This window comes from Somniosus microcephalus, chromosome 11 (genome assembly GCF_052327205.1).
Source record: "Somniosus microcephalus isolate GS21.2 chromosome 11, FLI_Smic_1.0, whole genome shotgun sequence".
Taxonomy (NCBI): Eukaryota; Metazoa; Chordata; class Chondrichthyes; order Squaliformes; family Somniosidae; genus Somniosus; species Somniosus microcephalus.
In genome coordinates, this window is record NC_140997.1 from 37722540 (window position 1) to 38299255 (window position 576716).

Genomic DNA, 576716 nt, shown 5'->3' on the forward strand with positions numbered 1-576716 from the left:
TTTTACTGGGAGTTTGTGACGGCCAAGGTTTCGCAACCCATTCTTGGTGCAGATTTCCTGTGCGCCAACAGCCTCCTGGTTGACGTGAGGAACCAGTGGTGGATCAACGCGGCAACTTTTCATTCTATCCCTTGTTACCGCAGTAACACTACGTCGCGCACCGTCGCCTGTGCTTTTCCGGCTCCGGATGAGTTCGCTCGCCTGCTTGGCGAATTCCCCGACCTGACAAGACCCACATTCTCCTCCACAGCCACGAAACATGGTGGGGAACACCACATCACCACCAATGGCCCCCCAGTCTATGCGCGGGCCCGGCGCCTGGAACCTGGCAAGCTGGCGGTCGCAAAAGCGGAGTTCGCGGCCATGGAACGGTTAGGGATTATTCGCCGGTCGAATAGTCCCTGGTCTTCACCCCTCCACATCGTCCCGAAGCCTGGCGGTGGATGGTGGCCATGCGGCGACTATCGACGCCTAAATGACACCAGCACTCCTGATCGGTACCCGATCCCCCACATCCAGGATTTCTCCGCCCATTTGGCAGGGAACACTGTCTTCTCGAAAGTCGACCTCGTCCGGGGCTACCACCAGGTCCCCGTTATTCCCCAAGACGCCCAGAAGACTGCAGTCATCACCCCATTCGGCCTTTTCGAGTTTTTAAGAATGCCGTTTGGGTTAAAGAACGCCGCCCAGGCTTTCCAACGCCTGATGGACTCCGTGCTGCAGGACCTCAAGTTCCTCTTCGTCTACCTGGACGATATTCTCATTGCCAGTCCCACTAAAGAAGAACACATCTGTCACCTTCGCACCCTTTTTCGACGTCTCAGCCAACGCGGCCTGATTACCAACCCAGCCAAGTGTCAGTTTGGCCTGCAACAAATTGATTTCCTGGGGCATCGCATCACTTCAGAGGGAGCGGTTCCTTTACAAGCGAAGGTAGAGGCGGTGATGTCCTTTCCACGCCCACAAACCATTAAGGCCCTGCAGGAATTCCTAGGCATGGTAAACTATTACCACCGTTTCGTGCCTAAGGCAGCACTACTCATGCAGCCCCTGTATGGGGCCCTCAAGGACAAGACTGGCAAAGATACGGTAGACTGGACGGTTGACATGGCCCGGGCGTTCGCCGACACCAAAAGCACCTTGGCCAATGCGACTATGCTGGCGCACCCGCTGCCAGGAGCCACCATCGCCCTCACCACCGACGCGTCAGACTATGCAATCGGCGCCGTGCAAGAGCAGTGGGTGAACGGGACGTGGCAGCCGTTGGCATTCTTCAGCCGTCAACTACGGCAGAACGAGAGAGCATATAGCACGTTCGACAGGGAGTTGCTCGCTCTTTTTCTGGCCATCCGCCATTTTCGCTTCCTCCTGGAAGGACGTCCCTTCACCGCCTTCGTGGACCATAAGCCGCTCACCTTCGCCATGGCCAAGACCGCCGAACCGTGGTCATCCCGACAGCAACGTCAACTGACCTACATATCCGAGTTCACCACGGATATACAGCACGTGGCCGGTAAGGACAACCTGGTGGCCGACTGCCTCTCCCGCGTGACGGTCAATACGGTTCATTTAGGTATCGATTACACCCTCATGGCAGCAGATCAAGCCTCGGACCCAGAAGTCCAGGCCTACAGAACCACCGTCACTGGCCTCCAGTTGGCCGACGTCAAGTTCCATGCGGCAGGTACCACGCTCTTGTGTGACGTCTCCGTATGAGACCCTCGCCCTGTCGTACCGGCCGTCTGGCGCCGCAAAGTGTTCGACGCCATACATGGGTTATCACACCCAGGAATGAAGGCCTCTCAGAAGCTGATGTCAGCGAAATTCGTATGGCACGGCATGCACAAGGATGCCAAAAAGCCAAAGTACAGCGTCACATCAAAGCTCCGTTGGCCACCTTCACAGTTCCGGAGCGATGGTTTGACCATGTCAATGTGGACCTGGTGGGTCCACTCCCACCCTCCCATGGTTTTTCACACATCCTGACCATGGTTGACCGCACCACCAGATGGCCAGAGGCAGTTCCTCTATCATCCACTACTTCGGCAGACGTGGCCAGGGCGTTCATTTCCACCTGGGTCGCCCGTTTCAGAGTGCCCGCTGATATTTCTTCAGACAGGGGACCACAGTTTTCCTCTGAACTCTGGAATGCAGTGGCCCAAGGACTCTGTGTCAAATTACACCGCACCACAGCCTACCACCCACAGGCGAATGGTCTCTGTGAACGTTTCCACCGGTCACTGAAAGCCGCCCTGAGGGCCAGCCTCTAGGACGCTGGATGGGCAGACAAGCTACCGTGGGTCCTGTTGGGCCTTCGCACGGCCCCCAAAGAAGACCTTCACTCTTCATCCGCGGAGCTGGTGTACGGTCAACCGCTGCGAGTCCCAGGGGATTTCCTACCAGAATCGACGAAGCCTTGGTCCGCGTCTGACCAGCTTACTAGTCACCAAGAGGTGGCCAGATGTTTCGCGCCAGTGCCCACTTCGCACCACGGGCTGCAGAGTTCGCACGTTCCCCCGGAGCTTGACAAGGCTGAGTACGTCTTTATTCGCCACGATGCTCATCGGGATCCACTCAAGGCCCCATATACTGGTCCCTTCCGCGTGTTGGAGGCAGGGGACAAAACCTTCAAGGTAGATGTCGGTGGTAAACCGGACCACATTTCAGTCGATCGATTAAAGCCGGCACATCTGGACCTCGACCGCCCCGTCGAGACAGCACAACCGCCGAGACGAGGTCGGACACCCATCGCCGTTACGGCAGACCAAGTGCAACCGCCCGCCAGACCGCCAGCCGCCCAACAGCCTCCGCCTCAGGAGTACAGGAGTCATTCTGACAGGCTCATCAGACCACCTCACCGCTTGACTTTGTCCGTTAAAGCGAATTCTGGGGGGGCGCATGTGGCGGAGCCACTGAATGACTCTGGGCAACTGTATATAATTCCCTTTAACGATGTTCTAACACCAGCCTAAGCCTGTACCATTGTGTTAGACATTACTTTGTTTTGTATATAGTGTTTGTATGCACGGGGCATGGCCCCTTTAAGAGCGTGAGAAAATGCGGGCAAACGCGATGACGTCACGTCGCAAACCACGTGACTGCCCAGGCAGTCCTCGTGGAATCTCCATCTTGTTAAGACCTGTTTCGTGCTCTCCTGTATCGATCTCAACAAACTGTTCGAACTCGTTTAGTCTTACATTAAAGACCTGTTTGATTGATCTCCTGAGTCGACCTCAGTTATTAGTTAGGAATTCTGTGGTGCATGTAACCTGTTCCACCTTAAGAGAACTACCTTAAGAGATGTACTACTTTCTCTTGGCTGCTGTATACTGTAATACTGTAATACCGGTGGGCAGTTTGCTGGGCAGTTCAGCCCTGACCTTCGAATAGTAAAGACCTGTTAAAAGTTATTCTTGTTGTCTGTGTCCAGTGATTGATCCTAAACATAACTGGGACATACAGACTCAACAGTGGCGACGAGTCCGATCTTACCCTGCGGCAAATTTACATCCAAGGCAACTTCGTCCTCAAAACGGGCGTCGAGAAGAGGCATCCGCCCTCATCATCCTGCTGAGCACCATCGCACGGGAGGCATCGAGAACCCGGGTTAAAAAGAAAAAGAATTCTGACCACGAAGCCCTCCATCAGCGACAGGCAGTGATCATTCCTTCTACCGCGGTGGTGGGTAAGCCGATCAGCGACACGAGCAGAAAGTCGGCCGCGTTGACTGTGGAGTAGGGGAGGGAAAACGGAGGAATAAGGGCGGAGAGCTCGACCACGGCCGGTAGAAAGGGCCGGGCTGCAATCGAGGCCGAGAGGCGCAGCGACTGGGGCAGCTTAAGGCTCGAGAGCCGCGGAGAACTCAAACGCAGCCGGTGTACAGGTCCGGGCTGCGAGCGGGGCTGCGAGGCAAAGCAGCGTCGGGCAGTTGAGAAGCTTAAGGCACGAGAGCCGCGGAGAATTCAAACGCAGCCGGTGTAAAGGACCGGGCTGCAAGCGGGGCTGCAAGGCAAAGCAGCGTCGGGGAGTGAGAACCGCTGGGGAGGCGAGAACGGCAGCAGCAAGGCAATCGCCATTGCAGCCAGCGGGGGAAGAAGGCAAACGCGGGAATCCGCCATTGTAGTCGGCGGGGAAGAAGACGAGTGCGGGAAAGACCGCCAAGCGCGGGAAGCCGCCATTTTAGTAGGCGGGGGAAGAAGACAAGCGCGGGAAGCCGCCATTTAAAAAAAAACTTTAAAAATTTTAAAAACTTGCAAGGATGCCTAAACATGGGAGCATTAATACCTTTGATAGTGATGTCGAAGATTGGACCACGTATGTAGAACGCATGGAAGTTTATTGTAAAGCAAATAAGGTACCAGATGATGAGAAAGCATTAACCTTATTAAGCTCAATGGGGGCGAAGACATACGGGCTATTGAAGCACCTTCTATCACCAAATAAACCGGCGGATCAGACCTTCGCGAATATTGTTACTGTCCTGAAAAATCATTTAAACCCCACGCCGCTGATGATAGCGGAATGATTTAAATTTTACAGAAGAACACAGTTGAAAGACGAAAGCAACGCTGAATTTTTAATTGAACTACGTAAGCTATCGAAGTACTGTCAGTTTGGGACAGGGCTAGCAGATGCGCTGAGAGATAAATTTGTGTGTGGATTGTTAAAAGAAGGAACACAAAAGTGACTGCTTGAAGAGAATGATCTTACGCTTGATAAAGCTGTCACTATTGCAGCATCGCAAGAAGCCGCAGCAAGAAGCACTGTGGAAATGCAACTACGGTCACCGGGACTCTGCACCAATCAAATGGTCTTGAGTACAGTAAAATGTTATCGTTGTGGAAAGACAACGCACGATCAGAACCAGTGCTGGTTCAAAAATCAGGAATGCAGAAAATGTGGCAGGCTTGGTCACATAGCTAAAGTATGCCGGTCAGGAAAGAAGACCAGCAACAAAAAGTCACTGCAGGAAAAGTACAAAAAGGTACACAAGGTGACAGAGAACAGTTCGAACGAACAGAAGTCAGATTCAGATGCCAGCAGTAATGAACTGGGTAGTCTAAGAGTACACAATGTTGGTAAGGAAGCAGACCTCCAAACAATTTGGGTCACACTTCAGATAGCAGGAGTCCAAGTGAAGATGGAATTGGACACTGGATCGGCATTGACGGTCATGAATAAGAAAGATTACAAAAGGTTATTCCCACATATTCCCCTACGGGATACGGAGATTGTATTGAAAACATACACGGGGCAAAGAGTATACCCCATCGGGAAGATAGAGGTAAAGGTGGTCCACAAGGGCAAAGAAAGCCGAGGAATGGACTTATATGTGCTACCTGAGGGAGGTCCACCACTACTGGGACGGGAGTGGATTAGGAAAATAAATATGGACTGGCATTCCTTAAAAGCACTAACGGTAGATTCCGGTACAAAAGATGTCAAACCTAAACAATTGTCCAGAATATTGGACGATGCTAAAGAGGTGTTCCAACAAGGACTGGGAACACTGAGAGGAATTACGGCAAACATCAAGGTTGAAGAACATGCAAACCCGAAATTTTTCAAAGCCAGACCGGTACCTTATGCAATACGACCTGCTGTGGAAGCTGAGCTGGAAGGGCTAGAACGTTCAGGAGTACTGTCTAAGGTAGACTGGAGTGAGTGGGCCACGCCCATTGTCCCAGTCATGAAGTGTTCATCGAGCAACAAGCCGGGGGAACCGGGGAAGGTTCGCATCTGTGGTGATTTCAAGATCACTGTTAATCCGGTGCTTCACACGGTGCAGTATCCGCTGCCACGGATTGAGGATATCTTCGCTTCGTTGTCTGGCGGGAAACACTTCACCAAGATAGACCTGGTGCAGGCGTACTTACAGATGGAAGTTGAGGAAGAGTCACGCCAGTATCTCACGATCAACACGCATAGAGGCTTGTACCGGTATAATAGACTGGTTTTTGGAGTGGCATCGGCTCCAGCAATTTGGCAGAGGGCCATGGAGCAGGTATTACAGGGAATTCCAGGTACACAATGTTACCTGGACGATATTCTGATTACAGGAGATGATGACGAGGAACACCTTGCAAACTTGGAACTGGTGCTCACCAGATTGAAAGAATATGGTCTTCGAGTTAATCGCCAGAAATGTGAATTCTTTCAGAAGCGGATCTCGTACTGTGGTCATGTCATCGACCAGGAGGGGCTTCATAAGTCTCCTGACAAGATCGAAGCTGTTGTGAAGGCTCCCGCTCCGGATAATGTATCCCAATTGAGGTCGTTTCGAGGGTTGATTAACTATTACCATAAGTTTCTGCCAAATTTATCCACGGTGCTGCACCCGCTGAACGCTCTTTTGCAGAAGGGAGTACCATGGAAGTGGAGCGAGGACTGTAAGAGGGCCTTTCGCGAAAGCAAGGCATTGATCACCTCAGCAGAAGTGTTGGCTCACTTCAACCCAACGCTGCCTATTCGTTTGGCTTGTGATGCTTCTCCATATGGTATTGGGGCAGTACTCTCACACAAGTTGCCAAATGGCCAGGAGAGGCCAGTTGCGTTCGCATCCAGATCATTGACCTCCGCTGAGCGCAACTATGCTCAGATAGATAGGGAGGCTCTCAGCCTTGTGTGGGGAGTAAAGAAGTTTAATCATTACCTGCAGGGCCAAAAGTTTACGCTTCTGACAGACCACCAGCCGTTGGTATCCATTTTTAACCCTAAGAAGGGTGTTTCGGTGATTACAGCACAGAGACTCCAGAGATGGTCCCTTTTCCTAGGGGCACATCAATATCAGATAGAATTCAAAGGTACAAAACAGCATGGTAATGCTGATGGGCTGTCGCGCCTGCCACTACCTACAGAGGAGGAGGCACCGACGGTTGACCCTGTTGAGTTATTTCACTCGACCATCATCGAATGTTTACCAGTCACCAATGCAAGTATTGAAAGAGAAACCAGGAACGACCCGACACTGTCCAGGGTCTACGAAGTGACAGTGAAGGGATGGCCAGCACATGGTGATCCACTGTTACCGGCATTCTCAGCAAGACGAGAACAGCTGTCCGTCTGTCAAGGAACATTGATGTATGGAACAAGGGTGATTATTCCTCCTAAGTTAAGAGAGAGAGTTCTAAAGGAACTGCATGAAGGTCATCTGGGGGGAGTCAAGATGAAAAGTCTTGCTAGGGCTTATGTGTGGTGGCCGGGTATCGACCAACAGGTAAAGGAGCTGACGAAAAGCTGCTCAGGGTGCCAAAAAGTGCAAAATGCACCTCCGATTGCACCGCTGCATCCATGGGAATGGCCTTCAACCCCATGGCAACGTGTACATATTGACTTTGCTGGTCCTTTCATGGACTCCATGTTTTTAATTGCGGTGGACGCACATTCTAAATGGCCAGAAGTGATTAAGATGACTACCACTACCTCGGAAAAGACGATCGCGGTGTTAAGAACGATATTTGCGAGAAATGGATTGCCAGAACAAATATGTTCAGACAACGGACCGCAGTTCGTGTCAGAAGAATTCCAGAGATTCATGAAGAAGAATGGGGTGAAACATTATACCTCTGCCCCATATCATCCGGCTACAAACGGGTTGGCCGAGAGATTTGTACAAACGTTTAAAAAAGCAATAAAGGCCATGAGCGAAGATCAGATTCCACTACAACACAAGGTGGACAAATTCCTACTGGCATATCGAAACGCCACTCATGCAGTGACAAACCAAAGTCCTGCCATGATGTTCTACAACAGGAGGTTGCGGTCCAGGTTGGACTTGTTAAAACCAAATGTGCGGAGGGAAGTTGAAAACAAACAGTTCCAGCATATAAATAACAAGACCACTCGGAGTTTCGAAATAGGACAACCAGTGTTAGCCCGGGACTATAAAAATGAGAAATGGCAATCTGGAACAATTCGGGCCAGACAAGGACCCCTGATGTACACGGTAGATATTGGTGAAAATGTAATACGGCGTCATGCTGACCAACTGGTAGAATCGAGAACAAGGGTCAAACCCATGGTTACGGCAGAGACAACCGTGAAAGAAGTTAGTGAACCTGAAGCATCTACCTCAGAAGTGAATGTACCTGATGATGATGTCCAATCCATAAGAGACCAACTAGATGAGTCACCCCAGCAACTCGAATCAGGAGGCCTCCTCAGAGACTGAATCTTTGAACTGTTTTGCATGAAGTTGTATATATGTTATTATGTTATGTTAAATGGGGATATAACTGTTAAGCTAAAAAGGGAGGATTGTGGTGTATGTAACCTGTTCCACCTTAAGAGAACTACCTTAAGAGATGTACTACTTTCTCTTGGCTGCTGTATACTGTAATACTGTAATACCAGTGGTGACCACACCGGTATATAAGTGTTGTGCAAGGATTTGCTGGGCAGTTCAGCCCTGACCTTCGAATAGTAAAGACCTGTTAAAAGTTATTCTTGTTGTTTGTGTCCAGTGATTGATCCTAAACATAACTGGGACATACAGACTCAACAAATTCGTCAATTCCTACAGCATCACCATTAGTCGCATTCGCAGCACCAGCACACTGAATACACAGTTGTACCAATGAGACGGTTAAGAGATTTTTCTCCCGGGTTCCTTAGAGTCATAGAATGATACAGCACAGAAGGAGGCCATTCGGCCCATCGTGCTTGTGCCGGCTCTTTGAAAGAGCTATCCAATTAATCCCACTTGCCTGCTTTTTCCCCATAGCCCTGTCATTTTTTCCCAGCACATTCAGGGCCAGTTGCGTACTTCTGTGTACTCGATGGATACTGACTTTCTACAACTTAAAAGTAATTAGCAGCTATGGGGTCAAGGGAGCAGAAAGTGGGTCACATGGACAAGATGAGCTTGGAAAAAGCATGAGGAGAGATGGGAGAGATACTAGAGAAGATCACAGATCAGGGCTATGGTAGGGAGAAGCTTGGCTTGGTGTGCAAGGGGAGGGGGGAGACGGCAGAGATAGCTGAATGGATGGTCTCAATCTTAGTGACAAAGAAGTCCATGAGCTCCTCATACCTGTTGTTAGAGGTAAGGGTGCAGGGAGCAGGAGAGAAGGATTTAAGGAGATGGTTGGTAGTGGAGAAAATAAACCAGTGGTCATCTTTGTTCTCCAGGATGATCCTGGAGTAGTGTGCCATTTTAGCAGAGAAGAGCAAGACCCCTCCCCTTGCACACCAAGCCAAGCTTCTCCCTACCATAGCCCTGATCTGTGATCTTCTCTAGTATCTCTCCCATCTCTCCTCGTGCTTTTTCCACTTGATGCAGTCCAGCCAGATCTGGTGACGGATGGCTAAACATGTTGTGTGCCAGACACACTCAAGTCTGCACCTTTTGGGCTTTAGGAAGTGAAGATGGGAGCCACACCAACTAGGATAGCAGAGAGTAAAGGTTTATGGGGGACAAGCGCATCAAAGGTGGAAGTGAGAGAACGGTTGAACAGATTGATCGCTGCACAAATATTGCAGAAATAGAAGGCAGTTAGGAGCTTAAAAGTAGAGTTGTAATTGACTTGGAGAGGGAAGAATTTTTGGGGGGGCAGATGCAGAAAGAAGGGAGTTTTAGAAGACAGAAGAATAGTGAAATCAGAGGAAAGGGCAAGGTGATGAGACTGAAATCACTGAGGAGGATGAACAAGGAAAGGGGAGAGACTATCAGGGAGAAACTCAGAATAGGGCTTGGGGGGACAGTAGAGATTTTAAAGGAGATGCGAGAAGGATAAACCAAGTAGGAACAAAGAGACTTGTGTGAAACAACAAGATAACAATCGAAAGTCATTTAGACTAAATAGGTTGGGGGGGGTGGGGGGGGGGCGCGGGCAGAGGAGAGAAAGGTGGGATCTGAGACTAAATGGATTGAAGGGTAGAAGGTAGTCAACCATAGGGTAGGGATGCACAAATCCAGACAGACAGACATGTACTGAAGACCAAGATCAAGATAAGGCAGTCACTGAAAGAAGGCAAATCTACAATAAGATGCATGCAAGCATTAGGAATAAGAATTGGAACTGGAGGCTGTTGTGGCAGATAAGATGAGAACTATGATGTAGTGGGAATATCAGAAACATAGCTAAATCCAAAGGATGGAAATCATTTTAACATGCAGGTATATGCCAGAGGTGCTTGGGAGGTAAGTGAAGTTAATCCTGTGCAAGGGGGAACAGCTACAAAATTAACTAATACAATAGCTCTGACGAAAGGTCATCGACCAGAAACGTTAACTCTGTTTGTATCTCCATGGATGCTGCCCTGGCCTGCTGAGTTTTTCCAGCGTTTTCTGTTGTTATTACAAAATTAACTACTTTGGTTAGACATTTGAAATGTGAAAAAATTCAAAATAACACTAGGGTACGCTACAGACCAGTAAGTCAGCATAAGGAAGAGAACAATTTGCTCTAAGAGATAAAATTGGTATGCGAGAACAGGAAATTAATTTTAACGGGACACTTCAAATCACAAAATATAAACTGGGAAAGCCCAAGCAATTTAGAGAGTCAGAGATGGTAAATATAATGCATGACAGCTTCATGACCTAGTGAGTCATGGAAGCTAGGAGAAGCAGCGCTCACCATGACCTGGTATTTGCTAATGATCCTAACAACGTACAAGAAATAGAGGTTTAACATGATCAAAGATTCAGATATACAAAAGATCAAAAGGCAGGTACATAACTTTATAAGGGTTAAATTCAATGAAATGAGGAACAACTGAAGTAAATGGATTGGAGAAGGGTGTTCAAGAACAGGGTTTCTCAACCGAGGATCCACAGCCCTCTAGAGGTCCGCGAGAAGATTTCAGGGGGTCCGCCAGTTGGTTTGTCCCATCAATATACAGGGGAGATTACTGATGTTTATGGCATAAACATCAATAGTCTTCCCTGTATATTGAGATGAGTGGAATAGTCTCAGCGATACAGACTGTGCATGCGCAGTCAATTCAGGTTCTAATTGTTGAACACCATGGGCTCGAATTTCATCGGGCCGTTGAGGTGGGATTGGAGGCGTGTGGGGGGGTTAAAATTGCAAAAACTGGCAGGCAGGCCCAACCTCGCCTCCATCCTGCCTCCAAGCAATTTTCATTAAATCGTGTCTACTGGTCCCGTCTCCGTCCCACCTCCAAGAGGCGGGATAGGCCATTAAGACCCTTAACAAGCACTAAATTGCCTCTATAATGCCATTTTGATAGGCCTTTGTGATTTTAACCCTTTTTCCACATGAAGCACACCTGTTCTGAAACACGACGGTGAAACCTGGCGGGAGCACAATTGGATTGCTGACTATCAGCTGCAGCTCAACCATTAAATAGGAGATTTGATCAGCCATCATTTGCAGGTGGCAGGACTTTGTTGTCTCAGGTCTGGGGGAAATTTTAGAAGGCATAAGCACAGCTGTGGAAGTTTGGAGCCTGACACCCATCTCCAGTGTGACCTCCTGGGAAACCCCTCTCACCACCTTGACTGAGCGCTTCCTCAACTGAGGCATATACCAGAAGCATGGGAGCCATTTATTTCCTTCCCTTCTGGACATCAGATGAGGACGAAGACCAGCCGCGGCACCAGCAGAACCACGAACAACAGCAGCACCAACAACAGCAGCACCAACAGTAGCAGCACCAACAGCAGCATCAACAACAGGAGCGTCAAGCTGCTGCTCACCCACCTGAAGCTGCACAGGCCAGAAGGGGCCAGCGCATGGAAGCCCATCGGCACAGGAAATACCCACCAAACAGGGTCTACAGACACAGGGTCAGCTACCTCAACATGTCTGAGCAGCAGTGCCAAAGGCGGCTCCGACTTTCGCGAGAGGTAGTGGGTGACATCTGCGCAATGCTGCAACAAGTTCTGGAGCCCAGAGGATCAGGTGGACAACCCTTACCAGTGGCCGTCAAAGTCACCACCGCACTCAACTTTTTTGCCTCTGGCTCATTCCAAGGATCAGCAGCAGACATCAGCGGCATCTCCCAGGCGGCCGCACACACTTGCATCACGTAGGTAACCGATGCCATCTTTGCCATCGCGCACAGTCACATCCATTTCTCCAAGGATCAAGCAAGTGTCACGGCGCGTGCGGTTGGGTTAGCTAATCTGGCAGGCTTTCCAAGGGTGCAGGGTGTCGTTGACTGCACAAATGTGGCCCTTAAGGCACCCCATCGCAATCCAGGTATTTTTGTCAACTGCAAGGGCTTCCACTCCCTTAACATTCAGCTGGTGTGTGACCACAAGAAGGAAATTTTGCATGTTTGTGCCAAGTATCCTGGCAGTTGCCATGACTCCTTCATACTGCACCAGTCAAGTGTGCCTCCGCTATTCAGTCCACCAGATCAACTTAACGGATGGCTACTTGGAGACAAGGGCTATCCCCTGAAGACGTGGCTAATGACGCCGTTGAGGAGCCCATCCAACAAAGCTGAGGAGAGCTACAACTCCAGCCACATGTCCACCAGAGCCATAATCGAGCAAACCATCGGTTTGCTGAAGATGCGCTTCAGATGCCTGGATAGATCAGGTGGAGCCCTGCAGTACTCAGCAGCCAGGGTCTCCAGAATCGTCGTGGTTTGCTGTGTACTTCACAACATGGCACAGCGTCGTGGCTTGCAGATTCTTGAGGACCAAGTGGCTCGTCACATATCCTCCTCCTCAGAGGAGGAGGAGGAGGAGAGCAAAAACGAACATCTTGCAGAGGCCCATCAACCAGCGGCAGCAGTATGTGAGATCATTGCTACCCGGGATGTAAGGAACACACGCATCTTGGCCAGATTTGCTTAGCCTAGCCAATCAAGCACTTTTGCCTCGCAGCTTCTTACCTGAGCATCGACAATGGACAAGAACCAGCGGATTCCTAGCAATTTGACCACCATACTGACAATTGCAAGTAATCCTAAGCCCTCAATGTGGAAGTTTCATTCGCGAAATGACACACGCCACAACTACAGCAGTAGCCATCAGATTTTTTATTTACAGTAATCATCTGATGGCTTTTTAACATAAAACATCAAATTTCACCCAAGTGACTACCCTTGTGACTATTTGTGCAGTATCTTTCTCTTACGCGTGCTCCTACGTGGTGCTTCCCCTGTGGCTTCAGCAGATGTGGAGGCCCCCTGCTCACTTTCTTGCTGCTCCTGTCTCGACACCTTTGGCAGGCGTCCTCTGGGATTGCGAACCTGTGAGGGCGCGCCAACAGTCTGCCGATCTCAGTTGGCTGTGGACTCTAGTGGGGCTCTGACCGAGGAATTGTCAGTGGCATGGAAGTGTGAGCGCTTGGAGAGGAGCCCCCACTTCTTTGTTCTCTGCAAACAACATCCCTCTCATGGGTCAGGTCCACCTCAGCGCTTGCAAGTGGATTGAGAGCACCTTGCTGCACATCAGGGGGGGCATGGGGACCTGTATCTGCACTGGAAGTCCTACTCAGAAGGACTTCCATGAAGGTCTGGTTTCTGTGTTCAATAGATGACCATCGTTCCTCCAGAGATGTCATTTTATTCTGAACACTCACCATGTTTTCTGCACTCTGGCGACTTATCTCCTCCATGGCCGCAGTCATCCTCTCATCTACTGTAGCCATCCTTTCGACGGAGGTTGCCATCATTTGCACGGAGATTGCCATCCTTTCCATGGTGATGCGTTCATGTGCCAATGACTCTGCTCATGTTCGCAATGGACTCCTCCGTTCGCTCCACACTCACAGCGACTCTGGAGGCAAAACCTGCCAGAGACTCCTGCATCTGTTCCTGGAGTTCCAGCACCGCTGATCTTATGGATGGACCCAGAGGCAGAGGGTCGACATGCAGCTGAGCCGAGCTGGGAGAGTCCTGCGCCCTCCGACTAGGACTCTCTACTGCTGTCCCTGTCGCCACAATCTGCTGATGCTCACTTATGAGCTGTGATACACCAGGTGACAACACTACTCTATGTTCCCTCTGAGGTGTGAGTGTCTGCACTGGTGTTGGGTGCGCTGAATTCTGCTGACGCTGCGCCCTCAGAGGTTGCAGCTTCCTCTGAGGAGTCTTGAGGCTCATGCTGTTCCTCCTGGATAGTGGGGACAGGTGCTTGCGATGGTCCTGTGGGGGAGTAAAGGAAAAAGTCAGAGATGTGAGGCCAAGGTTACACGCACATTGCATATTGCAGATGATCAGAAGTCCATCTGTTAGAGCTTCAGAATCATTATCAGCGACTCATGCAATGTCATTGAGAGAGATGGAAAACTATTCTGTCACCAGCTTGCTGTGATGTGCCCGTCTGTCCGTCCCCCACTTGGGAATCTTCCTCCACTCCCACGATCTCGAGGACCGCCTCCTCCCAGGTGGTGAGCTGGGCTACTGAGGGTGGCCCTCCTCCTGTCCTCACTCTTTCCCTCTTATTGTGAGCTCTCTTTTCCTGCAATGAGGGAGACAAGTGGAGTTTGAGTGAGAATGAAGGAGTGTGTGTAGATAATCCATAGCATAGATGCTTAGAAGGAGACAAAGATGGAGTGAGGTGGCAAGACCAAGGGCCCTCCCTGTGTGTTGTAAATTGTTGTAATTGCATCACAGTGATAGGGAGTGTGAGGGCTGCATAGTCGAATAGTTAGGTGAATGTGACCATAGAGAGAGAGGGAATGGGTAAGGGTGCATGGATGTCAGTGTCAAGTGGGATGTGGAGGAAGAGATTGCTAAAGCTGAGTGCTGGTGAAGAGAGGCAATGGGGATCAGACTGAGGGTGATGGGAAATTCATACTCACTTTTCCAGTGCGCAGAAGGTCATGAAACCTCTTCCTGAACTGAAGCCAGGTTCTGTGGGTTAATGACAAAGAGTTGACCTCCTCTGCCACCTGGATCCACACAGCCTTGGTCTGCTGGGGAGGCTTCTTCCTCCCTGAAGAAGGGAAGAGCACCTCTTTATTGGCTCTTGCTCCCTCTACTAAAGCCTGCAGGGCAACGTCATCAAAGCGGGGTGCAGACCTAGGTCTCTGGCTGGCCATTCTTCCTGCAGGTGCCTCTAACATGCAAGAGCAAAAGCTTGGCAGTCTGCAGAAGAAGCAAGGCTTGTTGCAGACCTTAAATGCAGCAGCAATGATGACATCATCGGAGGCGACTTTCAGACTGGAAAAACTCATTGGCCATGGGTTCCCATACGTTGGAACTCAATTGGCCAATTAAGTTAGAATCGGGTGGCTAACACGAAATGCGAATTACACAACCCCAGCCCGCCCCAGTATCAAAATCCAGCCCCATTTGTTAGGTTAGACAAGTCCCTTTGCGTGTCACTGACTTTTGCAGCAGTATTTATCTCATTAAGTTTTTTTCTGATCCAGCCCTATTCACTTCCACGTTCATAAACCACTCACTGCTTTTAACTATTAAACAAAATAGTGGGAGTTTAAACTTCTCTTCTGGGGGATTAAAACCTGAGTTGAGGGTGGGGAAATCCGTGAGTTAGTCCGGCATTGCGTGGGCCAAGGTAGCGGCACGCCTGCCTTTCAATCCTTTTCTTTCCCCTCGAATGGAGCCGCCCTGTCGGTTGGAAGTCGTTCGGGTGTTTGAAAAGAAACGGTTTTTTCCCTGGTGTTTGAGGCAGGGAAGGGGGGGGCGGGGGTGCCGTCAATGGAGAGAGTGCACATGCCACATGGCCTTGGAGGGGATGGGGTGGAAAGAAAGAGATTTCCCAATCTCTGGGTCTGCGGCAAGGCCATAATAAACGGGATCCGGTGTGACTCCCTCCTTCAGTGTCTCCCGTCTGAGTTAATAAAATAGCTGAAGGCAGTATCATGATTTTTAGTGCTCACCAGCAACAAGTTTCACGTTAAATAAGTCTTCTTCTTCTTAGGCAGGCCCTTGGAACCGAGGCTGACTTGCTTCCACATTAAAAATGAGTTCTCAGGTGGCTGAGGAGTCCAATGCGGGACCTACAGTCTCTGTCACAGGTGGGGCAGACGGTGGTTGAAGGGGCGGGTGGGTGGGGTGCTTGGGTTGACATGCGCTCCTTGCGCTTGGCTTCCGCTTGCTCCCGGCAAAGAGACTCGAGGTGTTCGGCACCTTCCCAGATGCTTCTCCTCCACTTGGTGGGGTCTTGGGCCAGGGATTCCCAGGTGTCGGTGGGGATGTTGCACTTTTTCAAGGAGGCTTAAATAAGTAAGACAAAAATAATAATAAATATATATGCTTAATTCTATAACTAATTTTTATACAGAAAAAATACTTGTAATGTGTTAGAGGGGGTCCGTGGATTTTTTATAACATGGGGGGGGCCTCGGAATCAAAAAGGTTGAGAACTCCTATTGAACAACACCTTTAATGGAATAATGCTGAGAATGCAGACAAAATATATACCTCAAATCAGCAAGATCAGAGTAACCTAAATGGATTAACAAATTAAAAGTGAAATAAAGAGGAAACATTTCCTTTGCCAATGCTTCTGGATGAAAGGGTTCACTGGGATAAATATAGAAATGTGTGGAAACAAATTAAAAGGATGATTAGATGGCCAGGAGCGACCTAGAAAAAAATCGCAACTGCAGACAGAAAAGATAACGGTAAAATTCAGCACTACAGTGGTGTCACAGTTCAGGATTTTGTAGCCATCTTTTCCCCCGAAGGATAGGATCCAGACATGGGTAATCTTAAAATGCATTTTGGGCAGAATCTAGCACAAAAGTGATTTGCTGTTCCAGAGAGTCCCAAGCTGAGTTGTCAATCCTGTGGCAGTCTAGAGGTATTCTGAATGCAGGATGGGCACTTGTTTTGCACAGATTCTAAACAATAAAAGAAAAAAGAAAGACTTGCATTTATATAGTGCCTTTCAAGACCTCAGGAGGTCTTAAAGCGCTTCAAAGCCAATGTAGTGCTTTTGAAGTATAGTCGCTGTTGTATGCAGGAAACGCCAGTATTTCAGCAATGTCTGGCCATTCAGTAAGACAACTAGGCCTAGAAATTGGGTTCTGGTCTTGCCAGGGCTGTAGCGACAGAAAGTTTGCGCCAGCGGTAATGCGGCAGCGCCCGACGAAAATTCGGGTGCGCCGGGCCCAGACGGCGGCGGGCGCTAAAACCCTCCTTTAGCGCCTCAAAACGGGCGTGAACTTGGGTTTCCCGGCGCTAATCCCCCGCTGCGGCACCCGATGCGGTGCGGCAGGCAGGGGAACTGCAGGCCTCCTCCTCCTGTTAAGGAGGAGCTGCCTGCAGCCGACAACTGTCCGGCGGATTGACCCGACATCTGAGCCCGGCACCTCGGGGAAGTGCCAGGCTCGGATGAGACACTGATCAGGGCCGCCGGGGGGGAATGCAGGAGTCCGGGAAGGGAGGTGCGGGCAGGCGGCCGCCGGGAACGCGGCCGGCCGCCGCTCCACCTTTATGCGCCGGCGCACACTGGGGGAAGACTCTGTTGCCAGAGTCTTAGTTGCACCTGCCACGGGCGAGGCGGGCGCAACTGAATTTCGGCTTGGGGCCGGGTTACCACGGCAACCGGGACGCTGCGCACACCGATGACGTCATCGGTGCCGGCGCAGCGCTACCGGTCTACCGCCGCGGAAGGGCCCCAGGCAATTTAGGAACCGGCGCCAATTGCAGCGCTAGGCCCTCTAGCGCCGCAAAATCGGTGCTAAGGGCACTGAATTTCTAGGCCCTAGTACCTTGGTGTTTTGATTTTTTTGGTTTGGGAAGGGAAGCTTTTTACGAATCAACACAGACAGCAGAAGTCAGCCAGGAAAGCAGCAGAAAGACGAAAGGATTAAGGCAGCAGTCAGGCCGCAAGGGATAAATGATGACCCAGAATTTGCATTGCTAACAGCGCTCACCGTTATTATGAAGTAAATCAGACAGCAACTTCCAGAGTAAACACATGCGCAGTTAAATGCAGAATCCAGAAGTTGCAGTCCAAGTTACCCTGCTCCTCCACAGGCTGCACTATAACAATACCTTGCCAATAGACTCAGCATTGAAATCCATGTAAGGGCGTGATGTTGCAGTATTTACCCACTAGTTACCTACTAAACATGGCAGAAAAAGTTAGGGCTGGTGCATTCAGGGGTAAGTGAATTTTTAACGGCGTGATCAGTCATAATTGCAGCAGTGTCTAGGAGATCGATCTTAAATTTGTGGGTTGCCAACACACAAAACATGAATACAACTAGATAAAAGCAGAGAGTAATTGCTCTGCACTGTACTAATCACTACAGGGAGATATTTTTCTTTACCTTTAAGATGCTACAGACACTCCTGGTTTAGGTCCTTGCAAAAATCCTCTCTCAATATAGATTCTTCTGCCTCCATTCCAGTCCTGACTCCCTCTCTATCCTTCCACGTGTTGGAACTGCTCTAGGCAGGCGCACTCGGCACACCCAGGCAGCCACTCCGACTCAACCCTAAATACAAGCTTCCAGAACTCCAGAAGTGCGGCAAGCAGGCACAGCATGGCAGCAGTGAAGAGCCGATTGACGGCTGCACCATTTAAAAATATCAGCCCTGTTCTCCATCTGAATACAATAACGTGCAGCAAAAGGTAGGTCACCGCCAAAGAAACTTTTCTCCCGAGTTACCAGTGGCATTGCTCGGGATACGAACTGTCGATATCTGGAGATTTGACATTTTAATTAGAAGGGTTAGGAACCCTACCTTCTCAGGCCATGTAATTTTTTTGTCATTTTCTGTCCCATTTTTACACTTATTTTTGTATGTCACACACGCGGTTATTGAGTTTCAGTTTCACAGAAAAACAAGCTGAATTGTGGAATGTAATCTCCAAATAGAAATAAAAATCCTGAAACCCTATGCAATCAGTATTGCCAACTCTTGTGAATTCATCGCGAGAGACGCCATTTTTGAGTGAAATAAAGAATCGCTCGCTATCTCGCGACGGGATTCTTTTTGGATTTGCGACGAATGCCTGATGATGTCAATTCGCAGTTTGCGTATGCGTGGAAAAAATATGCCAATTTGCACACGCACAAAAAAGTACGCCGATTTGCACACGTGCGAAAAATACGCCGATTTGTGCATACGCGAGAAATTCGCGGCCATCATCGAAAAGGCAGCACTGGCTCCTGGGAGGCAACTTAAATGATTGATTCCAACTGCCCATCCTTTCACTCCAGATCCTCAGCATTGTAAAAGGGAGACTGTTGCCTTCTGTAGGGTGCTTAGAAGCTGGTCAGTCAACATAATTGACTACCTAAATTGGCCTCTCAAAGGGCATCTATTGTAATTGTCTCTTGGCTGTATGCTGAAATTTTTTAAGAAGCAATGCATCGCACCAAGATCATCTTCAAGATCAATTACATTTATTACCCATTTCTGGCTGCCATCAGAGTTCCTGGTAAGTTACTAGTTCTACTTACCATGGGTGGGCTGTGAGCGCAGTGTTTAACTTGTCCCCCTGTTGGGTCACTGTGCCCATGTTGGTTTAACGGGGCTGGATGTGTGCGTCCATGGGCGAATGTCTTTACAGAGAACAGTTGTGTTGTTTGAGTGTCAGGGCAGGTGGTAACCTGACAATGAGGGCCAGAAGTTGATAATAGCAACAACAACAGCTTGCATTTATATAGCGCCTTTAAAGTAGTAAAACGCCCCAAGGTGCTTCCCAGGAGCGATTATCAGGCAAAATTTGACACTGAGCCTCATAAGGAGATATTAGGGCAGGTCACCAAAACCATGGTCAAGGAGGTAGGTTTTAAGGAGCATCTTAAAGGAGGAGGGAGAGGCAGAGAGGTTTAGGGAGGGAATTCCAGAGCTTAGGGTCTAGGCAGCTAAAGGCACGGCCGTCAATGGTGGAGTGGTTAAAGTCGGGAATGTGCAAGAGGCCAGAATTGAGGACCGCTGAGATCTCTGAGGGTTATAGGGCTGGAGGCAGTTATGTTCCGAAAAGAATAACGGTCAAAAGCAGAGCGAGGCCAGCCTATGAGTAACACGACAGCGGAGCCACCGATCCACCTACTCCAGCTCCTATTTCTTACGTTCTTATGTCAGTAATTGGTTAGTGATGGCCGAATGCGCTTCCTGTCCGGGAGCAAAGGTCAACGAAGGGTCGGGTTGGGGTGGAAAAATAACCACTTGTGGCAGAGCCACTGAGGGACTCTGAACAACTGTACATAATTCCCTTTAACGATGTGTTAGCTACAGACTAAATCTGTACCATTGTATATACTGTTTGCATGTAGAGTGCGCGGCCCCTTTAAGAGCGCGGGCAAACGCGATGATGTCATGTCGCTAATCACGTGATCACCCAAACGCGGGGAAAACGTGATGACGTCATGACGCCATCCACGGGACCGCCCAGGCTGTCCTCATGGAGCCTCCGACCTGTTAAGACCTGTATTCATAGTTCTCTTGCATCAATCTGTTTAAACTCATTAGTTTGACATTAAAAACCTTTTTGATTGATTGCCTACATCGAACTCAATCTCTAGATAGGAATTTAACCATTCCTACATTGGTGACCCCGACTTTTGTGAACGGATTTCGCAAAAGGAACACAGCATGGAGGCGAATGTCGTTTCGCTGAAGCTGCCGCAGTTCTGGGAGCAACAAGCAACCTCATGGTTCATCCAAGTCAAAGCCCAATTCGCCCTGAGAGGCATCGTTGAGGATCAGACCCGATACTTATACGTGGTCTCCACACTCGACGGCTCTACCGCCTCGCGGATCGTCAGCCTTCTCAGGAATCCCCCAACTGACAGCAAGTATAAGACCCTCAAGGCGTGGTTGCTACAGGTTTTCGGGCTCACAAAATCAGAGCGCGCCCGTCAGCTGCTCGCTATGCCCGGGCTCGGGGACTCCAAACCTTCCGAGCTGATGAGCCAAATGCTCACACTCCTCGGCTCTGAACCGGAATGCTTTCTCTTCAGAGAGTTATTCCTCAGCCAATTACCGGAGCAAGTGCAAGCAGCTTTGGCGAGATCCGAGGTCGAAGACTGCGCAGCGCTCGCTGCCGAGGCAGACAAAATATTCGCAGTTACGCAACAGTACTGCGCTGCCATGAGGCACCCATCCCCCACAGACGCCGCCCCAGCTCCTCAGCCCGCGGGGCTGTGCTTCTACCACGCGCGGTTTGGCGCGAAGGCGAGATGTTGCCGCCCTCCCTGCAGCTTCTCTCAAAAAAAAACAACTCCGTCCAATGAAGAATGGGTCTAACGGGTGCCCCGCGGCTGCAATCGCAATCGGCAATGCAGGCAAGCTGCTCTTTATCACAGATATCCTCTCCGGTCGTCGGTTCCTGTGCGACACCGGAGCACAGTGCAGCATTCTACCCGTGTCCGCTCTTGATGTACAGGCTGGGAAGCACGGCCTCCCCCTCGAAGCGGCTAATGGCGGAGCTATTCGGACCTTCGGCAGACGGCGGGTCCAGGTGTGCTTCGGCGGCCAGCGGTTTTTCTGGGAATTCGTTACGGCCAAGGTTTTGCAAGCCATTCTCGGTGCAGATTTCCTGTGCGCCAACGGCCTCCTGGTCGATGTAAGGAACTGACGGCTGATCAACGCGACCATGCTGGCGCACCCGCTAACAGGAGCCACCATCGCCCTCACCACTGACGCGTCAGATTATGCAATCAGCGCCGTTCAGGAGCAGTGGGTAAACGGGACGTGGCAGCCGTTGGCATTCTTCAGCCGTCAACTGCAGCGTAACGAGCGGGTGTACAGTACTTTCGACAGGGAGTTGCTAGCCCTTTTTCTGGCCATCCGCCATTTCTGGTTCTTGTGGGAAGGACGTCCTTTCACCGCTTTCGTCGACCATAAGCCACTGACTTTTGCCATGGCCAAGACCGCCGAACCGTTGTCATCTCGACAACAACGTCAGCTGACATAAATCTCCGAATTTACCACAGATATTCAGCACGTGGCCGGTAAAGACAACCTGGTGGCAGATTGCCTCTCCCGCGCGACCGTGCATGCGGTCCAGCTGGGCATCGACTACGTCCTCATGGCAGCAGACCAAGTCTCAGACCCAGAAGTGCAGGCTTACCGCACCAACACCACTAGCCTCCAGTTGGCTGATGTCAGGTTCCATTCGGCTGGTACCACGTTGCTGTGTGACGTCTCCGTTCGGGACCCTCGCCCTATTGTGCCGGTCGCCTGGCGCCGCAAGGTGTTTGACGCCATACATGGGTTGTCACACCCAGGAATGAAGGCTTCTCAGAAGCTAATGTCATCTAAGTTCGTTTGGTGGGGCATGCATAAAGATGTCCGCGACTGGGCCAACACCTGCGTGGTCTGCCAAAAGGCCAAAGTACAGCACCACATCAAGGCTCCATTGGCCACCTTTGCAGTTCCTGAGCGACGGTTTGACCACGTTAATGTGGACCTGGTAGGACCACTTCCACCTTCCCATGGTTTTATGCACATCCTGACCATAGTAGATCGCACCACCAGATGGCCAGAGGCAGTTCCCCTGTCATCTACTACTTCAGCGTACGTGGCCAGGGCGTTCATCTCTTCATGGGTCACCTGTTTTGAAGTGCCTGCTGACATCTCTTCGGACCGGGGACCGCAGTTTTCCTCTGAACTCTGGAATGCGGTGGCTCAATGGCTCGGTGTCAAGTTACACCGCACCACAGCCTACCACCCACAAGCGAACGGTCTGTGCGAACGTTTTCACTGATCGCTTAAGGCTGCACTGAGGGCCAGCCTCCAAGACGCTGGATGGGCAGACAAGCTGCCGTGGGTCATGTTGGGCCTTCGCATGGCCCCCAAGGAAGATCTTCACTCTTCCATGGCAGAGCTCGTTTATGGTCAGCCGCTGCGAGTGCCCGGGGATTTCTTGCCAACACCAACGGAGCCATGATCTGCCTCACGCCAGCTTATCAGTCACCAGGAAGCAGCCAGATGTTTTGTGCCAGTTCCCACGTCGCATCACGGGTTTCAGGGCTCTCACGTTCCAGCGGAGCTGAAACAAGCCAACTACGTGTTCATCTGCCACGATGCTCACTGGGATCCGCTCAAGCCCCCATACACTGGTCCTTTCCGTGTGTTAGAGGCAGGAGACAAAACCTTCAAGGTGGATGTCGGTGGTAAACCGGACCACATTTCGGGCACACCTGGACCTTGACCGTCCCGTCGAGACCGCACAGCCACCGAGACGAGGTCGGCCGCCCACCGTCGTCATGCCAGAACAAGTGTAACCACCCGCCAGTCCGCCCGCCGTCCAACAGCTTCCGCTTCAGGAATACAGGAGTCGTTCTGACAGGCTTGTCAGACCCCCTCACCGTTTGACTTTTTCCGTTAAAGACAATTCTGGGGGGGGCGCATGTGGCAGAGCCACTGAGGGACTCTGAACAACTGTACATAATTCCCTTTAATGATGTGTTAGCTACAGACTAAATCTGTACCATTGTATATACTGTTTGCATGTACAGTGTGCGGCCCCTTTAAGAGCGCGGGCAAACGCAATGACGTCATGCCGCTAATCACGTGATCACCCAAACACGGGAAAAACGTGATGACATCATGACGCCATCCACGGGACCGCCCAGGCAGTCCTCGTGGAGCCTCCGACCTGTTAAGACCTGTATTCATAGTTCTCTTGCATCAATCTGTTTAATCTTGTTAGTTTGACATTAAAAACCTTTTTGATTGATTGCCTGCGTCGTACTCAATCTCTAGATAGGAATTTGACCATTCCTACATACTCACGATTTCTATACCAAATCTCATGATTTTTTAAGAGATTGTCTCCTGATTTATGAGGCGATGATTTTGGCAATTATGATGCAATGAAAAGAAATTTAACTTATTCAGTGACCTTGAAGCAATGACATTTAGTTAAGAGTTGTTTTCAGTTGTATGTGATTTTTTTTTGTGTTGGTCATGTCAGCTTTTGTGAAGCTGTTTGTCAGCTTCTCTTGAGTTTTACAAGCTTCCAGTAATTGGTCCCTAATAATTATTTAAAAATGTATTTACTATATTTCTTTATTGCTAACCAATGCTGGATAAACCCACATTTGTTGGAAAATGCAACATTTAATATTGTAAAAATTTCCTTTGACTGTGCCAGTAGTAAAGATGGCGTCCTCGCCTCAAATCGGCTCGCCAATGAATAATGAGTGCGGTATTTCCAGTTCCTCCCGTATTTCCGGTCGGTTTCCATGATCACAGCGTTAGCAAAGAAAGAAGTGCAATTCTTCAAGGGGATTCGTGACGGATAGTTAATGGGATTGATCTTAAGTTAATTAACGCCGTTGTTTATTCCCGGGCACAGTTAACATCAAAATGACGCTTGTGCAGATAAAGGACGGAGAATACACTGCGACCATTTATCGGCTGGTGAGTTTGTCATGAAACAAAAGATGCAGCACAAGGAGTTCGCTGAACAGACGTACGACACGCTTTTAATTTTGCTACCAAGGCCCAATCTAAAAATGCAGTTTGATGTCGATGTACTTGGATCTGGACAAAGGCCTACATTACAAATACTGTGTCAACATAGTGATTTTATATGAAACAGAAAATTCTGACAACACTCAGGCGATCAGGCAGCATTCGTGGCAACTTGACTAATTTTTAATCTTTCTATCAGGCACTTGACAGTAATAACTTCAGACCTTACCTATAGCTCCCACTTTTATCTTTGAAAAGAAAAAAGAAAAACTTGCATTTACATAGCGCCTTTCACGATCACTGGAAGTCCCAAAGCGCTTTACAGCCAATGAAGCACTTTTTGACGTGTAGTCACTGTTTCACAGTTGTGATGTAGGAAACTCAGCAGCCAATTTACACACAGCAATGTGATAATGACCAGGTAATCTGTTTTTTAGTGATAAATATTGGTAAGAACATTGGGGATAATTCCCTGCCATAGGCTCTTTTACATCCATTTGAGAGAGTAGACAGGGCCTCGGTTTAAGATCTCACCTGAAAGACAGCACCTCCAGCAGTGCAGCACTCCCTCAGTTCTGCACTGGAGTGTCACCCTAGATTTTTGTGCTCAAGTCTCTGGCGTGGGATTTGAACCCACAACCTTTATAGGCTTGGAGGCGAGGGTGCTGTCAACTGAGCCACAGCTGACACTTTTGTCAAGTAGTGGTGGTGATATAGGATCGGTGTGTTGATGTTTTCTCGGTTGGTGGGTGTTAGATCCGTGATTCTGAGAGTATGATGTTTTTCAATAACCACACGGATGCTGTAACTTAACAATCAACAGGTATTTACTGTAGTAGGGTAGTCTCAAGACTGGGGGTACAGAGGCATGCTCAAGGCTTATATACAGGTGTGGTCACTGCCGGTACTACAGTATACAGGAGCTGTAAAAGTAGTTCTCTCTTAAAGGTACATACACTACAATTCCTCCCCTTTTAGATTAGCAGTACCCATAATATTCAAATAACAATTAACACTTTAACATGTACATTAAACAACAATAGTCCATTTATAGATTCAGTCTTTGGGGCGGCTTCCTGATCCTTTCGGGATAGCGCCTTTCCTGAGGTTCTTGTTCTTGGTGCGGAGGCGATTCTGGCCCCTTTTTGTCGGTTAGTTCATCGGTTTCCACTGCTACTGGTTCTGAGGTAGATGCTACCGGTATGTCGGGTTCATCCCCAGGTACTCGAGACATGGGGTTGACTCGTTCCTGTGACGCTAAGATCTGATCGACGTGGCGTCTCACAATGTTCTCCCCGACATCCACTGTGTACATTAATGGCCCCTGCCTTGTGCATATCGTTCTGGGTTGCCATTTCTTGCGGTCTCCGTTGTATCTCTGCAGCGCCCCTTGCGGCTGCTTCGTGTGATACTGCCATACTGAAAGCCTTGTCCAGCATAAGATCCTTTTCTGATAGAAGCCGTTTCTGGGTTCCTTCACTTTGAAGCCCACACACAAACTTGTCCCTTAACGTATCTGCTAGTCCCACTCCAAACTGGCAGTGTTTCGATAGCTTGCGCAGTTCCGTTAAGTACTCAGCATTGCTTTCGTCTTTGTGTTGGTTCCTTTTATGGAACTTAAATCGTTCTGCTATCAGCAGTGGTGTGGGGTTTAAGTGGTCCTGTAGGATTTCTACTATGCTTTCGAAATTCTTATTCACAGGCTTCTCTGGGGTTATTAGGTTTCGCAGTAACCCATAAGTTTTTGCACCCATGGAATTTAACAAAACCAGTGCTTTCCTAGCATCTGGCACTTCATTCGCCCTGCAGTACACCTCAATACGTTCCACATATGTCGCCCAATCTTCGACTTCATTGTCGAACGTAGAGATACTGCCACTCTTCGGCATCCCTGGGTGTGATTTAACTGTCAAAAATGGTGTCTCCCGCGCTTTCCCTTCTTCTCCGCTGGCACAAAATGGCGTCTCCCGCGCTTTCCTTTCTTCCCGCGCTCGCCCTTCTTCTCCGCTGCGGCTTCTAAAAATGGCGTCTCCCGCGCTCTTCCTTCTTTTCCGCGGCTCAATGGCGTCTCCCGCGCTCTCCCTTCTCCCCGCGGACACTGTTCAGCCCTTGAGCCCTGGCTGCGCTCTGCGTGTTTTTTTTTTCTGTGCGCCTTTCCCGTTTCCGCCGCTCGGTCCTGAACCCGACTGCTGCTTTACCCTCTCTCCGTTTTGTTTTTCCTCGACGCCGCTCGGTTTTCAACCCCCAGCTGCGCCCTGTGCGCTTCACCCTCTATCTTACCCCGTCGACGCTGCTCGGCTTTTTCTCTGCCGTCGGTCGGCTCCAGCCGCCGCTGTCCGGGAAGGGTCTGCGCTGTACCTGGTACCTGTCGTCAGTCTGTTGCTGATCGTCGTGGCTGGGGAACCAAGCCCGGCTCTCCACAGCCTCCCCTGCGATGTTCACTCTCTGCCGGACGACTGGGCGGTTGCTCGTGGTCGACGCCCGTGTTTCTGGCCTCGACTTTCTTCCACTGCCCTCCCGGAGCGAATCCTCGAAGGGAAATGTAGAGTTGCAGGTAGATTCGAATCGACACTCGTCGCCACTGTTAGATCTGTGATTCTGAGAGTAAGATGTTTTTCAATAACCACACGGATGCTGTAACTTAACAATCAACAGGTATTTACTGGAGTAGGGTAGTCTCAAGACTGGGGGTACAGAGGCATGCTCAAGGCTTATATACAGGTGTGGTCACTGCCGGTACTACAGTATACAGGAGCTGTAAAAGTAGTTCTCTCTTAAAGGTACATACACTACAGTGGGGGTGCTGGAAGAGTTGGTGCTTGGGATGGGGGTCTCTCTGTTGCAGCACCTTGCTGGCAGGATGGTTTGCACCCTTTGTGCCGACCTTTTTTTCTACCAGACTCTTGGGCCACTGGATTCTTGCTTTGAGTTACATCCAGAAACAGGCCATTTGGCCCAACTGTTTATGCTGCCGTTTATGCTCCATACGAGCCTCCTCCCACCTCTCTTCATCTAATCCTATCAGCATATCTTTCCTATCTATTGCTTTCTCCCTCATGTGCTTATCTTGCTGCCCCATAAATGCACCAATGCTATTTGTCTCAACTGCTCCTTGTCTCCACTACATCTGAAAACACAGCATCAGTTTCCACATGTACGCTGACCTCTTCTCTCAACCCCTCCACGGTATCTAAATTGTCAGACTGCTTGTCCGACATACAGTTCTGGATGAGCAGAAATTTTCTCCAATTAATTACTGGGAAGACCGAAGCCATTGTTTTCGGTCCCCACCACGAACTCCGTTCCCTAGCCACTGACTCCATTCCTCTCCCTAACATTTGTCTGAGGCTGAACCACATTGTTCGCAACCTTGGTGTCATATTTGACCCATAACTAAGACTGCCTATTTCCACCTCCGTAACATTGCCCGTCTCTGCCCTTGCCTCAGCTCATCCACTGCTGAAACCCTCATCCATACCTTTGTTACCTCTAGACTTGACTATTCCAATGCACTCCTGGCTGGCCTCCCACATTCTACCCTGCGTGAACTTGAAGTCATCCAAATCTCGGCTGCCCGCGTCCTAACTCGCACCAAGTCCCGTTCGCCCATCACCCCTGTACTCACTGACCTACATTGGCTCCCAGTTAAGCAGCACCTCGATTTCAAAATTCTTATCCTTGTTTTCAAATCCCTCCATGGCCTCGCCCCTCCCTATCTCTGTAATCTTCAGCCCCACAACTCCCCGAGATACCTGCGCTCCTCTAATTCTACCCTCTTGAGCATCCCTGATTATAATCGCGCAACCTTTGGTGGCCGTGCCTTCTGTTGCTTAGGCCCTAAGCTCTGGAATTCCCTGTCTAAACCTGCCCGCCTCGCTACCTCTCTTTCCTCCTTTAAGACGCTCCTTAAAACCTACCTCTTTGACCAAGCTTTTGGTCACCTGCCCTAATTTATCCTATGTGGCTCGGTGTCAAATTTTTTGTTTTCTACACCTGTGCAGCGCCTTGGGACGTTTTACTACGTTAAAGGCGCTATATAAATACAAGTTGTTGTTGTTGTGTTAGTGCGTACCACATTCATATCACTTTTTGAGTAAAGAAATTTCTCCTGAATTCCGTATTGGATTTATTAGTGACTATCTTATATTTATAGGGTAAACTTGGAGAAACTAGAGCCCATCAAACCCTTTCATTATCCAGTCAACCTCAGTCTTTTTTCTAGAGGAAAGAGCCCCAGCCTGTTCAGTCTTTCCTAATAGTTATAACCTCTCAGTTCTGGTATCATCCTTGTGAATCTTTTGTGCATCTTTACCAATGCTTCTATATCGTTTTAATAATTTGGAAACCAGAACTGTGCACAGTACTCCAGTGTGGTCTAACCAAGATTCTATACAAGTTTAACATCACGTCCCTGCCTCTCAATTCTATCCCTCTAGGAATGAACCCTAGTGCTTGGTTTGCTTTTTAATGGCTTTATTAACCTGCGTTGCTACCTTTAGTGATTTGTGTATCTACCCTTCGATCCTTTTGCTCCTCCGCCAATTAATCTCTTGTTATCCCAGCAGTATGTGGCCTCCTTATTCTTCCTATCAAAATACACCACCTCACAATTATCTATATTGAAATTCATTTCACAAGTAAATGCCCATTTTGCAAGTTTATTAATGTCGTCTTGTATTTTGTCGCAATCTTGGTAACTACATCGCCCAATTTGGTGTCATCTACATATTTACAAATTGTCCTTCCTATTCCCGAGCCCAAATTATTAATGTAAATTGTGAACAACAGTGGCATTGCCAGTTTTTTCATCCTTCCAATTCTACTTGTCTTATCCCCCACTGCCTCAGCTATTCACATGCTCTGTATGTCTTGTAAGTGTCTTTAATTTTGTTGATTTCCCTCATCATGATAATATCACATCAGGCGTTTAACTGTCCCCTGTTTTCCACTTGAGCGCTTTACAGGTTTCTTTTATTTCTGTGTGTGTGTGTGTGTGTGTGTTAGGATTGCCAAATCTGGTTGGAGGTGTTCTTGATAGTTTGATCACTTGATGTCTGCAAATGTTATTGCATTTACCTTTTATAATATCCTGTAGCTGAGTATCTTTTCTCGTAGTTTTGCGCCTGCAGCTGTTGTGTGTGAAGTTCAGAGATTCAGGAGGCCGCCTGCGAGCAGGAATCCGAGGGTGGGGAAGAGGGAAAAAACAAAGTTGGAGGAAGGATTCGCAAGGGGGAATCCAGAGGTGCTGCTTCCACTTGCTACATTGCTGTTGCTGCTCCCACCTTTACAGGAAATTCTGGGCCCCAAGCCCTCCCCATTCCACAGTCTCCCTCTCTTTCTCACCCATCCCCCCCGAGCCCCAACCTCCTGACCCCATCCCACAGTCTCCCTCTCTTTCTCACCCACCCACCCGAGCCCCAATCTCCTGACCCCATCCCACAGTCTCCCTCTCTTTCTCACCCACCCCGACGAGCCCCAATCTCCTGACCCCATCCCACAGTCTCCCTCTCTTTCTCACCCACCCCCCCGAGCCCCAATCTCCTGACCCCATCCCACAGTCTCCCTCTCTTTCTCACCGCCCCCCCCACGAGCCCCAATCTCCTGACCCCATCCCACAGTCTCCCTCTCTCACCGCGCCCCCCACGAGCCCCAATCTCCTGACCCCATTCCACAGTCTCCCTCTCTTTCTCACCGCCCCCCCCACGAGCCCCAATCTCCTGACCCCATTCCACAGTCTCCCTCTCTTTCTCACCCACCCCCACGAGCCCCAATCTCCTGACCCCATCCCACAGTCTCCCTCTCTTTCTCACCCACCCCCACGAGCCCCAATCTCCTGACCCCATTCCACAGTCTCCCTCTCTTTCTCACCCACCCCCACAAGCCCCAATCTCCTGACCCCATCCCACAATCTCCCTTTCTCACCGCGTCCCCCACGAGCCCCAATCTCCTGACCCCATTCCACAGTCTCCCTCTCTTTCTCACCCATCCCCCCCGAGCCCCAATCTCCTGACCCCATTCCACAGTCTCCCTCTCTTTCTCACCGCCCCCCCCACGAGCCCCAATCTCCTGACCCCATTCCACAGTCTCCCTCTCTCACCGCGTCCCCCACGAGCCCCAATCTCCTGACCCCATTCCACAGTCTCCCTCTCTTTCTCACCGCCCCCCCCACGAGCCCCAATCTCCTGACCCCATTCCACAGTCTCACTCTCTTCCCCCCCCCCGAGCCCCAATCTCCTGACCCCATTCCACAGTTTCCCTCTATTTCTCACCCATCCCCCCCCCGAGCCTCAATCTCCTGACCCCATTCCACAGTCTCCCTCTCTTTTCCCCCCCCACGAGCCCCAATCTCCTGACCCCATTCCACAGTCTCCCGCTCTTTCTCACTCCCCCCCACGAGCCCCAATCTCCTGACCCCATTCCGTAGTCTCCCTCTCTTCCCCCCCGAGCCCCAATCTCCTGACCCCATTCCACAGCCTCCCTCTCTTCCCCGCCAAGCCCCAATCTCCTGACCCCATTCCACAGTGCCACGTGCTAGTCAGAGTAGAAATAGAAGGATATTTCAGATGAATACGTGGCTAGAGGAATGGTGCAATGGGGAGGGATTCAAGTTCCTGGGACATTGGAACCGGTTCTGGGGGAGGTGGGACCAGTTCAAACCGGATGGTTTGCACCTGGGCAGGGCTGGAACCAATGTCCTAGGGGGAGTGTTTGCTAGTGCTCTGGGGGAGGGTTTAAACTAAGATGGCAGGGGGTTGGGAACCTGAGCAGGGAGACAGAGGAAAGGGAAACAAGGATAAAAGCAAAAGAAAAGGAGAAAAACAAAAGTGGCAGTCAGAGAAATCAACGGTTTAAATCAAACATGGCCACAGTAAAGAATAATTCTAATAGGTCTAAGAGCGTTAAAAAAATAAGCCTGAAGGCTTTGTGTCTTAATGCGAGGAGCATTCGTAATAAGGTGGATGAATTGGCTGCGCAAATAGAGGTAAACGAATATGATTTGGTTGGGATTACGGGAACGTGGCTCAAGGATGGCCAAGGCTGGGAACTCAACATCCAGGGGTATTCGATATTCAGGAAAGATAGGCAAAAAGGAAAGGGAGGTGGGGTAGCATTACTGGTTAAAGAAGGTATTAACACAGTTGTAAGGAAGGATATTAGCTCTGATGATGTGGAATCTGTATGGGTAGAATTGAGAAATACCAAGGGGCAGAAAACGTTAGTGGGAGTGGTATATAGACCTCCAAACAGTAAGGCGGAGGTTGGGGATGGCATTAAAAGGGAAATTAAAGAAGCGTGCAATAAGGGCACAGCAGTCATCATGGGTGACTTTAATCTACATATAGATTGGGCTAACCAAATTAGTAATAATACTGTGGAGGAGGAATTCCTGGAGTGTTTACGGGATGGTTTCCTGGACCAATATGTCGAGGAACCAACCAGAGATCAGGCCACCTTAGACTGGGTATTATGTAACGAGAAAGGATTAATTAGCAATCTTGTTGTACGAGGCCCCTTGGGTCGGAGCGATCATAATATGATCGAATTCTTCATTAAGATGGAGAATGAAGTAGTTGACTCAGAGACTAGGGTCCTAAATTTAAATAAAGGAAACTACGATGGTCTGAGGCGCGAGATGGGTAGGATTGATTGGGGAATGTCACTCAAAGGGTTGACGGTGGATAGGCAATGGCAAACATTCAAAGACCGCATGGATGAACTACAGAATTTGTTCATCCCAGTTTGGCATAAAAATAAAACAAAAAAGGTGACTCAACCGTGGCTAACGAGGGAAATTAGGGATAGCATAAGATCCAAGGAGAGGACATATAAATTGGCCAGAAAAAGCAATAATCCTGAGGATTGGGAGCAATTTAGGATTCAACAAAGGAGGACAAAGGGATTAATTAAGAAGGGGAAAATAGAAAATAGCTTGCAGGGAACATAAAAACTGACTGTAAAAGCTTTTATAGATATGTGAAGAGAAAAAAATTGGTGAAGTCAAGCGTAGGTCCCTTGCAGTTAGAATCAGGGGAATTTATAATGGGGAACAAAGAAATGGCAGACCAACTAAATACATATTTTGGTTCTGTCTTCAGAAAGGAGGACACTAATAACCTCCCAGAGATGCCGGGGAATATAGGGTCTGATGAAAGGGAGGAACTGAAAGAAATCAGTATTTGTAGGGAAATGGTGTTAGGGAAATTGATGGGATTGAAGGCCGATAAATCCCCAGGGCCTGATAATCTACATCCCAAGGTACTTAAGGAAGTGGCCCTAGAAATAGTAGATGCATTGCTGATCATCTTCCAACAGTCGATGGAATCTGGAACAGTACCCATGGATTGGAGGGTAGCTAATGTTACCCCACTATTCAAAAAAGGTGGTAGAGAGAAAACGGGGAATTACAGACCGGTAAGCCTGACATCGGTAGTGGGGAAAATGCTAGAGTCCATTATAAAAGATGTAATAGCAGAGCACTTGGAAAACAGTGACAGGATCGGACAAAGTCAACATGGATTCACAAAAGGTCAATCGTGCTTGACTAATCTACTGGAATTTTTTGAGGATGTAACTGCTAAAATAGATAAGGGAGAACCAGTGGATGTGGTGTATCTGGACTTTCAGAAGGCCTTCGATAAGGTCCCGCATAAGAGATTAGCGTGTAAAGTTAAGGCACATGGGATTGGGGGCAAGGTATTGACTTGGATAGAGAACTGGTTGGCAGACTGTGGTAAACCACTGTTAACTCTGTACAGGTCCAGGCATGTCTCCGCCCCTGGCTCCACCCCTAAGCCCGGGTATAAAGGTGACTCACCACCCTTCTCCCGGGAGCTCTTAGGATGGATCCACTAGCAGAGGCATGCTCCAGTTCTTAGTCAATAAAAGCCTACTTCGTATAAGTTCAACTCGTAGTCTTTGGTGTTGTTGATAGTGCATCACAGACAGAAAGCAAAGAGTTGGAATAAATGGGTGTTTTTCCGAGTGGCAGGCAGTGGGGTACCGCAGGGATCGGTCCTTGGACCCCAGCTATTCATAACATATATTAATGATCTAGACAAGGGAACTAAATGTAATATCTCCAAATTTGCAGACGACACAAAGCTGGGTGGGCATGTGAGCTGTGAGGAGGATGTCGAGAAACTCCAGGATGATTTGGACATGTTGGATGATTGGGCAGAAACATGGCAGATGCAATATAACGTGGATAAATGTGAGGTTGTCCACTTTGGTGACAAAAACAGGAAGGCAGATTATTATCTAAATGGCAATAGATTGGGAGAAGGGGAAGTGCAACGAGACCTGGGTGTCCTTGTGCACCAGTCGCTGAAGGTAAGTGTGCAGGTGCAGCAGGCAGTTAAGAAGGCAAATGGTATGTTGGCCTTCGTAGCGAGAGGGTTTGAGTACAGGAACAAGGATGTCTTGCTGCAGCTGTACAGGGCCTTGGTGAGACCACACCTGGAGTATTGTGTGCAGTTTTGGTCGCCTTATCAGCGGAAGGATGTTCTTGCCATGGAAGGAGTTCAGCGAAGATTCACCAGGCTGATACCTGTGATGGCAGGAATGATGTATGAGGAGAGATTGGTTCGATTGGGCTTGTACTCGCTGGAGTTCAGAAGAATGAGAGGTGATCTCATTGAAACTTATAAAATTCTGACAGGCCTGGACAGACTAGATGCAGGAAGGATGTTCCTGATGGTCGGGGAGTCCAGAACCAGGGGACACAGTCTAAGGATAAAGGGTAGGCCATTTACATAGATACATAGAAGATAGGAGCAGGAGTAGGCCATTCGGCCCTTCGTGCCTGCTCCGCCATTCGATGAGATCATGGCTGATCCTTTAATTCAGTATCCCGTCCCCGCCTTCTCTCCGTAACCCTTAACCCCTTTTGCCCGTAGAAATATATCTAATTCCCTCTTAAATATATTTAATGAGCTGGCGTACACTGCCCTCTGTGGCAATGAGTTCCACAGGTTCACCACTCTCTGAGTGAAGAAATTCCCCCTCATCTCTGTCCTAAATGGTTTAGCCCTTATCCTTAAATTATGTCCTCTAGTTCTGTTCTCACCCGCCAAGGGAAACATTCCTTCTGCATCCAGTCTGTCTAGACCTGTCAGAATTTTATACACTTCTATGAGGTCCCCTCTCAATCTTCTAAACTCCAGTGTGTACATCCCTAAACTACATAGTCTCTCCTCATAGGTCATTCCCGCCATTCCTGGTATCAGCCTGGTGAATCGCCGCTGCACCCCCTCCATGGCAAGAACATCCTTCCTCAGATGAGGCGACCAAAACTGTACACAGTACTCGAGGTGTGGTCTCACCAGTGCCCTGTACAGCTGCAGCAAGGTATCCCTGTTCCTGTATTCTAACCCTTTTGCTATGAAGGCCAGCATACCGTTTGCCTTCTTGACCGCCTGTTGCACCTGCATGCTCGCCTTCAGTGACTGGTGTACAAGAACACCCAGGTCTCTCTGTACTTCCCCCTCTCCCAATCTATTGCCATTTAAATAATAATTTGCCCTCCCGTTCCTGCACCCAAGGTGGATAACTTCGCACTTGTCCACATTATAGTGCATCTGCCATTTATCCGCCCAATCGCCCAGTCTGTCCAAATCGCTCTGGAGCTTCCTGGTCTCTTCCTCTGAGCCCACCCCCCCTCCTAGTTTAGTGTCGTCTGCAAATTTGGAAATGCTGCATCCGACTCCCTGATCCAGGTCATTAATGTAAATTGTGAACAGCTGGGGGCCCAGGACAGATCCCTGTGGTACCCCACTTGTTACTGCCTGCCATTCAGAAAATGAGCCGTTTATTCCAACTCTCTGTTTTCTATCTGACAGCCAGTTCCCTATCCACGCCAAAACTTTCCCCTTTATCCCATGAGCCTCAATTTTCCATGCTAATCTTTTATGTGGGACCTTATCGAAGGCCTTTTGGAAGTCCAGGTACACCACATCTACTGGCTCTCCCCCATCTATTCTACCAGTTACTCCCTCAAAAAATTCCAATAGATTAGTCAAGCACGATTTACCCTTTGTAAATCCATGTTGACTCTGTCCTATCCTGTCCCCATTTGCTAAGTGCTCCGCTATTTCATCCTTAATGATGGACTCCAGCATTTTGCCCACAACTGATGTAAGGCTTACAGGTCTGTAATTACCTGCTTTTTCCCTACCCCCCTTTTTGAATAGTGGGGTAACGTTAGCTACCCTCCAATCCATCGGTACTGTTCCCGAGTCTAATGAATTCTGAAAAATCATCCTTAGTGCATCCGCTATCTCTAGGGCCACCTCCTTCAGTACCCTAGGATGCATGTTATCAGGCCCTGGGGATTTGTCCACCTTCAATCCCTTTAGCTTCCTTAACACCATATCCTTAGAGATATTGATTTGCGTCAGTTCCTCCTTTGCCAATGTCCCTATTTTTCCCGATATCCCAGGGAGGTTTTTTGTGTCTTCCTTCGTAAAGACTGACCCAAAGTATGCATTTAGTTGATCTGCCATTTCCTTATTTCCCATTATATATTCCCCCGTATCTGACTGCAATGGACCAACTTTGGTTTTCACCAGTCTTTTCCTTTTGATATACTTATAAAAGCTTTTGGAGTTAGTTTTTATATTTTCCGCCAGCTTGTTTTCGTAAGCTATTTTGCCCCTCTTGATTATGCCCTTTGCCCTCCTTTGCTCTATCTTAAACTGTTCCCAATCTTCCGCTCTGGCGCTTTTTTTGGCTATTTTATACGCCCTATCTTTGGATTTTATGCTGTCTCTAATTTCCCCTGTTATCCACGGTTGAGTCACCTTTTTAGATTTCCTTTTATGCCAGATTGGTATAAACAATTTTTGCAATTTTGTCATTCTATCTTTAAATGTTTGCCATTGTTTATCTACCTCCAGTCCTCCCAGGAACGTTGTCCACTCAGACCTACTCAGTTCCCGTCTCATGGCATCATAATTCCCCTTGTTTAAATTCAGGACCTTAGTCTCTGAGTCAATTTCTTCGCTCTCCATTTCGAGTGAGAAATCGATCATGTTATGATCGCTCTGACCCAAGGGTCCCCGTACAACAAGATTACTGATTAGTCCCTTCTCATTGCACAGTACCCAGTCCAATATAGCCTGTTCCCGAGTTGGTTCCTCGACATATTGATCCAGATAACCATCCCTCAAACACTCAAGGAATTCCTCCTCCTCATTATTTTTACTGATTAGGCTAGTCCAATCTATATGTAAGTTAAAGTCACCTATGATGACAGCTGTGCTCTTATTGCACGCTTCTCTAATTTCCCTCGTGATGCCCTCCCTAACCTCTATTTTACTATTTGGAGGCCTATATACCACTCCTATTAATGTTTTTCGCCCCTCGCTATTTCTTAGCTCCACCCATATAGATTCTGTATTAACTGAGTTAATATCCTTCCTTTCAATTGCATTTATCCCCTCTTTTACTAGCAATGCTACCCCTCCTCCCTTTCTTTTTTGTCGATCCTTCCTAAATACTGAATACCCCTGTATGTTAAGCTCCCAGCCCTGCTCACCCTGCAACCATGTTTCCGTAATCCCAATTAGATCATAATTATTAACCTCTATTTCCACAGCTAATTCATCTACCTTGTTCCTGATGCTTCTCGCATTAAGGTATAAAACCCTCAGGCTTTTTTTATGCTCACATTTTTTATGAATTAGTTTGGCCCTTTGTTTTTTGTTCCTCACCCTTTTATCATTTATTTCTGTCTGCCTTTCACTTTCCTCTATTTCACTACATAGGTTTCTAGCCCCCTGCCATACTAGTTTAAATGCTCCCGAACTGCTTTATCAAAAATTACCCCGAGAACATCAGTTCCATCTCTGCACAGGTGTAGACCGTCCCTTTTGTATAGGTCACACCTACCACAAAACTGGTTCCAATGCCTCAAAAATTTAAAACCCTCCCTCTTACACCAATAGGACAGAAATTAGGAGGAATTTCTTCACCCAGAGAGTGGTGAACCTGTGGAACTCTCTACCGCAGAAGGCGCTGGAGGCCAGTTCATTAAATATATTCAAGAAGGAGTTGGATATATTTCTTAAGGCTAAAGGGATCAAGGGGTATGGGGAGAAAGCAGGGACCGGGTACTGAATTTGGATGATCAGCCATGATCGCATTGAATGGCGGAGCAGGCTCGAGGGGCCGAATGGCCTACCCCTGCTCCTATCTTCTATGTTTCTATGTCTCCCTCTCTTTCTCACCGCCCCCCCCCCCCACGAGCCCCAACCTCCTGGCCCCATTCCACAGTCTCCCTCTCTTTCTCACCCCCCCACGAGCCCCAATCTCCTGACCCCATTCCACAGTCTCCCTCTCTTTCTCACCCCCCACGAGCCCCAATCTCCTGACCCCATTCCACAGTCTCCCTCTCTTTCTCACCCACCCCCCACGAGCCCCAATCTCCTGACCCCATTCCACAGTCTCCCTCTCTTTCTCACCCACCCCCCACGAGCCCCAATCTCCTGACCCCATTCCACAGTCTCCCTCTCTTTCTCACCCCCCCCCACGAGCCCCAAACTCCTGACCCCATTCCACAGTCTCCCTCTCTTTCTCACCCCCCCCACGAGCCCCAATCTCCTGACCCCATTCCACAGTCTCCCTCTCTTTCTCACCCCCCACGAGCCCCAATCTCCTGACCCCATTCCACAGTCTCCCTCTCTTTCTCACCCCCCCCACGAGCCCCAACCTCCTGACCCCATTCCACAGTCTCCCTCTCTTTCTCACCACCCCCATGAGCCCCAACCTCCTGACCCCATTCCACAATCTCTCTGCTTTCCTCTGCCTTTTGTAAAAGCTGTTCATCTGCAATGATGAGAGGCAGCATAAACTGAATTATACAATTTTATAAAGGGGCTATAGGAACGGGGAGGCCAAAGGGTTTACACACACAAATCTTTGAAGGTAGCAGGACAAGTTAAGAAGACTGTTTAAAAAAAGCATCCTCAGCTTTATAAATAGAGGATAGAGTACAAAAGCTAAACATTTATAAATCTCTGGTTGGACCTCAGCTAGAGTATTGTGTCCAATTCTCTGGTATGCTCTGTACATTCTGCTAATCATCAGTAACAAGAATTTCCATCTCTAATGGAATCTTTTAATTTTTCAGATCCGAGATGGAAGATATGGAGAAGCCATTCATATACTCAGTAATGAACTTCAGAAACATTCAAAAGTAACTATTGTAATTTTGAATGTATTTTTTATTCTTTTATCATCATATTTATTGACAAAAATAACTGGATGTACATCCAATTTAAAGAAAATTGAAGGATATAGCTGTGCTTTAAAAACAAAATTATGATAATGGAATGACCTTAAACGAGCCTCTTTGCAGAACATCTCCGTACGGTACTGGGAAGTTCTAGAAGCTGGGAAGTTAGCTGCCAGTAGTTTAGCATTTTATTCATCTCCCTGATTTGCTTCATCTCATGAACTTCATTCAAATAGTATATAACATAAAAGCGAAACTATATAATTTACATAAAATATAGTGTGAACAACAGTACAGTGTAATGCGATCTATAGTGCAGTTTGTTCAGATCGTCTGTGTACTCTTAAGTACATTTATTCTTTAAAAAGATTTTAGTTTTTTTGTCATGAAGTTGTAAATGTGAGGACTGGAGCACATTTCTACACATGGCACTTATTGTTGGCTTGAAGTATTCAGGAATACCAAGCCTATCTAGATCCAAACCTGCCTCTTGCTATCTCCAAAATATTCTTAAATCCACACACTCAAGAAATAAACAAAGACTAATCTGGATCCAATAATTTTAACATATTTAATATTTTTTCTCCAGAAAAGTAATGATTGCTAAATTATAGAAAATGAATCTGTAGCTACTGGATGCCACTAGTACACTTAACAAATTTAAGGGTTAGAAGGAGTGTTAATGAAATGATTATGAAGCTTTGCTTTGCATTGTATACTTATTCTTTCATAAATTTTCTTCTGTCTGATCACTGCTTTTAAACTTCACCTATGTTCTATAAGCAAGGACGTAATGGCTGAATTATACATCTTGGTGGCACTTCGAATATGGTAGGAGAATAGTAATTCAGGCAAAATCTGCCTAGCTTCGCTTCTCTATCAGAGCTGAGCGAAATGGCACAATGAGCTTTATAGCTAGGTTTTTTTAACAGCTTATAGATTTCTGACTATTTTTGCATCCTAAATAATATGAATCTCAATTATTGCCTCCTAAATAATATGAATCTCAATTATTGCCTATAGTATTGGAGGCTATTTTCTACAAGCAAACAAATTGTGCTTGCCTAAACAATATAGCAGTTAACATGTTAAACGCCTTCATAACAAAAATCCATTTTGTTTCTAGACGAAAATTAATGCAGAAAAAGATCTTTCACATCATCTGAATGTATTTAAAATATTTATAAGTTTTATTAAAAAGGCCAGAATAATTTGTTGGTGGAGCTTAGTTTGCAGTTATCAGTAAATGGCGCTCTGACTCTACTATACGTGTCAAATAATGCTGTTCACTGGGAATATGCAGAGATTTTTATAAATGCTGTTAAACTTGCAGTACAGAGTGACATTTTTTGCCTTTGAATAAATACACTAATTTGCAAATACAATTTTAAGTCAATCATTATTTTTGGGGTTCATTTAATGTCAACTTGCAGCATGCAATGCTTCCTGTGCCACCAATTAATTGTCCAGAACACAAACATTCCTTTTATGTTTCTGTGTTTTTCATTTTTGTTATCCTGTAGTGTGTTTCCTTTGGAAAGTGAGAATAATGGCATCATTTCACAGTAAATGATAGTTTTTTTTAATCAATATTGCCTAGAATTGCGCTGAGCAAATATGAATCCCTTAATATAACGAAATGTTGATTTAGTTAAAAGGCTTACTGTGTTAAATAGTTCGAAAGGGGTTGAAATGGAAACTTGTTTAATGGCCAGAATTATGAATATATTTTGAAACTGAACCTGCTGCAAATCTCCATCAGGCTTGATGAATTAGTTGGAATACATAATGGCCTGGATTTTGCGGCCCAGCCATTCATTACACTTACACTTGTCCACAGATTTTCTATGGGCTTTTGCACTGGAACTTCCTTTGATTAGAAAGCCATTTTGGCGTAGCGCCCTCTACAGGGGTTCTGTGACCTGTGTGAACAGGGCACGCAACTGTTTATCTCCTTAACCAATCAGATCGAAGAATCCTTACTGAGGCACGCAGAGTCTGAACCAGGAAATGTCAGATTGAATAGTTAAATCAATGCCAAATCATGTACAGAAAGCGAAATAAAAAGAGGGAACGAAAGATGGGATTAAGAGAGAAAGATAAAGACAAAGAAAGTTTTTAAAAAAAGTATTTACATTTTTAAAAATCTCCAACAATAATTAAAATCTGAAGAAATGAGACTCCACACTTGTAAAAGTTAATTTTCAGCACCAGAGGAGTTGTTTGGCAGTAAATTCAGACTTATCACGCCGTTAAAAATTTACTTACACTAGAACGGACAAGCCCTAAATTTTTCCAGCGAGTTTAGTGAGTATCTATCACGTAAGTACCACAACGTCACGCCCTTCCATGTGTTTCAATACCGAGTCTCTCAGCAATATACTGTTATAGCGCTACTTGTGGAGGAGCAGAGCAACTCGGACAGCAACTTCCTGATTTCCATGTGTAACTGCGCGTGTGCAAACACCGGAAGTTACTGTCCGACTTACACTTTAATGTTGGCGCCGATAGCCTTACCACTATTTTCACTGGTTAGGCCTCAGCTGGAGTATTGCGGACAATTCTGGGAGCCACACTTCAGGAAAGATGTAACGGTCTTAGAAAGGGTCCAGAGGAGGTTTACCAGGATGTTACCGGGGTAACGGACTTCAATAACTAGAGGTCATAGATTCAAAATCAATGGCAAAATATCTAGAGGGGAGATGAGAAGAGTTGTCGGGATCTGGAACGCTCTACCTGAAAAGGTGGTGGAAGCTGATTCCATAAATAATTTTAAAAGGGAGTTGGACATGTACTTGAGGATAGAGAAACTTACAGGGTTATGGGCAAAAAGCAGGGATGTGGGACTAAAAACGAATGCTCTTTCAAAGAGCCAGCACAGGTATGATGGGCCGAATGGCCTCCTTCTGTGCTGTACGTTTCTATGAAAATCCAGGCCAATGCTATTGCAATACAGGAAACTCTCTTTTTACTGGCACCTAAATAACCGTAAATCTCTCTTAACCGGCAAAATTCAGGAGTAGGTTCAGCTAAGTTTTACTTCATATTAGTGGCCGTGTAACTGGGGTTCCTGCACATGTTGCCATGCAACAGGGATGCCTGGATCTGTGGCCGTGTACGGGGCTCTCGTACCTTAGTAAATATACCTCTCTGTAATCTGGACTTTTTGATCAACCGGCACCACGCCGGTCCCGTCGGTGCCGGATAAAAAAGAGTTTCCTGTATTTGAATTCTGCCAGTGTAAGCTGTTACAGCGTTTTATTTCTCAGTAAAAACTGCTAACAGTGCAGTAGGCCCATATGCTTTACTGTCAGGTCTTTAACCCATGTACCCACGGAACAAAAAACAAATACTGCATAGACTGATTTTGCTAAATCAGCAAATGATAGACCGAGGTGGTGATGTCTAGTTCGTAGAGTGTATTTGTTAAAATATTGGCCTGTAATTTGCGGTCAGCGGCGAAGCGAAGGCGCTCGCCACTGGCCCGGGAGTAAGCTTTGCACAAAGATCTCGAGATCTCTGGTGAGAAGTTCGGGTTTTCTGACGTGTAATTTAAATCAACACAAGTTAATGGGGATTCCCAGCGAAGAGCTGCTGTGACATTAACAAGCTGTCCAAGCAGCCAATCTAAACGCAGAATTCTCACAGACAGCGAACCAGGAAGTGGGTAAGTTCCTTTGATTTTAACTTTTCCAAAATGTTAAGAGTGAGCAAAACAAAGATTGGGGCTCTCACATGGGGAAAAGGCAAACCTGAAATAAAGATGAACAAACTTGGGGAAAAATTTTTTTTTTAAGTTCCTTAAACATTTTGGCCTAGAAATTCGGTTGGTAGCGCCGACGTTCAGCGCCTAAAGAGACCTAGAATTGGGGCGATCGCTATGAAGATAGCGACAACTCGCATATTGACTATACACTTAACGCCTGCGCTAAGTGTTTGCGCGCGCCCGCAAACGCAAGCAGATCATGACGTCATTTCAGTGTGCAACGCCTTTTAGGAGCGCCTGAGCGCATATTGGGTGGCGCCTGGAGCCTTAACGCCTAGCGCTATTAGTGACAGTTCGAGGGAGCGCTAGCAGGCCCTTCTCGGAGTAGGGGGGCGCTATTTAAAGGGGACAGCTCTTGTGCAGAAGCTTCAGCCACTTGGCCTGCTCATTGCGATCGTTGCTGGAGAGAGTTGGCGAGCTACTGTGGAGCAGAGTTTTGGGAATTTAGCTTTAGAGTACATTGGGACCTTCAAACCTGTCCGGAGCAGTTGGAGCACTACACCTAACAGCCTTTTGACCAACTGGCATTGGAATGGGAGCTGCTTTGGAGAGCGATGGCGTCATGGCCGAACACTGTGAAGGGGCAGAGAGACGGCGGGAGAGAGGGCCGGGATTGGCCAGAAGGAGGAGGGGCAATGGAGGTCGGCCAATCCGACGGTATGCTGCGAGGGTCTTTAGGCAGCAGGTGTCAAGCCTTGACATGTCGGAGGAGCAGTGTTTGCGAAGGCTCCGAATCGGGAGGGACATTGTTACTGATCTGTGCCACCTGCTTGCTGAGGATCTGCAGCCGCGTGAACGGTGCAGGACCTCTCTGTCCGTGTTCGCTAAACTGACTGATGGCCTCAATTTTTATGCCAACGGATCCTTTCAGTCAGCCATTGGGGACATTGTGACTATCACTCAGGTTGCAGTTCACTGTTGCATCCGGCAAGTTACAGATGCCCTTTATAGGCGAAGGCGTCAATTCATCACCTTCCCTCTGACCCTGCACAAGCAGGCGGAGCGCGTGCAGGGTATCGCTTCTATTGCGGACTTCCCCATGGTGCAGGGGGCGACTGACAGCACACACGTGGCTTTGAGGGCGCCATGCCAGCATCCTTAGGACTTCCGCAACCGCAAGGGGTTCCACTCCCTCAACGTGCAGCTGGTCTGTGACCACCGCCAAATCATCATGGCAGTCAACGCGCATTTCCCAGGGTGCAGCCACGATGCCTTTATCCTGCGGTTGACCTCAGTTTGTTACCTTTTTGAGGGGCTGGCTCGAACACGAGGCTGGCTTACTGGGGACAAGGGCTATCCTCTCTGCCCATGGCTGATGACAACACTCCGTGTGGCCGACACCCCAGCAGAAGAGCTGATCAACAGCGGCCATCAGGCGACCAGGCACAGTGAACAGCACACTATTGGTGTTCTCAAAAAGCGTTTCCGATGTCTGGAACATTCGGGGGGATCCCTGCAGTACTCGCCGGAGCAAGTGGGACACATCATCGTCGTCTGCTACATGCTCCACAACTTGGCGATTCGACGCACCCAGCCAATTCCAGCTGTCCCTCAACGACCAGCAGAGCAGGCGGAGGAGGAGGAGGATGAGAAGGAGGAAGAGCAGGTGGAGGAGGAGGAGGAGGAGGAAGAGCAGGCGGAGGAGGAGGATGAGGAGGAGCAGGAGGAGGAAGAGCAGGAGGAGGAGGAGGAGGAAGAGCAGGCGGAGGAGGAGGACGAAGAGCAGGCGGAGGAGGAGGAGGAAGAGCAGGCGGAGGAGGAGGAGGAGGAGGAGGAGGAGGAGGAAGAGCAGGCGGAGGAGGAGGAGGAGGACGAAGAGCAGGCGGAGGAGGAGGAGGAAGAGCAGGCGGAGGAGGAGGAGGAGGAAGATGGAAGGGCTCCTGAAAGTGGAAGGGCCATACTTCAGAGGCTCATCAGGACTCATTTCGAGACCCCTCTGGCGGAATGATGAGAGTCTTAACTCCTGCGCACTTTGGATGTTTGACGGCCTCTGAATGCCAGCATCACTGAAAGTAGTCACGTGCACCATGCCACATTGAAACTTCTGTTTATTGTCACAAAAGTCTTTCATTACAGCAAAACAACGTCATGTCAACAGAAACCATAACTAACAAAATAACTGTGAACTCTTCGGCAAAGCTGCAAAACTCAACAAAACTTCTGCAAATATTACAACAGGTGAGGGTGTCCTTGAATTTGGACAAAGAAACGTCTCAGCACCTCCCTCTACAACTGGCCCCTTGAGGGAGAACGACTTCTCTTTCGCGGCCGGCCCCTTCCCTCCCTGCTGCTCCTACGTAATTGGACCCCAGTGGCGGGCTCAAGGCTGGGGGACGCCTGCTGACTGTGTGGAAGTGCAGAAGCCCCTGAGGGACGGCCTGGCCGACCTCTGGGCTTGGAAGGTGCGGACGCAGGATGCTTGATGTGACCATGGCTGGAAGCAGTGTGCCCTGCAGGTGGTGGCAGCTGCACTGCAGACGTCCCAGCGTTGGCATGTGCAATGGTCTCCTGCCGAGAGAGGACACCTGCACCATGGTCGGACGACACACTGGCTATCTGAGGGGACCGGCTCGGCTCATCCGCCACAATCGCATGCTCCACTGATTCCTGGCCTTGTATGGGACTGGAAGGGCCCGGGGTGATCCTAACTGATGCAGAGAGGGTGGCTGCAGTGAGAGATCGCGTTGCCTCAATCTGGGTGTGGACGAGGCCGGCAAGTGACTGCGTGGCAACAGTGAGGACCTGTGTGCCAGGTGCCAGTGCTTCGGAGAAGCCCTGGACAGTTCTTTCCATTGCTTCGGACAAGGCAGGTGCCGACCGCTCCACTGCCTCGGACAAGCCCTGGACAGACCTTTCCAGGGATTGTCCGAAGCCCTGAACAGTCCTTTCCATAGCGGCCTCAAAGCCCTGGACAGTCCTCTCCATTGTTGGCCCGAAGCCCTGGATAGTCCTCTCCATTGTTGGCCCGAAGCCCTGGATAGACCTGTCCATTGTTGCCCCGAAGCCCTGATAGACCTGTCCATTGTTGCCCCAAAGCCCTGGAGAGTCCTCTCCATTGTTGCCCCAAAGTCCAACATACTCTTAGCCAATGTATCTATTGACTGAGGCATCTTCTCCACTGCAGCCATCAGCTCCGTGTGTCTGAGCCGGGCCTGTTTGCTCATTTCACCCAGGCGACGCGCCTCCTCTGCACTCTGAGCAGCAGTCATAACTACCTGCCTTGCCCTCCGGGGAGTCAGTGGCCGAACTTGCCTATCCCCCTTGCGTTGCTGCATGCCGCTTGTTCCGCCAACTGGTTCATCCTCAGAGCCCCCCTCCCCTCCAGGGGACTACTATCCCCAGTCTGTAGATGTGTCCGCTCCCCGGATTCTGCAACGGCTGGTCCGGATTCCTCCTGCTCCTTGCCTCCGGTGGCACTGGCACTGGCAGCTTCAGTGCGTTGAGCCCGAGTTGGTGCTGATTCATCTGAAAGCAGGGAGGTGGAAGAGTGGCTTTAGCAAAAGGACAGGTTTGCGGAAAGGCATGCCAGATTGCGGCAAGGCTCTGACATGGCTGCACACTGAGGAAGCATGCTGGCGGGGGGACCAAGTGGAAGGCAACAGGTGAAAAAGGTGAGAGTCTTACCCTCGCTGTCGGAAATGGGGTCGGCAGATGCAGTGGTCACAGGACCAGACAGACGTCCTCCAAGAATCTGGTGCACTCTCTCCTCCAGATCCGTGAGAGGGACCACTTGTGGAGGCCCGCCACCGGTTTGAAAGTGGTCCCTTTGCCTGGCCGCCAGCTTGGCTTGGAGAGGAAAGAAGGGGAAGTTGTGTTACATGAGGCCTTGAGACATCATCGCATGCCCCCCATGGTGAAAGAGCCCTTACATGAGGCCTTGAGACATCATCACATGCCCCCCATGGTGAAAGAGCCCTTACATGAGGCCTTGAGACATCATCGCATGCCCCCCATGGTGAATGAGCCCTTACATGAGGCCTTGAGACATCATCGCATGCCCCCCATGGTGAAAGAGCCCTTACATGAGGCCTTGAAACATCTGTCCATGTGTGTGCCCAGAAAGGGCCATAGGTGCTTGCTGACAGATGGCCATTGGGGCATCATGGCAACAGGGTGCCCGAAGTCAGCTGCAGATGGAGGGAATCAGAAGTTTGCTAAACCATCACTCACCCTAACGATCCGTGTGAGGTTGTTGAATTTCTTCCTGCACTGAACAGGGGTCCTGGTCGCCATGCTGCTGGAGTTGACCCTCACAGCAACCTCCCTCCAAGATCGTCGGTAAGCCTTCTGATTCGGCCTCTTGCCATTGTCCAGATACAGGACATCTCGACGGCGCTCAACTGCAGCCACCAACTGGTCCAGAGCCTCAGTGCTGAAGCGCTCTGCTCTCTGTCTAACCTTCTCCATGCTCACCAAGTTTCTAACGCCAGAGAAGGGCGAGCGCCGATTCTGAGGCCTACAGGGCGTTGGGTGTGGCAGCTCAGGCTGACTGACCCACCCCTTTAAGAGCTGGCCGGCGCCTGGAAGTCTCGTGGTTTCCCGTAATTGAGATCACCTGCGCTGCGCCCGTCCGCGTCGATATTGAGTAGCGCCTGAACTTTTGCGCCTTAGGAGCACCGTGCAACGGCTGAATTCGCGCCTCAATCCCCTTTGGGGGCGATGCAACCCAATATCTCGCCAGGCAGCGATAAGTTTCATCTGGCTATAAACTTTGCGCACCGCCAGTTCTAGCGCCTCAAGCGGGGCTATACCCAATTTCTAGGCCTTTAATTTTTATTAAAATGGATAAATTTGACACTGAACAAAATTAAAAATAGTTTTTCAGGGCCATAACCTTTGTTTAGCATTCCATACACTGTTAAAACCCCAGTTACACCTAATCCAAAATGGTCTAACTTTTAATGGGGTATTACCGTGGAAGAGCCGAAGATTTAGTCAGTTTCCATAATTTGACAGTTTACACTGATTGCCGGCGGGGTGGGGGGCGCGTGGGGGAGGGTTGCACAGCGTAGCCTGTGGAGGAGCAGTGAATGACAAACCGCAACTTCAGGGTTTCCGCGTTCGGCTGCGCATGTGCTAAATCCTGAAGTTGCGGTCCATTTCATAGGCGGAATGACGGCGAACACTGCCAGTTCGCCGTCATCAGGACCGCAAATTCCGGGCCATTATAAATTGAGCCCCTTTGCAGATGTATTGGGTGTCTATCTTTGGTAGTGTTCTTTTACAGTTGGCCATTTATGACTGCTTTTAGCTTGAAAAGAAAATATTTTGGAATTAAAAAATGTGATTGCTGTTCTTGCTAAATAGTGATCAATTCCCTTCTTTATGTATATCAATTTGTCTCCAGTCCCGGGCAGCACTCTCTCTCCTGGGTTACTGCTACTTTCAGATGCAAGATTTTTCCAATGCTGCAGACAGCTATGAACAATTGATACAGATTCACCCAGAGGTAGATGACTACAAACTCTACCATGCACAATCCCTATACAAGGCCTGCATGTATGCAGAGGCTATGAAGGCAACTTTTCTTATAGATAATCCAGTTTATCAAACTAAGGTAAGATTAGAGATACATTATACAATATGTTTAGAACATTTATTCCGAAGAATGTTATATTTTCCATTATTTTATTGGGCGATTCATATCTACAGTTTGCCTGATTCAAAAGGAAAGAATTCATGTAATATAGTATATCTCACATATTGCATTATATGTTTATGTAGCAATTAACGATATATTGTAAATGTATCACCATCAGCAGTCATGCTCCTCTAAAGAGCATGGGCTAGATTTTCGGGGAGCCGTCAGGCAGGGTTTCAGGCGTGTGGGGGGGGGGGAATCCCGAATTTGGGGGTCCTGACACCATCCTGCCCAAAACCCCGCCCCACGTAAGTTTCAGGGGCGGCGGGTACCCACCCCGCACTGGGACCCACCGAAACCAGACAGGAAGGGATTAGTGCCAATTAACTGCCTGTTAACAGGTAGTTAACAGGCAGTTTTTAGCCTAATCCCTATTTTGAGGGGTTTCGTGTGGGTTTCCCGACGGCTCCAAACCATGCCAGGTAGAGCAGGCGGGCCGTCGGGTTGAAGGAGTTGGAGGGGTCGCGATGTCGGCGCTCAGGTGAGTGATGGGTGCATGAGTGCAAAGGTAAGTGTGTTTGGTGTGTCTAAAGTGTGTAAAGAACTTTTACTTACCTGTACTTACCTTCACAGCCTTTCTTCCTGTAGCCGTCGGGAGCGCATCACTCAGCTGGAACTTAAAGCTGAATGGCTGCGATCTGTCAAAAGTGACAGCCTTCAGCTTTGAGTGCTGGTGTGAGTTCTAACTGACGTCTGTGCAGAATGACTCATGTCAGAACTCAGACTGTCAGTGTTTCACAGCTTCAAACAGCTGTCAAACGCTGATATTTCTTGACAGATGAAATTTCAGTGTGTGACGTCACCTGTTGCCGGGTGGCCCTTAATTGGCCTGCTGAGCCCGCTGGGCGGGCTCAACAAGGTCAATCAAGGGAAAATCGCGCAGATTGGCCGGACGTCGAAGTAGGCGGGTCAAAAACCCGAAAGGGGAAGTCCCGCCTTCTTCCCGACAGGTTCGGCAAAATCTACCCCAACTCTCTTATAATTCCTGTGCTTCTCTATCTTGAGATTGTGTATTTAGAACTCAACTATTTGTGATTCTTGCAGTTGTTCTGAGAAAAGACCCACAGTTCTAATTTGGATATGATTTTTTTTCTTTCCAACGCAGGAGTATTTGCACTCCAAAAGTGGCAAGTAGTAGCTCTTCTGTCCATTGCAATTCCATTTTCGCAATGTCGCCCATTTACAGAATATAGTTATTCTTAAAAAAACACAATTCTATTCAAAAGCTTTTAAAACAAGCCTATTAGTGTCCTTGCACCCAAAAAAAAAACAGCTTAATCTTTGGAGCCTCCTCAAAAGCCTGCAAACGAGCACAATTAGAGGACTCCCAATGGTGATTAAATCAGCCTGGCTGGGTGGGGGGTAGCCAGTTTTGTGGAGGGGGGGGGGCCGGCTTCTAGCGATGTTTTTTTCATGGAACCTCGATTTTTGAGCTGGACCTAATTTGCGCTTGAAATTCCGCAATCTTTTACTCTGGTTTCACTGCGCCGAAAGGACCAGCGCAGCCGAGCGGAAACTGCGGACCAATCTGTTTATTTTTGAACAGCACTAATAATTCAAATGTTATAGTACAAAGCTGATGCTATACTATTTTTTTTAGAAATAATCAATAAATAAAATACAATCTGATTTCTTAATCAGGTGTTGAAACTACAAGCTGCAATTAAATATGGAGAAGAAGACCTTTCAGGAGCCAAGGTAAGGGTTGAATAATTCTAGTTAAGTTTCAGATAACTGACTGTTTAAAGTGAATCCAGAAATTTAAATTCATCCTGTATATCTGAATAAAATTGTAGCTTTGACTTGCACATTGCAAATGTTTTCCCCATCTGTTGAAGTTTAAGTATTGTCCAAGTTAAACTGCAGGTTATCCACAGTAGCCACCCAGTGATGAATCTGCCTTCAAAGATAGTTCATTAGAAGATGCCTACATGGCCATGTCCTAGCCTATCTCTGCAATCTTTTCCACTACTATATTCCCTCACAAAATATCCTTCTGATTTTACCACACCCCAACCTCTCCACTAAACCTCTCTGCCTCTGCACTTCATTTTTCACCTTTATAAACCTTCTCAAAACCCATCTCGTTGACCTCGTTTTTGGTCACCCCTGCTAACTTCTTGCTGGGTCAGCATCTGCTTTCATTATACCTCCTTGTGAAGTGACATAGGATGTTTTTTACATTAAAGGCAGTTGGGATAGAGTTTCCGCTCGTTTGCACCAGTAATATTAGCGCAATATGGGCAGAATCAGCCGAACCAGCGCAAAAGATCGTTAAATTTTAATCATGAGTGGAGGACTGGACACTTATGAAAAAGGCTTATTTTTGGTGATGAACTCATTTTCAGCTGTATTAATAAAGTTGCACCAGGTTACCACTCTTAAATACATAAAGGAATACTTTCTAACGGAAAGAAAAACAAAAGAAACGGTTACGTTCTGTTACGCTGCTCGATGACGCTGGTGGTTCATTGAAGATTTCACATTTGTGATTATGCAAAATCATTTTATTGGAATCTTAATCTGTTACCTGACAAGTGCAATTTTCGATAGCATTTTGGGCAGAATTTCCTGATTGCACTCTAAGCGGAAACTCTACCCCATTATATAAATGTAAGTAGTTCCTCCCCCTATGAAGAAAAAGAAATGGGACATCCAGAATGGAACTCGCCAGGCTTGAGGATTATTATATTTGCCTTCCTTGCATGTGCTGTACTGGCTTGGTGTAAGTGGACCATTTGTACCGTGGCTGTAGCCCTTGCCTTTACCTGACAGACTGTGAAAGTGGTGTCAAATTAAGGCTGAACTAGCAGTGGGCATTACTTGTGGAATGAGTTCCCTGTCTGTTTATTGGATGATTCACCAAATGTTTTAGTTTCCAACCTGTATGCTCAAAGTATTTCCATTTTAACAGTAAGTGGCGGGTTCTCCCTTGGGCAGGAGAATTCCAATAGGAATTAGATGCTATAAATTGGATTCTCTCTGACTGAATCTGATACAGCAACAACCAGCTGCAATATGAACACACTCTAAGGAAGCTGGAATTTCATTTGGCTCTGACATGAGCTAGCCTGGCACTCCTGCTCCTCCTGGCTCCACATAAATGAAAGTATAAAAAAAACCTCTTGCCTCTTTCTGGGCGGCCTCCAAAGACCCAGAACAACTGAGGATGCTCCACCCAGTTGATGATCAGTATTGACAACCAGCATTAGAACCTCACTTTGGACCCCAATTTGATTTGTAGAGCATCTAATGGGGGAGAAATTTGGTATCGCCCCATTTGGGGTTCAATTATCGGCCGGGCGCAAAGTTTAGCACCTGGCGCTAATTATCGCCTCCGACTGCAAACTTGGCTTCTATCGCCCCTGGAGGTGATTGGAGCGCTAAATCAGGCGCTACACACCTCTCTTAAGGCGTTAATGCCGAGGAGTGAGGCGCTACCTCAGAGTGCTGGCGAAGCTCATGTGATGTCAGTTAGCAATGGAACACAGACACACTGGCGCCAGCCAGTTCTTAAAGGGGAGGGTTGTTCTTGCTCTCTATCTACACCTTGCTCATTGCAGCCTTGAATCTCGGCCTGGAGAGACCTGTACATCAAATCTGCTGGAAAGAACAATGGAGAGACCCAGGGAAAGAGCTCAGAGTGCAGCCCCCACAGTCTCTTCTAAATCGATACAAGGAAGGGCAAATCAAAATGAACCTGCAAAGTGCTGCTCAGTACCCAAAACTCTTTCACACAGCGTTGAATATCTCCAGAAGTCTCTCCCTCTCACTCAGAATGCGTGATGCAAAAATGTCGCCAACAAAAAAAGGCAGGAAGTGGTCGCCTTTAAATAGCGATCCCCCAGTCCCTTCCCGACTGCAAAACGCTCCCCTCAACCTGTCGTTGCTAGCGGCAGGCGGTAAGGCAGGGGGCGCCACTCAATATCCGGTCCGGGGCGTTGCACACTCGACTGACGTCACGATCTGCAGGCGCAGGAGATCGTGGTGGTAGTGTTTAGCGCCGCCGCAAAATGTTTGGTTAATTTCACGAGTGGCGCAAACATCGCCGTGCCCGGGCGCTAGCTGCTTTGCGCCCCATTAGCGCCCTCTTAAGGTGCTAACGGGAAGCGTAAACCACTGTCTCTTGGGGAGAGGCCGGGTGTAGGAGACTGTGACCTAAAGTTGGTCGTCCAAACCTTCATTTTTTACCCCCAAAACTGATGAAACGAGCTTGAATTTCTCCCCACAAGAGTTCAAACTTAATATGTTGTGGGACAGGGAACCAGCGAGGAGGGGGGCAGTGGGCAAACGGGATTCATTTTGGGACAGGATACAGGCAGCTGCATTTTGGACAAGTTGTAGTTTGAGGAGGTTGGCAGGCCAGAAACAAGTCCAATGCATCAGTAAGGTTTTGGTGGCAGGGGCCAGCAATGTTGTGCCGATGGAAATAGGCAGTCAGAGTGATGACTAGGATATAGGATTTAAAGCTGATCCCAGGGTCAAAACTTCAAGGTTTTGCATGGTCTAATTTAAGTTTGAGCGAGTAGCCAGAAAGGTGGATGAGATCAGTGGCAAGGGAGAGAATTTTATGGCAGGGGTGGAGAATGATGGTTTTAGTCTTCCCAGCATTGAAAGTTATAGAATCATTGAAACTTCCAGCACAGAAAGAGGCCATTCGGCCCGCTGTGCCTCTGCTGGCTCTTTGAAAGAGCAGTCATGCTTAATCCTACATCCCCGCTTTTTGTCCGTAACCCTGTCTGTAAGTTCCTCATCCTCGAGTACCTGTCCAACTCCCTTTTAAAATTATTTATGGAATCAGCTTCCACCACTTTTGCAAGTAGAGCGTTCCAGATCCCGACAACTCGGAGTGAAAAAAATTCTCCTCATTTCCCTTCTAGATCTTTTGCCAGTGATTTTAAATCTGTGATCTCTGGTTTTTGACCCACTCACCAGAGGGAATCATTTTTCTCTATCTACTCTATCAAAACCTCTCATCATCTTGAAAGCCTCTATTAGGTCACCTCTTAACCTTCTCTGTTCTAAGGGGAACAGTTCTAACTTTTCCAACCTCTCCTCATAACTGAAGTCCCTCATCCCTGGTAACGTCCTAGTAAACCTCCTCTGTACCCTTTCTAAGACCTTTACATCTTTCCTGAAGTGTGGTGCCCAGAATTGGTCACAGTGCTCCAGCTGAGGCCTAACCAGTGATTTATAAAGTTCTAGCATGATCCCTTTGCTTTTATATTTTATTCCTCTATTTATAAACCCAAGTAACACATATGCTTTTTTAACCACCTTATATACTTGCCCTGACACCTTTAAGGATTTGTGTATATGGACACCAAGGTCTCTCTGCTCATCTACACTTTTCAAAATCGTGCCATTTATAGTATACTGTCTTTCCACATTAGTCCTCCCAAAGTGCATCACTTCACACTTCTCCGCATTGAACTCCATCTTCCATGCTTCTGCCCATTTCACCATCCTGTCTATGTCATCCTGAAGCCTGGAACTATCCTCATCACTATTTACAGTACTACTTTGCCAAGTTTTGTAGAATCTACAAACTTTATAATGCTGCTCCCTACACCCGAGTCTAGGTCGAGGAACACCACTGCAAACCACCTCCCAGTCTGCAAAACATCCATCCACCACTACCCTTTGCTTCCTGTCACTGAGCCAATTTCGTAACCATACCACCACTTTCCCCTTAATTCCATGGGCTTCCACCTTCTTAATAAGCCTCCTGTGTGGCACTTTGTCGAATGCCTTCCGAGAGTCCATATATACAACATCTACTGCACTACCTTGATCAACTTCTCTTACCTCATCAAATAATTCAATCAAGTTAGTCAGACATGATTGTCTTTAACAAATTCATACTGGCTTTCCTTGATATTGTAACAGCAATGGAATACATAGGCTCAAAAGAAAGGCCTGTCATAGCAAAACTCTGCTCCTAATTAGACGAGATCAAAGGCACATCTGTGGTGGGTGGAATTCCTGCCCCACTGGAGATGCATCCCAGTTCCATGGAGGTGGAAATCTAGGCTACAGTTTTTAATATTAGACTGTATTTGTTGGAATAAATGTAAGAAGTCACACAACACCAGGTTATAGTCCAACAGTTTTATTTGAAATCACAAGCTTTCGGAGCGCTGCTCCTTTGTCAGGTGAAGTGGAGAGATGCATAAAGACACAGCTTATATAGTCAGAGAGTAATGCCAGATGATTACAGGTAATCTTTCTAACTGCCATTTAACACACCTCGGCAGAGAGATAATCACAGCAAGCAAAGGTGTGAATGGTGTCCAAACAGGTCAGTCAGGAAAACATTACATCAAAGAACAATGAGGTGGGGTCACAAGGGGCCAAATGTTGCAGATGCTGGGGTCTGTATGAAAAACAAAAAACAGACAAAAAAACATTTTTTTTGCTGGAAATCACAGCAGGTCTGGCCGCATCTGTGTAGAGAGAACAAGCCAACGACGACTTGAGTCTGGATGACCCTACGTCAGGTGGGGTTACATGTAGCGTGACATGAACCCAAGATCCCGGTTGAGGCCGTCCTCATGAGTGCGGAACTTGGCTATCAGTTTCTGCTCTACGATTTTGCGTTGTCGTGTGTCTCGAAGGCCACCTTGGAGAATGCTTACCCGAAGATCGGAGGCTGAATGTCCTTGACTGCTGAAGTGTTCCCCGACTGGGAGGGAACACTCCTGCCTGGCGATTGTTGCGCGGTGTCCGTTCATCCGTTGTCACAGTGTCTGCATGGTCTCGCCGATGTACCATGCTCCGGGGCATCCTTTCCTGCAACGTATGAGGTAGACAGCGTTGGCCGAGTCACATGAGTATGTACCATGTACCTGGTGGGTGGTGTCCTCACGTGTGACGATGGTATCTGTGTTGATGATCTGGCATGTCTTGCAGAGGTTGCCGTGGCAGGGTTGTGTGGTGTTGTGGTCGCTGTTCTCCTGAAAGCTGGGTAATTTGCTGCGAACGATGGTCTGTTTGAGGTTAGGCGGCTGTTTGAAGGCGAGTAGTCAAGGCGTGGGGATGGCCTTAGCGAGGTGTTCATCGTCATCGATGACATGTTGAAGGCTGCGAAGAACATGGCGTAGTTTCTCCGCTCCGGGGAAGTACTGGACGACGAAGGGTACTCTGTTGGTTGTGTCCCGTGTTTGTCTTCTGAGGAGGTCTATGCAATTTTTTGCTGTGGCCCGTCGGAACTGTCGATCGACGAGTCGAGCGTCATATCCCGTTCTTACGAGAGCGTCTGTAGGTGTCCATCGCGTTCCTCCTTGTCTGAGCAGATCCTGTGTATTCGCAGGGCTTGTCCATAGGGGATGGCTTCTTTAACGTGGTTAGGGTGGAAGCTGGAGAAGTGGAGCATCCTGAGGTTGTCCGTGGGCTTGCGGTAGAGTGAAGTGCTGAGGTGTCCGTTTTTGATGGAGATTCGTGTGTCCAAGAATGAAACCGATTCTGAGGAGTAGTCCATGGTGAGTTTGATGGTGGGATGGAACTTGTTGATGTTATCGTGTAGTCTTTTCAGTGATTCTTCGCCGTGGGTCCATAGGAAGAAAATGTCGTCGATGTATCTGGTGTATAGCGTTAGTTGGAGGTCCTGTGCAGCGAAGAAGTCTTGCTCGAACTTGTGCATGAAGATGTTGGCGTATTGGGGTGCGAATTTGGTCCCCATGGCTGTTCCATGTGTTTGGGTAAAGAACTGGTTGTCGAAGGTGAAGACATTGTGGCCAAGGATGAAGCGGATGAGTTGTAGGGTGGCGTCTGGAGATTGGCTGTTGTTGGTGTTGAGTACTGAGGCTGTCGCAGCGATGCCGTAGAGTGCCGAGATGTCCATCGTGGCGAGGAGTGTTCCTTGTTCAACTGGTCCGTGGGTGCTGAGTTTCTGTAAGATGTCTGTAGTGTCGCGACAGAAGCTGGGGTGTTCCCTGTACGATGGGTTTTAGGATGCCCTCGACGTATCCAGAGAGGTTCTCACACAGGGTTCCGTTGCCTGATACGATAGGACGTCCGGGTATGTTGGCTTTGTGTATCTTTGGGAGGCAGTAGAAGTCTCCCACGCGGGGAGTACGTGGGATGAGAGCGCGTAGTATGCTTTGAAGGTCTGGATCGAAGGTCTTGATCAGTCTGTTGATTTGGCGGGTGTGTTCTTTGGTCGGATCTGCGGGTAACTGTCTGTAGTGTTCCTGGTTGTCCAGTTGTCGGTATGCTTCTTTGCAATAGTCCGTTCTGTTCTGTATGACGATGGCACCTCCTTTGTCTGCTGGTTTGATGACGATGTTGCGGTTGGTCTTGAGAGCGTGGATGGCGTTGCGTTGTGCTCGGGTGACATTCTGGACTGTCTTGTGAGTGCGGCTGATGAATCTGGCGTTGATGCATCTCCTGACAGCTTGAGCATACATGTCAAGCTTAGGGCAGCGACCCTCCGGAGGGGTCCAATTTGACTCTTTCTTCTTCGGTTGCTGCACTGCGGATCCCTCTGTCTGCTGTTCCAGATCATTGGTTGTCTCATTGGGTTCGCTGCTGACATCTTGGGATTTGTGGAAGAATTCCCGGAGCCTCATTCTCCTGATGAATCCTCTGTGTCTGCCGCGAGACCGATGGGGTCCATTTTGGTGGTGGGGCAGAAATTGAGCCCTCGGCTGAGAACTTCAATTTCACCTGGTTGAAGGGTGTGGTCGGACAAGTTGACGATGGACTTCCCTGTGGTTTCAACCGTGGTACCGGGGGAGGCTTGGTTGCTGCTGGTGGTGATGCCGAGTTTCTCAAGCTTCCTGTTCTTGGTGTGCATGTAGGCAGTGTAGTTCCGTTGCCTCGTCTGTTTGGCGGTGTCTCGTAGCTGGTCTGCTGTGTCCTGAGCACAGGCTGAGAACATGGACTCTATCTCGGTTTCGAGGTTGCGGCGTCTGCTGTAGAGCTGGTGTACGAGATGTTTGAGGAGTGTGCGAGAGGTACGACGGCAGAGTCTCTCAGCGTAGTCTGTGTTGTAGGTCGACTTGAGTGGGTTCGTGATCTGTAGTCCTTTTGGGATCTTGTCTGCTTTCTTGCATCTCTGTAGAAACTTGATGTCTATGTCGATATGCGCGATCTTCTTGGAGATCCTCTCCACTTTGAGCCGGCAGTTTGTGGTGTCGATAGTGGCCATGGTGTGGAGATGCCGGTGTTGGACTAGGGTGGACAAATGTAAGAAGTCACACAACACCAGGTTATAGTCCAACAGTTTTATTTGAAATCACAAGCTTTCGGAGCGCTGCTCCTTCGTCAGGTGAAGTGGAGAGATGCAGAAAGACACAGCTTATATTGTCAGAGAATAGTGTCAGATGATTACAGGTAATCTTTCTAACTGCCATTTATCACACCTCGGCAGAGAGATAATCACAGCAATCAAAGGTGTGAATGGTGTCCAAACAGGTCAGTCAGGAAAATATTACATCATAGAACAATGAGGTGAGGTCACAAGGGGTCAAATGTTGCAGATGCTGGGGTCTGCATGAAAAACAAAAAGCAGACAAAAAAACTTTTTTTTTTTTTGCTGGAAATCACAGCAGGTCCGGCCGCATCTGTGTCGAGAGAACAAGCCGGACCTGCTGTGATTTCCGGCAAAAAATTTTGCCTTGCGCCATCATCCCTTTTGTCAATTAATCTCTCCTGCCTTTCACCCAATCACAAACCTTCCTCTTTCTTCTTTCCTCCCCTCCCCCTTTCCCTGCTCTGTAGTTCAGATTTCCAGCATCCATAGTATTGTGCTTTTGTATTAAGAATGGGTTAGATGGGTTTGAAGTAAATGGAATGAAGGGATATGGGAACAGAGTGGACACATCAGACTAGGACTACTGCTCAAGTGTGGAGGACAAACACCCCCACTGACTTGTTGGGCCAAACGGCCTGTTTCCTTGTTGTCATTTCTATGTAACTCAAAAGGACTTGACTCCTGGTAGAAACTATATTAAAATAATAAAGTTCAATTCTGATAACCATATGTAACATACCATTCACTATTGTGATTATAAAGAAGTTGCAAAAAAAAAAGTATTGTGTTGTTTGAATTATTCTTTCTAGAAGATATTTTTACGATATGATTATAGAATGAAATGTAACAAAATGTACTTTTATGATGTTAGAGTCTAGTAGAGCAGCAGCCTACTGATGATCCAGACACTGAGATTAATCTTGGATGTTTACTGTACAAGGAAGGCCACTATGAAGAGACATGCAAGAAATTTACCACGGCCATGCAGGTTGTGGGCTACAAACCAGGTAGACTGTCTAAAGCATAAAAACTAATGGCTAAGTATTTGTCAAAAACTGTTCGGCTTTTTTGAATCTTTTTAAGCCTTACACCCCAGATTATTTGGGCACTTGTAGAATGATACAGCACAGAAGGAGGCTGTTTGGCCTTTTGTGCCTGTACCAGCTCTTTGGTAGAGCAATCCAATTAGTCCCACTCCCCTGCTCTTTCCCCATAGCCCTGTAATTTTTTTTCCCTTCAAGTATTTATCCAATTCCCTTTTGAACGTTCCTATTGAATCTGCTTCCACCGCCCTTTCAGGCAGTGCATTCCGGATCACAACAACTCACTGCACATAAAAAAATGTTTCTTCATGTCACCTCTGGTTCTTTTCCAATCATCTTAAATCTGTGTCCTCTGATTACTGACCCTTCTGCCACTGGAAACAGTTCCTCCTTATTTACTCTTCTCAAAACCCTTCATGATTTTGAACACCTCTATGAAATCTCCTCTTGCCTTTCTCTGCTCTAAGAAGAACCCCACCTTCTCTAGTCTCCACATAACTGAAGTCACTCATCCCTGGTACCATTCTGGTAAATCTATTCTGCACCCCCTCCAAGGGCTTGATATCCTTCCTAAAGTGTGGTGCCCAGAATTGAAAACAATCCTCCAGCTGAGGCCTCACCAGTAATTTATAAAGGTTTATAAAGTGGTGCGCCGATAACAACCTGGCCCTTAACATCAAGAAAACCAAAGAAATCATTGTGGACTTCAGGACGTCTAAAGGCGGAAGTCACACCCCCATTCACATCAATGGGGCTGTGGTGGAAAGGGTGGACAGCTTTAAGTTCCTCGGAGTCCACATCACGGAAGACCTCTCCTGGTCCCTCAATACCTCCTCTCTGGTGAAGAAGGCCCAGCAGCGCCTATATTTCCTAAGGAGGCTGAAGGGATGTAACCTGTCACCCCTGATCCTCTCTAACTTTTACCACTGCACAATAGAGAGCATCCTGACAAACTGTATCACAGTATGGTATGGCAGCTGTAGCTACTATGACCGGAAAGCCCTGCAGCGGGTAGTCAAAACTGCCCAACGCATTACCGGCACCCGGCTACCGACCATAGAGCACATATACCAGAAACGCTGTTTACGGAGGTCACGGTCCATCATCAAAGACCCTACCCACCCCAGCCACAGTCTGTTCGCCCTCCTGCCATCTGTGAGATGCTACAGATGCATTCGCACCCGTACGACCAGATTTAGGAACAGCTTCTTTCCCAGGGCTGTCATCCTACTGAACTCCACAAATAAACTCTAAAGCCTGCACATCTGCCAATGCACTTTATTATGGTTATGTTTATGTTAATGTATTACAAGCCAAATGTATGTTGAATGTTTAAATGTCTTAATCTAAATGTACACTCTCGGGAGCCGCAAGCCTACATTTCGTTGTACTGCACTTGTGCACTAACAATGACAATAAAAGTTGATTTGATTTGATTTGATTTGAAAGGTTTAGCATAACATCCTTGCTTTTGTACTCTATCCCTCTACTTATAAAGCCAGGGATCCCATATGCTTTTAAAACAGCCTTCTTAACTTGTCCTGCCACCTTCAAAGATTTGTGTACCTACATCCCCAGGTCCCTCGCTTCCTGCACCTGCTTTAACATTGTACTATTTAGTTTATGCTGCCTCTTCTCATTCTTCACATCCCTGGATTACATTTCATCTACCATCTGTTTACCCATTTCACCAGTCTGTCTATGTCCTCCTGAAGTCTGTTGCTATCTTCCTCATTGTTTGCTACATTTCCAAGTTTCGTGTCATCTGCAAACTCTGAAATGATTCCCTGTATACCCAAGTCCAGATCAGTAATATATATCAAAAAGAGCAGTAGTCCTAATACTAACCCCTGGGGAACACCACTGAATGCTTCCCTGAAGTCTGGAAAAACAACCAGTCACCACCACTTCTGCTTTCTGTCCGTTAGCCAATTTCGTATCCACATTGCCACTGACACTTTAATTCCATGGGCTTTAATTTTGCTAACAAGTCTAGTATGTGGTACTTTATCAAACGCCCATATATACATCAACTGCATTGCCCTCATCAGCCTAGCCCGTTACTTCATCAAAGAACTCAATCAACTTAGTCAAACACGATTTGCTTTTAACAGATCCTTGCTGACTTTCATTTATTAACCCATACTTTTCCAAGCGCCAATTAACTTTGTCCCAGATTATTGTGTCTCAAAGTTTCCCACCACCAACGTTAGGCTGACTGGCCTGTAATTGCCGGGATTATCCTGCTCTCCTTTTTTGAACAGGGGTGTATCATTTGCAATCCTCCAGTCCTCTGGCAGCACCCCCATATCTAAGGAGGATTGGAAGATTGTGACCAGAACCTCTGCAATTTCTACCCTTCCACCCTTAATAGATCACAGTCATGGATGATGTGATTCGCCACACCTTTGAGAATGTCTATGCTTGCCTTGTGGCCTTGGTAAGCTTCCAGTAATGTAAATGAGCAGCAAGCCCTGTTTGGTATTTGCATTCAGGTATTGGATAGTCATATGCCTTCATAAGATCCCCTTTCAGTCTCCAAAAGTAGTAGAGCATCACATGTAATCTCGTTTAAAGTATGAAACAAACTTATTTAAAAGAATAAACTAAGTGTTATAATGCAGTTCCATATTTACAGTTATCTAACTTCTCTAGTAGACAGAAGAATGAAAGATCACAATTCTGGGAACTAAACTAATCCTTTATAAATTACTTGTATATGCACATGGTGCTTCTCCTGTCTTTTAGGACTTTCATTTTATTGGTTCTTCTCAAACTGTCTCCTGATTGCTTTCTCTAAGACTTTTAGACTGTCCCTCTTGTGAAATTATCTAAAAGCTAACTGCTCATTTGAACAGAGCAGCTTTTTTATATATCGGAAAGCAGTTAACAGGACTTGCTAGCATGATTTGATTTCTAAATTTTATTTGCAATATTTATTTTGTGTTGGCTTTTATTTTTGCATTGTGACCAAGAGGAAGATATATTGATCAGTGACAGAAGAGTGTGGGGCTGTTGGTGATTGGAGAATTGGTGTTGCGGTTACTGGTATCACACTTGAATTAGTTCTTTAGGGACAGCCCGGGCAGAAGGGGGCTGTCTAGTTTGGCCTCTCCCTCCCTCCGTGTCTCTCCCCCTCTGCCCCCCCCAGCCTGATAGCTAGTGGCAAGGGTTGTCCCTCATGGTGACGATGTTGTACATAGAAGATAGGAGCTAGAAACATAGAAGATAGGAGCAGGAGTAGGCCATTCGGCCCTTCGAGCCTGCTCCGCCATTCAACGAGATCATGGCTGATCATCCAAACCCTAGCACCCGGTTCCTACACCGACAGCCATCCCACCCAAGCCCTATCCCCGTAACCCCATAACCCCACGTATTTAATCCCCCCTAACACTAAGGGTCAATTTTTATCATGGCCAATCAACCTAACCCACACATCTTTGGACTGTGGGAGGCAACCGGAGCACCCGGAGGAAACCCACGCAAACACGGGGAGAATGTGCAAACTCCACACAGACAGTCACCCGAGGCCGGATTTGAACCCGGGTCCCTGGCGCTGTGAGGCAACAGTGCTAACCACTATGCCACCGTGCTGCATTCGGCCCCTCGGCCCCCCTTAGTACAGTATGCAGCCGACCACCACGAATCTTGAGACCCACTCAGCCGAGTACGACAGGGCTCCTGCACATCGGTCCACACGGGAGAAAATTGCAGGGCTATGGGAAAAGAGCAGGGAAGTGGGACTAATTGGATAGCTCCTTCAAAGAGCCAGCATAGGCACGATGGACTGAATGGTCTCCTGTGCTGTAACATTCTATGATTATTTCGAGCAGAGAAGGTTAAGGAGAGATTTAATGGGGAGAAACAGATTTAAGATAATTGGCACAAATCCAGGGTAGAATGACGAGAATTATCTAGAATAGCGTGCTGCTGGATGAACCATCTGTCCTTCTACTACAGCATTATTGTCCCGGAAATACATTAGGATACCACCGTATGCTCCTGACCTGTGAATCGGAAGAAAACCACACTGACAGGTCATATAATTTGAGCTAAATTACCATTACAAATTTATTGCAAGAAATAAGATTATAGAAAGCAACAGTAAGTCAACTGATTAGGTTGCAAACCATCTGTTATATGTTAAAGACAGTGAGTGGTTCCAACAGCCTTATGATACTGTGCATCCATGTAGCACAGTGAGCATAATCTTATGTGACTGATTAACTTAAGTGGGGCACGCCCTAACATTAAGTTTTTTTTAAATTCATTCATGGGATGTGGGCGTCACTGGCATGGCCAGCATTTATTACCCATCCCTAACTGACCTTGAGAAGCTGGACTGTCTTCTTGAACCGCTGCAGTCCATGTGGTGAAGGTGCTCCCACAATGCTGTTAGGTAGGGAATTCCAGGCTTTTGGCCCAGCGACGATGAATAAATGGCGATATATTTTCAAGTTAGGTTGGTGTGTGATTTGGAGGGGAAATTGGAGTTGGTGGTGTGATGCGCTATCAATAACTCAAAAGACTGAGATTAAGCGAGTAATTAACAGGCTTTTATTAACAAGAGAATGAAGGTGTGCCTCGAGTGGTCGACTGGTCCAGAATACAAAGGGGCTGTGGAGCAGTCACCTTTATACCTGGATTCGTGGGAGGAGTCAGCCGAGGCATGTACAGGCATGTACACAGTGGAATACAAACAGTGGTTTACCACATTCACCCCTTGTTTAAAATTGAGTCCGGCGGGGTGAAGTGTATTAAAAGTTAGTGTATTGGAGTCTCTCCGGAGGTCTTGTCTGCCGCTGTGATCGACGTGGCGACGGCAGGGGTAGTGAAGCTTCCGGCGTCGAGTCCCGCGTAGGCTGGGGCACTGGTGTGTAGTCCTCGTAGATGTCGAGCGGGTCGCGGGGCCCAGGCCTGCCGTCTGCTGGGGCTGGATATCGGATCGTGGGGGGGGGTGGTAGTGGGTAGTGGGTTACTGCGGCCCCCGAGGGTGCGAGGTCTCTTATGGAGACTGTGTCCTCCCGCCCGTCCGGGTACGCAATGTAAGCATACTGGGGGTTGGCGTGGAGGAGGTCGACCCTCTCGACCAGGGGGTCCGTTTTATGGGTCCTCACGTGTCTTCTCAGTAGGACCGGCCCTGGGGACGTCAGCCATGGCGGTAGCGATTTCCCCGATGTGGACTTCCTTGGGAAGACAAACATTTTCTCATGAGGGGTGGCGTTAGTGGCAGTGCAGAGCAGTGACCGAATAGAGTGGAGCGCATCGGGGAGCACATCCTGCCAGCGGGAGGTCGGAAGGCCCCTAGACTTTAAGGCTAGCAGGGCGGCCTTCCAAACTGTCGCATTCTCTCTTTCCACCTGTCCGTTCCCCCGGGGGTTGTAACTGGTGGTCCTGCTTGTGGCAATACCCCTAGCTAGCAGGTACTGACGGAGTTCGTCGCTCATAAACGATGAGCCCCGGTCGCTATGGATACAGCTGGGGAAACCGAACAGGGTGAAGAGGTCGTTCAGACATTTAATGACCGTGGCACTGGTCATGTCCGGGCAGGGGATGGCGAACGGGAAACGGGAATACTCATCAATAATATTGAGGAAGTACACATTGCGGCCGGAGGAGGGGAGAGGCCCTTTAAAATCAACGCTCAGGCGCTCGAAGGGGCGAGTGGCTTTTATCAGGTGAGCCCTGTCTGGTCTATAAAAGTGCAGTTTGCACTCAGCGCAGACTTGGCAGTTCCTGGTCATGGTCCTGACCTCCTCAATGGAGTAAGGCAGGTTGCGGGCCTTGATGAAGTGGAAGAACCTGGTGACCCCCGGGTGGCAGAGGTCATTGTGGAGGGCCCGCAGTCTATCGATCTGCACGCTGGTGCAGGTGCCACGCGATAGAGCATCCGGGAGTTCATTGAGCTTCCCGGGCCGGTACAAGATCTCGTAATTGTAGGTGGAAAGTTCGATTCTCCACCTCAAGATCTTGTCGTTTTTGATTTTGCCCCTCTGCTTGTTGTTAAACATGAAAGCAACTGAACGCTGGTCAGTGAGCAGGGTAAATCGTTTTCCGGCCAGGTAGTGCCTCCAATGACGCACAGCCTCCACAATAGCCTGGGCCTCCTTCTCAACAGCGGAGTGTCTGGTCTCCGGGCCCTGGAGGGTTCGTGAAAAGAAGGCCACTGGTCTCCCCGCCTGATTGAGGGTAGCGGCCAGGGCAAAGTCGGACGCGTCGCTTTCCACCTGGAAGGGGATGGATTCGTCCACTGCGTGCATGGTGGCTTTGGCAATGTCCTCCTTGATACGGTGGAAGGCTAAGCGGGCCTCTGCCGTCACGGGAAAAGAGGTGGACTTGATCAGCGGACGGGCCTTGTCCGCATAGTAGGGGACCCACTGGGCGTAATAAGAGAAAAACCCTAGGCACCTCTTCAGGGCCTTGAGGCAGTGGGGCAGTGGGAGTTCCATAAGGGGACGCATCCGGTCGGGGCCGATGACTCCGTGTTCCACAACACAGCCAAGGATGGCGAGGCGGGTTGTGCGGAATATGCACTTCTCCTTGTTATACGTCAGGTTGAGGAGTTTGGCGGTGCAGAGGAATTTTTCGAGGTTTGCGTCATGGTCCTGTAAGTCATAGCCGCAGATGGTCACATTGTCCAGATATGGGAAAGTGGCCTGCAACGCATTTTGATCGACCATCCGGTCCATCTCCCTTTGGAAGACGGAGACCCCGTTGGTGACGCCAAAGGGAACCCTAAGGAAGTGATAGAGGCGGCCGTTTGCCTCAAAGGCAGTATACTGGCGGTCCTCAGGGCGGATAGGGAGCTGGTGGTACGCTGATTTCAGGTCAATGGTCGAGAAGACGCGGTACTGCGCGATCTGGTTGACCATATCAGCTATGCGGGGGAGTGGGTAAGCGTCCAGCAGGGTGTAGCGATTTATTGTCTGGCTGTAGTCGATGACCAGGCGCTGCTTCTCGCCGGTCTTAACGACCACAACCTGGGCTCGCCAGGGGCTGGTGCTGCCCTCAATAATCCCTTCCTTCAGGAGCCGCTCCACTTCGGTTTTAATGAAAACCCTGTCCCCGGCACTGTATCGCCTGCTCTTTGTGGCGATGGGCTTACAGTCGGGGGTGAGGTTAGCAAACAGTGGGGGGGGGGGTGACTGTGGAGAGGTTGCACCTGGTGCGCGGCGGGCAATTTGGAAGCTGCTGGCTGCGGACTGTGAGTGGGGGGAGGGGTCCACCGTACGCCATCGTAACACTTTTAAGGTGGCACTGAAAATCTAACCCCAGCAGGACGGCAGCACAGAGGTCGGGCAGGACCAGAAGTTTAAAATTATCGTACAAAGTCCCGTCTACTACGAGTGTCACCACGCAGTAGCCGCCAATGTCCGCCGACTGGGACTCGGAGGCCATAGAAATCCGCTGGTGCGCAGGCAGGACTGGGAGAGAGCAACGCCGCGCCGTGTCGGGGTGGATGAAGCTCTCCGTGCTCCCAGAGTCAAAAAGGCAGATTGTTTCGTGACCATTTACCTTAATGTCCATTGTGGAACTGGCCAGCTGGTGCGGTCTCGCTTGGTCCAGTGTAACGGAGGCCAGCGTAGGGGTCGGTGTGTCGCTGCGGGTATCAGATGAGGCGGTGTTGGGGGCCTGCTGCGTCCCGGCTGTCGTCCAAGATGGCGGCGTCCATGATCCCCATGTGGCTGGAGGCGTCCAAAATGGCTGCTGTTCCGGTGGTTCGCACATGGCTGGGGAGGCCCAAGATGGCGGCCCACACGCGGCGCTGCTGGGGTTCGGGGTGGCTTTGGCCCTGCAGACGCTGGCGTAGTGTCCCTTCTTCCCGCAGCCCGAGCAGATCGCATTTTTCGCCGGGCAGCGCGCTCTGGGGTGTTTGGCCTGGTCACAGAAGTAGCATTTCTGGCCTTGGGGCACTGCTGTCTGGCCTTGGGATACTGCTGCGGTAGTTGGGCCGTTGCTGGGATGTGGCTGGGGTGGCACGGCGCTATGAGACGGTCCTACCGTGTCCCAGGCTGTCGTTCCCCGCGGCGTCCACGGTGCAGAGGAGTAGGCATCCATGCCCCGGTAGGCTGCGTCCAATGATAGTGCGAGTTCAGAGGCCTTGTTGAGGTCGAGGTCACTCTGCTCCAACAGTCGCTGTCGGGTGTAATTGGACCTGTGGCCCGCTACAAAAGCGTCCCGGATAAGTTCCTCTAAACACGGCGGCCTTTACATCCTTACAACCACAGGCCCGGCCAAGCACAGACAGTGTCTGAAGGTATTCCTCGGTCGATTCCCCAGGTTGTTGTTTACGACTCCCCAGAAGGTGCCTGGCGTACACTTCGTTCACTGGGCGCGTGTACTGGTCCTTGAGGAGCTTGATAGCATCCGCGTACGAGGTCGCGTCTTGGATGACCGAGTACACTCGGTGGTTCACTTTGGAGGTCAGGACATCCAGTTTGTCCTCGTCCGATTTGATTGCAGCGGAGGCGGTCAGGAATTTTTCGAAACACCTAAGCCAGTGAGTAAACTTGGTGGATGAGTCCGCCTCCCGATGATCTAAGTCCAGGCATGCTGGTGTGAGGATCTTCTCCATTATAAAAATCTTGTTAATAAAATTGATGCGCTATCAATAACTCAAAAGACTGAGATTAAGCGAGTAATTAACAGGCTTTTATTAACAAGAGAATGAAGGTGTGCCTCGAGTGGTCGACCGGTCCAGAATACAAAGGGGCTGTGGAGCAGTCACCTTTATACCTGGATTCGTGGGAGGAGTCAGCCGAGGCATGTACAGGCATGTACACAGTGGAATACAAACAGTGGTTTACCACATGGTGTCCCCATGTGCCTGCTGCCCTTGTCCTTCTAGGTAGAGGTCACGGGTTTGGGAGGTGCTGTCGAAGAAGCCTTGACAGATTGCTGCAGTGCATTTTGTAGATGGTACACACTGCAGCCACATTGTGCCGGTGGTGCAGTGTTTAAGGTGGTCGATGAGGTACCAATCAAGCGGGCTGCTTTGTCCTGGATGGTGTCGAGCTTCTTGAGTGTTGTTGGAGCTGCACTCATCCAGGCAATTGGAGAGTATTCCATCACACTCCTGACTTCTGCCTTGTAGGTGGTGGAAAGGCTTTGGAGAGTCCGAAGGTGAGTCACTAGCCGCAGAATACCCAGCCTCTGGCCTGCTCTTATAATCACCGGGCAGGATTTTCATTGGGCCTTGGAGGCGGGATTGGAGGCATGTGGGGGGTTAAAATCTCAAAATCGGGGGGCACGAACCCATCCCGCCTCCATGCCAATTTCAAAGGAGGCGGATACCCGACCTGTGCTGGGACCCGCCTCCCCGAGGCCGGAAGGGGATTAGTGCCAATTAACTGCCTGTTCACAGGTAGTAAACAGGCAGTTTTTAGCCTAATCCCCATTTTTATTCCTGAAGTGTGGGATTCCCGACGGCTCCAAACCATGCCAATTTAGCGAGGCGGGCTGTCGGGCTGAAGGACTTGGAGGGTTCGAGATGTCCGGTGTTCAGGTGAGTGATGGGTGCATGAGTGAAGAGGTAAGTGTTTAAAGAAGTTTTACTTCCCTTTACAGCCTTCCTTCCTTCAGGTCTCGGGAGTCCCTCATCTCACCAGCACAGAAAGCAGAATGGCCACGAGCTGTCAAAAGTTGCAGCATTCAGCTTTCTGTTCTGGAGAGATCTCTAAATGAGCCTGAGAGGAAGGAATTAATTTAGTGTACAGATTGTCAGTGTTTGACATCTTCAAAGAGCTGTCAGATGCTGATATTTCATCTGTCAAAAGCTCTTGACAGATGAAATGTCAATCTGTGACGTCACCTGTTGCTGGGTGGCCCTTAATTGGGCTCAACAAGGTCAATCAAGTGAAAATTGCATGGGTTGGCCACAACTCGATGGAGGCGGGATTACAACCCCAAAAGTTGTAGTCACGCCTCCAGTATCAAAATCCAGCCCACAGTATTTATGTGGCTGGTCCAGTTAAGTTTTTGGTCAACAGTGACCCCCCCCCCCCCCGAGGATGTTGATGGCGGGGGGGATTCAACAATGGTAATGTCATTGAATGTCAAGGGGCGATGGTTAGACTCTTTCTTGTTGCAGATGGTCATTGCCTGGTACTTGTGTGGCGTGAATATTACTTATCACTTATGAGCCCAAGCCTGGATATTGTCCAGGTCTTGCTGTATGTGGACATGGACTGCATCAGTATGAGGAATTGTGAATGGAACTGAACACTACAATCATCAGTGAACATCCTCACTTCTGACCTCTTTTTGGAGGGAAGGTCATTGATGAAGCAGCTGAAGATGGTTGGGCCTAGGACACTACCCTGAGGAACTCCTGCAGCGATGTCCTGGGGCTGAGATGATTGGCCTCAACCATCTTCCTTTGTGCTAGGTATGACTCCAGCCAGTGGATAGTTTTCCCCCTGAATCCCATTGACTTCAATTTATAGGGCTCCTTGGTGCCACATTTGGTCAAATGCTGCCTTGATGCCAAGGGCAGTCACTCTCACTTCACCTCTGGAATTCAGATCTTTTGTCTATGTTTGGACAAAAGCCTTTGGTCAAGTACCACATATTAGGCTTGTTAGCACAATTGAAGCCAACAGGATAAAAGGGGCAGTAGCAGCACGGATACAAAATTGGCTAAGGGATAGAAAACAGTTGTGGTGAATGGCTGTTTTTTCAGACTGGGCGGGGGGGGGATCAGTACAGGTAGAACGTCCCGAGGCCGAGCCAGATTTCAGATTTTTTCGGACTTTGGAACATGTTTCTGATGTCCGAAGTCTGGAAACGCCCGAGCCCAGGTTGCGATATTTCCGGACTTCGGATATCAGAAACACATGCTGAGTCCGGAAATGCCTGGGCCCAGGTTGTGCTATTTCCGGCTTTTGGTAAGCCTCCCTCAGGGTGTCCGGATGCCGGAACATTTTACGGATTCCGGACCTCTGCCACCAATCGTCCTGGATTCCGGAACACCCCGGATTCCGGAACTCCGGATTTGGGATGCTCAACCTGTACTAGGATCACTGCTGTTTAAGATATACATTAATGACTTGGACTTGGGGATACGGGGCACAATTTCGAAATTTGCAGATGACACAAAACTTGGAAGTGTAGTAAACAGTGAGGAAGATAGTAATAGACTTTTTAAAAATTTGTTCACGGGATGTGGGCGTCATTGGCAAGGCCAGCATTTATTGCTCATCTCTAATTGCCTTAGGCCATTCAGAGGGCTGTTAAGAGTCAACCACATTGCTGTGGGTCTGGAGTCACTTATAGGCCAGACCAAGTAAGGACCTCAAGGACATTAGTGAACCAGATCGGTTTTTACAACAATCCAGTACATTCATGGGCACCATTATTGATATTAGCCTTTATTCCAGATTTTATTTAATTAACTGAATTTAATTTCCCTAGCTGCCGTGGTGGGATTTGAACCCTTACTTCTGGATTACTAGTCCAGTAACATTACCACTATGCTACCATTCCCACAAGAAGGCATAGACAGGCTGGTGGAATGGGCGGACACATGACAGATGAAATTCACGCAGAGAAGTGTGAGGTGATATATTTTGGTAGAAAGAATGAGGAGAAACAATACATGCTAAATGCTACAAATTTACAGGGGGTGCAAGAACAGGGAGACCTGGGGGTGTTTGTGCACAAATCTTTGAAGGTGGCAGGACTGGTTAACAAAGCAGTTAATAAAGCACATGGGATCCTGGGCTTTATAAACAGAAGTATAGGGGGAGAAATTCAGTTGTTAGCGCCAGCCGTTAGCGCCTTAAGAGGGCGATAAGTGGGGCGCGAAGCGGCTAGCGCCCGGGCGCAGCGAGACCTTCGCCTCTCGCGAAATTGAGCAGACATTTAGCGGCGGCGCAAAACAGCAACGCCCGCTCAGCTGCGCGCGCAGATCCTTATGTCATTTCATGGTGCAACGCCCTTGGTGCGCCCCGAACTGGAACTTCAGTGGTGCCCCCCTTTCTGCCTGGCGCTCCCAGCGACTGGTTGACTGGAACGGTTCCCAGTCGCTGGGGGGGGGCGCTATTTAAAGGGGGCTCTTCCTGGCTTCTTAGTGGTAGCCATTTTTGGACCACTCCTGTGTGAGAGAGAGAGAGAGATTTGCAGAGAGACAAAGGGAGAGAGCTTTCTGCATTGAGTCAGCGCTCACACAGGTACTTCTGGCTTCAGCCCAGAACTTTGCAGTTGGATTGATTTTTCAGTGCTATAGCCTTGAGTGGCCACATATTATGGGGGCTGCAATGGGTGGAAACGTTGGGTTTCTCCATTGCATTGAGAGGGCTCAGAGATGCCGAGAGAGAGTGCCAATCATGGCCAGATGGAGGATGGCCAACAGGCGTCGGCACAGGAGGCCTTACCCTCCCAGGGTATACCACCAGCAGTTCTCCTACCTCAACATGTCTGAGATGCAGTGTATTCGGAGGCTTCGATTCAGAAGGGAGGTGGTCACTGAGCTCTGCCACCTGCTTCAGACAGATCTGCAGCCTCAGCTGAGGAGCAGGACGTCTCTGTGGGTGGCAGTGAAGGTGACAGTGGCTCTCAACTTCTATGCCACCGGCTCCTTCCAATCCGCTACTGGGGACATTGCCAATGTCTCCCAGTTCACGGTGCATTGCTGCATCCATCAAGTCACGAATGCCCTCTTCAAAAGGAGACGTCAGTACATTTCCTTCCCCATGACCCTGGACAAGCAGCAAGAGTGCGCAATGGGATTTGCAAGAATAGCGGGCTTCCCCATGGTCCAGGGCGCCATTGACTGCACGCATGTGGCTTTGCGGGCGCCTCAAGAGAATGCCGAGGATTACCGCAACCGGAAGGGGTTCCATTCGTTGAACGTGCAGTTGGTGTGTGACCACAGACAGCTGATACTAGCTGTCAATGCCCGCTTTCCAGGCAGCAGCCACGACGCCTTCATCCTGCGCCAGACTTCTGTGGCAGACCTTTTCGAAGCCCCGGCTCACCCAGGAGGCTGGCTTCTCGGGGACAAGGGCTATCCTTTGTGCACCTGGCTGATGACCCCGCTCTGTGCGCCCAGCACCCCTGCTGAAGAAGGATACAATGAGAGCCATCAAGCGACCAGGAACATCATTGAGCACACAATCGGCGTGCTAAAGCAATGGTTCCGTTGTCTGGACCATTCTGGGGGAGCCCTTCAGTACTCACCTGAGCGAGTCTCCCATTTCGTTGTAGTGTGCTGCATGCTGCACAACCTGGCTATCCTCAGGACTCAGCCACTGCCAGCAGACATTGGAGGACCACCAGAGGAGGAGGAGGAGGAGGAGGAGCACCAAGATGGGAGGGAGGCACAAAGTGCAAGGACCGTCTGTCAGCGGCTTATTGCAAGTCGGTTCTAGGCCCCCTCTGAGGCAATGGCTTGTGCCATTGAAAGAACATGAATGGAACCGTAACGCAAACCCTGAGCCCGTCAAGGCAACAAATAGTTCAAAGAGCAAACATGCACAATCTGAATAAAGACAATTATTTATTTAACAAACTCTGTGCCCTTCCCGCATGACAAACAAATACAGAGAAACCCCCCAAAAAAACAGTCAGACACATAACTAACTCTTACAACCTGGAGACAATGAACAAACGAGTTAACCAAAAATGACCATGATCCTCGGCCTTCACTAAAAAAATTCACAGCGTTTTGCCACACCTCCTACTTTTTGGCCTGCGAGGGTGATCTGCTTCGCTTGTGAGATTGGCCCCTTCCCACCCTGCAGCACCTCCACAATGGGACCCCAGTGGCTGCAGCAAGGCTGGGGGAAGGCTGCTGAGCGTCAGAAAGTGAGTCGGCAGATGCCCTTGGGGGGCGGCTTGGACCAGCCCTGGGCCTGGAGGGCCCGGCTGCTGACTGCTCCAACTCTGCATGGGCGGCAGCAGTCTGTCCTACGGGTGGTGGCAGCTGCAGTGGAGGAGTGACAGTGTTGGCAGCAGGAATGCTGCCATCCTGACAGAGCACAGGCACTCCCTGGTCGGACGACACACTGGCACTCGCACGGGGCAGCACTGCAGCATGCGGAGCAATCTGCTGAAGCACAGACTGCTGGCCTGCTGCGGCGCGGCGAGGGCCCCGGCGAATCCTGCCCGATCCAGCGAGGGTGGCAGCAGTCAGTGCTCGTGTGGCCCTAATCTGTGTCTGCATCAGACCAGCCACTGACTGCATGGCACGACTAAGCACTTGCGTTGAAGCCGCCTGTGCTGCTCCGAAGTCCTGCAGACTCCTTGCCAGTGCTGCACCGAAGTCCTGCAGACTCCTTGCCAGTGCTGCACCGAAGTCCTGCAGACCCCTTGCCTGTGCTGCACCGAAGTCCTGCAGACTCCTTGCCTGTGCTGCCCCGAATTCCTGTACACTCGTTGCCAGTGACTCTATGGAGTCAGGCATCCTTGCCACTGCAGCCATGAGCTCAGTGTGCTTGTGCTCCGCCTGGGCGCCCATTTCAGCGAGGAGCCGCACCTCCTCTGTGCTCACTGTAGCAGGACTGGAGGCCATACTCTCCCTCCGGGGAGAAGGCCGCCGAGCTTCCCTACCCCCCCCCCCCCCGCGTTGCTGCAGCCCGCTGGGCCCCGGAGCTTCACCCTCCTCAGACCCTTCCCCCCCTGCTCCCCTCCAGGCAAGACGTGTCCCCATTATGGCCATGGGCTGCCTCGGCTGAGGGTGGCACTGATGGTCCGGCTTCCTCTTCCTCCTCGCCTTCAGAATCACTCACAGTGGCAGCTTGAGGGTCCGCCTCCTCACCTGGCGAATCAGCATCTGAAAGCAGGGAGGTACAAGAGTTGCTTTAGCGTGAGGGCAGGGCGGCAGCGAGGGAGGCATGAGTGCTGCAATGCACTGTGTTGGTTCGACAGTGGCAAAGGATGCTGGTGTGAGGCACAAGTGGAAGGAGAGAGGTCAAAAAGGTGATGACCTTATCATTGCTGTCCAGAATGGGGTCGGCATCTCCAGTGGCGACGGGGCCAATCATCCGGCCTGCCATAATCCGTTCCGCTCGCTGCTCCAGATTGCTGAGCTCTTTAAGGTCAGGACGGCCTCCCCCGGTCTGTTGTTGCTGCCTCCTATTGTGCGCCAACTTGCCCTGCAAGAGAAAGGACGGGCTCTGAGTACAGTGTGAAGCCTTGATCTTGACTGCACTGCCTCCCATGGTGGAATAGCCCTTACAGTGTGAAGCCCTGATCTTGGTTGCACTGCCTCCCATGGTCGAATAGCCCTTACAGTTTGAAGCCCTGATCTTGGCTGCACTGCCTCCCATGGTCGAATAGCCCTCACCGTGTGAAGCCCTGATCTTGGCTGCACTGCCTCCCATGGTCGAATAGCCCTTACAGTGTGTAAAGTGGTGAATGTGCATGTGAGTTTCATGAAAGGCCCATAGGTGTTGGATGAGGGCTGGGCATTGGGGCTTTCAGGACCCTTTGGCCATAAAGTGAGGTGCACATGCAGGGATGAAGAGGATACTGGAAAGGGTACTCACCCTGACAACCCGAGTGAGGTCGTTGAATTTCTTCCTGCATTGCACAGGGGTCCTAGGCACCATGCTGCTGGAGGTCACTCTGTGTGCCACCTCCCTCCAAGCTTTCCGATATTCGTTGGGCAGCGGCCTCCTGCCAGTGTCCGGAAACAGGATAGATCGCCTGCGCTCCACTGCGCCAACCAGAACCTTCAGGGCCCCCTCACTGAACGGCTGCGCTCGCTCCCTGGCCTTCTCCATGGTCCTAGGCGTTAGAATGTCGTAGCAGGTCTGTCCAGGCCGAGAATCAGGGCTCCAATGTGCAGGGCGTGGCTGCAAGCCAAATCGACCCTCCCCCTTTAAGAGGTGACCGGCGCCAGCGTGTCTGCCTGCAATCGCTAACTGGCCGCACCTGCGCTGCGCCCGCCCTCGGTGGTAACACCTCGCCTCTCCGGCTTAGCGCCTTAGGACAGTCGTGCAGAGCCTGCTTTAGCGCACCAAGCACCTTTTGGGGCGATGCAAGTCAATTTCGCTGAAGGTGGCGATAATTTGCGCCGGGTGCTAAATTTAGCGCACGCTCGACTATAACGCCCCAAACGTGGCGATACTGAATTTCTAGGCCATAGAGTACAAAAGCCAGGAAGTTATGCTGAATTTATATAAAACACTAGTTTGGCCCCAGCTGGAGTATTGTGTCCAATTCTGGGCACCGCACTTTAGGAAGGATGTGAAGGCTTTGGAGAGGGTTCAGAAGAGATTTACTAGAATGGTTCCAGGGATGAGAGATTAAAGTTATGTGGATAGGCTGGAGAAGCTGGGCTTGTTCTCCTTAGAGCAGAGACGGCTAAGAGGAGAATTGATAGAGGTGTTTAAAATCCTGAACGGTTTAGATAAAGAGAAACTGTTTCCAATGGGTAAAGGGTTAATAATGAGAGGGCACAGATTTAAGATAATTGGTGAAAGAACCAGAGATGACATGAGGAAAAACTTTTTTACACGAATGGTTAGGGTTTGGAATGATAGGGTTGTAAATAAAGATTCAATAGTAGCCTTCAAATGGGAATTGGATAAATACTTGAAGGAGAAAACACTGCAGGGAAAGAGCGGGGAGTGGGACTAATTGGATTGCTCTTCGAAAGAGCCGGCGCAGGCTCGATGGGCCAAGTGGCCTCCTTCTGTTCTGTACTATTCTACGATTCTGAGGCTGTAATGAGGTCTGGAGCCGAGTGATCCTGGCGGAACCCAAACTGGGCATCGGTTAGCAGGTTATTAGTGAGTAAGTACCGCTTGATAGCACTGTTGATGACACCTTCCATCCTTTTGCTGATGATTGAGAGTAGGCTGATGGGGCAGCAATTGGCCGGATTGGATTTGTCCTGCTTTTTGTGGACAGGACATACCTGGGCGATTTTACAATTTATCGAGTAGATGCCAGTGTTGTAGCTGTACTGGAACAGCTTGATTAGAGACACAGCTATTTCTGGAACACATGTCTATAGCAATACAGCTGGGATGTAGTCGGGGCCCATAGCCTTTGCCACATCCAGTGCACTCAGCCGTTTCTTGATATCGTGTGGAGAAGATCGGATTGGCAGAAGACTGGCTTCTGTGATGCTGGGGACCTCGGGAAGAGGCAGAGATAAATCATCCATTCAGCACTTCTGGCTGAAGATGTTTTTGAAAACTTCAGCCTTGTCTTTTGCACTCACGTGCTAGGTTGCGCCATCATTGAGGATGGCGATGTTTACGAAGCTTCCACCTCCCGTTAGTTGTTTAATTGTCCACCACCATTCACGACTGGATGTGGCAAGACTACAGAGCTTTGATGTGATCCGTTGGTTGTGGGATCGCTTAGCTCTGCCTATAGCATGCTGCTCCACTGTTTAGCATGCTTGTAGTCCTGTGTTGTAGCTTCACCAGGTTGGCACCTCATTTTTAGGTGTGCTTAGTGCCGCTTTTGGCATGCTCTTCTACACTCTTCAATGAACCAGGGTTGGTCGCCTGGTTTGAAGGTAATGGTAGAGTGAGGGATAAAGCGGGCCATGAGGTAGCAGATTGTGGTGGAATACAATTCTGCTGCTGCTGATAGCCCACAATCCCTCAGGGATGCTCAGTTTTGAGCTACTAGATCGGTTCTGAATCACTTCATCTCCACAAGGACCTTGGAGTGGGCACTCCAACCAATACTGTCATGGGCAGGTAGATTGGTGAGGATGAAGTAAAGTAGGTTTATCCCTCGTGTGGGTTCTCTCACCACCAGCTGCAAGCTCAGTCTAGCAGCTATGTCCTTCGGGACTCGGCCAGCTCGGTCAGTAGTGGTGCTACCGAGCCACTGTTGGTAATGGCCATTGAAGTCCTGTACCCAGAGTATATTCTGTGCCTTTGCTATACTCAGTGCTTCTTCCAAGTGCTGTTCAACATGGAAGAGTACTGATTCATCAGCTGAAAGAGGGCAGTAGGTGGTAATCAGCAGGCGGTTTCCTTGCCCATGTTTGAATTGATGCCATGAAACTTCAATGTTGCGGACTCCCAGGGCCACTCCCTCCTGACTATACTACTGTGCCGCCACCTCTGGTGGGTCTGTCCTGCCAATGGGACAGGATATACCCAGTGATGGTAAGGGAGGAGTCTGGGACGTTGGCTGAAAGGTATGATTATGTGAGTATGACAGTATCAGGCTGTTGCTTGACTAGTCTGTGGGACAGATCTCCCAACTTTGGCATAAGTCCCCAAATATGAGTGAGGAGGACTTTGCAGGGTTGACTGGGCTGGGTATCCCTTTGTCGTATCCAAATCTGATGCCGGGTGGTCCGTCCGGTTTTATTCTTACCGTTTTTCATAGTGCTTTGTTACACCTGAGTGGCTTGCTAGGCCATTTCAGTGGCCAGTTAAGAGTCAACCACATTGCTGTGGGTCTGGAGTCACATATAGGCCAGACGGGGCAAGGACAGCAGGTTTCCTTCCCTGAGGGACATTAGTGAACCAGGGGGTTTACGACAATTTGGTAGTTCGTCCACAGATAGCACTGTGCCAATGCATTTACTGGAGTATGGCAGAAGTGCACAAACAAACAATTTACGCAATTTAAAAAAAATTATTTGTAGTTTCCTTTTTGTTTCTGATTTTAAAACTCAATTGGATTTCACATTAAAGAAAATATTTTGCTCTGATGCCTGTCGGTCTTTCAAAATCATACAATCAGGATGTACAGATTAGCTGCGCTGCTTAATTTCAGTTTCCTGCTCTGTACTCTAGATTAACATCTTTGGCTATTACTTAATAGTTAAGTGGCTGTTAATTATTCTGTACCTCCCAAGTGACTTATTATTGCAGCGAAGTCCTATTTGGCCATGTGTCTGCTGGTCAGTCTAACAAAATCCTAAGGAATGAACTCACCTAGCAGAAAGCTCAAGTAATAACAATAAAGATGATGCAATGCCCATAGGGCAGTGTAGCGCTGGTTTCAGCAACTTTTGACATTTTGTAGACCATTTTAATAGCTCATTTTCATGTCAGATTTTAATGGTCTTGCTTCCAGTTTTGTAGCATTAGTGTTGATTATCATTTCCACAGGGACAAAGAGATATTAACTAATCTTAATATTATCAAGAATGTCTTAAAAACCAAAGCAATATATAAAGGTGTATAAATGATACTTTTGCAAGAAAGTAATTTTATTTAAAGCTATACTGTACTGATCTAGCGGCAGGATGGCATGGTTCTTTAGCGTAGTGGCTTTTCATGTCTGGAGGTTCGGTTTAATCGAGACCAGTATGAAAATCTGTTTGCTATCAGCTGTAATGATTGCAAAGGGCTGATGGCATGAATTCAGAAAAATCAGCCATTACGTAAGTATATTTGAGGTGCTTCTATTGGGAGTGAGCGAGTGTCCCAAAACACTCTACAATTTTGTACTAAATGACCCTAAGTTCAATGCTGCAAGAATTATAATAAATTGACAATTTCTTGAGTCCTACCAGAAATCCTGACCTTGTTGGGCCGCTTGTGTCTGACTTGTACCAGAGGAGCATAGTTGGGGCCGAGGCATTTTGACTCCAATTTTTAAATCCATAAATGGACAGACTAACAATGGAAAAATTAAAACCATTTTCCTGTTTCTCCCAACACCGAATACTAAGAACATAAGAAGTAAGAGCAGGAGTAGGCCATACGGCCCCTCGAGCCTGCTCCATCATTCATTAAGATCATGGCTGATCATCGACATCAACTCCACTTTCCCGCCCGATCTCTATATCCCTTGATTCCCCGAGAGTTCAAAAATCTATCCATCTCAGCCTTGAATATACTCAAAGGGCTGGATTTTGTCAGCCCCAAGGAGGTGGGTATGGAGGCAGGACTGCCGGTAAAGTTGCAGGATTTGGGGGCGGCTGGCAAACCCGTCCCCAACCCACCTCCGTGCCCTTTTGCCAGGAGGCGGGAAGCCGTCCTGCCCCGGGTCCCGTCTCCTCAAGGCGGGAAAGGGATTGAATCCTATTAACTGCCTGTTGACAGGTAGTTAACAGGCAGAAAAAAGGATTATCCCTATTTTTAACTCTGAAGTGCAGGCTTCCCGACCTCGGATAACCCCGCCAGGGTGCAGGAGACGAGTAGGAGGTCTGCGGGGGTCGGAGGGGTCTGAAAGTGAGATGTAGAGGTGAGTGATGGGTACAAGTGTGGAGTGGTAAGTATGTAAGGTGAGTGTTAAGTGTTATCAAATGTTCACTTACCTTTGTTTCTGCCTACAGCTTTCAGCCGCTGTGGATCCGGAGTCCTGACATCGTCATTGTAGATTTCACAGACTGGCTGTTGGATCCTCTGAACCAACAGCCAGGTGATTTCTGCAAAGTTGAAGGTTTGATGAGTCCTGAACACAAGGTCTCATCAAATTACACAGAATGTCAGTGTTTGACAGCTTCACAGATGGCACGTCAGACATTGATGTACTCTGTCACTGACTTCCCCCTAATTGGCCTGCTGAGCCCGCTGGGTGGGCTTAACAAGGTCAATCAGGAAAATCCCGCGGGTTGGCCAGAAGCTGATGGAGGTGGGATTGAAAGCCGGCAAGCAGCAGTCCCGCCTCCAAAAGCTTCCCATTGACAAAATCCAGCCCATAGACTCAGCATCCATAGTCCTCTGGGGCAGAGAATTCCAAAGATTCACAACCCTCTGAGTGAAGAAATTCTTCCTCCTCTCAGTCTTAAATGGCCTACCCCATGACACTCCAGCCACGGGAAACAACCTCTCGGCATCTACCCTGTCAATCCCCTTCAGAATCTTGTAAGTTTCAATGAGATCATCTCTCATTCTTCTAAACTCCAGAGAGTATAGGCCCATTCTACACACTCTCTCACCATAGGACAGCCCTCTCATCCCAGGAATCAATCTAGTGAACCTTTGTTGCACCGCCTCCAAGGCAAGTATATCCTTCCTTAGATCAGGAGACCAAAACTATGCACGGTACTCCAGGTGTGGCCTCACCAAGGCCCTGTACAATTGTAGCAAGACTTCCTTACTCTTATACTCCAACCCCCTTGCAATAAAGACCAACATGCCATTTGCCTTCCTTATTGCTTGCTGTACCTGCATGATAACTTTCTGTGTTTCTTAGACAATGTTATGAATTCAGGTAATTGAAAGATTTTTGTTTAGATCTTTTCTGTTTAAACTTTACAACTAAATAAAGGAAATTAGTTTTGAATGCTGTACATCATTTATAGCTTGCAAAGTGAAACTATTCTGTTTAACCTCGGTAGTGGGGAAGCTTTTAGAAACAATAAACAGGGACAACGTTAACAGTCACTTGGACAAGTGTGGATTAATTAAGGAAAGCCAGCACGGATTTGTTAAAGGCAAATCGTGTTGAACTAACTTGATCGAGTTTTTTGATGAGGTAACAGAGAGGGTTGATGAGGGTAATGCAATTGACGTGGTGTATATGGACTTCCAAAAGGCGTTTGATAAAGTGCTACATAATAGGCTTGCTAGCAAAGTTGAAGCCCATGGAATAAAAGACCCAGTGGAAGCATGGATATGAAATTGGCTAAGTGACAGGAAACGGAGAGTAGTGGTGAACGGTTTCTCGGACTGGAGGAAGGTACATACTGGTGTTCCCTAGGGGTCAGTACTGGGACCGCTGCATTTCTTTGATGTATATTAATGACCTGGACTTGGGAGTACAGGACACAATTTCAAAATTTACAGATGACACAAAACATGGAAGTATAGTGAACAGTGAGGAGGAGAGTGAAGACTTCAAGAAGACATAGAAAGGCTGGTGAAATGGGCGGACACGTGGCAGATGAAATTTAACTCAGAAAAGTGCGAAGTGATACATTTTGGTAGGAAGAACAAGGAGAGGCAATATAAACTAAAGAGTACAGTTTTAAAGAGTTTAAACAGTTGAACAGAGAGACCTGGGGGTATATGTGCAGAAATCGTTGAAGGTGGCATCGCAGGTTGAGAAAGTGGTTAAAAAAGCAGGGTCCTGGGCTTCATAAACAGAGGCATAGGGCTGGATTTTGCCATTGGGGCCGGGCTGGGGCATGTCAGGTGGTTTTTGTGTCAGGACCTCGACTCCGATGTGAAGTGGGAAAAAAGTGCGATTTTCCCCTAATTGGGCACTTGATTTCCAGCGTGTGGGTACCACTGGCCCAATGAGTCTTTCCATCCTGAAAGTCGCCTCCGATGACGTCATCAGTGCTGCTGGATTTAAGGCCTGCAGGCAGCCTTGCTTCTTCTGGAGACTGGAAACACTTTGGACAGTGTATGAAGGACTTCATTTACCGACCATGTCCACCAGCAAAAGTGTGCACCTCGATTTGATGAGCCCTCCCTCCAAGCTCTGGTGCAGGGAGCAAGATGTAATAAGGACGTGCTCTTCCCTTCCTCAGGGAGAGAAAAGCCACCACCACAGACTAAAGCTGTGGGACTGCAAGTGGCCCAGGAGGTCAATGCCATCTCTATGTGCCGCAGAACCTGGCTGCAATACAGGAAGAGGTTTCATGACCTTCTCCGCACAGGAAAAGTGAGTATGACTTTCTCATCACCCTCAATCTCATCCCCATTGCCTCTCCTCACCAGCACTCTACTTTGCCAACCTCTTCCTCCACATCCCACTTGACACTGACATCCCTGCACCCTTACCCATTCCCTCTCTCTCTATGGTCACATTCACTTAACTATTCGACCATGCAGCCCTCACACTCCCTATCACTGTGACGCAATAACAACAACTTACAACACACAGGGAGGGCCCTTTGTCTCCTTCAAAGCATCTATGCTATGGATTCTCTACACTCACTCCTTCATTCTCACTCAAACTGCATTTGTGTCCCTCATTGCAGGAAAAGAGAGCCCAGTAGCTCCTCAGTAGCCCAGCTCACCACCTCGGAGAAGGCGGCCCTGGAAATTGCCGGGATTGAGGAGGATTCCCAAGTGGGGGACGGACAGGCGGGCGCATCACAGCAAGCTGGTGACAGAATAGTTTGGCATCTCTCATTGACATTGCATGAGTGACTGATAATGATTCTGATGCTCTAACAGATTAACGTACGATCATCTGCACAATTCAATGTGCATGCAACCTTTACCTCACATCTCTAACTCTTTCCTTTACTCCCCCACAGGACCATCGCGAGCCCTTTCCCCACTCTCCAGGAGGAAGAGCCTGAGCTTCCAGACTCCTCAGAGGAAGCTGCAACCTCTGAGGGCGCTCAGTCAGCAGAATTAAGCGCACCCTGCACCAGTGCAGACACTCACACCTCGGTGGGACCTTCGGGACATAGGGTAGAGTTGTCACCTGGTGTATCACAGCTCACAAGTGAGCATCAGCAGATGGTGGAGACAGGGACAGCAGTGGAGAGTCCTCGTCACAGCGGAGAGGACGCTCCCAGCTCGGCTCCGCTGCATGCCGACCCTGTGCCTCCGGGTCCATCCAGAAGGAGAGCGGTGCTGGAACTCCAGGAACAGGTGCAGGAGTCTCTGGCAAGCTTTGTCTCCAGGGTCACTGCAAGTGTGGAGCGAATGGAGGAGCCCATCGCTAACATGAGCAGAGCCTTTATGGAGGCGTTGGCGCATGAACGCATCACCACGGAAAGGATGCTAACCTCCATGGTAAGGATGGCTATGGTAGAGGAGAGGATGGCTACGTCCATGGAGGAGCTCAGTCGCCAGGGTATGGAAAACATGGTAATTGTTCAGAATAGACTGACATCTCTTGAGGAGTGATGGTCAGCTATTGAGCAAACAAACCAGACCTTCATGCAAGTCCTCTGGTGTAGGACTTCCAGTGCAGAAACGGGTCCTCATGGCCCCCCTGCAGTGCAGCAAGGTGCTGTCCAGCCACTTGCTAGCTCTGAAGTGGGGCTGACCCATGAGAGGGATGTTGGTGGCATACAACAAGGAAGTGAGGGCTCCTCTCCAAGCACTCACACGACCATGCCACTGCAGAGCCCTTGGTCGGAGCCCCACCAGAGTCCCCACCCAACTGAGATCGGCATCTCAACCCCTGCACAGCCGCAGGAGCAGCAGACTGTTGCCGAGCCCTCGCAGGTTCGCAACCCCAGAGGACGCCCGCCAAAAGTGTCGAGACAGGAGCAGCAAGAAAGTGAGCAAGGGGCCTCCACATCTGCTGAAGCCACAGGGGAAGCACCACGTAGAAGCACGCGTAAGAGGAAGATAATGCACAAGTAGTCACAAGGGTAGTCATTTGGGTATAATGTGTTTAATTTTGAAAAGCCATCAGTTGCTTATTGTCATAATAAATTCTGATGGCAAACTGCTGTAGTTGTGGCGTGTGTCATTTCGCTAATGGGGCTTCCACATTGAGAGTTTAGGGTGACTTGCAATTGTCAGTATGGTGGTCAGAGTGATAGGAATCCGCAGGTTCTTGGCCATTGTCGATGTCTGATAAGAAGGTGCGACGCAAAAGTGTTTGATTGTGCAGGCTAAGCAAATCTGGCCAGGATGAGTGTGTCCCTTGCATCCCGGGCAGCAATGTGGTCGCGCGCTGGCGCCTTCTGGCCTGTGCAGCTTCAGGTGGGTGAGCAGCAGCTTGGTGCTCCTGTTGTTGCTGCTGCTGTTGGTGCTGCTGTTGTTCATGGTTCTGCTGCTGCCACGGCTGGTCTTCATCCAAATCTGATGTCCAGGAGGAAAGGAAATAAATGGTTCCCATGCTTCTGGTATATGCCTCAGTTGAGGTAGCGCTCAGTCAAGGTGGCGAGAGGGGTTTCCCAGGAGGTCACACTGGAGATGGGTGTCAGGCACCAAACTTCCACAACAATGGGTATGCCTGCTAAAAGTTCCCCCAGACCTGAGACAACAAAGTTCTACCACATGCAAATGATGATTGCTGAAAACTCCTTTTTAATGGTGGAGCTGCAGCTGTTAGTCAGCAGTCCACTTGTGAGGCCGCCAGGATTCACTGGCGTGTTCCAGAGGAGATGTGCAGGACATGGGAAAAGTGGTAAAATCAGAAAGGCCTCTCAAAATGGGATTATAGAGGCAATTAAGTGGTTCTTAAGGGCCTATCCCGCCTCTTGGAGGCGGGATGGAAAAAGGGTCAGAAAACACGCATTTGGGAAAATTGCTCGGAGGCGGGATCTGGCCCACCCGTCATTTTTTGCGATTTTACCACCTCACACGCCTCCAATCCCGCCTCCTCGGGCCTGGCAAAATCCAGCCCATGGAGTACATAGGCAAAGGAAGTTATGATGAACCTTTATAAAACACTGGTTCGGCCTCAACTGGAGTATTGTCTCCAATTCTGGGCACTGCACTTTGTGAAGGATGTGAAGGCCTTCGAGAGGGTGCAGAAAAGAGTTAAGAGAATGATTCTAGGAATGTGGGATTTCATTTACGTGGATAAACTGGAGAAGCTGGGGTTGTTCTTAGAGCAGAGAAGTTTGAGAGGAGATTTGATTGAGGTACAGGTAGACTATCCTTTATCCGAACTTCCGAAAACCTCTAAAAACCGAAAGTTTTTTCGTTCAGCATAAGTCGTGCGCACGACATGACCAGAGTGGCGCATGACTTACGCTGAGCAGGGCAGAGGGTCACAGAGTTCCCTCCTGGGTAGGAGATTGCAGGCCGAGCCGGGCAGTGTGAAGGAGGTACCGGGAGAGTGAACCCAACAATACAGCGGCCCGTCCGATATTCTTTTCTCCCCCCGACCCGAACCGAACCGCGGCCCGTCCGATATTCTTTTCTCCACCCCCCCCCCCCCCCCCGCACCCGACCCGACCCGAACTGCGGCCCGTCCGATATTCTTTTCTTCCCCCCCCGACCTGAACCGCGGCCCGTCCGATATTCTTTTCTCCCCCCCCACCCGACCCCCGACCTGATTTGCGAGCCAGCTTAGTAGGAGTCAGCCGGAAGGGGAATGAGACACGGAACAGTTGCAAGAGGTAGCCTGAACTTTTAAAATTTATATTAAATACAAATTTCCCAGTCTTATAATAATACCTTCTGAAATCCGAAAAATTCCAAAAACCGAAACTCAGCTGGTCCCAGGGCTTTCGGATAAGGGATAGAGTACCTGTATTCAAAATCATGAGGGGTCTAGACAGAGTAGATAGAGAGAAACTGTTCCCATTGGCGGAAGGGTCGAGAACCAGAGGACACAGATTTAAGGTGATTGGCAAAAGAACCAAAGGTGACATGAGGGAAAACTTTTTTACGCAGCGAGTGGTTAGGATCCGGAATGCACTGCCTGAAAGGGTGGTGGAGGCAGACTCAATCACAGCTTTCAAAACGGAATTGATAAGTACCTGAAGGAAAAAAATTTGCATGGCTACAGAGAAAGGGCAGGGGAGTGGGACTAGCTGAAGTGCTCTTGCAGAGAGCTGGCATGGGCTCGACGGGCCGAATGGCCTCTTTCTGTGCTGTAACCATTCTATGATCCTATGGAACTAAAATGATAGAAATGCATAGCACAGTAGAATATAGCATTCACTCAAAATTGATCTGGTACTGAAACTGTTTAAGTAACCCTCCAATTACTTTTACAGTATTTTTCTCATGTATAGAATCACTGAAGCTCATATTTAGTTTTTAGTAGTATTGGGCATGGACAATGCAGAATGCATGCAGCATGTTGCAACTTTATTTGGAATATATTCTGAAATTATTTAAATATGTCACTTGTGTTCTCTTTCAGATTTGACCTATAATATCGCCCTCTGTTATTACAGCATGAAACAGTATGCACCTGCTTTGAAGTACATTGCAGAAATAATAGAGCGTGGAATCAGGGAACATCCAGGCAAGTTGCTTTGCCCAATTTAACCTTTATTTAAAAGTGTCATTATCAGTACAATTTATAAATTAAAAAGCAGGACCCCACAGGTGGGAATCTCGGGATTACTACCCGAGCCACGTGCTAATTGGCATAGAGATACACAGATCAGGAAGGTAACTGCATGGCTGAAAGAGTGGTGTGGGAAGGAGGGTTTGCATTTCATGGGATGCTGGCACCAATACTGGGACAGGAAGGAGTTGGGCTCTACCTGAACTGGAATGGGACCAAGGTAGAATGGATAAACAGGGCTGTGGGTAAGACTTTAAATCAGTAAAACAGGGTGAGGGATCTGGTGGCAATAACAGTAGCCTGAAAATAAAAGAAATAGGAGATGAGAGTTATGGTCAGACCAAGTTAAGGAATAAGGGTAACATAAATGGTCAGGGAACAGATTAAGTTATAGAACATAAGTATAAAATATCTGTTAAAAATAAAGCAAGAGGAATGATTAATAAAAACATTAAATTCCCTGTACAGTACTGTGCACCGCAATTAATATTGCAAGTTGTATCATGTTTAGAAAGGATAGGGAAGAAAGAAAGGGTGGGTGGGATCGCTGTACTAATTAGAGATAACATAATGGCAGTAGTATGAAGGGACATAACTAACAGAAAGATAGAAACAGAATCCATATGGATTGAGACAAAGGATAAGAAGGGATTGATCCCACCAATAGGGGTATATACAGACCACCTAATAGTGGAAGGGAAGTGTAGGGAGAAATATATAGGCAAATCTATGAAATGAGTAAAAGACATGGAATAATAATCATAAGAACATAAGAAATAGGAGCAGGAGTAGGCCAATTGGCCCCTCGAGCCTGCTCCGCCATTCAATAAGATCATGGCTGATCTGATCCTAACCGCCAATCTACTATCACAGAACCATCTCCTGAATCTAACAGAATTAGACACACAAAATAGGAGCAGGATCAGGCTACACGGCCCCTGGGCCCGCTCCGCTACCCACAGGGCCATGTCCGATCCGAACCTAGACTCATGTCCAAATTCCTGCCCGCTCCCCGTAACCCTTAATTCCCTTTACTTCTAGGAAACTGTCTATTTCTGTTTTAAATTTATGTAATGATGTAGCTTCTACAGCTTTTTGGGGCAGCATATTCCATGGACCTACCACCCTCTGAGTGAAGTAGTTCCTCCTCATCTCAGTTTTGAAAGAGCAGCCCCTTATTCTAAGACTATGCCCCCTAGTTCTAGTTTCACCCATCATCGGGAACATCCTCCCCGCATCCACCCGATCCAACCCCTTCACAATCTTATATGTTTCAATAAGATCGCCTCTCATTCTTCTGAACTCCAATGAGTAGAGTCCCAATCTACTCAACCTCTCCTCATATGTCCATCCCCTCATCCCCGGGATTAACCGAGTGAACCTTCTTTGTACTGACTCGAGAGCAAGTATGTCTTTTCTTAAGTATGGACACCAAAACTGTATCATGGGAGATTTCAGCTACCCCCAAATAAACTGGCAAGAAGAGATAGTAAAAGGGGAAAAGAGAATGGTGTTTTTTGTAATGTGTACAGGACTCCTTTCTTACCCAGTACATAAGAAACCCAACAAGCGAGGAATCACTGCTGGATCTAGTAATGGGAAATGAACCAGAGCAAATAAGAGAAGTAAGTGTAGGGGAACATATAGGCTGTAGCGATTACAAAATAAGGTGTAAGATAATGATTAAGAAAGAAATAAGCAAGACTATGACTGAAGATTGGAAAAAGCTGATTTTATGCGGATGAGAATGGAACTTGGGAAGATGAACAGGGAAAAAAATATTGACAAACAAAGAGATAGAACTGCAGTGGAAAATATTTTAAAAGGTGATCAGTAGAGTCCAGGAGAAATATATATCACCAAAAAACAAGAACAAACTACCCAATAATGAAACACCATGGATGAATAAAGAGATAAGGGCAACATTGAAACTACATAGGGCATACTAAAGGAAGCTAGGGAAGACATAGCAGAGGCACTAGTGTGTATAGGGAATAGTGCCAGAGGACTGTTGGACAGCTAATGTCATTCCTATTATTTAAAAAGGGAGGTAGAACAAATCCAGGGAACACTAGACCAGTTAGTTGAACATCAGTGATAAGAAAGACAATGGAATCTTTACTCAAAGATGTAATAGAAAAATACCTAGAAACCAAAAATATAATAAAGAATAGTCAGCAAGGATTTCAAAAGGGAAGGTTGTGCTTGACCAACCTTACTGAATTCTTTGAAGAAGTAACAACAGAAAGAGATAAGGGTAATGTAGTAGATGCAATATACTTGGATTTTCAAAAGGCCTTCGATAAAATACTGCATAGTAGATTCATGACTAAGGTCACAGCATTATAATCGATTTGGACATGACACCAAGAAATGGTAATCAATGATTTGTTTATTGAAAATCACATCAAACATATGCTGACACTCAATATTAATAGTAATAATAATAGAGCTCAAAACAATATTACCCCGTTGATCTCTGGTCAGAATTCATTGGTGGCGTGGTTATCTCGAGTTCTCTGTCTGCTTGATAGTTCTTTGACAGCACGGTAGTTCTTGAACTGCTCGGTGGTCTTCACTACTTCCTCTGCACTGAGCTTAGGGGATGATGGTTATTATAGCCCCCGACCAGGAATTGAATAGGTGAGTTTTAACAGAACTCCAGCTGATCAGTTTGTTTCCAAATTTGCCATTAACCATCTAGCTGTCTCACCGTTGTTCATGGTGCTCTAGACCGCTAGAGATTGACGAGGTTAATTTTCATAGAACTCCAGGTGATCAGCTTGTCTCCAGATTTAACATTAATCGCCTAGCTGTCTCGCCATTGTTCAAGGTTCATTAATTAGTCAAAGATTAGTATTTTGCCACTTCAAAACAAGCAGCACATCCTACAAAGTTAAAAGCATTAACCAAAAGATGTTAATTTGACCCTGTCCCCAATATTCATACAGTATGTGGAGTCAGGGGACAAGTAGCAGAATGGATAGCAAACTGGCTACAAAGCAGAAAATGGAGAGTAGTGGTTTAAGGTAGTTACTCAGACTGGCAGAATGTGGGAAGTGGTGTTCCACAGTACAGGAAACTTTTTTTTATCTGGCATGGATGGGACCGACGTGGTGCCGGTTCATCAAAAATTCCGGATAACCGAACGCTATAGTAAAAGATAGGGAGCGCTGACAGCTTCGTATAAAGCAACAAACCCTGTTGCTTAGCAACAACTGTAGAACAATGAACACAAGTCTCTGTAGCTTAGCAACAGCTGCAGCCACACCCTTGCACAGCACAGATGGAAGAAGGCAAATAAATATGAAGTAAAACTTACTCCTGAATTTTGCCGGTTAACCGAGATTTCCGGTTATTTAGGTGCTGGTAAATCGAAAGTTTCCTGTAATCAGTGCTGGGGCCACTGTTGTTCAATATTTGCATAAAACTATTTGGACTTGGGAGTCGGAAGTGCAATATCAGAATTTGCTGACGACACCACATTGGGGGGTACAGTTAATACTGAGGAATTTGGCAACAAACTTGCAGAATGGGCGTGTAACTGAATAGAAATGGACATTAATTTTTCCATCGTGTTTTTAAGGTGACAGCTTTTAAAATCGTGTTTTCCTATCTTATTACCATGGGATTACTGCTTTCTGATCCTTCTGTGGTTCCCAACAAAAACTTGTTTAAACACTTCATAGTCTTGTGTTGCTGGATTCTTAATGGCTCTGGTTTAGACATACAAAGTCTAGAAATTCGGTAGCCTTCCAAAACGGGCGCAGGGATCGTTATGCAATAACAACCCGCACCCGTTCAGAGGACTGCAGGCAGCACACAACCGTCATGCTGCCTGCTCATTTGCATGATTGTAGCATTCAGCCTAGCGCTGAACACTGCTGCAAGCCTGATTCGGCACCTGTAGTGCCCAAACAACAGGTGCTATGCAACCGAATTTTTAGCGCACATCATATTTATAGCACAGAAACGGGTCGTTTGGCCCAATAGGTCCATGCTGGTGTTTATGCTCCACATGAGTCTTTTCGCACCCTTCTTCATCTAACCCCATCAATGTATCCTTCAATTCCTTTCTCCTTCATGTGTTTATCTAACTTCCCCTTAAATTCATCAATTCTATTCGCCTCAACTATTCCTTGTGGTAGCGAGTTCCACATTCTAACCACTCTCTGGGTAAAAATGTTTCTCCTGAATTCCCTATTGGATTTACTAGTTATTATCATCTTATATTTATGACCCCCAGTTCTGGTCTCCCCCACAAGTGGAAACATCTTCTCTACATCTACCCTATCAAACCATTTCATAACCTTAAAGACCTCTATCAGGTCACCCCGCAGTCTTCTCTTTTCTAGAGAAAAGAGACCCAGCCTGTTCAATCTTTCCTGATAGATATAACCTCTCCGTTCTGCTATCATTGTAGTAAATCTTCTTTGCACCTTCTTTAGTGTCTCTATATTCTTTTTATAATATGGAGACCAGAATTGTTCACAATACTCCAAGTGTAGCCTATACAAGTTTAACATAACTTCTCTGCTTTTCAGTTCCATCCCTCTAGAAATGAACCCCAGTGCTTTGTTTACTTTTTTTATAGCCTTATTAACCTGCGTCGCTACCTTTAGTGATTTGTGTATCTGTACCCCCAGATCCCTCTGCTCCTCTACCCCATTTAGACACTTATTTTCCAAGAAGTACGTGGCCTCCTTATTCTTCCTCCCAGAATGTACCATCTCAGACTTGCCTATATTGAAGTTCATTTGCTAATTACACGCCCATTCTGCAAGTTTATTCGACGTGATTGTTTTCCCTGGCTGGAGTGAATTACATAGAATGTACAGTACAAAAACAGGCCATTCGGCCTGCTGGTCCATGCCAGTGTTTAAGCTCCACACGAGCCTCTTCCCAGCCCTCTTCATCTCACCCCATCAACATACCCTTCTATTCCTTTCTCCCTCATATACTTATCTAGCTTCCCCTTAAATGCATCAATGCTAGTTGCCTCAACCACTCCTTGTGGTAGCACGTTTCACATTCTAACCACTCTCTGGGTAAAGACGTTTCTCCTGAATTCCCTATTGGATTTATTAGTGACTCTCTTATATTTATGGCCCCTAGTTTTGGTCTCCCCCTCAAGTGGAAACATCTTCTCTATGTCTATCCTATCAAACCCTTCCATAATTTTAAAGACCTCTCTTACATTACCTCAGCCTGCTCTTTTCAAGAGAAAGCAGCCCCAGACTGTTTAGTCTGAATGATTGTACCTGGGACTACTGTATGAATATGCAAAAAATTCAACAACCTCGTAACATACCCATGCTGGGACTTTCTAGAGTCTAGAACTAGGGGCCACAGTCTCCGGATAAGGGGTTGGCTTTTTAAGACTGAGTTGAGGAAGAACTTCTTCACTCAGGAGGTTGTGAATCTTTGGAATTCTCCACCCCAGAGGGCTGTGGATGCTGAGTCGTTGAGTATATTCAAGGCTGAGATCGATAGATTTTTGGACTCTAGGGAAATCAAGGGATATGGCGATCGGGCGGGAAAGTGGAGTTGAGGTCAAAGATCAGCCATGATCTTAGTGAATGGCGGAGCAGGCTCAAGGGGCCACATGGCCTACTCCGGCTCCTAATTCTTATGTTCTTACGTCCTTAAAATGTAATCTTTTGCTAATTGTTGAATTAGCTTTTGTTGTCATTTGTTCTTTTTCAGAGCTCAGTGTTGGCATGACAACTGAAGGGATTGACGTGAGAAGTGTTGGAAACACATTAGTGCTCCATGAAACTGCATTGATTGAAGCTTTTAATCTTAAAGCAGCCATTGAATACCAACTGAAGAATTGTAAGTGTAAAGTCAAAAATAATTAGAACTGTTTTGTAGCTTGTAGCTCGTGGACTCTCCCCCTTCCCCTCCCCTCCCCCCCTCCCTCCTCTCCCCCCCTCCTCTCTCCTCCTCCCTCCTCCCCCCGCCCCTTCTTCCCCCCTCCTCTCTCCTCCTCCCTCCTCCCCCCTCCTCCCCTCCCCCCTCCCTCCCCTCCCGTCTCCCCCCCGCCCTCCCGTCTCCCCCCCGCCCCCCGTCCCTCCCCCGCCCTCCCGTCTCCCCCCCGCCCTCCCCTCCCCCCCCCGCCCTCCCTCCCCTCCCCCCCGCCCTCCCCTCCCCCCCGCCCTCCCCTCCCTTCCCCTCCCCCCCGCCCTCCCTCCCCTCCCCTCCCTCTCTCCCCCTCCCCCTCCCCCTCCCTCTCTTCCCCCCAGTCGCTCTCTCTCTTCCCCCCAGTCGCTCTCTCTCTTCCCCCCAGTCGCTCTCTCTCTCTCTTCCAACAACAACATGCCCTCGAAAAAGCCTCGGCACCGCCGGGCACTTCAGCTAGTAATTAATATAAAGGGAGTGATCAAGATCCTTGATGTCACCGGACAACCCTTGTTACTATAGGTTATTCTGTTAAAACATAACGGCACAGAATTTGCTGGGAAAATAACGAGAATTTTAATGCGCTCACCGTCAATAGTATCTATATATATAAATCGGTCGATCTGTCTGTCATCGCGTGTGCGTCTGGCGCGCTATGCGCTCGAAAGTTACAGGGCGTACCTACGCGCGCGTTACCTCCAAAGAAAGCTTACGCTTCCGAGACAGTTTTAAGTGTATTTACGTTTCGGCCGGGCTAAAATCGCGCCCGCGGTATCCCAAAAACCTTCAACATTACGCTCATTAGCATCTCATTATCCGCTCATTAGCGACAGAGTGACCTCGAGCCCGACCAATCGTACGCCGGGTTGCTGGCGTGTGCCGCCGGGCCAATCGGTGCGTGTGTGGCCGGGCCTTATCGTTCTGAACCGAGGTGAGTCGCTGCCATCTTGATTCCAAACTTTTCCTTTCTTTTTCCCGCTTTCTGCGTCTTTAAAAAAAACGTTGCTTTTAAAACACATATTGTTTTTTTAAAAAATGATTTAGAAACGAATTAACTTATCTAATCTCATTAATTTTCCTACCTTTCCCCGTTTTTCCAGGTAGGCCTCGAAGCCTCGGCTTCTCCTCCGCACCCACGCCCGAGCTAGGCACCTCCCGGCCCCACTCGAAGGCTGGAGGGGCGGGCCTGCGCCGCTACCTTACTAAAGGGTGCGCGCGCAGCAGGAGCTGAGACGCGGCGTCTCTCTCTGGCTCGGCCAGGGGGCGGGACTTGCTGAGCGTCAACGGTTACCCTGGCAACCGGGCCCGCCGGCCATCTCGCACAGCCGCAATCGGCGGTCTTCACCTCGGGGGGGGGGGCGCGACCCTTTGGGGGGGCCGCGACCCTCGGGGGGGGGCGCGACCCTCTGCGGGGGCCGCGACCCTCGGGGGGCCGCGACCCTCGGGGGGGGGGGGGCCGCGACCCTCGGGGGGGGGCCGCGACCCTCGGGGGGGCCCCCCTCCCTCCCCCCCTCCCCTCCCTTCCCCCCCTCCCCCCCGCCCTCCCTTCCCCCTCCCACCCCCCCTCCCTCCCCCCTTCTCTTCCCCCCGCCCTCCCTTCCCCCCCCTTCCCCCCCTCCCTTCCCCCCGCCCTCCCTTCCCCCCCGCCCTCCCTTCCCCCCCGCCCCCCCTCCCCCCCCACCCTCCCTCCCTCCCCCTCCCTCCCCCCCAGTCACTCTCTCTCTCTCTCTCTCTTCCAACAACAACATGCCCTCGAAAAAGCCTCGGCACCGCCGGGCACTTCAGCTAGTACAGTATAAATAACCCTGCAATTTGGGGCGAGGAAGAGATCAGTCGTGAGTTGCAGGTCGCTAAAAATTGCTGGATGATTTTCATCGCTCCGCTATTGGAGAACAATTTAAACTGTTCAGTCTGATTCCTGCTTGTAATAAATTCTCTTAGAGATTTAAAAATATTAAAATTGACAGTTTAAAAAAATTCTAACTTTTCCTTTCTGTCCCTTATTTCTCTCTCTTAATCCAATCTTTCTTTCCCTCTCTCTTTTTCTATCTGTACCTAATTTGACTCTAATTCATCCTATTTCCATCTCTGTCATTCATCTGTTTAATTCTCTATCCTTAAATCTCACTGTTTAAGGAGATAGACTGCTGGTCCGCTCATTCACGATGGTTCCAGATGCTCCGCTATCAGCTTGCACTTTGCAGCGCAACATTTATTTGAGCTGACGTGTGAGGAAAAAAAATCCAACAACACGCCCCGGATGCCCCGCTCCAGCAGATTCTGGCCAATAACGCTTTTACTTTTTTTAATTGGATGGTGGTACTCGCTATTTGAGTTTGTTCTCGTACTTCATTATTTTTCCATTTAATATATCTAACATTTATATGGCAATGACTGTAACATAATGGCCCAGAACTTGGTGTCGGGGGCTTGCCGCGCGTGCAAGCCCCCGATGTGCACTTACCCGGCACGCCGACATCTGAAACCTGGCCCGCAGTGGATTTCCTGTCACTGGCCCGGTTCAGATGTCAGCGCACAGTGCTTACCTGATCCAGCGGCGTACTTAGTGCGATGTGCCGGCTGGGATCAGGTGAGCACTCTGCAGCCAATCAGGGGAGGGGAAACTCATTCATGAGTTTGATAGTAAAGACTGTCAAACTCATGAAAACCACGGGGGCCCAAAACACTAGTTAAACTTTAAATAACATTTTAAAAAACATCCCACTGATTATAATAACTATAAATAAGTTTTTAAAAATGTTTTAAACAATTAATCAATTTTTTGAAAAAAATAAATATTTTAAAAATAGGGTCTAAAACTAAACTTACCATCCTGTAAATTCTTTAAAAATAACAAACCTGTGGAAAAAAAATTTCTACATTGTACTAAAAGCCCACTTAACTGAAAAACTAAATACTTATGTCTTGTTTTTCCACGCGTAAAGACCGGAGGCCTTTCCACGCGCGCAACTCTGGGGAAAAAAAAGGAATTTTACTGCTCACGCGCTGCCTGTGCAGTCGCACGCGTTCTGCCTCTGAACCCCTTCGTTCAGAGGACAGGAAATGCCGGTTTTCCCCGCATGCGCTGTGCATGCTGAAAACCGGCATTTCCTCCGGCCAGACGCGTGAGTACCCCGACCGTACTCACGCGTTTGGAAAGGAATTACTGGGCCTATATCAGATTATATATACTGGGATAGTTTGTTTTCTTTAAAAAAAATAATTTTAAAAGAATGTTTTAACTAGCCAAAAATGAAACACCATGGATGAATAATGAAGTAAGGGCAAAATTGAAACAAAAGAAAAAGACATACATTAAGTACATACACAACAAAGGAGAGATGACAAAAGGGAATACAAAGAGATTAAGAAAAAAGTCCCCAAAAAATTAGGTAGGCAAAGAGGACTACAAAATTAAATTAGCAAGGAATATAAAAAGAAATAGGAAAGTATTCTACAAGCATTCATAAATGACAAAAGGAAAATCAGGATAGGGATAGGGCCATTAAAGGATGCCGAAGATAAATTCACAGGTACTGACAGTGAAATGGCAGAAATATTGAACAGTAGTTTTGCCTCAGTATTTACCAGGGAGACTAACAGGGCGGACATGACCTTAGAAGAAGGAATCAAAAAAGATATCAAGGCATTTAAGACAGAAAGGGGGAGGTAAACTAATCAAACTTAGAGGATAAAACCCCTGGTCTGGATAGAATTCTGCGCGTACTGAAGTAATATATAAAGAATATAAAAGAATATGTATAAAATTAAGATTAATTAGATAAGGAATAGTGCCAGAGGACTGACAGAAAGCTAATATTCCTATATTGAAAAACAAAGATAGAACAATTCCAGGGAACTATAGACCAGTTAGCTTAATGTTGGTGTAGAAAAGATAATGGATTTTTTTTAAATTCATTTATGGGATGTGGGCGTCACTGGCAAGGCCAGCATTTATTGCCCATCCCTAATTGCCCTTGAGAAGGTGGTGGTGAGCCGCTGCAGTCCTTGTGGTGAAGGTACTCCCACAGTGCTGTTAGGTAGGAAGTTCCAGGATTTTGACCCAGCGACGATGAAGGAGCGACAATATACTCAAACATGTAATAGACATGGACTTTCAAAAGGCCATTTGATAAGGTACAGCATAGTAGACACATGACTAAGGTCATATATAAGAGCATATGGAATCGGGGGATAAGTAGCAGAATGGATAGCACTGGCTATAAAACAGAAAACAAGCGAGCAGGAGTTAAAGATATTTACTCAGACTGGTGGAAGGTGGGAAGTGGTGTTCCACAAGGATTGGTGCTGGGACCACTGTTGTTCACCATGTACATCAACGATTTGAACTTGGGAGTACAATTTCAAAATTTGCAGATGACACCGAATTGGGGCTTATAGTTAATACTGAGGAAGACTGTGACAAAATAAAATATATTCATTAACTTGCAGAATGGGCATGTAAATGGAAAATTAATTTCATTATCGATAACTAAGGTGGTGCATTTTGGTAGGAGGAATAAGGAGGCCACATACTCCTTGGAAAATAAGAGTCTAAATGGGGTAGAGGGATCTAGGGGTACAGATTCACAAATCACTAGAAGTAGCGACGCAGGTTTACAAGGCCGTAAAAATGCAAACAAAGCACTGGGGTTCATTTCTAGATGAATAGATTTGAAACATGTTAAACTTGTATAGCACCTTGGTTAGACCACACTTGGAGTACTGTGCACAGTTTTGGTCTCCATATGACAAAAAGGATATCGAGGCATTGTGGAAGGTGCAGAACCGATTTACAAGGATGATACCAGAACTGGGAGGTTACAACTATCAAGAAAAACTGAACAGGCTAGGGCTCTTTTCTCTAGAGAAGAGAAGGCTGAGGGGTGACCTAATAGAACTTTAAAATTCTGAAGGGGTTTGATAGGGTAAACGTAGATAAGATGTTTCCACTTCTGGGAAGTCCAACACGAGGGGTCATAAATATAAGATAGTCACTAATAAATTCGATATGGAATTCAGGAGAAACTTCTGTACCCAGAGAGTGGTTAGAATGTGAAACTTGCTACCACATGGATACATTTAAGGGGAAGCTAGCTAAGTACATGAGGAAGAAAGGAACAGAAGGATATGCTTATAGGATGGGAGGAGGATGGTATGGAGCATAAACATCGGCTTAGACCGTTCGGACTGAATGGCCTGTATCTGTGCTGTACATTCCATGTAAGTCATAATTTCTCTAAACCCATATCATACAATTGACACTTGCACAGTATATAGCTGCACTGTAACAAATTACAGAGGAACAAAGTGCCTCATTCAATACCTCCTTTTTACAAATAGTTAATTTTACATAGTTTTGATAAAGTTTGGTATCAAGAGGGTTTGCAGAATTATGATTTATATTCCATTCATGATGTTGACTGTAACTCACTTGTGATCTTAGCCCAGAATTTCCTCTTAGCCGCTCCTGCTCTGTGTGCCCAAGTCGTCAGAAACTCTGTTTACATGTTAAACAAGGTTTCTGGCACACTCCTGACTTAAGTTGCAGCGGTGGACTGGGCACAGCTCTGAGGAAATTCTCGGCCTTTGTTATTCATGATTCATCGGGTCAACCAATTTCAGAGAGAAATCCTATCCCATGGGTTTTCTGTGTTTGTTCTGATGATTTTATAGCTATTTGTAATATTTTTAATATATAATCTGGCTTCTTGGGGGGAGAATATTGTTGCAGTGACAGAATATTATTGACCTCAATTATGCGATCTGTCCTTTCGCCTCATTAAACAGATGAAGCAGCACAAGAAGCATTGACAGACATGCCGCCACGATCTGAAGAGGTAAGCTGATTTGCTGATTGATAAAGACTTTTTATTAAAATCGACACTTAAAGATACGAGTAACATTCTGTTTTCTCAACTGTTTAAAATGCAACTAATTTGGTCACGCATATCCCAACATGATCAATGATCAGCCATGATCACATTGAATGGCGGAGCAGGCTCGAAGGGCCGAATGGCCTACTCCTGCTCCTATCTTCTATGTTTCTATAACATGCTTGAGATTGTGCCTACAAATTTTCTTTTTTTTTCTACTGAATAACCTGGCAACTCTGGCCCATACAGTTATTTTCTACTCTAATTTTTGTTGTAGAAGTTTCTGAATCAAAACCAAAGGACAAAACTGTACACAAGTTATGGCCCCCTGCCTTTGAGATTCAGTTGCTAAGAAACAACATAAACATAAGAAATAGAAACATAGAAGATAGGAGCAGGAGTAGGCCATTCGGCCCCTTGAGCCTTTTCCGCCATTCAATGAGATCATGGCTGATCATCCAAACTCAGTACCCTGTCCCTGCCTTCTCCCCATATCCCTTGATCCCTTTAGCCTTAAGAAATATATCCAACTCTTTTTTGAATATATTTAATGAACTGGCCTCCACCGCCCTCTGGCAGAGAATTCCACAGGTTCACCACTCTCTGGGTGAAGAAATTCCTCCTCATTTCAGTCCTAAATGGCTTACCCCTTATCCTTAGACTATGACCCCTGGTTCTGGACTCCCCGGCCATCATAAACATCCTTCCTGCATCTAGTCTGTCCAGGCCTGACAGAATTTTATAGGTTTCGATGAGATCCCCTCTCAATCTTCTAAACTCCAGTGAGTATAAGCCCAATCGACACAATCTCTCCTCATACGTCATTCCTGCCATCCCAGGTATCAGCCTGGTGAATCTTCGCTGCACTCCTTCCATGGCAAGAACGTCCTTCCTCAGGTAAGGCGAACAAAACTGCACACAATACTCAAGGTGCGGTCTCACCAAGGCCCTGTACAACTGTAGCAAGACATCCTTGTTCCTGTACTCGAACCCTCTTGCTACGAAGGCCAACATACCATTTGCCTTCTTAACCGCCTGCTGCACCTGCATGCTTACCTTCAGCGACTGGTGCACAAGAACACCCAGGTCTCTTTGCACTTCCCCTTCTCCCAATCTATTGCCATTCAAATAACAATCTGCCTTCCTGTTTTTGCCACCAAAGTGGATAACCTCACATTTATCCACATTATAGTGCATTTGCCATGTTTCTGCCCAATCACCCAATCTGTCCAAATTGTACTGGAGTTTTACGACATCCTCCTCACAGCTTACCCTCCCACCCAGCTTTGTGTCATCTGCAAATTTGGAGACATTACATCCAATTCCCTCGTCCAGATCATTAATATATATTGTGAACAGCTGGGGTCCTAGGACCGATCCTTGCGGTACCCCACTAGTCACTGCCTGCCACTCGGAAAACGACCCGTTTATTCCAACTCTTTGCTTTCTGTCCGCCAACCAGTTCTCTATCCAAGTCAATACCTTGCCCCCAGAAATTTGACTCTGCCCTCGCCGCCAGAAGCACAGCTGGCAGTGATCTGGAATGTATCCAGAAGAGGAGGCAGGCCAGTAGACCAACTGAAGGCGTAAAGTGGCTGGGAAATCAGAAATGGCAGGACAGAATCGGTGCGGCACTTGGCAGAAGTAGGAATGGAGCCAGGAAGCAAGGAAGAAGATGGAGCATGATATAAAAGTAGTCGCGGCCCAGAAACATAAACAAGACAGCGGTTTGAGGTGGAAGAGAATGAAGGGGAAATCTAAGCATGGCAGAACCTGAAAGGAGGTGCGTGGAGCTCGAGGCTTCTGTAGCCAGCAGAGTGAAAGAAACTGGGTGATATTTAGAAATGTTTTAAATTATTTTAAAACTGAGGGAGAATCTTGAGTTTTTAATAAAGCTTGCTTTGTTAGCAATTTGTCATTTTATTTGAGTGAGGATAATCAAGCCTGCACCAATCCACTCTCTTTTCTTCATAGGAACTTGACCCAGTCACTCTTCACAACCAAGCCCTGATGAATATGGACTCCAAGCCAACTGAGGGATTTGAAAAACTACAGTTCTTACTTCAGCAGAACCCTTTTCCACCAGAAACCTTTGGCAACCTGCTGCTTCTGTACTGCAAATATGAAGTGTGTTTACTTCAAGGTTTTTTTTAAACTTCTGCTCATTTTAGTTTGTAAACAAATATTTATGCTTCAGACATGTTCCATTTACAGTGTGATTGATTTATTTTTACATAGCACTGCTTCCTTTTAAAGTTTGAACACAAGAACACCTATGCAATGGAGAAAAGTATTTTATTGACCCAAATAAGGTGGACTGGCCGCCTTTAGTTGTGGCTTTTCCTCAGTTAGCAAACTAGCCTGACAATTTTTGAGATTTTCTCGTATCCAGTGTGCCACCATGTCCTTCCTTTCCTAACCAAGTTATCTCCCTGTCACCTGATTTATCTTGCTGTCTCTCACTTATTGGAGGCACATTAGGTGGGAGGATATGGAGAAGCACATTGGTGAGGAGGAGGACTCAAAACTACATTGGGCAGTATGGAAATTTGAGGCACATATTAAGTGAAGAGAGAATTCGAAGGCTTGCAGAAGTTTGGGAGGTGAAATTCAACTTTGGGGGCCCAAAACGGGCATAGTGGATCAGCTGCCCGCTAAACAGTCCGCCCAATTTTCCCTTTCCATTAACATCAATATGGGGTGTACAGCGAGTGGCCGATCCATTACTGTGCTCCTGCCGAAGTGGAATTTTACCCCCATATAGTGAAAGCAAGGAGATGAGAGCCAAAAAGGGGGACTATGAGGCAGAAATGAATTTGAGGGAAAATAACTTTGCAGGTAGAATGATCTATTATTTTTTCCAATTAATTAAATTCCAGGTTTCAAATAATGGGTTTATATACAAAATACCAGCAGTACAAGGGAAACTAAAAATAAATCAAGGGGAGAAACTTATTGGATATAATACAAGAAAGCCATATCAGGGTATTTTCTAAATAGTGAGAAACTAGAAACTGGAGGAGCAAATAGATTTGGGTGTCCGTGTCTACAAATCACTAAAAGCTAGTGGGCAGGTACAGAAAGCAATCAAAAAGGCGAATGGAATGTTTGCCTTTATCTCGAGGGGACTGGAATACAAAGGGGAGAAAGTTATCCTTCAGTTATATCGAGCCTTGGTCCGACCCCATCAGTTTTGGCCAGCTCACCTCGGGAAGGATAAGTTGTCCTTGGAGAGGATTCAACACAGATTTACCAGAATGATACCGGGGTTAGTTATGAGGACAGTTTGCATAAATGTGACTTGTTTACCCTCGAGTATAGAAGATTAAGGGGTGATCTCATCGAAGTGTTTAAAATTATAAAAGGATTCGATAGGGTAGATAAGAAATACCTATTTCCTCTGGTAGGGGAATCCAGAACAAGAGGACATTGTATTAAAATTAGAGCCAGGCCATTCAGGGTAGAAATCAGTATGCACTTTGTCACTGAGTAGAAATGCAAACTCTCTCCCTCAGAAGGCAGTGGTTGCTGGGTCAATTGAAGCTCTCGAGACAGAGATTGATAGATTATTGTTAGGTAAGGGTATTAAGAGAGGGAACCAATGTCAGTAAATGGAGTTGAGATACAGATCAGCCATGATCTAATTGAATGGCTCGAAGGACTGAATGGCTTGCTCCTGTTCCTATGTTCCTAGCCCAAGATGATGGTGGCCCGAGAAGCTGTGTTTGAAATCCTGAGATTTAATTTATTAGGAAAATCAAAAAATTGACAATTGTAATTTAATATCAGGTAAGACAGGCTTGCAAAGATGTAAAGACTAAAGGGCAAAACATATCAATTTAGCAGCTAATTGCTGGGAGTGGGTGATTGTGGTCAATGGGACTGCTGTGGAGCCTAGAGGAACACTCCTGCTCCTCCTGGCCCTACATGAATTTAAAAAAAAATTAAACTTACCTTTTTGGTGATGGCCGCAACCATATCAGGAAAACCTGAGCCAGTATTATTCTGGTAAATCTGCGTTGAATCCTCTCCAAGGACAACTTATCCTTCCCGAGGTGAGGTGGCCAAAACTGATGGGGTCGGACCAAGGCTCGATATAATTGAAGGATAACTTCCTCCCCTTTGTATTCCAGTCCCCTCGAGATAAAGGCAAACATTCCATTCGCCTTTTTGATTGCTTTCTGTACCTGCCCACTAGCTTTTAGTGATTTGTAGACATGGTCACCCAAATCTATTTGCTCCTCCAGGTTCTAGTTTCTCACTATTTAGAAAATACTCTGACCCGGAGTCTCTTCGCCGGAAGCCAAGCGCAAGGAGCGCACGTCAACCCAAGCACCCCACCCACCCACCCCTTCAACCACCGTCTGCCCCACCTGTGACAGAGACTGTAGGTCCCGCATTGGACTCATCGGTCACCTGAGAACTCATTTTTAATGTTGAAGCAAGTCATCCTCGGTTCCGAGGGACTGCCTAAGGAGAAGAAGAGAAAGGGCAGCATTCCAAAAAGTTACTGTCGATCCGACGCTTGCGTGTAAATCCTAGGTGTTGATTTTAACTCCCAGTCGGTGTCTAGCAGGGAATTACAGGAGTCAGTTAATTTCCCGCCCGTGACAGAATGAGATCATGGCAATTTTAACCGCCACCTAAAAGAGAAGTTAGGCCTCCACGGAATTTGGGCTACCTTGAGTGGAGCAGGAATTGGAGCTGCTCGGCTCAGGTTTTCCCGATATGGTTGTGGCCATCACCAAAAAGGTAAGTTTAATTTTTTTTTAATTCATGTAGGGCCAGGAGGAGCAGGAGTGTACCTCTCGGCTCCACAGCACTCCCATCGGCCACAATCACCCCCTCCCAGCAATTACCTGCTAAACTGATATGTTTTGTACTCATTTTATGCCTGAAAAACAAGCACAACGCATACCAATTTCTACCCCTATATCCTTGAAATCTGGCTTAATTGATAGCTCTATCTAGAGGCCAATCAGTCTGCAGATAAATGACAGCCGCTGACCATTGTTTTAGTTCAGCTAGTTACTGGATTGAACCACACAGCGAGATGAAACAAGAAGCCAAGATGTGTTCTACATAGAAACATAGAAGATAGGAGCAGGAGTAGGCCATTCGGCCCCTCGAGCCTGCTCCGCCATTTAATGAGACCATGGCTGATCATCCAAATTCAGTACCCTGTCCCTGCTTTCTCCCCTTATCCCTTGATCCCTTTAGCCTTAAGAAATATATCTAACTCATTCTTGAATACATTTAATGAATTGGCCTCAACTGCCTTCTGTGGTAGAGAATTCCACAAGTTCACCACTCTCTGGGTGAAGAAATTCCTCCTCATCTCTATCCTAAATGGCTTACCCCTTATCCTTAAACTGTGACCCCTGGTTCTGGACTCCCCCGCCATCAGGAATATCCTTCCTGCATCTAGTCTATCTAGTCCTGTTAGAATTTTATAAGTTTCAATGAGATCCCCTCTCATTCTTCTAAACTCCAGCGAGTATAAGCCCAATCGACCCAATCTCTCCTCATATGTCATTCCTGCCATCCCAGGTATCAGTCTGGTGAATCTTCGCTGCACTCCCTCCATGGCAAGAACTACTTCAAATTATCAATGGACTCTAAGAATTTTGAAGTGTTCTGTCTTGAAAACAATTTTAAAGTACTAGTGAGAATTAAGGACTATTATTTTTATCTGTTGATTTATTCATGCTTCTGTAAAACATTAACAATAAATTAACATTAATAGTTTAGGCTGAGGTACACAATCTCTCATTATAGCATCTTTCCATCTATTAAAGATACAGTATAAGGAATATATTGTGGCATCCTATTCTATTTCTGGAATATAACCTGCCAATGTAAGAATCAATTCTTCATCTGCGCCACTCTAACCTATATACGTCACACATAAGGTCAAGTGTTGGTTCACAGGAAAAGTAAGGTTGTCTATGAAGCACAAACAAACTTCTTTGTATCTTAACAGCATTCAGAGCTAGCAAATTGAATTGTGTAGACTTTCTGACTGCACTGTACTGGGTTAGAAGTCTGTTAGAATACACTTTTACATGGCTTGACATAAAAGGCTACATAAATTTGCAACTCAATCCCTCGTAAATACCTGAAGTCAAAGTGTTAATTGATAGTTTTCCAGTGTGTTAATATGGCTGTGAAATGATGCATGTAAAAACAAACTTGATGATTAATCCTGATATAATAATGCGTAATTGGAAACACACATAGAAGAGTAATTATTTTTAAACATGTTTATCAATTATTTTAGTGTTTGTTTGCTTTTAGTGTTACAGTGCAGATTAAATGTCTACGATTTGTTTTTAAATATAAATGTATGATTTTTAGGTGTGTATATATATTGGCAGTATGAAAGCTAGCAAATGTCATAATCTTTTTAATATAGGCCCAGAAATTCAGGTCAGGGGCTTCCCGCAGGTGCAAGCCCCTGACCTGCACTTACCTTGCGCGCCGGCCGTTGAGCTGTGGGCCCCCGTGGAATTCCGATCCGGGGCCTGCTCCAGCTGCTGGCGCACAGTGCTTGCGTATCCCAGGGGCGCAGTTAGTTCGATGCGTCCCCTGGGATCACGTGGGCCATGGAGAGCCAATCGGAGCAGGGAATGCTCCATTCATAAGATTGACAGGAAGAGCTGTCAAAACTTATAAATACTACGGCCCCAAAACAGCACTAAATCTTCAAATAATTTTTTTTTTAAATCACATTTTTTAAATAAACTATAAATTACATGAAATAACTATTTTAAACAATAATTTAAATTTTTGAAAAAAATAATTTTATTTTCTAACGGGGCTAATAATAAACTTACCTTGCTTTAAAGTATTTAAAAATAATAAACCTGTGGAAAAAATGTTTTAATTTTAATTAATTCACCACTTACCTTGTAAAAAGCAGGCCTTATGCCTGCTTTTTACATGTCTAGACTTACCCTCCCGGGAAAACCTGTATAAAAAAAAACCTAAGTTCGATGCGCACGCGCTGCCTCTCCTGCGCACGCGTTCGACCTCTGAACCCCTTCGTTCAGGGGAACGGAAGTGCCGGTTTCCCGCGCATGCGCAGTGCGTGCAGGAAACCGGCACTTCCATTGGGCCTACTGGTGAGTACCCCATGCGTACTCACCCATGGAGACCTGAATTTCTGGGCCATTATATTTATGTGGAACACTGAGGAAGAACCAGATTAAAATTTTATTTTGGATGTTTAGAACTGGTATAGAATATAGATTACAAATTTCAAACAATATTTTAATGGTACAACTCCAAAAAGTGCTGAATTATTTTGCTTTACTTTTTCAGTATTTTGACTTGGCTGCTGATGTTTTGGCAGAAAATGCTCACCTCACTTACAAATTCCTCACACCGGTAAGAAATTGGAATGGTTTGACGTGTGTGTGTGTGTGTATATATTTCATACAGGCACAATATACTGTCTACTGTTGATAAAGTAGTTTTCTTGCACTTAAAAAAATGACCAATACTTTGAATTAAGCAATGTATTAAGTAATAACACAGCAAGGTGGGAATTTATGCTTAAGAAAAGGATTTCACATCCATGTAAACACTGATTATTAAAAAGGATTTCATACATATGTAAAAAAAGAAATTGTGGTTGAGATAGATTTCATACCCGGCTTTGAGTTTGCCTTATATAGTCTCTCGGGTACAGTGGTGTTGGTTACTCCCGTAAGATGTCTTCGGGGGAAAAATTCAGTATCGCCCCGTTCGGGGCACCATTATCGGCCGGGCGCAAAGTTTAGCGCCTGGCGCTAATTATCGCCTCCGACGGCAAACTTGGCTTTTATCGCCCCCGGAGGTGATTGGTGCGCTAAATCAGGCGCTTCACACCTGTCTTAAGGCCAAAGAGCGAGGCGCTACCTCAGAGCGCTGGCGAAGCAAAGAAGGGCAAATCAAAATGAACCTGCAAAGTGCTGCTCAGTATTCAAAACTCCTTCACACAGCGTTGAATCTCTCCAGAAGTCTCTCTCTCTCTCTCTCTCTCTCTCTCTCTCAGAATGCGTGGTGCAAAAATGTCACTGACAATAAAAGGCAGGTAGCGGTCGCCTTTAAATAGCGCTCCCCCGGTCCCTTTCTGACAGCAAAACGCTCCCCTCAACCTGTCGTTGCTAGCGGCAGGCAGTAAGGCGGGGGCGCCACTCAATATCCGGTCCGGGGCGCTAACGGGGCGTTGCGCACTCGACTGACGTCATGATCTGCTGGCGCAAGAGATCGTGGCGGTAGTGTTTAGCGCCACCGCAAAATGTCTAGTTAATTTTGCGAGCGGCGCAAACATCGCCGTGCCCAGGCGCTAGTTGCTTTGCGCCCCAATTAGCGCCCTCTTAAGGTGCTAACGGGAGGTGCAATCAACTGAATTTTTCCCCCTTAGTGTCTTACATTCAGCAGTGTGTCTATACTGCTCAGTATTTAATTATACCATAGTGCAACCTGTGAGTGTAACAATAGGACACCTTGTGATCTAAACTGGATATTGTGTCGTTTGCATTTGCACTCATGCACTCCTCCAATCTTTCTGAAGGCAGACATGGAAAAAGTTTGGTGGAATGAGGCCAGATGCGAATCATTAAGCTGCTTTATTTTAACAAGGGAGCAAGTGAATGTACAGAGTAACAGATGTAATCAGATCTCACCTTGATTCGATTAACTATAGAACCCACCTCAAAAACAAGAAAAATAATTTTCAGATGCATTTCATACTATCCATATTAGTGGCTAACTTTTCCTAGTTAGCTTTCTGGTCTTCCCCTCACTGATCTTCCTCGCAAGACCTTGTTGGCTGCCTGACCTTGTGCGGAACTTTCAACTTTAGCAGGAACATAAAATGTGTGTTAGCGGATTGGTCCGCCATTATACACCCCGCCTGATTTTCATTCCTTCTGAAGTCAGTGAAAAGAAAAATTGGGCAGGGTGTATAATGGACAGCCGGTCCGCTACCGCTCATTTTATGCCCCCATCGATGTTGAAAGTTCCACCCCATGCGTGTCCCCTCTCTCAGGGATGGCTATCTATCTCACTCCTTCCCATATCAGTGATTCACCAAAGGTCTGTCGGTAAATCTGGCTACCCTGCCCCTTATGCTGCAGGTTTAAAGAAAACAACTGCTATTCTTAAAATGACTACAGGACATCTGGCCTAATGAGCCTGGGATGAGACAATCAACACTCAATGTAGCAGGCTGAAATAGACTAAGCTGCAATACTTTTACATCTGGCTTTAATACACAACTTCAATGGTTTTCATGCCCATGTAAAGCCTGATGTTTGAGGTGCATTTCATATCCATGTAAAAGCCATTAGTTGAGAAGCATTTTGTGCTCATGTCAAAAGTAGTGGTTAAAAAGGACTTCATAGAAATATTATGAATGGGAATAGGCCATTCAACCTCTTCTACCTGCTCTGCCATTCAATTAGTTCATGGCTGATCTGCAGCTCAATTCTGTTTACCTCTCTTTGCTCCATATTACTTGATACCTTTAACTAACATAAATCAAGCTATCTTGGTCTTGAAAGCTCCAATTATCCTAGCATCCACAGCCTTTTTTTTGAGGGGGGGGTGGAGAAGGAGAGCTATTTCCAGATTTCTACTACCCTTTGTGTGAAAAAGAGCTTCCTGATTTCACTCCTGAATAGCCTAGCTCTAATTTTAAGATTATATCCCCTTATTCTTGATTCCCTCACCAGACAAAATGGTTTCTCCACATGTAACCTATCAAATCCTTTTAATATTTTAAACACCTCGATCAGATCACTCCTCAACCTTCTATACTCGAGGGAATTCAAACCAAGTTTATGCAATAGTCCTCATAATTTAACCCTCTAAGCCCCAGTATCATTTTGGTGAATCTGCACTGTGGCCCCGCCACGACCAATATATCCTCCTTGAGGTGAGGTGCCCAAAACTGAACACCGTACTCAAGATGAGATCTGACCAACACTCTGTACATAACTTCTTCACTTTTGTATTCTACCCCCCTTGAGATAAAGGCCAACATTCCACTAACCTTTTTGATTGCTTTTGTACCTGTCAACTAGCTTTTAATAACTTGTGTACTTAGACACCCTTTGCTCCTCTACAGCTCCTAGTATATCGCCATTTAGAAAATTCTTCAATTGATCTTTCTTGGGTCCAACGTGGATGACCTCGCACTTGCACACGTTGAACTCCATTTGCCCACTCATTTAATCTGTCTATGTCCCTTTGCAACAATCCTTTTCCCGTCTGCACTGCTTACTGTCCCTCCTAACTTAGTGTCATCTGCAAACTTGGATATACAATGCTATTCCTTCATCCAAGTCATTATTAAATATGGTGAAAAGTTGAGGGCCTAGAACAGATGCCTGGGGAACACAACTTGTTTTAGACCTTTGGCAGATGTATTGGTTTTTCTCTGATATCAATACTGGTAGATCCATTTACCGCAGAAAATTACGTAATTGCTATAAAATTTCTGCTTTACTTCATGATATCATACACCTATAATGTGAAACTTACTCTTTAGTCAGACTGAAAAACACTTAATTTAATTGAAAATTGTACAGGTCTATTTAGAGGTGGGAGGACAAGTTGTAATAAAAGCATATGAGATCCTAGGTTTTATTAATAAGGACACCGAGGTAATACTAAATCTATACAAATCATTGTTTAAGCCACAATTAGAATAGTTGTTGAGTTTTGGGCACCTTACTTTAGGGGAGGATGTAAAGGCCCTGCAGAGGGTGCTGTAGAGTTTCACTAAGAGGTTGTCCTGTGAGGAGAGACTTTTTTTATGAGGAAGCTGGGACTTCTTTCATTAGAGCACAGAGGAGATCTGATACATGTATTCAAAATTAGGTTTTATTAAGGTAAATACTGAAAAACTACTTACATAGAAAATATATTTACACTAGTCAGTGAGTTGGTAATGAGAAGATATAAATTTAAGATCACAAAAGCACAAAGAGAAAGGGTAGGAGAAAAATTGTTGTACAAAGGGTTGTTAGGACACGCAGTAACCTACCAGAAACAGTGGTAGAAGCAGAATCCATAATAGCTCTTAAAAGGGCAATTCATAAATATTTTAAAAATAATTTTTTTTAAATGAGTGTGGAGAAAGGACAAGCGAATGGGACTAAGTGGATAGCTCTCTGATAGACCCAGCACAGGTGCAATGGCCGAATAGACTCTTCTGCCCAATAAAATTCTGATTCTGGGTTAAAGGAGCTGTGTTTTGAGTGTACATTTAGAAAGCGAAGTGCAAAATCTTGTGAATGAGTGGTAATAAAGTAAATTTGAGGGTTACTGTATAAATTGGCTAGGTCTTCTGCGTTTGCCAGACTGATTTTCTGCCCATTATGACAGACTGGTCTCTATAATAAAAACTTTCAGACATTGCTGACTCTTTCACCTGCCAGTTCATCACTGCCAATTCATGCTGGCACTATTCTCCTCCTCTTCCTCCACCCAGTGCAGAGATTCTCTTCTCTGATTCTGTCTCCCCCCTCAGTTAATGGATCCAGTCCTCTCCAATCCTTTTCACCTCTCTCCCCACCAGTTTGTACTGTCGCTGTTGTCCAATTCTTCCACACCACATACCCCAATTTACACTGGCATAATAGCAAAATACTGCGGATGCTGGAAATCTGAAATAACAACAGAAAATGCTGGAAATACTCAGCAGGCCAGGCAGCATCCGTGGAGAGAGAAACAGATTTAACGTTTCAGGTCTGGGACCCTTCATCAGAACTGGAAAAAGCTGGAGATGTAACAGATATTAAGCAGGTGCAGAGACCGGTGTGGGGGGGGCGCCCCGGCGGGGGTTAGTAGGGGAGGAAGGAATTAAAAGAACACCCTGTACTTTTGTAAGAGGCATGAAAGATAAAATGTTGCAAATGGGAATGGCAAAAATCATACTGCATGAAAAATGGGGGCAGGGATAATTATCTGAAATTGTTGAACTCAATGTTGAGTCCGGCAGGCTGCAAAGTGCCCAATCGAAAGATGAGGTGCTGTTCCTTGAGCTTACATTGAGCTTCATTGGAACAATGCAATAGCCCGAGGACAGAGTGGGAGTGAAGCGGTGAATTAAAGTGACAGGCGACCAGAAGCTCAGGGTCACCCTTACGGACTGAACGGAGGTGTTCCGCAAAGCGGTCGCCCAATCTGCGTTTGGTCTCCCCAATCACACTGGCACTGTTTTGAGAGTTAGGGAATTCTTGCACACAGCATGTAGCAGGGTTTCAATCCCCTGGAACTGCAGCATCATCAGGTAGCAGTGACAGGAGAATAAAGAAGTCATGCTGCTTTTTGCTGACAAATTCTAACAGCCTGTGTAAAACTTGTATGGATTCTTTCATTCTCAACAAATGAGTCAATTTATTATTTTTCAGGTATTTTCTCCCATAACCCATTTAGTGGGCCATGCACCATTGTTAGCTGGAAAGGCAGCAGGTGACACTGCTGCTGTGCAACTATCTGCAAAGAGGTGTCTGAGAATGACCCGGGATAATTCTCCTTTCCATTCCCTCTACTTCTGGTGGGGTAGCATATGGGTTTTGCTTGGCAGGTCTCCATGGAGGCATGCATGAGATCAGGAGCTCTGGGTTAAGTTGGATGATCCCCGAAAACAGACGTGGGGATTGTGGTACGTGATTAACCCACGCCCGTTCCTTACGTTGCAGGTGGCATGTTAAGTTCGTGCTGCCTGCTCTTTTAAATGATTTCTACGTGGAGCCAGCGCGCCCCGTGCTGTTCATTGGCTGCATGCATCAGCGGGGTCCTGATGTCGCAAGTGGCTACTTAAAGGCACCCTACACCTCTTAAAGGGGAGGAGCATTGTGGCTACAAGAGGTGGTGGGAATTTTTTCAAAAGTCAGTCTGGACTGTGATACTTTGAGCAATGGCTGAACATGCGCGAGAGCGAGCACCAATGTTTTCAGACAATGCACCGGAGGTTTTGGTGGAAGATGTGGAAAGGAGGAGAGACATCCTGTATCCATAAGGGGGCAGGAAGCCATCCAGACATATGCTCATGAAACAGTGGAAAGAAGTAGTGACGGAGGTCTTTACCAGGAGTGTTGTTCCAAGAACACGGATGCAGTGCAGGGAGAGGTTTAACAATCTGACATGAGTTGTCAAGGTGAGTGAGTTCATTTTCAAATGGCATATCTTGCCAATTGCACCACAATTCTCTACACCCCCATCACCCACCTACCAACAATCAGTACTCAATCCTAAAATTCATCGGCTTTACTTCACCCTCACATACTTAGCACCGTTGCACGCCTCGAACCTACAGCTCACACACACTGGCAGCTATTCACTATGAAAGCCACATCATCCAAACATTTTGCAGGACACTCACTGACCTACTTCCCTCTTTCTTCCAGGAGAAGGTGACGCGTAACAATAGACAGCAGGAAAGAACTGGAGGAGAAACTAATGGGACTAAAAGCTGACATATGCCCTGGAGCTGATAGCCCACATCCTAGGGTTCTAAAAGAGGTGGCTGCAGCGACAGTGGATGCATTGGTTGTGATCTTCCAAAATTCCCTAGATCTAGGAACAGTCCCAGTGGATTGCAAGATAGCAAATGTAACCCCGCTATTCAAGAAAGGAGGGAGAGAGAAAACGGGGAACTACAGGCCAGTTAGTCTGACATCAGTTGTCGGGAAAATGCTGGAATCTATTATTAAGGAAGTGGTAACAGGGTAGTTAGAAAATCATAATATGATTACGCAGAGTCAACATGGTTTTATGAAAGGTAAATCGTGTTTAACAATTTTATTAGAGTTTTTGAGGGTGTAACTAGCAGGGTAGATAAAAGAGAACCAGTGGATGTAGTATATTTGGATTTCCAAAAGGTTTTCGATGAGATGCCACATAAAAGGTTGTGAAGCAAAATGAGGGCACATGGAGTTGGTTAATGTATTAGCATGAATAAAGGATGTCCAGGTATATCCTGTCCTGTCCACAAAAAGCAGGACAAATCCAACTCAGCCAATTACCACCCCATCAGTTTACTCTCAATCATCAGCAAAGTGATGGAAGGTGTCATCGACAGTGCTATCAAGTGGCACTTACTCACCAATAATCTGCTCACTGATGCCCAGTTTGGGTTCCGCCAAGACCACTTGGCTCCCGACCTCATTACAGCCTTGGTCCAAACATGGGCAAAGTAGCTGAATTCCAGAGGTGAGGTGAGAGTGACTGCCCTTGACATCAAGGCAGCATTTGACCCGAGTCTGTCATCAAGGCAGCATTTGACCGAGTCTGGCATCAAGGAGCCCTAGTAAAACTGATGTCAATGGGAATCGGGGGGGAAAACACTCCACTGGCTGGAGTCATACCTACCACAAAGGAAGATGGTTGTAGTGGTTGAAGGTCAATCATCACAGCCCCAGGACATCGCTGCAGGAGTTCCTCAGGGCAGTGTCCTAGGCCCAACCATCTTCAGCTGCTTCATCAATGACCTACCCTCCAACATAAGGTCAGAAATGGGGATGTCCACAAGGATGTGTGCTGAGCCCCCTCCTCTACTCCCTCTTCACCCACGACTGTGTGGCTGTTAATGGTTCCAACACCATCATCAAGTTTGCAGATGACACCACGGTAGTAGGCCAGATCACCAACAACGATGAGTCAGCCTACAGGGAGGAGGTCCAGCATCTCGTGAAGTGGTGCGCCGATAACAACCTGGCCCTTAACATCAAGAAAACCAAAGAAATCATTGTGGACTTCAGGAAGTCCAAAGGCGGAAGTCACACCCCCATCCACATCAATGGGGCTGTGGTGGAAAGGGTGGACAGCTTTAAGTTCCTCGGAGTCCACATCACGGAAGACCTCTCCTGGTCCCTCAATACCTCCTCTCTGGTGAAGAAGGCCCAGCAGCGCCTATATTTCCTAAGGAGGCTGAAGGGATGTAACCTGCCACCCCTGATCCTCTAACTTTTACCGCTGCACTATAGAGAGCATCCTGACAAACTGTATCACAGTATGGTATGGCAGCTGTAGCTACTATGACCGGAAAGCCCTGCAGCGGGTAGTCAAAACTGCCCAACGCATTACCGGCACCCGGCTACCGACCATAGAGCACATATACCAGAAACGCTGTCTACGGAGGTCACGGTCCATCATCAAAGACCCTACCCGCCCCAGCCACAGTCTGTTCGCCCTCCTGCCATCTGGGAGACGCTACAGATGCATTCGCACCCGTACGACCAGATTTAGGAACAGCTTCTTTCCCAGGGCTGTCATCCTACTAAACTCCACAAATAAACTCTAAAGCCTGCACATCTGCCAATGCACTTTATTATGGTTATGTTTATGTTAATATACTACAAGCCAAATGTATGTTGAATGTTTAAATGTCTTAATCCAAATGTACACTCTTGGGAGCCGCAAGCCTACATTTCGTTGTACTGCACTTGTGCACTAACAATGACAATAAAAGTTGATTTTGATTTTTGATTTGATTTTGATTTTTTGATTTGATTTTTGATGACTGCACAGTGTTCAGCACTATTCACAACTCCTCAGATAATGAAGCAGTCCATGCCCGAATGCAACAAGACCTGGACGACGTTCAGGCTTGGGCTGATAAGTGGCAGGTAACATTCGTGCCACAGAAGTGCCAGGCAATGACTATCTCCAACAAGCGAGATTCTAACCACCCCCCTTGACATTCAATGGCATTACCATCGCCGAATCCCCCACTATCAACATTCTTGGGGTCACCATTAACCAGAAACTTAACTGGACCAGCCACATAAATACTGTGGCAACAAGAGCAGGTCAGAGGCTGGATATTCTGCTGCGAGTGTCTGCGCAGGAGCAAGGACGGGGGGAAAGGATAGCGCAGATGCCAGATCGCCGGTGGGCGAGGTTGCGCACTAATTCTGCTGCAGAGGACTCAGATGAGGACTTCGATGGGCCAGGCTACAGAAGAAGGCTGATGGGTGTAAATAACCAAATGTTTGGTGCACTGTCAGAAAGCCGGCTCTCAACATCAAGGAGCATGGAGGAGTCCAGCACCAACTTGGCACAGGGGTTTCGCAGAGCTTGGAGCCCTTCCTTTCCAACTTGGAACAGGTGGTCACCTTCGTTTGCACACCTGTAGAAGTCACCATGATGCAACGTCTGATAGCCGATGTCAAGGCTTCCCTTACAGCGCAAACAGCTTCCATCAAAGGTCTGAGTGCTGCAGTGGTAGCTCAGACTGCTGCCATTATGGCTTTGGATACCACTATTCAAAGAGGATTCCAGGGCATCACAGCAGTCCATCAATCTGTTCTCCCAACAGTTCAATTAGATTGCTGAGGTGCTGCCCCAGGAGAGTGGAAGTGGCTTCACGGAGCATGAACTTGCTGTCCTCTCTCAGGATGACAGACTGAGATGGTGCAGTCTGAAGCTGGGTCTTCTAGACCCAGAGCTGCTCGAGGTGGCCCTCCAAGGCCATCTGCAGTCTCCTCAATTGGAGGTCAGCAGCCTTCCACCATCCATGCTGCAGCCACTGGGGAAGCACCTTGTAGGAGCACTAGGATAGGCAAAGGCACACGGAAGACAGGCACTAAGGGAATGCACAAGGGTGATTAGTTTATTTTTGTATACATTATGTCATGATTTAATTTTATAAAATTGGATTTGAATGTGCATTTTCTGGTGGTTTTATTTTTGTGTTGTCAGAAAGAGGACGATGTGCTGCTCAGTGATAGAGGAAAGTTTGGAGTGTGGGACTGTTGGTGAATGGGGAGGTGTGGTTGAGGTTACTTGTATCGCTCATTAATTATTTGATCACGTAGAGCCTCTTCTCTTCTCTCTTAGGCAGTCCCTCGGAACCGAGGATGACTTGCTTCCACATTAAAAATGAGTTCGCAGGTGACTGATGAGTCCAATGCGGGACCTACAGTCTCTGTCACAGGTGGGGCAGACGGTGGTTGAAGGGGCGGGTGGGTGGGGTGCTTCGGTTGACGTGCGCTCCTTGCGCTGCCTGCGCTTGGCTTCCGCTTGGCTGTCTACATTGTAGCCTCCCTTTTTCCCCTCGGTCTTTAGGTGTGATCCCACATCCTACCCCTCTGACTTATGTTGGAGATTCACTATGCAGCGCCACCACAGCACTCTGTAGTTCCTTTGATTTTTTGTTTTATTTGCTCATGTAGGTTTTCAGTTTTGTAAATTCATCTGTAGCTTGCACCTTTGAAATGCTAGCCTGAAAGTGAAAATAATATATTTCTAGAACGTTCTATGCCTAAGTTCTTCAAGTTGATTAATTTTACTTTTGATTTGCATTCTCTGAAGAATATGCATCAACATTGACATGACTGACTATATTAATACTTTTCAAGGTTGATTAATGTCTGTATAATTATCTGGATTTTTTTTATTGTACAGTATTTGTATGAGTTCCTGGATGCCATGATAACCTGTCAGACAGCACCAGAAGAGGTGAGAATGTGTTTTATCTCTAAAGGTCTTAAATATTCTTTTGGATTCTAAAACGTGCCTCATACTTCACCCAATACAATTATATTCTCACGTATTAAGCACAGTGTAAAAAGATTAATTATGTAGACTTTGAAATTAACACTGTGGGATAGTAAGTCTGAATGCTTAATTTGTTCCTCTCATGATCTTCATTACCTTAGGTGAGATGATAACCTGTTCAAAATAATGGGTTTAAGCTTCTTCAAAAATAATGGAGAGAGGAATAGAGAAGTATATGATAGAGATGATATGACCAACAAGAACTAGTAACTAATACAATAGCAAAATACTGCGGATGCTGGAAATCTGAAATAACAACAGAAAACGCTGGAAACACTCGGCAGGCCAGGCAGCATCCGTGGAGAGAGAAACAGAGTTAACGTTTCAGGTCTGGGACCCTTCATCAGAACTGGAAAAAGCTAGAGATGTAACAGATATTAAGCAGTCTGTCTCTGTTTCTCTCTCCGTGGATGCTGCCTGGCCTGTTGAGTGTTTCCAGCATTTTCTGTTGTTATTTAAGAACTAGTAACTGTTCTACTGGTTGTCTTCCGAGTCATGTTAGTAGGATGTAGTTTGTATGTGGTTAAAAAAGAAAAGTTGAGTCAGAACATATTACTTTGTTATTAAGATGTACAGGAAACATCCGGCACCGACGGGACCAGCGTGGTGCCGGTTTATCAAAAAGTCCGGATTACAGAGAGTTATAGTTAAAAGGTACGAGAGCTCCGTACACAGAACAAATCCAGGCTTCCCTGTTGCTTAGCAACAGGTGCAAGAAGCCCAGCCACAGACCAAGCGAACCTGTTGCTTAGCAACAAGCGCAGAAACCCCCGATTACACAGCCAAGAATCAAGAAACGGCCACTAATATGAAGAAAAACTTAACTGAACCTACTCCTGCATTTTGCCGGTTAACCGAGATTTCCGGTTGTTTGGGTGCTGGTAAATCGAGAGTTTCCTGTATGAAGAAGTGGAATCTTTGTCAATAAGAGAGCATAAAATAGCCCAAGGTTCACCCTAATCCATTAGGAATACAATGTAGGATGGTGTGGGTGAATATGAAAGGGAGTTACAAGGGGTTTGCCGATGTGAAGCTTTAAAAAATTGCGTTTGGAGGGCATCTACAAGCAGGTTCTTTTCTCGGGATCTCTATGGTAGAAGATTTGAAGGCAGTTACCTCATCTCACCTGACAGGGCCGACCTCTTTGAAAGTATGTACACTCAGTCATCTACTTTGTAAAAAAATACTTATCATGCACTTGGTCCAATTGGGCCCATTTTGTGCCTTTCAGTAAAGTCAGTTTTGCCTATAGTTATGGTTACCATGATGCATGTTGGCTGCATGGTCTGGATTTTTCTCTGAGCAGTATCATCACCATAGGTGAGTCAGACCAGGACTTCCAATGGAATCACCACTTGGCAGAGGGAATTCAACTCTGAAACAAAGGAAAACCCTGTGGTGCTGCAAAACCTCAAAAGGAAAGGGCCAGTGTTAAAGGGAGCTGAGGCCTGCTGAAGATCTCTAGTACTTAGCATTTTGATGGCTCTAAATGAGCCTGCAGGAGAGTTGCTGATGTTCAAAGGGCATAGGATAGGGAAAGGTGGTGCTTTTTCTCCTTCCCTGGGTGGCACCTTCTTCCCACCTCCTGAAGTCAGTCTACTGCCCTGCCCCACCCAACTCCACCCCCCTCCCCAGCAGGACTGGTCTAGCTGTGGATCGGCAGTACTGCAGCGGAAAGAGAGGAAAATTGGCCAGTTTCCTAAGCCCTGCTCCCTCACTGTCATTTAAATGTGGCAGGGTGATAAAGCACAGGTGACTGAGATCCCTGGTAGTTAGGGGCAGGCATTCAGTGGTGGGCCTTTTCATCTCGTGGACTTCCTGTCTCTCTTCTCTGCTTCATCCCTCTGGCACTGCACGAAATTGGGTGGTTTGCCAGAGGAAAATTCAGGCCTAGTTAGCTACCATCATTTTGTTCATTAAGTTATGTACTTAATTTCTTCTCAAAAGATACCACATGATAGAGAATCATGAGTGATATAATAGTATCAGAGACATGAAAAAAATCTTTTAAAGGATGTTGCCCTCAGTATTTTCCCGTTAATAGTTTCCATGCAAAGAATGAAATACTCTTATGGTAGGTAATTTCACTTTTGGTGTTGTGGACAATGTGTACTAGTGACTTCTTCAAACAGAATAAAAATCATCATTGATTCTCTACATCTTTAAAAACATAAGAATTAGGAGCAGGAGTAGGCCATATAGGCCCCTCGAGCCTGCTCCGCCATTCACTAAGATCGTGGCTGATCTTCGACCTCTGATTCTTCTAAACTCCAGAGAGTATAGGCCCAATCTACTCAATCTTTCCTCAGAGCATAACCCTCTCATCCCAGGAATCAATCTAGTGAACCTTTATTGCAAGTATACTCTTCCTCAGATAAGGAGACCAGAACAGTACACAGTACTCCACCAAAGCCCTGTACAATTGTAACAAGACTTCCTTACTCTTGTACTCCAGTCCACTAGCAATAAAAGCCAACATGCCATTTGCCTTCCTAATTGTTTGCTGTACCCGCCTGCTAGCTCTCTGTATTTCTTGTACGAGGACACCAAAATCTCTCTGAACACCAACATTTAATAGTTTCTCACCATTTAAAAAATATTCTGCTTTTCTATTCTTCCTACCAAAGTGAATAACCTCATATTTTCCCACATTATACTCCGTCTGCCACCTTATTGCCCACTCACTTGACCTGTCCATATCTCTTTGCAAGCCCTTTGTATCCTCTTCACAGCTTACTTTCCCCACCTAGCTTTGTATCATCAGCAAACTTAGATACATTACATTCAGTTCCTTCATCTAAGTCATTAATATCGATTGTAAATAGTTGAGGCCTAAGCACTGATCCTTGCAGCACCCCACTAGTTACAGCCTGCCAACCAGAAAATGACCCGTTTATCCCTACTCTGTTTTCTGTCCATTAACCAATCCTCTATCCATCCATGCTAATATATATATATAACCCCCAACCCCATGAGCCCTTATCTTGCTTAACAACCTTTCATGTGGCACCTTATCGAATGCCTTTTGGAAATCCAAATATACTACATCCACTGGTTCCCCTTTATCTACCCTGCTAGTTACATCCTCAAAAAAGACTAATAAATTTGTTAAACACGATTTCCCTTTCATAAAATCATGTTGACTCTGCCTAATCATATGATTTTCTAAATGCCCTGTTACCACTTCCTTAATAATGGATTCCAGCATTTTCCCGACAGTTGATGTCAGATTAACCGGCCTGTAGTTCCCTGTTTACTCTCTCCCTCCTTTCCTGAATAGCGGGGTTACATTTGCTACCTTTCAATCTGCTGGGACTGTTCCTGAATCTAGGGAATTTTGGAAGATCACAGCCAATGCATCCACTATCTCTGCAACCACCTCTTTTAGAACCCTAGGATGTAGGCCATCATGTCCAGGGGATTTGTCGGCTTTTAGTCCCATTAGTTTCTCAAGTACTTTTTCCCTACTGATCTTAATTACTTTAAGTTCCTCACTCTCATGAGCCCCTTGGTTCCCCACTATTTTTGGTATGCTTTTTGTGTCTTCTACTGTGAAGACAGATACAAAATATTTGTTTACCGTCTCTGCCATTTCCTTATTCCCCATTATAATTTCTCCTGTCTCAGCCTCTAAGGGACCAACGCTTACTTTTGCTACTCTTCCTTTTTTTTTAGGCATTCAGAAAATTTGATGAAATGGCAGGTAAACTCACCGAGCATTTACGGAAATTAACCAAACAGGTAATTAATCAATTTCAGAAACAATTGACCATAATTTAGATTAGATGTTAGTGCGCAATTAATGACTGTTTCCTTCATTGCCACTTATCACAAGGCCTATTTAGCTTATTGATATCACTATGCTATAGGAAAAATTATAATTGTGCTCTAATGTGCCAATGCGCTTCTGATGTGATCCTTCTTCTTAGGCAGTCCCTCAGAACCGAGGATGACTTGCTTCCACATTAAAAATGAGTTCCCAGGTGACTGATGAGTCCAATGCGGGACCTACAGTCTCTGTCACAGGTGGGGCAGACGGTGGTTGAAGGGGCGGGTGGGTGGAATGCTTGGGTTGACGTGCACTCTTTGCGATGCCTGTGCTTGGTTTCCGCTTGTTCCCGGCGAAGAGAGTCGAGGTGTTCAGCGCCTTCCGGATGCTTCTCCTCCACTTTGTGCGGTCTTGGGCCAGGGATTCCCAGGTGTCGGTGGGGATGTTGCACTTTTTCAAGGAGGCTTTGAGGGTGTCCTTGAAGCATTTCCTCTGCCCACCTGGGGCTCTCTTGCCATGCCGGAGCTCCGAGTAGAGCGCTTGTTTTGGGAGTCTCGTATCGGGCATGCAGACAATGTGACCCGTCCATCGGAGCTGATCGAACGTAGTCAAAGCTCCGATGCTGGGGATGTTGGCCTGAGCAAGAACACTGACGTTGGTGCGCCTTTCCTGCCAATGGATTTGCAGGATCTTGCGGAGGCAGCGTTGGTGGTACCTCTGCAGTGCTTTGAGGTGCCTGCTGTACAAGGTCCATGTCTCTGAGGCATACAGCAGGGTGGGTATCACTGCTGCTCTGTAGACCATGAGCTTAGTGCTGGGTTTGAGGTCCTGGTCTTCAAACACACTCTTCCTCAGGCGACCGAAAGCTGCACTGGCACACTGAAGGCAGTGTTGGACTTCGTCGTCGACGTCTGCCCTTGTTGACAGTACGCTCCCAAGGTATGGAAAGTGTCCATGTTGTCCAAGGCCTTGTCGTGGATTTTGATAACCAGGGGACAGTACTGTGTGGCGGGGGCAGGTTGGTAGAGGACCTTTGTCTTACGGATGTTTAGTGTAAGGCCCATGCTCTCGTACGCTTCAGTGAAGGTGTTGACGATGGTTTGGAGTTCGACCTCCGAATGAGCGCAGACGCAAGCGTCGTCTGCATATTGTAATTCGACGACAGAGGACGGGATGACCTTGAATCTGGACTGGAGGCGACGGAAGTTGAACAGTTTCCCGTTTGTTTTGTAAATTAGCTCCACTCCAGCGGGGAGCTTACTGAGGGTGAGATGGAGCATTGCAGCAAGGAAGATCGAGAAGAGCTTTGGTGCGATGACACAGCCTTGCTTGACCCCGGTTCATACGTGAATCGGGTCTGTGGTGGAACCATTGGTCAGGATCACAGCTTGCATGTCGTCGTGAAGCAGGCGGAGGATGGTGACAAACTTTTGAGGGCAGCCGAATTTGAGGAGGACACTCCATAGTCCCTCACGGTTGACAGTGATGTGATACTCTTAATTTATCAAACTACTACCATACCTGCGACAAATCTATAATCACCAGTACTTCTCAAATTGCTCTCTAGACAAAACCAAGGTTTGGAAAGACAAAATCTATAATAACTTGGCTATTTGTCACTGTTTAAGTGGACATAGTACAAAAATTTCAGCAATGCTTAATTGAAATCTTACTAACAACACTGTCTTTTTATCAAAGTGATGTGCCCTAGCTTAAATTTAAAGGTACTGTTTCCTCGGTCTTCTAAATTACGATTTTTTTTGTGGACATGATGGGCTCGATTTTTGTCAATGGGGAGCTTTTGGAGGCGGGACTCCCACTTTTTGGGTTGTAGTCCCGCCTCCATCGACTTGTGGCCAACCCACGCTATTTTCCCTTGATTGACCTTGTTAAACCTGCCCAGCGGGCTCAGCAGGCCAATTAAGGGACACCTGGTTACCAGTGATGTCAGTGATTGACATTTCATCTCTCAAGAGCTTTTGACAGATGAAAAATCAGCGTTTGACAGCTCTGTGAAGCTGTCAAACACTGACAATCTGTCTTCTAACTTGAGTCCTTCTATTCAGACTCAGTTAGAGAGCTCTCCAGACCAGAAAGCAGAGGCTGCAGCTTTTGACAGTTCAGCGGCCATTCTGCTTTCTGTGCCGGTGAACTGAGGGACGCCCGAGAACTGAAGGAAGGAAGCCTGCAGGAGAAAGTAAAGGTAAGTAAAACTTATTAAAACACTTTACACTTACCTCACACACTTACCTCTGCACACATGCACCCATCACTCACTTACACAACGGACATCTCGACCCCTCCAACCCCTGCAGACCAACGGTCCGCCTCGCTAACTTGGCGTGGTTCGGATCCGTCGGACAGCCCACACTTCAGGGCTAAAAAGAGGGATTAGGCAAAAAACTACCTGTTAACTACCTGTTAATAGGCAGTTAATTGGCACTAATCCCCTTCCCACCTCGAGGAGGCGGCTCTCAGCACAGGTCGGGTACCCGTCTCCTGGGAGATTGGCATGGAGGCGGGTTGGGGGCGGGATGGATTCCTGCCCCCCGATTCTGCAATTTTCCCACCATTCCTGCCTCCAAACCCACCTCCTCGGGGCTTGGAAAATCGAGCCCGATGATTTTATATAGAATTTAATTATATATGTAACCCCTTCACGGTTCTCTAGATATATGTGAGATGTGGTCTCTGTTGTAGACAGTATTCTATAGTCCAGTAAGGAGATCACTACTACAATGGCTTAATTCTAATTATCTTACTTTATAGTTTTAGCGTCAGACAGTATAAGAAGATTACGGGTCAATGACCTAAATTAGACATTTGCATACATTAGAATGAATCTAGATATAATAAGCATACATTCTCCATTTATATGGATTCAAAGGAGAATCTGTCCCTGTGTCCAAATTCGAGTGCACTCTTTCGTTGGCGCGCTTAAGTTGGAGCTCATGGTATGTATACAGTCTGCAAGACTTACGACTCCGAACCCCTTCGTTGAATTCTTTTCACGATCACTGAATCCCACTTTGAGTTCTGGATGCAGAGCTACTAATACGAAGGGCGGCGGCCGAGTTTGGAAGCCCGGGATGGGATGCGGCAGCCATTTGCCTCCTGAGCCCTCTTTTCAGAGCTCCTGCCCTCTTTTCTTCCAGTCGCTCCTTTTTCCCGCTCGAAAACCCCGACTCCACCCCTTCCTCCTGGGGTTTCTGCCTGGAGACTGCGCAGCCTCACTGTCTGCAACAGTTGATACTGGTGCAGAATTATGGAAAGTCTGCTCTTAGTCACATTGTGTCCTTAAAAGTTCTTGCCGTACCTTCACATGGGCAACTTTAACCCAGGGATTTATAACAATGATAATACAGTGTCTAAGTTAAAGATTGATAACCATACTTAGCGTACATAACATTTCCAGTGGGTATTACACTCCCCCCCCCCCCCTACCAAATATAGGCATGTCCCCATGACTAATGAACTTTACACATAAGTGGTTGCATGCTTCCCAACCATGTATAAAGGGAGGTAACATATCGAACCGTAGGGGCTATCATTACACTTGGCACTCCTAGTGTACTGTATGTCAATCTTTCAGGAACCTTCTTAACTCGCTGTGAGCTCCTTATTTTGGATACCCGGTCTTCAGTTCCTTCAACTACGTTGGAGGCGTTGGTTCCTTTGTTATCATGCCTTTCAGTCTCTTTTATCTCCTTCTCGGAAGCATCTGGTTCTTCCCAGACCATGTCCAAGTCTGAACTAAATGGTTCAGACAATTCATCCAGATTCTGTCTTATGCGTCTTTCTGGGAGGTCGTACCATAGATCCCATTCTTCATCTTCCGACTCATCAGGTTCCTCATGATCCACACACTGTGTCATGGGTTTTCTGTCTTCTGGAACAAAGTTTTCCTGGTTTCTCGTTTTTTTCCTTCTTCTTCTCTGCAGGGTTCTCCTACTAGGTGTCGGCTCATTATCCGCTGGCGGATCCAGACGCACTTGCTGTCCCAATGGCAGGATATGATTCCGGTGCAGTATTTTTATGGGTCCATTCCCACCTGCAGGTTTTAGCCGAAACACAGGTAGTTGTGACATTTGACTTTCAACAATGTAAGGTGTAGAAGCCCAGCGGTCTGCTTGAAGTCCTAGGTTCCGTATGAGAACTCGGTCACCAGGCATGAGTTGGGAAAAACGGATCTTCTGTTCATACCTCTGCTTATTTCCTTTATTCTGTTTGGCAGAAACAGACTCAGCAAGTTCATAAGCAGCTTGCAATTCCTTTCTCATGTCAGATACATACTTGAGGTAAGTTCTCTGTGATGTGCCATCACTGGATACTCCGAAACACAAATCCACCGGCATCCTCGCTTCACGTCCAAACATGAGGTAGTACGGTGAAAAACCAGTAGCGTCATTTCGGGTACAATTATAAGAATGAACAAGATGTCCAATGTGCCGACTCCACTTGTTCTTTCGCTTTGAATCCAGCGTTCCAAGCATGTCTAACAAAGTACGGTTAAACCGCTCAGGTTGAGGATCTCCCTGAGGATGGTATGGAGTTGTTCTTGACTTCTCAATCCCGAGCATGGACAACAACTCATGTATAAGTCTACTTTCAAAGTCTCTACCTTGATCACTGTGTATTCGCTTTGGCAGTCCATAGTGGATGAAGTATTTCTCCCACAACACTTTGGCAACGGTGGATGCTTTCTGATCCTTTGTGGGAAAAGCTTGGGCGTAGCGAGTATAATGATCTGTAATGACCAAGACATTTGCGGTATTGCTGGAATCGGGTTCGATGGACAGAAAATCCATACAGACAAGGTCTAGAGGTCCATCACTTTGCATGTGAAACAGAGGAGCAACTCTTTTAGGTAAAGTCTTTCTCTGGACACAACGTGCACAGGACTTGCAGAACTCCTCAACCGCAGACTTCATACGCGGCCAATAGAATCTGTCCTTGACCAACCCATAGGTCTTATCTACTCCCAGATGACCTGCGTCATCATGCAAAGACTTCATCACTATTTCCCTGTACTTTTCAGGCAGGACCAACTGTGAATGACATGGTTTAGTGGGTGGGTGGGTGAGTGATTCTACACAACACTCCCTCTTTAATTTCCAAGTGGTCCCATTCTCTTAGGAGCAGACGACAGTCAGGATGTTTTGATTTGTCGATCTGTGTAATATCACCCAGACGGAGAGCTGAAAACACCTCATGAATACAGGGATCCTCCTGTTGTGCTTTGGATATTTCAGATGAACACAACATGGGTAAGTTTTGTACCTCCAAACTGGAAAGGTTGCAAAATGCCTGGGGAACAGCATGCATTGACGCTCCCAAGTGGTCAATCTCTCGGGCATGAAATGAATTCTTTGGTCCAGATACCACGGACATCTGACACATTACTTTCACATCTGCTGAAGCAACATCTTTCCACTCTGGTTTCTGGTAGTGTGGGCGACGAGACAGAGCATCTGCGTCAATGTTCTGGTTCCCAGGTCTGTACCTGAGACTAAAGTCGTAAGCAGATAGTGTAGCAAGCCAGCGGTGGCCGGTGGCATCAAGTTTTGCCGAAGTCAACACATAGGTTAATGGATTATTGTCTGTCCTCACTTCAAACTTCGCTCCATACAGATAATCCTGCAGCTTATCCACTTCAACGCCAAGAATTCTAGCTTATGAGCTGGGTAGTTACGCTCTGATGGCGTAAGACTGCGACTGATGAATGCTACGGGTCTCAGCCCTGCTCCTTGGTCCTGATACAACACACCACCCAACCCTTCTTGACTGGCATCCACGTGTAGCACATATGGCAGCTGTGGGTTTGCAAAAGCCAACACGGGGGCTTGAGTAAGACTTTGCTTTAAGGTGTGGAAGGCCTCTTCGCATTTCTCATCCCATCTAACACCAAAAGGCTCAGAGGGTTTGAAGTAGTCCTTGTTCTCTTTACCTTTAGCCTTTTTCTTCCTCTCGGCTGGTGGGAGGTAACCAGCCAGCAGCTGATTCAGAGGATGGGCCACTTTGGAGTAATCCTGCACAAAGCGCCTGTAATATCCGCAGAACCCAAGAAATGACCGCAAGGCAGTCACTGTGTTCGGTTTGGGCCATGTGGTAACAGCTTCGATCTTGGATGGATCTGTGGCTACTCCATCCTGTGATACAATATGCCCCACATAGGACTCGGATGTTTGGCAAAACTGACACTTGTCCAATGATAGCTTGAGACCTTCATCCTCCAGCCGACCAAGCACTTTCAGCAACCGAGCTACGTGTTCTTCAAGGGTTGCCCCAAACACAATGATATCGTCCAAGTACACCAATACTTCGAGCAAGTTCATGTCCCCAACTGTTTTTTCCATTATTCTTTGAAAAGTTGCTGGAGCGCCTGAAGCTCCCTGTGGCATCCTTTCAAATTGGTAGAACCCAACTGGACATATAAAGGCTGTCTTTTTGTCCGATTCACTCATCGGTATTTGGTAGTATCCACTTCTGAGATCCAACACACTGAACCACTTGCTTCCATTAAGACAAGCCAATGCATCCTCAATTCTTGGAACGGTGTATTGGTCGGGAATAGTACGTCTGTTAAGCGTCCTAAAGTCCACACACATCCGAATCTTTCCGTTCTTTTTCCTCACCACCACTATAGGAGATGCATAAGGACTCCTGGACTCGGTAATGATCTCAGCTTCTTTTAACTGCGACAGGTGCTGTCTCACTGCTTCGATGTCAGCTGGTGCCAGCTGTCGAGACCTCTCCCGAAAGGGTTTATCCTCGGTAATTCTGATAGAATGGCGAGTACTCTTACTACAACCAACATCAAACTCATGAGGAGAGAAAACTCCTCTCCGCTCCATCATCTTCCTGACTAATCGGTCCTTCCATTCTTTAGGAACGAATGAATCTCCAAAGTTGAAGGAGGAGGGTGTCAGATCTCTGGTTGAGTTAACTTTGGACTCTTCCTTCACATGTGACGACAGTACATTTACAGGAAACAGATGCGCAATCGGCATTCCTTTCCTCAATGTGATTCCTTTGCCTGACATATTCCTCACGGTCACTGTAACTCTCCTTGACATCACAGCTGTCGGGATCTGCAACTCTGGTCTCACCAGAAGCTCATTTGGAAACCGTGACTCTTCTGCAGGATCATCAGGTGACTCTATCAGAATGGCTTCAGTACCTGGCGTTCCAGGGAATTTTGGTATCCCAGGGATTCTAGCCACTCCTCCAGGACGCAGGGTGATAGGTTTGGCTCGAACGTACCACACAGTTCCTCTTTTGCTATCATCTACGTCGGAAGAAAGTTCAGGCAGTTTCTCAAAAGCCTTTTTGAAAACAGGGTGAATGTGTCTGGTGCTCAAGAAGTTTTCACCTCCCTGCTCTTTGCAGCTTGTCAGGAGTCGTCTCACTATGGGTGTATTACTGCCAACCAGTATGGAAACCTCACCTTTCACCATGGGGTCAGGGCAAACCAACACAAGTGCATCAATGGTCTCAGTGGTCCCTACATCAGCTTCCAAGAACTCCAACCTCAGCGACAAATAGCCATCATATGGGTAATCAGCAGGACTAAGGCCCCAGATCTGCAGAAGACTGATTGGGGTTAACGGCAAATGCGTCAGGTATCGGTCATAGAAGGATCTGTACAGTATGGTAACCTGAGAACCCGTGTCGAGGATAGCTTTAGTATAAATGCCTTCAATCTGTATTGATACAGCAGAACTCGGCCCTACTAAGCCTTCAGGTATGATGTCTCTCATATCCCCTCGTCTATTATTGCACTTAGCGGAACGTGTCTTAACTACAGGGACAGCAGGCCATTCCGTTACTGTGCCCCTTTGTAGTTTCCCGACTTCTTGGTAAGTTTTATGAGACGGTCATTTACTTTTTTTAGATTTTCCTCACCTCTACATTCTCGCTTGAAATGTCCATCCTTTCCACAGTTATAACAAAAGACTCCAGGTCTACCTCCTTCATGGGGATATCCTTTAGAGGAATCATTCATTTTGCTGTTAGACTTCGCAGGGTGTTCAACCTTTTGCACCCGTGCGTCATCCCTTTCTGTGTTGGGCTTAGACCGAAAATATGCCATCTCGGCTCTCATGACATTTATTTCCTTCTTCAGCTGTTCCATCTCAGGGTTGACATCACCCTTAGGAGTAGGAACTGTAACAGGAGTCACAAGCTTGGACATCACAGCACTCTTGGCTACATTCCGGGCCTGAAGCATATCCTCCTCCTCTCTGACTTCCCTTAGCAGCTCAGTGAAGGTAGGTGGATCTCGCAACTTATGGGTCATGCGTATGCGAAGAGCAGTCACGTCTTCGAGCAATGCACCTCGCACAACCTGTTCAATGCAGAACCGATTCATTTCAGACAACTCAATATCTCTTTTCCGTAACATACAATGCAGCAGTTTGTCTATTCTCAGCAGATAACTGGACAGCTTCTCTCCCTCACACTGGAATGTGCTTCTGAATCTGACCATCAAATCTGAAATGGTTTCAGTAGTTCCAAAGGCAGTTTCTAGAGCCTGCATGTAGTCAAAGGAAGTAGCAGAGGTGTTCTGCGCCTTTAAGAACAATGACAATAAAGTTGAATTATTATTATTATTATGTCAGCAGCAGGACCCTTAAGGCTTTCTACTATTCTCTGCCTCTTCACATTGTCACTGCACTGCCATTCCTCTAGCAGAGGCAGGGTCTGCTCAGCCCAGGCGTCGTACTCCTCTTCCCCACTGGGAGTTGGTCTCACTCCTGAGAACATACGGAGCTTACGGTATCCCTGAGCCTCGAAGGGCAGATTGGTGCATTTATCCACCAGAGAACTAATGGCACTGACCAACTGAGTGTTCATATCCAGGGCCGAAGGACCTATCAGACCTTTGACATCAGCAACAGTCTTTCCTTCTTGTCTCAAGAATGACAACAACTTGGTCTGAAACCCTTCTTCTTCCTTAGTAGTAATAGGGACAAACTGAACTGGCCAGGGACCAGCCTCTTCAGAAAGCCCAACTGCCTCAGGTAAACCATGACACCTCAGGTTCTCTGATGTCTGGATCAACACAAACTGCTTCTTGGTAGCTGTATCCAAGCAGCGCTCAACTATCCTAACCTTTCCAAAGGCTTTGACACAATTCAGAGCCCTTAGCAAGACATCATCAGGGTCATCGTTAGCAACACCATTCAGCACAATGACATGGGTAGTAGCTATCTGCTTCCGTTTGCACCAAGCTTCAACCTCAATAACATCCATCTTTATGCTCAAACAGCCCAGTAGAAACCACAAACCATTCTCTTAGCAATGAGCATTCAATACTGTTAGTTTACTGACATAAATAGACCACAATCCCGGACGAGCCCCCAAAATGTAACCCCTTCACGGTTCTCTAGATATATGTGAGATATGGTCTCTGTTGTAGACAGTATTCTATAGTCCAGTAAGGAGATCACTACTACAATGGCTTAATTCTAATTATCTTACTTTATAGTTTTAACGTCAGACAGTATAAGAAGATTACAGGTCAATGACCTAAATTAGACATTTGCATACATTAGAATGAATCTAGACATAATAAACATACATTCTCCATTTATATGGATTCAAAGGAGAATCTGTCCCTGTGTCCAAATTCGAGTGCACTCTTTCGTTGGCGCGCTTAAGTTGGAGCTCATGGTATGTATAATGTCTGCAAGACTTACGACTCCGAACCCCTTCGTTGAATTCTTTTCACGATCACTGAATCCCACTTTGAGTTCTGGATGCAGAGCTACTAATACGAAGGGCGGCGGCCGAGTTTGGAAGCCCGGGATGGGATGCGGCAGCCATTTGCCTCCTGAGCCCTCTTTTCAGAGCTCCTGCCCTCTTTTCTTCCAGTCGCTCCTTTTTCCCGCTCGAAAACCCCGACTCCACCCCTTCCTCCTGGGGTTTCTGCCTGGAGACTGCGCAGCCTCACTGTCTGCAACAGTTGATACTGGTGCAGAATTATGGAAAGTCTGCTCTTAGTCACATTGTGTCCTTAAAAGTTCTTGCCGTACCTTCACATGGGCAACTTTAACCCAGGGATTTATAACAATGATAATACAGTGTCTAAGTTAAAGATTGATAACCATACTTAGCATACATAACATTTCCAGTGGGTATTACATATATTTTTCCTCACATGCTTAACAACTATTTATGAGTGAATTAGACTTTTTTCTAAAAAGGGGAAAACCATTGCGACACTTGCTTTGAGGCTGATGCCACACTTCAGTTTGTTGTCCACATGGTCCTCTTCCATCCTTCTTCGCTTCCGTCTTTTTTTTGGTGATCAGCAGCAGTTAATTCTGTTGCAGTACAACTTGGAGAAGTTTGACTTCACCCTTTTTTTTAAGTCCTTTTGGATTGATGCATATAGGCCCGAGTTTTGTGGTTAAAAATAACAGTGACTTTATTAAAGAATAAATCGGACAGCAACTTCCAGCGACTACACATGCTGTAAGAATATAGGCTTATAAGGGTATTAAGAGGGATTAGGCATTGCAAGAGTTAAATGTTCCAAGCTGTGCTTTTGGATTCTCAGGCGACGCTTATTTAAGCATAAGTAAGGTGCAGTGTTTGAGCAGCAGTTTAAAAAGTACAATTGAGAATTATATTTGCTGTTGTTGTACTTTGGGTAGAAGGCGTGACCCATTCCCCGTACTGCGCCTCATGAGCTTGTACGCCTGTCTGTTTCCCTCTGTGGCCCATTTACACTGAGAGAGACCCAAACCCCCTACCTAGGATATATCCCAAAAACCGGAACTGCGAAAAAATCCATCCAATCATAGGGACGACAGGTCTGTGCCCAGGCACAGGCCTTGGGCCTCCCTTATCTGTCTTTTAGCCCTAGACGCAAGTTTTTTTTGTTCCTACAATTGATGACGCACTCTATGGACCTTGAAGACAAGAGTTCTAACTGTAAGTAAAATCTAGGTTGGTTTCCCTAATTCTAACAAAGGAGAAATAAAACTGTAGATCAGCAAACTTAAGTTTTTCTAGATTGAAGTTTAATATTAATACTGAAAAATAGTAAAAGGGGATTATATTTTATTATATTTTGACAAATAACAGGAGCTCTTAGTATGTGCATATCCACAGTCAGAAAAGAGATAAGAGATAACGCTGTAGACAGCTTCAAGTCTCAAACTGTTCTTCCCTCCCTTCTAGCAATAACAATTAGTTTGCAATAACAAGGATATTTGTGATTATTCATCATTCTGCAGCTGCACAAAAGCCAGCCTGAGAGTCCAAAAGCAGTATATTTTGCAGAATAGCAGCTCTAGCAAAAGCTTGGGGCATTTAACTCTTGCAATGCCTAATCCCTCTAAATATCCTCATAAGCCTATGGCCTAGAAATTCATTGTAGCCACTTTTGGGGCGGTAAAGTCGGGCGGCCGGTAAAGTTTGCGCCCGGCGCAAAATCGAGGCCACTTCTCCGATATTCATTAGCTTTGCCCTAAGAGTTTGCTCGAGCGCTATAACTGGCGCTGCACGCCTCTCTTTAGGCGCTAAGCCGGAGGTGCTGAGCGAGAGCGCCGAGGCCGGGCGCAGCGCAGGTGCGGCCATCTCGTGATTGACAGCAGACACCCTGGCGCCGGCCAGCTCTTAAGGGGGAAGGGTCGACTTGGTCTGCTGCCACGCCCTGGATAGTGGAGCCCTCCAGCTAGGCCTGAACACTGCTGCTGGACCCAAATAGCGCCTGAAGCCATGCAGAAGGCCCGTGAACGAGCGCAGCGCTTCTCAGAGCTTGATCTGAGTGTGCTGGTTGGTGGTGTGGAGAAGAGGCGCCATATTTTGTACCCAGACAATGGCAGGAAGGCGCCGGTCCGCGTCTACCGGAGAGCCTGGAGGCATGTCGCCAGCAAGGTGTCAGCCAACAGCGAGGTCCCCAGGAGCGGTGTCCAATGCCGCAAAAAGTTTAATGACCTCACTCGGATTGTCAGGGTGAGTACCCTTTCCAGTGTCCTCCTCATCCTTGCATGTGCACCTCACATTATGGGCAAAGGGACCTGAAAGCCCTAATGGCCAGCCCTCATCCAGCAGCTATGGGACAGGCATGAACATCAATTGCACATTCTGCACTTAACACACTGGCCAAGCTATTCCACCATGGGAGGCAGTGCACACAAGATCAGGGCTACACACTGGCCAGGCTATTCCACCATGGGAGACAGTGCACACAAGATCAGGGCTACACACTGGCCAGGCTATTCCACCATGGGAGGCAGTGCACACAAGATCAGGGCGACACACTGGCCAGGCTATTCCACCATGGGAGGCAGTGCACACAAGATCAGGGCTACACACTGTACTTAGAGGCCGTCCTTTCTCTTGCAGGCCAAGCTGGCCAATAATAAGAAGAGCCGGACTGCGACCGGGGGAGGCCGACCCCAGATCCAGCCGCTCACCGAGCTGCAACATCGCGTGGAGCGCATCATGGGTGGCCGGGTGATTGGCCCCGTTGCATGTGGAGATGCCGACCCTGTTCTGGGCACCAATGGTAAGGACATCACCTTTTGGACCTCTCTCGTCCCACTTGCGCATCAGATCTACATCCTTTGCCACTGTCCGACCAATGCGCTGAATGCCACCACTCATGCATCCCTCGCTGACGCCCTCTCCTCACTCTGAAGCTACTCTTGTGCCTTCCTGCTTTCAGATGGTGAGGAGGAGGTCCCTGAACTTGCCAGTGACAGCCCCTCAGAAGAGGAGGAGGAGGAGGAGCAAGAGGAAGGCGGCCCATCAGGGGAACCCTCAGCCGCGGCAACCCATGCGAATGTAGGGGACACGTCTTCCCTGGAGGGGAGCGTGGCGGAAGTGTTGGAGGGGAGGGGAGCTCATGGGACCTGCGGCCTGCAGAAACGCGGGAGGGGGGTGGAAGCTTAGCGGCCTTCTCCCCAGAGGGGGGAAGGGTCGGAGGGGAGTCCAATTGCTGGGCCCAGCGGCGTCCAGCAACGCAGGAAGGGTCGGCCAGCTCGGCGGCCTTCTCCCCAGAGGGAGAGTCCGGCCTCCAGTCCGGAGATGGTCTTCGCCGAGGAGATGGAACGCCTCGAGGACTTGTCCGCGGACTCGGAGCGCCGGCACACGGAGCTCATGGGGGTAGTGGCACGGTTGCCTGAGGCCATCGAGTCCCTCTCTCGGAGTGTGACCGACGTCGGGGCCTCACAGGCCATCAGTTTGGCGGAATTCGGGGCAGAGCAGGCAGCGAGTCGGGCGGCATTCGGGGCAGCTCAGGCAGCGAGTGGCCAGCTGATCAGTGGTGCCGTGCAGTCACTGGGTGCTCTGATGAGGTCACTGAACAGGTCAACACGGGCACTCACTGCTGCCACACTCGCTGTGTCAGCCAGGCATCGCCAGGGCACCCGGCGCGCTGCAGCAGCACAGCGGTCTGTCCCTCGGCAGATTGGTGCGCATGCTGCAGTGCTGGCCCGGGCGAGTGCCAGTGTCTCAGGTGACCAGCGAGCACCTGCCATCCGCCAGCTTGCCCCCATTCCTCCAGCCGCCACTGCCACTCCCCCAGTGGAGCTGCCAGGAGCTGCTGCAGCGACTGATGCTGGCCAGCCACAGCTGCAGCATTCAACAGCCGCCTGCTCGCCGGCCAGACCTCGACTAGGCCGACCCCCAAGGGCATCTGCCGTCACGACATGTGCCCCTCGGGAGCCTGCCCCCAGCCTTGCAGCAGCCAATGGCCTTACTTTGAGGCGGAGCAGCAGGGCGGGCAGGGGCCACCCAAAGATGGCCAAGGCATCGCCCTAGCGGGCCAAATAGTCGAATGTGTGGCCATTTGTGTTTGTTTTTTGAGGCCGAGAATTGGATGTTTGTTTTTTGAAGGCCGAGGATGTGATGTTTGTTTTTTACGAAGGCCGAGGATGACGGCCATTTTAGTTGCACTGTTTTGTCAATCCTCTCCAGGTTGTGGGAGCGAGTAATGTGTTTGAGTGTTTTTTGGGGGTTTCGTCTGTTTTTGGTTTTCATGTGGGAAGGGCCCTGAGTTTGTACAATAAAGCATTTTATTTATTAACATTGTCCATGTTTGATCTTTGAAGTGTTTGTTGCCTTAACCGGCTGAGGGCTTGCGGAGCAGCTGCAATCATGTTCTTTCATTGGCACAAGCCATTCCCTGACAGGGGGCCTAGAAGTGACGTTCAATAAGCCGCCGACGGGCGGCCCTTGGACCTTCTGCCTCCCTCCTGGGCTGGTACTCCTCGTCCTCCTCCTCCTCATGCTCGTCCTCCTCCTCCTCATGCTCCTCCTCCTGAGGTGGTGGTCCAACATGAGGTGGCAGTGCCTGAGTCCTGCGGATAGCCAGGTTGTGCAGCATGCAGCAAACGACGACAAATTGGGAGACTCGCTCCTGCGAATACTGGAGGGCTCCCCCGGAGCGATCGAGACAGCGGAACCGTTGCTTGAGGACGCCGATTGTTTGTTCTATGATGTTCCTAGTCGCTTGATGGCTCTCGTTGTATGCCTCTTCAGCAGGGGTCGTGGGCGCGCGGAGCAGGGTCATGAGCCAGGTACACAAAGGATAGCCTTTGTCCCCGATAAGCCATCCTCTTGGGTGAGGCTGTGCCTGGAACATGTCAGCCACAGTTGTCTGTCGCAGGATAAAGGCATCGTGGCTGCTGCCTGGAAAGCGGGCATTGACAGCTAGGATGCGCTGCCTGTGGTCACACACCAGCTGTACGTTGAGGGAATGGTAGCCCTTCCGGTTGCGGTAATCCTCGGCATGTTCCAGAGGTGTCCGCAAAGCCACATGCGTGCAGTCAATGGCGCTCTGCACCATGGGGAAGCCCGCTATTCTTGCAAATCCCACTGCACGCTGCTGCTGCTTGTCCAGGGTCATGGGGAAGGAGATGAATTGATGTCTCCTTCTGAAAAGGGCATCGGTCACCTGGCGGATGCAGCAATGCACAGCGAACTGGGAGATGTTAGCGATGTCCCCAGCAGCGGATTGGAAGGAGCCGGTGGCATAGAAGTTGAGAGCCACCGTCACCTTCACTGCCACCGACAGAGACGTCCTGCGCATCAGCTGTGGCTGCAGATCTCTGTGAAGCAGCTGGCAGATGTCTGCAACCACCTCCCTTCTGAATCGCAGCCTCCTAACACACATCGCGGCAGACATGGTCAGATAGGAGGACTGCTGGCGGTATACCCTGGGTGGGTAATGCCTCAGTTGGCGACGCCTGTTGCCCCCTCTGCGTCTAGCCAGGGCTGCCACTCTCTCATGGCGTCTGTAAGCCCTTCTGGCATAAGGCTGAAAGTCAGCGTTGGCACCCAATGCAGCCCCCATTATATGCTGGCAAACACTGAGCTCTCAATGAAGGCAAAGATAATTGCTAAGCTCTGGCCTGAGCCAAAAATACCTGTCCTAGTGTTGGTCCAAACCAGTAAGCTCTCCTCCTTGGTCTCTCTCCAAAAAACCGTTGCACAAGAGTGAATGCTGCAAAATGGCTGGCCTTTATAGTGCAGGGTAAGTGCCCTTTAATTAGCGCTCCCCGCGGCCCGCTTCGGCTGTGTACCATTCCACTTCACAGTCGTTAGGGCCGCCCGGCGCACAATGGCCCGGCGCGAGTGAAGTTCCGGTTCGGGGCGCACAAAGGGCGTTGCACGACGAAATGACGTCATGATCTGCGCGTGCAGCAGGGTGCGCGCTAAGACTTTGCGCCGGCGCTAAATGTGTACTGAAGTTGGGGCGAGGCGCAGATCGCGCTGCGCCCAGGCGCTAAGCGCCTAGCGCTCGAGATCTACTCCTCCTAAGGCGCTAACGGCTGGCGCGCCCAACTGAATTTCTAGGCCTATATTCTTAAAATGCGCAGCTAAGCGTGGAAATCAGGAAGTTGCTGTCCAGGTTGCCCTGCTCCTCCAGGTGCTTCTCTATAACAGTATCTCACCGAGAGACTCAGCATTCAGATACATGATAGATACCCACTAAACATGCCAGAAAAGCCATGATCTTATTGAATGGTGGAGCAGGCTCGAGGAACCAAATGGCCTACTCCTGCTCCTATTTCTTATGTTCTTATGTAAAAAGATGGGGCTTGTCCATTCCAATGTAAGTGAATTTTTAACGGCGTGTCTTAATTACTGCCAAGCAACCAATTTGGCACTGAAAATTAACTTTTACAACTGTGAGGTCTCATTCTTTCAGATTTTAATTATTGTTGGAGATTTTAAAAAATGTAAATAAAACATTTTTAAAATCTTTTCTTTCTGTCTCTTTTATCGCTCTCTCTTAATCCCATCTTTCCCTCTTTTTATTTCGCTTTCTGATTTGGCATTGAATTAAATATTACACTTCCTGGATTAGACTGCGTGGCTCAGTAAGGATTCTTCAATCTGATTGGTTAAGGCGATACACAGTTGCTTGCCCTGTTCACACAGGTCCCAGACCCCCTGTAGAGGTCGCCGCACTGTTTGGAGCTTGCGGTGGTTAGAAATCCAGTGAAAAAGCCCATAGAAAGTCTGTGGGCAAGTGTAAGTGTAATGAATGGCTAGCGCTGTTCATTCAGCGCTGACTGCAAAATCAGGGCCATTGTTTTTGGCTGCAGTTATACTGCATATAAGGATTTGAGACTAGTGTGTTTTTGAGTGCCCAGCCGTCACCGAGTTTGACTGCAACTTTGAATTTTTTTAAGTGATTCTCAGAGCACTTCCAGACCTGAGAAGATGTACACACCATAGATGTCTGTGTGATAATAGGTGCATTGAACATGAGAATTAAACTTTTAATGAAAATATTGAAGCTATAAATTATGGGTACAAACAACTAATATGCTGGGTGGTGGTGTTTGTAGTCCTGACATGATGCAAGGTGTTCATTTCACTCTACGTCCAAAGTATGGAAGACCGGAGTTATTCAGCTACCTGTAAATTAGAAAACAAGTTTCAGATATTCAATTGTTAAGTGCTTACTCCTCCTACATTAATGGGCTGGAGCAGGGCATCTCATGACCTTTCCTTGCACCCTATAGCTCAAAAATGCTTTGCCCTGTAAATTGCTGGAAGTGTGAGCTTAAAACGGCTTGGCGAGAGCAACGGGGCATCTGGGACCTTGGTGAACGATGGGACCAATAGTGTATCTCCTTAACCAATGAGATTTAAGTATTGAGAAAAACACAGGAAGGACTGAAAAGGAGGGTGAATTAGAGTGGATGAATTCAATGTCAAATCAGGTACAGAAAAAGAAAGAAAGATTGGATAAAAAGAGAGAAAAATGAGACAGAAAGGAAAAGTAAGAAAATAAACGTAAAAATTAAAATTTTGACATTTTAAAATGTCAACAACAATTCTACCTGAAGAAATCAGACTCCACAGTTTAAATTGTTTACTTTCAAGGCCAGAGAGATTGATTGGCAGTCATTAGCAATTATCACATCTTTAAAAGGGTACTTGCACTATTAATTACTAGACTTAATTTTCTGTGGCATGTTTAATGGGCAATTAATGTACAAATGCAGCAACTTCATGTAACTCACAGGGGGGTTAAGGACGAGCTGCCGTTTTCGCGAGGCTAATGACGGATCGGCACAAATCGTCCAGCAACATGTGACGATTCGCAATTCACGGGGTATCTCTTCCTCGCCACAAGTTGCTGGCTGATTTGCGCATTAATAATGGCATGCGTCATTCAAACAACATTTTTTTCAGCAAATTCCAGCCCAATATTGTTAGCCATATTGCCACTTTTAGCAGAAAGTGCTTTGCACAAAAGAGTCACTATAACTTCAGCAAGTTTATTGTAAAAGTTTAAATATGTTTTTGTTCTTGTTGACTTCTGACTTTTGCAAAATTGCTACCATTGACTTCTGCTTTCAGAATACTTTTTATGATTTTTTGTAATTAGGGTTTAGCGCAAGGCCTGTATGGTTATGACAGTTGATTACATTTCTAGTTGAGTTGATCCTGACTTTGGTTAATGGAAGTGTCCAGTTTCAAGATTTGTGTATATTACAGACTTATTTATCTAACTGTAAAGGGGTCTAAGACCCCGATCTTATCTCGGGAGCGGGGGCGGGAGGGCAGTTTTGAGGCCAGAAGAACGAGTTTCCCTCCGGTTCTGCCAAATTTAACCTGATTACCATTTTTTGTTTCAGTTTCCCGGCCACAGCCAGCAAGATTCAGAGGCTGGCTGGCTGGCGGTCAGGTGGGCCTTCAGCACCAGGCCACAGCCGGGGAGCGGAGGGGAGGGATAGAGGGATCAGAAAGGTGGGGGGGGCTTGGGGACGATCAGAGGCCAGGGTCAGGGGAAGATTGGGGTTTGGAACTGGGGAAGATCGGAGGTCCAGGGAAGATTAGGGTCTGGAGCAGGGGGAAGGTCGGAGGCCAGGGGGTAGAATGGAGGCATGGGGCAGGAGAAGATCGGAGTTCAGAACCGTGGAAGATGGGAGGCTGGAGGGAAGATCGGAGGCCAGAAGGCAGACCAGAGCCGGGGAAGATCGGAGGCCAGGCTCGGGAAGATCGGGATCCGGAGCCGGGGAAGATCGTCCAAAGGCAAGATCGGAGCCAGAGGGAAGTTCGGGGTCTGGAGCAGGGGCAAGACCAGAGGCTGGAGGGAAGATCGGAGGCCAGAGTGTAAATCGGGGACCGGAGCAAGGGGAAGATCAGAGGCCAAAAGGCAAACCAGTGCTGGCAAATATTAGTGGCCAGAGGGAAGATCGGATCTGGGGCAGGAGGAAGATCGGAAACCGAAGGGAAGATCGGGGTCCGGAGGGAAGAATGGAGGTAAGAGACAGGAGAAGATCGGAGTTCAGAGGGGTAATCGGAGGACCGAGGGAAAATCGGGGTCCGGAGCAGGGGAAGATCGGAGGCCAGAGCGGGGGGAATATCAGAGGTAAGAAGGCAGATCTTAGGCCAGAGGGGAGATTGGGGTCCGGAAGAGGGGGAAGATAAGAGGTCAGGGGAAGATCAGGATCAGAGCCTGGGAAGATCAGAGGATGGAGGGAAGATCGTGGTCCGGAGCAGGGAGAAGATCAGAGGCTAGAGCAGGGAGGACATCAGAGGCCGGAAGGCAGATCTGAGGCTGGAGCAGTGGGGCGGTCGTAGGCCGGAGGGAAGATCGGGGTCTGAAGCGGGGGGGGAGGGTTGTGAGGGGTGGTGGGGTGTAGATCAGAGGCCAGAAGGTAGATCGATGGTCGGAATGGGGGGAGATCTGAGGCCAGAAGGTAGATCGGAATGGTCAGGGTGAAATCGGAAGGGTCAGAGGGGCCGGGGAGGAGATCGGAAGGGTCCGGGGGATGTCTGATCACAGCGGCTGGGTGATGCAGGTAAGCTGGATCCAGCAGGTAAGTGGAAGGGCACATACCTCCTGGATCCAGCAGTCCTCGCCTCCCTTATGCTTGAACTGTATAAAACACTAGTTGGGAAACAGCTAGAGTACAGCATACAGGGTACAGAGGAGATTTATGAAGATGTTACCAGGACTGGGGAATTTTAGCTGTGAGGAAAGATTGGATAGGCTGAGGTTGTTTTCTTTGGAGCAGAGGAGGCTGAGGGGAGACTTAATTGAGGTGTATAAAATTATGAGGGGCCTAGATAGAGTGGATGTGAAGGAACTTATTTCCCTTAGCAGAGAGGTCAATAACCAGAGGGCATAGATTTAAAGTAATTGGTAGAGGGATTTGAGGAGAAATTTTTTCACCCAGAGGGTGGTGGGGGTCTGGAACTCACTGCCTGAAAGGGTGGTAGAGGCAGAGACCCTCATCACATTTAAAAAGTACTTGGATACGCACTTGAAGTGCTGCAACCTACAAGGCTACGGACCAAGAGCTAGAAAGTGGGATTAGGCTGAATAGCTCTTTTTCATCCGTCACAGACACGATGGGCCGAATGGCCTACTTCTGTGCTGTAAATTTCTATGATTTAGTTGCTGGGTTTCCCAAGGCTCGGAAAACTCGGCTGGCCAGTGTTAAATTTAAAATGGTGATTAAATATGAGGCACGCAGCCTCATTATAATATTTAAATGGCCAGCCCGCCTCCTAGGAGTGGGCTGGTTGCCCACCCCCACCCACCTCCATTAAAATCGGAAGTGGGCGGGTTGGGATCGGGATTCAGATTTTTTACATTTTTACATCACACCCGACCCAAACCCACCCGTTTTTGTGGGTTAAAATTCCCCCCAAAATGTTTGTGGACTTGGATATATGCTTACATGGAAGAGAACATTTTTCTCAAATGCAGTACTTTATTTAGTTTAACCCATCTTAGTCCTAATGCAAATTTTGGAGACTTCATTATTGTTAAGAGAAAGGATTATTGAGGAGGCTGATAGATTTGAAAAATGTGATATTGCTGAAGTGTCATTTTAACATTGCACTTCTGTAACTTACAGGGGAAAATGATAGGTTGTCTTTGATGTTAAAACAGGCCTGCTAATAAAAATAAAATAGCAAAACTTGTTTTCCATCTAGGTACAGGAAGCGAGACATAATCGAGATGATGAAGCTGTGAAAAAGGCAGTAAATGAGTACGATGAAGCGCTTGAAAAGTGAGTTGCATTCAGAAAAATCCTTCAAATATGTTATTGTGGTTTAATAATTGTTAGAAGAAATGAAGTTCCTAGGTTGGAGGTATAGGTATTCTACAAGAAAAGACTACAGGGCAAATAGTTTCTATCCCCTCCCTCCTTCTAAAGATGTATCATTGCAAATTTTGACACCACTCCCTTTAGGTTAAATCAAAATCATTGGCACAGTGGACAGAATTTGCTCCCTGTGAGAACTCCACTACATACTTCCAACTACTTTGGGAAAAACTGCCTTTAACTTCTTGTCTAAAGTCTACGTATACTATCTCCACTGCATTTCCCTACCATGTCTGTTACCCCCTCAAAGAATTCTATGAAGTTTGTCAAGCGTGGTCATCCCTTTTAAAATCCATACTAGCTACTTCTAACTTTTTCCATTTTGTCTAGATTCTTATGATAATTTCATCTTTAATTAGAGACTGAAATTTTCCCTACCAGAGTTTTTTTTAATTAACTGGCCTGTAATTACCCAGATTAGCTCTTTCTCCCTTTTTTAAAAATGCGTACTATATTGGACACTCTCCAGTATTCCATCACACATCCACACTCAGTAAACCCCTGAAATATAATTTCTAGGGCCTCGGCAATTTCCACCCTTCTCTCCCGCAGGATCTTAGGATGTATCCTGTCGGGACTGTGGCGCATTCTATCATTGGTCTCAACATGCTAGAGTCAAGAAGAGGAAAATTGACCCAGGTTCCTACTCCTATTCTGTGACTCCTGCAGGAACTCTGTGTATGAATGTTGGCTGAGGACAAGGTTGAGCTTAGGATACACAAGCCCCTTCCCTACTGCTGACTCCCATCTACTGGGGGTCAGGGGGAGGGGGTGAAAGTCTGCCTGCCACAAAGATGAAACACTGACCACTGCCATATTTCTGACTTTGGGGTCAGTATCATATTGAAGGCAGACTCCCCATGCTGCCTGCAAGATCGCAATGGCAATTAAAAAAAAAAAAAATCATGCAGCACCTTGGGTCTGTGTAAGGCAGCACTCCCTCAGGTGACCGTTCCAGGATTCCTGGGCAACTCTTCCACAAACCACTGAATGCTGGCCCCTGCATCCAGCACTTGTAGAGTCCAAATGGCGCAAATACAGTGAAGGCATGTTTCCTTCATTTGCATGAAGCTAACAGACCCCTCCCCATACACAGGCACGCATACTCTGTTGCTTTGGGACCTACCAAAGACTGCAGGGAGGCAAGGCCTTGCCTGGTCTTTTTAATCCTGTCCACGTCCGAATCACTGAAAAATTACCATGAGTTGTTCTCATTGTCTAGGTTCACATATGAAAAATAGTCACTTGGCCAAGGTGCGGGTGCCCTTGAACCTGTACCCCAGCAAGGAGTCAAATTGATGGAGAACTGTTGATGATTTTTTTTTAATGTATGCCTTGTAATAACTTTGCACTTTGACTATTATAAAACTAATGGAATGCATTTTCTTAGGTATATTCCAGTGCTTATGGCTCAGGCCAGAATCTACTGGAACTTGGAAAACTACCAAATGGTTGAGAAGATCTTCCGAAAATCAGTGGAGTTCTGCAATGAGCATGATGTTTGGAAATTGAATGTTGCCCATGTTCTCTTTATGCAGGAGAACAAGTATAAAGAGGCAATAGGCTTCTACGAACCAATTGTGAAAAAGCATTACGACAATGTAAGACACCAACATTTGCATGCGGTTTTGTTTTTTAACCATAGTGAATTGTCATTTTTAAGTCATTTTATGTCCCTGATGATTTTATTCAATACTTGTTATTTACAGTCTGATAGCTGTCAAACTACTCTAAATTAAAGCTTAATTATTAGATATTAATAGTCAGTTATGTATATGTATCCAACCAGCATTTAGAATTATTATTCATAGCCGAACCACATTTTTTAATTCATTCATGGGATGTGGGCGTCACTGGCAAGGCCAGCATTTATTGCCCATCCCTAATTGCCCTTGAGAAGGTGGTGGTGAGCCGCTTTCTTGAACCGCTGCAGTCCGTGTGGTGAAGGTTCTCCCACAGTGCTGTTAGGGAAGGAGTTCCAGGAGTTTGACTCAGCGACTATGAAGGAACGGCGATATATTTCCAAGTCAAGATGTAACTTGGAGGGGATACAGTATATCCATATCCTGATGTGCGCTTTCTAATAGGTGGCCAAGTTTGTGGTCTTGACCTGAATTTTTTTTGGCTTGCTTGGAGTTACACGCACAATCCTTTAGTTTATTTTAAAAAGAAAAACTTGGTAAAGGTGAGTGTGAGACTTGAGTCAACTGATCACTGTTACAAGATCTCTTCTGTTAAGTTGTTAGTTTTTTGGAAGTGTTCCTCATATGTTTGATAATTCTAGGATCAAGGTTTTTCAAGGTCAAGTCATATGTAAACCCTAAATTTACCAGATTCTATGTTGAAGCAGTGACAAATATTTCCTTATTGAACACAAACCTAAGAACTTAAATTGACAGAAGACTGATTATCACTGAAATGTTTTCATTTGGTGATTTTTGTCTGTCAATTAAGTGAGATCTGTACATGAAACGTACCAGTTTTATTGGGTATACAATATACATTTTATACAGGCATTGAATTGACAAATGCAGTATCTCTAACAGTTTACTTTTGGATTTGTTCACTGACAAATAGGATTGGATTTTTATACGGAATCCATGGCATTCTACAAAGTCAGAGAGACTGATAAATTTCATATAAATCTCCTAAAAGCTGTGTAAAATACTACACAATTCATCGAGCTCTCACAACTTGACAGAATTTCATAGATTCTGCAGAATATATGAAAAACATACAAAAACTTAATTTAAAATCATAGAGTTAGCCCACTTAAGGGTTGATTTAGGTTGTGAATGTTATTCCAACCACAAAATGATTCAACATGCGTTCAATGAAACAGGGTGAGCAAGCCCTCTAGCATTTCTTATATATAAACTGTAAGGCAACAATAGAGCCTAACAAAAAGCAAAAATAAAATGCTATAAATGAAACAGGGGACATCAAATTATTCAAAATATGAGAGTTTAGGATGCTAAATAAAATTAATTAAAAACAAGTCTTTTTGATGTACATTTATGGACGAATGCATAGAATTAGGTAGAAATTACAAGACAGAAATTGGCTGTTCGGCCCAACGATTCCTTGTTGATGTTTATTCTCTACACGAACAGCAGTCCTGATACCATATGCTCGCTCTGTTCCCATATTCTTTTATTTTATTTTCAACCACCTACTCTTAAATGTTAACATGGTCTCTGCTTCAGTCACTAACTCTGGTAGTACATTCTATAGCCTTGCAATCCTAAGTGTAAAATTGTTTCTGCTGCTCTCTGTCCTAAATCTCTTGCATTTAATCTTGTATCTGTGCTTTTATATTCTAGACCCCTCAGTCACTGGGAACAGGCTGTTTCTATACTGCATTCCATCCCTTCATAATTTTAAACATCTCTGTCAAATCACCCCATAATCTCTCCTGTTCTAAGCAAAACAGCACCAATTTTTCCAAGTCTTTTTTTATATTTGTATCACCTCAAACAGGGCAGCATCTTCATGAATCAACATCCTTCCTATAGTATGAAGCCCAAAACTGAAGTCTGTGTTGCCTGCTTCTAATTATTTCCTTTTCATCTACATATTTAGGAATTTAATTAAAGATTCCAAAATTTTCCCGACCACAGATGTTACACTAATCAGCCTGTAATTACCTGGGTTAGCACTGTCTCCCTTTTTTGAAAACAGACATTGCATTAACCACTCACCAGTTTTCCAGCACACAACTACTGTCTATAGAATGCTATAATTTTTAGGGTCTGGGCTATTTCTTCCCCCATTTCTCTCAGCTTCCTTAGATTTTGGGCACCACACTTTAGGAAGGATGTCACCTTGGAGAGGGTGAAGAGGAGATTTACTAGAATGGTACCAGGGATGAGGGACTTCAGTTACGTGGAGCGACTAGGGAAGCTGGAGTTGTTGTCCTTAGATCAGAGAAGGTTAAGGGAAAATTTAATAGAGGTGCTCAAAATCATGAGGGGTTTTGATAGAGTACATAAGGAGAAACTGTTTCCACTGGCTGAGGTTCAGGACCAGAGGACACAGATCTAAGGTAATTGGTAAAAGCGATGAAGAGAGTTTTTTTTTACGTAGAGAGTTATTATAATCTGAAATGCACTGCCTGAAAGGGAAGCAGATTCAATGGTAACTTTCAAAAGGGAATAAGATAAATATTTGAAGGGGAGAAAATTGATAGGCTATAGGGAAAGAGCAGGGGGAGTGCGACTAATTGGATAGCTCTTTCAAAGAGCCAGCACATGCACGATGGGCCAAATGGCCTCCTGTGCTATAAGGTTCTATTAACCTCTCAGGTCCTGGCACTTTGTCCTCCTTTAATTTAACTAACTTCGCTAATACTTTCCTTTTTATATAGTATAGTATCTCACATTTTTTAAACAATTTAGGATTTATCGCCTCTCCAAAATCCTTCCCTTTTGTAAAAACTGAAACAAAGTAATTGAGTATCGCTGCCAATTTCCACTCATCCTCTACTAACTTACTATCTTCTCCTCTCGGACCCCACTTCAGATTTGGCAAATCTCCTTTTACTAATATGGTTGGAAAATACTTTATTGTTCTTTTTAATGTTTTTTTAATTCTCTCCTTGTTACTCCCTCATTGCTTTTCTATTCTTTTATTAAACTTTCCTTATTTTCTTGTAGGCCACGATTTTACGAACCTCGGCGGGTCTGTGGTGGGCACAGTCAGTGGCGGGTCGTGGCCCCACTGCTGTCTCCATCCCGGCCTCTGAAATGAATTTCCCCTGATTGGGCTTGCTAAGCCCGCCCAGCGCATTTCCCAGCCAAATAGAGGAAGCAGGTCTGGTGACGTCATTTGATGACGCATCATCAGCCAGTTTCCTTAAAGGGACCATGTCCAAATTTATTTTGACATTTATGCTGTCCGTGTTCTACAGCATTGAGGTGCTGCAAACACTCACAGTCACTGCACAGAGGTGCAGGGCTACACCCAGGTTATTCCAATTCAATTCAATTTTATTTGCCATATGTAACTAGTACAATGGAATGCTTACTCCCCGTAGGGACAAGTCAGCTATTCTTACAGCGCCGTGTTCAGAAAGTCAATTCTTTGGCATCCAGTGGCAGTGGGAGCACGATGTCCCTCAGCCGCTCCATCCTCCTCGTCGCCGCGGCCTCCTCCTCACTGTTGCCGGCTCGGCTCCACGTGTGGTGGCCTGCTTCTCCCGCTCACCCTCTGGCCACCATTCCCGGCTCCCCTCCTCCCAGCCGGACTGCGAGTCGTCGTGGCTGCTGCTGCTGCTGCTCGATGCGCTGCACTGCCTCCGCCTGACTCGCCGAACACATCCTCTGGTCGCCGCGGCCTCCACCTCACCGTCGCCGGCTCCGCGGTCCGACGGCCCGGGGCCTGCTTCTCCCGCTTCCGGTCCGGCTTCTGGCCGCCATGCTCGGCTCCCCTCCTCCCAGTCGGAATGCCTTCCCGCTGAGGAGCTGCCGGCCGACGAGTTCTAGCGGGCCGACGAGTTCTAGCGGGTCGACGTGGCTGCTGCTGCTGCTCGATGCGCTGCGCTGCCTCCGCCCGACTCGCCGAACACCTCACTCCGGTTGCGGGAGCGAGCGGCGAGAGCGGGCCGCCCGAAGCAGGGAGAGCGCGCTAGCACCGGACCGTCTCGGTTGCCATCTTGACTCACTATATGCACCACAGGGAGGTTCTCGTCCCTTCCCATGGGCGGAAGAGACCTCCCCAGGACACCAACACAGCCCGATTGCACATTGCAGAGGAGAATACAAGCAGGGATGTTGTCAGGAGGGCCTGGGTGCAGTGCTGCAAACGTTTCAGTGATCCCAGTAGATCACGAAACGTTAGTAGAAAGCCACACTCCTGCACATCCTTACTCACACCAACTTACCTTGCACCTCCACTCATCCCTCTCTATCTACATTATCATATCCCCATCTCACTCGCCACCCCTCACACTTGCCCTCATCCTAGTACAATCATACCAACTAACAACACACAAGGGTAGGCACTTGGGTGTTTCATGCAATGTTCATGTGAAGTTTCTGTTATTGTGGTGTCAAACATTGTAACCATTATTTTCAACACTTTGCATTCTTGGACAGATTTGTGTGCACCTTTGGAAGTGGCTTAGTGAGTTGCAGTGAATGGTGAGACATAACGGTACCCCCCGCAATGGTGATGAGTGTGAAAGGAATGGCTTGGGCATTGTAGGGATGCTTTATGGTGTTGGTGTGGGGTGGTGCCAACCTGGCGCATCATGTGGCAGCCAGCGTGTACAGCGTCAAGTGAAGTAAATCTAGCCATGGTGAGGCCATTTCTGGCCTCCCAGGTAGCAATGTAGTCGGGTGCTGATGTCCTGTGCAGCATTGGGTGATTGCGGAGAAGGTTGGTGTTGCTGGTGTGCCTGGTGCTGATGATGTTGGGGCTGATCATGGTGGGATTCTGAGGACCAAGGTGAGAGAGTTTCAAGTGCACCCATGCTGATGGAATGGATGGCAGGTGAAGTAGCGATGACAGAAGCGATCTGTCAATTTTGGGAGAGGTAATGAGGGCAAACTGGATGGAGACTTCTGTAAAGACTTGCAGCATCCTGAATCTGTAGTGGAAATGCAGTTTAGTGAAGCTAGTGGTTAAGGGAACATATCTCAATCAGCTGGGAGCTTTGACTTGACATTTGAAGCTGTCAACTCATCAGCTGATTCAGTGGCCACGGACCTTCTGCCTCAGCTTCACAGACGAGGTCCAGGCACAGCGGGGAACCGGTGGATGGCCTGTCAAATCCAAATAGCTGGGGAAAAAACCATTGATAAGTAGCTGTAAACAAGCCGCTAATGATTTTAATTGCCTCTCCTGCCGCTGCCTGTTGGGTCTGCTCGGCGCTGGCAAACCCGACATCGGGAAAGTCCAGTGTGTGTGTTTTGATAGCATGTTCCCGACCCGCTGTCAATCATTTTAAATTTAACAGCTGACCCACCACCCATCCCGTCCACTGAGGGCTGGCAAAATTCCAGTCGTATTGTCTTATTTTTTATCATACCTATAGGCTTCATATCCTCTTCTCCAATCTTAGTTTGTTTCTCACCTTTTTACTTATCTGTAGTATTCTGAAACTTGGTCATTTTTTTAAAATGGTATATATTTATTCTGTAACTTTGCAATCTCCTTTTTAAAAAGTATGCTGTTGTTGATCTACAGTTCTGTGTATCAATTTCTCTTTCTACCTCTTCTTAACTAGCTCACTCTGCATTTTTCTAAAATCTGCCCTATTCCAATCTGGTGACCTTGTTTTTGTACTAATTATTTTCCTTTTCTATTTAGACCTGTGCGTCATTCTCCCAAAAGTGCAATTTCTGAACAAAAATGGGAAACTTAAAGGTCCTGTATACCAACTACGTATAGGTAATGCCAGGCAGCTGTGTACACCAGCACCAGGAGATTGCCTGCACAAATACATGTAACCCCCTCACAATATTGTCAGTTATAATACCTTTGCAAGTCTATTCACTCATGCACTAGATTCTACATGGGGCCAGACTATTAATACACTTCAGTAGAAAAAGTTTATCCACTATTATGGTATAGGAAAATTGGGAAGTAAAGCTATTAAAAGGTTTGCTTAAGAAGATCAAATTATTGTAGTACATTGTTCCAAAACAGAAATTATAAATGTTTCTTTAAATTTTGTAAAAATACTTAATTTTGGTCAAATGTAATTTCTAGTTGTTACATACTTCTTAAAATATTGCATCTATATTCCATCAGGATTTGTACTTGAACATGGCAAAATTGCAGGTAATTTAGAGTCCATTCTAATCAGATTTTTTTTAGAACTGTGCGAACATTAAAAAGGCATTATTAAGTAATCACTACAGTGGGCATTTGGTACATGCATTTCTGTGAGTTGCCACTAACATTAATACATGAAGAGAATAATGCATTAAAAATGTATTTATTCTGCTTAACTAAACAATGCCTGTATCGCCTTATCTGGGAACTTTTCACCTGTCTACTGTAGTTGGGCAAGTGTAACATCCAAGGATGTCCCTGCAAGAGAAAAATCTCGGTAAAAAGACTCGACAGTGGATGAGATTTTTTTTTTAACAACTGACAGTATGATATAACAGCATGATCTGAGTGTGAGAAGTGTTGTTTTGTATTAGAAAGAAGTGTTCTGGTTATGTGTGTTTATTGTGATGTAGAACACTTCAAGTTGCAATATCCTATCTCAAGACTTCTACATTGAATCCTCTATATCAAATCATTTTTTATTGTAAAATGACTTGCTATACTTCTACAGATGATTTGTTTTCTTTTACGAAATTGTTTTAAAACTGGCATGGAGATCTATTTTGGTAACTGCCAGGGAACAGACATCAGGTGATGATAATGGGGACTTTGTTTTCCATTGATTGTAAAAAATTTGAATTATGAAAACTGAGTTAGAGGAACTGATTAAGGGTAGTCTTTTGAACACTGCTTTTACTGTAAAGGGATAGTACAACTTTTGTTGAACTGCTAAACTTTCTTGGGGTAGATGCAGTCTATAAAATATGGGATTTTGATTATACTTTAAATCATAGTTTTTAATCTAAATTGTCATTCTCTTGCCAAGTCTATGACTGGAATGTAACCAATGCAGCCTTTATTACAGAATTAGACCGTTCCTTATTATTGTTTGTGCGATTATGTTATTGATCAATATTATTGCATTAAACTGTACCATAATTTTTTAAAAGTCACCAGATGTAAAATTTAAAAATGTAGTGAAGCACTCATTTAAATTATTTGGAAAATGGCTGCGACAAAACCTTAAAATAGATTTTTAGTCAGTTTTAACTGGAATATTTTGTGACAACAGTTGTGAAAGAGGAAATTGTTAGATAAATTGAGAAATTTAAAATTCAAACATTTAGGAGATACTATACAATGAAGTAAAACTCCAATTAGGAACACCAAGTTCAAAAAACTGATTTATGGTCTATTGCTTTAATTTCACAACAATATATGCTAAAACATTATAGTTAATTACGGGATTCTGGAGGAATAAGGAATCCTATTTAGTAGCAATTTTAGTCCCTAGTTATATAATATTGGGACAAACTATATAAAAATTGTCTAGAGTATTAATTTGAGGACATCAGCAACTTGTGTCCAGTAATTGATAATTTTGCAAAACGTAACTTTCCAAGTCCAATATCAAATGAAGCATGAGAGATTGAATGCAGTTGTATTGCTAATAGTTTCCTCTACAGCTACACAAAAAAAGTATAATATACTGCATGTAGGAATTTTAAAAATGGACAGTGTAAAGTCTGTGGGTTGTACAGTTAATAACGACACAGACTTCAGGAATAACAAACAAACAGATCTTTACTATTCGAAGATCAGGGCGAATCTGCCCAAGGAATCATGCCACAACACTTATATACCGGTGTGGTCACCGTCGGTATTACAGTATACAGAAGCCAAACAAGTAGTGCCACACCTAAAGTAGTTCTCTTAAAGGTGAACGGTTACATACAATAGTTCTCTTAAAGGTAGACGGGTACATACACTACAATCCTCCCTTTTTAGCTTATTACATACAGAGTCCCCATTAAACATAACATATCTTCAACTTCATATAAAACAATTTACAGACATAGTCTCGGTGGGAAACAGTTCACAGGTTCAGTCTCTGCGGGAACAGTTCACAGATTCAGTCTCTGATCTTGACTCGGTCCGAACAACATCTCTTTGGTGTAGATGGTTCACATTGCTAGCGTGACTCCTCCATATCCTTTTCTTGACGTAACAGCTTGAACTTTCGTCCTGCTGAACCAGCAGTGCTGACTTTTACAACAACTGGGTTGCCTTGATATTTTCCTACTTCCCAACTGATTTAACTCCTTTCGTAGGGTCCACGCATGATCTGGTAGAAGTGATAATATTTGCGATAGTTATCATCTTCTGCTTCTTCTTTTTCTTTTCTGCTTTTTGGAGACTCTCGGGGCTCCCTTATCAGCTGCCAGCTGTAGCGCCACCAACTCTCTATGTTCCTTCGACTTTAAGTGCTTCATCCTGATTTCGGCACTTTGGGAGTTTTCATCACAAACTGGGCAGACCACATCCTCGTAATATTCAGTGTCACTCAACAGGTCATGGTAATATTCGGGTTCGTCCTGAGTTAGGCCAGCGAGAGGGCCTTCTACTTCCTCCTTACCCATCTGGACATTAGCTGACTGTGGTTCCTTCCCTAGACATCTTTCTTGAAAAGACTTCTTCGTGCATTCATCTTCATCCCGCTCTTCCTGGGTTTCCTGCAAATCCTTCACTAATGACCTCATTTGTGATTTCAATACTTCCCCTTCCCTCGGGGATTGATTGATCGGGCTATTCAATCCTTCTACTGGAGCAGCTGTTTCAACATTCTGTTGTTCACATAGACGCGATTCAGCGTACTTTTGGCATCCCAGTAAAGTCTGTTTTGCAACCTCAGCTATTTCCCAAACTTTTGAGAGCTCCGAACTCCTTCCCGTTGAAGATTGAAGCTCGTGTTCAGATTGTTCCCATTGCAGAGTCTTTTCCCTCAGCATATGAAGGAGTTGGCTGACCGTTAACTCTTCCACGGGAACACTGTGGATCAGAGTCTTCTCCATTTCATCCACCTTTTCCTCCAATACTTCCACCTTCTGTTCCTCTTGTACTTTGGCTTTCAGCGCTCGGAAAAGTTGCGCCCTGATGCTCTCTAGCTCATGTTCAGGGACCATTCTTACAGTCTCTGTGTTTCTTACAGTTTCCTTTTCTTCCACTGAAAGGATTCCCAGTTGAATCTGTTCTTCAAGTTGTTGAACCTCGGACATTGCCGCCTCATATTTGTCTTGGGTTTCCTTCAATATTTTTATGAGTTCTTGGACATCTTGTCTTTCATGTTCTGCCATGTCTTTCACCTCTAATTTCTCATCTATGGATGGAACTTCTACCGATGAGTCTGTCTTGGCCTTGAGCTCATCAAGAATTTCCTGCAGCCTTTGGACTTCTTGCTCATGTTCAACCTTTAGTTGTTCATATGCTTCTACTGAAACTAGCTTTTCGGAGGTTGCCGAGTTAACCCCCTCCAGAATTGTAGCCTGGGCCTGTTCATACTGTTCTTTCAACTTCTCACACTCTGCTTGTAAGGAGTCGTAGAGAAGAACTGGAATAACATCCTGGCTTCCTGAAGATTCCTCTTCATTTGCTTCTTTCGCAATTTCCTGTTGGAGTTCAGCCAAGGCTGCTATGCTATCTGCCTCTCGAAGTCTCACTGCCATCAAATCTTCTTTATTCTTGCAGTCTATCTCAGCCATTTTCCGATTACTTTCATTTAACTGAGTGAGTAGTCCCTTATTCTGGGCTGAGAGATATTGCACCTTCTCATGTAGACCATAGCACTCCTTCTCTGCTCGACATAGCTGGTTACTGCTGATTTGGTTCTGTGTTTCAAGTTCCAACATCCTTTGCTTAGCTTCTTTCAGTTTCGCCCCTATAAGCTCCTCTTGCAACATGGCCACATTATTCACATCAGGTAAAGAAGCGTTTCTCTTTTCCATGTCCAAGATTTTTTTCTGCATATCTTTAAGTGCACACTGCGATTCAGCTTCTCTTAACCTTGCTTGCACTAGCTCCGTCTCCAATTGCAGAACAAAATCCTCAGTGTAGCGTGGTTTGCCTTTATGCTGTATCTCTAGATCATGCAAATATTCTAACTCCTGAACATCATAAGGGAGATGTGATCGGTAATTGGTCACGATGGCTCTATGGTCGCTCTTTGCTTGAGCTAGCTGCCTCTGCTGTCTTTCCAGATTCTCCCATTCGGTGTCCCAGAACTTTTCCATTGTTTTCATCTCTTGTACGAGACGGTAACTCAACTGTTCTAATTGTTGTCGTACTTTGAAATAAGTTTGAGTCCGAGTTCGGTGTTCTTCCGTCGTGGATAAGTCCTTAACTTGAACAGGCTCAGAATTCTCTGTCAAACTGGAGTTCTGCTCTGAAGCTTTATTCTTCTCGGTAGCATAAGCCTTTATGCATGTCTTCGTTTTCTCCACCATAGTCGGCAAGTTCATTTTAGCCTTGTCTTCCATATTTGAGTTGGTCTTATCGTCATCCGTTTCAGAATCTGAGCTGATAGCTTGCACCGAGTCCTCACTCATTATGGCTTTTAGATAGTGCCACTCCATGTCTATTTTCTTGATCCACTCTCGTCCTAGAAGTGATGGTCCTCCCTCAGATAATACGTACAAGTTCATTCTTGGGTGTTCTTTACCCCTATCTCTCACCTTGACTCTTATCTTCCCCATGGGGTATACCTTATGCCCCGTGTATGTCTGCAATACGAACTTGGTATTTCTTAAGGGTATGTGAGAGAATAGCCGGTGGTAGTCCCTTCGATTTATGACTGATAGAGCTGATCCAGTGTCCAACTCCATTCTTACTTGGACTCCAGCTATTTTTAGTATGACCCAGATAGTTTGTAGGTCAGCTTCCTTACTCACATTGTGAATTCTCAGACTACCCAGCTCCTGGCTGTTTGGGTCTGAGTCTGAATTCTGTTCGTCTGAACTCTTCTCAGCCACCTTGTGTACCTTGTTGTACTTTTCTTGTGGTGGCTTCCTTTGGTTGTTGGTCTTCTTCCCTGACCGGCATACCTTAGCGATGTGACCCAGTTTGCCACATTTCCTACATTCTTGGTTCTTAAACCAGCATTGATTCTGGTCGTGTGTTGTCTTCCCACAACGATAGCATTTTGTTGTACTTGAGGTAATTTGGTCCACCCCGAGTGCCGCCGCCTTTAGCTGCATTTCCGCCGTTCCTTTCGCTGCGGCTTCGTGCGATGCGGCTATAAGGACAGCCCTGTCAAGTATGAGGTCGTTCTCTTTGAGTAGTCGCTTTTGTGTCCCTTCCTTGGACAATCCGCATACGAACTTGTCAGATTCCCTCCGAACTGGCAGCATTTCGCTAGCCTACGCAGTTCGACCAAATATTCCGTGTTGCTTTCGTCTTTCCGTTGCGTTCTTGCATAGAATTTGAATCGTTCAGCCAACATCAATGGTGTGGGGTTCAAGTGGCCCTTCAGAACAGCCACAATCCCTTCGAAAGTCTGATCCGCCGGTTTAGCTGGTGCTAGTAGATGCTTCAAGAGCCCGTATGTCTTTGCGCCCATCGAGTTTAGAAATGTTATCGCTTTGTCGTCTTCCTCTATTTTGTTGGCTTCACAATAGATCTCGATGCGTTCCACGTACGTGGCCCAGTCTTCTATCTCAGAATTAAAATCGTTAATATTCCCTCGCTTAGGCATCTTCCTTTCCTTGGGAGCAGCACAAGTATTTCTTTAAATTCTTATTTATTATTTATTTATTTCTAAGATGGCGGTTTTTCCCGCAAAAATGGCGGTTTCCCGCTCTTTCCTTCTCTCCCCGCCCCTTCAATGGCGGTCTCCCGCGTCTGTCGTCTTCTCCGCCTAATGGCGGCTTCCCGCGTTTCTTCCCTGGTGGGAGGGGTACGCTTTCCCCACAGCGGACAGGTTCAGCCGCTGGGCTGGCTTCCGCACAGCTCCCCTTACTCGGCTCTGTCTTTCTCTCCCGCTCGCACGGCTCTACCGGCGCTGGGTACCCCGTTCACGGAGAACAGTTCAGCCGCTGGACTGGCTCTCGCGCAGTCTCTCTCCCCTTGCTCGGCTCTGTCTCTCTCTCCCCCACGTTCGGCTCTACCGGCGCTGGGTACCCCGTTGGTGGAGAACAGTTCAGCCGCTGGACTGGCTCTCGCGCAGCCTCCTTTGGTCGGCTCTGCCTCTCCCACATGCCCGGCTCCTGTTCACCTCCCAGCCCTCACGCAGTCCGGTGCTTCCTTCCCCGGCTGCGGCTGAGTTTCTCTCTTCCCGCGCCTGCTCCCGGTCTCAGCGCTTCGTGGCTTCGGTCGCTGCCCGGCTTTTCCCGCCGATCGTGGTCCGGCTATCTCACGACGCCGTTGGACCCGCCTTCCTGACCAGCTCTGCTCCCCCTCGACCGTGGTCGAGTGCACAGCCCTTATCCTCCGGATTTCGTTACACTTTCCCCTACTCACAGTCTCCGCGGCCGCCTTGTTTCCAGCTGATCGGCGCACTCCGCACCGTGGTAGAAGGGTAGTCAGTGCCTGTTGCTGATGGAAGCTTTTGTTGCTAAAGTCTTCCTCCTTTCTATTGCTGCAGCCTCGTGTTTTCTTCCAGCAGAACGACGAGGGCGGTTGCCTCTCTTCGACGCTCTTTAGTTGCTTTGGTAGTCTTGCCGCAGGGTACGATCGGACTCGTCGCCACTGTAAAGTCTGTGGGTTGTACAGTTAATAACGACACAGACTTCAGGAATAACAAACAAACAGGTCTTTACTATTCGAAGGTCAGGGCGAATCTGCCCAAGGAATCATGCCACAACACTTATATACCGGTGTGGTCACCGTCGGTATTACAGTATACAGAAGCCAAACAAGTAGTGCCACACCTAAAGTAGTTCTCTTAAAGGTGAATGGTTACATACAATAGTTCTCTTAAAGGTAGACGGGTACATACACTACAGACAGGATTTCACTTCATGAGTGAGATTGAAACAGCAAAGGTGAAGTTGAAAGATCCAGAGGGTCTTATTAGACGTATTGTTCATCAAGTACAATCACTGCAAAGTAGCAATCAATAAATCAAGTAGAAAGCTAAACTTTAGCCAAATTAGTAAAGTTCAAGTCCGACATAGTCATGCTCAAACTGTATAGTGCTCTGGTCAGACCACACTGTGTCCAGTTCTGGTCACCAAATCACAAAGAAGGCATTCAAGCCCTTGAAGGCAGTGCAGAGTACAGTGATAAGACTGATGTCCAGCATCAAAGGACTAAGTTATGATGAGAGACTGAAGAGATGAGGCAACTGAGAGGTGATGCCATAGAGATACATAAATGTTGCAGAAAAAAGTTGAAACATAAACTAAGTCAAAGGGCACAAGTTACCACTTGTGAAAGGCAAATTTAGAACTGATGTGAGGAATTTCTTCACACAAAGAGGGAAGTCGATTAAAATTAATGGGCAGCTGAATTGATATTTTACACTATCATCTAAAGTCAGAATTACCCCAAAAGAGTAATTAACACACGGGAAGAAATTCAACTTGTGGCGGTCTGTTTTGGGCCTAAAAAGCAGCAGCCAGAAGTTGAAAATCGGGAGGTGGTAGCCCTAGCCCCACCTATTTAGGCGGACCTGTTGATACGTGAGTAGCTCACTTGCCTGAAAAAGGCATTAGGCTGCTTTACTTGGCAAATCGGAGTCCTACACTGATTGTAGGGCCCTGATGCAAAATTCAGGTACAAATGGGCAGAGCTTGCACTGCACAAGCTCTGCCTGGTTGTACTAGGTCTTGAGCGGCCTATTCAGCAGTCCTGAAAGGGACCACTGGTAGCCGTTCAAAAAACACCCGCAATATTTTTTTCAGTTATATTTTTGTGGAGCCAGAGGGAGCAGGAATACAGTGGGTTGCTACCATCATGCTTTGTTGTCCCCTCCCCCTAGGACATACCTCAGACCAGCACAGACCTGCACGTGGAGCAATTGTTCCACTGAATTACCACCCATTTTGGGTACAGGTCAAATTTCTCTCCCATGGGGTAGACTTCAGCATGTGGTAATGACAGCAAAAGCAAAAGAATCATTTAAGAAACTGTTGTGATGGAGGTCCTTCTGAACATATGAGCTAAGAATGGCCTTCCTCATCTGTATCAAACGTGTGATCTTGTAAACAAAACTGTTGTTACTTGCGTTGTAAAAGGACAAGCCAAGCGTAAGAGAATAAACTCAATGTAATCATTTTCAGAGCTGATTTTGAGTGGGTGGATACCTGCTTATTTCCAGCTATGGTTCTGTTTGCCCACAGGCTGAGCATGCAGTTAAATCTATGATAAGATTATCAAAGACCATAACCGACAGATGCGAGACATCCTTCGATGATAGATTGATGATTCTTTCTCAATCTTTATACAGTAGTGGAATGTTACTTGTAATAAACTAGTTAAAGCCTTTGAATTTTTTATTTTATTTGCTATGCATTGAAAGGAATAGCAACGCTGTTTAATAGTTAAACTACCAATTTGCAGTAACAATCAAGTGCTAATCTTCCATTGTTCAGCCCTTAAGGGACAGTGGAATGTTCTTCAGACAAATCAGTGGCAGTTGCGGTCAACAGTTGTAAAGCACTGAATCCAATTTTTAATTGTTCAGCTCCAGGAAATAGTATTTAAATGTGATTTTTTAGTTGGAGTTCACATAGATAATCTTCTAAATACTGAATTATAGCTTTCTGTATTTTTTTTTTAAAGTTTGTAATCCTAAACTCAACTGCTTACTGTAACTGAAACTTCTGTTTTATTTGTATGATCAAACTGTTAGTAATCAGTTAGCAATCTCTAGATAGAATCACATAAATCACAGTACTGAAAGAGGCCTTTCAGCTCATTATCATTATGCCAGTGCTGACTCTTCAACTGGAGCTATCTAGTCTAATCCCACTTGCCTGCCCTTTCCCTGTATCCTTTTATACTAATTTCAAATACTTACTAAATTCCTTTTTAAAATTCCCTTTTAAATATATAGGGGCGAAATTGGGTGCCTTTGCTCCTCCCGTTAGGGACACCCTGATCTCCTTCGCCCAGAGATCGTGACGCCATCGCCGTGCGCACCATCCCGGTAGCACCGCAAAATTGACTTCCGCCCCCATGCAGCAGCGCCGGTCGAAAACACCGACAGCTGCAGGAGGTGTGAATCGGGCGGCCAGCCGCTTCGGGGGCGATGATTAAAGGCAAGGTGACGGAGGTAAATAAAACAAAAAACTTACCTTTCTTGTTCCATTTTTTTCCACGGGTTCGTGCCTGCGATCGATCAGCCTGTCTCTCTGCTTGAGTGCCGGGCTGATCGCGTGGGATCGTGGCTGCCTTGGTGGTCCAGGTAGGTACTTTTTATATTGCAGAGCCTGCAGCGATGACCCTTCCCTTTAAAGGAGGGAAGGAGCCTTTGAACGCGGCAGCGCTGCACGGCCCAGTGTGCAGCGCTGCTGAAGTCTCCGCCCCGTCGGCTGCCGATTGCACTCCAAGAAGGAAGTGGATGGCTTGATTTAGCGCTCCCCTTCCTGGAGCGCAAACGACGAATTTTTCGAAAGTGTGAAATCGTTATTGCCTGGCGCTACCTTTTGAAACTTAAGAATTAGCGCCCCAAACGGGACGGTAGCGAATTTCTCCCCCATAGTTTTTGCTTCAGTAGTCGCTTGTAAATAAATACATGTTCCAATTTTAAGGTACAGAAAATTAACAAACTACAATAAAACATAATCCTTAGAAAGTAAAATAGCAACCCCATACCCGCAATATTTCCAATATTGTTCATATAGAATTACATAGAGTCTACAGCACACAAACAGGCCATTCGGCTCAACTGGTCTATGCTGGTGTTTATGCTCCACACGAGCCTCCTCCCACCCCTCTTCATCTATCCATATCAGCATATCCTTCTGTTCTTTTCTCCCTCATGTGCTTATGAACTTCCCCTTAAATGTATCTATGTTATTCATCTCAACTACTCCTTGTTCCACCTTCTTACCACTCTTTGGTTAAAGAAATTTCTCCTGAATTCCCTATTGAATTTATTGGTGAATATCTTATATTTATGCCCTTAGCTTTGGTCTCCCCCATGTGGAAACATCTTCTCTATGTCTATCAGACCCCTTCATAATTTTGCTCTATTAGGCCACCCCTCAGCCTTCTCTTTTCTAGAGAAAAGAGCCACAGCCTGTTCCGCCTTTCCTGATAGGTATATCCTTTCAGTTCTGGTAACATCCTCCTAACTCTCTTTTGCACCCCTCTCCAGTGCCATAATATACTTTTTACAATATGGAGACCAAAACTGTGTACAGTACTCCCAAGTGTGGTCTAACCAAGGTTCTATACAAGTTTAACAACTTCTCTGTTTTTCAATTCTGTCCCTCTAGAAATTAACCCCAGTGCTTTGTTTTTTTTATGACCTTGTTAACCTGTGTCACTACTTTTAGTGATTTGTGTAACTGTACCCCTAGATCCCTTTGCTCCTCTACCCCATTTAGACTCTAATTATCCAAGCAGTGTGTGGCCTCCTTATTCTTCCTACCAAAATGTAACACCTCACCCTTATCTATATTGAAACTCATTTACCAATTACATGCACATTCTGCAAGTTTATTAATGTTGTCTTGTATTTTGTTCAATGTCGTTCACTTTTAATTGGTGATACTCCATCCCCTTATTTAAATACCTTATTAGGATATATTTGATATAAGTGTTCAGATCAAAATAATTCACCATCAGTATTTTTGTATTTTTCTTGTTTATAGCAGATATATTAAAGATAACAATGTATTTCTCTCCCCCTGCCCCATTTTGTGGCCTGCCAAACAGCTGCTATTTTCTGATTGCTTCTCAGCCCTAGAATGTTAGCACCACTGAACCGTGACATCTTGCCAGCTAGACTCCGGCTTCCTGCAACCCTTGCCCCTCCCCCACTGTATTTAATGGGGCATATCTCAACTACACAGTTTTCTAAAGTTATTTAATCTGCAAAATGCATCTATGAAACAATTTTTAAGGAATCCCCAGGATAATAGATTATTTCATTTACTCAGTTTTTATGAAATGCAAATGAGGAATTATTTCACTTAAGACCAATAACACAATTTAAAATTACACAATTGATTTAGTTCGCTCAATTATTTTCCGACATATTTTTCCCCACTCTCTTTTATGGTTCTTTGACTTCTAGTCCTTTAAGTGCATAATTTCACTACATATCCTGCTGCAAATAGTAACCTAGACTTTGTCAACTAAGAAAAGGATTTTTCCACTTTAGAAGAGTTTGCTTTTGATTTATTCTGAAGCTGGTGACAGAAGGTTTATACTTTCTCATGACTGGGTAGATACTTTGGTCTGTAAAATAGAACATTATGCTGCCCTTAACTAAAATAATGCTTAGTTCTCACTTCATTAACCTTACATAGTCGACTTCATTATACAGTAATAACAGTTTTAAACTTGTGTCAAGAATGAATTGTGACTTGATAACAATTTGCAAATATCGTGTCGGAATATGCTGATGTGCTTGCATGTATTTAAATTTGATTGTACTACTTAAAATGCCTTAATTGACCATCCCATTAAATGTTTGATTGGATGTTGTGCACACTGTAATTGTCACTTTGCTTGTTTTCATTTCGAGATCCAGACTTGTTACATGTGGTTTTACACCCTTTGCCCTGTTTTATCCATTTTTAATGTTGTGTTACTTTTATGTAGACAAATGCTTATAATAATTTTATTGTTTCCAGATCTTAAATGTGAGTGCCATTGTCCTTGCTAATCTCTGCGTTTCCTATATTATGACCAGTCAAAACGAAGAGGTGAGTGAAATATCCACTTATGGGGGTGACCTATATTAGAATACAGTAGTTTTCATTTTTATTGTATTAACTAAACCTTTTTGAATGGATATTTCTTAACTTCAGTCATTTTGTGTTTAATTTTGGCCTTTATTCACCCATTTACACACCCCTCCCGACTCCAGCACTAAGCCAGCCTGTCACTCGCCTGGCTGCCCTTCTTGTGGAATCTGACCACCACAATGTGGAGCAAGGCCCCACCGCTCAGCTGCATCCTGCTGTCCTGGAGTTGCGATAATGCGTTCAGTTCTGGGGACCACACCTCAGGAAGGATAAATTGGTCTTGGAGGGGGTGTAGTGCAGATTCACCGGCATGATACTGAGGCTAAATGAGTAAATTATGAGAACAGTTGCATAGACTAGGCTTGTATTCCCTTGAGCATAGAAGATTAAGGGGTGATCTAATTAAGGTGGAGGATGATTGAAGGATTTGATAGGATAGATAGAGAAAAACTATTTCCTCTGGTGGGGGTGGCATAACCTTAAAATTAGAGCTAGGCTGATGAGGGGTGATGTCAGGAAACACCTCTTCATAGGGATAGTAGTGGAAATATGGAACTCTCAAAAAAGCTATTGAGGCTAGGTCAATTGAAAATTTCAACTTGAAATTGATAGATCTTTGTTAGACAAGGGTATTAAGGGTTACGGAACCAAGGCGGGTAGATGGAGGTAAGTTACAGATCAGCCATGATCTAATTGAATAATGGAACAGGCGTGAGGGGCTCAATATACTACTTCTGTTCCTATGTTCCATGCTGCCTCTCTGATCAGCTCAAAATTATCCAAATGCTCAGTCACTATGTTCTTGATGACAGATTCCAGTAACATCCCCACAACTGACATTAAACTGACAGGTCTATGGTTACCTGTTTCTTCTCTCAATCCATCTAGGGATAGATACTGTTCTCTGCAGCCGCGACCGGCAGTTCCAAAGGCTGTGTTGACTGCCAGGGTTAAGGATATCTCCTCACGGCTGACGAAGAATTTGGTGTTGGGAGGGGGAGGATCCAGTTGTTATGGTCCACTTGGAACAAACGACATAAGTAGAACTAGGAATTCGGTTCTGCTGAGAGAGTTTGAGGAGCTAGGGTCCAAATTAAAAAGCAGAACCTCAAAGGTAATAATCTGGATTATTACCTGAGCCATGCACAAATTGGCATAGGGACAAGCAGATCAGAGAGTTAAATGCATGGCTTTTTAAAATTTGTTCCTGGGATGTGGGCGTTGCTGGCAAGGCCAGCATTTATTGCCCATCCCTAATTGCCGTTCAGAGTGCTAATTGCTCAAAAGAGTGGTGTGGGAGGAAGGGGTTTCAATTCATGGGACACTGGCACCAGTACTGGGGAAAGAGGGAGCTGTTCCATTGGGACAATCTCCACTTAAACTGGGCTGGGGCCAGTGTCCTGACGAATCGGATAGCTAGGGCTTTAAACTAAAAAGGAGGAGGGGTCAGGTGAGGAGAAATTTAGAAATCTTAAGGAGCAAAGTTAAAGAAATGGAGCAGTGTAGCAATTTGGGTAAAGATAAGCAGAGTGTGACAGGAAGGGATAGAGAGTTTAATGGTAAAAATGCATCAGCGAATAAGGTGAAAGCAGGGAATAATGGTAAAAAGTTAAAATTAAAGGCACAAATAGATATAAATGGCTTTGATCTAATAGCCATTACAGAGACGTGGTTGCAAGATGACCAAGGTTGGGAACTAAATATTCCAGGGTACTTGACGTTTCGAAAAGACAGGCAGAATGAAAAAGGAGGGGGGGTAGCCCTGATAATAAAGGATGACGTAAGGACAGTAGTGAGAAAGGATCTTGGCTCATAAGTTCAGGAAGTAGAATCAGTATTGGTGGAGATAAGAAATAACAAGGGACAGAAATCACTGGTGGGAGTAGTTTATAGGCCCCCAAACAGTAGTTGGACAGAGTATTAATCAATAAATAATAGGAGCTAGTAACAAAGATAATACAATAATCATGGGGGACTTTTGATCTTCATATAGATTGGGCAAGTCTAGTCTGGAGGACGAGTTCAAGGAATGCATTTGAGACAGTTTCCTAGAACAATACAACATGGAACCAATCAGGGATCAGGCTATTTTATTTAGATCTTGTATTGTGTAATGAGACATGATTAATTAGTAATCACATAGTAAAGGATCCTCTGGGGAAGAGTGATCATAATATGATAAAATCTCACATTGAGTTTGAGAGTGAAATACTTAAGCCCGAAACTAGAGTCTTAAACTTAAATAAAGGCAATTACATAGGTATGAGGGGTGAGTTAGCTAAGGTAGATTGGGAAATTAGATTAAAAGGTATGACAGTAGATAAGGAGTGGCAAACATTTAAAGAAATATTCCAAAATTCTTAACGAATATACATTCCATTATGAAATAAAAACTCCACGGGAAAAGTGATCCATCCGTGGCTAACTAATGAAGTTAAGGATAGTATTAGGTTAAAAGAAGAGGCTTATAATGTTGCAAAGAGTAGTAGTAAGCCTGAGGATTGGGACAGCTTTAGAAACCAGCAAAGGATGACCAAAAAATTGATTAAATGGTTACAGCACAGAAGAAGGCCATTCGGCCCATCGAGCCCATGCCGGCTCTCTGCAAGAGCACTTCAGCTAGTCCCACGCCCCCTAAACTAGAAAGAACAAGAAAAACAAATGATAAGAGCTCCTACAAGTATGTAGAAAGGAAGAGAGTAGCAAAAGTAAGCATTGGTCCCTTTAGAGGCTGAGACAGGTGAAATTATAATGGGGAATAAGGAAATGGCAGAGACTTTAAACAAATACTTTATATCTGTCTTTACATTAGGGACCAAGTGCAATGTATCCAAGTTTGCTGACAATACAAAGCTAGGTGGGAAAGTAAGCTGTGAGGAGGACACAATGAGCCTGCAAAGGGATATAGACAGGTTAAGTGAGTGGGCAGTAAGGTGGCAGATGGAGTATAATGTGGGAAAATATGAGGTTATTCACTTTGGTAGGAAGAATAGAAAAACAAAATATTTTTTAAATGGTGAGAAACTATCTAATGTTGGTGTTCAGAGAGACCTGGGTGTCCTCGTACAGGAAACACAGAAAGTTAGCATGCAAGTACAGCAAGCAGTTAGGAAGGCAAATGGCATGTTGGCCTTTATTGCAAGGGGGTTGGAGTACAAGAGTAAGGAAGTCTTACTACAATTGTACAGTGCTTTGGTGAGACCACACCTGGAGTACTGTGCACAGTTTTGGTCTCCTTACCTGAGAAAGGACATACATGCCTTAGAGGCGGTGCAACGAAGGTTCACTAAAGTGATCCCTGGAATGAAAGGGTTGTCCTATGAGGAGAGATTACGTAGATTGGGCCTATACTCGCTGCAGTTTAGAAGAATGAGAGGTAATCTCATTGAAACGTATAAGATTCTGCGGGGGATTGACAGGGTAGGTGGTGAGGTTGTTTCCCCTGGCTGGAGAGTCTAGAACTAGGGCATAGTCTCAGGATAAGGAGTCGGCCATTTAAGACTGAGATGAGGTGGAATTTCTTCACTCGGAGGGTTGTGAATCTTTGGAATTCTCTACCTGAAAGATTCTGAGTCATTGAGTATATTCAAGGCTGAGATAGATAGATTTTTGGACTCATAGGGAATCAAGGGATATGGGGATCGAGTGGGAGAGTGGAGTTGAGGTCGAAGATCAGCCATGATCTTATTGAATGGCGGAGCAGGCTCGAAGTGCCGCATGGCCTACTCCTGCTCCTAATTCTTATGTTCTTATGCCTTGGTGGTCAAATGGCGTGACATATGCAATTTTGCAATCCAACAGTACAATTCCCAAATCAAGAGAGCTTTGCAAAATTGTGACTAACTCATCTTCAACTTCCTCACCTACTTATTTTAATACCCTGGAATGGAAACCATCAGATCCTGGAAATTAGTCTATGTTGCATCCCATTATTTTCTCTCTCCTTTTTTTTTAACTTAACTTATATTAAAGTTCCAATAAGTTCTTCCCCTTGACTTAATTTTAGGTTCCCTTGTATCACTTGTATTTTATCCTCTTCCTCTACTGTGAAGATGGACACAAAGTACTCATTTTCTTATTGTCGATTACAGTATCACCTGTGTCTGTCTTTAATTCCCCTTTACCATTCGTTCTCCTATTACTTTATTATTATAAATATATTAAGACTTGCATTTATATAGCGCCTTTCACAACCTCAGGACATCCCAAAACGCTTTACAGCCACTTTTGAAGTGCAGACATTATTATAATATAGGAAATGCGGCAGCCAATTTGCGCACAGCAAGCTCCCACAAGCAGCAGTGTGATAATGACCAGATAATCTGTTTTTGTTATGTTTATTGAGGGATAAATATTGGCCAGGACACCAGGGATAACTCCCCTGCTCTTCTTAGAAATAGTGGTATGGGATCTTTTATGTCTACCTTAGAGAGCAGACAGGGCCCCGGTTTAACGTCTCATCCAAAAGACAGCACCTCCGACAGTGCAGCACTCCCTCAGCACTGCACTGGAGTGTCAGCCTAGATTTATGTGCTCAAGTCTCAGGAGTAGGACTTGAACCCACAACCTTCTGACTCAGAGACGAGAGCTTTGGGATGTCCTGAGGTTGTGAAAGATGCGATATAAATGCAAGTCTTTCTTTTCTCCCTGCAGCCTTTCATGTTATCCTTACAGGTAGCAAGTCCATTGTACCTGTTGGACAGGACAAGATTCTGCGGTTTCTCCTGTCTCCACTAGGTTCCTCGTACCCTGTTGACTGTCAATCACTCATTCCTCTATCTGTACCTGTATCTCTCTACGTGGTGTGATTGTTGTTGAGGGACTGCCCTCGCCTGGTTCCATTCCTATTAATCCAGTCATAGCCGGAGAATCACCTGCAATGGTTTCTCTTCCTGCTCCCGCACCATTACTTCTGGAGTCCCCCAAGGATCTATCCTTGGCCCCCTCCTATTTCTCATCTCTCATAGACAGACTGGTGAAATGGGCAGACACGTGGCAGATGAAATTTTACGCAGAGAAGTGTGAAGTGATGCATTTTGGTTCTCCATATTGTTTAAATTTGCTCCAGTCCTCTCCCGCAATATTCCACTATCCCGCTAAGGTTCCCTGCGTTGTTTAAATTTACTCCGTTCCTCTCCCGCGATATTCCACTATCCCGCTCAGATTCCCCACATTGTTTAAATTTATTCCGGTCCTCTCCCGCGATATTCCAGTATCCCGCTCGGGTTCCCCACATTGCTTAAATTTACTCTGGTCCTCTCCCACGATATTCCACTATCCCGCTCGGGTTCCCCACATTGTTTAAATTTGCTCCGGTCCTCTCCCACGATATTCCACTATCCCGCTCAGGTTCCCCACATTGCTTAAATTTGCTCCGGTCCTCTCCCGCGATATTCCACTATCCCGCTCAGGTTCCCCACATTGTTTAAATTTGCTCCGGTCCTCTCCCGCGATATTCCACTATCCCGCTCAGGTTCCCCACATTGTTTAAATTTACTCTGGTCCTCTCCCGCGATATTCCACTATCCCGCTCGGGTTCGCCACATTGTTTAAATTTGCTCCGGTCCTCTCCCGCGATATTCCACTATCCCGCTCGGGTTCCCCACATTGTTTAAATTTGCTCCGGTCCTCTCCCGCGATATTCCACTATCCCGCTCAGGTTCCCCACATTGTTTAAATTTGCTCCAGTCCTCTCCCGCGATATTCCACTATCCCGCTCAGGTTCCCCACATTGTTTAAATTTGCTCCGGTCCTCTCCCGCGATATTCCACTATCCCGCGATACTCCACTATCCCGCTCAGGTTACCCACATTGTTTAAATTTGCTCCGGTCCCCTCCCGCGATATTCCACTATCCCACTTAGGTTCCCCACATTGTTTAAATTTGCTCCGGTCCTCCGAGACCTAACAACAGTAACTGCAGTTCAAAGTATTGCATTGACAAAAGCATTTATAAATGCATGTTTTTTATGGTTTTGTAATTAACCATTGTGTTGTATTTCATAGATAAATACACAAAAATTACCAAATCATTTCTGACTACTGAGCTGATGAATATGTAAATTAGCAATACATAAATGGATCTATTCTGAAGAAATATGTTAATTAATTCATTTTAAATACGGTGCCATAGCTTAGTAACACTTAACACTTATTGACATTGTTTAAATATCTATTTTTCTTTTTGTTTCAGAAATAAACATTTTGATTTTATAAATTGTTTTTATTAAAGACTTGTTTTCAGAATAGTTTACTTTGTACTAATAGGAATGTATATATCTCCCTTGAAAGGCAGAGGAACTGATGAGGAAGATTGAAAAGGAAGAGGAACAATTGGCATATGATGACCCAGACAAAAAAATTTATCACCTCTGCATTGTTAATCTTGTGATAGGGTAGGTAGTACATCATTTGATAGTGACCGACTAAGCGCTGGAGCTACAAAATGATGTGTTGTATATAACAGAGGATTGTATCTCAGAAGAAATAAATGATACCATGGACTGAATGGTGTCGTTGCTGAGGGGCTGCAAATAATTTTCGGGAGGCAGCGTAACATTGCAAGGTAGATGCTGACTCTAATCAAGTCAGTTGAGTGTTTAAGGAAGACAACTTGTGATGCCATGGACACCACAGCTTGGATAATCAATGCAGCAAGTGGCACTTTGCAGAAAATCATGCTTCAGACTATGAAGACTGGCGGTGATCATCTGTGCTAAACTTTGAACCGCAGCTTTGAGGACATATAAGGAGGCCAGAAAGAGTGATTTCAGACCTTTCACTGGCAATTGACGTGCCAATAATTTTTAAAAATGGGCTAATAAGCAATATTGGAACTTTTACTTGTATAGGAAAAGAATTAGCAATGGGCAAATTCCAAAAACTTCAGCATTAGTATTAGAAAACCTCCCCCAAAAGACCTAATTAGTATCAGAAAACCACCCCCCCCCCCAAAAAAAAACAACCTAAGTCTGAATCCAAGTCTTAATTGGCATCTTTAGTGGAAAGTTTTGCAGTCTCGTGTGCATTACCAGGAGAAGAGAAGGTTTTTCTGCATCGTTTAATGGCACCTTATGTTAAGGTTACCAAGGAACAAATAGTGAAAATCATGAATAAATCTGCCATTTGAACTGCGCCACCTTCCCCATTGAAAAGGATGACCTGAATGTGGGAGGGGCTAAAACAGATTGGTGATAAAGAAAATGGGGAAACAAATTGTCAAAATTGTCTGGTGGAATGCACAGCAAGTTCCTGTGGTTCTCAGGTTTGTGTTCTTACACCTTCGTTTATCATTTTAGCTGCTCACAAAATATCTCACCTTCGACAAAGGTATGAAGGTTACGAACACGGCCAATGATAAAAGACATTCAAGCCATTGGACCTCGAATGAAATCTGAAAAGGCATTTTCTAAAAAAAATGGAACTTTCTCATAAAACTGAGATAGAAAGTTTCTCCTTCCTCCTAGCATTATCTGTTCAGATGTGTCATCAGATACATCAACCAATTCTTTCAATTATCTGACTGCAGTATTTTGGTTTTATCTTTATACAAACATTTGCTTATAATAAAGAGTAAGGTAAATTTTTATTTAGAATTGGTTGCAGAGAATGCATGTAACAAAATTCACATTTCAGTGTCCTGAAGCGGTTTAGTGACTTCTGTCCAAAATCCAGTCACTTTGGGTCACTTCAAAATAAAAAAGATCTGTGTTACATTAAATGAATAATGCTGACAGAGGTTAGCGGACCTCGCTGCCAACTGATTTAACTTACTTCATTTGATATTGAACCTTCTAATGATTTTCTTAAGTTAGATTAATTCATGTACTTTGGGGCATCTCATTAGGGTGTTGCATATATATTTCCATCTTGGAAAATTGATCTTTATTAAAATCAATAACCAAGTTGTTTTTACCTTCCAATAAACATTGGGTCCTTTATATTTTGATTTTATTTATTAATTACCAATGGATTGTGAGGAAGTAGTTCAGATCAAACTCACATACACAGAATAAATACAAATAAGTATAACATGGTAATATGTGATACAAAAATTTGTATTTCATTGTAAGCCATTGCATATCCTTAAGTCACATTTTATTTACACTAGCAGTTTTTTATATGACATTGTTCATATGTTGGGTAATATTCTGTTTTATCGGTGGAGCTATATTTAAATTCACCTGTCCTTTTAATACATGTAAGTAGACACAGCTTGCAGTCAGACTGCAATTGCTGTTTCGAGAGGAATGTTTGCAGGTTATAAACTTCCAGCTCCAGATCAGAAAAAAATACCTTTCTCTCTTTTAACACCTTTAAATATGACACTTTCAACATCCATAGATTGTGTTTAACATTTTATACTATTGGACAAGTATTTTTGTGATACAAAGGTTCCTTTCGGATGACATATTGTAATTGAATTCTTAGTGAAAAAGGACTGCCAGAGGAACAATATCATGCTAATGGGTGATCTAGAAACAAAAATGCTTTAATATAGCTGAGGGTGAACTTTTGGGGGTTAATTTTCTGATACGTATGGAAACCGAGGCTGTGTGGTCTGTAGTGGATAGTTTTAGGATTCAAGTTGTGTTTTGTACCACTAATGGTATATATACCAAATTAAAAATGTGGTTTAATACAAGCACAACAGTATTCCTGCTACTGAACCAGGTTAGTCATTTTACATGTTTGTGGATGGGGTAGATGCCAGATACACATTCACATCCAATCTACTTGTATCCTGGCCCTGTTGTTAAGTGTTTAGTTACTCTGAGCAAGTTAACAACTTCCTTTAAAATAAATAAAAAGCTACTCTTATTACAATTCCAGAAACCTTCAATAATACATTGATACTGTTAGTGATAAATCCACGTTGACCTCTGCTGTTTTTATGTAATGTTTTATGTTCTCAATTCTTTCAGGACCTTATACTGTGCTAAAGGAAATTATGAATTTGGCATTTCAAGAGTGATAAAGAGCTTGGAGCCATACAATAAAAAGGTAAGATGAAACGAAGGTGCAGATTGTATCAAGTGAAAACTTCTAACCAAGTAGGGCTTCCACAATATCACTTTCATATTGAGAAAATTCAGATAGTATTGATAGTCTGCAAAGTGAATCAGTTCAGACCACTTTGACAGTCCTATTCTGGCTTTCAAATTAATCTCTTAGAAATCATTAATTGTGTTAAGCAATGTAATTATGACAGTTTGCTTAAAATGTGCACAAATACCAAATCACTTATAGGATGAAAACTTGAAACAAAAAAAATCACCTGCTGTAAAACACCAGGAAATCCCCAACACTGATCCAGTCTGTATCAGTCATTGATGCAGAATTTAATCTAGTCAAAATTGAGAGACCTGAAAGCTGGTTGTTGTAATAGTCAAACACAGATTAAGTACTTGACTTCAACAAGAAGCCTGTTTCCAGTCAGGTAGATCATGAAATCTGCATGTTATTACACTCCGATGTTAACATTAGAGTAACTTTGTTGCTTATAACCCATTGGGCCAAATCTTGCTGGAGCGGGGCCTTAGTTAGTTAGTCTTTCTTCAGCACCCTTCAACTCAAAACTTTTTTGTGGCGTAACTTATTGGAAGTGCGAGCTGATAACAGCATGGCGAGTGCAACGAGGCATCTGGGAACTTAGTGAACAACGGGACCAACAGTGATTCCAGTAAGATTTAAGGATTGAGAAAGAAACCGGAACATCTGAGAAGGTGGGTGAGTTAGCATCAAATCAGATACAGAAAGAGAGGGAAAGAAAAATTGGATCAAGAGAGAAAGAAAAAAGAGACAAAGGAAAAGAAAAAATGTAAACATTTGATATTTGACATTTTTAAAATCTCTAACAATTTATTACATGCAGGAATGATGCTCAACAGTTTAAATTGTTCCCTTTCTGGGCTGAAGAGATTGATTGGCATTGCATCAACAATTATCATGTTGTTAAAAGGGTACTTATGCTATTACTTATGAGCCCTAACTTTCTGCGGTGAGGTTAATGTGCAAATCCAGCAAGTTCTTAAAAATAACAGGGAGGCTCAGGGCGCGATACCATTTGTGCGAAGCCAACAGCGGAGCGGCGTAAATCGACCAGCAAGCTCTGGAGATTCACAACTCATGGTGTTTCTCTTCATCCCCTAAACTTCCTCGCTGATTTTCACATTTAACACGCTGTTATTTTTCTAGGAAGATTTGGCCTAAAGTGTGCTGTACTATATTAACAATAAACAATTGGGAAAGCACTGCATTTCATAACATGCGTGGATTATATGTGCATGTAGTATAAGCTTGCTGCCGGGTATACATGTGAAATTTACTCAATGCAAGGCAGTAACCCAATCAGAACTACTTTGTGAAGTATTAAATTAAGTTTAAATCAAACAGCAGTGCATTGGTGGTTGTTGTCAATAAGCCGGTGTAATTATGGCAACTCTTTCGATATTACTCATGGAATTAACATTGCATTCAACAATTTCATGTGCAGTTTCCTTGATAGCCTTGCAATCCACAGGTGGGATGAGTTTCATATTGCAGTTTTCCAATGTTGTATGTTCTTCTACCAAAAGTAACAAATTAGGCCATAAGTCAAATTCACCTTTATTAAAATATTACTTTTCTTGGAATTGGATTTAAACACATATTTAAGAAGGGGATGAAATTATTTTCTTTGAAGAAGGCTTTGAGTCACTGGATTAGAGTTAGCTATTCAGGGATGGGGGGGTATTTCATAGAATTTTACATCAGGAATGGAAATAAAGGAAAGTTACTGAATTTTTTATTGGCAATCATGGTCAATCTGACCATCAAATATTTCAATAATGTAAATATTAGGATTTATGTAAATGAAACTGGCCTTTTGAACTTTAAAATTAATTTTCTCCATTACTGCATTTCAATATACATCCTTTGACATTAAAACTACAATGCAGTTATATTGGCCCGTATTTTCCGATCGGAGGCTTCCTGCGTGCGGAGGCCTCCGATCTGGAAAAAATCTACGGACTTACCTGAGGGCTCCCGAGGTCCGGACACTTCTGCTCCTGGGCCTCTCCAACTCGAAATGCGCACAGGGCCCACGTATCCCAGAGGCTGGGATCAAGTGGGCCATGGGAAGCCAATAGGAGAAGGGAATCTCCCTTCATACACTTGATAGACCTGTCAAATATATGAATGGAGATCACCCCAAAAACACTGTAAAACATTAAATAATTTTTTTTAATCACATTTTTTAAATGAGTTGAAATTACAATAAATTAAATATTCTTTAAAAAAATTAAATTTTGGAAAAAAAATAGAAGTTTTTTACGGGGCTAAAAATAAACTTACCGGGGGAAAAATTCGGTGGGTTGCGCCACCAGTTAGCGCCTAAAGAGGGCAGTCAGTGGCTGTAGCGCCACTGGCCGCGCCTCCCGCGATATTTATCGGGGGCGCTAATGGCGGCGTTAGCCTGTAGCGCTGCACCGCCACCGATGACGTCATCGGTGTGCGCAGCGCCCCGCTACCGCCCCGATTGCGATATTTGTTCACGCCCGCCTCCGTTAATCTGGCCGCAAATCGCGCCCGGTTCACGGGGCCTACCTGTGGCGGTAGTGGCGCAAATTAAGGTGGAGGTGCGGGGCGGCCGTTTTTTTCGGCGGCCGCCTGCCAGCACCTCCGTCCCCGGCCTCCTGATCTCCCCCCCCTCCCCCCACCCTGGGCAGTGCCGGCTGTTTTCCGAGAGCCCGGCACTTCTCCTCGGTGCCGGGCTCTTTTGCCAGCACTCGCGATCGCTCATCGCGCTGGTGCAGGCCCCTCCCCCTTAAGAATGGGAGGAAGGCCTGCAGTACCGCAGCGCGCCGTGCTGCAGCGTGTGGCGCTGCGGCACGTTGCGCTGCGATATTCAGTTTCAGCGCCCTAAGAGGGACGCGGGGCACCTCGAGCAGCGCCCCGTGTCCCTCTTGGGGCGCTCAAGTCGAATTTCCGGCGGGCGCAAGCGACTCCGTGCGCAGCGCTAATTCCGGCGCCCAGGCGAGCTTGGCGCCCCAAAACGGGGCACCACTGAATTTCTCCCCCACCCTTTTTAAAGTATTTTTAATTAAATGATAAATGAGTGGGGGGAAAAAGAATTTTAACTTTTTTTCCAACTCTTATGCTGGTAAAAGCAGGCGTAAGGCCTGCTTTTACCAGCATAAGAGTTGAAAAAAGTAAGATTTCTAAGGGTTTTCTGCGGGCGGAGGTTCTCCAGAAAGCGGAACTATCCGCCCGCAGAGGCCCTTCTCTAGGACAGGCGTCCGATCTGTCAAGAGCATTCTTGACAGATCGGAAATGCCGGTTTTCAGCGCATGCGCTTGGCACGCCTGAAGCTAGCATTTCTGATGTCCCTACGAGTGTGTACACAGCGTGTGCACACCCGCAGGGATCGGAATATACGGCCCAATGTAATGCCTAATTTTTTTTCCTTATTTATGTACTCTGTATCTGGAGTGTTTGATTGCATACTTGTTAATGCCTGGTCACTTATATTTAGAAATCCATAGGGAAAATGTGTGTACCAGTAGATTACAGATATTGCTTATTTGGAAAAAAAAATGTTCACAAAGAAGTATGGTAGGTTTGAAAATTCTTTAAATCAAAATGGCAAAAAACCCTACATTGAACATTCAAGTGAGGTGCTTCAAGCAAAGTGTTCATGGATGATTGGAAATTTTTGATTTACAAAATAACAGAAACCTCTTTCCATGGGTAGTATTTCTGTGGCTTTTGAAAATAGACATTTGGATCCTAATACATTCTACTTTTAGAAAAGAGTTATGTAAGTCTTTTCTAACAAAAGGCTTTGTAGCAGTGTTACACACCGTCAACAGAAGTTCATGAAATGCAATGGTTGCATATCGTTGGCAACCCCACCTGGTTCAGCACCAAATGTTGGTCAGGTTTCATGCTTTTAATGCTCTCTATAAAAATTAGTCTTTTTTTTTTACAGCTTGGAACAGATACTTGGTATTATGCCAAACGGTGCTTCTTATCTTTACTGGAAAATATGGCAAAACACATGATTATGCTGAGGGACACGGTTATACAAGAATGTATTCAGTTCTTAGAGCACTGTGAAAGTAAGTACCAATCAGTATTACTAAAGCTGTTGAACCACATTCTAATCACTTTTGAAAAGTGATGTTCCAGTGGCTGGTATAGAAGTAGACATACAACCTTGAAGGTTCTCTATATTTATATAAGTGAGATAAAATTGTTGGGGTAATTGGATCCTATTTTGGCAACTATGTTCACAAAACAACAGCTATATCTGAATTAGACACCACTGTATATAGAAAGCTTTCTTAAAAGATTGTTAGTACTATTTAGGACAAAGTGCACCCTGAACAAAGTTAAAAAGAATAGAGATCTATATAACTGATTATCATTGTATGTGACATTATACCACTCCAAATTTAATTTTTATAAATATCTAAAAAGTACAGAGATCTATATAAATGATTGTCACTTGTATGTGACATTAATGTACCAACTGCAAAACAGATAGGAACATAGGGACAGGATTAGGCCATTTAGCCTCTTGAGCCTGTTCTGCCATTCACTGAGATCATGGCTGATCTGTGACTTAACTCCATATACCTGCCTTTTCCCCATATCTCTTAATACCTTTGGTTAACAGAAATCTATCAATCATCTGCTGTTTTTGGAAGAGTTCTAAACTTCTACCACCCTTTGTGTTTAGAAGTGTTTCCAAACTTCACTCCTGAAAGGCCTGGCTCTTAGTTTTAGGCTATGTCCCCTAGTCCTAATTCCTCAACCAGCAGAAATAGTTTCTCTCTATCTAACCTATCAGTTCCCCTAATATCTTGAAAACTTCGATAAAATCACCCGTAATATTCTAAATTCCGGGAAATACAACCCTAGTTTGTGTAATCTATCCTCACAATTTAACACTTGGAGTCCAGGTATTATTCTAGTAAATCTACGCTGCACTCCCTCCAAGGCCAATATATCCTTCCTACGGTGTGGTGCCCAGAACTGAGCACAGTACTCCAGGTGTCGTCTAACCAGGGCTTTGTACAGCTGTAGCATAACTTCTACTCCCTTGTATTCTAGTCCTCTAGATATAAAGGCCAGCATTCCATTAGCCTTGATTATTTTTTATATGTGTTCATGACATTTTATGATCTATGTACATGGACCTCTAAGTCTCTTTGGACCTCCAATGGTTCTAGCTTTTCACCATTTAGAAAGTACTCTGATCTATCCTTTTTAGGTCCAAAGTGGATGACCTCATACTTACCTATATTGAAATCCGTTTGCCACAGTTTTGCCCATTCACTTAATCTGTTACTACCTCTTTGTAATTTTATGCTTCCATCTACATTGCTTACAGTGCCACCTATCTTTGGGTCAGCGGCAAACTTGGATATATGGCTCTCTATCCCGTTATCTAAGTCGTTAAGAAATACAGTGAATAGTTGAGGCCCCAACACAGATCCCTGTGGGAGGCCACTATCCTATCCTGCCAAATAATAAATGGGTCATTTTCTGGTTGGCAAATGGTAACTGGTGGGGTGCCACAAGAATCGGTGCTGGGGTCCCAACTATTTACAATCTACTTTAATGACTTGGATGAAGGGATCGAGTGTAATGTAGCCAAGTTTTTGGATGATACAAAAATGGGTGGGAAAGCAAATTGTGCAGAGGACTCAAAGGGGGAGAAATTCGGTATAACCCTGTTTGGGGCGCATTAGCGGCTGTGCGCAAAGTTTAGCGCCTGGCGCTAATTATCGCCTCCGATGGCAAACTTGGCTTTTATCGCCCCTGGAGGTGATTGGAACGCTAAATCAGGCGCTTCACACCTGTCTTAAGGCGCAAAGGCCAAGGAGCGAGGTGCTACCTCACAGCGCTGGTGAAGCTCATGTGATGTCAGTCAGCAATGGAACACAGACACACTGGCACCGTCCAATTCTTAAAGAGGAGTTCTGACGAATGGTCACCGACCTGAGACGTTAACTCTGTTTCTCTCTTCACAGATGCTGCTGGACCTGCTGAGTTTCTCCTGCATTTTCTGTTTTTATCTTAAAGGGGAGGGTTGATCTTGCTCTCCATCCACATCCTGCTCATTGCAGCCTTGAACCTCAGCCTGAATCTCAGCCTGGAGAGACCTGTACATCAAATCTGCTGGAAAGAACAATGGAGAGAACCAGGGAAAGAGCTCAGAGTGCAGCCCCCATAGTCTCTTCTAAATCGATACAAGGAAGGTCAAATCAAAATCAACCTGCAAAGTGCTGCTCAGTACCCAAAACTCCTTCACACAGTGTTGAATCTCTCCAGAAGTCTCTCTCTCTCTCTCAGAATGCATGGTGCAAAAATGTCACCAACAAAAAAAGGCAGGAAGTGGTCGCCTTTAAATAGCGCTCCCCTAGACCCTTTCTGACAACATAACGCTCCCCTCAACCTGTCGTTGCTAGCGGCAGGCGGTAAGGCAGGGGGCGCCACTCAATTTACAGTCCGGGGCGCTAACATGGCGTTGTGCACTCGACTGACGTCACGATCTGCCAGCACAGGAGATCGTGGTGGTAGTGTTTAGCGCCGCCGCAAAATATCTAGTTAATTTCGCGAGCGGCGCAAACATCGCTGCGCCCGGGCGCTAGGTGCTTTGCGCCCCATTAGCGCCCTCTTAAGGCGCTAACGGGAGGCGCAAACAACTGAATTTTTCCCCCAAAGAATCTGCAAAGGGATATAGGGGGGAAAATTCCGTTGTTTGCGCCTCCCGTTAGTGCCTTAAGAGGGCGCTAATGGGGCGCAAAGCAACTAGCGCCCAGGCGCGGCGATGTTAGCGCTGCTCGCGAAATTAACGACATTTTGCGGCACGCTAAACACTATCGCTACGATCTCTTGCGCCGGCAGATCGTGACGTCAGTCGAGTGCGCAACGCCCCGGTAGCGCCCCGGACTGGATATTGAGTGGCGCCCCCTGCCTTACCGCCTGCCGCTAGCAACGACAGGTTGAGGGGAGCGTTAATGCTGTCAGAAAGGGACTAGGGGAGCGCTTTTAAAGGCGACCACTTCCTGCCTTTTTTTGTCGGTGACATTTTTGCACCATGCATTCTGAGAGAGAGAGAGAGACTTCTGGAGAGATTCAACACTGTGTGAAGGAGTTTTGAGTACTGAGCAGCACTTTGCAGGTTTAATTTGATTTGCTCTTCCTTGCTTCGCCAGCGCTCTGAGGTAGCGCTGTGAGGTAGCGCCTCGCTCCTCGGCCTTTGCGTCTTAAGACAGGTGTGAAGCGCCTGATTTAGCGCTCCAATCACCTCCAGGGGCGATAAAAGCCAAGTTTGCTGTCGGAGGCGATAATTAGTGCCAGGCGCTAAACTTTGCGCACGGCCGATAATGGCACCCCAAATGGGGCGATATCGAATTTTTCCCCCATAGACAGGCTAGGTGAGTGGGCAAACATTTGGCAGATGGAGTATAATGTGGGAAAGTGCGAGGTTATCCACTTTGGCAGGAAAAATAAAAAAGCAAACTATTATTTAAATGGAGAGAGATTACAAAAATGCTACAGTTCAGAGGGACCTGGGGTCCTTGTGCATGAAACACAAAGGGGGAAAAATTCAGTTGTTTGCGCCTCCCGTTAGCGCCTTAAGAGGGTGCGAATTGGGCGCAAAGCAGCTAGAGGCCGGGCGCGGCGATGTTTGCGCCGCTCGCGAAATTAACTAGACATTTTGCGGCGGCGCTAAACACTACCGCCACGATCTCCTGCGCTGGCAGATTGTGACGTCAGCCGAGTGTGCAACGCCCCGGACCGGATATTGAGTGGCGCCGTCTGCCGCTACCAACGACAGGTTGAGGGGAGCGTTATGCTGTCAGAAAGGGACTAGGGGAGCGCTGTTTAAAGGCGACCGCTTCCTGCCTTTTTTTGTCGGTGACATTTTTGCACCACGCATTTTGAGAGAGAGAGAGACTTCTGGAGAGATTCAACGCTGTGTGAAGGAGTTTTGAGTATTGAGCAGCACTTTGCAGGTTTATTTTGATTTGCCCTTCCTTGCTTTGCCAGCGCTCTGAGGTAGCGCCTCACTCCTCGGCCTTAAGACAGGTGTGAAGCGCCTGATTTAGCACTCCAATCACCTCCAGGGGCGATAAAAGCCAAGTTTGCTGTCGGAGGCGATAATTAGCGCCACGTGCTAAACTTTGCGCACGGCCGATAACGGCGCCCCAAATGGGGCGATACCGAATTTTTCCCCAAAAAAGTTAGCATGCAGGTACAGCAAGTAATCAAAAAGGCAAATGGAATGTTGGCCTTTATTTCAAGGGGGTTGGAGTATAAAAGCAGGGAAGTCCTGCTACAACTGTACAAGGTATTGGTGAGACCACACCTTGAGTACTGAGTACAGTTTTGGTCTCCTTATTTAAGGAAGGATATACTTGCATTGGAGGCAGTTCAGAGACGATTCACTAGGTTAATTCCAGAGATGAGGGGGTTGACTTATGAGGAAAGGTGAGCAGGCTGGGCCTATACTCACTAGAATTTAGAAGAATGAGAGGTGATCTTATCGAAACATATAAGATACTGAGGGGGCTCGATCGGGTAGATGCAGAGAGGATGTTTCCCCTCATGGGGAAATCTAGAACTCAGGGGCACCGTCTCAGAATAAAGGGTCGCCCTTTTAGAACTGAGATGAGGAGGAACTTCTTCTCTCAGAGGGTGGTAAATTTGTGGAATTCTCTGCCCCAGAGAGCTGTGGAGGCTGGGTCATTAAATACATTTAAAGTGGAGATAGACAAATTTTTGTAAGATAATGGAGTGAAGGGTTATGGGGAGCAGGCTGGGAAGTGGCTTTGAGCCCAAGATCAGCCATGATCTTATTGAATGGCGGAGCAGGCTCGAGGGGCCAAGTGACCTATTCCTGCTCCAACTTTTTATGTTCTTAGTGTAGCTGCACATTCTCCCTACTCCCTGTCATCTGCCGCTCAGCCAATTTCTTAACCAGGTCAATAATTTGCCTTCAATTCCATGGGCTTCAACTTTAGCTAGCCGTCTCTTATGAGGGACTTTATCGAATGCCTTCTGGAAGTCCATAGACATTCCCCTGTCCACTACTTTAGTCACCTCTTCAAAAAAAATTAAATCAGGTTCATCAGGCGTGATATACCCTTTACAAATCCATGCTGGCTCTGTCTGATCAGCTGAAAATTTTCAAGGTGTTCAGTCACCCTATCCTTAATTATATACTCTAGTAATTTCCCGACAACAGATGTTTGGCTAGCTAGTCTATAATTCCCTGGTTTCCCTCTCTCACCTTTCTTAAAAGCAGAGTGACATGTGCAATTTTCCAGTCTAAAGGAATGGTTGATGTAGGTGAAGGGACCCACATTGTCTGTTTACTTGACTAGTAACAAAAATAATCGTTGCTTCAGGTTCAATACCTTTATTTCTTCAGTCAGTATGCAAAGCACTTTACAAGCAGAGTAGATTAAACAGATATGAGTTCAGAAATGTAGACATGCACTTCACTATTCCCTCACTGCACTAACTTTGCTAAGCACAACATTTCTGTTTTTATATCATTCTTGTCCCCTTACTAAACTTGAATCTGCTTCTTCTCCCTTGATTGGATTCCTTCTGTCACCTGAATTAACATCCCACCCCCCCTTTAGTAACCTTCCCATGGTGTCCATGTTGAACCAAGGCCCAAGCCCCATGTCATGTAGCATCCCTTATCTCGTCTGCTCCCAGAACATTATCAGTCTGCTTTTCTGTGTGAACAATGAAGTCTTACTTATTACAATCTCTGCAGCTGCATATCCAATCTGGTTTCCGAGGCAACTGTCATAAAAAGCTCTTCTTTGGCAAGTTTTAATGGGCTCACATTCCCCTTTAGCACTCTCATGCTCTTAATATATTTATAAAAATCTTTTGATTTGATACGCCTTGCAGGTTTTTGTCATAGTACTTTTTGCGCCTCATTGCTTTCTTTGTATCTCCTTTTATAGCTCTCCCAGTCTGCTGCATTTCCACTTTTCCTTGCATTTGTGTAACCGTTGATAATGTCTCTCACCTCATTTTATTGAACAACGTTGCTTAACTACACAAAAGTGGTGGCTTTGCTTTTAGGAGTATGGACTGGTTTAGTATTGTACCAAACACTTCTTTGCATACTTCCTACTGTTTCCTTGTAGGTTTATACATTAACAGTTCAGCCCAGTTTACATTACAGCAGTGACTACACTTCAAAAAGTAATTAAGTGACTATGAACAACAACAACTTCTATTTATATAACACCTTTAACGTAGTAAAACATCCCAAGGTGCTTCACAGCAGTTTTATCAAGCAAAATTTGACACCGAGCCGCATATTAGGGCAGATGACGGTCAAAGAGGTCGGTTTTAAGGAGCATCTTAAAGGAGGAAAGTGAGGCAGAGAGGTTTAGGGAATTCCAGAGCTTAGGCCTTGGCAACTGAAGGCATGGCCGCCAATGGTGGAGCAATTAAAATCGGGGATGCTCAAGAGGCCAGAATTGGAGGAGCGCATATATCTTGGAGGGTTGTAGGGATGGAGGAGTTTACAGAGATAGGAAGGGGTGGGGCCATGGAAGGATTTGAAAACAAGGATGAGAATTTTAAAATTGAAGCATTGCTTAACTGGTTGCCATTGTAGATCAGCGAGGGGGCGATGTGTGAACAGGACTTGGTGCGAGTTAGGACACAGGCAGCAGAGTTTTGGATGCGTTCAAGTTTACGGAGGATGAAAGATGGGAGGCCGGAGGATGGAAGATGGGAGGCCGGCCAGGAGTGCATTGGAATAGTCAAGTCTAGAGGTAACAAAGGCATGAATAAGGGTTGCAGCAACAGATGAGCTGAGGCAGGGGCAGAGGCGGGCTATGTTACGGAGGTGGAAATAGGCGGTCTTAGTGATGGCGCGGATATGTGGTCAGAAGCTCAAATCGGAGTCAAATACAACACAAGGATGCGAACAGTGTGGTTCAGCCTCAGACAGTTGCCAGAGAGGAATGGAGTCGGTGGCTAGGGAACGGAGAATGTGGCAGGGACCGAACATAATGGCTGCGGCTTCCCAATATTTAGTTGGAGGAAATTTCTGCTCATCCAGTAGTGGATGTCTGACAAGCAATCTGACAATTTAGAGACAGTGGAGGGGTCGAGAAAGGTGGTAGTGAGGTAGAGCTGGGTGTCATCAGCGTACATGTAGAAACTGACGCTGTGTTTTCGGATGATGTCGCCGAGGAACAGCATGTAGATGAGAAATAGGAGGGGGCCAAGGATAGATAGATCCTCGGGGGACACCAGAGGCAATGGTGCAGGGGCAGGAAGAGAAGCCATTGCAGGTGATTCACTGGCTACGACTGGATAGATAAGAATGGAACCAGGCGAGTTCAGTCCCACCCAGCTGGACGGTGGTGGTGAGGCGTTGGAGGAGGATGGTGTGGTCAACCATGTCAAAGGCTGCAGACAGGTCAGGAAGGATGAGGAGGGATAGTTTACCATTGTCACAGTTACATAGGATGTCATTTGTGACTTTGATAAGAGCTGTTTCGGTACTGTGGCGGGGCAGAAACTAGATTGGAGGGATTCAAACATGGAGTTTCGGGAAAGATGGGCACGGATTTGGGAGGACTTTGGAGAGGAAAGGGAGGTTGGAGATGGGTTGGTTGTTTGCAAGGACGGAGGGGTCAAGGATTATTTTTTGAGGAGAGGGGTAATGACGGCAGATTTGAAGGAGAGGAGGACTGTACCTGAGGAGAGAGAACCGTTAACAAGTTCAGCTAACATGGGGGCCAGGAAGGGAAGTTGGGTGGTCAGCAGTTTAGTGGGAATAGGGTCAAGGGAGCAGGAGGTGGGTTTCATGGACATGATGAACCCGGAGAGGGCATGAGGGGAGATAGGAGGGAAACTAGAGAAAGATGCGAGTTCAGGGCTAGGGCAGGGGGGACACTTAGAGGAAGTTTGGCCCGGTGGGTTAGGGGAAGGGAGGGAAGCGGCAGAGGCAGCTGAGCGAATGGTGGACTCAATTTTAGTGACAAAGAAGAGCTCCTCGTGCTTGCTGGAGATGAGGGTGGAGGAGACAGGGGAGAGGGGTTTAAGAAGACAATTTGAGTAGAGGAAAGAAGCTGGGGTTATCTTTACATTCCAGGATGATCCTGGTATAGTAAGGTGGCAGGCGAGAGCAGGACCCGATATTGCTTTATGTGGTCCAACCAGATCTGGCAGTGAATGGCTAAACCAGTTGCCGCCATATCCGTTCAGGTCTGCGTCCCTTGGACTTAAGGGAGTGGAGGCGAGGGCCATACCAGGGGGAACGCCCAGGGTGAGAGAGAGTATGGTTTTAATGGGGACTAGGGCATCAAAGCTAAAGGTAAGGATGTGGTTGAGCAGATCAGTAGCTGCAGAAATGTTGTGGTGAATGGAGGGCCAAAAGCTAGACAGTTGGGATTTTGAAATGGCAGTTGTAAGTGAATTGAGAGAGAGTTTTTTCCAGGGGTGGACACAGAAGGAAGTAGGGTTGGGAGGGGGATGGGGGATGTGGGTGGAGAGCGATACAAGGAAGTGATCAGAGATGGCCTTATCTGTGAATGACATGATGGGAGTAGCGAGGCCACATGCAATGGCAAAGTTAAGGGGGTGACCGTGAATATGGGTAGGGGAGTTTATATGGAGGGAGAGATTAAGGGAGGATAGGAGGGGCAGAGAACTCGGAAAAGAGAGCATGATGAATTTAGATGGAGGTTGAAATCACCGAGGATGAGAAATCACTCGGTGCAGAGGCTGAGGGAGGAAAGCAGTAAAGATATCTCGGTGAGAAGAATTTTATGGTACTTGGGTGGGCGGTAGAGAATGAGGATTTTAAATGAAGCACATTGGGATTTCCTGAGATTATGAAAAGCACTATATAAATGCATGTTCTTTCTTTTAATATATGGTTTTAACAATATTGTCATTTTATTTTTGACCCATTTAGTTTATGGCAAGAATGTATTAGCAGTGATTGAACAGCCCTTAGAGGAACAAAGACTGCATACAGGAAAGAATACAGTTACATACCAGGCACGACTGTTGAAATCATTGATTTATGAGATCATTGGATGGAATAACTAACAAGTATTTATCTTGTTGAAAACAAGCTTGGCTAATCCATTGACCTTGCTAAAGATTATTTTACATTTCAACCTTGGTTCAAAGGCAAATACCATTTTAGAAAACCTTTGATGGCTTAAATGTTTTTCTCACTGAAATGTTAAAATATTGGCTGTATAAATTCAGACAACTTTGCATAATTCATATTTTACATACCAGTCCAAATTCCACAAATATGTATTTTACGTATCTCATTAGAAAATAAAACCTACTATTGCCCATGGGGGAAAAAATGAGATTCCAAATCTTATTTATGGCTTAATCATTTGTCGTTCCATGTGCAATAGAGAAAATGTGGAAAAGTTTCACTGAAATTCTGTCCCGCTCTATCTGTTAACTGGCTCTTTGAAAAATTACTTGCTGAGAGTTGTTACTATTTTTACCGTTGCATGTATTTTTGGAAGTACAAGACTTGGGTCTGTGTATCTAATGTACTCTTTTGGCACACTTTGTTTTGAAGGACTGTCTTATTATAATATTGACACAAGCTTTGCACTTCACTTCATATTTTATTGAATAAAGTGGACAATGAAAAATACAGAAGATTATGTGGCATCATTTAACCTACATCAGAGTTGCAAAACATGTTCCACAATATGACTCCAGTCAGTCATTTTTGTGAGGGGATGAAAACAAAAATAACAATCAGGAATGCACTAAGACCATGTTAAACGCCTCTCTGACTAGTGAGAATTGCTGGAATTCGCCATAAAACTCAGTAAGAAACAGGGAGGAAGAAGACAGGAAAAAAGACCGACAGAACAAAACCTGAAAACTATTGGAAAAAGAAACATATTATACCAGCATGAACTTATTCTTGCAAGCAAGATGGCAGATTTTCAATAGCATTTTGAAAGTGGACAGCTGTAACAACTTAGCCTGCCAGTGAAATGGGAACACGCCTTTAATCTTGTATTATAATTCTGTGCTATAACAATCTAAGGGGTGGAACTTTTCCCGTAAATTTTGAATGCTATCTTGCACTCTTGGTAACATTTTTACTATAAATGAACAATGAATTTCACTCTTTTACAGTAAAACATACAGACTATATGATGCCCCTTTTTTCTTAACTTTCTATTCAGATCACTTACACCAATGTATAACAAGGGATAGATGAATTGGGTTTCATTCCATCATTAGCCAACCTAGATTGCCGCTGGATGTGATCCCTAGATGCTACCTAGTCAATTTTTCTTCAGTCCTTTCTGGGAAAGAATCTGGCCTCTTGATATTCCAGATAAGAACAGAAACTCACCATTTGAAGACAACAGTGATTTTACTTTTTACACAAATGAATAATTAGAATTGGTATCATTCTAGACACTAGCTTGAATACAAATATGTTGTATGTCTGACCCTTGCTAGGCTAAGATAAATGTTTTTTCACCTTCAGCAAATTGTATGAATAATTATCACTAAACAACTAGAGAGTCATCAGAAATGAGATGAAAAGCAAAATTGTAATTGTAGTATGCAGCTAAAACAAATGCTATAAATGATTCCACAAAATCCTAAGGACCAACGTGTTGCTAGATTTCTGGTGGTTCGGTGATGTTCTGGCTTGTTCCATAGAAATGAAGGTAACCACCTAGGGCTCCGACAGCAACGCCAGTCATGTGACTTGAACAATCATCTGTAAAGAAAGTACTGCAATAAACATTTTGAGCGCCAAATCTTTTCAGGTAAATGCTAATACCATTTTGTAATCGATTATTCTACATTTTGCTGATTTTTAAACAAAAACCACAAACATTTAGTAAACTAGGTGCAATATTGTTGTTCTAAATATTTCATGCCATTGATGCTCAGTTTTTAAAATGTTCATCCTTTTATAGTTGTCTTTATTTCACACCCTGTTCCAGCATGTTGATAGAGCACTGAATGCAATTTCTGCATCTTCATTTTGCTGTGGTATCCCAGCAGTGACCACATCATCTTTTTAATGCAAACAGAATTTAGGGAAATTTAAGTGAGTTGATGTCTAGTATTTGGTGTAAATTTTAAAAAGTATGCAAAAAGTGAAATTGTGTTGACATACAGCTAAAATTACTGCTAATTTTGGTCAACCCACTGAGAGTTTCATGTTTGCAGAACAAAGCACCACCATTTTTTTTTTAACTCATTCACGGGATAAGGGCATCGCTGGCAAGGCCAGCATTTATCACCCATGCCTAGTTGCCCTTGAGAAGGTGCTGGTGAGCCACCGCCTTGAACCGCTGCAGTCCGTGTGGTGAAGGTACTCCCACAGTGCTGTTAGGGAGTTCCAGGATTTTGACCTAGCGACGATGAAGGAACGGTGATATATTTCCAAGTCAGGATGGTGTGTAACTTGGAGGTGGTGGTGTTCCCATGCGCCTGCTGCTCTTCTCCTGCTTGGGTGTAGAGGTCGTGGGTTTGGGCGGTGCTGCTGAAGAAGCCTTGGCGAGTTGCTGCAGTGCATCTTGTTGATGGTACACGCTGCAACCACGGTGCACTGGTGGTGAAGGGAGTGAATGTTTAAGGTGGTGGATGGAGTGCCGATCAAGCGGGCTGCTTTCTCCTGGATGGTGTTGAGCTTCTTCATTGTTGTTGGAGCTGCACTCATCCAGGCAAGTGGAGAGTATTCCATCACACTCCTGACCAATGTTCCCCTTAAGCTATGCAGCACTCTGCTGCTCCCGCACAGCCGGCTCACTGGCTTTTAAATTGAAAAAACCCTGCATGCGCAGTATTTTGAATGGGCCATGCAACTGCTTAAAGGGGCCGCACACCCCAAAAAAATTAAAGGGTCATTGCTCCTGACTTGTGCCTTGTTGATGGTGGAAAGGCTTTGGGGAGTCGGGGGTGAGTCACTCGCTGCAGAATACCCAGCCTATGACTTGCTCTTGTAGCCACAGTATTTATGTGGCTGGTCCAGTTAAGTTTCTGGTCAATGGTGACCCCCCCCCCCCCCCGCCCAAAGAATGTTGATGGGGGACTTGACGATGGTAATGCCGTTGAATGTCAAGGGGAGGTGGTTAGACTCTCGTTGGAGTTCGTCATTGCCTGGCACTTGTGTGGCACTAATGTTACTTGCCATTTATCAGCCCAAGCCTGAATGTTGTCCAGGTCTTGCTGCATGCGGGCACAGGCTGTTTCATTATCTGAGGAGTTACGAATGGAACTGAACACTGTGCAATCATCAGCGAACATCCCCACTTCTGACCTTATGATGGAGGGAAGGTCATTGATGAAGCAGCTGAAGATGGTTGGGCCTAGGACACTGCTACCACAATGTCCTGGGGCTGAGATGATTGGCCTCCAACAACCACAACCATCTTCCTTTGTGCTAGGTATGACGCCAACCAGTGGAGAGTTTTCCCCCTGATTCCCATTGACTTCAATTTTACTAGGGTTCCTTGATGCCACACTCGGTCAAATGCTGCCTTGATGTCAAGGGCAGTCACTTTCACCTCACCTCTGGAATTCAGCTCTTTTGTCCATGTTTGGACCAAGGCTGTAACGAGGTCTGGAGCCGAGTGGTCCTGGCAGAATCCAAACTGAGCACTGGTGAGCAGGTTATTGGTGAGTAAGTGCTGCTTGATAGCACTGTCAACGACCCCTTCCATCACTTTTCTGATGATTGAGAGTAGGCTGATGGGGCAGTAATTGGCCGGATTGGATTTATCCTGCTTTTTGTGGACACGGCATACATGGGCAATTTCCACATTGTTGGGTAGATGCCAGTGTTGTAGCTCTACTGGACTAGCTTGGCTAGAGGTGCGGCTAGTTCTGGAGTACAAGTCTTCAGGACTACAGCCAGGATGTTGTTGGGGCCTATAGTCTTTGCTGTATCCAGTGCGCTCAGCTGTTTCTTGATATCATGTGGAGTGAATCGAATTGGCTGAAGACTGGCTTCTGTGATGGTGGAGATCTCAGGAGGAGGACGAGATGGATCATCCACTTGGCACTTCTGACTGAAGGTGGTTGCAAACGCTTCAGCCTTGCCTTTTGCACTCGCGTGCTAGGCTGTACCATCATTGAGGATGGGGATGTTCATGGAGCCTCCTCCTCCTGTTAGTTTTTTAATTGTTCACAACCCTTCACGGCTGGATGTGGCAGGACTGCAGAGCTTTGATCTGATCCATTGGTTGTGGGATTGCTTAGCTCTGTCAATAGCATGCTGCTTCCACTGTTTAGTATGTATATGCTGCAGTTTCACCAAGTTAGCACTTCATTTTTAGGTTCGCCTGGTGCTGCTTCTGGCATGCCCTTCTACACTCCTCATTGAACCAGGGTTGATCCCCTGGCTTGTTGGTAATGGTAGAGTGAGGGATATGCCAGGCCATGAGGTTACAGATTGTGGTGGAATACAATGTGCTGCTGATGGCTCATAGCCCCTCATGGATGCCCAGTTTTGAGCTGCGAGATCTGATCTGAATCTATCCCATTTAGCACGGTGGTAGTGCGACTCAACAAGATGGAGGGTGTCCTTAGTGTGAAGACGGGACTTTGTCGGCACAAGGACTGTGTGGCGGTCACTCCTACCAATACTGTCATGGACAGATGCATCTGCGACATGTAGATTGGTGAGGACGAGGTCAAGTAGGTTTTTCCCTCGTGTTGGTTCTCTCACCACCTGCCGCAGATCCAGTCTGGCAGCTATGTCCTTTAGCACTCAGTCAGCTCGGTCAGTAGTGGTGCTTCCGAGCCACTCTTGGTGATGGACATTGAAGCCCCCCACCCAGAGTATGTTTTGTGCCCTTGCTGCTCTCAGTGTTTCTTCCAAATGGTGTTCACCATGGAGGAGTACTGATTCACCAGCTGATGGAGGGTGGTAGGTGGTATCAGCAGGAGGTTTCTTTGCCCATGTTTGACCTGATGCCATGAGACCCTGGGGTCCAGAGTCAATGTTGAGGACTCCCAGGACCACTCCCTCCTGACTGTACACCACTGTCCCACCACCTCTGGTGTGTCTGTCCTGCCGATGGGACAGGACATACCCAGGGATGGTGATGGAGGAGTTTGGGACATTGGCTGAAAGGTATGATTCTGTGAGTATGCCTATGTCAGGCTGTTGCTTGACTAGTTTCTGGGACAGCTCTCCCAATTTTGGCAAAGTCCCCAGATGTTAGTGAGGCAGACTTTGCAGGGTTGAATGAGCTGGGTGTAGCTTTGTCGTGTCCAGTGTCTAGATCGATGTCGGGTAGTCTGTCTGGTTTTATTCTTCTTATGCTTTTTTGTAGCGGTTTGGTACAACTGAGTGGCTCGTTAGGCCATTTCAGAGGCAGTTAAAGAGTCAACCACTTTGCTGTGTGTCTGGAGTTGCATTTAAATGTCTAACTTATGCAGTGAATCGATTGCCAATAATAGCAAATGAAACACCAATAAAGTAGGCTGGGTATTCTGTATGCTCATTAGGAAACAGAGTAGGACAGGTTGTGTTGATGGAAGAACCAGCATTTATTTACAAGCAGCTCCGATACGTGTGAGCGTATGATTGGTATACGTATGTCTTAAGTGCTATAAATCTCCTTTACAAATGATGTACAATTCCATTCCAGCACATATTAATATTAGTTTTCATCATCTGTTATTTTTTTGGTTTTAAGCGGATCGTCTCCTGATATATTAAAAGCACTGAAATGAGGAAGATGAAGCAGTCAACTGCGTAACCGTAGATGAGTTTCCCATGTTTTGTGCATTTTAAATATTTAAATTTATTGAGGAGAGCTCCAGGTCCATACTGAGCCTGCTGCTGGCAGCTTGCCAGAGGAAGATTAAATCATGTGTGATCAGTGTTAACAAGGGATTCTTGGTAAATTTCAAGACCTGCAGCCAAGGTAAGCAATCACACATGGAAGCAGAAGTGTTTGTAACCTTTAAAAAGGTTATAAATATTTTACATATTTAAAATTTCCAAAATCTGTTTAAAGGCAAAAAAGTGACTGGCAAACCCAGCACCTGGGACAATAAATGTGGATACAGGAAACCGAGTCTGTGGACTAGTGATAAAATGGTGCAATAATTGAAGCCCCTGTTTGATTGGTGGTAAACTGGAGGTGCTGCTACTTGGAGGTGGTTGCAAGGAGGGTGGCCTTGTGTGCCACTCCAGTGCACATTCCCTGGAGCATAGGAAATAGTGATGGCCAAGCTCAACACGATCCACAAAGGTAGCACATCTGAAGAAAGCTACCATTTCTTTCTGTATGCAAGACCCAAGAGTACATAAGAACATAAGAAATAGGAGCAGGAGTAGGCCAATTGGCCCCTCGAGCCTGCTCCGCCATTCAATAAGATCATGGCTGATCTGAGCCTAACCGCCAATCCACTATCACAGAACCATCTCCTGAATCTAACAGAATTAGACACACGAAATAGGAGCAGGATCAGGCTACACGGCCCCTGGGCCCGCTCCACTACCCACAGGGCCATGACCGATCCGAACCTAGACTCATGTCCAAATTCCTGCCCGCTCCCCGTAACCCTTAATTCCCTTTACTTCTAGGAAACTGTCTATTTCTGTTTTAAATTTATGTAATGATGTAGCTTCTACAGCCTTTTGGGGCAGCATATTCCATGGACCTACCACCCTCTGAGTGAAGTAGTTCCTCCTCATCTCAGTTTTGAAAGAGCAGCCCCTTATTCTAAGACTATGCCCCCTAGTTCTAGTTTCACCCATCATCGGGAACATCCTCCCCGCATCCACCCGATCCAACCCCTTCACAATCTTATATGTTTCAATAAGATCATCTCTCATTCTTCTGAACTCCAATGAGTAGAGTCCCAATCTACTCAACCTCTCCTCATATGTCCATCCCCTCATCCCCGGGATTAACCGAGTATATCCAGAGAACCTGTTCTACATTTACTGCTGGCCCATGCCTAGCTCTAAACCTGACCGATCCTTCATTGCTGACCATGCATGCGTACCAATATGGCTGTAACTTACAGTTGAAAACCTAATCATACTTACACCTTCAAAGGACTTCATGCAGAAAAGCACTAATAGAACAAAACTTAGCTGTCTGGTGCATGGACACTTAATGAAACCTAGGATGGGCTGTGTTAAGTCTGTGTGTTATATTGAGAATTAATACACAGACCACAAGAGTAAACTTTAACAGGTCTTTACTAGTCGAAGGTCAGGGCGGAACTGCCCAATAAATCATTACACAGCACTTATATACCGGTGTGGTCACCACCGGTATTACAGTATACAGCAGCCAAGATAAAGTAGTGCAACTCTTAAAATAGTTCTCTTAAAGGTGGAACAGTTACATACACCACAATCCTCCCTTTTTAGCTTAACAGTATATATTCCCCATTAACATAACATAATAACATATATACACAACTTCATGTAAAAACAGTTCACAGATTCAGTCTCTCTGGAGGCTTCCTGACTCGGTCCGGATAACGCCTCGGTAGTGTAGTAGTTTTCGGTGGTGTAGTAGGTTCGTTTGGCAAGGTCGAGTCGGCTTGAATGCCAGTGTCGGGTTCATCTGATTCCAGTATCACCGGATCGGAGGTAGATACTATGGGTATCTCTGCTTCATCATTAGGCGTATAGTGTTGTGGAGTAGGTTGTCCCTTTTCAGATGACTCTATGATCTGGTCAACATGGCGCCTTATTATGCTTTCACCAATGTCCACGGTATACATCAGTGGTCCTAGTCGTGTGCAAATAGTTCCAGGCTGCCATTTCTCGGTACGGTAGTCCCGGGCCAAAACTTGTTGACCTATCTGGAAGGTTCTAGTTGGCCTTTCATTCAAGCCTTGAAATTGCCGGTTCTCTACATCCCTTCTGATGTTTGGCTTGATCAAATCCAGCCGGCATCTTAGTCTTCTATTGAAAAACATCATGGCGGGAGTTTGGTTTGTAACCGCATGTGTTGCATTCCTGTACGCCAACAAGAAGTTATCTACCTTATGTTGTAGATTTATGTCTTCATTACCCATGGCCTTTATGGCCTTCTTGAAGGTCTGGACAAACCTTTCAGCTAATCCATTGGTGGCGGGATGGTATGGGGCGGACGTGTAGTGCTTAACCCCATTGTTTTTTAAGAACTTCCTGAATTCCTCGGACACAAATTGCGGTCCATTATCAGAACAGATCTGTTCCGGCAGCCCATTCCTGGCAAATATTGTCCTTAATACTGTGATGGTTTTTTCCGTGGTGGTGGAGGACATCTTTATTACCTCCGGCCACTTGGAGTGTGCATCCACCGCGATTAAGAACATTGAGTCCATAAATGGACCAGCAAAATCGATATGTACCCTTTGCCATGGAGATGAGGGCCACTCCCATAGATGTAGAGGAGCTTGTGGTGGGGCGTTTTGGACCTTCTGGCATCCTAGACAGCTCTTGGTCATTTCTTCGATGTCTCCATCGATACCTGGCCACCACACAAACGCTCTGGCTAAGTTTTTCATTTTTACTCCACCCAGATGCCCCTCGTGAAGCTCCTTTAGCACTTTATGCTGGAGTTTGGGTGGAATCACCACTCTGGATCCACACATCAAAGTTCCTCGGCACACTGACAGCTGCTCTCTTCTTTGCGAGAATGCTGGCAACAGTGGTTCGCCATGTGCTAGCCATCCCTTCACCGTTAAATCGTAGACTCGTGAGAGAGTCGGGTCATTTCTCGTTTCCTTTTCGATGGTAGAATTTGTTACTGGTAGACATTCCACTATGGTTGAGTGGAACATCTCCACTGGGTCCACTGTAGGCGCCTCTTCTATCGTTGGCAACGGTAGGCGCGATAAACCGTCAGCATTCCCATGCTGTTTTGATCCTTTGTATTCTATGTCATATTGGTGTGCCCCTAGGAAAAGGGACCACCTCTGTAGCCTTTGCGCTGTCATAATGGAAACGCCCTTTTTAGGGTTGAATATGGATACCAACGGCTGGTGGTCTGTCAGCAGTGTAAACTTCCGGCCCTGCAGGTAATGATGAAACTTCTTTACTCCCCACACCAGGCTGAGAGCCTCCCTATCTATCTGAGCATAGTTGCGCTCAGCGGAGGTCAATGATCTGGATGCAAATGCGACTGGCCTTTCCGAGCCATTTGGCAACTTGTGTGAGAGTACTGCTCCAATACCATAAGGAGAAGCATCACAAGCTAAAAATGAATAGGTAGCGTTGGGTTGAAGTGAGCCAACACTTCCTCTGAGGTGATCAATGCCTTGCTTTTGCGAAAGGCCTTCTTACAGTCCTCGCTCCACTTCCATGGTACTTCTTTCTGCAAAAGAGCATTCAGCGGGTGCAGCACCGTGGATAGATTTGGCAGAAACTTATGGTAATAGTTAATCAACCCTAGGAACGACCTCAACTGGGATACATTTTCTGGAGCGGGAGCCTTCACAACAGCTTCGATCTTGTCAGGCGACTTGTGCAGCCCCTCCTGGTCAATGACATGACCACAGTACGAGATCCGTTTCTGAAAGAACTCACATTTCTGGCGATTAACTCGAAGGCCATATTCCTTCAACCTGGTGAGCACCAGTTTCAAATTTGCAAGGTGTTCCTCATCGTCATCCCCTGTAATCAGGATATCGTCCAAGTAACATTGAGTGCTTGGAATTCCCTGTAATACCTGCTCCATGGCCCTCTGCCAAATTGCTGGAGCCGAAGCCACTCCAAAAACCAGTCTATTATATCGATACAAGCCTCTGTGCGTGTTGATCGTGAGATACTGGCGCGACTCTTCCTCAACTTCCATCTGTAAGTACGCTTGCGCCAGGTCTATCTTGGTGAAGTGTTTCCCGCCAGACAATGAAGCAAAGATATCCTCAATCCGCGGAAGCGGATATTGCACCGTGTGAAGCACCGGATCAACTGTGATCTTGAAGTCTCCACAGATGTGGACCTTCCCCGGTTCCCCTGGCTTGTTACTCGATGAACGCTTCATGACGGGAACAATGGGCGTGGCCCACTCACTCCAGTCCACCTTAGACAGTACTCCTGAATGTTCAAGCCCTTCCAGCTCAGCTTCCACAGCAGGTCGTATCACATAAGGTACCGGTCTGGCTTTGAAAAATTTTGGGTTTGCATGCTCTGCAATCTTGATTTTTGCCTTAATTCCTCTCAGTGTTCCCAGTCCCTGTTGGAACACCTCTTTAGCCTCATCCAATATTCTGGACAATCGTTCAGGTTTGACATCTTTTTTTCCGGAATCTACCGTTATTGCTTTTAGGGAGTGCCAGTCCATATTTATTTTCCTGATCCACTCCCGTCCCAGAAGTGGTGGACCTCCCTCAGGTAGTACATATATGTCCATTCCTTGGTGTTCTTTGCCCTTGTGTACCACCTTGACTTTTATCTTTCCGATGGGGTATACTTTTTGCCCCGTGTATGTCTGCAATACTATCTCCGTATCCCGTAGGGGAATATGTGTGAATAACCTTTTGTAATCTTGCTTATTCATGACCGTCAATGCCGAGCCGGTGTCCAATTCCATCTTCACTTGGACTCCTGCTATCTGAAGTGTAACCCAGATAGTTTGTCGGTCAGCTTCCTTACTCACATTGTGAATTCTCAGACTACCCAGTTCCTTGCTGTTGGAGTCTGAATCCGAATTATGTTCATCCGCACTCTTCTCAGCCACCTTATGTACCTTTCTGCACTTTTCCTGCGGTGACTTTTTGTTGCTGGTCTTCTTTCCTGACCGGCATACTTTAGCTATGTGACCAAGCTTGCCACATTTTCTACATTCCTGGTTTTTAAACCAGCATTGGTTCTGATCGTGTGTTGTCTGTCCACAACGATAACATTTCGTTGTACCCAAAGCCATTTGATCTACGCTGAGTACCGCTGCCTTCAGCTGCATTTCCGCAGTGCCTCTCGCTGCGGCTTCGTGCGATGCTGCAATAGTGACAGCCTTATCAAGTGTAAGATCATTCTCTTCAAGCAGCCGCTTTTGTGTTCCTTCTTTCGACAATCAACACACGAATTTGTCTCTCAGTGCCTCTGTCAGACTTTCCCCAAACTGACAGTATTTCGCTAGCTTACGCAGTTCAATTAAATACTCCGCGTTGCTTTCCTCTTTCAGTTGTGTTCTCGCATAAAATTTAAATCGTTCTGCTAACATCAGCGGTGTGGGGTTCAAATGGTTTTTCAGGACAGCAACAATTTTAGCGAAAGTCTGATCCGCCGGTTTAGCTGGTGATAGAAGATGCTTCAATAGCCCGTATGTCTTCGCACCCATTGAGTTTAGTAAGGTTAGTGCTTTATCTTCATCTGATATTTTATTTGCCTTACAAAATATCTCTATGCGTTCTACATAAGTGGCCCAATCTTCAACATCGGGATCGAAATCGTTGATGTTACCACGCTTAGGCATCCTCGCAATCTTCTTGAGAAACAAAAATAAATTTTTCTTTAACTTTTTTTTTTCAAAATGGCGGTTTCCCGCGCTCGTCTTCTTCCCCCGCCTACGAAAATGGCAGCTTCCCGCGTTTGCCTTTCTCCCCCGCTGGCTGTAATGGCGATTGCCGTATTGCTGCGTTCGCCCTCCCCGGCGGTTTTCAAATCGTGCCTCCCAGCCCCTCTTGCAGTCCGGTCCTTTCCCCCCGGCTGCGGCTGAGTTCTCCGCGGTTTTTTTTTTTTTTCCCGCGCCTTACGACGTCCCGGTCGCTGTGCCTCGCGGCCTCGGTAGCTGCCCGGCCTTTCTCACCGGTCGCGGTCGAGCTCTCTCTCGACGCTGTTGCGTCTCCCAGCCCGCTTGCAGCCCGGTCTTGTACACCGGCTGCGTTTGCATTCACCGCGGCTCCCGTGCCTTACGCTGCCCCAGTCTCAGCGCCTCTGGCCCCGACTTCTGTCCGGCTCTTTTCCCCGGCCGTGGTCGAGTTCTCCGCCCTTATATCCTCCGTTTTTCCCTCCCCTACTTCACAGTCAACGCGGCCGACTTGCTGCTCGTCGCTGATCAGCTTACCCACCACCGTGATAGAAGGGATGATCACTGCCTGTTGCTGATGGAAGGCTTCGTGTCAGAATTCTTCCTTTGCTCTGCAGACCCGAGTCTTTTCTTCAGCAGAATGATGAGGGCGGATGCCTCCTTCTCGACGCCCGTTAAACTGCCTTGGATGTATCTCTGCCGCAGGGTAAGATCGTACTCGTCGCCACTGTTAAGTCTGTGTGTTATATTGAGAATTAATACACAGACCACAAGAGTAAACTTTAACAGGTCTTTACTAGTCGAAGGTCAGGGCGGAACTGCCCAATAAATCATTACACAGCACTTATATACCGGTGTGGTCACCACCGGTATTACAGTATACAGCAGCCAAGATAAAGTAGTGCAACTCTTAAAATAGTTCTCTTAAAGGTGGAACGGTTACATACACCACAGGCTGTAGCTTTGTCATATCTGTTAAAGTGCATGTGCTCCTTGAGCTTACTGCATGGCAAGATTACTTCTCTAGGCACAAGACTACTTCTAGCCACAAGGAATGGAAATGATTTGAAGGAGGGCTCAAATTACAAGGGCTCAAATTACAGGCCCTCAAATCCCTTACAGGAGGCTAGCCTAACAATCTTGCCTATAAGAGTAGAGTAATGAGTGGGTAAAAGGTAAAGCCACAGACACCACCACACACACACACGCTTATGGGAAATACCATACAATTATTTAGTTTTCTCCTTCTCCCTCATTCCCACACTGGCAAACAGCAAGCTCTGTTGGAAAATCTCTCTCCAGAGACAGTACTGTAAAAGTTACTTGTGTAATTGTAGGCCTGGTATAGTAACCTACCAGCACCATAATGGGGCTAGAACAAGACAGCACTTCACAGCACCCTGAATCGCTCTTGTGATTTGCAAGCACCAACACAGTTACACGCATCCTGGGGGATGCAGTTGGTGAGCTTCAGGAGGTAGTATCAGTTGAGTCACAGTGCACACATAAGGATATTAAGTTCTGGTTACCAAACATTCCTTACAATTTGGGAAATGCAGCAATGCAGTCCTATCAGGCAGCTGTATCATGTTCCTGTTCTTAGTCAGTTGTTTGTTGCACATCTGGGCAGCACATTGGCTGGTAGTGCAGATGATGCCTATGCTAAATTAGAAGGAGGTGGTCAAAAAAGTTGAGTGCGTTGGTAAACTTGCTAGTCATAATAGTGCCAACTCTGTGGTACAGGTCAAAACTGCCTCTCCAATGAGCTGCAGCCCGTGGAGTTAGTTTCCCAGGATTATGGCCAGGTAGATGTGCCAAGGCCTGCAGATATGGTTGTTGATACTACGGCAGGTATAGCTAATCTAGCCTGATCTCCCCGTCATGCCTTATTTCATCTTGTATCACAAAGCATGAAATACTCTGATTAGGGTTGTTTGTGGGGAAGTGTGAGGTCATCCACTTTGGACCTAAGAAAGATAGATCAGAGTATTTTCCATATTGTAAGATACTAGGGGCTAAAAATTCGGTATCGCCGCGCCAGGTCTTTAGTGCCCGAAATTTTGCGCTCGCCCGGATTCCCGTAGCGCCCGCCTGAAATTCAGTTGTGCCGCCCCAAGACGGAGGCGGGCGCTATTGCAGGGTTTGGCCGCCTCGTTTGGGGCGATGAAAGTCAGTTTCAGGCGTCCAGCTGCCGCTGCGGCACCCGATGCGGTGCGGCAGGCTGGGGTACTGCAGGCCTCCTCCTTCTCTTAAGGAGGAGCTGCCTGCAGCCGTGAGATCGCCGCTGGATTCCCCCGGCAAATGAGCCCGGCACCACGGAGAAGTGCCGGGCTCGCGGGAGTCAGACACCAATGCCGCGGGGGGGTGGTGCAGGAGTCCGGGGAGGGAGGTGCGGCCAGGCGGCCGCCGGGAAAGCGGCCGGCCGCCCCTCCACCTTTATGCGCCGGCCTCTCGGAGCTGCAAGGCACCGTTTTTCAAACGCTGTTTGCGGCCGCTACGGGCAAGGCGGTCGCAACTGAATTTGGATATCGGCACGGAATAGCATTGGAACCGGGGCGCTGCGCACACCGATGACGTCATCGGTGCCGGCGCAGCGCTACCGGCTAACGCCGATGTTAGGGACCAACTGAATTTCGGGCGCTAAAAAACTTCCGGCGCAAACCACTCTATAGCCAATAAGTGGGCGCAAACGCGACTGAATTTCTAGGCCTAGGAACTGTAGAAGAGCAGAGAGATTTAAGAGTCCAAGTACAGAACTCGCTAAAAGTTAGTAGACACGAATAAAAAATAATTTAAAAAACTAATGGAATGTTAGCCTTTATCGTGAGGGAGCTGGAATACAAAGGGGTGGCAGTTATGCTGCAGTTGTATACAGTTAGGCTGCATCTGGAGTACTGAGCTGGGCACCGCACCTCAGGAAGAATATATTGGCAGTGGAGGGGGTGCAGCACAGATTCACCAGAATAATACCGGCGCTAAAAGGGTTAAATTATGACAACAGATTGCATAGACTAGGCTTGTATTCCCATGAGTATAGACGATCAAGCGGTGATCTAATTGAGGTGTTGAAGATGATTTGATAAGGTAGATAGAAACTATTTCCTTTGATGGGGGAGTGGGGGAGTCCAGAACAAGGAGGCATACCTTAAAATTAGAGCTCGGCCATTCAGGGGTGATGTCATTTTAAAAAATTTGTTTATGGGATGTGGGCGTCGCTGGCAAGGTCAGCATTTATTGCCCATCCCTAATTGCCCTCGAGAAGGTGGCGGCGAACCGCTTTCTTGAACCGCTGCAGTCCGTGTGGTGAAGGTACTCCCACAGTGCTGTTAGGGAGGGAGTGCCAGGATTTTGACCCAGCGACGATGAAGGATCGGCAATATACTTCTAAGTCAGGATGGTGTGTGACTTGGAGGGGAACTTGGAGGTGGTGGTGTTCACATGCGTCTGCTGCCCTTGTCCTTCTAGGTGGAAGAGGTCGCGGGTTTGGGAGGTGCTGTCGAAGAAGCCTTGGTGAGTTGCTGCAGTGCATCTTGTAGATGGTACACACTGCAGCCACGGTTCGCCGGTGGTGGAGGGAGTGAATGTTTAAGGTGGCGGATGGGGTGCCAATCAAGCGGGCTGCTTTGTCCTGGATGGTGTTGAGCTTCTTGAGTGTTGTTGGAGCTGCACTAATCCAGGCAAGTGGAGAGTATTCCATCACACTCCTTACTTGTGCCTTGTAGATGGTAGAAAGGCTTTGGGGAGTCAGGAGGTGAATCACTCGCCACAGAATACCCAGCCTCTGACCTGCTCTTGTTGCCACAGTATTTATGTGGCTGGTCCAGTTAAGTTTCTGGTCAATGGTGACCCCCAGAATGTTGATGGTGGGGGATTTGGCAATAGTAATGCCACTGAATGTCAAGGGGCGGTGGTTAGACTCTCGCATGTTGGAGATAGTCATTGCCTGGCACTTCTGTGGTGTGAATGTTACCTGCCATTTATCAACCCAAGCCTGAACATTGTTCAGGTCTTGCTGCATGCGGGCATGGACTGCTTCATTATCTGAGGAGTTGTGAATGACACTGAACACTGCAGTCATCAGCAAACATCCCCATTTCTGACCTTATGTTGGAGGGAAGGTCATTGATGAAGCAGCTGAAGATGGTTGGGCCTAGGACAGTGCCCTGAAGAACTCCTGCAGCGATGTCCTGGGGCTGTGATGATTGTCTTTCAATCACCACAACCATCTTCCTTTGTGCTAGGTATGACTCCAGCCAGTGGAGAGTTTCCCCCCGATTCCCATTGACTCATGAAGCACTTCTTCACACAAAGGGTAGTGGAAATCTGCAACTCTCTCCCTCAAAACATTGTTGAGGCTGGGGGTAAATTGAAAATTTCAAAACTAAGATTGATAGATTTTTGTTAGGTAAGGTTAAGAGACATTGGAACCAACGAGAGTAATTGGAGTTGAGGTACAGATCGGCCATGATCTAATTGAATGGCGGAACAAGCACGAGGAGCTGATTGGCCCATTCCTGTTCCTATGTTCCAAGCATCCACAACAATAAGGGAACAGTGACTTGTAAAGGGCACTGCACTTGATGTGGCTTCCAGTCAGATGCCATAGCACACCGAGAGGTGGGATAAATGTTGGTTTTCCAGGAGACAATTTATAGACACAGGCCTAGAAATTAGGTATGGCCCCGCCAGCTCAGTTGCGCCCAAATGTTTGCGCAGCGCCCGGAGCCCGTTGCGCCCGCCAGAAATTCACTTTTAGCGCCCCAAGTCGGAACCGGGCGCTGTTCCAGGGTGTGCCCGCCTCCGCTTGGGGCGCTGAAAGTGAATTTCAGCGCTCCAGCTGCCGCTGCGCCACCCGATGCGGTGCGGCAGGCTGGGGTACTGCAGGCCTCCTCCTTCTCTTAAGGAGGAGCTGCCTGCAGCCGTTAGATCGCCGCTGGATTCTGCCGGCAAATGAGCCCGGCACCACGGAGAAGTGCCGGGCTCGCGGGAATCAGCCACCAATGCCGCGGGGGGGGGGTGGTGTAGGAGGCCGGGGAGGGAGGTGCGGGCAGGCGGCCGCCGAAAAAGTGGCCGGCCGCACCTCCACCTTTATGCGCCCCACTAACGCTGCATGAAGGCCGTGTTTCACGAACGTTGTTTGCGGCCGCTGCGGAAGAGACGGCCGCAACTGAATATGGGCGTCGGGCCGGCATCGGGGCGGAACCGGGGCGCTGCGCACACCGATGACGTCATCGGTGCCGGCGCAGCGCTACTAGCTACCGCCGCCATTAACGCTGCACTCAATTTCCGCGCTACCAACCCCGCTGGCGCAGAAGACCTCTTTAGGCACTAAGTGGGCGCAAGGCCCACTGGGCTAGATTTTCAGTATAGACAGTTTTGGGGCGCTAACCTTAGCGCCCGCCCGAAGTTAGCGCCCGCCCCAAAGTAGCGCCCCGTTGCCGGAAATTCAGTGGCTTCGCCCTAAGAGATTGGTGGAGCGCTAAAAGAGGCGTTCCACTCCTATCTTTAGGCGCTAAGCCGGCGGTCCAGAGGGATAGCGCCCAGGCGAGGTGCAGCGCGGGTGCGGTCATTTTTGGACTGACAGCAGACCCCGTGGCGCCGACCAGCTCTTAAAGGGGGAAGGGACGAATTGGTCTGCTGCCACGCCCTGCACACTGCAGCCTTGCAAAGAGGCCTCAACACTGCTGCTCAGCCCCAGGGAGTCATGGCAACGCCAGAGAAGGCCCGTCAGCGTGCCCTGCGCTTCTCAGAGGGTGATCTGGACATAATGGTCACAGCTCTGGAGGTGAGGCGCAAGATCTTGTTCCCAGAGAGTGGGAGGAATCCAACCCACCACGACTACACCAAAGCCTGGAAGCAGATCGCCCAGAGGGTGACGTTCACCGGCGATGCCCCCAGGACCCACAAACAATGTCGTAAAAAATACAACGATCTGACCAGGATTGTGAAGGTGAGTAGCCTTTCCAGTCTCCTCCTCATTCTTGCATGTACACCTGACATGATGGGCAAAGGGAGCTGAAAGTCCTATTGGCCAGCCCTCAGCCAGCAGCATTGGGACAGTCATGAGCATCACATGGCCATTCGGCACTCTACACTTTGTCCAAGCTATTCCACCATGGGAGGCAGTGCACACTACATCAGGGCTTCACTCTGTCCACGCTATTCCACCATGGGAGGCAGTGCACACTACATCAGGGCTTCACTCTGTCCACGCTATTCCACCATGGGAGGCAGTGCACACTACATCAGGGCTTCACTCTGTCCATGCTATTCCACCATGGGAGGCAGTGCACACTACATCAGGGCTTCACTCTGTCCACGCTATTCCACCATGGGAGGCAGTGCACACTACATCAGGGCTTCACTCTGTCCACGCTATTCCACCATGGGAGGCAGTGCACACTACATCAGGGCTTCACTCTGTCCACGCTATTCCACCATGGGAGGCAGTGCACACTACATCAGGGCTTCACTCTGTCCACGCTATTCCACCATGGGAGGCAGTGCACACTACATCAGGGCTACACTGCGCACTTACAGCCCGTCCTTTCTCTTGCAGGCTAAAGTAGCGTTTAATCGCCAGGCGCGTGCCAGGGGTGGCCGCGCCAAGCTGCAGAAGCTCACTCGGCTGGAGGAGCGCGTGTGTGTGCTCATGGGAGCCCGTGTGATCGTCCCCACAGCGTGCGGAGTATCCGACCCTCCACTGCCCGGCAATGGTAAGGACCTCGCCTTTTGGCCCTCTCGCGTCGCACTGGCCCATCCGAGCTACCTCCTTTGCCACTATCCCACCAATGCGCTGAATGCCACCAGTCCTAACTCCCTCGCTGACGCCGTCTCCTCACTCTGAAGCTACTCTTGTGCATTCCTGCTTTCAGCTGGTGACGACCAGGACCCTGAAGCTGCCAGTGACAGCACCTCCGACCAGGAGGAGGAGGAGGAGCAAGCCGGACCTTCGGGGGAACAGTCACGTCCCGCAGGAGAGGAGGAAATGCTTGACACCTCCTCACTGGACGAGTGCCTGGAGGAACTGTCGCAGGGCAATGCAGCTTCTGGGAACAGTGGCGTCCAGCCACCCAGGAGCCGTGCGCGTGGCCCGCGGACTTCCCCCCAAAGGGGGGAAGGATCAGAGGGGAGTGCTGCTGTTCGGCACACTCGCCGCCACCAACACGGCAAGGGTCCCCTAGTTCGGCCCCCTCCTCCCCAGCGGGAGAGTCGCGACTCCAGTCCGGACACCTTCACCTCGGAGGAGGTGCGGAAGCTGGATAAGATGGCCGAGGATTCGGACCGGCGCCACACGGAGCTCATGAGCGTGGTGGGGCGCATGCCTGAGGCCATCGAGTCGCTGGCGACCAGTGTGCGCGAGTTCGGGGCAGCAACTGCCGCGAGTGGCCGCATGCTGACTGATGCCGTCAAGACCCTGGCGGCTGTGATGCGCGCGCACACCAGGACCACAGGGGCACTCACTGCTGCCACACGCGCTGTCTCAGGCAGGCATCGCCAGGGCAGCCGCCGCGCTGGACCATCCCAGCAAGCCGCCCCTCAGCTGATTGTTGCGGATCCTGCAGTGCGGGCCCGGCCGAGTGCCACCGCGCCACAGCACCAGCCAGCGCATCCCAGACGCCAGCTGGCCCACATTGCGCCATCCGTCGCCGCCATTCCCCCACTGGGGCGTCAAGGGCAAGCGGCTGCTGCTGATGGTGGCCAGGCTCAGGTGCGCCACTCAGCAGATGGCCCCTCGAGGCCCAAACGCCGTGTAGGCCGCCCCCCAGCGGCATCTGGCGGAAGGGCATCTGAGCCTCAGGCGCCTTTCCCCAGCCTCGCAGCAGCCACTGGGCAGAGCTTGCGAAGGAGCAGCAGGCCGGGCAGGGGAGGCAAAAGGCTGGGCAAGGTCTCGCCCTCGCGGGCCACTCAGTAGAGGGTGTGGGCAGCTTTCCTTTTATATGGCGGTGGCCATCTTTATTTTGCCCATGGTTGTGTTGTTGGAGGGCTTATTTTTTGCGTTTGGCCGACGTTGAGGTCCGGTTTGAAGAAAGGTGGAGTGACTCCTCCCCAGTTTGTGGGAGTGAGTCGTTTGTTGGGCTTTTTGTGGGGCCCGTTTATTGTTTTTGGGGATTCATGTGGGAAGGGCTTTTCATTTTTGTGTAATAAAAAATTATCTTTATTCATGCAGTCTCCATGGTTGTTCTTCTTAGTGTTTGTTGGCTTCGCCGGCTGAGGACTTGCGGAGCGGCTGCATTCATCTTCCCTCATGGCCCCTGGCCATTCCCTGACAGGGGGCTTAGAAGTACCGTGTAATAAGGTGGCGTCGTGCGGCCCTTGGCCCTGGTCGCTCCCTCCTGGGAACGTACTCCTGCTCCTCCTCCTCCTCCTCCTCATGCTCCTCCTGCTCCCCCTCCTGAGGTGCTGGTCCAACGTCAGGTGGCAGTGCCTGAGTCCTGCGGATAGCCAGGTTGTGTAGCATGCAGCAAACCACCACAAATTGGGAGACCCGGTCCGGCGAATACTGGAGAGCTCCTCCGGAGCGATCAAGGCAGCGGAACCGCTGCTTGAGGACCCCAATAGTTAGCTCGATGATGTTGCGGGTGGTTTGATGGCTCTCGTTGTAGGCCTCTTCAGCAGCGGTCCTGGGCGCGCGGAGCGGGGTCATGAGCCAGGTGCACAAAGGATAGCCTTTGTCCCCGAGTAGCCATCCTCTTGGGGGAGGCTGTGCCTGGAACATGTCATGCACAGTACTCTGCCGCAGGATAAAGGCATCGTGGCTGCTGCCTGGGAAGCTGGCATTGACTGCCATGATGCGCTGCTTGTGGTCACAGACCAGCTGCACATTCAGAGAATGGTAGCCCTTCCTGTTGCGATACTGCTCGCCATGCTCCAGAGGGGCCCGCAAAGCCACATGCGTACAGTCAATGGCGCCCTGCACCAAGGGGAATTCCCCGAGTCTGGAAAATCCCAATGCGCGCTGATGCTGGCTCTCCAGGGCCATGGGGAAGGAGATGAATTGGCTTCTCCTTCTGAACAGTGCTTCGGTCACCTGGCGGATGCAGCGATGCGCGCCGTACTGGGAGATGTTTGCTATATCCCCAGCAGCGTATTGGAAGGAGCCGGTGGCATAGAAGTTCAATGCCACCGTCACCTTCACTTCCACCGACAGAGACGTCCTGCACCTGAGCTTTGGCCGCAGATCTCGGCGAAGCAGGTGGCAGATCTCTGCAATCACCTCCTTTCGGAATCGGAGCCTTTTAACACATCGCGCGGCACTCATGTTTAGGTAGGAGCGCTGCTGGCGGTATAGCCTGACTGGGTAAGGCCTACGTGGCCGACGCCTGTAGCCCCCTCTGCCTCTAGCCAGGGCTGCCCCTCTCACAATGCGTCTGCGAGCCCTACGGACATGGAGCTGCAGCTCCGCGTTGGCACCCCATGCAACCCCCATCAAATCCTGGCAAACACTCTAATTTCCAAAAGGCCACTTGCAGCGCTCTGGCCTGAGTCCAAAAATACCTGGCTCTTGCTGCTTGAAACCAGTTAGCTATCCTCCTTGTTGTGTCTCCAGAAATGCGTTGCACAAGAGTGTTTTCTGAAAAAAGGCTGGCCTTTATACTGGAGAGTACGTCCCCTTTAATTTGCGCCCCCCGGGGCCCGCGCTGGTTGTGTTGCGTTCCTTTTTCCAAACGCTCTGGCCGCCAGCCGCACAATGGGGTGGTCCGACTGAAGTTTGGAATCGGGGCGCACAAAGGGCGTTGCACGAGGATGTGACGTCATTTTCTGCGCGCGCATCCGGGCGGGCGCTAAACTTTGCGCCGGCGCTAACGGGCAACTTAATTTGGGGCGGGGCGCAAACTGCGCTGCGCCCGGGCGCTACACGCATAGCGCCCGAAAATCACTTCTCTTAAGGCGCTAACTGCTGGCGCAAGCGACTGAAAATCTAGCCCACTGAATTTCTAGGCCAGTCTTTAAAGGACCTTGATGTTCTGCGGAACTCTTGGAAACGACCAAGAGTACCATCAGTTTCTTTGATACTGCTGTTATTGTCATTACATAAAGTCTCCCATCGTGTGGTCTGATCCAGAAAATACAACTCAAAGTAAGAAATATTAGTTGGAAAGAAAAAACAAATTCATACTTTGAACAGTTACAAATTAAATTTACATAATAATCTTTTCCAAAAAAGATTACAAATAAAACACAACAAACTACATTAGTTAATTGAGAACGGTTAGGGAAAAATGCATTAAAAATGATCTCCTTCTGTCCTCTTAAACTGGGAGTTTAAGCACCTAGATTTCATGGTGTAAGTTCAACAGGCGAGGATTTCCACCCAAAAGAGCAGAAAACCAGAGGAAGATCTTGTTAACAATGCTAGATTATGCTCCCTCTTAACATGAGCAAATAAGATACATGGAGCCCAAGCAAAATTTCCCAAAAATGCTTATTTGCAGCGAGGGCTGGGCAGAAACACTAGCTAACCAATATTCCGATCTCAATATGTCAAAATTCCACCCGTGGTAGAGACCTACCAGGTTAAAAAATAACTAGGTAACGTACTGGATGTGTTATTTCCCAGACATAAAAGAATCTTACAGCACAGAAGGAGACTATTTGGTCCATCGTGCCTGTGCCGGCTCTTTGTAAGAGCTGGCTAATTAGTCCCACTAGCCCTGCTCTTTCCCCACAGCCCTGCAAATATTTCCTTTTAAAGTATACATCCAATTCCCTTTTGACAGTTACTATTGAATCTGCTCTCACCGCCCTTTCAACCAGTGATTTCCAGATCATAACCACTCGCTGCATTTAAAAAAAACTCATCTCCCTTCTGGTTCTTTTGCCAATTACAGGAAACTTTGGGTTTATCCGGAGGCTGTATGTCCGGAAACCTTGATCTACCGGCAGAAATCAGGAGCCATTTTGTTAGGTTTTTTTTCTTCTCATGGCTTTGTTTTCAACAGTCGGGCTCTGGAAAGTCTCTCTGAAGCTGTTGCTAAGCTACAGAGATGCTTCCAAGGTACGGGCTGACTGTTTACAAGCTGTTGCTAAGCAACAGTGTTTGTTGTCAGATACGGAGATTAAAACCTCCGTATGCTTCAACATTAACTTTGTATGTCCGGCAGTTTTGATAGATCGGCAACAGCTCGGTCCCGTCGGTGCCGGATATAACAAAGTTTCCTGTACCTTAAATCTGTTTTCTCCGGTTACCAACCTTCCTGCTAGTGGAAACAGTTTCTCTTTATTTACTCTATCAAAACCCCTCAAAAAGTTTGAACACCCCTTAAATTTCCCCTCAACCTTCTCTGCTCTCAGGAGATCAACCCCAGCTTCTCTTGCCACGCCACATAACTGAAGTCCCTCATCCCTGGGACCATTCTAGTAAATCTCCTCTGCACCCTCTCTAAGGTCTTGAAATCCTTCCTAAAGTGTGGTGCCCAGAACTGGGCACAGTACTCTAGCTGGGGCCTAACCAGTGACTTATAAAGGTTTAGCACAACTTCCTTGCTTTTGTACACTATGCCTCTGTTTATAAAGCCAAGGATCCCGTCTGCTTTTTTAACAGCCTTCTCATCTTGTCCTGCCACCTTCCAAGATTTGTGTACATGCACTGAGAAAAGCATTTTCAGCAAGCTACTCTATAATTGTTAACCTTGTTAAGAAATGCATCAACAGGCCTTGTCTGAAGATTATGTAATCTTGTTTAGATGGTACGTCCTTGATGAAACCACATAGTAAAACACCAAGGGGGGGGGGGGGGATTCATTATAGCCCAGGAATGGGTGGTAACTTCAGAAAAGTTAGTGATTTAGCGCCAGGCGCTAATGAATCACGCTGCTCGCTAAATTAAGTCTCATCGTTCTAAGAAAGGATGGGAGCGCTAAATCAAGCGCTAATGGCCTAGCTCAGTGGTGTTCCACTCAAAGCACTAACTAATCGCAAGTCATCATTGTCAGAGGCTCTTTCCAGTTCTTAAGGAGGAGGTCCATTGATGCTGCAGAACCTCATTCTCAGCATTTCTGGCTGTGAACCTATGTCAGCAAGCAGGAGAACACCAAGTCCAAGGAGCCAGACGATTCACTCAGCTTTCATGATGGCAGATCCATGCCCCAGGGAGAGAACCCACAAATTCTTGGACTAAGCATTGGAGGAGTTGGTGTCTGCTGTAGAGAGATGGAGGGCGGTGCTCGACCCGGCAAGTGGCAGGGATGCCCTCGCCGCAAGTCTTCCTCGCCATGTGGAGGCAGGTTGCCCATCAGATCTCGGGCAGCACTGTGGGCCCCAGGACCCCCACACAGTGCAGGAAGAAATTTAATGACCTCGCTCGGGTGGTCAGGGTGAGTCGATGCATCAACAAATGCTACATACCACCGTCTGAACCATAGTCTGCACACACTGGCCAAAGCACCATACCCCCAGCACTCACCCACTAACAATCTCTACCTACCAACACTCACACCCACATCTCACACCCTGCACACAATGACAGCTATTCAACTATGGCAGGCACATCACCCAAACACATTGCTCCACACTCACACAATTTCCTTTCTCTTGCAGGCCAAGGTGGCTCACAATAGGAGGGAGCAGGAGCGCACAGGCAGGGACAAGCTGACACCCAATCACTGTCTGCAATGGAACATAGAGTGCTGGAGTATATTGAGGTAGTGGGTGCCATGGCCACTGGTGATGTTGACCCCCTTGGGGACAACAATGGTATGTTCATCCCTACTCCTTCTTCTCACATCCCACTTCCCCCTCACCCGACAAGCGTTTTCCACTTTCCAGCTGATCATGCTGTATGCAAGCATTTCTCCCTTCCTGCCCCCTCCCCTGACCTTAACCCATCTCTTGTGCCTTTATGCTTTCAGATAATGAGCAAGCATCTGAGCAGCCTGTCCCTGAGGGTACCATAGAGAGCAAGGCGGGAGAAGTGGAGGAGGAACAACACACCACGTCACTGCATGTCTCACCCACAGGCACCAGCTCAGACACTGGCACTTCGCGTTTTTTAGTGGCTAGTATATTAGCGGGATCTGCACAAGGTGAGGCACCGGGGACAAGCGGGCTGCAGCAAGGCCAGGGGAAAGGGTAGCTCAGGGGCTAGCTCCCCGGAGGGCGAGTTCGTGCACAAGTTCTGCTGCACAGGACTCAGATGAGGACCTCGATGGGTAGACGTTTAGAAGAAGGGTGATGGGCATGCACACGGAGATGATAGGTGTAATGGCAAGGGTGCCCGAGAGCCTCTCGGCAATGGTAGGGAGCATGGGGGAATTCACCTCCAACATTGCACAGAACTCTGCGCACACCATGGAGTCCATCATTTCCAGTCTGGAAAGGATGGTCAACTCCCAGAGAGACCGTGGCAACCCAGACTTTATGTCGCGTGTGATGGGCGATCTGGCAGCTTCCATTGCAGCACAGGCAGAAGTGACACAACGTCTTAGTGCTGTAATGCAGTCTATGCTTGGTGCCATTCAATCTCAGACTGCTCTCATGCAGTCTCAGCTTAATGCCAAGCAAGCTCTGACTGCTGCCATCGTGGCTGGGTCTACCATTATCGACTGGGGCTTTCACTGTGTCGCAGCAGGCCAGCAATCTGTGCTGCAACAGATTGCTGAGGTGCTGCCCCGGGGGAGTGGCAGTGAGTCAGTGGAGCAGGAAGCTGCTGTCCTCTCTCGGGATGACAGCATTCATGGTCCCACCGCTGGCACTTCCTCCCACTGCCTCCTCATCAGCTGACTGGATGGCTTCTTGCCCCCTTGGGGATAAAGGATCTCCCTCCTCCTCTCCACATCCTGTACCAAGGCCTCCAGTGCAGCATCAAAGAACCTTGGAGCCTGTTCTCTCCCAGCTTCAGCCATTTCAGACTTTCACACAGCAGTTCCTCACAGCAATTCTTGCTGCCACAATCAACGTCCCCTTTAAGAGATGCTGGCTGCCTTTAAATAATGTGGGTTCCTCTCGCTATCTGACCCCTGACAGTTGTGCAGCCAATGAACAGGCGTAGATCATTAATATTAGCAGGCAACATGGATTTCATGTGCTGCCTGCAGTACGAACAACTAGCTCGGGTTATTCGCACATCGCCCTTACAACGTGCATTTATTGAATTTCTAAGCCTTTGTCTACTTTGGGCATCATATTCAAATATAAAATGGTTTTCTTCACTGGAATGTTGAAATACACAGCAATAGTATTGCGAGAGATCATGAACATTATTTCATCATATGCTGTGTTTGGTGTGTGTTTCTAACAAAGGTGAATAAAGCAATGACCGTACTATCACCTCCGGAAATGTAGGCTCCAAGAATCACTGGAACAGATTGACAGCATTATAATTGTTTGGGTCAGTTAATGAAACCATTGTAATTTATTTTCTTCCAATGAGATTTTTTAAATCAAAAAATCATGGATGGCACTGTGATTTATCACCAAACATTTACATGCGTTTGTCATTTATTCATGGTTCTACTAGTCAACCGCTCGGTACGTTTGTAATATAAAATCTCACTAACAGCAACTGCAATAAACATTCAAAAAATGTAAATATTTTACCTTTTAACTGCTTATCTCTTCTCTTCACTCGCTTGTGTTCTGTGGACGCATATTGTTCTTTCATTGGTGGATATGCAGACTTGTCTAATTTCAAATAAAATACAAGGCATGAGTCGTGTAAGAATCCATACGATATTGCAAAAGAGTGCAATTGTGCCACTATATGGCTTTCAAAATAGTTCCTATATTCCACTTCAAATTTTAAAAAAATATTTCAATCTTTAAATTTATCTACTTTAACACCTGAAATGTAGCTGTCAATTATTGGCAGAATCCACTCCAGATGGCACAAGAGGGAAAGAGGGGACTTTAAACCAGCCCGAGAATTGCTCTGGATCTGTCCAACCCCAGGAAATCATGCCAACGGATGGAAAAGGAGGGTTGGGAATATTCTGTGTGACTCTCAGGCTGATATGAAGTTGCATCCCTCACTGTTTGCAGTGGAACTATTCCAGGATATGTGAAACAAAATACTGCAAATGCTGGAAACCTGAAAATAGAAGCAGACAAAGCTGCAAATACTCACCAGGTCTGGCAGCATCCGTAGAAAAGCAGAAGTTGACATTTCAGATCTTAGACCCTTCCTCAGGACTGGAAAAAGTTACAGATGAACAGCAATTTAACAGGAAGAGAAGAAGAGAAAGAGCGAGGAACAAAAACACACACAGGAAGCTAAATAAGAGGATCTGTGAAGTGCTTGGGTGGAGAAGAGATGTTTAAATTGCAGAAGATATATTAGGAGGCAAAAGGAGGTACAGGTATAATGAGAGTAATAAATGACATGGGAGAAAAATTTGGTATCGACCATTTTGAGGCTCTAACATCGGTTGGGCGCTAATTAGCACCGGCGACCACGAAATTGAGTTTTAGCGCCCCAAGAGGGAAGTGGAGCACTAAATCACACGCTCCACTTCCTAGGGCGCTAACGTCGGAGAGTGGGGCAGAGACTTCAGCGGCGCTGCACACTGGGCTGTTCAGCGCTGCCACTTTCAAAGGCTCCTTCCCTCCCTTAAAGTGAAGGGCCGTCGCTGCAGGCTCTGCAATATAAAAAGTACCAACCAAGGCAGCCGCGATCCCGCGCAATCAGCCCGGCACTCAAGCAGAGTGCCGGGCTGATCGGTCGCAGGCAGGAACCCGCGAAAAAAACTAGAACAGGAAAGGTAAGTTTTTTTTTTTTTTACTTACCTCGGCCGCCTCGCCTTTAATCATCACCCCCCGAAGTGGCCGCCCACCCGATGCACACCTCCTGCAGCTGTCGGTGTTTTCACCCGGCGCTGCTGCAGGGGGCAGAAGTCAATTTCAGGTCCGGGGCGCTACCGGGGTGATGCACATGGCAATGATGTCACGATCTCCGGGCGAAGGATATTGGGGCACATCGCCGTAGCGCTGCCGCAAAACTCCCGCTGAATATAGCGGGAGTCGATGTCAGCGCCGAGCCCAGTCATAAATCGGAACGGGAGGCGCAAAGGCACCCAATTTTACCCCCATATAATGAAAGACAGAGTGGGAGATAAGTAGAAAGGGAAGTAAGAAAAACCAGCAGGCTAGTGGCCTGGCTGGACGGAAAAAAAGCAGGTCAACGCCAAAGGTGCAGACCACATCACTAGTAATGTCTAAATGGAAGATCTCTATCCCAAGTACCAATCCACTTCCTCCCACTATCCCCAGAAACACCTACACAACCATCCCACATTGCCAGCACCTATCAGAAAGAAAATGGAAGCTCTAGTTTAAAGTCTGAAGTTGAAGTCAATGTTAAGGCCAGAGGGCTGCAAAGTGCCTCATAGAAATGTACAGCGCTGTTCCTCGAGCTTCATTGGAACAGTGTAGAGGGTTAAAGACAGAAAGGTCAGAGTGGGAGTTGGATGAAGAATTGAAATAGTAAGCAACAAGGAACTCGGGGTTGCACTTGCAGACCCGACAGAATGAGGTGTTCAGCAAACCGATCACCCGATCTGTGTTTGGCTTCCCTGATGAGAGGAGACCACACAGTGAACAGTGAATACAGTACACTAGGTTGAGGAAGTATGTGTAAATTGCTGTCTCACACAGAGGGCTGAATTTTGCCAGCGCTCAGAGGGTAAGTTCGGAGACAGGTCAGCTGTCAAAACCCAAAAGATTGACAACGGGGCGGTATCCCGCTCTGAACCCGCCTCCTTGTGAGTTTCCCTAGTGCCAGCTCTGCCTGCGCTTTGCAGACACGGCACTATGCGGTGGGTCATTCAATTGTGCGTGTTAAGAGGGTGTTTAAAGCAATTTAATCCCCATTTTACCAGGTACAAAGCATTTTCCCAAGTTTTCCACGAGGTTCCCATCTCTTGGGGATCACGCCAGGTAAGTACGTCGGGTTCTTTCATTAGGTGACAGTTGCAAAAGCAGTATAAAAGCTACCATTTTCCAGCTGGTCAGTTTCCATTCTCAGAAGCTTCAGCCTTCCGTATTTGGAACCCACTTTTGAGCTTTATACACTTTTGAAGTGTTTGGAGTAATCTCTCTATCCACTGTCACCTTCTTGGAACAACCTATCTCAATACTGACAGATTACTTCTGTCATCACAACCTTACCTGCCATCTATTCCATCAGCATTGGTACCCTTGAAAAAATCTCATCTTGGTCCACAGAATCCCACCACAATCAGTCCCAACACCAGCATCACCGGGCACACCAGCAGCACACCAACATCCACACCAGCCTTCTCCGCAATCACCTGATGCTGCACTGGACACAGGGCATCATCACCCGTGCATATTGCTGCCCGGGGCGCCAGCTATGACCTCACCACGTGCAAATTTACTTCACTTAACACTGTTCACACCGGCTGCCACATAATGCACCAGGCTAACACGACCCTACTCCAGCACCATAAAGCATCCCTGCAATGCCCAAGCCATTCCTTTTGCACTCATCACCATTGGTGGGGGGGGGGGGGACATTATTTCTCACCATTCACTGCAACTCACTAACACACTTCCAAAGGTGCAACAAATCTGTCCAAGAAGGCAAAGTGGTGAAAATAAGGATTTCAATGCTTGACAACACATTAACAGACAGTTTACACAAACATTGGCTAAAACACCCAAGTGCCCACCCTTGTGTGTTGTTAGTTGGTATGATTGCACTAGGAAGAGGGTGAGTGTGAGGGGTGGCCAGTGAGACGGGGAAGTGATAATGTAGATAGAGAGGGATGGGTGGAGGTGCAAGGTAAGTTGGTGTGAGTAAGGATGTGCAGGAGTAGGGTAGGGAAGGCAGAGTGATGGGGATGTGATGAGTGGCACAGGAGGATGAGGTTGCATGTGGTTTTGCAGTAACGTTTTGTGATCTACTGAGATCATTGAAAGGTTTGCGCCACTGCAGCCTGGTCCTCCTGATAACAACCCTGTGTGGTAAACCACTGTTGTTAGTATTGTTGTTCACCACTGTTGTTAGTACTGTTGTTCACTGTTAGTACTGTTGTTCACTCTTGCATATTGTTGTACTTGTCTGTGCATGCCTCAGCTGACTCCGCCCCTGGCTCCACCCTCATGGCTGAGTATAAAGGTCGCTGCTCGGCAGCCCCCGGCCCTTTTGGATACCAGGCAACCACAAGAGGCATGCTCTGTTCTTTGGTAATAAAAGCCTGTTTATTACTTTCTCAATCTCCAGTCTTTTGTAGCAATTGATAGCGCATCAATTTTATTACCAAAGTTAAATGTTGGCTGCGGATGCTGATCAACCGATGGTGCAAAACGCTGAGCAGCAGGCGCTGCTGCGAGCCCTCAGACCAACATGCCTGGACCTAGACCCCCAAGAAGCGGGTTCGTCGACTAAATTCGCACAATGGCTGCGTTGCTTTGAGGCGTATCTGGAAGCCTCGACCGTGACTCTTGATGAAAATAAACTGAAAATCCTGGCCTCGAAGGTGAGCCACCAAGTCTATACTTTAATCCAAGATGCGACGACCTACGCGGCGGCTATCGACCTACTGAAAGGGCAGTATGCACGCCCGGTTAACACGGTCTATGCCAGGCACCTTTTAAGATCTCGCAGACAGCAGCCCGGGGAATCGGTGGAGGCCTTCCTACGGGCACTGCGGGTACTCGGACGCGGCTGCGACTGCAAGGAAGTATCGGCCGCGGCACATGCGGAGGGACTGATACGAGACGCTTTCGTTGCGGGTCTAAGGTCCGACTACTCCCGGCAGAGGCTGCTGGAGAAGGGTGAAATAGACCTGACAAAGGCAGTGTCCCTCGCGCTCTCGCTCGATGCGGCCCACAGAAATATGGACGCTTTCTCCCCTAATCGCCCCGCGCCGTGGACACCGCAATCTTGGGCCATGGGACCGCCACCTCCGACTGCTGCAGCGATGTCCAAGGCACAAAAATGCTATTTTTGTGGCCAAGCTAAACACCCTAGAGCACGCTGCCCCGCGAAGAATGCTACCTGCTCCGGCTGCGGGAAGAAAGGTCACTACATTAGCGCCTGCAAAGGGAAGACCGCTAACGCCAGCAGCGCCGCGTGCGAACCGTGGGCGCAGCCATCTTGCCCGCCATCTTGGGCTCCCCCAGCCGCGTGGGGATCGGGACCGTGGGCGCCGCCATTTTGTCCGCCATCTTGGACGCCTCCGACTTCGGTTACGGGGGACCCGGACTCCACCACCGCCTCATCGGACGACCGCATCGACGCGCTTGAACATACGCTGGCTTCCGTGACGCTGGATCAATCTCTCCCGCATCAACTGTCCAGGTCTATGATGGACATTACGGTAAACAGCCGCGCCACTACCTGCCTTTTTGACAGCGGGAGCACGGAGAGTTTTATACACCCCGACACGGTGCGCAGTTACTCTCTCCCGGTCCTGCCGACGCGTCATCGCATCTCTATGGCTTCCAAAGCCCAGTCAGCGGAAGTCGGTGGCTACTGTATGGTGACTCTTTCAGTGCGGGGTACTGAATACAAAAATTTTAAACTTCTGGTCCTGCCCGATCTCTGCGCTGCCGTCCTACTGGGGTTGGATTTTCAGTGCCACCTTAAGAGTGTCACTTTAGCGTACGGTGGACCCCTCCCCCCTCTCACGGTCTGCAGCCAGCAGTTTTTAAATCGCCCGCCGCGCGCCATTTGCAGCCTCTCCACCCTTAAAGTCTCCCCCCCCTCCTTGTTCGCTAACCTCACCCGCGACTGTAAGCCCATCGCTGCCAAAAGTAGGCGTTACAGTGCCGGGGATAGGGGTTTCATTAAATCCGAGGTAGCGAGACTCCTGAAGGAAGGGATTATCGAGAGCAGCAATAGCCCATGGCGAGCACAAGTGGTGGTGGTGAAGACTGGCGGAAAACAGCGCCTAGTTATTGACTACAGCCAGACGATCAATCGCTACACCCAGTTGGATGCATACCCACTCCCCCGCATATCTGACATGGTCAATCAGATAGCACAATACCAGGTGTTCTCGACGATTGATCTGAAGTCGGCATACCACCAGCTCCCCATCAGGGCTGAGGACCGCCAGTACACAGCTTTTGAAGCTGACGGTCGGCTCTATCACTTTCTCAGAGTTCCCTTCGGCGTCACCAACGGAGTTTCTGTCTTCCAACGGGAGATGGACCGGATGGTTGACCAGAACGCGCTCCAGGCCACTTTCCCATATCTAGACAACGTCACCATCTGCGGCCACGACCAGCAGGACCACGACGTTAATCTAGGGAAATTCCTCCGGACGGCCCAGCGGCTGAATCTCACATACAACAAAGACAAATGTATGTTTCGTACTAAGCGCCTTGCTATTCTTGGCTGCGTAGTGGAGAACGGAGTCATCGGCCCAGACCCCGATAGAATGCGCCCTCTTATGGAGCTCCCCCTCCCCCACTGCCAGAAAGCACTGAAGAGATGCCTGGGGTTTTTCTCTTACTATGCTCAGTGGGTGCCCAACTATGCGGATAAAGCCCGACCCCTCATCAAGTCCGCCTCCTTCCCCCTGACAGCAGAGGCCTGTGCAGCCTTCACTCTCATAAAAAGCGATATTGCGAAGGCCACAATGCACGCTGTGGATGAGTCCCTCCCTTTTCAAGTGGAGAGCGACGCATCCGACTTTGCCCTAGCTGCAACCCTTAACCAGGCGGGGAGACCCGTGGCCTTTTTCTCAAGGACCCTCCAGGGCCCCGAGATTCGACACTCCTCTGTCGAAAAGGAGGCCCAGGCCATTGTGGAAGCCGTGCGACATTGGCGGCATTACCTGGCCGGAAAACGATTTACCCTGCTCACTGACCAGCGTTCAGTAGCTTTTATGTTTCATAATAAGCAGCGGGGCAAAATCAAGAATGACAAGATATTAAGGTGGAGAATCGAACTCTCCACCTACAATTACGATATCTTGTACCGGCCCGGGAAACTCAATGAGCCCCCAGATGCCCTATCACATGGTACGTGCGCCAACGCGCAGGTTGATAGATTACAGACCCTCCACAATGACCTCTGCCACCCGGGGGTCACCAGGTTCTTCCATTTTATCAAATCCCGTAACCTGCCCTACTCCATCGAGGAGGTCAGGACCATGACCAGGAACTGCCAGATCTGTGCCGAGTGCAAGCCGCATTTTTATAGGCCAGACAGAGCGAGCCTGATCAAAGCCACGCGCCCCTTCGAGCGGCTGAGCATCGATTTTAAAGGGCCCCTCCCCTCCTCTGACCGCAACGTGTACTTCCTCAATATAATTGATGAGTACTCCCGTTTCCCGTTTGCCATCCCTTGCTCGGACATGACCAGTACCACGGTCATTAAATGTCTGAATGACCTCTTCGCATTGTTCGGTTTCCCTAGCTATATCCATAGCGACAGGGGCTCATCTTTTATGAGCGACGAACTTCGGCAGTACCTGCTCGCGAGAGGCATTGCTACAAGCAGGACCACCAGCTATAACCCCCGTGGTAACGGCCAGGTGGAAAGGGAGAATGCGACAGTCTGGAAGGCAGTCCTTTTAAACTTAAAATCTAAGGGCCTTCCGACCTCCCGCTGGCAGGAGGTCCTCCCTGCGGCGCTCCATTCCATTCGGTCGCTGCTCTGTACACCCACCAATGCCACTCCTCACGAGAGAATGTTCTCCTTCCCCAGGAAGTCCACGTCGGGGATTTCGCTACCAACATGGCTGACTTCTCCAGGCCCCGTCCTACTGCGGAAGCACGTGAGGACCCATAAGGCGGACCCCCTGGTCGAGAGGGTGAGCCTCCTCCACGCCAACCCGCAGTATGCTTACGTGGTGTACCCGGACGGGCGGGAGGACACAGTCTCCATTCGAGACCTCGCACCTGCGGGTGCTCCTGAAACACCCTCTTCGCCACCCACCGCTACTCCTGCCTACCCCCAGGACACAGTCCCCGCACGAGACCTCGCACCTTCGGGTGCCTCTGAGAGACCACCATCGCTACCTCCCATTACCCATGCTCTGACCCCTGTAGACGGTATGCAGCAGCCCCAGGGTCCGCCACCTGCTACTCCTCCTCTGAACGAGACACCGGGTTCAACGTTGGATGCTGCACCATCACCGCCGCTGCTGCGACACTCAGGACGGCTTACAAGGCCTCCTGATAGACTTCAGTACACGAATTTTTAGTGCACTTCACCCCGCCGGACTCAATTCTAAACAAGGGGTGAATGTAGTAAACCACTGTTGTTAGTATTGTTGTTCACCACTGTTGTTAGTGCTGTTGTTCACTGTTAGTACTGTTGTTCACTCTTGCATATTGTTGTACTTGTCTGTGCATGCCTCAGCTGACTCCGCCCCTGGCTCCACCCTCATGGCTGGGTATAAAGGTCGCTGCTCGGCAGCCCCCGGCCCTTTTGGATACCAGGCAACCACAAGAGGCATGCTCTGTTCTTTGGTAATAAAAGCCTGTTTATTACTTTCTCAATCTCCAGTCTTTTGTAGCAATTGATAGTGCATCAATCTGCTTGTGTCCTCCTGTGCAATGTGCAAACAGGCTGCATTGGTGTTTTGGGGAGGTGTCTTCCGCCCATTGGAAGGGAAGAGAGCCTCCCTGCGTGCTGTGACTCCCTCCATATAGGAGAGCCTTGGTGCAGCTGTGCACCTTTGTGCAGTGCTCGTCAGTGTTTGCGGCACCTCAATGCTGTAGAACACTGACAGCACAACTGTCAAAATCAATTTGGACATGGCCCCTTTAAGGAAACCGGCTGATGACGCATCATCAAATGACGTCATCATCAAATGACGTCACCGGATCCGCTTTATTTTAATTGGCTGGGAACCTCACAGGGCGGGCTTAACAAGCCCAATCATCGTAAAATCTTGTTGGAGGCCGGGATCCAGACAGATGCCAGGTCCCCACACGCCACAGACATTGCCCACCCCGGAACCGCCAAGGTTGGAAAAATCCAGCCCAGAAGGACTGTTCCATCTTTGGATTGGCCCTTTAAATACTGGAGTTGAGATTGCATCATGCGGGTCCTCATCGCGCCCGCTGCCGCCCAATCATAATGAGGTGGCTGCGTTAAAAAACCACAGATAGACACGCTAAACTTACTTTTGGATTTCCCACACGATATCTGACGGTCCCCCACCCCACCCCCACCCAGCTCTCAACACGTCTCCGAGTTAATATCGGGGCCTTTATCCCTGTTTCACCTTAAACACTGGCTGGACGGGTTTCCCAGGCCTCGAGAAACCCAGCAGCTGAAGGGAGGCGAAGACAGCTGGATGGAACTGCTTGTGGGCCAGGAGGAGCAGGTGTGCTTCTTCCTGGCCCCCCCAAGCTACCCTGTTAACCACCCCGGCGATCAGACCACCCCCCGCCTCACAACTTTGCGACTTCTGACCTACCTTTCACCCACTGATATCCTCCCCCCGACCCTCGATCCCTCCGGGCACTCCACTGATGTCCTCCCACCGCACCCCCTCCCCCACCACCACTCCTGACCCTCAATCTCTCCAGGCCCTCCCACCAATGTCCTCCCGCCCCGAACCTCGATCTCTCTGGGACCCCCAACCGATGACCCTTCGACCCTTGATCTTTCCGGTCCCCCCACCAATTTTCCCCCCACCCACCCAACCCACCCCGACCCTCAATCTCTCCAGGCCCCCCCCCAACAAATATCCCCTCCCCGACCCTCAATCTCTCCAGCCACCACCCCCCGCCCCCAACAAATATCCCCTCCCCAATCCTCGATCACTCCGGGCCCCCCCAATCGATGTCCTTTCCCAACCCGTGTTCTCTCTGGTCCCCCCCCACCCCACCCAAGTCAATGTCCTTCTCCAACCCTCGATCTCTCCGGGCACCCCCACCGATGACCCTCCGACCCTCAATCTCTCCGGGCACCCTCACCGATGACCCTCCGACCCTCGATCTTTCCGGTCCCCCCACCAATTTCACCCCCAACCCGACCCTCGATCTCTCCAGCCCCCCCCCCAACAAATATCTCCTCCACGATCCTCGATCACTCCGGGCCCCCCTAATCGATGTCCTTTCCCAACCTGTGTTCTCTCTGGCTCCACCCCCCCCCCCCGCCCCAACCCAAGTCGATGTCCTTCTCCGACCCTCGATCTCTCCGGGCACCCCCACCGATGCCCCCATAAACCCCCCCACCACCCCGAACCATGATCCCTCCCTCCCTCCTCCAGGCTCCCCGTGTGCCGGCTGGTGTCACAGGCCGACCCACTCGACAGTCAGCCAGCCTCTCAGTCCAAAAATGGTAACCTTGAGGGAAACCTGTACTTCCAGGTTCCTGACCACTAAACTTTCCCCCGCCCCTGCTCCCTCCATGCCTCCCAATAATTAGCGGGGCCATTGTGTGAGGAATCACAGACAACCTCGCACTCTTCTGGTGCAGCAATTTAGCACATTAATAGGTTGCTTCTCAGAGCTGAATCCAATCAAGTGCCTCTAACAAAGTATAACAAGTTTTGACAAAAAAATACTTTTCTATATTTAGGGATAGAGGAACAGGGTGGGTGAACATGATTTGCTCATGTGGACGATAAACATCAATATGGACTGGTTAGGCTGAATGGTGAACAGTACATTATCTGTTGCATTGATTAACATTCACTGTTTAAAATGAATCAACTCACCAGACTTTCCAAAGCAACCAGTAGGCTGCTGCCACGTCAGAATAGTTTCAAGCCATCGGGCCTTGTAGAAATCAGAAAATCCAACAAGGCCACAAAGCGCAACTGCAAAAAATGATACATTTAGTCATCGGCTGTGCTTTCAAACAACTCAAGGCAGTCTGGAACGGCTATATTCAATGTACTTGTCAAGCTGCCTCACGCCCTTTAGGTAGTCTCTAGAAACAGGCTACAGAAAGAATTGATCATCTCAGGGACATAGTTTCAGAATAAAGGGTCGTCCTTTTTGAACTGAGATGAGGGGGAATTTCTTCTCTCAGAGGGTCGTAAATCTGTGGAATTCTCTGCCCCAGAGAGCTGTGGAGGCTGGGTCATTAAATACATTTAAGGTGGAGATAGACAGATTTTTACAAGATAAGGGAGTGAAGGGTTATGGGGAGCGGGCAGGGAAGTGGCTTTGAGCCCAAGATCAGCCATGATCTTATTGAATGGCGGAGCAGACTCGAGGGGCCAAGTGACCTATTCCTGCTCCTATTTCTTATGTTCTTATGTTCAACGTTCTTTCTATTTCAAATTTGGTGCATCATCCCTTAGCTGGCTATATTGTTCTTATTTCTTTAGTTAGTGAATATCTGTTTGAAATTAATAAGTGGGTCTTTATTTTCTTAGTTAATATTGAGAATATAATACATATGTTTAGATCAGTAATTGAAGATTCCAAAGGTTCAAATAATAAAATTCACTAATTAAGATGAATTATAATTAAGTCCAATTGCTGGTAGAGTCAGCACACTGTTTCGATCCTGTTTGATTTTTTTTACACCAGTTCTATAATGTCAGCTCAGCACTCGATTCCAAAATGGTACATTGTTAGAATAAGTATTAAATGTACAAAGAATCACGATTAGACCTGTTGACTTATCTGCATAGCCCTACAATGTTTTTCTATCAATTTTATTGTCTGACGCCCCCAATAATAATTGCAATAATGTGATTGTTAGTTTATTCAGTATATGGATTAAAATGAAGAATCCGAAACATGGCGAGTGATTTATTTTCCTCAATCACTAAGCAGGAACCCTGTGAATGCTGGCAGTAGTTTGATTTTCCACCACAGCAGCAATAATTAGCAATTACTGAGGCATTGGAAGGGGCTCAACCAGAGGTGTTAAGTAGTCACAACAACTTTCATTTATATAGCACCTTTTACAGAGAAAATGTCCCAAGGTGCTTCACAGGAGCGTTATCAAACAAAATTTGCTACATGAGATATTAGGACAGATGACCAAAAGCTCAGTCAAACAGGTAGGTTTCATGGAGCGTCTTAAAGGAGGAGAGAGAGGCGGAGAGGTTTAGGGAGGGAATTCCAGAGCTTAGGGCCTAGGCAGCAGAAGGCATGGCCACCAATGGTGGAGTGGTGAGGTGAGAGTGACTGCCCTTGGCATTAAGGCAGCATTTGATCGAGTGTGACACCAAGGAGTCCGAGTAAAATTAGGGATCAGCGGGAAAACTCTTCACTGGCTTGAGTCATACCTAGCACAAAGGAAGATAGTTGTGGTTGTTGGAGGCCTTGGTAGAAGGATTAGAGGGGAGTTCAGGAGAACTTTTTTCACCCAGAGGGTGGTGGGGTACTGGAACTCACTGCCTGAAAGGGTGGTAGAGGCAGAAACCCTCATCGGATTTAAAAAGTACTTGGATATGCACTTGAAGTGCCGTAATCTGTAAGGCTACGGACAAAGAGCTGGAAAGTGGGATTAGGTTGGATAGCTCTTTTTCAGCTAGCACAGACACGATGGGCCAAATGGCCTCCTTCTGTATGTAAATTTCTATGATTCTATGATTCATCTCAGCCGAAACATTGCTACAGCAGTTTCTCAGGGCAGTGTCCTGGACCCAACCATCCTCAGCTGCTTCATCAATGACCTTCCCTCCATCATAAGGTCAGAGTACTGGGGGTCACCATTGACCAAAAACTTAACTGGACCAGCCACATAAATACTGTGGCTACAAGAGCAGGTCAGAGGCTGGGTATTCTGTGGCGAGTGTCTCACCTCCTGACTCTCCAAAGCCTTTCCACCATCTACAAGGCACAAGTCAGGAGTGTGATGGAACATTGTCCACTTGCCTAGCTGAGTACAGCTCCAACAAACTCAAGAAGCCCAACACCATCCAAGACAAAGTAGCCCATTTGATTGGCACCCCATCCACCACCTTAAACATTCACTCCCTCCACCACCGGCGCACCGTGGCTGCAGTGTGTACCATCTACAAGACGCACGGCAGCAACTCGCCAAGGCTTACTCAACAGCATCTCCTAAACCTGTGACCTCTACCACCTAGAAGGACAAGGGCAGCAGGCGCATGTGAACACCACCACCTTCAAGTTCCCCTCCAAGTCATACACCATCCTGGCTTGGAAATATATCGCCGTTCCTTCATCGTCGCTGGGTCAAAATCCTGGCACTCCCTCCCTAACAGCACTGTGGGAGTACCTTCAACAACAACAACTTGTATTTATATAGTGCCTTTAACGTAGTAAAACGTGCCAAGGCGCTGCACAGGAGTATTTCAGGACAAAATATTTGACACTGATCCACATAAGGATAAATTAGGGCAGGTGACCAAAAGCTTGGTCAAAGAGGTAGGTTTTAAGGAACGTCTTAAAGGAGAAAAGAGAGGTAGTGAGGTGGACAGGTTTAGGCAGGGAATTCCAGAGCTTAGGGCCTAGGCAACAGAAGGCATGGCCACTAAAGGTTGAGCAAGTATAATCAGGGATGCGCAAGAGGGCAGAATTAGAGGAGCACAGGTATCTCAGGAGGTTGTGGGGCTGATGGAGATTACAGAGATAGGAAGGGACAAGGCCATGGAGAGATTTGAAAACAAGGATGAAAATTTTGAAATTGAGGCGCTGCTTAACCAGGAGCCAATGTAGGTCAGCGAAAACAGGGGAGATGAGCAAACGGGACTTGGTGCGAGTTAGAACACGGGCAGCCGACTTTTGGATGACCTCAAGTTTACATAAGGTGGAATGTGGGAGGCCAGCCAAGAGTGCATTGGAATAGTCAAGTCTAGAGGTAACAAAGGCATGGATGATGGTTTCAGCAGCGGATGAGCTGAGGCAGGGGCGATGTTACGGAGGTGGAAGTAGGCGGTCTTTGTTATACTGTGGATATGTGATCGGAAGCTCATTTCAGGGTCAAATATGACCCCAAGGTTGCGAACAGTGTGGTTCAGCCTCAGACAGGTGTTAGGGTGAGGGGTGGAGTCAGTGGCTAGGGAACGGAGTTTGTGGCGGGGACCGAAAACAATGGCTTTGGTCTTCCCAATATTTAATGGGAGAAAATCTTTGCTCATCCAGAACTGTATGTCGGACAAGCAGTCTGACAATTTAGAGGCAGTGGCGGGGTTGAGAGAAGAGGTAGTGAGGTAGAGCTGGGTGTCATCAGCGTACATGTGGAAACTGAAGCTGTGTTTTTGGATGATGTCACCAAGGGGCAACATGTAGATGAGAACACACGGACTGCAGTAGTTCAAGAAGGTGGCTCCTCACCACCTTCTCAAGGGCAATTAAGGATGGGCATTAAATGCTGGACTTGCCAGTGATGCCCACATCCCAAGAATTAATTTTAAAAAATTTAAATCATCAGGGATGCGCAAGAGGCAGAATTGGAGGAGCGCAGAGATTTCGGAGGGTTGTAGGGCTGGAAGAGGTTACAGAGATAGGGAGTGGCAAGGCCGTGGAGGGATTTGAAAACAAGGATGATGATTTTAAAATCGAGGCTTTGAGCACAACTTGGTGCCTCTTACCCATCATGCTCCAACAAGCCCCTGCCAAAAAAAGTGAATCAGACGCTGTGTCAGCCAGTGGCCCAGTGGGTAGTACTGTTGCCTCTGAATCAGAAGGTTGTGGGTTCAAGTCCCACTCCAGAAACTTGAGCCTTAAAATCTAGGCTGACACTCCATTGTAGTGCTGAGGGAATGCTGCACTGTCGGAGGTGCTATCTTTTGGAAGAGATGTTAAACCCAAGGTCCTGTCTGCCCTCTCCGGTGAACGTAAAAGAGCCAATGGGACTACTTCGAAGAAGAGCAGGGGAGTTCTCCCCGGTGTCCTGGCCAATATTTATGTCGGTGCCCCGTGAGCATTCTGCCCGGACCGCCCCACCCCCTCCCCGATTTTGCAGCCGATTGCCCACCGATCACAACCCCATAAAACTCGGCTCCAATTCAGCAAATGGCACAAGATCGAGAACAGCTGATCTGGTGGGGGCTCGAAGCAGGAGAAGAAGTTAGTGAAATGTCTGACTCGGAGCCCTGTGTCTTGCCTGGATGGGATCCTGCTCCTGTGAAAACACCTGCAGGTGCTCCAGCTGCCGATGTCCCACCAGCAAAGCTGGACGCTGCTGGAAAAGTTGCTGCTCTTGCTGTCCTGTGGGATGCACGAACTGCACCAGTGGCGGTGTGTGCAAAGGGAAAACCTCCAACAAATGTGGCTGCTGCTCCTGAACAACTGGCCCTTCAGGCACAATATGCAAATTATTGTCCATATGTACTGTATGACACAAGCCACATGTCCTCAGTATTTATGTCCTGATGAGTTGTGTTTTTATAAAAGCTAATGAAAGGTGAATTAACTGTTTATCATTTTTTTTTGTATCAACAAATAAAAATAAACTATTTAAAAAAAAATGAATCAGGGCTCACAGCAGAACATCAACAGAGCATCCTCTCACTTCAAGCCATCCCTTCATCTACACTCAAAGAGATAAAGCTGAGGAAAGCAAAAGAAATCAGATGGTTCATTCTTCAATGCTGAGCCAAAAGCAAGTAGACATTGTAAGAGAAAAATAAAAAGAGGGAGGAAGAATGTGATTATTTTCTGTACACTTGAGTCTTTTGAATGTTTTTTTCAAAGGAATATCGGGAAAATAGCCTAAAGTCCAGAAACAATTAATAAATTCGATGAATTTAATAGCTTAATTCAATCTCACAAAATAGTGAGTTCTGCTGTTTTGTCAGATGGGTTTTAAATTGGTGCTGGTTATCGGAGAGGAGGAGGCCAAACTCAGACGAGAGCAGTTATTCTCGTGACATCAAGGCAGTATTCAACTGAGTGTGGCACCAAAGAGTCCTAGCAAAACTGAGGACAATGGGAGGGGGCTCAAAGGAAAAACCATCCAGTGGCTTGAGTCATATCGGACACAAAGGAAAATGGTTGTGGTTGTTAGAAGCCAGGGTAGAATAGCCTAATGGTTACCGTAGTGAACCAGCAAACCAGAGGTTGTGAGTCAAATCGCGGAATTCAATTTGTAGGCTAGCATCAAAAAATAACCATGCAAGCTTCTAAAAAAACTGTTGTAAAAAGCCAACTGGTTCCGTAACACCCTTTCAGAGATAGGAACCTGTCACTCCTACCTGGTCCAGTCTCTCAGTACATGGTTGACGCTTAATGAAGTGGCCTAGTAAACCACTCAATTGTAAACAATCACCATTGTGGGAGACCATCACCACAAAAGCCGCAGCAGTTCAAGGACAAGGCCATCACCATCTTTTTAGGGCAACTTAGCGATTATCAATAAATGCAGCCTTGGTAGCATCAATCACATCACAGAAAATGGTTTTTTTAATTCAGCACAACCCCACAGCACCACAGCAGGTGTTCCTCAGGGCAGTGTCCTTGGCCCAACCATCTTTAACTGCTTCAATGCCCTTCCTTCTATTAGGAGTGAACCCATTTGGTGATAATTCCACAGCTCCATTCATAACTCCTCCAATAATGAAGTAGCCCATGCCAGCAGGACCTGGTGAACATCCAGGCTTGGGTTGACAAGTGGCAGGTAACATTTTAGGAACATAGGAACAGGAGTAGGCCATTGAGCCCCTCGAGCCTGTTCCGCCATTCAATGAGATCATGGCTGATCTGCGACCTAACTCCATATACCCGCCTTTGGCCCATATCCCTTAATACCATTGGTTAACAAAAATCAATCTCAGATTTAAAATTAACAATTGATCCAGCATCAATTGTTGTTTGCAGAAGAGAGTTCCAAACTTCTCCCACCCTTTATGTGTAGAAGTGTTTCCTAATTTTACTTCTGAAAGGTCTGGCTAAAATCTTTAGACTATGCCCCCTAGTCCTAGACTCCCCAACCAGCAGAAATAGTTTCTCTCTAGCTACCCTATCTGTTCCCCTTAATATCTTGAAAACTTCGCTCAAATCACCCCTTAACGTTCTAAATTCCAGGGAATACAACCTTAGTTTGTGCAATCTCTTCTCGTAATTTAACCCTTGGAGTCTGGGTATCATTCTGCTAAACCTACGCTGCACTCCCTCCAAGGCCAATATATCCTTCCTAAGGCGCGGTGCCCAGAACTGCTCACAGTACTCCAGGTGTGGTCTAACCAGGGTTTATTATAGCTATAGCATAACTTCTACCCCCTTGTATTCTAGTCCTCTAGATATAAAGCCTAGCATTCCATTAGCCTTTTTGATTATTTTCTTGACATTTTAATGATCTATGTACCTGGACCCCCAAGTCTCTTTGGATCTCCACTGCTTTTAGCTTTTCACCATTTAGAAAGTAACCTGTTCCATCCTTTTTAGGTCCAAAGTGGATGAGCTCATATTTGCCTACATTGAAATCCATTTGCCCTATTTTTTTGCCCATTCACTTAATCTATCAATATCCCTTTGTAATTTTATGTTTTCTTTTACACTGCCTACAATGCCGCCTATCTTTGTGTCGTTGGCAAATTTGGATATGTGGCTTTCTATCCCATCATCCTGGAACCAATGTCCTCATGGCGGGGTGGGTTTGTTTGTGCTGTTGGGGAGGGTTTAAACTAATTTGGCAGGGGGGTGGGCACCAGGATGTAGCATTAGAAAGGAGAAACAAAGTGCACAAAGGATGGGGAGAGACAGATAGCAATAGAGTAAGAAATAGTACAGTGGGGTCAGATTAAGAGAGAATACAAGAAGGTCTAAGATAGGTTTACAGAGCATGTGTGTAAACACACGAAGTGTAGTAAATAAGGTTGGTGAGCTGCAGGTGCAAATGGGAATATGATGTTGTGGCGATAACGGAGACCTGGCTCAAAAAAGGGCAGGATTGGGTTTTAAATATTCCTGGATATACGGTGTTCAGGAAAGAAAGTGAAGGAAAGAAAGGAGGTGGGGTGGCAGTATTGGTTAAGGAGAATATTACAGTGCTGGAGAGAGATAATGTTCGGGAGGGGCCAAGGACAGAATCTATTTGGTTAGAGTTAAGAAATAATAGAGGTGCCATTACACTACCAGATGTATTCTATAGGCTACCAACTAGTGGGAAGGATAAAGAGGGGAAAATTTGCAGGGAAATTACTGAGAGGTGCAAGAACTATAGAGTAGTGATAATAGGGGACTTCAATTATCCTAATATAGATTGGGATAATAATAGTGAAAAGGACAGAGATGGGGAAGAATTTCTGAAGTGTGTTCAGGAGAACTTTCTTGATCAGAACGTTTCCAGCCAAACGAGGAAGGAGGCATTGCTGGATCTGGTTCTGGGGAATGAGGTGGGTCAGGTAGATCATGTGTCAGTAGGGAGACATTTAGGGAACAGTGATCATAGTATCATAAAGCTTAGACTAGCTATGGAACAGGACAGGGAGCAACCTAGAGTAAAAAATACTTAATTGGAGGAAAGCAAATTTCAGTGAGTTCAGAACGGATCTGGCCTGGGTAAATTGGAATCAAAGATTGGCAGACAAAACTGTAATTAAACAATGGGCTGCCTTTAAAGAGGAGATGGTTTGGATGCATTTGAGATACATTCCCACGAGGGGAAAGGTAGGGCAACTAAAGCCAGAGCTCCCTGCATGACAAAAGAGATAGAGAGTAAGATAAAGCAGAAAAAAGGGCGCATATGACAGATGTCAGGTTGAGAATACAAGTGAGAATCAGGCTGAATATAGAAAGTTCAGAGGGGAGGTGAAAAAGAAAATAAGAGGGGCAAAGAGAAAGTATTAGAATAGATTGGCAGCTAACATAAAAGGGAATGCAGAAGTCTTCTTTCGGCAAATAAATAGTAAACGGGTAGTAAGAGGAGGTGTGGAGCTGATTAGGGACTAAAATGGAGACCTGTGCATGGAGACAGAGGGTGTGGCTGAGGTACTAAATGAATACTTTGCATCTGTCTTCACCAAGGAAGAAGATGCTGCCCAAGTCATAGTGAAAGAGGAGGTAGTGGAGATACTGGATGAGTTAAAAATTGTTAATGAGGAGGTATTAGAAAGGCTGTCTGAACTTAAAGTTGGTAGGTCACCAGGACTGGAGGGGATGCATCCTAGGACACTAAGAGAAGTTAAGGATGAAATCATGGAGGTACTCGACATAATCTTCCAATCCTCCTTGGATACAGGGATGGTGACAGAGGACTGGAAAATTGAAAATGTTACACCCTTATTCAAAAAAGGGTGTAAGGATAAACCCAGCAACTACAGGCCAGTCAGGTTAACCTCGGTAGTGGGGAAGCTTTTGGAAACGATAATCCGGGACAAAATTAACAGTCACTTGGACAAGTGTAGATTAATTAAGGAAAGCCAGCACGGATTTGTTAAAGGCAAATCATGTTTAACTAACTTGATCGAGTTTTTTGATGAGGTAACAGAGAGGGTTGATGAGGGCAATGGGGTTGATATGGTGTATATGGACTTCCAAGTGGCATTTGATAAAGTGCCACATAATAGGCTTACCAGCAAAGTTGGAGCCCATGGAATAAAAGGGACATTGGTAGCATGGACACAAAATTGGCTAATTGACAGGAAACAGAAAGTAGTGGTAAACGGTTGTTTTTCGGACAGGAGGAAGGTACACAGTGGTGTTCCCCAGGAGTCAGTACTAGGACCACTGCTTATCTTGATATATATTAATGGCTTGAATGTGGGAGTACAAGGCACAATTTCAAAATTTGCAGATGACACAACATTAGGAAGAACGAGGAGAGGCAATATAAACTAAAGGGTACAATCCTAAAGGGGATGCATGAACAGAGAGACCTGGGGGTATATGTGCACAAATCATTGAAGGTGGCAGGGCAGGTTGAGAAAGCAGTTTAAAAAGCATATGGGATCCTGGGCTTCATAAATAGAGGCATAAAGTACAAAAGCAAGGAAGTTATGATGATTCTTTATAAAACACTGGTTCGGCCTCAACTGGAGTATTGTGTCCAATTCTGGACAGCCCACTTTAGGAAGGATGTGAAAGCCTTAGAGAGGATGCAGAAAAGATTTACGAGAATGATTCCAAGGATGAGGGACTTCAGTTTCGTGGATAAACTGGAGAAGCTGGGGTTGTTCTCCTTAGAGCAGAGAAGTTTGAGAGGAGATTTGATAGAGGTGTTCAAAATCATGAGCTGTCTAGACAAAGTAGATAGAAATAAACTGTTCCCATTGGCAGAAGGGTCGAGAACCAGAGGGCACAGATTCAAGGTGATTGGCAAAAGAACCAAAGGCGACATGAGGAAAAACTTTTTTACGCAGCGAGTGGTTAGGATCTGGAATGCACTGCCTGAAAGGGTGGTGGAGGCCGATTCAATCGCGGCTTTCAAAAGGAAATTGGAGAAGTACCCGAGGGGAAAAAATTTGCGGGGCTACGGGGAAAGAGCGGGGGAGTGGGACTAGCTGAAGTGCTCTTGCAGAGAGCCGGCACGGGCTCAATGGGCAGAATGGCCTCCTTCTGTGCTGAAACCATTCTATGATTCTGTGATTCTAAGTCATTAATAAATACAGTAACTAGTTCAGGCCCCAACACTAATCCCTGCGGGACACCACTTGTCACATCCTGCCAATTAGAGTACATAAGAACATAAGAAATAGGAGCAGGAGTAGGCCAATCGGCCCCTCGAGCCTGCTCCGCCATTCAATAAGATCATGGCTGATCTGATCCTAACCGCCAATCTACTATCACAGAACCATCTCCTGAATCTAACAGAATTAGACACACGAAATAGGAGCAGTATCAGGCTACACGGCCCCTGGGCCCACTCCGCTACCCACAGGGCCATGACAGATCCGAAACTAGACTCATGTCCAAATTCCTGCCCGCTCCCCGTAACCCTTAATTCCCTTTACTTCTAGGAAACTGTCTATTTCTGTTTTAAATTTATGTAATGATGTAGCTTCTACAGCTTTTTGGGGCAGCATATTCCATGGACCTACCACCCTCTGAGTGAAGTAGTTCCTCCTCATCTCAGTTTTGAAAGAGCAGCCCCTTATTCTAAGACTATGCCCCCTAGTTCTAGTTTCACCCATCATCGGGAACATCCTCCCCGCATCCACCCGATCCAACCCCTTCACAATCTTATATGTTTCAATAAGATCGCCTCTCATTCTTCTGAACTCCAATGAGTAGAGTCCCAATCTACTCAACCTCTCCTCATATGTCCATCCCCTCATCCCCGGGATTAACTGAGCGAACCTTCTTTGTACTGACTCGACAGCAAGTATGTCCTTTCTTAAGTATGGACACCAAAACTGTATGCAGTATTCCAGGTGCGGTCTCACCAATACCTTGTACAACTGAAGCAGTACCTCCATATTTTTATATTCTATCCCCCTAGCAATGAAAGCCAACATTCCATTGGCCTTCTTAATCACTTGCTGCACCTGCATACTAACCTTTTGAGTTTCGTGCACCAGGACCCCCAGATCCCTTTGTACTTCAGTACTTTCCAGTTTCTTGCCATTAAGATAATAACTTGCTCTACGATTTTTCCTGCCAAAGTGCATAACCTCACACTTTCCAGTATTGTATTCCATCTGCCAAATCTCTGCCCACTTACTTAGCCTGTCTATGTCCCCTTGCAGGTTTTTTATGTCCTCCTCACTCACTACTTTCCCTCCCATCTTAGTATCATCTGCAAACTTTGATATGTTACACTCGGTCCCCTCATCCAAATCGTCAATATAGATTGCAAAGAGTTGGGGACCCAGCACTGACCCTTGCGGAACACCACTTGTTACTGATTGCCAGTCTGAGAATGAACCATTTATCCCAACTCTCTGCCTTCTGTTAGATAGCCAATCCTCTATCCATGCCAGAATATTACCCCCAATCCCGTGATTTTTTATCTTAAGCAATAATCTTTTGTGTGGCACCTTGTCAAATGCCTTTTGGAAGTCTAAATACACTACGTCCACTGGTTCCCCTTTATCCACCCTATATGTTGCTTCCTCAAAGAACTCCAGCAAATTTGTCAAACATGACTTCCCCTTCATAAAACCATGCTGACTTTGTCCTATTAAATTATGATTATCAAAATGTCCTGTTACTGTCTCCTTAATAATGGACTCCAAAATTTTACCTACCACAGATGTTAGGCTAACCGGTCTATAGTTTCCAGCCTTCTGTCTACTGCCCTTTTTAAATAAGGGTGTTACATTAGCAGTTTTCCAGTCTGCCGGGACCTTTGCCGAGTCCAGGGAGTTTTGGAAAATTATTACCAATGCATCCACAATCCCTACCGCCACTTCCCTCAAGACCCTAGGATGTAAGCCATCAGGTCCAGGTGATTTATCCGCCTTGAGTACCTACCCATTCTCCCTACTCTCTGTCTCCTGCTGCTCAGCCAATTTCCTAACCAGGTCAATAATTTGCCTTCAATTCCATGGGCTTCAACCTTAGTTAACAGGCTCTTATGAGGGACTTTATAAAATGCCTTCTGGAAGTCAATATAAATAACATCCATAGATATTCCCCTGTCCACTACTTTAGTCACCGCCTCAAAAAATTCAATCAGGTTCATCAGGCATGACTACCTTTTACAAATCCATGCTGGCTCTGTCTGATCAGCTGAAAATGTTCAAGGTGTTCAATCACCCTATCCTTAATTATAGACCCTAATAATTTCTCAAAGCAGATGTTAGGCTAACTGGTCTATAATTCCCTGGTTTCCCTCTCTCACCATTCTTAAATAGTGGAGTGACCTGCGCAATTTTCCAATGTAAAGGAACGGTTCCTGAATCGAAAGAACTTTGGAAGATTACAGTTCAATCATAGAATCATAGGGGGAGAAATTCGGTATCACCCCGTTTGGGGCGCAATTATCGGCCGGGCGCAAAGTTTAGCGCCTGCCGTTAATTATCGGCTCCGACTGCAAACTTGGCTTCTATCTCCCCTGGAGGTGATTGGAGCGCTAAATCAGGCACTACACACCTCTCTTAAGGCGCTAACGCCGAGGAGCGAGGCGCTACCTCAGAGCACTAGCGAAGCTCATGTGATGTCAGTCAGCAATGGAATACAGACACACTGGCGCCGGCCAGTTCTTAAAGGGGAGGGTCAAACTTGCTCTCCATCCACACCCTGCTCATTGCAGCCTTGAATCTCAGCATGGAGAGACCTGTACATCAAATCTGCTGGAAAGAGCAATGGAGAGGGCCAGGGAAAGCGCTCAGAGAGCAGCCCCCATAGTCTCTTCTAAATTGATGCAAGGAAGGGCAAATCAAAATGAATCTGCAAAGTGCTGCTCAGTACCCAAAACTCCTTCACACAGCGTTGAATCTTTCCAGAAGTCTCTCTCTCTCTCAGAATGCATGGTGCAAAAATGTCGCCGACAAAAAAAGGCAGGAAGTGGTCGCCTTTAAATAGCGCTCCCCCAGTCCCTTCCCGACTGCAAAACGCTCCCCTCAACCTGTCGTTGCTAGCGACAGGCAGTAAGGCAGGGGGCGCCACTCAATATCCGGTCCGGGGCGCTACACGCTAGACTGACGTCACAATCTGCGGGCGCAGGAGATCGTGGTGGTAGTGTTTAGCGTCACCACAAAATGTCTGGTCAATTTCGCGAGCGGCGCAAACATCGCCTCGCCCGGGCGCTAGTTGCTTTGCACCCCATTAGCGCCCTCTTAGGGCACTAATGGGAGGCGCAAACCAACCGCATTGTTCCCCCATAGAATCTATTAGGGCATCTGCAATGTGCTCACCTACTTCCTTAAACCCTGGGATGGAAGCCATCTGCTTCAGGGTATTTATCACTCTTTAGTGCCATTATTTTCTTCATTGCTGTTATTTTGCTTACATTAATTTTGTTGAGTCCCTGTCCCTGATTCAATATTGATTTCTTTGGGATTTCTGGCATGCTAGCCTCTTCCTCTACTGTAAATACTGACCCAAAGTAATTATTCAACATGTCTGCCATTTCCTGATTATCATTGATAATATCACCATTATCAGTTTTTAAGGGGCCAACATTGCTCCTGACCACCCTCTTTTTGCTAATATAATGGTAAAAAAAATGTTGTGCTGATTTTGATATCCCTTGCAAGTTTCTTTTCATGCTCCGTCTTTGTAGCTCTTATTATCTGTTTTGTGACCCTTTGCTGTTCTTTGTATCTTTCCCAGTCGCCACGATCTGTGCTATTTTTTACATTTTTGTATGTTCTTTTTTTTTTAGTTTTATGTTGTCCCTTACCTCTTTAGTTGTCCATGGCTGGTTTCTTTGGCAAATAGAGATCTTGCCCCTCAGGGCTATAAACTGGTTCTGTATCACAGTAAATTCTTTTTTGAACACCTCCCACTGATCTTCTGTCATTTTACCCATTAACAGATTTGCTCAGTTTACTGTGGACAGTCTCTGACTCATCCCTTTGAAGTCAGCCTTACTAAATCTGGAATCTTAGTAGCTGTTTCGCATTTCTCCCTTTCAAACACTATGTTGAACTTGATCATGTAATGATCATTTTAATCAGAGAAATACCAGGCAATGACTGTCTCCAACAAGAAAAAGCCAAACACTTCCCCCCTCCCCCACACCTCCCCCCCCACCCCTTGAACCAAGTCCTCCGCCATCAACGTCCTGCGTGGGGAGGGAAGGAAAAGGGAGTCACGATTGAGCAGATTTTAACTGGACCAGCAATATCAATATGGGTACGTTGACAAGTTGTTTAGTTCCTGACCCTCAAAGCTAGAAGGCCTAAGTTAGGAGTATGATGGGACCAGTCAACAATGGGTGCAGTCAAAACAACACTTCAGAAGCTCAATACCATCCAGGAGAGCAATTTGAAAATTTAATTGGTTTATGCAATTGAGCAAGAGGTGTTTTCAAGGGGAAATATTTTAAAGGGTGACTATCTTCATGAAAAAGTGTTTGGAAAACAGTTTCTTTACTTAAACTGTACGATGCTCCACTCAGAGCACATCGTAATTATTGTGTCCAGTTCTGGTCACCAAGACACAAAAGAGATGTTTAAGCCTTGGAGACAGTGCAGAGAAGAGTGAGACAGTGCAGAGAAGAGTGAGACAGTGCAAAGTATAGTGTCCAGGCTGACCCCTAGCATCAGAGAATAGAGTCATTAAGAACAACTGCAAAAACTTTTCAGCCTTTACAGGAAGAGGTAACCAAGTAGTGACCGATTAAAGGAAAATCTAGATTAATGCTTTGAATTAAACCCAGACAGTAGGGTAAGTTTGCACAGACTCAAACTAGTTGAAAGCAAATTTAGGACACATATCAGGAAGGCCTTCTTCACAGAGTGATTCACAAATAAAATGGACTTCCAGGTAGCATAGAATTAAAAACAATGGTGTGGCGGAGCCACCAAAGGACTCAGAGCGGTTGTACAGAATTCCTTTAACAGCAATGTAGTTACTGTCTGTGCCTGTACCTTTAATTACACTGTTTGACTGTACAATGTCTAGTTACCTTTACAGCGCGGTTTCAACGTGATGACATCATGCCGTTAGTCACGTGATGCCCCAATGGCTGGAAGAACGTGATGACGTCATGACGTCAGTCTTCTGACCAGAGGATCAGTCCTCGTGGAGCCCTCGAGGAGAGGAGACCTGTTATTGATGTGTTCTAGCAGTTTCCAGTTTAAACTCGTTTCATTTCATTAAAGTTCATTATTTTAATTGCCTGAGTCGAACTCAGTCTTTCTGACAGGAACCCCCGTTCCTACATTGGTGACCCCGACTTCTACGAACGATTTTCGTGGAAGATTCGACATGGACACGAACACCGTCACGCTGAAACTGCCACAGTTCTGGGAGCAACAACCAGACGCCTGGTTCATCCAGGCTGAAGCCCAGTTCGCCATTCGGAACATCATCGCGGATCAGACCCGTTATTATTACGTGGTCTCCGCCCTCGACAGCGCAACTGCATCACGGATCATCAGCCTCCTCGGTAGTCCTCCTACTGACAGCAAGTATGATGCAATTAAGGCGCGGTTGCTTCAGGTTTTCGGGCTATCAAAGTCGGAGCATGCTTGCCGGCTCATCACGCTGCCCGGCCTCAGGGACTCCAAACCGTCCGGGCTCATGAGCCAAATGCTCACGCTCTTGGGTGCTGAACCAGAATGTTTCCTCTTCCGGGAGCTTTTCCTCTATCAACTGCCTGAACAGGTTCAGGCTGCCCTAGCCAGATCCGACATTACAGACTGCGTCAAGCTTGCAGCCGAAGCCGATAAGATTTTCATGGTTACCCAGCAGTGCTGCGCGGCCACGAGGCACCCACCCCCCACAGACGCGGTCCCGGCTTCTCCTACAGCGGGCTGGTGCTCCTACCACACCCGTTTTGGCGCAAAAGCACGATGCTGCCGTTCCCCCTGCAGTTTTTCACCCAAAAGCAAAACAAGAAAGCGCAGGCGGCGTCCCTAGCGACGGATGACCAAGTCTAACGGGCGTTCCGCGGTGGCGATGGCCGTCGGTTTTATGGGGAAACTCCTCCATATCACCGATTCCCTCTCGGGCCACCATTTTCTTTGTGACACCGGGGCGCAGTGTAGCATTCTACCTGCATCGAAGCTCGACATGCAGACTGGGAACCTCGGTTTTTCCCTCGTAGCGGCTAAGGGCGCAGCTATTCGAACGTTCCGAAAGCGGCGGGTCGAAGTCTGTTTCGGCGGTCAGCGCTTCTTTTGGGAATTCATCACGGCCACAGTCTCACAGGCTATCCTAGGGGCGGATTTTCTGTGTGCCAGCAGCCTACTAGTCGATGTCTGGCACCGCCGGCTGATCAACGCGGCCACCTTCCACTCGATTCCGTGCTACCACGGTACCTCCATGGCGCGCTCCATTGCCTGTGCTTTCCCTCCTCCAGATGACTTCACGCGGCTCCTCGGGGAGTTTCCGGAGCTGACAAGGCCCACCTTCTCCTCTTCGGCGACGAAACATGGTGTTGAACATCACATCACCACTACTGGCTCCCCGGTTTATGCGCGGGCTAGAAGGCTCGAACCCAGCAAGCTCGCAGCTGCGAAGGCGGAGTTCGCCACGATGGAGCGGCTCGGGATCATTCGGCGATCCAAGAGTCCCTGGTCCTCACCTCTCCACATTGTGCCAAACCCAGGCGGCGGCTGGCGGCCATGCAGTGACTACCGACGCCTCAACGACATCACCACTCCGGATCGGTACCCGATCCCGCATATCCAGGATTTCTCGGCCCACTTGGCGGGAAATTCTATCTTCTCTAAAGTCGACCTCGTCCGTGGATATCACCAGGTTCCAGTGCAACCACAAGACGTCCCGAAAACTGCAGTCATCACCCCTTTTGGCCTCTTTGAGTTCCTGTGGATGCCGTTTGGCTTAAAGAACGCAGCACAGGCGTTCCAGCGTTTAATGGACTCCGTTCTTCAAGACCTGCATTTCATTTTCGTCTACCTTGACGACATACTCATTGCCAGTGCCAGCAAGGAGGAGCACATTTCCCATTTGCGTTCCCTCTTTACGCGCCTCAGCCAACACGGTTTAATCATCAACCTGGCCAAGTGCCAGTTCGGCCTGCAACAAATCGACTTCCTGGGACATCGCATAACATCGGACGGCGCCGTCCCTTTGTCGACGAAGGTTGAGGCGGTTACTGCTTTCCCGCGGCCGTCGACAGTCAAGGCCTTGCAGGAGTTCCTGGGGATGGTCAACTTCTACCACAGTATCATCCCCAAGGTGGCTCAACTCATGCAACCTTTGTTTGGGGCCCTCAAGGGCAAGTCCGGTAAAGATCCAATCAGCTGGACAGCTGAGATGGTCCAGGCATTCGGCGACACGAAGAACGCTTTGGCCAACGTAACCATGCTGGTGCACCCACTTCCAGGTGCTACTATCACCCTTACCACCGACGCTTCAGACTACGCCATCGGTGCAGTGCAAGAACAGTGGGTCAACGGCACGTGGCAACCGCTGGCGTTTTTCAGCTGTCAACTACGAAAGAATGAAAAAAAGTACAGCACCTTCGATGGGAGCTACTGGCCCTTTTCCTCGCCATTCGCCATTTCTGGTTTTTATTGGAGGGGCGCCCCTTCACGGCTTTTGTCGACCACAAACCCCTTACGTTCGCCATGGCCAAGACCGCCGAACCGTGGTCCGCTCGTCAACAACGTCACTTGACGTTCATTTCCGAATTTACCATGGACATTCAACACGTGTCTGGTAAGGACAACCTGGTGGCAGATTGCCTCTCCCGTGCGACGGTCCATGCGGTGCACCTGGGAATCGACTACGCCCTCATGGCGGCAGATCAGGCCTCGGACTCAGAGGTCCAATCATATAGAACCGTTCCCTCTAGCTTCCAAGCGACTGACGTCATCTTCCAGGCCGGAGGTGCCAAACTTCTTTGCAACGTTTCCATGGGAGTTCCTCGACCTATCGTGCCAGTCCCATGGCGCCGGAAGGTTTTTGATGCCATACACGGGTTGTCGCACCCGGGGATGAAGGCGTCGCAACGGCTGATGTCGGCCAAGTTCGTCTGGAAAGGTATGCACATCGATGTCCGTGACTGGGCTAATACCTGCGTCGTATGCCAGAAGGCCTAAGTCCAGCGTCATGTCAAGGCTCCAGTGGCTGCGTTCACTGTTCCGGAGCGTCGTGTCGACCACGTGCATGTGGACCTCATGGGGCCGCTTCCACCTTCTCAGGGTTATACTCATCTCCTCACCATAGTGGACTGCACCACTAGGTGGCCAGAGGCAATTCCTTTGGTTTCCACCACTTCAGCAGACGTCGCTAGAGCTTTCATCTCCTGTTGGGTTGCCCGTTTCGGGGTACCGGCGGACATCCCTTCTGACCGCGGGCCACAATTTTCCTCGGATCTTTGGAACGCTGTGGCTCAGGGGCTTGGTACCAAACTTCATCGCACCACCGCCTATCATCCGCAGGCAAATGGCCTTTGCGAGCGATTCCACAGGTCGCTTAAAGCCTCTCTTCGGGCCAGTCTTCAACGCACAGGATGGGTGGACAGACTCCCATGGGTCCTGTTGGGTCTTCGTACGGCGCCCAAAGACGACCTCCAATCGTCTTCAGCTGAACTCGTCTATGGCCAGCCGCTCCGTGTACCAGGATTTCCTCCCTTCTCCCACACAGCCATGGTCCGCCTCCCGGCAACTCGTTCGCCACCAAGACGCGGCCAGATGCTTTGCTCCGATACCTACGTCCAATCACAGTTTGCAGAACTCCTACGTGCCAGCGGGACTGAAGAATGCGGAGTATGTCTTCGTCCACCACGATGCTCACCGGGATCCGTTCACTGGTCCTTTCCGCGTCATCGAACCAGGAGACAAATCCTTTTCGGTCGACATCGGAGGGAAGCCGGATCACATCTCGGTGGACCGCTTGAAGCCGGCTCAACTGGACCTGGACCACCCTGTCGTAGTCGCTCAACCACACAAACGTGGCCGACCGCCCGCTACCGCCGCACCAGATCAACCAAAGCCGCCTGCCAACTCGACCGTGCTCGCCGTGCCTGCTCAGCCGCAACCGTCTGCCAACTCGACCACCGGTCGTCAACTTCCACTACCAGGGTATCGAAGTCGATCGGACAGGCTCATCAGGCCTCCTCCTCACCTCACCTTTTCTGTTAAAGACAATTCTGGGGGGGCGCATGTGGCAGAGCCACCAAAGGACTCAGAGCGGTTGTACATAATTCCTTTACCGGCAATGTAGTTACTGTCTGTGCCTGTACCTTTAATTACACTGTTTGACTGTACAATGTCTAGTTACCTTGACAGCGCGGTTTCAACGTGATGACGTCATGACGTCAGTCTTCTGACCAGAGGATCAGTCCTCGTGGAGCCCTCGAGGAGAGTAGACCTGTTATTGATGTGTTCTAGCAGTTTCCAGTTTAAACTCATTTCGTCTCATTAAAGTTCATTATTTTAATTGCCTGAGTCGAACTCAGGCTTTTTGATAGGAACCTCTGTTCCTACAATGGAATGATTTAAGAAATAAATAGATGCTGTGATAGGGATACTCGAAGGACATGCTGAGTGAATGAGCTCGCTACCTTGTATTCTTGCAGAGTGCTGCAATAACATAGAAACATAGAAGATAGGAGCAGGAGTAGGCCATTCGGCCCTTCGAGCCTGCTCCGCCATTCAATGAGATCATGGCTGATCATCCAAATTCAGTACCCTGTCCCTGCCTTCTCCCCATATCCCTTGATCCCTTTAGCCTTAAGAAATATATCCAACTCATTCTTGAATATATTTAATGAACTGGCCTCCACCGCCCTCTGTGGCAGAGAATTCCACAGGTTCACCACTCTCTGGGTGAAGAAATTCCTCCTCATTTCAGTCCTAAATGGCTTACCCCTTATCCTTAGACTATGACCCCTGGTTCTGGACTCCCCAGCCATCAGAAACATCCTTCCTGCATCTAGTCTGTCCAGGCCTGACAGAATTTTATAAGTTTCGATGAGATCCCCTCTCAATCTTCTAAACTCCAGTGAGTATAAGCCCAATCGACACAATCTCTCCTCATACGTCATTCCTGCCATCCCAGGTATCAGCCTGGTGAATCTTCGCTGCACTCCTTCCATGTGCCTTAATTTTGCACGCTAATCTCTTATGTGGGACCTTATCAAAAGCCTTCTGAAAGTCCAAATACACCACATCCACTGGATCTCCCTTATCTATTTTACCAGCTACATCCTCAAAAAATTCCAGTAGATTAGTCAAGCATGATTTACCTTTTATAAATCGATGTTGACTTTGTCCGATCCTGTCACTGCTTTCCAAGTGCTCTGCTATTACATCTTTTATAATAGACTCTAGCATTTTCCCCACTACCGATGTCAGGCTTACCGGTCTATAATTCCCCACTTTTTCTCGACCACCTTTTTTGAATAGTGGGGTAACATTAGCTACCCTCCAATCCATGGGTACTGTTCCAGAGTCTATCGAGTTCTGGAAGATGACCAGCAATGCATCTACTATTTCTAGGGCCACTTCCTTAAGTACCCTGGGATGTAGATTATCAGGCCCTGAGGATTTATTGGCCTTCAGTCCCATCAATTTTCCTAACTCCATTTCCCTACAAATACTGATTTCTTTCAGTTCCACCATTTCATCAGACCCTATGTTCCCCGGCATCTCTGGGAGGTTATTTGTGTCCTCCTTTGTGAAGACAGAACCAAAGTATGTATTTATTTGGTCTGCCATTACTTTGTTTCCCATTATAAATTCCCCTGATTCTGACTGCAAGGGACCTACGCTTGACTTCACCAATCTTTTTCTCTTCACATATCTATAAAAACTTTTACAGTCAGTTTTTATGTTCCCGGCTAGCTTACTCTCATATTCTATTTTCCCTTTCTTAATTAACCCCTTTGTCCTCCTTAGTTGAATCCTAAACTGCTCCCAATCCTCAGGATTATTGCTTTTTCTGGCCAATTTATACGTCCTCTCCTTGGATCTTATGCTATCCCTAATTTCCCTTGTTAACCACGGTTGAGTCACCTTTTTTGTTTTATTTTTATGCCAAACTGGGATGAACAAATTCTGTAGCTCATCCATTCGGTCTTTGAATGTTTGTCATTGCCTATCCACCGTCAACCCTTTGAGTGCCATTCCCCAATCAATCCTACCCAACTCGCTCCTCAGACCATCGTAGTTTCCTTTATTTAAATTCAGGACCCTAGTCTCTGAGTCGACTACTTCATTCTCCATCTTAATGAAGAATTCGATCATATTATGATCGCTCCGACCCAAGGGGCCTCGTACAACAAGATTGCTAATTAATCCTTTCTCATTACATAACACCCAGTCTAAGATGGCCTGATCTCTGGTTGGTTCCTCGACATATTGGTCCAGGAAACCATCCCGTAAACACTCCAGGAATTCCTCCTCCACAGTATTGTTATTAATTTGGTTGGCCCAATCTATATGTAGATTAAAGTCACCCATGATGACTGCTGTGCCCTTATTGCACGCTTCTTTAATTTCCCTTTTAATGCCATCCCCAACCTCTGCCTTACTGTTTGGAGGTCTATATACCACTCCCACTAATGTTTTTTTCCCCTTAGTATTTCTCAATTCTACCCATACAGATTCCACATCATCAGAGCTAATATCCTTCATTACAATTGTATTAATCCCTTCTTTAACCAGTAATGCTACCCCACCTCCCTTTCCTTTTTGCCTATCTTTCCTGAATATCGAATACCCCTGGATGTTGAGTTCCCAGTCTTGGCCATCCTTGAGCCACGTTTCCGTAATCCCAACCAAATCATATTCGTTTACCTCTATTTGCGCAGCCAATTCGTCCACCTTATTACAAATGCTCCTCGCATTCAGACACAAAGCCTTCAGGCTTGTTTTTTTAACGCTCTTAGACCTATTAGAATTATTATTTACTGTGGCCACGTTTGATTTAAACCGTTGATTTCTCTGACTGCCACTTTTGTTTTTCCTCCTTCCTATCTTTTGCTTTTATCCCTGTTTCCCTTTCCTCTGTCTCCCTGCTCAGGTTCCCAACCCCCTGCCATTTTAGTTTAAACCCCCCCGAACAGTGCTAGCAACCCTCCCCGCAAGGATATTTGTCCCGTTCTGGTTCAGGTGCAACCCGTCCGACTTGTACAAGTCCCACCTTCCCCAGAAGCAAGCCCAGTGATCCAGGAAACTAAAGCCCTCCCTCCTGCACCAACTCTTCAGCCACGCATTCATCTGCTCTATCCTCCTATTCCTATACTCACTAGCACGTGGCACCGGGAGTAATCCAAAGATTACAACCTTTGAGGTCCTGCTCTTTAATGTGCGACCTAGCTCCCTAAATTCTTGCTGCAGGACCTCATCCCTCTTCCTACCCATGTCATTGGTCCCAATGTGAACCACGACCTCTGACTGTTCACCCTCCCCCTTCAGAATGCCCTGCAGCCGTTCAGTGACATCCTTGACCCTGGCACCAGGGAGGCAACAAACCATCCTGGAGTCACGTCTACGGCCACAGAAACGCCTATCTGTTCCCCTTACGATAGAATCCCCTACCACTATTGCTCTCCCACTCTTTTTCCTCCCTTCCTGAGCAGCAGAAGCACCCCTGGTGCCAGGAAGTTGGCTGCTGCTGCCTTCCTCTGGTAAGTCATCCCCCTCAACAGTATCCAAATTGGTATACCTGTTTGAGAGGGGGATGGCCACAGGGGTCCCCTGCACTACCTGCCTGCCTCTACTGCTCTGCCTGATGGTCACCCATTTCCCTTCTGCCTGTGCAGCTCTTACCTGCGGTGTGACCAACTCAGTAAACGTGTTTTCCATGATCCTCTCAGCATCGTGAATGCTCCAAAGCCCATCCATCCGCAGCTCCAGCACCACAATGCGGTCTGCTAGTAGCTGCAGCTGGATGCATTTCTGGCACACATGGTCGTCAGGGACACAGTCAGCGTCCCTGAATTCCCACATAGAGCAAGAGGAGCATAACACAGGGCTGGGCTGTCCTGACATGACTTACCCTTTAATTAATTTAAATTAATTCACTACCACCAATTAAAGATAAACTCTAGGGCGCTTGTATGGTTTACCAACAGTTCCCGCTACACCAGAAAGACCTTAGCAACTATAAACCACAGAGTTAAAGTTTAAAAAATAGAGAAATACTCACCAACCAATCACTTACCTGCTCCCTGGTGACGTCACACTCTGATTACTTTTTACCTCTCTCCCCGCTGCTGAGTTGGCAAGCCTCGGTGCTCGCGCCGGTTTTTATACCGCGCTCCTCGCCTCGCTGCTCCCTGGTCCGAACTGGTCGGGCCTCGGTGCTCGCGCTGGTTTTTATACCGCGCTCCTCGCCTCGCTGCTCTCTGGTCCAAACTGGTCAGGCCTCGGTGCTCACGCCGGTTTTTATACCGCGCTCCTCGACTCGCTGCTCTCTGGTCCAAACTGGTCGGGCCTCGGTGCTCGCGCCGGTTTTTATACCGCGCTCCTCGCCTCACTGCTCCCTGGTCCGAACTGGTCGGGCCTCGGTGCTCGCGCCGGTTTTTATACCACCCCCAACATATAAAAATCTTACATGATCTTAGGACATACCCTCTTTTCAGTTACCACATCGCTTCTGAATTTTTATACTGCTTTAGGAATCTAAGCTTTCCATCCAACACAACCACACAATTTCAGATAGTTTCTCTTTCCCCCCAAACACAACTACTTGCTCATACGTTTTAAACATTTTTAAGATTATTATCTGCTTTTTAAATTATTTTTAAAAACTGAAAGCCGCCTGCTTTTGTAGTTTTTTTTAAATTATAAAATAGGCATTGTTGTGTATGTACCTTTAAGAGAATAACTGGTCTCAGACTGCAGTACCGGCAGTGACCACCCCTGTATAAAAGGCGCTAGAGAGCCTCGGTTGTTTAGTTTCGTTATGAACTTCCACCAGTAAAGATCAGTTTGTTTTCACTCCTGCTAGTCTGTGTCTCAATCATTCACGGACTTAACACTGGCAACGAGTAAGAAACGAACTTACCTGCAACTCAGCAGCAGCTCCGACGACGTTGTTGAAGGTCGGAGCCAGAAAGAAAAAAAAGGCCATTGAAACTCGAGAAACGGGCGTCGACCGTCAATCATCAGGTTCAAGGCTTTGCAGGAGTGACTTTCCAGAGCCAGGCTGGGTTCCTCGGTCCGTGGTTTCCCAGCTAATCGGGCTGGTGGCAGGTAGTGCTCTGATCCTTCCTGGGCTGCGGCGGGCTGAAGCTCGATCGGGTGGCCTTTCAACGGGGCCGGGCAGCGAGTCGGGAAGCAAGGAGAGAGAGAGAGGGTGGAGCATACAGGGCGCAGCCGGTGTTTCGAAGCTGGGCAGCGTTCGGACCTCAGAAGAGGGAGGGAAGTGTCCCAGAGGGTCCGCTCCACGACGGGAAAATAATAAAAGAAAAAAATACGCGCAAGAAACTGTGGAAAGCAGCGCTAACAACAGCGGGGAAGAAGCCATTTTGTTAAATCGGAGAAGAAGGCAAAGCGCGGGAGGCGCCATTTTAGATTTGCAAGATGCCGAAGACTGGCTGTATCACTGCTTTTGATAATACATTAGAGGACTGGACCACGTATGTGGAAAGAGTCGAGGTATATTTCGAGGCAAACGATATAGCGGAGGGGAAAAAGGCATCGATATTGTTAAACTTAATGGGCGCTAGAACGTACGGCCTATTGCGGGACCTGATTACCCCAGCCAAACCGAAGGCGAAGAGTTTTAATGAAATTGTTGCTGTTCTACAGGAGCACTTAAAACCTGCACCGCTGTTGATAGCAGAAAGATTTAAATTCCACAGGAGAACGCAGCACAAAGATGAGAGCAATGCTGAGTATCTTACGGAACTACGCAAGCTATCAAAGCACTGCCAGTTCAGAGCAGGACTGGCAGATACCCTACGGGACAAATTTGTCTGTGGACTCCTGAGTGAAGGAACACAGAAGAAGTTACTCGCAGAAAAAGAGCTGACGCTAGATAAGGCTTTCAGCGTGGCAGTATCGTATGAAGCAGCAGCCAGGGGAGCTGCAGAAATTCAACAAAAACCACAGGAATACGGCACCCACGAAATGACACGGGGATTTGCAAAATGTTATCGCTGCGGCAGAACTAACCATGACCAGAAGGACTGCTGGTCCAAAGACAAAATATGCAGACAATGCGGGAAGATTGGACACATTGCACGAGTTTGTAGGTCTGGGAAGAAGACCAGTGAAAACAAAAAGGCTACTAAGGAACCGTACAAGAAAGTACAAAAGATGACAGACAGTAGTTCCAAAGACCAGATGAGCGATAGTGAATCCGGAAACAGGAGACTAAGCTGTCTCAAACTTCACAATGTAATCGCAAAAGAGGATCACCGAACCATTTGAGTCACTCTCACGATAGCAGGGTCCCAAGTTAAAATGGAATTGGATACAGGATCAGCGCTAACCGTCATGAATTGACGAGACTACGAGCGGCTATTTTCACACATACCCTTGAGAGAGACATCCATCGTCTTGACGACGTATACGGGGCAAAAAGTATACCCCAGAGGAAAAATAAGGGTGCCTGTCGAATACAATGGCAAGAAAATACGGAAATTGTATCTCTACATACTGCCAAATGGTGGACCACCGTTATTGGGACGGGAATGGATCAGGAAGATAAACTTGGATTGGCATTCCATTCATGCAATGACGGTGGACGGTAAAAAAGATGACGACATCACTCCTGGATGATTGTCAACAATCTTAGCTAACGCCAAAGAGGTATTTCAACAAGAACTGGGCACGCTTAAAGGCGTAACCGCCTCGTTAAAAATAGAAGAGAATGCAGTTCCCAAGTTTTTCAAAGCAAGACCGGTACCATATGCAATTCGCCCAGCCGTCGAGGCAGAGCTGGAGAATCTGGAGAAGGCGGGCGTGTTGTCTAAGGTTGACTGGAGCGAGTGGGCGACACCCATCATTCCTGTCATGAAGAAAACGTTAAGCAATAAGTCCGGAGAGCCAAGGAAGATTCGCATCTGTGGGGATTTCAAGGTGATGGTGAACCCTGTCATTTGCACAGTACAATATCCTCTTCCAAGGATAGAAGACATCTTCGCCTCGCTGTCTGGAGGGAAGCGTTTTACAAAAATTGACCTAGCACAAGCATATTTGCAGATGGAGGTTGAAGAGTCCTCTAGGAAGTATCTTACGATAAACACTCACAAAGGTCTTTACCAGTATCATCGATTGGTATTCGGAGTAGCATCGGCTCCAGCGATATGGCAAAGAGCGATGGAACAAGTCCTGCAAGGGATTCCGGGGACTCAGTGTTACTTGGACGACATCCTTGTAACAGGTGAAGATGACAGTGAACACCTTAACAACCTAGAACAGGCGCTCACTAGACTACGGGAACATGGGCTGCGAGCCAACCGCCCCAAGTGCGAATTTTTTAAGAAACAGATATCGTATTGTGGCCACGTGATTGATGAAGAGGGGTTACATAAGTCCCCTGACAAAATTGAAGCGGTTGTTAAGGCCCCAGCGCCTGAAAATGTGTCGCAACTGAGGTCATTCCTCGGGTTGGTGAATTACTACCATAAGTTTTTGCCGAATTTGTCGACAATTCTGCACCCACTGAACGCCCTGCTGCGAACGGGGGTAGCATGGAAATGGAGCGATGATTGTAAACGTGCTTTTCAGAAGAGTAAGGACTTAATCACTTCGAAGGAAGTATTGGCTCACTACAACCCAGCACTGCCAATCAGGCTGGTGTGTGATGCGTCTCCCTACGGCATTGGGGCGGTACTGTCACATAAATTCCTTGATGGTTTGGAGAGGCCGATAGCTTTTGCGTCACGCTCATTAACTTCTGCCGAGCGTAACTACGCTCAGATTGACAGAGAGGCCCTCAGCCTAGTGTGGGGGGTGAAGAAGTTCAATCACTATCTGCACGGTCAAAAATTTACTCTACTAACCGATCATCAACCTCTTGTCTCCATTTTCAACCCTCAGAAGGGCGTACCGATAATGACAGCACAACGGCTGCAGAGATGGTCCCTTTTCCTAGGGGCACACCAATATGACATCGAGTACAAAGGAACTAAACAGCATGGAAATGCTGATGGATTGTCACGTCTACCGTTGCCGACGGTGGAAGAAGAAGACCTTGCAGTGGATCCAATGGAGTTATTCCACTCGACCATAGTCGAATGTCTCCCTGTGACGAATGCAAACATAGAAAAGGAAACACGGAATGACCCGACACTATCACGGGTCTATGATTTAACGGTGAAGGGATGGCCAGCACATGGTGAACCACTGCTGCCAGCATTTTCGCCGAGAAGAGAACAGCTGTCAGTGTGCAGAGGAACCTTGATGTGTGGATCCAGAGTAGTAATTCCACCTAAGTTGACGGATAGAGTGCTCAATGAGCTTCATGAGGGTCATCTGGGTGGGGTATAAATGAAGAGCTTAGCTAGAGCGTTTGTGTGGTGGCCGGGAATCGATAGAGAAATCGAAGAGATGACCAAGAGCTGTGCAGGATGCCAGAAGGTCCAAAACGCCCCACCACAAGCTCCTCTGCATCCATGGGAGTGGCCCTCATCTCCATGGCAAAGGGTGCACATTGATTTTGCTGGTCCCTTCATGGACTCGATGTTTTTAATTGCGGTGGATGCACATTCAAAGTGGCCAGAGGTAATAAAAATGTCCTCAACCACCACGGAAAAAACTATCACAGTTTTACGAACCATATTCGCCAGGAATGGGCTGCCTGAACAGATTTGCTCTGACAATGGCCCACATTTTGTGTCTGAAGAGTTCCGGAGGTTCTTAAAGAACAATGGTGTTAAGCATTACACATCTGCACCATATCATCCAGCCACTAATGGATTGGCCGAGAGGTTTGTCCAAACATTCAAGAAGGCTATCAAGGCAATGTGTAATGAAGATATACCCCTACAACACAAGGTGGACAACTTCTTGTTTGCCTACCGGAATGCGACACATGCGGTTACCAACCAAACTCCAGCCATGATGTTCTTCAATCGAAGACTACGATGCCGCTTGGATTTAGTTAAGCCAAACGTCCGAAGAGATGTGGAGAACAGGCAGTTTCAGAATATGAATGAAAGGCCGACCAGGAGTTTTAAGATAGGTCAACCAGTTTTGGCCCGGGACTACCGCACTGAGAAATGGCAGCCAGGAACGATTTGTACATGACAAGGACCTCTCATGTATACCGTGGACGTTGGGGAGAGCATTGTAAGACGCCATGCTGACCAGATTCTAGAGTCGCTGGAAAACGTCAACTCCACACCACGATCTGATACACCTGGTAATGAAATCGACGTTCCAATTGCAGCTACCGCAGAACCGGTAATATTGGAAGCAGATGAACCAAACAACGACATTGATTCCAACTCAACATTGCCAGAAGAACCTGTTACCCCAAAGAGACGTTACCCAGACAGAATCAGGAAGCCTCCTCAAAGACTGAACTTATAATTGCTTAAACTTAACCACTGTATCTAGTAACAGTAATTGTGATTGTAATTCGTTATCATTTAATTGTTAAATGAATGTTATGTACTGTTTATCTAAAAGGGGAGGAATTGTTGTGTATGTACCTTTAAGGGAATAACTGGTCTCAGACTGCAGTACCGGCAGTGACCACCCCTGTATAAAAGGCGCTAGAGAGCCTCGGTTGTTTAGTTTCGTTATGAACTTCCACCAGTAAAGATCAGTTTGTTTTCACTCCTGCTAGTCCGTGTCTCAATCATTCACGGACTTAACAGGCATGACACTTCTGGCTCTTCACTCTCCTGAAATAGGAAAAGGTTTACCAAAGCTTTTTTTTCCCATTAAGGCAGTGCCCCATTAAAACAATAGCTTATATGGTGGCCAAGTACCTCATGTGACTAAGTGCTTGACAGACAAGCAGATCATAAAGTTCAAGTTCCAGAGGTAACAGTCACTTAAAATTGCCTGGCCTCGATATTTGAGTTCTGTTAGGTCTGAGCAGGCAGCTATTTGAGATGCCATGCAATAGCAACTACGAAACTGCCTCTTGTTGGCAGAACACTGCAATGACAGTGGTCTTGTCTGGAGGAAGATACACAGCGCAAAGATTCTTGTAAAGGGAACAAATGGCGAGAATAGAACAATGTAAAAAAATTCCAATAGGAATTTAAGCCATACAATACTTACAACAAACAATCAATGTGAAAACATCACATGCACTTAATAATCCATGTAGTATACACTGGGGAGATCCTAAACCTAGTTTTCTATTTTCAATTTCATCATAGCAATGTGTCCTTAAATTCAAGCTACTTACTGTTTTCCAGAAATAAATCTTGTAGCAGAGATGGGAAGTTATTATCTTCGATTTCCAGGTTTCTTCGCATCATATTGGCGCAGAAAATCTTCTTATAACCCTGAACAATGAGTGAAGCTTTTGATTCCATGTACCGTGCTCTTACAATATTTGAGCATCTTTTCTAGAATTTGAATAGAAAAATAAATCATGTAGGAAAGAAAGATAAGGGCTTTATCAAAATTCATTTTACCACAAAGTTTGATTTGTCTCACTTAAACCTTGATTTTTTTTCTTTGAAATAATTACTAAGGAGGAGAAATTCGGTTGCTTAGCGCCTCCCGTTAGCACCTCCTGGGGGGCGCTAATGGGGCGCTAGGAACTTAGCACCCGAGCGCGGCGATTTTAGCGCCGCTCGCGAAATTGATCAGTCGTTTTGCGGCGGCGCTAAACACTACCGCCACGATCTCCTGCGCCTGCAGATCATGACATCAGTCAAGCATGCAACGCCCCGGTAGCACTCCAGACTGGATATTGAGTCGTGCCCCCTGCCTTAGCGCCTGCTGCTAGGAACGACAGGTAGAGGGGAATGTTTTCAAGTCAGGAAGGGGCTGGGGGAGTGCTATTTAAAGGCGGGTGCTTCCTGCCTTTTCTTGTTGGCAAAATTTTTGGTTTTAACACTGTCCTAAGGAGTTTTGGCCCTCAGCACCACTTTTGAGGTTCCTAAGTGCCGAGCTCTTTCCCTGGGCCTATCCTTTAGTGCTTCCAACACAATTGCTTTTGAGGTCTCTCCAGGCCGAGATTCAAGGCTGCAATGAGCAGGGAGTGGCTGGCAAGCAAGATGGCCCCTCCCCTTTAAGAACTGGACAGTGCCAGTCTGTCTGGCTTCCATGGTAATTGGCATCGCCTGAACTTCGGTAGCGTTCTGAGGTAGCGCCTCGCTCTCTGATGTTTGCGCCTTAAGAGAGGTGTGTAGCACCTGATTTAACGCTCATCTCCAGGGACGATAGAGGCGAATTTTGCAGTTGGAGGCGATAATTAGCGCCGGGCACTAAACTTTGCGCCTGGCCAATATTAACGCCCCAAAATAGGCGATACCCAATTTTTCCCCCTAAAAATCTAGCATTGTTTATATTAACCTGTTTATCGTTTCATATAATGAATATCCTGTCTTCGTACTCAATCCTATATGCAGTCACATTTCTTTCTCAAGAGCCTTATTACTCTAAAGGGACATTTTTATGCCTCTCTCCATTTCATTACTGGTTTAAGTTTTAAAATTTGAAGATCATCAAAATTAAGAGCTACATAATGAAATGAAACAATAAACCATCTGATTCCCATAATCATCTGTTTCAAACTTATATTTCAAAGTGAACTTTTTTTCTTCTTGCCTCTCCCTCCTACACATCAAGCACCATCCCTTGACCGAAAGGCTGGATAGGTGGCCTGCTCACCAACTTCTGCCAATGAGTGCAAGTGGAAACCATAATGTCAATGAGATCAACCCAGCAGGGCTCGCCTTCAGATTTTCCTACTGTTCCTGTGAAGATGATTTTAAGGTGTCAGCCTTGGCTCAGTGGTAGCCCTCTCATCTCTGAGTCAGAGGATCAAGGCATTCAAGTCCAACTCCAGAAACTTAAACACATAATCCAAGCTGACATTCCAGTGCAGTACTGAGGGAGTGCTACACTCACAGAGGTGCTGTCTATCAGATGAGATGTTAAACCAAGGTCCCATCTGCCCTTTCAGGTGGACATAAAAGATCCCATGGAACTATTTGAGATAGGAGACTCCTCCCACTGTCCTAACCAATATTTATTACTAAAAACTAGATTATCTCATTAACTCACTGCTGCTGGTGTGATCTTGCTCTGTGCAAACTGGATGCCACTTTTCCCTACATTACAACAGTGACTACACTTCAAAAGTAATTAATTGGCTGTAAAGTGCTTTGGGATGTCCTGATGTTATGAAAGGAGTTATATAAATGTATATCCTTTCTTTCTTTCTCTCTAATCGATGTCACCTCTTATGCAAGTTTCAAGACATTCCTTTGTCAGATTCTAAAATTTTAGAAATGGAATCTGGGAGCATACTTCTAAGTTTGTGCACCATTGGTTTTCTGCTCTAAACTGGAATTATTAGAGCAGGTTTTCCTGTTATTGCACTTGGTACAAAAGAGTCCATGGGCACTGTTCATAGAAGAAAATAGTGTGGGGAGCATTACATACCCATAATGGCCCCCGTCCAATTTTCCATCTATTAATTTAAATGGATAGAAATCAAATGTGTTCCATTACAAGTGTGCAATCCTGCCTGCACCATTTTACTCTATGCACCGCACTCAGGCACAACAGGAAAATCTACCCATTATATTTAATACACTATAATGTATAACAGTTTTACCCCAGGTGAAAATTGATCTTTGATGATTTAATCATAGCTCCTTTCAGCTATTTAATATAAATAGCAAGCGGCAACAAGTGAATTTAAGGTGGTTACACAATGTTCATATAAATTAAATGCGATAAACCATGCTCATTTAACTAAGTTGACTTTAGATTGCATGGCATACCCATCTAAATTCTTAATTTGTATAGAAACATAGAAGATAGGAGCAGGAGTAGGCCATTCGGCCCCTCGAGCTTGCTCCGCCATTCAATGAGATCATGGCTGATCATCCAAATTCAGTACCCTGTTCCTGCCTTCTCTCCATATCCCTTGATCCCTTTAGCCTTAAGAAATATATCTAACTCCTTCTTGAATAGATTTAAGGAATTGGCCTCTACTGCCTTCTTTGGTAGAGAATTCTGTAGTGTCCGCGTATCAATAACACACGGACTGCAGGAGAACAATAATAACAGGTGTTTACTGAACAGAGGGTATGCTGGAACTTAAAGTACAGAAGCCTGCTACGGCTTTATATACAGGGGTGGTCACTGCCGGTACTACAGTATAAAAGCAGTTCTCTCTTAAAAGGTACATACACAACAATTCCTCCCCTTTTAGATAAACAGTACATAACATTCATTTAACAACTAAATAATAACTAATTACAATTACAATTTTCTCTGTACTATTACTATATACATCAACTGAAGTAATCATTTATAAATTCAGTCTTTGAGGAGGCTTCCTGATCCTGACTGGATAGTGCCTTTCTCGAGTATCCTGTTCTTGCGGCGGAGTCGATTCTGGCTCATTGTCATTGGTTGGTTCGTCAGCTTCCAATACCACCGATTCTGAGGTAGACGCAATCTGTACTTCGGGTTCATCACCAGGTGCGCATGCTCGTGGTATGGATTTGACTTGCTCCGGTGACTCTAGAATCTGGTCAGCATGGCGTCTCACGATGCTCTCTCCAACATCCACTGTGTACATTAGTGGTCCCTGCCGTGTGCATATCACTCCTGGCTGCCATTTTTCTGTTCGGTAGTCGCGGGCCAAGACTGGTTGCCCTATCTTGAAGCTCCTGGTTGGCTTCTCATTGATGTGCTGGAATTGCTTATCCTCAACATCTCGTCTTATGTTTGGTTTGAGCAAATCCAGGCGACATCTTAGCCTTCGCTTGAAGAACATTATGGCTGGAGCTTGGTTGGTGACTGCATGTGTCGCATTCCGGTAAGCAAACAAGAAATTATCCACCTTGTGTTGTAGTGGTATGTCGTCGTTATACATCGCCTTTATTGCTTTTTTAAAGGTCTGAACAAACCTTTCAGCCAATCCATTTGTGGCTGGATGATATGGGGCAGATGTGTAATGTTTTACCCCATTATTCCTCAAAAACCTCTGGAAATCCTCGGACACAAACTGTGGTCTATTGTCGGAGCAAATCTGTTCAGGCAAGCCATTCCTGGCGAAGATGGTCCATAGGACTGCAATAGTTTTCTCCGTGGTGGTGGAGGACATTTTGATGACCTCTGGCCATTTCGAATGTGCATCCACGGCGATTAAAAACATTGAGTCCATAAATGGACCAGCAAAATCAATGTTTACCCGTTGCCATGGAGATGAGGGCCACTCCCATGGGTGTAGCGGGGCCTGTGGTGGAGCGTTTTGGACCTTTTGGCATCCTGTGCATCTCTTGATCATATCCTCGATTTCTTTATCGATTCCCAGCCACCACACAAATGCCCTGGCTAGGCTCTTCATTTTTACCCCTCCCAGATGACCCTCATGAAGCTCATTGAGCACTCTATCTCTCAACTTGGGTGGAATTACCACTCGGGATCCACACATCAAGGTCCCCCGGCACACTGACAGCTGTTCTCTCCTTGGCGAGAATGCTGGCAACAGTGAGTCGCCATGTGCTGGCAATCCCTTCACCGGCAAATCATAGACCCGAGTGTGTGTCGGGTCATTTCGGGTTTCCTTCTCTATACTTGAGTTTGTAACAGGCAGACATTCGACTATGGTCAAATGGAATATCTCAACAGGGTCCACTGCAGGTGCTTCCTCCACCATAGGCAATGGTAGGCACGACAGCCCATCAGCGTTTCCATGCTGTTTCGTACCCTTGTACTCTATGTCGTATTGATGTGCCCCTAGAAAAAGGGACCATCTTTGCAGCCATTGCACCGTCATCACCGGAACGCCCTTCTTAGGGTTAAAAATGGAGACCAGATGCTGATGATCAGTCAGTAGGGTGAATTTCTGCCCGTGCAGATAGTGATTGAACTTCTTCACCCCCCACACCAGGCTGAGGGCCTCCCTGTCAATCTGGGCGTAGTTACGCTCGGCTGAGGTTAACGAGCGCGACGCAAAGGCTATTGGCCTCTCTGAACCGTCAAGGAATTTGTGTGACAGCACCGCTCCAATGCCATAGGGAGACGCATCACATGCTAACCGAATCGGTAGTGTTGGATTGTAGTGGGCCAGTACAGGTAGACTATCCTTTATCCGAAAACCTCGGGACCAGCCGAGTTTCGGATAAAGGAGAATTTCGGATTTCGGAAGGTGGGTCGGCAGGGGTCCGCGGGGGGGTCGGCGGGGGTCCGCGGGGGGGGGGGTCGGCGGGGGGGTCGTGCGCACGACTTACGCTGACGCTCAGCGTAAGTCGGCGGGGGTCGGGGCCGGCGGGGTCCGCGGGGGGGTCGGCGGTTGTCGGGGCTGGCGGGGTCGGCGGTTGTCGGGGCCGGCGGGGTCGGATCGGCGGTTGTCGGGGCCCGCGGGGGGGGGTCGGCGGTTGTCGGGGCTGGCGGGGTCGGTGGTTGTCGGGGCCGGCGGGGTCCGCGGGGGGGTCGGCGGTTGTCGGGGCTGGCGGGGTCGGCGGTTGTCGGGGCCGGTGGGGTCCGCGGGGGGGTCGGCGGTTGTTGGGGCTGGCGGGGTCGGCGGTTGTCGGGGCCGGCGGGGTCCGCGGGGGGGACGCGGTTGTCGGGGCCGGCGGGGTCCGTGGGGGGGGGGGTCGGCGGGGGGTCGTGCGCACGACTTACCCTTTATCCGAACTTCCGAAACCGGAACCCTCTAAAAACCGAAGGTTTTTTCGTTCGTACGCACGACTTACGCTGAACGAAAAAACCTTCGGTTTTTAGAGGGTTTCGGTTTTCGGAAGTCCGGATAAAGGGTAGTCTACCTGTACTTCTTTTGAAGTGATTAGGCATTTACATTTCTGAAAGGCACGCTTACACTCATCACTCCATTTCCATGTTACTCCAGTTTGCAACAGGGTGTTCAGTGGGTGCAGAATTGTAGATAAATTCGGCAAGAACTTATGGTAGTAGTTCACCAACCCGAGGAACGAACTCAGTTGCGACACATTTTCCGGTGCTGGAGCCTTGACTACTGCCTCAATCTTGTCTGGGGACTTATGTAACCCCTCCTCATCAGTCATGTGGCCACAATACGAGATTTGTCTTCTGAAAAATTCGCATTTGGGGCGGTTGGCTCGTAGCCCATATTCTTGTACTCTAGTGAGCACCTGCTCCAGGTTGGCAAGGTGTTCACTGTCATTTTCACCCGTAACCAGGATGTTGTCCAAATAACACTGGGTCCCCGGGATCCCTTGCAGGACTTGTTCCATCGCCCTCTGTCAAATAGCCGGGGCTGATGCTACCCCGAATACCAGTCGGTTGTATTGGTAAAGACCTTTGTGAGTGTTTATTGTGAGGTATTTCCTAGATGCTTCTTCCACCTCCATTTGTAGATACGCTTGGGCCAGATCAATCTTCGTAAAGCGTTTCCCTCCAGGTAGTGAGGCGAAAATATCTTCTATCCGTGGAAGTGGATATTGTACTGTGTGCAGGACTGGGTTCACAGTTACCTTAAAGTCCCCACAGATGCGAACCTTCTTTGGCTCCCCAGGCGTGCTGCTCAATGATTTCTTCATTACAGGAACGATGGGTGTGGCCCACTTGCTCCAGTCCACCTTGGACAGCACACCCGAATGCTCCAGACTCTCCAGCTCTGCTTCAATGGCTGGGCGGATCGCGTACGGTACCGGTCTGGCCTTAAAAAATTTTGGGTTTGCGTTATCTTCGATTTTTATCATTGCCGTTACTCCTTTTAGAGTCCCAAGTCCTTGTTGGAACACCTCTTTCACGTCAGTTAGAATTTTTGACAGTCGTCCAGGTGTGACGTCGTCATCCTTTTTGTCAACCATAGTTAGCGCCTGAATGGAATGCCAATCCAATTGTATTTTTCGGATCCATTCACGTCCCAATAATGGTGGTCCTCCATCTTGTAGTATATATAGATACAGTTTCTGTGTTTCCTTGCCGTTGTATTTAACGGGCACCCTTATTTTTCCTCTGGGGTAGACTTTTTGCCCCGTGTATGTCTTCAATACAATGGACATGTCCTTCAAGGGTATGTGTGAGAATAGCCGCTCATAGTCTCATTGATTCGTGACAGTCAGGGCTGATCCTGTGTACAATTCCATCTTTACTTGGGACCCTGCTATCATGAGGGTGACCCAAATGGTTCGGTGATCCTCCTTTGCGATCACGTTGTGTAACTTTAGACAACTTAGTCTCCTGCTCCTGGAGTCATTATCACTCTCCTGATCTTCTGAACTACTGTCGTTCATTTTTTTTACTTTCTTGTACTTTTCCTTAGTAGTTCTTTTAGTGTTGGTTTTCTTTCCCGACCTGCAGACTCTTGCTATGTGTCCCATGTTGTGTATGTACCTTTAAGAGAAGAACTGATTCTATAATGCAGTACCGGCAGTGACCACCCCTGTATATAAAGCCATAGCAGGCTTCTGTACTTCAGTCTTGAATTACTCTCTGTTCAGTAAATACCTGTTTTATTGTTCTCATGCAGTCTGAGTATTATTGATCCTCGGACATTACACTGGCGACGGGCAGGTTCGAACTCACCTGCAGTACTGCATCACCTCACGGGGATCTTTTCCCTGAAGAGAAGCTTCTTGGAGGTCGAAGTCAGAACGGCGGGCGTCGACCGCGGGCAACTGCCCAGGGATCCATCGGAGAGTTGCAGGGGAGGCTGTGGAGAGCTGGGCCTGGCTCCCCAGTCGAGATGTTCCAGCAAGTCGTGCTGGTAGCAGGTTGTGCGCTGACCCTTCCGGACTGCGGCGGGCTCGGGCTCGATCGAGCAGCTCTGCAAAAGGGGCCGTGCAGCGTCGTCGGGAGGAAGAGAGAGAGAGAGGGTGGAGCACACAGGGCGCGGTCGGTGCTCAAGAACAGGGCAGCGTGGAGAGGATAGAACGCGGGGAAGGAAAAGTGAGACGCGCCGAAGCCGCGGGTCACCGCCATTACCCTGTAGAACGCTAGGAGCAGCGTGGCAGCAAGGGGAAGAAGGAAAAGCGCGGGAGGCGCCATTTTATTCCATTGGGGAAGAAGGAAATGCGCGGGAGGCATCATTTTATTACATTGGGGAAGAAGAAAAAGCACGGGAGGCGCCATTTTAAATCACCCAAGATGCCGAAGAGTGGCAGTATCACTGCTTTCGACAACGAGGTAGAAGACTTCTTTCCAAGACCACGTATGTGGAAATAATTGAAGTGTACTGCAATGCCAATGAGGTGGCCGATGGAAAGAAGGCGTCGGTATTATTAAATTTGATGGGCGCGAGAACGTACAGCCTATTGCGGAATTTAATTACCCCAGCTAAACCAATGGAGAAAAGTTTTGAAGAGATTGTTAATATCTTACAGGAACACCTAAACCCTACACCGCTGCTGATAGCAGAAAGATTCAAGTTCCATAAAAGAAACCAGCACAAGGATGAGAACAATGCTGACTATCTTACGGAACTACGCAAGTTATCGAAGCACTGCCAGTTCAGAGCAGGACTGGCAGACACCTTACGGGATAAGTTTGTCTGCGGGCTCCAGAGTGAAGGAACCCAGAAACGACTACTTTCGGCAAAGGACCTGACGCTAGAACAGGCTTTCAGCGTGGCAGTATCCTATGAAGCAGCAGCACGGGGAGCTGCGGAAATACAACAGAAACCACAAGAATACAGCGCTAACGAAATGGCGTATGGAGCAGAAAAGTGCTATCGCTGCGGCAGAACAACCCATGATCAGAAGGACTGCTGGTTTAAGGACAAAATATGCAGGCAATGCGGGAAAATGGGACATATAGCAAGAGTCTGCAGGTCGGGAAAGTAAACCAACACTACAAGAACTACTAAGGAAAAGTACAAGAAAGTAAAAAAAATGACAGACAGTAGTTTGGAAGATCAGGAGAGTGATAATGACTCCGGGAGCAGGAGACTAAGTTGGCTAAAGTTACACAACGTGATCGCAAAGGAGGATCACCGAACCATTTGGGTCACCCTCATGATAGCAGGGTCCCAAGTGTTGTATCCATGTGTTAATAGAGACACTGAAGGCAGGAGTTAGTTTCACAGGTGTTTACTGAACAAAGTCTGGAGGTGAACTAACTGATACAACACAATATACAGGCTTATATAGCCCGAGTGGCCATTACCGGCATTACAGTACACAGGGGGCTCTTAAAGGCACATACACTACAATTCCTCCCCTTTTAGCCAACCAGTACATAATATTTTAATAATCATTAATTACATGTTACAAGAACAATAATCTACACATTGCTGCAGTTAATCAATTATAAGTCAGTCTCTCTGGAGGCTTCCTGACTCGGTCCGGATAACGCCTCGGTGGTGTAGTAGTTTCTGGTGGTATAGTAGGTGCTTTTGGCAAGGCTGATTCGGCTTGAATGCCAGTGTCGGGTTCATCTGGTTCCAGTATCACCGGATCGGAGGTAGATACTATGGGTATCTCTACTTCATCATTAGACGTATAGAGTTGTGGTATAGGTTGTCCCTTTTTGGATGACTCTATGATCTGGTCAGCATGGCGCCTTATTATGCTTTCTCCAATGTCCACGGTATACATCAGCGGTCCTAGTCGTGTGCAAATAGTTCCAGGCTGCCATTTCTCGGTACGGTAGTCCCGGGCCAAAACTTGTTGACCTATCTGGAAGGTTCTAGTTGGCCTTTCATTCATGCCTTGAAATTGCCGGTTCTCCATGTCCCTTCTGATGTTTGGCTTGATCAAATCCAGCCGGCATCTTAGGCTTCTATTGAAGAACATCATGGCGGGAGTTTGGTTTGTAACCATATGTGTTGCATTCCTGTATGCAAACAAGAAGTTATCTACCTTATGCTGTAGATTTATGTCTTCATTACCCATGGCCTTTATGGCCTTCTTGAAGGTCTGGACAAACCTTTCAGCCAATCCATTGGTGGCGGGGTGGTATGGGGAGGACGTGTAGTGCTTAACCCCATTGTTTATTAAGAACTTCCTTCTTCCCCAATGGAATAAAATGGCACCTCCCACGCTTTTTCTTCTTCCCCTTGCTGCCACGCTGCTCCTAGCGTTCTACAGGGTAATGGCGGTGACCCGCGGCTTCGGCGCGTCTCACTTTTCCTTCCCCGCGTTCTATCCTCTCCACGCTCCACAAGGTGTTGGGTTTAAGTGCTCCTGTAGGGTATCAACAATTTCCTTAAAATTCTTGTCCTTTGGTTTGGCTGGAGTGATTAAGTTTCGTAACAGCCCGTATGTCTTTGCGCCCATTAGATTTAGAAGTACTGACGCCTTTTTATCATTTTCTATTCCATTTGCTGTGCAATATACTTCCACTCTTTCCACATATGTGGTCCAATCCTCTATATCGTTATCAAAAGCATCAATATTGCCAGCCTTAGGCATCCTGGAAAAAAAATGGCGCTTCCCGCGCTTTCCTTTCTTTCCTGCAGAAAAAATATGGCGCTCCCCACGCTTTCCCGCCGCTGTTGCTGCTGACAACGCTGTTTTCCGCGGTTTTTAAAAAAAAAAAATTATTTACAGGTGGAGTCTCGTTCCCACCGAACTCTCTGGGACTTTTCCCCCCCCTCTGCTAGGTCCGAACGCCGACCTGCTTTGCAGCGCCGGCCGTCTCCCGAGTGCTCCCCCCCATCTGTTTCTGCTTGCCTCCGCCTTCGCTGCTTGGCCTCGCTGCAGAGCCAGCCGATGGAGCCCCAGCCCGCCGCCCAGGAAGGATTATTGCAGTACCTGCCACCAGCTCGGCTAGCTGGTGAAACCACAGTTTTTCTTTTCTTGCTTTTCTTCGACTTTGGACGTCTGAGGAATCGATGTCCTTGAGGTGCTGCCGAATTGCAGGTAAGTCCGTTTCCAATTCGTCGCCACTGTTGTATCCGTGTGTTAATAGAGACACTGAAGGCAGGAGTTAGTTTCACAGGTGTTTACTGAACAAAGTCTGGAGGTGAACTAACTGATACAACACGATATACAGGCTTATATAGCCCGAGTGGCCATTACCGGCATTACAGTACACAGGGGGCTCTTAAAGGCACATACACTACACCAAGTAAAGATGGAATTGGATACAGGATCAGCCCTAACTGTCATGAATCGACGAGACTATGAGCGGCTATTCTCACACATACCCTTGAAGGACACGTCCATTGTATTGAAGACATACACAGGGCAAAAAGTCTACCCCAGAGGAAAAATAAGGGTGCCAGTTGAATACAACGGCAAGGAAACACAGAAACTGTATCTATATATACTACCGGATGGAGGACCACCACTATTGTGACATGAATGGATCCGAAAAATACAATTGGATTGGCATTCCATTCAGGCGCTAACTGTGACTGACAAAAAGGATGATGACGTCACACCTGGACGACTGTCAAAAATTCTAACTGACATGAAAGAGGTGTTCCAACAAGGACTTGGGACTCTAAAAGGAGTAACGGCAACAATAAAAATCGAAGATAACGCAAACCCAAAATTTTTTAAGGCCAGACCGGTACCTTACGCGATCCGCCCAGCCATTGAAGCAGAGCTGGAGAGTCTGGAGCGTTCGGGTGTGCTGTCCAAGGTGGACTGGAGTGAGTGGGCCACACCCATCATTCCTGTAATGAAGAAATCATTGAGCAGCATGCCTGGGGAACCGAAGAAGGTTCGCATCTGTGGGGACTTCAAGGTAAGTGTGAACCCAGTCCTGCACACAGTACAATATCCACTTCCACGGATAGAAGATATTTTCGCCTCACTATCTGGAGGGAAACGCTTTACAAAGATTGATCTGGCCCAAGCGTATCTACAAATGGAGGTGGAAGAAGCATCTAGGAAATACCTCATGATAAACACTCACAAAGGCCTTTACCAGTACAATCGACTGGTATTCGGGGTGAAGAAGTTCAATCACTATCTGCACGGGCAGAAATTCACCCTACTGACTGATCATCAGCCCCTGGTCTCCATTTTTAACCCAAAGAAGGGCGTTCCGGTGATGACGGCGCAACGGCTGCAAAGATGGTCACTTTTTCTAGGGGCACATCAGTACGACATAGAGTACAAGGGTACGAAACAGCATGGAAACGCTGATGGGCTGTCGCGCCTACCATTGCCTACGGTAGAGGAAGCGCCTGCAGTGGACCCTGTTGAGATATTCCATTTGACCATAGTCGAATGTCTACCTGTTACAAACTCAAGTATAGAGAAGGAAACCCGAAATGACCCGACACTCTCTCGGGTCTATGATTTGACGGTGAAGGGATGGCCAGCACATGGCGACTCACTGTTGCCAGCATTCTCGCCAAGGAGAGAACAGCTGTCAGTGTGCCGGGGGACCTTGATGTGTGGATCCCGAGTGGTAATTCCACCCAAGTTGAGAGATAGAGTGCTCAATGAGCTTCATGAGGGTCATCTGGGAGGGGTAAAAATGAAGAGCCTAGCCAGGGCGCTTGTGTGGTGGCCGGGAATCGATAAAGAAATCGAGGATATGACCAAGAGATGCACAGGATGCCAGAAGGTCCAAAACGCTCCACCACAGGCCCCGCTACATCCATGGGAGTGGCCCTCATCTCCATGGCAACGGGTACACATTGATTTTGCTGGTCCATTTATGGACTCAATGTTCCTAATCGCTGTGGACGCCCATTCAAAATGGCCAGAGGTCATCAAAATGTCCTCCACCACCACGGAGAAAACTATTGCAGTCCTACGGACCATCTTCGCCAGGAATGGCTTGCCAGAACAGATTTGCTCCGACAATGGGCCACAGTTTGTGTCCGAGGATTTCCGGAGGTTTCTGAGGAATAATGGGGTGAAACATTACACATCTGCCCCATATCATCCAACCACAAATGGATTGGCTGAGAGGTTTGTTCAGAACTTTAAAAAGGCAATAAAGGCAATGCATAATGACGACATACCACTACAACACAAGGTGGATAATTTCTTGTTTGCTTACCGGAATGCGACACATGCAGTCACCAACCAAACTCCAGCCATAATGTTCTTCAACCGAAGGCTAAGATGTCGCCTGGATTTGCTCAAACCAAACATAAGACGAGATGTTGAGGATAAGCAATTCCAGCACATAAATGAGAAGCCAACCAGGAGCTTCAAGATAGGGCAACCAGTCTTGGCCCTCGACTACCGATCAGAAAAATGGCAGCCAGGAACGATATGCACACAGCAGGGACCACTAATGTACACAGTGGACGTTGGAGAGAGCATCGTGAGATGCCATGCTGACCAGATTCTAGAGTCACAGGAACAAGCCAAACCCATACCACGAGCAGGTGCACCTGGTAATCAACCCGAAGTACAGATTGCGTCTACCTCAGAAGCAGTGGTATTGGAAGCTGATGAACCAACCAATGACAATGAGCCAGAATCGACTCCGCCGCAAGAACAGGATACTCGAGAAAGGCGTTATCCAGTCAGGATCAGGAAGCCTCCTCAAAGACTGAACTTATAAATGATTATTTCAGTTGATGTATATAGTAAGAGAAAATTGTAATTGTAATTAGTTATTATTTAGTTGTTAAATGAATGTTATGTACTGTTTATCTAAAAGAGGAGGAATTGTGTATGTACCTTTAAGAGAAGAACTGATTCTATACTGCAGTACCGGCAGTGACCACCCCTGTATATAAAGCCATAGCAGGCTTCTGTACTTCAGTCTTGAATTACTCTCTGTTCAGTAAATACCTGTTTTATTGTTCTCCTGCAGTCTGAGTATTATTGATCCTCGGACGCTACATCCCACTTTCCCACCTTGCCTGCATACTTTGTCCTTAAACCAGCAGTCCTTCTGATCATGGGTTGTTCTGCCGCAGCGATAGCACTTTTCTGCTCCATATGCCATTTCGTTAGCGCTATATTCTTGTGGTTTCTGTTGTATTTCCACAGTTCCCCGTGCTGCTGCTTCGTAGGATACTGCCACGCTGAAAGCCTGTTCTAGCGTCAGGTCCTTTTCCGAAAGTAGTCGTTTCTGGGTTCCTTCACTCTGGAGCCCGCAGACAAACTTATCCCTTAAGGTATCTGCCAGTCCTGCTCCGAACTGGCAGTGCTTCGATAACTTGCGTAGTTCCGTAAGATAGTCAGCATTGTTCTCATCTTTGTGCTGGTTTCTTTTATGGAACTTGAATCTTTCTGCTATCAGCAGCGGTGTAGGGTTTAGATGTTCCTGTAAGATATTGACAATCTCTTCAAAGCTTTTCTCCATTGGTTTAGCTGGGGTAATTAAATTCCGCAATAGGCCGTACGTTCTCGCACCCATCAAATTTAATAATACCGACGCCTTCTTTCCATCGGCCACCTCATTTGCCTTGCAGTACACTTCAATTCTTTCCACATACGTGGTCCAATCTTCTATTTGGTTGTCGAAAGCAGTGATACTGCCACTCTTCGGCATCTTGGGTGGTTTAAAATGGCGCCTCCCGCGCTTTTCCTTCTTCCACAATGGATTAAAATGGCGCCTCCCGCACTTTTCCTTTTTCCCCAATGGAATAAAATGGCGCCTCCCGCGGCTTCGGCGTGTCTCTCTTTTCCTTCCCCTCGTTTTATTTTCTCTACGCTGCCCGGTTCTTGAGCACTGACCGCGCCCTGTGCGCTCCACCCTCTCTCTCTCTTTTCCTTCCCGACGACGCTGCACGGCCCCTTTGCAGAGCCGCTCGATCGAGCTCAAGCCCGCCGCAGTCCGGAAGGGTCAGCGCACTACCTGCTACCAGCACGATTTGCTGGAACACCTTGACTGGGGAGCCAAGCCCAGCTCTCCACAGCCTCCCCTGCGATTCTCTGAACCCGGATGGATCACTGGGCGGTTGCCCGTGGTCGACGCCCGTTGCTCTGACTTCGACCTCCAAGAAGCTTCTTTTCAGGGATGGATCCCCGTGAGGTGATGCAGTACTGCAGGTGAGTTCGAACCTGCTCGTCGCCAGTGTAGTGTCCGCGTATCAATAACACACGGACTGCATGAGAACAATAATAACAGGTGTTTACTGAACAGAGGGTAGGCTGGAACTGAAAGTACAGAAGCCTGCTACGGCTTTATATACAGGTGTGGTCACTGCCGGTTCTACAGTATAAAAGCAGTTCTCTCTTAAAGGTACATACACAACAAATTCCACAGGTTCACCACTCTCTGGGTGAAGAAATTCCTCCTCATCTCTGTCCTAAATGGCTTACCCCTTATCCTTAGACTGTGACCCCTGGTTCTGGACTCCCTGACCATTGGGAACATCCTTCCTGCATCTAGTCTGTCTAGTCCTGTTAGAATTTTATAAGTTTCAATGAGATCCCCTCTCATTCTTCTAAACTCCAGCGAGTACAAGCCCAATCAACCCAATCTCTCCTCATACGTCATTCCTGCCATCCCAGGTACCAGCGTGGTGAATCTTCGCTGCACTCCTTCCATGGCAAGAACATCCTTCTGCAGATAAGGCGACCAAAACTGCACACAATACTCAAGATGTGGTCTCACCAAGGCCCTGTACAACTGCAGCAAGACATCCTTGTTCCTGTACTCAATCATTGTGGGCAATGATGAGTGCAAGAAAACTGCTACCCCAAAATAACTTAAAAGATACAGTAACTTTACTGAAAAACTGGTGCCAAATGTACACATTCCCCATAAATGGATATTGCAGACAATATAAAGGCGAGCGCCATTAGCCTCACCGTTATTTTCACGGCAAATTTTGACCCATTATTTTTCCCACAAGATTTGACCCATTGTATACTATGAATGTAACTGAATGTCAAAGGTATATGCTATAATATACACTGTACATTGTGGTGAGTGAGCTTTACTGCATGGCTGGAGTTGTGGACAAACTCTCGGAATGGATTCCAGGGAGTGGCAGTGAACCAGTATGCTTACTTGTTATGCCAGTGCCTAATGGGTTCTGCCTATTGCACCAGATCTTCAATGGCTATCCTTTTGAGGCAGGATGAAGCCTGGTCCAATGCTTTGCATGCAATGTATGTGGCGGACGGTGTTGATATGCCAACCAACCGCTGGAAGGGGGCCAAGGTTCCCATTCTTTTGGTTCAGACTCGGACTACATGATTTTCTCAGACTATTTGCAGAAATGCAGGTGAATTGTACAGAACAGTTACAGCCAGGTGTATATATACAATGAAAAGTACAAATCCAGCAGCCTCAACGTTGCAGACACATGCAATGTTCGGGGTAAATAAGTATTATTGGTAAAAATGTTGGCTCAGAGAATGCTGATGTAGGTCTTTGGAAAGTATGTTGGGAATAGTACTTATAACCAATTCCCTATAATTAGAATGCAGAAATCACAGTTACAATTTAAGGAGTTACAATAACAGACAATGGAGACAAAACTGTTTTTCAACAGTAACTGTTAATCAGTAAATAATTTTGCTTACATTCTCAGCAATAATGAGATACAGCAGCTGGTGTGATAGCGAGTAATCTTGGCAATTTAAAGTCGTCATCAGTCTCCTGCATATACCTGTTTCCAGGCAAGGGACTCCATCATTCTTCCTTGATTTAAAAGAATGAACAAACATTTATAAAACTATTTTTAGTGATTACAAAAACATTGCAAATTCATGTGAAATTATATAGTAAACTGATCACTTGTCACTTTAAAAAATTGTTTTACTTTTTAAGCTGTTGGTTATCAGCCAAGGCCATGCTCCAAGGCTTCCTCCATACTATCTATGCAGTCTACTGAGGCAGAAGAAAGCATGAATTATGGGACATTGATGCATTTTTGGGTTTCTCTGGGGCTGAGGAAGTGGCTCTGGGTGGCAGTCACTTCTTACTGGAGTTTCCATAGTTTGCTGAGTTCTAGAGGAAGTGATTGATTTGGAGGTATTGCAACAGATCCAATCCACTAAGACAAACATGCTTGCTAGTTGCTAGGGACAAGATGGTGCCGCTGTGGAGGAACTGGCCAATCTCATGTCAAGCTCCAAATCCCCATGCTTGAGAGTTCTGTTTTATGCCACTTTTCAGTGGGCAGCATGCTTCACTCTACAAAAATAGCTTTGGCACAATTATGGGATGCCTCCAGATCTTTTCTGGCTAGTCACTTTGTTCAATTTAAATGTATACCATAGTTCTCCCTTACACTATACATGCTTTAAAAAACACTCCAGCAATTAAAATTACTGGGCAAAAATGTTTAGATTTGATCCAATTTCTTAAAAAATTATTTGGTGGAGTCAATGTCGGGACACTTTATAATTGTTCAAATTGTTCTAAGGAATTTGAAGGGCAGAATATTACCCAGGTGTCTAAGTTTGCAATGATACCAAATTGGGTGCAATTATGCTAATCGATGTGCAATAAACCAAAAAGGATCCAAACAGATTAGATCAATGGGCAAAGAGGTGGTAGATGGAAGTGTAAAATCATGAGATTAGGTAGAAGTGAAAACATGGAGTACATATTAAATGTCAGTTTGGTTAAGGTGACAAAGCAAGAAATATATCTAGTCGTTTTGGTTAATAGATCATTAAAACCAGTGCTCACAGGCAGTCAAGATGACAAATAAAATGTTGGGATGTATAGCTAGATGTGTCAACAAGCAGCAATTTTGAATTTGCTCCTGATTTTGGTGAGACTGCGGGCAGGATTTTCATTCAGGAGTCGGGTAGGAGGCGGGACTACAACATTGAGATGCGGCCAATCCACGCGATTTTAACTTGATTGACCTTGTTGAGCCCGCCCAGCGGGCTCAGCAGGCCAATTAAGGGCCACCTGGCAACAGGTGACGTCACAGACTGAAATTTCATCTGTCAAGAGGTTTTGACAAATGAAATATCAGCGTTTCACAGCTGTTTGAAGCTGTCAAACACTGACAGTCTTACTTCTAACCTGAGTCCTTCTTCACAGACTCAATTAGAAATCTCTCCTGCACAGTAAGCTGAAGGCTGTCACTTCTGACAGTTCGCAGCCATTCTGCTTTCTGTGCCGATGAGATGAGGGACTCCCAGGACCTAAAGGAAGGAAGGCTGAAAAGGTAATTTAAACTTCTTTAATCACTTTAGACATACCAAACACACTTACCTTTGCACGCATGCACACATCACTCACCTGAACACCGACATCGCGACCCCTCCAAGTCCTTCAACCCAACGGACCGCCTTCTCTAACTTGGCGTGGTTTGGAGCCGTTGGGAATCCCATGCTTCAACCTTAAAAATAGGGATTAGGCTAAAAACTGCCTGTTAACTACCTGTTAACAGGCAGTTAATTGGCACTAATCCCTTCCCGCCTCGGTAGGCGGATCCCAGTGCGGGGCGGGTACCCGCCTCCTTTGAAACTGGCATGGAGACGGGTTTGGGTGTGGGATGGGGTTGGGACCCCTGATTTCAGGATTTTATCCCCCCCCCAACGCCTCCAATCCCGACTCCACGGCCCAATGAAAATCCTGCCCTGCATCTGAGTCGCTGTGTTCTGTTGGGTCTCTGTATTGTGTGAATTATGTGATAAGATCCTCTACCCTGGAACTTCACTCTCGAGAAGAGGTGGTCAAGGGTGAATTGATCGAGTTATGTAAAATTTTATGGGGTATGGAGAATTTGGATCCAGGAAAGTTTTGTTGGGCAAAAGATCCAAAGACTAGGGGATACAGTTTACAATTAAAGGTGACAAAAGAAAATTCATTCAGTAAGAAGGTAATAGAAAAGTGGAAGAGATTATGGGCTGAATTTTGCCGCCGCTCAGAGGACGGGTTCGGGGGCAGGTCCACTGTCAAAATGGCAGTGATTGACAGCGGGTTGGAAGTCCACTCTGAACCCGCCTCCTTGTTAATTTCCCAAGTGCCGGCTCTGCCTGCGGTTTGCAGACCTGGCACTAAGCGGCGGGTCAGGCAATTGAGATACTTAAGAAATGCTTAAAGCTATTTAAGCAGCATTTTACCAGGTCCTAACGATTTTTCCATGTTATTTACGAGGTTCCTGGCGCTAGTGGATCATGTCAGATAAGTGTGGAGGGCTCTCAAAGACTCAGCATTGCTGTGAATAGTTGCCAGCTGCAAAAGTGGTATAAAAGCTACCATTTCATAGCTGTTCAATTTCCAATCTTAGAGGCTGGAGCCTTCAAGATTTGGAATACACTTTTCAGCTTTATGGAGTTTTGAAGTGTTTGGAGCAAACTCTCTATTCAGTGTCACCTCCTTGGAGCAAGCTCTCTCACCACTGACAGATCACTTCTGTCATCTCAACTTCAGCTGTCATCTATTCCATCAGCATGGGTGCCCTTGAAAAAATCTCACATTGGACCTCAGAATCCCACCACGATCAGCCCCAACACCAACATCACCAGGCACACCAGCAGCACCAACAACAGCTCCAAACTTCTCCGCAATCACCTGATGCTGCACAGGACACAGGGCATCAGCACTCGAACACATTGCTGCCCGGGAGGCCAGGGACGGCCTCACCATGGCCAGATTTACTTCACTTGATGCTGTACACCCTGGCTGCCACATGATGTGCCAGGTTGGCACCACCCACACCAACACCATAAAGCATCCCTACAATGACCAAGCCATTCCTTTCACACTCATCACCATTGGGGGGGTACCGTTATGTCTCACCATTCACTGCAACTCACTAAGCCACTTCCACACAGATCTGCCCAAGAAGGCAAAGTGTTGAAAATAAAGATTTCAATGTTTGACAACACATTAACAGAAACTTTACATGAACATTGACGATAACATCCAACTGCCTACCCTTGTGTGTTGTTAGCTTGTATCATTGAACAAAGATGAGGGTGAGTGTGAGGGGTGGCTAGTGAGATGGGGAAGTGATAATGTAGATAGAGAGGGATGGGTGGAGATGCAAGCTAACTTGGTGTAAGTAAGGATGTGCAGGAGTAGGGTAGGGAAGGCAGAGTGATGGGCAGGATGCGACTGAGTGTGGCTTTGCAGTAATGTTTTGTGATCTACTGAGATCATTGAAAGGTTTGCGCCACTGCAGCCTGATCCAACTGATGACATCCCTGCTTGTGTCCTCCTGTGCAATGTGCAACCAGACTGCGTTGGTCTCCTGGGGAAGTCTCTTCCGCCCATTGGAAGGGAAGGGAACCTCCCTGCGTGCTGTGACTTCCTCCATAAGCATATGGAGGGAGTAATGGGAGAGCCTGGGTGCAGCCATGCACCTTTGTGCAGTCATTGTCAGTGTTTTCAGCACCTCAATGCAGCAGAACACGGACAGCACAACTGTCAAAATGATTGTGGACATGGTCCCTTTAAGGAAACTGGCTGATGACACGTCTTCAAATGATGTCATCAGACCCGCTTCCTATTAATTGGCCGGGAACCTCACAGGGCAGACTTAACAAGCCCCGTCAACGGAAAATCTTGTTGGAGGCCGGGATCCAGACACATGCGGGGTCCCCACACACCATGGACATCGCTCGACCCAGACCCGCCAAGGTTGGGAAAATCCAGCCCTATCAATGGGAGTGGTGGAACCACCATAGCACAACATTATGGCAGGTTTTAAAAAAGGATTGGATGAAATCCTGTTAGTAAATAGGATTCAAGGTAATTGGTTCTAGAATCACAGTAAGGAACCCATTAGGAAGTTTGGAAGGGTAGGCAAGATGGGTGAATGAGCCTTTCCTGTTCAAAACTTTACTATGTTAGTTTGTATTATTTCCTACCGTTTTCCACAACTCCATGTTTGAATCTCGCCAATGAGGTTTCTGGCCTTGTCACTGTCCTACCCTTGGCCCCTTCCTCTTCCTCACTTACATGTTGCTCCTTGTTGACATCATACATCAATATGAGGTCAGCTAATATGTATGCTAATGACACCCAGCTCCACCTCTCTCAACCCTACTGATTCTGTGTTTTCAGACTGTTTGTACAAAATGGATTGCTCTTGGAAGAGCCGCAATTTCCTCAGATAAACAATATTTATCCCTCAACTAACATCAATAAAAATAGATTATTTGGTCATTGTCACATTGGTGTTTGTGGTGGGTTCTTGCTGTGCATGAATTGGCTGTCACGTTTCCTACATTGCAACAGTGACTACACTTCAAATGTACATCATTGGCTGTCAAGAGCTTTGGGACGTCCTGAGGTCGTTAAAGGTGCTATATTAATGCAAGGCTTCCTTCTTTCTTTCACCGATATCCATTCCCCTCCCTGGCTAATGTCTCAGGTTGAAGCAGACTGTTTGCAATCTCAGCATTCTATCTGTCCCCGAGCTGAGCATCCAATCCCATATTCTCTCCATCACAAAGACCGCCTACTTCCACCTCTAACATCGCCCTGCCTCAGCCAATCTGCTGATGAAACCTTCAGCCATGGCTTTATCAACTCCAGACCGGACTATTCCAATGCTTTCCTGGTTGGCCTCCCATTAACCACCCTCTGTAAACTTCAGCTTATCCAAAACTCTGCTGCCCATATCCTGTCCCGAACCAAGTCCTGCTCACCCAACAACCCTATCGTTATTGACCCATATTGGCTCCTGGTCCTACCACGCCTCAAATTTATCCTTGTGTTTAAATCCCTTCATGGCCGTGCCCCTCCTTATCTCTGTAACCTCCTCCAGCCTTACAAGTGCCCCACCATCGGGGGCTGTGTCTTCAGCGACCTAGGACTGAGGTTCTGGAAGGCATAAAGGAGTCTTTCCTTTATTAGCCGAGGCATAGAATATAAGAGCAGGGAGGTTATGCTTGAACTGTATAAAACATTAGTTAGGCCACAGCTAGAGTACTGTGTGCAGTTCTGGTCACCACATTACAGGGAAGATGTGATCGCACTAGAGAGGGTACAGAGGAGATTTACAAGGATGTTGCCTGGACTGGAGAATGTTAGTTAAGAGGAAAGATTGGATAGGCTGAGGTTGTTTTCTTTGGAGCAGAGGAGGCTGAGGAGAGACTTAATTGAGGTGTATAAAATTATGAGGGGCCTAGATAGAGTGGATAGGAAGAACCTATTTCCCTTAGCAATGCGGACAATAACCAGGGGGCATAGATTTAAAGTAATTGATAGAAGGATTAGAGGGGAGTTGAGAACATTTTTCACCCAGAGGGTGGTGCTGGTCTGGAACTCACTGCCTGAAAGGGTGGTAGAGGCAGAAACCCTCATCACATTTAAAAATAGGAAGTCACACAACACCAGGTTATAGTCCAACAGCTTTATTTGAAATCACAAGCTTTCGGAGCGCTGCTCCTTCGTCTGGTGAAAGCTGTTGGACTATAACCTGGTGTTGTGTGACTTCCTACATTTGTCCACCCCAGTCCAACACCGGCATCTCCACATCATGATCACAATTAAAAAGTACTTGGATGTGCACTTGAAGTGCCGTAACCTACAGGGCTACAGACCAAGAGCTGGAAAGTGGGATTAGGCTGGATAGCTTTTTGCTGGCCGGCACGCTGGGCCGAATGGCTTACTTCTGTGCCATAAATTTCTATGATTCTATGATTCTAATGTATACCGGGACAAAAGAATATAAAAGTGTTGGTTCTGATTGTCTGCAATCTCAGTCAATCTAAACCCAGAAAAGCAACCATGTAAATTAAGAATGGTGTATGGGAAAAGCTAAGTGAAACTTTTCTGTTGTGTACCTCTTCCACAAGCAAATAAAAGTTAGTTATTCTATGGCTAAGAAGAACTCCAAACGTTCAAAGTTTAGCATCATATGTGACAGAAATAGTGGGAAGAAAATGCAAAGCCCACGTAAATCTGTTACAAATACATCACTAAGCATGAAATTGCAACTGATGCCTCACTTAGAACATTCATAACGTTTCGCTGCTGACATTAAACTGTAATTAAACATCTGGACCCTGATGACAAAATTCATTGATAGAATAAAATGTTGCTTACACATTTTGCAGCCTCTAGTAAATAAAAATTTGTGTTCATGTGGATAGCACATTTCAGGAGGTGGTCACACCGCAGCTTAAGAGTGTGCAGGCAGAGAGGGAATAGGTGACCGCCAGACAGACAAGGAGGACCAGGCAGGTAGTGCAGGAGTCCCCTGAGTGGACCTCGCTCTCCAACCGGTATTGAATACTGGTGAGGGCGATGGTTCCTCTGGGGAGTACAGCCAAAGCCAAGTCCACGGCACCACGGGTGGCTCAGCTGTACAGGGGGGAGAAGGGAGATCAGGAAAGAAATAGTGATAGGGGATTCAATAGTTAGGGGATCAGACAGGTGTTTCTGCGGCCACAGACATGATTCCAGGATGGTATGTTGCCTCCCTGGTGCCAGGGTTAAGGATGTCACTGAGTGGCTGCAAAACACTCTGAAGGGGGAGGGTGAGCAGCCAGAGGTCGTGGTCCATATCGGTATCAATGACTTAGGTAGATGAGGGTTGAGGTCCTTCAGGCAGATTTTAGGGAGCTAGGAAAGAGATTAAAAAGCAGGACCTCAAAGGTAGTAATCGCCGAATTACTCCCGGTGCCACATGCGAGTGAGTATAGAAAGAGGAGGATAGAGCAGATGAATGCGTGGTTGGAGAGATGGTGTAGAAGGGAGGGCTTCAGATTCCTGGGGCATTGGGGCCAGTTCTGGGGGAGGTGGACCTGTACAGGCCAGACGGGTTGCACCTCAACAGAGCCGGACCAATATCCTTGCGGGGTGGGGTTTGCTAGTTTTGTTTGGCAGGGGGATGGGCACCAGGATGTAGCATTAGAAAGGAGAGACATGGTGCACAAAAGAGTAGGAGATACAGATAGCACTAGAGTAAGAGATCGTATGGTATTAGGTGGGGTCAGACTAAGAGAGAATACAAGAAGGTCTAAGATAGGTTTACAGTGCATGTATGTAAACGCACGACGTGTGGTAAATAAGGTTAGTGAGCTGCAGATGCAAATAGCCACATGGGAATATGATGTTGTGGTGATAACGGAGACCTGGCTCAAAAAAGGACAGGATTGAGTACTAAATATTCCTGGAAAAAAGGTGTTCAGGAAAGATAGGGAAGGAATGAAAGGAGGTGGGGTGGCAGTATTGATTAAGGAGAATATTACAGTGCTGGAGAGAGAGGATGTCCTGGAGGGGTCAAGGACAGAATCTATTTGGTTAGAGTTAAGAAATAATAGAGGTGCCATTACACTACTAGGTGTATTCTATAGACCACCAACTAGTGGGAAGATATAGTGGTGCAAATTTGCCGAGAAATTACAGAGAGGTGCAAGAACTATAGAGTAGTGATAACGGGGGACTTCAATTATCCTAATATAGACTGGGATAGTAATAGTGTAAATGGCAGAGAGGGGGAAGAATTAGGAGTACTTTCTTGATCAGTACATTTCCGGTCCAACGAGGAAGGAGGCATTGCTGGATCTGGTTCTAGGGAATGAGGTGAGTCAGGTGGATCAAATTTCAGTAGGTGAACATTTAGGGAACATTTAGGGAGCAGTGATCATAGGTTTAGGTTAGCTATGGAAAAGGAAAAAGAGCAATCATAACTTCCTTAATTGGAGGAGGGCCAATTTCAATGGGTTCAGAACAGACCTGGCCTGGGTAAATTGGAATCAAAGAATGACAGGCAAAACTGTAATTGAAAAATGGGCTGCTTTTAAAGAGGAGATGATTAAGGTACAGTTGAGGTACATTCCCACGAGGGGGAAAAGTAGGGGAAGCAAAGCCAGAGCTCCTTGCATGACGAAAGAGATAGAGAGTAAGATAAAGCAGAAAAAAGGGGCATATGACAGATGCCAGGTTGAGAATACAAGTGAGAACCAGGCTGAATAAATAAAGTTCAGAGGGGAGGTGAAAAAGAAAATAAGAGAGGCAAAGAGGAAGTATGAGAATAGACTGGCAGCTAACATAAAAAGGAATCCAAAAGTCTTCTATAGGCATATAAATAGTATACGGGTAGTAAGAGGAAGGGTGGGGCCAATTAGGGACTAAAAAGGAGACCTATGCATGGAGGCAGAGGGCATGGCTGAGGTATTAAACGAGTACTTTGCATCTGTCTTTACCAAGGAAGAAGATGCTGCCAAAGTCATAGTGAAAGAGGAGGTAGTTGAGATATTGGATAGGATAAAAATTGATAGAGGAGGTACTAGAACGGCTGGCTGTACTTAAAGTAGATAAGTCACCAGGACCGGATGGGATGCATCCTAGGATGCTGGGGTAAGTAAAGGTGGAAATTGCAGAGGTACTCGCCATAATCTTCCAATCTTCCTTGGATATGGGGGTGGTGCCAGAGGACTGGAGAATTGAAAATGTTACACCCTTGTTCAAAAAAGGGTGTAAGGATAGACCCAGCAACTACAGGCCAGTCAGCTTAACCTCGGTGGTGGGGAAGATTTTAGAAACGATAATCCGGGACAAAATCAACAGTCACTTGGACAAGTGTGGATTAATTAAGGGAAGCCAGCACGGATTTGTTAAAGACAAATCGTGTTTAACTAACTTGATTGAATTTTTTAATGAAGTAACAGAGAGGGTTGATGAGGGCAATGCGGTTGATTCTGGTGTACATGGACTTCCAAAAGGCGTTTGATAAAGTGCCACATAATAGGCTTGCCAGCAAAGTTGAAGCCCATGGAATAAAAGGGACAGTGGAGCATGGATACGAAATTGGCTAAGTGACAGGAAACAGAGAGTAGTGGTGAACAGTTATTTTTCGGATTGGAGGAAGGTACACAGTGGTGTTCCCCAGGCTAGGAACTAGGACCACTGCTTTTCTTGATATATATTAATGATTTGGATGTGGGCGTACAGGGCACAATTTCAAAATTTGCAGATGACACAAAACTTGGAAGTATAGTGAACAGTGAGGAGGATAGTGATAGACTTCAAGAAGACATAGACAGGCTGGTGGAATGGGCAGACACGTGGCAGATGACGTTTAACACAGAAAAGTGCCAAGTGATACATTTTGGTAGGAAGAACGAGGAGAGGCAATATCAACTAAAGGGTACAATTCTAAATCGGGTGCATGACCTTGGGGTATATGTGCACAAATCCTTGAAGGTGGCAGGGCAGGTTGAGAAAGCAGTTAAAAAAGCATATGGGATCCTGGGCTTCATAAATAGAGGCATAGAGTATAAAAGCAAGGAAATTATGATGATTCTTTATAAAACACTGGTTCGGCCACAACTGGAGTATTGTGTCCAATTCTGGGCTTTAGGAAGGATGTGAAGGCCTTAGAGAGGGTGCAGAAACGATTTACAAGAATGGTTCCAGGGATGAGGGACTTCAGTTATGTGGCTAGACTGGAAAGGCTCTCCTTAGAGCAGAGAAGATTGAGAGGAGATTTGATAGAGGTGTTCAAAATCATGAGGGGTCTAGACAGAATAGATAGAGAGAAACTGTTCCCATTGGTGGTAGGGTCGAGAACCAGAGGACACAGATTTAAGGTGATTGGCAGAAGATCCAAAGGCGAAATGAGGAAAAACTTTTTTACGCAGTGAGTGGTTAGGATCTGAAATGCACTGCCCGAGAGGGTGGTGGAGGCAGATTCAATCGTGACTTTCAAAAGGAAATTGGATAAGTGCCTGAAGGGAAAAAGTTTGCAGGGCTATGGGGAAAGGGCGGGGTAGTGGGACTAGCTGGATTGCTCTTGCAGAGAGCCGGCACGGGCTCGACGGGCCGAATGGCCTCCTTCTGTGCTGTAACCATTCTATGATTCTATGATTCATTAAGAAGAAATATTAATTTACTGTTAGAAGAATTGTTAAAGTTTTACAAAGTATTTCATTGAAGAGAATTATTTTAGTAGAACAGTAACATTTGTTTTGCTTCCTGTAGATGGCCTACATCAGTTGTATACTATCAACCATTTATAGAAATGAGAAGGCAAGACATACCAAGTACCCAGCAGCTGAGTCATGCATTTGTCACTGATAGCCTCTTTAAAACATTGCGTAGCCCTCAGTTCAGGATAAACCAATTTGGTCTCTGTTTGCGTCCACCCAGGATTAAGAGTCCAGAAATTAGTATGTAGCATTTGTTCAAAGGCTATGTAAAGAAACAAAATACCTCAATGTTAAGGCAGCACTATTATCAAAATGATAAGCAAAAAAAGTGATTAAAATGCCTCAACATTTTGTGATAAAATCTCAGCTTATTTTGTCCAATAATACCATTCATTAGAATTTTTAATGACGTGATGCAAATATGATTAACTCTTAGCATACATTGGATCAGTTGCCTCATTCGGATTGACTATACTCATTCAATACAACTTCTTCCCATTTTGATGCATTCCTCCAGAGATTGACTTGTTCATTTTTACATTTTTGCCATTTGGTTTGTTGCGGGGAGGGGGATGCCCATCTTTTTTCCAATCAAATGGCCACTTATTTTCAAGTTACTGTCATTACTGAAATGGATAATGGGAGCAGGATGCCAGGAAAATAAGATAAGTAAACTGTTTATACTCCTAAAAGTGTTGGTAGTTAGAGCAAATTATATTTAATTTAGGGGAAAAATTGTTAAAATATATATAATAGAGGAGACACATATCGTGTGGGCCCTGCAGCTAACAGGACAACATAGCCATATGTTGGATATATGTATTATAAATTTTGTACAGCTATGTACTTTCTTTAAGATTATTGTGCTGATGATTATCTTCATGTATTCTTTCATCGTAGGTCGATTAAATTCTGTTCAGCGAGCCAGTTGTGGTCGCCAACTCTGATTGGATGTATTCCTGGAGGTTTTATTACATGACCTCTCACCTCCAACTACCCCGCCCAGTCAAACAGCCATTTTCCCATCTCCAATATGTTTATAACTAATAATTCCATTTTTTTAATGCACATTTTTTAATCACAGAATCACAGAAACCCCACAGTGCAGATAGAGGCCATTTCGGCCCATCGAGCCTGCACCGACACATATCCTACCCGATCCCCGTAACCCCTACACCAACACATATCCCACCCTATCCCCGTAACCCCACGTATTTAATCTCCCTAACACTAAGGGTCAATTTTATCATAGCCAATCAACCTAACCTGCACATCTTTGGACTGTGGGAGGAAACCGGAGCACCCGGAGTAAACCCACGCAAACACGGGGAGAATGTGCAAACTCCACACAGACAGTCGCCCGAGGCCGGATTCGAACCCGGGTCCCTGGCGCTGTGAGGCAACAGTGCTAACCACTATGCCACCGTGCTGCCTCAATTATTTTTCTCATGGGTTCATTTTTTGGCTAAAAGAAAAATTACTTTGCTCTTATAAGATTTAAGTGTTAAACAAGTAACGCCACAATGTCTGAATATGAATATAATAATAACCTCATGGTCATGCTCATGTCCATAGTAAATGTGTAGAGAACAAGTGGTATATAGGTGTGAAAATCAGACGACCTTGTGGTTATGGTTGGCTCTGGGTAAGCAGAAGTTCAAAAGGCTTCCACAGAAGGGCTAATTACGTTTCCTGAGGTGTAAGAAAGCTTGTATATAAAAACCAGGCAGCACAGCTGTTGTCTGTTGGTACAAACTCGAGCAGCATTGAAGCCACTGTACTTCTGTTCTCCAGACTGAAGTAAACATGCTCTTTCTATATATTGCATTCCTGTAAATAAAGTCTTAAAAGACAATTTGTTGTTGTTAGCTTGATTACCTGGCATCCAAAAGCATAGGACTCCTACCCTTAAGAGTCAATACGTAATAGACTATTTGCACGAACAGGCAAGGATTCCACTCTCAGTGTTCAGCTCAATTTGTGACAGTTAACACTGCATTATGCAAAGCCGATGCTCAATTCCCAGGCAGCTGTCAAAACGGCTTCATTTTAAAGAAGCCCAATCTGCCAGCAATATTTGACCCAGAAAGGCAAGTCTCATGTTGCCTTCTGTGCCAGTCAATATCCTCCTAGGTATCCCAGGACATGAGCTGAACTTAGAAATAAATGAGGTGCCTCCACCAGAATCAGCAAGTACACAAACAACACTGTTCCAAGCTTTTGGTCTCCCTTAGGTATCCCCCGGGGTACAGTAGAGCTAGTTACGTCCATAAAAGCTCCCAAGTCTCTTCAGGAGTATGCCCATACTGCCCAATCTCGAATTTTACAATAGTGTATCCCAGGGCTTTAACATTAGATCCCCCTTGTGATCTGAACTGGATAATTGTTTCTTTCACATTTGCCCTTGTGAGCTACCCTAATCATTCCAAAGAATCATAGAATCATATAGCACAGGAAGAGACCAGTCAACCTGTCGTTTCTCTGCCGGCTCTTTGAAAGAGCTATCCAATTAGTCCACTCCCCTGCTCTTTCCCCATAGCCCTGTAAATTTCTCATTTTCATGTACCTTTCAAAAGTTCAAAGGTGAACTGAAACACTTAGTGAGAAATGAATTGTTAAGCAGCTTTATTTTTACAGGCAGTAAGTGAAGGTTGAGTAAAGATGTAATCAAATCTCACCTTGACTCAACTAACCAGAGAATCCTATTTGGGAGCAAGAACAATTAAAATATGCCACATTATCACCATTAATTTTTTCCGGGTCAGCTTTCTGTTCCCGACTGGCTCTCGTGTCTAGATGAGTGAGGATTCCCTCACTAGGCCAGACTGCCTCTCTAAATCTAACTAGCTGACTAACTGCCTGTGGGTCTGTCCTCTTTCTCTGCCTTCCAAAGGCAGTGGAAGGACTGTCTCTCTGCCTTGTTCTCTGATCACAGGTTCGCTGGTAGAGCAGTCTCTTGGCGTGCAGGTGTAAGGAAAACATCTGCTATTCTCAACATGTCATGGGGCCACGCTGGCTTGATGGGCCTGAGATGGGATAATTGACCCTCGTTGCATCAGTTTGAAATAGACTGCGAGCAGCAACATCCCACAAACTGGCACCTGGCTTTAATACACATCTTGTAGCTTTTTTAAAAAATACTGTGCAAATTAGCTGTTTCAAAACACCACACTTAAAACCCTTCACTCCAACTCACTAAGCCACTTCGAATGGTGCACACAAATTTGTCCAAGACCGGAAGGTTTTGAAAAGAAAGAAATTTATGGTTCACATTAAATAAACTGAAACTTCACATCAACATTGAATAAAACACCCAAGTGGCTACCCTTGTGAATCTACTTGTGTGGCATCTTTCTCTTACGCATACTTCTACAAGGTGCTACCCCTGTGGCTTCAGCAGAGGTAAAGGAAATCTCCTCACTTCCCTGCTCTGACTGCTTAGACACTTTTGGCGGACGTCCTCTGGGTTTTGGAACCTGTGATGGCCCCGCCAAAGTCTACTCCTCCTGCGACTGTGCAGGGGCAGACTTGGCCATTGCTATCCAGGGAGGCATCAGGGGCTCTGACTGAGGGGGTGGCAATGGGGGAGAAGTGTGAGTGTTTTGAGAGAAGCCCCCACTTCCATAACCCCTCTCACCATGATCCCTCTCATGGGCTACCCTCACTTCCCTGCCAACAAGGAGCTGGAGACCACCTTGCTGCACATCAGTGGGGCCATGAGAACCCACGTCTACACTGACATCCCTCCTAGAGAGGACATCTATGAGCCTCTGCCATCTATCCTCCATAGATAGCCATCTATTCTGCATAGAGACCATGGGGGTAATTTTCATTCAGAAGTCGGGAAAGAGGCAGGACTACAACTTTCGGGGTTGTAGTCCCGCCTCCATCGAGATGCGGCCAATCCACGTTATTTTAACTTGATGGGCGGGCTCAGCAGGCCAATTAAGGGCCACCCGGCAACAGGTGATGTCACAGACAGAAATTTCATCTGTCAAGACGTTTTGACAGATGAAATATCAGTGTTTCACAGCTGTTTGAAGCTGTCAAACACTGACAGTCTTACTTCTAACCTGAGTCCTTCTACACAGACTCAGTTAGAAATCTCACCGGCATAGAAAGCTGTAGGCTGTCACTTTTGACAGTTCGCAGCCATTCTGCTTTCTGTGCCGGTTAGATGATGGACTCCCGAAACCTAGAGGAAGGAAGGCTGAAAAGGTAAGTACAGGTAATTTAAACTTCTTTACACACTTTAGACACACCAAACACACTTACCTTTGCACTCATGCACCCATCACTCACCTGAACACCGACATCTCGACCCCTCCACGTCCTTCAACCCAACGGCCCAACTCCTCTAACTTGGCGTGGTTTGGAGCCGTCGGGAATCCCACACTTCAAGCTTTAAAATAGGGATTAGGCTAAAAACTGCCCGTTAACAGGCAGTTAATTGGCACTAATCCCTTCCCGCCTCGGGTAGGCGGGTCCCAGTGCGGGGCGGGTACCCGCCTCCTTTGAAACTTACATGGAGGCGGGTTGGGGGCGGGATGGTGTCGGGACCCCCGAATTCGGGACTTTAACCCCCTGCACGCCTCCAATCCTGACTCCACGGGTCATGAAAATCGACCCCCATGTGCTCCTCTGAGTGGCGCATTAGCTGCTCCATGCAGGTGGCCATCCTAACCATTGAAGAGCCTACAGTCGCCATCGCCTGTGACACAGTGGTGCTCATGTTGGAGATGGACTCTTCCATTCTCTGAACACTGACAGTCATCGTGCTCGCAAAACCTGTCAGAGTCTCCTGCACTTGTTCCTGCAGCTCCAGGATCACCCTCTTTCTGGATGGTCTCCGAGGCTCAACATCTGCATGCAGCTGAGCAGAGCTGGGAGTGTCCTGCGCCCTCTGGCGAGGAGTCTCCACTGCTGTCCCTGTCTCCACCATCTGCTCTTGCTCGGTTGTAATTTGTGACATACCAGGTGACTACACTACTCTATCTCGCGAGGGACCCACCAAGGTGTGCATTTCTGCAATGGTGCTGGGTGCGCTTCTGTCTGGTGATGGTGCGCCCTCAGATACTGGAGGATCCTCTGAGGAGTTGTCTTCCTCTTGCTCCTGGACAGTGGTAGGGGCTCTTGATGGACCTGTGGGAGAGTAAAGAGATGAGTTAGATATGTCATATGTAGATTGGGTACAGAAACCATTATGCACATAATGGCCATTCAATGGCTGCTGACATCAACCCCCATATGAGTGACTGATGTATGCCATGTAGATGTTTGATATGTAATTCTGTCACCAGGTTGCTGTGATGTCCCCCTCTCTTCACCTCCCACCTGCAACTGCTCGGCGACTCCCGCCAACTCTAAGGCAGCCTCTTTTGCTGTGGTCAGTGTGACCATTGATGCCGTTCCACCACCAGTTCTCTCCCTCTCCATCTTATGGTGAGCTCACTTTTCCTGCAAGGAGGGAAAGAAGAGACGTTTGAGTGAGAGTGATGGAATGAGAGTAAGGAATGGATGGGTTACATCAGTAGAGAGTGACTATGATGGAGTGGGGTGGCAATTCCAAGTGGCCTCCTTGTGTGTTGTTAGTTGGTATGATTGCACTAGGATGAGGGTGAGTGTGAGGGGTGGCTAGTAAGATGGGGATGTGATAAAGTAGATAGGGAGAGAGGGATGGGTGGAGGTGCAAGGTATGTTGGTGTGAGTAAGGATGTGCAGGAGTAGGGTTGGGAAGGCAGAGTGATGAGGATGTGATGAGAGACACAGCAGGATGAAGGTGAGTGTGGCTTTGGACTCACCTTTCCTGATCTAACAAGATCATTGAAGCATTTGTGGCACTGCATCCAGGTCCTCCTGATGACATCCCTGCTATTCACCTCCTCTGCTATTTGGAGCCAGGCTCCTTTGTTCTGCTGGGAAAGTCTCTTCCTCCCATCAGTGGGGAAGAGGACCTCCCTGCGTGCTCTGACTCCCTCCACAAGCATATGGAGGGAGTCATCAGAGAACCTGGGTGCAGCCCTCTGCCTCTGTGCAGTCATCTCTGGTGGTGTGTGCAGCAGTGGAACAGTGAAGTGTACTGACTGCACACTCCTAGATGAACCTTCAAATGCAATGTGGCCATGGCTCCTTTAAATATCCCGGCTGAAAACGCATCATCGATGATGTCACCAGATCTGCACCTTTTAATTGGGCCGAGTAACGTGCAGGGTGGGTTTAATAGGCCCCATTAATGTAAAGTCGTTCTGTGGAGCGGGATGGAGTCAGCAACAGGCTTGCGACCCGCCATGGCGGCCGCCCGCACCAGACCCACCCAGGTAAAGAAAATCCTCCTTGGTGATTCCCCTTGGTGACCACATTCTAAAACCTAACTTTGTGCTTCTTCTAGTTACTACTCAGTGGCAGGCGTCAGGGGTTGCTGTGTGCAGTGGGGAAAGAGTTAAACTGACATCGCTGGCAGTTTCACTGAATAGTGTAAGGAAGACAGGGACTACCATGAAAAACCACATCCATAAAGATGTGGTCAAAGATAGCTGACCTTTGGAAAGATATAAAACAATTAAATGGAGACAGGATGTCCAGCATTTCAACTGCCCATAAGAACTTTATTACCTAGGTTACATTCCAAGGTATCTTTTAATTAGCATTCAGCAGTTTGAGTGATTGATTGAAGGGGCAGCTTATACATGTTTATATTAAGATTCGTAACCAATCCGTGAAGGTGCATGCAGGCCAAGATCCAATCAGGTGGCAGGAATGAATTTAACATGAGGTGGCCATGCTTATTGTAATGTATAAAAATGTATACGGGGGAGAAATTCGGTTGTTAGCACCACCGATTAATGCCTAAAGAGGCCGAGAAGTGGGGCGCTAGCCAATTTCCAGGCGGGCGCAGGGCGCCTAGCGCCTCGCCCCATATTGAGCATGCATTTAGCGCCGGCGTTAAATCTTAGCTCCCACTCATGGGCGCAGGCTGATTATGACGTCATTTGAGTGTGCAGTGCCTTTTGGGCGCCCCGGACCGGAAATTCAGTGGCGCCCCCCTCCGTAGCGCCTGGCGCTAATAGTGACAGCTTACCTGGACCTTACCAAGTCGCTCTCGGGCTGGAGGAGCGTTATTTAAAGGGGACTGGTGTATTTAAAAGTGGCAGCCATTTTTGGAGCACAACTTCCTCGAGAGCTCCAAAGAGTTGCTGAGCTGCACACTGAGAGCCATTTGACCACTGAGCCAGCGCAGGCAGCCGATCTTCAGCCTTCTGACCATCACCTTGCTGTTGGTGAGCCTTGACAACGGGGAACCTTCCTGTGGGCACTTATTATGGGGGCTGCATTGGAGGGGAACATCCTGCTGCTGAATCATCTGGAAAGGGCACTGAGACCCTGGGAGAGGGGGGCAGGCATGGCCAGATGGAGGAGGGCCAGCAGATGTCGCCACAGCAGACCTTACACTGGCAGGGTTTTCCGACAGCAGTTTTCCTACATGAACATGTCGGAGGAGCAGTGTGTCAGAAGGCTGTGATTTAGAAAGGAGGTGGTGACTGAGCTGTGCCAGCTGCTTCAGCCAGATCTGCAGCCTCAGATAAGGTGCAGGACATCTCTGTCGGTGGCTGAGAAGATGCCTGCTGGCCTGAACTTCTACGCGAGCGGCTCTGCTCAGGCTGCGCGTCAGAGGCTGATCAGAAGTAGCTTCTAGGCCCCTCTCACGGAATGCTTGCTGCCATTCCAAGAACAGGAATGGAACCGGTCTGATACCCCCAAGCCTGTGAAGGGCAAGATGCATGTAAATAGCAGGCATGGCCATTGTAAATGAAGAAAGTGTTTCATTACACAAAATGTGGTTCCTTCAAACATGAGAAAGCTATGGCAACAGAAAGCAAAACTAATACACTGACACATAACTGCCTCTCACACCCGGGAGACTGTCCAAAACATAAATCACATTCCAACCATCTTCCTTGGCCTTGATTCCACTGCGCCAACCAAAGCATCCAATGCCCCATCAGTGAGGCGTTCCGCCCTCTGCCTCACCCTTTCCATGTCTTGCTAGGCCGGTGCGCCACAGGTAGGCTCCCACCGCTTTGAAGGCCTACAAGGCAGTGAGTGTGTCTGGTGATGCCAATTGACCTGCCCCTTTAAGAGCTGGCTGGCGCCAGTGTGTCTCAGGGAAAGTGATTATTAACAACACCCTCGCTGCGCCCCGCCGCCGCAAAATTGGGTTGCCCTGCCGGGTTAGCACCTTAAGAGTAGCGTGCAGCACCTGATTTAGCGTCGCAATCACCTTTAGGGGCGCTGCAACCCAATATCGCGCTAGGTGGCGCTAAACTGCGCCTGGCGCTAAACTTTGCGCATCACCAGGACTAGCGCCCCAAACGCGGCTATACCGAATTTCTAGGCCGTAGTGTTTTCTGTAACAATTTGGAAAGGTCTGGCTAAGACAGAGCAGACTGTTTCCCCACCAGTGCAATAAAGACAACTTGACTATCGATCTAAAACCTTGTGTCGAGTGTTGGATTAAAATACTCCACAACACTGCGCATCAATCGGAGCATCTAGCATGGGTGTGCCCCTCCTTTCTCAGCAATTGAGATGGAACTGCTGCAGGTTACATGGATTTTCCAGTTGCATGAGCAACATAGCCAGGTGTGCTTTGTATCACCTGTGCAGGTATTGGAGAGCTATGGAAGGGTCCCAATATACTGAGGTCCTGAGGAGCATCACCATCATCCATGCAATGTTCCCATTGAGCTGCGTGGCACGCGGTCATCTGCAAAGTCCCGCGCAGGCCGCTCACCGCCTTTCACATTGTAGATACCATGCGTGCGCAAAAATGTGAATGGGCTGCATAGTGGGGGAGGCCGGCAACGCAGGAGGCAGTGCAGCTTATGGGGGACATTGCATCCATGCCCATTCTAGTCCTGCTACTGCTACTGAGCGGTATTGCTTCATCAGGACCACTCATCTGCATGACAGAAGACCTAATGGTCTAAAAGAGGTTGGTGAAGCCCTCTCTCAGGGTTATAATGATCAGTCATTTTATTAAGGCTGGAGTTGATAGCCCATTCCAATCTGGTGCCCCACGCTTTTATAGCTGCTGCATGAACATCCATTGGAAATGCCCCAACTAGCTCTCCAGACAACAAAGATTTTCTACTCCTATGCCACAATTAGCTCCTCTTGATCTCTTATGCTGCATGTCTCACCTAGTGTACTCCCCACTGACACATTATCTAGGAGGATTTAGAAAAGACGTATCTGAGCTGGTGTTCAGGAGGGAGGGCGAGAGATGGCATGTGCTGTGAATTGCCAGCATGACTGAATATACTGAGCCTGGCTGGCACATCTCGAGAAAGAGGAACAAGAGGTTACAATGGCGTCCTATGAACAGCCTTTCAGTAGAAGCAGTAACATGGTAACAGGCCTCAATATATACTTTGCTTATAGTTAGTGAAGGAGAAAATAGGGTGAGAAGGAAGCTTTCTTATAGTTATGTAGCAAAAAACATAGCAATTTGGTAAGCAGATTTGTTTGGAACATAGGGCAGCCTGAGGAGCTCAGAGATGGGTGCCACCACTGGTAGAAGGGTGTAATTATCGTATGACAAGTTTACATAGGCAGTTTCTATTATGTATATGAAAACAGAAGAATCAAGAAGAATCTTGATGGTGAGTTGGGCCACTGTACTTCAATCCATCCACTTTCCAAAACTTTATCACCATGTCTGTTGCTTTTAGCTGCTCCAGGACTTTAACATAGAAACATAGAAACATAGAAGATAGGAATAGGAGTAGGCCATTCGGCCCCTCGAACCTGCTCTGCCATTCAATGCGATCATGGCTGATCATCCAAATTCAGTATCCTGTCCCTGCTTTCTCCCCATATCCCTTGATCCCCTTAGCATTAAGAAATATATCTAACTCCTTCTAGAATATATTTAATGAATTGGCCTCAACTGTCTTCTGTGGTAGAGAATTCCACAGGTTCACCACTCTCTGGGTGAAAAAAATCCTCCTCATCTCTGTCCTAAATGGCTTACCCCTTATCTTTAGACTGTGACCCCTGGTTCTGGACTCCCCCGCCATCAGGAACATCCTTCCTGCATCTAGTCTGTATAAGTTTCAATGAGATCCCCTCTCATTCTTCTAAACTCTAGCGAATATAAGCCTAATCGACCCAATCTCTCTTCATACATCATTCCTGCCATCCCAGGTATCAGTCTGGTGAATCTTCGCTGCACTCCCTCCATGGCAAGAACATCCTTCCTTTAAGTCCTACAACAGTACATGATTTTCTCCTCCCCAATGGCCAACCTCCCAATCAGAGGTGGTTCTCATACCTGGAGCTTAGTTGTCATATTATAATTCGGCAGATCCTTGGAAGTTGACATGGGGTCGGCAGATGGCTACAATTCACCACTGTCTGACCTCTGGTTGGCATATGCCTGATTGTAAAATCTATGCTAATATCTTCAGAAGAGGTGGAAAGAAGGAAGAAACAGTCCAAAAAGGAAGGGGGAAATGACTGCACAATTAAAAAAACATATAAAGACAATAGTGTAGCAGTTCGTGTAGATCGCCACTAAATAAGAGAGTTTGACTTCGACGAACTATTAACCAGTTGTTTATTTACAGGAACAGGCTAATTACAGCAGGTAAGATAGCAGGTAAGATAGCTGACGATAGGAGCACCGTGGTGTAGGTCTTGTCCCAGCGGGGACTCCACGAGGACTGAGTTCGCAGTCCTGTGGGGAGCGTGATGACGTCATCGTGTTTGTGTTGTGACGTCATCACGTTGCTCGCGTTTCCCGCGCTTAGGGTGTCACGTGATGCGCGTCGTTGCGTCGCTGGCCATTGAGGCCGAAGTCGGGAGGCCGGGCTGTGCCGGTGCTTGCCGCGGGAGCGGTAGATCGCGTCGCTCCCGTCGGCTGGCCGTTGAGGCCAAAGACGCTAGGCCGGGCTGTGCCGGCGCACGCACATCACGTCGTACGTGACGTGACGTGACGTCAGCGCGCGTCTTAAAGGGGCAATGGCCCCAACAGGTAAGTTAAAAGGGCAACGGCCCCAAAAGGTAAGTTAAACATACAGTAAGGTAAGTTAAAGGGAATTATGTGTCTCAATGTAAGGGACAACCAGTGGTACTGCCACATAGGCCCCCCCAGAATTCGCTTTAACGAAAGTCCAAGGATGAGATGGTCTGACGAGCTGGTGGTCACGGTGGTCGTGCTGTCTCGACTTGGTAGGCAAGGTATGAAGATGCTGCTCGTGAACGGATCCTTACGCGCGTCGTGGCGAATAAAACGTATCCGTCAGGCGAAGGACCGTGGAGACGTGCGAAACAGCAGGCCTTGTCAGAGTGACGGGCAGGTTGGGCGGACGTGGGCGATGTCTCCGTTGATGTTGAAACAAGTCCTTGTTCCGACGAAATCTGCAGGAACGCCGACGGGCGATCCAGGAGGACTTGACTGGTGAGGTCGGTGAACTCGCCGACAGGTGAGCGAAACCTTCGGGAGGCTGGAACGCACGGAACGGTGCGTGCCATAGTGCTACGACGATAACACAACGGAGGGTGAAGAGTTGCTGCGTTGATCAGTGATCGGTGAGGCCAGCAACTTTCACGTGGCTGATCGCGGCTGCAGGATGCCCGTTGGACCCGTCCTCAATGTGTGCAGCTTCAGTAGACGTTTGCGTTTGGTAAAGGGAAAACTGGATAAAGGGCAGCAACGGTCCAGGTTGTTGTTGCTTTCGGGCGGAGTAAACTCTGCCTGGAGGGCGTCAACACTTGTAACAGTTGTAGATTTAGGAGAAAACAGCCGGGAGGGCGGCACGCTTTTGTTCACGCCGAATCGTGTAGTAGGTAACACAACCAGCAGGCTGAAGGGCTGGTGCGTCGTCGGCAGAGAAGGAGTCGTCGGTGTTCACGAGGGATGGGTTCTCGTGGTTCGCGAGGGATGGGTCCTCGTGCGCGAGGATTGCATCCTCATGTTTTGCGGGGGTGAGTCCTCGTGGTATCCCCACGGGGCGCGCTCCGATCTTGTGGGCCCGAACATGCTGTACCCTGCGCTTGGAGAGATGTATACTTGCTGTTGCTTTGGGCATAGAGGCGGACGATCCGTGTGGCAGTAGAAGAATCGAATACGGAGACCGTGAGCACGTGCGTGGTCTGTGCCGCATCGATGTTCTCGGCGAACAGGGCTTCTTCCTTCATAAAGCATGAGGGAGACCGTGGCTCCCTGGATTGCGGTAGCGACAGCGGAACAGCTGATGCTTCCATAGCGTGCTTCATTTGTGAAAGACGTTCACAAACCCACCAATTGTAGCGCTGGTGGACGACGGTTGCCGTTGGTCGTGCTCTACCTCTGTGTGATCGTTCGTGAAAAACGGGCTCACCTCCAAGCTGCGCTTCCTTTGCGAAGACGTTCGCAAAGACGGGGTCGCTTTTGGTGGAATCAGTGTTAGGTGGTTGCTGTTCCGTGGTTGTTCATCGGTTGTGCGTTGGTCGTCTTGTGGGAAGACGAGGGTCAGGCTGCGCGTTGCTACTGTGAAAATCGTTCACGGATACGGGTTCACCAATTGTAGCGTTGGAATTGAGGAGCTCCCGTACTCACGTCGTTGGGTCACCAATGTAGCGGTTCGTGTAGATCGCCACTAAATAATTGAGTTTGACTTCGACGAACTATTAACCAGTTGTTTATTTACAGGAACAGGCTAATTACAGCAGGTAAGATAGCAGGTAAGATGGCTGACTGTAGGAGCACCGTGGTGTAGGTCTTGTCCCAGCGGGGACTCCACGAGGACTGAGTTCGCAGTCCTGTGGGGAGCGTGATGACGTCATCGCGTTTGTGTTGTGGCGTCATCACGTTGCTCGCGTTTCCCGCGCTTAGGGCATCACGTGATGCGCGTCGTTGCATCGCTGGCCGTTGAGGCCGAAGACGCTAGGCCGGGCTGTGCCGGTGCTTGCCGCGGGAGCGGAAGATCGCGTCGCTCCCGTCGGCTGGCCGTTGAGGCCGAAGACGCTAGGCCGGGCTGTGCCGGCGCACGCACATCACGTCGTACGTGACGTCAGCGCGCTAGGGCGCGTCTTAAAGGGGCAATGGCCCCAACAGGTAAGTTAAAAGGGCAACGGCCCCAAAAGGTAAGTTAAACATACAGTAAGGTAAGTTAAAGGGAATTATGTGTCTCAATGTAAGGGACAACCAGTGGTACCGCCGCAATAGATTATTTTTGAGTTTTACACAACAAGGAATTATTTTCCACTATAAATGTAAAAATAGTTAGGTCTTGAGATAATAGAAACAAACATGCTCATGAACACTTGGACAGGTAATGGGAATATTTGGACAATGAGTTGCCTTTTATTAAAAGGCAACGCGCTGGAATAGTTGATTATATCTACATCATTAAAATACTGGAAATGCTGACAAGACATTTCATCAGATGAAAGGCAGAAGGCTTTAGTTAAGCCAGTTTACCCACAGCAGCTTGAGATAACTATGATAACTTTCAAACACATTAATAAGCATTAATTGGTCAGAGTTGGAAAGTGAAGTAATGTTCACATTTTAAAAGTTAGTGGAAATTAGCTGCAATGTATAATATTTATAGCTGCAATATACATGAAGATATTTGTCAGCCTTGATGGTGTACCAAAGCAGTATCAGCCAGATCCATTTCAAAGAACATTTCATTATAAATCTTCATTCGAGCAGCCTTTCTGATATTTTTATGTTCTATAGCTTTTGACAACATTGGACTGATCCCTGGAAGTTGACAAGATACCACACGGGAGGTTACTACAAAGATTAAGGAGCATGGAATTAGAGGGAGGATAGCAAACCCTGCATTAAAATTAGTCAGAAGGGAGAAAACAGAGAGTAGGAGTTAAGGGCATATTTTCAGAGTGGTTGGAAATGGGCAGTGGTGTCCCTCAGGGTTATGTTCTAGGGCCACTTCTGTTCCTGTGTATATCAAACCCACTGAGCCACAGCGCACATCAGGATTTCCTTTGGCCGATTCATTCTGAATCTCTCCGTTCAGTGTTCCCAGGGTCACTGATTCACATTGTTTCACAACAGAATGCGCAATTCTGCATTTAATTTCTTGCACAAGTATCAGTTCCTTTGCTCTGACCATTAATTTCTCCAGGGAGAGAACGTGAAGGTCACTTGACACTATAAAAAAAATCGAATCAGACAGCACAAAGAGGAAATGCATGCATCATGTGCAGGCTCTGAAATGACTGGCTGGGTTCCCCTCAACCTCTGTTCCCAATCTACTCCTGGTTACAGACTTCCCACTATTCACACTGATATAGATTCTGTAGCTTACACCCATCTGAACAGAAAGCACGGTCGAGAATCAAGAGCAACTTTAGCAGCTCTGAACTGTATGCAAAATGGAGGCTGTTGAAACAGACGAGGTTACGTGCATTACTGAGATGGTGCAGCAGGTCTAGCGATTTACAATTGAGTGCAGCTCCTTGTGGCTCAGTAAAGTGCTTTTGCTTATATCATCAATCGTTCCGTCTGACACTCCCACCCAACCTGGTTACCAAAAAACATAGGAACAGGAGGAGGCCATTCAGCCCCTCCACATCCTGTTTCACCATTCAATTAGATCGTGGTCAATGTTCCTGCTAATTTTTCAGTTACCGCACGTGCGTGGTTTTTGCCATTATAGCACGTTGAACGGCTAAGGCAGGATCTGCAGATCGCCGCGCAGCTAAACGGGAACACTGATCATGGCTGAACTGTAACTCAACATTGGATGATGTTAGTCATCAGATAAGCGCATTTAAAATTAAAAAGGGATATATTAAATAAATTAATCCACGCATTTTTAAAGAATCTAGGGAAGAGATAGCAGAGGCATTACTACGCATATTTAATAATTAATTAGAAAAAGCTGTAATGCCAGAGGACTGGAGGATCGCTCACGAGAAAAAGATTGGTGAAGTCAAGCGTAGGTCCCTTACAGTCAGAATCAGGGGAATTTATAATGGGAAACAAAGAAATGGCAGACCAACTAAATTCATACTTTGGTTCTGTCTTCACAAAGGAGGACACAAATAACTTCCCAGAGATGCCGGGGAACATAGGGCCTGATGAAAGGGTGGAACTGAAAGAAATCAGTATTTGTAGGGAAATGGTGTTAGGAAAATTGATGGGACTGAAGGCCGATAAATCCTCAGGGCCTGATAATCTACATCCCAGGGTACTTAAGGAAGTGGCCCTAGAAATAGTAGATGCATTGCGGGTCATCTTCCAGAACTCGATAGACTCTGGAACAGTACCCATGGATTGGAGGGTAGCTAATGTTACCCCACTATTCAAAAAAGGTGGTAGAGAAAAAGCGGGGAATTATAGACCGGTAAGCCTGACATCAGTAGTGCGGAAAATGCTAGAATCTATTATAAAAGATGTAATAGCAGAGCACTTGGTAAGCAGTGACAGGATCGGACAAAGTCAACATGGATTTACAAAAGGTAAATCATGCTTGACTAATCTACTAGAATTTTTTGAGGATGTAACTGGTAAAATAGATAAGGGAGATCCAGTGGATGTGGTGTATTTGGACTTTCAGAAGGCTTTCGATAAGGTCCCACATAAGAGATTAGCGTGCAAAATTAAGGCACATGGGATTGGGGGCAAGGTATTGACTTGGATAGAGAACTGGTTGGTGGACAGAAAGCAAAGAGTTGGAATAAACGGGTCATTTTCCGAGTGGCAGGCGGTGACTAGTGGGGTACCGCAAGGATCGGTCCTAGGACCTCAGCTGTTCACAATATATATTAATGATCTAGACGAGGGAATTGGATGTAATATCTCCAAATTTGCAGACGACACAAAGCTGAGTGGGAGGGTAAGCTGTGAGGAGGATGTCGTGAAACTCCAGTACGATTTGGACAGATTGGGTGATTGGGCAGAAACATGGCAAATGCACTATAATGTGGATAAATGTGAGGTTATCCACTTTGGTGGCAAAAACAGGAAGGCAGATTATTATTTGAATGGCAATAGATTGGGAGAAGGGGAAGTGCAAAGAGACCTGGGTGTTCTTGTGCGCCAGTCGCTGAAGGTAAGCATGCAGGTGCAGCAGGCGGTTAAGAAGGCAAATGGTATGTTGGCCTTCGTAGCAAGAGAGTTTGAGTACAGGGACAAGGATGTCTTGCTACAGTTGTACAGGGCCTTGGTGAGACCGCACCTTGAGTATTGTGTGCAGTTTTGGTCGGCTTACCTGAGGAAGGACGTTCTTGCCATGGAAGGAGTGCAGCGAAGATTCACCAGGCTGATACCTGGGATGGCAGGAATGACGTATGAGGAGAGATTGTGTCGATTGGGCTTATACTCACTGGAGTTTAGAAGATTGAGAGGGGATCTCATCGAAACCTATAAAATTCTGTCAGGCCTGGACAGACTAGATGCAGGAAGGATGTTTATGATGGCCGGGGAGTCCAGAACCAAGGGTCATAGTCTAAGGATAAGGGGTAAGCCATTTAGGACTGAAATGAGGAGGAATTTCTTCACCCAGAGAGTGGTGAACCTGTGGAATTCTCTGCCACAGAGGGCGGTGGAGGCCAGTTCATTAAATATATTCAAAAAAGAGTTGGATATATTTCTTAAGGCTAAAGGGATCAAGGGATATGGGGAGAAGGCAGGGACAGGGTACTGAATTTGGATGATCGGCCATGATCTCATTGAATGGCGGAGCCGGCTCGAAGGGCCGAATGGCCTACTCCTGCTCCTATCTTCTATGTTTCTATGTTTCTAATCATTTGGATATAGGTCTGGAGGGAGTGGTGTTGAAATTTGTAGATGATTCCAAAATATAGTTAATTCTTTAGCAGACAAAAGGAAGCTGCAAAGGGATATTGCTAAGTTAGGGAATGAGCTAAAAAGCAGCAGATGGAATTCAATGTCAGCAAGTGAGAGGTGATGCATTTTGGTAAAAGAAAGCAATAACAGTAATTGTGAATGAATGGATGTAGCCTGGGTGCTGTGGAAGAACAGAGGCACTTGGGGGTACAGGGTCACAGGACACCAAATGAAGTTCCTCAAGCTGATAAGGCTGTAAGATAGCTAATGGAATTCTAGATTTTATCACAAGATATATTATAGAATATAAAAGCCAAGAGGTAATGATGACCCTATATAAAACTTGAATAAGGCCTCAGTTGGAGCACTGTGAACAGTATTGAGTCTCACACATTAGGAAGCTGCCTGACCTGCTGAGTGTTGTCCAGCATTTTCTGTTTTTATTTAACATTAGATTATATTGGCAACTATAGACTCTGGACTAAATCAGCATCTCTCACTGGTGGTGTGATCTGAGGCACGTACAACCTAACTGTAAATCATTTGCAACACCCCAGGTAGTGCAAGTGCCTTCATCTTGCTCATGATTTGTAAATTTGACTTGAAAAGCTGATGGAAATTACCATTAAATTATTACATTTATAAGCTTATTAAAGTTTACCATGGAAATACACAGGATCATTTGCTTTTATTTCTTCGATAGCTTTTATTGCTATGACATCCAGTCTTCTTACGAGACGGTCCACCTTTACACGCTGTGAGGCAGCTTCAGGTCCTGAAAGTGGCCATCTCTTCAATGCACCTCCCAGCTGAGCTGTGTGAATAAAATAGTACCAATCATATTCAAATTCAACACCAGTACTGGTGAGAGTTTTGACGACTACAAAATTGGATGGCCAAAAACTTCAACAGAGTGTAATTTTAAACAAAAACATTTGATAGGTGGTGTCTGCTTGGAATCAGCTAGGTAGAAAAAAGCTTGATTCTTTGCAGATTTCAGTTTTAACATATCCCAAGGTTTTCTGCTTCAATAACAAAGAAATACGTTGCTGTAGATAACACTTCGACATTTCAGGGTCGATTTTAACTTTCACCGCCAGGTAGAAAATTGATAGTAGTGGATCGGCCAGCCTGTTATACACTCCACTCGATTTTCCTGTCCATTGAGGAAAAAGGAACTGGTTCTCGAAAGTTCTTTAGGGAAGAAAACCTGCTGTCCTGGCCGAAATGTCACTCCAACCTCATATTAAGATGGTTGACTCTTAACTGCCCTCTGAAGTGGCCGAGCATGCCAGTCAATTATAGCAAACCACTCATGAACTGCAATGGTTCAAGGAGAAAGCCCACCGCCACCTTCTCAAGGCAACTAGGGATGGGCAATAAATGCTAGTTTTGCCAGTGATGCCACACTGCTAGATTACATTTTTTTTTAAACTGATATTCCCACAGGTCTTGCGAATCTCCAAACAGGAAGTACATATTTTAAACAGATTTTAAAGGATGGTGGGATTGGTCAGAATCCAATCCCAGCAAATAATTAAATAAGTTCTTACCTTTAGGGAAGGGACACCACAAATACACAAATGATGCAAAGTTTGTCTCAATTATTATATTGGGCATTAACATAGCACAATAATATTCCTGTTATCTATATATCATTACCTATATATATCTTATACAGCAGAGTCAAGGGCCAGAATTTTCCCATTGCCGAATGTGCAGTTTTGGGGGTGGGTCGGCAGTTAAAAGTGCGGAAATTGACAGAGCATCAGGAACCCGCCGTCATCCCGCCAACTTCCGCGTTTAACTTGGGTGCGTTTCAAGGCGCGCCACGGACCCGCTCGGGAGAGGCGGGCGGCCTCATTGAGGTACTTAACTGCTCGTTGAGAGACCCTTAACTGCCTTTTTAACATCAAGTTTTGGCTTAAACTTGTTGCGCACACGATTCACACACCTCAGGATCCTCGCCTGTGAAGGGGAGGCAGAAGCTCAGTGGCCATTGTGCGAGTCCATTAAGTGACAGCTGGGAAAATGCATAAATACTAAATTCGATAGCCCCTGAAAACAGACGCAGGGAACGGGATGCGTGATTAACCCGCGCCAGTTGCTTCCGATGCAGGCAGCACGCCAACATGACTTCTGTGTGTACCCAGCACTAACCTCGCTGTTGAGTGGCTGCATGCCTCAGCAAGGGGGGCCAAGATTGTGCAAGGCTAACACCAATTAAAGCAAGCCTGCACTACTTAAAGCCAGCTTGCACCTCTTAAAGGGGAGGTGCATTGTGGCTGGAGCAGGTGCTGGAAGTGGCTGTGGAAGACATTCTGACCTGGAAGAAGAAGTACAACGGGGGTGAGAGTGGGCTCCAAGATTTTCAGATGCTGCACTGGGTGCCTTGCTGGAGGAGATGGAGAGGAGGAGAGAAGTGCTCTATCCACAGAGGGCCAGACAAACTTTGTGAAGGCAGTGGGACCAGACAGTCGTGGCGGTCAATGCCAGGAGTCAATCCCCAAGGAGCTGGATGCAGCGCCGCAAAAGGTTCAACGACCTCACATGAGTGGTCAAGGTCAGTGAATGCATCTTCAAATGCCATATTCCACCAACTGTACCATTAGCCTCATACACTGCTCAATGCACCACGCCCCCATCACTCACCTACCAACAATCTGTATCAATCACGATTCATACCTAATATACACCTCACCCTCACACACTTAACACTGCTGCAAGCGTCACACCCACATATCACAGCTTGCACACACTGCCAGCTATTCAACCATAACAGCCACATCACCCACACACATTGCACCACACTCACTGACACACTTCCCTCTCTCTTGCAGGACAAGGTGGCGCACAACCGGAGGCAGCAGGACCTAACCAGCGGGGTCAGACACAGCTACATGTCCTTACCCCCATGGAAAAGACAGTGCTGGAGATATTGCAGCAACCATTGCTGAGGCCGTAACCAGCGGCGCAGGTGAAACCATAGAAGATGACGGTATCCTCATACCTAATCCTCCTTCTAACATCTTACTTCCTTCTCATCCCACAATCTCTTCTGATTTACAAGCGGCAGATGGTGTAAGCATGCACCTCTTACTCCCCCCACCCCCACTCCCACCGTCTCTGCACCGCAACCCTACCCTTGTGCCTTTCTCTTTTCAGATTCCCAACAACTACAACCAGGCCAGGCAGTGAAAGAGGAAGAAGGCAGTGATGATGAAGAAACACCGTCACTTGATTTCACACTTGCAACCACCAGCTCAGATACTGACACTGCATATAATTTAGAGCATAGAGGCAGTATCTGCACACGGTGAGACCCTGGGCATGAGTGGCCTGCAGCCAGGGCAGGGGGCAAGGGTAGCAAAGGTGCCAGCTCGCCAGAGGACGAGGTCGCAAATTAGTTCTTCTGCACAGGACTCAGATGAGCACTTCGATGGGGCAGGCTATAGAAGAAGGCTAATACAAAAGCAAAATACTGTACTGCAGAGGCTGGAAATCTGAAATAAAAACAGAAAATGCTGGAAATATTCAGCAGGTCAGGTAGCATCTGCGGAGAGAGAAACAGAGTTAACATTTCAGGTCGATGACCCTTCGTCAGAACTGGAAAAAGTTAGAGATGTAACATTAATTCTGTTTCTCTCTCTGCAGATACTGCCTGACCTGCTGAGTATTTCCAGCATTTTCTGTTTTTATTATAGAAGAAGGCTGATTGATATGACCAATGAAATGCTTGGAGCATTGGCAGGCCTCCCAGAAAGCCTGCATGCTACATCAAGGAGCATGGAGGAGTCCGGCACCAACTTGGCATAGGGCTTTGCACAGAACTTGGAGCCCATCCTTTCCAGCGTGGAAGTGCAGCTCCAACAACACTCAAGAAGCTCGACACCATTCAGGACAAAGTTGCCTGCTTGATTGGCACCCCATCCACCACCTTAAACATTCACTCCCTCTACCACCGGCACAACGTGTCTGCAGTGTGTACCATCTACAAGGTGCACTGCAGCAACTCGCCAAGGCTTCTTCGGCAGCATCTCCCAAACCTGTGACCTCTAGCACTAGAAGGACAAGGGCAGCAGGCACATGGGAACACCGTCCCCTGCAAATTCCCCTTCAAGTTACACACCATCCTGACTTGGAAATATATTGCCGTTCCTTCATCGTCGCTGGGTCAAAATCTTGGAACTCCTTCCCTAGCAGCGCTGTGGGAGTACCTTCACCACACGGACTGCAGCGGTTCAAGAAGGCAGCTCACCACCACCTTCTCAAGGACAAATAGGGATGGGCAATAAATGCTGGTCTTGCCAGCAATGCCCATGTCCCAGGAACGAATAAAAAAAAGACTCTATTCGCACACTTGTGGATCGAACCATGATGCAGCGTCTGATGGCTGATGTCTCAACTTCCACTGCAGCACAAGCAACAGCCACCCAACATCTGGGTGATGCAGTGGAAGCTCAGACATCTTTCATGCAAGGTCAGACTGCGCTGATGTAAGCTCAGACTGGTCTCATGCAAGCTCAGCTTGCTGCCATCCTAGCTCAGACTGCTGCCATCATGGCTACGGATACCAGTGCTCAAAGGGGCTGGCAGGGTGTCACAACTGTCCAGCAATCTGTCCTCCAATAGATTACTAGTATTGCCTGAGGTGCTGCCCCGGGGGAGTGGCAGTGGCTCCACAGAGCACAAACCTGCTGTCCTCTCTCAAGATGACAGCATTTGTCCTCCCACCCCACCAATCTGCCAGTGCCCTTGCTGTTGCCTGTCAGCCAGCCAGCCCAGACTGCTGTCACCCACGTCGAGATGGTGCAGTCTGAGGCTAGGCCTTCTAGGCCCAGAGCTGCTTGAGGTTGTCCTGCGGCAATCTGCAGTATCCCCCACTGAAAGAAAGCAGCCTTCTGCCAGCCATGCTGCTGCCACTGGGGTAGCACTGCGTAGGAGCATTAGGATAGGCAAAGGCACATTGAAGACAGGTACTAAGGGAATGCACAAGGGTGATAAGTTGATGTTTGTCTGCAATATGGCATGGTTTGATTTATACATTTGGTTTGGAATGTTTATTTTGTATTGTCTTTTATTTTTGCATCGTGGCCAACCGGATGCTGTGATGGTCAGTAACAGTGGAAAGTAAGGTTGTGGGTCTGTTGGTGAATGGTGAATTAGGGTTGTGTTTACTGGTATCGCACTCGGAAGAGTCATTCATGGACAGCCAAGCCAGAAAGGGGGCTGTCTAGGTTGACTCCTCCCTTCTTCTCCTCTGCCTCATCTTCCTCCTCCTCCTGCTCCTCAGCTGCTTGCCTTATAGCCGGTGGCAAGGGCTGTGCCCTCATGATTTCCAGGTTGTACAGACCTCCACAGATCTTGACACCTGCTCTGCCGAATACTGCAAGGCTCCTCCAGAGTGGGCCATGCAGTGTAATCGTTGATTCAGTACACCAATGGTCTGCTCTATGATATTTTGTGTGGCAGCATGGCTTTCGTTGTATGCACGTTGCCCACGTGTGGTTACTTCTCTTTGAATAAAGAGCCTCAGTGACCTCCCTTACGCAACAGTGGACGGCAAACTGGGAGTTGTTGCAAATATCTCCAGCTCCAGCCTGGAAGGAGCCCGATGCATAGAAGTTCATCACCATGGTCACCTTCACAACCACTGGCAATGCAGTTCTTGCCCAGCTCTGAGGATGCAGTTGTGGCGGCAGCAGGTGGCAGATTTCAGTTAAGATGCCCTTAGTGAAGCACAGACATCTCACACGCTGTTCCTCGCTGAGGTTGAGGTAGGAGTATTGCTCCCTGAACACCCTAAGCGGATATGGCCTCCTGCTGAGAGCCCTCCTCCTCCTCTTCTCTCTTCCAGCAGCTTGTCCTGCTCTGTGTCCCCTCTGCTCATTCTCCTATCATTCTGTATTCCAGGTGGAAGGCCTACTAGTTCACGCATGTCTGGGAACAAGTGGTTTGTGCAGAACCCTTGTAGTCAGGACTAAATACTTCAGCACCTGCCACACCACTGTAGACTTTAGCAACTTTAAAGAACTCGTGAAACCACCAAACACTTCTACAAACGCTGCAACAGCCAGTAGAAATCAATCTGCAACTAACCTGTAAGTAGGTGATGATCCCTTTAAATAGCACTGGTGGGGTGTCCATCCTTCTCCTGAACGCTTGTTCAGCAGTGCGTGTTTAAGAGAGGGCGTTAGTTGCAGCATTGAGTTCCAAAATGGCAGCGCTGGTGTCAAATCAGCATTATACGTACACTGATTGACGTCAGGATCTGTCTACTCTGCATACACACTGCACCCACGCTAATGTCCTCACCATGATGCCATCCAGCACAACTCGAGGTGTGTGCACGCGCCGTGGACGCCATTTTGGATCCAAAACAACACTCGTAGCGCCGAAACAGCAGGTGCTAAGGAGCCGAATTTTGCGCCCAATGTGTTTTAAAATGTACTTTATTTAGATGCAACATAGTTCTGTTATCTTGTGCTGTGAAGAGTCTACATCTGAAACATTAACTGTTCTCTCCATTGATGCTGATTGACCAGAGTGCTTCCAGCATTTTCTATTTCTGTTTAGCTTGGTGTTGGGTGAGAAAATCAATGCACAAAGCTGTCTAGAGGTAACTCTGTTATGTGGCCAGGTGTTGTTTTGCTATTACTGTCTGTACAGAAACTAACCAGGTCAAGTTTGTTTTTCCACTCATTTTTAAAGTGTTTATGCATGGAAATTCGTAGATTGATCAAATAAGAATTTCTGTTGTGACCGGATGTCAAACCAAATGAGCTTAAACCAAACAGCTTAAGAGGCTGCTGTTCATAACTTATTACTTAAGTGGTAGAGATAATTAACATTTCAATTGCTTAGCTTTTTGAGCTTGTGTATTATAGCCTGTCTTTGGAAATTCTAGAAAGTTAAGAACATAAGAACATAATAGGAGCAGGAGTAGGCCATTCGGCCCTTCACGCCTGCTCCACCATTCAATAAGATTATGGCTGATCTTCTACCTCAACTCCACCTACCCATACCATCCCCATATCCTACTACTGAGGGAATTTGAGGAGCTAGAGTCAAATAGCTAGCATGCAGGTACAGCAAGTAATTAGGAAGGCAAATGGGATGTTGGCCTTTATTCCAAGGGGGCTGGAGTATAAAAGTAGGGAAGTCTTGCTACAATTATACAGGGTGTTGGTGAGACCACACCTGGAGTACTGCATACAGTTTTGGTCTCCTTATTTAAGGAGGGATATACTTGCATTGGAGGCAGTTCAGAGAAGGTTCACGAGGTTGATTCCTGAGATGAAGGGGTTGTCTTATGAGGAAAGGTTGAGCAGGTTGGGCCTATACTCATTGGAGTTTAGAAGAATGAGAGGTGATCTTACTGAAACATATAAGATTCTGAGGGGGCTTGACAGGGTAGATGCCGAGAGGATGTTTCCCCTCGTGGGGGAATCTAGAACTAGGGGGCATAGTTTCAGAGTAAGGGGTCACCCATTTAAGACAGAGATGAGGAGGAATTTATTCTCTCAGAGGGTCGTGAATCTTTGGAATTCTCTACCCCAGAGAGCTGTGGAGGCTGGGTCATTGAATATTTTCAAGGTGGAGCTAGACAGATATTTGAACTACAGGGGAGTCAAGGGTTATGGGGAACAGGCAGGAAAGTGGAGTTGAAGCCAAGATCAGATCAGCGATGATCTTATTAAATGGCGGAGCAGACTCGAGGGGCTGAATGGCCTACTCCTGCTCCTATTTCTTATGTTCTTATGAAATTAAAATGCAGAACCTCACACATAATAATCTATGGATTGCTACCTGAGCCACGTGCAAATTGGCATAGGGACAAACAGATTAGAAGGTTAAATGCGTGGCTGAAAGAGTGGCGTGGGAGGCAGTGGTTTCAATTCATGGGGCACTGGCACCAGTACTGGAGAAAGAGGGAGCTGTTCCGTTGGGACAGACTCCATTTAAACTAGGCTGGGACCAGTGTCCTGGCAAATCGAATAACTAGGGCGATAGATAGGGCTTTAAACTAATGAAGGGTGGGGCAGTGGTTGGAGGATTCAGGTGATGGTAAATTCAAAAGCAGTAAGAGAAATGTCAAGGCTGTAGAGCAGAGTAGTGATTTGGGTAAAAATAAGCAGAGGGGATCAGGAAGGGACAGAGAGCTTAGCAAAGGGCATCAGTGACTAAGGTGACATCAGAGAAAAATAGAAACAAGTTAAAGCTAAAAGCACTATATCTGAATGTGTGAAACAGTCATAACAAAATAGATGAATTAATAGCACAGATAAAAATAAATGGGTTTGATCTAATAGTCATTACAGAGACATGGTTGCAAAGTGGCCATGGTTGGGAACTAAATATTCCAGGATACTTGACTTTTAGGATAGGGAAAATGGAAAAGGAGGGTGGGGTGGGGGTAGCCCTGATAATAAAGGATGGGATAAAGATAGTAGAGAAAAAGGATCTTAGCTCGGAAAATCAAGGTGTAGAATCAGTTTGGGTGGAGCTAAGAAACAACAAAGAGAAGAAAACATTGGTGGGAGTAGTTTATAGGCACCCTAACAGTAGTTGTAGTGTCAGGCAGATTGTAAATCAGGAAATCAGAGGTGCATGTAACAAGGGTAATACAGTAATAATGGGGGACTTTAATCTTCATATAGACTGGGCAAACCAAATTTGCAGTAATAGTGTGGAGGACCAGTTCATGGAATGCATTCAAGATAGTTTTCTAGATTAGTATATCGAGGAACCAACAAGGAACAGGCTATTTAAAATCTAGTACTGTGCAATGAGGCAGGGTTAATTAATAACTTTGTAGTAAAGGAGCTTCTGGGGAAGAGTGATCATAATATGATAGACTTTTATATGGAGTTTGAGATTGAGTTTGAGAGTGATTTAGTTATGTACAAAACTAGGGTCTTAATTATGAACAAAGCGAACTACGTAGGTATGAGGGATGCTCAGTCATTGAGTATATTCAAGACAGAGATCGATAGATTTTTGGATACTAAGGGAATCACGAAATATAGGGATAGTGTGGGAAGGTAGAGTTGAGGTAAAAGATCAGCCATTATCTTATTAAATGGTGGAGCAGACTCGAAGGGCCGAATGGCCTACTCCTGCCCCTATTTCTTATTTTCTTATGTTCTTATCCCTTGATTCCCTTAGTATCCAAAAATCTATCGATCTCTGTCTTGAATATACTCAACGACTGAACATCCACAGCCCCTCTGGGGTAGATAATTCCAAAGATTCACCACCCTCTGAGTGAAGAAATTTCTCCTCATCTCAGCCCTAAATGGCCAACCCCTTATTCTGAGACTGTGACTAGTTCTAGACTCCCCAGCCAGGGGAAACATCATCCCAGCATCTATGCTATCAAGCAGCTTAAGAATTTTATATGTTTCAATGAGATCACCTCTCATTCTTCTAAATGCTAGGCAATCTAGGCCTTGTCTGGAGTTTTACATTGGAATTCTAACTCCCTGTCCAGCAGAGATGATCAAGAGGGCTATGTAAAGATCATCGCTCACATAATGGTTCATCAAAAATTAAGTTAAAAGATTTTGGAAAGAATAAATATTTTGGACCAAAAACAGAAAATGCTGGAAACACTCAGCAGGTCAGGCAGCATCTGTGGAGAGAGAAACAGAGTTAACATTTCAGCTCAATGACCTTTCACTAAAACTGTTGGAGAGAAGAGCAGAACATCTTCAAGGTGGGCATTCCTGGAAGGGAAGTGGGAGTGAATTAAACAATAAAACAAAAGCAAAATTCTACGGACACTGGAAATCTGAAACTTGGACAAGTTTAAGTATTGTACAAGTCAAATATTGTGCTATTAGTTACTTGCCTTATGTTTTATGCTTCTGTGTAATTGGCCCCGATCATATCTCGGAGGCGGGGAGGGAGTAGTTTTGAGGTCGGGAAATCCGGAAGAACGAAATTCATTATCACCCAGGAATGGACACTAACTTTGGAAAAGTTTGAGATTTAGCGCCAGGCGCTAATGAATCACGCTGCATGCAAAATTCAGTGTCATCGCTCAAAGAAAGGATGGAAGCGCTAAATCAAGTGCTAATGACCTAGCTCAGTGGCATTAGACTCGAAGCGCTAACCAATTTCAGGTGCAGTCTAATCGCTAGTCATCATTGCCACAGGCTCTTTCCAGTTCTTAAATGGGAGGTTCAATCACGCTGCAGAACCTCATTCTCAGCATTGCTAGTTCTGCAGCTGTCTCAGCAAGCAGCAGAAGGCCAAGGAGAAGGAACCGGACCACTGAAGGAGGTGCCATTATGGCAGATCAACGGCTCAGGGAGAGAGCTTGCAGATTCTGCGACCAAGCATTGGAGGCCTTGGTTTTCGCTGTGGCGAGACGGAGGGCAGTGCTGTACCCAACAAGTGGCAGGAGGCCCTCGCCACAAGTCTTCTGCACCATGTGGAGGGAGGTAGCCCAGCAGGTCTCGGGCAGCACTGTGGTTCCCAGGACCCACACACAGTGCAGGAAGAAATTTAACAACCTCACTCGGGTGGTCAGGGTGAGTCGATGCCTCAACAAATGCTCCATACCACCATCTCAACCTCAGTCGCACACACTGGCCAAAGCACCACACCCCCAGCACTCACCCACCAACAATCTCCACCTACCAACACTCACATCTCACACCTTGCACACAATCACAGCTATTCAACTATGGCAGGCACATCTCCCAAACACATTGCTCCACACTCACTCATTTTCCCCTCTCTTGCAGGTCAAGGTCGCTCACGACAGGAGGGAGCAAGAGTGCACAGGCGAGGGACAACCTGACACCCAATCACTCTGAGCTGGAGGAAAGAGTACTGCAAATCATTGGGCGCCAGGTGGTGGGCGCCGTGCCCACCAGCGATGTTGACCCCCTTAGGGACAACAAGGCTATGTTCATCCCTACTCCTTCTCACAGCCCACTTCCCCATCACCCCACAAGCCTTTCCCACTTTCCAGCTAATCATGCTGTATGCATGTCTTTCTCCCTTCCTGCCCCCCTCCCCTCACCTTAACTCGACTCTTGTGCCTTTATGCTTTCTGATAATGAGCAAGCACCTGAGCAGCCTGTCCCGGAGGGCACCATAGAGAGTGAGACAGGAGAAGAGGAGGAGGAAGAACACACCCCGTTACTGCATGTCTCACCCGCAGATACTGGCACTACGCACTCTTTAGAGGCTAGTATAGTAGCAGGATCAGCACAGGGTGATGCACCGGGGACGAGCGGGCTGCAGCAATGCCAGGAGGAAAGGGTAGCTCGGGAGTCAACTCCCCGGAGGGCGAGTTCGCGCGCGAGTTCTGCTGCACAGGACTCAGATGAGAACCTCGATGGCCTTTAGAAGAAGGGTGATGGAGCCTCTCAGCAAGGGTAAGGAGCATGGAGGAGTCCACCTCCAACATTGCAGAGAGCTCTGTGCACACCACGGAGCCCATCATTTGCAGTCTGCAGAGGATGGTGGACTCCCAGAGAGACAGTGGCGACCCAGACCTCATGCCGCGTGTGATGGGCGATGTCACAGCTTCCATTGCAGCACATGCGGAAGCCACGCAACATCTTAGTGCTGTAATGCAGTCTATGCTTGGTGCCATCGATTCTCAGACTGCTCTCATGCAATCTCAGCTTGATGCCATGCAAGCTCTGACTGTTTCCATCGTGGCTGGGCCGACCACCATCCACCGGGGCTTCCACGGTGTCGCAGCAGGCCAGCAATCTATGCTCCAGCAGATTTCTAGGGATGCTGAGGTGCTGCCCCTGGGGAGTGGCAGTGGGTCAGTGGAGCAGGATGCTGCTGTCCTCTCTCAGGATGACAGCATTCCGGCTCTCACCACTGGCACTCGTCCATTGCCCTTGTCACTGCCTGTCATCCAGCCAGCCCAGACTGCTACTGCCCATGCTGAGGTGGTGCAGTCTACAGCCGGCCCTTCCAGGCCCAGAGCTTGTCGAGGGCGTCCTGTAAGGCCATCTGAGGTCTCCTGCATGGACACTCAGCGGCCTTCCAGCCGCTGTGCTGCAGCCACGGTGCCAACACTTTGTAGGAGCACTAGAGTAGGCAAAGGCACAGTAACGACAGGCACTAAGGGTTTGAACATGGGTGAATAACTTATATTGTTGTTGTAAATATGTGTTAACAGATTATTGATAAATTTATGAATTGGCTTTGGATGATTTTGTGGTGTCTCTCATTTCAGCTTTGCGCTGTGATATGGAGTGCGACAGGGATGGAATGGTGGGGATGTGGTGAGTAACGGGGATCTGGGGTTTAATTTATTGTAACCCCAGTCTGATGAGGCGGTCATGGACCGCCCTTCCAGAAGGCCAATTGAGTGGCTGCCTCCTCCCTCACTCCTGTTCCTCCTCCTCCTCCTCCTCCTGAGCTGGTCCCACAATCCCTGGTGGCAAGGGCTGGGCCCTCATGATGGCCAAGTTGTGGAGCATGCAGCAGACCACCACGAAATGGGACACCTGCTCAGCCGAGTACTGGAGGGCTCCTCCCGAGCGGTTAAGGCAGCGGAACCGTTGGTTGAACACCCCGATGGTCTGCTCAATGATGTTCCTGGTGGCGGCATGGCTCTCATTATATGAGTGCTGGGCAGGAGTGTTGGGGTTGGGGAGAGGAGCCATGAGCCAGGCGGCGAGCGGATAGCCCTTGTCTCCGACCAACCAGCCATGAGCTTGATGTGGCAGCTGGAAGAATGCTGGCACACCGGTCTGGCACAGGATGAAGGCATCATGGCTGCTGCCAGGATAGCGGGCATTCACATTGAGGATTCGTTGTCTGTGGTCACACACCAACTGCACATTAAGTGAGTGGTAGTGTTTGCGGTTATGGAAGACCTCAGGATTGTTATGTGGTACCCACAAAGCCACGTGGGTGCAGTCAATGGCGCCCTGCACCATGTGGAAGCCCGCTATCCTGGCAAAGCCACATGCACACTTGTCCTACTGGTGATGGAGAAGGAAATGTAGTCCCTTCTCCTATTGCAGAGAGCCTCTGTGACCTCCTGGATGCAGCGATGGACGGCGAACTGCGAGACGTTAGCTATATCTCCTATTGCAGACTGGAAGGAACCACTGGCGAAGAAATTGAGGGCGACGGTGATCTTGACTGCCACTGAGAGAGCCATGGTCGACCTGATGAGGCTCGAGGTCTGGTTGCAGGAGGTGGCAGAGTTTGGTGACCACATCCTTGCTGAAGCGGAGCCTTCTAATGCACTGCTCCTCGCTTAATTCAAGGTAGAAGTGCTGTTGGAATACCCGCCGAGGGTAAGGCCTCCTGTTGAGAGCCCTGACGGCCCTCCTCCTCCCCCCTCTGGCCACATCTTGCATTCTTTCTCGCTGCCTCCGCTCTCTCTGCAGTAGATCCTGGAGGGCGAGGTTGACTGCCAGTACAGCCCCCATTAATGTAATGATGTGTAGCACTTTGAAATTTTGTCAGAATAAATGTAACTAATTTTTAGTAGCCACAACACTCCTGATACTAAAGAACCTTTAGATGACTGATTAAACTCTTGCACAACCACAAACTGACAAGGCAGCAGTGAAACAGCACTAACCTGACAGCTGCGACTGACTCCTTTAAATATTACCCCTGGAGCCGCCATCCACCTGCTTCACGCATCCTCTTCCTGTTGTTGTCGGGGCAGGGTGCTAAGGCAGGGGGTGATAATCAATTTGGCAGATCGGGTACTCAGTGAGCGTTGCACGCTCACTGACGTCACAATCTGCCTAGCGCTAAAGCCCCAGGCGCTAACTGTTAGCGGCGGCACTAAGGGGCGACTGGATTTGGCGTACGCAGCTGGATTCGCCTCGCCCCAGTGTTACTTCATTAGTACCCCATTAGCGCCCCCGCCAGGCGCTAACGGGAGGCGCTAACCAACCGAATTTCTCCCCCTCTGTCTTCTTATGAAAACTTTCTTTCACGGCAAAAAGAGTTAAGGGAGAAAGCCTAAATTGTTAACAAGGTTTTTCCTGGCAATCTGGTGGAAAAGGCGTGGCCATTCCTTTGCAGGTAAGTGCAGAGAATGTTTCTATTTCCTTTATTATGTTGGTAGTCTGATCAGTTCACAGGGGTGTCTCCATTCAATTCTGATGATTCGGGTCTGAACACATCTTGGCATCCCCCAGCAATACAATAAGGCAAATATTCAATAGTCTTGTTCTCATATATACCCATATATTCACAAATAGAGAATACTGCATGCCCAACATACATTTTTAATTCAACAAATTCTAAAGTTCACCCTTATTAATAAAACGTGAACGGCATCAAATTCCATAGGCAACATCTACAATGTTCATGCAACCTGGCGGCTTAAGCAGATAACTGTATAATACAATAAGATTCGGACTTCATCTGCACGTTTGTCATTGACAATACCAAATTCTAGATCCAAACCCTTAATCTGTTCCTTTAAGAAAATCAAAGTGCCACACTAACTACACTCTAAGCCCATTCTGCAGGTCTGACACTGACAACTTTCATCTAAGCACTAGTGCAACTTCAGACACATTTAAACGTTACCAAAAACATACAGAACGTTTTCATGAAAAAATGCACTCAAGTTCTCATTTTCAACCCAGCAGGATTTGAGAGGATAGCTGAGGAAATTATCATTTTAAGCTGCGTTGCCATTTTTTTCTGAATAAAGTATGCAGGTGCCAAAATAAAATTGTAACAGATTTCCTTCACCTTGGAGCTTCTTTGCAACTTAAGATATGCCTGTGCATAACAACTGTGTAACAACTATAAAAGCAGTATCCCATATTTAAATAATTTAAATCAATCATTTTTAAACAAGTGCTGCTATTTTTATTCGGTTTGGTATGGAAATCCTAAAGTAGTTCACCAAAAGTTTACTAACTTCATCTTCTGGGGAAATAAATATTGCCTGTAGAATTTTATGCTGTTGCTGTTTTATTGACGAGGAGAGCTTTAGAACTTGTTGGATATAAAATTAAGAATGCAGTAATATCCGCTATTTGTCAATAGGGGCATATACCAGAGCAAGACTATTATATGCCTTCAGTTATGAAACCCCCATCACTGTATGCACTCTACAACAGAATGCACATTGTTAATGAATCATATCGCCCATATCTACTGTTAGAGCAGCTTGAATTACCTCTTGATCGCGAATGCATGTCACTTTCCTCTATTATATTCCACACCTGCTTTCTACGAGTTTACACAGTCTGTCAAAATGCCAGCGAACATTGTTTTTAAATTGCTCCTTCTATATCCTTATTTCACCTTGCACAAATTAAAACGCACAGCACATATTTAACTATTTAAGGCTGCATCGTAACACCCCCAAATCTCGGCCAAGACGGAGATGATTGGGTCATTCCCCCGAAATCACGCCCGGAGACTGCACCGCTGTCAGTCACTCACTGGATGACACCTTCAAGATACTGACAGCGGTGCGGGCTCCAGGTGTGATTGACGGGAGAATGCCCCAATCATCACCAGCCGCCGGGACACTCATTCCACGCAGCCTAAGTCATTTACCTTGTAACAAGCGAAACCCTACCAGTCCATCCAAATTAATACGATCATATGTACTTTCTAAGAAGAAAGTTGCCGTCTCCAATTTGGAAATAACATCGTTGAGCATTGGTTCGTTTGCTGAAACGAAACTTAGTGTGGTAAATGCGATCAGAACAGGATTCATCGTTCTTCCTCAGTCTTCTTTCCACCCTCTGAATACCCATCAGCTGGTGCTTGTGAGGTCATTCGCTTGTCTGTGGTGTTTTCCTTGTGGGATTTAGTGGGCTTGTACCTTCACACCCGAGTCACATGTATTCCCTTGCGTCCTTACTGGATTTTATCCCTGTCCTTACTGAATAATTCTACTAACATTCACCTGTTCTTATGTTCTTCAAAGCAGACGGATAAAATCGGCTTTGCGAATTCGTGCACTTTTATATAAAAAAAATTATCACAAAAAGGTTTCAGTGCATGGGTGGGACAACTGACTGTCTAATGAGGAACCCGATTCAATTGGTTGTACGAAACAGATAAACAAATGTTATTGCAGCAGGCATCCACAAGTGAAGCGAAGTCATTAAAGTGGGCGTACATATTGCATGTAATGGACATTTGGTTATCTTTCAATCGAATCGCTCAAGGATAAGCTCCCCAATATTTGGTGGGTGAGTGCTGTACAGACAATAAGGCTCGCCCCTGTTCTGTGCTGCATTTGCTGATCTTAGGCACTCGGGGTGCTGTAAGAGGCCTGAAAGCCCATGGGTTTGGGATAGGGTTGCCTCGGGTTCGAGGTATTTCCTGGAGGTTTGAGCGCCTGCAAATGTCATTGCATTTACCGCATAAAGTTTGAGTCCGCTGTTTTGTCGAGTATCTTGGCTCAGGGTTTCGCAGCAGCACCTGTTGTGTGAGAAGTTCCGAGAACCAGGATGGTACCCGTGAGCAGGCAAAGAAGGGAAACCTAGAGCGGGAACGAAGGTGGGGGAAGGATTCGCAGGGGAAGACCAGAGATGGGAGGAACTTTGATTCCACCAGTAACTAATAATAACTCACTCAAATTGTGATGTACAAACATTTATCTCCATGCTTAATATATTGTCATACATTTTGCATAAAACAGTATTTATTAAAATTCGTTCTTGAGATGTGGGCGTTGTTGGCGAGTCCAGCATTTATTGCCCATCCCTAATTGCCCGTGAGAAGGTGGTGGTGAGCTGCCTTCTTGAACTGCTGCAGTCCGTGTGGTGAAGGTACTCTCACAGTGCTGCTAGGGAGGGAGTTCCAGGAATTTGACTCAGTGACGATAAAGGAACAGTGGTATATTTCCAAGTCAGGACGGTGTGTGATTTGGAGGGGAACTTGGAGGTGGTGGTGTTCCCATGCGGCTGCTGTCCTTGTCCTTCTAGGTGGTAGAGGTTGTGGGTTTAGGAGGTGCTTTTGAAGAAGCCTTGGCGAGTTGCTGCAGTGCATCTTGTAGATGGTACACACTGCAGCCACAGTACACCGGTGGTGGAGGGAGTGAATGTTTAAGGTGGTGGATGGGGTGCCAATCAAGCAGGCTGCTTTGTCTTGGATGGTGTCGAGCTTCTTGAGTGTTGTTGGAGCTGCACTCATCCAGGCAAGTGGAGAGTATTCCCTCACACTCCTGACTTGTGCCTTGTAGATGGTGGAAAGGCTTTGGGGAGTCAGGAGGTGAGACACTCGCAGCAGAATACCCAGCCTCTGACCTGCTCTTGTAGCTACAGTATTTATGTGGCTGGTCCAGTTAAGTTTCTGGTCAATGGTGACCCCCAGGTTGTTGATGGTGGTGGGTATGGTGATGGTAATGCTGTTGAATGTCAAGGGGCATTGGTTAGACTCTCTCTTGTTGGAGATAGTCATTGCCTGGCACTTGTGTGGCATGAATGTTACTTGCCACTTATCAGCCCAAGCCTGAACGTCATCCAGGTTTTGTTGCTTGTGGACATGGACTGCTTCATTATCTGAGGAGTTGTGAATGGCGCTGAACACTGTACAGTCATCAGCGAACATCCCCATTTCTGACCTTATGATGGAGGGAAGGTCATTGATGAAGCAGCTGAAGATGGTTGGGTCTAGGACACTGCCCTGAAGAACTCCTGCAGCGATGTCCTGGGGCTGTGATGATTGGCTTCCAACAAACACAACCATCTTCCTTTGTGCTAGGTATGACTCCAGCCAGTGGAGAGATTTCCCCCGATTCCCATTGACTTCAATTTTACTAGGGCTCCTTGATGCCACACTCAGTCAAATGCTGCTTTGATGTTAAGGGCAGTCACAGTCACCTCACCGCTGGAATTTAGCTCTTCTGTCCATGTTTGGACCAAGGCTGTAATGGGGTCTGGAGCTGAGTGGTCCTGGCAGAACCCAAACTGAGCATCAGTGAGCAGGTTATTGGTGAGTAAGTTAGCACTGGTGACAACACCTTCCATCACTTTGCTGATGATTGAAAGTAGATTGATGGGGCGGTAATTGGCCAGATTGGATTTGTCCTGCTTTTTGTGGATACGACATATCTGGGCAGTTTTCCACATTGTCTGATAGATGCCAGTGTTGTAGCTGTACTGGAACTGCTTGGCTAGAGGTGCGGCTAGTTTTGGAGCACAAGTCTTCAGCACGACAGCCGGGATGTTGTTGGGGCCCAGAGCCTTTGCTGTATCCAGTGCACTCAGCCGTTTCTTGATATCACATAGAGTGAATAAAATTCACTGAAGACTGGCTTCTGTGATGGTGGGGATCTCAGGAGGAGGCTGAGATTGGTCATCCACTTGGCACTTCTGGCTGAAGATGGTTGCAAACGCTTCAGCTTTGTCTTTTGTACTCACGTGCTGGGCTCCGCCATCACTGAGGATGGGGATGTTCATGGAGCCTCCTCCTCCCGTTAGTTGTTTAATTCTCCACCACCATTCACGACTGGATGTGGCAGGACTGCAGATCTTTGATCTGATCTGTTGATTGTGGGATCGCTTAGCCCTGTCCATAGTCCTGTATTGCAGCTTCCCCAGGTTGGCACCTCATTTTTAGGTATGCCTGGTGCTGCTCCTAGCATGCTCTTCTACACTCCTTATTGAACCAGGGTTGGTCCCCTGGCTTGATGGTAATGGTAGAGTGAGGGCTATGCCGGGCCATGCGGTTACAGATTGTGGTAGAATACAATTCTGTTGCTGCTGATGGCTCACAGCGCCTCATGGATGCCCAGTTTTGAGTTGGTAGACCTGTTCTGAATCTATCCCATTTAGCACAGTGGTGGTGCCACACAACACGATGGAGGGAGTCCTCAGTGTGAAGATGGGACTTCGTCTCTACAAGGACTGTTCGATGGTCACTGCTACCAATACTGTCATGGGTAAGATGCATCTGCGACAGGTAGATTGGTGAGGACAAGATCAAGTAGGTTTTTACCTTGTGTTGATCCACTCATCACCTGCCGCAGGCCCAATGTGGCAGCTATGTCCTTCAGGTCTCGGCCAGCTCCATCAGTAGTGGTGCTGACGTGCCACTCTTGGTGATGGACTTTGAAGTCCCCCCTCCCAGAGTACATTCTGTGCCCTTGCTACCCTCAGTGCTTCTTCCAAGTGGTGTTCAACAGCTGAGGGAAGGTGGTAGGTGTTAATCAGCAGGAGGTTTCCTTGCCTATGCTTGACCTGAAGCCATGAGATTTCTTGGGGTCCGGAGTCAATGTTGAACATCAGAACATAAGAATTAGAAGCAGGAGTAGGCCATACAGCCCTTCGAGCCTGCTCTGCCATTCAATAAGGTCATGGCTGATCTTCGACCTCAACTCCACTTTCCTGCCCGATCCCCATATCCCTTGATTCCCCTAGAGTCCAAAAATCTATCTATCTCAGCTTTGAATATACTCAATGACTCAGCCTCCACAGCCCTCTGGGGTAGAGAATTTCCAAAGATTCACAACCCTCTGAGTGAAGAAATTCCTCCTCATCTCAATCTTAAATGGCTGACCCCTTATCCTGAGACTGTGCCCCCTAGTTCGAGACTCTCCAGCCAGGAGAAACAACATCTCAGCATCGACCCTGTCAATCCCCCTCAGAATCTTATATGTTTCAATGAGATCACCTCTCATTCTTCTAAACTCCGGACTGTATAGGCTCAGTCTCTCCTCATAGGACAACCCCTCTCATCCCAGGGATCAATCTAGTGAACCTTCGTTGCACCGCCTCTAAGGCATGTCATTTCTCAGATCAGGAGATCAAAACTGTGCGCTGTACTCCAGGTGTGGTCTCACCAAAGCCCTGTGCAATTGTAGTAAGACTTCCTTCCTCTTGTACTCCAACCCCTTGCAATAAAGGCCAACATGCCATTTGCCTTCCTAATTGCTTGCTGTACCTGCATGCTAACTTTCTGTGTTTCCTGTGGGAACTCCCAGGGCCACTCCCTCCCAACTGTACCACCTCCTCTGGTGGGTCTGTCCTGCCGGTGGGGACAGGACATACCCAGGGATGATGATGGAGGAGTCTGGGTATGATTCTGTGAGTATGACTATATCAGGCTGTTGCTTTACTAACTAGTCTGTGGGACAGCTCTCCCAATTTTTATTACAAGTTCAAATGTTAGTGAGGAGGACTTTGCAGGGTCGACGGGGCTGGGTGTGCTTTGCTGTGTCTAAAGCCAATGCCGAGGTCGATGCCGGGTGGTCCGTGGGGTTTTATTCTTATTATTGTTTTCCGTAGCGGTTTGTTACAACTGAGCGGCTTGCTAGACCATTTCAGAGGGCAGTTAAGAGTCAACCACATTGCTGTGGGTCTGGAGTCATGTACAGGCCAGACCAGGTAGGGACAGAAGATTTCCTTCCCTAATAGACATCAGTGAACCAGATGGGTTTTTATGACAATCTGGTAGTTTCATGGTCACCATTACTGGAACTAGCATTTTATTCCAGATTTATTTAATTAACTGAATTTAAATTCCCCAGCTCCTGTGCTGGAGATTTTGAACTCACATCTCTGGGTCATTAGTTCCAGGCCTCTGGATTACTAGTCCAATAACATAACCACTATGCTACCATACAATCCGCAACAGGGCCACAACAATCCGAAGGCTCTAATAGTAATTAGTGCCGTATGTGTTCTGGTCTACAAACTGCACAGTTTAAGAGGAGGGAGTACAAAAGTTACAGCAAAGCCTATTTTCAAGAGCTTAATAGAAAAAACATAGAAATATAGAAAGATAGGAGCAGGAGTAGGCCATTCGAGCCTGCTCCGCCATTCAATATGATCATGGCTGATCTTCTATCTCGATACCACATTCCCGCTCTCTCCCCATACCCCTTGATGCCTTTTGTGTCTAGAAATCTATCTATCTCCTTCTTAAATATATTCAGTGACTTAGCCTCCACAGCCTTCTGTAGAGAATTCTACAGGTTCACCACCCTCTGAGTGAAGAAATTTCTCCTCATCTCAGTCCTAAATGTCCTACCCCGTATCCTGAGACTGTGGCAATTATTTTTGCTTTAATAAAGCTAGATTTTCTTAAGTAAAAATATTGGTAGTAATTGTTTTTCTCAAGTATACCTGTGATCGTTTGTCATCCTGCACCCGCCACCAGTTGATTTGAAGGCCTAAAAGCAATTACATAAGAACATAAGAAATAGGAGCAGGAGTAGGCCAATTGGCCCCTCGAGCCTGCTCCGCCATTCAATAAGATCATGGCTGATCTGATCCTAACCGCCAATCCACTATCACAGAATCATCTCCTGAATCTAACAGAATTAGACACACGAAATAGGAGCAGGATCAGGCTACACGGCCCCTGGGCCCGCTCCGCTACCCACAGGGCCATGACCGATCCGAACCTAGACTCATGTCCAAATTCCTGCCCGCTCCCCGTAACCCTTAATTCCCTTTACTTCTAGGAAACTGTCTATTTCTGTTTTAAATTTATGTAATGATGTAGCTTCTACAGCTTTTTGGGGCAGCATATTCCATGGACCTACCACCCTCTGAGTGAAGTAGTTCCTCCTCATCTCAGTTTTGAAAGAGCAGCCCCTTATTCTAAGACTATGCCCCCTAGTTCTAGTTTCACCCATCATCGGGAACATCCTCCCCGCATCCACCCGATCCAACCCCTTCACAATCTTATATGTTTCAATAAGATCGCCTCTCATTCTTCTGAACTCCAATGAGTAGAGTCCCAATCTACTCAACCTCTCCTCATATGTCCATCCCCGGGATTAACCGAGTGAACCTTCTTTGTACTGACTCGAGAGCAAGTATGTCCTTTCTTAAGTATGGACACCAAAACTGTACGCAGTATTCCAGGTGCGGTCTCACCAATACCTTGTACAACTGAAGCAATACCTCCCTATTTTTATATTCTATCCCCCTAGCAATGAAAGCCAACACTCCATTGGCCTCCTTAATCACTTGCTGCACCTGCATACTAACCTTCTGAGTTTCGTGCACCAGGACCCCCAGATCCCTTTGTACTACAGTACTTTCCAGTTTCTTGCCATTAAGATAATAACTTGCTCTACGATTTTTCCTGCCAAAGTGCATCACCTCACACTTTCCAGTATTGTATTCCATCTGCCAAATCTCTGCCCACTTACTTAGCCTGTCGATGTCCCCTTGCAGGTTTTTTATGTCCTCCTCACTCACTACTTTCCCTCCCATCTTAGTATCATCTGCAAACTTTGATATGTTACACTTGCTCCCCTCCTCCAAATCGTTAATATAGATTGTAAAGAGTTGGGGACCCAGCACTGACCCCTGCGGAACACCACTAGTTACTGATTGCCAGTCTGAGAATGAACCATTTATCCCAACTCTCTGCCTTCTGTTAGATAGCCAATCCTCTATCCATGCCAGAATATTACCCCCAATCCCATGATTTTTTATCTTAAGCAATAATCTTTTGTGTGGCACCTTGTCAAATGCCTTTTGGAAGTCTAAATACACTACGTCCACTGGTTCCCCTTTATCCACCCTATACGTTACTTCCTTAAAGAACTCCAGCAAATTTGTCAAACATGACTTCCCCTTCATAAAACCATGCTGACTTTGTCCTATTAAATTATGATTATCCAAATGTCCTGTTACTGTCTCCTTAATAATGGACTCCAAAATTTTACCTACCACAGATGTTAGGCTAACCGGTCTATAGTTTCCAGCCTTCTGTCTACTGCCCTTTTTAAATAAGGGTGTTACATTAGCAGTTTTCCAGTCTGCTGGGACCTTTGCCGAGTCCAGGGAGTTTTGGAAAATTATTACCAATGCACCCACAGTCCCTACCGCCACTTCCCTCAAGACCCTAGGATGTAAGCCATCAGGTCCAGGTGATTTATCCGCCTTGAGTCCCATTATTTTACCGAGTACCACTTCCTTAGTGATTTTGATCGTGTTTAGCTCCTCCCCCCCCCTTTAGCCCCCTGTTTGTCCAGTGTTGGGATATTCTTAGTGTCTTCTACTGTAAAGACTGATGTAAAATATTCATTCAGTGTTTTTGCCATCTCCATATTTCCCACCATTAATTTCCCAGTCTCATCCTCTAAGGGACCAACATTTACTTTAGCCACCCTTTTTCTTTTTATATAACTATAAAAACTCTTACTATCTGTTTTTATATTTTTTGCTAATTTACTTTCATAATCTATCTTCCCTTTCTTAATCAATCTTTTTGTTATTTTTTGCTGTCTTTTAAAGTTTTCCCAATCCTCTATCCTCCCACTAGATTTGGCTACCTTATATGCCCTTGTTTTTAGTCGAATACTATCCTTAATTTCTTTACTTAGCCACGGATGGCTGTCTTTTCTTTTACACCCTTTTCTTCTCAGTGGAATATATTTTTTTTGGAAGTTGTAAAATAACTCCTTAAATGTACACCACTGATCATGTATCGTCTTACCCTTTAATCTATTTTCCCAATCCACTCTACTCAATTCCGCTCTCATACCTTCATAGTCTCCTTTATTCAAGCTTAGCACGCTTGTTTGAGATCCAACCTTTTCACCCTCTAATTGAATATGGAATTCAACCATGTTATGGTCACTCATTCCAAGGGGATCCTTTACTAGGACATTTTTTATTAATCCTGTCTCGTTACACAGGACCAGATCTAAGGTTGCTTGCCCCCTGGTCGGTTCAGTTACATACTGCTCAAGAAACCCATCCCTAATACACTCAATGAACTCATCCTCAAGGCAGCCCTGCCCAATTTGATTTGTCCAATTAATATGATAGTTAAAATCCCCCATAATTATAGATGCTCCCTTATTACAAGCCTCAACTATTTCCTGATTGATACTCCGTCCAACAGAGTTGCAAATTGATTTTGAAGAACAGTAATTCCAGCCAAAGCTTTAGTTATTTAACCCTTTCGAGCCTCGTTGCTCTAATTATCCTCCTAAGTCTATATTCTTACACCTGAGAGAGGAGCCGTGGTAGCGGGGCTGTGGCTTCATCTGTACCGCACACTGCTCCCCTCCAATCCCAGCCTGGTGTGAGTGACGGTGTTTGGAGCTTGCAATGTAAAATCTGTCCGAGAACCAGGAGGCGAAGAATGGAAAACCAAAAGCGGGGAAGGGGTAACCGAGATGGAGGAGGGATTTGCAGGGGAGAAGCCAGATGCAGACAGAACTACTGACAGTAGTTCACTAAAATTGCACCAATAGCTAATAGTAATACTGGTTAACACTCTCCTCATAAGCAACTATACAATAACTCACCGGTAGTCTATATTTAATTGGTAGTAATAGGAGTGACACCCCAATATTCTACCTATAACTAATAGTAATCCTATACCCTGTAACTACAGCCAGACTCTCCCAGCACTGCACAGTATAGTGGTTATGTTACTGGACTAGTAATCCAGAGGCCTGGACTAATAATCCGAAGACGCAAGTTCAAAAACCAAGGTAGCAGTTTGTGAATTTGAATTCAGTTAATTAAATAAATCTAGAATAAAAAGCTAGTATCAGTAACGATGGCCATGAAGATATCAGATTGTTGTAAGAACTCAACTGGTTCACGAATGTCCTTCAAAGGATCATATCAAAGTTCTGCAGTCCTGCCACATCCAATTGTGAATGGTGGTGGACATTTAAACATCTAACGGGAGCAGCAGGCTCCATGAACATCTCCATCCTTAACGATGGCAGAGCCCAGCACGTGAGTGGAAAAGGCAAGGCGTTCACAACCCTCTTCAGCCAGAAGTGATCCATCTCAGCCTCCTCCTGAGGTCCCCACCATCAAGATGCCAGTCTTCAGCCAATTCGATTCACTCCACATGATATCAAGAAACAGCTGAGAGCACTGGATACGGCAAAGGCTATGGACCCTGTCAACATCCTGGCTGTAGTGATCTCTAGAACTATCCCTCTAGCCAAGCTGTTCCAGTGCAAAATTGTCCAGGTATGTCCTGACCACTTGGCTCCAGACCTCATTACAGCCCTGGTCCAAAGAGCTGTAATTCCAAAGGTGAGATGAGAGTGACTGCACTTGACATCAAGACAACATTAGTCTGAGTGTGGCACCAGGAATCCCCAGTAAAATTGAAGTCAATGGGGATCTGGGGGGAAACGCATCACCTAGCACAAAGGAAAATGGTTGTGGTTGTTGGAGGCCAATCATCTCAGCCTCAGGACATCGCTGCAGGAGTTCCTCAGGGCAGTGTCCTAGGCCCAACCATCTTCAGCTGCTTCATCAATGACCTTCCCACAATCATAAGGTCAGAAGTGGGGATGTTTACTAATGATTGCACAGTGTTCAGTTCCATTCACAATTTCTCAGATAATGAAGCAGTCCGTGCCCGCATGCAGCAAGACCTAGACCACATCCAGGCTGATATGCGGCAAGTAACATTCACAGCATACAAGTGGCAGGCAATGGCCATCTCCAACAAGGGAGAGTCTAACCACCTCCCCTTGATATTCAATAGCATTATCATCATCAAATCCCCTACCATCAACATCCTGGTGGTCACCATTGACCCAAAACTTAACTGGACCAGCCACATAAATATTGTGGCTACAAGAGCAGGTCAGAGGCTGGGTATTCTGCAGCAAGTGTCTCAGCTCCACAAAGCACAAGTCAGGAGTGTGATGGAATACTCTCCACTTGCCTGGATGAGTGCAGCTCCAACAACACTCAAGAAGCTTGACACCATCTGGGACAAAGCAGTCCACATGATTGGCACCCCATCTACCACCTTAAACATTCTCTCCCTCCACCACTAGTGCAACGTGGCTGCAGTGTGTACAATCTACAAGATGCACTGCAGCAAGTGGCCAAGAATTCTTCGACAGCACCTCCCAATCCTTCGACCTTGTAAGGAGTTTGCAAAATTCCCCCACCTCGCCTGCTTTCCGAATCAAACAAAGTTGGCCACTTTTTAAACGTACAAAATGGAGTTCTGGGACACGTGACCAGAAAGCTGCTGGAAGTGAGTCATTTTTCTCCCCAGCAACAAGACTGGAGACAGGGCCTGGAATTCCACAGTCCCTGTGTGGATTCCAGGCCAGACATGGAATTGAATATGTAATAGCAAGTCGCCAGTAGGCCGGTAAGAACAATGAACCTGGTTGCACTGCAATCAGGGTTAAGCTAGTTAAAACCATCATCGGGCCCATCCTAACAGATCCAATCATATCAGAAACCGTTTTAGAGGACTAGGCACCAGAGACACCATTGTGTGACTGAAACCAAAAAAAATGAGGGCCGGTGATAAGGCCGTTAGTGGGAAATCGGCCGTTTTGCAGCCATTTACAGTTAACAAAGTAACCTGGGACACCTCTCGATCTGGGGAAGGCAAGGCAGATCGAGAGAGTATAACTGTTTTTAGTAAGCAGACAGAAAGAGCAGTTGGAGACACTTCGACTTGGAACACACTTCAGGAGAGATAGCTTCTACACTTCACTTCGATTTCATCCGGGGACTTTGCTGCAAAAGGGAAACTTCAAGGACTCTACTGGGAGAAGCAGTCTCCAAGACGGGGAAGGCTATGCGCAGCAGGCCCATGCTTTGGTAAGCAGGCAAAGCTCCCGGTCCGTACTGCCTCCCGATTTAAACCTGACTGTTCCCCCCCCGCCGTGCCCACCACCTCAGGCAGGGATTCAGAGTGGAACCAGGAAGACACGGGATGGAGTGCACCATCCCGGTACGGACCGGAGCCCAGAGCGGGCCTCGCTAAGCGGCGCAGCCCGACCCAGGAGGGAAGCCTTTTCGCCCAGCCAAGGAGGAAGATCCACTACCTGACTGACGGGAGACTGTGTGGCCAGTGCACACTGAACTTTACCAGGCCAGACCAACTAAAGCTGCAGTCCCAGGACAACCTAAAGGCCTTTGTTCCAATGCATTGGGTGAGCATGAGAGTCTGACCCCCCTTTAGTTCGACCTAGGTTAGGGATAGTGTAGGAGGTGGGGATAAGGCTAAGGGGAGTGTTAATGTGTGATACCCCTCGATGTGTTGTACTCCTTCCCGCACTCGCGTGCCCTCTGTTTTGAATATATAGTATTCTATTTTTTTTCTTTTTAAAGTGTATAGAGCTGTAGCCTTGGTTTAGTATCGTTGAACCAATTAATTTCTCTGCTTGCCTGTTTTGTTTTATTTTTCTCTCAATAAAACCGTTATTATTTGAACCTTTCACCTGCTTGTCTGTCTCGAGCTTGTTATTCTGCGCGTCAGCTGCCTGGTAGGATCCCAGTGTCAGAACTGAGTGGGAGTGTGGGGACGCCTCGAAAACATCCACTGGGTCAGGCCCGGGCCAAACCGACCACCCAACCAACAACCCCTACAAAATGGCGACCGCGGCAGTACACTGGGCGCAGGCATCTGGTGTTGTAGATGGCGAGTCGAATGAGACAAGCTTGATGGACGAGAGAATCTCGGACTATGTGTTCAGGAAGGTGAATCTCACTAAGAAGTGGATCACCGCTCTGCTGAAGGCTGGCCGTCCGGTGGACGCCGCAGCTCAGTGGACGCAGGGGAGGGAACACAAGAGATCTCTTGAAAAGGCTGTGTGGCTGTGCTGCTACAAAAAGCAGGTACAGCTCATGGATGGGCTCGTTGCAGCCCAGGCAGCCAGGTTAAAGGAGCTGGAACTGGAAGTCCAGGAGAAGGCGCAGGCAGGAGAGAAGTTAGTTGTGGCGCTGCAGGCTCTCGCACAGGAGAGGGTGCAGCTCTTAGGGGATTATAACTCCCAGTTGGAATACCTGCGGTGTCAAGTCACCAAGGCCAAGGGGAATGAGTTTAGGCTGCGGGACAAAAGTGCCCGCTTGGTAAAGGAAGTAAAAGAACAGGAGGAGAAAGTCAGGGAAGTGAAGGCAGCCTATAAGCTGGCCAGTGAACAGGGGTTCGGGGAAGCTGACCACAGCCCCTGTCAGGAGAAGATAGAGAGTCTTAGCCGAGCCCTCCGGAAGGCCAAAGGCATGGTATGCCTGATGAATCCGAAGGTGGGTCAGGCGGATTTTCTGGGGAACGAGGGTAGGACCATTTCACCATCCCAAGTGGTACCTAGGGAAGCAATAGAGGAAAGAGAGGAAACCGCGCGTCCACCACCCACTACACCGAGTTTCGGGGAAGTGTGGCACCAAGGGGAGGTGAAGGCGGAGGTGGTCCAAGCCCCGGCTAGGACGGGAGCGGGGCCCATGTGCCCGGCCCGGCAGCTGAGGTTAGGTCCGCCCGCCGAAGGGGAAAGGGAAGGGCCTCTCCAGAACCAGTTTGTGGTCCCTTTTAATACCCAACAGCTTAGGAGTATGGTGAGCCATATTCCAAAGCTCTCCCAGAAGGGAGATCCCTCGGTTCATTTTAGGGAGGTAGAGCAGGCAGCCAGCGTCAACGACTGTGATGACGCTGAGCAGGCCAAAATGCTGCTATTTTCCCCAGAAAGCAGCCTCCTCCAGTCCCTCTCTGACGGGGATAAAAGAGGTCAGAGTGGGTACGAGGAGCTCAAGCTCAAGGACGCAGTCTTAGAGGCATTGGGCATGGATGAGGGTAGTCCGTTCGTCCGTGTGGAGAAAACGGTCCAATTGGTGGAAGAGACTCCGCAAGCTTTCGCGGACCGGCTGTGGCCGGTGTACCGGAGAGCTTGCCCAGGGACACCCAACCGGGCGTTCCTGAACGGAGATCTCCTGACCCATTGGCTCCGTTGCTTGGTGGCGAACAGCCTGCCGCAAGTTAGAGCAAAAGCGGAAGTTTGGTTCGACCCCAAGGACCCCGGGGCCACAGAAGCCGGGGTGATCCGGCAGCTCACCCTAGCCTACAGGAACGGTCAGGCAGCCGAAGCGCTCCCAGCGAAAGGGAAGCTGCATGAGGCAGGAAGGGGTGGCGCCAGGAAGGGACTACCCCAACACACCCCAAACTTAATTGTTACGGGTGTGGTAAAGATGGCCACTGGCGGAAGGAGTGTAGAAACCCTTGGAAAGAGACCAGAGGGAAGGTGCCCACTGCCCCAGCCCAACCTGCGGGGGCAGGACCCAGCCAGGTCGAGATAATACTGGACGCCGTACGGTCCGTATTGTCTGGCCAGGGGAAGGTAGCAATGGCCACCGGCGCTCTTACTCTGGCAGCCCCAGCCAATTCCCAACCCTGACTAGCAAGAACGCAACCGGTCCACCTATACTCTGTCCGCTATGATGAGTGGGGGTGACCCCTCGTGGAGATGGAGGTGGAGAGGCTGAAGGGGACCTATCTGCTGGATACGGGAGCATCAAGCACCGTAATCTATGCAGATAACCCCGCCGCCTCGCCCCTCTCCAGCGGGGTCCCCTACAGTCTATCGGGATTTACAGGGAAGGAACAGGCTGGGTCGGTGTCCATCCCGCTTTCCATCAAGTTGGGACCACTCCACACCACATGGAAGTGCATCCTGATGAGGTGGGAGGTGGAGGGTGGAAGGGGAGTCCTGGGGGCCGACTTCATTGTAGGTCACGGGATTCTGGTGGATCTAAGGAACCACTGCTTGTGGGGAGCAGGTGGAATAAAGGATGGGACAGTGAGCAGTGCCCGCATTGCTCACTGGACCTTGCTCCTCTCCCAGATGGATCTGAGGGTGAAGGGTCTCTGCGAGCCAAAGCTCGCGGCCAATTTGGTCTACCCGGGAACAGCCCATCGGTGTTCCGTAGAAGGGGTTTGGGAGGTGAACATAGGTTTATGGGCCGGGATACATCCCACAGGCCGCGAAATCTATATTGATGGTTCCAGCACGGTGTCCGCTGGCAAGCGTCTCACGGGATGTGGGATTTATGACCCTACGGCAAGCATTGCCCTGGCAATTAAACTCCTCAGCACCATGAGTGCCCAGCAGGCTGAACTGTCCACGGTGGTGTATGTCGTTACATACCTCAAAATCTTCCCTACCCCCTACACGATTTGCTCGGACAGCATGTTCACGTGCAACTCATGTACGGAATATTTGGCCATCTGGTCCCGCCGCGGATACACCTCCGCTGACGGGAGACCCCTCACAGTGAAGCCCTTGCTGGAAAAGATTCTGGTAGCCGTGGGGGAGGAAGGGGACGTGTTCATCCATAAGGTGAAAGCTCATTCCTCCACAGAACCCCGCGGTCAGGGTAACCAGCAGGCTGACCTGCTTGCCAAGGAGGGTGCCCGCACCGGCACTTTCTGGGATCCATTCGGGTCCGGACCTGTGGCAGCGGTCAGAGGTAGGGACGGGACACAAAGGAGGGTAGGGGTAGCATTAGCCCCGGACCTTAGGTCCGTCCAGGCTCAGGACCCGGCCCTGAAGGCTGTCCTCAGCGCAGTCATTGAGGGCAGGAGGGTAGAGGGGCTGTATGGGACAGCGACCCTCTCCGTTAAAGAGGGCATGCTGTTCAGGGGGGAGCAGTGGATTGTGCCGCAACAGCACCGGAGGCCGTTCCTGCAACTGGCCCATGAGGGACCGGGAGCGGGACACCCCGGGCCCGAGGCCACCTGGCAGCGGGTGGAACAGGCGGGATGGTGGCCGGGACTCAGGGAGGACGTCCGCGAGTTCTGTGCAGACTGTCTCGTGTGCGCTGCAAACAACCCTGACCCCCGGAAAAGGAAGGTGCCCATCGGACACATCAGGCGGGTAGAGGGACCATGGCAGTCGATCCAGGTCGACTACATCGGGCCCCTGCCCACTGCCCAGGGAGGCTTTAAGTACTGCCTTGTCCTGGTGGATGTGTTCACCAAGTGGGTGGAGGCCTTCCCCTGTAGAAATGCCACGGCTCTGGGAAGTGCAAGGATCCTAGTCCGAGAGGTGTTCTCGCGGTGGGGACTACCACAGTATGTGGAGTCCGACCGGGGGAGTCACTTCACCGGACAGGTGATGCAGACGGCCCTTATGCTGTTGGGCATTGAGGGAAAGTGGCATGTAGCTCACAATCCACAGTCATCCGGGATTGTGGAGCGCATGAACCGGACCCTCAAGGAATGGTTGAGAAAGGAGACGGTGGACTCGCCCCGCAAATGGGCCGAGATCCTGCCGTTAGTGTTGATGGGGATCCGGGCCAGCCAGTCAAAAAGCACGGGGTACTCCCCGTACGAGCTGATGACAGGCAGGGTCATGCGGACCCCCACCCATGTGTTAGCGCCGCTGCTTACGGAGGGGCAACTCCGGGAGGTGAATCGGGACAAGTTCGCCCGAACTCTCTATGAGCACCTGAAGCAGGTCCATGGGCAGGCAGCGGGGAACATGGGGAGGCAGCATCAGAGTAACCGATTGCTGCTGGAACCGAAAGGGCACCAAGAATGGGAAGTGGGAGACCAGGTCATGGTCAGGAATTATGCCAGAGTAGGAAGTTTGGAGCCTTTGTACATGGGGCCCTTTAGTGTGGTAGACAAAGCCAGCCCCATGGTGTACGCCGTGAAAATGCCCCGGCGTACAAAGTGGTTTCATATCAACCAGTGCAAGCTGTTTAAGCCAAGCAGGGCTGGACAGCTGGCTGGTCAGGGGTTGGGGAATAGAAATCCCCAGCCCGATATGGGAACCAGGTCACAGACCGCAGCAGGTCTGGTGACGTGTCTGAAGGGAGGAGCCACCGGCGAGTGGGGTGTTCCTCCACTTCTGTGGGATGTGGCTGAGGGGGAGGAACCCAAGAGCGGCGTCTCCAGCCTCAGCTCGGGTATAGAGGGGGAGGAGCCCGAGGGCAGCGCCTCCGCTCTCAGTTCGGATGAGGAGGGGGGGAGACCGAGGAGAGTAGCCCCGCCCCTAGCTCAGGTGTAGGGAAGGAGGGACCTGAGGTCAGGAACCCCGCCCCGGACCCCATCGTGGGAACAGGAGGCGGAGACCTGCGGGTCGCAGCAGTAGGCTGCAGCGGGACGTTTGTCCCAACGGTAGGAGGGGGGGATGGATGCAAGGGAGCGGCAGCCCGAGTCAGGGGACCACCGGCCAGGAAAGCTCCACCCGCCCTCAGGAGGTCTTCCCGCACACCCCAGCCCAAGAAGACGTGGTCACCCGTCTTCCATTTACCCAGAGCCGTCCCGAGGATTAGGAAAGCTGAGGACAGGGGTCCCCAGCGGCCGGCTACGGACCGCGAAGGGTCCATAGGTAGGGACACCGCGGGCCCGCCGGAAGCAATGGCAAGCCGGGGCCCTACCAGGGACTGACTTAGCCGTCCGGAGACGGGCGGCAGATGTATATAGTATATTATAAGTTAAGTTAGGTTTATAAGTTTAGTGGTTAAGTAAGTCTTGTTGCTCACAGTGTATGTGTTTGGGTTCGAGGTCGAGGGACCCAACCACCGCTTAACCCAGGCCAGAGCATCTCCGGAGAGACCTGGCTGCATGTTCCTTTTTGTTTTACAGAGAGGCGTTCGCGCATGGCAGTTGGCCATCCTGCTCGCCCTAATCGAGGGGAGCAGAGGACTCCAGGGAGACGCAGAAGACTCCCACGTTTTTGGGTGCTCCGGACCGAGAGCTCCGGTAGTCACTGCAGGGAGCTGTGAGAGAGGCTCCGAGGGACCCACCACCTACACCCACCAGGGGCGCTGGCCCGGATGGGTCAGGTCCAATTCCACCCGGTATTCTGACCAGCCCGATTTCACCTACGGCGAGGCATCCCTAGTGTGTCCCACGGTGGAAATAGTGGCTGCGCGTATGGGAGTCATCGTTGGCAAGAAGGTCTGCCTGACCTGCACCGGAAGGATCCCGGCCGCGCGATGGTGGTGGATCCACAAGTTAAAGAATGACTTAAAAGACGCTTCATCCACGTGGGTGCGAATGGACAATGACACCCACCGAACTGTCACTACTACGGCAGAAAGGACAAGTGTCTGTTGGGACAAATGGTGGGAATCTGAGCAAGGGATTTATGTGTGTATGTGGGGATCGAAGGAGGCCTGCCCCGCAGGAATCTCAGTTGTCTTCTCTGCCGCCTGGCAGGACCAGGGGAAGGGGATAAGGTGGGGCTCTCACATACGTTCATGCGTGGTTTTTCAAGGGGCAGCCCCAGTTAAAGCCACGGAACTGGTGGTGCGCACCCGCAAGCCATTACCCACCAATCCACCTAATAGGACACCCCGGGAAGGGTGCCCTACCACCACTAAGGGACCTGGGAATGGACTGGTACTAGTGCCTACCGATCAGGTGCTGTACCAGGGGGTACACTACGCGGTGGCCTCGGTGATCTTAAATCTCACCGAGGTACGTCTACCCGAGTGGTGCCCCAAGGAAACAGAACAGTTATACCAGGCCCTCTTAAAGGACATGTTCGGGAGGTTTTACGAATTTGATTTTTCTAGTGGGGATAGGACTGAACTCTACACTACACCACGCGAGTTTTTGGGCGACACGGGGAGACAGAGAAGGAATATTTTGGGTGATACTTTCACCGCGTTTAATACTGGGACTTCTGTCATCAACTCTTTAGATGACATTGAGTTACAGACCCAGTTAAATGAGCTGAAAACACAGCTAAAGGGGATTCTCATGGATGAGAACAAAATAGTGAGCTCGGAGTTGCATGAGGACCAGGCTATGACGGTCCATTTGAAGGAAATCATAGCAGAGTTGGAGAAGCATGCGAAAACGGTAAATGCTCTCATACGGGAGGACAGGAATGCGTCTGACCAAGCAGCGCAGAGCGCGGTGTGCGTACTGTACGGGGCATGGTTACTGGGCGAGGGCCGCAGTAATCTGGAGGACCTGAAACAGGGTTTGGTCCCCTCCTGGATCAGTAACAAACACCTCGCCGCCCTCCACCCGTATGAGAACGCATTGAGCCCGTGCCAACTCCGGCTAGCCTCCGAGGCTTATCCAGTTCCCGTGGACTGTGGTCGGTCTAACCACACAGTCATGGGGGTGGTTGTTAGGATGCCGGTCATGGGTAGGACAGCCCGACCCGCACCGGTGTACAGGGTGGAGAATATTGGAGTGATCCAAGGGGGTGCGCACATTCGTTTCGCCGCGGTCCCGCCTTATGTCATCAAGTGGGAGCACGAAATGACAGGCACGGACCTTTCAGGGTGCCGGGGAGCACACATAATCCTGTGTCCCCAGCACTTGAATGCCTTTTTAAGACCGCAGTGTGGGTTCAGAGCTGCTGGCGCGAAGCCTATAAATTGCACCATGGAGGCGATGGCACAAGGCCACGTTCCCCCCCCAGGTGGCATATATAGGAGGTGGGACCTACTGTGTCACAACCAGCGCGTCCCACTACCGGCACGGACAGCACAGCTGGTGTGCGGTGAGTGATAGCAGTTTCTGTTTCAAACCTGAGGCAGAAGTTCAAGTGGCCCAGGAACGAATTGTCCCCATCCCGGAGCCCTCCACCGTTCACCTCACTGTTAAAGAGAATGTAACCAACTTGTTACAGTATGTAGCACACTTCGGCTACGAGATCCCCCCTCTCCCTGAACACCTCGCAAAGCTACTGAAGGCCGTAGTGGTTTCCCAAAAACACTTTTACACCCTAGAGCAAAAGACGATAGATATAGGGTCCAAGATTTCGGATATAGTGGTTCCACCGTGGTGGGACATTTTTGAGAGTGGAGAGGTCCCCTCGTGGATCCGCCTGGCCTCCCACATCCTGGTGGTGTGTCAGATAGGGATCGTACTGTACCTAGTCTGCGTGCAGTGTAGAGGGAGGGGTCGGTTGACACAGTTCCGCAACCAAAGAACTTGGCAGGAACGCTACGTGGGAATCAATGGGGATTCGTCTGCGTAAACCCTCCCAAGGGACTCTACGTACTATGAGAATTCTTGCGGCGTGGTTGTTAATAAAGATGATGAATGATGAATGTACCGAACTGAGCAGGGACGTCGGAGCCCCTCCATGTTTGGATGTAAGTAATGTAATGTACTTGGTTGATTTTTCCTTTTCTAGCTGCTTGTGTACACCACGGTCTCGCGTTATGGGAAGTGCGATGTATCGCGGGTATCTGTAGAGAGGAGAGATTAATCTAAGGGGAAGGTCGACTAAGGAGGGCCAGAATTATGATACGTAATGGAATTTTCAAGAAAAATTATTATGTATCACAGGGGGGTGTAGGGAGTTTGCAAAATTACCCCACCTCGCCTGCTTTCCGAATCAAACAAAGTTGGCCACTTTTTAAACGTACAAAATGGAGTTCTGGGACACGTGACCAGAAAGCTGCTGGAAGTGAGTCATTTTTCTCCCCAGCAACAAGACTGGAGACAGGGCCTGGAATTCCACAGTCCCTATGTGGATTCCAGGCCAGACATGGAATTGAATATGTAATAGCAAGTCGCCAGTAGGCCGGTAAGAACAATGAACCTGGTTGCACTGCAATCAGGGTTAAGCTAGTTAAAACCATCATCGGGCCCATCCTAACAGATCCAATCATATCAGAAACCATTTTAGAGGACTAGGCACCAGAGACACCATTGTGTGACTGAAACCAAAAACAATGAGGGCCGGTGATAAGACCGTTAGTGGGAAATCGGCCGTTTTGCAGCCATTTACAGTTAACGAAGTAACCTGGGACACCTCTCGATCTGGGGGAGGCAAGGCAGATCGAGAGAGTATAACTGTTTTTAGTAAGCAGACAGAAAGAGCAGTTGGAGACACTTCGACTTGGAACACACTTCGGGAGAGATAGCTTCTACACTTCACTTCGATTTCATCCGGGGACTTCGCTGCAAAAGGGAAACTTCAAGGACTCTACTGGGAGAAGCAGCCTCCAAGACGGGGAAGGCTATGCGCAGCAGGCCCATGCTTTGGTAAGCAGGCGAAGCTCCCGGTCCGTACTGCCTCCCGATTTAAACCTGACTGTTCCCCCCCGCCGTGCCCACCACCTCAGGCAGGGATTCAGAGTGGAACCAGGAAGACACGGGACGGAGTGCACCATCCCGGTATGGACCGGAGCCCAGAGCGGGCCTCGCTAAACGGCGCAGCCCGACCCAGGAGGGAAGCCTTTTCGCCCAGCCAAGGAGGAAGATCCACTACTTGACTGACGGGAGAGTGTGTGGCCAGTGCACACTGAACTTTACCAGGCCAGACCAACTAAAGCTGCAGTCCCAGGACAACCTAAAGGCCTTTGTTCCAATGCGTTGGGTGAGCATGAGAGTCTGATCCCCCTTTAGTTCGACCTAGGTTAGGGATAGTGTAGGAGGTGGGGATAAGGCTAAGGGGAGTGTTAATGTGTGATACCCCTCGATGTGTTGTACTCCTTCCCGCACTCGCATGCCCTCTGTTTTGAATATATAGTATTCTATTTTTTTTCTTTTTAAAGTGTATAGAGCTGTAGCCTTGGTTTAGTATCGTTGAACCAATTAATTTCTCTGCTTGCCTGTTTTGTTTTATTTTTCTCTCAATAAAACCGTTATTATTTGAACCTTTCACCTGCTTGTCTGTCTCGAGCTTGTTATTCTGCGCATCAGCTGCCTGGTAGGATCCCAGTGTCAGAACTGAGTGGGAGTGTGGGGACGCCTCGAAAACGTCCACTGGGTCAGGCCCGGGCCAAACCGACCACCCAACCAACAACCCCTACAACCTCCACCACCTAAAAGGACAAGGGCAGCAGGTGAATGGGAACACCACCACCTCCAAGTTCCACACCATCCTGACTTGGAAATATATTGCCATTGCTTCATTGTCACTGGGTCAAAATCCTGGAACTCCCAAACTAACAGCACTGTGTGAGTACCTTCACTACACGGACTGCAGCGGTTCAAGAAGGTGGCTCACCACCACCTTCTCAACGGCAATTAGGGATGGGCAATAAATGCCGGCCTTGTCAGCGATGCCCACATCCCATGAATGAATTTTAAAAAAAACAAGGTTCAGTCAGACTCTCCAGTTGTTGAATCGAAATGAGACATCACACAAAGGGCAGCGGGCTCAGTGTTTGGGCCTATTCTCACAGGGCATGGTGTCCTAAACTCAACTCAGCACCAGCCCTGGGCTCAATCTTAGTAAAGAAGAGTTTTCATAGAGTTGTAGAAGTTACAGCACAGAAGGAGGCCATTCAACCCCCTGTCCCTGTGGTCTCACTATGTTTTGTAACCTCACTCCCCCAGTTCATTTTATATTATTCATTTTCAAATACGTATCTCATTCCCTTTTAAATGAGATCCCAACTAAGTTTCTGCCTCAATAGCCACTTGTGATGAAGCATCTACTGCTAGAGTTTCAGGAGCTAGGGAGAAAGTTAAAGAGCAGGAACTCAAATGTAGTAATCTTTGAATTACTCCCAGTGCCATGTGCGCCCTGAGTATAGGAGCAGTAAGATAAGACAGGTTAATGCGTGGCTGGAGAAATGGTGTAGGAGGGAGGGCTTCAGATCCCTGGGGGAATTGGGACCGGTTCTGGGGCAGGAGGGACCTGTACAAGATTAGACGGGTTGCACCTCAACAGGGTGGGGACCAATGTCCCCGCAGGGAGCTTAACTAGTGCTGTGGGGGATGGTTTAAACTAATTGGGCAGGGGCAGGGGCACCAATATGAAGCATTAGAGAGGGGATAGAAGGTGCACAGAGGACTGGGAGAGACAAACAGCATTAGAATAAAGAGTAGTTCAGAAAGACCAGGGATCAGATAGGGGGGGAAATGTCAGGCAGACTAAGATGGGTTTAGAGTGCATGTGTATAAATGCCCAGAGTGTGGTAAGAAGGTTGCAGGCACAAGTAGCCACATGGGATTATGATATACTGGCAATAATGGAGACTTGGCTTAAAAAAAAGGCACTTAATATTACTGGTTACATTGTATTCAGGAAAGATAGGGAAGGGGAAAAAAAGGGGGAATGTGGCAGTATTGATCAAATATACTGTTACAACATTAGAAAGGGATGATGTACTTGAGGGTTCAAAGTTAGAGGCCGCAAAATTTGGCACCGTCTCGCCCACTGTTTGGTCACTACGGGTGCTGATTCAGTTCCAAAATAGCGCCTGCGGAGCGAACACACGGCGTCACGAGGATTGCAGGCTTCCCCATGGTGCAGGTTGCCATTGACTGCACGCATGTTGCTTTGTGGGTGCCGCATGTAAACGCAGAGACGTACTGCACCGAAATTGATTACACTCCCTCAATGCCCAGCTGGTGTGTGACCATACTCAGCGAATCATGCAGTCATGATGCCTTCATTCTTTGGCAGTCTGCTGTCCTACCTGCATTTGAGTCACCACAGCAAGCCAGAGGGTGGCTACTGGGCGACAAGGACTATCCGCTAACAACCTGGCTCATGACTCCGCTCTGCAACCCACGCACACGTGGGCAGCAGGTGTACAATGAGAGCCATGCTGCCATACGGAATCTGATAAAGCAGACCATTGGTGTCCTTAAACAATGCTTCTGTTGCCTGGACCATTCTGGAGGAGCCCTGCAGTACTCACCAGAGCACGTCTCAAGATTTGTTGTGATCGGCTGCATGCTCCACAACCTCGCCATCATGAGAGCACAGCCCTTGCCACCAGGCATACAGCGACCAGCTGAGGAGGAGGAAGAAGTGGAAGATGAGGAGAAGCAAGCGGAGGAGGAGGAAGTGGATGAAAAGGAAGCGGAAGAGGAGGAAGCAGAAGGGAGGAGGTAACCCAGACAGCACCTTTCTGCCCGGGCTGTCCGTGATCGACTCATCCGACTGCGGTACCAGTGAACGCAACCCCAATTCCCCACGCTTCCGCTGCCTGGAGCACTCTGGCCAAGACTTCTTCGACAGCACCTCCCAACCCCGCAACCTCCACCAGCTAGATGGACAAGGGCAGCAGGTGAATGGGAACACCATCACCTCCAAGTTCCCCTCCACATCACACACCATCCTGACTTGGAAATATATCAACTTTCTTTCATTGTCACTGGGTCAAAATCCTGGAGCTCCTTACCTAACAACACTGTGGGAGTACCTTCACCACACAGACTGCAGCGGTTCAAGAAGGCAGTTCACCACCATCTTCTCAATGGCAAATAGGGATGGGCAATAAATGCTGGCCTTGCCAGTGACGCTCACATCCCGTGAATGAATTTTAAAAAAAAACAAGCTTCAGTCAGGCTCCAAGTTGAACAAGCCCCATTTCTCTCCCTATCTCCTTGGACTCAGGTTCTGCACGAAGGTGACAACTTTGAGCGGGGAGCCTCAGTCAGGGCCACTCTGAACTTGTACTTCACACATCAAAACTGACTGGCACAGACCGACCTGAACTGAACCGAGACATTGCACAAAGGGCAGCAGGCTGGGTGTGTGGGGCACTTCTCACAGGGCATGGTGTCCTAAACTCAACTCAGCACCAACATTTCTAAACCACTCCCAGAGCTCAGACTCAATTTAAGATAAAGTTTGCATAGAATGACAGAAATTATAGCACAGAATAAGATCATTCGACCGCTGGTATCTGTGCCGGCATTTATATTCCTCCTTTTCAAATTCTTAGCCCACTCCCTTTTAAATGATGTTCTGTGTCTGTCTCAATAGCCACTTGTGGCGAAACATCCCATAATCTAATACTCTTCAAAAACCTTCCATCTCCTTCCCCCTTGGTTCTTCCAGTGAAAATCCTCTGGTCCCTTGTTCCCCACTCGCCCACCAATGGAAACAATCTTTCACTATTTATCCACAGTAACATTCCTAGCTTTCACTTACCCATTTACTGGCTGCTCCTCTATCAGTGCCAATAACACTTGCTGCTGCTCCCAGCTCTTCAGGAAATACTAGGCCCCACCCCATTTCCCAGTCTCCCTCGCTCTTCCCGCCAATGCCGCAATCTCCCACCTCCCAATCCCAGTCTCCCATTCTCACCTGAGCCCCCATTCCCCAGTCTCAGTCACTCTCTTGACCGCCTATTCTCTGACCCCCATCCCGAGACTCCCTCTGTCTCCGACCCCATTTCCCAATCTCCCTCCCTCTCGTCTGACCACCATCCCCAGACCCTCGGTGCCCTGTCTCCCTCACCCCAACCCGCAGTCCGGTCACTTTCTCCCCAGGCCATGGTCATCCACTCTTTTCTTCCCCCAAGCCCCAATCCCCTGCCTCCTAGTCCCTGTTCACCATAGCCCTGTACCTCTCCCGGCTCTGTCTCTAGCTCTCCCCCACCCCCAGACTGCCATCAACCAGTTCATTCCATTTCTAGTCATCCCTAAGTAGAGGCTGGTCCTTTGCAGAGTGGTGGTGGGGGGGCGGGGGGGCGCAGGGGGTGGGGGAGAGGGTTGACGTCAGCGAGCCTGAGACCTAAGACTTCTCTGAGCTGGCAGCTGGTGACATCACCAAGCCAGTAATTTTAATGTATATGAGTTCCCCCACGCTGCCAGCAGCAGTGCCCAGGAGATTCATGCCCCATTGCAAGAAATGCCCAGGCAATCTGGAAGGGTTGATAACTCTAGTTAAGGAGGAGACAAATCTTATAAAATTCCAGCTGCTGGGGGTGATTTTCAATCTTGCCGCTTGGATGGTGATCTGGTGAAGAAGATCGCCTGCCATTGAAGACCCTGTCCAATTATCATCCCATTGATTTTAATTGGCGAAAGTCAAGTGGGTTCTATATTGGGCAGGTGATCTCCCGTCTCTACCCAATGATTCCCGCTAGAACGGCAGCAGGAATAGATTTACTATGATGTCCTCCATAGTCGCATAGTTTGCTTAGGCTTGCAGCTCAAAAATGTCAATTGATGCCTGTGGAAATGTTTCTCAGCAAGACTTAATGGTCCCGATATTAGCTCGGAGGCGGGGAGGGAGCGAAGCAGGGCCGGGGCGGGCAGTGAGATCAGAAGGCCGCAGCTGGGGAGCACAGAGGAGGGAGGGAGGGATCGGAAAGACTGGGGCGGGGCGGGGGGATGGAGGTGGGAGATCGTGGCTCAGGGGGAAATCGTGTCTCAGGGGTGCTCAATCGTGAGGGGCTTGAGAAGCAGATAAGTGGAAAGATTACCTGATCGATCCAGCAGTCCTCGCCTCTCTTTAGCTGCTGGGTTAAATTTAAAAAGGAGATTAAACCTGAGGTATGCCAGCCTCATTATAATATTTTAATGACTGACCCGCCTCCTGGGAGCGGGTTGGCTGGCCACCCCCTGTCCCGCCTCCATTAAAACCAGAAGTTGGTGGGTTTGAGGTGGATTATGCTCGAGTTTGAGATTTTTAACATTTTAACATTTAACAGGAAGGGGAAAAAAATTGCACAGTGACCCAATGCCACATTAGATAAGGAACCTCTTTCCATTTCTAAAACTTGGTTATGAAGATAGCCAAGTTGATGAGATCAATGTTTTCTCTTTTTAATGACCATAAGGCTGTTGAATGAAATATGCTTGGATATTTTTAATCCACTTAACGATCCTTAAATGGCATTAATTGGTACAGATTGGTAGTTTTACTCAAAGGCCACAAGGATGGCGGGTGAGAAATAGAAATGCTACCACTAAAACAGTTTTTATGAGCCTTCAATGAAATGTTGGGCCGGAATTTTTACCTTTGCGTCGGGTTGGGTGCGTGCGGGCGACGTAGCGGGTCGGGAACGCAATGTTCTGAGCAGGGAGTTGCTCAGAGCAGCTTTAACGTAATGGCCCCAATTGAAAGACTCATGCGCATTTCCCGGCCCTATTAAATGATGCGGGTCTGATGACAGAATCACAGAACCACACCGTGCAGATAGAGGCCATTTCGGCCCATCGAGCCTGCACCGACACATATCCCACCCGATCGCTGTAACCCCTACACCAACACATATCCCACCCTATCCCCGTAACCACACAATTTATCATAGCCAATCAACCTAACCTGCACATCTTTGGACTGTGGGAGGAAACCGGAGCACCCGGAGGAAACCCACGCAAACACGGGAAGAATGTGCAAACTCCACACAGACAGTCACCCGAGGCCGGATTCGAACCCGGGTCCCTGGCGCTGTGAGGCATCAGTGCTAACCATTATGCCACCGTGACGTCCTCGATGACTCGTTTCCAGCGCCGATATTTAAAGCAGCCTTGCACTCAACTAATTTGAAGGTTGCTAGAGGAGGGTGGAACCTGACAAACAAAGGCCACAGTACTCTTATCAATTTGCGAGGGTGGACAGCCAAAGGCAGAGGGCTGTACCACGCTTCTCAGGCTCATCGCTGCATACTCTGGTGGAGGCTGTCAGAGCACGCAGGGAGGTCCTCTTCCCTGCTGATAAACAAAGGAGACCTCCAGAAGAAACAAAAAGAGCCTGGCTGAATATAGCTGAGGAGGTCAGCAACAGGGATGTAGTGAAGAGGATCTGGATCCAGTGCAGGAAACACATCAACAATCTCATGAGATCAGGAAAGGTGAGTGCAATGCCACACTCACCTACATCCTGATGTGCCTGTCACCACATCCCCATCACTCTGCCTTCCTAAGCCTACTCCTGCACATCATTCCTCACACCAACCTACCTTTCACATCCACTCATCCCTCTTTATGTATATGCTCACATCCCCATCTGACTAACCACCGCTCACACTCACCCTCATCCTAATGCATTCATAACAAGTAACAGCACAGAAGGAGGCCATTTGGCATTGGCACCCCACTCCCTCATAGTCACCCTCTACAGATGTAACCCACACATTCCTTACACTCATTCCATGACTCTCACTCAAACTTCTTTTCCTCCTTGCAGGAGGAAATAGCCCAGAACAACAGAGAGAGGGGGAGAAACGGAGGTGGCCCTCCAGTAATCACACATCTCACAGCAGCAGAGGAGGGGGCTCTGGAGATCTCAGGAATTCGAGAGACGCTGGCAGTGGGAGACAGAGAGAGGGGAGCATCGCATCAACCTGGTGACAGAATCACATCTCATAAAGCCACATGGCATACAACAGTCACCCATATGGTGACTGATGTCAGCAGCCAGTAAATTGTCATCATGTGCATAATGGTAATGTTACCCATTCTTATTATAAGACTTCTAATTAATCTCTTTACTCTCCCACAGGTCCATCAACTGTCCCCCCCCCCCCCACTGTCCAGCTGGAGAAGGAAGATGACTGCTCAGAGGAACCTCCGGCCTCTGAGGGTGCAGCATTAGCAGACCCAAACGCAGCCAGCACCAGCGCAGATACACACACCTCGGTGGGTCCTTTGCACCATACAGTAGTGTTGTCACCTGGTCTCTCACAATTCACAAGTGAGCAAGAGCAGGTGGTGTTGACAGGGACAGCAGTGGAGACTCCTCACCGGAGGGCGCAAGACTCTCCAAGCTCTGCTGAGCTGCATGCAGACGCTGAGCCTCGGGGGCCATCGAGAAAGAGTGATCTTGCAGGGGCAGCAACAATTGCAGGAGGCTCTGGCAGCTTTTGCAGCCGCGATGTCTGCAAATGTTCAGAGAATGGAGGAGTCCATCTCCAACATCAGCACCACCATCTCGCAGGCGATGGCGACGATGTGCTCTTCCATGGAAAGGATGGCCACCTGCATGGAGCAGCAAATGCACCACTCACATGAGCACATGCTAGCTGTGGTCAACAGATGGTAGGCGCTCAAAGACCTCCTCTCAAGGAGGGATGTAAATGTAGGCTTGGGTGTTCATCGTCCCACTGATGTGCAGCAAGGTGCTCTCCAGCTCCTTGCTAGCAGGGAAGTGCGGGTGGCTCATGAGAGGGATGATGGTGAGAGGGGACATGGAAGTGGGGGCTATTCTTAAAGCACTCCCACGTCTCCCCTGTTGCTTCCCCCTCAGTCAGAGCCCCAGATGCTTCCTCGGATCTCGATGGCCGAGTCTGCCCCGGCACAGTCACAGGAGGAGCAGACTTTGGCGGGGCCCTCACAGGCTCCAAAACCCAGAGGACGTCCGCCAAAAGTGTCTGATGAGTCGCAGCAGGGAAGTGAGCAGCTTGCCTCTACCTCTGCTGAAGCCACAGGGGTTGCACCTCATAGAAGCACTCAGAAAAGAAAGATGACACAAAAGTAGATGCACAAGGGTAAGCACATGGGTGTAGTGCTAGTGATAGGTTTCAATTATTTTGATTACGCACATAAATGGTTTTCTTTGCACCACTTTTGTGGCTTGTCCATTTTTGCCTCAAACCTTGGAAGTGGCTATGTCACTTGGAGTTAATGGTGAGACATTATTTAACCTCGAGCATTGGGGCTTTGGGTGAGAGGAATGGCTTGGTCATTGTAGGGATGCTTTATGGTGTTGTTGGGGGTGGTGGGGGGAGAACTTAGTACAGCATGTGTCAGGCATGTGGCTGCATTGGAGCAAGTTAAGCAAATCTGGCCATGATGAGGCTATCCCGGGCCTCCCGGCAGCAATGTGTGCAACTGCTGGTGCCATTTCCACGTCAGGTTCCTCCTCCTCCTCCTCTGAAGAGGCTGTGTGCTCTGCGCCTTGTTCCTCTTTCAACTCCAATCCTCGTTGCTGCGCTATGTTGTGCAGTGCTCAGCAGACGACGACGATTCTGGAAACCCTGGCTGGTGCATATTGAAGGGGTCCTCCAGATCTGTCAAGGCATCTGAAGTGTACCTTCAGCATGCCTATTGCTTTCTCTATGACACATCTGGTGGAGATGTGGTTCTCATTATAACGCTCCTCGGCCTCAGTACTTGTCCCTGGCTGTTTATGTTACCCTGATTGCTTACCTTGGTCAGATTTTTACTCTCATCTCCTATTTCTTTTATTTTCAGGCTGTTGTTATTTCTACCAGATCCCTCCCCCCCACCCCGTTTTACTAGTTTAAAGTCTTATTTATCCTTTCCGCTAGGCCCTTGGTCCCACTCTGGTTCAGGTGGAGCCCGTCCCAGCGGTACAGCTCCTTCCTGTCCCAGGACTGGTGCCAGCGTCCCATGAAATGGAACCTTGCCTTCCCACACCACTCTTCCAGTCGCCCATTCACCTTCCAGATCTGTCTATCCCGATGCCAATTAGCACATGGCTCGGCTAGTAATCCTGAGATTACCACCTGTGAGGTCCTGTTTTTTAAATTTAGTTCCAATCTCCTGGTACTCCCTTAGCAGGGCCTGTTCCCTCCCTCCCTGTTCTTTGTGATGCCATTGGGCCTGATAATGGACCACAGCAACTGAATCTTCCCCCCCCCTTTTCCAGCTCCTCCTTCAAGATATCCTTTAACCTTGCACCAGGTAGACAACACGCCCTCCTGAACTCTCTTTTGCGACTGCAGGGGATGCTATCTATCCCCCAATTATCGAATTCCCTGTACTTTTCTATTTGTATGTTGCTTCCCCCCTTGGACTGCCTCCTGCTCCACGGTGCCATGGTTAGCATTCTGGCCAGCCTTCTTGCAGCCTGCATCCTTATCCCCACAGGTAGCAAGTACATCATACCTGTTGGATCAGGAGAGCAGGGCAGCAATAAAAGGAGCATGAGAGCCAGCAGCAACATAGCACGTCGGGCGAGCAGAGAGGCAATAAAAACATTTTGAACATTATAGTAGTGAAAATGATACAAGATAATATGCTGTAGATTGGGTTTAGCACTCCACCCCAGTCCTTTCTGAGCCAAATGCAGACTGAAAATAATATCTTAATGTTCAAATATACAGCCCTCCCAGCAAGTTGCATTTTTAAAAGTAGTTTTCCATCTAATTTTAAATTCAGGATCCAGCACTCAATTATCCTGTTCCAAAAATGAATCCAAGTCCAGTGTAATGGCCACAATTCTACCAATACATAGAATGCCCATTTCTGAACTGAACAATGAAATACATTTAAACAATCTCTTACATTAGAAACTGATGGACACTAGGGTATGGTTCACGAAAACAGTTTATTTGGAACTTTCTCTGAAATATTGTCCTATATCTCAAGGAGTTTGGAATTCAAATGTGAGGATGGGATGCTTCAGTTGTATAGAGCCTTGGTCTGGAGTTCAGTTTTGGGCACCAAACCTCAGGAAACCTCCAGAGACTTGAGCACAAAATCTAGGCTGGCACTCCAGTGCAGTACTGAGGGAGTGCTGCACTGTCGGAGGTGCCGTCTTTCGGAAGAGACGTTAAACCAAGGCCCCGTCTGCTCTCTCAGGTGGACGTAAAAGATTCCATGGCACTATTTTGAAGAAGAGCAGGGGAGTTATCCCCAGTGTCCTGGCCAAAATTTATCCCTCAACCAACATAACAAAAAGCAGATGATCTGGTCATTATCACATTGCTGTTTGTGGGAGCTTGCTGAGCGCAAATTGGCTGCTGCGTTTCCAACATTACAACAGTGACTATACTTCAAAAAAAAGTACTTCATTGGCTGTAAACTGCTTTGGGATGTCCAGTGGTCATGAAAGGCGCTATATAAATGTACGTCTTTCATTTTCTTTTAGAGCTAAGCCATTCAGGAGAGAAATCGGGAAGTACTTTTTCACACAAAGGGTAGTGGCAATCTGGAACTCGCTTCCCCAAAAGTCTTCGGACGCTGGGGGTCAATTGAAATTTTCAAGCCTGAGAGGGATAGATTTTTGTTAGGTAAGGGTATCACGGGATATGGAACAAAAGGGGATAAATGGATGTTGAGGTACAGCTCAGCTACAATTTACTTGAATGGTACAACAGGCTCAAGTGGATCAATGGCCTACTCCTGTTCCTATGTAGTCGTCCTTTTAAAGTACATTGTTGGATCAGTGTGGAGGAAACTTTAACCTCCATCTAAACCTATGCTTTATCTGATCTGAAAGAGTGTTCAACGCTGATACTATGAGGGTGATTTTGCCAATGGGGAGCTTTTGGAGGCAGGACTCCCACTTGTTGGGTTTTAGTCCCGCCTCCATAAACCTCTGGCCAACCCACGCTATTTTCCCTTGATTGACCTTGTTAAGCCCACCCAGCGGGCTTAGCAGGCCAATTAAGGGAAAGCCGGTTGCAGAGAACATCAACGTATGACGTTTCATCTGTCAAAAATTTTGACAGATGCATTGCCATCGTTTGACAGTTCTGTGAAGCTGTCAAACAATGACATTCTCTGTAGTTTGAGGAGGTCATCAAACCTCTTTCTTTTGCAGAACTGAGATGGTTGTTACATTGGAGAATGCAACGGCCATCTGTCATCTCTGCCGCGGAGGTGCGAGACTCTCCGCATCCCCACTGACTGAAGCCTGCAGGAAGAAACAAAGGTAAGTACACTTTTTCTAACACTTTCCACTGACCTCACATACTCACCTCTTCACACTTGCACCCATCACTCACCTCCACAGCGCACTTTTGCACCCCGCAGACCCACTGCTCGCCTCGGTGACCCTGGCGGGGTTCGCAGCCTTCGGGAAGCCCGCACTTGTGTGGGTAAAATGGGGATAATCCTCTTATCTGCCTGTTAACTACCTGTTAACAGGCAGTTAAGTGGCTGTAACCCCCTTCCTGTCTCCAAAAGACGGGACCCGGCGCGGGTCGGCTACCCGCCTCCCAGGAAGATGGCACGGAGGCGGGTTGGGGGCGGGATGGGCACCCACCCCCAGATTCTGCCATTTTCCCAACAGTTCCGCCTCCATACCTGCCTCCCCAGTGCTGGCAAGATCGCGCCCTATGTGCCGAATCTGTTTCACAACACTGGCATATCAATTCCTCCATCTTGTTGAGCACAACTCCTCCAATTTGTATTCCCTCCCCAAAAAAAATTTGACAAGTTATACTTTTGTGACTCCAGTAGCTTCTGTGTGTATATCAGGAACATTATAATACAAGGGAAATATATATCACTGCACATTTGTTACTGATTAAAATGAACATGTAAGGGGGCATAATATAAGCCTACATTGCCATCTGCTGGTGAACAGCCTTAGTTTTTGTGGTTGTTTTTTATCAGGAGTAGGATGTGTACGTAATTTATATAACCTGCAATACGGGTGAAAATAAACATTAGCAAATTTTACACATTTAAATCCAATGGCACAAAATCATGAGTGAAATGGTATGTTTAGGTTATAGTGGCACTATAAGCAAGGCTGTTGTTTCTGCATATTGCAAATAATGAGAGAAACAATATTAATGTATCACTGTAAGAAGCATATTAACAATTACATATTATTGTTTACTTTCATCACCATCAAAAGAACCATTCACAGATATAAATGCGATTGCGACAATTCTAATTGTTATATAGTTAATTAAATATGTTACGTAAATTACTTGTAGCCAGAAGTTTCAGACGTTTATTGCAGAAACTAGGGGTAAATTCAATAGCCCAGAATTTGCTGGAGTGGGGCATTTCGCGGTATGCTCCGTTTGTTAGATTTTTTTTCCTCACCTATCAGCTCAAATATTTGTGCTGCAAAAAAATGGAAGGTGTGAGTTGATAACGGCGAGGTCAACAGGGCATCTGGGACCTTGCTGACTGACGGGATCAACAGTCCATCTCCTTAACCAGTCAAATTGAAGGATATCGAGAAAGAAACAGAGGAATGATGGAGAAGGAAATCAGGTGAAATTAGAGTCAAACTAGATACAGAAAGAGAAGAGGGAAAGAAAGATTGGATTAAGACAGAGAAAGAGAAGAGACAAAGGAAAAGTAAGATAAAAATGTAAAATTTAAAAAAAAAATCGATTAGGCACGAAAATGGGTGCAGGGATCGCGATGCAAATGTTCAAAGTATTGCAGATATACGTGCTGCCTACTAATTACCATGATTGCTGCGTTCAGCCCAGTGCTGGGCTCGCTGCTGAGTAGCTGAGCGTTCAGCAGGGGGGCAAAGTTCGTGTGAGGCTAGCTCTATTTAAAGCTAACCTCCACATCTTAAAGGCAGTCTGCACCTTTTAAAGGTAAGGTGCATTCTGCATTCAGCAGCTGCTGGAACTGCTTGTGAAGGTAACTGTGAGTGAATAATGGCTCAACGAGTCAGAGAATGGGCACCAAGGTTCTCAGATGCAGCACTACAGGCCTTAGTGCAAGAGTTAGAAAGGAGGACTCAAGTCCTCTACCCACAGGGGGCTAGGAGGAGGCCCACTAGATACACAGTAAGAAGGCAGTGGGAATAGATAGCTGAAACAGTTACTGCCAGCAGTCTTGCCCCGAGGACCTGGATCCAGTGCCAAAAGAAGTTCAATGACCTCACACGAGTGGTCAAGGTCAGTGAATGCACCTTCAAGTGCCATATCCCACCAACTACACCACTAGCCTCACAAACTGCTCAATGCACCACACCCCCATCATTCACCTACCAACAATTTCAATCAATCATGACTCAAACCTCACATTCATAGCTTCACCTCACCCTCACACACTTACCACTGCTGCAAGCCTCACACCCACATTTCACAGCTTGCACACACTGCCAGCTATTCAACCATGACAGGCACATCACCCAAACACAGTGAACCACACTCACGGACACACTTCCCTTTCTCTTGCAGGGCAAGATGGCTCATAATCACAGACAGCAGCAGCTAACTGGTGGGGGACGGGCAAGCCTGCATATCCTTACCCAGCTGAAGGAGACGGTGCTCGACATCATTGGAAGGGCTGTCACTGAGGCCGTGGCGAACGGCGAGGCTGAAACCATTCAAGATGAGGGTATGCTCACACCTAATCCTACTCCTCACATCCCACTTCCCCCTCATCCCATAATCTCTTCTCATTTACAAGCTGCTGATGGTGTAAGCATGCATCACTTGCTTTCCCCTTCCCCTCACCCTTGTGCCTTTCTCCTTTCAGATACCCAAGAACTCCAACCTATCTAGCTTCTGCCGTAAGAAGAAGAGGGAGAGGAGAGTGATGATGAAGAAATATTTATTACTGCATACATAATTGTATATATAATCTAAAATTTTCATCTGGCACATGTTCCGCATGTTGGTAGAGTTTGGGAAAATGTCAAATGTCATCGGCACTGGATGTCAATAAGGCACTAAAAAGAAATCAACCAAAATACACTTAAGCACCGACAAGCACCCAGTGCATTTTACTATTTTGCAAAATATTCCCGTACAGAAAGAAAGGAACCAGTCACGTACTTCAGAAAAAGGCGAGTCTTTAGACTCCATGCCTGTTTTCCATTCCCACTACCAGTTTGGAGACTCCTGCAAAGAAATATTGGGACCTAAATTCCTTAGCGGCCCAAACCTGGTGCAATTTGGTATCGCAGAGACAATGCGCTGAAATGGAGAGGCCCAGAGACAAGATGGGGCGGGGGAGGTGATCTGAAGGGAGTTGAGGATAGGCTGGTAGCAATTGTTTGGTGGAGCCAGGAGCACAAAAGTACTGAAAAATGTCCACATTTATGAGCATTTTTTGAGTGGCTTCCAGCAGACCCTTTTAGGCCTGCTGATTAGGCTGCTCAAGACCCAGGAAGGCGCATCGCAAGCTCTGACTAGTGCAAACAAATTTAGGAGTCTAGGTCTGAAATGAGTGCAAGAGCCTCATTTCAATATTGAACTAAGACCTGTTGGGTTTGTTTAGGTTATTATCATATATCCTTATTGCCTTTATGCAGAAGTATAGCCTGCACTGCCTAAAGGCGGTCTGCACTTCTTAAAGAGGAGGTGCATTCTGCCTGCAGCAGCTTATTGAACTGGTTGTGGAAGAGAGTGAGGGGAGGAGAAAAGAAAAATTATATCACAACAGGGGAGAGAGTGAGCACCCAGGTTTTCCGATGTCCTCTCCCAGGATGGCAACATTTGTCCTCCCACCATTGCCACTCCGCCAGTGTCCTTGATGTTACTTGTCAGCCAGCCAGCCCAGACTGCTGCCACCCATGCCGGGATGGTGCAGTCCGAAGCCGAGCCTTCTAGGGCCAGAGCTGCTCAAGGTCATCCTGCAAGACCATCTACAGTCTCCCCCACTGAAAGTCAGCAGCCTTCCACCAGCCATGCTGCAGCAACTGGAGTAGCACTTCATAGGAGTACTAGGACAGGCAAAGGCACACTGAAGACAAGCACAAAGGGAATGCACATGGCTGATTAGTTGACTTTGTTATGTAATATTGGATGGATTGATGTGTAAAGTTGCATTGGAATATTTCTTTTGTGGTGGTTTTTATTTCAGCATTGTGGCCAAGAGGACACTGTGATGGTCAGTAACATAGGGAAGGGAAGGTTTGGGACTTTTTTTTATTCGTTCCTGGGATGTGGGTGTCACTGGCAAGGCCAGCATTTATTGCCCATCCCTAATTGCCCTTGAGAAGGTGGTGGTGAGCCACCTTCACAGAATCACAGAATCACAGAAACCCCACAGTGCAGATAGAGGCCATTTCGGCCCATTGAGCCTGCACCGACACATATCCCAGCCTAGCCCCGTAACCACACATATTTAATCCCCCTAACATTAAGGGTCAATTTATCATAGCCAATCAACCTAACCCTCACATCTTTGGACTGTGGGAGGAAACCGGAGCACCCGGAGGAAACCCACGCAAACACGGGGAGAATGTGCAAACTCCACACAGACAGTCACCCGAGGCCGGATTCGAACCCGGATCCCTGGCGCTGTGAGGCAACAGTACCAACCACTATGCCACCGTGCCACCTTCTTGAACTGCTGCAGTCTGTGTGGTGAAGGTACTCCCACAGTGCTGTTAGGGAGGGAGTTCCAGGATTTTGACCAGCGACAATGAAGGAACAGCGATACATTTCCAAGTCAGGATGGTGTGTGACTTGATGGGGAACTTGGAGGTGGTGGTGTTCCCATGCGGCTGCTGCCCTTGTCCTTCTAGGTGGAAGAGGTCGCGGGTTTGTGAGGTGCTGCCAAAGAAGTCTTGGCGAGTTGCAGCAGTGCAACTTGTAGATGGTACACACTGCAACCGGTGGTGGAGGGAGTGAATGTTTAAGGTGGTGGATGGGGTGCCGATCAAGCGGGCTGCTTTGTCCTGGATGGTGTCGAGCTTCTTGAGTGTTGTTGGAGCAGCACTCATCCAGGCAAGTGGAGAGTATTCCATCACGCTCCTGACTTGTGACTTGTAGATGGTGGAAAGGCTTTGGGGACTTGTGAGGTGAGACACCCGCTGCAGAATACCCAGCCTCTGACCTGCTCTTGTTGCCACAGTATTTATGTGGCTGCTCCAGTTAAGTTTCTGGTCAATGGTGACCCCCAGGATGTTAATGATGGGCGATTGGGCGATGGTAATGCCGTTGAATGGGGAATTGGAGTTACGTTCATTGGTACCGCAGTCGGATGAGTCATTCAATGGACAGCCTGGATGGAAAGGGGCTGTCTGGGTTGCCCCCTCCCTCTGCTTCCTCCTCTTCCGCTTCCTCCTCTCCCACTTCTTCCTCCTCCTCAGCTGGTCGCTGTATGCCTGGTGGTAAGGGCTGTGCCCTCGTGATGGCGAGGTTGTGGAGAATGCAGCAGACCACAAAGAATCTTGAGATGTGCTCTGGTGAGTACTGCAGGGCTCCTCCAGAATGGTCCAGGCAGCGGAAGCATTGTTTAAGGACACCAATAGTCTGTTTTATCAAATTCCATATGGCAGCATAGCTCTCATTGTACACCTGCTGCCCACGTGTGCGTGGGTTGCAGAGCGGATTCACGAGACAGGTGGTCAGCGGATAGCCCTTGTTGCCCAATAGCCACCCTCTGGTTTGTTGTGTTGGCTCAAAAACTGAGGGAACAGCGGACTGGCGCAGAATAAAAGCATCATGAGTACTGCCAGGATGCTGTGCATTCAACATCATGATGTGCTGAGCATGGTCGCACACCAACTGCACATTCAGAGAGTGGTAACCTTTGCGGTTGGGGTACATCTCAGCATTTATAGACGGCGCCCACAAAGCCACGTGCCTGCAGTCGATTGCCCCCTGCACCATTGGGAAGCCCGCTATCCTGGCAAAGCCATGTGCACGCTTCGCCTGCTTCCCTCTGGTCAGAGAGAAGACAATGAAGTCCCCTCTCCTGAGAACGTCGGTCATCTCTCTGATGCAGCAGTGGACGGCGAACTGAGAGCTGTTACAGATGTCGTCTGCTCCAGCCTGGAAGGATCCCCAAGCGAGGAAATTCAGGGCCACGGTCACCTTCACAGCCACTGGCAGCGCTGTCATTGCCCTGGTCTGGTTGCAAGAGGTGGCAGAGTTCTGTGAGCACCTCCTTCATAAAGCGCAGATGCCTCACACACTGCTCCTGGCTCAGGCTTACGTAAGAGAATTACTCTCAGAAGACCCTAGGTGGGGTTTTAGGAACGCGGGTTCCTAACTAAAAGACTGAGTTCTACTCAGGCGATCAAACAAAACGAACTTTAATGAAACAAACAGGTTTTAACAAGAAACTGCAGGATAACATCGAATGTATGTCTGCTCTCTCTGGAGGCTCTATGAGGACTGCCCCTGCAGTCCCGTGGCTGACGTCATGACATCATCATGTTTTCCCGCCAGTGGGGAATCACGTGATGAACGGCGTGACGTCATCACGTTTTAGCCGCGCTGTTAAAGTAACCACGCTCTGTACAGTTAAACAGCATAAATAAAGGTACAGACTCAGGCTGTAGCTAACATGTTGTTAAAGGAATTATATACAAATGATCTGAGTCCTTTGGTGGCTCCGCCACATGCGCCCCCCCAGAATTATCTTTAACAGCAAAAGTGAGGCGTCGAGAAGGCCTAACAAGTCTGTCCGAGCGACTTCGGTAACCCTGCAGAGGAAGCTGATGGACGGTGGTCGAGCTGGCGGGCGGTTGTGGTTGAGCTGGCGCGGCGAGTGTGGTCGAGCTGGCGGGCGGCTGTGTTTGATCTGGCACAGCGGCTGCGGGCGGTCGGCCACGTTTCGGCGGCTGAGCGATGACGACTGGGCGGTCCATGTCCAAGTGAGCCGGCTTCAACCGGTCCACCGAAATGTGATCCGGCTTTCCTCCGACGTCGACCGAAAAGGATTTGTCTCCTGATTCGATGACGCGGAATGGACCAGTGTAAGGGGGCTTGAGCGGATCCCGGTGAGCGTCGTGGCGGATAAATACGTACTCGCCGTTCTTCAGCTCCACTGGCACGTGGGAGCTCTGTAGGCCGTGATTTGATGTAGGCACCGGAGCGAAGCATCTGGCCGCTTCCTGGTGGCTGACGAGTTGCTGGGAGGCGGACTACGGCTCTGTGGGAGAAGGGAGGAAATCCCCTGGTACTCGGAGCGGCTGGCCATAAACGAGTTCTGCCGAGGACAATTGCAGGCCTTCTTTGGGCGCCGTACAAAGACCCAAAAGGACCCATGGGAGTCTGTCCACCCATCCCGCACCTCGAAGACTGGCCCGTAAGGCGGCTTTAAGCGACCTGTGGAATCGCTCGCACAGGCCGTTCGCCTGTGGATGATAGGCGGTGGTGCGATGAAGTTTGGTGCTGAGCCCCTGAGCTACAGCGTTCCAGAGCTCCGAGGAAAATTGTGGCCCACGATCGGAGGAGATGTCCGCCGGTACCCCGAAACGAGCAACCCAACAGGAGATGAAAGCTCTCGCGACGTCTGCCGAAGTGGTGGAAACCAAAGGAATTGCCTCTGGCCACCTAGTGGTGCGGTCCACCATGGTGAGGAGATGCGTATAACCATAGGAAGGCGGAAGTGGCCCCACAAGGTCCACATGCACGTGGTCGAAACGACACTCCGGAACAGTGAACGTAGCCACCGGAGCTTTTACGTGACGCTGGACCTTGGCCTTCTGTCAGACCACACAGGTGTTGGCCCAGTCACGGACATCGAGGTGCATACCCTTCCAGACGAACTTTGCCGACATTAGCCATTGTGAAGCCTTCATAGCAGGGTGTGACAACCCGTGAACGGCATCAAACACCTTCCGGCACCATGCGACTGGGACGATAGGTCGGGGAACGCCCATGGAGACGTCGCAAAGGAGCATGGTGCCTGCGGCCTGGAAACTGACGTCGGTCGCTTGGAAACTAGAGGGGACGGTTCTGTATGATTGGACCTCTGGGTCCGAGGCCTGATCCGCAGCCATGAGTGCGTAGTCAATCCCAAGGTGAACCGCATGGACCGTCGCGCGGGAGAGGCAATCCGCTACCAGGTTGTCTTTACCAGACACATGTTGAATGTCCGTGGTAAATTCAGAAATAAACGTCAGGTGACGTTGTTGACGAGCTGACCACGGTTCGGCGGTCTTGGCCATGGCAAACGTTAGAGGCTTGTGGTCGACAAAAGCCGTGAAGGGACATCCTTCTAATAAGAACCGGAAATGGCAAATGGCTAGAAAAAGGGCCAGCAACTCCTGATCGAAGGTGCTGTATTTTCTTTCATTTCTCCGTAGTTGACGGCTGAAAAACGCCAGCGATTGCCACGTGCCGTTCACCCACTGCTCCTGCACTGCGCCGATGGCGTAGTCTGACACGTCTGTGGTAAGGCGATGGTGGCACCTGGAAGTGGGTGCGCCAGCATGGTTGCATTGGCCAAAGCGCTCTTGGTGTTGACGAATGCCTGGTCCATCTCGGTCGTTCAGCTGATTGGATCCTTACCGGACTTGCCCTTGAGTGCCCCGTACAAAGGCTGCATAAGGTGAGCTGCCTTAGGGACGAATCGGTGATAGAAATTGACCATCCCCAGGAACTCTTGCAGGACCTTGACGGTTGGCGGGCGTGGGAAAGAGGTAACAGCTTCCACCTTCGTCAGTAAGGGGACGGCGCCGTCTGATGTTATGCGGTGTCCCAAGAAATCGATCTGCTGCAGGCCGAACTGGCACTTGGCCGGGTTGATGATAAAATCGTGCTGGCTGAGGCGTGTAAAGAGGGTACGCAAATGGCAGATGTGCTCTTCCTTGCTAGCGCTGGCGATGAGAATGTTGTCGAGGTAGACGAAGATGAAGTTTAGGTCTCGGAGCACGGAGTCCATCAAGCGCTGGAAAGCCTGTGCCGCGTTCTTCAATCCAAACGGCATCCGCAGGAACTCAAAAAGGCCGAAAGGGGTGATGACTGCGGTTTTCTGGACGTCTTGCGGGTGCACGGGAACCTGGTGATACCCCCGGACGAGGTCGACTTTAGAAAAGATAGAATTTCCCGCCAAATGGGCCGAGAAATCCTGAATATGCGGGATCAGGTACCGATCAGGAGTAGTGGCGTTGTTCAGGCGTCGGTAGTCACCGCATGGCCACCAGCCGCCGCCCGGTTTTGGAACAATGTGGAGAGGCGAAGACCAGGGACTATTCGACCGGCGAATAATCCCCAGCCGCTCCATTGTGTCGAACTCCGCTTTCGCAGCCGCGAGCTTGCCGGGTTCGAGCCTTCTAGCCCGTGCATAAACCGGGGAGCCAGTAGTGGTGATAAGATGTTCAACACCATGCTTCGTGGCCGAGGAGGAGAAAGTGGGCCTTGTCAGCTCCGGGAACTCTCCGAGGAGCCGAGTGAAGTCATCCGGAGAAGGGATCGCGCAGGCGATAGAGCGCGCCACGGTGGTACCGTGGTGGCACAGAATCGAGTGGAAGGTGGCCGCGCTGATCAACCGGCGGTGCCGGACATCAACGAGGAGGCCGTTGGCACACAGAAAATCCACCCCTAGGATGGCCTGCAAGACTGTGGCCATGACGAATTCCCAATGGAAGCGCTGACCGCCGAAACAGACTTGGACCCGCCGCTTTAGGAAAGTACGAATGCCGCCACGAGGGAAAAACCGTGGTTTCCAGCTTGCATATCGAGATTCAATGCAGGTAGGATGCTACACTGCGCCCCGGTGTCACAAAGGAAACATCGACCCGATAGGGAATCGGTGATGTAAAGAAGTTTCCCCGAAAATCCGATGGCCATCGCAGCCACGGAGCACCCGTTAGACCCGGTCCTCCTTCGCCAGGAACGCTGCAGGAGCTTTGTTTTTTTGGGGGTGAAAAGCTGCAGGGAGAGCGGCAGCGTCGTACTTTCATGCTAAAACGGGCGTGATAGGAGCACCAGCCCACTGCAAGAGGAGCTGGAGCCGCGTCTGTGGGGGATGGGCACCTCGTGGCAGCGCAGCACTGCTGGGTTGCTGTGAAAATCTTATCTGCTTCGGCAGCAAGCTCGGCACAGCCTGTGACCTCGGACCTGGCTAGGGCAGCCTGCACCTGCTCCAGCAGTTGGCAGAGGAATAGCTCCCAGAAGAGGATGCATTCCGGTTCGGCACCTAAGAGCGTGAGCATTTGGCTCATGAGCTCGGACGGTTTGGAGTCCCCGAGGCTGGGCATAGCGAGGAGCCGGCGAGCGCGTTCTGACTTTGAGAGCCCGAAGACTTGTAGCAACCGTGCCTTTAACGTATCATACTTGCGGTCAGTAGGAGGACTACCGAGGAAGCTGACGATCCGCGAGGCAGTGGCGCTATTGAGGGTGGAGACCACGTAGTAATAACGGGTCTGATCCGCGACCATGTTCCTGATGGCGAACTGGGCTTCAGCCTGGATAAACCACGCGGCTGGTGGTTGCTCCCAGAACTGTGGCAGTTTCAGAGTCACGGCGTTCGTGTCCATGCTGAAGATCTTCCGTGAAAACCATTCACGAAAGTCGGGGTCACCAATGTAGGAACACGGGTTCCTAACTAAAAGACTGAGTTCTACTCAGGCGATCAAACAAAACGAACTTTAATGAAACAAACAGGTTTTAACAAGAAACTGCAGGATAACATCGAATGTATGTCTGCTCTCTCTGGAGGCTCCACGAGGACTGCCCCTGCAGTCCCGTGGCTGATGTCATGACGTCATCACGTTTTCCCGCCAGTGGGGAATCACGTGATGAACGGCGTGACGTCATCACGTTTTAGCCGCGCTGTTAAAGTAACCGCGCTCTGTACAGTTAAACAGCATAAATAAAGATACAGACTCAGGCTGTAGCTAACATGTTGTTAAAGGAATTATATACAAACGATCTGAGTCCTTTAGTGGCTCCGCCACAGGGTCTTCTTTTGAGAGCCATTCTCACCCTCCTCCTCCTCCCTCTGTGAACAGCTTGTCCTTTTCTTTGCTGCCTCTGCTTCATCTCCCTGTCATGCTGCAGGCCAAGGGAGATAACAACTAGAGCACCCATGACTGACCAGAACCCTTGAATTAAGAACCAAGGCCTTCTCCACTAGCAGCACCACTCCCTGTCACCTCACCAACTTTAAACAACTCTAGAAAGCTTCAAACAATAATCAGCAACTAACAGAGTGGTTGTTGATCCCTTTAAATATTGCTGGGGGGGGTCCTTTCTGCTGCTGAACGTATGTTCAACTGTGCAAGGTTAAGGCAGGGCGTTAGCTCCAGCATTGAGGATGAAAATGGCAGCACTGGTGTCAAATCAGCGTTGCACACTGATTGACGTCACGACCTGCTACTCTACATACTTCTGCTGCACGCTCCTAATGCCTGCCTGTCAGAGGAGTTTTAAACCATTCACAAACCCTTCTGCTGGCTTCTCATGCTTCATCCCATGGGACTAATCACAGTGTATTCTATCTTTAATGGGTTCAGTCCACAGTCGGCCTATGAATAAAACCTCGACATAGACTGAAAATAGATCCCTAATTGGCTGGCAAATCCTACAGCCTATGAATTGCAAATTGTTGCACGGACCTTCATTTCCATTCACTCTAGGTGAAACATGCTGAATGTAGAGAGAAATAAAATGTAAAGAATGAACAGTATAAATGCAAGTTTCTTTCTTTCTCCTTTTTTCCTATATGGCCCATTGTTGCTTCAAGTAGACTGGGACTTCAGAAAAGCCTATGGTTATGAATCATGGTGTGGCTGTTTTGAAAAGGTTTAATTCCTAGACTGAACAAGTCTTGAGATACTGGTGATTAAAGAGAAAAACCTGTTACAGTGTAGGCTTTCACCAGAAAACTGTCCCTCATGCTCAGAGCAAAACGCCATCCCCCACACAAGCAAGCCTTCCCTTCCTATGAACCAAATGCATGACCTTATGCACAACATAAGCCTAGAACTAGGTTAGGTGTCAGAAGGTACTTCGTTTCGAAGAGTGTCGTTGACCTTTGGAACAAGTTGCCGGTTTATGCACTGAGTGTGGAGTTGCTGCAAACATTCAAAAGGGAGTTGGATGAGTTTGAGAGTGTGGCTCATGAAAAAGAAAGACTTGTATTTACATAGCACCTTTCACAACCTCAGGACATCCCAAAACTCTTTACAGCCAGTACATTTGAAGTGCAGTCACTGTTGTAATATAGGAAACGCAGCAGCCATTTTATGCATAGCAAGGTCCCATAAGCAGCAATCAAATAATAACCAGATCATCTGTTTTATTGAAATAACAACAGAAAATGCTGGAAAAACTCAGCAGGCCAGGCAACATCCGTGGAGAGAAATTAGAGTCAACGTTTCGGGTCAAAACCCTTTATCAAGACTAAAGAGGCACAGGAAATGAAATAGATTAAGAGGCCAGGCTGGGAGAGAACAAAAGAGAAGAGACATTAAGAGGTATTCAAAATGAGACGAGATGGTGATAGGACTAGTGGAGACAAAAGACAGCTCTAGATTAGGTGTGAAATGCGTTGGCAGAATGGGAGACAGCTGCCATGTGGGAGAGAGAAAAAAAAGGAAAGGGGGGGAGAAACCAAAACAAAGGTGTGGATAAAAAATATAAGTAAAAATGTAATAGGGGCCGAGGTTATGATCTGAAATTGTTGAACTCGATATTGAGTCCGGAAGGCTGTAAAGTGCCTAATCGGAAGATGAGGTGCTGTTCCTCGAGTTTACGTTGAGCTTCTGTGGAACAATGCAAGAGGCCGCAGACGGTGAGGTCCGAGTGGGAATGGGGCGGTGAATTAAAATGACAGGCGACCGGAAGCTCGGGGTCACCCTTCATTCCCTGTGCCTCTTTAGTCTTGATAAAGGGTTTTGACCCGAAACGTTGACTCTAATTTCTCTCCACGGATGTTGCCTGGCCTGCTGAGTTTTTCCAGCATTTTCTGTTGTGATTTCGGATTTCCAGCATCTGCAGTATTTTGCTATCAAACATCTGTTTTATTGATGTTGGTTAAAGATAAATATTGGCCAGGACACCCGGGATAACTCCGCTGCTCTTCTTCAAAGTAGTGCCATGGGATCTTTTACATCCACTTGAGGGGGCAGACGGGGCCTCGGTTTAACGTCTCATCTGAAAGACGGCACTTCCAACAGTGCAGCACTCCCTCAGCACTGCGCTGGAGTGTCAGCCTAGATGTTGTGCTCGTGTCTCTGGAGTGGGACCCGCAACCTTCTGACTCCAAGGCGAGAGTGCTACCTCTGAGCCACGGCTGACACCTATAAGTAAATAACACTAACATTGTGTATCTCAGGCTAAAACCTGGGTGAATATAACTAGATTTCAGGAGCAAAAATACAGTATCGTGGTTGATTTTACGTTGCCCTCACTAATTAGGATAGCAACTCTCTCTCTCGCTCTCATGTGTCTTCGCCACCCTGTTGACCAGTGCATTCCATAATTTCTGATCTCTGCACAGACGAGTTGTCTTCAACGTTACACCTGCCCATTCTACCACACCTTCCAGCCATCTTCATCTTTCTCTGCCTCCTGATCTATGACCAGCAACTTTTTCTAGACAGTGGCAATCCCAATAACATTTCTTTGGGCAATAATGTACTCAAAGCTCTGGTTTTCCTCATTACAGTCAACTAGCCACTCGTTAATAACATTTATCAATGGAGAGCCATGCCATAACAACAATAACAGTTGAAAGAGAAATAGATTACATCGAGTGTACAGCACAGAATCAGGCCATTTGGCCCAACTGGTCTAAGCCGGTGTTTATGCTCCACACGAGCCTCCTCCCACCCCTCTTCATCTAACCCTATCAGCATAGCCTTCTATTCCCTTCTCCCTCATGTGCTTATCTGGCTTTCCCTTAAAGGCATCTATGCTATTTGCCTCAACTACTCCTTGTGGTAGTGCGTGCCACACTCTCACCACTCTTTGCTGAAAGATGTTTCTCCTGAATTCCCTATTTGATTTATTAATGACTATCTTATATATATTTTGGCCTCTAGTTTTGGACTCTCCACAAGTGGAAACGTTTTCTTTACGTCTACCCTATCAAACCCCTTCATGATCTTAAAGACCTCGCTCAGGTCACCTCTCAGTCTGTTCTTTTCTAGAGGAACGAGCCCCAGCCTGCTCAGCCTTTCCTGAGTCGTAAAGCTGACTCACAGCACCCCCTGCTGGTCAAGAAGAATATTTTGGCAGGTTGCAGTTGATTGTATCAAAGAGGCCCTAAGTGGCCAGTTTGGACTTTTATATTAACAGTACACTGTTATACACGGGTAGAATTTCAAATCCTCCATTTGATTCTGTTAAATCCATCTAATATCCTATCCATCCATTTAATCCTTGTCTTCACTTTTGTGGCCTTTGATACCATTATTTGGAGATGAGCTAATGAATAGGGCTCTGCTTAAACACTGCTATCCAGAATAATGTGATAATAATGGTGATCAGGGATTCGCTCTATCAAGTGGTTGTTGTGGTAGATCCCACAGCTCACTGCCACTGAAATCAGAATAATTCTGCTTTGCCGGATCTGGCATGCCAGTATAATTGGCATGGTGGGGGGGGTATGTTTTTATTACACCACCAGCTGATATCTGTCTTGTTTCTGGGTTGCAATCTGATGTCCAAAGACACACACTTTCAGCAGCAGGAGGCACCGAAACAACGATCGAGAGCAGCAACCAACAATATCTGCGTAAGACAAGGGCGCTGAGATCAACTGCAGCACCTTTACTACTGCCCTTGCTGAGATCAGCTAACTCAGTACAGACCAGGCAATTATTCCTGGGGCCTTCTTAATTTGTAATGCTCAGTTACTCACTCTAAATCAACTTGCTAACAAGTCCTGCCAATTTTTGAAGGCCATTGAAAGAAAGAAAACTAGATGTTTCTCACTTCCCGTCTTCCAACAGAATGTGTAGCTTCTGTCTGGTGATTCTGCAAAACCACAGAGACATTATAACAACAACAACTTGTATTTATATAGTGCCTTTAACGTAGTAAAATGTCCCAAGGCGCTTCAAAGGAGCTTTACCAAACAAAATTTGACACCGAGACACATAAGCAGATATTAGGACAGGTGACCAAACGCTTGGTCAAAGGGATAGGTTTTCAGGTGCGTCTTAAAGGAGAGGTGGCGATTACCTCAGAACCCCAAGTCTCAGAATAAAATTCAGACAGTTGGCATTGAACATAGTTGCTTTTTTTAACCTTTATTTTAATTTAGTCTCTCCGCATCCTGTCAGATTTCTCAGTCATGCATTTGTTAAGCTTGCAAACGATTGTGGGTTGCCAGCTATTGAAAAATATTGTATTTGGAAACATTCCCTTTTGCAAATGAATGAAAAAAGTTGTCAGCCGTGATTGTTGGAAAAGTAAATCCCATATAATTGCATTTCTCCAATGTATGTTCACTTGGAAAGAAAATATGACTGACAGGTTTATCCATTCATTTTCAGAAGGAGGTGCTTTAGGCACACAAGATTATAGAACAGCTCACTGTGGTGAGAGCAGAATTTTCATCCTGTGTCAAATAGGAAAACATTTTGTATTTTTGTTGAATATAATTATAGATACTCAGGGTAAGTGTGTTTTTGAAATAGTTAGTTAAAATAGAAACGGTCCTTATATACTAACCTATAGATTGTGGCCCATGCCCATGTCTGTCAGAAGGCAGGCAGATTCTTTGACCTGTCAATGAGCACAGATTCTTTGTCCAATTATATCACCTCAGCCACATATAACATTGCATCGGAAGTCAATGCAAGCCTCTATCTTACAAGTCATGTGTAAGAAGCACATTCCGAAGAAGCTTTTTAAACCCTTATGAACTTTGTTTTCTCAGTATTTGTACTTTCTGCTATTGTGTAATTATCTTACTTGTAAATAAACCATTCTATGGATGGTACTTTCAACTTGAAAGTCAATGGAAAGGCGAACTGGGCGAGGTGTATAACGGGCGGGCAATCTGCTACCGACCGTTTTACACCCACCACCAAAAGTTCTATCTTTGTGCCCTATGAATTTTAGTTTGAAAGTAACGCTGCTACCTACTGCCCTTTGGCACACACAGAACCTAATGGACATCCCACACTATCTCCAATACAATATACTATCATTAAAAAGTAATTGTTAGGGCTGCTGCACTCTATCCCGTTCAAAGGTGCCGGTTTCAGTTCATAAAGATTTGGTCTGCTTATGGAAAGTGATGTGCCTCAATGAATCCAAGACTCAACGTTAACGGAGCAAAGCAAGGCTTTTATTAACTCAGAAAGTAATACACAGTGGAGAAGTGTCTCTCATCCAGAGATCTGCTGTACTGCCTGTGAGACACGCTGGGGCCTGCTTAAGTAGGGGCCAGGTATGGGCGGAGCCCTACACACAATACAATACAGGTAAGGAAATGAAACTCAAACTAAACTCCCCTGCTTGTCACAGTCACAGGCACAATCAAACACAGAGAATACAGAGTGCCTGATGAATGGCATATTTCATCACATTCACCCCTTCTACAGATTTAGTCTGTTCGGGAGTTTGATAGTCCTCTGTGACCGACATAGCTGTTGTGGTGCCGCGGGTGTCGGCTGGGTGTCCCCGGTGGCCTCCTGGGTCTCTGCCGGGGGCGCCGCCAGGGTTGTTGAAGGGGTAGTTGGTGGGGGCACCGTTGGTCGATGTTCTTCCGGGGGTGATGAAAGGATAGTGGGTGGGTAAGAGTTGCTGTGATTGTCGTTGCTGTTGTTGTCGTGGTTGTTGTCGTTACCGGCTGGGGCGACGTCTTTTATGGACACGGTGTCCTCCCTTCCGTCGGCGTGCCGGACATATGCGTATTGGGGGTTGGCGTGGAGTAGGTGCACTGACTCCATGAGAGGGTCCGTCTTGTGGCCCCTCACATGCCTTCGTACAAATACCGGACCTGGGGTGGAGAGCCATGACGGCATGGATACGCCTGAGGTGGATTTCCGGGGAAAGACAAACATTCGTTCATGAGGCGTGGCATTAGTGGCAGTACACAATAGCGACCGTATCGAATGGAACACATCTGGGAGGACTTCCTGCCAGTGGGAGATAGGGAGGCCCTTGGTCCTTAGAGCTAGAGTGACTGCTTTCCATACTGTCCCGTTCTCTCGCTCCACCTGGCCGTTACCCTGGGGGTTGTAGCTGGTGGTACGGCTCGTGGCAATCCCCCTGGACAGCATGTACTGGCGTAGCTCTTCACTCATGAAGGACGCCCCCCTATCCGTATGGATGTAGCTCGGCATACCGAACAGGCAGAACAGGCTGTTGAGGCATTTAATGACCATAGCGCTGGTCATGTCTGGGCAGGGGAAGGCGAATGGGAAACGGGAGTATTCGTCCACAATGTTCAGGAAGTAAACATTGCGGTCGACTGATGGGAGGGGGCCCTTGAAATCTAAGCTGAGCCGCTCAAAGGGCCGTGTAGCTATGATTAAGTGGGCTCTATCTGGGCGGTAGAACCGAGGCTTGCACTCAGCGCAAGTGCGGCAGTTCCTGGTCAGAGACCGAACTTCTCCTCAATCGAGTAGGGTAAGTTGCGGGACTTTATGAAGTGGAACAGCCGTGTGACCCCTGGGTGGCAGAGGTCGTTGTGGAGGGTCTGTAGCCGATCCCCGGTGGCGCTGGCACACATCCCTCGTGAGAGGGCGTCGGGGGATTCGTTAAGGGCCCCTGGCCGGTAAATGATGTCATACTCGAAGGTGGAGAGCTCGATCCGCCACCTGAGAATCTTATCATTTTTAATCTTCCCCTTCTGTTTATTATTAAACATAAACGCTACTGACCGCTGGTCGGTAAGTAGGGTGAAGCGTTTGCCGGCTAGGTAGTGGCGCCAGTGGCGCACTGCCTCCACGATGGCTTGGGCCTCCTTTTCCACGGAGGAGTGTCTGATCTCGGGCCCTTGGAGGGTCCTCGAGAAGAAAGCTACGGGCCGCCCCGCCTGGTTGAGGGTGGCCACCAAGGCAAAGTCAGACGCATCACTTTCCACTTGAAAGGGAGTGTTCTCGTCCACTGCCTGTAGCGTGGCTCGTTCAATATCCCGCTTAATGCTTTTGAAGGCGGCGTGGGCCTCAGCAGAAAGCGGAAAAGAGGATGCTTTCAAGAGGGGGCGGGCTTTGTCGGAGTAGTTGGGGACCCATTGGGCATAATAAAAAAATAACCCCAGGCACCTTTTCAGGGCTTTGGGAGTGTTGGGCAGGGGCAGCTCCCGTAGGGGGCGCAATCGGTCAGGGTCTGGTCCGATTTCCCCATTCTCCACCACGCTGCCTAGTATGCAGAGGCGCGTGGTGTTGAAAATGCACTTGTCCTCGTTGTAAGTGAGGTTGAGTTTTTGTGCGGTTTTCAGGAACCTCTCGAGGTTCGAGTCGTGATCCTGCTGGTTGTGACCGCAGATGGTGACGTTGTCGAGGTAGGGGAAGGTTGCCTGCAAGTGGTGGTCATCGACCATGTGGTCCATCTCCCTCTGGAAGACCGAGACCCCATTCGTCATCCCAAAGGGGACTCTGAGGAATTGGTAGAGGCGTCCGTTCGCCTCGAAGGCGGTGTACGGGCGGTCCTCTGGTCTGATAGGGAGCTGGTGGTACGCTGACTTGAGGTCGATGGTGGAGAACACCCGGTATTGGGCAATTTGGTTCACCATTTCTGATATGCGGAGTAGCGGGTAGGCGTCTAGTTGGGTGTACATGTTGATCGTTTGGCTATAGTCGATCACCATCCGTTTCTTCTCGCTACCCCTCACCACCACCACTTGGGCGCGCCACGGGCTGTTGCTGCGTTCAATAACGCACTCCCTCAGCAGCCTGTCCACCTCGGTCGCGATAAACCGCCTGTCCTCCCAGCTGTACCTCCTGCTTTTGGTCGCTATTGGCCGGCAGTTGGGAGTAAGGTTCGCGAATAGCGAAGGCGGCTTTACCTTCAGGGTAGCCAGACCGCACACTGTGAGGGGCGGCTGGGACCCACCGTAATTGAGCGTGATGCTTTGGTGGTGGCACTGGAAATCCAGGCCCAAGATCACGCTCGCACATAGACTCTTCATGATTAGTAATTTAAAATTATCGTATACAGTTCCGTTAATGGACAATTGTACCATGCAGTAACCCATAATGGTCGATGTCTGGGTTTTATCAGCCGTAGAGATGGTGCCCCGAGCAGGGACCACCGTTAGAGAGAGTTGTTGTGCTAGTTCAGGGTGGATAAAACTCTCCGTGCTTCCACTGTCAATTAAACATTTAACCCCGCACCCGTTTACCTCGATGTCCACCATTGATTTGGATAGCGGGTGCGGTCTGGTCTGGTCCACTGTGACCGATGCCACTGTAGGGCCCTGATCGAGACAAGATGGCGTCCACGCTGTCTGCTCACAAGATGGCGGACCCCACGAGGTCGGGCAAGATGGCGTCCAAGATGGCCGCTCCCACGGCGCACACGCGGCGGTGGCGGGTTTTCCAGTGGGGTTCCCTCTGCACACCTTCCCGAAGTGCCCCTTCTTACCGCACTTAAAGCAGGTGGTGCCTTTCGCCAGGCACAGGTTTCTGGTGTGCTTCGGCTGCCCGCAGAAGTAGCAGTTGGGGCCCCGACGCGTCGCGGCTGTCGTAGGGCTTCTGGGGGGAGAGCGGGGCCCCGACGGTGTCGGGCTGCCGGGCGGGGAAGATGCCTTCCAAGATGGCGGCGCCCTTGGTGCACACGTGGCGGCGTGGGCGGTGCGGGCTGAAGAGTAGGCGTCCGAGTTTCTCTGGGCCACATCCAGGGATCGCGCTATGTCCACAGCCTGTTTCAGGTCCAATCCCGTTTTTTCCAGTAGTCTCTGCCGGATGTAAGTGGAGCTGAGGCCTGTGATAAAGGTATCACGAACAAGCTCGTCAGTGCACACTGCGGCTTTTACATCTTGGCACTTGCAGTCTTTGCCAAGCGTTTTCAGGGTGACTAGGAACTCATCCAGCGATTCCCCAGGTCGCTGTGTGCGAGTAGCGAGCAGATGCCTAGCGTACACCTCGTTCGTAGGCTGCTGGTAATGCGCCTTTAGGATGTCGCAGGCGGCCGGGTACGTGTCAGCGTCTTGGATGAGGGGGTAAACCGGTGGCTTACCCAATTCCGCAGGATTCCGAGTTTCATACTTTCAGCATCCGTAGCGTCTGTGATGGCTGCGGAATTGTCCAGGAAGAATTCCATACACTTAAACCAGTGTCCGAATCGTGCCGATGCGTCCGAAGCATGCGGGTCCAAATCCAAACGTTCGGGTTTCAAGAGTTGATCCATTGCGTTGAAAATTGAGTTAATAAAATTGATGTGCCTCAATGAATCCGAGACTCAATGTTAACGGAGCAAAGCAAGGCTTTTATTAACTCAGAAAGTAATACACAGTGGAGAAGTGTCTCTCATCCAGAGATCTGCTGTACTGCCTGTGAGACACGCTGGGGCCTGCTTAAGTAGGGGCCAGGTATGGGCGGAGCCCTACACACAATACAATACAGGTAAGGAAATGAAACTGAAACTAAACTCCCCTGCTTGTCACAGTCACAGGCACAATCAAACACAGAGAATACAGAGTGCCTGATGAATGGCATATTTCATCACAGAAAGTAAAACGGGTTGGCAGAAAGCCTGCTCTGTAACACTGACAGCTTGCATTATGAAACAACCGATGGATTCTAATGTGTCGAAGTGTACCGTAAAATTGAAAATGTCAAAAGTGAGATCAATAGCGTTCTGTTAGGCAAAGGTATTAAGGGATATGGAACCAAGGCGGGTAGATGGAGTTGAGATGCAGATCATCTACGATCTAATTGACTGGCGGGACGGGCTCGAGGGGCTGCTCCTGTTCCTATGTTGGTGCCCACACTGCAACAGGGAGGAGATAGGGGACTGAATTTTCTATAGGGTACTGAATTTGGATGATCAGTCATGATCTCATTGAATGGCGGAGCAGGCTCAAGGGGCCGAATGGCCTACTCCTGCTCCTATCTTCTATGTTTCTATGAGAAAAGAATGTCCATTGGCAAGGGTGGAGGAAGAAACTGATTTCAAAAAACCTTATCGATAATAACATGCAGCAAAATTTAACCATGCCTCTAATTGGGGAGGCTGCAAACTCATTGACATGAATTGCCTTTAGGGAATGCCCGCCAATATGTTGTTTCGACAATAAAAGGAAACAACGTTTTATTCATGCCTTTGCAATACACAGAGGTTAACTTGGAAAACGGATGAAGCGCGAACAACTGAACACTAAAGGTGAGGGAATATTTTGCCCGCGAGTCTGCAACGAGCGATGCCCCGGAGCGCGCGGCGCGGCTGGCCATTGGATCGACTGTTCCGCGCTCGATTGTGAGCGAGGTGCTTGGAGGCTCGATTGTGCGGGCTGGCGGGGTGACGTCACCGGCCCGGGGGAAAGATGTCGACCGCCATGAACTTCAGCAGCAAGAGCTTCAGCCCACGGCCGCCCGACAAGGGCTCCTTCCCGCTCGACCACTGGGGTAAGTGGAGTCTGCGGACCCCCGCCCCCCGCTGACCCCGAAGAAAGCTGCCCCGTCTCTGCAGCGGCGAGAAATTGGCCTTTCCCGACGTTTCAGTTGAGCGCAGCGCTCAGTGAGGGGAGGGGGATTCCCGGTGAAGCGCTGCCGTGACGTCAACCAGCCAATCACATTGAAGAATTCTCACTTGACAGCTAACCAGGAAATGAGAACCTGCTTTTATCCCCACTTTTTAAAAATGTTAGAGAGTGAAGTGAAGATTGGGGCTGTCACACGGGGATCAAGTAGAACCTGAACCACAAACAAACTTAAGTTTTTTTAAAAATTTAATTTTGGTCTTAATGGAGAAATTTGACACTCCGCAAATATAAAATGTAGTTTTTCCAGGCTATAACGTTTGCCTAGCAGTCAGTACGCTGTTGAAACCCCAGTTACGCCTATTCCAACATGGCTTAACATTTAATGGGGTATTTAAAAGCCCAAGTTTTCGTCAGGTTCGCTGGTTGCCGGCTATGGGGTGGGGAGGCGGCCACAGCGCAGCCCGTGTCGGAGCAGTAAATGATTGGCCGCAACTTCAGGATTTCCGTGTTTAGATGCGCATGCGCTAAATCCTGAAATTACGGTAAGTTTCAGAGGGGTAATGACGGCGAACGCTGACATCATTACCCACCGCAAAATCCGTGCCAAAGTTGCAACAGACGCAGCTCTGATAGGTCCACATTCCGCCTCTCGAAATCAGCAGGGATTCAAACATGCACTGAGCTCGCCCTATATTGCGCCGCCTTCAGCTCTGCGAGGCTACATCAGTGGCTCTTGCTCGGGACTAACCCGTCCTCCTCGGGGAGAAGTTGGACAAGCGCTGCCTTATATTGATGGGTGTTATGAAAGGGGCAATGTTGCAAGTCGGAGCACTGCGAGGCCAGCAGCCTGGGAGCATGCGTTGCTGCTGCTGCTGCTTTGCTGCCTCATTGGTGCATTAGTGGCAATAGGAAATGAACAAAACCTCATCGTATTTAACACAGCTTGTTTCTCACTGTTTTGCAGGTGAATGTAAAGAATTTAAAGAGAAATTTATGAAGTGCCTTAGAGAGAGTAAGTTTGACAATTCTCTGTGCAGAGGGCAATCAAAGGAATACCTGGAATGCAGAATGGACAGGTACAGCATCAGAACATGAAAACTTAATAAAAGTTACTTTTTACAACCAAATTCTTCATAATTTGGAACAAGTATTGCTTTAAAAATATAAATTTATCTTCTACTGTGTTATGAATAACATCTCTTCCTGTAACTATCTCTCTTTATTTCCCAATCTCTTGTCATCCTGTTTTTCTTTGTCTGCCTCTTGCACGCATACTTTTTCTCTTTATTTTGTCTCTCTCTCTCTCTCTCTCTCTCAATCTCTTGTTCCCTCAAATACTGAATGCATTTTGGAGTTCTAAAGCGAAATCGTGAAAGAATTAGTTACCGACCTTAAAGTTTTCATCCTTGTTTTCAAATCCCTCCATGGCCTCGCCCCTCCCTAGCTCTGTAACCTCCTACAACCCTCTGAGATCTCTGCGCTTCTCCAATACTGGCCTCTCGCGCATCCCTGATTATAATCGCTCTGCCATTGGCAGCCATGCCATAAGAAATAGGAGCAGGAGTAGGCCATTCGGCCCTTCGAGCCTGCTCCGCCATTCAATGAAATCATGGCTGATCTTCTGCCTCAACTCCATTCACCGGCTTTATCGCCATATCCCCTGATGCCATTACTAGTCAGAAATCTATCGACTTCTGTTTTGAATATACCCAATGACTGAGCCTCCACAGCCCTCTTGGGTAGAGAATTCCAAAGATTCACCACCCTCTGTGAAGAAGTTTCTTCTCATCTCAGTCCTGAATAGCCTACCCTTTATCCTGAGGCTGTGGCCCCTGGTTCTAGACTCCCCAGCCAAGGGAAACATTCTCCCAGCATCCACCCTATCAAGCCCTGTAATAATTTTGTATGCTTCAATGAGATCCCCTCTCATTCTTCTGAATTCAAGAGAATACAGGCCTAGTTTACTCAATCTCTTCTCATACGACAGTCCCGCCATCCCAGGAATCAATCTCGTGAACCTTCGTTGCACTCCCTCTATGGCAAGTATATCCTTCCTTAGGTAAGGAGACCAAAATTGTACACAGTACTCCAGGTGTGGTCTCACCAAGGCCCTATATAATTGGAGTAAGACTTCTTTACTCCTGTACTCAAATCCTCTTGTAATGAAGGCCAGCATACCATTTGCCTTCCTAATGGCTTGCTGCACCTGCACATTCACTTTCAGTGACTCATGTATAAGGGTACCCAGGTTCCTTTGAGCATCTGCATTCCCCAATCTTTCACCATTTAGGAACTACTCTGCTTTTCAGTTTTTTCTGCCAAAGTGGATAACTTCACATTTATCCACATTATAGTCCATCTGCCATATTCTTGCCCACTCACTGAGCCTGTCGAGATCCCCTTGAAGCCTCTTCATATCCTCTTCGCCACTGACACTGCCACCTAGCTTTGTATCATTGGCAAATTTGGAAATGTTACATTTAGTCCTCTCATCCAAATCATTGATCTAGATTGTGAATAGCTGGGGCCCAAGCACCGATTCTTGCGGTACCCCACTAGTCACAGCCTGCCATCCTGAAAAAGACCCATTTATCCCTACTCTTTGTTTTCTGTCTGTTAACCAATTCTCAATCCATGCTAGTATATTACCCCCCCATTCCTTGTGCCCTAATTTTGTTCACCAACCTCTTGTGTGGGACCTTATCGAAGGCCTTCTGAAAATCCAGATACACCACATCTACCGGTTCCCCTTTGTCTACTCCACTAATTACATCCTCAAAGAACTCCAATAGGTTTGTCAAACAGGATTTCCCTTTCATAAGTTGACTCTGCCCAATCTTACTATTAGTTTCTAAGTGTCCAGTTATTGCATCCTTTTTAATAGATTCTAGCATTTTCCCAACTACTGATGTGAGGCTAACAGGTCTGTAGTTCCTTCAGCTGCCTAGGCCCTAAGCTCTGGAATTCCCTCCCTGAACCTCTCCGCCACTCTTTCCTCCTTTAAGGCGCTCCTTAAAACCTACCTCTTTGACCAAGCTTTGGGTCACCTGTCCTAATATCTCCTTATGTGGCTCGGTGTCAAATTTTGGTTGATAAACTTCCTGTGAATCACCATGGGATGTTTTATTATGTTAGAGGTACTATATAAATGCAAGTTGTTGTTGTTGGAAACAGTGACTTCGATGGCAAGGAAGTGACTGATGCTTTCAGGTATTTCAGCACTGCGTTGAGTGTATCATACAGTTTCTGTAAAATGGATATGACATTTTCTTGAGTATAAAATAGTCTTGAATCCAAACTGGGGAGAGGCGTTCCTCTGGTGACGTAGTGAGTAAGTTACCTGCAACTCAGGAAGCTCTCCAATTTCGTCCTTGGACTTTGCACTCAGCCTGGGTGGCTGTGACATTGATGCAATTGGTCTCAGTACCCTTTGGCCGGAGAGAGGTCCAATCAGTCAGGGTTCCTGCTCCTGATTGGTATCCATTGGTGAGGATTGGGCTCCGCTGTGATGCCCCCACCCCATCAGTTGACTTGTCTGCCGACGCCCACTATCCACGCTTGACACATCCTCTCGGAACAGAGGAGCCCCTCGGGCAAGTCGCTGAGGGCTTGCTGTAAGTATCCCCACCCCATGAATCTCTGCCTTTAGGAGAGGAGGGGAGGAGTGTGTGAGCAAAGAAAATAGGGAGAATAATATTAGTTGTGATCATAAGATAAAGAAACCACAACATAGAGGCTGTAGACAATTTTTTTTTTTCCAAAAATTTGCGGCCTTTAAGAGTGATAATAATACACAGGTCCCTTGGGTGAATCCTACCTTGTGAGATTCTGCTTTCCTGCATGGGATCTTTTACGTCCATTTGATGAGGACAGACAGGGCCTTGGATTAACATCTCATCCGAAAAACTCTCCCAGTACTGCACTGGGAGTGTCAGCCTAGATTTTGTGCTCAAGTCTCTGGAGTGGGTCTTGAATCCACAACCTTCTGAGGCTACCCACTGCATCACGGCTGACTCTTAAATCATTGAGTTGCCTTTGCAGTGCATATGTCAGAAGGCACACGGTTGAACGTTTGGTTGTGTTTGATATTCTTTTGGTCTACAGGCAGCTGATGACAAAAGAACCACTGGAGAAACTGGGATTCAAAGATCTCCTCGACAGTAATGCAGCAGAGAAACAGCAGCAGACGAAAACCTAACAGGAGCACAGGTTGTTGTAGCTACAAGCAAAACGAAGGAGGAGGCCATTGATGGATTTAATGTCATACTGAATCTGTATATATTGTAAAATAAGTTAAGTTTCTGTGTAATAAATGTGGAATAAATACTTAGTATGACAGGTGTTTCAGTTCCTTTTAACCGTGGTATGTTTTTGCTTTCTGATTGCATAACATAAGAATTAGGAGCAGCAGTAGGCCACACGGCCCTTCGAGCCTACTCTACCATTCAATAAGATCATGGCTGATCATCGACCTCAACTCCACTTTCCCACCCAATCTCCATATCCCTTGATTCCCCTAGAGTCCAAACATCTATCGATTTCAGCCTTGAATATACTCAATGACTCAGCCTCCACAGCTCTCAGGTAGAGAATTCCAAAGATTCACAACCCTCTGAGTGAAGAAATTCCTCCTCATCTCAGTCTTAAATGGCTGACCCCTTATCCTGAGACTATGTCCCCGAGTTCTAGACTCTCCAGCCGGGGGAAACAACCTCTCTGCATCTACCCTGTCAATCCCCCTCAGAATCTTATGTGTTTCAATGAGATCACCTCTCATTCTTCTAAACTCCAGAGAGTATAGGCCCATTCTACTCAATCTCTCCTCATAGGACAACCCTCTCATCCCAGGGATCAATCTACATTTCTGTTTAGTCCTTAAACTCTTGTCAAACTTGTGGCCTGCTGGTTCATTCAGCAGAAAAGGGATTATTCATTCGATAGTTTCCCCTCGCCAACATTTTGTAAATACCTTAGATGCACGCTATCTTGGTGCAGTACATGGTTTTTAATGCATGATCTCAAAAGCAAATGTTTAACAAGTTTGTAACTTTTTTAAAAATACAGATTTTTGAAATTCTCTTAGAACTAGAAAGTAATCAGGTTTGTTCTAGAAAGTAATCAGGTTTGTTCTAACAGTCTGGTCTGCTTTCCTGTAACCAGCTGAGGCCCAATATCAATTTGGTAAGGAAAGACCATTTTCATTATAACCTTAGCTTTTTTTTTTAACAGCACTATAAAAAATAGGCATTTTCTCTATTTCACACTGGATGAGAACCACGCTTTTGTTTCCACTTCCTACACTGGGAAGTTTGTGTTTGGGAATGTGAGCTGATGTTTAGAAGTGATGCATCCTGGTTGAATAGCCCGCCAATACCCTCTAGCTGAAACATGCAAGAAAGTGCACTTGGGTACGGTTCTGAAGGCCTAGTGACAACTGTGCAGCAATAGCCCAGCTTCAAGTTAAAAATAAAACTGCAGTGTGCTGGCTTGTCATCTTAGAATCACAAAGGAACAGCACAGTGGTAGTCTCTACCTGTAATTCTCCATTCTGTCAATTATCCAAATCATGCAATTGTAGGGGTCAACTGCTTCCCCAGAGGGCCAGAGTTGGCAGCAGTGTTATCCTAGGATAGTTGGTCTTTGTACGCCACATAGCGGCCAACTTCAGAGCAACACTGATGGAGATCTGACAGCCCTTTTGGCTGAGGGGTCGCATTGACCCTTCTCCAGGGACTTAACCGCCTGAAGCCACTGGCACTTTCTGGGGATGGCCGGGTTACTTAACCCCTGTCCGGCAGTCGACCTTGACAAATGTAGAATCCAAAGCGTCACTGGTATTAAACAAGAGTTTCTGACTGTTGATGGGGTGAGAGATGAAGTAAGGTGGGAGGAAGCTCCTTTGGAGCAGACAACACTGGCATAGACCTGTTGGGCTGAAGGGCCTGTTTCTGGGCTGTAAAATTCGGTGAGCTCACAGAATCTCTACGACCTGCTTGAAAACGTGCGTGTGATTATTGGTTGAGGAAATCACAACTGAGCCGGATGATTTCCTCAATCAGTGTGCACACATGCATTTTCCAACAGGTAGCACTGAACAGTGATCATGAGTGGGACTCTTTTTTTTGGCAATCACAAGCCTGAGGACATTGTGGCCAATGACGACATCATCACTAACTCACCAGACCTGAGACCAAGGATTTTCTTAATTGGTGATTTCATATTTTCTATTTCCTCCCAATCTTCTCATTGAGGCAGCTTCCCACTACATAATGTAGCTCGGGTGTAGGATGCTGTGGATTCTAGACCTCTTGTGGCTGGGTCAGTTCTACTCAGGTCAGACAACAGAGTGTGTTTCACCTAAGGTGGATCAGAATTCCTTGTGCAGGGTATTCCATGTGACACCCTACATCTGAGAATGCTAATTGTTGTATTTTTTCATATATTGATTGTTTTTTTCATACATTAATTGGTACAACAACATTTGGGAGCTAGAGACATGTGAGGACAAATGTTTCATAAAACTGACCCTATTGAGCATTGAAAGCACACAATGGCTGGGGTGTCATGGGGTAAAGGCTGAAAGAACGTCTAGCTGGTTGCTGTGTATAGCAGCGAAGCTGAATCACCTCCAATGTGGCATGGCAAATACTGTTGAACAAAGGCCCCCTTTGTTCCTGGTGTAAGAAATCATGAATTGGAAGAAATAGCTCGAGACCAAAAAGGTCTCTTCAGACTGGTATTAGAATAACTGGATAGACACTTAGAATTTGCTGATGTTCTCGGTTCCCTGCGGATGTTATAGCATTCTGCACCGTGGCGGTGAACTTGTTTCCAGACTAGCTGTCTGCTGTTTATGTGCTAGAAAGGTTGTTGACTGTATCTTTGATAATCTACCCTAGGACCACCCCTAAAAAGAGAGTAAAAGACATCAAAAGAGCTTTTAGCACAGACGGTGAAGGGAAGAGCTGTTCGTACACGCCAGCCGTCTGTCCGATCGGGACAGATACCAGGTGCTTGTCACGGTCGTATGTCTACTATGTCTACCTTGATTGTGTGTTGTACTTAACTTAAACTGCTGCTCCTTAATAAAATGCCTTACAACTCCTAAGACCCTTTGGGCAATCTGTGTGTGACCTGTGATCCAAATCTTACACGGGCAATATTTTGTTGTTGGTGCTGTAAGCATTATATAATTGGAGATTGAACTTGTCCTGCTCCTCTATTTGCTATCAGCACGTTTTGTTCTACTAATGTTGACCAATTTCACCCTTGCTGTCACTTGGATGAGACATTGAAGCAAGGCCCTGTTTGCCCTCTCAGGTGGAGGTAAAAGATCCTGTGGTACTATTTGAAGAAGGTCAGGGGAGCTCTCCCGGTGACCTGGCCAGTATTTATCCCTCAACACACAAGCAATGTTAGATGACCAAATGTTCAACCGTGTGTGCATACTTAGCTGTCTTCTAACAAATGCACTGCAAAGGCAGCTTAAGGGCCTAGAATTTTAAGTCAGCAACAAAGCGACGGTGATCACCACTGACCTCGAAGAAAGCTGCCGACAAAGATCTTGCGATCTCTGTGGCGAAAACTTTAGCTCTCTCGACCTTAATTTGATTGTAGCGCTGTTAAAAGGGGCTCTCCAGTGCACAGCAGCAGTGATGTCATCAAACTCTCTAAGCAGCCAAATCACATTGAAGAATTCTCATAGGCAGCAAACCAGGAAATAAAAAGCAGCTATTATCATTCACTTTTTAAACATTTTACAGAGAGCGAAATAACAATTGGGACATACACATGGGGTTAAGGTAGAACCTGAAATATAATAAACTTAAAAAAATTAAAAATACATTTTTTATTTTAAAATTCTAGTCAATTTTATCATAATGGAGAAATTTGACATTCCACAAATATAAAATTAGCTTCTCGGCCAGAACATTTTTCAGCAGTCAATACGCTGTTAAAACCCCAGTTGCACCTCTTTCAACAAGACTTAACTTTTTATGGGGCGTTTAACAGCGATATTACAGCGGAAAAGCTTAAGTTTTCGTCAGTTCAACTGATTTCACTGATTGCCAGCTATGGGGGGGGAGGGGGGGAGTTCCACAGCGCAGCCTGTGGCAGAGCAGGGAATGACTGACCGCTACTTCAGGATTTCCGCGTTTATCTGCATACGCGCTAAATTTTGAAGTTACTTTGAATATTTGGTTTCTCGGTACTTGGTTCGGAGAGGTGCTGAACTCCCACAAGCTACTGTAGTGCGAGGTTTAGACCAGCCAGCAAGTAACAACTTAAAACCACTTTGAGCTGTGTGAGCTTATGCTTTAAGGGGTTTGGGGGGCTCACCTCCAGACCATTCGAAAAGATACTAAGTTGTAACATAAACTGACAACTCCTTCCAGCGCACACCTGGTTGGCAGATTGGGTCCCACCAGTTTGGATCCCAGTATGTCGTTTGCAAGTGTTTTCCCTTTGGATGCAAACACAGTGGCGCTGCTGGCTGCTCTGACCATCATCCTGCTCGTTTATTTTAACACTGGGCATAAATTGCGTGGAACCGTCAACTTCCCTCAGGGACCTGCTCCTCTTCCAGTGATTGGAAACCTGCACATATTGGATCTGAAGAAGCCACAAAAATCTTTGATGGAGGTAAGGGGCAGCGAGACTGGTACAGTAAATCGGTGGCCCACTTTGCTGTTTGCCACCTCTGTGAAGCTCCTTGGGAAGTTTTCTCTACGTTAAAGGCACTATTTAAATACAAGTTGTTGTCACAACTGAAAACAAAGCAGAGCCGAGCAGATTTCTTCTCAAATTGAAACACTGAGCCGGAATTTGCGGTCTGGATGACGGTGATCTGGCAGCGTGATTTGACACACGACTGCTATTTTGGACGTTATCGGGGGGTTCCACAGCGCAGCCTGTTGCGGAGCAGAGAATGACTGGCCGCTACTTCAGGATTTCCACGTTTATCTGCATACGCGTGAATTCCTGAAGTTACGGTCAGTTTCAGAGGGGCAATGACGACGAGCAACAACAACAACTTGTATGTATATAGCACCTTTAACATAGTAAAACATCCCAAGGCGCTGCACAGGAGTATTTTAAGATTTAAAAAATTTGACAACGAGCCATATAAGGAGAAATTAGGGCAGGTGACCAAAAGCTTGGTCAAAGAGGTAGGTTTCAAGGAGCATCTTAAAGGAGGAAAGAGAGATAGTGAGGCAGAGAGGTTTAGGCAGGGAATTCCAGAGCTTAGGACCTAGGCAACAGAAGGCACGGCCACCAAAGGTTGAGCGATTATAATCAGGGATGCTCAAGAGGGCAGAATTAGAGGAGTGCAGATATCTCGGGGGGGGGGGTTGTGGAGCTGAAGGAGATTACAGAGATAGGAAGGGGCGTGGCCATGGAGGGATTTGAAAACAAGGATGAGAATTTTGAAATCGAGGCACTGCTTAACCGGGAGCCGATGTAGGTCAGCGAGCACAGGGGTGATTGGCGAACGGGACTTGGTGCGAGTTAGGACACAGGAAGCCGAGTTTTGGATGACCTCAAATTTACGTAGGGTAGAATGTGGGAGGCCAGCCAGGAGTACGTTAGAATAGTCAAGTCTAGAGGTAACAAAGGCATGGATGAGGGTTTCAGCAGTGGAACGCTGACAGTTTCACCGTCATTACCACAGCAAAATCCGTGCCAATTATTAAATGTCAGCCTTGGCTGGGTGGCAGCAACACTGGCATTCAAATATCTCCATGAAAACAAATTAACCACTTCTCGAAAAGTTCCAGGGAAACCTGAATCTCTATAATGCTAAATAAAAAAATGATTTGCCAACTTTTAAAATACAGCGCAATCATCGTCTGCACCAATGTATACCTTGGGCAGACTAGCGAGCTGTATTTTCTTTCCCTGTGGGGATGAAAACCTTTTTCTTGAGCAAAATTTCAACAATGCGCTGAAGGACAGGGAGAAAGTTTTGACAAGTGTTACCCAGCGGAATAAATCCCGTTCACAAAGCACTGGTTCGATAAAATAAACAAGGATTACATTTCTTTTGGTTCGGCCTTTTTGTTTCATGTTTCACACGATAGAATGTAATGATCTAGTCCCAGGTAGACGCAGAAGAAAAACGAATTGTTAATCTAGGATAACAACAGAAAATGCTGGAAAAACTCAGCAGGCCAGGCAACATCCATGGAGAGAAAATAAAGTCAACGTTTCGGGTGAAAACCCTTTGTCAAGACTAAAGATGCACAGGAAATGAAATAGATTAAGAGGCCAGGCTGGGAGAGAACAAAAGAGAAAAAGAGACATTAAGAGGTATTCATAACGAGATGAGATGGTGATAAGACTACTGGAGACAAAAGACGGCTCTAGATTAGGTGTGAAATGCGCTGGCAGAATGGGAGACAGCTGCCATGTGAGAGAGAGAGAAAAAAAAGAGAAGAGGTGGGGGGGATAAGGCCAAAACAAAGGTGTGGGTAAAAAATATAAGTAAAAATGTAATAGGGGCCGAGGTTATGATCTGAATTGCTGAACCGCTTTGCGGAACACCTCCATTCAGTCCGTAAGGGTGACCCCGAGCTTCCGGTCGCCTGTCATTTTAATTCACCGCCCCATTCCCACTCGGACCTCACCGTCTGCGGCCTCTTGCATTGTTCCACAGAAGCTCACCGTAAACTCGAGGAACAGCACCTCATCTTCCGATTAGGCACTCTGCAGCCTTCCGGACTCAATATCGAGTTCAACAATTTCAGATCATAACCTCGGCCCCTATTACATTTTTACTTATATTTTTTATCCACACCTTTGTTTTGGCCTTCGCCCCCCCCCTTTTTTTTCTCTCTCTCTCCCACATGGCAGCTGTCTCCCACTCTGCCAGCGCATTTCACACCTAATCTAGAGCCGTCTTTTGTCTCCACTGGTCCTATCACCATCTCGTCTCGTTTTGAATACCTCTTAATGTCTCTCCCAGCCTGGCTTCTTAATCTATTTCATTTCCTGTGCCTCTTTAGTCTTGACAAAGGGTTTTCACCCGAAACGTTGACTCTATTTCTCTCTCCACGGATGTTGCCTGGCCTGCTGAGTTTTTCCAGCATTTTCTGTTGTTATTTTGAATTCCAGCATCTGCAGTATTTTGCTATCGTACGTTGTTAATCTAGGACCCTCCTTTTGATTTTTTTTTGTAATTGACACCGATGTTATTACCACTGACAGGAAGGGGTGTGTTGTTCTTTGAATATTTGGTTTCTCGGTACTTGGTTCAGAGAGGTGCTGAACTCCCACAAGCTACTGTAGTGCGAGGTTTGGACCAGTTGGCAAGTAACAACTTAAAACCACTTCGAGCTGTGTGAGCTTATGCTTTAAGGGGTTTTGCGGGGCTCGCCTCCAGACCATTCGAAAAGATACTAAGTTGTAACATAAACCGGCAACTCCTTCCAGCGCACACCCGGCTGGCAGATTGGGTCCCACCAGTTTGGATCCCAGTATGTCGTTTGCAAGTGTTTTCCCTTTGGATGCAAACACAGTGGCGCTGCTGGCTACTCTGACCATCATCCTGCTCGTTTATTTTAACACTGGGCATAAATCGCATGGAACCATGAAGATGAGGTAGACGCAGCAAAAGGGACAAGCTGCTCGCAGAGGGAAGAGGACGAAGCAGAAGAGGAGGAAGCAGAAGAGGAGAAAGGGGAAGAGGAGGAAGCGGTGGGAAGGATGTTACCCAGACAGCCCCTTTCTGACCGGGATATCTGGGATGGAATCGCCTGCCTGCGATACCAGTGACCACAACCCCAATTCCCCTTTCAACATTAGTCCCACACCTTCCCTTCCCTCTGTTACTGACCATTACAGCGTCCTCTTGGCCACAATGCAGAAATAAAATCCACCACAAAGCAAACTTTCCAATCCAACTTTATCCATATATGCATCCAATCAACTAATCACTGTCTTGTGTGTGCCTTTGCCTATCCAAGTGATGTCACGCAGTGCTACCCCAGTGGCTGCAGCATGGCTGGTGAAAGGCTGCTGATTTTCAGTGGGGGACATTGTAAATGCTGGTCGACCTTGAGGAGCTAGTAGTTGGCAGTGTCAAATCGAGTGATGGTGCTTCTTCTTCTTTACTCTCCTCTCCCTCTACTTGGTCAAGCACTGGCTGGGTAGGCTGGATTTTTTGTTTATTATTCGTTTCTAGGCTGTGGGCATCGCTGGAAAGGCCAGCCCTAATTACCCTTGAGAAGGTAGTGGTAAGCCGCCTTCTTGAACCGCTGCAGTCCGTGTGGTGATGGTACTCCCACAATGCTGGTAGGGAGGGATTTCCAGGATTTTGACCCAGCGACGATGAAGGAATGACAATATATTTCCAAGTCAGGATGGTGTGTAACTTGGAGAGGAACTTGGAGGTGGTGGTGTTCCCATGCGCCTGCTGCCCTTGTCCTTCTAGATGGTAGAGGTCGCAAGTTTGAGAGGTGCTGCCGAAGAAGCCTTGGCGAGTTGCTGCAGTGCATCTTGTAGATAGTACACACTGCAGTCATGGTGCACCAGTGGTGGAGGGAGAGAATGTTTAAGGTGGTGGATGGTTTGCCAATCAATCGGGCTGCTTTGTCTTGGATGGTCTCGAGCTTCTTGAGTGTTGTTGGAGCTGCATTCATCCAGGCAAGTGGAGAGTATTCCATCACACTCCTTACTTGTGCCTTGTAGATGGTGGAAAGGCTTTGGGGAGTCAGGAGGTGAGACACTCACTGCAGAATACCCAGCCTCTGACCTGCTCTTGTAGCCACAGTATTTATGTAGCTGGTCCAGTTAAGTTTCTGGTCAATGGTGACCCCCCAGGATGTTGATGGTGGGGGATTCAGCAATGGTAATGCTGTTGAATGTTATTGGAGATAGTCATTGCCTGTCACTTGTGTGGCGCGAATGTTACTTGCCACTTATCAGCCCAAGCCTGAATGTCGTCCAGGTCTTGCTGCATGCGGGCATGGGCTGCTTCATTATCTGAGAAGTTGCGAGTGGAACTGAACACTGTGCAATCATCAGCAAACATCCCTAATTCTGACCTTATCATGGAAGGAAGATCATTGATGAAGCAGCTGAAGATGGTTGGGCCTAGGACACTGCCCTGAGGAACTCCTGCAGCGATGTCCTGGGGCTGAGATGATTGGCCTTCAACCACCACAACCATCTTCCTTTGTGCTAGTTATGACTCCAGCCAGTGGAGAGATTTCCCCCCGATCCCCATTGACTTCAATTTTACTGGGGGAGTCACGCGCGGTTAAATGCTGCCTTGATGTCATGGGCAGCCGCTCTCACCTCACCTCTGGAATTCAGCTTTTTTGTCCATGTTTAGACCAAGGCTGTAATGAGATCTGGAGCCGAGTGGTTCTGGCAGACCCCAAACTGAGCATCAGTGCACAGGTTATTGGTGAGTAAGTGCCGCTTGATAGCACTGTCAACGACACCTTCCATCACTTTGCTGGTGATTGAGAGTAGACTGATGGGGCAGTAATTAGCCAAATTGGATTTGTCCTGCTTTTTGTGGACAGGACATACCTGGGCAGTTTTCCACTTTGTTGGGTAGATGCCAGTGTTGTAGCTGTACTGGAACAGCTTGGCTAGAGGCGTGGCTAGCCCTGGAGCACAAGTCTTCAGCATAACAGCCTGGATGTTATTGGGGCCCATAGCCTTTGCTGTATCCAGTGTGCTCGGCCGTTTCTTAATATCACGCGGCGTGAATTGAATTGGCTGAAGACTGGCTTTTGTGATGGTAGAGATCTCATGAGGCCGAGATGGATCATCCACTTGGCACTTCTGGCTGAAGATGGTTGCAAATGCTTCAGCCTTGTCTTTTGCATTCACTTGCTGGGTTCCATCATCATTGAGGATGGGGATATTCATGGAGCCTCCTCCTCCCATTAGTTGTTTAACTGTCCACCACCATTTGCGACTGGATGTGGCAGGACTGCAGAGCTTTGATCTGATCCATTGGTTGTGGATCACTTAACTCTATCTATATCATGCTGCTTCTGCTTTTTAGCGTGCATGTAGTCCTGTGTTGCAGTTTCCCCAGGTTGGAACCTCATTTGTAGGTACACCTGGTGCTGCTCCTGGCATGCTCTTCTACACTCCTTATTGAACCAGGGTTGGTCCCCTGGCTTGATGGTAATGGTAGAGTGAGGGATATGCCGGGCCATGGGGTTACAGATTGTGGTGGAATACATTTCTGCTGATGGCCCACAGCGCCTCATGGTTTCCCAGTTTTGAGCTGCTAGATCTGTTCTGAATCTATCCCATTTAGCACGGTGGTAGTGCCATACAACATGATGGAGGGTGTCCTCGGTGTGAAGATGGGACTTCATCTCCACAAGGACTGTGCAGTGGTCGGATGCATCTGCAAAGGGTAGATTGGTGAGGACGAGGTCAAGTAGGTTTTTCCCTCGTGTTGGTTCTCTCACCACCTGCCACAGGCCCAGTCTGGCAGCTATGTCCTTCAGGACTCGGCCAGCATTGATGCTACTGAGCCACTCTTGGTGATGGGCATTGAAGTCCCCCACGCAGAGTACATTCTGTGCCCTTGCTACTCTCAGTGCTTCTTCCAAGTGGTGTTCAACATGGAGGAGTACTGATTCATCAGCTGAGGAAGGGAGGTAGGTGGTAATCAGCAGGAGGTTTCCTGGCCCATGCTTGACCTGAAGCCATGAGACTCCAAGGGGTTTGGAGTCAATGTTGATTACTCCCAGGGCCTCTCCCTCCTGATTGTAGACCACTGTCCTGCCACCTCTGGTGGGTCTGTCCTGCCGGTGGGACAAGACATACCCAGGGATAATGATGGAGGAGTCTGGGACATTGGCTGAAAGGTATGATTCTGTGAGTATGACTGTGTTAGACTGTTGCTTGACTAGTCTGTGGGACAGCTCTCCCAATTTTGGCACAAGTCCCCAGATGTGTCAGGGTTTTTGCACCCTTTCCCAATTGTTTGACATGACTCCAATAATATACTCTAGTATTTTATTAAGTGTTACAAAAAGATCAGCACTTATATGTGCCTTAGCAGTAATTTACAGTACAGAACGAGAATTATATCACCCATGCTGTTCTGGGTGGAGTTCGTGCCCTCTTGATAGGAGTCTTGGAAGAAGCTTCCGCCTCGCCTGGGGTCTCTTCCACCTCACCCCGCCTGGGGTATCTTCTGTTCATTGGCCCTTGTCTTGTCCATACCACGCCTGGAGTAACCTCTGTTTGGATCCGGATCCTCCTCTCGTGGACCACTGCTGCCTGGTTCCTCTCCAGGGTCAGCCCTTGCTCCTGGTGCTCTACAGTCTAACTCTCATAAGTGGTCCCCTTTAATGCCACTTTTGAGGGCGGTTACAGGGGTCAATATTGACACAAGTATCTACCCTATTGGGGTCTTTCCAAAGGGTGGGGTTGGCCAATAGGGCGTCAAGTTTCTTTCAGACAAAGGGAAGAAGAGTCAGCCCACTCCCCATCCCTACCTTTGAGGGACAAGGGGTGAATGACTGGTCCTCAAGATATCATACATTCATGGCTGACCAATCATCGGCCTACAACAGAGGAAGAGGGCTGTTCCTCCATCTTATCTGGCTCTTGCTTTTTTCTCAAGGCCTTAGCCAGCAACTTCAGGACCTGTTATCTCCTGTTCTACAGACATTGTCTGGTCCCAAGCCTGGTAATAAGACCCTATTGTAAAGACAGTATCTTATCTAGTCCCAAGACCAGTTAGTTGATTCTCACACTCTGTTTATTGCGTGAAGGCAGAATGCTTCTTTTTCTAACAGTTTTGCAAAGCTTGACAAATTTTAGGCTTTAATACTACTGTATACTTGTTTGATTAATATGAAAAAAATGATCATATAAAGAACTGTAAAAGTTACATATCAAAAATACATGTGGTACAATGAACCAAGGTGCATGTATGAGGTTATAACAAGTGCTTACAATCTGTTAGTAGTCACCCGGCACCAAGCTCATGGTCTACAGAGCAGCAGTGATACCCGCCCTCCTGTATGCCTCACAGACATGGACCATGTACAGCAGGCAACACAAAGCACTGGAGAGGTACCACCAATGCTGCCTTCGCAAGATCCTGCAAATCCATTGGCAGGATAGGCGCACCAACGTCAGTGTTCTCGCTCAGGCCAACATCCCCAGCATCGAAGCTTTGACCACGCTCGATCAGCTCCGATGGACGGGTCACATCGTCCGCATGCCCGATACGAGACTCCCAAAACAAGCGCTCTACTCGGAGCTCCGACACGGCAAGAGAGCCCCAGGTGGGCAGAGGAAATGCTTCAAGGACACCCTCAAAGCCTCCTTGAAAAAGTGCAACATCCCCACCGACACCTGGGAATCCCTGGCCCAAGACCGCACAAAGTGGAGGAGAAGCATCCGGGAAGATGCGAGTCTCTTCGCTGGGAGCAAGTGGAAGCCAAGCGCAGGCAGTGCAAGGAGCGCACGTCAACCCAAGCACCCCACCCACCCACCCCTTCAAACACCGTCTGCCCCACCTGTGACAGAGACTGTAGGTCCCGCATTGGACTCATCAGTCACCTGAGAACTCATTTTTAATGTAGAAGCAAGTCATCCTCGGTTCCGAGGGACTGCCTAAGAAGAAGTTATCAGGTACATTTTCGGTTAATAAAAAGATGATTTTTCAAAATACAAATCCAATACAGATTTAACATGTAGTGAAATAGTCTTTCAGGAGGACTTTGCAGGGTTAATTGGGCTGGGTGTGCCTTTGTCATGTCCGAAGCTGGTACCTAGATTGATGCCAGGTTACCCATCCAGTTTTATTCTTATTAATGCGCCGTATTTTCCGATCGGAGGCTTCCCACGTGCAGAATCCTCCGAACTGGAAAAATTCTACGCCCTTACTTGAGGGCTCCCGGGACGCACACACTTCCGCTCCTGGGCCTCTCGAACTCCAAGTGTGCAGGGCCTACATATCCCAGAGGCCCATGCAGTTCGCAAGCATCCCTGGGATCACGTGGGCCATGGGGAGCCAATCAAAGAAGGGAATCTCTCTTCATACACTTGACAGGAAGACCTGTCAAATATATGAATGGAGATCACCCCAAAAAACACTTTAAAACATTAAATAAAATTTAAAAATCACAGTTTTAAAATTAGTTGAAATTACAATAAATTAAATATTTTAAACAAAAATTTAATTTTTTGAAAAAAGTAATTAAAGTTTTTTACAGGGCTAAAAATAAACACCTTTTTTAAAAGTATTTTTAAATGATACATCAGTGAATTTTTTTTTTAGCTTTTTTTTAAACTCTTATCCTGGTAAAAGCAGGATAAGAGTTGAAGGGTTTTTGTAAGGGTTTTCTGCGGGCGGAGGGTTTCCAAAAAGCGGAACTATCCGCCCGCAGAGGCTCTTCTCCAGGGCAGGCAGAGGATCTGTCAAGAACATTCTTGACAGATCAGAAATGCCGGTTTCCAGCGCATGCCTGAAACCGGCATTTCCGATGTCCCTACGGGTGTGTACACAGCACATACACACCCATAGGGATCGAATATCTGGGCCATTGTTTTTTGTAGCGGTTTAGTACAACTGGGTGGCTTGCTGGGTCATTTCCGAGGGCAGTTAAGAGTCAACCACATTGCTGTGGGTCTGGAATCACATATAGGCCAGACTGCGAAAGGACGGCACGTTTCATTTCCTAAAGGACATTAGTGAACCAGTTGGATTTTTACAACAATCCGGTAGTTTCATGGTCACCATTACTGATACTAGCTTTTTATTCCAGATTTATTTAATTAACTAAATTTAAATTCCCCAGCTGCTGTGGTGGGATTTGAACTCACGTCTAGCTAGATCATTAGTCCAGGCCTAACTGGATTACTAGTTCAGTAGCATAACCACAATGCTAACATACCCTCAACTGGGTGTCTGAAATGAGGAAGGCACAAGGGTAGGGTTGTGGTGAGCGGAGGGTGGGAAAGCAAGGACTGTATGCTTACACCATGCGCAGTTTGTACATCAGAAGAGATTGTGGGATGAAGGGGAAGTGGGATGTGAGAAGGAGGATAACATATGAGAATAGCAGCATCTTGTATTCTTGCAGCCCCACCGCTGGCTAAAGGCTCAGCCATGCCCCTGCCAAGAATGGCCAGCACCGTCTCCTCAAGCGGATGAGGTGGAGCTAGGAATGTGAGGTGTGCCTTCTGTTTGGTAGGAATTGTTTATAGGTGAGTGATGGGGGTGGCGGGGTTTGTACATTGAGCAGTGTGTGAGGCTAATAGTGCAGTTGATAGGAGACGGCTTTTGAAGATACACTCACTGACTTTGACCACTGGTCTGAGGTCATGAAACTTCTTTGGGCACTGGAGCCAGGTCCTGGGGGCAACACTGCTGGCAGTGATGGCCTCGGTGATATGGTCCCACATTCTTCTTTCTGGAGGGCCTCCTGGCTCCCTGTGGGTAGAGGACCTCTCTTGCAGTGTTGACCCCCTGCACAAAGCTGGAGTGCTGTGTGCAAGACCCTGGGTGCCCCTTCCCTGGCTTGTTGAGTCATTTATGTTAGTGCTGAAGCACTTTCACCATTTTTTACATGTAGGAGGAAGTTCAGCTTTTAGAGCTGAAGACTGCCATTTTGGAATTATTCTTAATTTTTTTTCAGGAAGCAGTTGAGCTGTAAGAGCTAAAGACTTTTTATTTTTTTCATTTTAGAAGGCAGTTCCCCTTTAAGGGCTCAAGACTGCTTTCTAAAATGACAGGCTAGCGTTACGGCAACACTGCCTCACTCCAGGGACTCTACAGCCATGCATCGGCTGTTTTCCCACATTATCAGATTTCTAGGCCATAATCTTTTTATCAAAAGTACAATTGGCAATGAAGTGATGTTAATATTGTGTGAAGATTAGTTGATAAAACATTGGTTACTGTGCACACGATAATGTAATGATTTTGTTGACTGGAGTTGAGAAAGAAACTGTCATTAACTTTTTACATAATAGGGTCATTGCTGGTTTTAAAGTGTAAGGATTTCAGGGTACTCAGCCAATTAACCCTTCTATCCTAGTTTTGCAATGGATTCGGACCAGACACCAATAGGTTACAATTAGTCTTTTATTTGTCACACAGCAGAGATCAACACGACAACAATATCTCAAGCAGTAGTTTACAGTATCAAACAGATTTATATTGCCGCTCGGTCACTGGACAGAGTTAGCGTGGGTCGCCTCCCTCTCCTCTCCTAGCCAGGAAGGTGTTAGGCTAAAGCCAGCATGTGTCCACCTTGCGCAGGCTGCGGTCGATTCAGGTTGTTCTTCTCCCTCTGTACATTTCAGGTCAAACAGTCTCCTTTTATCCTTCAAAGTTCTGATCATTTGACTAACAAAGTCCAATCGTGTCTGTCCACAGTAGGTTTGTTTAAACAAGCAATTAACACTTCTGCTATTTTGTCTGGCATTTCCAATGTCTGTTTCTGTTCCTTCTCGACCCGCGTATGACATAAACTTCACAAGACATGGGGGAAAAATTCAGTATTGACCATTTTGGGGCGCTAACATATTCTGGGCACAAACAATGAAGTGATGTTAATATTGAGTGAAGATTAGTTGATAAAACATTGGTTACTGTGCACACGATAATGTAATGATTTTGTTGACTGGAGTTGAGAAAGAAACTGTGTCATTGACTTTTTACATAATAGGGTCATTGCTGGTTTTAAAGTGTAAGGATTTCAGGGTACTCAGTTAATCAGCACCGGCAACCGCAAAATTGAGTTTTAGCGCCCCAAGAGGAAGTGGAGCGCTAAATCAAGCGCTCTACTTCCTTCTTAGGGCACTAACGTCAGAGAGTGGGGCGGAGACTTCAGCAGCGCTGCACAATTAAAGGGACGGGCCATCGCTGCAGGCGCTGCAATTTAAAAAATACCTACCTGGACCACCAAGACAGCCGCGATCCCGCGCGAACAGCCCGGCACTCAAGCAGAACAGGAAAGGTAAGTTTTTTTCCACTTACCTCGGCCACCTCGCCTTTAATCATCGCCCCTGAAGTGGCCGCCCGCCTGATGCACGCCTCCTGCAGCTGTCGGTGTTTTCTACCGGCACTGCTACAGGGAGCGGAAGTCAATTTTGGGTCTGGTGCGCTGCCGGGGCGATGCGCACAGCAATGATGTCACGATCTCCAGGCGAAGGAGATTGGGGCGCATCGTCATAGCGCCGCCGCAAAACTCCCGCCGAATATGGCGGGAGTCCATCTCAGCACCGTGCCAGGTCGCAAAGCCATTTGCGCCCCCTTAACGCCCCCTGGGGGCGCTAACAGGAGATGCAAAGCATCTAATTTCACCCCCATAGGCTTTAACCAATAACCGAAAATAGCTGTGGTTTGCTTTTGCAAAACTTGTTCATTTCGCACACAGTTTAGCTTTGCAAAAACTGTATGTAGAAGCGTTAGATCCAATGCTTCTAACTCTGCACAAACCTAACTTAATCTTATGCCTAATTCTACAGAAACATAGCTTGTTGAGATTAGGCCAATTAGTAGCTTATCTCTAGTCTTTCAAATAATCAGGATCGACTGCAAACCAATATGGTGAGTATATTGGGCCGTATTTTCTGATCGGAGGCTTCCCGCATGCGGAGGCCTCCGATCTGGAAAAAATCTACGCACTTACCTGAGGGTCCCGAGGTCCGGACACTTCCGCTCCTGGACCTCTCCAACTCAAAGTGTGAAGGCCCACATATCCCAGAGGCACATGCGGTTCGCAAGCGCCCCTGGGATCATGTGGGCCCTGGGGAGGCAATCAAAGAAGGGAATCTCCCTTCATACACTTGACAGATAGGCATGTCAAATATATGAATGGAGATCACCCCAAAAACACTTTAAAACATTAAATAAAAATTTTAAAACATCACATTTTTAAAATTAGTTGAAATTACAATAAATTAAATATTTTAAACAAAATTTTAATTTTTTTAAAAGAATAATTAAAGTTTTTTACAGGGCTAAAAGTAAACTTACCTTTTTAAAAGTATTTTTAAATGATAAATGAGTGAAATTTAAAAAAAAACTTTTTTCAAACCTTATGCTGGTAAAAGCAGACCTTATCCCTGCTTTTACCAGGCGTAAGATTTCTACGGGTTTTCTGCGGGCGGAGGTTCTCCCGAAAGCGGAACTATCCGCCCGCAGAGGCCCTTCTCCGGGGCAGGCGTCCGATCTGTCAAGAGCATTCTTAACAGATTGGAAATGCCGGTTTTCAGCACATGCACTTGGCATGCCTGAAACCAGCATTTCTGATGTCCCTACGGGTGTGTACACAGCGCATACTCACCCATAGAGATCAGAATATCCGGCCCATTGTGTTTAATCAGAGTTTAAGACAGAATATAACATGCTAGTCATGCAGCAAAAACATACGACCGTGACAAGCATCTGGTACCGGTCCCGATCGGACAGATGGCTGGCGTGCATGAACAGTTCTCTGGCTTCCAGCCTATCTCTCTCTCTCTCTCTCTCTCTCTCTCTCTCTCTCTCTCTAGAACCTCTGATGGTGAGCATGGGATCACTCTCAAAAGTCCAGCCCAACCTCTGTTCGGCTCTCCCCTCCACCGTCTGTGCGGGTAAGCACTCAGGGTGTCACTTTTATTCTCCTTTTAGTGGTGGGCCTGAGGCCAAGTTATTGACAAGACCATTTAACCTATAGAGGTTCCTCTAGAACCACATCACCCAATGACACCCCAAGTCCTTTGTCTTGGTTCTTGGATGAAAGCCCTCCCCAAAAGGGGGTCTCATTACCTCATCCAATTTGTCTTATTGTTTAATCTTTCTGAAGGTTCTTCCTTTGGAATTTTTGTCTTATCTCTCTTGTCTCTATCCTCCTTGACCCAGCAAGTACAAGGCCCGACCCTGTCCCTCTTTAATCAGGAGGCCCAAGCCAGAGCTGTCACACTTTAGCCAGTCGCTATCTCACTTTCATCTAGCAAATGGCCCATTCTAAGATGGATACCTTAGCCTCCTCAAATTCCTTTCATTCTATGTCTTTTCCTAATTAACTTTTAATTATCTTTGTAAGCAGTTCTGTTAAACAAACTCCAAATTCTATCTGTAGAGATTATAGTATGGTTATTAGTAATAATAGAAGAAACATAGGTTGGGCCTTCACTGGCCAAATTAAAGATACATTAACAAAGTCAAAACCCTTACTTACAAACAACAGACAACTAGCCTGTCAGGGCCATCCTAATGGGCCCCTGTGTGGAATGTTTATGCCTCACCTAATCTAACTAATTAAAAAGACTGTCTCAAATTTGAATGCAATTTTCCAGGAAATGAAACTCATGCAATCCCCTTACTTGTCTCAGCCGAAACATACAATCATTTAAACACAGTATTATTTGTGTAGCCATATACATTTTTAGGCACCCCTAGTTTCTAACAAGCTGCACTTTGCACGCTCTTAACCACATCTATAAAAAAGAAAAACCTTTCGAAACTTTGCACAAACTAGTAACCAACAGTCATGTCTCCTTAGCAATAAGAGTGATTTAACAAGAAAAAGGAATAATCATAAAAATCAATACATTTTATAATCTCACAAAAGCAAAGTTTGCAAATATCAATACATTTCATAATCTCACAAAAGGTATAATCATTTAATATCATAGAATCATAGAAAGTTGCAGCACAGAAGGAGGCCATTCAGCCCATCGTGTCTGTGCGGGTCGAAAAAGAGCTATCCAGCCTAATCCCACTTTCCAGCTCTTGGTCCGTAGTCCTGTAGGTCACGACATGTCAAGTGCATATCCAAGTGCATATTCTTCCCTCTAGAACTGGTCTAGTCATGCCAGGGGGCTTGGATTACAAAGCCAGGGCTCAGTATATCTGAGGCAATACCCACTCACTAGGCCTGCTATTTCTACACAATTATATGATACAAAAGGGTTTACAAACAATGGGGAAGATGTATCCCTATCGGTTCCAATCATTTGAATGGGAGCTAGCACTACATACTAGTCTAGGAGGTGATCTGAAGCCAACCGCCCCACGGTAACGGAGTACTCATTGGATACTGCTGCACAGTTAGTTTTTCAGGGTCATGCAGCCTGCCAATTGAAGTGGTCATCATTCCTTTCTCATCGTTTCTATAGCAAGACATGGAATCGCTGTGCTCTGTTACTTAGCCCTGGTAGGCACTCTCTTCCCATAAGCAGTGACAGCTGGGAATTGGGACTAAGTTATGAGATGTTGTGCTTCTGGGCCAAGTCTTGAAAATATACCAAAGTGGTGCCCTGGAATGAGAGGTCAGACAATGAGTGTTTTTGCTGTTTAAAAGTAAACACAAGGCCATATTTCTCAGATGAGTACTCAAGGATGGGCCATAGTCGGGCCTTATCCTGGAGTATTCCATGGATTGATACACAAAGGGTAGCTTCTTTTTTTGGCTGCTTGTTCCATTCACTTACACTGCATGTTGTATTTCTTCGGAAAGTGGCTGATATCAACATTCTGAAGCACAGTTCCATTAATCATCGTGAATTTATCAATCCCAAGCTAAAACTGAAATGCTGGAAAATAGAGAATATAGTTAAGATCTTGTTATTTATGTTCAGATCAGAGAACTGCAGAGAACATAAGAACATAAGGAATAGGATCAGGAGTAGGCCATTTGGCCCTTTGAACCTGCTCTGCCATTCAATAAGATCATGGCTGATCTTCTACCTCATCTTCACTTTCCTGCACTATCCCCATATCCCTTGATTCCCTTAATATTCAAAAGTCTATCGATCTCTGTCTTGAATATACTCAATGACTGAGCCTCCACAGCCCTCTGGGATAGGGAATTCCAAAGATTCACAACCCTCTGAGTGAAGAAATTTCTCCTCATCTCAGTCCTAAATGGCTGACCCCTTATTCTGAGACTGTGACCACTGGTTCTGGACTCCCCAGCCAGGGGAAACATCCTCCCTGCATCTACCCTGCCAAGCCCTGTAAGAATTTTGTATGTTTCAATGAGATCACCTCTCATTCTGTTAAACTCTAGAGAATATAGGCCTAGTCTACTCAATCTCTCCTCATAGGACAATCCCCCCCATCCCAGGAACCAGTCTGGTGAACCTTCGTTGCACTCCCTCTATGGCAAGTATATCCTTCCTTAGGTAAGGAGAACCAAGGAAAACAATAAGATAGCATTCCTGATGCTTGTGTTGAACTTGACCACAACAGTTTGTCACAAGAACAACTTGCATTTATATAGCACCTTTAGCATACTACCAATATCCCAAGGTGCTTCACAGGGGCGTTATCAGACAAAATTTGACACTGAGCACATAAGGAAATATTAGGAAAGGTGACCAAAAGCTTGGTCAAAGAGGTAGGTTTTAAGGAGTGACTTAAAGTAGGAGGGAAAGGTGGTGAGATTTAGGAAGGGAATTCCAGAGCTTAGGGTCTAAACAGCTGAAGTACGGCCACCAGTGGTGGGGCGATGGAAATCAGGGATGTGCAAAAGGCCAGAATTGGAGGAGCGCACGCAGAGATCTCGGGGGAGTTCAAGGACCGGAGGAGGTTTCAGAAATAGGGAGGAGTGAGACCATAGAGGGATTTGACCACAAGGGTGTTGCTGGACCAGGAGCCAATGTCGGTCAGTGAGCACAGGGGTGATGGTTGAGTGGGACTTGGTGCAAAACACAGAGTTCACTATGTGAATGGCCACGAGTGCTAAAGTGACAAGTCATGGGGAGCTCATAGTCACACTGGTGGACGGAACGAGAAGTTCATCAAGGTGGTCCCATAAACTTCAATTGATCTCCCCAATGCAGAAGAGGTTGCATTATGATTAGTGAATACTGTTTAGCAGATTATACGAAGTATGCATAAATTGCTGTCTCACAAGGAAGGAGTGTTCGAGACCCTGGAGAACGGTTTGGAAAGAGGTGAATGGACAGATATCTACATCTGCTGCAGTTGCATGGGAAAGTGCTCGGGTAAGGGCAGCAGAAAGTTTAGCAATGGTAAAAGAGTGGACAAGTGTATTGTGGAAGGAAACAGTCCCTCTGGAAAGCAGAGAGGGGAAGGGAGGGGAAGATCTGCTTGGTGATGGGATCATGTTGGAGGTGATGGAAATGGTGGAAGATGAATGTGGAGGCTGGCGGAGTGGAAGGTGAGGATAAGGGGTGAGTAGAGAGTAATGGGTGGATGTGGTCAAGGGTCCTGTTGACCGCTGTGGAGGGGGGTTGGAGAAACTGAGAAAAAGGGAGGGAGTTTTTACAGAAAGGAGGGTAGAAAGAAGCATAATCCAAGTATCTCTGGGAGTCTGTTGGCTTGCATTAGATATCTGTGGAAAGCCATTGCCAGAGAGAGAGAAAAGGGAAGAGTCAAAGATGGGTAGAAATCAGAAGTATAGTTAGTGTACTTCTCAACATCAGAGTGAAAGCAAGAAGCAGCACTAACACAACCATCAATGTACTGAGTCAAGGAGGTGACCTGAGTCAGATTTGAACATTGTTCCACATATCCCATAAAGCAAAACAGGCATAGCTAGGACCTGTGCAGGATCCCATTGCAACAGCTTTTAATTGGAGGAAATGAGTGAAGTTAAAAGAGAGGTTGTACAAGACGAGAACAAGTTTAGCCAGGTGGAGGAGGCTGGGACTGTTCAAGAAAAAAGTGGAGGTCCTGGAAGCCATCTTCAATAGGGATGGTGGTGTCAGAGAACTGAGCATTGCAGGTAAAAAGATGATTAGGGCCTCTGGAGAATTTGAGCGCCTCAGAAGAGTCACAGATACGGGTGGGTGGAGACTAGGCAAGGAGGGAAATCATTTAGTCAAAATAAGAGGTAATTTATTCAGTGGGACAGGTACAATTGGTCTGCTGAAATAGTCCTGTCTGTTTATTTTGAAAGAAAGCCAGTCAATTCATGATAAGGTTCTTCTGACCTGGAGCCAGAGCATAGCCCTGCGATTAATCTCAGGAGTTTACAAGCAGCTATAATTACTATCACTTGCTTATTTAGACCAATTGGCCACAGAGAATACTGTATCAGTGGCCTTAAAGGACAAACAGGTTAGAAGCACAGCACAACCATACACCAGATCCAATGACTACCCATGAGCAATGCTACAAGAGATCCAGTAGCTATTATCAAATATTTGGGCTGAAGTACATTATGAACTGTTCTGACGTATTTTAGATTATATGATAGTTTGATCGTATAGATGAACATGTCACGATGTATTATTGAGAGAAGCAGCACAAGACATGCACAAAAATTGAATTCATTGTTCATGGAAACTTATTCCTCTTGTTTAAGCTATCTGAGAAGTATGGCACAGTATTCAGCATCAAGCTGGGATCCACAAATGTAGTGGTGCTGACCGGCTATGAGACAGTGAAGGATGCCCTTGTCAACCATCCAGATGAGTTTGGAGAAAGAGCACGCATCCCAATATTTGAGGGACTTACGGAGGGATATGGTAACTCTCATCTTTAACTTGATTATCGTAAGACCTACAGGTTGAAATCTGGCTGCATTCTGTCTCTATTCAGATAATTAATATAACAGTGTACTTTAGAGTCTGGCAAAGGTTCATTTTTCTAAAGCTTAATGTTTTAAAGGACTTTGGAAGACAGAAATAACCTTTTGAATAAGATTGGTAACAAATTCTCTGCAACTTCTACAAAATATGTTTGTATTTAATCACAGAATATCTGCAAAATATCTGAAAAATAGCCCATAAACTGTACTTGGTGATGTTAATGTAGCAATGCTTAACAAGTTCATATGGCACCCTCTTTTCCACCATTTTAACAGAGGTGTTAGAGTCATAGTCATAATCATAGAGTTATACAGCACAGAAAGAGGCCCTTCGGCCCATTGTGCCCGTAGCCCTGTAGCTTCCTCTGCTGTGGATTCAAAAGGGGCCAAATTCGGCTCCTTTGCGCCTGCCGTTAGCGCCTCGTGGGGGGGTTGGGGGGGCGCTAATGAGGATCAAAGGGGTTATCGCCCGGGGGTGGCAAAAAAAAGCGCCTCCCGTGAATTCGGCAGGGAGTTGCTGAGGCACTAGCTGATAGCGCCGCACCCCCGCCAGTAGTGCCCCCGGCCGCCACACCTCCGGTGATGACCCCTTAACGCCCCGCCACGTCCCCTTACAGCCCCGTGGCAGAAATTCAGCTATGCCCCTCGCGGCTGCCGCGGGCGGTGTCAGCACCAACCTCATGGGTCGCGAGCCGGGCCGACCTCCACTCACAGGGCAGTAGTTAAAGGGGAGGTGCGGCCGCAACTCGTGCCACCATTTTATTTTTTTTGGCCGACCTCCAGGTCAGCCCTCCATCATGTGCCATGGCATGATGCTGGCCCCCATCACGCAGCCCGGTACCGCGTCTCAGCACTGGGCTGCTGCCATGGCACCACGCTGTCCTGGTGGCCTAGTTGGGGCCATCGGAGGCCCTGCAGAATGTGCAGCCACCCTCCCCTTTAACTGAAGAGGCAGGGCATTGAAACGCAGCAGTGCTCCATGGGGGCGCTGCCGATCGCGCCCCCGTTGCGCTCTACTTCCTGGGTGGGGCAGTAAGGCGAATTTCGTGGCTGGGGCGGGACTTCTTCGCCGGGCACAGGATGTCCCGCCTCGCCAGCGTTACCGCCCCAAAACGGGGCGCTACCGAATTTCGCGCCCCAAGAAGTTTGCCCACAACTGACATGACTTACTGGTTTACAGTTTTCCAATTTATCCATCTCGCAATTCTTGAACACCTTGACTGCTCTCCAATTCCCCAGCACAATTTGTGTATCTAAGGAGGATAGAAAAATTGTAGTCAGAGTCTCTGCTATCTCCTCTCTACCTTCATTCAACAGGAATAAGCCCAGTGTCTTACTCACCTGTATCTGAACAGTACAATTGTGATTTGCTATAATGGATGAGATGGATATTTAGTTCACAGCACCTGAACAATGCATGGAAAAGATAAGATAACCGAGAGAACAAAGAATTGTGGTTGGGGACTCTCTCGGGATTCTCCAAGTCAGCTGCTTTAACTTCGGTGGGTGATCGGCAGAAGCTCCCATATCATGTCTATCCAGGGTTTCGGCCAATCTGCCGCTAAAATTACGTTGGCCAATTGGGGCAATTTACTATGCTAAGACCACTGTATAAATGCAAGTTGTTGTTGAGATCAAAGCCAAGTACCAATAAGAACAGACCATGTATCTCAAGAACGTTTGACGAAGTATAACCAAGTGACACACAGCATCGGCACTAAATTGTACATGATCCAACTGTCACACTGAACATTGCTGTGGCCAATATAATCTGCTCTATAGTTTTTGGCGACAAATTTGATTATGAGGATGAAGGGTTTGTCAATTTAGTAAAGAGAGTGAGCGAAAACATCAACTTGCTGGTTCCCCTATGGTTCAGGTAAATTTCTTTTTTCATTAGTAATACAAATACATTCCAGAAAAGAACATTTGCAACTAGCAGTAGCTGGAAGGGGTCAGAAGGAGGTTATTCTGTTAATTGTGTTTGTGCTGGTTCTATGCTGGAGCAGTCCAAAACATTTCCCACTGCCCTTCCCAAAGCCCTGCATCATCTTCTGGTTCAAACATTTAGCTACTTTTCCCATAAAAGATCTCGTGGTTTCAACCACTCCCTGTCCCAAAGTATTTTTGCTTCACCACGTCTCTGCGTAAAGCCATTTTTCCTGAACTCTTTCCTCACGCTCTTAGTTTCTTTTATTCATTCGTGGGATATAAACTTCGCTGGCAAGGCCAACATTTATTGTCCATCCCTAATCGCCCTTAACAGTTTTAAATTGGTGATCTCTCATTATTGGCTTCCCAGCCTTTGGAAATAATCTTTCCCACAATTTCTCATTGGAAGCCTTCCAATCAGGTTACTGCTCCTCTCGTAGCACTGAAACAGCCCTAACTAACGTCACCAACCTATAATCTGCTATAATTAGTTGCAACGTTTATAAAAGCACACAGTATTTACGAAAGATTTCGGACTGAGATGAGGAGAAATCTCTTCACTCAGAGGGTAGTGAATCTTTGGAATTCTGTACCCCAGAGGGCTGTGGATGCTCAGTCATTGAGTATATTCAAGACTGAGATCGATAGATTTTTGGGCACTAAGGGAATCAAGGGATATAGGGATAGGGCGGTTAGGTGGAGTTGAGGTAGAAGATCAGCCATATCATATTGAATGGTGGAGCAGGCATCCAGGGGCCGTATGGCCTACTCCTGCTCTTATTTGTTATGTTCTTATTCATAACATTTCAAAGATTTATTTATTGCCTTTTTCTAATAGTTGAGGTGTAATTATAATAGCAGGCTATTGGCTCGCTTTGATAGTAACATGAGTAGCACTACTTTATTTTTATTCTATAGATGTACAATGCATTTCCCTTCCTGGGATTTCTTCCTGGATCACACAAGAAAATGCTCTACAATAAAAGGATGACTACTGCATTCTTCAATAGCTACTTCAAGGAAAATCGCCAGAAACTGGATGAGAATGACCTGAGGAGTTTTATTGATGTATTCATGTTCAGACAACAGCAGGTATACACTCCCCTTGCCTTTTACGAAGTACAGTAGATTTTCTATAACTGGGTAGCTGTGTTTATCTATTTCAGAAAAAAAGCCAACTTAGTTCAATCCAGCACCGGCACAATGGGCTGAAAGGCCTCCTTTTATGCTGTAAATGTCTATAGTTCTATGGAAAGGATTTGAAAAGAGTTGCATTTACATAGCGCCTTTCATGACCTCAGGACACCCCGAAGTGCATTACAGCCAATGAAGTACTTTTAAATGTAGTCACTGTTGTATTGTAGGTTCAGCCAACATCACTAAAACAGATTATCTGGTCATTATCACATTACTGATTGGGAGAGCTTGCTGTGCTCAAATTGGGTGCCGCGTTTCCTACATTACAACAGTGACTGCACTTTTAAAAATATTTAAAGCGCTTTGGGACATCCTAAGGTCATGAAAGGTGCTATAGAAATGCAAGTTCTTTTTTATTTCTTTTAGTGATGTAGGTTGAGAGGGATAAGTATTGGCCAGGACCCTTTTCCTGCAATGAGGGAGACAAGTGGAGGTTGAGTGAGAATGAAGGAGTGAGTGTAGAGAATCCATAGCATAGATGCTTAGAAGGAGACAAAGATGGAGTGAGGTGGCAAGACCAAGGGCCCTCCCTGTGTGTTGTCAGTTGTTTTCATAGCATCAGAGTGATAGGGAGTGTGAGGGCTGCATAGTCAAATAGTTAGGTGAATGTGACCATAGAGAGAGAGGGAATGGGTAAGGGTGCATGGATGTCAGTGTCAAGTGGGATGTGGAGGAAGAGATTGCTAAAGCTGAGTGCTGGTGAGGAAAAGCAATGGGGGATCAGATTGAGAGTGATGGGAAATTCATACTCACTTTTCCAGTGCGCTGAAGGTCATGAAATCTCTTCCTGCACTGTAGCCAGGTTCTGCGGGTAGCCAATAAGGAGTTGACCTCCTCTGCCACGCAGCCTTTGTCTGCTGGGGAGGCTTCTCCCTCCCTGATGAAGGGAAGAGCACCTCCTTGTGAGCTCTTGCTCCCTCCACTAAAGCCTGCAGGGCAACGTCGTCGAAACGGGGTGCAGACCTCGGTCTTTCTCTGGCCATTCTGCTTCCAGCTCAGTGTATCAGCAAATGCCAAAAGGTTGTCAGTCTGCAGAAGAAGCAAGGCTTCTTGCAGACCTTAAATGCAGCAGCAATGATGACGTCATCGGAGGCGACTTTCAGACTGGAGAAACTCATTTGCATGGGTTCCCACGCTGGAACTCAATTGGGCAATTTCGTTAAAATAGCATTAATCTCCCACATCGAATTAGATTCGTGTGGATAACACGAAATGCGGATTACACGACACCAACCCGCACCTGAATGAAAATCAAGCCCAACGTTTCAGGTCGATGACCTTTCATCAGAACTGGAAAAAAGTAGGAAATGGAACAGCTCTTTAAGCAAGACATGTTGTGGTTTTTTTGCGCAGTCGCGTGTTATGCTTGTCATTGGGCCGAATGTTGCTGGAAAAATTAACGACATGTTCGCGGCGTACCCTGTCATTAATGCACAAATCGGTCAGCAGGTTCAGGGGATTAAGAGATACGTTGTGCGTTGCGAATCTCCAGAACATGCTGGGCAGTTTATGTTGCCAGTGCCACCTCAATTTGCTTCACACAAACAGCATCTCGCTCTTAGCCTCCCCGTTATTTTTAAGAACTTGCTGGATTTGCTGATTGATTCCCCATTAAGCACGTCACAGAAAGTATCTATCCAACCCTAAACTGGACAGTAAGTGGGGTTGGGGCTGAGGAGGAGGGTATTTAACAGTAAATTGGGGGATGGGGGGAAACTCCATGGTATTAATGGTGTATTTGCCAATTATGAGTGAAGGATGTGTGCTAGGTGTGGTGAAATCATTACCCGCTCCTTTATAAACACAGTTAGGATTTCACTACACCGAGCACTAAGAATAAATCAGCAACCCTCCCCCACATGCCCCTTTCTTTAATACACAGTAGCGTGTAGTCATTTGGCTGTTTACAAAAAAAAATCACTCTTGCGTGAAGGTCGCCAACTCTGGTTGGATGTATTCCTGGAGGTTTCATCACATGACCTCTCGCCTCCGGCTGCCCCGCCCCCACACTCCCCCCCATTGGTCGGCCAACACTTCCATCCTTGCCGCGCTCTGCCTTCTCACACCAATTGGAGAACAGACTCTTCACTACCCGATTGGAAGATTCTTGACAGTCAGTCAAATAGCTTTTTTTCCCCATCACCTATATTTTTAATAACTAATAAAACAAAAGTGTTCAAAGAAAGACAGCCCCTCCAACAGTGCAGCAATCCCTCAGTACTACACTGGGAGAGTCAGCCTAGATTATGTGCCCCTACGATTTTTCTCCAGGATTGCTGGCAGTGGTGTCCTAGAGTTTAATCTTCAATCCCTGGAGACTCCAGGGCAATGCTGGAGGGCTGGCAACCCTAGAATGTCCTTCTGTAACTCTGCCTTGCGTGAAAGCTTGGGTGAATTTGCAACGTTGCTTTCTGGCATGTGAAAAGGATGCCACAGATTCACGGAAAGTCTTTAACATGTAGTGAGTAATTTTTTTTTTTACAAACTCCTTTCAGCAGTCAGTCAGAAACCGGAATCTTACTGTCCAGTTTTAAAATATGTTCAGGAGGAGAAATAAAAATTCTTAAACTTTTTTAATAATGTTTGCAAAAAAAAAAACAAATGTTAGCAAAGAGCTGGCTGTCCCTTCGGCTCCTTAATATAAAACATTTGACTGGCACACAGATGGCCGGAAGGAACTGTGTGTACGCATAAATATAAACACACCTTTCCATGTGCATGTATAATCTAAATTAAATAACCTGCCTTCATCTGCATTATCCATTGCTCTTCGTGATTTGAAATCTGTTATCATGTTTGGATCTCAGTCTCCTTTTCTCCAATGAAAGCAACTCCAATTCTGTGATTCGGATTTTCTGATTGAGGTGTGGAATCCCCTTTGCTGTTTGTCTCTGATCCCTCTACAATGTCCTTTGAAGGTAGCATGGCCAAAATTGAACACAATAGGCCAAATATGGCTTCTCTAACAATCTTTAAAGGGTTAGAGAAATGTGTTGCTACCTATCTTCAAAGGCTTTTAGTCTGTATTTGGCTTCTCTTTTCCCCCTTTATGACAGGTTTTAATCATAGAATCATACATCAGAGAAGGAGGCCATTTGGCCCATCGTTCCTGTGCTGGCTCTTTGATAGAGCTATCCAATTAATCCCATTCCCCTGCTCTTTCCCCACAGCCCTGCAAATGTTTTTCCTTCAAGTATTTATCCAATTCCCTTTTGAAAGTTATTATTGAATCTGCTTCCACTGCCCATTCAGGCAGTGCATTCCAGATCATATCAACTCGCTGAGTTTTTTTTCCCCTCATATCGCCTCTGGTTCTTTTGCCAATTACCTTAAATTTGTGTCCTCTGCCACTGGCAAGAGTTTCTCCTTGTTTACTCTATCAAAACCCTTCGTGATTTTGAACACCTCTATCAAATCTCCTCTTACCCTTCCCTGCTCTGTGTAAAATTTATATTTTCCTGTGTGCAAGTAACTTTGTTATGTCACAGTCCGATTCATTAATATGTGAACTCTTGCTGCTGTACGTTTAATAAATTACTGGTTACAATGTCTGCTGCATTTCAGTAACTTTCTTTAGTTTTTAACCTGAGCCATTGATTCACAGTTTCATGCTTGCATTCATTGCCTATGCTCAACAATTTTTAGATGTCGTCGTTGAAACCTGTTGTTTATTACCTTCATTTGGTCACCAACCATAACCAGTAAGTTTACTCCTATCAGATATAAAACAAAAAAGGCTGAAAATCTGCCATTGCTGGTAATGCAGATCAGGTCTGTCAACATCTTGAGGGAAGAGGTTAATGTTTTGGGTGTGGACCTGTTTACAGCGAGGGAGTGGCGGAGAAGGGAAGAGAACTACAGCTAAAAGCCGAAAGTGAGGCATGTACGTGGGTAAAGGGAGAACAACAATTAAAGCTATCAAGCCAATGGCCCGCCCCTCTGCTAAACACTAACAGCAGCTTTTATCACTATTCTCTGAACCGTCTCCAATTTGTTGATGCCCTTTGGAAGGGATTTTGTCTAAAAACTACAGTCAAAATTCAACTGGGCCTGATCAATGACCTCCACAAGAGCACAATTTTGGTTTGACTTTAGTTCAAATACCTTTGGTGTTGCATTGCAACATATGATTAGTCATCTTCACGACTGCTCACCAACTGGATACTTTCAGTGAGTTGTCAATAATCGACCTTAAATTCCTAGGAATTTTCTTATTTATGATAACTGGAAGAGGCATGATAAGCCAAATGGCCTCCTTCTGTGCTGTAAATTGTATAAGCTCAAAGCCCTCTACAGCTACATTGTTCAGTGTAGAGCCAGTCTTAAGTATGTTTGTTCAGTTCATTTCACTCTGAGATTGATGCATTTGCACTTCCCCAGTCTTTAAGGCCTAGAAATTCACTATAGCCCCGTTTGGGGCACCAGCCTCGCCAGGGCGCTAAAAGTAGCGCCCCGGAAGCAGTCGCGGCTGCCCGCCGGAAATTCAGTTTGTGCGCCCCAGAGGGAAGCGCGGCGCTACTGGAGGCGCCCCGCATCCCTCTTGGGACGCTGCAGCTGAATATCGCTGCACAACGTGCCGCAGCGTCACACGCTGCGGCACGGCGCGCTGCGGTACTGCAGGCCTTCCCTTCTTAAAGGGGAGGGGCCTTGTGCAACGCGATCGAGGATCGCGAGTGCCGGCAAAAGAGCCCGGCACCGAGGAGAAGTGCCGGGCTCTTGGAACGCCATCGGCACTCTGCGGGGGGGGGGCGCAGGGGGCCGGCGACGGCAGCGCGGAGATGTGCTGGAAGGCGGCCAACAAAAACAAATGGCCGCCCCGCATCTCTCCTTTAATTAGCGCCTCTACCGCCGCAGGTAGGCCCCCCTGAACCGGTCGCAAATAGCGCCCGGTGTTAAAGCAGGGGGCACATCTAAATATCGTGATTGGGGCATTAGTGGGGCGCTGCGCACACCGAGGACGTCATCGGTAGCGGCGCAGCGCTAACGGCTAGCGCCGCCATTAGCGTCCCACTGAATTTAGCGGGTGGCGTGGCCAGTGGCTTCCGACCCACTTAGTGCCCTCTTAAGGCGCTAACGGGTGGCGCAGCCCACTGAATTTCTAGGCCAGAGTCTTTTACCTTCTGTACACAACAGAAGTCATTGGGCCGAAATTTGCGGTGGGTGATAATGGTGAACCAGCAGCATTCGCTGTTATTAACCCTTTGAAACTGACCGCAACTTCAGGATGTAGCATGTGCGCTTCTAAACGCTGAAATCCTGAGGTTGTGGTCAGTCATTCACTGCTCTGACACTGACTGCGCTGTGTACCCCACTCCCCAACCCCTCCACTCCCACCCCATAGCCAGCAATCAGTGTAATCAGTGAAACTGACGACAACTTGGACTTTTCCACGGTAATATCGCTGTTAAATATCCCATTAAAAGTTCGACCTTGTTGGATTAGGTGTAACTGGGGTTTTAACAGAGTATTGACTGGTAAACAAACGTTATGGCCCTGAAAAACCTAATTTTAACTTTATGGAGTGTCAAATTTCTGGATTATGATTTAAAAAATTAATTTTTAAGAAACTTTTTAGAAAAAGTATAGTTTTAAAATGTTTGTTCATATTTATTTCAGGTTTACCTTATCCCGTATGAGAGCCCCAAACTTTGTTTTGCTCTCTGTAACATTTTTTAAAAGTTCAAATACAAGCAGCTTCTTCATTTCCTGGTTTCCTGTCTGTGAGAATTCTGCATTGTGATTGGCTGCTTAGACAGCTTACATAGAAACATAGAAGATAGGAGCAGGAGTAGGCCATTCGGCCCTTCGAGCCTGCTCCGCCATTCAATGTGATCATGGCTGATCATCCAAACTGTCCCCGCCTTTTCCCCATATCCCTTGATCCCTTCAGCCTCAAGAAACATATCCAACTCTTTCTTGAATATATTTAATGAACTAGCCTCCACCGCCCTCTGTGGCAGAGAATTCCACAGGTTCACCATTCTCTGGGTGAAGAAATTCCTCCTCATTTCAGTCCTAAATGGCTTACCCCTTATCCTTAGACTATGACCCCTGGTTCTGGACTCCCCGGCCATCAGAAACATCCTTCCTGCATCTAGTCTGTCCAGACCTGACAGAATTTTATACGTCTCGATGAGATCCCCTCTCAACCTTCTAAACTCCAGTGAGTATAAGCCCAATCGACACAATATCTCCTCATACGTCATTCCTGCCATCCCAGGTATCAGCCTGGTGAATCTTCGCTGCACTCCCTCCATGGCAAGAACGTCCTTCCTCAGGTATGGTGACCAAAACTGCACACAATACTCAAGGTGCGGTCTCACCAAGGCCCTGTACAACTGTAGCAAGACATCCTTGCTCCTGTACTCGAACCCTCTTGCTACGAAGGCCAACATACCATTTGCCTTCTTAACCGCCTGCTGCACCTGCATGCTTACCTTCAGCGACTGGTGCACAAGGACACCCAGGTCTCTTTGCACTTCCCCTTCTCCCAATCTATTGCCATTCAAATAATAATCTGCCTTCCTGTTTTTGCCACCAACGTGGATAACCTCACATTTATCCACATTATACTGCATTTGCCATGTTTCTGCCCAATCACCCAACCTGTCCAAATCGTACTGGATTTTCCCGACATCCTCCTCGCAGCTTACCCTCCCGCCCAGCTTTGTGTCGTCTGCAAATTTGGAGATATTACATCCAATTCCCTCATCCAGATCATTAATATATATTGTGAACAGCTGGGGTCCTAGGACCGATCCTTGCGGTACCCCACTAGTCACTGCCTGCCACTCGGAAAACGACCCGTTTATTCCAACTCTTTGCTTTCTGTCCGCCAACCAGTTCTCTATCCAAGTCAATACCTTGCCCACAATCCCATGTGCCTTAATTTTGCACGCTAATCTCTTGTGTGGGACCTTATCGAAAGCCTTCTGAAAGTCCAAATACACCACATCCACTGGTTCTCCCTTATCTATTTTACCAGTTACATCCTCAAAAAATTCCAGTAGATTAGTCAAGCATGATTTACCTTTTGTAAATCCATGTTGACTTTGTCCGATCCTGTCACTGCTTTCCAAGTGCTCTGCTATTACATCTTTTATAATAGACTCTAGCATTTTCCCCACTACTGATGTCAGGCTTACCGGTCTATAATTCCCCGCTTTTTCTCTACCATGTAGACCATCAGGCCCTGGGGATTTATCGGCCTTCAGTCCCATCAATTTTCCTAACACCATTTTCCTACAAATACTGATTTCTTTCAGTTCCTCGCTTTCATCAGACCCTATGTTCCCCGGCATCTCTGGGAGGTTATTTGTGTCCTCCTTTGTGAAGACAGAACCAAAGTATGCATTTAGTTGGTCTGCCATTTCTTTGTTTCCCATTATAAATTCCCCCGATTCTGACTGCAAGGGACCTACGCTTGACTTCACTAATCTTTTTCTCTTCACATATCTATAAAAGCTTTTACAGTCAGTTTTTATGTTCCCTGCAAGCTTACTCTCATATTCTATTTTCCCTTTCTTAATTAATCCCTTTGTCCTCCTTTGTTGACTCCTAAACTGCTCCCAATCCTCAGGATTATTGCTTTTTCTAGCCAATTTATATGTCCTCTCCTTGGAACTTATGCTATCGCTAATTTCCCTTGTTAGCCATGGTTGAGTCACCTTTTTTGTTTTATTTTTGCGCCAAACTGGGATGAACAAATTCTGTAGCTCATCCATTCGGTCTTTGAATGTTTGCCATTGCCTATCCACCGTCAACCCTTTGAGCGCCATTCCCCACTCAATCCTGCCCAACTCGCTCCTCAGACCATCGTAGTTTCCTTTATTTAAATTGAGGACCCTTGTCTCTGAGTCAACTACTTCATTCTCCATCTTAATGAAGAATTCGATCATATTATGATCGCTCCGACCCAAGGGGCCTCGTACAACAAGATTGCTAATTAATCCTTTCTCGTTGCATAATACCCAGTCTAAGATGGCCTGATCTCTGGTTGGTTCCTCGACATATTGGTCCAGGAAACCATCCCGTAAACACTCCAGGAATTCCTCCTCCACAGTATTGTTACTAATTTGGTTGGCCCAATCTATATGTAGGTTAAAGTCACCCATGATGACTCCTATGCCCTTATTGCACGCTTCTTTAATTTCCCTTTTAATGCCATCCCCAACCTCCACCTTACTGTTTGGAGGTCTATATACCACTCCCACTAATGTTTTTTTCCCCTTAGTATTTCTCAATTCTACCCATACAGATTCCACATCATCAGAGCTAATATCCTTCACTACAATTGTATTAATCCCTTCTTTAACCAGTAATGCTACCCCACCTCCCTTTCCTTTTTGCCTATCTTTCCTGAATATCGAATACCCCTGGATGTTGAGTTCCCAGCCTTGGCCATCCTTGAGCCACGTTTCCGTAATCCCAACCAAATCGTATTCGTTTACCTCTATTTGCGCAGCCAATTCATCCACCTTATTACAAATGCTCCTCGCATTAAGACACAAAGCCTTCAGGCTTGTTTTTTTAACGCTCTTAGACCTATTAGAATTATTATTTACTGTGGCCATGTTTGATTTAAACCGTTGATTTCTCTGACTGCCACTTTTGTTTTTCTCCTTCCTATCTTTTGCTTTTATCCCTGTTTTCCTTTCCTTTGTCTCCCTGCTCAGGTTCCCAACCCCATGCCATTTTAGTTTAAACCCCCCCGAACAGTGCTAGCAAACCTCCCCGCAAGGATATTTATCCCGCTCTGGTTCAGGTGCAACCCGTCCGACTTGTACAAGTCCCACCTTTCCCAGAAGCAGGCCCAGTGATCCAGGAAACTAAAGCCCTCCCTCCTGCACCAACTCTTTAGCCACGCATTCATCTGCTCTATCCTCCTATTCCTATACTCACTAGCCCGTGGCACCGGGAGTAATCCAGAGATTACTACCTTTGAGGTCCTGCTCTTTAATCTGCGACCTAGCTCCCTAAATTCTTGTTGCAGGACCTCATCCGTCTTCCTACCTATGTCGTTGGTCCCAATGTGAACCACGACCTCTGCCTGTTCCCCCTCCCCCTTCAGAATGCCCTGCAGCCATTCAGTGACATCCTTGACCCTGGCACCAGGGAGGCAACAAACCATCCTGGAGTCACGTCTACGGCCACAGAACCGTCTATCTGTTCCCCTTACGATAGAATCCCCTACCACTATTGCTCTCCCACTCTTTTTCCTCCCTTCCTGAGCAGCAGCAACACCCCCGGTGTCAGGAAGTTGGCTGCTGCTGCCTTCCTCTGGTGAGTCATCCCCCTCAACAGTATCCAAATTGGTATACCTGTTTAAAAGGGGGATGGCCACAGGGGTCTCCTGCACTACCTGCCTGCTTCTACTGCTCCGCCTGGTGGTCACCCATTTCCCTCCTGCCTGTGCAGCCCTACCCTGCGGCGTGACCAACTCATCAAATGTGTAATCCACGACCCTCTCAGCATCGTGAATGCTCCACAACCCATCCATCTGCAGCTCCAGCGCCTCAATACGGCCCGTTAGTAGCTGCAGCTGGATGCATTTCCGGCACACGTGGTCATCAGGGACACTGGCAGCGTCCCTGAATTCCCACATAGAGCAAGAGGAGCATAACACGGGGCTGGGCTCTCCTGGCATGACTTACCCCTTTAATTAATTTAAATTAATTCAATACCACCAGTTAAAGATATACTCTAGGGCGCTTATTTACCAACTGTCCCCACTACACCACAGAGATCCAAGAAAATATAAACCGCAGAATTTAAGCTTGTAATAAAAGAGATACTCACCAACCAATCACTTACCTGCTTCCTGGTGACGTCACACTTGGATTACATTTCACCTCTCTCCTCTGCTGTTGAATTGGTCTCGCCTCACCTCGCAACTGCCGCCGATTTCAAACTGCCGCCACTTTTAAGCTCTGCCGGTCACTGCCCCCTCACATCGGGCCTCACCTCGCAACTGCCGCCGATTTCAAACTGCCGCCACTTTTAAGCTCTGCCGGTCACTGCCCCCTCACAGGTCCGATGCTCTGATCGGGCCTCACCTCGCAACTGCCACCGATTTCAAACTGCCGCCACAACAGCTTGTTGACATCACAGCAGAGCACTCTAGAGATTCCCCATTATATTAAACTGATATCACTTACATGTCAAAAAAGGCAAATTTCTCGCTACAGAGATCGCGAGATCTTTGTGGGCAGCTTTCTTCGGGGCCAGCGGCAAACGCATGGATGAGTGCAGCTCCAACAACATTCAAGAAGCTCGCCTCCATCCAAGACAATGCAGCCCACTTGATCGGCACCCCATCCACCACCTTAAACATTCACTCCCTCCTCCACCGGCGCACCATGGCTGCAGTGTGTACCATCTTCAAGATGCACTGCAGCAACTCACCAAGGCTTCTTAGACAGCACCTCCCAAACCCGCGACCTCTACCACCTAGAAGGACAAGGGCAACAGGAGCATGGGAACACCATCATCTCCAAATTCCCGTCCAAGTCACACAACATCTTGACTTGGAAATATATCGCTGTTCCTTCATTGTCGCTGGCTCAAAATCCTGGAATTCCCTACCTGACAGCACTGTGGGAGTACCTTCACCACACGGACTGCAACAGTTCAAGAAGACGGTTCACCACCACCTTCTCAAGGGCAATTAGGGATGGGCAATAAATGCTGGCCTTGCCAGTGATGTCCACAACCCATGAATGAATATTAAAAAATCTACCCCATCAACCCTCTCTGTTAATTCATCAAAGAATTCCTGCACATAATATCTATACAGTTATGTACTGCAAGAGGTTAAGCCCATTAATGTGCAGCTCATCTCATAGGATCATGCAAGTCAATTCCCACTTACCAGGCAGCAGTCATGATGCATTTATTTTAAGGCAATCCCACTATGCCCCCATTATTTGATCCACAAAGATGAGTGCAAGATAGGCTCCTAGAAGTCCGAGACTACCTTCTTCAACCCTGGCTCATGACACTTGTATGATAGCTGCAAAAGGCTGTCAAGCACAGGTACATAGAAACATAGAAAAATAGGAGCAGGAGTAAGCCTCCAAACAGTACTGGTAATGTAGGGGATGGCATCAAACAGGAAATTAGAGCTGCATGTAACAAGGGTACTACAGTAATCATGGGTGACTTTAATCTACATATAGACTGGCCAAACCAAATTAGCAATAATACTGTGGAGGATGAATTCCTGGAGTGTGTACAAGATTTTTTTTACAGCAGTACGTTGAGAAGCCAACGAGGGAACAGGCTATCCTAGATTGGGCATTGTGCAATGAGAAGGGGTTAATTAATAATCTTGTTGTGCGGGGTCCTTTAGGGAAGAGTGACCATAACATGTTAGAATTCTTCATTAAAATGGAAAGTGAAGAATTCCAATCCGAAACTAGGGTCCTAAATCTAAACAAAGGAAACTACGATGGTATGAAGAGTGAGTTGGCTATGATAGATTGGGGAGCTTCATTAAAAGGCATGACGGTGGATAGGCAATGTCTAACATTTAAGGAACAAATGCATGAATTGCAACAGTTATACATTCCTTTCTGGTGCAAAAACACAAAAGGAAAAGCTGACAGAAAGAAATTAAGGACAGTATTAGATCCAAAGAGGAGTCATATAAAGTTGTCAGAAAATGTAGCATGTCTGAGGATTGGGAGCAGTTTAGAGTTCAGCAAAAAAGGACCAAGAGATTGATTAAGAGGGGAAAAATAGAGTATGAGAGTAAACTTGCAAGGAACATAAAAGCAGATTGTAAAAGCTTCTACAAGTATGTAAAAAGAAAAAGATGAGTGAAGACAAATGTAGGTCCCTTACAGTCAGAAATGGGAGAATTTATAATGGGGAACAAGGAAATGGCAGAGCAATTAAACAAATACTTTGGTTCTGCCTTCATGGATGAGGACACAAATAACTTCCTGGAAATGCTAGGGAACCAAAGGTCTAGTGAGAAGGAGGAATTAAAGGAAATTAGTATTAGTAAAAAGATAGTGCTGGAGAAATTAATGGGACTGAAAGCTGATAAATCCCCAGGGCCTGATAATCTGCATCCCAGAGTATTAAAAGAGGTAGCCATGGAAATACTGGATCCATTGGTTGTCATCTTCCAAAATTCTATAGATTATGAAACAGTTCCTGCAGATTGGAGGGTGCCAAATGTAACCCCACTATTTAAAAATGGAGGAGAGAGAAAACAGGGAACTATAGACGGGTTAGCCTGACATCAGTAGTAGGGAAAATGCTAGAGTCTAGTATAAAGGATGTGATAACAGGACACAGAAAATATCAACGGGATTAGACAAAGTCAACATGGGTTTATGAAAGGGAAATCGTGTTTGACAAACCTACTGGAGTTTTTTGAGGATGTAACTGGTAGAATAGATAAGGGAGAACCAGTGGATGTGGTGTATTTGGATTTTCAGAAGGCCTTTGATAAAGTCCCACATAAGAGGTTAGTGTGCAAAATTAAAGCACATGGGATTGGGGGTAATATACTGGCATGGATTGAAAATTGGTTAATAGACAGGAAACAGAGAGTAGGAATAAATTGGTCTTTTTCGGGGAGGCAGGCGGTGACTAGTGGGGTACCACAGGGATCAGTGCTTGGGCCCCAGCTATTCACAATATATTTCAATGATTTGGATGAGGGAACCAAATGTAATATTTCCAAGTTTGCTGACGACATGAAACTAGGTGGGATTGTGAGTTGTGAGGAGGATGCAAAGAGGTTTCAAGGCGATTTAGACAAGTTGACTAAGTGGGAAAATACATGGCAGATGCAGTATAACGTGAATAAATGTGAAGTTATCCACTTCGGTAGGAAAAACAGAAAGGTAGAGTATTATTTAAATGGTAATAGATTGGGAAATGTTGATGTACAGAGGGACCTGGGTGCCCTTGTACACAAGTCACTGAAAGCAAACATGCAGGTGCAGCAAACAGTTAGGAAGGCAAATGGTATGTTGACCTTCATTACAAGAAGATTTGAGTACAGGAGCAAGGATGTCTTACTACAGTGGTACAGGGCCTTGATGAGACCACACCTGGAGTACTGTGTGCAGTTTTGGTCTCCTTACCTAAGAAAGGATATACTTGCCATACAGGGAGCGCAACGAAGGTTCACCAGACTGATTCCTGGGGTGGCAGGACTGTCGTATGAGGAGAGATTGGGTCGACTACACGTGTATTCACTAGAGTTTAGAAGAATGAGAAGGGATCTCATTGAAACGTATAAAATTCTGACAGGGCTAGACAGACTGGATGCAGGGAGGATGTTTCCCCTGGCTGGGGGGTCTAGAACGAGGGGTCACAGTCTCAGGATAAGGGGTAGGACATTTAGGACTGAGATGAGGAGAAATTCCTTCACTCAGAGGGTGGTGAACCTGTGGAATTCTCTACCACAGAAGGCTGTGGAGGTGAAGTCACTGAATATATTTGAGAAGGAGATAGATAGATTTCTAGACACAAAAGGCATCGAGGGGTATGGGGAAAGAGCAGGAATATGGTATTGAGATAGAGGATCAGCCATGATCATATTGAATGGCGGAGCAGGCTCAAAGGGCCGAATGGCCTACTCCTGCTCCTATTTTTCTATGTTTCTTAGGTAAGGAGACCAAAACTGCACACAGTACTCCAGGTGTGGTCTCACCAAGGCCCTGTATAACTATAGTAAGACATCCTTGCTCTTGTACTCAAACCCTCTTGCAATGAAGGCCAACATACCATTTGCCTTCCTAACTGCTTGCTACACCTGCATGTTTGCTTTCAGTGACTGGTGTACAAGGGCACCTACGTCCCATTGTACATCAGCATTTCCCAATCTAGCCCCATTTAAATAATACTCTGCCTTTCTGTTTTTTCCTACCAAATTGGATAACTTCATATTTATCCACGTTATACTGCATAGAAACATAGAAGATGGAGCAGGAGTAGGCCATTCGGCCCCTCGAGCCTGCTCCGCCATTTAATGAGATAATGGCTGATCATCCAAATTCAGTACCCTGTCACTGCTTTCTCCCCATATCCCTTGATCTCTTTAGCCTCAAGAAATATATCCAACTCCTTCTTGAATATATTTAATGAATTGGCCTCAACTGCCTTCTGTGGTACAGAATTCCACAGGTTCACCACTCTCTGGGTGAAGAAATTCCTCCTCATCTCTGCCCTAAATGTCTTGCCCCTTATCGTTAGACTGTGACCCCTGGTTCTGGACTCCCCCGCCATCGGGAATATCCTTCCTGCATCTAGTCTGTCTAGTCCTCTTAGAATTTTATAAGTTTCAATGAGATCCCCTCTCATTCTTCCAAACTCTAGCGAATATAAGCCTAATCGACCCAATCTCTCCTCATACGTCATTCCTGCCATCCCAGGTATCAGTCTGGTGAATCTTCGCTGCACTCTCCCATGGCAAGAACATCTTTCCTCAGATAAGGTGACCAAAACTGCACACAATACTCAAGGTGTGGTCTCACCAAGGCCCTGTACAACTGCAGCAAGACTTCCTTGCTCCTGTACTCAAATCCTCTCGCTATGAAGGCCAACATACCATTTGCCTCCTTAACCGCCTGCTGCACCTGCATGCTTACCTTCAGCAACTGGTGCACAAGGACACCCAGGTCTCGTTGCACTTCCCCTTTTCCCAATCTATTGCCGTTCAGATAATAATCTGTCTTCCTGTTTTTGCCACCAAAGTGGATAACCTCGCATTTATCCACATTATACTGCATTTGCCATGCATCTGCCCAATCACCCAACCTGTCCAAATCGTACTGGAGTTTCTCTGCATCCTCCTCACAGCACACACGCCCACCCAGCTTTGTGTCATTTGCAAGCTTGGAGATATTACATCTAGTTCCCTCGACTAGATCATTAATATATATTGTGAATAGCTGGGGTCCTAGAACCGATCTCTGCGGTACCCCACTAGTCACTGCCTGCCACTCGGAAAAAGACCCGTTTATTCCAACTCTTTGCTTCCTGTCTGCCAACCAGTTCTCTATGCAAGGCAGTACCTTATCCCCAATCCCATGTGCTTTAACTTTACATGCTAATCTCTTATGCGGGACCTTATCGAAAGCCTTCTGAAAGTCCAAATACACCACACCCACTGGTTCTCCCTTATCTATTCTACCAGTTACATTCTCAAAAAATTCCAGTAGATTAGTCAAGCATGATTTACCTTTTGTAAATCCATGTTGACTTTGTCCAATCTTGTCACTGTTTTCCAAGTGCGCTGCTATTACATCTTTTATAATGGACTCTAGCATTTTCCCCACTACCGATGTCAGGCTTACTGGTCTATAATTCCCTGTTTTCTCTCTACCACCCTTTTTGCCATGTATTTGCCCACTCACTCAACTTGTCTAAATCGCCTTGAAGCCTCGAGATGCATGCTGCCACTGGATACGTAATCGAGCACACATTACTCATGCTGAAGCAGTGATTCCGATGCCTCGACGGGTAAAGGAAAGAAAGAACTTCCATTTATATACTGCCTTTCATGACCTCAGGGCATCACAAAACAGTTTACAGTCAATGAAGTACTTTTTGAAGTGTGGTCAAAATGTAATGCAGGAAAGGCAGCAGTCACATTGCACACAGCAAGTTCCCACATACAGCAGTAGTTCAGTATAACCCACCTAGGGTTTTGAGAACAGTCCTGGTCTGCTGCATTCTACATAACCTGGCACTGAAAGAGGTGTCCACACAGAACAGCCTGCGCAAGAGGCCACTGGTGAGTAGATGGAGGGGGTTACTCAACTGTAGTGATAATGGCCTCCAAATGTGAGAGTCAGTCCTTTTGGACTGTCTGTTAATATTTACTTAAAAACTTGTGTAACCTTAGTTACATATATTATCTATTCAAGCGTAACATCTTTTTTTCCTCAGTCTTCGAAGATCCTTTATACTGAATATAAAGTCCAACTCGGCTTCACTCCTTAAGCCCAAGGGTTTCTTTCTGATTCTTGGAATAAATCATGTCTTTCCTGAACTTATTTGCTACTGACACGTTCACATTAGTCCTTTTTTTACTTTTGACTGTATTTTGCCTGATGTATTTTTATACTGGGTCCAAACCCTCAGCTGCTTTCAAGCTTCCCCCAGGTCCCACTCCTCTACCTTTGATCGGGAACCTGCACACCCTGGACCTGAAAATGCTCTACAAGAGCCTGATGGAGGTGAGATAAGTTTATCTTAGTTAAGTTCTATTGTGTCAATGCACTTGAAAAAGTTGTGGGACAAAAGGCTATGGAAGAAGCAGACTTGCATGTCCATTCTGAGCAATCTTGTATAGTTGGGGCTTTACAGGGTAGGATCAGTGTGATTATTGTAAGGCTGTTGCCGATGAGAGGACAATATTTCCTCATCTGGAGAGATGCTGAATAAAGTAAACTCATACTCTATTATTAATGCTTAATTATCTCCGTCAATCAAAGGCACGTTAAGGTCTGTGGAGGCTGTTGGTAAATTTGTAGTTTCGATGAGTACAGCAGTGAGGGGGAGGGGAGGAATAGTGTTACAAAGGACTCAGACTTTCTGATGACACAAAGGCAAGCACCACACAAAGAGTGGAGACTTTCTGGCTGGGGGTTGGGAGGTTAGAGTTTAGAAGTAAAGCTTTGGGGGTAGATTTCTCACAGGAACAGGAGTAGGCCATTCAACCCCTTGTGTCTGTTCCACTGTGTGATCTTTTACGTCCACCTGAGAGGGCAGATAGGGCCTCAGTTTAACGCCTTATCCAAATTCGAAAGGCAACAGCTCCAACAGTGCAGCACTCCCTCAGTACTGCACTGAAGTATCAGCCTAATTTATGTGCTCAAGTCTCTGGAGTGGGACTTGAACCCAGAACCTTCTGATATAGGGGTGAGAGTGTTACCACTGAGTCAAGTCCGACGCTTTAGACACAATAAACACAGAAGTGCAATACCTTATGTTATAAATCTCATCATCATAAAGAAACTACTCATGAAATAACGCTGGACTGCCAGCTGGTGGCGCCATCCAAGGAGTATAAATACTCGGGCGTGGGCCCAGCTTCCCCGGGACATTTTGTAAGACAGGAACTGGTGAAGTACAACTAGACCTCCATGTTCTGAAACAAGTTGATTAAAGCCTTGCTTTATACTCAAACCAAGTGCGTAGAGAGTTTTATTACGTCACCTTATTTAACAAAATCTATGATAAATCAATGAACACCATCATGAGGTTACCCAATGAAAATTACAATATGTACTTTGTCCTATATTATTAAGGAGAGAAAGACTTCCATTTATATAGCACCTTTCATGACCTCAGGACATCCCAAAGTGATTTACAGCCAATTATGTATTTTTGAATTGTAGTCACTTTTGTAATGTAGCAAATTGCAACAATGTAGCAAATTACAACATATTTACTGATATAGACTAGTTCATCATAGACATAAGTCTAACAAGTATAACACAATTTCTCAACCTTAGCTGTATCGTGTTTAATGGTAGCATTGCAGAGCTATATTCACTGTGCAAGACTGCAGTACAGCTTAGCAAGTTTCAACTTTCAGCTATTCCTTTGAAATCTGAATGTAAATAGCCTTTTCTTTTAAGTAGGCTGGCCACTGTAGCATTGTCCTCCTCTGGGTACTCAGCCTCTCTTCTGAAAATGCCCTTGATGTGTCACCATCTACGACTGTTGGTGCTGTCTGTGGTCATTGTTTTCTTCCTTCAATCATCACCTTCTTGCCCTACCTTAACTAACCTTGCAAGAATGTTAACTCCCTGTGCTGTACACTAATTGCACTCTCTGGTTTCAGAGACTGAAACTATTAACTAACAACTGTGACACACTTCACAAGTTTTACATGCGTTCGATTCAACGCAACTTTTCTTCATGATAGAACTTGTACTCTTAACACTTTCTGTTGGTGCACAACTGCTTCAAAGGTTCTTCGCAACTTCTTTGTAACTTTCTGTCCTTTCTGGAAAGCTTAGTAACACTTTCCAGGAACCTACTGAAACAACTCAGAACCCCTGGGCATGAGATGCAAAACAGGTGCTGTCGCATTGGCCGACCCATATACGACATGCCCGATATTCAGTTCTATTGAAGTCAGCGGAGCTGAATATCGTGCGGGGCGTGTAACGGGCGACTGATGCGACACTTTCCATTTTGGGTCCCCAGTCACCCATGTTCAATTTCACCACCCCCTCTTTATATAAACAATAATTGCATTGATGGGATTTTTCTTATTCATTTTCAGTTATCAGAGCAGTATGGGTCTGTGTTTACCATTCAGCTGGGACTGGAAAAAGTGGTGGTGCTCACGGGGTACGAAACGGTGAAGGAAGCTCTCGTAGACCGTGCGGACGAATTTGCAGAGAGAGCAAAGATCCCAGTATTGGAAATGCAGGCTAATGGTTATGGTAATCTGCAGCTCTTTGCTTTCTTATGAATCATTGCTATTGTATTTACTTATTAACTAAACAAAGAAGTTATATCAGTCACAGGTTTGGCTAGCCAGTTACAAAAGTGAGCTCGGGCTCCACAAAGAAATGCTGGAGCAGTGATCCAGTTGCTGTGGGGGTGGTAGCGCAGAGAGAAGCTATATTCATTGTAAAAAGATGTTTCCACTTGCAGGGGAGACCAGATCTAGAGGCCATGAATATAAGATAGCCACTAATAAATCCAATAATTAAGGAGAAATTTCTTTCCCCAGAGAGTGGCTAGAATGTGGAACTTGCTACCACAAGGGGTGGTTGAGGCGAATAGCAAAGATGAATTTAAGGGGAAGCTGGATAAGCACATGAGGGAGAAAGGAATAGAAAATTATGCTGATAGGGTGAGATGAAAAGGTGCATAAACACCAGGTAGACCTGTTGGGCCGAATGGCCTGTTTCTGTGCTGTACATGCTATGTAATTCATAGATACATAGATACATAGAAGATAGGAGCAGGAGTAGGCCATTCGGCCCTTCGAGCCTGCTCCGCCATTCAATGAGATCATGGCTGATCATCCAAATTCAGTACCCTGTCCCTGCCTTCTCCCCATATCCCTTGATCCCCTTAGCCTTAAGAAATATATCCAACTCTTTCTTGAATATATTTAATGAACTGGCCTCCACCGCCCTCTGTGGCAGAGAATTCCACAGGTTCACCACTCTCTGGGTGAAGAAATTCCTCCACATTTCAGTCCTAAATGGCTTACCCCTTATCCTTAGACTATGACCCCTGGTTCTGGACTCCCCAGCCATCATAAACATCCTTCCTGCATCTAGTCTGTCCAGGCCTGACAGAATTTTATAGGTTTCGATGAGATCCCCTCTCAATCTTCTAAACTTCAGTGAGTATAAGCCCAATCGACACAATCTCTCCTCATACGTCATTCCTGCCATCCCAGGTATCAGCCTGGTGAATCTTCGCTGCACTCCTTCCATGGCAAGAACGTCCTTCCTCAGGTAAGGCGACCAAAACTGCACACAATACTCAAGGTGCGGTCTCACCAAGGCCCTGTACAACTGTAGCAAGACATCCTTGCTCCTGTACTCGAACCCTCTTGCTACGAAGGCCAACATACCATTTGCCTTCTTAACCGCCTGCTGCACCTGCATGCTTACCTTCAGCGACTGGTGCACAAGGACACCCAGGTCTCTTTGCACTTCCCCTTCTCCCAATCTATTGCCATTCAAATAATAATCTGCCTTCCTGTTTTTGCCACCAAAGTGGATAACCTCACATTTATCCACATTATAGTGCATTTGCCATGTTTCTGCCCAATCACCCAACCTGTCCAAATCGTACTGGAGTTTCACGACATCCTCCTCACAGCTTACCCTCCCACCCAGCTTTGTGTCGTCTGCAAATTTGGAGATATTACATCCAATTCCCTCGTCCAGATCATTAATATATATTGTGAACAGCTGGGGTCCTAGGACCGATCCTTGCGGTACCCAACTAGTCACTGCCTGCCACTCGGAAAATGACCCGTTTATTCCAACTCTTTGCTTTCTGTCCGCCAACCAGTTCTCTATCCAAGTCAATACCTTGCCCCCAATCCCATGTGCCTTAATTTTGCACGCTAATCTCTTATGTGGGACCTTATCGAAGGCCTTCTGAAAGTCCAAATATACCACATCCACTGGTTCTCCCTTATCTATTTTACCAGTTACATCCTCAGAAAATTCCAGTAGATTAGTCAAGCATGATTTACCTTTTGTAAATCCATGTTGACTTTGTCCAATCCTGTCACTGCTTTCCAAGTGCTCTGCTATTACATCTTTTATAATAGACTCTAGCATTTTCCCCACTACTGATGTCAGGCTTACCGGTCTATAATTCCCCACTTTTTCTCTACCACCTTTTTTGAATAGTGGGGTAACATTAGCTACCCTCCAATCCATGGGTACTGTTCCAGAGTCTATCGAGTTCTGGAAGATGACCAGCAATGCATCTACTATTTCTAGGGCCACTTCCTTAAGTACCCTGGGATGTAGATTATCAGGCCCTGGGGATTTATCGGCCTTCAGTCCCATCAATTTTCCTAACACCATTTCGCTACAAATACTGATTTCTTTCAGTTCCACCCTTTCATCAGACCCTATGTTCCCCGGCATCTCTGGGAGGTTATTTGTGTCCTCCTTTGTGAAGACAGAACCAAAGTATGAATTTAGTTGGTCTGCCATTTCTTTGTTTCCCATTATAAATTCCCCTGATTCTGACTGCAAGGGATCTACGCTTGACTTCACCAATCTTTTTCTCTTCACATATCTATAAAAGCTTTTACAGTCAATTTTTATGTTCCCTACTAGCTTACTCTCATATTCTATTTTCCCTTTCTTAATTAATCCCTTTGTCCTCCTTTGTTGACTCCTAAACTGCTCCCAATCCTCAGGATTATTGCTTTTTCTGGCCAATTTATATGTCGTCTCCTTGGATCTTATGCTATCCCTAATTTCCCTTGTTAGCCACGGTTGAGTCACCTTTTTTGTTTTATTTTTATGCCAAACTGGGATGAACAAATTCTGTAGCTCATCCATTCGGTCTTTGAATGTTTGCTATTGCCTATCCACCGTCAACCCTTTGAGTGCCATTCCCCAATCAATCCTACCCAACTCGCTCCTCAGACCATCGTAGTTTCCTTTATTTAAATTGAGGAACCTAGTCTCTGAGTCAACTACTTCATTCTCCATCTTAATGAAGAATTCGATCATATTATGATCACTCCGACCCAAGGGGCCTCGTACAACAAGATTGCTAATTAATCCTTTCTCGTTACATAATACCCAGTTTAAGATGGCCTGATCTCTGGTTGGTTCCTCGACATATTGGTCCAGGAAACCATCCCGTAAACACTCCAGGAATTCCTCTTCCACAGTATTGTTACTAATTTGGTTGGCCCAATCTATATGTAGATTAAAGTCACCCATGATGACTGCTGTAAATTACTACACCAGGGCAACTAAACTGAAACCACGCAAACAAATGAAGGGTTCAATTAGTATATTAGAACCTCAATGCTCCCCCACTCAGTTCCTGGATGCACTGGAAAAAAAGTAAGTTATTTTCCATTTGATGCGCATTCTAGGTATTTCTTTTGGACATGGGGAGTCATGGAAACAGATGCGAAGATTTGCTTTAACGACCCTACGTAATTTTGGAATGGGCAAGAAGACAATTGAAGACAAAATTACAGAGGAAGCTAAATTTCTGATGCAGGAAATAGAATCTCACCAAGGTTAGAGTTTCTATTTAATTCTATAGTTTTGTTCTGGTTGATATGTTGGTGTACAATTTGTTTAAGTGCCATTTGCAGCAGCACACAGTTCTGTTTTTATTTCATATTTCTAACATTCTGGCCACTGGAGTGTCTGTCCGGTGGATGAATCCATTGTCTCACAGCCTACCAAAACATTCCTGGGACTCTGGGTGATGGACTGAAATATGTGACTAGCTTATCACTATCTCTGAGCCCGATTCTGGCCTCACCTAGCATCTACCCATGTGCACCTCCAGCAGCAACCACTCTAAGGTGATCAGGAGCAGGAACCCAGGCTGATTTTCCTCTCCCTTACCTAGGGTTGCTGCAGCCAATTGTATCGCCCATCGCAGTATATCGCAGAAAAGCAGGGGGAGTTCTCCCCGGTGTCCTGGCCAATATTTATCCCTCAACCAACATCACTAAAACAGATTATCTGGTCATTATCACATTGCTGTTTGTGGGAGCTTGCTGTGCGCAATTTGGCTGCTGCATTTCCTACATTGCAACAGTGACTACACTTCAAAAACTACTTCATTGACTGTAAAGCTCCTTGCGACATCCTGAGGTTGTGAAAGGCACGATAAAAAGGCAAGTTCTTCCTTTTCTTTTTTTCCCCTGTTCTGGAAAAGATCATTACAGACCAGAACATGGGACCTTCCAGGTCTGTGTGACTTAGAAACAGGAACTGGGTCATCAGAGGAACTGAAGATGTGACAACTTAAAATATTTGAAGGAATTAAAAGAGGAAAGAAAGACTTGCATATATATAGCGCCTTTCACGACAACCGGACGTCTCAAAAACCTTTACAGCCAATGAAGTACTTTTGAAGTGGAGTCACTGTTGTAATCTGGGAAACGCGGCAGCCAATTTGTGCACAGCAAGCTCCCACTAACAGCAATGTGATAATGACCTGATAATCTGTTTTGGTTATTGTAATGAAATCTGTTTGTTCTTGCCTGTATTCGTTCTTGCCTGTATTCGCTTTGCACTCATGTATATTACCCTCCCCCACACGGTGTATAGTTTCACTTCCTCTTTCCTGACTAACCTGTATGACTCATTCCTGCGAGCCAGTCAGTGTGTTGAGATGTTAGCTCTGACCTTAGTGATTAAAAGCCAACTTGTTAAAGTCTATAACTTCTAGTTTTGTGGTTATTGAAGGCCCATCAATTTTAATCACTAAAGAATACTAGGATGGATCAACTCCTAAAACCAGAGCGTCTGGACTTGGATCCACATTCTGCTGAAGCATCAAATCAATTTGGACACTGGCTCAAATGCTTTGAACTCTTCGCGAGGGTCTCATCCGCTAGCGAGGTAGATAAACTGAGTCTACTGACTACTCGCGTTAATCATCGGATTTATTTGTTCATCCGGGACGCCACCTCTTACACGGAGGCCATCACTATCCTGAAGGCCCAATACCAGAGGCCAGTAAACGAAGTGTACGCCAGACATCTGCTGGCTACACGCAGGCAGTGACCTGAGGAATCAATGGACGATTTCTTACAGGGCCTAAAGGACTTGGTCCGGGACTGTAACTGCAAGGCCGTGACGGCCAACGAATACTCTGACGAATTGGTCCACGATTCCTTCATCATGGGCCTCAAATCGAATTATATCCGGCAGAGACTGCTGGAGAAGGAGGTCCTGGACTTAAAAAAGGCAGTGGCCACTGCGCGATCACTGGACGTGGCCCAGAAAAACTCTGACTCTTATTCTTCCGGCCATGCGGCCCTCACCGCCTCGTGCGCGCCGAGCGGGCCGCCATCTTGGAATCAGCCATCTTCCCCATCCAGGTCTCAGACCAGCTCTACACCGCCGGAGTCCCCACACAGAAGTTCACCCAGGAGTCCTACTACAGCGGCAATGTCTCGAGGCCCGAAATGCTACTTCTGCGGCCAGGCCAAGCACCCCAGACAATGATGCCCAGCGAAGGACGCTACATGCTTCAAATGTAAGGAAAAGGGGCATTTTAGCAAAGTCTGCCGGGGGAATCCGATTTCCAACTCCGTCACCGCCTCGTGCGTGCCGTGCGGGCCGCCATCTTGGGATCCGCCATCTTTTCCCGACTCAACGGCCGCCCAGGGCCCAACAGTGGCTTCGATCACGGTGGATCAATCCAGGCCACACCCGTTGACAAAATCCACGATGGACATACAGGTAAACGGGAATTTAACGAAATGTTTAATTGACTGTGGGAGTACCGAGAGTTTTATCCACCCTAGCCTGGTACGGCGGCACTCATTAACAGTAACCCCTACACGGAGCAGAATTGCTATGGCTGCTAAGCCCCACACTTCGGACATTTTGGGCTACTGTGTGGTAACACTGACTGTAAAAGGCACGGACTACAAGGATTTTAAACTCCTCGTGATGCCAGAACTCTGTGTTAATGTAATCTTGGGCCTGGACTTCCAGTGCCACCACGAAAGTGTCACACTAGCATATGGCGGGTCCCAGCCGCCACTCACAGTCTGTGGCCTATCAACCTTAAAAATCAGCCCGCCCTCTTTATTCGCTAATCTCGCTCCGAACTGTAGGCCCATAGCGACCAAAAGTAGACGGTACAGTCTGGAAGACAGACACTTTATCAAGGCGGAAGTGGACAGACTCCTGCGGGAAGGCATTATTGAATGCAGTACCAGTCCGTGGCGTTCCCAAGTAGTCATAGTTAAAAATAGCGAAAAGAAACGGATGGTAATTGACTACAGCCAGACTGTTAATATTTATACCCAACTGGACGCCTACCCTTTACCCCGCATATCAGAAATGGTCAACCAGATCGCGCAATACCGAGTCTTCTCGACTATCGACCTCAAATCCGCGTATCACCAGCTCCCCATTAGAACGGAGGACCGCCCATACACCGCCTTTGAGGCGAACGGACGCCTCTACCATTTTCTCAGAGTGCCCTTCGGGGTAACAAATGGGGTTTCGGTCTTCCAACGTGAGATGGACCGCATGGTTGACGAGAATAAACTACAAGCTACCTACCCCTATCTGGACAATGTCACTATCTGCAGGCACAACCAGCAAGACCACGATCTAAATCTTGCGAGATTTTTAAAAACTGCCCTAAAGCTGAATCTAACCTACAACGAAGACAAATGTGTCTTCAACACAACCCGTCTCTGTATCCTCGGCTGTGTGGTGGAAGATGGGGTAATTGGACCGGACCCTGACCGATTACGCCCCCTAAAGGAACTGCCCCTGCCACACAATCCCAAAGCTTTAAAAAGGTGCCTGGGATTTTTTTCATATTATGCCCAATGGGTGCCGAATTACTCTGATAAGGCCCGACCCCTCATTAAATCGACGTCCTTCCCACTATCAGCTGAAGCTCGGGAGGCTTTCACCAGTATCAAACAGGACATTGAAAGGGCTGCACTGTGTGCAGTGGACGAAAGCATTCCCTTTCAAGTCAAAAGCGATGCGTCAGACTTTGCTTTAGCTGCGACCCTCAATCAGGCTGGGAGACCTGTGGCCTTCTTCTCCCGAACCCTTCAGGGACCTGAAATCAGGCACTCTTCTGTCGAGAAGGAGGCACAGGCTATAGTGGAGGCAGTGCGGCACTGGAGACACTACCTAGCCGGCAAACGTTTCACCCTGCTCACCGACCAGCGGTCGGTGGCTTTCATGTTTAATAACAAACAAAGGGGGAAAATCAAGAATGACAAAATACTCAGGTGGAGGATCGAACTATCCACGTTCGACTATGATATTATGTACAGGCCGGGAGCCCTTAATGAACCCCCAGACGCCCTATTGCGGGGAATGTGTGCCAGCATTCATACGGACAAATTACAGGGTCTCCACAACGACCTCTGTCACCCAGGGGTCACCCGACTATACCATTTTATAAAGTCCCGCAATCTGCCCCACTCCATCGAGGAGGTCAGGGCAATGACCAGAGCCTGCCGCATCTGTGCGGAATGCAAGCCTCGTTTCTGCAGGCCTGACCGTGCACACCTTATCAAAGCCACACGGCCATTCGAGCGCCTAAGTCTGGACTTCAAGGGACCCCTTCCCTCTGCCGACCATAACGTATACTTCCTCAATATCATCGATGAATATTTCCGCTTCCCCTTCGCCATTCCCTGCCCAGACATGACCAGTGCCACGGTCATCAAGTGTCTCGGTAATCTATTCTGCATGTTTGGCATGCCGAACTACATACACAGCGATAGGGGGACGTCATTTATGAGTGACGAACTGCGCCAGTTCTTGCTCTCAAAGGGGATAGCCACTAGCAGAACCACTGGCTACAACCCCCGGGGTAATGGGCAAGTGGAAAGGGAGAATGCTACTGTTTGGAAGGCTGTCACGTTAGCCTTAAAGTCAAAAAGGCCTTCCGACCTCCCGCTGGCAGGAAGTCCTCCCAGACGTGCTCCACTCCATAAGGTTTCTGTTATGTACAGCCACTAACGCTACCCCTCACGAAAAGATGTTCGTTTTCCCCAGAAATCGACCTCGGGCATATCTCTACCCGCGTGGCTGACGTCCCCGGGGACAGTACTATTGCGGAAGCACGTGAGAGGCCATAAAACGGACCCCCTTGTGAAAAAGGTACAGCTCCTCCATGCAAACCCTCAGTACGCCTATATCGAATACTCTGACGGGCGAGAGGACACTGTTTCCATAAAAGACCTCGCTCCCTCGGGGAGCGGAGAGAACGATGAGAGACTACCCGAGGAAGACCTACACAAAGAGACAGGATGCCCAGAGGTATCAATACCCAACTTTAACCTGGAGGACACTGCAGATAACCTGGAAGACACTGCGGAGGCCCGGACAGCGGAGGAACCAGAATCCACTCCCCTAGAGGCACCCCAACCGGCTTTGCGCCGATCACTGAGAACCACAAAACCTCCTGACAGACTCACTTATACCAACTTTTAAGAAACATCACCCCGATGGACTAAATCTAAAGAAGGGGTGAATGTAATGAAATCTGTTTGTTCTTGCCTGTATTCGTTCTTGCCTGTATTCGTTTTGCACTCATGTATATTACCCTCCCCCACACGGTGTATAGTTTCACTTCCTCTTTCCTGACTAACCTGTATGACTCATTCCTGCGAGCCAGTCAATGTGTTGAGATGTTAGCTCTGATCTTAGTGATTAAAAGCCAACTTGTTAAAGTCTATAACTTCTAGTTTTGTGGTTATTGAAGGCACATCAGTTATGTTGGTTGAGGAAGAAGTATTGGCCAGGACACCGGGGATAGCTCCCCTACTTTTCTTCGAAATAGTGCCATGGGATCTTTTACATCCACCTGTGACAGCAGATAGGGCCTCGGTTTAACGTCTCATCTGAAAGACAGCACCTCCGACAGTGCAGCATTCCCTCAGTACTGCACTGGAGTGTCAGCCTAGATTTATGTGCTCAAGTCCCTGGAGTGAGGATTTGAACCCATAACCTTCTGTCTCAGAGGTGAGTGTGCTACCCACTGAGCCACTGGCTGAACAAAGTGTATCTCCATTTTGTTTGCAGACTAACATTAAATTGTATGTTGATATGTTTTTGTCGGCAGACCAGCCCTTTGATACAACATTGCCTGTCACCTCTGCCATGGCCAACATTATCTGCTCTATAGTTTTTGGAGAACGGTTTGACTACGAGGACAAAATATTTCTTACTATAACAAAGCTGATACGTGAAAATTTTAGTCTACTTGGAACTTCTAGAGTCCAGGTATACGTTCAATGTTATAATAGAATTTAGATTTGTGTTTTGATATTTTGAATGGCAAGTTAACCATTATACTGTTGTTAGGTCCAATAGACGTCAGACTTTCTGGGCCAGCCATTGTTTAAACATTTCCAGTTCATAAGTTAAAAATAAATACTGTTACATTAATAAAACTCCAATGTCAAAAGCTTTATTACTATTATACTAAATTGGTATAATCTTACTTATTAATCTAACGCCCCAAGACACTTACCACAGCATATTTAAATTCCATACTGCCGAACTTTGGGCCGCCATTCACCACGATACGTCTGCAGCTGTTCATTTGTTCAACCATTCCCTCACCTCAACCATTGATGCCTTGGTGCTCAGCAAAACCTTTGACGTCCACCATTCCTGTTGTTACCCTGGCACAGCCCCCTCTTCAATCTATACAGTTCAAAGGGCGCAAATTTGTGTTGCCTGATGTGCAATACCTAGCATGCAACTGGATTAGCCATCCATCGCCAGATCAGGGTTGATCACGTTGTGGCGGAGCCACCAAAGGACTCAGAGCGGTTATACATAATTCCTTTAACAGCAATGTAGTTACTGTCTGTGCCTGTACCTTTAATTACACTGTTTGACTGTACAATGCCTAGTTACCTTTACAGCACATGATGACGTCATACCGTTAGTCACGTGATGCCCCAATGGCAGGAAGAACGTGATGACATCATGACGTCACTCTCCTGATCAGGGGATCAGTCCTCATGGAACCCTCAAGGAGAGTAGACCTGTTATTGATGTGTCCTAGCAGCTCAGCATCATTAGGCGATCGAACAGTCCCTGGTCTTCGCCTCTCCACATCGTGCCAAAACCAGGCGGTGGCTGGCGGCCATGCGGTGACTACCGACACCTCAACGACGCCACCACTCCGGATCGGTACCCGATCCCGCATATCCAGGACTTCTCGGCCCACTTGGCGGGAAATACTATCTTCTCTAAAGTCGACCTCGTCCATGGATATCACCAGGTTCCAGTGCACCCACAAGATGTCCCGAAAACCGCAGTCATCACCCCTTTTGGCCTCTTTGAGTTCCTGCGGATGCCGTTTGGCTTAAAGAACGCAGCACAGGCGTTCCAGTGTTTAATGGACTCCGTTCTTCGAGACCTGCATTTCCTTTTCGTCTACCTTCACGACATACTCATCGCTAGTGTCAGCAAGGAGGAACACATCTCCCATTTGCGTTCCCTCTTTACGCGCCTCAGCCAACACGGTTTAACCATCAACCCGGCCAAATGCCAGTTCGGCATGCAACAAATCAACTTCCTGGGACATCGCATAACATCGGACGGTGCTGTCCCTTTGGCGACGAAGGTTGAGGTGGTTACTTCTTTCTCGCGGCTGTCGACAGTCAAGGCCTTGCAGGAGTTCCTGGGGATGGTCAACTTCTACCACCGTTTCACCCCCAAGGCGGCTCAACTCATGCAACCTTTGTTCGGGGCCCTCAAGGATAAGTCCGGTAAAGACCCAATCAGCTGGACAGCTGAAATGATCCAGGCATTCGGCGACACCAAGAACGCTTTGGCCAACGCAACCATGCTGGCGCACCCACTTCCAGGTGCTACTATTGCCCTTACCACTGACGCGTCAGACTACGCCATCGGTGCGGTGCAAGAACAGTGGGTCAACGGCACGTGGCAACCGCTGGCGTTTTTCAGCCGTCAATTGCGAACAAATGAAAGAAAGTACAGCACCTTCGATAGGGAACTACCGGCCCTTTTCCTCGCCATTCGCCATTTCCGGTTTTTATTGGAGGGGCGCCCCTTCACGGCTTTTGTCGACCACAAACCCCTTACGTTCGCCATGGCCAAGACCACCGAACCGTGGTCCGCTCGTCAACAATGTCACTTGACGTTCATTTCCAAATTTACCACGGACATTCAACATGTGTCTGGTAAGGACAACCTGGTGGCAGATTGCCTCTCCCGTGCGACGGTCCACGCGGTGCACCTGGGGATCGACTACGCCCTCATGGCGGCAGATCAGGTTTCGGATTCGGAGGTCCAATCATATCGAACCGTTCCCTCTAGCTTCCAAGCGACCAACGTCGTCTTCCAGGCCGCAGGTGCCACGCTCCTTTGCGATGTTTCCATGGGAGTTCCTCATCCCATAGTGCCAGTCGCATGGCGCCGGAGGGTTTTTGATGCCATACACGGGTTGTCGCACCCAGGGATGAAGGCTTCGCAACGCCTTATGTCAGCCAAGTTCGTCTGGAAAGGTATGCACATCGATGTCCATGACTGGGCTAATACCTGCGTCGTATGCCAGAAGGCCAAAGTCCAGCGTCATGTCAAGGCTCCAGTGGCTGTGTTCACTGTTCCGGAGTGTCGTTTCGACCACGTGCATGTGGACCTCGTGGGGCCGCTTCTGCCTTCTCAGGGTTATACTCATCTCCTTACCATAGTGGACCGCACCACTAGGTGGCCAGAGGCAATTCCTTTGGCTTCCACCACGTCAGTAGACATCGCTAGAGCTTTCATCTCCTGTTGGGTCACCCATTTCGGGGTACCGGCGGACATCTCCTCTGACTGCGGGCCACAATTTTCCTCGGATCTTTGGAGCACTGTGGCGCAGGGGCTCGGTACCAAGCTTCATCGCACCACCGCCTATCATCCACAGGCAAACGGCCTTTACGAGCGATTCCACAGGTCACTTAAAGCCTCTCTTCGGGCCAGTCTTCAAGGCGCAGGATGGGTGGACAGACTCCCATGGGTCCTGTTGGGTCTCCATACGGCGCCCAAAGACGATCTACAATCATCTTCGGCTGAACTCGTCTATGGCCAGCCGCTCCATGTACCAGGAGATTTCCTCCCTTCTCCCACAGAGCCATGGTCCGCCCCCGGCAACTCGTTCGCCACCAAGAAGCGGCCAGATGCTTTGCCCCGATACCTACGTCCAATCACGGTTTGCAGACCTCCTACGTGCCACCGGGACTGAAGAATGCGGAGTATGTCTTCATCCAACACGACGCGCACCGGGATCCGCTCAAGCCTCCTTACACTGGCCCTTTCCGCGTCATCGAACCGGGTGACAAATCCTTTTTGGTCGACGTCGGAGGGAAACCGGATCACATCTCGGTGGACCGCTTGAAGCCGGCTCACCTGGACCTGGACCACCCTGTTGTAGTCGCTCAACCACCCAAACGTGGCCGACCGCCCGTTGCCGCCGCACATGATGAACCAAAGCAGCCTGACAACCCGACAGCGCTCGCCGCACCTGCTCAGCCGCCACCGACTGCCAACGCGTCCACCGGTCGTCAACTTCCTCTACCAGGGTATCAAAGTCGATCGGACAGGCTAATCAGGCCTCCTCCTTGCCTCACCTTTTCTGTTAAAGACAATTCTGGGGGGGCGCATGTGGCGAAGCCACCAAAGGACTCAAGAGCGGTTGTACATATTTCCTTTAACAGCAATGTAGTTACTGTCTGTGCCTGTACCTTTAATTACACTGTTTGACTGTACAATGCCTAGTTACCTTTACAGCACGTGATGACGTCATGCCGTTAGTCACGTGATGCCCCAATGGCGGGAAGAACGTGATGACGTCATGACGTCACTCTCCTGATCAGGTGATCAGTCCTCGTGGAGCCCTCAAGGAGAGTAGACCTGTTATTGATGTGTCCTAACAGTTTCCAGTTTAATCTCGTTTGATTTCATTAAAGTTCATTATTTTAATTACCTGAGTCGAACTCAGTCTTTTTGATAGGAACCTCCATTCCTACAACGTCACGTTTTAGTGGGCCTCCTATTTTCTACTAACAGCTGGCTCTTTAAACCCTTCCTCCCTGACCACCAACTCCTCCCCACCCCCCCTCCCACCCCCATTTCTACCAACAAGTGTGAGGAGCTCATGGATTTCTTCATCACCAAGATAGAGACCATCTGTTCAGCTGCTTCCCCCCTTTCCCTCAACCACTAAGCCAAACCTCTCCCCAGTCACCTCCTACCCTAGCCCTGTTACCCCACTTCTCTATCTCCAGAGCCAGGGAAAATCTCTAACTTCCAGTTCTGATGAAAAGTCATTGACCTGAAACGTTAACCCTACCTTCCCCTCTCCACAGATGTTGCTGACCAGCTGAGCGTTTCCAGCATTCTCTGTTTTTACATCAGATTTCCAGCATCCGTAGTATTTTGCTTTTGTTTAAGGGTTAGTTTAAGATCAATTATTAGGAAAAACTCACGAGGTTTGAAAAAAAATGTCTTGGCTGTTCATTTTCTGTTTGATCATCTCTGAGGAACTGAACATGCTCTATATTCCTCAGATGTACAATGCTTTTCCTTTCCTTGGGTTTCTGCCTGGCACTCACAAGAAGATCTTTGAAAATAGAACACAGATGGTTCAGCTAATCCTGAATTTCTACAAAGAACATCAGAAAACTCTGAATGAGAATGATATAGGGAGCTTAATCGATGCTTTCTTGGTAAAACGGCAAGAGGTACATTTAATGCTTTTGATTGTTTTTTTTAATGTATCCTCAGTATAAGCTGTATGTGCTGCTCAACAATGGGCATTTTCTTACTGTAACCAAACAACACCATTAGACTAGGCATATGGAATTGTCCAACGACTGCTGGATAGTCCAGTTCGACGCTGCAAAAAGTTCCAAACTCTGCTCACTAGACAGATTATCTGTATTAAAACAAGTCAAGGAGGGGGTGAAATTCGACTTGGGTGGAGATGCAAAATGGGCGGTGTCTCATCTGCCGCTAGTTATACTCAGTTCCACTGAAGTCACATGATATTCAGTTCCATTCATGATATTCAGTTCCATTGAAGTCGGATGAGACACTAAACAAAGTCTGTCTTCTCAGGTGGATGTAAAAGATTCCATGACAAAGAGCAGGGAAGCTCTCCCTGGTGTCCTGGACAATATTTATCCCTCATTCAACACCTAAAAAACAAATGATCTTGTCATTATCGCATTGCTGTTTGTGGGACCTTGCTGTGTGCAAATTGGCTACTGCGATTTCTGCATTACAACAGTGACTACAATTCAAAAAGTACTTAATTAGCTGTAAAGCACTTTGTGATGTCCAAAGGTCATGAAAGGTGCATGTCTTTCTTTTCTTTCAACGAAACTGGATATCGGATGGAATGTAGAACGGGCGGCAGATGCGAACCCCCCACTTTGCGTCCCGGTCCAAGTCGAATTTCACACTAAAGATATCTGAGGCAGAACACCAGCCTTTTCTCCAATTCAGCTGCTGGAATTCCAATCATGAAAATTGAGCAATTCTAGTGCCTCAATGACTTTTGCAGAGCCTTATCAGCCTAAGTCCTGTCCAACTGATGAGTAAATTTACTGAAATCTGCCTTCCACATTGGTCCTGGCCTAAAGTAAACCACCACAAGATTTGGTCAGGCTTTGTACATGAACCAATTTGAAAGCAATCCAAAATAAATGATGCCTAGATTTGCTGCTGATGTTTCTGGCCCACCACATCCATTCTGTTCTGGCTATTATATTAATTTAAAAAGATTAGTTTGCAGATATTGGACACAACATAAAAATGACCCATTGCCTTATTGAGAACCAGCAGTGGAAATGATCCTACTCCACTCAATCCACCAATGCAGATTTACATACTAAGCATTAGTTAAGCTTTGCTAACATACAAGATTTTTATCTTGAAGTTTTTTGATGAGGTAACAGAGAGGTTTGATGAGGGCAATGCAGTTGATGTGGTGTATATGGACTTCCAAAAGGCTTTTGATAAAGTGCCACTTAATAGGCTTGCCAGCAAAATTGAAGCCCATGGAATAAAAGGGACAGTGGCAGCATGGATACAAAATTGGCTAAGTGAGAGGAAACAGAGAGTAGTGGTAAACAGTTGTTTATCAGACTGGACGAAGGTACACACTGGTGTTCCCCAGGGGTCGGTACTAGGACCACTGCTTTTCTTGATATAAATTAATAACTTAGACTTGGGTGTACAGGGCACAATTTCAAAGTTTGTAGATGACACAAAACTTGGAAGTATAGTGAACAGTGAGGAGGATAGTGATAGACTTCAAGAGGACACAGACAGGCTATTGGAATGGGCGGACATGTGGCAGATGAAATTTAACGCAGAAAAGTGCAAAGTGATACATTTTGGCCGGAAGAACACGGAGAGGCAGTATAAACTAAAGGGTATAATTCTAAAGGGAGTGCATGAACAGAGAGACCTGGGGGTATATGTGCACAAATCATTGAAGGTGGCAGGGCAGGTTGAGACAGCAGCAATATGGTTCTCTGTAAACTTTCATGCCAATAAAGCATTTGAATTGGAATTGGAATTGGAGTTAAAAAAGCATACGGGGTCCTGGGCTTCATAAATAGAGGCAGAGGGCTCGAATTTCCAAGCCCCGTGGAGGCGGGTTTGGAGGCAGGAGTGGTGGGAAAATTGCAGAATCGGGGGGCACGAACCCATCCCGCCCCCAACCTGCCTCCGTGCCAATGTCCCAGGAAGCAGGTATCCGACCTGTGCTGGGAGCCGCCTCCCCGAGGCGGGAAGGGGATTAGTGCCAATTCACAGGCAGTTTTTTGCCTAATCCCTATTTTTAGCCCTGAAGTGTGGGCTTCCCGACGGCTCCAAACCAAGCCAAGTTAGCGAGGCAGACCGCCAGTCTGCAGGGGTTGGAAGGGTCGAGATGTCCATTGTGCAGGTGAGTGATGGGTGCATGTGTGCAGAGGTAAGTGTGTGAGGTGTGTGTAAAGTGTTTTAATAAGTTTTACTTACCTTTACTTTCTCCTGCAGGCTTCCTTCCTTCAGGTCTCAGGAGTCCCTCATCTCACCGGCACAGAAAGCAGAATGGCCGCTGAACTGTCAAAAGCTGCAGCCTCTGCTTTCTGGTCTGGAGAGCTCTCTAACTGAGTCTGAGTAGAAGGACTCAAGTTAGAAGACAGATTGTCAGTGTTTGGCTTCACAGAGCTGTCAAATGCTGATTTTTCATCTGTCAAAAGCTCTTGACAGATGAAATGTCAATCACTGTCGTCACCAGTAACCAGGTGTCCCTTAAGTAGCCTGCTGAGCCCGCTGGGCGGGCTTAACGAGGTCAATCAAGGGAAAATAGCATGAGTTGGCCACAAGTCGATGGAGGCGGGACTACAGCCCAAAAAGTGGGAGTCCCGCCTCCATCATGTCCCCATTGACAAAATCCAGCCCATAGCGTACAAAAGCAAGGAAGTTATGATGAACCTTTATAAAACACTGGTTCAGCCTCAATTGGAGTATTGTGTTCAATTCTGGGTACCGCACTTTCGGAAGGATGTGAAGGCCTTAGAGAGGGTGCAGAAAAGATTTACAAGAATGGTTCCAGGGATGAGGGACTTCAGTCACATGGATAGACTGGAGAAGCTGGGGTTGTTCTCCTTAGAGCAGAGAAGGTTGAGAGGAGATTTGATAGAGGTGTTCAAAATCATGAGGGTTCTGCACAGAGTAGATAGAGAGAAACTGTTCCCATTGGCGGAAGGGTCGAGAACCAGAGGACGCAGATTTAAGATGATTGGCAGAAGAACCAAAGGCGACATGAGGAAAAACTTTTTTACGCAGCGGGTGGTTAGGATCTGGAATGCACTGCCTGAAAGGGTGGTGGAGGCAGATTCAATTGTGGCTTTCAAAAGGGAATTGGATAAGCACCTGAAGGAAAAAAAATTGCAGGGCTATGGGAAAAGGGCGGGGGAGTGGGACTAGCTGAAGTGCTCTTGCAGAGAGCCGGCACGGGCTCAACGGGCCGAATGGCCTCCTTCTGTGCTGTAATCATTCTATGATTCCATTCTATGATTTAAAAAAAGATTTGAATTGGATAAATACTTGAAGGGGAAAAAAATTGCAGGGCAATGAGGAAAGAGCGGTGGAGTGGGACTAATTGGATAGCTCTTTCAAAGAGCCCTCGTGGGCCGAACGCCCTCCTTCTGTGCTGTGATTTACCATTTGCTTTCAACTGCATGCATCAAATGCTCATAATGATATTTTTAAATGCTGAATAATAATTGAACAAGGTAAGTATTTGTGCAGGTGTGAGTCAAAAGTTATGAGGGTTGAATCAAAGGTTATGAAAGGACGTTTATACCAATCTACCATTATGAATTGCTGAATAGCCTAGATGAGCCTAATGACCTTATCTCAATCCATGTTTTCTCATACACAAGACTGACTCCAATGCTTCCAAATGAAACTAATTTCACATTGTGTCATTTTTTTTTCAAGGAATCAAAGAACCCAGATTCCTATTTCCATGACAACAACTTGGTGACTTCAGTGACAAACTTGTTTGCAGCTGGGACAGATACTTCCTCTTCCACACTGCGCTGGGCTATTCTCCTGATGATGAAGTACCCAGAGATTCAAAGTAAGGGTTTCTTTTTAATTTATTCATCAATGCATTTACCTGAGTAAGATATAACATTGTTAAAGTTCATACATTGCATTTCAAAAATGTAAAACAACTGCCAGTTGAAGTATAATTATTTACGTTAAGGAATGGGCCCATACGACAACTTAATTAATAGTTCTAATTAATGAAACTTGAGCCCATAATCTAGGCTGACACTCCAGTGCAGTACTGAGGGAGTGCTGCACTGTCAGAGGTGCCATCTTTCGGATGAGACGTTAAACCGAGGCCCCTTCTGCCCTCTCGGTGGATGTAAAAGATCCCATGACACTATTCCAAGAAAAGCAGGGAATCCTCCTGGTGTCGTGGCCAATATTTATCCCTCAACCAACATCACTAAAAAAAATAGATTAACTGGACATTTATCTCATTGCTGCTTGTGGGACCTTGCTTTGTGCAATTTGGCTGCCACGTTCCTCTACATTGCAACAATGATTACACTTCAATTGGCTGTGAAGGATGTTGGGATCCTCTGAGGTTGTGAAAGATGCTATATAAAAAGTACAATTGATTACTGTATTTTAAGTTCAACATTTCTAGAATTTTTCAAATAACTCTTAGGCTGCTAGCAGTTCTGGAGAAATGAAAGCTCCCATCAACTATTAGCTCACGTACTGTCACACTGAAACAGACACTAATAGTGCAGTAATGCTACTATCAAAATGTCAGCAAGCACTTTCGTACTACAATAGATCCTTGAGATGAAAAATGGTTATATGTAAATATAATAAATCATTTTGGACAGGTTGATTCTATTCATTCTGTTATCCCTTTTCCTCTATCCTCTCATCTTATTCCATGTCCTATTTTTATAAGTTTAATTTGAATTTCTCTCTCTATTTAATTTAACCTAACTTATCTTTTCTAGCATTTGCCTGTTTTCTTCATCCTGGGCTCAACTGTCCACATCAGAGTTGGGAACAACTTCCAAAGATTGGTCGTTGATTAGCTGAGTACTAGCTTCAGGGGTTGTTTCTTTCAGCCAAGCAAAAGTCTGAAGATCGATGAGAACCTTGGCTACAGGGGGGAATGAGGAAATTAATTAGTGACCCAAGAGCCCGGTTTATCTTTGGCACAGTTAGGATTCAAGTTAGACGTAATTATTCCTGGGAGGTCGACCACAACGTACTTTTTTTGATTCGCTGCCCTAGTCTGCTCGGGCACTGATCTACGCAGATCACAATCCATCTTGTGTTTCTTTCGGAGTCGTTCCGCCAACGATAAATTGCTAAATCGTTGTTACTAGCGGGACCAGCAAGGAGGTACGACTCACTGAGGACGGTGAGAACACGAAAGACGCCCCCAGCTACAGTGCCTATCCTAGAGTCATGGTTACTCCTGACTAATTATTCCTGACTTTTTTCATATATAAGTGGTCATAATGATGAGAATCTTCAATCTTAATTCTTCTTCAACCTTTTAGTCTTGTCTTCATTGTTCAAACAACAGCGTTTCATAACTGTGCAATGTTTTGAGTGAAGTCCATGTTAATTTCACTAATAATTTTCATAGTGACTTTTAAACAGAAGTAAATCAACAATAAAATATGTCCAATCATGAAAGAATACAGCAGATTAAATAAATAATCGCACCATTCATGGATAAATTCACAAGGTATTGACATTCCGAAATCCCTTGCAGAAGCAGATATGAATTACAAAACTTTAAATTTACATTCTTGACCAGCTCCCTCTTAATAAACATGTTAGCTAGTAAAAGGAAGCATTGATGTTGCTATATTCTATCATGATTGGAAATATTGTAGAAATGTAAGTGTTTTTTCCCTTAAGGAAGTGTCCAAGAGGAAATTGAAAGAGTTATTGGAACAGAGAGAACTCCCAGGATGGAAGATCGGAAGGGAATGCCGTACACTGATGCAGTCTTGCATGAGATCCAGAGATTCGCTAACATAATTCCAATGAATATGCCACATGCAACAACCATGGATACACACTTCAGAGGGTTTTTCATTCCAAAGGTAAAGTCTTGAAATAATGATCAAAAATACCAAAATAATGTTTCAGTTCTATGATTCATGAGTAATTTCTAATATCTTTCAACTGCTAATTCCAAACTTCCACATGTAGGGATGATTAATGTGTGACTGGAGCCAAGCTCCTATTAAGATTGGAAATGCAAACTAAGGTTAATTAGCGTAAAAAAAATCACAGTGTTACAATGTGGATAATCAATGTGGGAAATATATCAAATATGCCTTTGTATGTCTAGGGTTTAACATATGATGCCATATTTTGCTTATTTGAGTTGTCCTACATCAACCAACTTGAATCATATTCATTGAAATACTTAAGGATGAAGTTGAGAGACCTAGGAGTCTTTCATCGACTCAACGTTGAACATGTTCAACCAATGTACAGCCAAAATGAACAAAATCAGTAGAATATTGAACTACATGCAGTAGAATATAGGTTAGAGGAGGTCATGATTAACAGCTCTGCACAGACCTCACCTTGAGTACTGTGTCTGGTTCTGGGTGCTGAGAAACAAGGAAGGAGACATTCAAGCACTGGGAATAGTGCAGAGAAAACCTGCAAGACTAAGCTCTAGTGTCAGAAGTCTATGTTATGGGGAAAGACTGGAGAATCTTGAGCTTTTAAGTCATGAAGGAAGGTGCCTGAGAGGTGATCATATAGAGGTACAGAAGATAGTTAAAGCAATGGAAAAAGTAAATCTGGAATATTACTTTAAATTGTGAGAGTAGAACAAGGGGACACAGGTTCAAACTAATAAAAGATAAATTTAAGGCTGATATCAGGACGTTATTCTTCACTCAATACATTGAAGGTACTCCTAAATAGAGTAGTGTAGTCAAAATCCTTGGAATCATTGAAGATACAATCGGATGCTATAATTTGGGGACTTCAGGATCTTCCTTGATGAATGAACTAAGATGGATGGAATGGTCTTCCTCATTCTTAAGTACCTTGCAAATTCAAAAGATATTTTCTAACGGGTGGGTTCTATAAGAGCCGGGCAATCCGTTCTGCCAGATTACTGGCCAGGCAATGAAGATGAACATCTACCCCAGTGATGCAGCCTACTGCTGCTTAAAGTGTCATCAGTGCAGTGTCTGTGAAACTGCCAATGGAATTTTTCTATGCTTCTTATTGTGCCTGTTAATAAGCCGATAAAGAATAAGCCTAACAGCTGTGGATGAAATTTTCACTTTTTGTTTGTTTAAAGGGAATGCAGGTGATTCCATTGCTATCCTCAGTGCTGTACGATAAAACTCAATGGGAAAAGCCAAATGAGTTCAACCCATCTCACTTTCTGGATGCTGAGGGGAAGTTTGTAAAGAAAGATGCCTTCATTCCTTTCTCTGCAGGTATCAACTAACTGGATTATTTTAATAAACCCATTTTTCATACAGTCATCATTTCTCGAGAGCTGGATACATTGCTTTATTTGCATCTGTTCATGGATATTCCATTGCCAATTATTTTCCTAGGTTTGTTTTCTTAAATAAAATTAATTAATTCAATATATTAGGGAAATATGATCTCTTAGGCTTCAGGTTTCATCAGCAATCTCTAACAATAAGCTTGAATTGTACTTCATATCTATCTATTTATAATATAAATAAATTGTATCTATGTGAATGCTTGAATGTATCAACATAGTGTTTCAACTGGCTTTCTGATTTGCGCCGAGTTAACCACATGGTATTATTGATCATGTGGTTAGTTGGAACAAATCGGATCAGAGAATCACATCGCACAATAAACACAGATGGCAGCCATTATATTTTCACACCAAATAAAAGTTGAAGTAGTTTGAAATAGCTCCAACTATTTAAAAGTTGTCGCTGAAAATGTAACTAAATAATAAGAAAAAAAGACTTGCATTTATATAACACCTTTCATGACTTCAGGACATCCTAAACGCTTTACAGCCAATGAAGTACTTTTAAAGTGTAGTCACTGTTGTAATGTAGGAAATGCGGCAGCCAGTTTGCTCACAGCAAGGTCCCACAAACAGCAATGATAATGACCAGATAATCTGTTTTAGTTGGTTGAGGGATAAATATTGTCCAGGACACCAGGGATAACTCCCTTGTTCATCTTCGATATAGTGCCATAGGATCTTTTACGTCCACCTGAGAGAGCAAACAGGGCCTCGGTTAAGCATCTCATCCAAAACACGCCACCTCCAACAATGCAGCACTCCTTCAGTGCTGCACTGGAGTGTCAGCCTAGATTTTTGTGCTCAAGAACTCTGGAGTAGGACCTGAACCCACAACCTTCTGACTCAAGAGGTGAACGTGCTACCCACTGAGCCAAGTAACTGTAAAAAAAATTAAAATTTAAGTTCTAATCGAACTTTTAACTAAGTTAAAGCTATGAGTGGTTATGTCCTGAATAAACTTTATGTGTAAACCCAGTCTTAGCTGAATTTGTAGGCAACTAGAAAGTTTTAAAATGCCACATTAAAAAGGACTTGCCACTTTACAGAGCAAGATGTTGGAACACTTTATGAATTTATTTCCCTCTGCATTTCAAAGGGCGGCGGATTTGCATTGGGGAAAGCCTTGCCAAGATGGAGCTGTTTCTGTTCTTTACAATTCTGATGCAAAGATTTTCCTTCCGTGCTCCACCAGGAGCCCCCTTGGATCTCACACCATGTGTCGGCTTTACTTTATGCCCAAAGCCTCACCAAGTGTGTGCCGTACTCCGCTAACAAACACAGCCAACCCGCAGGATTGCCCTGGAGTCTCCAGGAATTGAAGCTTAATCTCCTGGACACCACTACGAGCAACACTCGGGAGGAAAATCATTGGGGCGTTAAAAAAAATGCTGTTTTTGTTTTCATATTCTTTGAACACTTTTGTTTATTAGTTATAGAAATGTTGGAAATGGGAAAAAAAGACTGTTTGACTGGGCGGGGTGGTTGGAGGCGGGAGGTTATGTGATGGAACCTCCAGGAATATGTCCAGCCGGAGTGGTCAGTTTTATAAATTGCCATGACAGGAAACTGCTTATGTCTCGATGTAATTACACCCTCCCACCAGTCATGGCACTGTAGTGCCTCAGTTTGGCCTCTCACAGTTCCTCAGCCTCTACTGCAAAGAAACTCCAATGCTCCACCAATTGTCTGCTTCCCAAATTGCCGTAAGTTTTGCTGTTCAACTAAATTATCACGTAAAATCAAAGTACCACACAAAACAAGGACAGAATGTATGACTTTAAAATGGGGGCTGTATTATGTCTGCATGCCCTGGTCCAATTAACCCCTGCCCTCTAACCCCACTTCACCTGAATACTACCCTTGGTCCGGGCTCCCCGTGTGTATAGTTACAGGAGATTGACTAGTATATTGGTACAGATGTCGGGTCTTCCATTGATAAATCTTATGTCGACATCTCACCATGAAGCTTTGCATGCTAAACGTGTCCATGCCCACCCATTAGGTTTGTATGTAACCCTTTTGTCTGTGACGTCTGTAGATGGCGCTCGAATAGGTTTTCCAATGTTGATCACAGCCCTGGGGTGTAACACAAAGACCTGTGATGGAGAAATACATTAGTACATGTATTACATGCATGTAATGGACAGAATGCATGACTTTAAAATGTGGACTGAATTACGTCTGTCTAATTATCCCCCTCAACCCTGCTTCACCTGAAGACTACGCTTGATCTTGACTCCCAGAGGACATTGTTCTAACTATAAAGTGGTGTCTTGTTTAAGTATTTAAAATTATGCATGCAAATCTAAACATTAAAAAATGATATTGCACACGAACTGGAATCTTTTCTGTTCCTGTAGTTTATTGAAACAAGATTCTGGAAAATCAGCAAAGACAAGAGATAACACAGAAAATGTTTTCAGTTTCAGATAATGCCTCCTGACAGTCGTAGGATTTTTTACATGTCAAACAAAGCCATGATAATTCTGTGGTGATTTCAGTTCATTTGTTCAAATGGAATGATTTTTTTCAGTTCTGCTTTTAGCTAAATGCACAACATGCATTTAATCACATTAGTGCAACATATAGCTTCTACACCCCTGGAAAATCCAAACATTACTGCTCATAAATAACATGTCTGCATATTAAATGTGCATTTTTATTTGTTTATTGATAACCTGACAATCTAATGACAGTTGGGTATCGTTCACGGTGCTTCAGGCACTTTTCATAATCAATAAATATACTGTTTGCTTTTATTGCGATTTCCTTCTCAAGAGTCATCCGGGTGTTTTCCATGTTCTCCAGTGACATCTGAGCTTCCTTGAGTTTCTCCTGCAGGAGCGCGATGGACTCCGAGATTTCACCGACCTCACATATCAAGCTGTCGATGTTGGGAGACAAAAGGTAGGCATAGCTGGTGAGAAGCTGGGTCATGACATATGATAGAATAGCAAAAGTAACCATTTGAATAAATACTGCCAGTGCACAGATCCCCTTCTCCCAAACATTCTGTCGGCTTACTTTAATTGAGCAGGGTCTCTGGTGAGTTCCACATTGGGTCTGTAGGTCCTCTCATACAGTCTAGTTTGAGCTACCTTCAGTGGAGCCTCCTTGTCCTTTATGGCCTGTTTTAGATTGGCAATGTTTCTCTCCTGGGCTGCAATCTGCTCAAGTAACTGTTCAAAGAAAACAAAAATAGGATGAGGACATACAGCCTCAACAAAGTCTTCACTCATTTACATGAATGCAATTATTAACAGAATTCCATATTCTCTTTGGAGGAACGTATAGCCTATTGAAAAGCAAAATACTGCGGATGCTGAAAATCTGAAACAAAAACAGAAAATGCTGGAAATACTTAGCAGGTCAGGCAGCATCTGTGGAGAGAGAAACAGAGTTAACGTTTCACGTCGATGACCCTTCATCAGACGAATGGTCAGCGACCTGCAACGTTAACTCTGTTTCTCTATCTACAGATGCTGCCTGACCTGCTGAGTATTTCCAGCATTTTCTGTTTTTGTATAGCCTATTGATTTGTCTTATCCTACTGGCACCCACATGGGGGCTAATTTTGTGAGATGAGGTTCCCAACATAGAGCCTCGTCACCAGCGAGCAGGTAAAACAGAGGATTTGATTGGCAATAAAATGTGAGCCACTGCCAAGGACATTAATACTAACTGAATTGCTGCTATTAACATACACAGATAAAGGCAACTTAACACATCAAAGTTGCTCGTCTAAAGACAATATACACAGTCAATGGTGTCTCCATTCCATCAACAACAACAACAACTTTCATTTATATAGTGCCTTAAAAATAATTAAACGTCCCAAGGCGCTTCACAGGAGCGTTATCAAACAAAATTTGATGCCGAGCCACATAAGGAGATATTAGGACAGGTGACCAAAAGCTTGGTCAAAGACGTAGGTTTAACGAAGCGTCTTAAAGGACGAGAGAGAGGTAGCGAGGCAGAAAGGTTTGGGAGGGAATTCCAGAGTTTTGGATCTAGGCAGCAGAAAGCCTGGTCGCCAATGCCGGAGAGATTAAAATTGGGGATGCACAAGAGGCCAGAATTGGAGGAGCGCAAAGATCTCGGGGGGGTGGTGTTATAGGGCTGGAGGACGTTACATAGATAGGGAGGAGCGAGGCCATTTAACTTCCCAAAGGTTCTGCAGAGCTTCTCCGCGTCATTTCAAGTAACTCAAGCAAAACTCCAGTACACCTGGACAAGCTTTTACCCTACAGTCTACTTCATTTTAATTCAAAATTTCTTAATTCAAATTATTTGCTAATTCAGGTTGAAACTGCAAAAAAAGCCTATATAAATATCCACCCAAAATAGCATCGAACGTTTTCAATTAAATTATCTCCAGTTTTAAGGTTCAATATTTGATGTGATTTAGGAATAAAAGTGAAGGCTAAGTGAAGCAGAAACAGCTGACCAGATCATTTACCTTTCTCAGATGATGTTCCAACTTGGCCTTTGCGTCACTGAGCTCCTCCAGACGCTTGTTAAAAGCAGCGTTGACTCTATCGTACTGCTCACGCAGATCTTCCGAGGTCTCGAGCAGCACGTTGTCAACCAGAGCACGAAGGTTAATGGAGGCCATTCGCTCCTGTTCAGCTTTGTAAATGTTACAGTGGGTGAATTGGGCCCAAGACTCCGGAGTAGAAGAACTGAGATTAAAGATAAAACAACAGCTCAAGACTCAGTGGTCACTTCTGTGCAGAACTACTTTCTGTATTACCGAATGATATACAGTAAAAACACAAGCTATAGTGGGGATGGGAGTGTAGCAACTTTTCAGAGGGAAGTTTCCTCTCACTTAATGTCAGCCTTGGCTCTGTGGGTAGCACGCTTGTCTGCTAATTCAGAAAGTTGCAGGTTCAAGCCCCACGCCAGAGTACAAAATCTAGGCTGACAGTTCATTGCAGTACTGAGGGAGTGCTGCACTGCCGGAGACACCGTCTTTCCGATGAGACATTAAGCTGTGGCTTTCTAATTTTACCTTGCAATAAATTCACGTTAGCTGTGCTAATAGTTTATCATTTAATGCGCATCACAAAAAGTGTTAAGGCACCCTCTAGTGGTGAATACAATTCGATATATTTTATTTTTTGCAATTTCTTTTTACATGTTGACAGGCTTGATGTCCATAATATGTATAGCTAATATATTGTGATAGTGAGTGAGCTTTACTGAGGAGCTTGGCTTGCAGATGACCTTGGAAGTTGATTGAAGGAGTGGTCATGATACCACTCCAAAATTACAACAGTGACTACACTTCAAAAGTACTTCATTGTCTGTAAATCGCTTTGGGACATTGTGAAAGGCGATATATAAATGCAAGTTCTTTCTCACGGATACGTGCTGCTGTGCTTTCCCCTGCGTACAGCTTATGTGTCAGCCAACAGCTGCCAGTGAGCCAAGAACGAGGACCCGATTTAAAACAATTTCTCCTGGTTTCCTGGGCTGAGCTACCTTCCATAGTGTCTCAGTCCACATTCACGCGTGAGGGCTTAGGGACCCTTGAGTGGGATGTACCGACTGGTTGCAGTTAGCAGGAAACCCAAGAGCTGCCTAAGCTGGGGTCTGGGTAGTGTTGCCAATCCTCCAGGATTGTCCTGACGTCTCCCAGAATTCAGAGAGCATCTCCAGGACATCGCTGCGAGCATCCCGAGAGGAATATCACTGGGGCATTTAAAAAAGCGCTTTATTTCATTTTCTTTCAACACTTTTGTCTAATAAAAATATTGGAGATGGGGGGAAAAAAAGGCCGTTTGACTGATGGTCAAGAATCCTCGAATCGGGTAACGAAGAGTCTGTTCGCTTTCCGATCGGCGCGGGAAGGTGGTGCGTTGAGAGGATGGGCGTGTCAGGCGACCAATGGCGGGAGCGTGGGGGGCGGGACAGTTGGAGGTATGAGATCATGTGATGAAACCTCCAGGAATACGTCCAATCAAAGTTGGCGACCCCAGGTCTGGGGGTGGGGGTCACTGTGCGGAGGGCTAGGCGGTAGTGTGACTGGATCTAGTTTGATGGGGTGCTTGGTGATTTTTTTGGGCATGTTGTGGGCACCATTTACCAGTACGACCTGCTCTTGGGGCACAGCCAAAAGATAGGAAGGATTGTGAGCCCCAACAGTCTGCTATGATGCCAGGATTTCACCTGTGCAAACAAGGCAAGGGGTTCTTTTTCTTTAAATTCGTTTATAGGATCAGGGCATCGCTGGCAAGGCCAGCATTTATTGCCCATCCCTAATTGCCCTTGAGAAAGTGGTGGTGAGCCGCCTTCTTGAACCGCTGCAGTCCGTGTGGTGAAGGTACTCCCACAATGCTGTTAGGGAGGGAGTTCCAGGATTTTGACCCAGCGACGATGAAAAATCAGCGATATACTTCTAAGTCAGGATGGTGTGTGACTTGGATGGGAACTTAGAGGTGGCGGTGTTCCCATGCACCTGCTGCCCTTGTCCTTCTAGGTGGAAGAAGCCGCGGGTTTGGGAGGTGCTGCCGAAGAAGCCTTGGTGAGTTGCTGCAGTGCATCTTGTAGATGGTACACACTGCAGCCACGGTACACCGGTGGTGGAGGGAGTGAATGTTTAAGGTGGTGGATGGGGTGCCAATCAAGCGGGCTGCTTTGTCCTGGATGGTATCAAGCTTCTTGAGTGTTGTTGGAGCTGCACTCATCCAGGCAAGTGGAGAGCATTCCATCACACTCCTTACTTGTGCCTTGTAGATGGTGGAAAGGCTTTGGAGAGTCAGGCGGTGAGACACTCGCCGCAGAATACCTAGTCTCTGACCTGCTCTTGTTGCCACAGTATTTATTTGGCTGGTCCAGTTAAGTTTCTGGTTAATGGTGACCCCCAGGATGTTGATAGTGGGGGATTCGGTGATGGTAATGCCTTTGAATGTCAAGGGGAGGTGGTTAGACTCTCGCTTGTTGGAGATAGTCATTGCCTGACACTTCTGTGGCACGAATGTTACCTGCCACTTATCAGCCCAAGCCTGAACGTCGTCCAGGTCTTGTTGCATGTGGGCACGGACTGCTTCATTATCTGTGGAGTTGCGAATGGCGCTGAACACTGTGCAGTCATCAGGGTGTGCCCAAACATAGATTGGGACCATGTGTGCCACTTGACGAATGAAATCCCAGTTGTCTGAAGGTAAGGTGTGCCCCAGATCTCTCTTGTCTAGGGTATTTTTGCTGGAGTTGTATTTTCTGGACACATGAAAATAAATGTAATTAATTCCCTACAAAATGAATTTTGCCGTGTCTTCACTTTCTAAGGCTGCAAGTGGTCATGTGACTCTGGCCCATGTGGCCTAGTAAGTTCGGAAGCGATTAATTTAAGTATTAAGTGTTGTTTTGTTTGGATGGAATTTAGGTTACTGCAGGATTTGAAGGCCCCATCAACATTATTTGATTTCTGAATATAAATTTGAATTTGCCTTACTTGTCCTCAAACTTGGCAGAGTTTGGATGGAACTGAATGTTCGTGCTCTGGTTGTTGAGGCCTCCGGCCTTGGTGTCAATCTTATAGGCCTGATATTTGTCTGACCAGTCCATCTCCATGAGTTCTTTGACATTTCTGTTCCTCCTGAGACAAATGGTTTATAATCCATCATTAGTACAATGGGAGAATATTTAGAATACTGTGGCAGTACTACCAAGTGTCCCTTACTTATAATATACATAATTCCCTTTAATTTTACTATGTATGTATATAACTTACCTGTTTGGGCCGTTGCCCCTTTAACTTACCTGTTTGGGCCATTGCCCCTTTAAGGACGCATCCTAACGCACTGACGTCACGTCACGTGACGTACGCGCGGCGGCCGCCGGCCCGGCTCGGCCTCCCATAATGGCCGCCGGCACAGCTCGGCCTACCGCGCCCACGACTTCGGCCGCATCGGCCAGCCGCAGTGCCGGGTGCCTCCTGCTCTCGCGACTTCGGCCGCAACGGCCAGCCACAGTACCGGGTAAATGTGTCGGTGTTGCGATGCGGGTCACGTGACCGCCCAAGCGCGGGCAAACGCGTTGACATCACGACGCAGGTCACGTGACCAACCAAGCGCGGGAAAACGCGACCGAGCGTGATGACGTCATCACGTAATCCACAGGACTGCGAACTCAGTCCTCGTGGCGACCCCGCTGGGGAAAGACCTACTCTACGGCGCTCCTGCAACCATCTCACTTACCTGCTGTATTTCGTCTGCTTCCTGCATTAAAGAACTTATTTATTGTTCTCCTGAAGTCGAACTCAATTATTTCGTAGGCATTCGTCCAATACCTGCTGAGGTCTACCCGAATACCTACAATTGGTGACCCCGTATCCGTGAACGTTTTTCGCGGAAGAAACGCGCAGCCTGAACCTCGTCTTCACAGAAGACGACCGACAAACACCAATTCCTACAATTGGTGACCCCGTATCCGTGAACGATTTTCACGGAAGCAACGCGCAGCCTGAACCTCATCTTCACGGAAGACGACCGACAAACAACCAACGAACAACCGACGTACAACAGCCGACGAACACCAGTTCCTACATTGGCAACCCCGTCTTTGCGAACGTATTCGCAAAGGAAGCGCAGCCTGGAGGTGATCCCGTTTTTCACGGACAAAACGCAGCCGGACCCCGTTTTGTGAACAATTTTCACAAAAGAAGCATGCCATGGAAGCATCAGCCGTTTCGCTGTCGCTACCGCAATTCAGTGAGCAGCAACCGCCCTCATGCTTTGTAAAGGTAGAAGCCCCGTTCGCCGAGAACATCGATGCGGCGCAGACCACGCACTTGCTTACGGTCTCCGTATTCGACATTTCTACCGCCACACGGATCGTCCGCCTCTACGACATCCCCCAACGCAACAGCAAGTATGAATCCCTCCAAGCGCGGGTTCTGCCTGTTTTCGGGCCCTCAAGATCGGAGCGCGCCCCCGCGGAGATGCCACGAGGACTCGCTCCTCATGAACCACGAGGGTGCACCCCTCGCGACCCACGAGGACCCATCCCTCGCGAACCACGAGGACCCATCCCTCACGAACCACGAGGACGCACTCCTCACGACCCACGAGGACCCATCCCTCATGAACCACGAGGACCCATCCCTCGCGAACCACGAGGACCCATCCCTCATGAAACACGAAGACTCATTCCCCGCTGACGACGCACCATTCCGTCAGCCTGCTGGTTGTGTTACCTACCACACTTTTCGGTGAGAAAGAGAAGCGTGCCGCCCTCTCGGCAGTTTTCCTCTACCGAAATCTACAACAACTAGAAGCGTTGCCGCCCTTTCTCCAGTTTCCCCTCAACAAACGCAAACATCTACTGATGCTGCAAACATCGAGGACAGGTCCAGCGGGCATCCCCCGGCCGCGATCGGCCACGTGAAAGTTGCTGTCTTCACCGATCACTGATCAACGCAGCAACTGTTCACTCTCTGTTGTGTTACCGTCATAGCACTACGGCACGCGCCGTTCCGTGTGTTCCAGTCTCCTGAAGACTTCGCTCACCTGTTGGCGAGTTCACTGACCTCGCCCGTCAAATCCTTCTGGATCGCCCGTTCGGCGTTCCTGCAGCTCTCGTCAGAACAAGGACTTGTTCCAACATCAACAGAGCGATCGTCCGTTTCCGCCCAACCTGCCCGTCACTCTGAGAAGGCCTGCTGTTTCGCCCCGTCTCCACGGTCCTTTGCCTGACGGATACATTTTATTCGCCATGACGTGCGTAAGGATCCGTTCACGACCAGCATCTTTAGACTTCACCCGCCAAGTCGAGACAGCACGCCTGCCGAGACCACCAGCTCGTCAGACCATCTCATCTTTGGACTTTCATTAAAGCGAATTCTCGGGGGGCGTATGTGGCGGTACTACCGCGTGTCCCCTACTTATCTTCCATATATATAAAAGGATATGTCTCTCTGTCTGTCTCTCTGTCTCACTGTCCAGCTATACAATCAAAAGTTATAGAGCGTACCTACACATATGTTGTATCAAAAGAAAGCTCATCATTAGGGGACTCTTGTAGGCATATTTACTTTTTGGTCGGACAAAAATTGTTTGCACATTATACAAAAAACCTTCAAAATTCCACTCATTATCCACTCATTAGCATTGACTGACGTCAAGGTCGACCAATCCTGTGCCGTGATGATTGACCAATCCTACAGTTCAGTCACCTGATGGTTGAGCAATCGGTGTGTGTGTGGGCGGGACTAACCGTTCTCAGCTCACAGATCTGGCAGCCATTGCCTCAAGCTAAAAACCCCATTGCCTCAACCTAAAAATATGCTCATCGAGGTTAGTATCTTATTTTTTTTGAAAAACATTTACCAAAAATGTTTTATAAGTACTTTAACTTTCATCTTTGAAGGTATTAAAAGCTAGAAATGTTTAGGTTAAAAAACAGTGCAAAACGGGCCTAGGCTTCTCCAACTGCCGACAGCCCAAATCCAGTCCCAGGCTCCCGGCCCACACATCCACCAGGCCCAAAAAAGGCCTGGAAACTGCCGAAAACCCAAATCCAGTCCCAGGCTCCCGGCCCACACATCCACCAGCCCAAAAAATTGCCCTGCAACGCGGGGCTCCCCTGCTAGTAATATACATAATTCCCTTTAACTTTACTATGTATGTATATAACTTACCTGTTTGGGCCGTTGCCCCTTTAACTTACCTGTTTGGGCCGTTGCCCATTTAAGGACGCATCCTAACGCACTAACGTCATGTCACGCATCACGTGACGTACGCGCAGCGGCCGCCGGCCCGGCTCAGCCTCCCGTAACGGCCGCCGGCACAGCTCGGCCTACCGCGCCCGCGACTTCGGCCGCATCGGCCAGTCGCAGTGCTGGGTGCCTCCCGCTCTCGCGACTTCAGCCGCAACGGCCAGCCACAGTACCGGGTAAACGCGTCGATGTTGCGACGCGGGTCACGTGACCGCCCAAGCGCGGGCAAACACGTCGACATCACGACGCAGGTCACGTGACCAACCAAGCGTGGGAAAATGCGACCGAGCGTGATGACATCATCACGCAATCCACAGGACTGCGAACTCAGTCCTCGTGGCATCCCCGCTGGGGAAAGACCTACTCTACGGCTCTCCTGCAACCATCTCACTTACCTGCTGTATTTCGTCTGCTTCCTGCATTAAAGAACTTATTTATTGTTCTCCTGAAGTCGAACTCGATTATTTAGTAGGCATTCGTCCAATACCTGCTGAGGTCAACCCGAATACCTACAATACCATATTATTCAAGTACAAGTTGTTAAAGAAAGTATACAGCATTTTCCAAGATGACAAACCTCAGAAGATATTTTTTTAATGGCTGAACTCTCTTTTCTGAAAATGTTAATTTAACCTTTAAGACTTAAGCAATACACACAGGGCAAAATGGATGCATACACCTAACGGATGTAATAAGTCACAAAAGCGTTGACTTTAAGTTTTGTGCAGGTGCCTTGCTAGGCAGCCATTTTCATGTGTGGGTTATAGCAGTGAGCGTCAGCAGATTATTTGGCCATGGGTGGCATCGCAACCAAGCCCAATCCTGTTCTCAACCAACGTACCCACAGATACAGTTTCCAGCTGGGGTCATAAGATAGCCATTAGGATCTGACCTTCCTCTCCCCACCTATAGGAGCTGAAGACGATTCTGGAAGACTACCTGATGCCCCGGCTGAGATCAGTTAAACAAAGCAAAGACGAGAGTTTGAACCCAGGGCTTTACTGGTCCACATTGCTCACTAAATAAACTCACCCAAGCTATTGGGAGAGTGAGTTTTGGTGCACCATTTGAAAGCACGGGTTTAAAATATCAACTTTTGAAGAGTAAACAATTAAGCTGGGCCAGAGAAAGGTGAGATACACAATGGGCTCGATTTTGCCAGGCCCGAGGAGGCGGGATTGGAGGTGTGTGAGGTGGTAAAATCGCAAAAAATGGCGGGCAGGCCCGATCCCGCCTCCGAGTAATTTTCCCAAATGCGTGTTTTCTGACCCCGTTTCCATCCCGCCTCCAAGAGGCGGGATAGGCCCTCAAGGCCCTTAACAACCACTTAATTGCCTCTATAATCCCATTTTGAGAGGCCTTTCTGATTTTACCATTTTTCCCACGTCCTGCACATCTCCACTGGAACACGCCAGTTAATCCTGGCGGCCTCACAAGTGGACTGCTTACTAACAGCTGCAGCTCCACCATTAAAAAGGAGTTTTCAGCAATCATCATTTGCAGGTGGCAGAACTTTGTTGTCTCAGGTCTGGGGGAACTTTTAGCATTGTTGTGGAAGTTTGGAGCCTGACACCCATCTCCAGTGTGACCTCCTGGGAAACCCCTCTCGCCACCTTGACTGAGAGCTTCCTCAACTGAGGCATATACCAGAAGCATAGGAAACATTTATTTCCCTTCCTCCTGGACATCAGATTCGGACGAAGACCAGCCGTGGCAGCAGCAGAACCACGAACACAGCACCACCAACAGCAGCAGCAACAACAGGAGCGCCAAGCTGCTGCTCACCCACCTGAAGCTGCACAGGCCAGAAGGCGTGACCACATTGCTGCCCAGGATGCAAGGAACGCACTCATCTTGGCCAGATTTGCTTAGCCTGCACAATCAAACACTTTTGCCTCGCACCTTCTTATCAGACCATCGACAATATTGGCCAAGAACCTGCGGATTCCTGTCACTCTGACCACCATACTGACAATTGCAAGTCACCCTAAGCCCTCAATGTGGAAGTCCCATTAGCGAAATGACACACGCTACAACTGCAACAGTTTGCCATCAGAATTCTTATGACAATAAGCAACTGATGGCTTTTCAAAATTAAACACAACATTACACCCAAGTGACTACCCTTGTGACTACTTGTGCATTATCTTTCTCTTACGCGTGCTCCTACATGCTGCTTCCCCTGTGGCTTCAGCAGATATGGAGGCCCTTTGCTCACTTTCTTGCTGCTCCTGTCGCGACACCTTTGGCGGGTGTCATCTGGGGTTGCGAACCTGTGAGGGCTCGGCCACAGTCTGCTGCTCCTGCAGCTGTGCAGCGGTTGAGATGCCAATCTCAGTTTGGTGGGGACTCTGATGGGGCTCTGACCGAGGACTCTGCAGTGGCATGGTCGTGTGAGCGCTTGGAGAGAAGCCCCCACTTACATAGAAACAGAGAAACATAGAAGATAGGAGCAGGAGTAGGCCATTCGGCCCCTCGAGCCTGCTCCGCCATTCAATGCGATCATGGCTGATCATCCAAATTCAGTACCCGGTCCCTGCTTTCTCCCCATACCCCTTGATTACTTTAGCCCTGAGAAATATATCCAACTCCTTCTTGAATATATTTAATGAATTAGCCTCTACTGCCTTCTGTGGTAGAGAATTCCACCGGTTCACCACTCTCTGGGTGAAGAAATTCCTCCTCATTTCTGTCCTAAATGGCCTACCCCTTATCCTTAGACTGTGACCCCTGGTTCTGGACTCCCTGACCATCGGGAACATCCTTCCTGCATCTAGTCTGTCTAGTCCTGTTAGAATTATATAAGTTTCGATGAGATCCTCTCTCATTCTTCTGAACTCCAGCGAGTACAAGCCCAATCGATCCAATCTCTCCTCATATGTCATTCCTGCCATCCCAGGTATCAGCCTGGTGAATCTTTGCTGAACTCCTTCCATGGCAAGAACATCCTTCCTCAGATAAGGCGACTAAAACTGCACACAATACTCAAGATGTGGCCTCACCAAGGCCCAGTACAACTGCAGCAAGACATCCTTGCTCCTGTACTCAAACCCTCTCGCTACGAAGGCCAACATACCATTTGCCTTCTTAACCGCCTGCTGCAACTGCATGCTTACCTTCAGCGACTGGTGCACAAGGACACCCAGGTCTCGTTGCACTTCCCCTTCTCCCAATCTATTGCCATTCAGATAATAATCTGTCTTCCTCACATTTATCCACGTTATATTGCATCTGCCATGCTTCTGCCCAATTACCCAACCTGTCCAAATCATCCTGGAGTTTCTCGGCATCCTCCTCACAGCACACACGCCCACCCAGCTTTGTGTCGTCTGCAAATTTGGAGATATTACATCTAGTTCCCTTGTCTAGAACATTAATATATATTGTGAATAGCTGGGGTCCAAGGACCGATCCCTGCGGTACCCCACTAGTCACTGCCTGCCACTCGGAAAAAGACCCATTTATTCCACTTCCTTGTATGCCACCAACATCCCTCTCATGGGTCCGCCCCACTTCAGAGCTAGCAAGTGGCTGGAAAGCACCTTGCTGCACCGCAGGGGGGCCATGAGGACCCTTTTCTGCACTGGAAGTCCTACTCCAGAGGACTTGCATGAAGGTCTGCTTTGTTTGCTCAATAGCTGACCATCGCTCCTCAAGAGATGTCAGTCTATTCTGAACAATTACCATGTTTTCCATACCACAGTGACTGAGCTCCTCCATGAAAAGGGCGCCAGAGTTCAGGTGAGGCATACCAGTCTCCAGTCTCCGAGCTCAGAGGGAGGGAGAAAAGGAAAAAGTAACTGGAGTGTGACGTCACCAGAAAGCAGGTAAGTGATTGGTTGGTGAGTATTTCTCTCTTTTTAAACTTTAACTCTGTGGGGTGTAGTTACTAAGGTCTCTCTGGTGTAACGGGGACTGTTGGTAAACCATTTAACTGTAGTGTAATTAGTGGGAATGATTGATTTAATTTAATTTCAATTAAGTAAAGGGTAAGTCATGTCAGTACAGCCCGGCCATGTGGTATGCTCCTCCTGCGATATGTGGGAACTCAGGGACACTTCCTGTGTCCCTGACAACTACGTGTGCAGGAAGTGCATCCAGCTGCAGCTACTGACAGACCGCATTGCGGCACTGAAGCTGCGATTGGATGCATACTGGAGCATTTGCGATGCTCGGGACGTCATGAATAGCACATTTACGGAGTTGGACACACCGCAGGTAGAGGTTGGACAGGCAGAAAGGGAAGGGGTGACCAACAGGCAGAGTACTAAGCACAGGCAGGTAGTGCAGGGGTCCCCTGTGGACATCCCCCTCTCAAACAGATACACCACTTTGAGTACTGTTCGGGGGGACGGCTTATCAGAGGAAAGCAGCAGCAGCCAACTTCCTGGCACCAGGGGTGGCTCTGCTGCATAGGACGGGAGGAAAAAGAGGGGTAGAGCTATAGTAATAGGGGATTCTATTGTAAGGGGAATAGATAGGCGTTTCTGCGGCCGCAAATGAGACTCCAGGATGGTGTGTTGCCTCCCTGGTGCAAGGGTCAAGGATGTCTCAGAGCGGCTGCAGAACATCTTGGAAGGGGAGGGTGAACAGCCAGTTGTCGTGGTGCATATAGGTACCAACGATATAGGTAAAAACTGGGATGAAGTCCTAAAAGCTGAATATAGGGAGTTAGGAGGTAAATTTAAAAATAGGACCTCAAAGGTAGTAATCTCAGGATTGCTACCAGTGCCACGTGCTAGTCAGAGTAGAAATAGAAGGATATTTCAGATGAATACGTGGCTAGAGGAATGGTGCAACAGGGAGGGGTTCAAGTTCCTGGGACATTGGAACCGGTTCTGGGGGAGGTGGGACCAGTTCAAACCGTATGGTTTGCACCTAGGCAGGGCTGGAACCGATGTACTAGGGGGAGTGTTTGCTAGTGCTCTGGGGGAGAGTTTAAACTAAAATGGCAGGGGGTTGGGAACCTGAGCAAGGAGACAGAGGAAAGGGAAACAAGGATAAAGGCAAAAGATAGGAAGGAGAAAAACAAAAGTGGCAGTCAGAGAAATCAACGGTTTAAATCAAACGTGGCCACAGTAAATAATAATTCTAATAGGTCTAAGAGCGTTAAAAAAACAAGCCTGAAGGCTTTGTGTCTTAATGCGAGGAGCATTCGTAATAAGGTGGATGAATTGGCTGCGCAAATAGAGGTAAACGAATATGATTTGGTTGGGATTACAGAAACGTGGCTCAAGGATGGCCAAGGCTGGGAACTCAACATCCAGGGGTATTCGATATTCAGGAAAGATAGGCAAAAAGGAAAGGGAGGTGGGGTAGCATTACTGGTTAAAGAAGGTGTGGTAAACCACTGTCGTTCACTGTGTTCACTGTTGTTGTTGTTGTTGTTGTCGTTCACTCTTGTTTCACTGTTATGCCTGACTATGCCTCAGCTGACTCCGCCCTTGGCTACCTGGTATAAGGACGGCCGCATGGCAGCTCTCTGGCATCCTGATCTGTTTGAAGTGCAATTCAGTAGTTAATAAAAGCCTGTCGTTCTGAACTCTGCTCAGCCTTTTATTAGAATTGATAGCGCATCAATTTTATTAACTACTGACAAAAAAAAATAATAATAATAACGAGGTTAGGGAGGGCATCACGAGGGAAATTAGAGAAGCGTGCAATAAGAGCACAGCTGTCATCATAGGTGACTTTAACTTACATATAGATTGGACTAGCCTAATCAGTAAAAATAATGAGGAGGAGGAATTCCTTGAGTGTTTAAGGGATGGTTATCTGGATCAATATGTCGAGGAACCAACTCGGGAACAGGCTATATTGGGCTGGGTACTGTGCAATGAGAAGGGACTAATCAGTAATCTTGTTGTACGGGGACCCTTGGGTCAGAGCGATCATAACATGATCGATTTCTCACTCGAAATGGAGAGCGAAGAAATTGACTCAGAGACTAAGGTCCTGAATTTAAACAAGGGGAATTATGATGCCATGAGACGGGAACTGAGTAGGTCTGATTGGACAACGTTCCTGAGAGGACTGGAGGTAGATAAACAATGGCAAACATTTAAAGATAGAATGACAAAATTGCAAAAATTGTTTATACCAATCTGGCATAAAAGGAAATCTAAAAAGGTGACTCAACCGTGGATAACAGGGGAAATTAGAGACAGCATAAAATCCAAAGATAGGGCGTATAAAATAGCCAAAAAAAGCGCCAGAGCGGAAGATTGGGAACAGTTTAAGATAGAGCAAAGGAGGGCAAAGGGCATGATCAAGAGGGGCAAAATAGCTTACGAAAACAAGCTGGCGGAAAATATAAAAACTAACTCCAAAAGCTTTTATAAATATATCAAAAGGAAAAGACTGGTGAAAACCAAAGTTGGTCCATTGCAGTCAGATACGGGGGAATATATAATGGGAAATAAGGAAATGGCAGATCAACTAAATGCATACTTTGGGTCAGTCTTTACGAAGGAAGACACAAAAAACCTCCCTGGGATATCGGGAAAAATAGGGACATTGGCAAAGGAGGAACTGACGCAAATCAATATCTCTAAGGATATGGTGTTAAGGAAGCTAAAGGGATTGAAGGTGGACAAATCCCCAGGGCCTGATAACATGCATCCTAGGGTACTGAAGGAGGTGGCCCTAGAGATAGCGGATGCACTAAGGATGATTTTTCAGAATTCATTAGACTCGGGAACAGTGCCGATGGATTGGAGGGTAGCTAACGTTACCCCACTATTCAAAAAGGGGGGTAGGGAAAAAGCAGGTAATTACAGACCTGTAAGCCTTACATCAGTTGTGGGCAAAATGCTGGAGTCCATCATTAAGGATGAAATAGCGGAGCACTTAGCAAATGGGGACAGGATAGGACAGAGTCAACATGGATTTACAAAGGGTAAATCGTGCTTGACTAATCTATTGGAATTTTTTGAGGGAGTAACTGGTAGAATAGATGGGGGAGAGCCAGTAGATGTGGTGTACCTGGACTTCCAAAAGGCCTTCGATAAGGTCCCACATAAAAGATTAGCATGGAAAATTGAGGCTCATGGGATAAAGGGGAAAGTTTTGGCGTGGATAGGGAACTGGCTGTCAGATAGAAAACAGAGAGTTGGAATAAACGGCTCATTTTCTGAATGGCAGGCAGTAACAAGTGGGGTACCACAGGGATCTGTCCTGGGCCCCCAGCTGTTCACAATTTACATTAATGACCTGGATCAGGGAGTCGGATGCAGCATTTCCAAATTTGCAGACGACACTAAACTAGGAGGTGGGGTGGGCTCAGAGGAAGAGACCAGGAAGCTCCAGAGCGATTTGGACAGACTGGGCGATTGGGCGGATAAATGGCAGATGCACTATAATGTGGACAAGTGCGAAGTTATCCACCTTGGGTGCAGGAACGGGAGGGCAAATTATTATTTAAATGGCAATAGATTGGGAGAGGGGGAAGTACAGAGAGACCTGGGTGTTCTTGTACACCAGTCACTGAAGGCGAGCATGCAGGTGCAACAGGCGGTCAAGAAGGCAAACGGTATGCTGGCCTTCATAGCAAAAGGGTTAGAATACAGGAACAGGGATACCTTGCTGCAGCTGTACAGGGCACTGGTGAGACCACACCTCGAGTACTGTGTACAGTTTTGGTCGCCTCATCTGAGGAAGGATGTTCTTGCCATGGAGGGGGTGCAGCGGCGATTCACCAGGCTGATACCAGGAATGGCGGGAATGACCTATGAGGAGAGACTATGTAGTTTAGGGATGTACACACTGGAGTTTAGAAGATTGAGAGGGGACCTCATAGAAGTGTATAAAATTCTGACAGGTCTAGACAGACTGGATGCAGAAGGAATGTTTCCCTTGGCGGGTGAAAACAGAACTAGAGGACATAATTTAAGGATAAGGGCTAAACCATTTAGGACAGAGATGAGGGGGAATTTCTTCACTCAGAGAGTGGTGAACCTGTGGAACTCATTGCCACAGAGGGCAGTGTACGCCAGCTCATTAAATATATTTAAGAGGGAATTAGATATATTTCTACGGGCAAAAGGGGTTAAGGGTTACGGAGAGAAGGCGGGGACGGGATACTGAATTAAAGGATCAGCCATGATCTCATTAAATGGCGGAGCAGGCACGAAGGGCCGAATGGCCTACTCCTGCTCCTATCTTCTATGTATCTATGTATCTATGATGCTGCAGATACTTAAGATCAAGTGCCTGGAACTCGACCCGCAAGAACCGGACTCGACTGCTAAGTTCTCGCACTGGCTGAACTGTTTTGAGTCCTTTCTGGCTGCATCCGGGGAGACCGTCGCCACCGACGCCGCCAAGCTCAGGGTGCTGAATTCTAAAGTAAACCACCGAGCTTTTGCCCTTATCCGGGACGCTACGAGCTACCAGGGGGCTATCGACATTTTGAAGGAGCAATATGCACGCCCGGTCAACTATGTTTACGCAAGACATCTCCTGGGGTCTCGCAAACAACAGCCCGGGGAACCCACAGAAGCATACATACGGGCGCTGAAGGAACTCGGCCGAGCCTGCGAATGCAAGCAAGTATCAGCCACGGAACATACGGAGGAGCTTATCCGGGACGCCCTCGTTGCGGGCCTCAGGTCCACTCACACACAGCAGCGACTGCTGGAAAGTAGCGAGCTCGACCTGAAGAAGGTGATTTCACTCACCCTTTCGTTGGACGTAGCCCATCGGAACACGGAGGCCTACTCCCCGGACCGCGCGGCCGCCTCATGGATGTCGCAGCCGCCGCCATCTTGGGACGCGGCACCGCCCCGGGCCCCGGCCCCAACTGCTGCAGCGATGTCCCGCCCGAGCCAGAAATGTTATTTCTGTGGCCAAACCAAACACCCCAGGGCGCGCTGCCCGGCGAAAAACGCGGTCTGCTCTGCCTGCGGTAAGAAGGGACACTACGCTGGCGTCTGCAGAAGTCAGAAGACCCCTACCTCCAGCAGCGCCGCGTGCGATTCGTGGGAGCGGCCATCTTGCCTTCCTCCAGCCTCGTGGGGATCGGGATCGTCATGGGCGGCGCCATTTTGTCCTTCTTCTCCGACGCCGCCATTTTGTCCGCCATTTTGCCAACGGGCCCCCGACTCACCCACCGCCTCACCGGAGTTCTACAGCGACGCTCCCGACTCCACAGCGGCCTCCATTACGCTGGATCAATCCAGACCCCATCAGCTAGCCAGGTCCACGATGGACATCCAGGTAAATGGCCGCGCCACAACTTGCCTTTTTGATTCCGGGAGCACGGAGAGCTTCATACACCCTGATACGGTACGGCATTATTCCCGCTCGGTCCGGCCAACGCGCCATCGGATCTCCATGGCCTCAAAATCTCACTCAGCAGACATCGGCGGCTACTGCGTAGTGACCCTCTCGGTGAAGGGCTCCGTTTATAAAAATGTAAAGCTATTCATCCTGCCACATCTCTGCGCTGCCGTTCTGCTGGGGTTGGACTTTCATTGTCACTTTAAGAGTGTCACCTTGACATACGGTGGGCCTCTTCCCCCGCTCACTGTCTGCAACCAGCAGTTTTTAAATTGCCCGCCGCGCCCCACCTGTAGTCTCTCCACCCTCAAAATCACCCCCCCCCCCGTTCGCTAACCTCACCTGCGACTGCAAGCCTATCGCCACAAAGAGCAGGCGATACAGCACCGGGGACACATCCTTCATAAGATCTGAGGTGACGCGGCTCCTGAAAGAGGGGATTATTGAGGATAGTACCAGCCCCTGGCGAGCTCAGGTGGTAGTCGTTAAGACCGGCAACAAGCAGCGCCTGGTCATCAACTACAGCCAGACTATCAACAAGTACACCCAGTTGGATGCATACCCTCTCCCCCGCATAGCCGACATGGTTAATAAGATAGCGCAATATCGCGTTTTCTCGGCCACTGACCTCAAGGCAGCATACCACCAAATCCCTATCCGCCCTGAGGACCGCCAGTACACAGCTTTCGAGGCAAACGGCCGTCTTTTTCACTTCCTCAGGGTTCCTTTCGGCGTCACCAACGGTGTCTCCGTCTTCCAGAGGGAGATGGACCGGATGGTCGACGAGAATGCGTTACAGGCCAAGTTTCCCTACCTGGACAACGTGACCATCTGCGGCCATGACCTGCAGGACCATGACGCCAATCTTGATAAGTTCCTTTGCACGGCCCAACTCCTAAACCTCACGTACAACAAGGAAAAGTGCATATTCCGCGCAGCCCGCCTCGCTATCCTTGGTTGCGTGGTGGAACACGGAGTCATTGGTCCTGACCCTGACCGGATGCGCCCATTGATGGAACTTCCCCTGCCCCACTGTCTCAAGGCCCTCAAAAGGTGCCTGGGCTTCTTTTCCTATTACGCCCAGTGGGTCCCTCATTATGCGGACAAAGCCCGTCCACTTATCAAGTCCACTTCCTTCCCCCTGACGGCGGAGGCCCGCTCAGCCTTTCACCGTATAAAAGATGACATTGCCAAGGCCACCATGCACTCGGTAGACGAGTCCATCCCCTTCCAGGTGGAGAGCGATGCATCCGACTTTGCCCTGGCCGCTACCCTTAACCAGGCGGGAAGACCCGTGGCCTTTTTTTCACGAACCCTCCAGGGCTCCGAACTCAGACACTCCTCTGTGGAAAAAGAGGCCCAGGCCATTGTGGAGGCGGTGCGCCACTGGCGGCACTACCTGGCTGGAAAACGATTTACCCTGCTTACTGACCAACGTTCAGTCGCTTTCATGTTCAACAACAAGCAGAGGGGCAAAATCAAAAATGACAAGATTTTGAGGTGGAGAATTGAACTTTCCACCTACAATTACGACATCTTGTACCGGCCCGGGAAACTCAACGAACCCTCAGATGCTCTATCGCGAGGCACATGCGCCACCGCGCAGATCGATAGACTACGGGGCCTCCACAGCGACCTCTGCCACCCGGGGGTCACCAGGTTCTTCCATTTCATTAAGGGCCGCAACCTGCCTTACTCCATCGAGGAGGTCAGGACCATGACCAGGAGCTGCCCAGTCTGTGCAGAGTGCAAGCCGCACTTCTATATGCCTGACAGAGCAAACCTGATCAAGGCCACCCGCCCTTTTGAGCGCCTGAGTGTCGACTTTAAAGGGCCCCTCCCCTCCTCTGACCGTAATGTGTACTTCCTCAACATAGTTGATGAGTACTCCCGTTTCCCTTTCGCCATCCCCTGCCCGGACATGACCACCGCTACGGTCATTAAATGCCTGCACAACCTCTTTGCTCTGTTCGGTTTTCCCAGCTATATTCATAGCGACCGGGGCTCATCCTTCATGAGCGACGAACTCCATCAGTACCTGCTCATGAGAGGTATTGCCTCAAGCCGGACCACCAGCTACAACCCCCGGGGGAACGGACAGGTTGAAAGAGAGAACGCGATGGTCTGGAAGGCGGCCCTCCTAGCCTTAAAATCTAGGGGCCTTCCGACCTCCCGTTGGCAGGATGTCCTACCTGATGCGCTCCACTCCATCCGGTCACTGCTTTGTACTGCCACCAACGCCATCCCCCATGAACGAATGTTCATTTTTCCCCGGAGGTCCACATCCGGTACCTCACTACCACACTGGCTGACGTCCCCAGGGCCCGTCCTGCTGAGGAAGCATGTAAGGTCCCACAAAATGGCTCCCCTGGTAGAGAAGGTTCACCTCCTCCATGCCAACCCCCAGTACGCCTACGTGGCATACTCGGACGGGCGGGAGGATACAGGCCTAGAAATTGGGTTTTGGCTTAGCCAGGGCTTTAGCGCCGGAAATTAGTGCCGGCGCTAAGTCCCCTGCGCACGCCAAAAATTCAGTGGCGCCGCGCCCAAACGGCTGCCGGCGCTACTGAAGGGTCTTAGCGCCTGGAAAAGGGCGCTAACTGCCGTTTCACGCCACAATTCCGGCGCTGCGGCACCCGATGCGGTGCGGCAGGCTGGGGAAGTGCAGGCCTCCTCCTTCCGTTAAGGAGGAGCTGCCTGCACCCGGCCGCGGCCCGCGCAAATCTGCTTAAAAATGAGCCCGGCACCTCGGACAAGTGCCGGGCTTGCATCTGTTCCGGGGGGGGTGGGGTAGAGAAGTCCGGGGAGGGAGCTGCTGGCAGGCGGCCGGCGGGAAAGCGGCCGGCCGCCGTGGGGCCTTTAATGCGCCGGCGCTAACTGCAGTAAGGCACCTCTGACAAAACGCTGGTTGCGGCTGCCACGGGCGAGGCGGCCGCAACTCAATTTCGGAGTTCGGGCGGGTTACCACGGCAACCGGGACGCTGCGCACACCGATGACGTCATCGGTGCCGGCGCAGCGCTACCGGAGCAACGCCGATTTAGGGCCCCAGGGAATTTCACTACTGGCCATAACTCCGGCGCAAGGCCCTCTAGCGCCTCAAATGAGGCGCTAAGGCTACTGAATTTTCAGCCGACAGTCTCCATTAGAGATCTGGCACCCTCGGGGTCCACTGACCCGTCACCATTGCCCTCCACCACGACCCCCTTCGACACAGCCCAAAATTCAGCAGACCCAATTCTCACCCCTGTCCATTCCACCCCAGTAGACGGCATGCCGCGACCCCAGGACCAGCCGGAGTCCACTCGCCCACCCAACACCAAAGGGGACGATACGCCAGTGCTCGACCCCATTCAAGACGCGTCGTTGGAAGCTGTACCATCGCAACCGTCGCCACGAAGATCTCGACGGCAAACGAGGCCGCCCGACAGACTCGCCTACTCGAACTTTTGATACACTTCACCCCGCCGGACTTAATTTTAAACGAGGGGTGAATGTGGTAAACCACTTTCGTTCACTGTGTTCACTGTTGTTGTTGTTGTTGTTGTCGTTCACTCTTGTTTCACTGTTATGCCTTACTATGCCTCAGCTGACTCCGCCCTTGGCTACCTGGTATAAGGACGGCCGCATGGCAGCTCTCTGGCATTCGGTCGTCCACTAGAGGCATAGTCCTGATCTGTTTGAAGTGCAATTCAGTAGTTAATAAAAGCCTGTCGTTCTGAACTCTGCTCAGCCTTTTATTAGAATTGATAGCGCATCAGAAGGGATTAACACAATTGTAAGGAAGGATATTAGCTCTGATGATGTGGAATCTGTATGGGTAGAATTGAGAAATACCAAGGGGCAGAAAAAGTTAGTGGGAGTGGTATATAGACCTCTAAACAGTAAGGCAGAGGTTGGGGATGGCATTAAAAGGGAAATTAAAGAAGCGTGCAATAAGGGCACAGCAGTCATCATGGGTGACTTTAATCTACATATAGATTGGGCTAACCAAATTAGTAACAATACTATGGAGGAGGAATTCCTGGAGTGTTTACGGGATGGTTTCCTGGACCAATATGTTGAGGAACCAACCAGATATCAGGCCATCTTATGTAATGAGAAAGGATTAATTAGCAATCTTGTTGTACGAGGCCCCTTGGGTCGGAGCGATCATAATATGATCGAATTCTTCATTAAGATGGAGAATGAAGTAGTTGACTCAGAGACTAGGGTCCTAAATTTAAATAAAGGAAACTACGATGATCTGAGGCGCGAGTTGGGTAGGATTGATTGGGGAATGTCACTCAAAGGGTTGACGGTGGATAGGCAATGGCAAACATTCAAAGACCGCATGGATGAACTACAGAATTTGTTCATCCCAGTTTGGCATAAAAATAAAACAAAAAAGGTGACTCAACCGTGGCTAACAAGGGAAATTAGGGATAGCATAAGATCCAAGGAGAGGACATATAAATTGGCCAGAAGAAGCAATAATCCTGAGGATTGGGAGCAGTTTAAGATTCAACAAAGGAGGACAAAGGGATTAATTAAGAAGGGGAAAATAGAATATGAGAGTAAGCTTGCAGGGAACATAAAAACTGACTGTAAAAGCTTTTATAGATATGTGAAGAGAAAAAGATTGGTAAAGTCAAGCGTAGGTCCCTTGCAGTCAGAATCAGGGGAATTTATAATGGGGAACAAAGAAATGGCAGACCAACTAAATACATATTTTGGTTCTGTCTTCACAAAGGAGGACACAAATAACCTCCCAGAGATGCCGGGGAACATAGGGTCTGATGAAAGGGTGGAACTGAAAGAAATCAGCATTTGTAGGGAAATGGTGTTAGGGAAATTGATGGGACTGAAGGCCGATAAATCCCCAGGGCCTGATAATCTACATCCTAGGGTACTTAAGCAAGTGGCCCTAGAAATAGTAGATGCATTGCTGATCATCTTCCAACATTCGATGGAATCTGGAACAGTACCCATGGATTGGAGGGTAGCTAATGTTACCCCACTATTCAAAAAAGGTGGTAGAGAGAAAACAGGGAATTACAGACTGGTAAGCCTGACATCGGTAGTGGGGAAAATGCTAGAGTCCATTATAAAAGATGTAATAGCAGAGCACTTGGAAAACAGTGACAGGATTGGACAAAGTCAACATGGATTCACAAAAGGTAAATCGTGCTTGACTAATCTACTGGAATTTTTTGAGGATGTAACTGGTAAAATAGATAAGGGAGAACCAGTGGATGTGGTGTATCTGGACTTTCAGAAGGCCTTCGATAAGGTCCCACCTAAGAGATTAGCGTGTAAAGTTAAGGCACATGGGTTTGGGGGCAAGGTATTGACTTGGATAGAGAACTGGTTGGCAGACAGAAAGCAAAGAGTTGGAATAAACGGGTCTTTTTCCGAGTGGCAGGCAGTGACTAGTGGGGTACCGCAGGGATCGGTCCTTGGACCCCAGCTATTCACAATATATATAAATGATCTGGACAAGGGAACTTGATGTAATATCTCCAAATTTGCAGATGACACAAAGCTGGGTGGGCGTGTATGCTGTGAGGAGGATGTCAAGAAACTCCAGGATGATTTGGACATGTTGGGTGATTGGGCAGAAACATGGCAGATGCAATATAATGTGGATAAATGTGAGGTTATCCACTTTGGTAGCAAAAACAGGAAGACAGATTATTATCTAAATGGCAATAGATTGGGAGAAGGGGAAGTGCAACGAGACCTGGGTGTCCTTGTGCACCAGTCGCTGAAGGTAAGCATGCAGGTGCAGCAGGCGGTTAAGAAGGCAAATGGTATGTTGGCCTTCGTAGCAAGAGGGTTTGAATGCAGGAACAAGGATGTCTTGCTGCAGTTGTACAGGGCCTTGGTGAGACCACATCTTGAGTATTTTGTGCCGTTTTGGTCGCCTTATCTGAGGAAGGATGTTCTTGCCATGGAAGGAGTTCAGCGAAGATTCACCAGGCTGATACCTGGGATGGCAGGAATGACATATGAGGAGAAATTGGTTCAATTGGCCTTGTACTCACTGGAGTTTAGAAGAATGAGAGGTGATCTCCTTGAAACTTATAAAATTCTGACAGGACTGGACAGACTAGATGCAGGAAGGATGTTCCCGATGGTCGGGGAGTCCAGAACCAGGGGACACAGTCTAAGGATAAAGGGTAGGCCATTTAGGACAGAAATGAGGAGGAATTTCTTCACCCAGAGAGTGGTGAACCTGTGGCACTCTCTACCACAGAAGGCGGTGGAGGCTAGTTCATTAAATATATTCAAGAAGGAGTTGGATATATTTCTTAAGGCTAAAGGGATCAAGAGTTATGGGGAGAAAGGAGGGACCGGGTACTTAATTTGGATGATCAGCCATGATCGCTGTGGTATCTTGAGGTGGCCATAGATGGAGACAGACACTTGTTAACTCCTTAACATGGTTTAATCAACACTTGCACATAAAAGCTTCTGCCATGAGGCAGCAAAAACAAAGAGTACAACCAGTACAGATCAGACTTAACTCAGGAGAGCAATTGGTGGATCAGGTTACTCATAACCTCCCAGGTTACTACACTCCTCCCCCCTTAAGATTGCCGTATGCAATTCTTAAACAATAACCCTTACTAGGTACTACGTTTTAATTAACCAGTATGCTCTAACCATGGTTAACCCCTGACTAATATAACAGGTTTGTATAAGTCTTTCTGGTTGCTTGCGAATCCTTTGTGAACATCTTAATTCCACTGTGGTGGATTCTCAGATTCATTCGCACTTGAGATTGGAGTAGTCTCTGATGTTGGTTTTACTCTGTCCTGCTGTGGCCTGGAAGTACCAGTGTCCACTGGCACCTTATAAGCCGTGCTTGGTCCTGGAACAGCCTCCTCTACTGCCCTTTGTTCCATCTGAGGCAGTTCCCCCTGCTGCCGGCTGAAAAGCTGATCCACATACCGACAAACCCCTCGACCATCCCCTAGTAACACGGAGTACGACACAGGTCCTGTAATGTCCTGGATTAGTCCTGGTATCCATTTAGGTCCATAACCGAAGTTCCGGGTGTACACAGAGTCCCCTATGGCGAAATGGCGAGCTTTAGTATGTTTGTCATGGTACGCTTTTTGGTTTGTTTGTTTTGTCTCAACCTTGCTTTTGAGATCTGGGTGTATCAGGTCTAACGTGCACCGCAACTTTCTCCCCATCATCAACTCAGCCGGAGAAAGCCCCGTGGTAGCTTGGGGTGTTATACGATAACTAAACAAGGCTCTATTGAGCTTGGTCTCCAGGGTGTCACCTGAGCTCTTCCTCATGAGCTCCTTAAAAGTCTGCATGGCTCGCTCGGCTAACCCATTTGAGGCTGGGTGATATGGAGCCGAGGTGACATGTGTGATTCCATTCCTTACCATGAATTCTTTGCTCACTTCACTAATTAAACACTGTGCATTGTCGGATACAATCATTTCTGGAATACCATGCATGCTGAAGCTGTTCCTGAGACAATTCAGTGTGGCATCAGTCGTTGCAGAGCTCACTGGATAAACGTCGATCCACTTTGAGTGAGCGTCTACCAGCACCAAAAACATTTTGCCCCTAAAAGGTCCCGCATAGTCTATGTGAATTCTCCTCCAGGGTTTGGTGGGCCACTCCCAGGGATGGAGTGGTGCCCCGGCAGGTGTTTTCCTCTGTTCCTGACATATAGTGCATGACTTTACCTTTGACTCAATTTCAGCATCCAAGTTAGGCCACCACAGGTAGCTCCTAGCTAGTCCTTTCATTCTAGTCATTCCTGGGTGCGATTGATGCAACTGTTCCATCAAAGTAGAGCGTCCCCGCTCTGGGACTATGATGCGTGCTCCCCATAGCACACATCCATCTTGGACACTGAGCTCATGCTGTCTCTGTCTGTACGGCGCGAACTCTGGTCCCTCACGGTGATCTGGCCAGCCTTTCAACACATACTCACGGACCCTTGACAGAACAGGGTCCTTGGCTGTCCAGCCCTGGATTTGCGCTGAAGTCATCAGGGGACTGATCTCCTGATCCAGCATCAGGACGTGCTCCTCAGGGGAAGTACTGCGAGGAGATTTTGAGAGGGGCAGGCGGCTGAGAGCATCCGCGTTCCCGTTTTCCTTGCCGGCTCTATACGTGATCACATATTCATAGGCTCTTAGTATTACTGCCCATCTCATTATTCTCTGTGATGCCATTTGAGGCACCGCTTTCATCTCATTCAGTAAGCTAATAAGAGGCTTGTGGTCAGTACTGATTACAAATTTCCTCCCATATATGTACTTATGGAATTTCTTTACTCCAAATATAATGGCCAACCCCTCTTTATCAAGCTGTGAATAGTTCTTTTCCGCAGCTGTGAGCGTGCGTGAAACAAACCCGATGGGTCTTTCTGTGGTGTATGTAACCTGTTCCACCTTAAGAGAACTTAAGCCTGGTCCACCTTAAGAAAGGTACTACTTTCTTTGGCTGCTGTATACGTAATACCGGTGGTGACCACACCGGTATATAAGCACAGTGTAATAATATTGTATTCAGTATAGTCCGACCTCCAACCAGTAAAGACCTGTTGAATTTACTCTTGTGGTCTGTGTAGTAATTCTCACTATAACACACAGACTTAACAGTGGCGACGAGTCTGATTCTTACCCTGCTGCAGTAATTTCCACGGCGACTTCGTCCACAGACAGGACGTCGAAGAGAGGTTTCCACCCTCATCACCTACGGGAAGACACGTCGAGCGGCAGGCATCGAGCAACCGGAGTGCAGAAGACATCCTGACCTCGAAGCCTCCATCAGCGACTGTCAGCTTCTTCTACTACCTCGTGGTGGGTAAGCCGGGCAGCGACGCGACAGAAAGTCAACTGCGTTGGCTGTACAGACGGGGCTGGGAAGACGGAGGAATAAGGGCGGTGAGGTCGATCGCGACCAGAGATAAGGGCCAGGCCGCTTTCGAGCGAGAGGCGCAGCGCGGGACATTGATCGTGACCGGAGATAAGGGCCGCATTCGGGCTAAAGGCGCTGCGTCTGGGGAATCTGAAGGCGCGAGAGCCGCGGTGAAGCGGAGACAGCGTCGGGGGACGGGTGAAGACCGCCAAGCGCGGGAAAACCGCCATTTTGTGGGCGGAGGACGACGGCAAGAGCGGGAAGCCGCCATCTTAGATAACATTAAAAATACGATAAATTGCTACGATGCCTAAACATGGGAACATTAATGCCTTCGACAGTGATATAGAAGACTGGGCTATGTATGTAGAATGCATACAAAACTATTGTAAGGCAAATAAAATTCCTGAGGCAGATAAAGCACTAACATTACTAAACTTAATGGGTGCGAAGACATACGGGCAATTGAAACACCTGTTATCACCAGATGAACCGGCGGATAAGACGTTCAAACAGATTGTTACTGTCCTAAAAAATCATCTTAACCCCACGCCGCTGATGCTAGCGGAATGATTTAAATTTTACGATAGAAGACAGCTGCAAAATGAAAGCAATGCTGAATATTTGATGGAATTACGTAAGCTAGCAAAATATTGTCAGTTTGGAACGGGACTGACAGAGGCACTTCGAGATAGATTTGTGTGTGGTTTATTTAAACAGGATACACAAAGGCGACTGCTCGAGGAGAATGAGCTGTCTCTCGAGAAGGCGGTCACTATGGCAGCAGCACACGAGGCCGCAGCGAGAGGCACGGCAGTAATGCAGCTACGGCCACCGGAACTCGGTACAAACAAATTGGGTTTGAGTTCTGTCAAATGTTATCGTTGTGGAAAGACAACGCATGATCAGAACCAGTGTTGGTTTAAAAACCAAGAATGCAGAACGTGTGGCAGGCTTGGCCACATAGCTAAAGTATGCCGGTCAGGAAAGAAGACCAGCAACAAAAAGTCACCGCAAGGAAAATATGCAAAGGTACACAAGGTGACAAAGAACAGTTTGAACGAACAGAAGTCAGATTCAGACGCTAGCAGTAATGAACTGGATAGCTTAAGAATACACAACGTTGGTAAGGATACAGACCTCCAGACAATTTGGGTCACTCTTAAGATAGCAGGAGTCCAAGTAAAAATGGAATTGGACACTGGATCGGCATTGACGGTCATGAATAAGAAAGATTACAGAAGGTTATTCCAACATATTCCCTTACAGGATACGGAGATTATATTGAAAACGTACACGGGGCAAAGAGTGTACCCCATCGGAAAAATAGAGGTAGAAGTGGTCCACAAGGGCGAAGGAAGCCAAGTAATGGACTTATATGTGCTACCTGAAGGAGGTCCACCACTACTAGGACAGGAGTGGATTAGGAAAATGAATATGGACTGGCACTCCTTGAAAGCACTAACGGTAGATTCCGGGGAAACAGCTGTCAAACCTAAACGATTGTCCAGAATATTGGATGAGGCTAAAGAGGTGTTCCAGCCGGGACTGGGAACACTGAGAGGAATTACGGCAAACATCAAGATTGATGAACATGCACAACCAAAATTTTTTAAAGCCAGACCGGTACCCTATGCAATACGACCTGCGGTTGAAGCGGAGCTGGAAGCACTAGAACGTTCAGGTGTACTGTCTATAGATTGGAGTGAGTGGGCTACGCCCATTGTTCCCGTTATGAAACGTCCTGCGAACAATAAGCCAGGAGATCCAGGGAAGGTTCGCATCTGTGGAGATTTCAAAATCACCGTTAATCCGGTGCTTCACACGGTGCAGTATCCGCTTCCACGGATTGAGGATATTTTCGCTTCACTGTCTGGCGGGAAACACTTCACCAAGATAGACCTGGTGCAGGCGTACTTGCAGATGGAGGTTGAAGAAGAGTCACGCCAATACCTCACGATCAACACGCATCGAGGGTTGTACCGGTACAATAGGCTGGTTTTTGGAGTGGCATCGGCTCCAGCAATTTGGCAGAGGGCCATGGAGCAGGTATTACAGGGAATTCCAGGCACACAATGTTACCTGGACGACATTCTGATCACAGGTGATGGTGATGAACAGCATCTCGCTAACTTGGAACTGGTGCTCAACAGACTGAAAGAGTATGGACTTAGAGTAAATCGGCAGAAATGTGAGTTCTTCCAGAAGCGGATCTCATACTGTGGTCATGTCATTGACCGGGAGGGGCTTCATAAGTCTCCTGACAAGATAGCGGCAGTTGTAAAGGCTCCCGCTCCGGAGAATGTCTCTCAGTTGAGGTCGTTTCTAGGATTAATTAACTATTACCATAAATTTCTGCCAAATCTATCCACGGTGCTGCATCCGTTGAACGCTCTTTTACAGAAAGGGGTACCATGGGACTGGGGCGAAAACTGTAAGAAGGCATTTCGCAAAAGCAAAGAATTGATCACCTCAGAGGAAGTGTTGGCTCACTTCAACCCGACACTGCCTATTCGGTTGGCTTGTGATGCTTCTCCATATGGTATTGGGGCAGTACTCTCACATAAATTGCCAAATGGCACGGAAAGGCCAGTCGCGTTTGCATCCAGATCATTGACCTCCGCTGAGCGCAACTATGCGCAGATCGATAGGGAGGCCCTTAGCCTTGTATGGGGAGTGAAGAAGTTTAATCATTACCTACAGGGCCAAAAATTCACACTTCTGACGGACCATCAACCGTTGGTGTCCATTTTTAACCCTAAGAAGGGTGTTTCGGTGATGACAGCACAGCGTCTCCAGAGATGGTCTCTTTTCTTAGGGGCACATCAATATCAGATAGAATTCAAAGGTACGAAACAGCATGGCAATGCTGATGGCCTGTCGCGCCTGCCACTACCTGAAGATGAAGACACGACGGAAGTTGACCCTGTTGAGTTATTTCATTCGACCATTATCGAGTGTTTACCTGTCACCAACGCAAGCATTGAAAGAGAAACCAGGAACGACCCGACACTGTCCAGAGTCTACGAGGTGACAGTGAAAGGATGGCCAACACGGGGTGATCCTCTGTTACCGGCATTCTCGGCAAGGTGAGACCAGCTGTCCGTCTGCCATGGTACTTTGATGTACGGGACAAGAGTGATTATTCCTCCCAAGTTAAGGGAAAGAGTTTTAAAAGAACTACATGAAGGTCATCTGGGGGGAGTTAAAATGAAAAGTCTTGCTAGGGCTTACGTATGGTGGCCGGGTATTGACCAACAGATTGAGGAGTTAACGAAAAGCTGCACTGGGTGTCAAAAAGTGCAAAATGCACCTCCGATAGCACCGCTACACCCATGGGAATGGCCTTCAGCCCCATGGCAACGCGTACACATTGACTTTGCTGGTCCATTCATGGACTCCATGTTCCTAATCGCGGTGGACGCACATTCCAAATGGCCAGAAGTCATCAAGATGAATACCACTACTTCAGAGAAGACAATTGCGGTGTTAAGAACAATATTCGCAAGGAACGGATTGCCAGAACAGATCTGTTCAGACAACGGACCACAGTTTGTATCGGAAGAATTCCAACAATTCTTAAAGAAGAATGGAGTTAAACATTATACCTCTGCCCCATATCATCCGGCGACAAACGGGTTGGCTGAAAGATTTGTCCAGACATTCAAAAAGGCTATTAAGGCCATGAATGATGATCAGATTCTGCTGCAACACAAGGTCGATAAGTTCCTGATGTCATATAGAAACGCCGATCATGCCGTGACTAACCAAAGTCCTGCTATGATGTTTTATAACAGGAGGTTGCGGTCCAAGTTGGACTTGTTAAAACCAAATGTGCGGAGGGAAGTGGAAAACAAACAGTTTCGGCATATTAACAGCAAGACCACTCGAACTTTCGACGTAGGACAACCAGTGATGGCAAGGGGCTATGGAAACGAAAAATGGCAGTCCGGAACAAACCGGGCCAGACAAGGACCTCTGATGTACACCGTAGATATTGGTCATAATGTGATAAGGCGTCATGCGGATCAACTGGTAGAGTCGAGAGCAAGGGTCGAACCCATGGTTGTGACAGAGACAGCTGTGGAAGACGTTCGTGAACCTGAAGCATCTACCTCGGCCGAGAATGTATTTGATGATGATGACACCCAATACATTGGCAACCAACTAGAGGAGGCACCTCAACAACAAGAATCAGAGACCACTGAAAGGCGTTATCCAAGCCGAATCAGAAAGCCTCCTGAGAGACTGAACCTTTGAACTGTTATACCTGAAGTTATATATGTATATATGTTATGTTTATTTGGGGATATGACTGTTAAGCTAAAAAGGGAGGATTGTGGTGTATGTAACCTGTTCCACCTTAAGAGAACTTAAGCCTGGTCCACCTTAAGAAAGGTACTACTTTCTTTGGCTGCTGTATACGTAATACCGGTGGTGACCACACCGGTATATAAGCACAGTGTAATAATATTGTATTCAGTATAGTCCGACCTCCAACCAGTAAAGACCTGTTGAATTTACTCTTGTGGTCTGTGTAGTAATTCTCACTATAACACACAGACTTAACACTTTCCGCTCCATCTGGCATGCGGTGGGCCAACACTGCCCCCACTCCATAGGGTGATGCGTCACAGGACATTATCAGCTCCTTCTTCTCGTCGTAATGCACTAACACCCTGCTGGACTGAAGTAGCTCCTTTGACTGCTGAAACACTTTCGCTTGCTCTGGCCCCCAACGCCATGGCTCCTCCTTTCTCAGCAGTTTGTGCAGGGGTGCCAGCAGCATCGATAAGTTTGGAAGAAACCGGTTATAATAATTCAGGAACCCTAGATAGGCTTTCAGTTCAGTCACTGAGGTGGGTGCCGGTGCATCCTGCACTGCCCGCACTTTCCCTGGTAATGGATGGAGGCCTGTGGCATCCACCCGATGTCCCAGGAATGTAACTTCCTTCTCCATGAAACTACACTTACTCCGTTTCAGGCATAGCCCTGCCTCTTCCAGCCGCTGTAGCACTTTGTCCAGTGTTTTTAAGTGATCCTGATCGTCACTTCCTGTTAGCAGAATATCATCTAAGTACACGGCCACCTTTGGAATGCCCTGCAGAATGCCCTCCATAGTCCGTTGGAATATTGCTGGGCTAGAACTGACACCAAATGGTAACCTGGCATACGTGAACAGCCCCTTGTGTGTGTTCACCGTGACAAACTTTTTTGATTCTTCATCTAGCAATATCTGCTGATACGCATGACTCATGTCCAGTTTGCTGAATCTTTCTCCCCCAGCGAGCGATGTTAACATGTCCTCCATTCTCGGAATGGGGTACCGTTCCAGTGATGATACTCTGTTCACTGTTAGCTTATAGTCACCACACACCCTTATGTTACCGTCGGGCTTCAATACCGGGACTATTGGTGCCGCCCAGTCTGAAAATTTCACTGGTTCTATTACTTTGTCCTTTAGCAGGCGATCTAGTTCCGCCTCAACCTTGGTTTTCATTGCAAAAGGTACCGACCTTGGTTTAAAGAAACGAGGCGTGGCATCACTGGCTACATGAATCTTGGCTGTGGCTCCCCTTAAGGTGCCCAGTTCGTCCTTGAACACTAACTCATGCTTCATCAGCACTTCTTGCAGCGCCTCTGTACTGTCCTCCATTTTATTCATTGCCTGCCAGTCCACACTCAACTCACTGATCCACCCTCGCCCTAACAGGTTTGGCCCTGACCCTGCTACCACTACCACCGTAAACTCTTTGGTGACTCCTTTGTGTTCCACTTGTACTTCGGCCGCCCCCAAAATGTCCACCTTCTGTCCTGTGTAGGTTTTGGGACTAATGGGGCATGTACCAAGCTCTGGTACTTTTGCTTCCCCCCATAGCTTGGCGTACTCAGTCTGCGACATTATGGTTACACTACATCCGGTGTCAATCTCAAACTTTACTTGACCTCCGTTCACTATCAAATACTGAGTAAGAGGGGGTACGTTGGGCCTTGAAGTGTCTATACTGTATATAGTGAAAACCTCCTCACTAGACTCACTAGACCCTTCCTCTTGTATGTAATTTGCCCACTTTGTGTACTTCTCCCTCCCCCCTTTAGCATGCTTTGCCCCTTTAGCACTGCTTCTCTCACTCACTGCCCTTTTACAGACTTTCTTTAAGTGCCCTATTTTTCCACAATTGTGGCACTTTGTCTTTGCATAATGGCTCGTCCCGCCACATCGGTAGCAATCCCCAACCCCGACTGGTGGACTTTTCGCGCCAGCTTCCATCTTGAAAACAGCTCCTCCTACTGGTTTACTCCATTTCTCCTTGCTCATACTGTTTAAGTCCTTAATGTCCTTGTTAGCCATCTCCATGGCTTGTGCTTTTTTAAATGCCGTCTCAAACGTTAATCCTTCTTCTGACAGCAACCTTTGCTGGATACTGTCATCGTTAACTCCGCATACTAGTCTGTCCCTTAACATGACTGTGAGCGCATTTCCAAAATTGCAGTCCTGTGCGAGCTTCCGAAGCTCCTCCACATACTCAGTAACACTTTCTTCCGGCCTCCTAATCCTCGAATTGAATTTCCATCTCTGTACTATTTCACTAGGTTTTGGATTGAAATGATTCTTTAGTAGACTCACCAACTCGTCAAAAGATTTTTCTCCTGGCCGCTCCGGGCTCAGCAGATTCCTCATCCGTGTATAGGTTTGCGCTCCCACACAACTCAGTAAAATGGCCCTTTTCTTTTCAGCACTGTCCACCTCGTTTGCCATAAAGAAATGGCCCAGTATTTCACAATACTCCTCCCAAGACTGCGACTTGCTGTCAAAAGGTGCCACGGAGCCTACCGTTTCTGCCATCCTTGGAGTCCGGTCACTTCAGCCAAAAAATCAAACTCCGTTTCGACTCCCGCGGCCTAGCCTCGTGCTTTTCCGACTAGTTTGCTCTCCTCTTCCGAATACTCCAAAACTCTTCCGTCCTTTATTCTCGTCGCCATATGTGGTATCTTAAGGTGGCCATAGATGGAGACAGACACAGGTTAACTCCTTAACATGGTTTAATCAACACTTGCACATAAAAGCTTCTGCCATGAGGCAGCAAAAACAAAGAGTACAACCAGTACAGATCAGACTTAACTCAGGATAGCAATTGCCACAGCACCACCTGGTGGATCAGGTTACTCATAACCTCCCAGGTTACTACAATCGCATTGAATGGTGGAGCAGGCTCGAGGGGCCGAATGGCCTACTCCTGCTCCTATCTTCTATGTTTCTATGGCTGTAGCCATTCTCTCCTCTACCATAGCCATCCTCTCCTCTACGGTAGCAAGCCTTACCACAGAGGTAGCCATCCTTTCCAAGGAGGTTGCCATCCTTTCTGTGGTGATGTGTTCATGCGCCAACGCCTCCACAAAGGCTCTGCTCATGTTAGCGATGGACTCCTCCATTTGCTCCACACTCGCAGTGACCCTGGAGACAAAACCTGCCAAAGACTCCTGCACCTGTTCCTGGAGTTTGAGCACCGCTCTCCTTCTGGATGGACCCGGAGCGTCCTCGCCACTGCGATGAGGACTCTCCACTGCTGTCCCTGTCTCCACCATCTGCTGATGCTCACTTGTGAGCTGTGATACACCAGGTGACAACACTACTCGATGTCCCGAAGGCCCCACCGAGATGTGAGTGTCTGCGCTGGTGCAGGGTGAGCTTAATTCTGCTGACGGAGTGCCCTCAGAGGTTGCAGCTTCCTCTGAGGAGTCTGGAAGCTCAGGCTCTTCCTCCTGGACAGTGGGGACGAGGGCTCTCGATGGTCCTGTGGGGGAGTAAAAGAAAGAGTTAGAGATGTGAGGTAAAGGTTGCATGCACATTGAATTGTGCAGATGATCATAGGTCAATCTGTTAGAGCATCAGAATCATTATCAGTCACTCATGCAATGTCAATGAGAGAGATGCCAAACTATTCTGTCACCAGCTTGCTGCGATGCGCCCGCCTGTCCGTCCCCCACTTGGGAATCCTCCTCGATCCCGGCAATTTCCAGGGCCGCCTCCTCCGAGGTGGTGAGCTGGGCTACTGAGGGTGGCCCTCCTCCTGTCCTCGCTCTTTCCCTCTTATTGTGGGCTCTCTTTTGCTGCAATGAGGGACACAAGTGGAGTTTGAGTGAGAATGAAGGAGTGAGTGTAGAGAATCCATAGCATAGATGCTTAGAAGGAGACAAAGGGCCCTCCCTGTGTGTTGTAAATTGTTGTCATTGCATCACAGTGATAGGGAGTGTGAGGGCTGCATGGTCGAATAGTTAAGTGAATGTGACCATAGAGAGAGAGGAAATGGGTAAGGGTGCAGGGATGTCAGTGTCAAGTGGGATGTGGAGGAATAGGTTGTCAAAGCAGAGTGCTGGTGAGGAGAGGCGATGGGGATGAGATTGAGGGTGATGAGAAAGTCATACTCACTTTTCCTGTGCAGAGAAGGTCATTAAACCTCTTCCTGCACTGCAGCCAGGTTCTGCGGCACATAGAGATGGCATTGACCTCCTGGGCCACTTGCAGCCACACAACTTTAGTCTGTTGTGGTGGCTTTTTTCTCCCTGAGGAAGGGAAGAGCACCTCCTTATTAGATCTTGCTCCCTGCACCAGAGATTGGAGGGAGGGCTCATCAAAGCGAGGTGCACACTTTTGCTTGCTGGTGGACATGGTTGGTAAATGAAGTCCTTCATACAATTTCCAAAGCGTTTCCAGTCTCCAGAAGAAGCAAGGCTGCTTGCAGGCCTTAAATCCAGCAGCACCAATGACATCATCAGAGGCGACTTTCAGGATGGAAAGACTAATTGGGCCAGGGGTTCCCACACGCTGGAAATCAAGTGCCCAATTAGGGGAAAATCGCACTTTTTTCCCACTTCATATCGGAGTCGGGGTCCTGACACGAAAACCACCTGACACGCCCCAGCCCGACCCCAATGGCAAAATCGAGCCCATAGTGTCAGTCAGCATCTGAATAGAGGAAAAGATAGATTAATTTTTCCATTCAAAGGTTTCATCCTTGGGATGCTGATTGACCTGTTGTGCACCTTCATCTTTTTATGGTTTTATTTCAGTTTATAGTTTTTGGGGGTGGGGCAGCTTCTTTTTATATTTTAAAGTGTTCTGACACACTGTACACATGCAGTCGCAGTTTACACTTTGAAAAGTTGTACAAAACGCAGAGACACACTGCCTGAGAGGGCGGTGGAAGCAGATTCAGTAGTGACTTTTAAAAGGGAATTGGATAAATACTTGAAGGAGAAAATTGCAAGGGTCGTGGGGAAAGAGCAGAAGAGTGGGATTAACTGGATCGCTCTTTCAAAGAGCTGGCACAGGCACGATGGGCCGAATGGCTGTATGGTTCTATGATTCCACTAAAATAAAAGATTTATTTAATCAGAAGGAGAAGGGTTAAATTCCTGCAAGCATCATAGTCTTTATCCTTGATTGATTCCTGGGATGAGAGGGTTGTCCAATGAGGAGAGATTGAGTAGAACGGGCCTATATTCTCTGGAGTTTAGAAGAATGAGAGGTGATCTCATTGAAACATACAAAATTCTTAGAGGGCTCGACAGGGTAGATGCTGAGAGGCTGTTTTACCTGACTGGAGAGTCTAGAACCAGGGGTCACAGTCTCAGGATAAGGGGTCGGCCACTTAGGACTGAGATAAGGAGCAATTTCTTCACTCAGAGGGTTGTGAATCTTTGGAATTCCCTACCCCAGAGGGCTGTGGATGCTCAGTCATTGAGTATATTCAGGACTGAGATCGATAGAATTTTGGGCACTAAGGGAATCAAGGGATATGGGGATAGGGCGGGAAAGTGAAGTTGATGTAAAAGTTCATCCATGATCTTATTGACTGGCAGAGCAGGCTCGAGCGGCTGTACGCCCTGCTCCTGCTCCTTTTTCTTATGTTCTTATGTGTTCTTTAGATGGTTATGCAGTGGAAAATTCCTCCAAGCTACAATTTTGCAGTTTCTGAGACACTGCATCTGAACTGGCGACTATACAGTAAACTCCTCGAATTCATTTAATTTCCCCATTTAATTTATCAGTGATTAAAAAAAAGTACAAAAATCGCAAAAGTCATGAAAAAAATAAAATGAGTCACAATCATTTGTAACGGAGTTTTATAAAGGGTCCTGATGGTGGATCGCCCCCTTTAAACATAAAATATAAGATTACCGAGCAATGGTTTTGAGCATAAATTTAAGACTTCCCTGTGGGTCGCTGTCACCTCAGTAGGTAAGTAAATAACTTGAAATTAAAGACATAACATAGAGTGCACTGGAAGGACAATGAATAAGTAATGAATCTAATGACATCTTGTCCCTGACAACAATGAACTTACCTTATCTGAGTAATGACTTGATCCAAAGTTCGCTTCAAAACTCCTTGTACATTTCGAATCAGATCAACTTCCTGTGTTAAAAAGAAATAACTTTATAGGATGTCGCTTCAGAAATGGTGCATTACTGATGGAGTTTTCACTGGTTGGTGCTCCCAAGTGTGAACTAGTGAGCAGTCCAGGTGCAAGCAAGTAATATACAACATTCACAAGAGTTCATTGACACCGGCAATGCAGCAACACACACACTGCATTCTAGGAAATCTGGTTTCTTGTTTGCCTCATTTCTCATTCCTTCCCTCCTCTCCTAAAGGCACTGAATCCTGCCGAATGCAGCACCATGGATGCCAGCAACCTACCGGTACCTTAATCTTCACCGTCGGTATAGCTCAATACCCTGCAAAGTGGTGCATTTAATCCACCGAGCATACGGGTAACTGACCCTGCTTCACTTCTAACTTGCCCCATACCACAGCTCTCCTTCTCATTGTTGAGATATTCGCCATTGATGAAACAAACGCTGATGCATGCCGGCTATTGTTCATTTTTTTTTTATTCATTCATGGGATCTGGGCGTCGCTGGCAAGGCCAGCATTTATTGCCCATCCCTAGCTGCCCTTGAAATGGTGGTGGTGAGCTGCCTTCTTGAACCGCTGCAGTCCATGTGGTGAAGGTACTCCCACAGTGCTGCTAGGTAGGGAGTCCCAGGATTTTGACCCAGCGACGATGAAGGATCGGCGATATAATTCTAAGCCAGGGTGGTGTGTGACTTGGAGGGGAACTTGGAGGTGGTGGTGTTCCCATGCACCTGCTGCCCTTGTCCTTCTAGGTGGAAGAGGTTGCGGGTTTGGGAGGTGCTGCCGAAGAAGCCTTGGCGTGTTGCTGTAGTGCATCTTGTAGAGGGTACACACTGCAGCCACGGTACGCCGGTGGTGGAGGGAGTGAATGTTTAAGGTGGTGGATGGGGTGCCAATCAATTGGGCTGCTTTGTCCTGAATGGTGTCGAGCTTCTTGAGTGTTGTTGCAGCTGCACTCATCCAGGTAAGTGGAGAATATTCCATCACACTCCTTACTTGTGCCTTGTAGATGGTGGAAAGGCTTTGGGGAGTCAGGAGGTGAGACACTCGCCGCAGAATACCTAGCCTCTGACCTGTTCTTGTTGCCACAGTATTTATGTAGCTGGTCCAGTTAAGTTTCTGGTCAATGGTGACCATTTAATCTATTGGGACAGGTATTTCTTTAAATTGAATCTTAATAGCCCTATGACAGTGATACTGTGGCGGAGCCACCAAAGGACTCAGAGCGGTTGTACATAATTCCTTTACCAGCAATGTAGTTACTGTCTGTGTCTGTACCTTTAATTACACTGTTTGACTGTACAATGTCTAGTTACCTTTACAGCGCGGTTTCAATGTGATGACGTCATGCCGTTAGTCACGTGATGCCCCGATGGCGGGAACATGAAGTCAGTCTTCTGACCAGAGGACCAGTCCTCGTGGAGCCCTCAAGGAGAGTAGACCTGTTATTGATGTGTTCTAGCAGTTTCCAGTTTAAACTCGTTTCATTTCATGAAAGTTCACTATTTTAATTGCCTGAGTCGAACTCAGTCTTTTTGATAGGAACCTCCGTTCCTACATTGGTGACCCCGACTTCAACAAACGATTTTCGTGGAAGATTCGACATGGACACGAACGCCGTCACGCTGAAACTGCCACAGTTCTGGGAGCAACAACCAGACGCCTGGTTCATCCAGGCTGAAGCCCAGTTCGCCATTCGGAACATCATCGTGGATCAGACCCGTTATTATTACGTGGTCTCCGCCCTCGACAGCGCAACTGCATCACGGATCATCAGCCTCCTCGGTAGTCCTCCTACTGACAGCAAGTATGATGCAATTAAGGCGCGGTTGCATCAGGTTTTCGGGCTATCAAAGTCGGAGCGTGCTCGCCGGCTCATCACGCTGCCCAGCCTCAGGGACTCCAAACCGTCCGAGCTCATGAGCCAAATGCTCACGCTCTTGGGTGCTGAACCGGAATGTTTCCTCTTCCGGGAGCTTTTCCTCTATCAACTGCCTGAACAGGTTCAGGCTGCCCTAGCCAGATCCGACATTACAGACTGCGCCAAGCTTGCGGCCGAAGCTGATAAGATTTTCACGGTTACCCAGCAGTGCTGCGCGGCCATGAGGTGCCCACCCCCCACAGACGCGGTTCCGGCTTCTCCTACAGCAGGCTGGTGCTCCTACCACACCCGTTTTGGCGCGAAAGCACGATGCTGCCGCTCCCCCTGCAGTTTTTCGCCCCCAAAAAAAACAAGAAAGCGCAGGCGGCATCCCTGGCGACGGACGACCAAGTCTAATGGGCGTTCCGTGGTGGCGATGGCCGTCGGTTCTATGGGGAAACTCCTCTATATCACCGATTCCCTCTCGGGCCGCCGTTTTCTTTGTGACACCGGGGCGCAGTGTAGCATTCTACCTGCGTCAAAGCTCGACATGCAGACTGGGAACCTCGGTTTTTCCCTCGTAGCGGCTAATGGCGCAGCTATTCGAACGTTCCGAAAGTGGCGGGTCGAAGTCTGTTTCGGCGGTCAGCCCTTCTTTTGGGAACTCATCATGGCCACAGTCTCACAGGCTATCCTAGGAGCGGATTTTCTGTGTGCGAACAGCCTACTAGTCGATGTCCGGCAGCGCCGGCTGATCAACGCGGCCACCTTCCACTCGATTCCGTGCTTCCACGGTACCTCCGTGGTGTGCTCCATTGCCTGTGCTTTCCCTCCTCCAGATGATTTCAAGCGGCTCCTCGGGGAGTTTCCGGAGCTGACAAGGCCCACCTTCTCCTCTTCGGCGACGAAACATGGTGTTGAACATCAAATCACCACTACTGGCTCCCCGGTTTATGCGCGGGCTAGAAGGCTCGAACCCGGCAAGCTCGCAGCTGCGAAGGCGGAGTTCGACACGATGGAGCGGCTCGGGATCATTCGGCGATCCAAGAGTCCCTGGTCCTCGCCTCTCCACATTGTGCCGAAAACAGGCGGCGGCTGGCGGCCATGCGGTGACTACCGACGCCGCAACGACGCCACCACTCCGGATCGGTACCCGATCCCGCATATCCAGGATTTCTCGGCCCACTTGGCGGGAAATTCTATCTTCTCTAAAGTCGACCTCGTCCGTGGATATCACCAGGTTCCAGTGCACCCACAAGACGTCCCGAAAACCGCAGTCATCACCCCTTTTGGCCTCTTTGAGTTCCTGCGGATGTCATTTGGCTTAAAGAATGCAGCACAGGCGTTCCAGCGTTTAATGGATTCCGTTCTTCGAGACCTGCGTTTCATTTTCGTCTACCTTGACAACATACTCATCGCCAGTGCCAGCAAGGAGGAGCACATCTCCCATTTGCGTTCCCTCTTTACGCGTCTCAGCCAACACGGTTTAATCATCAACCCGGCCAAGTGCCAGTTCGGCTTGCAACAAATCGACTTCCTGGGACATCGCATAACATCGGACGGCGCCGTCCCTTTGTCGACGAAGGTTGAGGCGGTTATTTCTTTCCTGCGGCCATCGACAGTCAGGGCCTTGCAGGAGTTCCTGGGGATGGTCAACTTCTACCACCGTTTCGTCCCCAAGGCAGCTCAACTCATGCAACCTTTGTTCGGGGCCCTCAAGGGCAAGTCCGGTAAAGATCCAATCAGCTGGACAGCTGAGATGGTCCAGGCGTTCAGCGACACCAAGAACGCTTTGGCCAACGCAACCATGCTGGCGCACCCACTTCCAGGTGCTACTATCGCCCTTACCACCGACGCGTCAGACTACGCCATCGGTGCAGTGCAAGAACAGTGGGTCAATGGCACGTGGCAACCGCTGGCGTTTTTCAGCCGTCAACTACGAAAGAATGAAAAAAAGTACAGCACCTTCGATAGGGAGCTACTGGCCCTTTTCCTCGCCATTCGCCATTTCCGGTTTTTATTGGAGGGGCATCCCTTCACGGCTTTTGTCGACCACAAACCCCTTACGTTCGCCATGGCCAAGACCGCCGAACCGTGGTCCGCTCGTCAACAACGTCACTTGACACTCATTTCCGAATTTACCACGGACATTCAACATGTGTCTGGTAAGGACAACCTGGTGGCAGATTGCCTCTCCCGTGCGATGGTCCACGCGGTGCACCTGGGAATCGACTACGCCCTCGTGGCTGCAGATCAGGCCTCGGACTCGGAGGTCCAATCATATAGAACCGTTCCCTCTAGCTTCCAAGCGACCAACGTCATCTTCCAGGCCACAGGTGCCACGCTCCTTTGCGACGTTTCCATGGGAGTTCCACGACCTATCATGCCAGTCGCATGGCGCCGGAAGGTTTTTGATGCCATACACGGGTTGTCGCACCTGGGGATGAAGGCTTCGCAACGGCTTATGTCAGCCAAGTTCGTCTGGAAAGGTATGCACATCGATGTCCGTGACTGGGCTAATACCTGCGTCGTATGCCAGAAGGCCAAAGTCCAGCGTCATGTCAAGGCTCCAGTGGCTGCGTTCACTGTTCCAGAGCGTTGTTTCGACCACGTGCATGTGGACCTCGTGGGGCCGCTTCCGCCTTCTCAGGGTTATACTCATTTCCTCACCATAGTGGACCGCACCACTAGGTGGCCAGAGGCAATTCCTTTGGTTTCCACCACTTCGGCAGACGTCGCTAGAGCTTTCATCTCCTGTTGGGTTGCCCGTTTCGGGGTACCGGCGGACATCTCTTCTGACCGCGGGCCACAATTTTCCTCGGATCTTTGGAACGCTGTGGCTCAGGGGCTCGGTACCAAACTTCGTCGCACCACCACCTATCATCCACAGGCAAACAGCCTTTGCGAGCGATTCCACCGGTCGCTTAAAGCCTCTCTTTGGGCCAGTCTTCAAGGCGCAGGATGGGTGGACAGACTCCCATGGGTCCTGTTGGGTCTTCGTACGGCACCCAAAGATGACCTACAATCGTCTTCAGCTGAACTCGTCTATGGCCAGCCGCTCCGTGTACCAGGAGATTTCCTCCCTTCTCCCACAAAGCCATGGTCCGCCTCCCGGTAACTCGTTCGCCACCAAGAAGCGGCCAGATGCTTCGCTCCAATACCTACGTCCAATCACGGTTTGCAGAACTCCTACGTGCCACCGGGACTGAAAAATGCGGAGAATGTCTTCATCCGCCACGACGCTCACCGGGATCGGCTCAAGCCCCCTGACACTGGTTCTTTCCGCGTCATCGAACCAGGAGACAAATCCTTTTCGGTCGCCGTCGGAGGGAAGCCGGATCACATCTCGGTGGACCGCTTGAAGCCAGCTCACCTGGACCTGGACAAACCTGTCGTAGTCGCTCAACCACCCAAACGTGGCCGACCACCCGCTGCCGCCGCCCCAGATCAACCAAAGCCGCCTGCCAACTCGACCGCGCTCGCCGCGCCTGCTCAGCCACAACTGACTGCCAACTCGACCACCGGTCATCAACTTCCTCTACCAGGGTATCGCAGTCGATCGGACAGGCTCATCAGGCCTCCTCCTCGCCTCATCTTTTCTGTTAAAGACAATTCTGGGGGGGCGCATGTGGCAGAGCCACCAAAGGACTCAGAGCGGTTGTACATAATTCCTTAACTGCAATGTAGTTACTGTCTGTGCCTGTACCTTTAATTACACTGTTTGACTGTACAATGTCTAGTTACCTTTACAGCGCGGTTTCAACGTGATGACATCATGCCGTTAGTCACGTGATGCCCCAATGGCGGGAAGAACGTGATGACATCATGACATCAGTCTTCTGACCAGAGGATCAGTCCTCGTGGAGCCCTCAGGGACAGTAGACCTGTTATTGATGTGTTCTAGCAGTTTCCAGTTTAAACTCATTTCGTCTCATTAAAGTTCATTATTTTAATTGCCTGAGTCGAACTCAGTCTTTTTGATAGGAACCTCCGTTCCTACAATACTATATTTTCAGAGTGACGAACACTCAAAGAAAGAATACGAAACTAATGGAGGTGATTGGGCATTTCTATCAACTTATGGCAAGAAATTCCACTGGTTCTACCTGTTCTGGGCTCAGTAAAATGGGAATCTCCTATCTGGCATTACACAGTCACTGTTGGGCTGTCGAGGGGGTCGTTCGGCCCGACTGCCTGCCTCTCTTCCATGGTCACGTTCACGCCCAGGTGGCCCTGGAGATGGAGCACGCAGTGTCCGCCGGCACGCTCGAGGCCTTCCGCAACCGGTGGGCACCACAGGGGCTGGAGTGCATCATCACCCCCGGCAACCAAAATTTAATTTAAGTTGTTAAGTTTACTTTAATGTTTTTTGTCAAGTTACAGTTTATTTGTTTATCGTGTGCATCTAAACGAGTACCCAGTCACTGTAGAATATTGCACTGTGGACAGAAAAGTTGTCAATGGATTCATGAACACAATTGAAGTTGTGTAGAATTATGGATAGTTGGGAATGAGTAATAAGGCTATGATTTACTCCAGGGATTCAGAGTCAATAAAAGCAGTCTGAGTGGTTTATGAGTGTCAGATAAACACAGTATTAAATTACACACACACATGCTCCCTTTTCTGTCATCTGTAATATATGGAGTAGTCTCTGTATAATGAAAATGGTGATAATGATAGTTCAAAACAGCACTGAAATTCCACAGATGGAATGCTAAGCAACAAATACAACCGTTGCAGAATATTAAATGATTCACAGGACGGGGTAGCAAAGACCTTTTTTCAGGTTTGCAAATCAGAATTATATGGAAATTATAAGTGTTTAATACATATGAATGCTATAGAGTTTAAACTGACCAGTTCTAGTATTTACAATTTCTGTCTTTATTTAACCTATAGATGCATTGACTTTTTTCCAGCCCAATTTTAAAATACGTAAATAATTTGCTTGCTGACCTACATAACAACAGTTACTTGATGTAGAGCACTTTGGGGCACCCTGAACATGTGATATAAATGCAAGTTCTTTCTTTTAACTTAAAAATAAAGAATGAATTGATCAAGGCAGTTTTCTGTATTGATATCTTGGCATAAAAGGTCTGTGTGACAATTTGAGATTTATCACTTACTTACATCCATGCATAATAATCCTTTGAATCTTTTGCATGCAGCAATTCAAAATCATTTGATTCAGCAACAACAAAAGCAACACCTTGCATTGATATAGCGCCTTTAACATAGTAAAACGTCCTACGCCGTTTTACAGGAGCGTGATCAACAAAAATGTGACACCGAACCATATAAGGAAATATTAGGGCTGGTGACCAAAAGCTTGGTCAAAGACGTAGTTTTTAAGGAGCGTCTTAAGGGAGGAGAGAGAGAGGTGGAGAGGTTGAGGGAGGGAATTCCAGAGCTTAGGGCCTAGGCAGCTGAAGGCACGGCCACCAATGATGAAGCAATGAAAATCAGGGATGCGCAAGAGACCAAAATTGGAGGAGCGCAGAGATCTCGGAGGTTTGTTGGGCTAGAGAAGGTTACAGAGATAGGGAGGGGCGAGGCTATGGAGGGATTTGAAAATGAGGATAAGAATTTTAAAATCAAGGTGTTGCTGGACAAGGAGTAAGATGGGCAGCATAACCATTAAAACCTTCATTTACATTTTTACATTGGTACATAAGTTACAGAGAAGCAGAAACTAATTCAGTCTTCCTGCCTGACTATTTATATCAATAAGTGATAGTTCTCTTGACATCATTAACATTTAAGGATGACAATTGGTAGATATCCTCTGTCATACGTATATGAACCTTGAGTTGGAAATCAATTACATTGAGAAAGTTTCTTCCTTTCCACCTAAATTTACACAAGGTGACTGTAGAAGATTGCTATTGCTCATGCAAAAAGGTTACTAGTAGGTAACATGTTTGACCTGTTATCCATCACTTACACCATGACAAGTATAGATAATAATATAGCAGTGAGCACTCTGAAAGGCTCACTAAAGCAATTATACAATGATACTATGATCAATCAAAGTAGAATGAACCTATGAATCACGTGTTAAATGTATTTATTGTACTTGGGTGTCTGCCACCCTCCCCTCCCCCCATTCTGTGTGTCAGACATTCTTAACTCCACATCATTTTGCTCCATGTTGATTTATGAGGAGGATGGCTGGCATTAGAATACAGAATTTAAACTGGTCCAGGGCACAGCTAACATGTTTGGTTAAAGTCTGTGTCAGCCTGAGGTAACACTGAAACAAGAAAATTACATGCACAAATTCAGAGAGAATAAATGAATCTAATCACTAATGGAGCTCTCAGAGAGCTGTCACGGGCACGATGGGCCAAATGGCCTCCTTCTGCACTATGAAATTCTATGATTCTAAGACCCACCGATACTGAATCAATAATATTACAATTGGGTTGCAATGCTGGCTACTTTGCAATCAGCAAATCTGGAGGCAGTGCAATTTGTTTTGTTGGTGCTCACTGTTAGCAGCAAAAATATTCCCAAAATGATCCTCTTGGCATTAACAATATTAGCCGAGTGCGCGTCATTGATTATTTCATAATAAATTTATAGCAGATCGAAGGCCCTGGGGCACATCTTGACGTGAGGGAATAAAAATATGGAAGCAGCATTTTAAATATATGCTCAAGTATGCTGAAACGTGTACTCATCCTAAGATTATTGTCGCGAACAGGTCGATTTAAAGCTATTCCACTGGCTCGGTGTCAGCAGTGTGCATGTGCAAAGAGTCAAGCATAGCCCTGAATGTAGGTCTACTGGTGATAGCAGAATAGTCACTGCCGTTTAAACCTCTAGCACTGTAATCAGAGGAGGCTCTGCACATGCCTAACTAGAGAGAACTGGGTCTGGGCGGCTTAACTCTGCACTGCCCACTCGAACCACTCCAAAAATGCTGTCAGCGTCGCTTATTTTTAATTTGAGAAACCTAGTTGAAGACTCAGGATCCATAGCGTAGAACACCACTAAGACTGAAAGAAATATAAACAAAGTGAATCAGGAGGTAGTGATCAAGTGACACCAAACTTCGACAATATAACTGCACTGTATTTAAAAAGCGCATCTTTGTTTTCAAATCCCTCCATGGCCTCGCCCCTCCCTATCTCTGTAACCTCCTCCAGCCCTCCGAGATCTCTGGGCTCCTCCAATTCTGGCCTCTTGCCCATCTCCAATTTTAATCGCTCCACCATTGGTGGCCGTGCCATCAGCTGCCAAGGCCCTAAGCTCTGGAATTCCCTCCCTAAACCTACCTCTTTGACCACGCTTTTGGTCATCTATCCTAATATCTCCTTATGTGGCTCGGTGTCAAATTATGTCTGATAATCGCTCCTGTGAAGCATCTTGGGACATTTTACTATGTTAAAGGTGCTATATAAATGCAAGCTGCTGTTGTTGCTGTTACAATGCATTGCTGGTCTGAAACCAGTTGCTGCAAAGTATGAACCACAGCTAGCATCACCTTAGCTCTGCTATGGGCTGATAACTGCATTCTGCCCACCAGGAGCATGCACGCTCACATCCACATACAGAGCTCCTCAACCCAGCTAATAAACTGGGAGAGAGCTTCCACTTTTTCGAAATCTGATGAAGTTTCAAAAATGCTTTGGAGGGCTAACTAGCCCCTGGGCATTTTTTAAACCCAGCTTGACACTGCACTGGTACCAGATGGCTTCCCCAGCTGTGTGTCCTGGAGTCAGATATGGAACATAGGAACAGGAGTAGGCCATTCAATGAGATCGTGGCTGATCTGTACCTCAACTCCATTTAACCGCCTTGGTTCTGTAACCCTTAATACCTTTACCTAACAAAAACCTATCAATCTCAGTTGTGAAATTTTCAATTGACCCCCCAGTCTTTTTGGGGGAGAGAGTTCCAGATTTCAAATAACCTGAAGAAATGTTTCCTGACATCACCCCTGAACGGCCTAGCTCTAATTTTAAAGTTATGCCCCTTTGTTCTGGACTCTCCCACCAGAGGAAATAGTTTCTCTCTATCTACATTCTTTATTCACCTCAATTGGATCACCCCTTAATCTTCCATACTCAGGGGAATACAAGCCTAGTCTATGCAACCTATCCTCTTAATTTAGCCCTTTAAGCCCCGGTATCATTCTCCAGTGCACCCCCTCCAAGGCCAATATATCCTTCCTGAGGTGGGTGCACAGAACTGAATGCAGTACTCCAGATGTGGTCTAAAGAGAGCTTTACTCAACTTCCATCCCTTTGTATCACAGCCACCCCCCCCCCCCCTTGAGATAAAGGCCAACAATCCATTAGCCTTATTTGTACCTGTCCACTAGGTGTTGCACATTTCTGTACATGGGCCCCCTTAAATCTCTCTGCTCCTCCAGAGATCCTAGCTTCTAATTGTGGGAAGATGGGTCTGTGTTAAAAGAGTGGAAGCCACTTTGCAGGAATGCAATTAACTGCAACAGTTTAAGCAACAGTTGGGAAGAACATTGCATTTGCCACTCACCCTGAGCAGCTCCTCTTCCACCCTGTCTTTGACCAGATCCGGACCTTGACGCCTTTCCCTGTTCTGCAAGTTGTCGGTGGAGATGAGAAGAGCGATCTCGGTAGCGTCCAAGGCAATCTCCAGGCGCCTCTTCTGCTGGAGCAGAAGTTCCGTCTCTGCCAGCATGTCCTCGATTTCCCTTTTCAGTTCCGATTTCCAGAAAAAGATGTCCTGCAGCCTCTCGCCCAGTTTCTTGGTGGAGGTGGCTTGGGTGTCCTGAGTCAGCCTCTCTCTTTCTGAAATCAAGGTCTTGGATTCGTCCCGCAGGTTTTCCGCCGTGTCCCGGTCGGCGAAGGACTGGTAATACTTGGAATAATTGTTCTGTTGCCATTCCTCAGGGATGTACTTGGCCGTCCTAAATCCTGCAGTGGCCAAGCCCGAGGACGTATGAAGTCCCGTATTCTTGATTATACAGTAAGGTTTGCAGGGCAGTTCCTCTTCGGGAATGCATCGCGCAACTTGCGGGTGAGTCACTAGAACTTCTGTAGCAGACATGGCTCCTTGTTTCTCGTTCCCTCTAAACTTTTTATTCTTTTTTTAAAAGAAAAGATCTATAAATACTTAAGTGTATTGAGCTGGGTTTGAACCCTTGCCTCGACCAGCGCACTTGATTCCACCCCTTGGATGTGTCCAAGTCCTTCAGCAAGCTGATTGTTTCCTTAACTTTTGTCACTTGAGTTTGTTGTGAGCGTCGCGTTGCTCGGTTACCCGGGGTCGTTACTATGGCAAGAACGCGTTGTCACAAAGCGTGATCCTCTGTAGACTCGATGGACTGTTGAGCAAGTGGTTGTTCCCCTGCCCACCACGTCCTGGTCAAACACGACATAGTATTTTTGTCCGGAGACTGGTAAAATAAATATCTTGTCGTTACGGTTTTTAATCAGCGTTCATTTTCTTCAACCAGTGCTCCCCAACCTTCCTTACCTCGTTATTCTAGCTGTTGGTCCCACCCTCACCTCTGAGTCAGAAGGTTGTGGATTCAGGTCCCACTCCAGAAACTTGAGCACAAAAATCCAGATCTGTCGCTTTAATGCAGTTGTGAGGGAGCTGCCTTTCAGGTGAGACGTTAAACTGAGGCCCTGTATGTCCTCTCCGGTGGACATAAAAGATCCTCATGTAACTATTTTGTAGAAGAGCAGCGGAGTTATCCCTGGTGTCCTGGCCAATATTTATCCCTTATCTAAATCTAAAACAGGTTAGCTGGTCATTACCACATTGCTGTTTGTGGGAGCTTGCTGTGCGCAAATTGGCTGCTGTGTTTCCCTACATTACAACAGTGACTACACTCCAAAAAATACTTCATTGGCTGTAAAGCGCTTTGGGATGTCTGGTGGTCATGAAAGGCGTTGTAGAAACGCAAGTCTTTTTTCTTTTTAGTTCATTTGCAGTGGGAATTGAAATGCAGAAAGGCTGATGCACTGATAAATTGTGGTATATGTAGTGTATACCCCCAACAGAATGATGGTAGGGTAGAATTGCAAGTCTCCAGGATTGCCCTGGAGTCTCCAGGAATTTTTTTAAAATTCATTCATGGGATGCGGGCGTCGCTGGCAAGGCCTTCTTGAACTGCTGCAGTCCGTGTGGTGAAGGTACTCCCACGACGCTGTTAGGGAGGGAGTTCCAGGATTTTGACCCAGCGACGATGAAGGAACGGTGATACACTTCCAAGTCAGGATGGTGTGTAACTTGGAGGGGAACTTGGAGGTGGCGGTGTTCCCATGTGCCTACTGCCCTTGTCCTTCTAGGTGGAAGAGGTCACGGGTTTGGGAGGTGCTGCCGAAGAAGCCTTGGCGAGTAGCTGAAGTGCATCTTGTAGATTTTGATCACTGCAGCCGTGGTATGCCGCTGGTGGAGGGAGTGAATGTTTAAGATTCCAATTAAGGTGCCAGTCAAGCAGGTTGCTTTGTCCTGGATGGTTTCGAGCTTCTTGAGTGTTGTTGGAGCTGCACTCATCCAGGCAAGTGAAGAGTATTCCATCACACTCCTTACTTGTGCCTTGTAGATGGTGGAAAGGCTTTGGGGAGTCTTAAGGTGAAACACTCACCACAGAATACCCAGCCTCTGACCCACAGTATTTATGTGACTGGTCCAGTTAAGTTAAATTAAAGATTAATTAAAGATTAATCTTCAGGACACTGTTACTGGCAACCCAGATGAAAAATCAAGGGATGTTAAAAGAAAGTGTGTGAATTTTTCATTTTCTTTGAACATTTATTAGTTCTAATAATAATATTGGAGATGGGATTACCCAATCGGGTAATTATGAGCCTGTTTGCTTTCCAATTGGCCTGGAAAGGCTGCAAAGATGGGCGTGTCGGGCAACCAATGGCTGGAGTGTGGAAGGGAAGGGGGTTAAAGGCAGGGGGTCATGCGATGAAACCTCGAGAAACACGTCCAACAAGAGTTGGCAACCCTATGTTTCACCCACATGTTTTTTCTCAAGCCTACCTCAAGTTAATTGTCCTTCTTGATCATAAAGTTGAACAAAACTCTCTTGGTCAAACATTTTTGGGCTGGGCCTCACCAGAAATGTTGCCTCAGCACGGAGGAGGGAGAGGTGGAGAGGCAGAGGATTGGGGAGGGAATTCCAGAGCTTAGGGCCTAGAAAGCTTAAGGAATGGCCGCCAATGGTCCTGTCTTCTTCATACAGCATTGGAACTGCTGTGTGCATAGGAAGAAGAGTGAACTGGACAGGTTTCTTACTCAGGTAATTCATGGGGCCTTAAAGGTTGCAGAAGAGATTTATTAGAATGGTACCAGGGATGAGGGACACCAGTTATGTGGAGAGGCTGGAGAAGCTGGGGTTGGTCGCCTTAGAGCAGAGAAGGTTAAGAGGAGATTTGATAGCGGTGTTCAAAATCATGAATGGTTTTGATAGAGTAAATAAGGAGAAACTGTTTCCAGTGGCAGAAGAGTTGGTAACCAGAGGACACAGATGTAAGGTTATTGGCAAAGGAACCAAAGGCACCATGAGGAAACCTCTTTACAGAGTGAGTTGTGACCTCGATTGCACTGCCTGAAAGGGTGGTGGAAATAGATTCAATAGTAACATTCAAAAGAGAATTGTGTAGGAGTCGCTGGAAATAAACAGACTGCGAGACTTTCATAGCAGCAAAGAAAAATGCGTGTTAGCTTTATTAACTCTTCGCATGGACTGAGGGACTCGGCCTCGTCGCAGGGCTATGACGTCATCACACAATCGATGACTCTTAAAGGGACCCTGCCCCGATAACCCAACCAAGTTCCGTACATAATGTGGAGCGATAACAACATTGGCTATACATAGTGAACTGTGTTACTGTCCCTATGTGGTTTCCGCCACATATGTCCCCCAGAATTCACTAGAGCTGGCAATGTCAGTCGTTGAGGGGCCCGGATCACACGGCCGAAACGGCTCCTTAAGTCCGGGGCGGGGACTGGGGGGGTCGCAGGTGGGTCCCCGGGCGCTCGGTGGTGGACGGAGGGTGCAGAAGCCAGAGGTCGGCCCCGCCACGGGGGCTGAGCCAACCCAACGGGTCGGTCCAGATCCAGGTGGGCCGGCTTAAGACGGTCCATGGAAATGTAGTCCGGCTTACCGCCGACATCCACCGCGAAGGCCTTGTCCCCGGCTTCCAGGACGCGGAATGGTCCGTCGTAGGATGGGTGAAGAGGTCCCCGGTGGACGTCGTGGCGGACAAAAACGTACTCCGCCGCACGAAGGTTGGGCGGAACGTGGGACTGAGGGAGACCGTGCTGCGATGTGGGCACCGGCGCGAAAACCTTGGCGTTGTCCAGGAGGGAGGACCGCTGATGGGCTGCGGACCAAGGGTCCGTGGCATTGGGGACGAAATCCCCGGAAACCCGCAGCGGCTACCCGTAAATGAGCTCGGCGGACGAGGACTGGAGGTCCTCCTTGGGGGCGGTCCTGAGTCCCAGCATGACCCACTGGAGTCTGTCGATCCAACTGTCGTCCCGGAGGCTGGCCCGGAGCGCAGCCTTCATGGAGCAATGAAACCGTTCGCACAGCCCATTAGCCTGAGGGTGATATGCGGTGGTGTGGTGGAGTCTCAACCCAAGGCCTCGGGCGACAGCGTTCCAGAGCTCTGACGTGAACTGGGGCCCCCGGTCGGAGGAGACGTCAGATGGGGCGCTGAACCGGGTGACCCAAGTGCTGATGAACGCCCGAGCCACATCGGCGGACGTTGTTGACGACAGCGGGACGGCTTCCGGCCATCGGGTGGTTCTGTCGACCATCGTGAGGAGGTGGGTGAACCCACGGGAGGGCGGCAGGGGCCCCACCAGGTCCACGTTAACATGGTCGAACCGCCTCTCGGGCACCGCGAAAGGCACCAACGGGACCTTAGTAGGGCGATGCACTTTTGAGCACTGGCATACCACGCAGGTATTGGCCCAATCGCGAACGTCCTTCTTGAACCCGTGCCAGATGAACTTAGCTGCCACCAGCTTCTGTGACGGCTTCCTGCCCGAGTGGGAAAGGCTATGGACGGCATCGAAAACCTGCCGTCTCCACCCGTCGGGCACGACAGGGCATGGCTGCCTAGCAGAGACGAAGCACAGGAGCGTGGTGCCGGCATCGTCAAACGCGACGCCTGCTAACTGAAGGCCCGTGACAGCCGTCCTGTAGGCCTGGACGTCCGGGTCAGAGGCCTGGTCGGCCGCCATGCGGGTGTAGTCGATGCCGAGGTGTACGGTGCTGGCGACAGCCCGGGAGAGACAGTTGGCGACAGGGTTGTCTTTCCCAGCCACATGCTGGATGTCCGTCGTGAACTCGGAGACGAAGGAAAGCTGGCGCTGCTGACGGGCCGACCACGGCTCGGAAACTTTGGCCATGGCGAAGGTCAACGGCTTGTGGTCCACGAACGCCGTGAACGGGCGAGCCTCCAGCAGGAAATGGAAGTGTCGGACGGCGAGGTAGAGGCCGAGAAGCTCGCGATCGAAGGTGCTGTACTTCTGTTCGTTGAGGCAGAGCTGCCGGCTGAAGAAGGCGAGCGGCTGCCAGGTGCCGTTGACCCACTGTTCGTGGACGGCGCCGACAGCATAGTCCGAAGCGTCAGTGGTGAGAGCGATCGGCGCATTGGGCAACGGATGCGCCAGCATGGTCGCGTTAGCCAGGGCCCTTTTGTGTCCATGAAAGAATTGGCCATCTCCTCGGACCAGTCGACGGTGAGCTTGGCAGGCTTGCCTTTGAGGGCCTCGTAAAGGGGTCGCATAAGCTGGGCTGCCCGGGGAACGAAGTGATGATAAAAGTTCACCATGCCCAAAAACTCCTGCAGGGCCCTCACGGTGAGGGGTCGCGGAAAATCCTTCACGGCCTCCACTTTCGACGGCAGTGGCACCGCCCCATCCTTCGTGATGCGGTGCCCGAGAAAGTCGATCGAGGACAGCCCGAACTGGCACTTGGCCGGATTGACGATTAGGCCGTGCTGGCTGAGGCGTTCGAAGAGAGTCTGGAGGTGGGACACATGCTCCATCCTGGAGGCACTGGCGATGAGAATGTCGTCCAGGTATACGAACAGGAATGGCAGGTCCCGTAACACGGTGTCCATTAGGCATTGAAAAGCCTGAGCGGCGTTTTTGAGACCGAATGGCATGCAGAGGAATTCGAACAGCCCGAACGGGGTGATCACTGCGGTTTTCGGGACATCCTGCGGCCGAACGGGGACCTGGTGGTAACCCCGGACGAGGTCCACTTTAGAGAAAACAACTTTCCCGGCCAGGCGGGCGGAAAAGTCCTGGATGTGTGGAATCGGGTAGCGGTCGGGGGTCGTAGCGTCGTTGAGGCGCCGGTAATCGCCGCACGGGCGCCAACCGCCGCCTGGTTTCGGTGCGATGTGGAGGGGCGAGGCCCACGGACTGTTTGACCGGCGAATGATGCCGAGGCGCTCCATCGTGTCGAACTCGGCTTTAGCGATGGCAAGTTTCCCCGGGTCGAGGCGCCGAGCGCGGGCGTAGACAAGCGGACCGGTGGTCGGGCTGTGGTGTTCTACCCCGTGCTTGGTGGCGGCGGATGAGAAAGTGGGCTTTGTGAGGTCCGGGAACCCGGCGAGGAGGCGGGAAAACTCGTCGGAGGCCGAGAGTGCGCTGGACAACTTCATCGTGCTGGAACCACTGAGCGAACACGGGAGCGAACTGAAAGTCTCAGCGTTGACGAGATGTCGGTTCTTGACGTCCACCAAAAGGCCATTGGCACAGAGGAAGTCAGCGCCGAGAAGGTGGGGTGGACACTTTCGCTGTAACAAAGTCCCAAGCGAAACGCTGCCCGCCAAAACACAGCGCCACACTCCGTTTCCCGAAAGTACGGATGGAACTGCCGTTGGCGGCTTCGAGGGCGGGGCCGTGGTTCCCCCCCTGTATGTCTACGGTTGACGCGGGCAGGACGCTCACCTGGGCACCCGTGTCGCAGAGGAAACGACGTCCAGAGTCAGTGTCCGTAATGAATAACAGACTACCTGAACGGCGACAGCCATGGCAGCTAATGAGTGGGCCTTCGCGTTTCCCGACGTGGTAAAGCTGCACGGGGGCCGGCACTTCTTAGCGTTGGGACCGAACTGCGCGTGGTAGAAGCACATGCTTGGGGGCTGCCGCCGTTGGGCTGTAGCAGTGGGGGCAGGGCCCCGCATGGCCGTGCAGTACTGTTGCCCGGCGGAGAAAAATTTGTCGGCCTCCTTGGCCAGGGTGCAGAAATCACTAATATGAGAGTTGGCTAAAGCCGACCGTACCTGCCCTGGCAGCTGTTGTAGGAACAGTTCTCTGAAGAGGAAGCACGGCTTGTGCTTGCCCAGGAGGGTTAACATGTGGTCCACCAGTTCTGAGGGCTTGGAGTCACCAAGCCCGGGTAGAGAGAGAAGCTGACATGCGCGCTCGGGTTCAGTTAGTCCAAAAGTCTCTAGGAGGTGCGTTCTCAGCGTCGCAAATTTGTGGTGCTCCGGGGGGTCCTCGAGCAGGCTCACGACTCTGGCCCCGGTGGAGCTGCCGAGAGCAGAGACGACGTAATAATACTTCGTGTCGTCCACGGTGATGTCCCGGAGTGCAAACTGAGCCTCGGCCTGGGCGAACCAAGCGGCAGCCTGCTGTTCCCAAAACTCCGGTAATTTGAGAGAAACGGCATTCGTCGCCATCTCGGATAAAGTCTTTGGAAACGTCCAAAAGAGAAATGGGGTCACCAATGTAGGAGTCGCTGGAAATAAACAGACTGCGAGCCTTTCATAGCAGCAAAGAAAAACGCGTGTTAGCTTTATTAACTCTCCGCATGGACTGAGGGACTCGGCCTCGTCGCAGGGCTATGACGTCATCACACAATCGACGACTCTTAAAGGGACCCTGCCCCGATAACCCAACCAAGTTCCGTACATAACGTGGAGCGATAACAACATTGGCTATACATAGTGAATTGTGTCACTGTCCCTATGTGGTCTCCGCCACAATGGGATAAATACAGTACTTGAAAGGAAAAAAAATTACAGGGCTATGGGGAAAGAGCAGGTGAGTGGGATTAGTTGGGTAGCTTTACCAATGTGCTGGCACAGGCACGATGAGCCAAATGGCCTCCTTCTGTACTGTATCATTCTGTGATTCAATGATTATATACCTGCTGACTTTAAGCTCTTGATATTTTCACTTTACCACTGAACTGTGGATATTTGTGCTCTGAAAATAGGGGGCGTCTCTGGAACTGCTTTTCTACATGTCCTTCCATCCCTGCAATTAAAAACAAAGTCAACCCACATGGTATTTCAGCTCCAAACAGACCTTTCTTCAACAGTGAGCCACTGAGCTGCTGTGAATTATAGGTGGAAACTGATCTTTTTTAGAAGTTGAAATTCACCTTCAGTTCTTGTACAGAAATAAAATTACAAAATGTAACAGATACTGTGCCTTTGGCCTCTTGAACAGAATTTAGTGATAAGCTTGAGTTTCTGTCACCACAGAGGTATAACCACCTACAAAATGATGACGAGAAGAGAGATATCAGGAGCAATTCTGGGATCTGGAGTGGGCTAGAAACATAGAAGCATAGAAAAATAGGAGCAGGAGTAGGCCATTCAGCCCTTCGAGCCTGCTCCGTCATTCAATATGATCATGGCTGATCCTCTATCTCAATACCATATTCCCACTCTCTCCCCATACCCCTTGATGCTTTTTGTGTCTAGAAATCTATCTATCTCCTTCTTAAATATATTCAGTGACTTGGCCTCCACAGCCTTCTGTGGTAGAGAATTCCACAGGTTCACCACCCTCTGAGTGAAGAAATGTCTCCTCATCTCAGTCCTAAATGTCCTGCCCTGTATCCTGAGACTGTGACCCCTCGTTCTAGACCCCCCTAGCCAAGGGAAACATCCTCCCTGCATCCAGTCTGTCTAGTCCTGTCAGAATTTTATACGTTTCAATGAGATCCCCTCTCATTCTTCTAAACTCTAGTGAATACAGGCCTAGTCGACCCAATGTCATCCTCAAAAAACTCCAGTAGGTTTGTCAAACACGATTTCCCTTTCATAAACCCATGTTGACTTTGTCTAATCCCATTGATATTTTCTACGTGTCCTGTTATCACATCCTTTATAATAGACTCTAGCATTTTCCCTACTACTGATGTTAGGCTAACCGGTCTGTAGTTCCCTGTTTTCTCTCCCTCCTTTTTTAAATAGTGGGGTTACATTTGCCACCCTCCAATCTGCAGGAACTGTTCCATAATCTATAGAATTTTGGAAGATGACAACCAATGCATCCACTATTTCCATGGCTCCCTCTTTTGCTACTCTGGGATGCTGATTATCAGGCCCTGGGGATTTATCAGCTTTCAATCCCATTAATTTCTCCAGCACTATTTTTTTTATTAATACTAATTTCCTTTAATTCCTCCTTCTCACTAGACCCTTGGTTCCCTAGCATTTCTGGGAAGTTATTTGTGTCCTCATCCATGAAGACAGAACCAAAGTATTTGTTTAATTGCTCGGCCATTTCCTTGTTCCCCATTATAAATTCTCCCATTTCTGACTGTAAGGGACCTACATTTGTCTTCACTATTCTCTTTCTTTTTACATACTTGTAGAAGCTTTTATAATCCGCTTTTATATGCCTTGCAAGTTTACTCTCATACTCTATTTTTCCCCTCTTAATCAATCTCTTGGGTAAGTGAAGGGAACATAATTCACACCCAAAAATTCTGGGGTGACAAGTACACCTCATCACCTTGGTGGTTGTGCCTAGGTGATCCCATAGTTAATTTCATGTTTGTATTTTTATGTTTTTATTTGTGAAAGAGAGGAAAGTTCATACTCATTCCTTGACTAATTCTTAAATCAAATTGGATTTTGGGCTTTGGGATCTCTTATGAACTTAACTTAATTCCACTGTGGCAATTTTCAAAAAAATGGCCAGTCAGCATAATGGGAAGTAATTCGTCATCTGTTAGTCATTATCATATAATTAAAATACTTCTTCAAAATACATCCAAAATATATTTTCAATGTGTGGTATTCACAGATAGTGGCTAACAATGAAAAATAATAAGCATATTATACATTAGATACTAATTAAGAAATATACTTCAGTATTTCGTAAAGTGGATTGTGGTCTTGTATGCTCATTTACCTTAACATACATACCTTGGGGATATTCGGGAAATAATAAGAGAAAAATGTACCACTTTTGTTAACAAGATGCTCATCTTTTGGTTATTAATTCATCTGCAATCTGATTCAGACTAATATACTTTTATCCTATAATGTTAAAATATGATGTCAGTTTCTAACAACATAAAGATAGAATTAATGGGATCTTTAGTTCAGTGCGGGAGGGGGTACTAATTATATTAGTTTTACATGATGAACTCATAATGTTACACAGTGTAAATCGTTAAAATGTTAATTGCAATAACAAAATTAGGAGAAATTGCATTAGGTTAACGTCTAATAGATCAATTTATCAATATATACTGGGCATAATAACAATCTTGTCCTACAAGATTAAATATTAATATGGCGTGGCATATTTGAATACTTTTATCATAAATAATAGTGGCCAGTAAATTATATCTTGTGTTTTATTAAATATTTTTTATATCATGTTGCATCAACATTAAAATAACGCACTGCTATGAAATGTTTCAACTGTAATCATACATGCAGTACTCAAAGTGAAACCTTTGAAGCATTTAATAGTAAAATAAATATCCTTCAACTCCTCATCTCCAAAAAAAATTGTGTATTCTGATTCAAAAGCGAAATACTGCGGATGCTGGCAATCTGAAATAAAAACAGAAAATGCTGGAAATACTCAGCAGGTCAGGCAGCATCTGTAGAGAGAGAAACTGAGTTAACATTTCAGGTCGATGACCCTTCGTCAGAACTAGGAAAAATTAGAGGTGTAACCGATTTTTAAGCAAGGGTAGGGGCAGGGAAAGGGAGGAGGGGAGGAAAGAACAAAAGGGAAGGTCTGTGATAGGAGGAAGGCAGGAGAGAGTAAAAGACAAAAGGGATGATGGTGCAAGGCAAAAGGAGATGGTAATGGGACAAGCTAAGAAACAAAAGATGGCTCTAGATGAGGTGTAAATGGCACTGGCAGAATGATCGACAGCTGCCATGTGAGAGAAAAAAAAGAGAAAAGAGAAAAAGAAAAAAAATAGGGGCCGAGGTTATAGTCTGAAATAATATTCTGAAATGTATTCTGATTGCACACTTGTTAATGAGTCATCCACGTTTAGGAGATAATCGCAAAGATATATTACCATCAATGAATTATCCTGTATTAATTACTGATCGGTACACTTTTCAAAATGGTTAGAACCATAATAGTTTACAGCACAGGAGGCTATTCGGCCCATCATGTCCATGCTGGGTCTTTGCTACAGAAATCCAAACTAATCCCACTGCCCTGCTGTCTTCCCATATAACCCTGTATCTTCCTCTGCAAATATTTATCCACCTTTCCCTGAAAAATACAATGTGGTCTGCCTCAACCACTCCTTGTGAGAAAGCATCTATGCTCCAACAACATGCAAAAATAAATTTCTCCTACCTTTCTCCTTACTCTCTTAGTGATAATTTGAAATTGACAATCCCTTGTCATTGATTCCCCAACCAGAGAAAATCGTTTTTCCTTATTCACTATCAAAACTGTTCATAATTTTAAAAACTTCTATTAAATCTCATCTTGGCCTTCTCTGATCTAGTGGAAATTGTTCCAGTATCTAAAGTCTCTCCTCTTAAATATTATTTCCCATGTTCAGCATCATTCTGGTGCATCTATGCTGCATTACTTTAATGTCCTTTGTATCATAGGCACCCCAAACGGCCCATAGTACTCTAACTGTGGCTCAACTAATGTTTACTATAAAATCATCATTACTTTTTCTCGCACGTTCAAGGAATGATCTATTTTAACCCCTAGGTCTTTTTGTTCATCCACACTTTTCAGCATCTTTCCATTGAAAGTAAATTTCCACTCCTTGTTTTCCTTCCCAAAATGTATCACCTCACACATCACCACGCTGCTTGTTGTGTGCGATTGGCTGCCACATTTCCTACATTACAATAGTGACTACATTTCAAAGAAAAAGTACTTCATTGGCTCTAAAGCGCTTTGGGACGTCCTGAGGTCGTGAAAGGCGCTATATAAATGCACGTCTTTCTTTGCTTTCTTACAATCCTCCTCGCTGTTTGCCACCTGTCTGCCCATTCCACTAACATGCCTGTGTTATCTTAAAGCTTTGTATATGTCAGCTGTGGCTCAGTGACCTCTGAGTCAGAAGGTTGTGGGTTCAGGTCCCACTCCAGAGACTTAAGCACAAAAATCTAGGCTGACACTCCAGTGGAGTGCTGTGCTGTTGGAGGTGCCGTCTTTCGAATGAGATGTTAAACCGAGGCCCTGTCTGCTCTCTCAGGTGGACATAAAAGATCCCATGGCACTATTTTGAAGAAGAGCAGGGGAGTTCTCCCCTGTGTGCTGGCCAATATTTATCACTAAAACAGATTATCTGGTTAATATCACATTGCTGATTGTGGGAGCTTGCTGTATGCAATCGGCTGCGACATTACAACAGTGACTATACTTCAAAGAAAGGTACTTAATTGGCTGTAAAATGCAATCTGAGGTCATGAAAGGCGCTATGTAAATCAATCTTTCTTTCTTTCGTTCATTCTTTCTTTCCCAGAACAAAGTGGGCCCAGCACTTAAGACTTGTCTCACTTTCTCAAATCCAGGCAACATCAATTTACCCTAACTCTCCTGTCCTTGACTTTCTATCCATCCTGTTACCTTTCCCCATGGCATATGCCTAAATCTTTACATAAGAACATAAGAAATAGGAGCAGGAGTAGGCCATTCGGCCATTCGGCCATTCAATAAAATCATGGCTGATCTTCTACCTCAACTCCACCTTCTCGCACTATCCCCATATCCCTTGATACCATTAATATTCAAAAATCTATCGATCTCTGTCTTGCATATACTCACTAACTGAGTATCCACAGCCCTCTGGGATGGAGAATTCCAAATATTCACAACCCTTTGAGTGAAGAAATTTCTCCTCATCTCAGTCTTAAATGGCCGACCCCTTATTCTGAGACTGTGACCCTTTGTTCTAGACCCAGCCAGGGGGAAACATCTACCCTGTCAAGCCCTGTTAGAATTTTATATGTTTCAATGAGATCACCTCTCATTCTTCAAAATTCTAGGGAATATAGGCCTAGTCTCAATCTCTCCTCATAGGACAATCCCCCCAACCCAGGAATCAGCCTGGTGAACCTTTGTTGCACTCCCTCTAAGGCAAGTATATCCTTCCTTAGGTAAGGAGACCAAGACTGTGCACAGTGTGGTCTCACCAAGGCCCTATATAATTGCAGTAAGACTTCTTTACTATTATACTCCAATCTTTTTTTAATAAAGGCTAATATACCATTTAGCTTCCTAAATGCTTGCTGTACCTGCATGTTAACTTTCAGTGATTTGTATACAAGGACATCCAGGTCCCTCTGAATACCAACATTTCCCAATCTCTCATCAATATTCTTCTTTTCTATTTTTCCTACCAAAGTAGATAACTTCACATTTCTCCACATTATATTCCATCTGCCATGTCCTTGCTGACTCACTTAACCTGTCTATATCCCTTTGCAGCCTCTTTGTGTCCTCCTCACAGCTTACTTTCCCACCTAGCTTTGTATCATCAGCAAACTTGGATACATTGCACTCGGTCCCCTCATCTAAGTCATTGATATAGATTGTAAATAGCTGAGGACCAAGCACTAATCCTTGCAGTACCCCACTGGTTACAGCCTGCCAACCCAAAAATTACCTCGTTTATTCCTACTCTCTGTTTTCTGTCCGTTAACCAATCTTCAATCCATGCTAATATATTACCCCCAAACCCATGAGCCCTAATTTTGTGTAATAATCTCGTGTGTGGCATCTTATAGAATGCCTTCTGAAAATCCAAATGCACTACATCCACTGGTTCCCCCTTATCTACCCTGCTAATTACAACCTCAAAAAACTCTATTAGATTTGTCAAACACGATTTCCCTTTCATAAATCCATGTTGACTCTGCCCAATCATATTATGACTTTCTAAGTGCCCTGTTACCACGCCCCAATAATAGATTCTAGCATTTCCCTACTACTGATGTCAGACTAACTGGTCTATAGTTCCCTGTTTTCTCTCTCCCTCCATTCTTGAATAGCAGGGTTACATTTGCTACCTTCCAATCTGCGGGGACCATTCTAGAATCTAGAGAATTCTGGAAGATCAAAACCAATGCATCCACTATCTCTGTAACCACCTCTTTTATAACCCTAGGATGTAGGCCATCGGGTCCAGGGGATGTGTCAGCTTTTAGTCCCATTAATTTCTCCAGTACTATTTCTTTACTAATACACTTTTAATTTCTTTAAGTTGCTCATTCATATTAAACCCTTGGTTCCCCATTATTTCCGGAATGTTTTTTGTGTCTTCTTCTGTGAAGACAGATACAAAGTATTTGTTTAATGTCTCTGCCATTGCCTTATTCCCCATTATAATATGTCCTGTCTCTGCCTGTAAGTGACCCACATTTACTTTCGCTAATCTCTTCCTTTTTACATAGCTATAGAAGGTTTTACAATCTGTTTTTATGTATCTCGCTAGTTTACTCTCATATTCTATTTCTCTCTCTTGATCAATTTCTTGGTCCTCCTTTGCTGAATTCTAAAATCCTCCCAATCCTCAGGCTTACTACTCTTTCTGGCCACATTACATGCCTATAAACTACTCCCACCAGTGTTTTCTGTGTCTTGTTGTTTCTTACCTCCACCCAAACTGATTCTCCATCTTGTTTTTTCTGAGCTAAGTTCTTTTCTCTCTACTGTCCTTATCCCATCCTTTATTATCAGGGCTATACCCCTCCTTTTCCATTCTGCCTACCTCTTCTGAAAGTGAAGTATCCTGGAATATTTAGTTCCCAACCTTGGTCACTCTGCAACCACATCTCCGCATTATCAACCACATTAATTTCTATCTGTGCTATTAATTCATCTATGTTCTTGCGAATGCTTTGCGCAGTCACCTTAGTCACTGATGCCCTATTACCTTTGTTAAGTCCCTTCCTGATTCACTCTGCTTATTTTTACCCAAATCACTACTCTGCTGTACAACCATGGCATTTCTCTTGGCATTAATTCACCACCCCACTCCCACTCAGACCTCACCATACTCGGGCTCTTGCATTGTTCCACAGAAGCCCAGCGTAAGCTCGAGGAACAGTACCTCATCTTCCGATTAGGCACTTTACAGCCTTCCGGACTCAATATCGAGTTCAACAATTTCAGATCATAACCTCGGCCCCCATTACATTTTTACATATATTTTTTATCCACACCTTTGTTTTGTGCCCTTCCCCCTTTTTCTCTCTCCCACATGGCAGCTGTCTCTCATTCTGCCAGCGCATTTCACACCTAATCTAGAGCCGTCTTTTGTCTCTTTACTAGTCCTATCACCATCTCGTCTCGTTTTGAATACCTCTTAATGTCTCTTCACTTCTCTTTTGTTCTTTCATCCCCATTTCCCAGCCCCCAAACTGGCCTTTTAATCTGTTTCATTTCCTGTGCTTTTTCAGTCCTGACGAAGGGTTTCGACCTGAAACGTTGACTCTATTTCTCTCTCCACAGATGTTGCCTGGCCTGCTGAGTTTTTCCAGCATTTTCTGTTGTTATTTCTTGGCACTTCTCTTACTGCTTTTGAATTTACCCTTTCCTGAATCCTCCTACCCCACCCCCTTCATTAGTTTAAAGCCCTATCTACTGCCCTAGCTATTCGATTCACCAGGGCACTGGTCCCAGCCTAGTTTAAGTGGAGTCCATCCCAACGGAACAGTTCCCTCTTTCCCCAGTACTGGTGCCAGTGCCTCAGGAATTGAAACCCCTTCCTCCCACATTGCTTTTTCAGCCACGCATTTAAACTGCTTGTCCCTATGCAAATTTGCACGTGGCTCAGGTAACAATCCAGAGATAATTACCTTTGAGATTCTGCATTTTAACTTGGACCCTAGCTCCTTAAACTCTCTCAGCAGAACCTCATTCCTAGTTCTACCTATGTCATTGGTTCCTACGTGGACCATGACAACTGGATCCTCCCCCTTCCACTCTAAGTTTTTTTCCAGCTGCGAGGAGATATCTTTAATCCGGGCACTGGGCAGGCAACACAGCCTTCAGAACTCCTGGTCATGGCTGCAGAGAACAGTATCTAAACCCCTGACTATACTGTCCCCTTCCACTACAACATTCCTCTTCACTCCCCCACACTTGAAAGGGCTCCTGTACCACAGTGCCATGGTCAGCTTGCTCATCCACCCTGCAGACTTTGCCCTTATCCACACAGGCAGCAAGAACCTCGTACCGGTTGGATAAGGGCAAAGAGTGAGGCTCTTCCAGTACTGCACCTGGGGTCCCCTTTCCTGTCTGAGTCACAGTCACACCCTCCTGTCCTTGATCACTAACCAGACCTGTACCACTACCTAACCTAAGGGATGTGACTGCCTCCTGGATCAAAGTGTCCAGGTAACTCTCCCCCTCCTTGATGCCCCACAACATCTGCAAATTGGACTCCAGCTCAACAACTTTGAGCCGAAGTTCTTCGAGATGCATACCGTTCCTGCTAATGTGGTTGTCCAGGATCGCGATACTCTCCACAAACTCCCACATGCTGGAGTTGCGGCACACCACCTACACTGCCATCCCTATATAAAATTTCAGTTTTTACACCTAGTACTCACCCAGTACTTACCAGAGACTTCCACTTGCTCTAAATTCCCAACTTTTACACTCTGTTTAAGAGCATTCTGTGGAGACCACTCTGAGCTTCAGCAGATACTGTAACTAGACACCTTATAGAAACATAGAAACATAGAAGATAGGAGCAGGAGTAGGCCATTCGGCCCCTCGAGCCTGCTCCTTCATTCAATGAGATCATGGCTGATCATCCAAATTCAGTACCCTGTTCCTGCCTTCTTTCCATATCCCTTGATCCCTTTAGCCTTAAGAAATATATCCAACTCCTTCTTGAATATATTTAATGAATTGGCCTCTACTGCCTTCTTTGGTAGAGAATTCCACAGGTTCACCACTCTCTGGGTGAAGAAATTCCTCCTCATCTCTGTCCTAAATGGCTTACCCCTTATCCTTAGACTGTGACCCCTGGTTCTGGACTCCCTGACCATCGGGAACATCCTTCCAGCATCTAGTCTGTCTAGTCCTGTTAGAATTTTATAAGTTTCAATGAGATCCTCTCTCATTCTTCTAAACTCCAGTGAGTATAAGCCCAATCGACCCAATCTCTCCTCATATGTCATTCCTGCCATCCCAGGTATCAGCCTGGTGAATCTTCGCTGCACTCCTTCCATGGCAAGAACATCCTTCCTCAGATAAGGCGACCAAAACTGCACACAATACTCAAGATGTGGTCTCACCAAGGCCCTGTACAACTGCAGCAAGACATCCTTGTTCCTGTACTCAAACCCTCTCGCTACGAAGGCCAACATACCATTTGCCTTCTTAACCGCCTGCTGCACCTGCATGCTTACCTTCAGCGACTGGTGCACAAGGACGCCCAGGTCTCGTTGCACTTCCCCTTCTCCCAATCTATTGCCATTCAGATAATAATCTGCCTTCCTGTTTTTGACACCAAAGTGGATAACCTCGCATTTATCCACGTTATATTGCATCTGCCATGCCTCTGCCCAATCACCCAACCTGTCCAAATCATACTGGAGTTTCTCAGCATCCTCCTCACAGCACACACGCGCACCCAGCTTTGTGTCATCTGCAAACTTGGAGATATTACATCTAGTTCCCTCGTCCAGATCATTAATATATATTGTGAATAGCTGGGGTCCAAGGACCGATCCCTGCAGTACCCCACTAGTCACTGCCTGCCACTCGGAAAAAGAGCCGTTTATTCCAACTCTTTGCTTTCTGTCTGCCAACCAGTTCTCTATCCAAGTCAATACCTTGCCCCCAATCCCATGTGCCTTAACTTTACACGCTAATCTCTTATGTGGGACTTTGTCGAAAGCCTTTTGAAAGTCCAAATACACCACACCCACTGGTTCTCCCTTATCTATTTTACCAGTTACATCCTCAAAAAATTCCAGTAGATTAGTCAAGCACGATTTACCTTTTGTAAATCCATATTGACTTTGTCCGATCCTGTCACTGTTTTCCAAGTGCTCTGCTATTACATCTTTTATAATGGACTCTAGCAATTTCCCCACTACCGATGTCAGGCTTACCGGTCTGTAATTCCCCGTTTTCTCTCTACCACCTTTTTTGAACAGTGGGGTAACATTAGCTACTCGCCAATCCATGGGCACTGTTCCAGGGACTATCGAATTTTGGAAGATGACCAGCAATGCATCTACTATTTCTATTATCAAACACCTTCTAAAAATCCATATGCACTACACCTGTTGCATTTCCTTTATCCATACAATCAGTGACTACTTCTAATAACTTTGACATTTGTCATTTGAAATCTTTGAAAGATTTGAAAACTTTGTTTTGTTTAGTTTCTGAAGCCATCCATATTCATGATCATCAAAGGATTTAACTTTATTTCACTTCAACCCTTTGTACTCTAATATTCTTAGTAACTGCATCGCCAAATACAAATATAACAGCACGAGCACACTACAGTGTTGTGTATCACTTCAATTTAACTCTGTTTTAATATTTGAACCATCATTATTAGCCACACTTTAGGAAAGTGATTGTCTTAAAATGGCGATACAAAGCTCTTGAAAAGTTCATGCAATGACTTAATTTTTTTTTTAAAGACAAGTTGACGAATCCAGCACCAGTACTGAAAATGCAGACACTGGTTAGAACTCAATACACTGAGCCAAACAATTGGAGAAGTGGAACAGCCAACGTGGCAATTTGTTTTAAAGCTGATATCAAGATCTGACGAGCAAATCAATTATTGCAGCGTTATAAATGCTTCTTTTTGCGTCACCATCGGATGAGATGGTCTTGGGAGGTCACTCTTAACTGTGCTTATGGCTCGTTATATTTCATTCGATGGATGAATAACCAGGTTAAAAAAAAGAGTAAAACTAATCAACAATTTCAGATTTTTTTTGCGTTGTCCCTAGAGGGTTCTGAATCACTGGCCAGAGAATTACTGGCCGAAGTGTATATAACCCACAGCATGCTGTTAAAAGCTAAAGATAACTCGGGTCTGTTTGCTCTCGGCCTCCTGATCTACTGAGTTAGAGAATGCTGTCAGTAAGCCAGTGGCACGCTGCTCTCCTGCTCTCGGGGTCTTTCACGATGCTGCTGCTATCCTTGAATCCGGTGGAGGCTTGGTACAAACAAGCTGCCAAAACCCGGTATTACACAGTAGGGCGCGCCTCCGGGATCCTTCTCGGCGTCCACCGATCGCCCTACACACGGCGCTCTCTAGCTGCAGAACTTCCAAGGGTCACTCTGCCAGAGCTTGCTGTGCCATCTCTCACTGGGCACCGATCCGAGAAAGGCGGGTCTTACGCCCAAGATCCACCCACCGTTGGGTCCACAGATCTAGTAAGGACCAGCCAATCACTGGCTGGGGATCTGTCTGGAACTACTCTCCCCAAAGGGAGGGATCTGTCTGGGATCAAGTTTGTTGAAAGCCGAAAATTGGGAATGAAGGACGACTCGCCGCAGCAAGGATTGGGAAGTATGGTAAGGGATAGTGATGTATCTGTCAGTGCCTAGGTTACTTCCTTTGATATGTATTTGATCGGAGGATTCACACCAGGGTTTTCCTGTAGATTGCGAAACTGTAACTAGTCGTTGGAACAAGGCATGCATTGAAAGTTTCATAGACTCATACAGCACAGAAGGAGGCCATTCGGCCCATCGTGCCTGAGCATGTGACGGCTCTTTGAAAGATCTATCCAATTAGTCCCATTCCCTTGATCTTCCCCCACAGCCCTACAATTTTTTTCCTTTTCAAGTATTTATTCAATTCCCTTTTGAAAGTCACTGTTGAATTTGCTTCCATTACCCTTACAGGCAGCACATTACAGATCATAACAACTCTGCTTTGAAAAAAAGATCTCATCTCCCCCAGTTTGTCTAAAGACTTTAATGAAGAAATTGTTGATGAAATTAAAAACTCAAAATATAATTGCAATATGTGTATCTGTAATATTTGCAGGCAACTGAATTGACTGTCGTTCAAAATGACTATCTTAAAGGTTGGTTATATAGGTGTCGAGATAGTGTCTGGTAAAAGTATGAACATGCATGAGTTTATTTTGTTGTGGAAATGCAGCTTGATTGAGTGTTGCCTCTTTACTCTTCTCTCCAGTCTCTTCGGGTGAGGGACGTTTTGCCTGATCTTCAGTCCTGCAGAGCCTTGCCATCGAACACCATCATCTTCATTTGCGAGGCTCGAGTTTACGTATCTCTGGAAAGGAGGGTCTGGACGAATGGCAACGCTTAACTGACTGGACCTTAACAAATGTCTGTTTTATAAGGATACCTTTTACATGAGATTTCTGGTGACTGTGCAAGTTTCTGTTATATAGCCACGTCTGCAATGAACAGAAGATAGGAACATAGGAAGACGAGTAGGCCATTCAGCCCCTCGGGCCTGTTAGATCATGGCTGATCTGTATCTTAACTCCATCCACCCACCTTGATTCCGTAACCATGAATGCCCTTGCCTAACAAAAATCTATCAATAATCAATCAAAGATGGACCATTAGCTGAGTTAAGATAACACTATAAACTGTTTTCCAATTCTGTACACTGATAGGCATGTGTATATTTATTAAACTGTAAAAGCTTGCAATATATGAATGTTAGTCTTAGTACATTCAATTGAAAGTAAGATTTTAAATTCCTGAAAATTTATTTTAAAATGTCACTGCATATAATGCAAGGGATGGCGTCTTTTACATATATTATCAACTTCAATTTATGTTAAACTGACCTAGTATGTCATTCTCGTGGTATTGCAAATTAATTATTTAAAGATAATTGGCAAAAATACAGTTACACGTAAAACAATTAGATTTTAAATTTGGAGCAAGGTTGATGAGTGAGCCTAAGCACAGACTATGACAGGTGTGAATAAAAAGAGAAAAATTGCAAATTCTAGAACTCTAAAATAAAAACAGAAATGCTGCAAATATGCAGCAACTGTAAGGGGAAAAGATAGACCAGTGTTTAAGGTGTAGGTCCTTCTTCAGAACTGGTACACCAGAACAGTTTTGACTAAGGGTCTATATGTTCATTGAGCATTGACCTGCCTTTTCTCTTTTCAGATGCTATCTGCTGTGTAACACCAGCATTTTCTCTGGCATGTGTGTGTGTTTGTTTAGGTGAGGAATTCCCCCCAACAATGGACCCACCTGCCAAAAAAAAACTGAGAATAAAGGTGACATGATGCTTCAATGTCACATGAACTTCAATATGGCTTTCCTGCCTTTAACTCCCTTATGTATAAATAAATAATTTATGTGTTACTAATTGAATTAGTTTATCTTCTTACTGGGAAGCAGTTGATGCTGGATCTGGTCTGAGGTAGTCTTACTGGGAGCATCAGGTGGATGAATGCTTGCGAGCATCACAGGGGTTTATGGATTAAAGGTTCAGTGTGCAGTTTTGACAAGAAGAATAAAAAGATCACGTAACAGTACAGATGTTTGTTCAGGATATGTTTGGGAAATCTCATGCGAATATATTGTGATTTAAATAAAATCATTACAATTTCAGGTCTTCCGCAGTGCTCAGTGAATTTACATCTTTCAGATGAGACGTTAAACCAAGGATCCATCTGCTCTCTCAGGTGGACATAAAATATCCCATGACACTATTTTGAAGAAGAGCAGGGCAGTTCTCTCTGGTGTCCTGGCCAATATTTATCTCTCAACCAACATTAATAAAACAGATTATCTGGTACTTTATCTCATTGCTGTCTGTGGGAGCTTGCTGTGTGCAAATTGGCTGCTGTGTTTCCCTACATTACAACAATGACCACACTTTGAAAGTACTTCATTGGCTATAAAGCATTTTGGGATGTCCTGAGGTAGTGAAAGGTGCTATATAAATGCAAATCTTTCTTATACTGGGTGCTAGAAATTAGAAAACTTAAAAGTTGTTTTTTATTCCCCTTTTAACCTAAAAACTGAGCTATTTGTTAATACTGTGTGGTATTTTAGCTAACATTTTGTGATTGATTCCCATTACAAAAAACATTGTTTATGCATAGTTTATTCCGATTTTTAAAAAATCCTCAAAAGGGGATAGTGGACCACCGTCCTTTATTAAAAGCAGTTAACAATTTCCTAGGATATTTTATGCTATCCTTATTGATTATGAATCAGGTGTTGGAATATTAATTGGACATTTCTGCTGGCTCTGCAGATTTGCTTTATAATCCATACATGGTAGATGTTAAATAGCCATTTTAAAATATGGTCTAATTTATGCAATGTATTTTCCAACTTGACCATTAAAACAAAATGAATACTGTACGACAGTTCTTCTGGTTACAATAATAAAGTTTGAATTGCACACCTGTCTATTCATTTAATAACTATATCTTCTGTTGGAATTTATGCAAACCCATGTTTTGAAATAGCAGGCCGTGCATCCGTACCATTTTTAATCTTGTGGAAGTTAAACCTCTCTGTAAAAATGTAAATAAAATAAAAGTAGAGACATCAGCACTTACAACAACCTCCCTGTTAGAGTTTATTTTTATTTTTTTGCATTAGATCTTTACCAGTTAATATATAGTCAAGTTGCATATTTTTGCATCTACCACAGTCAGATTTACAGTAATAGTTATGCTTTGCCTATACACAGTAGCAATATACAGTACCAAAAATATGTACAAGTCCACACCCATTTTAGCTGAGGTCAGAAATAATGAGTATTATAGAACAGCCATAATATCCTTCCCCCGCCCTCTAAGAATTTGGTGTGCTCAATAAACAAACACTGTAACTTAACAAAAATACATCAAATGAAACTTAACAAATTAAATTAAAATTTGGTTGTCGGGGTTGATGATGCACTCCAGTCCCCGCGGCGTCCACCGGTCGCGGAAGGCCTCGAGCGTGCTGGCGGACACCGTGTGCTCCATCTCTAGGGCCACCCGGGCGCAAACGTGGCCGCGGAAGAGAGGCAGGCAGTCAGGCCGAGCGACCCCCTTGACTGCCCGCTGCCTGGACCAGTTGATGGCCACTTTGGCCAGGCCCAGGAGCAGTCCTACGAGGAGGTCCCCCGACCTGCCCGCTCTCCTCCGCACCGGGTGACCAAAGATCAGGAGCGTGGGCATGTTCCTGGTGTATTGGCTGTGCGCCCATGTCACAATGGCCAGCTTCTGGACTCTTTTTTTTTCAACCAAAACAAGTTAACAAATAAACTAAAAAATCCAATAACCCTTTTAAATAAACCTTCATCAATCAAATTAAAATTTGGTTGTCTAAATTAATTATGCACTCCAGTCCCCGCGGCGCCCACCGGTCACGAAAAAGCTCGAGCGCGCCGGCGGACACCGCGTGCTCCATCTCTAGGGCCACCCGGGCGCGAACATGGCCACGGAAGAGGGGGAGGCAATCCGGTCGGACGACCCCCTCGACCGCCCGCTGCCTGGACCAATTAATGGCTTTCTTGGCCAGGCCCAGGAGCAGGCCCACAAGGAGGTCCTCCAACCTGCCCGCTCCCCTCCGCACCGGGTGACCAAAGATCAGGAGCGTGGGCATGTTCCTGGTGTATTGGCTGTGCGCCCATGTCACAATGGCCAGCTTCTGGACTCCTGCTGATCGGAAGGTAATCGGAGGGGCGGGGCGGGGTTAAGAGCGTGGGAGCAGGCTGAGGACAGGAAGTGCCTTCCTTTAGTATTTTTAACTCTTGGCCCCCTCCCCCCTTCAACAAGGATGTTGGCAAGTAATCGGGACCTTCTGGCACCCGTCATAAGACCCCAATCTTGGCAACTGGCCACACAGTTTCAAGCCTAAGAGCCCCCTGCAGCTGCGCTTACATTCCGTCGCTTCTCCCAATACAAGAGGGTGGCCTATGTTAAGGGACTTGAATGGGGATTACTGTGCCTCCTGGGCCTGGACTGGAGCAGCACACTTTAATTGCTCCAGTGGTGAGGGTGAATGAAACAGGAAAATCTGTTCTAACATATTCTCCTCTTTTATGCACATTCAGCGGGGATGACGATGTCATTGACTTTAAGAGTTTGCAAGGTGCCTTCTTTTAAAGGGGCACCAACATTTAAGTGTAAATTAAACCAAATTTAAAGGAAGCTTGCCAAATTAAATAAAAATGTTGGTTCTGGGTGTCAACCAAGCACTCCAGTTCCTGCTGTGCCCACCGGTCGTGGAAGGCCTCAAGCATACCGGCGGGCACCACATGCCCCTTCTCCAGGAACGCCCAGGCACGGGCAAGACCGTGGAAGAGAGGCGGGCAACCAGAGCGGCCCCCCCACCCACCCACAGGCCACATCCAACCTCTAACTGCTGCCAAACCAAGGCTTTGTACGGGTTCAGCATTACTTCTTAGCTTTTGTATTCTATGCCCCTATTTTTTTAAACTAGGAGCACATATGCATTTCTTAGAACTTTAACAGCTTGCCATCCCATTTTTAAAAGGTGTGCATACCTGAACCCCATCTTCTCCTTTTAAAGTTAATCCTAAAGCTCTCCTTACTATGGGATTTTTAATCTAACTACATAGGCCTATATGCAAGGCTGTTTTTTTTTCGAGTTGTTTTAAAAGTTGGTGGTCAATCTTGCTAGTTTGCTCGGTTGGAGTGTATGGAATGGGGTTCTGCTGTCCCGATTTAACAGCAATGGGGATACAAATTTACCAGAATACTTGGGGGTTTTTTTCCAACTGAAACTGGGAAATATTTCTGTGTTCATGACTTTGGACGGGCGGCTGTGTGAATTTATTTGATGCCTTGGTACAAACCCTGCCGTTCCCGCCGGCTTTCGATAGGTGGCAGTCAGTCAAAGCACGGGATAGAGTTACAAAACTTGAACTTAAAAAAAAAGCAGAGACCAATTGTCATTGTTTATATCGCGTGCCATCACTGCACTCCCTGCCTGTGAGTTGGTCTCATTTAGAAATTTAAAAAGATTGACTTGCTCATTATCTTGCAGATTTTTGTTTGTTTGATGTTGTAGGGTTTCTTTATTTTTTTTAAAAAAGGAAAATACAGACAGAAACAAAAGCTGTTTTATGTGGTTGGAGCTGTTTTATTTTTTTTGTTTCGGTGCAGGCGGGTTGCGAGCTGGAAGTTCCCGAGGAGATTTAAGGGAGGTGCGACGTTGCTTCCCTTTGGCGGTGGCGGTGGAAATTTAACTCCAGCTGGGAGCTGTCACTGCACTCGAGTGGATCCCGGGGCTGCGGATCGGATCGGCGCAGGGGGGCGGCGGACGAGCGGGCGCAGGACTGGCGCGCAGCGGCAACACCGCCAACAACAAAAAGTTTAATTCAACCAGAGAGAGCGAGGGAGCGGGAACCTCAATTGACCCTGGAAATTGGAAGAGAAAAGGAAAGAGGGGTTAAAATACAAAGAGAAGCGAAAGCATGGCCAAGGACCACCTAAAACCCCGCTTGTGCCAAATGATAAAAGGGGAGAGCGGTTACGGCTTCCACTTGCACGGGGAGAAGGGCAAAACCGGCCAGTACATCCGTAAAGTGGAGCCCGGCTCGCCGGCGGAGGCATCGGGTCTGTGCGCTGGAGACCGAGTGGTGGAAGTTAACGGCGACAATGTGGAGAAGGAGACTCACCACCAGGTAATTCACCTCCCCGTTAAAAAAAAAACCTTCTTGCATTTAAACTGCAAAGTTTGTTTTATTTAATCAGAAAAATGCAGCTGCCTCGGTCTTGAAACGAGTAATCGATCCATCTTGGTGTGTGTGTGTGAAATCTAATGTTGTATCAGGACACCAGAAACTAAAGTCTCAGCTGATGTTTCTGCTCCACAATGCTTATGCTTTTGAAGCAGGCTTGCGGTCGGAAAGTGTAGCCACAATTTGTCAATTTAAGGTGCTGTACGTGAAACTAGTTTCTAATTGGAATGAAGATGTAGAGGAATTAAAGGGATTGGATGGAAATTGTTATTTCCATCAAATTGTTGGCCAGCCTACTTTTACTGATTACATTGAGGATGCGCTTAATGCTGTGTGTTTTGCAAATGTGGGAGGAGGGGGGGAAATGCTTTTTGAACGCGTGTCTCCCATAGTTCCCTGTGTGTTTACATCAGTAAATTAATGGTATTTGAATATTTAAACTAACGCAAAATAACGATGGCCGTGCTGGGTCAATAAACATATTTTGTTGAGAAATAGTTTCATATCTAGGCGACAGATATCCAGGTGTGATTTACAAAGCAGTAATGTGCTCAAGGCTTCGGATGGTTTCCTGCTGTCCCATCCAAAGCTTGAGTGGTTTATCAATTCAATCGGAACTCTGAAATGGGGCGCAACCTCGAATCCTTTTATATTTGACACCCAATCCAATGAAAATGGTTGGAGAAAGAGATTTTTAAAATATAGGCTGTAGCAAAAATGAACTCTGTTATACCACGTGACTCTCAAACGATGCAAATTATTTTACATACTGGGATAGGTATCAATAAGCATTACAGGACAGTAAAACCCAAGAGCAAACTGGAGAGTTTTATTAAGCCCAGTTTATTTTATAGGACACAGTCCAGTTGCATTAACTTCAGCCCAGCCATAAGGGATTTTAACTTGCCTAGATTCATTGTAGATTCGGTTGAGTGGTTGGAGGGTGGAGGTTAAATTAGGAGTGCTTTGTATTTAATTTATTTATTTTTAAAGTGTTGTCACGTAATACTATAATAGCCTGTCCCTTGTGAAGGGAGTCTTTGGGAGGTTTGGTGAATAGGGGGCCTGTGTGTGAGGGATGCTTGGTCACGTGATTCTCATTTACAAGGAGCTTCTCGACATCAGACAATTCCATGTTCTTTAAAAGTTTAACCAATAGAAAAGTAGTATACCATGAATGCGAGGAAGTAATCTGCATTCGGCTTCGTTTAAAGAGACCCCCGCCAGGGCAAGTTGGTTTAATTACAAAGAATTGAGGAAAAGAATGCTCATTTGTCTTTCAATTTTTGAATATGTTTGTACAAAACCGTGAATGTTGGTGATATTGGGAAGTACTGGTTGGTAGGAGTTACTGAGTCCTCTGCATGAGAGCAAACATCGATTTATAGATTACAGCCATTAACCTAGTTTTGGTTCAGCTTCAACTGCTTGTGCTTATTCAACTTCCTTACAGTTTTCAGAGTTGGTATGTTTTCTGTGCTATTTCTGTGATAATGGCAGAATCTTCATGGAAAAATGCAGAGAACAAAAGCATGTCCGTGATGATTGTAATTCTTTGAGTCTGCATGTTTATTGTGGCGCCCTTGTTGTAATCATCATGCATTTGTTGAAAGGTTGTGACCCTCCTCTTCACTAGGTTGTGCAGCGGATCAAGGCACTGGAGAATGAGACAAGTCTGCTGGTGGTGGATAAGGAGACGGATGAATACCTGCGGAATCAGCGCCTCACTGGTACAGAGGACTATGGCCAGAGCCTCCCACCAGATAAAACCCAGGACAATGGGGAGGTGTGGAAACAACAAGTAGTTCTGAGCAGCGGGGAGCCTACAAGATTATCCAACAGCTCCATTGATGGCAACAAAAAGGTAGGAAACTCAATGAAAGAGCAAGGTGAGATATTTGGAGGGTAAAATTGGCTACCTGAGTAAAATTTGTGAAAAATGAACTTTCATTTCTTCAAAGCTTTTCGATTCTTCTCAATTGTAATGCTGAATCTCCAGTTGCCTTTGGCAAACATTTGAAGGAACATTTTCAGTATTGAGTGCACCTATTGCAACTAGCTTATCCAGATTATTTATCTTGTTATCTAAAAGCTGAGGATTAACAAGATAAAAAGCGGTACTGTACTGTATTGATGCAATGACAACTTTCAGATGAGCAATGTGAGAACTTCGTAATGTGCAGTGTGAGTATAACGGCACAATAACTGCGTACTGTACAGCATATGGATGGGGGAGGGAGCCCCAGAATTAACGGCATTTTCAAATACAGAGTAAGAAGAGGTGGGGAGAAACTTTGTGAATCTGTGGTACTCCAGGGAGGGCATGAGGTGATTGGATCTGGCAATGTATATGGGGAAAGAAGAGAAAGAAAACACATACTTTGTAATTAAACCTTATTGTTGTAAGTAAAAGCATTCATTGTGATCAGTCCAACAACATATTTCCTTAGTGATGGAACTTAAGCTTTCCTTTCTGGTTGGTGTCTCTGATTGACTGACTGACCTCCGTTAAGACTGTTCTTAAGCTGTAGCTGTTCAGTATCACAGTATAAGAAATTGACATCTTTTGTAAAATTGGCAGATGCTGGAGAATGTTTTGTCGGAAAAGCCTAGAGAAACTCCAGAAAACTTTGTGTGTGTTACATGGAGAGGTAGCATTATGTCTGCCAACCATTGCCCTTGTACATGTATACTGTATGTACATCTGTTTTACAAGTATGCTGTATGCAATATGATGCTCTGCAGGCTTGAGTCCACAGTTTTCACTACAGGATGAATTTCATATGTTGAAGTGGGGGATGAGGAGAGAAAGATTTGTGCAGTTTTTAGGCTGACTAGAAGAGAAGGGAAAACTGGTGATTTACACCAGGTTATTTAACCAGTTTTTCAGAGGTCTGGGAACTGTTCCCCTCACTGGCCTCTTGGTGAGGGAATCATCATGTATAATATATGAGAAGCTTAAAAGAGGGCAAGAGGGAGGAAGAAAAAAGTCAATCGAATACAAATCCTTCAAATGAGTAGTCTTGTCATTTGAGCGGAAACACGTCATACCTCGCATTTCCATTGTGAATGTTGGTTCTGCACGTACTTTATTGAATTTCATTTTTTTATTACATATCTAGCATAGCGTACATTAAAGCAAGTTTCTCTCTCGTACAAATACAAGCATAGGATTTAAAAATTCTCATCTTTGTTTTCAAATCCCTCCATGGCCTCATCCCTCCCTATCTCTGTAATCTCCTCCAACCCTGCAACCCTCGGAGATATCTGCACTTCTCCAATTCTGGCCTCTTGCGCATCCCTGATTTTAATTGCTCCACCATAGGCAGCCGTGCTTTCAGCTGCCTAGGCTATAAGCTCTGGAATTCCCTCGCTACACCTCCACAGTTCTCTTTTTTTTTAAGATGCCCCTTAAAACCTACCTCTTTGTCCTAATATCTCCTTATGTGGCTGGGTGCCAAATTTTGTTTGCCAATTGCTCCCGTGAAGTGCCTTGGGACGTTTTGCTATGTTAAAGGCGCTATATAAATGTAAGTTGTTGTTGAAGGATACAAAGTGTACATCATTAAAGATTATTTCTTGTAATCAATCTTTTCATAAACATGTGCTAAACGCAAGTGTTGCTAATCTTGCTGGTTGTGCCTGTTGCAGATCACTTCATGACGCTGTATGTCTGGGACAGTGCCACACAATGCTGCATTACAGAACAGTTTTTGTGCATGTTGAGCTTTAGTTGGAATGGGGCCAGAAGATATTCTGCTTTCCAAGTTTCCAGGAGTGTATTTTGATTCTCTTGTGTCCATATTGTGTTCCACTAGCTGGTTGCTGTTAAAGAATGTCGTCCAATGATCTCCAAGTTTCTGAAAAAGATTAAAGAAAGTAAGAAAGACTTGCATTTACATAGCACCTTTTACGACCACCAGACGTCTCCAAGCGCTTTACAGCCAATGAAGTACATTTGGAGTGTAGTCACTGTTGTAAAACATGAAAGCGCAGTTTTGATTATCTTCTGTAATGCCAAGGCTCCCCAAAGCATCTTTATTTACATAGTGGGTCTTTCTGTAAGCATTTGTAGACTTGTGTAATTTGCAAAATGTAATGCAATCTGTTTGTCTTGATCCTGTATTCGTTTTGCACTCATGTATATTACCCTCCCCCGCTGTGTATAGTTTCACTTCCTCTTTCCCGACTAACCTGGGAGGTTCCAGGTCTTGGCTCTTGGCTCCGCCCCTGACTTCTCTTACATAAAGATCCCAGGATCTGTATGACTCATTCCTGTGAACCAGTCGGCGTGTTGAGATGTTAGCTCTGACCTTAGTGATTAAAAGCCAACTTGTTTAAGTCTATAACTTCTAGTTTTGTGGTTATTGAAGGCCCATCAATTTTAATCACTAAAGAATACTAGGATGGATCGACTCCTAAAACCAGAGCGTCTGGACTTGGATCCACATTCTGCTGAAGCATCAAATCAATTTGGACACTGGCTCAAATGCTTCGAACTCTTCGCGGGGGCCTCACCTGCTAGCGAGGTAGATAAACTGAGTCTACTGACTACTCGCGTAAGTCATCGGATTTATTCGTTCATCCGGGACGCCACCTCTTACACGGAGGCCATCACTATCCTGAAGGCCCAATACCAGAGGCCGGTAAACTAAGTGTACGCCAGACATCTGCTGGCTACACGCAGGCAGCGACCAGAGGAATCAATGGACGATTTCTTACAGGGCCTAAAGGACCTGGTCCGGGACTGTAACTGCAAGGCCGTGACGGCCAACGCGTACTCTGACGAATTGGTCCGCGATTCCTTCATCACGGGCCTCAAATCGAATTATATCCGTCAGAGACTGCTGGAGAAGGAGGTCCTGGACTTAAAAAAGGCAGTGGCCTATCAACCTTAAAAAAAAAAACTTCTAGTTTTGTGGTTATTGAAGGCCCATCACAAAGGCTTTTGACTCACTTTTTTATTATTTTGCTGCTGCCTGCATCACTTGTTCGATGGCTTAGTTGTATTAATTTCCATAATCTTTCTACTTGTATCCCTTTTGCTGTGTTCCATAATTTTTCATTATCCTGCCTTAGTGTTGTACTTTCTAGGATTTTCTCCCTTTTTTGAGCATTTTGTTTACTTTATGGCTGTTGGCTAAATCGTGATATATTTGCACATAACGTGGAGCTGTCCATAAACAGCGGTCAGTTCTGAATTTTGAATGCAATGTGACATTACCAGGTGTGTCACAAGTGGCTCAGTTGGTAGCACTCTTGCCTCGAGTCTGAAAGTTGTGGGTTCAAGCCTCACTCCGGAGACATGAGCACAAACTCTCGGGTTGACACTCCAGTGCAGTACTGAGGGAGTGCTGCACTGTCAGAGGTGCTGCCTTTTGGATGAGACGTTAAACCGAGGCCCCGACTGGCCTCTTAAGTGGATGTAAAAGTTCCCACGGTGTTATTTTGAAGAAGAGCACAGGGGAGTTCTCCCTGGTGACCAGGCCAATATTTTTCCCTCAACTAACACCTAAAAATGAAATTATCTGGTCATTATCATGGTGCTGTTTGTGGGAACTTGCTGTGTGCAAGTTTGCTGCCACATTTTCTACATAACAAGTACTTTTTGAAGTGTAGTCACTGTTGTAAAGAGCTTTGGGACATCCTGAGGTTGTGAAAGGCGCTATAGAAATGCAGGTCTTATCAACACTTGAGCTACATTGGCTCCAGGTGGTACATCTCATTTCTGCAGTAGCTCCAAGGTGATTGATGTAATATTTGTGCAGACAACTGGGGCCATCTGTTATTTTCTAGTTGTCAACATAGCTGGTGAAAGTATGCCTAAATATCAGGCAGAATAGGAGCCGGTTTCATAGGGTAGGCAGGACAGTGATGACTTACGGTGCCAGGAATAGTGGAAAGATGGTAACAGACATTAATACTGTATACCATGGGACATGATAGTCATTACGGCACAGAAGGAGGCCATTTGGCCCATTGAGTCGATGCCGGCTCTCTGTCGAGCAATCCAGTCAGTCCCATTCCCCCGCTCTCTCCCTGTAGCCCTGCAGGTTTATTTCCCTCAAGTGCCTATCCAATTTCCTTTTGAAATCATTGATCATCTCCGCTCCACCACCCTCATTGGCAGCGAGTTCCAGGTGGAGACAGTAACCGTGCAAAGAAAATAGCGAGTTAAACGCCAGCAAAAATAAAACCAAGGTGATGTGAGAAAGCACAAAACCATACAGAGCTAGGGGCCAGAATTTCTTCTGGGGGGCGGTGGGGGGGGAGAAAACGGCAGAGAAACCATGACAAAAAGGAAAAAAAAAAATAGTTTGTGTAATTTTTGTGTTCCTGTTTTTGCCAACTTTCTTCTTCCTTTTTCTTGAAGGTGTTGTCCCATTGCTGGGGTAGATTATCCATGGGTTCCAATTGACCACATGGCTAGTATTCATGTGTGAGCCGTGATGGTGAGTGTTGGCTTACTATTCCGCAGTGGGGGCTATCACACCAAGCTCAGTCTGTCCTCGTGAGTGTGAGTGTTTTTTCTCTCTCAACATTGTGTAGTGAGGCCAGTTGTAATTTCCCTACCACTACCCCAACTGAGATCAGGTTGCTCGGTATGTACGGTGACTCAATCTGGCACCTTCTCTGTCTCTATGGCTCACCTACTTGCAGAATAAAGTTGTTGAGCCATCCTAAGAGCCATAAATTTTACCTTTGTCTGCCCACATGGAACACATTGTTCTAGCTCTGCTAAGCCTTCAAAAGCACCAAGGTTGCGGAGTCCCCCACAGTCAACATCTTGAGATGGCCATCAAAGACTGGACCAGCCATATCAACAATATGACTACAAGAGCATAGCCGAGGCTGGGCATCTCCTGACCCCTTAAAGCTTCTCCACTATCTACAAGGCTCAAGTCAGGAGTGTAATGGAATACTCATCATTTGCCTGGAACCTCAACACCATCCAGGATGAAGTGGACCACTTGATCCCTGACACTGACCTCGGTCTCCATCCCCTCCACAGGTGGCACTCTGAAGCTGCAGTATTTATCATCTACATTGCAACAACTTGCCAAGCTAACTTTTACAGCGCCTCCCAGACTTCTTCTATCAGGAAGGAAATGAGCAGCATCACCTCCAAGTTACATATGATTTCTTCATCACTGGGTTCAACTCCTGGAATTCCCTACTTGACAACATTGTAGGAGGTCCATCACCATAAGGACTGCGGCAGTTTGAGAAGAAAGGCCGCCGCCTCAGGACAAGTGCAAATGGGCAACAAATGCACAGCCTTGCCAGCATTGCCCATATCCTGTGAATAAATATAAAAAAGAAATATGCATCTATTTTTATTTTTGGAGTTAAGCTTGTGGTATTGTACTTTTTTTCTGCTAGTTTTCTGATGCGATCTTTGCTGAACAACGCAAGTGATGAGAAATGAGTTATTATGTAAAGGAAGAGCCATTCTTTGTAACAGAGATAAGGTTGTTCAGTGTGACCTCTGATGAAATCGATCATTATGCACTAGTTCTGTTTGTTTATGCATCAAAACATACTCATTGGTACAGTTTTTCTGAAAATTGATGATTTGCCAAATGTCCAGAATGTGGTTGCAGAATCTAATAGTACATTCAACATTTGCTCTTGTGTTGTCCAACATTGTCTCTCCTGCCTTCCAGCCTATCACAGACCTTCCCTTTGTTCTTTCCTCCCCTCCTCCCTGCCCCAGCTTAAAAATCTCTCTTCTCTGACCTTTTCTAGTTCTGACGAAGGGTCCCCGACTTGAAACGGTGACTGTTTCTCTTTCCTCAATGCTGTGTGACCTGCTGAGTGTTTCCAGCATTTTCTGTTGTTATTGTTGTATGAATGTTGGGTCTGATTGCTCATAGCCTTTTTGAAGCAAAATGCCTATTTCTGCGTAGTAAAACATTGCTAACGGTGAAGGAGGTTGATAACCTTTCATGATTTGCATGAAAGAAAGACACATACTTGCATTTATATAGCGCCTTTCACGACATCCCACAGTGCTTTACAGCCAATGGAAGTACTTTTTGAAGTGTAGTCACTGTTGTAATGTAGGTAAACGTGACATCCAATTTGCACACGGCAAGGTCCCACAAACAGCAATGTGATGACCAGAATTTGTTTTTTGTGATGTTGGTTGAGGACTCCACTACTCGAAATAGTGCCATGGGATCGTTTATGTCCACCTGAGAGCAGATGGGGCTTATCCAAAAGGCGGCACCTCCAACGGTGCAGCACTCCCTCAGTACTGCACTGGAGCATCGACCTAGATTTTTGTGCTCCAGTATCTGAAGTGAGAGTTGAACCCACAACCTTCTGATTTCTGAGGCGAGAATGCTACCCCCCAAAAAAAATTTCCTTTTTTTTTTTTAAAAAGTACAATGGAGAAAATTAGTAGTTTGAGACCTGTTGTATCATTGTATAGTTGTCTATTTAAATTATTTTCAAAATTATTTAAATATCAGACCGCATTTGCTCTTTGTAGCCTATTGAAGGAAGTCATTTGTGGAATTGAATCCACATTGTGTACAGTGTTTAGCTACCAAGTAATGTAAATGTAGGTGACCACATGGTACAGCTGTATTTTACTACTTTTTAAGTTCAAACAGCAACAAGATCTTAATATCATTAACTTGGGAAATGATAAAAGATCAAAATAGGCAAGGATATGTTTGCTGGGAGGTTTCACAATTAGTTATCTCAAGTGACTAGTGAGCTATTCATTTGTGCATCAATTACATTGCTCTGTTCAAGAACTAAATATTTGTAGATAAGAATAGAATTTTGTGGCCAAGCAATCACTTCTAATATCTCCCTTTCTGGCATGTTCGTTTACTCCTTTATTTCCATTTTGTTAAGAGCCTCTGGACCTGTTTTACTTTAAGGGCGCTTTATAAATGCATGTCATTGCTGTCTAAAGTGTTTGACCTTTTTCAAGTCTATTTTATTTCTGCAGTATCGTTTCTCATGAGCCTTTTTTTTTTGCTGCAGTCATACTCCAGTAATACCACAATTATTGTGGACCTAATTTAAAGTTTGCTCTGTGAACTGTGCTGGCCCCTAAAGCACTGAGCCACCCAGGTAGAATGAGGGAGCCTTTATGACTGTTAGTTTAGCAAGGTGAACAGATCATTATGAATTGATTGTTTGCACTGTAAAATGCAGTATTTTAAACTATCGTTTATTGATTCATACAAAGATAGAGCATCTCCTGGTCTATGAGGAATGTCTAGAAAATTGGGTGTTCGGGAACATTTCTTTTAAAGTCATGGACTTGTCTTTTGAGATGGATATTTTTGTGTGAGCTTAAATTTCTTTGGAAAAAATTTCCTGGCTTCAAATAGTTGAATAAGTTAAGCTTGTTTTCTGTCCAGACAGTCTCTTATGCTTTTTTTTTTTTTTAAAAACTGTAATTGCATAATTATGTCTAACTATAAAGAAGGAAGTCCTAGTGAGCAGAGATGGGTTGCAGTTGAAGTATTGTCGTGTTGGGCAGCCTATTATAGGAAGGATACAAAAGCAATGGAAAAGATGCACTGCAGATTCACCAGGATAGGGGTGTCCACCCATGCAAAATCATGAGCTGCATAGGTGCTCGAGAGCCACATTTCCATTAATTTGTATAGATTGCAAATTGCTGATACTAACAACACATTTTGATGTGCTGATTAAGAATTTATCCAACAAATGGGTGACGGTTAAAAGCCGCTCTTCCAAACTTCCAGACAGATGAAACTCAAACAGGATAGTCCAATAAATAGGAAATATAAGCACAAATAGAACAGTGTTGTCTAGAATTCAAGGGTCAGATTACCAAAGCTCGGGGGACTCACTAGGATGAAGGGTAATAGTAACCAAGAGAAACTTGAGAAGCTTTGGTATTTTTGCCCAGACAGAGACAGTTAACCTGATGCATGTCTTCAAGATTATTAATGGTTATGATGATGTAAATAGTGACATTAGTCAGAAGGACAGTAATGAAGGGGCTCAATTTTTGAATGCTGTGTACAGTTCTGGTCTCCGTATTACAAAAAGGATATAGAGGCACTGGAGAAGGTGCAAAAAAGATTTACAAGGATGATACAGAACTGAGAGGTTATACCTATTGGGGAAAGATTGAACAGGCTGGGGCTCTTTTCTCTAGAAAAGAGAAGGCCGAGGAGTGACCTAATGCAGGTCTTTAAAATTATGAAAGGGTTTGATAGGGTTGATGTTTCCACTTGTGGGGAGTCCAGAACTAGGGGTCATAAATATACGACCATTACTAATAAATCCAATTGGGAAATCAGGGGAAACTTCATTACCCAGAGTGGTTAGAATGTGGAACTTGCTACCACATGGAGTAGTTGAGGCGAATAGAATCGATGCATTTAAGGTAAAGCTGGATAAACACAAGAGGAAGAAAGGAATAGAAGGTTATGTTGATGGGGTTAGATGAAGTAGGGTGGAAGGAGGCTTGAGTGGAGCATAAACACCGGCATAGATCAGTTAGGCCCCAAATGGCCTGATTCTGTGCTATGTAATTTAAACTATCAAATAACTTTCTTTACAGAGAGTGGTAAGAATTTGGAATTCTTTGGCACAAACCATTGTTGATGCAGAGTGTTTTTTTTAAAAGCTGTTCAGAATATATGCTTGAAAAAGTGGAATATTATGGATTATGGTGAGCCTACAGGAGAGTGGGATTACTTTAAGGGTCTTTTTATGTGGTGAAAACCGCCACCAGATTTCATGACTGGCCTGTTTCTGTGAAATATTTTGAAGCACAGGGACTGTTGCTGTGTGCAAAATGTCTGCTGCATTTGCCTACACAACCAGATCCTACAGACCGTGACAACATGAATGACCAGTTAATCTGTTTTTGCTGAAGTAGACACTTCGTCCAATACATGGTGACATAATATAATGCTGCAAAACTAACGTACTATAAGTGCCCTGTATAACGTGTCTCCATCGATGCAGCCTTCCTGTGACTACACCATTTTTTAATATCTAAAGACAGTTAGTTCATTTGAGCTAAGTGCCAGCACTCCAGGTGGGGTATCTTGTTGTGCCTTCTTGGTTTCAATGAAATCGACTCTTGTATTAGATTTCCTGCTGTTTCTGCACTGATCTCTGTGAAGTCGCAACAGCCAGCTTGACCATGCCCCTGTTGTCTTCCTTTAGCTGGGGTTGTGCAATACCCATCCACCAGGCTAAATTTGGCCTGCAAAATCCTTTTAGCAGGTCTTTTGAAGCCTCGAGGTGCTCTCTGTCTGAGAGAGCAGCTGGGAAAGAGGATGCAGTTGGGTCAAGGGGTGGGAGGTGAAGGGGTGGGAACGGAGACTGGGATGCAGAGCTTTTGGTAGGAGCCGAACATAATGGTTTCGGTCTTTGTGATTTTTAGAACTTAACATAAACAGAAGCAGGGGTGTAGGCCATTTGGCCCTTCGAGCCTGCTCCAATTTTGAATTGAAGGAAGTTCTTTTTTATCCAGGACTTGATGTCAGCGATGCAATTGGGCAGGATGGTGATCAAGGGTGGTAGATCTAGCTGTAAAGAGCTTGTAATGTAACCTGCAAGTCACTTTAGCAAAACCACGATGCCCCTTGAATCCTAATGTAGATGAAGCCTGAGAAATGTGTCGCAGCCTTGAGCTCCTATGTCGTCCACTGTTCTCTGAATAATTATGAGCAGTCACGGCTCCAGTCTTATCCTAGCTGCAATTCCAGCTATCCCCCCAGCTCCAGCTGCTGTCTTTTCCCTGGCCATGGTACTTCCTAGCTCTATGAACTTCAGTCACACCTCTGTTCCACTCTGCTGCAATGATACAGCCAGGCTCTGCTTATGCTTGGCTCTGCCTTCCCACCATCCATAGGCATAAAGTTATTCTGGCACTCAGCCAACCTCTCGCAGTCCAGATGTGGAGGGCTTTCAGTCTGGTAAGGACTGCCATTTGAATACTCCAGCTCTACAATGATTCCAGTGCTATTTAATGCATGGAAAGCAGCCAATCAAAGTTGACTAATGAGGATTTCAAGATAAAGTAGGTATTCGGGGGTGGGGGGGGAGATCAGCCTTGCAGTAGCTTTCCTTGGGAGGTAATTGGTTTAAGGCAAATTATAAATTGTTTGTGGAAATAATGAGCTAGATGGGCTAAATGGCCTTTTCTCATTATATGTTTTCTCGTGTGCATGCCTAAAGATAAAAAGGCTAATGAAGGGTTATGTAATCTCTTGGACCATTTGCAACTTCTTTACACACAGGACCTGTTGCAGATGTAGCTTGCCTCTATTCTGAACCTCCATTTCACTGATTGACACTTGTATGTTTTTTAAGCTTCAATCCATTTAGGCATTTAAATATTTTGGTTCCTGAAGCCAATTAAGAAAGAAAGACTTGCATTTATATAGCACCTTTCGCAACCTCCGGACGTCCCAAAGTGCTTTACAGCCAATGAAGTACTTTTGAAGTCACTGTTGTAATGTAGGAAACGTGGCAGCCAATTTGCGCACCGTAAGATCCCACAAACAGCCATGTGATCATGATCAGATAATCTGTTTTTAGGTGTTGGTTGAGGGATAAATATTGGCCGAGGACACCAGGCAGAACTCCCCTGCTCTTCTTCGAAATACAGGAAATTTTCTGGTATCCGGGACCGAGCTGGTGCCGTTAGATCAAAACTGCCGTAGAAACCAGCGCTAATGTTAAAACATATGGAGCTCAGAGCTCCGTGTGAAGCAACAAACCCTGTTGCTTAGCAACAGCTTCAAAACAGTCGGTGCAGCTTGCAAACGTCTAGCTGAAGCTGTTGCTTAGCTACAGAGACGCTTGCAGAGCCAGGACTGAGAAAAGAAGCAACGAAAAGAAAAAAAAATTATCTGAACCGACTCCTGAATTTTGCCGGTAGATAGAGCTTTCCAGACATTTAACCTCCGGATAAGCGGAAGTTTCCTGTAGTGCCCTGGGATTTTTTTTGCCCACCTGAGAGAGCAGAAGGGGCCTTGATTTGATGTCTCCTGCGAGGCAAACGACAACGTCTAAGTCACGGCTGACACCTTAGTATTTCAGGTGGGAATTTTCAGATGTTTAGAGAAATCTTTCTCATGGAAGCTGAAGATACTGGCATTGTACAAGTTTGTTAATGGTGAAATGATCACAAAGCATTATATCTCTGACTGACTATTATTGAATCTGAGTACCTTTCATGCCAGCTATGTACTTCGTGAGTGCTGGATTTTAAGTAGTTGGCGAAGTCCACCAATAACTAAAGACATTTGTACAATGTAATGGAAATGGATTGTATTTTTTATAGATGTAGAAACAAGACTGAGAAAGATATACTCCAGCAGTTTCACATTAAGATAATGAAATGGAAACCCGGGTTTGGAGAATGTGACTAAAACTGGAGACTCTGCTGGAAAGCCTTACTGCCATCTGTGCAGGAAATGGGATGTATTTGAACGATTAATACAGAAATTGTTCCAGATTCTCCTGGGAGAGCTTGAAACATGTTAAATGTTTCTGTTGCCAAAAGCACTTCTGGTCTCTTAACACTAAAATAGTTTGAGGTTATATTGTAAATGAATGTCTGTCTAAATTGACCAATAGTGGGGTTTTTTCTCCCCATTTTGTCTTGTTGTAACTAATCACCTATAAGGCTTTGATTTTTTTTATTTTCTATTGTCCAGTTCTATGATTAAATCAGTATTTCATTGTGTGGCTCTGGAATACTCTGTATAACACTTGAGGGGGAGGAAGAATTTTTTTTTTTAATTAAAAAGTTGTACTTCAAAGCTATAGCCTTGATTACACTGTGGAATAGTAGTGCTCGAAGTTTTAAGTATTGTCTGAAATTTCCATCTGCTGTTCCAGATTAAATAGGTTGATACCTCCTGCTGAAATAGTTCCACTCGATCCTCTGATGTTGGAGATTCGAACTTGTGGCTCCTCTCCTCCATCTGCAGTCTTGTGTTCCTTCACGCTTAATTTCAAGCCATGGAAAAGCACACACTTCCACTAAGAAGCCACTACTGTTTGCCTTTTGCTGACCATCCTTCAATGGGATAAAGCTGTCTGTTGAGCTAGCAAGGAGGTACAGATGACCAAATGCTTGGACAAAGAGGTCGGCTTTAAGTAGCACCTCAAAGGAGGAGAGAGAGGTTGAGGGAGGGAATTCCAGAGCTTAGGGCCAAGGCAGCTGAAGGCACGGCCGCCAATGGTGGAGCGATTAAAATCGGGGATGCACAAGAGGCTAGAATTGGAGGAGCGCAGAGATCGCGAAGACTTGTAGGGCTGGAGGAGGCTACAGAGATAGAGGGGTGAGACCATGGAGGGATTTGAAAACGAGGATGAGAATTTTAATTCATGGATTTGAATGATCAGATAATATGGCAATAGGATATATCAATGTGAAGGCCGGGAATCTCTCAATCAATCCATCCCAGTCGCTTACAGCAGTGCGGTCGCCAGATGTGATTTGACGGGGAAATTACCCAATCATCTCCATTTTGGCTGGGAATATGCAACCTTTACTAGCCCTTTGGTGATGCAAGCTGGGTAAATGCTGTTGGAACAGTCTAATCCGGGCAGTCTGGATACAAGGAAGGAAGAACGGAGACTGGGAGGGAGCAGTGAACCAGGGAGAGACAATGTAGTGCTCCCATCCATTTGGGAATTCCTGTACCTTCTGAAATTCCTAGTTTACATGGAATTCCTGAGATAACCTGAAATGGGATTTCCAGAACCCATGAAACCCACAAAAATAGCTGCTGAGATTCGAAAAGCAAAATGCATCAGAATGTAAATTTTTGACAAAGGAATCCAATTTTAAAAACTGCAACAAACCGACGTAATGGCCAAGGAAAAAAGAAGCAGCTTGATGGAAAACTACAAATAGTTTATCATAGCTTTTTAAAAAAGAAATGGTGTGCAGGCAGTTGGGAAAATATGCATGAAGGATAACCTGAGATTGCCAATTCTTTTGAGAGTTTTGCATTCACATACTTGTGCTTAGAGGCCAATGCACAGGGAAAACCCACCAAAAGTACGGGTTGGGGGAAGGGGTAGAAGAAATGCGATCTGCAGGAAAGACCTGGATTTTGGATATGGGAGCTCTGTGAATGAATACCGACCAACAGCATTGCGCAGATCTAGGCGTAAAACATATGCTGTTTTATTAGTGTGACTGGATTTGAAAGGTAAGCTGGGGTTTCTGCTATTCTTTTAGTTACCCTTTTTGGAGAAGCTGATCTATTCACAACTTCCCTCTGATCTTGACCTTCAGGGACACTCAATCACCAGATCTTCCAGTACTTCTGAAATTTTATTGTTTGAAATTAGGCAGTGGGGAACTTGTATACTGCAGAATGTGTGTGTGTGTTTTATGTACTGCTGTGCGAATTGAACCGCAATGATGGAAGGTTGCCAACATGGGCATATTGATCTACCCGAGAGTAAGTCTTCAACAGCTTGTGTGAAGCATTCAAATATGCTGAAATGGGGCGGAAGCAAGAAGTTTCATTATAATACAGTCGTACTTATTGTATTGCTCGTTGGGTCAGGTGTTTAAGGGGGTAAAGATAGTGAAAGTATTTTGCATCAAATTATTCAAACATGATCGCATGCCAAAGTGTGTCTCTGTGTTTTGTTTTCCTGTGTCAAATTTATACACAAGGCCTGTGTATTTCCCTCCCTTCCTCCCATCCCAGCCCACCCATGATTTCCTTCCCTGTGAAGATGGCTGTGATTTTTTTTCGTCAAGCTAAGTTTTCTTTTCTTGAACATGGATGGGTTCTGACTATTCCAACACTCTCCTGGCCAGCCTCCCATCATGCACTCTCCATAAATTTGAGCTCATACAAAACTCTGCTGCCCATGTCCTAACTCACACCAAGCCCCGTTCACCCATCACCCTCGTGATCACTGACCTACATTGGCTCCTGGTCCAGCCAACGCCTTGATTTTAAAATTCTCATCTTTGTTTTCAAATCCCTCCATGGCCTCGCCCCTCCCCATCTCTGTAACCTCCTCCAGCCCTACAACCCTCCGAGATCTCTGTGCTCCTCTAATTCTGGCCTCTTGCACATCCCTGATTTTAATCGCTCCCACCATTGGCGGCCATGCCTTCCGCTGCCTAGGCCCTAAGCTCTGGAATTCACTCCCTAAACCTCTCTGCCTCTCGCTCCCCCTTAAGACACTCCTTAAAACCTACCACTTTGACCAAGCTTTTGGTCAGCTGTCCTAATATCACCTTGTGTGGCTCAGTGTTAAATTTTGTTTGATAACGCTCCTGCCTTGGGCCATTTCACTATGTTAAAGGCGCTATATAAATGCAAGTTGTTGTATAAGTAGTTAAATGCTCCACTTTGACAACACATTTGATCCCTGGTCTCTGGAGCTATCCAGTATCGATGGGTCAGTTGGACCCCAGCGTCCATAAGCGCAAAATGTAGGAATTCTGCCAGATCTCCGATTCCTTTGTGCTAGCCAGTGGGCTCTTGCTGAAAGCGCACACCCTGTGCAGACCTTTGGGGTGAGGGCACAATTGAGTTCCAATGCCTCCCACTTGTCGAATAGCCCGCTAGCACCCACTGTCTAGGCTGATGCAGGTGAAGAATTGGCACAAGAGCAAGCTCCCAAAGGCCTGCTGCTGCCGCCTGCGGAACCATGTCTCAACATGATTCATCACTTTAGGCAGGGTGAGGGCGGGGACACAGGGTAGCTTCGTTGTGTCATTTGTATGTGACGCATAGCTCTTCTCTACAGCCCAGACATGCCAGACACTTGTTCATGAAGATAATGTCCCTTCTAATGGAAATTAGTCATGCATTTATAAGATTATTCTGGTTCAACGTGGTATCCTCATGGCTGATTGTAGAGCGTTGTGTTGCCTACATGGGTACAGGAGTAGGCCATCAGCCACTTGAGCCTGTTCTGCCATTCAGTTAGATCATAGCTGATCGGTATCTTAAACTCTCTGTACCCACCTTGGTTCCATAACCATAAATCTAGTATATGTGCCTTAAATTGTAGGCCTATATGGTGGGTTTTCTCAAAGAGGAAGAATGTTTGTGATGTACGGGGGTGGAATCCAGGGTTTATGACGGTGGAGTGAAATGCCTAAGTTACAACTGTCTGCCATTCTACAGGAGTTATCTAGTGGATTTGACCCTCTTTGATGGAGGTTGCAATAAACAGAGTTCCATTCGGAAATTTGAAAAAAATAATTTGCCCACGCATTGATTTTGGATTATTATGTTCCGCAATTCACTCTTTTTTTCTTGCTTTGGCGTTTAGATCTAAATATTCACATTGTCAATATATGATTTCTGTTAAACCTGCAATATACAGTACTCCGTTACATGAGAGATTTGAACAAAATATGCTTTTAGATCACGGCAATTATAAACAGTTTCTCGATGAACCTTCAAAACAGTTTCACGATGAAATGCACACAGGCCCAAAATTTGCAGTCGGAGGCTTCCCGCGGGCGGACGCCTCCAACTTGGGTCCGGGGTCCACTGAGATTCGTGGTCCTGGGCCTCTCCGGGTACCTGTGGGCAGAGGCCCATGTATCCCAGGGCGCAGGCGGTTCGCAAGCACCCCGGGATCACGTGGGTCGGCCCAACCAATGAAAGAAGGGAATCCCCATTGATACTTATGGGGATTCTGTTTGCATGGAACTCCCATAAGTATGAAAGGGGATCACTTAAAAAATACATGAACGCATGAAATAAAAAAGTTACATTTAAAATTAATTAAATTGCCATTTAATTAAATATTTTAAACATTTTTTGAAAAAATATGTTTTAATAGGGCTAAAAATAAACTTCTTATTGGACAGGGTTTTTAAAGTATAAATGAGTGATGATGATTTAATTTTTCTATTTATAAAAAAAAAACTCATGCTGGTAAAACCAGGCCTCACACCTACTTTTACCAGGCGTAAGAATTACACGGCATTTCAGCAGGCGGAAGTTGGGCAAATAGCGCAACTCTCCACCCGCAAAGGCCCTTCTCCTGGGGATGTGGAGGATCTGTCAAGAGAATTCTTGACGGATCACAAGTGCCAGGTTTTTGCGCATGCGCTTCACATGCCTAAACCCGGAACCTGCGCGGCCCCTACGGGCACGTACACACCTGTGGGGGGCGCAAAATACGGCCCAGTGTTTAACCTTATTTGACTCGGACAAGCATAGACATTTAGCAAGTGTCACATTTAAAAATACCTTCAATCTCACTCTTTTTATCGGATTAAATATGTTAAATTGATTGCAGATTTGCTCAAAAATTGGTCGGAAACATTCCAAATCATTTACAGCCATTGACACGCTAAGCTCTGGAATTCCCTCCCTAAGCCTCTCCACTTCTCTACTCCTTTAAGACGCTCCTTAAAACCTAGCTCTTTGACCAAGCTTTTGGTCACCTGTCTAAATATCTCATTATGTGGCTCGGTGTCAAATTTTGTTTGATAATGCTCCTGTGAAGCAGCTTGGGACATTTTACAACGTTAAAGGCGCGATATAAATGCAAGTAATTATAACAGCAAAAATAACACCAGGCTTCGCTTATCTTCACCACTAACTGTCTTCTCAAACCACCCTCCCCGCCTCCTTCTCCCAACAAGAAATGTGAGGAGTTCTTGAACTTCTTTATTAAAAAGATCGACAACATCCATTCAACTGCTTCTGCTTTCAATTCCCCCTCTTCCCCCAGTCCACCGGACCTAACTTCCTCTCCATTTTTCCCCTGCCCTAACCTAAATTTGCATATTTCTCTCCTATCTCCCCCCCCTTAACCTTTCAAAGCTCATCTTGTCAATGAGACCAACTGACTTGCTCTCTCGACCCTATTCCTACTAAATTGCTGACAACCCAACTTTCTTTCCTGGCTCCCATGTTAGCGGATATTGTTAACGGTTCTCTCTCCTCTGGTATTGTCCCCCTTTCCTTCAAATCTGCCATCATCACCACTCTCCTCAAAAAAACAACCCTTGACCCCTCCATCTTTGCAAACTATTTTCCCCTATCTCCAACCTCCCTTTCCTCTCAAGTTCCTGAAAATGTTGTTGCCTCCCAAATCCATGCCCATCTTTCCCAGAACTCCTTGTTTGAATCCCTCCAATCAGGCTTCTGCCCCTGCCACAGTGCTGAAATGGCTCTTACCAAAATCACAAATGACATCCTAATTAACTGAGACAAAGGTAATCTATCCCTTGTCCTTCTGGACCTGTCTGCAGCCTTTGACACGGTTGACCACAAAATTCTGCTCCAATGCCTCTCCACTGTCATCAAGCTGAATGGGACAGCACTCGCTTGATTTAATTCCTATCTTTTCAACCATAACCATAGAATCACTGGCAATGGCTTCTCTTCCCGGTCCTGCACTGTCGCCTCTGGTGGCCCCAAGTATCTTTCCTTGGCCCCCTCCTATTTCCCATCTACATGCTGCCCCTCGGTGACATCAGCCGGCAACACAACGTGAGTTTTCACATATACGCTGATGATACCCAGCTGTACCTTTCCTCCACCTCTCGAACCCTCCACTATCTCTATACTATCAGACTGCTTGTCGGCCATCCAGCACTGGATGAGTAGAAATTTCCTCCAATTAGGGAAGACTGAAGCTATTGTCTTCGGTTCATGCCACAAACTCCATTCCTTTTCCACTGATTCGATCTCTCTCCCCAACAACTGTCTAAGGCTGACCAAGTCTGTTTGCAACCTTGGTGTCATATTTGACCATGAATTGAGCTTCCTACCTCATATCCATTCCATCACTAAGGCTGCCCATTTCTACCTTCATAATATCACCTGTCTCTGCCCTTGCCTCAGCTTATCTGTTCCTGAAACCCTCATCCATGCCTTTATCACCTCTAGACTTTATTGTGTCCGTGTATAATTGAGACACGGACTGCAGGAGTTGATTATAACAAGTCTTTACTGAATGGAGACAACCTGGAAACTGAAACTACAGAAGCCTGCTAGGGCCTTTTATACAGGGGTGGTCACTGCCGGTACTGCAGTCTGAGACCAGTTATTCCCTTAAAGGTACAGACACAACAGACTTGACTATTCCAATGCACTCCTGGCCAGCCTCCCATCATGCACCCTCCACAAACTTGAGCTCGTCCAAAACTCTCTGCTGCCCATTTACTAACTCGCACCAAGTCCCGTTTACCGATCTCCCCTGTGCTTGCTGACCTATATTGGCTCCCAGTTAAGCAACGCCTCAATTTTAAAATTCTTATCCTTGATTTCAAATCCCTCCTTATCTCTGTAATCTCAGCTAACCCTATTGTTGTGTATTTTGAATGCTGTATTTGAATTGTCCCACATAGCTTACTGTAGTTATGTGCAATTGATGCGCCATCAATTACTCATAAAAGACGGAGAGTTAGGAGAGTAACTAAAGGCTTTTATTAGCAAAGAACAGAGCATGCCTCTCGTGGTTGACTGGGTTCCAAGAAGGCAGGGGGCTGCAGGTCAATCACCTTTATACCTGGTGCCTGTGGGTGGAGCCAGCCGAGACATGTTGAGGCATGCATAGGTACAGCAGTGTGCAACAACAACAACAACGGTGAACAACAATAACAGTGGTTTACCACATTCACCCCTTGTTTAAAATTGAGTCCGGCGGGGTGAAGTGTACTAAAGGTTCGTGTAAGTAAGTCTATCAGGTGGCCTTGTATGCCGTCCTGATCGTCGTGGTGGCGGCGGTGATGGTGCAGCATCCAACGTTGAATCTGGCGTCTCATTGAGTGGTTGGGTGGTCAATGACGGGTCCTGGGGCTGCGGCATGCCGTCTAGCGGGGTTGGGTTGTGGGTAGTGGTGGATGGCAATGGTAGTGTTTCAGGGGCACCCAAGGGTGCGAGATCTCGTGTGGGGGCTGTGTCCTCCCACCCGTCCGGGTACGCTACGTAAGCGTACTGGGGGTAGGCGTGGGTAGTGGTGGGTGGCGAGGGAGGTGTTTCGGGAGCACCCGAAGGCGCGAGGTCTCATATGGAGACTGTGTCCTCCCGCCCGTCCGGGTACACCACGTAAGCATACTGAGGGTTGGCATGGAGGAGGCTCACCCTCTCGACCAGGGGGTCCGTCTTATGGGACCTCACGTGCTTCCGCAGTAGGACGGGTCCTGGAGAAGTCAGCCATGTCGGTAACGAGATCCCCGATGTGGACTTCCTGGGGAAGGAGAACATTCTCTCGTGAGGGGTAGCATTGGTGGCTGTACAGAGCAGTGACCGAATGGAATGGAGCGCCGCAGGGAGGACTTCCTGCCAGCGAGAGGTCGGAAGGCCCTTAGATTTCAAGTTTAAAAGGACTGCCTTCCAGACCGTCGCATTCTCTCTTTCCACCTGGCCATTCCCCCGGGGGTTGTAGCTGGTGGTCCTGCTTGTAGCAATACCTCTCGCGAGCAGGTACTGCCGGAGTTCGTCGCTCATAAAGGATGAGCCCCTGTCGCTATGAATATAGCTAGGGAAACCGAACAAGGCGAAGAGGTCATTCAGACATTTAATGACCATGGTACTGGTCATGTCTGAGCAAGGGATGGCAAACGGGAAACGGGAGTACTCATCAATTATGTTGAGGAAGTACACCTTGCGGTCGGAGGAGGGGAGGGGCCCTTTAAAATCGACGCTCAGCCGTTCAAAGGGGCGCATGGCTTTGATCAGGCTTGCTCTGTCTGGCCTATAAAAATGCGGTTTGCACTCGGCACAGATTTGGCAGTTCCTGGTCATGGTCCTGACCTCCTCGATGGAGTAGGGCAGGTTACGGGATTTGATGAAGTGAAAAAACCTGGTGACCCCCGGGTGGCAGAGGTCATTGTGGAGGGTCTTCAGTCTATCGACCTGCGCGTTGGCGCATGTACCACGTGATAGGGCATCTGGGGGCTCATTGAGCTTCCTGGGCCGGTACAAGATATTGTAATTGTAGGTGGAGAGTTCGATTCTCCACCTCAAGATCTTGTCGTTCTTGATTTTGCCCCTCTGCTTATTATTAAACATAAAAGCTACTGAACGCTGGTCAGTGAGCAGGGTAAATCGTTTTCCGGCCAGGTAATGCCTCCAATGTCGCACAGCTTCCACAATGGCCTGGGCCTCCTTTTCGACAGAGGAGTGTCTAATCTCGGGGCCCTGGCGGGTCCTTGAGAAAAAGGCCACGGGTCTCCCCGCCTGGTTAAGGGTTGCAGCTAGGGCAAAGTCGGATGCGTCGCTCTCCACTTGGAAAGGGATGGACTCATCCACTGCATGCATTGTGGCCTTCGCAATATCTCCTTTTATGAGAGTGAAGGCTGCACAGGCCTCTGCTGTCAGGGGGAAGGAGGTGGACTTGATGAGGGGTCTGGCTTTGTCCGCATAGTTGGGCACCCACTGAGCATAGTACGAGAAAAACCTTAGGCATCTCTTCAGTGCTTTTTGGCAGTGGGGGAGGGGGAGCTCCATAAGGGGGCGCATCCTATCGGGGTCGGGGCTGATGACTCCGTTCTCCACTACACAGCCAAGAATGGCAAGGCGCTTGGTACGAAACATACATTTGTCCTTGTTGTATGTTAGGTTCAGCCGCTGGGCCGTACGGAGGAATTTCTCTAGATTAACATCATGGTCCTGCTGGTCGCGGCCGCAGATGGTGACGTTGTCTAGATAGGGGAAAGTGGCCTGGAGCGCGTTCTGGTCAACCATCCGGTCCATCTCCCGTTGGAAGACTGAAACCCCGTTGGTGACGCCGAAGGGAACTCTGAGGAAGTGGTAGAGACGACCGTCAGCTTCAAAAGCTGTGTACTGGCGGTCCTCAGCCCTGATGGGGAGCTGGTGGTATGCCGACTTCAGATCAATCGTCGAGAACACCCGGTATTGTGCTATCTGATTGACCATGTCAGATATGCGGGGGAGTGGGTATGCATCTAGCTGGGTGTAGCGATTGATCGTCTGGCTGTAGTCAATAACTAGGCGCTGTTTTTCGCCAGTCTTCACTACCACCACTTGTGCTCGCCATGGGCTGGTGCTACTTTCAATAATCCCTTCCTTCAGGAGTCTTGCTACCTCGGATTTAATGAAGCTCCTATCCCCGGCACTGTAACGCCTGCTTTTGGTAGCGATGGGCTTACAGTCGCGGGTGAGGTTAGCGAACAAGGAGGGGGGGGGACTTTAAGGGTGGAGAGGCTGCAAATGGTGCGCAGCGGGCGATTTAAAAGCTGCTGGCTGCAGACTGTGAGTGGGGGGAGGGGTCCGTCGTACGCTAATGTGACACTCTCTTAAGGTGGCACTGAAAATCCAACCCCAGTAGAACGGCAGCGCAAAGATGGGGCAGGACCAGGAGTTTAAAATTTTTGTACTCTGTGCCCCTTACTGAAAGGGTCACTACACAGTAGCCACCGACGTCCGCTGACTGGGCTTTGGAAGCCAAAGAGATCCGATGTCGCGTCGGCAGGACCGGGAGAGAGTAACTGCGCACCGTGGCGATGAGGCGGTGGTTGAGTCTGGGTCCCCCGTGGTTGAAGTTGGAGACGTCCGAGATGGCGGACAAGATGGCGGCGCCCATGGTCCCGATCCCCACGCGGCTGGGGGAGCCCAAGATGGCGGACAAGATGGCTGCCCCCACGGTTCGCACGCGGCGCTGCTGGCGTTAGCGGTTTTACCTTTGCAGGCGCTGACATAGTGTCCTTTCTTCCCGCAGCCGGAGCAGGTAGCGTTTCTCGCCGGGCAGCGTGCTCTGGGGTGTTTTGCCTGGCCACAAAAATAACATTTCTGTGCCTTGGACATCGCAGCAGCAGTTGAAGGTGGCGGTCCCATGACCCATGGTTGTGGCGTCCACGTTGCGGAGCGGTTAGGGGAGAAGGCGTCCATATTCCTGTGGGCCGCGTCGAGCGAGAGCGCGAGGGACACTGCCTTTCTCGGGTCCATTTCTCCCTTTTCCAACAGTCTCTGCCGGGAGTAGTCGGACCTTAGACCCGCAACGAAAGCATCTCGGATCAGTCCCTCCGTGTGTGCTGCGGCTGATACTTTTTTGCAATCGCAGTCTCGGCCGAGTATCCGTAGTGCCCGTAGGAAGGCCTCCACCGATTCCCCGGGCTGCTGTCTGCGGGATCTTAAGAGGTGCCTGGCATAGACCGTATTTACCGGGCGTGCGTATTGCCCTTTTAGCAGATCGATAGCCACCGCGTAGGTCGTCGCGTCCTGGATTATTGCATAAACTTGGTGGCTCACCTTTGAGGCCAGGATTTCCAACTTGTTTTCGTCCTGGGTCACAGTTGAGGCTTGCAGGTAGGCCTCGAAGCAACGCAGCCAATGCGCGAATTTGGTAGCCGAACCCGCTTCTTGGGGGTCTAGGTCCAGGCATGTTGGTCTGAGGGCTCGCAGCAGCTCCTGCTGCTCAGCGTTTGTCGACATTTTGTTTTTGCTAATAAAATTGATGCGCCATCAATTACTCATAAAAGACAGAGTTAGGAGAGTAACTAAAGGCTTTTATTAGCGAAGAACAGAGCATGCCTCTCGTGGTTGACTGGGTTCCAAGAAGGCAGGGGGCTGCAGGTCAATCACCTTTATACCTGGTGTCTGTGGGTGGAGCCAGCCGAGACATGTTGAGGCATGCATAGGTACAACAGTGTGCAACAACAACGGTGAACAACAATAACAGTGGTTTACCACAGCAATGCACTGTGGGGAAATAGTGCATTAAGTTGAAGAGATTCTTCTGGAAGTAATGGCTGTTAAGAGTACACAGGAGACAGAGTTCAGTTAATTGTTATACAAGCAATGTTAATAAACTCTTGAGGCTTAACACTTATAATCCTCCTGGGCCTCTGCGCTCCACCTATTCGGGACTTTTGAACATCCCCAGTTTTTCAATGCTCCACCACTGGCGGGTGTGCCTTCAGCTGCCAAGGCCCTAAGCTCTGGAATTTCCTCCCTAAATCTCTCCGCCTCTCTACTTCTCTTTCCTCCTTTAATACTCTCCTTGAAATGTACCTCTTTGACCAAGCTTTTGGTCATCTGCCCTAGCATCATCATAACTGGCTCGGTGTCATTTTCTTTTTTGTTAACACTCGTGTGAAGCACGTTGGGATGTTTTATTATGTTCGAGGCAGTATATAAACACAAGTTGTAATTAATTGGAACGATTAGATTCAGCTTGTTCTGAGTTAAATGTTCGGAGATTCCTGTATTTACCTAGAGGAGCTGTTTTTGACATAATGAAAAAGTGCCCAGGTCGCTTGACCTTTTTAACTGTTGCCAAAAACCCAGGCTGTTTCCCAGAAGAGCTGAAAGGTTGATCCTTTGATCCGTTTATTGTGTCCTTCACAACCTACGACTTTGTTTTGCTCATTGCCAGACGCCGTGCCCCATGCGATTGTGAAATGTGGGCAGCAGTCAGGGCCAGTCTGTAATCAGCTGGGACGATTCTAATTCAGTGGGCTGAGTAGCTAGCAGCCTTGAAACCTAGGGCGGTAGCCTTCTAGTGGGAGGTTGCTTACTCGTGTGAGCTCCCGAAGCACTGCAGTACTTTTTGTAAACAAAATGATTTGCAGCGTTTTGTGCTGGTGCCTGTTTATTCCCCTTTGATTTGTTATTTACGCAAGTTCGGATGGTTTGTAATGAATCTGCTTGTTTAGATTACAAGGACTAGATATCTTTAAATAATGTGGTAATGACAGTGGCCTATGTTTGTGTTTTAGTGCATTCATGATTTGATGAGTACAAGGTGGGGGGTGCTAAACAGATGGTTTCGCTTCCCTATCAGGACTGAGCAAGAACTTCTCATAACCTTGGGACGCTAATTTATTTTCTTGCCCACCAATTTCACTTAATTTTGCCCTTTTGGTGCAGCTTGCTGCGCTTTGGAATCAAAGAAATCTGGCCTGCAGCATGACTTATGATCATGATAGAGTTTGACTGCAGTTTTTTTTTAATCGTTCCTGAGCGATATTTAACAATCGGTATGAAAGCTGAAAGAGGCCGTAGGACATTTTCCAGTTTTTTTTTAAATAATGCTCAATGAATTATTAAAAAATAGAAATAAAATTGGCCTTGCACACAACTGATTAGACATATGCATTGCCAGAAATTAAGATCAGAAATTTTCACTCAACTCTACAATTGGCAAATTAAGAAAAAGTACAAATTAGATTGGAATTGTCAGTCAATTGTTATCTGAAATAAGATGAGGAAATGCTGGAAAGACTCAGCAGGTCAGACAGCAATTGTGGAGAGAGAAACCGAGTGAACGTTAGGTCATCGACCGGTTAATAGATCATCAGAACTGCTGTTATCAGATCTGGGTACGTCAGGGGTGCTCATTATGTGGCCTGCAAGCCATCTGCAACCGTTGCAAGTTTTTTTTTACGGCCCTTGGTTCAGTCTCATCCTCCGGAGCGGTGCGTTTGCAGATCTTGATTGCTACGTCACTGTCAACTTGATCTCAATCCTGACCTGGAGCACCTCTCCGCAGGGCAATGAAGTGAATTCTGTTGGTGAGTCTTGGAGCAGCGGTGGATGCGGCCAAGACTGTGATTGGACTGTTCTGCCCCAGCTTAGAGGTTGTGAAGTGAGGAGAGTTAGCTATAGTTTCAAATGCGTTTTGAATCCATGTAAGCACGCGCACTCTAAGCCATTTCATTCAAGTTTTCTGAATTTTTGTTTTTGTTATCATTATTGCGGCTAATGGCATAACACTTATTCCAGTGTCACGGACTCCTGCAATTCAGCATGTAACTATGTAGAGTTTTATTAGGCCATGTTGGAAGTTCAGATATTGAGGATTAATATTCTGTGGGCTCATATTTTGAAAACTGCGCAAGCAAAGCCGTTGGAGCAAATGCAGCATTGCAGAGGGTCCCGACTTTGAACAATGCTGAGGGGTAGTGGAGCGGAGTGTGCCATGCAGCAAACCAGTTGACCTGTCCGCGCTATAATCTGCAGTAACTCTGATTATGCAAGCAAGAAGTGTTTCCAATATTTGTATCTGTCAATGGTTAACTAACTCATTCCACTGATTTTTAAGTGGGTTCCAAGTTACATTAGATTAAAAGAGGAAGTAATTCCATTCTCTAAATTTCACTAGTATGAATGAATGTGTATCCATTGAGACCTAGATAGATAGGGAACTACAAATGCACTTTCAGAAATGGGCATATACAATGTACTCTTGTCACAGAAACGTAACCCAGACCTTTTACACTTGGGATCATCCTCTGGGCGATTCTCTGCATTGTCTCCGGTCCTGGAATGTCTCCCTTCAGTCTTGCTCTTCAATGAGAGATGCAGTACTCCAGTTGCTGTTTTGACTATACAATGTGGCTTGATGACAACTTCTCTATATTATTGTTTTCACTATGTAGTTCCAGACTCTCTCGGCTAGGTTGATTGCTGCTCTGCATTGGTTGCACGTGTTGCATGCCAAGTCTACTAAGGCTCCTAGGTTTTTTTTTTTGGCTTCACCCTTGGTTATTTAAACATCATTCATAGAGTACATGTGTCTTGTGAGATGCTATTTACACTTCTCTGCATTAAATTGTTTTCCCCCAGATTGCTTTCCTGATCAGACTGTTCACCACTACTCCATTTAACACATTGTCACTCTTTTATGGTTCTTTCCTCCTATACTAATTAATTTACATTTATCCGCATTGAGCTTTATCTCCCTAGTATCTGCCCATTATCTGAAATACAAGCCCGACTGAATCTGGTGCATTGTTTATTATTATTTGCCCTGCCTCCTATTTTTGGATTGTCAAACTTGGGATATTTTGCTCACCATACCTGTGCCTTCATCATTAATATCACTTGATAAAATTGTCCCAAGATTACCCCATTAGTAGTCTACCCCACCTCTTTCAAGCCAGAACTAAATATTCCAGGATGCTTAACTTTTAGAAGAGATAGGCAAAATGAAAAAGGAGGAGGGGTAGCCCTGATAAAGGATGGGATAAAGACAGTGGAGAGAAAGGATCCTGGTGCTGAAAATCAAGAAGTAGAATCAGTTTGGGTGGAGTTGAGAAACCGCAAGGGGCAGAAAACATTGGTGGGAGTTATTTATAGGCCCCCAAACAATAGTTGTAATGCAGGGCAGAGTATAACTCAGGAAATTAGAGGTGCGTGTAACAAGGGTTATAGAGTAATCATGGGGGACTTTAATCTACATATAGACTGGACAAACCAAATTTGCAGTAATAGTGTGGAGGACGAATTCATGGAATGTATGCAAGATAGTTTTTTAGATCAGTATGTTGAGAAACCAACTAGGGAACAGGCTATTTTAGATCTAGTATTGTGCAATGAGCGAGGGTTAATTAATAACCTTGTAGTAAAGGGGTCTTTAGGGAAGAGTGACCATAATATGATAGAATTTTATATTGACTTTGAAAGTGATTTAGTTAAATCCGAAACTAGGGTCTTAAATCTAAACAAAGTAAACTATGTAGGTATGAGGGGCGAGTTGGCTAAGGTAGATTGGGAAACTACATTAAAAGGTATGATGGTAGACAAGCAATGGCTAGCATTTAAAGAATGAATACATAATTTACAACAAATATAAATTCCTTTTAAGGCACAAAAACCCCACAGGAAACGTGGCCCAACCATGGCTGACAAAAGAAGTTAAAGATAGTATTAGACCAAAGGAAGTGGCTTATAATGTTGCCAAAAAGAGTAGTAAGCCTGAGGATTGGGAGGATTTTAGAATTTAGCAAAATTGACAAAAGAAAGGAAAAATAGAATGAGTATAAACTAGCGAGAGACATAAAAACAGACTGTAAAAGCTTCTATAGGTATGTAAAAAGGAAAAGATTAGCAAAAGTAAATGTGGGTCCCTTACAGGCTGAGACAGGAGAAATTATAATGGGGAATAAGGAAGTGGCAGTGAAATTAAACAAATACTTTGGCCGTGATTTTACCAATGGAGGTGGGTTGGGTGCGGGTCAGGTGGTTTCCGGCTTCCAGTCCCGCCCCCAACTGCATCCAGCCCACAGACGTGATTTTACGTTGATTGACCTTGTTAAGCCCGCCCTGCGGGCTTGCCGGCCAATTAAGAGGAAGCCAGTCAGATGACGTCATTTGACGATGTGTCATCTGCTTGCTTTGTTAAAGGGACCATGCATAATTTTTTTTTTTGACAGCTGATTTCTCAGTGTTTGACAGCATTGAGGTGTTGCAAACACTGACAATCACTGTACAAAGGTGACCTCTTGCTCCCAGGCTCTCCAATGACTCCCTCCATAGGCTGGAATAGATGGCAGCTGCAGGTCACTGGTGAGAGAGGCTCTCCCAATGAGGTGGCACTGAACATGGATTTCAAAACTTGTAACCTAATGAAATGTGTAAATGTATTAATGCATTTCCCAACATTTTCTTACCTCTGAGACTCACCCAGTGCAACATTGGATCCTTCACACCACTTCTGCAGCTGTCATCAATCCAGAAACATTACAGCAGACTCGCAGCAAGCCACACTTACCTGGCGTGGTGTCCGGACATTGGGAAACCCGAGCCAGAAGTGGAGCAATTCAAAAAAGCCTGTCAACTACTAGCTACTACCTGTTAATGGGCAGGTAATTGCTTTTAATCCTCTTCCCACCGCTAGGTGTCAGGTCCATGTGCAAATCGGGGACCCGACACTTGGGAAAATTGTTTGGAGGAGGGTTGACAGCGGGATCGCAACCCACCGTTAATCAAAACGATTTTAACCTTTGACCCGCCTTCAAACCCGCCCTCTGAGCGTCGGCAAAATCCAGCCCTTTGTGTCTGTTTTCACAGTAGATGCAAAAAACTTCCCGGAAATAGTGGAGAACCAAGGCTCTAATGAGAATGAAGAATTGAAAGAAATTAGTATTGGTGAGAAATTAATGGGACTGAAAGCCAATAAATCCCCTGGACCTGATGGCCTACTATAGGGGGTGGTGTGTGTGTCCAGTCAGCTTCACCTCTGACTGTCTCTGAGCAGTTCGAATCGCTCCCACACTCCTGGGTTCTAGACACTGGGCTTAGGTACAGGTGGCGATACAGAAAATCGAGTAGACAAGTGGTTTGGTGTAAGAAAAACCAAAATGTTATTAAAAGCCAAATAAAACACAACCTTATGAGAATTACTGGTATGAAGACAGGCCTAAACAATTACACTTATATGGGAATGGGGAACACACGGCACATCGAGGGAAAACAACTACATTAAAAATCCCCTTATCCTTATCCCACCCCCTATACCTAACTAGATTAAGCTATGAGGGGCCAAGAATTCATGCTCACCAATCCGAAACCTGTTGCTTTAACTGGCAATGTGTTTTGAGGTCCGCTCTTGCTGTCCTTTGGGGTGTCCCGTCGCCACGTGGTCTCGGGGCGCGGCGCTGAAGTTGTTGATGCGAAGCACCCTCCTTTTCCTCAGCTACCGTCGTCGAGTCGCGATGGGTTTTCTTCTCCTTCGGGTGGTCGTCGGCGGTAATATTGCGGTTGGGGGTTGGTTGGCGGTCTTTATCGTCTAAATGATTTTACCAACCAAGCTTCGAATGCCAGTTTATTCTTCAACCGCGCTATTACTGTCCGTATGGCAAACACCAGCTTATAACTAGGCCGTTTGTCTCGATTTTGCTACCCATTCTTCGAACGCCAGTTTATTCGTCATGGATGCCGCTATCCATTCTTTGAACGCTAGCTTATTCTTAAAACGGGGTTTTACTGTCCGTGCATGCAACACCAACTTATTCACCAAACACCAGCTTATAACTGGGCATTTGTCCCTCAATGCGTCTTTCCGCTGTCTTTCTCTGCCTTTACTGGTTTACCTCCTTCTTCGTCTCACCTCGTCTTGTCTGCCCGTTTGCGGCCTGTGTCCTGTGTGGTTTTGAACTCGGTTCTCGTTCTCCTCCCGCATTTGGCCCCGGTGTAATGGGCATCCTTGGTTGTTGAGCGGCGCGAGAAGAGAGCCCGCCACGAGGCCAGGGCACGAGAACGAGAGGCAGCAGGCCAAGGCCACAAGCAAGAGATAAGAGTGCCAGAGATAAGAACTAAGTGAGCGATTGCCACTGATGGGACCACAATTATACCCATTCGTCAATCCTTATCTGCGCGCCAAATCAGGTCAGTCCTTTGTCTAACTTTTGGCGGGCTTGTTTAAAATGATCACAGCCATTTACTTTAACGACTTCTGGAGTGGTTGTCTCCGGGTTTAATGGCCTCGATGTCCTGTTTGTTTGTCATTGGTGAAACTTAATTGTCCCCATCCTGACTTGATGGCTACTGTGAGCTGTTACCGATTTAAATATGCAGAAACCTAATGGCCTCGATTTTAGGCCCATTCTATCTTGATCTGTTTCAAGGCGAATGAATGCATATTCTGTGTTTGCTTTGGCTGTCTGGCCCCACAGAGTCCTTTTCACAGATTCCTGCATTTTAAGTTTCGTTTCAGGGCCTGCCTGTCTGCAGAGCCTTGCTTTAAAATCCTGTTGGTTTTGGTCACGAGGCTACAGAAGCCATTTTGGGTACCCCGTTTTTAATAACTTGTCCAAACAGGGTCCCTTTATCCAAAATTTTGGGGAATGCGGGAATTTTGAGAACCCTACACTACATCTTAGGGTTTTGAAAGAGGTGGCTATAGATTGGTGGATGCATTGGTTGTCATTTTCCAAAATTCCATAGATTCTAGAATGGTTCCCGCAGATTGGATGGTAGCAAATGTAACCCCACTATTTAAGAAAGGCTGAAAGAGAAAATGGGGAACTACAGACCAGTTAGCCTGACATCAGTAGTAGGGAAAATATTAGAATCTATTATTAAGGACATGGTAATGGGGCACTTATAAAATAATAATAGGATTGGGCAGCATCAACATGGATTTATGAAAGGGAAATTGTGTTTGACAAATCTGTTAAAGTTCTTTGAGGTTGTAACTAGTAGAATAGATAAGGGGGAGCCAGTGGATGTAATGTATTTGGATTTTCAGAAGGCATTTGATAAGGTACCACATAAGAGGTTATTAATCAAAATTAGGGCTCATGGGATTGGGGGCAATATACTAGCATGGATTGAGGATTGGTTAATGGACAGAAAACAGAGTGTAGGAATAAATGGGTCATTTTCAGATTGGCAGGCTGTAACTAGTGGGGTACTGCAAGGATCAGTGCTTGGGCCTCAGCTATTTACAATCTATATCAATGATTTGGATGAGGGGACCAAATGTAATAAATTCAAGTTTGCTGATGATCCATTCCCACCCAGCTTTGTAAGTTGTGAGGAGACTTCAAGGGGGTGTAGACAGGCTAAATGAGTGGACAAGAACAGGGCAAATGGAATATAATGTGGAGAAATGTGAAGTTACCCACTGATAGGAAAAATAGAAAAGCAGAGGTTTTTTTAAATGGTGAGAGATTGGGAAATGTAGGTGTTCAGAGGGACCTGGGTGTCCTTGTACAAGAATCGCTGAAAGTTAACATGCAGGTACAGAAAGCAATTAGGAAAGCAAATGGTATGTTGGCCTTTATTACGAGGATTTGAGTATAAGAGTAAAGCCGTCTTAATGCAATTATATAGGGCTCTGGCGAGACCACACCTGGAGTATTGTGTACAGTTTGGTCTCCTTACCTAAGGAAGGATATACTTTCCATAGAGGGAGTGCAACGAAGGTTCACCAAACTGAATCCTGGGATGGGGTATTGTCTTACGAGGAGAGATTGAGTAGACTAGGCCGATATTCTCTAGGGTTTAGAAGAATGAGAGGTGATCTGATTAAAACATACAAAATTCTTACAGGGCTTGACAGGGTAGATGCAGGGTGGATGTTGCCCCTGGCTGGGGAGTCTAAAACCAGGGGTCACAGTCACAGAATAAGGGGTCGGCCATTTAGGACTGAGATGAACAGAAATTTCTTCACTGAGGGTGGTGAATCTTTGGAATTCTCTACCCCAGAGGGCTGTGGAGGCTCAGACGTTGAGTATATTCAAGACCGAAATCGATAGATTTTTGAATATTAAGGGAATCGAGTGATATGGGGATAGTGCAGGAAAGTGGAAATGAGGTAGAAGATGAGCCATGATCTTATTGAATGGCAGAGCAAGCTTGAGGGGCCGAATGGCCTACTGCTCCTATTTCTTCTGTTATGTTCTTAAAAGTGCTCATTCAGGGCTTTCTTCTGTTTCCTTTTTTTATAAAAAGCTGTTTTTCCATCCAGTGCAACAATTAACCTCATTCTGTCACTCCTTACCTCAGTCACAAATTGCTTATGTAGAGTCTTGTCTAAAGCTTGCTGAAAATTCAACTCTGTATTAATTGGATTTGCCTATCCGCCAGGCCATTTTCTTCAACAAAAAAACCCCACCCTCCCACAGCTAATTAAATGTGATCTCCTTTTCCTGTATCCATGCAAGCTGCCCTTTGCTAAGTTATGCTATTCCACGTTTTCACCCATTAGGTCCCCAAAGAACACTTTCAAAAGGTTTTTACCCTGCAACAGATGTTAAACTTGCATTTAGGCACTTACCCGTTCTCGGGAATCGCTGCTGAATTTAACAAACTTGCAACAAATGCCAATTAAATCTTCATTAATATCCCTGTCTCCTTGTCTGCATCAGGTACTTTGTCTACTTTAAGAGCATCTAACCTTTTTACAACCAGATATATCCTTTGTCTAACTCTTCCACTGTTGATGGAAATCTGATATCTGACCTAGGCAACTTTCCCTCCTCGATGAGTAATAACAGATGTGTAGTAACCATTTAATAAATCAGCTGTTTCTTTGTTTCTGGATAAGCATTTCCTATATTGGCTGCATAGACACATTTGGAAAAACTCACTGGGGTAGATCTTGACTTTGTGTGATGATTGTAAAATGGGCGATAGCGAATTGGCATCGCATTTCACATCTCTCCCGATTCTTGTTGACATTGAGTTTACTGGAAATAAAAATCAGGAGACATGTAAAACTGGATGCCTACTTGCACAAAGTCAAGATCTACCCCATTGTTACTTGAGATGATTTGAGCAGCCTCCTATTCAATGCTTCTCTTCTTGCATTCTTTACCTGCTTTTTACTTATTTTTGCAGATTGCCCAGTCCTCCTGCTTACTTGGTTCCCCATTCAGTTTGAAAGCTGCCTGATCATGCCTGATATTGCTCTCTACTTAAATACATTGTCTTCTATTGCTCTTGATCTGTTTTTAATTAACCAGAAAATACTTATATTGTACCATTACCAACATTTCCTGAAACACTTCCTACTTTTCTGCCAGTTATGTTCCAGTTAATCTTTTGAATTCAATTTACATTTGCTCAAAAGTCTGCTCTTTTGTATAACATTCTTCTTTCTGTATCCTTTTCAGAGATGCCGCCATTACAACTTGGCTATCTTTGCTTCCTTGTCCTCCAAGTTTCCATGAAACCATTTAGTTTGCTGAGGTTCCAGCAACTTAACACTGTTAAGCCGTTACATGGGTGACGGGCGATTGAACGCGTGCAGTTTTTCTGTATCCTGGAACAGCATTCCTCTAACTGTCCTAGAATAACAACAACAACTTGCATTTATACAGTGCCTTTATAGTAGGAAAACATCCCAAGACGTTATTTGACACTGAGCCGCACAAGGAGATATTAGGACTAGTGACCAAAGATGAGCGAGTGGTAGCAAGATGGAGAGGTTATGGGAGGGTATTCCAGAGCTTAGGGCTGAAGACACGGCCGCCAATGGTGGAGCGATGAAAATCAGGGCTGCGCAAGAGGCCAGAATTGGAGGAGTGCAGAGATCTCGCAGGGTTGTAGGACTGGAGGAGGTTACAGAGATGGGGAGGGGCGAGGCCATGGAGGAATTTGAAAACAAAGATGAGAATTTTAAAATCAAGGTGTTGGTCAGACCAGGAGCCAATGTAGGTCAGTGATCATGAGGGTAATGGGTGAACGGGACTTGGTGTGAGTTAGGACATGGGCAGCAGAGTTTTGGATGAGCTCCAGTTCACAGAGGGTGGCAGGTGGGCGGCTGGCCAGGAGAGTAGTGGAATAGTCAAGTCTAGAGGTAACGAAGAACAACATTCATCTGATTTGAAGGCTCCAGTTAGTACCTTTCTGGGGCTTTTGTCATGGATTACATTTCCCTTGCATTTTAAAGGCTTGTATGTTGTACAATAAAACTGTGTTCTGACCCGGTACCTCATTTCGTCTATAAACAAATGCATGAAGCATCCAAATTGTTTAAAAGAGCAAAAGCCTTGTCAACAATCCCTCACAGCAAAGAGTTAAACCACAGCTGAATCCACATTCCCATTGGAAGATGGAAGGAATGGATTCATCAGAAATAACTTGCTATAGTCCTATAGCACCTTTTTTTAAACCGAGAAAACGTCCCGAAACTAAACATTTTGGATCACAAAACCATGCCCTTTTCAGCTAGCCTCCTCTATTTGTAATCCATGTGGGCACATTTTGGGCTGAATTTTTACTTTGCAGAGATTGTGGGTGGGCAGTTAAAAGCGCTGAAATTGACCACGTCGGGAAGCCAGCTTGCTTCTGCCTCTAACTTGGGCGTGTTACTCGGTGTGCCAGAGACCTGCTTGGGAGAGGCAGGTGAGCTAATTAAAGTAATTGAGAGCTCATTTTAAGAGACTATTAACAGCCTTTTTAACCTGATGTTGCAGCTTTTACTGGCTGTCCATGAGATTCATGGGCTTGCTGAACCTCGCCAATGAAAGCAAGGTGAGAGCAGAGCATTGTGGGAGTTGAACAATTGACAGTTTAAAAAAAAAATCACATCAATACTCACACCTCGCACTTGCTTCATTGTCTAAGGGAAAGGCGCATGCTGACAACATTTTTGCTGGGAGTTTGCTTTCAAGACTTTGCAGGTGATCTGTACGACTTCAGAAGTCACTCTCGCTACACTGGAGGATTGTGCCTCTGATCTCCACTTTACTTGTCATCTATCCGATCAGCAAAGGTGCCATTTATGCTGTTTCACCTTGGACCTCCGATTCAGACCAAGATGAGCTCCAGCAGCAGCAGCCGCCTTCTCCTCACCAACCTGCCACTCCATAGGAGAGAGGGGATGAGCACGGGTAAACCTTGCAGGAGGCGATACCCCCAACACAGGGTATATAGGCAGAGGATCAGCTTCCTGGACATGACTGAACACCAGTACCTCAGGAGGCCCAGGCAATCGCGTTCGGTCATGGCAGACATTTGTAGTCTGCTGGCAGACCTGCTGGTGGACACGCGTTGCCAGTGGCTGTCAAAGTCACCACTGCCCTCAACTTCTGCCTCAAGCTCCTTCCAGGGATCTGCAGGAGATATTTGCAGGATCTTGCAGTTGGCTGCCCACCGATGCATCATCCAGGTGACCAATGCCATTTTTGACAAGTCAGGCACTTGTGTACACTTTGCCACTGATGAAGCCAGTGTTACTGAGCGGGCGCTTGTCTTTGTGGCTCTCGCTGGCTTCCCACAGGTGCAAGGTGTCATCGACTGCACACATGCCCATCAAGGCACCCCCACATCACCCAGGAGTGTTTGTGAACCGTAAGGGCTTCCACTCCCTCAATGTGCAGCTCGTCTGCAACCACAAAAAGATCATCATGCATGTGTGTGCCAGATTCTCAAGGAGCTGTCCTGATTCATTCGTCCTGCGCCAGTCCATCCTCCCTCAGCTCTTCGCATCCATGACCAGACTTAACTGGCTGGCTGCTTGGAGACCAGGGCTATCCGCTGAAGACGTGACTGATGACACCCTTGAGGAGGCCAAGCAATGAGGCTGAAGAGTGCTACAATCAAAGTCAGATGACGACGAGATGTAGAGCAAGCAATTGGAATGCTGAAGATGCGTTTCAGATACCTGGAGAGATCGAGAGGAGCCCTTCAATACGCACCAGCCCGGGTCTCCAGAATGATCGTTGTATGCTGCGCTCTGCACAACACCGCGCAGCAGCGAGGATTGGAACTGCAGAATAAGCAAGGTGCTGCGCCTCGGAGCAGGAGGAATCTGAAATGGACATGGCACCAGCAGCAGTGCATGTTGCTGCCCGGGAGGCCCTGGGTGGCCTGATAATGGCACGATTTAGTTAAGTTGCACCAGTGCACCTAGATGCTGAACCAACTCCCCCCGCCCAGCACCACAAAGCAGTCCTAAAATGATCAAACCATCTCTGTCACACACACCCATTGCTCAAGGTTAAGTGATTTCTTACCATTCACTCCAACTGACTAGGCTACTTGCCAGGCAGCAGGCAAAAATGGACAAGATGGAAAAGTGGTGCAAATAAATAATTTAATGTGGCTCATAACTTCAACAAAAACTTAACCATCTAACATTTTATAACCCACCCATGTACATACTCTTGTGCATTTACAATTGTGGTGTCTTTCTCTTTCTACAGCTCGTATGAGGTGCAACCCCTGTGGCTTCAGCAGAGATAGAGGCAGGTTGCTCACTTCCCTGCTTAGACACTTTAGGTGGATGTTCTCTGGGTTTTGGAGCCTGAGAGGGCCCCACCAAAGACTGCCCCTCCTGCACCTGTGCAGGGGCAGACTCAGCCATCGGGATAAGAGGCAGCATGTGGGGCTCTGACTGAGGCGGTGGAGGGCAAAGGAGAAGTGAAAGCGCTTTGAGCAGAGCCCACACTTCCATGTCCCCTCTCCATCATCCCTTTCATGGGCCACCCGCACTTCCCTGCTAGCAAGGAGCTGGAGAGCACTCTGCTGCACATCAGTGGGGCGATTAAGGGCCAACTGTAGGTTTGTATCCATCCTAGAAAGGGCTGCAATCAGAGTTTGCAAGCTGTTCACCGCAAACATGCACTCATTCGACTGGCGCATTTGATGCTCCATGCAGGTGGCCACCCTTTCCATGGATGAACACATCATAACCATAGCCTGCGACATTGTGCTACTCATGTTGGAGATGGATTCCTCCATTCTCCCCACAATCGAGCACATCGCAGCTGGAAAAGCTGCCAGAGCCTCCCGCATTATTTATTTGTTGCTCCTCAAGAATCATCCGCCTTGTCGACGGCCCCTGAGGTTCAGCATCTTCGTCCAGCTGAACACTGCTTGGAGCGTCCTGCGCCCTCCGACAAGGACTCTGCTGCTGTCCCTGTCTCCACCATCTGCTCTTGCTCACGTGATCTGTGAGACACCAGGTGGCAACACTACACTCTCTCTCTCTTACTGGACCCACCAACGTGTGCGTATCTGTGCTAGCTGGACAGTGGGGGGGGGACACTTGATGGGCCTGTGGGAGTGTAAAGGCATGAATTAGAACTGTTATGATGTTTTAAGTTACCAGTATGCACATGATCATATTTCACTGGCTGCTGACATCAAGTCACCATGAGTGACTTATATGCCATGTGGCTGTATGATGTATTTAATTTTGTCACCACGTCATTGGGAGGTCCCCCTCTCCATCACCCACTGCCAGCAGCTCCACAACACGGCTGAGTTCCAGGGCTGCCTCCTCTGATGAAGTGAGTGGCGTGGCTACTGGTGGGCCACCACCAGTTTGTTGTTTCTCCTGGGTGTTCTGTGCTCTTCTGCAAGGAGGGAAACGAGACCTTTGCGTGAGAGGGATGGAATGAGTAAGCGATGGATGGGCAGCATCTTTTGAGTGACTTTGAGGGAGAGGCATAACATTGCATTAAGATGAGGGTGAGTGTCAGTGGTGGATGGTCAGATGGGGATGTGAGTAAGTGCATAGACAGTGAGGGATGGGTGCATCTGCAAGGTAGGTTGTTGTGAGGAGTGATATGCAGGAGTAGGATTGGGAAGGTAGGGTGAGGGGGTTGGGGTGACACACACATCAGGATGTAGAGCAATGTGGCATTGTACTCCCCTGACCTCATGAGGTTGTTGAAATGTTTCCTTCACTGGATCCATGTCCTTGGCACAATACTCCTGCTGCTCACTTCCTCTGTTATCTTCAGCCATGCAAACTAGGTCATTGCCACTGGCCTCTTCCTCCCAATCGTAGGGTACATAATGTCCTTGTGGGCCCTCACTCCTTGGGTAATACCTCCAAGGAGGCATCACTGAACCTGGGGGCCACTTTCTGCCTTTGACTCTGCATTGTTCAGGCTGTACTATTATCAGTGTTCTACTGGCAACAAATCTCTTCTGTCACAATCTGGCTTCCACCTCCACCAGTCTTCAAGTGACATCTGTGCATTGCTCCTTTTAAATATCTCCGCTGAAGTTGAGTCATCCGTGATGTCATCAGAGCTGCTCCAGTTAATTAGTTGGGAAATCCGGAACTCTGATTCAATTGTTAAAAAGCCACTGCAAAATGTGCCTCTACCACTTCCGAGTTCCCGACGTGATCCACGCCCCACCCCACCCCCACCACCACCGCAGCATCCAGCCCTTCATGTCTACACTTGTAAAAATGGGCTGTTGTGTTATTAGTGCATGGTAGAATATCTATCTGCTGATCAAATTAAAGTCAGTAGTACCTGTGCTATAATCTTGGCTCTTTATCTTTTTCCTTGTTGGTTCTGGGTCACACAAGGGCATGAACTTGAAGCTGTATATTTTGTACGATAGCAAAATACTGCAGATGCTGGAAATCCGAAATAACAACAGAAAATGCTGGAAAAACTCAGCAGGCCAGGCAACATCCGTGGAGAGAAATTAGAGTCAACGTTTCGGGTCAAACCCTTTGTCAAGACAGGGATTTCATTTTCTCTCCACGGATGTTGCCTGGCCTGCTGAGTTTTTCCAGCATTTTCTGTTGTTATTGCTGTATATTTTGTGTTTCTCTACAGCCTCTTTTTTATTGTTGAAGCTGTATTACATACCTGCTTATCTGTGGGTTTGCTGCTGCCTGCTGATTATGTCATCGATGTGTTGCAAATTCTTATGATAATGACCACTGAGTTGGTAACATCCTGATCTTGTGGATTTGTATTGAAGGGTTTTGGATGTGTCTGTGCACTGGGATAAGGAACACATGTTTAACAGCCATACCAAGTCTCAGCAGGTTGTTCCCCACCCCTGTATGAGTTACCTTGTCACAAGGCAAAGCTTTTATTGCATTATTACTGAATGGAAGTGTTGAGACACACCACATTGTTGGGGCAGGGAAGGACGTGCGGCGAAGCAGCCTATTTTTTTTCCATGCCAATTTTTCACCCTCACTGGAGAACACACCAATCCTGGCCAAAATTGGGGCAGTTTTCATTAGAATAGAAGAGATTACAGGATGATTTTGATAAGGGTTTAATACACAGAGAAATGGGGCAGGGTAGATAGAAACAGACTGTTTGCAGTGCTTAAGGGGTCTTGAATGAGGGGACAAATGGATACAAAATTAAATGCAAGAAATTTAGGACAGACAGCAGGAGAAACGTCATTTCTTTTACGCAAGCAGGTTGTGAGGCTGTGGAATGCACTCGTCAACACGGTCTCTGCTTCAGTCATATTTAAGAATCGATTCACTTGGCGGTTGATGGAAAGTGGAACAAAGGGGTCTGGTGAAAAGGGCGGGCAATTGGGATCCGGACTATTGCTTGTGTGGAGGATAAACACCAACACAGTCTGGTTGGGCCGAGCCGTCTATTTCCATCTTGTAGTCTCTATGTAAGACCTTCAGAATACATAAGAAAAAAATCAGGTATCACTGGGAGATGAAAAAGGCTATTGAAGCTCACCCCTCCATACAGTAACTCGCCCATCATGGAGCCTAATTGGGTTTTTGCCCTTATTGCCTTAATTGATAGCTTATTCCAAATGTATATAAATATAAACAAACATTGATATTCTTTGAGATTGCTCATAATCTCCTGTAACATAGCATCATAGAATGACGCAACAACAACTTGCATTTATATAGTACCTTAGCGCATTGCGCCTGTGCCGGCTCTTTAAAAGAGCTCTCCAATTAGTCCCACTCCCCTGCTCTTTCCCCCATAGCCCTGCAAATTTCACCCCCCCCCCCCTTCAAGTACCTGTAATACTTGAGATTCTTGATGTTCTGAGATTCTGTTACCTATTTGGAGTGGAAGGAATTTTGGTTTAATTTATATTGTGTTGCTGTGAAGTTAAATTCACTTTACAAATGGTTAACTCGTAGAGAGACGCAAGCTATCTGGAATGTTGTTTAGGACAAATTAGTTGGAATTCTTGATAAACAGTTGTGTATTCTGTGCCTACATATCATTTTGAGACAAGAATGTGTCCTCCCAACACATTCTAGAGATGTTGGTACCTTTTTAATGTCAAGATGGCTTGCATTCTAGGTGCCGAGAACACCGTTGCCATAGTTCTCACACCCGGGGGCGGATTCTCGTACAAGTTGGTAAGTTTGATTGGCTCAGCAAGCCAATCCTCGACACACAGCGATGGGCAGGATCAGAGCTCTGCTCTGTCTGTCCATCTCTCTCACAAGTCAGTCTGCAGTTTAAGTCCGAGTCAGAAGGGAATTTTAACTTTTGGCGATGGTGTAAAACGGGGAGTATCGGATTAGTCACCTGTTAAACACCTTTGCCGATTATCCTTTCCACTGAAGTCAATGAATGATGGTTTGAGGTCTGATTTCACAGTATACATTTTTGGGATTATTTCAAATATAGCTTCTAGGAAGCATTAGTACTGTCAGACTTAAGTTTGTAAGGAACATATAGTAACATTACTCTTAATTTGAACAAGAAAATATTTGCTTAGTTAACCCCCCCCCCCCCCCCAACAATGTCTTCATTTGAATTTCTTTCACGTCATTTTAATGGTTAATTGGCCCCACCCATTAACTTCTTTAACCTGATAAGCTGCGTCTGCGTCATCCAGCCCAACTACGTGCTGCCTGTCTGAGTCTGATAAACAAGATGTACGAGGCTAGATACTGACTGGAAGTGCAGAGTCTGGGGCACTGCCAGCTTTTCTTGACGCGTCAAAGCTGCCAGTGCTAGGGATGAGAGAACTCGCTGAGCAAAGGTGCTCCTTGTAGCTCCGCCACAAAAATCACATCAGGGGTTGACCTAGCCACAGGCCTGATGTGGGCTGTCCCAGTATTAATACTTGCAAGACTCCATTGACTGACTGAATAAAAGCAGCCCCTTCATGGATTTCATCTGCGAAGTGGATGGTGGGATTCAGGAGGTAGGGTCAAACAGTAAGCAAAGGCATTTGCATTTTTCTTTAAAAGAAAAAGGTGCAAGAAAAATAGCAGTAGAAAGGAGAGCTGGGGAGGGGCGGAGAGAAGGGAATTTAAGGTAAATAACAGAAAATGCTGGAAAAACTCAGCAGGCCAGGCAACATCCGTGGAGAGAGAAACAGAGTCACCGTTTCGGGTCGAAACCCTTAAGGTGTCCATTAGTGTAGTTGCTTAAAGTTAATAATGTAGAGCTATTCCTGAGTAGTTGCATTACTGTAATAGGATTTATTTCAGCGTTGTAACAAGCTGAAATCCCAAAGTGACATGTCCAGGGTGCCTGGAATTCCCAAGACTTAGTGGCCATCTAGAACTAAAGGTTGAAACTCCATATTTAAAGGATTGCCGTTCAATCACGCAGACAGAAGGTTCGCTATTTGGCCCATTGTGCTTGTGCCGGCTCAAAAGAGCTATTCAATCCCACTCCCGCGCGTCTGCTCTTTCCCCACAGCCCTGCACATATTTCCTTTTCAAGTATTTATCCAATTCCCTTTTGAAAGTTAAAATTGAATCTGCTTCCACCACCCTTTCAGTATTATTTGATCCAATATAAAGACAGCAAATGGATGTAAACCAATCAGTCCTTGTTTCATACCATTCTCTAACTTTTTTCTAACTATGTCAGGAGTAAATTTGTACTCTGTAGATGAAGAATGTGGCATAGGAAGGAAGCCGTATGAATGGAAATGGAGCAATGGACCCCTGTCAGAAAGCTCTACAAAAACGGCATTGTATTCAAGGAGATGAAATGGTTATAGAAACTGTTGCATACAGTTACCTGTTTGCCGCATCCCTTTTTCTCCCCTGCCCCATCCTATTACTTTCCACTTTTCCTCTTTCCCACATCAGCGGTTTTCTTGTCGCTCTTTCCTACGCCATTGGAGCTGCCACAAGGGAAGCAGCGTGGGGGAAGATGGGGGAGCTGAATGTGGCCCTTGATCAGGCAGGGGGAATTGGTGGGATGCACCAGTGGAGGATACCATAGTCAAGCTCAATCTTCATACTTTTCAGCAGGGACACTAGCTGGTGATCAGGAGTGGGAATCCTGGGCGATATTGGCATTGCATTTACCCACTGAGCCAAGGAGGGGAAGGGGACACACGCACACCGTGCCATACACAGAATCTCTCACTACATCTGTACTTGTGTATCTTCCAAAAAGTTGCTCAATGCTGTTAAAAGTCAGGAACTATAATAATCTGCAATATTTTGAATTTATGTAAAAGTACATTGTTCCAGTAGTTGTACCAGATTCAGCTGCCCCAGCACGGCTTACGGCTGACTTCATGTTCTAATTTTCTCCTTGTTACCAATACCTGGGTGGTTCTAACATCATAGCTTCATTCACAGATTATAATCTAACAAAGGAAGTTCCCCTCATGAAGCAACTGCTTCATATATCTTGTGTAATGCCTTATTGTAGCACATTTACCATCGGATTATCTGCAGAGCTTTTAATCCCCCAAACCCTTCAGTTAGACTAACTGGTCTATAGTTATGTGTTTTTTTTCCCTTCCCTCCTTTCTCGAACAATTGTGTTGGGGCTATTCTCCAGTCTCATGGCGTAATTTGCATATTTATGGATGTTTTAAACGCAAGCTGCAGCCAGAGCCTCTACTGGCTCCTTTCTGACCTCTTTCGACAACTTGGTGTACATGCTATCAGGGTCTGGTAACTTGTAGGAACACCGGCATTGCTAGATGAAAAAGACCAAGGTCCATTTAGTTTGGCTTTGACCATCCTGGTAGTTTCATGATACAATGATAATTCAGTTGACTAATCATAGCAATTACAGTAGTCTACAACAGACCAGAAATGAGGCGAGGAAAATCCCAGTGGTGGAGAGCTTTGGGGGCCATAGGTCCGAAGTCACCTATTCCTCCCAAGCATGTTACACTCACCACATGTCCTGGCTCAAATTACACACATACTGCAATGTTATGTTCTGAAATAAATCTATCTAATTTGTATTTGAATGAATCAATACTAACTGCTTCCACCATCTCCCTAGGGAGCCTGTTCCAGATATTGACCACTGAGTTCTGTTAATTTTTCAGAACCAATTCCTTCTCTGCAGTTATCGCTATCAGTTGTCTCGTTACTTCCCCTATCATTTGTAAAAACTGATGTAAAAATTAAATACATCCACTTTCTCTTCTGCCTCCAAAATTAGACTCATTCTCTCATCCCGAAAGGTCATATCCACTTCAGCCCTTCTAATCTCTCTTTTCACCTCCCTCCTGCACTTTCTACATTCCTTGTGATTAGCTTTAGTATTGTTAGCTCTAAATTTATCATGTGCCTCCCTTTTAAGTTCTACTTTTAGGTTTAATCTCCCTATTCAGAGAAATTCATACTTTGATGCTCCCCTTTTTCACTATATAGGACTGTGTGTTTATTTTGTACTCAATCCATCCCATATTGAAGATTTCCCACTGCTCATCTTTCGACTTGCTTGCTAACTTTTCTATACAAAACTTTTCTATCCAATTACTTTTGACTAAACATTAATTCCCCCTATCACGTCCGATTACGCAAGTTGTTCATCTGAAGTTGCTCAATGCCACTTTAGCGGAAGTATTACCTCATTAACGACTTCACGATGTCCCAAAGCACTTTACAGCCAATGAAGTACTTTTTGAAATGTAGTCACTGTTGTAATACAGGAAACTTTGTGCTATCCGGAGGTTGAATGTCCGGCAACTTCGATCTAACAGCAGAAATCAGCAGCCGTTTTGGTTAGGTTTTTTTTTCTTCTCCTAGCATTCTTTTCACAGGCAGGCTCTGGAAAGCGTCTTTGTCGCTTAGCAGCAGCTTCAGAGACGCTTCCAAGCTACTGGGCCGAGTGTTTACAAGCTGTTGCTGAGCAACAGTGTTTGTGGTCAGATACGGCAGGCTCTAGAAAGCGTCTCTATCTTAGCAACAGCTTCAGAGACGCTTCCAAGCCACGGGCCGAGTGCTGACAAGCTGTTGCTAAGCAACAGTCTTTGTTGTCAGATACGGAGATGAAAAGCTCCGTATCTGATAACATTGACGCTGGTCTATCCGGAAGTTTTGAGGCAACGGCAGTAGCTCGGTCCCGTGGGTGCCGGATAGCACAAAGTTTCCTGTATAGGAAATGCAGCAGCCAATTTATGCACAGCAAGGTCACACAAACAGCATTGAGATAAATGGCCAGATAATCTGTTTTTAGTGATGTTGCTTAAGGGATAAATATTGGCCAGGAAACCAGGGAGAACTCCCCCTGCTCCTCTTCGAATAGTGCCATGGGATCTTTTGCATCCACCTGCGAGGGCAGATGGGGCCTCGGTTTAACGTCTCATTCAAAAGACGGCACCTCTGGTAGTGCAGCACTCCCTTGGTACTGCACTGGCATTTCAGCCTAGATTTTGTGCTCAATTTTCTGGAGTGGGACTTGAACCCACAAATGTTTCCTACAATACAACAGTGACTATACTTCAAAAGTACTTCATTGGCTGTAAAGTGCTTTGGGGTGTCCTGAAGTTGTGAAAGGCGCTATATAAATGCAAGTCTTTCTTTAGCTAAATGTAGAATACTTACATGAAATGGAGTTTACAGCACAGAAACAGACCAGCTGGCTTTGATGCTCCACACAAGCCTCCTCCCACCCTACTTCATCTAACCCCATCAACATAATCTTTTCTTCCTTGCTCCCTCATGTACATATCTAGCTTCCCCATTAACAGCATCTATGCTATTTGCCTCAATTACCCCTTGTAGTAGCGAGTTCCACCTTCTAACCACTCTCTCTCTCTCTCTCTCTCTCGGTAAAAAAAGTTTCTCCTGAATTCCTTCTTGGATTTATTAGTGACTATCTTATATTTATGACCTCTAATTTTGGACGCCCCACAAGCGGAAATATTTTCTCTCTGCCTACCCTATCCATCCCTTTCATAATTTTAAAGGCCTCTATTGGGACACCCCTCAGCCTTCTCTTCTAGAGAAAATAGCCCAGTACGAATGTTACTTTGTAGAGAAATTAAAGGCTACTGGGTTGATGCAGTTTGTTAGAGTTCCTAATCCAGCATTGAATGATGAAAGGGAAAAAATGGATTTATTATGGTTTTGAACAATTTTACATGCTGCTCATTAACTTACAAACTCCATCTTGCAGATTGATTAACACAACCATCTCAATCTAAGTGGCTGCTTAGTTGCTACTATGTGGTAGCACTTTGTGGTGTTGAGACAACATCTCTAAATTATCAACCACAAACTGATGTATAATTACAGGTCACTGAGGTAATATCTCGAGCTTTTTTTTGGGCAATAAAATCATTAGTCTGCAAGCAGCAGACTGCTGTGGTGGCAATTAGAAACTTCTCTAGTACACAACTTTGTTGATAACTGGAATCTATATCGATACTGGTGTGTTTATATATTTTAAAAAAATCTCTGGGTGCACACAGAGCTACTGTGTTGCAGTGTCTTGTCAGATTCTGTCGCTATTTCAGGATAGCTGGATTGTACATGGTTGCTTTCTGAAATGCCCAATGCTGTGTGTTATCCAACAAACAAGCCATTGTACTGTTCCAATATGGAGGCTAGAATAAAGCCAGTGCGGGGTCATTGAAAACCTAAATGTGGTAATTGGTTTGGTCATTTGCTGTGACCTTTTGCTGATTACTATTACGATATATTATGGGCTTGTTGCCTGTAGTAAACATAAGGCTGACCTGGTCTCTAGGGCTAGAAAACCAAACACCTCTCGCAATGCTGTGTGCGCGTTTGTTTTTAATATCATTTCAGTGTCCCTTTTGATGACTCAATTTTGAATTTTGTGCACAACTGTGGTTTTTACACGGTTGTTAAAGATGTGAATCAACTGCAAAACTATAAATGCATCTTTCTGGTGACCACTAAGAAATTAGAAGAAAAGAAGGGTGAGGAAAGATAGCTATCGGTGCTTCACCCGTCCAACTTTGTATACCTCCCACCCCTGCTTTCAAAAAAAAGAGAAAAAATATCTGGGGCCGATTTCAGGAAAAAACATGGAAAATCCTCCTGTACGCCATAAACCAATCAAACAAGCTTCAGGGAACCATGGTTGCGCATGGCGCATAGCTAGGCAAACTATTTAATCTCAACACACCATAATGCCCTTTTAACTTGTCAAATCCCTTGAAAGCCTGTAGTGTACCCACACTTGCCACAACAAATGGTAACTTGTTCCAAAGGACAGCAACTCTCTGAGGAGGGTAAAAAAAAAAAATAGTTCCTGACAAATAATCGGATTCTTTGCCTAATTATTTTAGTCCTGCTGTCATCATGATCTTTGAATAGCTTATTCAAATTCACTACATCCAACCCATTGCAAAATATTAACCACAATCGTGTTTGTTTTTCCCAAACCGAATAGCCCTAAATGCTCTACATCTATCTGTATAGCTAGGAGATTAAATTTTAGGCATCATCCCTTTTGCCCTTTTGTACCCTCTCGAGAGCTTCAATTGCAACCACCAGATCTGGAGACTATTTCTGGACACAATACTCTAAATGCAGGCATACCATGTAAGTACCATGCTCTTAGTTTCCTACTTTGTTGGCCTAGCAATACATACTGGATTTCCTTTTCTGTAACTAGCCGGTGTTGTACGTGAATCTTTGATGACAGGTCAGCCACTACCCCAAGATCATTTTCCTGCTCTGTTCCTTTTTAATGGGCACGCCTTGCATGGACTAGACATGCTTTGATCTCCCCGGCATTGTGTCTAAATTGGCCCTCCTCCACATTAAATGACCTTTGCTCTTTAACTTCACTTACCTGGTAGCTTCTTTCGTTGGGTGGTTTCTTTATTTCTGTATAATGTTTAACAAAACACACAACCTAAAACACACTGGCCTAAAAATTCGGTTGCTTGGCGCTAATGGGGCGCAAAGCAACTAGCGCCCAGGCGTGGCGTCGCTAACTCCTCCTGCGAAATTCAGTAGGAGGTTAGCGGCAGCGGTCCCATTGGTGCCCTGTGGCGCTGCGCCGCCTCCGATGATGTCATCGCCGAGCGCAGCGCCCCACTCGCACCCTGGCCGCGATCTTCGGTAGCGCCCCCTGACTCACCGCCGGACGCTATGTCCGACGGGGTCAGGGGGGCCTACCTGCTGCTGGGGTGGCGCTAATTAAAGGCAAGGTGCTGGACGGCCATTTTTGTTGCTGGCCGCCTGCCAGCACCTGCCCCTGTTGCTGCCCCGGCCTCCTTAGCAGCCCCCCCACGGAGTGCCGACTGCGCTCCATGAGTCCGGCACTTCTCGAGTGCCGAGTTCTTTTGCCGGCACTCCAATCCCTGCTGGGCCCTGGGTTGCGCTGCGCAAGGCCCCTCCCCTTTAAGAAGGGGAGGAAGGCCTGCAGTACCGTGGCACAACATGCCGCAGCGCCGCCCCGCGCCGCGATATTCACTCGCAGTGCCTCAAGATGAATTTCGGCCATGGGGGTGCTAATTTCTCTAGATCTGATGCTGGTGGTTTTTGCAAACCGAGCAAGTTTGATGAGAAAGCAAACAGCTTAATTTGAAAAATGCAAGTTGATTAAAATACCGTGTTAGATCCGACCTCGTTGTATTCTAGCTTGATGTTCGAAATGAGAGAAGACAGCACAGTGCAGGAGCTAAAAGTTTTAATATCCTCATTAGAACACATCATTAGTATTCGCTGATATTGTTTGCATTCACAGTTAAATATTTGCCATCCCATTCTTTTAAAGCATAACACAAGTGTGCATGATCAGAAGCCAGTGATATTGACTGTACTTGCCTCAGCTTTGCTTGCAACTTTTCAGCTCGGCCAAGTAGTGAGATGTAAATCTTTTCCCAATGGCACATTGCATTCGGATTTCACTCCTTTTTTTGGTGCTCTCTGGCCTCAGATGGCTCTATTCTACCCAAAACTATTTGCATTTCAGCAACTCTGGCTCTGTTCCATTGTATCTTTGCTCCCAATATGGCACGGCCAAAGTATAAGGGGGGAAAAATTGGGTGATTGTTAGCGCCTAAAGAGGTAGTCAGTGGCTGTAGCGCCACTGGCTGTGACTCCCGCAATATTCAGCAGGGGCGCTAATGGTGGCGTTGGCAATTTGCGCTGCGCAGCCACCGATGACGTCATCGGTGTGTGCAGCGCCCCGTTCGCGATATTTGGTAGCGAACGGCGCAGTTGCGCCGTTCGCTACCCGCGCCCGGTTCACGGGGCCTTGCTGTGCCGGCAGCGGCGCAAGTTAAGGTGGAGGTGCGGGGCGGCCGCCTGCCAGCACCCCCGTCCCCGGCCTCCTGCCCCCCCCACCCCTCCGCCCCCCCCCCCCCCCCCCACGGCATTGCTGGCTGTTTCCCGAGAGCCCGGCACTTCTCCTTGATGTCGGGCTCGTTTGCCGGCACTCGAGCGGGGATCGTGCTGTTGCAGGCCCCTCCCCCTTAAGGGGAGGAAGGCCTGTAGTACCACAGCGTGCCATGCCGCAGCGTGTGGCGCTGCGACACGTTGCGCTGCGATATTCAGTTTTAGCGCCCTAAGAGGGACGCGGAGCGCCTCGAGCCTCACCCCGTCTCCCTCTAGGGGCAATGAAACTGAATATCTGACAATCGCTAAAGCCTCGAACGCTGCGCTAAATCCTGCGCTCGGGCGGCTTTGGCGCCACTTTGGCGCCCCAACCCAATTTCTAGGCCATCATGTTTTCTTTTTGCAAATTTGGATGATTGCAAGTGTTGTTAAAGTTATGTGCCATACAAGTATTTCTCCAGCATTTTTCATGTAAATTGTGCTGTCTCCTCCAAAATTACTTCTTTGGAATTAATATTTAGAATAAACCATCAAGAAACGAGGGGGGCAAAAGATATAATTTGTAGGAAAGAAAGACTTGCATTTATATATCGCCTTTCGCGATCTCGCAACGTTCCAAAGCGCTTTACAGCCAATGAAGTACTTTTTGAAGTGCGGTCACTGTTGTAATGTAGGAAACATAGCAGCCAAATTGCACACAGCAAGGCCCCACAAACCGCAATATGATAACCAGATAATTTGCTATAGTGATGTTAGTTGAGGGATAAATATTGGCCCGGATACCGAGGAGAACTCCCTTGCTCTTCGAAATAGTGGCATGGAATCTTTTACATCCACCTGAGAGCAGACGGGGCCTCGGTTTAACGTCTCATCCAAAAGACAGCACCTCTTTGTCAGCCTGGATTATGTGCTCAAGTGGGACTCCATCTCGCGACCTTCTGACTCAGACGAGAGTGTTACCAGTGAGCCAAGTCTGACAGCTTGAGTGAAAAATGCACAGACAGGAAGTTTTTTTGCATTCCACCAAGTGCTCTCTCTATTCAAGTATTTGTGTTTTTTTTTGCCATAAAAATCTCTGCAGTGATAACCAGAGAATGTGTACAGTGGTGTTACCAGAAGATTACGTGAAATCCCAGATAATGCGGACTAATTTTTTACTTGCCCCGTTTTACTAAAAGAAATCAAGATGTTTTAAGTGTCATCTTGGCTTAGTGAAACCTTTTGGGGGCGATTTTCCCAGCCCTGGGGAGGCGGGTATGGAGGCGGGACTACCCGGAAAATGGCAGAATCTGGGAGCGGGTACCCAACCCGCCTCTGTGCCACCTTCCCAGGAGGTGGGTACCCGACCCGCGCCGGGTCCTGTCTCCTCGAGGCGGGAAGGGGGTTAGTGCCAATTAATTGGTAGTTAACGAGCAGTTTTTTTGCTAATCCCTATTTTGAGCCCTAAAGTGTGGGCTTCCCGACGACTCCGAACCTCGCCAGGGTCAGCGAGGCGAGCCGGGGGTCGGAGGGGCCAACATGTCCGATGTGGAGAGGTGAGTGTAGAGTGTTTTACTAAGATTACTAACCTTTGCTTCTTTCTCCAGGCTTCATCCCTTTTAGGCTGCGGAGCTGCCTCATCTCACCGGCAGAGATGACAGAATGGCTGCTGCACCCTCCGATGCAACAGCCATTTGACTTCTGCTCAGGAAAGATGTTTGGTGAGTCTTGAGTACAAGGTCTCGCCAAAGAACAGAGATTGTCGGTGTTTGACAGCTTCTCAAAGCTGTCAAACGATGACAATTCATCTGTCAAAAATTTTTGACATATGAAACCTCATACGTTGATGTTCTCTGTCACTGGCTTTCCCTTAATTGGCCTGCTAAACCTGCTGGGCAGGCTTAACAAGGTCAATCAAGGGAAAATAGTGTGGGTTGGCTGGACGTCGCTGGAGGCGGGACTAAAACTCGACAAACACCAGTCCCGCCTCGATCACGTCCCCATTGATAAAATCACCCCCTTTGTGTCAGAAGGTTGTAGCTTTAATTACCTCCTTTAGGACTTGAGCACATAAGCTAGGTTGATACTCCAATGCAATACTATGGGATGAGCCATTCATTGGATGTGGCATTAAACGGAGTCCCCACTTGTTTGTGTGCGTCAGGTGCATGTTAAAGGTCCCATGGTACGATTCGCTGAGGAAGTTCTCCTGGTGCCATGGCCAACATTCTTCTCCCAACCAACAGTTTTCTGGTCATTCATCTCATTATTGTTTTGTGAGATCTTGCGTGCAAAATGTGTGCTTCATTTGCTGAACTAAGTCAACTGGAAAGTAATTTTTGCAAGTAAAATGCTTGGCGATTCCCAATGAAGCCCTTTTTATAAATGCAAGCCGTTTCTATTGAGTGCTTTCTTTTCCCATTCAGAAACAATGCATGCGCAAGAGTTGAAAGAGAACCTTGAATCATACAGCGCAGAAAGAAGCCGTTCAGCCCATCGTGCCTGTGGCAGCTCTTTAAGAGCTATCCAATTAGTCCCACATCCCTGCTCTTTCCCCATAGCCCTGCAAATTTCTCCTTTTCAAGTATATATTCAATTCCTTTTGAAAGTTACTATTGACTACTTGTCCCTCAAAGGGGTATGACCCCAAGTTTTCTTCCTTCATCCCAACCGCACCACCCACCCCTCACATTGGTTTGAGAGCAGCGTAGGGATTTTTGCCACTGCTTGAAGTTAACTTTTTTTTTAGTTTTGAGAATTATAAAAGAAAACCAGTCACACCAAAGCAATGTTTTGTGTGCATTAGCTTGAGTTTACAGTATTGTACAGCTATGAATGCATTTTTCTTTGAATCCCGCTGGGCTTCAACAGATGTTTTTTTAAATATTTACAACAGTTTTTCCTGAAGCATCTCGATACAAAATTTTCCAGAGATTTTTATCTGTGCTTTCCTGATTCTTATGTCATCCCCTTCCCCTTCTCATCCCTTGCAACCAAAAACAAAGAAATTGTAACACAAAAACACACTGGTTTATTTTAATCACAAAAAAAAATTTGATACATTTGTTTCCACCAGAGTTGGAACATACCGATGCCCGGGTTTGTGTTTTTTGCACACATTATATTAAACCCAGTAACTAGGCTGGTTGTATACCATGTAGAAAGAACTTGCTTTATCTAGCACCTTTCACATCTTCAGGATGTCCCAAAAGTGCTTCACAGCCAATTAATCATTTTTGAGGTGTAATCACTATTATGTAGGAAATGCGACTGCCAATCTGCGCACAGCAAGGTCCCACAAATAGCAATGTGATAATGACCAGATAATCTGTTTTAGTATTGTTGGTTGAGGGATAAATGTTGGCCAGGACACCGAGGAGAACTCCCCTGTTCTTCAAAATAATGCCATGAGAGGGCAGACGAGACCTCGGTTTAACGTCTCGTCCAAAAGACGGCATCTCTGACAGTGCAGCACTCCCTCAACACTACATGGAAATGTCAGCCTAGATTATGTGCTCAAGACTCTGGAGTGGGGCTTGAACACACAACCTTCTGGCTTGGGCGAGAGTTCCATCCAATGAGCAACGGTTGACACATAGCCAAGTTGTTCCTTCATCCAAGTCATTAATATATATGGTGAAAACCTGTGGAACACCACTTGTCACTTCTCGCCAATCGATGGTACTCTGGTAAAATTCTGGTAACCCTCGGACAGAGAAAAAGTCACCCGATGCATTAAAATAGTTTTAAAAGGCCCCATTATTCTGCATGTATAGGGTTGATACTGATGCCTGATTCAGAGCAGTGTGAGCCATGAACAGACAGCTACTCTGGCAGTCTGACTGCCCTGTGCTCTGATGAAGTGGATTTCTGTGTATGCATACATTGCACAGGGTGTTGGTGAGCATTTTTTAAAATATTGCTTAAAAGAGTTGACCACCCTGTCAGCTCATCACGAGCATTTAAAAATGTAAATGCCTGGGATCATTGCAAACTTCAAAAGAAGTTACAGTGCAACTGCAGGATTGATGTTGCTCCAACGTATAAACAGATGCTCAAAGTGTTTAGATTATGTTAAGATTTTTTTGCTTTCATGGAAGTAAGATTTATCCAATATACTCCTAGGTTATTTCTGTAACTCTTTCGCCTTGTAATCAATACTTGCAAATGTGATGCCTTTTTTTGCAATGTAACGGAGTCACCGGTTATTTGGCTGAGTAAAAGATGGATCAGATGTTGGTATAGTCCTTTTTCTGTTTTTGAAACTACTGGTTTGAGTTGGTAAATAGCCCTTTCCTACCCTCTTGGCACTACTTCACTCCAGAGTTGATTTGTGAAACCAGTCATTTAAAGGCTGTCTTCATAGATTGATTTCAGTCATAAAGTGGCAAGGAGAGAAACCTTCACGTATAACTTTCAAGTAACGAACACTAGGTTTTATTAATTTGAAAGTATCAGTGAAAAGCAGATAATTGTCTTGCATGAAAAACAGGAAGTGGGCCCAGTTTCCTGCTGAATAGCTAATGAAAGTTAATATATCAAAGCAGCCACCACTCCCAAGTACATTGACTGAAATTAATCCAGCTAAAGTATTTTAAATCCCATTTCACTATAGATACACTGGACTTTTTTTTTAAAGTAAGTTAAGTTTGAGTCAAGTCTCTATTTCATACTTGCAGTTTCGAACTGGTATGGAAATTGGCATTGAATCCTGTTATGTATTGTGTGTTCTATTGTGTGTTCTCCTCCCACCTGTGGTGGCGCTGTCACAGGAGATAAATGGTTGGGTGTTCTCTCGGTTAAGTTTAGCTCTCTTTGTTCGGAACTTTCCAGAACTTCCTTTCCTTCCAATAAAGTACTTCATGTTTGAATCTCTGAGTTCTGAGTCCTAAATTGTGTCTAGGTAGAAAGGTACCGACACAACAAGTGGCAACGAGGAGCGGATGAATCTGCGTACGTTACGGGTGCAGTGAGTAAACGGAAAATTTAATTTGAAACGGGAGATGGCTACTATATTAGGAAACATCGGTGATTTTGATGAAAATGTGGAGCAATGGCGCGCTTATACAGAACGTTTTGACTATTTTATATTGGCGAATGCGGTGGCAAACGAAAAGGTCGTGCCTACCTTTTTGAGTGTAATCGGGCCGAAGACATTCAATTTACTTCACAGCCTCGTGCAGCCAGATAAGCCAGGAACTAAAACATATAAGCAACTAGTGGAAATTCTTGGAGAACATTTTTCACCAAAACCTCTGGTTATTGCTGAGAGATTTAGATTTCATAAACGGAATCAAGAGGAGGGGGAATCGGTGACGATGTTTATTGCTGCTTTAAAAAGGTTGTCGGAACACTGCCAGTTCAAGGAGGTGCTGAATGACACCATTAGAGACAGACTTGTGTGTGGTCTGCAAAATGCAGCCACACAGAAGCGCCTTCTTACTAAGGACAACCTTACTCTTGAAAAGGCCATTGAAGTTAGTGTCTCCATGGAGATGGCGGAAAAGGAGGCTCACCAGTTGAGTTCAACAGGGAGAGTTCACAAGGTGTCGTCTGAGCCTAAAGGTGTGCGGAACGGCACATGTTACCGTTGTGGGAAAACGGGCCATCACGCTAATGACTGCTGGTGTACGGAGCTGGAATGCCGAAATTGTGGCAAAAAGGGTCACATTGAACGTGCCTGTAGAGGTTAAAAAAAAGAACAGACAGAGCTGGGAAGCATGGAAGCAAAATCTCTGTATTTGGACAAGAGAGGAAAAAGAGTGTTCATTCAGTGCAGTATGAGGGAACAAGCAAAACAGAGGGGAGCGACACCTCTGAGGAGGAAGAGGTGCACATAGTGACGGTTGCAGGTGATTCAAATGGCTACTGGGTGTCACCACTGGTGGAGGGACAATCAGTGCGGATGGAGGTGGACACAGGCGCGGCTGTGTCCCTTGTTTCAGACACTGACTACAACAAAATGCTAAAGCATCTTACCCTTCAGCCAACAAACATTGTGCTAAAGACGTATACCGGCAAACCTGTGGCCATGAGAGGCGTCATTGAGGTGACCGTTAAATTGAACGGACAGACTGCAAAACTGCCACTATATGTGGTAAAGGGAAATTGCCCATCACTACTGGGACGTGTGTGGCTAGAGAAAATCACGCTGGACTGGCCTGCAGTCCGCATGATGTCAAAAGGGGAGTCCGGTCTGACTGCAGTGTTAAACAAACATGCAGAACTCTTCAATGGGGAACTTGGGAGCATGAAACAGATCAGCGTGAGACTGGACATTAAACCTGACAGCAAGCCGAAGTTTCACAAAGCCCGACCTGTACCCTATGCAATTAGGCCAAAAGTTGAGGTTAACTTGGAGGCCTTAGTCGAGAATGGAGTCCTGGAGCCTGTGAGCGTGAGCAAATGGGCCACACCCATTGTTCCTGTCCTGAAAAAGGATGGATCTGTTCGAATCTGCGGGATTTTAAAGTGACTATTAACCCGGTGCTGTCTGTGGAACAGTACCCTCTTCCCCTCATTGATCTTTTTACGGGCCTGGCCGGAGGGCAAAAGTTCAGCAAAATAGACTTATGCCAGGCTTATCTACAAATGCATGTCGATGACAAATCAAAGGAGCTGCTGACAATTGTGACACACAAGGGGCTATACAGGTACTGCCGCCTTCCGTTTGGAATTACGTCGGCCCCTGCTCTATTCCAAAGGGCAATGGATCAGATTTTGAGTGGACTGCCAGGAGTCCAGTGCTACCTGGACGACATCCTTGTCACTGGGACAAATGAGGAGGATCATCTTCTGAACTTGGATGCGACACTACAACGACTGAAAGAGTACGGACTCAGAGTTCGTAAAGACAAATGCGAATTCTTTCAATCTTCAGTTGAGTACCTGGGGCATGTGATTGACGCTACTGGCCTGCATAAGGCGCCGCCAAAGGTCAAGGCGATCGTGGAGGCCCCAGCACCCCAGAATGTGAGCCAGTTACGTTCATTTCTGGGGCTACTTAACTACTATGGGAAGTTTATTCCAGACTTGGCAACATTGCTGAAGCCGTTACATCAGTTGCTATGTCGAGGCAAAACATGGAAATGGACTGAACTGTGCAACGAAGCTTTCACCCAAGCAAAGAAAGCATTGCTGAAATCGGAGGTCCTGACACACTTCGACCCAAAGCTACCCGTGCAGCTAGCATGTGATGCATCACCATATGGTGTGGGAGCAGTCATATCCCACATCATGCCTTCGGGTGAAGAGAAACCTATCGCCTTCGCATCACGCACCTTGAACAAGGCCGAGAGTAACTATGCGCAGATTGAGCGCGAGGCCTTGGGAATCGTTTTTGGAATTTGAAAATTTCATCAGTACCTGTTTGGGAGAAGGTTCACACTCCTGACGGACCACCATCCATTGACTTCAATCTTCGGGCCCCACACCGGAATTCCGTCTCTTGCTGCAAGCAGGATGCAAAGGTGGGCTTTACTGTTGTCAGGACACACATACGACATCAAATATCGCAAATCAGACTTGCACGGCAACGCAGACGGTCTCTCGAGGCTACCCTTGCCTGTTACTCCCCCAGAGCCTCGTCAGATAGACATCTTCTGCTTTAGACAAGTGGAGGGAGCACCTGTCACTGCAGTTCAGGTGCGAAGGTACACCCGCAACGATCCAGTCCTGTCTGAGGTAATGGACGATGTCATTCGAGGGAGAGCGATAGGAGATTCTCCTAGTTTGAAACCTTACGTTTCAAAAAGAAATGAGCTCTCTGTCCAGGCAGGTTGTCGTCTTTGGGGACGCCGTGTCATCATTCCGCCACCTCTGAGGGAACCTATACTGCAACAACTTCATACAGGCCACAGTGGGATGGTTCGGATGAAGGAAATGGCAAGAAGCTACTTCTGGTGGCCAGGTCTCGATGGGAATATTGAGGAGAAAGCCAAAACATGTTCCACAGCTGGCAACCCTACACCCCTGGGATTGGCCTGCAGAAGTGTGGCAGCGAGTACATGTGGACTTCGCCGGTCCTTTCGAAGAGAAGATGTTTATGGTGGTTGTAGACGCTCGTAGCAAGTGGCCGGAGGTCGCTGTGATGAGGTCTACCATGGCAGAGAAAACAATTGAGAAACTTGGTGAGATGTTCAGTTGTTACGGCTCACCGGAACAACTCGTAAGTGACAACGGTCCACAATTTGTATCACAGGAGTTTGCAACCTTCCTGCATGTGAATGGTGTCCAACACATTAGGTCTGCACCCTATCATCCCTCTACTAACGGCCAGGCAGAAAGGTTTGTGCAAACTTTGAAGCACGCCGTGAAGGCATCGCAAGGTCAGGGCTCAATCCACCAACGTCTGAACAGCTTCCTGTTGTCCTACAGGAACGAGCCGCATGCCACAACCAAAACTTCCCCCGCTTCGCTCATGATGAAGAGGCAGTTGCGGACAAGCTATGACTTACTCAAACCTCCAAGGGCAGAGCAGGTTGTCCATCGTCAACAACAAGCTCAAGTTGAAAAGAGAGAGAAAAGAGCCAAGGAGAGACGGTTTCATCCTGGAGAGCACATCCTAGCTTGAAACTACAACACTGGACCAAAATGGGTTCCTGCTACGGTGATCGCGCAGATGGGCCCTGTGTCTTACATGGTTGAGACTGCTGAGGACGTCGTCTGGAGAAGACACACAGATCAACTGTTGCTAGGAGCAGAGACAGACACAGAGGCTCCAACTGTTTCCGGATGATACCGCAAACCAGCATCCTTTGCCACAGTGCTCTTCTCCAACACAGGAAGTCAAAGAGACTGTTCCACCTGTGCAAACTCCTGACTTTCGACTGACACAGGCACCTTTTCCATCCAGGCCTGTGTCAATGCCTACTGCTGTGGAAGCCAGCGATGACCGCCGGTATCCTGTCAGAGAGCGGCGGCCTCCAAGATGCTTGGATCTGTAGGCTTAGTGACTTACCCACAAGACTGGGGCAGAATAAACCCCAGGGTAAAGTCAGGGTTTGAGGCAGTCTACCTCTACCCTAGGTTCGTTGAGTGCATTGAAAGTAACTTACCTGTTGAGGAATAATGTGGACGTTCCATTTAAGAGGGGAGGAAATGTTATGTATTGTGTGTTCTATTGTGTGTTCTCCTCCCACCTGTGGTGGCGCTGTCACAGGAGATAAATGGTTGGGTGTTCTCTCGGTTAAGTTTAGCTCTCTTTGTTCGGAACTTTCCAGAACTTCCTTTCCTTCCAATAAAGTACTTCATGTTTGAATCTCTGAGTTCTGAGTCCTAAATTGTGTCTAGGTAGAAAGGTACCGACACAACAAATCCAACCCATTATGATATTGTGAATGTGAACCACATGGATTGACTAATACTTGTCCCTAATATTCCAGGGAGCCCAATGGCTCCTGTGCTCAAGGAAATGTTGTCCGTGGAAAGCAACTAGCCTGAGTTGAATAGTGGAGTTTGGAGGTTGGATAAATATTGCAGAAATCCACTTGAATACCTTGAGGGTCGGAGAGAAATTTTGCCTTGGAAGATAAAGACATAAGAAATAGGAGCAGGAGTAGGCCACAGTGCCTCGAGCCTGCTCTGCCATTCAATAAGATCATGGCTGATCTTCTATCTCCACTTCTCTTTCCTGCACTATCCCCAAAGTTCCCCCTAATTTTTTTTTGTGTGCGCGGTCCCTTTAACGGGCTGTGTGGCACATTCAAAATTTTGCACATGCGCGAAATCTCCCATTGAAAAGCCGATGACCGGCCTACGGGGGACCACCAGGCAGCCGTGCAGCTTAGCGGGAACGTTGCCTATCCCCATATCCCTTCATTCCCTCAAACCTGCAGGGTTGAGTTTATGATGGCGTAGACTGTACTGGACCTTGGGAGGAGCAGACTCAATGGAGGCTAAAAGTGTTAAATTACGAGGACAAGTTGCATAGACTAGGCTTGTATTCCCGTGAGAATAGAAGATTAAGGGGTGATCTACTTGAGGTGTTTAAGATAGTTAAAGGATTTGATAAACGTAGATGGAGAGAAACTGTTTCCTCTAGAGGAGGGAATCCAGGACAAGAGGACATTACCCTTGAATGGCCTAGCGCTAATTGTTAGGTAATGTCAGGAAACACTTCTCCACACAAAGGGTAGTGGAAATCTGGAACTCGCTTCCCCCCCAAAAAACTGTTGAGGCTGGGGGGTTAATTGAAAATTTCAGAACTGAGATTGATTGATTTTTGTTAGACAAGGGTATTGAGGGTTATGGAACCAAGACTAGTGGATGGAGTTAAGACACAGATCAGCTATGATTTAATTGAATGATGGAACAGGCTCGAGGGGCTGAATGGCCAACTCCTCAGTATATTCTGTTCCTCAGTATATGGCCATTTTTCATTGCTCTCTTGTACATGTATGTTACACAAACACTACAATTTTGTTTTCAGACTTGTAAACATTCCAGTAGATACAAAATCTAAAGCTTCTTGAATTTTTTTTCTGTCGTCTTCAGTGCTTTTATTGGAAACATTTTTTTAAAATGTGTTATTAGCAGGAAGCCATACTCTGGGGCTAATCAAGCCACTTGTGGTGGTACTGCACAGGAAATCGAATCCAACACTCCATGGTGAATTTTATGCAATAAATTTTTATCTTATGTGGATGAGGAGAGGAGGCACGATGAAGAAAAAAGAACAAACTTGCTTTAAACAGCGCCTTTCACGACCTCCAGATGTCCCAAAGCGCTTTACAACCAATCAACTACTTTTGAAGTGGAGTTGCTGTTGTAATATAGGAAATGCGGCAGCAAATTTGCACACAGCAAGGTCCCACAAACAACAATGTGATAATGACCAGATAATCTTTTTTTGTGTGATGTTGGTTGAGGGATAAGTATTGCCCAGGACACTGGGGAGAACCCCCCCCCCCCCCCCCCCCCTGCTGTTCTTTGAATAGGCCGTGGGATCTTTTACGTCAACCTGAGAGGCAGACAGGACCTCGGTTAATGCCTCATGCAAAAGACAGTGCAGCACTCCCTCAGTACTGTGCTGGGCGTGTCGGCCTATAAGTGCTCAAGTCTCTCAAGTGGGTCTTGAACCCACAACCTTCTGACTCTGGAGCCACGGCCGACACAGAAAGTTAACTGTTCTAAGTAAGCCTGTCATTTTTATACCATTGCATTTCAAAGCATTGATCTAGAGCACAAAGTTTTATCCTCACCAAAGCTAGCAACCTTGGAAGATATCACACCATTGTCCTTGTGCTTCTGGCAAACAATTTCCAGATACTCACTTGAAGTGTTGTCTGAGATTGCAAACGGGTCCTCCTTGGCCGGCTCTGTTCCAGTGGTGAAGCAAAAACACCCAGATGGTGAGGAAAGTGACCTTTGAAAGTTTACACGAAAAGCTGGACATTTCCTGCCAAAAGTAGCAGCAGTCAGACTGCCAGGAAGCGAGGTCAAATGGGAAAGCACATGGGCGGTGAAAATGGGGCTGGCTGAATTAGAAGATAAACAATAAAAGTAGCAGGATAGACCTGATCTTTAAGGAGAAAAGAAAAAGTTTACTCTGTACCATATCTCCACCTTGCAGCTAATATCTTGATGATTTAAGAATGGTTGTATTGTAGGAATAGGTGTATTCCTAACAAATAACGGAGCTTGACTCGGAAGAACAACAAACAGGATTTTAATGTTGGATTAGATGAAATACAGCAAACAACGTAGATCGATGCAGGAGAGTCGTGGAGCAGGTCTTTCCCCAGCGGGGACGCCACGAGAACTGACTAGGCAGTCTGGAGGTTTGCGCGATGACGTCATCGCGTTTGCGTCGTGATGTCATCGCATTGCTCGCGTTTTCCCGCGCTTGGGGCGTCACGTGACTTGCGACGTGACGTCATCGCGTTTGCCCGCGCTTGGGGCGGTCACGTGAATTGCGTGATGACATCACGTTTACCCGGCATTGGAGCTGGCCGTTGTGGCCGAAGTCGCGGGAGCGGGAGGCCGAGCTGGGCCGGCGATTGCCGCAGGAGCGGGAGGCCGAGCTGGGCCGGCTCGCGTTTAGGTGAGTCACGTGATGCGCGACGTGATGTCATTGCATTGGGTCGTGTTCTTAAAGGGGCAACGCCCCGTACATACAAACTGTATATAAACATAGTTAAAGGGAATTATGTATAACAAGTAAGGGACACTCGGTGGTACTGCTACAGTATTCAATTTAGTTTATTGTCAGAGCAGAATTATATCTTTTTTAAAGTTGTGTGGATGGTGTTTCAGTTCAGGGATCTGTTGATATCACACTAGCCCCATAACTCCGCGACCTTAAACTTGTCATCTTTGACTATCATAAGCATCATAAAATTGCACTTTTTGTACCTAACAAGATCAGTAGGGTTCTTGTTCCTTTTGACCATTGATTTAATCAGCTGCCAAGTTCTGCAACTCCTTTCTCTTCTCTTCTGCACCATCTGGAAAAATCTGCAAAGTCCCGAAGATAAGTTGTGGTAAAAGTACAATCACAGACACGCAGAATCTGAGTCATAGAGTTATACAGCACAGAAAGAGGCCCTTCGGCCCACCGTGTCTGCGCCAGCCATCAAGTCCTATCTATTCTAATCCCATTTTCCAGATGATTTAATTTAAGTTGCTGTGTTCTAGGAACCACTGAAAACGTACAATTTGTGGCGCTATAAATATTCCTAATGAACTTTTTTTTTTAAGAAGGGCACCATCTTAAGTCAAGTTACTGAGATTGACTGGGTGAAATATGTACCAGTCGTGTGTTCGCAGTAGGTTGGTCCGGGCCTTTTAGAAAATGTTCTGCAACATATTGTGCTCATGAACTATCTGTGTTTCTGTGGGGAAGAGGGGGGTGATCATCTTAGAAACTTGCACCAAAATATCCTTGGCGATGAGTGTTAACTTCATCAATCTTCAAATCCACAGCATGTATATATTACACTGTCTAACTTTTTAATAAAACATTTTAATTGTAATTATCTTTAAATTCCTTTTTTAAGGTGTCGAACAGCAGAATTAAAGTTTGTGCACACACACTTAAAACAGCTTTTATGCATTTTTTTTTAATCAAGGACCTTATTTTTCAGATTGAAACTAAATGGTGAGCCACTGTGAATGAGGCAAAACTGCAGATTATTGCAGCACCCTGCATATTTTGAATGGAAACATGACTCTTTTTGTAGATTGATCATCGTTGTACTATACTATTCTCCAGCCAATAGCTGTATAGTATGAAGCACAGACCATAACCCCATGTGCCTGGTTACGAGGCCCATTATACTTGCCAGGAAAGGGCACTCTATATGTGCGCACACGCCCCGAGCTCCACCGCCCCGGTGGCTATTTTTTAAATGTTGCTTTCACACCACATTAACGAGGCTCTGCAATAAGTTTGCAAAAGTGCCCGGAAGGTCCAAAGGACCACCTGAATACTCGTCGTGTCTGACTTGACACCATACTGGACTACCCTCCTGGAAGGGATTTTTGCATCGCTTGGCTTTTAGTTCCTTCTGGAGTTGGATCAGAAACCGACTGAAATTATACTAAAATAAAAACCTGAAATACTGGCAAACACTCAGCCGGTCAGGCAGCATCGGTGGAGAGGGAAACCGTGTTAAAGTATCAAGTCGATGACCTCATCAAAATTGGAAGATGTTGGCGGTGAACAAGTTTTAAGCACGTACAGAGCCAGGGAAAAGGAAGGGGCAGGATAGGGTGGAGGACCCGAACTTAATAACATGCAAGCTTCCTGTAATTTCCTTCTTTAATCCCTGCTAAAATGATGGAAGGTGGAAAATTAAACTGATGTAAAGCTTGGCAAATATCAGAGCACCTTCCACATTTCGAGTTGCCCATCTTCTTTTACACCATGCTTACAGTGTATATGAGCTGAATATTTAATGGTAAGCTGTTGAATTTACCCTCCATTCCCAATTCTTGAGAGAAATTATCAGAGTTCAGTGGCATTGTAGGAGTCTCTGCACTCCTAGCAAAGAATCTATAAACTCACTGGAAGTTAACAAACTGAGTTTAATGTATTAAAACTTTACAAAACAAGAAAATGCAGGAGAAGCTCTAAACAGGTCTTTACTCTATATCTCCACACGAGGACTGGCTGGCCACGCCCTCTACCTCTGACGTCATCACGTTTCCCGCCGTTGGGACGTCACATGACCCACGTGATGACGTCATCGCGTCAGATCGCGATTTTGTCGATCTAGCTCTGTTTAACCAGAGCTAACATTGAAAAGTAATAAACATGATTAAAGGCAATTATACAAATCACTGAGAGTCTCTTAGTGGCTTTGCCACAGCATCCTATTTGAGCATTCTCGAATATAGTTGAAAATCTCCGCTATTCACACCCTTGGCAGAACTTGTGGTTTCACTGAAGGCAACTACATATTGTTGAAGACCAATCCCCTCTTGTGTATGATCTTGAAGGTAATAGTAAAACTCATTTGCCATTGAAGGAATGTGGGAGGGGGGACAAAAAGTTAACATAATCATTTTGGGCTCCCTTAAACTGGACTGTACCAATTTTATGTCTCCCGGGGGGGGTTGGGGGGGGGTGGATTTTGTGCTCAAAACAAAAACCTGTCGATTGGACTGGTATAGCAACGCATCCTCGAAGAAATCTTCTGATTGGAAACTGAAATCTAATGGGGATTGCAAGAGGGTTCAATTATATCCTGTAGAACTAAATTTGCATAGCTCATTGTTCTGTTTTAACCTGGCCCCAGTCCTTGTTCTTTACAGATTAAACCACTTAATCCAGTTTATTAAGTTTTCATTGATTGCCAGGCTGGTGAACAACTATAATTTGAACTCATTTAAGCAGATGATTGCAGTTTCACTGTTCTTAAATATGCAAACTAGACTGCTCCAAGTGCAGCAGACTTGTATCGACTGTGGAAATGTTAGATGTTCTGCCACTGGTGAAGTACTGTTAATGCTGAGTAGCCAGCCTAATGTGGCCCACAGAACGGCTTTGTGTGGTTTCAAAAGGTGCCATGTTGTGTGTGTGCATAATTCATGAAAGTGTTGCGGAATCTAATCTGTTTGTTGGTCAGTGTTTCTCACACACACACCCACACACACACACATTTCATGCAAAAGTAAGCAGTATACTGTATATATTTTGGTCATCTTACATTGGGAATGGCGGGATTGTTTTAATAAAGCGTAGCTCGAATGACAGTAACTGGGTTGATTTTGAAATTGGTCCTTTGCCTCTGCAGTGGGGGAGTTTGCGCCTCGTGTCCTGTTTCACGTTGCCACATGATGCCGTGCAGTCTGGAAGCAGCATAGCTAGACCTTCTAATTTTTCAGCAAGTTGATGGTGAGAGTTATGACCCATTCAAAACACTATTTCCCCCAACACCCCCCCCCACCCCCCATTTAAAAAAAACTCCTGAGTTTCACTCTCTAACACAAACCGATTGTTTCCTTTCTCTGACTAACATTGCATTTTTATTGAAATTGAAACGTAATCTCTTAACTACATCCAGCTGACTAATTCATGTGCCTGTGCAACTCTCTCACGGGCTTCAATGTCTTGGTCAGTTCATGGACTTTGGCAGCAGATCAGGAGGCTAAAGAACAGTATTGTGTAACAAAGAATGTAGTAAATCTAGGTTATCCACAACAGACCTAAGAGAATAGGTTTGTATTTCTGATCTGAAGAAGTGGTAGTTCTTTTAGTAAATCTACTGTTTTATTTCATAGCATGTAGCATTTCCTGAATAAAGTATACAATCTGCTCTCCTCTTGCTCTATTTTGTAATTATTGTAGAATAATATTACCTCCTCAGTTACCAAAAGAAAGAAAGTCTTGAATTTATATCGAGCCTTTCATGAACTCAGGACATCCTGAGGCGCTTCACAGCCAATCAAGTACTTTAAGTATTGTCACTGTTGTAATGTAGGAAACACGGCAGCTAATTTGCGCACAGCAAGGCCCCACAAACAGCAATGTGATAATGACCAGAGAATCTATTTTAGTGGTGTGTGTTGAGGGATAAATATTATCCCCAGGACACTGGGGATAACTCCCCTGCTCTTCTTCAAATAGTGCCCTGGCACCTTTTACGTCCACCTGAGAAGGCAGACGGGGCTTCGCAGCGCTCCCTTGGTACTGCACTGGAGGGTCAGCCTAGATTATGTGCTCAAGTCTCTGCAGTGGGGCTTAAACCCACAACCTTCTGACTCTGAGGTAAAATTTAAATTTGTCCTTTAAACTCCGATCTTTTTCTCTCCCTACGTTATTCAAAATATTTAACTGAAGAGAAGTGCTGATATATCCTGTGCACAGTGATGGATGTTTTCATTTATAATTTGTTGCCAATGCAATTAATACAATTGGTAGGTAGTTAAATGTTGCCAACTATTTTAATGTCCTGATTAAATGCTACTGTTTGGTAATACTCAAAGAATAAGACCCAGGATGTGAGTTTGTTTATTTTTCAAAAAATAAATACTATATACTATAACTAGAGGGAAAATGAGGACCCCCCCCCCCCCCCCCACGAGGGTTGTTGTGATCTGGAATGCACTACCTGAAAGAGTGGTGGAAGCAGATTCAATAGGAACTTTCAAAAGGCAATTGAACATGCATTTGAAGAGAACCAATTTTCAGGGTTATCAGGAAAAGGCTGTGGCGAGGGACTAAATTGGACAGCTCTTTCAAAAAGCCGCCACAGGCACGATGGGCCGAATGGCCTCTTTCTCGGTGTTGTAAGTTTCTATAATTGCTTACCCACAGGCACCCCCACCAACCTCCCACAACTGACTGCTTGTGTCCAGAATACCCGAGAACCTTAACAGTGAAAATCCCTCTTTATAGGCACTCGACGCAGGCTGTATTCCATTTTCTCAGCCTATTATTAAATCAGAAAATCATCAGAACTTCTGACGAAAGGACCTGAAACGTTAACTCTGTTTCTCTCTCCACAGGTGCTGCCTGACCTGAGTGTTTGTTTCCAGCATTTTCTGTGTTTATTTCAGATTTCCAGCATCCGCAGTATTTTGCTTTTCTATTATTAATTCAGTTGTCTTTGCATCAAATTTGAATGATCTAATAATTTGAATTAAAATAGAGCACAATTTTGCGCTTGGAAAGAATCATTTGAATTAAGTGACTTAAAATGAGTGGACTATTTAACTTCGGAACAGGTGGCCATCCTAGTGCACTTTTTATAGGGTTGACGTAATGTTGTACACAACCTGTTTTTGCATATAATAAAATTGCCAAGTGACAGTGAATCCCAGAAATAAGCTCTCTTTTTGGGAGTTGAGTATTTATCTAAATGAGCTATGTTGAAAATAGAAGGAGCCTAACTTTCTTTGTGGATATCCAGTCATTTAAAAAAAGGTACATTTTATTTACAGATTTGGAAGTAGATAAATTGATGCTGTATTAACTTGGCTACATGCAAGTGATTGTTGTATGACTAATAGGCAGCATTCTGGAATTTTAACTTGCATGTTCAATTTATAATTTTACAATGCTTGTTAACCTTCGACAGATGAAGGTTTGAAGGTAATGCACTTGATTTATTTACTCCCTGGTATCCCTAAGATACAGTATGTTATAACCTCTGCCCCATTGTAGTACCTTTTTTGTGGCTTCTATCCTCCTCAATTTAGGTGAAATAATGTAAGAAGTCACACAACACCAGGTTATAGTCCAACAGCTTTATTTGAAATCACAAGCTTTCGGAGCGCTGCTCCTTCTTCAGGTGAAGTGGAGAAATGCATAAAGACACAGCTTATATAGTCAGAGAATCATGTCAGATGTTTACAGGTAACCTTTCCAACTGCCATTTATCACACCTCGGCAGAGAGATAATCACAGCAGTCAAAGGTGTGAATGGTGTCCAAACAGGTCAGTCAGGGAAACATTACATCAAAGAACAATGAGGTGGGGTCACAAGGGGTCAAATATTGCAGATGCTGGGGTCTGTATGAAAAACAAAAAAACAGACAAAAAACATTTTTTTTGGCTGGAAATCACAGCAGGTCCGGCCGCATCTGTGTAGAGAGAACAAGCCAATGTCGACTCGAGTCTGGATGACCCTGCATCAGGTGGGGTTACATGTAGCGTGACATGAACCCAAGATCTCGGTTGAGGCCGTCCTCATGAGTGCGGAACTTGGCTATCAGTTTCTGCTCGACGATTTTGCGTTGTCGTGTGTCTCGAAGGCCACCTTGGAGAATGCTTACCCGAAGATCGGAGGCTGAATGTCCTTGACTGCTGAAGTGTTCCCCGACTGGGAGGGAACACTCCTGCCTGGTGATTGTTGCGCGGTGTCCATTCATCCGTTGTCGCAATGTCTGCATGGTCTCGCCGATGTACCATGCTCCGGGGCATCCTTTCCTGCAACGTATGAGGTAGACAACGTTGGCCGAGTCACATGAGTATGTACCATGTACCTGGTGGGTGGTGTCCTCACGTGTGATGATGGTATCTGTGTTGATGATCTGGCATGTCTTGCAGAGGTTGCTGTGGCAGGGTTGTGTGGTGTCGTGGTCGCTGTTCTCCTGAAAGCTGGGTAATTTGCTGCGAACGATGGTCTGTTTGAGGTTAGGCGGCTGTTTGAAAGCGAGTAGTGGAGGCGTGGGGATGGCCTTAGCGAGGTGTTCGTCGTCATCGATGACATGTTGAAGGCTGCGAAGAACATGGCGTAGTTTCTCCGCTCCGGGGAAGTACTGGACGACGACCTGTTTGGACACCATTCACACCTTTGACTGCTGTGATTATCTCTCTGCCGAGGTGTGATAAATGGCAGTTGGAAAGGTTACCTGTAAACATCTGACATGATTCTCTGACTATATAAGCTGTGTCTTTATGCATTTCTCCACTTCACCTGAAGAAGGAGCAGCGCTCCGAAAGCTTGTGATTTCAAATAAAGCTGTTGAACTATGACCTGGTGTTGTGTGACTTCTTACATTTGTCCACCCCAGTCCAAATCCGGCATCTCCACACCATAGGTGAAATAAGGGAGTGGTTTCAAAAACATTGAAATGCAGTATCCATGTCTAAATGTCAGCTTGTATATTATTTCCTTTCCTGTTTTGTGAAGCTAAAACTGTCCAATGGTGGAATTCCACCCACACTAGTGAGCTTCAGTGATTGGACAAGTAGAGAAGTTGAAATTGCTGTATATCTCTAATGATAGGGGTCATAAATATAAAATAGTCACTAATAAATCCAATCAGGAATTCAGGAGAAACTTCTTTACCCAGTGAGTGGTGAGAATGTGGAACTCGCTACCACAGTAGAGTAGTTGAGGTGAATAGCATAGATGCATTTAATGGGGAAGTTAGATAAATTCACGAGGGAGAAAGGTATAGAAGGATATGCTGATGGGGTTAGATAAAGTAGGTTGGGTGGAGGTGGAGCGTAAACACCGGTATAGACAAGTTGGGCCGTGTGGTGTATGTAACCGTTCCACCTTTAAGAGAACTATTTTAAGAGATGCACTACTTTATCTTGGCTGCTGTATACTGCAATACCGGTGGTGACCACACCGGTATATAAGTGCTGTGTAATGATTTATTGGGCAGTTCAGCCTGACCTCCGACTAGTAAAGACCTGTTGAATTTACTCTTGTGGTCTGTGTGCGGTGATTCTTGTTAACAATAACTAGAACACACAGACTTAACAGTGGCGACGATGACGATCTTACCCTGCGGCAGAGATATATCCAAGGCAGTTTAACGGGCGTCGAGAAGAGGCATCCGCCCTCATCATCCTGCTGAGAAAAGACTCGGGTCTGAAGAGCAAGGAAGAATCCTGACACGAAGCCTTCCATCAGCAACAGGCAGTGATCATCCCTTCTATCACGGTGGTGGGTAAGCCGATCAGCGACGAGCAGCAAGTCGGCCACGTTGGCTGTGAAGTAGGGGAGGGAAAAATGGAAGATATAAGGGCGGAGAACTCGACCACGGCCGGGGAAAAGAGCCAGACAGAAGTCGGGGCCAGAGGCGCTGAGACTGGGGCAGCGTAAGGCACGGGAGCCGCGGTGAATGCAAACGCAGCCGGTGTAAAAGACCGGGCTGCAAGCGGGCTGGGAGACGCAACAGCGTCGAGAGAGAGCTCGACCGCGACCGGGGAAAAAGGCCGGGCAGCTACCGAGGCCGCGAGGCGCGGGATAAAATAAAAAAAATTAAAAAAAAAAAAACCGTGGAGAACTCAGCCGCAGCCGGGGGAAAGGACCGGACTGCAAGAGGGGCTGGGAGGCACGATTTGAGAACCGCTGGGGAGGGCGAACGCAGCAATACGGCAATCGCCATTACAGCCAGCGGGGGAGAAAGGCAAACGCGGGAAGCCGCCATTTTCGTAGGCGGGGGAAGAAGACCAGCGTGGGAAACCGCCATTTTGAAAAAAATATATAAGAAAAATTTCTTTTTGTTTCTCAAGAAGATTGCGAGGATGCCTAAGCGTGGTAACATCAACGATTTCGATCCCGATGTTGAAGATTGGGCCACGTATGTAGAACGCATAGAGATTTATTGTAAAGCAAATAAAATATCAGATGAAGATAAAGCACTAACCTTACTAAACTCAATGGGTGCGAAGACATACGGGCTATTGATGCATCTTCTATCACCAGCTAAACTGGCGGATCAGGCTTTCGCTAATATTGTTGCTGTCCTGAGAAATCATTTGAACCCCACACCGCTGATGTTAGCGGAACGATTTAAATTTTATGCGAGAACGCAACTGAAAGAGGAAAGCAACGCGGAGTATTTAATTGAACTGCGTAAGCTAGCGAAATACTGTCAGTTTGGGGAAAGACTGACAGAGGCACTGAGAGACAAATTCGTGTGTGGATTGTCGAAAGAAGGAACACAAGCGGCTGCTTGAAGAGAATGATCTTACACTTGATAAGGCTGTCACTATTGCAGCATCGCACGAAGCCGCAGCGAGAGGCACTGCGGAAATGCAGCGGTACTCAGCGTAGATCAAATGGCTTTGGGTACAGCGAAATGTTATCGTTGTGGAAAGACAACACACGATCAGAACCAATGCTGGTTTAAAAATCAGGAATGTAGAAAATGTGGCAAGCTTGGTCACATAGCTAAAGTATGCCGGTCAGGAAAGAAGACCAGCAACAAAAAGTCACCGCAGGAAAAGTGCAGAAAGGTACATAAGGTGGCTGAGAAGAGTTCGGATGAACAGAATTCGGATTCAGACTCCAACAGCAAGGAACTGGGTAGTCTGAGAATTCACAATGTGAGTAAGGAAGCTGACCTACAAACTATCTGGGTCACACTTCAGATAGCCGGAGTCCAAGTGAAGATGGAATTGGACACCGGATCGGCGTTGACGGTCATGAATAAGCAAGATTACAAAAGGTTATTCACACATATTCCCCTACGGGATACGGAGATAGTATTGCAGACATACACGGGGCAAAGAGTATACCCCATCGGAAAGATAAAAGTCAAGGTGGTACACAAGGGCAAAGAACACCGAGGAATGGACATATATGTACTACCTGAGGGAGGTCCACCACTTCTGGGACGGGAGTGGATCAGGAAAATAAATATGGACTGGCACTCCCTAAAAGCAATAACGGTAGATTCCGGAAAAAAAGATGTCAAACCTGAACGATTGTCCAGAATATTGGATGAGGCTAAAGAGGTGTTCCAACAGGGACTGGGAACACTGAGAGGAATTAAGGCAAAAATCAAGATTGCAGAACATGCAAACCCAAAATTTTTCAAAGCCAGACCGGTACCTTATGCGATACGACCTGCTGTGGAAGCTGAGCTGGAAGGGCTAGAACGTTCAGGAGTACTGTCTAAGGTGGACTCGAGTGAGTGGGCCATGCCCATTGTTCCCGTCATGAAGCGTTCATCGAGTAACAAGCCAGGGGAACCGGGGAAGGTCCGCATCTGTGGAGACTTCAAGATCACGGTTAATCCGGTGCTTCACACGGTGCAATATCCGCTTCCGCGGATTGAGGATATCTTTGCTTCATTGTCTGGCGGGAAACACTTCACCAAGATAGACCTGGCGCAAGCGTACTTACAGATGGAAGTTGAGGAAGAGTCGCGCCAGTATCTCACGATCAACACGCACAGAGGCTTGTATCGATATAATAGACTGGTTTTTGGAGTGGCTTCGGCTCCAGCAATTTGGCAGAGGGCCATGGAGCAGGTATTACAGGGAATTCCAAACACTCAATGTTACTTGGACGATATCCTGATTACAGGAGATGACGATGAGGAACACCTTGCAAATTTGAAACTGGTGCTCACCAGATTGAAGGAATATGGACTTCGAGTTAATCGCCAGAAATGTGAGTTCTTTCAGAAACAGATCTCGTACTGTGGCCATGTCATTGACCAGGAGGGGCTGCACAAGTCACCTGACCAGATCGAAGCTGTTGTGAAGGCTCCCGCTCCGGGAAATGTATCCCAGTTGAGGTCGTTCCTAGGGTTGATTAACTATTACCATAAGTTTCTGCCAAATCTATCCACGGTGCTGCACCCGCTGAACGCTCTTTTGCAGAAAGAAGTACCATGGAAGTGGAGCGAGGACTGTAAGAAGGCCTTTCGCAAAAGCAAGGCATTGATCACCTCAGAGGAAGTGTTGGCTCACTTCAACCCAACGCTACCTATTTGTTTAGCTTGTGATGCTTCTCCTTATGGTATTGGAGCAGTACTCTCACACAAGTTGCCAAATGGCTTGGAAAGGCCAGTCGCATTTGCATCCAGATCATTGACCGCTGAGCGCAACTATGCTCAGATAGATAGGGAGGCTCTCAGCCTTGTGTGGGGAGTAAAGAAGTTTAATCATTACCTGCAGGGCCAGAAGTTTACACTGCTGACAGACCACCAGCCGTTGGTATCCATTTTTAACCCTAAGAAGGGTGTTTCGGTGATGACAGCACAGAGGCTCCAGAGAGGGTCCCTTTTCCTAGGGGCACATCAATATCAGATAGAATTCAAAGGTACAAAGCAGCATGGTAATGCTGATGGGCTGTCGCGCCTGCCACTACCTACTGAGGAGGAGGCACCGACGGTTGACCCGGTGGAGTTATTTCACTCGACCATCATCGAATGTTTACCTGTCACCAATGCAAATATTGCAAGGGAGACTAGGAATGACCCGACACTGTCCCAGGTCTACGAATTGACAGTAAAGGGATGGCCAGCCCATGGTGATCCACTGTTACCGGCATTCTCAGCAAGACGAGAACAGCTGTCCATCTGTCAGGGAACATTGATGTATGGAACAAGGGTGATTATCCCTCCTAAGTTAAGAGAGAGAGTTCTAAAGGAACTACATGAAGGTCATCTGGGGGGAGTCAAGATGAAAAGCCTTGCTAGGGCTTGTGTGGTGGCCAGGTATCGACCAACAGAGAGAGGATCTGACGAAAAGCTGCTCGGGGTGCCAAAAAGTCCAAAATGCACCTCCAATTGCACCGCTGCATCCATGGGAATGGCCTTCAACCCCATGGCAACGTGTACATATTGACTTTGCTGGTCCATTCATGGATTCCATGTTTTTAATTGCGGTGGACGCACATTCTAAATGGCCAGAAGTAATTAAAATGACTACCACTACCTCGGCGAAGACGATCGCGGTGCTAAGAACGATATTTGCAAGAAATGGATTGCCAGAGCAAATATGTTCAGACAACGGACCACAGTTCGTGTCAGAGGAATTCCAGAAATTCCTGAAGAAGAATGGGGTGAAACATTATACCTCTGCCCCATATCATCCAGCTACGAATGGGCTGGCCGAGAGGTTTGTACAGACGTTCAAAAAGGCAATAAAGGCCATGAGCGAAGATCAGATTCCACTGCAACACAAGGTGGACAATTTCCTACTGGCATATCGAAACGCCACCCATGCAACAACAAACCAAAGTCCTGCCATGATGTTCTATAACAGGAGGTTGCGGTCCAGGTTGGACTTGTTAAAACCAAATGTGCGGAGGGAAGTCAAAAACAAACAGTTCCAGCATATCAATAACAAGCCCACTCGGAGTTTTGAAATAGGACAACCGGTGTTAGCCAGGGACTATAAAAACGAGAAATGGCAATCTGGAACAATTCGGGCCAGACAAGGACCCCTGATGTACACGGTAGATGTTGGTGGAAATGTAATGCGACGTCATGCTGACCAACTGGTGGGATCGAGAACAAGGGTCGAGCCCATGGTTACGACAGAGATGACCGTGGAGGAAGTTAGTGAACCTGAAGCATCTACCTCAGAAGTGAATATACCTGAGGATGATGTCCTATCCATAGGGGATCAACTAGATGAGTCACCCCAGCAACGAGAACCAGAGACCCCTGAAAGGAGTTATCCGTCTCGGATCAGGAGGCCTCCTCAGAGACTGAATCTGTGAACTGTTTTTACATGAAGTTGTGTATATATGTTATGTTTAATGGGGAATATATACTGTTAAGCTAAAAAGGGAGGATTGTGGTGTATGTAACCGTTCCACCTTTAAGAGAACTATTTTAAGAGATGCACTACTTTATCTTGGCTGCTGTATACTGTAATACCGGTGGTGACCACACCGGTATATAAGTGCTGTGTAATGATTTATTGGGCAGTTCAGCCTGACCTCCGACTAGTAAAGACCTGTTGAATTTACTCTTGTGGTCTGTGTGCAGTGATTCTTATTAACAATAATTAGAACACACAGACTTAACAGGCCGAATGGCCTGTTTCTGTGCTGTTCGTTCTATTTAAAGACATGCTCACCTGTCCTGCCCATCCTTGCTCACCTGTCCTGCCCATCCTTGCTGACCTGCATTGGCTCCAGGTCCCCCCCAATGCCTCATTTGAAATACTTCCCTTGTGTTTAAATCCCTTTTATGGTGTTGCCCCTTCCTATCTCCGTAACCTCCTCCAGCCCTATGATGCTGTCTGTTCCTCTGACTTTGGCCTCTTGTAAATCCCTCTTCAGCCCACCAAAGCTTTTAGCCAACGAGATATCACCACCTGGAATTCCCTCCCTAAACACCACCTCTTCTCCTTTTTAAGACCCTTCTTAAAATTCACCTCTAACAAAACTTTTTGGCATCCCTTGTAAGCTTCTGTCCTTTGCCATGGTGTCCATTTTCCTGATGCCTTTGTGAAGCACTTGGACATTTTTTAACATTATAGGTGCTATATAAATGGAAGTTCTTTGTCCTTTTTTCTTTTTCCTCCTCCTCCTCCTTCTGCTCCTCATGAAAAGTCTCCAGTAGAGAGGCATTTAGAAGATGTTCATTTTGAAGAAACTTTTAACCAAAATTGACGCATAATACAAGGCTAACGTATAGTAAATTGCTTGTAGCCTTTTCTGTACATTGCATGACAATTCTCCAAAATAACTCCAATCCTTTGTTTAAATTACTCCTTTTAAAGGCTCATTACAGTAGCTAATGGGTTTTAGATACAGTGTAGTACAACCAAGATCCACCCAGGATGAGATTCAGGTTGGAATGAAAGCATCTGTGAAGGTCAGGCATATAAAATGTAAATGAGACATTTGAGGCAAAATAAAATGCAAATTAGGAATAGAAAGTGGGATTAGTGCACTGTTGTATTTTCTGCATATGTGAAGTGTTTGCACTTGGTCACACAAGTATTTATGTGAAGAAGGATTTGGGGGGAAAAAATGGACAGTGCCTTATCATGTTGTAACTTTACCACAAAATCAAAGCACTAGTTTTGTTACATTGAACTGTGTTTTGCTCTTTAGATGTAAGACAGCCAGTTTGGTCGGGGCTAACAGTTAATTGAGTACAAGGGGTTTTCTGCTCCCTGCCCTTGTGGTTCCTTGCTCACTCTTTCAGGCAGTGCAGTAGATTAGTGCAGGAAGTTCCCTCTTGCATGTTCAATCCATGTTGAGTATATTCAAGGCTGAGATGGATAGATTTTTGGATTCTAAGGGAATCAAGAGATATGGGGATCAGGCGGGAAAGTGGAGTTGCGGTCGAAGATCTGCCATGATATTGAATGGTGGAGCAGGCTCGAGGGGTCGTATGGGCTACTCCTGCTCCTATTTCTTGTGTTCTTAATCCATCACTTGAATTCTTTGTCGGCCTTATTGGGAACATTGGGAAAGCAGAAGAAATGTCAAGGTTGCTGGGAGAAGTGGGAGTGTCAAGACCATCAGGAGTGACAGGACAGAAGAGGGAGCATTGGCTAGGGCAGTGAGAAAGCAAGTTGTCTCTTCTGATCCAAATAGTAAGTACTTCTAACCACCTGGGAGTGAGACAGAAGAAGTCCAGGTGCAAAAAAATAAAGTATCTTCGTGATCTCGCTAGATCCAACAGTAAGGCAACTGGAAATCTCAGGAGAAAATGAAGAACTGGTCCTGTAAGTGGCCAGTCAGACATGAACTGGGACAGTGCCTGGACCTGGTCCAGTTTAACCCCCTATGTAGTACAAGCCAATATTGTGTTGACCATCCTGACTGGAATTGGATATGCTATGCCTAACTCTTCAATAGTACAAGCACAATGAGTGGTGCTAACAAAAAGGACCCGTATTTTTTTTTAAATGGCAGCATGTGAGGTATAAATAAAAATAAACCTGCATAATAGTTAGTGGATATCAACACAAGGGTCCAGAGATTGCTAACTTACCTGTTGGGTTCAGGATCTAAAACTATGTATTAAGTTGGAGCTAACTGTGCACTACAGGCGTCAGCTATGGCAGCTCAGTGGGTAGCACTTTCGCCTCTGAGTCAGAAGGTCCCACTCCAG

The 576716-nt window shown here is 46.8% G+C and overlaps 6 protein-coding genes and 1 long non-coding RNA gene across 18 annotated transcripts in view; 4 read left to right on the plus strand and 3 right to left on the minus strand.

Moving 5' to 3' along the window:
* Positions 1 to 24030: 24030 nt before the first annotated feature.
* ift70 (intraflagellar transport 70) lies at positions 24031 to 180861 on the plus strand. Of its 2 annotated transcripts, XM_086000484.1 has the most exons (20): positions 24031 to 24231; positions 38414 to 38479; positions 47632 to 47841; positions 49567 to 49623; positions 58053 to 58188; positions 84844 to 84948; positions 90700 to 90828; positions 96685 to 96734; positions 98745 to 98897; positions 104094 to 104159; positions 114177 to 114230; positions 118005 to 118070; positions 138529 to 138605; positions 140092 to 140302; positions 146457 to 146486; positions 158063 to 158134; positions 164467 to 164570; positions 167100 to 167178; positions 171149 to 171278; positions 180143 to 180861. In XM_086000484.1, exons 1-20 carry the CDS (start codon positions 24178 to 24180, stop codon positions 180277 to 180279), a joined length of 1986 nt encoding a protein of 661 aa, XP_085856610.1. In that variant the 5' UTR covers positions 24031 to 24177; the 3' UTR covers positions 180280 to 180861. The 2 variants fall into 2 exon arrangements, with proteins under 2 accessions (XP_085856610.1, XP_085856611.1); XM_086000485.1 differs by lacking the exon at positions 146457 to 146486.
* c11h16orf89 (chromosome 11 C16orf89 homolog) lies at positions 180815 to 304410 on the minus strand. Of its 3 annotated transcripts, none has more exons than XM_086000486.1 (8): positions 303998 to 304409; positions 289125 to 289277; positions 271768 to 271918; positions 261385 to 261502; positions 245271 to 245433; positions 216269 to 216370; positions 206217 to 206300; positions 180815 to 181954 (listed from the first exon to the last, which is right to left on the minus strand). In XM_086000486.1, exons 1-8 carry the CDS (start codon positions 304158 to 304160, stop codon positions 181851 to 181853), a joined length of 1038 nt encoding a protein of 345 aa, XP_085856612.1. In that variant the 5' UTR covers positions 304161 to 304409; the 3' UTR covers positions 180815 to 181850. The 3 variants fall into 3 exon arrangements, with proteins under 3 accessions (XP_085856612.1, XP_085856614.1, XP_085856613.1); XM_086000488.1 differs by lacking the exon at positions 303998 to 304409 and adding an exon at positions 303612 to 303721; XM_086000487.1 differs by lacking the exon at positions 216269 to 216370 and having other exon boundaries at positions 303998 to 304410.
* Positions 304411 to 356373: 51963 nt separating this feature from the next.
* On the plus strand, positions 356374 to 363778 carry cox19 (cytochrome c oxidase assembly factor COX19). Of its 2 annotated transcripts, none has more exons than XM_086000489.1 (3): positions 356374 to 356597; positions 357639 to 357750; positions 363574 to 363778. In XM_086000489.1, exons 1-3 carry the CDS (start codon positions 356516 to 356518, stop codon positions 363743 to 363745), a joined length of 366 nt encoding a protein of 121 aa, XP_085856615.1. In that variant the 5' UTR covers positions 356374 to 356515; the 3' UTR covers positions 363746 to 363778. The 2 variants fall into 2 exon arrangements, with proteins under 2 accessions (XP_085856615.1, XP_085856616.1); XM_086000490.1 differs by lacking the exon at positions 363574 to 363778 and adding an exon at positions 360779 to 361010 and having other exon boundaries at positions 356413 to 356597.
* An 11962-nt stretch (positions 363779 to 375740) lies between these two features.
* Positions 375741 to 386849, minus strand: LOC147110484 (uncharacterized). The gene is made up of 3 exons (XR_015079929.1): positions 384337 to 386849; positions 380099 to 380200; positions 375741 to 379924 (listed from the first exon to the last, which is right to left on the minus strand). It is a non-coding gene; the product is annotated as an uncharacterized LOC147110484 (long non-coding RNA).
* Positions 386850 to 387014: 165 nt separating this feature from the next.
* Positions 387015 to 495242, plus strand: LOC147110485 (cytochrome P450 2K1-like). Of its 6 annotated transcripts, none has more exons than XM_086000495.1 (10): positions 387015 to 388756; positions 404561 to 404723; positions 407882 to 408031; positions 413590 to 413750; positions 418055 to 418228; positions 421986 to 422127; positions 423960 to 424147; positions 425374 to 425515; positions 428437 to 428502; positions 448861 to 449336. In XM_086000495.1, exons 2-10 carry the CDS (start codon positions 404705 to 404707, stop codon positions 449046 to 449048), a joined length of 1230 nt encoding a protein of 409 aa, XP_085856621.1. In that variant the 5' UTR covers positions 387015 to 388756; positions 404561 to 404704; the 3' UTR covers positions 449049 to 449336. The 6 variants fall into 6 exon arrangements, 5 of the variants coding, with proteins under 5 accessions (XP_085856621.1, XP_085856617.1, XP_085856618.1 ...); XM_086000491.1 differs by lacking the exon at positions 387015 to 388756 and adding an exon at positions 402200 to 402500; XM_086000492.1 differs by lacking the exons at positions 387015 to 388756; positions 448861 to 449336 and adding exons at positions 402200 to 402500; positions 440022 to 440311.
* Positions 428237 to 475969, minus strand: tekt4 (tektin 4). Its single transcript, XM_086000497.1, has 6 exons — positions 475268 to 475969; positions 464822 to 464892; positions 433055 to 433198; positions 430055 to 430277; positions 428620 to 428774; positions 428237 to 428479 (listed from the first exon to the last, which is right to left on the minus strand). Exons 1-6 carry the CDS (start codon positions 475799 to 475801, stop codon positions 428263 to 428265), a joined length of 1344 nt encoding a protein of 447 aa, XP_085856623.1. The 5' UTR covers positions 475802 to 475969; the 3' UTR covers positions 428237 to 428262.
* Positions 495243 to 499872: 4630 nt separating the features above from the next.
* Positions 499873 to 576716, plus strand: part of nherf2 (NHERF family PDZ scaffold protein 2) — a 146670-nt gene continuing 69826 nt past the window's right edge. Inside the window, exons 1-3 of one of the 3 annotated variants that reach the window (XM_086000499.1) lie at positions 499875 to 499890; positions 500065 to 500585; positions 502279 to 502506. In XM_086000499.1, the coding sequence (XP_085856625.1) occupies positions 500376 to 500585; positions 502279 to 502506 (438 nt within the window). In that variant the 5' untranslated portion in view covers positions 499875 to 499890; positions 500065 to 500375. Of the gene's footprint in view, positions 500586 to 502278; positions 502507 to 576716 lie in introns of all 3 variants that reach the window. The other 2 variants (XM_086000500.1, XM_086000498.1) reach the window with 2 other exon arrangements.

Coding starts and splice junctions, on each gene's coding strand:
- LOC147110485 (XM_086000491.1), top strand. CDS start 402,300: ATGTCTTTCCTGAACTTATTTGCTACTGACACGTTCACATTAGTCCTT. Junction 402,501..404,560: donor TCTACAAGAGCCTGATGGAG/GTGAGATAAGTT, acceptor ATTCATTTTCAG/TTATCAGAGCAGTATGGGTC. Junction 408,032..413,589: donor GGAAATAGAATCTCACCAAG/GTTAGAGTTTCT, acceptor TTTTGTCGGCAG/ACCAGCCCTTTGATACAACA.
- tekt4 (XM_086000497.1), bottom strand. CDS start 475,801: ATGTCTGCTACAGAAGTTCTAGTGACTCACCCGCAAGTTGCGCGATGC. Junction 464,893..475,267: donor TGGAAGAGGAGCTGCTCAGG/GTGAGTGGCAAA, acceptor TTTTTAACACAG/GAAGTTGATCTGATTCGAAA. Junction 433,199..464,821: donor CAAGTCATTACTCAGATAAG/GTAAGTTCATTG, acceptor CATTTGTCTCAG/GAGGAACAGAAATGTCAAAG.
- c11h16orf89 (XM_086000486.1), bottom strand. CDS start 304,160: ATGAATCCTGTTCTGATCGCATTTACCACACTAAGTTTCGTTTCAGCA. Junction 271,919..289,124: donor TGATCCTGTGTATTTCCATG/GTAAACTTTAAT, acceptor TTCTTTACATAG/CCTTTGAACAAATGCTACAT. Junction 216,371..245,270: donor AGATTTATTTCTGGAAAACA/GTAAGTAGCTTG, acceptor CATTTTTTGCAG/TTGCGCTTTGTGGCCTTGTT.
- ift70 (XM_086000484.1), top strand. CDS start 24,178: ATGACGCTTGTGCAGATAAAGGACGGAGAATACACTGCGACCATTTAT. Junction 104,160..114,176: donor CTTACAAATTCCTCACACCG/GTAAGAAATTGG, acceptor TTTATTGTACAG/TATTTGTATGAGTTCCTGGA. Junction 118,071..138,528: donor TACGGAAATTAACCAAACAG/GTAATTAATCAA, acceptor TTTTCCATCTAG/GTACAGGAAGCGAGACATAA.
- cox19 (XM_086000489.1), top strand. CDS start 356,516: ATGTCGACCGCCATGAACTTCAGCAGCAAGAGCTTCAGCCCACGGCCG. Junction 356,598..357,638: donor CTTCCCGCTCGACCACTGGG/GTAAGTGGAGTC, acceptor ACTGTTTTGCAG/GTGAATGTAAAGAATTTAAA. Junction 357,751..363,573: donor CTGGAATGCAGAATGGACAG/GTACAGCATCAG, acceptor AATCTACCCTAG/GACCACCCCTAAAAAGAGAG.